This window comes from Triturus cristatus, chromosome 7, assembly GCF_964204655.1.
Source record: "Triturus cristatus chromosome 7, aTriCri1.1, whole genome shotgun sequence".
NCBI classification, from domain to species: domain Eukaryota; kingdom Metazoa; phylum Chordata; class Amphibia; order Caudata; family Salamandridae; genus Triturus; species Triturus cristatus.
The window spans coordinates 413,045,515-413,622,230 of record NC_140590.1 but is presented as its reverse complement, the minus strand read 5'-3'; the positions used below and the strand labels follow the sequence as shown (position 1 = coordinate 413,622,230).

The following is a 576,716-nucleotide window of genomic DNA, read 5'->3' as shown; positions in this document are numbered from 1 at the left end:
TGTCTTTCCAAATTTTCTAAGTCTATAAATTCTTCTTGCGCTTGATTCATAGCTGTTTCCACTTCATTCATGGCTATTGATGCTTCATTTTCAACGATTGGTTGTCCTAGGGGATCTTGACTGTGTGTTCCTGAACTTTGGCTGTCCTGAGAACTGTCTCTAGCTATTTCTGCTGCAATTGTAGTTTCCTGTTCAATTTCTTCATTTAACATTTGCAGATAAGTTGTGAATGTATTGCATTGTATGCTGTCTTTGCAAGCATTAAATGAATCCTCATAGCTTTGAAATTCTCCCAGTAGTTCATCCTCTGTACGCCATGGTTTAAACAACTGTAAAAGAGCCAAGTAGTAAAATTCTTTCTTGTCGGTAGTGTCGCAACTCAGCTTCCGGTGATTTATCAAACTTCCTTTGGTTTGCTTCACCAAACATCCTTCTTCACCAACAACTTTATATTTTCCATTATTAATGTCTTCTGCAGCTTTCCGTGAATAAATGTAGTTCTGCAACACTTCATAGAGACACATGTTCTCCAGATGATGACTTCTCTTGGGATAATATGTGTCCAACATGTTTGTTTTCAATATATCTGTACTTTCTGGGTCATTCTCGGCCAAATATTCTATTTCTCCAACAGATTTCAGTACCCGATTTCTCATTGCTGCAAGGCCTAAACTTGCCCAAATTATTCTTCTTGACTTCGAGTAGAGACTTGCAGAAGATAACCTATCTGAACATTCGTAGGATCCAATTTCTCGATGCGATAACATCTTCAAACTGAAACTGTACAGCTTCTTACTGACAGTCTTCTCGTGAGAAATCTCTTCCCACATTTCCTTCAATTCTGTTTTTTCTGATTTCGTAATGTAAGACGTTACATATCGTGCAACAGCAATGGAATTGTCAGCTACATACTGTATATCCATGTTAGCGTTCCACATGGATAAAATGACTGGGTTGTAGTCATTTATATTTTTTGATTCTTCTTTTCTTTTAAGGTTGTAGGTATTCTTAGGTGATTTTCTTGTGATAGTATGTCTCACAGCTGACATAAAACTGTTTACTCTTCCATTTGAAAGAACAGGTCTAGGAAATCCAAATCGACATTTAGTGTAGTATTTTTCTTTGCTCTTGTATTTCCGTCGACAGTATTTTCCACACCGATGACTTTGGAAACGTAAAACTTGCTCCTTTAACTTGTTCTCTTCTGTGCTTTTTGGTATACCACATGTTGCATATTCTTCAATGTAAGATAACACTGCTTCATCAGTATCTGTTCCAAACTTTGGGGCATCCTTGATCCACAACAGCATATGAATATGAGGAGCACCTCTTGCCTGGTACTCTTTTCTCCAAAAGAAATCCACTACTTCTCCAAGGGGTGGATTTTTTTTATTGCAGATGAAGGACATCATAGCCTCAAATCTATGATTGAAATATCTGCAAACATTAACCGGATCCAATGAGCACAGTTCTCCTGCTGTCTTGTATTCGATGTTTTTAATGTTTGAATTGGCCTCTCGTAGAAAATCCAGTAAATCATCCCAAGCGTACTCGGCACAGCTTAGGGTAAGGAACCATGTTGGTGTTCCTAAATTGCGTAACATGCATTTTAGTTCACCATGGCGTCGGTACCAATATTCATTTGTCCCACGCTGACAAGCCATCAGATTGATCAGTTGTGTTTCCAAATGATCATCTCGGTGCTGCACTTTCTCCATAAAATCCTTAGCAGACACATTTTGTAAATGTACTCCACTTTTTAAAATGTGATTTACTGCATAAGACAGTGCAGACAAGACGCTTTCAAATAAAAGATGAAACAAATAAGGAATACTTTGTCGAAATCTGGGATCTTCAGCATATAGTCTTGTAGTCCGATACTCTGAAGCTGGAATCTGTTCTGGACGTTCATCGTATCGTCCTCCTTTTCCCGTAGGAAACAGCTGGGGAAAACATCGAGCTTCCAAGCTCTCCTCCCATACACTCACGGGAGTTCCTTTTGCTTTCTTCATCTGAAAGAGATCAATATTGTCTCCCATAACTTCTTTCGAATGAAGAGGATGTATGCTAAAATGTTCATAAATTTCTTCTTCCTTTGTCTTGTCCACTTTTTCAATTTGTCCAGTTGGTGTTTCTGTGTCTTCTTGAAAATCTTCGTCTTCTTCTTCTTCTTCTATATAAATTGATTCATACCATTTGTTATTTTTTTTCAAATACAAATTTGCTCTTTGTACTTTCCGCACATCTACCAGCTCCTGCCAAATCTTCTTATTCTTTGTAGGTACACCATTAACCAGAATAATTAATGGTTCAGTTTCCAAAGTATCCGCATCAATAGTTTCCATATTTTTTTTCAAATCCAAGGGCAAATACACCACTCTACCTTTTAAACCTCTCAGTAAATCTGAAGGAGGTAATTTACCAGTTTTGGGCTCCATACGTACTATGGTCTGGAACGGATGAACACATTGAATGAGTATAGACTCATATGTATTTAATTCAGAAAGTTCAGCAGGAATAGCATCCAATTCTAAATTATTATGTACAGCTCTGGTCGGCATTCTATTTTCCTCTAACTTGTTGTAACAGTATTTACAAATACGCTGATCTTCACCCAATTCAAAACAATTTTCAAGAAATATATATGTGGCAAAATCCATCCACTTATAATTATCTTCATTTTCACTCTTTCTGTAGAGATCAACATTCCTAGTTTGTTTTCTATAATGAGTTCTGCGGCAACAAATACAAGTAACATTTGGTCTTTCATTAGAGACTATTGCAAATTTTGTTATGTGATCATTAAATGTCTTACTTACAGAAGGTTCTACATTCTCTTCCACTTCTTCCTCATTTACTGTGTCCTTCTCTGCACTGTTTTGTTCAGGACCAAAGTAACAAAACTGAATTTCATCAACAACCTTCTCTACATCTGATACCGTTCCTCGGAACAGAGCCCTATTCAATTCATTTAACTTTATTGCTGGACTTTTGGCAAAATACAACCGTCTCACAAACTTTCTCATTTCAGTATGATGAACAGCCAGCATCCTAAAATGATGGAAAACACTATTGCACACTTTTCTAGATAGACAAGCCAGAGAATGACCCTGCAAACCAGTATTCTCTCTCACTCTGCATGGATCCAGACTTTGAAGCACCTTAATCTTCTGTTTTACACTTTTTTTACTATATTCTCTTAGAAACTCTCGAAATCTGTCAATAGATTCCTGACGCACAGTGCAAATACTACTACAATTCCAAGTGTACACTGGGGCTTTAGGACGTCTCCCCATTGCCTCATCTGCCATCACTTGTACCTCATCTCTTGGAACCATTATCTCCTTCTCCATTATGCAACCATTTTTTACTTCGTATGAACGACCTCTGGTGTCAACTGCATGCAGCAAACTATTACTTTGAAAATAGCTCTCTTCATTAAAAAAAGGTTCACTACTTGAACTATGCATCCACTTTCCTAAAAACACTTTACAAAAGTTTGTTCTGTTCACTACTCTTTTGCTTTTGCTTTGTGATTTCAGTACATTAACCATTTTATCTAATGTACGCATCCTATTCAAAATTAATATGAATAGTTTCCTTTTTAATTCTAATGCTTTTGCTGCAATGGCTTCAATTTCTTTTTTTCTCTTGTAATATTTTGCCTTTTGCTTATATTTCTTCACATCCTTTATCAAATTGGACATAACTCTTCTCTGAAACATTTTTCTACGTATCTCTTTAAACGCTGTTTTTCTGTTTATGTAAAACTTTTCAGTTGCAGAAGGTATATTTGCATTAACTAAATTCTCAATTTTTTGCTGTTCTCTTCGTTTTGTTACATTCTTCCCTGGACAGACATTTTGTACATTTTTCTTTGTTTTGAATATTTTTTTAAGAAATTCTTTTTTCTGCTTACCAGAAGATTTTTTCTTTTTCCCAACATGAGCATCTTCTACTAACTTTGGTCCTCCAGTTGTCTTCAAATATAGTTTTTTTTTTTGCGTTTTTTGAACTCGAGATTTTGTAGGCATCTTAAATTTTGTTCACTGTTCTTCAGCAATACCTGAAAAAAACTAAAAAAAATCCTTTATTGTATTTAAATATATTACTACATTTCTTTTCACAATAGTCACAAAACAAAATTTCTTTGCCAATTTGAATGCACACAAACTGCTCTTTTTTTTGGGCAAGTGAAAATCTCTTTTACAAACTGTCACATTATGAAACCACTTCTCAGATTTTTTAAAAAGCCCATGTCCAGAGTGCTACACTCCAGCAAGGGCAACCAGCCTTAGTGAAGCTCAATGTATTTGCATTACAGACTGAAACCTGAAAACCCCACTCGCTTCTAAATACTGTGCATGACTATACACGGCAAGCACATGGGTGTGTGCTAAGACTCTGCTTCTTCCCCCAAAAATTCACTCCCCCTTTCCATCTAATGCAACTGTGAAATCACCAGAGCAAGACGCAATAAATCTCTGCCTATAATTCCTCTATGCACACAGAGTCATGTTTTCACATTAGTCCCAAAACGAAATTTCTTTGCCATTTTTAAAGCACACTTACTGCTCTTTTTTTTTTCGGGGCAAGTGAAAATCACTTTTACAGACTGACACATTATGAAACCTTTTTTTTTAATTTATTTAATTGCACTTGTCCAAGCTGTTTTTTTCAGACCACCACCATGTGTATTCGCGGTGACTGCCTACACTCCAGCAAGGGCAACCGGCCTTAGTGATGCTGAATGTATTTGCATTACAGACTTAAACCTAAAAACCCCACTCGCTTGTAAATACTGTGCATGACTATACATGGCAAGCACATGGGTGTGTGCTAAGACTCTGCTTCTTCCCCCAAAAATTCGCTCCCCCTTTCCATCTAATGCAACTGTGAAATCACCAGAGCAAAACGCAATAAATCTCTGCCTATAATTCCTCTATACACACAGAGTCATTTTTTCACATTAGTCCCAAAACGAAATTTCTTTGCCATTTTGAAAGCACACTTACTGCTCTTTTTTTTTCGGGCCAAGTGAAAATCACTTTTTACAATTGGAAATCACTTTTACAGACTGACACATTATAAAACCACTTTTTTTGATTTATTTAAATGCACATGTCCAAGCTGTTTTTTCAGACCACCACCATGTGTATTCTCTGTGACTGCCTACACTCCAGCAAGGGCAACCAGCCTTAGTGATGCTGAATGTATTTGCATTACAGACTTAAACCTGAAAACCCCACTCGCTTCTAAATACTGTGCATGACTATACATGGCAAGCACATGGGTGTGTGCTAAGACTCTGCTTCTTCCCCCAAAAATTCGCTCCCCCTTTCCATCTAATGCAACTGTGAAATCACCAGAGCAAGACGCAATAAATCTCTGCCTATAATTCCTCTATGCACACAGAGTCATTTTTTCACATTAGTCCCAAAACGAAATTTCTTTGCCATTTTTAAAGCACACTTACTGCTCTTTTTTTTTTCCGGGCAAGTGAAAATCACTTTTTACAATTGGAAATCACTTTTACAGACTGACACATTATGAAACCACTTTTTTTGATTTATTTAAATGCACATGTCCAAGCTGTTTTTTCAGACCACCACCATGTGTATTCTCTGTGACTGCCTACACTCCAGCAAGGGCAACCAGCCTTAGTGATGCTGAATGTATTTGCATTACAGACTTAAACCTGAAAACCCCACTCGCTTCTAAATACTGTGCATGACTATACATGGCAAGCACATGGGTGTGTGCTAAGACTCTGCTTCTTCCCCCAAAAATTCGCTCCCCCTTTCCATCTAATGCAACTGTGAAATCACCAGAGCAAGACGCAATAAATCTCTGCCTATAATTCCTCTATGCACACAGAGTCATGTTTTCACATTAGTCTCAAAACGAAATTTCTTTGCCATTTTTAAAGCACACTTACTGCTCTTTTTTTTTTCGGGGCAAGTGAAAATCACTTTTACAGACTGACACATTATGAAACCTTTTTTTTTAATTTATTTAATTGCACTTGTCCAAGCTGTTTTTTTCAGACCACCACCATGAGTATTCGCGGTGACTGCCTACACTCCAGCAAGGGCAACCAGCCTTAGTGATGCTGAATGTATTTGCATTACAGACTTAAACCTAAAAACCCCACTCGCTTGTAAATACTGTGCATGACTATACATGGCAAGCACATGGGTGTGTGCTAAGACTCTGCTTCTTCCCCCAAAAATTCGCTCCCCCTTTCCATCTAATGCAACTGTGAAATCACCAGAGCAAGACGCAATAAATCTCTGCCTATAATTCCTCTATACACACAGAGTCATTTTTTCACATTAGTCCCAAAACGAAATTTCTTTGCCATTTTGAAAGCACACTTACTGCTCTTTTTTTTTCGGGCCAAGTGAAAATCACTTTTTACAATTGGAAATCACTTTTACAGACTGACACATTATAAAACCACTTTTTTTGATTTATTTAAATGCACATGTCCAAGCTGTTTTTTCAGACCACCACCATGTGTATTCTCTGTGACTGCCTACACTCCAGCAAGGGCAACCAGCCTTAGTGATGCTGAATGTATTTGCATTACAGACTTAAACCTGAAAACCCCACTCGCTTCTAAATACTGTGCATGACTATACATGGCAAGCACATGGGTGTGTGCTAAGACTCTGCTTCTTCACCCAAAAATTCGCCCCCCTTTCCATCTAATGCAACTGTGAAATCACCAGAGCAAGACGCAATAAATCTCTGCCTATAATTCCTCTATGCACACAGAGTCATGTTTTCACATTAGTCCCAAAACAAAATTTCTTTGCCATTTTGAAAGCACACTTACTGCTCTTTTTTTTTCGAGCCAAGTGAAAATCACTTTTTACAATTGGAAATCACTTTTACAGACTGACACATTATGAAACCACTTTTTTTGATTTATTTAAATGCACATGTCCAAGCTGTTTTTTCAGACCACCACCATGTGTATTCTCTGTGACTGCCTACACTCCAGCAAGGGCAACCAGCCTTAGTGATGCTGAATGTATTTGCATTACAGACTTAAACCTGAAAACCCCACTCGCTTCTAAATACTGTGCGTGACTATACATGGCAAGCACATGAGTGTGTGCTAAGACTCTGCTTCTTCCCCCAAAAATTCGCTCCCCCTTTCCATCTAATGCAACTGTGAAATCACCAGAGCAAGACGCAATAAATCTCTGCCTATAATTCCTCTATGCACACAGAGTCATGTTTTCACATTAGTCCCAAAACGAAATTTCTTTGCCATTTTGAAAGCACACTTACTGCTCTTTTTTTTTCGGGCCAAGTGAAAATCACTTTTTACAATTGGAAATCACTTTTACAGACTGACACATTATAAAACCACTTTTTTTGATTTATTTAAATGCACATGTCCAAGCTGTTTTTTCAGACCACCACCATGTGTATTCTCTGTGACTGCCTACACTCCAGCAAGGGCAACCAGCCTTAGTGATGCTGAATGTATTTGCATTACAGACTTAAACCTGAAAACCCCACTCGCTTCTAAATACTGTGCATGACTATACATGGCAAGCACATGGGTGTGTGCTAAGACTCTGCTTCTTCCCCCAAAAATTCGCTCCCCCTTTCCATCTAATGCAACTGTGAAATCACCAGAGCAAGACGCAATAAATCTCTGCCTATAATTCTTCTATGCACACAGAGTCATGTTTTCACATTAGTCCCAAAACGAAATTTCTTTGCCAATTTGAAAGCACACTTACTGCTCTTTTTTTTTTCGGGGCAAGTGTAAATCACTTTTACAGACTGACACATTATGAAACCACCATGTGTAACTACAACAAAAACAATTCCCATTTCTATTATTCATTTCTTAAGTTACCACATACATCCCCTCTCAAACTGTAAACTCACCTTTAAAATTAGTTAGTTGTGAAAGAAATGTGACACTCAAACAGCAGATTATCAGAGCCAGGATCTCTGTTCTGTTCACCTCTCTCCTCTCAGCAGAACCAGATAATGGCAAACTTTCCCTCTATTTTTCCACACATATACATGTAAGTTTCAAATCTCAGTGCTTCCCCCTTTTTTTCAAATGTAATCACACTTTTCTATTGGTGTTGGTACCCTTCCCCCAACTTGACTTCTGCCTAGTACCCTTCCCCCAACTTGACTTCTGCCTGCTACCATAGCAACAGCTCATGGAACACTGCTGTGTAGAGTTAGGTCAGAAGTTCAACACACAATGTTTCAATTCCACAGAGCAAGAGTGCTTGACTTTTCAAACCTTACAGCAAATCCATAGTACTGTTCTTTGGTTACACATTTTTCTGTACCAATACAAAACATGCTTCTATTAATTTACACATACAGCCTAGTTTTTATTCTAGAATGGTATGAAACAGCCAATCAGTTCTTTTTGTTTTGAAAAAAATATGTATGCCTCCATTTCCAAACTGTCTTTCTTTTCATATTGCCATTCTACTGAAAGACACCTCCTGAGTGCATCCAGTTCTCCTTTGAAGATGTTCACAGTGTGGATTGTAGGGCACAGCTATGTCTTCTGGAGTGAAAAGTTTGCAGAGAAAACAGGTATGGTGAGAGACCTTGCTTTGCCAAATGTAGACATTAAATGGATTGGTCAGAGAGGGTTAAAGTGGCACCAATTGATGCCATTGGTGAAATCCTTCATTCAAATCCAACACCCTGACCTCATAATAGTGCACTGTGGTGGCAATGACCTAGGCACTTTGACTGGGGTAGGTCTGGAAATGCTTATGAAGGACACCTTTGCACAACTGTTTACACTTTTCCCTAAAACTGCCTTTGTGTTTTCCAACATATGCCAAAGGCAAAAATGGAACTGGTCCAATCATTTCTGTCCGCAGATTGACAAAGCAAGAAAGCACGTCAACAAATCTGTTTCTGCTTTCCTCCGTGACTATGGTATGGGTGCCATTTACCACAACAACTTGCGTTATGACATGCAAGACATTTATAGAGGAGATGGTGTGCACTTCAATGATGAAGGGAACAGAGTCTTCCTCTTGAACCTTAGACTCTGCATCGGTACTTACTTGTAGGTACCACTAAAAAAATGACTTCATAAACACAACAGCTCTTTTTAGAGCTCCCTAATTTCTAAACTCTTAAATCTGCTTTTCATTTATTTATTTTTATTTTTTTTACCGTACGCTTACCGTAAGCTTACGGTACGCGTACCCCGTGATTTTTTTTAAAATCAATAAATGTTTTTTTTGTACTTTTCTGTCCTTCTTTGACCCCCTTACAAATGTTAGGGGGTCTGTAACTCTCCTCATTGCCCCCTTTCCTTGTTTTCTCTGTTTTTTTTCTGAGTGAAACACACAAAATGGCGGCCGCCGCTTCCTGGTTTCGGCCGATTCGAATGTTTACTAAGATCTATGGGCCAATCAGAATCTCCTTCGCGCACGCCATGTTTCTTCCGTACGCTTACCGTAAGCTTACCGTACGCGTACCCCGTGATTTTTTAAAAAAATCAATAAATGTTTGTTTTGTACTTTACAGTCCTTCTTTGACCCCCTCACAAATGTAAGGGGGTCTGTAACTCTCCTCATTGCCCCCTTTTCTTGTTTTCACTCTTTTTTTTTCAGAGTGAAACACAGAAAATGGCGGCCGCCGCTTCCTGGTTTCGGCCGATTCGAATGTTTACTAAGATCTAAGAGCCAATCAGAATCGCGCTCGCGCACGCCACCGTACGCTTACCGTAAGCGTACGGTAAGCGTACCGTAAGCGGGCTCAGATATATATATTGATTTAAAGGCTATTTTCTCAGAATCTACTGAACAGATTTACACCAAACCTACAAAAGGCACTTCCTTGACCTAGGGACTACCTCTCTGCCAAATTTTGAGTAATTCTGTTCAGCCGTTCGGGCTGTAGCTCGTTCTAAAGGTCCTATGGAAAAATGCATGGGAAAAACGTGTTTTGGGACCCCCCTTTTATCTCAGCCCCCGCTTGACGGATCCCCCCGAGACTTTCAGGGTAGGAGCGGAGCGTACCGCCTCACCTATTTTGAGAAATTCGCGAGGATTCGTCGACCGGCGCCAAAGTTATTCAAAATAGAATGTTGAGGTTTTCCTATGGAAACGTGGTCCTAACTATAACTACCTACTGGCGACCGCCAGTAGGTAATATATATATATATATATATATATCTATTTCTGACGTTACCACACCTATGGCCCTCTACAACATTCTATCGATTGAGGTTGGGGGCAGTGAGGATGAAGGGGTTGCTTGGGATTGAAGCTGTTTAACAGAGCAGGTGCGTTTCCCCATTGTTGAACCTTAGCGGACCCACAATATAAACTCCCAGCTAGAAACCACAGAACAAGCACCTGGAATTAATATTATCGACAAGTCACAGGATATGCAGAGAGTAGACTTAATGGGTAAAGCAGGAAGCAGATTTCAACCAGTATACTCGCAGTTCTAACAAGCTATTAATCCCCGCCCCTTGAGATCTGTACTAAATAGAGTTAAGTGAATACAAACTAGTCGTACAGCAATCAGTAGAGATTGTCAGAAATGTCTCAAGAGCAACCCAGTCCACCACTGTGGGGTGTAATAGGCAAGGCTCTATCATGGCATGTTTAGGGGGCACTCTCCTAGTCCCCTCTGCAGAAACTTCTCCCTGTAAACCACCTTGGGCTCCGCTGCATTAGGACCAGTTAGTAGTAGGTGACTGCACACAGTTCAGCATGAGACAGGCAGCATAAAGAAAGAATGAACCAGCAAAGTCTTACCCGCAATTTTCAGTAGAAAGTCATAACCAAGGGGACTGGCCCTGCCCTGCCTCTTCCTGGCAATGACGGGCATGGATGGGCCTGCGCTTGGCCTGGGCTTTGCTCACGCCTCAGGGAATAAGGCAGCGCTTTATGTGCATTGTTGGCGCCTCCCCCTTGTCTGCGGCAGCAGGAAGATGAGCAGAGAGACCCTGGGACCTGCAGTCCCACCAGGGATAGGAACATTAAGCTGGTGATGCATCAGGAGCGGATGAGGCATCCTGGGACTGGAGTCCTACCAGGTTAATGTGGAAATGATGGTAAATGCCCCCAACAGCAACGTCAAACAAAGCCCCTCAAAGTTATTGGTGTACCGCACAGCGGGAGATGAGGCAGCGCTTTATGCGCATTGTTGGCACCTCCCTCTCATCGGCAGAAGCGGGAAGATAAGCAGAGGCATGCTGGGGCTTGCTGTCCCACCAGGGTGAGAAACGTTCAGCTGGTGATGTGGCAGGAGCGGATGAGGCACCCTGGGACTGGAGTCCCACCAGGGTCATGCGGAAATGAAGGTAAATGCCTCCAACAGCAACGCCAAACAAAGCCCCACGAAGTGATCAGTGTCCCCTGATTAAGTGTATCACTATTGCTGAGAAACTGCATAAAGCTGGGTGCATAATAAGGAGGACATCGTCGCCTTCAGTCCCTCGAGTAAAAATCAAGATGACCCTCAAAAGCCACATGGAGTACTGTAATCAACTGAAAAATTGAGAAAGGGTGGCCAAAATTGAATCTTTAGCGTGCAGCAAGTTTGTCCCACAGCCTGTACTGGACAAAGTGTTGCAAAGCAATGACTCACTGCGGGCAAAGAAACTATTCATGTGATGTCACTTGAGTGCAGTATTTTGTTCAGAGAGCTATACCAATTACGTGTTTTGTTGCACACTCCAAGAACCGCCACTTTAACTTCATGTGTCATTTTAATGTCTCGCTGTGGTTAAACGGATGTAACCCGAGTACACTATACGATTATCCTGAGAGCTAGAGCAGTGGCCATAGTGACCACACCGTCATCCGCTCCACTCAACATGTATGCACAGACGTCACCCAAAGATTACACTGACACATTCGTTATGGGTGAAGAACTGCTGCAGGTTTATTTCATACAACATAAGTATGACGATAGAGTGGGTTATCTTACGGGCGATCCAGGGCAAGCAGCCCCTCGCTGCTCCGCCCGCCTTGCGAGCCGGCACGCACGGTGGGTCGATGCCCGGCAGTGCGGCACATTTTTTTCAGATCCTCCTTTGGATCACGTGATCTGACTAATACTCCCGCCCCCTTTTAACGGGGGCGGAGCGTGTTATGGCACACTCCCGGTCAGGCCCCCCAACCGCCCGAAGGACTAACGGGGCGCCGTCGCAGTCTTCCTAGAACCTCCTTCGTCTCCCGGACCTTGGCTAGGGCACCCTTACTGTGCCGGACAGGGGTACCCTTTCTGTACCGACTGTCGCAGAGGTACCCTTACTGTACCCTTCTGCCTCCAGATCGCCCTGTAACTCCGCCACAGCTCTGGGGAGGCTCCCGTCGCTGCCAGAGCCCCCCTTGCCTCCCTTCGCTGTTATGGGTGCCCTGCCCCTGCGAGCTAGCTTTAGTGGGCTAGATTATGGAACCTGTTCTGTGACCCGCAAATAACATCAATAATTTGCAACTTTACTCAGAACACCAGCGCAGACTAACAACGGGGATTTCCACCAAAAGCGAATTGACGCAAGGATGTCTCTTGGCCCCACTGCTGTTCAGCTTATACGTGACAGATGTTCCTAACTTCTTTGCAATGCAACTGCAGATCATCCTAACGTAATTGTGTGACGATCTAATTAGGGTCCTTTGTCGCTTAGAAGTGTGTTTCCAACAGCTACAGCACAATAAAGCAAGATGAAGGTAACGTGTGAGTTACTGCCTTCCCTACGTTTATCAACACAAGCTGACATCACGGGTATCTAATGATGGGATGGGTGCTTAAAAACTGTGAACATCAGACAGTAGGGGGGGAACAGCCTCTGTCTTTGTACTCTCACCCAGCACACGGGCAATATATGCTCACTGTCCCTGGCTGCTTCATGACACTGTCTCTGAATAGTTAATGCCACCCTTGGCTAGTGACAGCATTCTTGGCAAGTGATTCGTTGAGACAATCTCACCTTCCTACAGCCCGCAATAAAATAGATAAAACTGCTAACTCTGCCGTATTCACCTTTTCGGCCAACGCTCCCTATTTTTGTTTCCTTTCACATTTCATTATTATCCTATTGTTTACTTCCAATGACCAATATCTCAGCAACATCTCCTGGTTTTGGCCTCCCTACTGCCAATAATGACCTGACATTCTCCGGATCTACCTTAACTAACCAGATAATACGAGTTCTATTGCATATTCTTGCAAATTAAGTTACATTACTTGGATGGTGGAGTCTTATTCCAGCCTTTGTTCTTCAATCGTTCATATAAAATCAAACTATGATAAATATTATGAATATGAACAACCGACAGTATGGGGGCAACAGCCTCTGTCTTTGTACTCTCACCCAGCACACGGAAAACATATGCTCACTGTCCCCGGCCGCTGCATGTCACTGTCTCTGAATGGTTAATGCCACAACCTTAGCTGGTGACAGCATCATTGGCAAATGATTCGTTGGGACAATCTCACCTTCCTACAGCATGCCAAGACAAACGAATGAAAAATCGATAAAAACTGCTAACTCTGCCGTATTTGCCCTTACGGCCATTGACTCCCTACTTTTGCTTCCCTTCACATTGTATTTCTATCCTATTGTTTACTGCAAATTGACCAATATCTCATCAACATCTCCTTGTTTTAGCCTTTCTACTGCCAATAATGACCTAGCATTCTTGGGATCTATCGTAACTAACCAGATAATACAGGCATAGTGAATATTTTTGCAAATTAAGTTACAGTAAATTAGGTGATGAAGTCTTATTCTAGCCTTGTTGTTCAATGGTTCATATAAACTCAAACTAAGATAAATATTATTGAAATATTTCAGTTCATTCCTACTTTTTAATTTACTTATAATTAAAGTTTATCACCTGAAAACGATACCCACAACCGCCCTGGCTAAAGCGCGGGGGATAGGTCTTATTGAGGCAACCCGGCCTGCTTTAGGTTGCAGGGGCTTGCCCCCCCAGTGTATATCTGGACCTTTTTCTATATGTTGCCTTCAGCTGATACTCCTGCAGGCCAAACCCTTGGCTTTGGTGCCCGGCTCAGTGTGTTGATGGCTGGTGTTTGATCAAAAGCTTGATCAACCATAAAAATGTATGCCTGTGTAATATGTACCTTTCACGCACAGTTATTACCAATAAATTGTAACATGGATTAGCAAAAAAGGGGGCCAAGTACTCTTGGTGCTGAATAACAGATGGTTATTGCTCTCCAACTCAATGGTACTCATTTTATCCATCTCCGAATGATACAAGGCTGGAAGGACTCATAGGGATCAGAAACTGTGGCCATGAGGTCACACCCAGGCCATTATAATCCCCTAGGCCACCAGGCCCGACTCTACAATTTAGCACACTTATGGCACCCTTTGCTGTACACGTTGCACAAATGAGATCAGTATTTAAAGTGGGAGTGCTTAGCATAGAGCCAGTCTAACTACTTGAGGAACCATGAACCCTATAGAAAAAGTCTTGTGACAAACCAGGTGAAATCCTCTTTTTTTCTACGCGGTAACCCCCACGTGGAAATCCTCTCTTCAGCAATGCAGGCGTCTACACGTATCTGGGATTCAACCCCCCCCAAGCGATAAACTAACCTTTCAATGTACCTAGATGAGCTGCTAGCAACTGGGAACCAAACATTAAGTAACAACCATAACGGTTGACCTTTGCGCTCAGAAATAGCCACTACTGTGGTATGGAGAGCTACGTGCAACGATTCATTCTTCGCGGCTGCCCACCACTATGGTGGGCAGTATTGAGCTGCACTCAATACTTTAGCATTCCTTATGGCAACTTGACTATTCACGAGGTGCACATAATACATTAATACTATTTCCCAACTACACCGCTCCTTACAAAGGGCAGAAAGTTCATAAACAGCCCATTTCTTTCTGATCGTCCAAATGATGCGGCAGGTGATTACAACTATAATTAACGGACTGCTCTGACATTTTCCGAAAACGACTTTATGTTCCCAACTTCCAGCCACAACACATTTGTTAGAAATGTTTTACGTTTTCATGATGCAAAATTGGCAGCTACATGACTTGCATTTTTATCATGCCCCTCACATATAGTGGTGGGTGTAGTAGAGTGAGCAGTAGAGTGTGAGTAGTAGAGAGTAGTAGAGTGAGTAGTAGAAAGTAGTAGAGTGAGTAGAGAGTAGAAGAGAGTGAGTAGTAGAGAGTGAGTAGTAGAGAGTGAGTAGAGAGTAGTAGAGAGTGAGTAGAAAGTAGAGTAGTAGAGAGTGAGTAGAGAGTAGTAGAGAGTGAGTAGAGAGTAGTGAGTTGTAGAGAGTGAGTAGTGTGTAGTAGAGAGTGAGTAGTAGAGAGTAGCAGAGTGAGTAGAGAGTAGTAGAAAGTGAGTAGTAGTAGAGAGTAGTAGAGAGTGAGTAGTAGAGAGTGAGTAGTAGAGAGTAGTAGAGAGTGAGTAGTAGAGAGTAGTAGAGAGTGAGTAGTAGAGAGAGAGAGTAGTAGAGAGCAGTGGAGTAGTAGAGAGTAAGTAGTAGAGAGTAGTAGAGAGTGAGTAAAGTAGAGAGTAGTAGAGAGTGAGTAGAGAGGAATAGAGAGTAGTAGAGAGTGAGTAGTAGAGTACTAGAGAGTATTAGAGAGTAGTAGAGAGTGAGTAGTAGAGAGTGAGAAGTAGAGAGTGAGTAGTAGAGTGTAGAGAGTAGTCGACAGAGTAGTAAAGAGTAGTATCGAGTGAGTAGTAGAGAGTGAGTTGTAGAGAGTAGTAGAGTGGTAGAGAGTGAGTAGTAGAGAGTAGTAGAGAGTGAGTAGAGTAGAGAGTGTGTAGAAGAGAGTAGTAGAGAGTGAGTAGTAGAGAGTACTAGAGAGTAGAAGAGAGTGTTAGAGAGTGAGTAGTAGAGAGTAGCAGAGAGTGAGTAGTAGAGAGTGAGTAGTAGAGTAGTAGAGAGTGAGTAGAGAGTAGCAGAGAGTGAGTAGTAGAGAGTGAGTAGTAGAGAGTGAGTAGTAGAGAGTAGTAGAGAGAGAGTAGTAGAGAGTAGTAGAGAGATAGTAGTAGAGAGTGAGTAGTAGAGAGTAGTAGAGAGTGAGTAGTAGAGAGTGAGTAGTGGAGAGTGAGTAAAGTAGAGAGTAGTAGAGAATGAGTAGAGTAGAGAGTACTAGAGAGTAGTAGAGAGGGAGTAGTAGAGTACTAGAGAGTAGAAGGGAGTAGTAGAGAGTGAGTCGTAGAAAGAGAGTAGTAAAGAGTTAGTAGTAGAGTGAGTAGGAGAGTAGTAGAGAGTGAGTAGTAGAGAATGAGTAGTAGAGACTAGTAGAGAGAGAGTAGGAGTGAGTAGAGAGTAGAAGAGAGTAGTAGAGAGTAGTAGAGAGAGAGTAGTAGAGAGTAGTAGAGAGTGAGTAGTAGAGAGTGAGTAGTAGAGAGTAGTAGAGAGTGAGTAGAGTAGAGAGTGAGTAGTAGAGAGTAGTAGAGAGTGAGTAGTAGAGAGTACTACAGAGTAGAAGAGAGTGGTAGAGAGTGGGTAGTATAGAGTAGTAGAGAGTGAGTAGTAGAGAGTGAGTAGTAGAGTAGTAGAGAGTGAGTAGAGAGTAGTAGAGAGTGAGTAGTAGAGAGTGAGGAGTAAAGTGTAGTAGAGAGTAGTAGAGATTGAGTAGTAGAGAGTAGTAGAGAGAGAGTAGTAGAGAGTAGCAGAGAGTTAGTAGTAGAGAGTGAGTAGTAGAGAGTAAGTAGTAGAGTGAGTAGTAGAGAGTAGTAGAGAGTGAGTAAAGTAGAGAGTAGTAGAGACTGAGTAGAGTAGAGAGTACTAGAGAGTAGTAGAGAGTGAGTAGTAGAGTACTAGAGAGTAGAAGAGAGTAGCAGAGAGTGAGTCGTAGAGAGTAATAGAGAATGAGTAGTAGGGAGTGGTAGAGAGTGAGTAGTAGAGCGTGAGTAGTACAGTAGTAGAGAGTAGTAAAGAGTGAGTAGTAGAGAGAGAGTAGTAGAGAGTGAGTAGTAGAGAGTGAGTAGTACAGAGTAGAGAGTAGTAGAGAGTCAGTAGTAGAGAGAGAGTAGTAAAGAGTGAGTAGTAGAGAGTGAGTAGTTGAGTAGTAGAGTAGTAGAGAGTGATTAGAGAGTATTAGAGAGTAGTAGAGAGTGAGTAGTAGAGAGTAGTAGAGAGTGAGTAGTAGAGAGTGAGTAGTAGAGTGTAGAGAGTAGTAGAGAGAGTAGTAAAGAGTAGTAGAGAGTGAGTTGTAGAGATTGGTAGAGAGTGAGTAGTAGAGAGTAGTAGAGAGTGAGTAGAGTAGAGAGTGCGTAGAAGAGAGTAGTAGAGAGTGAGTAGTAGAGAGTACTAGAGAGTAGAAGAGAGTGTTAGAGAGTGAGTAGTAGAGAGTAGCAGAGAGTGAGTAGTAGAGAGTGAGTAGTAGACTAGTAGAGAGTGAGTAGAGAGTAGCAGAGAGTGAGTAGTAGAGAGTGAGTAGTAGAGAGTGAGTAGTAGAGAGTAGTAGAGAGATAGTAGTAGAGAGTAGTAGAGAGTTAGTAGTAGAGAGTGAGTAGTAGGGAGTAGTAGAGAGTAAGTAGTAGAGAGTGAGTAGTAGAGAGTAGTAGAGAGTGAGTAGAGTAGAGACTAGAGAGTAGTAGAGAGTGAGTAGTAGAGTACTAGAGAGTAGCAGGGAGTAGTAGAGAGTGAGTAGTAGAAAGAGAGTAGTAGAGAGTTAGTAGTAGAGTGAGTAGGAGAGTAGTAGAGAGTGAGTAGTAGAGAATGAGTAGTAGAGACTAGTAGAGAGAGAGTAGGAGTGAGTAGAGAGTAGAAGAGAGTAGTAGAGAGTAGTAGAGAGTGAGTAGTAGGGAGTAGTAGAGAGAGTAGTAGAGAGTACTAGAGAGTGAGTAGAGAGTAGTAGATAGTAGATTGTGAGTAGTAGAGAGTAGTAGAGAGAAGAGTAGAGAGTGAGTAGGAGAGAGTAGTAGAGAGTGAGTATTGCAGAGTGAGGAGTGGAGTGTAGTAGAGAGTGAGTAGTAGAGAGTAGAGAGTAGTAGAGAGTGAGTAGTAGAGAATGAGTAAAGTAGAGAGTAGTAGAGAGTAGTAGAGAGTGAGTATTAGAGAGTGAGGAGTGGAGTGTAGTAGAGAGTGAGTAGTAGAGAGTAGTAGAGAGAGAGTAGTAGAGAGTGAGTAGTAGAAAGTAGTAGATAATGAGTAAAGTACAGAGTAGTAGAGAGTGAGTAGTAGAGTACTAGAGAGAAGAGAGTAGTAAAGAGTGAGTAGTAGAGAGTGATAGAGAGTGAGTAGTAGAGAGTAGTAGAGAGTGAGTAGTAGTGTGTAGTAGAGAGTAGTGGAAAGTGAGCAATAGAGAGTAGTAGAGAGTGAGTGGTAGAGAGTAGTAGAAAGAGAGTAGTAGAGAGTAGTAGCGAGTGAGTAGAGAGTATAGAATGGTAGATAGTAGAGAGTGAGTAGTAGAGAGTAGTAGAGAGAGTAGTAGAGAGTGAGTAGTAGAGAGTGAGTTGTAGAGAGTGGTAGAGAGTGAGTAGTAGAGAGTAGTAGAGAGTGAGTAGTGTAGAGAGTGTGTAGAAGAGAGTAGTAGAGAGTGAGTAGTAGAGAGTAGAAGAGAGTGTTAGAGAGTGAGTAGTAGAGAGTAGCAGAGAGTGAGTAGTAGAGAGTGAGTAGTAGAGTAGTAGAGAGTGAGTAGAGAGTAGCAGAGAGTGAGTAGTAGAGAGTGAGTAGTAGAGAGTAGTAGAGAGATAGTAGTAGAGAGTAGTAAAGAGTTAGTAGTAGAGAGTGAGTAGTAGAGAGTAAGTAGTAGAGAGTGAGTAGTAGAGAGTAGTAGAGAGTGAGTAAAGTAGAGAGTAGTAGAGAGTGAGTAGAGTAGAGAGTACTAGAGAGTAGTAGAGAGTGAGTAGTAGAGTACTAGAGAGTAGCAGGGAGTAGTAGAGAGTGAGTAGTAGAAAGAGAGTAGTAGAGAGTTAGTAGTAGAGTGAGTAGGAGAGTAGTAGAGAGTGAGTAGTAGAGAATGAGTAGTAGAGACTAGTAGAGAGAGAGTAGGAGTGAGTAGAGAGTAGAAGAGAGTAGTAGAGAGTAGTAGAGAGTGAGTAGTAGAGAGTAGTAGAGGGAGTAGTAGAGAGTACTAGAGAGTGAGTAGAGAGTAGAGAGTAGTAGATAGTAGATTGTGAGTAGTAGAGAGTAGTAGAGAGAAGAGTAGAGAGTGAGTAGGCGAGAGTAGTAGAGAGTGAGTATTACAGAGTGAGGAGTGGAGTGTAGTAGAGAGTGAGTAGTAGAGAGTAGAGAGTAGAGAGTAGTAGAGAGTGAGTAGTAGAGAATGAGTAAAGTAGAGAGTAGTAGAGAGTAGTAGAGAGTAGTAGAGAGTGAGTATAAGAGAGTGAGGAGTGGAGTGTAGTAGAGAGTGAGTAGTAGAGAGTAGTAGAGAGAGAGTAGTAGAGAGTAGTAGAGAGTGAGTAGTAGAGAGTAGTAGATAATGAGTAAAGTACAGAGTAGTAGAGAGTGAGTAGTAGAGTACTAGAGAGAAGAGAGTAGTAAAGAGTGAGTAGTAGAGAGTAATATAGAGTGAGTAGTAGAGAGTGAGTAGTAGTGTGTAGTAGAGAGTAGTAGAAAGTGAGCAATAGAGAGTAGTAGAGAGTGAGTGGTAGAGAGTAACAGAAAGAGAGTAGTAGAGAGTAGTAGCGAGTGAGTAGAGAGTAGAGAGTGGTAGATAGTAGAGAGTGAGTAGTAGAGAGTAGTAGAGAGAGTAGTAGAGAGTGAGTAGAAGATAGTAGAGAGTGAGTAGAAAGTAGAGAGTAGTAGAGAGTGAGTAGAGAGTAGTAGAGAGTAGAGAGGACTAGAGAGTAGTAGAGAGTGAGTAGTAGAGAGTAATAGAGAATGAGTAGTAGGGAGTAGTAGAGAGTGAGTAGTAGAGTGTGAGTAGTAGAGTGTAGTAGAGAGTAGTAGAGAGTGAGTAGTAGAGAGTAGAGAGTGAGTAGTAGAGAGTAGAGAGTAGTAGAAAGAGAGTAGTAGAGAGTTAGTAGTAGAGTGAATAGGATAGTAGTAGAGAGTGAGTAGTAGAGAGTGAGTAGTAGCGACTAGTAGAGAGAGAGAGTAGGAGTGAGTAGAGAGTGAGTAAAGAGTAGAGAGTAGTAGAGAGAGAGTAGTAGAGAGTAGTAGAGAGTGAGTAGAGTAGAGAGTAGTAGATAGTAGAGAGTGAGTAGTAGAGAGTAGTAGAGAGAAGAGTAGAGAGTGAGTAGTAGACAGTAGTAGAGAGTGAGTAGAAAGTAGAGAGTAGTAGAGAGTGAGTAGTAGAGAGTGAGTAGCAGAGAGTGAGTAGTAGAGAGTGACTAGTAACATAGTAGAGAGTGAGTAGAGAGTAGTAGAGAGTAGTAGAGAGTGAGTAGTAGAGAGTGAGGAGTAGAGTGTAGTAGAGAGTGAGTAGTTGAGATGAGAGAGTAGTAGAGAGTAGTAGAGAGTGAGGAAAGTAGAGAGTAGTAGAGGGTGAGTAGAGTAGAGAGTACTAGAGAGTAGTAGAGAGTGAGTAGTAGAGTACTAGAGAGTAGTAGAGAGTGAGTAGTAGAGAGTAATAGAGAGTGAGTAGTAGAGTGTAATAGAGAGTAGTAGAGAGTAGTAGAAAGTGAGTAGTAGTAGAGAGTAGTAGAGAGTGAGTAGTAGAGAGTAGTAGAAAGAGAGTAGTAGAGAGTAGTAGAGAGTGAGTAGAGAGTGGTAGATAGTAGAGAGTGAGTAGTTGTTAGAGGGAGGACCACCGGGGAGTCAGGGGGCACACTCCGGGGCACCTCCCTACCGCAAAGTTATAGCCGAGCGCCGCTGAGAAGCCTCCTAGGAGAGGTCTTTCTCCTATGATCGTACTAGGCCCAGTAACACCACCACACAGGACTCCGTATCAGTTGCTTATCTAGGTACTTTATCAATAGCAGCACATTCGAAATATTTACAGGGGGATCGAGAGATCCAGAAAGAGTCTCAATGTCTTTGTAGGGACAGGGTAGCGGGACAGTCTTAGTACCAGCCTGGTACGGGGAAGCTCTGCGCCAGACCTTGCGTTAGGCCGAAGGTGGCTCCGGGGATCGGAGCGGCAGGTGCTGGTCTCACAGCAGCTCGGACGTGGAGAGCCGCTTGGGTCGAGCCGCGACACAGTCAACAGGGCTCCGGTGGTAGGTCCGCTTCGGTCGAGCCGCGACGAGGTCAGCTGGGCTCTGATGGCAAGTTCAACAAGGTCGGGCCGCGACAGTGTCAGCAGGGCCCCAAAGGTTCGTGAAGGTCTTTAAGCACGGTGGAGCCGCGACGTAGTCAGCAGGGCTCAGAGCGTGGTTCCAGGATGAGTCTTTCTCCGTGGGGTCAGCCGCGATTCGATCAGCAGGGCTCTTGACTCCGGGATACAACTGCGGTCTTGTTGCAGGGTCGCCCCAGATATAGGTCTGGAGCCCTTTGATGTCCGGACCCTGGCGCCCGGGGGGGCGGAGAGGCCGGGTCGGGAGCGGCCAGACGCTCAGCAGGAGAGGCGCCAGGCCCAGGAGAGCTGTGGGGCGATCGCACCTAGGTGTGGGAGGACGGTTGGGGGTCCCATCGATACTGCCCTCCGCCGGGAGTGGGGAAGTGTTCATGTGGTACCCCCTGGCCAGTTGTTGGTACCTTGATGTCGGGGCTTGCTGGGGCCGAGGCCGGGTTGAGCGGGGTCACGTAGGCTGGTGCGCAGAGTCACGTACAATCCAAAATGGAGGAGCCCCGAGGTGCAGGGGACCTCGTGCGGCTTGGCGAGGGGGAACAGGACCACGCCACGAGGCCGGCTCCAACAAGCGTCCCCCCCAGCTGAAGGCAGGGAGAGTCACCCATCTCCTTGGGGGTTCTCATTGCCGAGGTGGAAGAATCTGGATATGCCGTCGGCATTGCCGTGGTCGTTGCCGGGCCGGTGCTCTACGGTGAAGTCCATCCCTTGCAGCGAGATGGACCATCGCAACAATTTGGGGTTCTCGCCCCGCATCTGCATTAGCCACCGCAGGGGCCGGTGGTCAGTCTGGACTCGGAAGTGAGTGCCGAATAGGTAGGGCCGGAGCTTTTTGAGAGCCCATACCACGGCGAAGGCCTCCCGCTCGATGGTGCTCCACCTCTGTTCTCGGGGCAGCAGTCGGCGGCTGATGAAGGCCACAGGCCTGTCGAGGCCCTCGGTGTCCATCTGGGAGAGGACCGCCCCAACCCCGTACTCCGAGGCATCTGTCTGAACCACGAATTCCTTGCTGTAGTCAGGGCCTGTAGTACAGGGGCAGCGCACATTGCCGCCTTGAGGGTTTCAAAAGCCGTCTGACAGCGGGGGGTCCAGTGCACCGTCTTGGGCTGCTTTTTGGAGGTGAGCTCCGTGAGGGGGCCCACAATACTGCCATAGTCTTTGATAAATCGCCGGTAGTAGCCTGTGAGGCCTAAGAAGGCCCGGACAGCTGTTTGGGTGGCGGGGGGCTCCCACGCCTGGATGGCATCAACCTTCAACTGGAGGGGCGCCACCTGGCCACTCCCCACCTGATGGCCCAGATAGGTCACTGATCCTTGACCGATCTGGCACTTGCTGGCCTTAATCGTGAGCCCGGCCCTTTGGAGAGCGGCCAGGACTTCTCTGAGGTGTCCTAGGTGCGCGGCCCAGTGGTTGCTGAAGACTGCAATGTCGTCTAAGTAGGCCGCGCTGAAGGCTTCTAGTCCGGCCAGGACCTTGTTCACCAGTCTCTGGAAGGTCGCTGGGCCGTTCTTCATACCGAAGGGCATCACCCGAAAGTGGTAGTGCCCATCAGGGGTGGAGAAGGCGGATCGTTCCTGGGTGCCGGGGGTGAGCCTGATCTGCCAGTACCCAGCGGTGAGGTCAAAAGTGCTTAGGTAGCGGGCGGCCCCTAAGCGGTCGATCAGCTCGTCTGCCCGTGGCAGGGGGTGGGCATCGGTCTTGGTGACTGCATTTAGGCCCCTGTAGTCCACACAAAATCTGAGTTCCTTCGGCACCAGGACCACAGGGCTGGCCCACGGGCTGTCGGATGGCTCGATGACTCCGAGGGCGAGCATCTTGGAGACCTCCGTTTGTATGCAGGCTCGGACCCGGTCGGGCACTCTGTAGGCGCGGTGTCGCACAGGGTGGCTGTCCCCGGTATCCACGTCGTCGAGGTACCAGGAGGTCACCCCGGGCGTGAGAGAGAAGAGGGCAGCGAAGTGTTGCAGCAGCTGCCGGCAGTCATGGCGCTGTTCTGGGGTCAGGGTGGTGGAGAGTTTGACGCCCTCCATGGAGCCGTCTTGGTCCGAGGACCCCAGGGGGTCGGGTAGGGGCTCGGAGTCGCTTTCGCCCCCATCGTCGGTAGCCAGCAGCAGGTTTAGTTCGGTTCGGGCAAAGTGGGGCTTGAGCCGGTTGGCGTGTAGGACCCGGAGGGGATTCCTTGGGGACTCCATGTCGACCAAGTAGGTGACGGGGCTCTTCTTCTCAACCACCTTGAAGGGCCCGGTCCATTTGTCCTGAAGGGCGCAGGGGTCCACGGGCGACATGACCCAGACTTGCTGGCCCGGCTCGAACTCGATGGTCGAGGCATTTTCGTCATACCAGCATTTCATGTCTTCTTGGCTGGCTTCGAGGTTGGCTTCTGCCAGGGCCCGGAACTTCCGAGTCTGGTTCCGCAGGGTCAAGAGGTACCTGTAGACGTCGGGGGGGGCATCTTGGACGCTTGCCTCCCAGCCCTCTTTGACCAGGCTGAGGGGCCCTCGGACGGGGTGCCCATACAACAGTTCGAAGGGGCTGAAGCCCAGGGATTTCTGTGGAACCTCTCGATAGGCGAACAGGAGGCATGGCAGCAGGACGTCCCATCTCCTCCTCAGGGGCTCCTCCAGGCCCTTGATCATTCCTTTCAAGGTTCTGTTGAACCGCTCGACCAGTCCGTTCCCCTGGGGGTGGTGAACTTGTAGGTGACCCCACATTGTTGCCAGAGGGATCTCATGTATTTCGAGATGAAGTTCGTACCCCTGTCGCTCACCACTTCTCGGGGGAACCCCACCCTGGAGAAGATGCCCATCAGGGCCCGGCCCACCACTGGAGCTGTCACAGTTCGGAGGGGGATGGCCTCTGGGTATCGGGTGGGGTGGTCGACCAGTACCAGGATGAAGCGGTGGCCCAGGGCTGTTCGGGGGTCGAGGGGCCCCACGATGTCAATCCCTACCCGTTCGAACGGGGTGTGGACGGCTGGAAATGGTTGGAGGGGGGCCTTGACTCGACCCCCAGTCTTCCCGCTGGCTTGGCAGGTCTGGCAGGACCGGCAGTGGTGGTCCACGTCTCTCCGCATTCGGGGCCAATAAAAATGGGTCACCAAGCGGCTGTAGGTCATGTCTCGCCCGAGGTGTCCGGCGAGGGGCACGTCATGCGCCAGGTTCAGGAGGAACTCTCGGAATCGGAGGGGAACCACCAACACACGGCCGGCTCCTAGTTCGGCGACTTTCTGTTCGCTATATAACAAGTCATTGTCCCAATAGATCCAGTGGGTTCCCGTGGGGTCCCCGTGGCCTGGGCGGCCGCTTGCTGTCGGGCCCCCTCGAGGGACGGGCAGGCCTTCTGTTCTTGTTGGAACGGTTCACGGGTGGGGCCCCCGTCGTGGCGCCACTGGGCCAGCTCGGGGATCTCGCTGAGGGAGGCGGCCTCGTCGGGGGAAAGTTCGGATGGCCCGGCCTCATCGTCAGGCTCATCCGTGCCGGAGGAGGGTGGCAGTTCTGGGCCCGCAGGCTCGACGGGGGCCGCTGCAGCGGCTGGTTGGGCGGTCATGGACCGGGTGGTGGCGCAAGCCCATTCGGGCAGCCCTAGCATCCCCAGATGCTCTCGGCGCTCCACCTGGGCCCAGGGGGAGCTCTCCAGGTCGTTCCCCAGGAGGCAGTCCACTGGAGCGTCGTCGCGGACAGTTACTTTCAGGGTGCCTGACACTCCTCCCCACTCGAAGGGGATCCGGGCCATCCGGCACATGCTTTCGGTGTTGTCCGCGGTCCGGACAGGGCATAGAACATGCGGCAGGATCTGTTCGGGGGTCACCAGGTGGCAGCGGACAGCGGTCACACTGGCCCCAGTGTCACGGAGGGCTTCGGCCCGTTGCCCATTGATGGTGTCCCACTGCTGGTACTTCTGGGTGTTGCTCGGGATGGGGGCTCGGGGCACCATTTCTCAGGTGCCCAGGCATACGAGTGACATGGCAGCCGGTTCCCATTCGGGGGACCCGACGTCGCGGTTTTCCTCCTCTTCTTCTCCTTCCCCCAGGGCTGCGGCGGCTATTTGTCAGAGAGGGGGCCCAGCGGTCCCGTTTCGTCGGTTCACGGGGCAGGCCGGGTCGCTCGCATAGTGGCCTGCCTGTTGGCAGCCGAAGCAGGTCACTGTTGGTCGGGGTCCAGGCCTGGCAATGGGGGTCCCCCTACGGACCAGGGTCGGGGACGTGTGGTTGGCGGCTTGGCCTCGTGGCGGGCTTCGGGGCGGCCCAGCCGGGAATTCTCGATTGCGGTGAAACCCTCCTCCTCGTCCCGTGGGACTCCGTTGGTAGTCCCCCACGGGGTTCCGGGGGACCCGGGTGTTGACCCATCGGTCGGCTTCGGCGGCGAGCTTCCGGGGCTCGGTCAGTTTGCTGTCAAGGAGGTGTTGCCTTAGTTCGACAAAGCAGTTGTTGGCGAGGTGCTCCCAGACAATGAGGTCGAACAGTTCGTTGTACGAGGTGACCTTGCTCCCTCTTATCCACCCTTCAAAGGCTCTGCTGAAGAAGTCCACGTATTCGACCCATGTGGTACCAGGGAGCTTCTTGCAGTCCCGGAAGCGCTGCCGGTACATCTCGGCTGATAGTCCGTAGCGGGTGAGTAGGGCCTCTTTCATGTGGCCATACGAGGTCATCACCGCGTCGGGGAGTTGCAGCAGGGTATCCCGGCCCTCGCTGAGGAACCTCCCCCATAGGCCGGCACCCCAATCCTTCCGGGGTACCCGATGGGAGGTCATGGCTACCTCGTATGCTCGGAACCATTGCTGGATGTCGTCGTTTTTATAGTACTCCTTGACGACATCCTTGGGGATATGAACCTTTGGCTCGGTCAGTGGCAGAGCGTCCCAGGATCTGGGGGTGCTGGTCTCCCCCGTTTTGGATTTCAGTTCGAGTTCCTTGAGGCCCCTCTCATGCTCGAGGGTTAGCCGTTTCTCTTCTAGTTCTCGATGCCGTTTCTTTTCTTCGATTTCCTCCTGCAGCCGTAGTTGCTCCAAGGCCAACTTTTTCTCCGCCAGCAGGAGTTCACCGTCCAGCCGGAGTCGTGCGAGTTCCAATTCGTGTGTCCGGACCCTCTCCCGTTCTTGCATTTCTTCGTGGGATAGGCCGGCTTCCGGGATGCTTCGTCCCCCATCTGCCGGGGTCATGGTCGGCGGCAGGTTTTCGTCCCGGGCCGAGGTCCCTTCGCCTTGGGGTGGAGTGGCCTCGGATTCTGCCCAGGCTTTCAGGGCTTTCTGCATTTCTTCCTTGGTGCCCAACCCTGTGGTTGGGATCCCTTTGTCCTTGCAGAATTGTTTCAATTCTTTGTGGGTGTATTCTTCCAACCTTTCTTGCTGGAAGGTTGCGGCCACGGTTGTTTCTTGGCTGCTCATGGTTCTCTTTCTTTTTCCGTCTGGTTAGGCAGTGGGTGCGTTACTTGCCTGTACGATTGTGTCTGGCTCGGATCCCGTCGCTGGCCACCAAATGTTGGAGGGAGGACCACCGGGGAGTCAGGGGGCACACTCCGGGGCACCTTCCTACCGCAAAGTTATAGCCGAGCGCCGCTGAGAAGCCTCCTAGGAGAGGTCTTTCTCCTATGATCGTACTAGGCCCAGTAACACCACCACACAGGACTCCGTATCAGTTGCTTATCTAGGTACTTTATCAATAGCAGCACATTCGAAATATTTACAGGGGGATCGAGAGATCCAGAAAGAGTCTCAATGTCTTTGTAGGGACAGGGTAGTGGGACAGTCTTAGTACCAGCCTGGTACGGGGAAGCTCTGCGCCAGACCTTGCGTTAGGCCGAAGGTGGCTCCGGGGATCGGAGCGGCAGGTGCTCGTCTCACAGCAGCTCGGACGTGGAGAGCCGCGACGGTGTCTGCAGGGCTCGGGTGGTAGTTCCGCTTGGGTCGAGCCGCGACACAGTCAGCAGGGCTCCGGTGGTAGGTCCGCTTCGGTCGAGCCACGACGAGGTCAGCTGGGCTCTGATGGCAAGTTCAACAAGGTCGGGCCGCGACAGCGTCAGCAGGGCCCCAAAGGTTCCTGAAGGTCTTTAAGCACGGTGGAGCCGCGACGTAGTCAGCAGGGCTCAGAGCGTGGTTTCAGGATGAGTCTTTCTCCGTGGGGTCAGCCCCGATCCGATCAGCAGGGCTCTTGACTCCGCGATACAACTGCGGTCTTGTTGCAGGGTCGCCCCAGATATAGGTCTGGAGCCCTTTGATGTCCGGACCCTTGCGCCCGGGGGGGCGGAGAGGCCGGGTCGGGAGCGGCCAGACGCTCAGCAGGAGAGGCGCCAGGCCCAGGAGAGCTGTGGGGCGATCGCACCTAGGTGTGGGAGGACAATTGGGGGTCCCATCGATACTGCCCTCCGCCGGGAGTGGGGAAGTGTTCATGTGGTACCCCCTGGCCAGTTGTTGGTGCCTTGATGTCGGGGCTTGCTGGGGCCGAGGCCGGGTTGAGCGGGGTCACGTAGGCTGGTGCGCAGAGTCACGTACAATCCAAAATGGAGGAGCCCCGAGGTGCAGGGGTCCTCGTGCGGCATGGCGAGGGGGAACAGGACCACGCCACGAGGCCGGCTCCAACAGTAGTAGAGAGTGAGTAGTTGAGAGTAGTAGAGAGTGAGTAGTAGAGAGTGAGTAGTAGAGTGTAGAGAGTAGTAGAGAGAGAGTAGTAGAGAGTAGTAGAGAGTGAGTAGTAGAGAGTGAGTTGTAGAGAGTAGTAGAGTGGTAGAGAGTGAGTAGTAGAGAGTAGTAAAGAGTGAGTAGAGTAGAGAGTGAGTAGTAGAGAGTGAGTAGTAGAGAGTACTACAGAGTAGAAGAGAGTGGTAGAGAGTGGGTAGTAGAGAGTAGTAGAGAGTGAGTACTAGAGAGTTAGTAGTAGAGTAGTAGAGAGTGAGTAGAGAGTAGTAGAGAGTGAGGAGTAAAGTGTAGTAGAGAGTAGTAGAGATTGAGTAGTAGAGAGTAGTAGAGAGAGAGAGTAGTAGAGAGTAGCAGAGAGTTAGTAGTAGATAGTGAGTAGTAGAGAGTAAGTAGTAGAGTGAGTAGTAGATTGTAGTAGAGAGTGAGTAAAGTAGAGAGTAGTAGAGACTGAGTAGAGTAGAGAGTACTAGAGAGTAGTAGAGAGTGAGTAGTAGAGTACTAGAGAGTAGAAGAGAGTAGTAGAGAGTGAGTAGTAGGGAGTAATAGAGAATGAGTAGTAGGGAGTAGTAGAGAGTGAGTAGTAGAGCGTGAGTAGTAGAGTAGTAGAGAGTAGTAAAGAGTGAGTAGTAGAGAGAGAGTAGTGGAGAGTGAGCAGTAGAGAGTAGAGTGAGTAGTACAGAGTAGAGAGTAGTAGAGAGTGAGTAGTAGAGAGAGTAGTAAAGAGTGAGTAGTAGAGAGTGAGTAGTTGAGTAGTAGAGTAGTAGAGAGTGATTAGAGAGTATTAGAGAGTAGTAGAGAGTGAGTAGTAGAGAGTAGTAGAGAGTGAGTAGTAGAGAGTGAGTAGTAGAGTGTAGAGAGTAGTAGAGAGAGTAGTAAAGAGTAGTATCGAGTGAGAAGTAGAGAGTGAGTTGTAGAGAGTAGTAGAGAGGTAGAGAGTGAGTAGTAGAGAGTAGTAGAGAGTGAGTAGAGTAGAGAGTGTGTAGAAGAGAGTAGTAGAGAGTGAGTATTAGAGAGTACTAGAGAGTAGAAGAGAGTGGTAGAGAGTGAGTAGTAGAGAGTAGCAGAGAGTGAGTAGTAGAGAGTGAGTAGTAGAGTAGTAAAGAGTGAGTAGAGAGTAGCAGAGAGTGAGTAGTAGAGAGTGAGTAGTAGAGAGTGAGTAGTAGAGAGTAGTAGAGAGAGAGAGTAGTAGAGAGTAGTAGAGAGATAGTAGTAGAGAGTGAGTAGTAGAGAGTAGTAGAGAGTAAGTAGTAGAGAGTGAGTAGTAGAGAGTAGTAGAGAGTGAGTAAAGTAGAGAGTAGTAGAGAGTGAGTAGAGTAGAGAGTACTAGAGAGTAGTAGAGAGTGAGTAGTAGAGTACTAGAGAGTAGAAGGGAGTAGTAGAGAGTTAGTCGTAGAAAGAGAGTAGTAGAGAGTTAGTAGTAGAGTGAGTAGGAGAGTAGTAGAGAGTGAGTAGTAGAGAATGAGTAGTAGAGACTAGTAGAGAGAGAGTAGGAGTGAGTAGAGAGTAGAAGAGAGTAGTAGAGAGTAGTAGAGAGTAGTAGAGAGAGTAGTAGAGAGTACTAGGAGTGAGTAGAGAGTAGAGAGTAGTAGATAGTAGATTGTGAGTAGTAGAGAGTAGTAGAGAGAAGAGTAGAGAGTGAGTAGTAGAGAGTAGTAGAGAGTGAGTATTAGAGAGTGAGGAGTGGAGGGTAGTAGAGAGTGAGTAGTAGAGAGTAGAGAGTAGTAGAGAGTGAGTAGTAGAGAGTGAGTAGTAGAGAGTGAGTAGTAGAGTAGTAGAGAATGAGTAAAGTAGAGAGTAGTAGAGAGTAGTAGAGAGTGAGTATTAGAGAGTGAGGAGTGGAGTGTAGTAGAGAGTGAGTAGTAGAGAGTAGAGAGTAGTAGAGAGAGAGTAGTAGAGAGTAGGAGAGAGTGAGTAGTAGAGAGTAGTAGATAATGAGTAAAGTAGAGAGTAGTAGAGAGTGAGTAGTAGAGTACTAGAGAGAAGAGAGTAGCAAAGAGTGAGTATTAGAGAGTAATAGAGAGTGAGTAGTAGAGAGTGAGTAGTAGTGTGTAGTAGAGAGTAGTAGAAAGTGAGCAGTAGAGAGTAGTAGAGAGTGAGTAGTAGAGAGTAGTAGAAAGAGAGTAGTAGAGAGTAGTAGCGAGTGAGTAGAGAGTAGAGAGTGGTAGATAGTAGAGAGTGAGTATTAGAGAGTAGTAGAGAGAGTAGTAGAGAGTGAGTAGTACATAGTAGAGAGTGAGTAGAAAGTAGAGAGTAGTAGAGAGTGGTAGAGAGTGAGTAGAGAGTAGTAGAGAGTGAGTAGAGAGTAGTGAGTAGTAGAGAGTGAGTAGAGTGTAGTAGAGAGTGAGTAGAAGAGAGTGAGTAGTAGAGAGTAGCAGAGTGAGTAGAGAGTGGTAGAGAGTAGTAGAGAGTGAGTAGAAAGTAGTAGAGAGTAGTAGAGAGTGAGTAGTAGAGAGTGAGTAGTAGAGTAGTAGAGAGTGAGTAGAGAGTAGTAGAGAGTGAGTGGTAGAGAGTGAGTAGTAGAGTAGTAAAGAGTGAGTAGAGAATAGTAGAGAGTAGTAGAGAGTGAGCAGTAGAGAGTAGTAGAGAGTGAGGAGTAGAGTGTAGTAGAGAGTAGTAGAGAGTGAGTAGTAGAGAGTAATAGAGTGAGTAGTAGAGAGTGAGTAGTAGAGAGTAGTAGAGAGAGAGTAGTAGAGAGTAGTAGAGTGCGTAGAGTACTAGAGAGTAGAAGGGAGTAGTAGAGAGTGAGTCGTAGAAAGAGAGTAGTAGAGAGTTAGTAGTAGAGTGAGTAGGAGAGTAGTAGAGAGTGAGTAGTAGAGAATGAGTAGTAGAGACTAGTAGAGAGAGAGTAGGAGTGAGGAGAAAGTGAGCAGTAGAGAGTAGTAGAGAGTGAGTAGTAGAGAGCAGTAGAAAGAGAGTAGTAGAGAGTAGTAGCGAGTGAGTAGAGAGTAGTAGAGAGTAGTAGAGAGTGAGTAGAAAGTAGTAGAGAGTAGTAGAGAGTGAGTAGTAGAGAGTGAGTAGTAGAGTAGTAGAGAGTGAGTAGAGAGTAGTAGAGAGTGAGTGGTAGAGAGTGAGTAGTAGAGTAGTAAAGAGTGAGTAGAGAGTAGTAGAGAGTAGTAGAGAGTGAGCAGTAGAGAGTAGTAGAGAGTGAGGAGTAGAGTGTAGGAGAGAGTAGTGGAGAGTGAGTAGTAGAGAATAATAGAGTGAGTAGTATAGAGTGAGTAGTAGAGAGTAGTAGAGAGAGAGTAGTAGAGAGTAGTAGAGTGAGTAGCAGCGAGTAGTAGAGTGAGTAGAGAGTAGTAGAGAGTAGTAGACAGTTGTAGAAAGTAGTAGAGAGTGAGTAGAGAGTAGAGAGTAGAGAGTAGTAGAGAGTAGTAGAGAGTGAGTAGTAGCGAGTAGTAGAGAGTGAGTAGAGTGTAGTAGAGTGAGCAGTAGAGTGTGAGTAGTAGAAAGCAGTAGAGTGAGTAGTAGAAAGTAGTAGAGTGAGTACAGAGTAGTAGAGAGTGAGTAGTAGAGAGTGAGTAGTAGAGAGTGAGTAGAGAGTAGTAGAGAGTGAGTAGAAAGTAGAGAGTAGTAGAGAGTGAGTAGAGAGTAGTAGAGAGTGAGTAGAGAGTAGTGAGTTGTAGAGAGTGAGTAGTGTGTAGTAGAGAGTGAGTAGTAGAGAGTAGCAGAGTGAGTAGAAAGTAGTAGAGAGTAGTAGAGAGTGAGTAGTATAGTAGTAGAGAGTAGTCGAGAGTGAGTGGTAGAGAGTGAGTAGTAGAGTAGTAGAGCAGTAGAGAGTGAGTAGTAGAGAGTAGTCGAGAGTGTAGTAGAGTGAGTAGTAGAAAGTGAGTAGTAGAGAGTAGAGAGTGAGTAGTAGAGAGTGAGTAGAAAAGAGTGAGTAGAGAGTAGTAGAGAGTGAGTAGCAGAGAGTAGTAGAGAGTGAGTAGTACAGAGTAGAGTAGTAGTAGAGAGTAGTAGAGAGTGAGTAGTAGAGAGGGTAGTAGAGAGTACTAGAGAGTGAGTAGAGAGTAGAGAGTAGTAGCTAGTAGATTGTGAGTAGTAGAGAGTAGTAGAGAGAAGAGTAGAGAGTGTGTAGTAGAGAGTAGTAGAGAGTGAGTATTAGAGAGTGAGGAGTGGAGTGTAGTAGAGAGTGAGTAGTAGAGAGTAGAGAGTAGTAGAGAGTGAGTAGTAGAGAGTGAGTAGTAGAGAGTGAGTGGTAGAGTAGTAGAGAATGAGTAAAGTAGAGAGTAGGAGAGAGTAGTAGAGAGTGAGTATTAGAGAGTGAGGAGTGTAGTGTAGTAGAGAGTGAGTAGTAGAGAGTAGTAGAAAGTAAGTAGTAGAGAGTGAGTAGTAGAGAGTAGTAGAGAGTGAGTAAAGTAGAGAGTAGTAGAGAGTGAGTAGATTAGAGAGTACTAGAGAGTAGTAGAGAGTGTGTAGTAGAGTACTAGAGAGTAGAAGGGAGTAGTAGAGAGTGAGTCGTAGAAAGAGAGTAGTAGAGAGTTAGTAGTAGAGTGAGTAGAGAGTAGTAGAGAGTGAGTAGTAGAGTAGTAGAGAGTGAGTAGAGAGTAGAAGAGAGTGAGTGGTAGAGAGTGAGTAGTAGAGTAGTAGAGTAGTAAAGAGTGAGTAGAGAGTAGTAGAGAGTAGTAGAGAGTGAGCAGTAGAGAGTAGTAGAGAGTAGAAGAGAGTGAGTGGTAGAGAGTGAGTAGTAGAGTAGTAGAGTAGTAAAGAGTGAGTAGAGAGTAGTAGAGAGTAGTAGAGAGTGAGCAGTAGAGAGTAGTAGAGAGTGAGGAGTAGAGTGTAGTAGAGAGTAGTAGAGAGTGAGTAGTAGAGAGTAATAGAGTGAGTAGTATAGAGTGAGTAGTAGAGAGTAGTAGAGAGAGAGTAGTAGAGAGTAGTAGAGTGAGTAGTAGTGAGTAGTAGAGTGAGTAGGGAGTAGTAGAGAGTAGCAGACAGTAGTAGAGAGTAGTAGAGAGTGAGTAGAGAGTAGAGAGTGGAGAGTAGTAGAGAGTATTAGAGAGTGAGGAGTGGAGTGTAGTAGAGAGTGAGTAGTAGAGAGTAGAGAGTAGTAGAGAGAGAGTAGTAGAGAGTAGGAGAGAGTGAGTAGTAGAGAGTAGTAGATAGTGAGTAGAGTGTAGTAGAGTGAGTAGTAGAGTGTGAGTAGTAGAGAGTAGTAGAGTGAGCAGTAGAAAGTAGTAGAGTGAGTAGAGAGTAGTAGAGAGTGAGTAGTAGAGAGTGAGTAGAGAATAGTAGAGAGTGAGTAGAAAGTAGAGAGTAGTAGAGAGTGAGTAGAGAGTAGTAGAGAGTGAGTAGAGAGTAGTGAGTAGTAGAGAGTGAGTAGTGTGTAGTAGATAGTGAGTAGTAGAGAGTAGCAGAGTGAGTAGAGAGTAGTAGAGAGTGAGTAGAAAGTAGTAGAGAGTAGTAGAGAGTGAGTAGTAGAGAGTGAGTAGTAGAGTAGTAGAGAGTAGTAGAGAGTGAGTGGTAGAGAGTGAGTAGTAGAGTAGTAGAGTAGTAGAGAGTGAGTAGTAGAGAGTAGTCGAGAGTGAGTAGAGTGTAGTAGAGTGAGTAGTAGAGAGTAGTAGAGTGAGTAGAGAGTAGTAGAGAGTGAGTAGTAGAGAGTGAGTAGTAGAGAGTGAGTAGAGAGTAGTAGAGAGTGAGTAGTAGAGAGTAGTAGAGAGTGAGTAGTACAGAGTAGAGTAGTGGTAGAGAGTAGTAGAGAGTGAGTAGTAGAGAGTAGTAGAGAGAGTAGTAGAGAGTACTAGAGAGTGAGTAGAGAGTAGAGAGTAGTAGCTAGTAGATTGTGAGTAGTAGAGAGTAGTAGAGAGAAGAGTAGAGAGTGAGTAGTAGAGAGTAGTAGAGAGTGAGTATTAGAGAGTGAGGAGTGGAGTGTAGTAGAGAGTGAGTACTAGAGAGTAGAGAGTAGTAGAGAGTGAGTAGTAGAGAGTGAGTAGTAGAGTAGTAGAGAATGAGTAAAGTAGAGAGTAGTAGAGAGTAGTAGAGAGTGAGTATTAGAGAGTGAGGAGTGTAGTGTAGTAGAGAGTGAGTAGTAGAGAGTAGTAGAGAGTAAATAGTAGAGAGTGAGTAGTAGATAGTAGTAGAGAGTGATTAAAGTAGAGAGTAGTAGAGAGTGAGTAGAGTAGAGAGTACTAGAGAGTAGTAGAGAGTGAGTAGTAGAGTACTAGAGAGTAGAAGGGAGTAGTAGAGAGTGAGTCGTAGAAAGAGAGTAGTAGAGAGTTAGTGGTAGAGTGAGTAGGAGAGTAGTAGAGAGTGAGTAGTAGAGAATGAGTAGTAGAGACTTGTAGAGAGAGAGTAGGAGTGAGGAGAGAGTAGAATAGAGTAGTAGAGAGTAGTAGAGAGTGAGTAGTAGAGAGTAGTAGAGAGAGTAGTAGAGAGTACTAGAGAGTGAGTAGAGAGTAGAGAGTAGTAGATAGTAGATTGTGAGTAGTAGAGAGTAGTAGAGAGAAGAGTAGAGAGTGAGTAGTAGAGAGTAGTAGAGAGTGAGTATTAGAGAGTGAGGAGTGGAGTGTAGTAGAGAGTGAGTAGTAGAGAGTAGAGAGTAGTAGAGAGTGAGTAGTAGAGAGTGAGTAGTAGAGGGTGAGTAGTAGAGTAGTAGAGAATGAGTAAAGTAGAGAGTAGTAGAGAGTAGTAGAGAGTAAGTATTAGAGAGTGAGGAGTGGAGTGTAGTAGAGAGTGAGTAGTAGAGAGTAGAGAGTAGTAGAGAGAGAGTAGTAGAGAGTAGGAGAGAGTGAGTATTAGAGAGTAGTAGATAATGAGTAAAGTAGAGAGTAGTGGAGAGTGAGTAGTAGAGTACTAGAGAGAAGAGAGTAGCAAAGAGTGAGTAGTAGAGAGTAATAGAGAGTGAGTAGTAGAGAGTAGTAGAGAGTGAGTAGTAGTGTGTAGTAGAGAGTAGTAGAAAGTGAGCAGTAGAGAGTAGTAGAGAGTGAGTAGTAGAGAGTAGTAGAAAGAGAGTAGTAGAGAGTAGTAGCGAGTGAGTAGAGAGTAGAGAGTGGTAGATAGTAGAGAGTGAGTATTAGAGAGTAGTAGAGAGAGTAGTAGAGAGTGAGTAGTACATAGTAGAGAGTGAGTAGAAAGTAGAGAGTAGTAGAGAGTGGTAGAGAGTGAGTAGAGAGTAGTAGAGAGTGAGTAGAGAGTAGTGAGTAGTAGAGAGTGAGTAGAGTGTAGTAGAGAGTGAGTAGTAGAGAGTGAGTAGTAGAGAGTAGCAGAGTGAGTAGAGAGTAGTAGAGAGTAGTAGAGAGTGAGTAGAAAGTAGTAGAGAGTAGTAGAGAGTGAGTAGTAGAGAGTGAGTAGTAGAGTAGTAGAGAGTGAGTAGAGAGTAGTAGAGAGTGAGTGGTAGAGAGTGAGTAGTAGAGTAGTAGAGTAGTAAAGAGTGAGTAGAGAATAGTAGAGAGTAGTAGAGAGTGAGCAGTAGAGAGTAGTAGAGAGTGAGGAGTAGAGTGTAGTAGAGAGTAGTAGAGAGTGAGTAGTAGAGAGTAATAGAGTGAGTAGTATAGAGTGAGTAGTAGAGAGTAGTAGAGAGAGAGTAGTAGAGAGTAGTAGAGTGCGTAGAGTACTAGAGAGTAGAAGGGAGTAGTAGAGAGTGAGTCGTAGAAAGAGAGTAGTAGAGAGTTAGTAGTAGAGTGAGTAGGAGAGTAGTAGAGAGTGAGTAGTAGAGAATGAGTAGTAGAGACTAGTAGAGAGAGAGTAGGAGTGAGGAGAAAGTGAGCAGTAGAGAGTAGTAGAGAGTGAGTAGTAGAGAGCAGTAGAAAGAGAGTAGTAGAGAGTAGTAGCGAGTGAGTAGAGAGTAGTAGAGAGTAGTAGAGAGTGAGTAGAAAGTAGTAGAGAGTAGTAGAGAGTGAGTAGTAGAGAGTGAGTAGAGAGTAGTAGAGAGTGAGTGGTAGAGAGTGAGTGGTAGAGTAGTAGAGTAGTAAAGAGTGAGTAGAGAGTAGTAGAGAGTAGTAGAGAGTGAGCAGTAGAGAGTAGTAGAGAGTGAGGAGTAGAGTGTAGTAGAGAGTAGTAGAGAGTGAGTAGTAGAGAGTAATAGAGTGAGTAGTATAGAGTGAGTAGTAGAGAGTAGTAGAGAGAGAGTAGTAGAGAGTAGTAGAGTGAGTAGCAGCGAGTAGTAGAGTGAGTAGAGAGTAGTAGAGAGTAGTAGACAGTTGTAGAAAGTAGTAGAGAGTGAGTAGAGAGTAGAGAGTAGAGAGTACTAGAGAGTAGTAGAGAGTGAGTAGTAGAGAGTAGTAGAGAGTGAGTAGAGTGTAGTAGAGTGAGCAGTAGAGTGTGAGTAGTAGAGAGCAGTAGAGTGAGTAGTAGAAAGTAGTAGAGTGAGTACAGAGTAGTAGAGAGTGAGTAGTAGAGAGGTGAGTAGTAGAGAGTGAGTAGAGAGTAGTAGAGAGTGAGTAGAAAGTAGAGAGTAGTAGAGAGTGAGTAGAGAGTAGTAGAGAGTGAGTAGAGAGTAGTGAGTTGTAGAGAGTGAGTAGTGTGTAGTAGATAGTGAATAGTAGAGAGTAGCAGAGTGAGTAGAAAGTAGTAGAGAGTAGTAGAGAGTGAGTAGTAGAGTAGTAGAGAGTAGTCGAGAGTGAGTGGTAGAGAGTGAGTAGTAGAGTAGTAGAGCAGTAGAGAGTGAGTAGTAGAGAGTAGTCGAGAGTGTAGTAGAGTGAGTAGTAGAGTGTGAGTAGTAGAGAGTAGTAGAGTGAGTAGTAGAGAGTAGTAGAGTGAGTAGAGAGTGAGTAGTAGAGAGTGAGTAGAAAAGAGTGAGTAGAGAGTAGTAGAGAGTGAGTAGCAGAGAGTAGTAGAGAGTGAGTAGTACAGAGTAGAGTAGTAGTAGAGAGTAGTAGAGAGTGAGTAGTAGAGAGTAGTAGAGAGAGTAGTAGAGAGTACTAGAGAGTGAGTAGAGAGTAGAGAGTAGTAGCTAGTAGATTGTGAGTAGTAGAGAGTAGTAGAGAGAAGAGTAGGGAGTGTGTAGTAGAGAGTAGTAGAGAGTGAGTATTAGAGAGTGAGGAGTGGAGTGTAGTAGAGAGTGAGTAGTAGAGAGTAGTAGAGAGTAAGTAGTAGAGAGTGAGTAGTAGAGAGTAGTAGAGAGTGAGTAAAGTAGAGAGTAGTAGAGAGTGAGTAGAGTAGAGAGTACTAGAGAGTAGTAGAGAGTGTGTAGTAGAGTACTAGAGAGTAGAAGGGAGTAGTAGAGAGTGAGTCGTAGAAAGAGAGTAGTAGAGAGTTAGTAGTAGAGTGAGTAGGAGAGTAGTAGAGAGTGAGTAGTAGAGAATGAGTAGTAGAGACTAGTCGAGAGAGAGTAGGAGTGAGGAGAAAGTGAGCAGTAGAGAGTAGTAGAGAGTGAGTAGTAGAGAGTAGTAGAAAGAGAGTAGTAGAGAGTAGTAGCGAGTGAGTAGAGAGTGGAAGATAGTAGAGAGTGCGTAGTAGAGAGTAGTAGAGAGAGTAGTAGAGAGTGAGTAGTAGATAGTAGAGAGTGAGTAGAAAGCAGAGAGTAGTAGAGAGTAGTAGAGAGTGAGTAGAGAGTAGTAGAGAGTGAGTAGAGAGTAGTGAGTAGTAGAGAGTGAGTAGAGTGTAGTAGAGAGTGAGTAGTAGAGAGTAGCAGAGTGAGTAGAGAGTAGTAGAGAGTAGTAGAGAGTGAGTAGAAAGTAGTAGAGAGTAGTAGAGAGTGAGTAGTAGAGAGTGAGTAGTAGAGTAGTAGAGAGTGAGTAGAGAGTAGTAGAGAGTGAGTAGAGAGTAGTGAGTAGTAGACAGTGAGTAGAGTGTAGTAGAGAGTGAGTAGTAGAGAGTGAGTAGTAAAGAGTAGCAGAGTGAGTAGAGAGTAGTAGAGAGTGAGTAGTAGAGTAGTAGAGAGTGAGTAGAGAGTAGAAGAGAGTGAGTGGTAGAGAGTGAGTAGTAGAGTAGTAGAGTAGTAAAGAGTGAGTAGAGAGTAGTAGAGAGTAGTAGAGAGTGAGCAGTAGAGAGTAGTAGAGAGTGAGGAGTAGAGTGTAGTAGAGAGTAGTAGAGAGTAAGTAGTAGAGAGTAATAGAGTGAGTAGTATAGAGTGAGTAGTAGAGAGTAGTAGAGAGAGAGTAGTAGAGAGTAGTAGAGTGAGTAGTAGTGAGTAGTAGAGTGAGTAGAGAGTAGTAGACAGTAGTAGAGAGTAGTAGAGAGTGAGTAGAGAGTAGAGAGTAGAGAGTAGTAGAGAGTAGTAGAGAGTGAGTAGTAGAGAGTAGTAGAGAGTGAGTAGAGTGTAGTAGAGTGAGTAGTAGAGTGTGAGTAGTAGAGTGAGCAGTAGAAAGTAGTAGAGTGAGTAGAGAGTAGTAGAGAGTGAGTAGTAGAGAGTGAGTAGAGAGTAGTAGAGAGTGAGTAGAAAGTAGAGAGTAGTAGAGAGTGAGTAGAGAGTATTTGAGGGTGAGTAGAGAGTAGTGAGTAGTAGAGAGTGAGTAGTGTGTAGTAGAGAGTGAATAGTAGAGAGTAGCAGAGTGAGTAGAGAGTAGTAGAGAGTGAGTAGAAAGTAGTAGAGAGTAGTAGAGAGTGAGTAGTAGAGAGTGAGTAGTAGAGTAGTAGAGAGTAGTAGAGAGTGAGTGGTAGAGAGTGAGTAGTAGAGTAGTAGAGTAGTAGAGAGTGAGTAGTAGAGAGTAGTCGAGAGAGAGTAGAGTGTAGTAGAGTGAGTAGTAGAGTGTGAGTAGTAGAGAGTAGTAGAGTGAGTAGTAGAGAGTAGTAGAGTGAGTAGAGAGTAGTAGAGAGTGAGTAGTAGAGAGTGAGTAGTAGAGAGTGAGTAGTAGAGAGTAGTAGAGAGTGAGTAGTACAGAGTAGAGTAGTAGTAGAGAGTAGTAGAGAGTGAGTAGTAGAGAGTAGTAGAGAGAGTAGTAGAGAGTACTAGAGAGTGAGTAGAGAGTAGAGAGTAGTAGCTAGTAGATTGTGAGTAGTAGAGAGTAGTAGAGAGAAGAGTAGAGAGTGAGTAGTAGAGAGTAGTAGAGAGTGAGTAGTAGAGAGTGAGTAGAAAAGAGTGAGTAGAGAGTAGTAGAGAGTGAGTAGCAGAGAGTAGTAGAGAGTGAGTAGTACAGAGTAGAGTAGTAGTAGAGAGTAGTAGAGAGTGAGTAGTAGAGAGTAGTAGAGAGAGTAGTAGAGAGTACTAGAGAGTGAGTAGAGAGTAGAGAGTAGTAGCTAGTAGATTGTGAGTAGTAGAGAGTAGTAGAGAGAAGAGTAGGGAGTGTGTAGTAGAGAGTAGTAGAGAGTGAGTATTAGAGAGTGAGGAGTGGAGTGTAGTAGAGAGTGAGTAGTAGAGAGTAGTAGAGAGTAAGTAGTAGAGAGTGAGTAGTAGAGAGTAGTAGAGAGTGAGTAAAGTAGAGAGTAGTAGAGAGTGAGTAGAGTAGAGAGTACTAGAGAGTAGTAGAGAGTGTGTAGTAGAGTACTAGAGAGTAGAAGGGAGTAGTAGAGAGTGAGTCGTAGAAAGAGAGTAGTAGAGAGTTAGTAGTAGAGTGAGTAGGAGAGTAGTAGAGAGTGAGTAGTAGAGAATGAGTAGTAGAGACTAGTCGAGAGAGAGTAGGAGTGAGGAGAAAGTGAGCAGTAGAGAGTAGTAGAGAGTGAGTAGTAGAGAGTAGTAGAAAGAGAGTAGTAGAGAGTAGTAGCGAGTGAGTAGAGAGTGGAAGATAGTAGAGAGTGCGTAGTAGAGAGTAGTAGAGAGAGTAGTAGAGAGTGAGTAGTAGATAGTAGAGAGTGAGTAGAAAGCAGAGAGTAGTAGAGAGTAGTAGAGAGTGAGTAGAGAGTAGTAGAGAGTGAGTAGAGAGTAGTGAGTAGTAGAGAGTGAGTAGAGTGTAGTAGAGAGTGAGTAGTAGAGAGTAGCAGAGTGAGTAGAGAGTAGTAGAGAGTAGTAGAGAGTGAGTAGAAAGTAGTAGAGAGTAGTAGAGAGTGAGTAGTAGAGAGTGAGTAGTAGAGTAGTAGAGAGTGAGTAGAGAGTAGTAGAGAGTGAGTAGAGAGTAGTGAGTAGTAGAGAGTGAGTAGAGTGTAGTAGAGAGTGAGTAGTAGAGAGTGAGTAGTAAAGAGTAGCAGAGTGAGTAGAGAGTAGTAGAGAGTGAGTAGTAGAGTAGTAGAGAGTGAGTAGAGAGTAGAAGAGAGTGAGTGGTAGAGAGTGAGTAGTAGAGTAGTAGAGTAGTAAAGAGTGAGTAGAGAGTAGTAGAGAGTAGTAGAGAGTGAGCAGTAGAGAGTAGTAGAGAGTGAGGAGTAGAGTGTAGTAGAGAGTAGTAGAGAGTAAGTAGTAGAGAGTAATAGAGTGAGTAGTATAGAGTGAGTAGTAGAGAGTAGTAGAGAGAGAGTAGTAGAGAGTAGTAGAGTGAGTAGTAGTGAGTAGTAGAGTGAGTAGAGAGTAGTAGACAGTAGTAGAGAGTAGTAGAGAGTGAGTAGAGAGTAGAGAGTAGAGAGTAGTAGAGAGTAGTAGAGAGTGAGTAGTAGAGAGTAGTAGAGAGTGAGTAGAGTGTAGTAGAGTGAGTAGTAGAGTGTGAGTAGTAGAGTGAGCAGTAGAAAGTAGTAGAGTGAGTAGAGAGTAGTAGAGAGTGAGTAGTAGAGAGTGAGTAGAGAGTAGTAGAGAGTGAGTAGAAAGTAGAGAGTAGTAGAGAGTGAGTAGAGAGTATTTGAGGGTGAGTAGAGAGTAGTGAGTAGTAGAGAGTGAGTAGTGTGTAGTAGAGAGTGAATAGTAGAGAGTAGCAGAGTGAGTAGAGAGTAGTAGAGAGTGAGTAGAAAGTAGTAGAGAGTAGTAGAGAGTGAGTAGTAGAGAGTGAGTAGTAGAGTAGTAGAGAGTAGTAGAGAGTGAGTGGTAGAGAGTGAGTAGTAGAGTAGTAGAGTAGTAGAGAGTGAGTAGTAGAGAGTAGTCGAGAGAGAGTAGAGTGTAGTAGAGTGAGTAGTAGAGTGTGAGTAGTAGAGAGTAGTAGAGTGAGTAGTAGAGAGTAGTAGAGTGAGTAGAGAGTAGTAGAGAGTGAGTAGTAGAGAGTGAGTAGTAGAGAGTGAGTAGTAGAGAGTAGTAGAGAGTGAGTAGTACAGAGTAGAGTAGTAGTAGAGAGTAGTAGAGAGTGAGTAGTAGAGAGTAGTAGAGAGAGTAGTAGAGAGTACTAGAGAGTGAGTAGAGAGTAGAGAGTAGTAGCTAGTAGATTGTGAGTAGTAGAGAGTAGTAGAGAGAAGAGTAGAGAGTGAGTAGTAGAGAGTAGTAGAGAGTGAGTATTAGAGAGTGAGGAGTGGAGTGTAGTAGAGAGTGAGTACTAGAGAGTAGTAGAGAGTGAGTAGTAGCGAGTGAGTGGTAGAGTAGTAGAGAATGAGTAAAGTAGAGAGTACTAGAGAGTAGTAGAGAGTGAGTATTAGAGAGTGAGGAGTGTAGTGTAGTAGAGAGTGAGTAGTAGAGAGTAGTAGAGAGTAAGTAGTAGAGAGTGAGTAGTAGAGAGTAGTAGAGAGTGAGTAAAGTAGAGAGTAGTAGAGAGTGAGTAGAGTAGAGAGTACTAGAGATTAGTAGAGAGTGAGTAGTAGAGTACTAGAGAGTAGAAGGGAGTACTAGAGAGTGAGTCGTAGAAAGAGAGAAGTAGAGAGTTAGTAGTAGAGTGAGTAGGAGAGTAGTAGAGAGTGAGTAGTAGAGAATGAGTAGTAGAGACTTGTAGAGAGAGAGTAGGAGTGAGGAGAGAGTAGAATAGAGTAGTAGAGAGTAGTAGAGAGTGAGTAGTAGAGAGTAGTAGAGAGAGTAGTAGAGAGTACTAGAGAGTGAGTAGAGAGTAGAGAGTAGTAGATAGTAGATTGTGAGTAGTAGAGAGTAGTAGAGAGAAGAGTAGAGAGTGAGTAGTAGAGAGTAGTAGAGAGTGAGTATTAGAGAGTGAGGAGTGGAGTGTAGTAGAGAGTGAGTAGTAGAGAGTAGAGAGTAGTAGAGAGTGAGTAGTAGAGAGTGAGTAGTAGAGTAGTAGAGAATGAGTAAAGTAGAGAGTAGTAGAGAGTAGTAGAGAGTGAGTATTAGAGAGTGAGGAGTGTAGTGTAGTAGCAGAGTGAGTAGAGAGTGAGTAGAAAGTAGTAGAGAGTAGTAGAGAGTGAGTAGTAGAGAGTGAGTAGTAGAGTAGTAGAGAGTAGTAGAGAGTGAGTGGTAGAGAGTGAGTAGTAGAGTAGTAGAGTAGTAGAGAGTGAGTAGTAGAGAGTAGTCGAGAGTGAGTAGAGTGTAGTAGAGTGAGTAGTAGAGTGTGAGTAGTAGAGAGTAGTAGAGTGAGTAGTAGAGAGTAGTAGAGTGAGTAGAGAGTAGTAGAGAGTGAGTAGTAGAGAGTGAGAAGTAGAGAGTGAGTAGAGAGTAGTAGAGAGTGAGTAGTAGAGAGTAGTAGAGAGTGAGTAGTACAGAGTAGAGTAGTAGTAGAGAGTAGTAGAGAGTGAGTAGTAGAGAGTAGTAGAGAGAGTAGTAGAGAGTACTAGAGAGTGAGTAGAGAGTAGAGAGTAGTAGCTAGTAGATTGTGAGTAGTAGAGAGTAGTAGAGAGAAGAGTAGAGAGTGTGTAGTAGAGAGTAGTAGAGAGTGAGTATTAGAGAGTGAGGAGTGGAGTGTAGTAGAGAGTGAGTACTAGAGAGTAGAGAGTAGTAGAGAGTGAGTAGTAGAGAGTGAGTAGTAGAGTAGTAGAGAATGAGTAAAGTAGAGAGTAGTAGAGAGTAGTAGAGAGTAGTAGAGAGTGAGTATTAGAGAGTGAGGAGTGTAGTGTAGTAGAGAGTGAGTAGTCGAGAGTAGTAGAGAGTAAGTAGTAGAGAGTGAGTAGTAGAGAGTAGTAGAGAGTGAGTAAAGTAGAGAGTAGTAGAGAGTGAGTAGAGTAGAGAGTACTAGAGAGTAGTAGAGAGTGAGTAGTAGAGTACTAGAGAGTAGAAGGGAGTAGTAGAGAGTGAGTCGTAGAAAGAGAGTAGTAGAGCGTTAGTAGTAGAGTGAGTAGGAGAGTAGTAGAGAGTGAGTAGTAGAGAATGAGTAGTAGAGACTTGTAGAGAGAGAGTAGGAGTGAGGAGAGAGTAGAATAGAGTAGTAGAGAGTAGTAGAGAGTGAGTAGTAGAGAGTAGTAGAGAGAGTAGTAGAGAGTACTAGAGAGTGAGTAGAGAGTAGAGAGTAGTAGATAGTAGATTGTGAGTAGTAGTAGAGAGAAGAGTAGAGAGTGAGTAGTAGAGAGTAGTAGAGAGTGAGTATTAGAGAGTGAGGAGTTGAGTGTAGTAGAGAGTGAGTAGTAGAGAGTAGAGAGTAGTAGAGAGTGAGTAGTAGAGAGTGAGTAGTAGAATAGTAGAGAATGAGTAAAGTAGAGAGTAGTAGAGAGTAGTAGAGAGTGAGTATTAGAGAGTGAGGAGTGGAGTGTAGTAGAGAGTGAGTAGTAGAGAGTAGTAGAGAGAGAGTAGTAGAGAGTAGTAGAGAGTGAGTAGTAGAGAGTAGTAGATAATGAGTAAAGTAGAGAGTAGTAGAGAGATTTAGTAGTAGAGTACTAGAGAGAAGAGAGTAGTAAAGAGTGAGTAGTAGAGAGTAATAGAGAGTGAGTAGTAGAGAGTAGTAGAGAGTGAGTAGTATTGTGTAGTAGAGAGTCGTAGAAAGTGAGCAGTAGAGAGTAGTAGAGAGTGAGTAGTAGAGAGTAGTAGAAAGAGAGTAGTAGAGAGTAGTAGCGAGTGAGTAGAGAGTAGAGAGTGGTAGATAGTAGAGAGTGAGTAGTAGAGAGTAGTAGAGAGTGAGTAGTACAGAGTAGAGTAGTAGTAGAGAGTAGTAGAGAGTGAGTAGTAGAGAGTAGTAGAGAGAGTAGTAGAGAGTAGTAGAGAGTAGTAGCGAGTGAGTAGAGAGTAGAGAGTGGTAGATAGTAGAACGTGAGCAGTAGAGAGTAGTAGAGAGTGAGTAGTAGAGAGTAGTAGAAAGAGAGTAGTAGAGAGTAGTAGAGAGTAGTAGCGAGTGAGTAGAGAGTAGAGAGTGGTAGATAGTAGAGAGTGAGTAGTAGAGAGTAGTAGAGAGAGTAGTAGAGAGTGAGTAGTAGATAGTAGGGAGTGAGTAGAAAGTAGAGAGTAGTAGAGAGTGAGTAGAGAGTAGTAGAGAGTGAGTAAAGAGTAGTGAGTAGTAGAGAGTGAGTAGAGTGTAGTAGAGAGTGAGTAGTAGAGAGTGAGTAGTAGAGAGTAGCAGAGTGAGTAGAGAGCAGTAGAGAGTAGTAGAGAGTGAGTAGAAAGTAGTAGAGAGTAGTAGAGAGTGAGTAGTAGAGAGTGAGTAGTAGAGTAGTAGACTGAGTAGAGAGTAGTAGAGAGTAGTAGAGAATGAGCAGTAGAGAGTAGTAGAGAGTGAGGAGTAGAGTGTAGTAGAGAGTAGTAGAGAGTGAGTAGTAGAGAGTAATAGAGTGAGTAGTATAGAGTGAGTAGTAGAGCATGAGTAGTAGAGAGTAGTAGAGAGAGAGTAGTAGAGAGTAGTAGAGTGAGTAGTAGAGAGTAGTAGAGTGAGTAGAGAGTAGTGGAGAGTAGTAGACAGTAGTAGAGAGTGGTAGAGAGTGAGTAGAGAGTAGAGAGTAGAGAGTAGCAGAGAGTAGTAGAGAGTGAGTAGTAGAGAGTAGTAGAGAGTGAGTAGAGTGTAGTAGAGTGAGTAGTAGAGCATGAGTAGTAGAGAGTAGTAGAGAGAGAGTAGTAGAGAGTAGTAGAGTGAGTAGTAGAGAGTAGTAGAGTGAGTAGAGAGTAGTAGAGAGTAGTATACAGTAGTAGAGAGTGGTAGAGAGTAGTAGAGAGTGAGTAGTAGAGAGTGAGTAGAGAGTAGTAGAGAGTGAGTAGAAAGTAGAGAGTAGTAGAGTGTTGGAGGGAGGCCCACCGGGTAGTCGGGGAGACTATTCCGGGCACCTTCCTACCGCAAAGTTTATAGCCGAGCGCCGCTGAGAAGCCCCCTCGGGGAGGTCTTTCTCCTATGATCGTACTAGGCCCAGTAACACCACCACACAGGACTCAATAGTAGTTGCGAGATTAGATTCTTTATCGGCAGCGATACGTGCAATATTTACAGAAGGATCGAGGGATCATATCAGAGTCTCAATGTTCGTTCAAGAGGGTAGGGTAGCGGGACAGTCTTAGTGCCAGCCGGGCACGGGAGGGCTCTGCGCCAGACCTTGGATGCTGGTCTCAGAGCGGCTCGGACGTGGAGAGCCGCGACGTCGTCTGCAGGGCTCGGATGGTAGTTCCGCTTCGGTCGAGCCGCGACACGGTCAGCAGGGCTCTGGTGGTAGGTCCGCTTCGGTCGAGCCGCGTCAAGGTCAGCTGGGCTCTGGTGGTAAGGTTCAACAAGGTCGGGCCGCGACAGCGTCAGCAGGGCCCCAAAGGTTCGTGAAGATCTTTAAGCACGGTGGAGCCGCGACGTCGTCAGCAGGGCTCAAGTGGTGGTTCAGGGTGAGTCTTCTTCCGTAGGGTCAGCCGCGATCCGATCAGCAGGGCTCTTGACTCCAGGATACAACTGCTGCCCTGTTGTCGGGTCGCCCCAGATATAGGACGGGAGCCCTTTGATGTCCGGACCCGTGCGCCCGGAGGGGGCGGAGAGGCCGGGTAGGGAGCGGCCAGACACCCAGCAGGAGAGGCGCCAGGCCACAGAGAGCTGTGGAGTGATCACACCTAGGTGTGGAGAGACGGTAGGGGGTCCCATCGATACTGCCCTCCGCCGGGAGTGGGAAGGGCTCACGTGGTATTCCCCGGGCCAGGGGTTGGCGTCTCGATGTCGGGCCTCGCTGGGACCGAGGCCGGGTAGAGCAGGGTCATACAGGTGGTCACGTGGAGTGACGTGCAATCCAAGATGGAGGAGTCCCGATGTGCATGGGACCTCCTGCGGCTTAGTGCGGGGAAACAGGACCACGCCACGAGGCCGGCTCCCACATAGAGAGTGAGTAGAGAGTAGTAGAGAGTGAGTAGAGAGTAGTGAATAGTAGAGAGTGAGTAGTGTGTAGTAGAGAGTGAGTAGTAGAGAGTAGCAGAGTGAGTAGAGAGTAATAGAGAGTAGTAGAGAGTGAGTAGAAAGTAGTAGAGAGTAGTAGAGAGTGAGTAGTAGAGAGTGAGTAGTAGAGTAGTAGAGAGTAGTAGAGAGTGAGTGGTAGAGAGTGAGTAGTAGAGTAGTATAGTAGTAGAGTAGTAGAGAGTGAGTAGTAGAGAGTAGTCGAGAGTGAGTAGAGTGTAGTAGAGTGAGTAGTAGAGTGTGAGTAGTAGAGAGTAGTAGAGTGAGTAGTAGAGAGTAGTAGAGTGAGTAGAGAGTAGTAGAGAGTGAGTAGTAGAGAGTGAGTAGTAGAGAGTGAGTAGAGAGTAGTAGAGAGTGAGTAGTAGAGAGTAGTAGAGAGTGAGTAGTACAGAGTAGAGTAGTAGTAGAGAGTAGTGGAGAGTGAGTAGTAGAGAGTAGTAATAGAGAGTAGTAGAGAGTGAGTAGTAGAGAGTGAGCAGTAACAATCCACTAACCGGCTACCTCACTAATCACTCATTGACATAGATGCTTGTCTTTGACCCTGTACAACTCTATTCTGCGTTTATGATTGCGCCACACAGATACCAGATACATGCAGCACTAAGCTTTTAAGTACCCGTAGTTTTACTTTACCATTATAAGTACAGGCCTGCTACACCCAGCAATCTTGTTGGTTATCTATCAGTGGTATAATCCGCAAAAACGTGTGCTCACCTTGTAAAGCTTTGGTGAACTTAACTAATATAAGATGTTCGCCTCGAGGATTAACAAAGGACAATGTTTTGCAACTGGTGTTCACAGCAGGCCTTGTTGGAAGTCTCCCTCATGACATGGGTGCCAGTTGGCAGCAATGGCATCTGATTGTTTTTCACTGGCCATCTTTGTATGATGTACAGCATTAAATCATGAGTGGAAGCAGATTTCCATCATTCCTCCATTCTGCCTGGGATCCGCATATGCCACATGCTTTTAATCTTTTAATTAGAAAAATGTCTGTCACAGTCCCCTCGGCCCTGATGCAAGCCGAGCTGGGTGACACAGTGGCGTTATGAAATCTACCCGCCCTTTCATTCCTTGATCAAAGGATCCCGGCTCCCTTCCAGTAAAGCCATGGCGGCCTTTCCATAAAGAAGAAATTTGAAATCTCCCGTGGTGTGAGTCATTGTTTGGCAACGGTATGTGTACGGCTGGCATGACAGGAATAAGGGAGGTCGGCCGGGCTGGCACGCAGTGCACGCGCGCGCGCATGCTGGCGTGCTTTCACTTTAAAATGCGTTTAAAGTGAAAGCACGCGTCTTCAACAAGATGGCGGCGGACTGTCCACTGTCCTTACATGTACGCGCATGCTGTTAGGTTTGGACAAATGGCGAGAGCAGCTATCTTTGTCCATCCCTGTACGTGCATGTAAGGCTTTCGGAGAATCGATTCCTAAAGGTACTCCCAATAGCGAGTGCAGCACATACGCTGCTTTCGCTAGGCCAGACCTAAAAAACATTTAAACTAGGACTCCATCAGAGTGTATGGGCTTTAAGACCCTCTCTGTCCCTCCTCATCCCTTCCATTAGACACCTGATCTTGTTTCTTGCCCTATCCATCTTTGTCCTTGCATGCCCCCTCCCTTCCGCTCCGTCCTTGCTAGGCCCCTACCTTCCACCTTGTCCTTGCATGCCCACTCCCTTCCAACCCCTCCCTCTTTGTCCTTGTATGTCCCCTACCTTCACTATTAATTTACAAAAACTATATACATGTATAAATAAATGAAAATACTTTAAAGTACAACAACACTTGAAAGGAGTTTATTCAATGCATCTTTAATCTACATATACTACATTCCTTTATTCATCTATTTTCTTCCATGTACTTATGGATTTATATATTTATTACTTTTCTTCTAATTCAGTGTATCCAAGGCACTACCCTATCTTTCAATAAATGTACAGATTTAAGGCAACCAACATGTAGACCTAAATTGATATTTCTACATATGTAACAATTATCTTAAAGGACCAAAGACAACAATTGATTTATCAAAAAGTGAAAATGTATCTTTTATTCAATATTTATACAAAAGGGAAATATTTTGAAAAATCATTCATTCACTTTCATATCTGTCATTCAGACTCACAACCATACTAGACGCAGATTAAAAACATAGTTAGAATAATAACATATGACCATAGATAAATAAATCAGCACAAAATAAGTAGAACACTGTCAGATGAGTGGCACAAATTCAAATGGCCATATTTTTCACCATATACTGCTCTCAATATATCCTCTACCTCAACTCTCTCATTCATCCCAAACCCCATACCACTACTTTAATTCCCAAAATAAACCTTTCTAGACCCTTCCCTGCTCTACCCCTCCTTGCATCATCTTATATATCTTTAACTATTCTGATCCCCAAAACAAGCCTTTCTAAACCCTTCCCATTGACTCTTCCCCCTCCACCTTCCATTTACTCATACCAAGCTTCCTCCTACTGCTATGAGCTCCAAAACAAACAAATCAAGCATTTGCAATGCAATAGGTCTCGCATTTGTGAGTGTTTGAGCTATTGACATTGTAAATGATAATGCCTTTTATTTATGTGTTTACAAAACCGGCAGGATGTGGCACCCGTGCTTTAGCTTTCAACATCTTAAGCTAAAGCGCGGTGCCGCTATAGCTTCAGAAGCAAAGAAATTGTTTAAAAAAAATCTATTTCTTTACTTTTGAAGCAATCCCGGCACTTGAGCTTTAGCTCAAGATGTTGACAGAGAAATCGTGGGAGTCGCAATTATAACACAAGTAAATAAATAGAAAAAAAGCGCGTGTGGTTGCATGGTTTTTTTCAAATTTATTTCATTTTTCTTTACAATTGTGGCACTTGCTCTGCAGCTTTGAACATCTTAAGCTAAAGTGTGGGCGCTGCGATTGCTTTAAAAGGAAACTAACAGGGAAAAAAATCATTTTTTTTTCTATGTGCTTACTTTCAAAGCAATCGCGGAACCCGCAATTTAGCTTAAGATGTTTGAAGATAAAGCATGGTTTCAAGCACTGAGGGAGAGCGTCAGGACAAAGCTATTTAAGAAAATAGTACTCGTAATTAAGGCCTACAGAGTAACATGTAACAGAGGATGTCCTCATGGGAGGTTAAATGAAGAGAAAAGATGATACTGAGGAGGGACTACTACGCCTATTGACCAATGTTCTTACACCTATGCCCCTCACTTGGTCTGACCATTACCTGATTCCGTTTGAAATATCCAGCTCTATTCCACCTAAGCTGCACCCTACCATCAGAGATCAGGGCAGAAAATGGCATAAAGTCACCAGTCTAACTCTGGAACATTTGTTTAGGAGCAGTTCTGATCCCCTCGTGGATGATCTTAATGTAATGGCATCTACGTTTCACAAAGATCTCACTGCCGCCATCGAACAAATTGCCCCTATGCAGAATCTCTCCTCCCGACGTTCTAAACCCTCAGCCCCCTGGTTCTCAACGCTTCTACGTGAAAGCAGAAGTAAATGTAAGAAATTGGAACGCGCTTGGCGTCGATTCTACGACCCAGAATCCAAACACCTCTACAGATCCGCTCTCAAAGAGTTTCATAAACTTAAACGCACAGTCATGCAACAGTACTATGCGGATAAAATCAAAAGTGCTGAAAACTCCACCAAGGCCATCTTTGACATCGTTAAGGAATTTGCAAACCCCTCTGTTCTGGCAGCTTCTGTCATTCCCAGCCAGACACTCAGCGATGGCCTGTCAGATTTTTTTCATGAGAAAATAATGAATATTACAGCAACTATTCAGCAGTTCCCTATACAAACTATTCCAACCAATGTGTTTGACACCGCGTGTGAGGAAGTATTTACTTCTTTCAAACCTTTGTCAGAAGATAAAGCCTTGTCTCTGTTCCTTAAATGCAAATCTGGATCCCCGCTTGACCCGGCCCCGGCACGGATTCTGAATGAAATTGCCCCGCTTATAATTAAAACTTTGCTAGTCGGAGAGGAGGAGCCAAGATGGCGACCGGGACGGCAGCGTAGATTCCCGGCTCCGTGAACCTCCGCATCCCGCACGGATATCCTGCATGAGATCCTTATTCTGCGCTACGAGATCGTGTTCGTAAACGAAAGTGGCAACCGATCGTGTGACCCTGAGGTTTCTGACTGCAGTACCGCCGGAGAAATCAGCGATTGAACTTTGCGGCCCGTGCGGTCCCGAAGCCGGGACCTCGAGTGGACGCCTTGGCCGGGCGGCAGTTTAACAACAGCGGCCTGTGGTGACTGGGTGGAGTCGGTCCGCCGGAGTGGTGCTCCCCTCGGCCTGCATTTTGCTGTGGTCGCTCCCCCCCTGCTGAGCGCTGCGGACCGAGGACATGCCCGGGTGTGCAATTCTCGGATTCTGTGGTGTTTGCCCCTGCCTTTGACGGTGAGCTGCCCGGACGCCGTCCCTGGTTCGGCCTGATCCTTGCGGGCTGCTCCCGGCTTTTTGCGGGAGCTGGTCCGTGGCGGAGACGACTATTGCCCGTGACCGCGCAACGGTTGAATCTGTTCCTCCCCCAGGATCCCTGTCTTCAGCGACGTGGACCTTGAGGCGTTGGTCCCGGGGTCCTGGCCCCAATACGAGTCGGGCCTTCCCAGCGGCCATTTTGTCACTATGCAGCCTACCATCCTGTCCGCTGGGACGCAGCGGGACTGGGGGTGTGTGACGGTCGGGAGTGTGGCAAGGCGATCGGAGAGAGCTGCTCTGGGGTACGGCGACCTCCTGGAGGCCCTTGGTGCCCTTCATTACTCCTTGGCTCATGGCGCCGGGGTCCTGGGGAGGAAGCTAGATGGTGTGGTATCAGCGTTGGGACAGTGGCGGCATGCTGGTCCACAAGTACACAGTGGCTTTCCACACTGCACACAGGAGGAAGATGTTGCGGCCCCCCCCGCGATTAGTGTACAGCCGGACACTCCGGACAGTATGCTACCGTGTGGTCGGCTAACTGTGGGCTTGATCTGCTCCGGAGGTATTGGCCCTGAGCGGAAGATGGTGGCCTTGTCCCGTGCGCAATCTCCGGCGGCCCAGGGACGATTCCAGCAACGTGTGTCTCATTTGACTGCTTCAGCCTGTCTGGACCTTGTGTGCAGTGCAGATCCTGGGGCGGCACTGGAAAAGACGCCCCCCCATGAAGCGGTCCGTGCTGATGCTCAGAGACTTCCACCCCACCTGTGTGCGTCGCTTCCCGACTGTTTTTGGACACTCCTGTACCTTGGGACATCGGACATGGTGCTGGGTCGAGGGGCAGGCATGGGCAGAATCGCAAAGAGCGGTCAAGGCTGAGGCTGATCCTTCGGGAGTGGTCACCTAGTAGACAGGCGGACTCATGGTTGCGTGCTCTCATGGTTATTCGCATAGTTGGTGCATAATGCTCCCCACTCCCCCCCTCCTTTTTTGATATGATCAACTTGGTGTTGCTAATTGTTTGCTGTGGGGAGACTTCACCGTGCGGGAGGGAGAAGCCGGGGGTATGTTTTGAAGGCCCTCCTCCAGTTTATTACATTCCCTCCGCCCCCCCGTCTGGGGGGGCTCTTTCTTACTCCTTTTTTCCCTGTCTCTTCTATATTTCGGGTCTAGTCCCAGGGCGACAGGCACACTGCTGGGGGGTGGGGCCATACTCATTCGCAGAGGTGCAGGGTGGGGGGATGGGGGAGGGGACTCTTTAGTCTTTATCTCTTTTTCCATGGCCTCTTTTTTCTTCTCTGTTTCTTTTTGCTTGTTTTTCTGGGATCAGCGCGGTACACCTCTCTTATTGTGAATCGCTTGCTCTTAATGTGTGCCACAGTTTCCGGGGGGTTCGCTGGGCTTTAGGTACGGGGACCTGTAGGCGCAACTATCTTTGATATTTCTCCCCATCCGTACTTTCCCGTGTCTGCGCCATTGATTCAATGTATTGCTGCTTGCTGCTTGCGTCTCTTATCCTTGCCCCTTATCGCTGTTGGGAAACTGTTTGGCACCTGATCCTACTGTTTTGTTTTATTATAAAATGAAAAACCCTTTCTCTCCTGGTGTCCTACCTGAGCGGCTCATTGGCCGGACTATACTGTATTGTAGACTTTGCTCTCCGAGGTGCCGCCTGTGTTTACATGTGCTTTTATTGTTCTGATTGCTTAGCGGCCGGCCCCGGGGGGTTGTAGGCCCATACGTGTAAATGATTGAAACGTCAATAAAGGTTTTTCAAAAAAAAAAAAAAAAAAAAACTTTGCTAGTCATCTGGAACTCTTCCCTGCAATCGGGCATTTTTCCCTCCTCGTGGAAGTACGCGATGTTGCTACCAATCCTAAAAAAAACGGGTGCTGACCCTTCATGTTTTGGCAATTACCGACCCATCTCACTTCTCCCTAAACCAGCAAAAGTGCTAGAGAAGGCGGTACAAGAGCAACTTTCCGAATACCTCGAAACAAACAATCTGCTCTATGATACCCAGTCTGGATTCAGGCCAAATTTTAGTACTGAGTCAGCCCTACTTGAAGCAACGGAATCAATTCGCGAATGTGTGGATAGAGGAGAGGAGGCCATGCTGGTTCTCCTCGACCTATCCGCAGCATTCGATACCATCTCTCATAGCATTCTGCTTGATCGTCTTCTGGAAGTGGGCATAGGAGGTACTCCTTTGACTTGGGTGAAATCATTTTTGTCGGCCAGATTCCAACAGGTTGCCCTAGGGTCCTTTGTTTTCACGCAGAAACCACTACTTTGGGGGGTGCCGCAAGGATCTGCCCTGAGCCCCCTCTTATTCAATGTGTATCTCAGGCCACTGGCAAAGTTGATCGAATCCTGGGGCGTCAGAGTGATCTTTTACGCCGATGATACGCAGCTTGTGTTCTCATTTAAGGACCACTCTGACAGCTCTTTTGCCAATTTCCGCCAATGCCTGGCTAACATTGCCTCCTGGATGTCTATTAACAACCTAAAGCTAAACGCAGATAAAACGGAGGTCCTCTTTTTCAATCAAAAAGCTGCCATTCCTCCAAACATCTGGTGGCCCTCTGAATTGAATCCTCCACCTACGCCAGTTCATGCTGCCCGCAACTTGGGTTTTCAATTTGACACGGCACTTTCCTGTAAAACTCAAATTAATAAAGTAGTCTCCTCCTGCTTCGGAAAACTCAGAATGATTAAAAAAATCAACCCTTTATTGCCCCTTGAGTCCCGTAAAACAGTAGTCCATGCTCTAATAACTTCCCATTTGGACTACTCGAATAGTCTGTATGTGGGGGCTCCTGCATATCTCATCAACCGTTTGCAGCTAGTACAGAACTCGGCGGCTAGGCTTATTTGTAATACCCCATACCGCCATTCTATTTCTCCTTATCTGACGAAGCTGCATTGGTTGCCTGTGAGATATCGAATTCAATTTAAAGCCCTTGTTCTTGCCTTCAGAGCTCTTAATGGTCGAGGCCCTGCATATTTAAGGCACAGACTGAGGTTCTCCCAGATGTCCCGGAATCTCAGATCCAACCATCTTCGCCTGATGTTCTGCCCCCGATTCCGCCTGACACGTATTGGCGGCAGAGCCTTTGCCGTAGCCACCTCCAAGCTCTGGAATCTATTGCCATTGGAACTCAGATTTTTGTCTTCTGAACTTATATTCCGTAGGAAATTGAAGACCTGGTTCTTCTCTTGCCCTTAATCCCATTTTTTTCTCAGTTTCTACCTTCCCTGACGTTCTCATTTTTCCTGTTGTTAGCGCCGGGACACCCCCGTCGGGGGTAGCTGCGCGCTTTATAAACTTCTAAATAAATAAATAATAAATGAAAAGCCACCATTAACAAAGGACGAGGATAGGAGCCAATTAAAAAGATGGGCAGAAAGTGGGTAGACTTTCATGTCCTATCCTGAATACAGCATGTCAGGAAGAGAAAGCATAAGCACTGCCTAGGAGAGACCTAAAAAAAAAAATGACGCAACCACTGCTGTCTGTGTCATAGCACTTTTTCTTATTTTTTAATGTCCTGCTTTTTTTAAATTTACTTATAGCCATTCTGCTACGCAACGTGTCTAAAAGACACTTGCAAAGTGAAATAGCTTTCGCATAGGCAAGAACTATTTGATTTGCCAATGCTTATATTCTGGATTCTTGCTGTTTTGTATTCTGTTGCCTAAGTACCCAGCATATATGAGCTAGTATTTGCCAGTGTTTTGTGATCGTTAAACTCCACAAAAGAGGCACGCCACTGTTGTTTTTGGAAACACTGACCCCGGTGTTGCTGTCAAAGAGTGCCTTTTGCGGTATACACGTGATTTGCTACCAAGTTCCAGTGGTAAACCAGAAGTACTACAGGATTAAATCACAGCAAAGTATTGGTCAATTGGGTACAATTCGATGTAGATTTTCTTCGTTAGCCTGTATGTTAGCTCTACAAAGCAGTTGACCTAAACATCTATCCGAGATAGATCGCTAATCAGCGCACATTTGCGGGAGGCTTTGGAGCTGTCCACGTGGCCTGTTTCCCTCGAGATGAGTGAACACCAAAAGGGTAAAAAAAATATCTTTTTTGGGAAGGGCCATGGAGATATATAACTGCACGAGAGCCTTTGCTGTCATCGGACTTCGTATCGAGGGCTACCCTCTTTAAAATGTCAGCGCAAAAGTTGTCTTGGAATATTCAACTCGGACTATCTCCTCCAGCCCCCGGTGGGAGGGCTCTCTGGGTGCCATCAGATGGGTCTTGGGTGGCCTCTGCCGAAGCCGTCTGGGGGGCTGAGGATGGTCTCTGCTGGAGTTTGGAACTAGCAGGGGGGGCTCTGCCCGAGTGCGGCTTTGTGGCGGCATGGGCCTTTGGCAGAAGAGCCACCCTCCCCCCTAAATGCCCTGTCTTTTTACTAACCCCACCTTCAGAGCAGCAGCAGCCTCCCCTACCTCTGCGGCTGGTATTTTGCAGAGCCCAGGGCCGCTCAGTTCCAGCGAGTCTCACAAAGGACTTGATTTACATGCGTGCAGGTTGCAACACGAAATGCTTGGGAGTCATTTTTTTAAAATAGTCATCAGTTGTTCAAAACTCCAGTTTACGCTTACATCTGCTTTAAAGCTTTGAACCCTTTCATTTTTTGACTTTTAACTCCAGACTGCAGTCCCCTCCCCTGTCTGGCTCCCACACACCACCCCCTTGCTCATCTCCCCCGTGGTGACGGTCCGTCAGGAATATCCCGGTGCAGTGGCGTGGCGTTTATTTTGGGGGTTGGGATCGTGTGGCGTTGGGATGCGAGCGGTGCCAGCTATTTGCAGTGTCCTCAGCTGTGCAGGGGGAAATGAGGATGGGGGAGGGCCGTGCAGTTGTGTCGAGCTGTTTTGGGAGAGGGTTGTATATTGGTGCTCAACAAAGGCAAACTCTGATTTCTGCATCACTGCGCGGTGCCTCAGGGCGTCAGTCGCGTTTGAATGGGTTTACTTGGCTATTTGGAGTTGAGACCTCGGCTTGGGACTGGGCTGGACGCAGGTGGGCACATCTCTGCTCTAAAGGGTGCCACCAGTGCCCAGGACTCGGCTCTGGAGGCCGATGTGCCGGGGTTTAGAGCTCCTCTTCCGTGTTTGGCAGCTGCCTGGGACGGAAAAGCCGTGTCTGATCGCACGTCAGGCAGGTAGCCAGCTCGTCGGTGGCTGGCAGGTTGCAGGGCCGTGTCCTTACTTGCCAGGCCGCCCTGCTACTGCAGCCGGGGGCTAAAGGAAGTCGTAGAGCGGCAGGAGAAAGAAGCGGTTATTCTGGCCCCAGTATCCACCTATTGTTAAAATGTTAAGAGCCGGGACGTGTCATACTTAAATCCACCGACAGCGGTATGGCGGTCCTGTGGAACTAATAATGCTCATAACATGCTTAATATAAATTACACAGCACAAGTGAACCCTACGAGCAGAATACTGGCATGAGCGCCCCGGGGGCGGCCTTTCAGCACTTCAGTAGATGAATGCGACTCTTAATTTTGGCAAACGACGTCAGAGCTGCTTGGTATGCCATTACTCTTTCGGAAATGTCTGAGGCAGGAGCTTCTGTGCACATTAAACTGGCGGTAGTGACGCGCTTGACCGGACGATGCCAAACGAATTGTTGTGATGTTTTTTTCCCAGTTAAACCACATTACTGCAAAATGTGGAAGGCCTACTTCTTGAGGGAGCTCAAGCAGTGTCAATGCAGAAAATCATAGTTTTAGAATCCAGCCTACCCGTTTGAAGATTTCGATCTAACACAACTCACTCACGCTAAGCGGGTTCCTTCAGGTCTTTTTATTTTTATTCCAGTCTTGCTTCTACTGCCCCATTAAAAAAAAAAGACGTCAGTGCTTCTTTCCTTCCGTTGCTTCCCTGAGAAATGGATCCAAAAATTAACAATCCAGCGAGTGGTGCGCGCGCTCCATAGCGAGATGTGCTTTCAATTATCACGCCCGTGTCTGGGCACGATGATTGAAAACATATGGGTTTTGGTGCACGTAACAGACACCAATAGGCTGTGGGCAGAGCAATGCGCCCGCCTTTGGCCTATTGTGTGCTCTATTGAAACAAAACACGCACTCAAAGCCCAATTACAGACCCCAAACCAGAAAACACACGCACGAGCGTGTGAGATTCCAGGGGCCATTTCAGAACCCCGGACAAAAGGACTCTCGCCTGCGCGAGCATTGCTGCGCAGTGCAACGCAGGTCGCGAGACCTAAAAAGAGATTTTATATATATATTACCTACTGGCGGTCGCCAGTAGGTAGTTATAGTTAGGACCACGTTTCCATAGGAAAACCTCAACATTCTATTTTGAATAACTTTGGCGCCGGTCGACGAATCCTCGCGAATTTCTCAAAATAGGTGGGGCGCTACGCTCCGCTCCTACCCTGAAAGTCTCGGGGGGATCCGTCAAGCAGGGGCTGAGATAAAAGGGGGGTCCCAAAACGCGTTTTTCCCATGCATTTTTCCATAGGACCTTTAGAACGAGCTACAGCCCGAACGGCTGAACAGAATTACTCAAAATTTGGCAGAGAGGTAGTCCCTAGGTCAAGGAAGTGCCTTTTGTAGGTTTGGTGTAAATCTGTTCAGTAGATTCTGAGAAAATAGCCTTTAAATCAATATATATATCTGAGCCCGCTTACAGTACGCTTACCGTACGCTTACGGTAAGCGTACGGTGGCGTGCGCGAGCGCGATTCTGATTGGCTCTTAGATCTTAGTAAACATTCGAATCGGTCGAAACCAGGAAGCGGCGGCCGCCATTTTGTGTATTTCACTCTGAAAAAAAAGAGTGAAAACAAGGAAAGGGGGCAATGAGGAGAGTTACAGACCCCCTAACATTTGTAAGGGGGTCAAAGAAGGACAGAAAAGTCCCAAAAAAACATTTATTGATTTTAAAAAAAATCACGGGGTACGCGTACGGTAAGCTTACGGTAAGCGTACGGTAAAAAAAAAAAAAAAAAAAAAATGAAAAGCAGATTTAAGAGTTTAGATATTAGGGAGCTCTAAAAAGAGCTGTTGTGTTTATGAAGTCATTTTTTTAGTGGTACCTACAAGTAAGTACCGATGCAGAGTCTAAGGTTCAAGAGGAAGACTCTGTTCCCTTCATCATTGAAGTGCACACCATCTCCTCTATAAATGTCTTGCATGTCATAACGCAAGTTGTTGTGGTAAATGGCACCCATACCATAGTCACGGAGGAAAGCAGAAACAGATTTGTTGACGTGCTTTCTTGCTTTGTCAATCTGTGGACAGAAATGATTGGACCAGTTCCATTTTTGCCTTTGGCATATGTTGGAAAACACAAAGGCAGTTTTAGGGAAAAGTGAAAACAGTTGTGCAAAGGTGTCCTTCATAAGCATTTCCAGACCTACCCCAGTCAAAGTGCCTAGGTCATTGCCACCACAGTGCACTATTATGAGGTCAGGGTGTTGGATTTGCATGAAGGATTTCACCAATGGCATCAATTGGTGCCACTTTAACCCTCTCTGACCAATCCGTTTAATGTCTACATTTGGCAAAGCAAGGTCTCTCACCATACCTGTTTTCTCTGCAAACTTTTCACTCCAGAAGACATAGCTGTGCCCTACAATCCACACTGTGAACATCTTCAAAGGAGAACTGGATGCACTCAGGAGGTGTCTTTCAGTAGAATGGCAATATGAAAAGAAAGACAGTTTGGAAATGGAGGCATACATATTTTTTTCAAAACAAAAAGAACTGATTGGCTGTTTCATACCATTCTAGAATAAAAACTAGGCTGTATGTGTAAATTAATAGAAGCATGTTTTGTATTGGTAAAAAAAAATGTGTAACCAAAGAACAGTACTATGGATTTGCTGTTAGGTTTGAAAAGTCAAGCACTCTTGCTCTGTGGAATTGAAACATTGTTTGGCGAACTTCTGACCTAACTCAACACAGCAGTGTTCCATGAGCTGTTGCTATGGTAGCAGGCAGAAGTCAAGTTGGGGGAAGGGTACTAGGCAGAAGTCAAGTTGGGGGAAGGGTACTTCTGGAAAAGGGTTGGTTTTCAACCAATAGAAATGTGTGATTACATTTGAAAAAAAGGGGGAAGCACTGAGATTTGAAACTTACAAGTATATGTGTGGAAAAATAAAGGGAAAGTTTGCCATTATCTGGTTCTGCTGAGAGGAGAGAGGTGAACACAACAGAGATCCTGGCTCTGATAATCTGCTGTTTGAGTGTCACATTTCTTTCACAACTAACTAATTTTAAAGGTGAGTTTACAGTTTGAGAGGGGATGTATGTGGTAACTTAAGAAATGAATAATAGAAATGGAAATTGTTTTTGTTGTAGTTACACATGGTGGTTTCATAATGTGTCAGTCTGTAAAAGTGATTTTCACTTGCCCCGAAAAAAAAAAGAGCAGTAAGTGTGCTTTCAAATTGGCAAAGAAATTTCGTTTTGGGACTAATGTGAAAACATGACTCTGTGTGCAGAGAGGAATTATAGGCAGAGATTTATTGCGTCTTGCTCTGGTGATTTCACAGTTGCATTAGATGGAAAGGGGGAGCGAATTTTTGGGGGAAGAAGCAGAGTCTTAGCACACACCCATGTGCTTGCCATGTATAGTCATGCACAGTATTTACAAGCGAGTGGGGTTTTCAGGTTTCAGTCTGTAATGCAAATACATTCAGCATCACTAAGGCTGGTTGCCCTTGCTGGAGTGTAGGCAGTCACCGAGAATACACATGGTGGTGGTCTGAAAAAACAGTTTGGACATGTGCATTTAAATAAATCAAAAAAAGTGGTTTCATAATGTGTCAGTCTGTAAAAGTGATTTTCACTTGCGCCGAAAAAAAAAAGAGCAGTAAGTGTGCTTTCAAATTGGCAAAGAAATTTCGTTTTGGGACTAATGTGAAAACATGACTCTGTGTGCAGAGAGGAATTATAGGCAGAGATTTATTGCGTCTTGCTCTGGTGATTTCACAGTTGCATTAGATGGAAAGGGGGAGCGAATTTTTGGGGGAAGAAGCAGAGTCTTAGCACACACCCATGTGCTTGCCATGTATAGTCATGCACAGTATTTACAAGCGAGTGGGGTTTTCAGGTTTCAGTCTGTAATGCAAATACATTCAGCATCACTAAGGCTGGTTGCCCTTGCTGTAGTGTAGCAGTCTGGACATGGGCTTTTTAAAAAATCTGAAAAGTGGTTTCATAATGTGACAGTTTGTAAAAGTGATTTTCACTTGCCCAAAAAAAAGAGCAGTTAGTGTGCATTCAAATTGGCATAGAAATTTCGTTTTGTGACTATTGTGAAAAGAAATGTAGTAATATATTTAAATACAATAAAGGAATTGTTACAGAGAATCGGTGAGATCTGTACAAATAAAACTTTCGAATTTTATTGGATTACCATTGGAAATTTAATCAAAAAAGAATTTTAAAATTACTATTTGGTCTAAAGGAAATGAAATCAGATGTATTTTGGAGTTATTTGAGATATAATATTGTGATTATACTTCTGAAACAAACATATCAGACGGTATTTTAAAGAAATAAGTATTGGTATTAGATGATATTTTTTTAGAATATTTTGCATTTCTATAATGTTAAGTTTAAGTAAAAAAAGAATCAGGGCTTTTTTAATACAATCTTTGTGATTGTTATTTTTTTTTGCCCGCTGTAAAATGATGAATGCAATTGCTTTCACAATTTATAGTGAAATGCAATATATTCTGAAAACAGCAAAAATAAGGCAAAAATATTTTATGGAAAAAAATGTAAATATGTGTACTGTATTATAAAATGTTTTAAAAATATTAATACTTTTTTCTTTTTTTCCAGATAGATATAGAAAATTTTCGAAAACTACAAACATTTTTAAAACTATTTTTTAAAAAAAGAAATGAATAAATATTTTTTCAGTGAGTATGGTAAGTCAATAATAATAATTGTAGTCTCTCAAGGACCTTGTAATGTGTTTATTGATTTTTAGTGTTTTTTTTTTTAAAAAAAAAAAAGTACGCGCACCGTACGCGTACGGTAAAAAAAAATAAAAAAAAGTTTTTAAAAACATATGTAAAAAAAAGATGAAAGATAAGGTTGGCTCTTAAAAGAACCGTTGTGTTCATGCAGGGACAGAGGAAAGGAAGCATGGGAAAATTATTCAAAGCGACAAATGTGTTGATCTATTTTGTTGTTCACTAGGGAAACACTGGTCTCCCTATAGCAAATTAGATCTTGACAAAATGTGCATCGAATATCAACCTTCCGAAATCGAGGGTTGATTTCCAGAGGGCCAGCAAAAGGAGATTCTCCCCCCACAGATGAAGGGCTCACCTGACCTGCAGAAGAAGGAGTCAGCCCTGCAGATGATGGTTCAGGCTGAGCTGCTGTGGATGTACTGGCTTGTCTTTCTGAAGAGTTACCTCCAAAAAGATGACCATGTGTCCTTCTGTGTACATCCTGGAGGTGTCTCTTCATGGTGTGATTCCCAAAGGAATACTTCCTGTTAGGATTACCTCTAGAAAGTACACGCTTACACAGCTTACAAGTCACTAAGGGTGCATTTACCTTTTGCTGGCCTTCAGGAAAAGTAAAATAATCCCATACATAAGAGGGCTTTTGTTTCCTCGATCTCTGCCTCAAGACAGTGCTGCTAGTGCTAGCCTCACTCTCAGAAGAGCTCTGCTGTTCTGCCATCGTATCCCAAAGACAAACCAGCTCCTTCTCCCAAGGGATCACAAGCAGAAATGAGGGGAATGGGTGTGGTGTAGGAGAGTTCTAGAACTGAAAGTAGTTTCAACCAATCAAAAGTTGTGTTTCATGATCACATGACCTACCGTACGCTTACGGTACGCTTACGGTACGCTTACGGCAAAAAGTGCGCATGCGCGTAAAAAAGACACGCGCTTGCGCGCATGCGCATAACAGTCACTCCCGGCACTTCCGCGTAACGTGCGCGTGTAGCGTACACGCGTACGCGTCCCACGCGGAGTACGCGCGGCTACGCAAATTGCGTAACTATACGCAAGCAGCGTAGGAAAATTACGGACGTTGCGTAAACCGTACGCTTACCGTGAGCTTACGGTACGCGTACTAAAAAAATTTAAAAAAAATAGAAAAAAAGTACTGCAAATAAATTTTACATGTTTATTTTAAAAAATATATTAAAAAAAACATATTAAAGAATTTTAAAAATTTAATCATAGTCTTTATAAAAGGTAAGAAAATTAAAATAAAAATATGTTAGAAAAAATAGAAGAAAAAAAAAAATTTGCATTTAAAAAACCTTGCAAATTCACTGAAAAAACCATGGGTTTCACACACGTTATAGTTAGGAATTAGCATTTAAAAAACCTTGCAAATTCACTGAAAAAACCATGGGTTTCACACACGTTATAGTTAGGAATTAGCATTTAAAAAACCTTAGAAATTCAGTGAAAAAACCATAGGTTTCACACACGTTATAGTTAGGAATTAGCATTTAAAAAACCTTAGAAATTCAGTGAAAAAACCATAGGTTTCACACATGTTATAGTTAGCTGGACATTTTACTCGTAAAAAACCAATGAAATTCCCCCGTTATAGTTAGTTCAGCTAACTATAACTCGCGCGCCCGCAATGAACTGCTGATGACGTCACATATTACATCACTCATGACATGGTCAGTGACATCACTCATGACATCACTGATGACATCTCAAATGACATCACTGATGACATCATCCAGTGAATGTGTGTTTTTCTGAAAATTAAATATGTTTTATATATGTATATCTCAAGGTCGATGGAAGAATAAATGGGTATATAAGTGTCTAAATGGATGATTTGTTTTTGAAAAATTGATTGTTTAACTGACTGATTAAGTGTATCATAGTGAATACATGTTTTAGTGAGTAATGTTTAAATATGTATATATCTGTATCAGTCTCTCACTTTGTGTATAAGTGGCTGCATGGGTTGGTGAGTAGCTACATGGGTGTCTATATAGGTTATTAGTTAGTTTTTTGAGTATCAGTCTGAGTGTCTGCATGGTTCGGTGGGGGGTATTACGTAGTGCATAGGTGTATGAATGAGTGACTCACTGTTTGTATGTGTTGAACACAGCATGTGTGCAGGACTGTATGGGTGGATGAGTGTGTGCATGGATGTGTTATTGAGTGAATGACTGTCTCAATAGTGTCTTTATGAGTAACTACATATGTTTTAAACTAGTATATGTGACTATTGGTGTATATATGTGAGTATATGTGAGAGTGAGAGATTGAAAGAGTTCTTGTATGAATAAGTATGTGTTTCTATAAGTGATTGTTTAAAAGACTAAGTATGTGTAAGTTTCCGTAGAAGTAAGTGTGGTGGTGTGTGTATAACTGTATATGCAAGTAAATGTATGTTTGATTCTTTGTTAGCATGAGTGACTATGTGTGTGAGTAACTCTATGGATGAGTGGCATTGTGTAACAGGATGTATAGGTGTATGAGTACATATGATAAGTGAGTACATGTATGAGTGACTGTATTGGACTGTTGGTGAATGAGTGGATGTGTATGTGGATCTTAGAATTACTGAAGAGGTTGTTGTAACTGTTATTGGTATGTCCATTGTTTTGTAAATTTTAGTCTCTATTTTTGAATGTGTGTATCAAAGGTTTTATTAGGGGAAGAGGAGGTCTGCCACTCTATCACAAGGATGATGTCATCAGTGAGGTCATCAGTGATGTCATTTGAGATGTCATCAGTGATGTCATGAGTGATGTCACTGACCATGTCATGAGTGATGTAATATGTGACGTCATCAGCAGTTCATTGCGGGCGCGCGAGTTATAGTTAGCTGAACTAACTATAACGGGGGAATTTCATTGTTTTTTTACGAGTAAAATGTCCAGCTAACTATAACATGTGTGAAACCTATGGTTTTTTCACTGAATTTCTAAGGTTTTTTAAATGCTAATTCCTAACTATAACGTGTGTGAAACCTATGTTTTTTTCACTGAATATATATATATATATGTATATATATATATATAACCCGAGCAAATTGCGGTTATACTGGCGTGCTGCCAGATCGCTGGTGGTGCACACAAAGTAGAGCTACCGCCAGCGCTAATAATGTAGAAAAATATCTCCGAAACCTTCTATGATAAAGGAGCCGGCACTCGTCATCATGGGGTTTCTCCTGTTTATTATGTCAGTCACATCAGACACAAGTAACAAAACAGGCACTGGATGGACGCGTTTCGGCAGTCACGCTGCCTTTCTCGACCTAAAATGTGCCATATTGGTGCTCATTTTAAAGTTTCCATAACATTGAAAGTAGAAGATGCACTATTGATTGCAGTGATTGGGTAAATACAAGCACGTGGGATAATCACAGTTACCAACATTTTTGCACAACTACATTGTTTCAACCAAGAGTCACAACAGTGTAAATCCTGCAAATAAAATCGCTTTTAGATTAGTTCACTCGCTGTGCTGATCAGAGTTATGCATACAATTCAACTCATTGCACAAAGTCCCATCATGCCTTGCCATATCTCGTGTAAAACCCGGACCGGAGTCCTTGAACTGCAAATTAAGGCATCACAATAATGTCCTTTAAAAAACAAATGTCACGCATTTCTGCCCATTTGAATAAAATCAATGCAAGCATAGTTGCCAGCCAAATCTTTTACCCTGCTCCTTTAAAATACCTTTGTCACCAAGAGCATACTGCTCAGCAACGAGTTCAATGTTGAATGCAAATATCCAATTAAAAAAGGAGAAAGGGGTTCACAGGGGCGCTTTCATGCTGCCAATGTTCGAGGTTCCGTGTAATGTGTGATCGAAGTTGACAAATAGGAGTCAGGTCCCATGATGCCACCGCTGCTTAGCCTAGTGCCATCCACGGTGCCCAGCTCCATCGTAGGGGTGGTATTACCAGGATGAGGATATGCCATTAGTGGAGGAATTCTAGTACCCGCCAAGGGAGCTTAGACTCCCAGCGTATGGACCTTCCCCTCACACAAGTGCCTTCTCCTCGTCTCCGTCGCCACACCACTACATGGGGGTACGCCTGCCTCAACATCCCAAACAAATTGTGGTTATACTGGCGTACTGCCAGATCGCTGGTGGTGCACACAAAGTAGTGCCTTTCTCGACCTATAATGCGCCATATTGGTCCTCATTTTAAAGTTTCCATAACATTGAAAATAGAAGATGCACTATTGATCGCAGTGATTGGGTTAAAACAAGCACGTGGGATAATCACAGTTACCAACATATTTGCACAACTACATTGTTTCAACCAAGAATCACAACAGTGTAAATCCTGCAAATAAAATCGCTTTTAGATTAGTTCACTCACTGTGCTGGTCAGAGTTATGCATACAGTTCAATTTATTGCAGGAAGTCCCATCATGCCTAGGCCATATCTCGTGTAAAACCCGGACTGGATTACTAAGCAAGTCCTTGAACTGCAAATTAAGGCATTACAATAATGTCCTTTAATAAACAAATGTCACGCATTTCTGCCCATTTGAATAAAATCAATACAAGCCTAGTCGCCAGCCAAATCTGTTACCCTGCTCCTTTAAAATACCTTTGTCACCAAGAGCATACTGCTCAGCAACGAGTTCAATGTTGAATGCAAATATCCAATTAAAAAAGGAGAAAGGGGCTCACAGGGGCGCATTCATGCTGCCAATGTTCGAGTTTCCGTGTCAGTTCTGTTCCAGTTCCCGCCAAAGGCAGGGACAGGAACTCCTCCACTAAAGGCATATCCTCATCGTGTCCTGATAATACCACCCCTACGATGGAGCTGGGCACCGTGGATGGCACTAGCCTAAGCAGCGGTGGCATCATGGGACCTGACTACTGTTTGTCAACTTGGATCACAATTACCAATTAATGATTAATCAACAATAAATTGATTTTCATAACCAAAAAATTATAATTTGAAATAATTACCAATTAATAATTAATGTCCTATAAATTAATTATCAATACACAACAATTAATGTAATAATTACTTAATTAGATTTCAATTACTTCCAACACTATTCCCCTATAAACACACAACACTCTCCAATAATAAAATAATACAGTTAACATAATTATCAATTAATCAATTCATAAAAATTAATTACCAATTAATAATTAATTAACAATAATATAATTATCAATACCAATAAATGAAAATCACTTATTACTTAATTACAATTAAATTACTTCCCACCCTATTCCCCTATAAACCCACAACCCGCTACAGTACTAAAACACAAAATTGACTTAAAAAAACATTATTAACATATAAAAATTGTATACATATATTTTAAAACCAGTAGAACACTTAACAAAAAACATATAATACATACATATTAAATATATAATAAAATACATACAATAATATAAATATCGACATTAGTAAAATCAATATTAGTAACATCGATATATTTGATATCGATATTACTAACTTCGATATTACTTACATCAATATAAAAAAATCGATATTACTAACTTAGGGTCGATATTCTGTCCCTTCGATATTATCAACTCGATATTAGTGTGGGTCGATATTTAATTTTCGATATTTTGACTGCCCACCTTTTTGGAGATATTAGGTAACAATAGTATTTCGCTAGAATACAATATCCCAATGTTTTTTAGTCTGATACTGTAAGCACGAGCTTAACACAATTTGTCTTTGACATTTTTCCACACATACGGATGTTAGCCCACTGAGGCGGTATGACGTCTCATGAATTAAACTCAACTATCTTTTTGAGTTTATAGAAAATGGCAGGGTATTACGTTAGAAAAGGTATTCACATTTTAGCATGCCACTAGCATTAGCGGACCACATGTTTAAATAATTGTGGTGATCTTGACTAGGCAATGCTCAAGGACAATAACGTTTTTGAATTTTGAACATTGATTAAATTCAAATTTAATTATTTTTTTTTCCTTTCCGCACTGCATACAGTTTGTAAGCACATAAATTTGAAATGCTACAATGTATTGCTGGATTGAGCAGACTGAATGATGTACGACATCCTGAGTGACTAAAACTTGTAAGTCTGTTTACTATGTTTAGTCACTAACAGGGTTCGGTCGCACTCGTATACAACACAATGCAAGCATGGATTCCAAGCGGAATGCATGCCTGCATCGTGGAAAGCAGGGGTGCAGTTCATCCCTGCACCCTGTGGGCGGCACCCCAAGGTGCCTGCCACCTGGTGCAGGGACCCACAGAGGGGTACCATAGGTGCCCCAGACCGCCATACGGCAGCCTTGCACCCATGGGGGCCCTACTGGGGGCCTCCAAAGACAGTTTCCGACTGCCTTTTCGTGCCGGAAAAACCGGCACGAAAAGGCAGTGAAAAACTGCCATCGTACTCCCTCGGTCGCAAAGAGGCGGCCGGGGGAGTAGTGAGGGATTTCCGGATGGCGGACTGGCTCTCCGAGCCTGCCGTCCGCAATCCGGAAATCCGTGTCGGATTCCTTTCCGACCGAGCCCATCAGAATGGCTCGGTCGGAAAGGAATCCGGCCGACACGATCCGATTCGGTCAGAAGGGCTCCGACGGTCGGTCGGAGCCCTTCCGACCAAAATCGGAATCAGCCCTTAAGAAGCAACGAAAAGTCCACCGGGATTTAATAGACTATCAGAAAGGACAAATTCTGACCTTTTCAAAGAAATATGACCAACTGCTTGGCACCACCTCCGTTACAAAAGGAACACTTAATGCCAAGAACACAGTCAGATTGATGAATGAGACAGGCGAGTGCTCTGCAAATGAAAACCTCCGTGATGAGAGTGTAATTAGTGAAAGCGACATGTCAAGCGTGTCACAACAAGATGGAGCAAAAGAACGTATTTTAACAGAGTTTACATTGATGGCAAAGGGCAGAATGACAGCCAACAAACAAGGAGGAAATCGAGGGCGTGGAAGAGGAGGCAGAGGCACCACAAGAGGATATACAACGACATTAGGCAACCTATGAACCCCTGTGGGAAGGCGAACAAGGGGCCAACAACTGAAGAAATAATGAAGAAGTAAACTGTCATCAACCTCTCCAAGCGTGAACTGAATGACCAAGAGGTAGAGATTCTTTCACTGGGTTTATCTTTTTGTCCATCTAATGATTTTAATTACACACAGAGTCGGATTGACTTATTTCATTTTACCCGTAAGCTTAGAATTAAGAAGTGGTATGCTACTAAGCTGAAAGAAAAGGCAGTGATGCCTAGGGAGAACCCTAGTAGTATAAGTATTGGTGATGTGGACCTGTTACACACTTTGAATGAACTTGCTAATGATGAAAATCTAACAGATCATTCTGTTTTGAATTTAATTGACGATGATGTTTGCATTGACATGAGTGCACAGAGTGGGTTCAAACCTAAATCTATATTCCTTCCTCAGATTAAAAATTGATGTCTTTGAGAAAGGGGTGATGCAGGAATTCCTTAATCTATCTAAAGCGAAGTGGTATGGTGGAAGACATATTTCATTCACACAAATGGCTGCTATTGAAAGTCTTAAAAATGACCGTTCCATAGTCATAAAGAAAGCTGACAAAGGGGGAAATGTTATCGTGATGTCTCGGGAGATGTATATCAGTGAGGGAATGCATCAACTTTCTGATCGAGACAAATATAAATTGAGTATCGAGACAAATATAAATTGAGTAACAAAAAAGATTATGAAAAATCTGTGACCACATACCAAACTCAGTTAAGTGATTGGAAAGACAGGGGTTTGTTGGAAATTGAAGATGTCAACTTTCTGGCATGTCGTTATCCTAATTTTTCAGCCCTATATCTACTTCCAAAAATCCACAAAGATAGACAAAAAACCGCTGGTAGCCCAATTGCATCTTCCAGGGGGAGTTGTCTGGAAAACACATCAAATATGTGTATTTCTTTCTCCAACCCCTTGCGCAGACATTACCCTCGTAAATAAAGTATACTGGGGATTTCTTAAGACGATTAGAGATGACTGAGTGTTGCATGGATGTGACAAGTCTTTAAACTTGTATTCCCCATGACTTGGGCTTACAGGCTTCTCGTCACTTCCTTAGGGTGAGATCAGTATCCTTTCTGCTTCATACAGAAATTCTGATCTCTATGATGTCCTGCTGCCTGAATCAAAATTATTTTATTTTTGACACCAAGATCTTCAGGCAAACCCTCGGAACATCGATGGGGACCTACTTTGCTCCTTACTTTGCGGGTCTCTATCTAGGGTATTGGGAGGAATTGGTGGTCAAAAAGTTAGATGTTATCAATGATAAAGTGGTAACATGGGCCAGGTACATTGACGACATCTTTATAGTTTGGAATGGTCACGAGGAGGAAGCTAATAACTTCATTGATATTTTGAACATCAATAACTTCAATCTAAGATTCACAAGTCAGTTTCCCAAAAAAACAATTGACTTTCTTGACGTAAAACTCACCGTAGCGGGAGGTAGACTAGAAAGCAGTCTATTTCGTAAAGAAACAGCGGGAAACAGCCTGCTACACGACTGCAGCTGTCACCCAAGCACCTTGATTCAGAGTATCCCTCTAGGAGAATTTTTACACGCCAAAAGAAACTGTAGTACAGAGGCTGGTTTTGAGTTAGAAGATGCAGAAGATTTATCACCACCTATTACAGACAAACATACAAAATGAGAAAGGGCCTTGGAAAATTCTGGCAGGTATTAAGTACAGACAAAGACATTGCGAACCAAGTGGAATCATATCCACAGTTAACATTCAGGTAGGCTAAATCTCTTAAAGATACCTTGTGTAAAACCCTCGAAATACCCTTCATGAAACAAACAGAGATCAGGGGGTTCTTTACATGTCAAAAATGCAAAGCGTGCAAAAACAGTAAGAATCGCAAAGAATATAAACTGTCACCAACATGCAAACACTTTATTATTAAGAAACATCTCATGTAATACTGAGTACGCTGTTTATGCTCTTAAATGCCCTTGCGATAAGACATATATTGGAAGCACACTGCACAAAGCAAACAAACGTGTCTTAGAACATCTACGGGTTATAAAGAATGGAGATAAACAGTACCCAGTTGCAAGACACTTCAGGTAATATCACAACCAGAACGAAAATCTGTTGAGCTTCTGTGTCTTAGACACGATAGGTGTTAATATGAGAGGAGGCAATCGATTACAAGATCTGAGACGCCTTGAATCAAGGCTTATTATTCAATATCAAACGATGGCCCCTGTTGGCCACAATTGTGATGAAGAACTTTCATTTCACTTGGGGTCGTGCTCGTTCATAGGTACGTGTTCTCACTCTGCAGAACATGTCTGAAAGAAAATAGGATTCCATTGATGGGGATATTTTGAAATTTACAGTCAGATAGACTAGTAATCAATGAATCTGCTGCCTCGCTGCTATAGGTAAATGTTTTGATTGTCTGTGTATATGTATTTATTCTTCTTTTAATATGTGATATGAATTTGAGTTTTTATTTATGCATTATTTTCTGTTCTCTTTTAGATAATATGTAAGCTGCAATGCGGAAGAAGAAGACAATTGAGCTATTATATCTGCCTTTTCATTCATTTTTTCTCAACCTATTTAGTTGAGAACTGCCATTTTTGAGACTCACAGTGATTAATATTTTATAACCTCTTTGATTTGTTGGTTATTGGTGGAGAAAACTATTATGCTCTCTTGTAGAATTATGCCCACTGGGGCTATAACCCTCGGTAACAATAGTATTTTGTTAGAATACAATATCCCAATGTTTTTTAGTCTGATACTGTAAGCACGAGCTTAACACAATTTGTCTCTGAAATTTTTCCACACATACGAATGTTAGCCCACTGGGGCGGTATGACGTCTCATGAATTAAACTCAACTATCTTTTTAAGTTTATAGAAAACGGCAGGATATTCCGTTAGAAAAGGTATTCACATTTTAGCGTGCCACTAGTATTAGCGGACCACATATTTAAATAATTGCGGTGCTCTTGACTAGGCAATGCTCAAGGACAATAAAGTTTTTGAATTTTGAACATTGATTAAATTCAAATCTAATTTGGTTTTTTTCCTTTCCGCACTGCAGACAGTTTGTAAGCACATAAATTTGAAATGCTACAATGTATTGCTGGATTGAGCAGACTGAATAATGTACGACATCCTGAGGGACTGAAACTCGGAAGTCTCGGAAGTTACTAAGTTTATTGATCACATGAGATGTTTATTTAAACTGAACTTAACACTGACATAGCCACTCGTGATCAAGGGGTCCTTCCCCGAAACGCGTAGAGTGTGTCAGAGCTTTTTTTTTATAAATCACCATTTGCAGCGACTTTCGGTCTACAGCATGCTGTTTTTCTATGGGTAAACCAGTGTTGGATTTGATGTATATATATGTGTATATATATATATATTATCTACTGGCGGTCGCCAGTAGATAGTTATAGTTAGGACCGAGTTCCCATAGGAAATCTCAAAATTCTATTTTGAATAACTTTGGCGCCGGTTGATTTATCTTCGTGAAATTTTCAAAACTAATGGGGCGCTCCGCTCAGCTCCTACCCTGAAAGTCTCGGGGTGATTCGTCAAGCGGGGGCTGAGAAAAAAGGGGGATCCCAAAACACGTTTTCCCCATGCATTTTCCCATAGGACCTTTAGTCGAAGGTACAGCCCGAAGTGCTGAACGGAATTACACCAAATTTGGCAAAGAGGTAGTCCTCAGTTCAGACTCGTGCCTTTTCCTTAAATGGTGTAAATCCATTCAGTAGTTCCTGAGAAAATCAAAAGTAAAATCACATATATATCTGGGCGGAGCCTAACCACACATCTCATCGTGAGATCTGATTGGCTGTCAGCACTTCATCCAAGAAGTGTTGGCAGCCATCTTGGGACAAATATACATGATAGCACCACATTAAAAAGCATTGCAGTTAATAGAAGGTTTTAAGACTTTAGTTACATTATAAATCATTTGTTGATGGTACCATACTCATTTTAGGAATTGTGGTGTGTTCTAAGGTGATTTTACCATGTGAAAAAGCCTTCTGCTGTGATATCATGTTTGAGAGAAAACTATTTTCTCATGCTTTTCCCACAGAGGTTTGGAAGGGGATCTATAAGCTAAACTGAGAGCATATTTTCTGTAAATTCACATTATCTTTCTCAGTCATGTGAGAATGAAGTCTGACATTCTCAGTAAAACATGTACATCCAACAAGGGCAGAGACTGTTAGTTGATTCCTTTGAGTTCTACTGCAGCTTCCCAGAGTGTTCTAAAGAACAACTAGAGCGCTAACAGTCCTACTTATGACAAACGTATGGCACACCTGAAGCCATCTTGGTTGGAATAAAGTGGTAACTCTTAACGCATTTCATTTAAAAAGGAACAAAATGAGGGGGTTCATTTTGCCATAGAAAGTATGATCAGTGCTGCAGAAATAAAAATTAGGGCACATTTTGACTTCTCAAATCCTCTTCTAATTCATTAAAAAATTCTGACATGCAGACTGAAACATGCACTTTCAATACCAGCAGCAGACTTCCCTGGTGAGCAGTAGCTTTACTACAGTGATCTAATAAGCAACTAGAGTGCTAACATTCAGAATTTATGGCAAATGTGTGACACATCTGAATGCCTTCTTGATGGAACCAAAGTAAAAAACTGAAAGTATTTCCTACTGAGGAGACTGCAGTAAATGAGGAAATTCAAAATTTGCGAACATACGTGACAAGAATTTTCAATTCTATTAAGGACACGGAGGCGAGGATTATGCTTCTCAATTTTCTTTACTGAAAATTCTCAGCAGCCAATCATGTAAAGTAAAACAAATAAATACACTACAATACCCATAAACACCAGTGGGTATCACGTGATAACGATAGAGAGGACCCCTATAGAAGGCATACCAGAGAATACCATATCCTCTTTCTTTGTAGGAAAAAAAAAATAAACAGTTAAGTCCAAGAAAAATCAAACACATGTAGAAGTGCGGAAACAGTTGAAAAGGCAGAACCAAATATGGAAAGAAATCCAGCAGCCAACGGGCAGGAACAAGACTTGAAGGCAGATTCAATGGGACAGCTTCCTCTGAAGAGGCGCAAAACAAATCCAATAGCGAGGACGAAAAGCAACTCATTTGAGATCAGAACCTGAAAGGAAAAAATAAGCCGTAATACCACACTCCCAGTAAGAGGGACATTTAACAAAGGGAAGGGTATCAAGAACAATAGGAGCATAAAATGCAATATATACAGCAAAAAAGGCAGAAATGTAATATAATACAGTACAGAGTCAAGGGTGGGATAATCCTCGCCTCCGTGTCCTTAATAGAATTGAAAATTCTTGTCACGTATGTTCGCAAATTTTGAATTCTATGTCAGGACCGGAGGCTCCGATTATGCTTGTTCAAAGCTGATCCACCACAACAGAAGCAATATTTACAATTGGTTTATAATAAAAGGTCTTAAATGTAGAATCAGATGACCAATCTGCTGCCTTCATAATGTCTAACAAACTGACACCTACAGAAAAAGCTTTAGATGCCATAGCACCACGAGCCGAATGAGCCCCAAATTTGGAAACATCAATACCAGCTTCACCCATGAGCCAACGCACCCATCTTGCTAGGGTAGCGGGGGTCACTGGGTGAAAAGGTTTTTGTAAAGCTATCAACAATTGACCCCCCACATCAGGACGAAAACCTGCAGTACTTACTTCATAATCCTGGATACATTGTACCACACAAAGTTTAGGATTAGCAGGAAAACTGGGATAAGTGACAGAGGAGGTGTTACATTTAGTGCGTCTGGTGATGGAGAAAGTGACACCCTCCGGAGAAAAACTACGACCCGCGAGGTCAAGAGCGCGGATATCAGACACTCGCTTACAGGACACTAGACAAAGTAACATTGTTAACTTAGCGGAAAGTTGTTTACGAGAGAAACTGATTATCTGGCCAGGCGTCCAAAAAACGTAAGACAGTGGAAACATCCCAAAGCTCCGAATATTTAGAGGAAGGAGGTTTCACCAATCGAATACCCTTGAGTAATTTACCCAACAAAGGGTGTTCACCAATCGGTTTGCCAACAATTGGTATATGGCCTGCAGAAATGGCTGACTGGAAATTATTGACCGTGCGATAGGCGAGGCCGGAAGCAGCAAGGGATGCAAGAAAATTCACCACGAGGGAGACATCCGCGACAGCGGGATCCATCTCCCGTTGAGAGCGCCAATCACACCATCGTTTCCAGGCTGAGGCATAACGCTTGTGTGTGTTGGGTGACCAAGCTTCATTGATAAATCGGGCAGCGTCTCGCGAAAGGCCTGGGACTTTCCAGCGATCCCCGAAATTCGCCATGCGACCAGCAAGAGTTGGCCGGATGTTACCAGAGGGTGAGGGGACTGAAGGGGGTCCAACAACAGATTCCACCGAAGGGGAAGAAGAAGGGGAACCGCACACAACATTTCCAGAAGTACCGGGAACCACGGCTGAGCCCGCCAAAGGGGAGTGACTAGAATCAACTCCTACTGATAACACTTGGTTCGGGCCAGAACCCTGGGAATCATGACAAACGGAGGAAACGCATAACATAGAGACTGAGGCCACACCTGAAGAAAAGCATTCGTCGCCAGAGCTTCCGGGTCGGGACGCCAACTGAAGAATGCTGGAAGTTGCGTGTTGAGTCGGGAGGCAAAAAGATCGATCTGACAAGGACCCCATGTGCGTATCAACAACCGGAAGACTCGAGGATGAAGCCTCCAATCGCTGAAATCCCTCAGATGTCGGGAATTCCAATCGGCAACTTGGTTGCTGCACCCGGGAAGATACTCCGCCACCACAAACAGTTTGTGTTGAAGGCAAAAGTGCCAAAAATCCTTGGCAATCTCCGCCAGAAGGCGGGACCGAGTCCCGCCCAACTTGTTCACATAAAGAACCGCTGACACATTGTCCATGCGGAGAAGAATGCAACAATTCGTCTGGCGAGGGGAAAGGCAGCGAATTGCAAAGGAACCCGCCAGGAGTTCCAGACAATTGATGTGGAGACTTAATTCTTCTGGAGACCACCGACCGCCCATGGACACCGGGCCGCAACGGGCTCCCCAACCCCACCGACTGGCATCGGATTCGATCACCACTTCCGGAGTTGTGCCGAATAGGGCTCGACCGTTCCAAGACTCCATGTGCTCTAGCCACCAAACCATCTCCTACCTCACCTCCTCTGTGAGAGGAATCTGATCGGAATACTTGAGGCCTTTCTGGAGATGACGGATCTTGAGTCGTTGAAGCGCTCGGTAATGAAGGGGACCCGGGAAGATTGCTTGGATAGAGGAAGCTAACAAGCCGACGATCCGGGCTATCGATCTCAAGGACACAATCTGCTTGTGCAAAATCAACCTCAATTCTCTCTTGATTGATCTGATCTTCTGATTGGGCAAGAGGAGTTGACAAGTAAGGGAGTCTACAAGAAAGCCCAGGAACTCGACAGACTGAGACGGAATCAACACCGATTTCTGAGGATTGACCAAGAAGCCCAGATTCTGCAATAGATCTATCGTCCAAGCAAGATGTTCCATGACTAGGGGAGGAGTCCGCCCCAGGATGAGAATATCGTCCAAATAAATGATGAGGCGAACCCCCCGGGCTCGAAGAAACTCGACTACAGGCCTCAGAAGTTTCGTGAAACACCAGGGTGCTGACGAGAGGCCGAAAGGAAGGACCTTGTACTCGTACCAAGTTCTCTGCCAATGGAATTGGAGAAATCGATGATGAGGACTGTAAATGGGCACTGACAGATAGGCATCTTTTAGATCCAAGCGGACCATCCAGTCCCCTTCTTGAAGAAGATCGCGGAGAAGATGGATTCCCTCCATCTTGAAGTGACGATATACAACCCCTCCATTGAAATCCTTGAGATTTAAAACCAGCCTGGATCCACCCCCCTTCTTCTGAACGAGGAAGACGGTGGTGACAAACCCGTGAGGATGGCGTGCCGTCCGCTCTATGGCCCCTTTGTGAAGAAGAGACTCGATTTCGCTGGAAATGAAATCTTGATCTTGAAGGGAAAAAATCAGCGGGCGAGGAGGGAGGGACTGAGAGGGGGGATGAAAGAACTCTATCTTGTAACCCTGCACTGATTCCAAGATCCATGCATCCTGCGAGATTTTTTGCCAATTGTGGAGAAAAAATTGAATCCTGCCCCCCAATTGAACATCGGAAAAAGGAATTAAGCTCACCTGAGGTGGGGGTGTCACGTTGACCTCCTTGGTTGCCTCCATAGCGACCTTTCCTGTTATTATTGCGGGAACCACGCGTGGGATAGAAATTGGTGGATTCTTGAAGTTTGCCACGGGCGTTATTATACCCCCACTGGGCGCCTTGTTGATAACCGCGGCCGAACGACCGCCCCCGATGTCGTCCTGCCCGGCCAAAAACCTGGCGAAAAGCCCGCTTTAGTGAACCCTGTGCCTTATCAAGGCCACTAAATGTAGCGACAAACTTTGTTAGTTCTTTCAAAAAAGATTGTCCAAAAAGGAGACCTTGAGCTAAAGGACCAGCCTCAGATGTAGACAATTCCGCCAACTTTGGGTCAAGTTTCAATAGAATAGAGCGGCGACGCTCCCAGGACATAGCACAATTAGCATTGCCCAACTGACAAATGGCTCGTTGAGCCCAGCCGATCAGGTCGTCAGGATCAATAATTTGCCCAGATGCCTTAGATTTAAAACCTAAATCTAAAATTTTAGTAAGGGGACCAGTTAAATCGAGTAGTTTGTCTTGACAGGAACGCCAAGCCCGATCGATTCCCTTTATGGGATCCTTGGTATACTTCTTCAAATAGGTGAGCATAGAGGGGTCCACTTCCGGAGTGTCCGCGACCTTGTCCGCTAAATCAGGTGTTGGGCATTCGGAACGCAAGCGTGCACGGACATCCTGTGGAAAAGCTTGACGCAGATGGGACTGCACATACTCAGCAACCTCCGTAGAGGGAAGCCAAGACGAGGAGTTCGGATGGACAATAGCAGTGGGCTCAAAGGTAAGTAACTGCGGATGGGAGTGAGCATCCACAAAATGCTCTTTGCGTTTCTTTTTAGCTGGAGGAGGAGAAGCCTCCGGCTCAGAGGGAATATCAGAGGAGGAATTGCCATCATCTCTGAGGGGCGAACTAGAAGAAGCGTCCTTTGAAGAACAACCATAGGAATGGTCAGTGGAAAGGTTTTTAGCCAATTTGGCAAAGTCTAAAGAATGTGGATTCTTTGAAGTTTTGCTTGCAGAACGGGACGAAGAACCAGGAAGCCATCCTTGTTTTGGGGCATAATTACACAAATGGCGTTTTAAAGGCTCAACTGCCCTGACCATAGCCTTATTGACAGAGTGCTGGACTCCCGCATCAAGAGCCTCTACGAGCTCATGCTCCAATGACCCCGAAGGGTCGTCCTCATAATATTCCTCTTCATAATAATAATCAGACATTGTCACTGGAGTAGCGACAGATATACCCACCGGAGGACAATTATGGAGCCAATAATCACTGACTTGCGCAAAAAGCAGAGGGCCTGAAAGAACTAGGCGCAGTCAGTGAATAAATAAGGGGGAGTGGTGAACCCCAAGCAAGCCACAACAGTACAAAAATGTGTGAAAACACTGTGTACAGTAACAAATTGAATGTGGAGGGAGGACTTGCCTGATAACCTACTCTAGGCAAAGCCTATGCACAAGTATACAGCCCAAGGCACAACACTGTAAGCCTTAGCGTCAGTGGAGGTCTGGCAACACTCGGTGGGTAAAGGGCAATAACAGCGCTGCCCCTGCGCTCTGAATGAATCCAAAAAGCGTGTGAGAAAAAACGGCTAAAATCGCCGTTATTGGATCCAAAATGGCCACCGCGCATGCGCGGAATGGCCCGAGAAGTGTACCAGAAAGAGGACGACGCGCGTCCCCACCTCCATCTCCCGCTCCACAAAAATAGAACTCGGGCACCCAGCGCCCGGTCCGGGAGGCGAAACGCGCTCCAAAGAAGGCAAGCATCAGCGGTAAGAGCGCATCAGGAAGAAGGCACACAAAGCGTGTAAAATATTGGCAATACCTGAAAATGAAGGAGCGCGCGTGGCGCGTATGCAATGTCAATCAAAGCGGAACACTTAGCACTGTAAGAGCAAGCGCATGCAAACACAGAGCAAGATAGCGCAAAATAACGCAAATAAGGAAGTAATGCACTTAACTGGCTGCGGAGCAGCAAAGAAAGAGGATATGGTATTCTCTGGTATGCCTTATATAGGGGTCCTCTCTATGGTTATCACGTGATACCCACTGGTGTTTATGGGTATTGTAGTGTATTTATTTGTTTTACTTTACATGATTGGCTGCTGAGAATTTTCAGTAAAGAAAATTGAGAAGCATAATCGGAGCCTCCGGTCCTGATAGTAAATGAGGAAATTAGGAAACTTCATAACAAATAAATCTCCCAAGATGGCCACCAGAGACAAAAGAGCCCAAATGTAGCCCAAATATCACCCAGATGTAGCCCAAGTATAGCCCAATGACAGAATGTCCCAGAGTGTTCTAACGAACAACTGGAGCGCTAACAGTCTTACTTATGACAAAAGTATGGCACACCTGAAGCCATCTTGATTGGAATAAAGTGGTAACACTTAAAACATTTAATTTACAAAGGAACAAAATGAGGGGGTTCATTTTGCCATACAACTTATGATTAGTGCTGCAGAAATAAAACACTTATTTTTTGTGTATTTGCAGTTTTATATAGTGCAGACTAGTCAGGTATTGGAGTGCTTTACATGAGCATTGGTTACATCACACAAGATCAAATTCATTTTGGTTGTAGCCATGGGGAGATTAAGTGATTTGACCAGAATCACAGAATGTTGAGCTGAAGCAGAAACTCCAACCTGGTTCCACAGTTGCAAAGTCTGCAGCTCTGGAAGTAACACCACATCCTCTCCCCTAGGTGCAACATTTAATCAAGTGGTCAACTGGATAAAAAAACATAAAGATTACAAATAATTTAAAAGTTCTTTGTCGCTATTTGAAAACTCAGAAAATATGTCCTCATTTTAGTTTTTTAGAGCACTAACCATAATTTTGATGTAAATAAGACCCTCTCATATATGTTATTTCTAAAGGAAATACTCTAGGTATTACAGTTTTGATTACATCAAGAAGACGTCAGGCGTTCCACACTTTTGTAATAAATATAGAATGTTAGCAATCTAGTTGTTCATTGGGATACTGTTGAGAGGCAGAGGCCAGGGGCACGGACTCTGAAAATTGAAGGCAGGTAGGAGAGTGCAGATGCATCAATTTGACCACACTGGGCAGGCAGGAAGGGCATTGGCAGCACAACATACTATGGAGGGCAGTGGAAATGGAGGCAGGGGCAACAAACCAACAATACAGGACTGGCAAGAGAGGCTGTGGCAATATAATAGTCCATTGTGGGCAGAAGGAAGAGGCAGTGGTATTACAACCATACATGCCAACAGACCCGTTTCAGCCAGGAAACGTCCAATGTTTTTAAGCTCAAATGGGCTTTATTTGATGTGTCTCCTGCCTACAATCTCCTCTTTTTCAATGTAACTCAAAGGGGAAAATCAATACCCCAGTTTTTTTTCAAAATCTCCCTCTTACCATGTTCAAAATGGTCGCAAGTATGGTACATTGGATCATGGTAGGCAGGAGGAATTGGGTTAGGGACATGGACTGGGATAACAGAGGACAGGAGGGACATGGAGAGGTGCACCAAACTGACCCTACAGGGCAGGCATCAGGGTTTGCAGCAGCACAATACACCACACAGGGCATGCGGGACAGGAGTGCAGCACAACAATCCATAGAAAGCAATAGGGAGGGGACAGGACCATGGACATGGACAACAGAGAACAGAGGGGAAAGAGGCAATGGTAGCTAGCTGACCATAATGGACAGAAATGAGAGAAAGCTGCAGCATAACAGACTATGAAGGGCAGGAGGGACGGATCAGGGGCATTACAATGGAGCAGACAAGCCAGGAGGGAGGGAATAGGGGTCTGCACATAGAAACAGAGGGCTGGGGGCAAAGGGGCAGGAGCAGCAAGATGACCATGGAGGCCAGGCAGGATGGGCACTAGAAACAAGACACACCATGGAGAGCAACAGTGAGACTATGATGGCATACACACAGACCATGGAGGGAAGGTGGGAGGGGGTCAGGGGCAGCTAGCTGACCACACAGGGAAGGTGGGAGGGGCCATGGTAGCACAGAAGACCATGCATGGCAAGCGGGAGGGTTAGTGGCAGCACAATGGCTATGATGGGCAAGAAGGAGGGTGCAGGGGCATGCACAAAGGACCATGGAGGATAGAAGGGAGGGTCATGACCTGGGCACAGACAAGAGAGTTCAGGGGAAGGGGCCTCACAACAGACTGCGCGGGGCAGGCAGGAGGAGCAGTTGCAGCACAACAGACCAGGGAGGGCAGAAGGGTGTGTCAGTAAAATGGACCATGGACGACAGGAGGAAGGGGATAGGGGCATGGCATGTGGACAGGCAGGGTGGAGGTGGCAGGGACAGGTTACAGTCATCTGACAATGCTAGGCAGGTGGGAGGGGAGTGGCAGCTAAACAGAACACTCAGAGTAGATAGGAGTGGCAGGTCCATGGAACATGGTGGCGCCAAAAGGATGGAGCAGGGGCATGCACAAAGACATCGGAGGGCAGGGGGAAGGAGAATAGGGGCAGCAATCTAACCACAGAGGCTAAGCAGGAGGTCAATGATGGGCCATAGAATTGGGCAATGGAGGGCAGGAGGAGTGGACTGGTACATCATGCCAAATGGAGGGCAGTGGCAGCACATCAAACCATGCATGGCAGGAGGGAGGAGGCTAGTCCATGGATTCAGACAACAGAGGATAGGGAGGAGGTGGATGGGGCAGCAAGCTAACTGTTCAGAGAAGGTGGGTATTAGGAACTTTATTGTTTTTAAAATGTGTGTCTGTGCGAACTACTTAAAATATGAACAAGTATGCAGCATAATCTCACTTTTATTCAGGAAGAAGAGGACGTTTGACTCCGGGCTCACTTGGCAGAAACACCCCCTGACCCTCCACCCCCCATCGCAAAATGTAATGCCCGTGATAAGGGTAGGTGGATGCAGTGTTATATAGAACATAGTCCTGAGAGCACGATTGAAAATGAAAATTAGATATGGTATATGGTATAAACTATGCACCAAAAAGTGTGATATAAGATGAACCGGGGCGTGAAATATAATATGCAATACATTGTGCGCAATGACAGATTCATTGGAGAGCACGAGATAGCACAGGCACTAGCGCGTGCTATGCGATATGCGCCTTGGAGTGTAATATGCACAGGGCAGTGTTGTGTAACCTAACTAGTCTCTAAAGTTGTAATATAAAATATGTGCTGGGGAGTGTAACGTTGCATATGCACTGTGACAAAGATATGGATCCCAGATTGTAATATGTATGGCATAGCGCTGTGCATTATAAAATAGGCATCAAGGAAGGCACGTTAGATGGGGCAATATAACCCGTGCGAAGGCAAGTGTGGCATGACATATTCACGGGGTGGTGTTACAGTGCACATGGGCTAGAGAGTGTCATAGCATACGCACTAGCTGGTGGAATACAACACAGAGGTGTGAGGCACTCGGCAGGCACTGGTGGGTGTAACACAGCATTGGGCTCAGCCAGGAGCATGCTGTGACTCTCAAGTGAGGTTTGTCTCCTTTCCAGAGAGTAAAATAAAAAGTATTACACATCTGGCGGTGGATGTGTGTTTTATTAATCGTGAGGGGGGTTTCTTGCATAGTTTGGTCGAATTTTTGTCGAGTCCCCTTTGAATGGCTTGGTGTGCGTGTATATTAAATGTGCCCGTCAATAGCTACCCATGTTTGTATAAATAAACAACAAGGGTGTCTACTTGGAGAGTACCCACCGGCGGGGGCGCCGGGATTAGGCACGGTAGGGCGTCAGACACGTCAGAGCTTCACTAGTGGTGTAAATACATTCCATGTGGATTCATTCTATGCATAGTCGCCTTTTAATGAATATCACGCAAATCGTCATGGTGATAGGTACATATGGTTTGTCCAGCATGTCCTAGGTGTTTCTCTAAATATACATTTTTTTTAAATAATAAAAAACAAAGGCCGGCCCCGGGGGATGGGGTCCCCGGGGCCATAAGTGGCCTGAGGAGGGGGGCAATGCAGCCCCCTGCTAAAGAATTTAAAAAAAAAAAAACAATGCCATGACCCAAGGGTTGGGATCCCCGGGGCCGATTAAGGCCTTGGGAGGGCCAAATTTATTTTTTTCGACAAAAAAAATTAGGGTGCAGGCCCTGGGGGATGGGGTCCCCAGGGCCAGTGAATTAGAAAAAGAAGGGGGGCCACACAGCTCTCCTTCTTAAAAAAAATAAAAACATAAAAGACCGGCATCGCGCCGGAGGCCATACCCCCTCCTTGCAGCACTCTGCAAACGCGCCCCCTGGCCAGTTGTAAGTTGGGGAATTAATTCCCCTTCAATACTGAGGGTCCCTGAGGGCCAACTAGCCCAACAGGTATCTCCAGTATGCGCCAGGGAGCTGCGTTGCAGACAGGTGTTCTGAGGCCACACCCCTTTTTACACCTCTATGCAACGCAGCTCTGTGGCGCTTACTGGAGGTACCTAGTGGGCTAGTTAGACCCTAGGGACCCTTAGGATTCAAGGGAACTTAATCTCTCAACTTAGAACGGCCACAGGGCGCGTTTACACAGTGGTGAAGGGAGGGGACTGGGCCTGAGGTGACGTGTGCAAACACGCCCTGCGGCGCGTTTTAAGTTGGGGAAATAATTCCCTTTCATTCCTGAGGGACCCTGGGGGCCGACTAGCCCACCAGGTGCTTCCAGTAAGCGCCACTGCTCTGCGTTGCAGAGAGGTGGTGCAGGCCATGCCCCTTTTTACACCTCTCTGCAATGGCGCTTACTGGACGTACCTAGTGGGCTATTTTGCCCCTAGGGATCCTCAGGATTCAAGGGGACTTAATCTCCCAACTTAAAAAACGTCCACAGGGCGTGTTTAAACAGTGGGGAAGGGAAGGGACGGGGCCTGAGGTGACGTGTGCAAACACGCCCTATGGCGCGTTTTAAGTTAGGGAAATAATTCCCCTTCAATCCTGAGGGCCCCTGGGGGCTAACTAGGCCACCAGGTGCTTCCAGTAAGCGCCACTGAGCTGTGTTGCAGAGAGGTGGTCCAGGCCGTGCCACTTTTTACATCTCTCTGCAACGCAGCTCTGTGGCTCTTACTGGAGGTACCTAGTGGTCTAGTTGGACCCTAGGGACCCTCAGGATTCAAGGGGACTTAATCTCCCAAATTAAATTGGCCACAGGGTGTGTTTACACAGTGAGGAAGTGAGGGGACGGGGCCTGAGGTGACGTGTGCAAACACGTCCTGTGGCGCGTTTTGAGAGGTAGTTTTAATCTCCTGCTATATACTAGGGGCTTACAGAGGAGGTCATGCTGATCACAGGGGGACCCCAACGCATAGTGTTCCCTAGTGTATGTAGGCGTTTTCACTGTATTCTGAGTGTCTTTTAACATAGCACTGGCTCTAGGACTGGTTAGTCAGACTCAGTTACCACCAGTATCCGTCTGAAAAAGTTGAGGGTACAGGATGATTTTGCAACAAGGCTTCTTTCTGCTCTTCTGTTTGTTCTTTCTGCACGTTATCCTTCTTCCTGCACTTTTCTTCGTCTTTGAGGACTTCTGTTGCTTCTTTCTGCATTTCTTTTTTTTCTTTCTGTGCGTTTTTTCTTCTTTCTTCACATGATCTATCTCTGTAGGCATAGTTAGAAATTAGCATTTAAAAAACCTTTGAAATTCACTGAAAAAACCATAGGTTTCAGGTACATTATAGTTAGGAATTAGCATTTAAAAAACCTTAGAAATTCACTGAAAAAAACATAGGTTTCAGGGGCGTTATAGTTAGCTGGACTTTTCACTCGTAGAAAACCATTGAAACTCCCCCGTTATAGTTAGTTCAGCTAACTATAACTCGCGCGCCCGCAATGCCCTGCTGATGACGTCACATATTACATCACTCATGACATGGTCAGTGACATCACTCATGACATCACTGATGACATCTCAAATGACATCATTGATGACATCATCCTTGTGATAGCGTGGCAGACCTCCTCTCCACCTAATATAACCTTTGATACACACATTCAAAAATAGAAACTAAAAGTTTCAAAACAATGGACATACCAATATCAGTTACAACAACCTATTCAGTAATTCTAAGATCCACATACACATCCACTCATTCACCAACAGTCCTATACAGTCACTCATACTTGTACTCACTCATCATATGTACTCATACACCTATTCATCCTGTTACACAACACCACTCATCCATAGAGTTACTCACACACATAGTCACTCGTGCTAATAAAGAATCAAACATCCATTTACTTGCATATATAGTTATACACACACCACCACACTTACTTCTACAGAAACTTACACATACTTAGTCTTTTAAACAATCACTTATAGAAACACATACTTATTCATACAGGAACTCTTTCAATCTCTCACTCTCACATATACTCACTTATATACACCAATAGTCACATATACTAGTTTAAAACATATGTAGTTACTCATAAAGACACTATTGAGACAGTCATTCACTCACTAACACACTCATGCACACACTCATCCACCCATACAGTCTTCAACACATACAAACAGTGAGTCACTCATTCATGCACCTATGCACTATGTAATACCCCCCACCGAACCATACAGACACTCAGACACTCATACTGATACTCAAAAAACCAACTAATAACCTATATAGACACTCATGTAGCTACTCACCAACCCATGAAGCCACTTATACACAAAGTGAGAGACTGATACAGATATTTACATATTTAAACATTACTCACTAAGCCATGCATTCCCTAAGATACACTTAATCAGTCAGTTATACAATCAATTTTTCAAAAACAAATCATCCATTTAGACACTTATATACCCATTTATTCTTCCATCGACCTTGAGATATACATATATAAAACATATGTAATTTTCAGAAAAACACACATTCACTGGATGATGTTATCACTGATGTCATTTGAGATGTCATCAGTGATGTCATGAGTGATGTCACTGACCATGTCATGAGTGATGTAATATGTGACGTCATCAGCAGTGCATTGCGGGCGCGCGAGTTATAGTTAGCTGAACTAACTATAACGGGGGAATTTCAATGGTTTTGTACGAGTGAAAAGTCCAGCTAACTATAACGCCCCTGAAACCTATGGTTTTTTCAGTGAATATATATATATTTATATATATTTCTAAATCATTCCCTTTTCTATCCCCTCCACTATCATTTTCATTCCAAATAATAATAGACTAACATATTCACTAATCAAATTACTTTCATATTTAACTATACTAATTCACCACTAATCCTTTATGGGTTCCGAAGTAGCGTGCTACTCGCTGAAAAATCGCTTCAACACCACATCAAGGGTAGCAAGCGCTTTATAAATGCAAACATTTTTCCCTCTACTCTCCTTCTCAATCCAAATACCTGACTAACATATCCACCACTCAAATCACTTTCATATTTCACTATATTAATTCCACTAATCCTTTATGGGTTCCGAAGTAGCGTGCTACTCGGCGAAAAAGCGATTCGATGGCTCGTCAGGGGTAATAAGCGCTATATAAATGCAATTACAATACGATACGATCTTTCTTTAGTTCAGCTAGCTCACTTAACAAGTCAGAATTAAACCGCTTTACCAGCTCATTTTACGTCAGATGGTCTCCCAGTTCCTTTCATGTCTTCCCACTTATGCCCTCCCCCAAATAATACTCAAATATACAACCACCATACAGCGTTTATACTGTACCCTTAAGCACATCTTTTTCCCAATTGTGTTACACATTGTTTATGTTTTATATTTCTTTTGCAGTCATACTCTATTGCCATTTTTGTCATTCTTGGACATTTTTCTCTCAAAAGCCCTGATGATTTGAATGCAATTATATTGAAATTAAGTGAGCGCATCTTGCAGTGCTGGGGTGCATTCGATATGCAACGTTGTAACGTGGCTCCTTTTAGAAAAGCCAAAAAAGTACTGGGCTCTGTCTGAAGTAGTATATAGTTGGTAAAAATAATGTTGGGGTGGAATATGGTCCTCAGTATTTCTGAGTGGCTGTTGGTTAGTTAAAGCATTCTACCCATCCCTTTTTGTTTTTCCCATGTCAATTGTGACAACTTCAACCTTTAGAGTCTTTTTAACCACCAGCACTGGATTGCAGGGATGTTGAGACTATGGGGTCGATTCTGATCCGGGTCGGACAGCTCTCCGAGAGCTGTTCGTAGCCTTACCTTGCGACCGACTCGTACCCGGAGCCGGTCCGTCCAGGCGATGAAGTACGATCCCACTTTGCCTCCATGCGGGCATGATGGGCAGCCTGCTCCTGTTGAATGTCCTTGAGGATCTCCACTACCTGGCCAAATTCTCCGGTGCTATCCTGGTACGCATCTATGATGCGTGCTAGTTGGGGGTCATCATGCAGTCCAGACCCCTCTGCAAGCCGCGTCCTCTGCCTACCAGCCCTCCCAGCACCCCTAGCCACACGGGCAGGACCTGCGGAGGCACGCACAGGTGACACTGAGCCCCCTTGGGTGTTGTTACTGGTGGTGTTGTCCGTACCTTCCTGGGGGTCCTGTGTCCCTTGGTATTCTGTGTCCTTGGTCTGTCCGTATTGGCGGGGTGCCCTGTCTGTTGCCAGATGCTGGAGGCGTGGGTACAGGGGGTGCAGATGTGGGTACTGCTGGTGCTGCATAATGACTCACACCGGAGGTGCCAGGTTGTTCTTCGCCATCCGAAGAGGTCAGAGACTGATCCACACCAGAGAGCTGAGGGTCCACCAGAGTCTGGGACAGGGACTCCTCTTCATTTGCTGCTGTGTCCCCAGCACCACCTGTGTTTGGAAGAGACATACAATGTAAGTTATGTTTCTACAGGCATCAATGGTTCACATACATGACATTTTCTACTGTACATCAGGATGCGTGCCTGTACACTGCTTTGTCCAAAGTTGACACGGACAGAGATTGATATTGTTGTGGCACATTGCCCAGCCTACATGAAACATTTCAATGTGCATGTCGAAGTGTGTGCATGCCCAGCTCATGTATAAATTTGGCTGTACATGGCCATTACTACTCAAGGGCCATCACGTTGCTGACACAGGTGTGCCATCCCTGTACACATTTGACCTTTAACAAGGACATACGTGCAATTCCACTGAGGATATGTTATAAGATTGGGGCATGTGTGGTAGCAGATTTTGCTAGTCTTTGTGTGTTACATTGGTGTATTGGTACGACATGGTCACAGTCCGGTATGCCTGTGATCTCTTGGGAGAAAGTGATTTTTACAGTGTTCCTAGTACCCATCTCATTTCATACAAGTGATGATGTCACCATTGTTAATGAGTCTGGTGCTGAGTTTTGTACGTGCATCAAATCAAATCAAATCAAAAGATACTTTATTTCGAATTTAGAATATAAATTAATAAAAAGTCACAAACAAACACTATTTAGAGACACAGCTCAGAATTAAAAAAGATCAAGTTCCCTTGGCATATTTAGCAATCCATATCCGCTCTGGATTTCAGAATAGATTTTAAAAAACGGACAATAAAATATATACAATCCATGTGCAATAATTGTAAAAACATTAACGCAGGTTTAACTTGAGTAAAATTCATTTTCTTTAAAATTGGAATCAGGAACGATTTTCTTGGAACTGAATAGAAAGTGCAGAAAAACATAAAATGTTCTAAATTTTGCGGCGAATGACCATCACAACTACATACTGGTAACATCTGCCCTCTATTTCCCCCTTTTGGTCTGGCTAATAAGAGATGGTATGTGTTACATCTAAACCTAGTTAACAAAACTTTTTCGTGGGAAGTAAGAGTGGACAGCAGGTAAGGCTCGGCAGTAGGGGTCGTAATTAGAGTGAGGTATGACCGGACACTGGGTTTCATAATCTCGATCCCTTCCCTTTCTTGCATCCTATAGTTAAAAAAAGAGGTTTTAATTAATTGGATGTCCTTTTTAAGAATATCTTCAGGCTTGGTAAATAGAGAACCCCTTCCCAGTGATTCAAATCCTTTTTTAATGTAAGTAAACCAAGGGATTCGTGCCATGTTCTCTAGAGCCAAGAAATCCCTGAGTATAGCTTGAGTCAAGGGTATGTCCGCGTTAAGCCAGCATTGTAGCCAAAAGATCATGGGGCGTAGCGTTATGTGGTCGGCTATGTAAGGTACTCCCAATTCTTCATGAGCCACCAAGTTCGGAGTACTTTGCGGAACACATAGTAGACTTTTTAAGAACTTGTTTTCCTCGACCTGTAAAGATTTCATCACACCTCGTCCCCACAACTCACTACCATAGCATGCTATGGCAACACTCTTGGCTCTATAAACCTGAAGCATGGCCCCGTCGGTTTCTTCCCTATTTTAAAAGCAAAGTTAAAAATTGCAGCATTTGCCCGAGCCAACTCCCCTCTTTTTTTTTGTATCACGGCCTCCCACTTTAGTTTGTCATCAAATAAAACTCCTAAATAACACCTTGGTGCTAGGGATTAAGTCTCCCCCTGTTTTAAATTGAAATGTCTTGCTAGAGCGTTTGCCCAGTCTCATAGTGTAAGACTTTGTGCTGTTGATTTTGAAATCTAGCTTGTTCATAAATTCATGGAAGGAATTTACAGAGTTTGGAGCCCAATTTCTGTCCTAGCTATTAGTACAGCATCATCCGCGTATAGCAAAACGGGGATACCCCGTCCGGCTATACGTGGGAAGTCTGCACCAGTCTCTATCAAGGTCCTCTCGAGATCGTTAATATAAAAGTTAAATAAAAACGGAGCCATTATACATCCCTGCCTTACACCTTTCTTGATGGAAAAGTTATTTGTGACTTTCAGATCTTTACCATACCTAACATTTGCTCGGGTTGAGGAGTGCAGATCCCGTAAAAAGTTTATCAACCCCGCATCTACCCCACTCGCCTCCATGGCCTGCCAAAGCTTAGACCTGTCAACACAGTCAAACGCTGATGAGAGGTCCATGAAGGCGAGGTGAATTGAACCGGGATACACAACAGTGTATTTGTTAAGCAGCAAATACAAATTAAGGCACTGTGTGATGGTTGAACGCCCTGCATGGAAACCATATTGACAGTCTGTTAATATCTTGTTATGAACTGCCCAATCCTTCAACCTATTTAAAATAGCCCGCCCCATTACCTTCACGACCAAATCAATAAGTGATATCGGTCTATAGCAGCTAGTGTCGTTTCTATTGCCTTTCTTAAAAACAGGCACTATAGTTGACAATGCCCAACTATTCGGACAGCCTTCTGTGGCGGCCGCATTAAAGACCGGACAGAGAATAGTTGCCCAAAATTTGGGGTCTGATTTAAATAAATCTGGTGGAATCCCATCAGGGCCAGGGGCTTTATTGCTTGTCAGACCCGTGATTCCATCTAGAATCTCGGATTCAGTAAAGATTATAGCTGGGATATCCCCATGACTCGATGTCACAATGCCGGAATCAGCCGGGCTATCAAACATTGATTTAAAATGATGGACCCAGTCACCTTCACCTATGTGAGCCACCAAACCATCCCCCCCCCTCCTGTTGAAATAAAGGACCGTTAACAGCTTTCCAGAACCTAGCACTATCTTTTAGGGTACTGCTATCTAATTGTTCTTCCCAGGCTTCTTCTTTTAGTGAAGCCTTACGGAGTGCTAGGGCATCCCTGTACGCCCTTCTCAGGGAGCGCACTGCCAACAGATTTCTAGGTTTTTTTGCCAGGGCTTCTCTTAACAATTTGGCTGCTTTCGAACAATTGGTATCAAACCATTTGGGACCCAGATTAGCAGTATGTCCTGACTTTGCTATCAGTAGTTCACTTATTTTCCCAGTCAAATTAGAAAAAGCATCCAAGACGCTACTTGCATTTGCTCCATCTGTTGTACAGATGACTATTTCTCCCAAACAGTAGGTCTTTACGTTGTCATTAAAAACAGTAGGTGATATTTGAGTCCACCTTAGCCTCCTTCTACCATCTGTAGGTCTTAAAACTCCTATTACTGGAGTATTACAGGTAAGATCAGACAGGATGCCACCAAGATAAACTGTCAGCGAGTTATGGTCGCTAAATTCATTAATTGTGATAGAGAAATCCCCGAAAAGGGGTGCTAAAGATGACGAGATAAGAATATAATCAATAAAGGTACCATTCCCCTTACCTATAAAAGTTGGAATCGGAAACAGCGTGGCCGGGCTCATATAGGACATGGCTAGCCCCATGTCGTATTCACTCAAGAGGTCGTTAAGTTCCTCTCCCTGCAACGTGTGTTCAAAATGTAGGCCTGTTAATAGCGGACATCCTAAATTAGCTAAATATGTGGTTGAGGGGTTACCGCATGGATGGATATTAAAATCCCCCATAATTATCAGGCTGTGAAGTTTATTGGCCATGTGTTTTTTAATAAATTTTGCCAGAGACTTAATATTTCCTCCTTCAGCTAGGGTAGATGGGGAATTATAAAAATGTATTAACCCCCATTCAGAATGCCCCTTCCTTAATGTAATTGCTAGAATTCCAGTGTGAGATCATACGCCCTTCACATTTAATATCGAGTGAAACATAAGTTGCCAGACCTCCCTTAGGCCTGCCACTAGCTGAAGGGGAGGCCGGGACAAAAAAGACCTTGTAACCATCCAAATAGTAGTTACAGTCCGTGTCCCACGTTTCCTGGAGACTAATAATCTTATACTGTTTAACAAACGCAGTCCAGCGTGGATCATTACTTTTCCTGGCCAGCCCTGCGATGTTCCATGATAGAATATTGTTTCTAGGGGTCAATGGTCTATTCTTTATTCCTTCTTTACTAGGATCCTGTGTGAGAGTATGTAAACTTGTTTCACTTAATACCTGAGAGGTTAGTCAGTCACACTCTTCTATATCCGATAACGGCAGGTATCTGTTTGTTATTTCTAGTCCTGGGGGGAAATGATCGTTAACCATGTTCCTAGGGGGTTGAAATCGAATAGGAGGTCGATATCGAGAATTCTGTCTCATGGTGTCCCTTGTGTGTGTATGATCTTTACAGCTGGTATCAGTTTTGTACAACCAGGGCTCTTGGGTGTAGAAATAGCCCAGGGACCGAATAACTATATTGGAGCTGGAACCCGGATGACACTTATGAGACTCCTGTAAAATTTTCTCAGCAGTATACGGGTTATCAAAGTTCACAACAATACAGTCACCATGGTATGATTTCGTCCTTTTGCCAATCCAATTAGTTCTGCGAGCCATTATTATAAATCTGTTAACATCCTGTCCCTTGTATAAGTTATTAGTAAACCATTGGTTCAGTTTGTTTTTAAGTTGGCCAAAATCCTCTGTAACCCCATCCTTCAATTGAGGGACATTGCCCAAGATTACAGTGTAAGGTATAGACTCCATTGGGAGGTCAATCGATTGAATTCCCTGTAGGTGTTGATCAGGCAAGTCCCTCTCCCGATTTCTCCTTGATCTATCAATGGTACTATTGGGCTTTCTAGGTTCTAGTGGCCCCCGGGGTGGGTGTTATTTCAATTGATGAAATGGGATGAGCAACTATATTGGCAGACGCCTCTCTTGTCTTGCTTATATCACCATTATGTACCTTAGAATTGCCGCTTAACATCATTTCTGCTGTGTTATTGGGTAGATTGGCAGGTCTAATGTCAGGTTTCCAACCACAATTCCCCTCTATTAGTGTTAATCTATCTTCTATGTTAGTAAGCTTTTTTAGGATTGGATCCAATAGCTTAATTAGCATAGTTTCGATCTTTACTAGATTGCACTCATGCACCTGTCCCACGGAAGAAGCACTCTTAGGTGCCTGTTTTCCCCTAGGGCTGTTTTCAAGTTCGATTATCTCTGGACTCTGGGCATTATCTGTTGTCCCAATCACGCTATCCTGTACACCCACTTGCTTACGTTCCCGTTGTCCCTTCCTTTTAGGGTTATTAACCTTGGTTGTTTTATTTTTACCCTGTTTCCCCCTGGTGGTCATCCCTTTTTCCACTACCGTAGATTCCTCAACTAGTGGGGTAGCCGTCTCCACAGGGGGCTGGGATATCGGCATAATAGTGGGAGAACCTTCTGCGAGACCGGATTCTGGTAAGGAGAGAAATTCGGGAGTTAGAGATAACCTATTCATTGAACTTTGATAATCTAACGAAAGTCTAAGTTCAGTATCTAATATTTCTTGATTCAATACTGTGTTAGCCCTGGTTAGAAAAGCATCCAATGTACCCGCCACCCTATGTCCCAAATTAGCCTTGGCCTTATTCATTATTTACAATTGTGGAGAAATAGTTAGAATAAGCAGAGCTTCCGATCTGTCCAAACAAACTAGCAATCACAGAGGATGGGCCAAAGTTTTCAAAAGCTTATTGACAGTACCTTTGCTCAGCTGTGTCCAGTCCAATGACCCTTGTAGAGTACAAAAATCCAAATAACGTGGCCCAGCCCAGCCTCTTCCGGGCTATGACGGGCGCTGCAGGAGGCGTGGAGTGTTAATGTAGGCAGGTGACGCTTGCCACTGACGTCACCCGCTTGCGCCTGGATCAAGAAGCCTGGGACTTGTAGTTCAATCACACGCCGTTGCCCTCACGGCAGACCTGGAGGTCTTGCTTCCAGCGAATGCTCCCTGCACTGGGGGCCGTTCTGTATTGTGAACTGCTAGGCCGGTGACCCGTTGTCCTTAGGGTGCCAGGAAGGATTAAGCTCAGAGCCCTCTGGTAGCGCGTACGTGCATATGTGATTTGACTTGTCAATGTTCTCCATGGTGACATGGATTGGGCAAGGAAGCACTCTGGCATTTCAATGCTCATGACAGTGAGAGCCAGTGGTGTATGTGTTGCGATTTGGCTGTTGTGAGTAGCATGTCTCCTCCAATGCAGTCCAGGTTAGGCCTTGTGTCTACAGTGTCTACGTCAGTGAGTGGTGTGTTGTGTGAAGGATGCATATGTTGCAGCACGATGTAGGAGGGGAATGCAGCTCACAACAGCACCTAGTGTGAATGAGACCATGCTATGGTGTCGGTTAGATTGGTGTGTCCATTCCATTCACTGTCAGATGTCCCCTTTCAATGATGTATGTGTGAGTTCCTGTGTGTTTTGTGCAATGTACTATATATGGATCTCCACACTTGTCATCTGCAAGACACACCTCCACAGCCAGGTCAGGGGGCACCCCTGGACACTGCATCCCCAGACAGTGAGTTTGAACATATGGCTGCAATGGCTGTGTGTGCGACCGTGTTTGGTTTGGCCACTGCCTATGTGTTATTTTCAGTCACATCATTTCTCAGGCCCATGTGTCAGACATCTTGCCCGGGCATTATCTTTGTGAGTGACTGGTACCACGTGTGCAATGTGTTTTAGCACAGAAGGTGTGTGTATTTCCTTCATCTGTGTTATTTGTTTTCAAGTCAGAAACTCCTTCTCCCCCAGGCCAGTTATGCCATCATGAAGCGTGCCACCATTGCAGTGGGTGCAGGTTAACTTTCAGAATGTCAGTCAGTGCAGTCCTGGTATTTGTTGGTGCCCAGTTCCCAGCAGGGCCTTGTGCTCCCTACAACAGAGCCCAGTGTCAGATATCGTGTCAGTCCATTCCCACTCCCTGTGAGGCGAGCATGGTTCAGTGTAAGCTTGCTGGGCCATGTGGGTGGGTGGGGAATGTCTGTGACTGCAACTCCCATCATGCTTTTGGCTACACCCCCCTTCCCAGCATGCCCATACTTCCTTCATTTTGACTCTGCTTCCCTGTGCGGGAGTGTGACAGCAGTGGCAATATGGCTGACTGTGCAGTCCTGGTGTTTGTTGGTGCCCACTTCCCAGCAGGGCCTTGTGCTCCCCACAACAGAGCCCAGTGTCAGACATCGTGTCAGTCCATTCCCACTCCCTGTGAGGCGAGCATGGTTCAGTGTGAGCTTGCTGGGCCATGTGGGTGGGTGGGGAATGTTTGTGACTGCAACTCCCATCATGTTTTTGGCTACACCCCCCTTCCCAGCATGCCCATACTTCCTTCCTTTTGACTCTGCTTCCCTGTGAGGGAGTGTGACAGCAATGGCAAGATGGCTGACTGTGCAGTCCTGGTGTTTGTTGGTGCCCAATTCCCAGCAGTGCTTTGTGCTCCCCACAACAGAGCCCAGTGTCAGACATCTTGTCAGTCCATTCCCACACCCTGTGAGGTGAGCACGGTCCAGTGTGAGCTTGCTGGGCCATGTGGGTGGGTGGGGAATGTCTGTGACTGCAACTCCCATCAAGCTTTTGGCTACACCCCCCTTCCTAGCATGCCCATACTTCCTTCCTTTTGACTCTGCTTCCCTGAGAGGGAGTGTGACAGCAATGGCAAGATGGCTGACTGTGAAGTCCTGGTGTTTGTGTGGCTACAAGTCCAAAGAGAGCCCCTGTTCTTCACACGGCAGAACCCAGTGCGGTGTATCTTTGGGTGATATTTCACTACAGTGTGAGTCAATGCATTATACCTGGTGAGTTGTGTGGAGTTAATGTTGAGGGATGTGTGTATCTAAACATGCTGGTAAGTATGGTCAGAGTTGTCAGTCCTCCTTCCCACCCGGCCAGACATCCCACCATGAAACGTGCTTAAATAGGAGGGCGTGCAAGTTGGCTTTCAAGTGTCAGGCAGTGGTGTCCTGCTTCTGATTTGTGCACAACCCCTACCAGGGCCTTGTGCTCCCCACTGCAGGACCCAGTGTCAGCCATCTTGTCAGTCATTTTCCACTCCGTGTGTTGTGGGCATGGTTCAGAGAAGTCTTGATGGGCCAATTGGGAGGGGAGCATTATCTGTGACTACAAACCCCATCATGCTTTTGGATACACTCACTTCACCTGCATACCCAGTATTCCTTCCTGTCAGTCAGCTGCACTGTGAGGTAGTGTGTTTGTGGTGGCAAACTGTCTGACAGTGTTTATTTAGCTTTGTGCCACTGCCTTGCTCTATTTGTTGGTAGGTTTGTACATGTCATGACAGTTACAAGTCACTATGAGATGGCAGGTATTGTGTTTGTCTGACTAGCATATACATCTTGGGATGATTATCTATTGGTTACTGTGGCTTTGCTAACGGTGCATGGGTTCACTGTCCCCTTGCCACACAATATTGAGTATATTGGTTGTGTACTCACCAGGCTCTGGTATGTCTGATAGACCATGGACGCTCTCTGGTGGGAGGATGTCCCGCACCGTCTCCTCCCAGGACCTGAAGTATACTGGTTTGGCAGGAGGGCCACCACCAGTCCGCTGACTCAAGGCGTGATCTTTCTCAATGAGTTTCTTGACCCTCCTGCGCACGTCATACCGCCTGTTCTGGATATCATCCTGTTGGACTTGGCCCTTTTGGCCGGTTCACCCCTAAACTTTTTGCAATTATCCTAGCCTTTTTCCCTATGCAGTGTTAGGGGTTTTAGGCCTCTAGGCACTTTAGCACTGTGTCCAAGTGTAAAGTGCGTGCGCTCTGTGTTACCTTTAGTGAGACTGGTCTGCCCTCTCATAGGAATGCATGGGGGATATGTGTATCCATGGTAATTCCTGGTGTGAGAGGAGTGCAGGGTCAAGTTTAGTATGTGCGAACTCATGAGAATAAATGCTTCGCAGAGGTGTGTGCAGATTTATTGTGACTGGTGGAGAAGTGCCACTTTTAGAAGTTGGCATTTCTGTGTGCTGTTTGTCTGCCTGCCTGATGTGGAGTGCATGTCTGGCTTGTGATTGACAGCTGCTGGATGCTGTGGGGAATTCCAGGAGCCAGGGTGAGTCAGCCCAGTGGTGAATAGAGAGATCTGCATCTAGATGGGAGGGAGGAGTTGCACCTGGGACCTGAATAGGGCTGTGCCTTCCCTCCACAATGCTGGCTCTGCCCCCTGTGGTGCGTCTGAGCACCTAGCCCCCACCTGACAATGGAGAGAGCAGCTGAGCACAACAAAGTGCTCCAAAGCTCCCCCCAAACCAGTTGCATCTGGTTTTCCCCTTGCCCTGCACCTTTGTGACAAAGGAAACCTGTGTATAAGAGAAGGGGCTGTGACCCCATGAAAAGGCGCTCTGTTGTGCTTGTCCTGACGCTGGGGGGCAGCTGCTGCTGGGCTCCAGGAGGAACCGCCACAAGGGACTGCCTCCCTGCTGGAGGGCCCTGTGTGCTGGCCTGCCTGAGCCCAGCCTTGTGCCCCCTGAACCTTGCCCTGGAAACCCAGGACCTAGCGCCTGGAAGAGCGCTTTACTTGTCTTTATGTTGAAGAGCGCTGGATTTTTCTTTGCAGAGCTCTGGACTTTGTGCTGCAGCGCCTGGGAGCGCTTTTTTTTTATCCTAAGCAAGCTAAGGAGCCCACCCCGCATTGGTACCCTCAGGACGGGTGCCTATCCCGCATATCTGCCGGTTTGATACCCCTAGTGGGTGCCCACCCTGCCAGGGACTTTGTATTGTGAGTACCCCTAGCGGGTGCCCACGCCGCCAGGGTCTCTGTGCTTAAAAGGGAGGGAGCCCACCCCTCATTAACACCGTAGCAAAGAATCACCGCTGCGGGCCCGGAGTCCGTGACCCAATCACCCGCGTTGCTGGGTGCATTGGCCAATCCCCGCCGTAGGCCTAGAAGCCGTGCTGCGTCCCGGCCAGAGCCATTCCAGGATTGGTCCCCGCCTCGTGCGCATCCCTAGCAACAGGGAGGCTTGCCCGGCTCTGCCGCGGGACAAGGCGGAAGTGACCCGGAGCCTTGAGGGCTCCATAACGAAGTCCCGGTTCCGAGGAGAGGGACCGGGTGAAGTGAGGCTTACTGTGGCGCAGGACTCCCCTAAGTATTGAGAGTCCCGCAAGTGCCGCACTAACAGTCAGTGAAGCGGAGGGGGCTCGAGGCACATTGCCGTGCCTGCCCCCGCCGCGGTGGAAGAGGGCCCCGTGTGCAGCACAACAGCCGCCGCCACCGCGAGACCAGAGGAAAGCCCAACGAAGAGCGGAGACCGCGGGTGGTGGAGTCCTGTGACCGGCACCGGAGAAGGAGGCGTCGGAGCCCCGCAGTCTAGCTGGTGAGTGGGGCTGGAGACTGATTTGTGGGGCGGGAGGCTTGGTGCATAAACAAGAAGAGCCGGTGAGTAGGGCTCCTTGGTTCCTTGTTGTGAGAGGGGGCGTCGGGGCACATTGCCGGTGCCCGCCCCCCTCCTGCTGTACTGACTTCGTTTGGGCATAGCGAGTTTTAGTCCCAGAGTGGGACTCCCATGTGCCCAGTGCCTGTTCCTGGTGGGCATTATTTGTGGCGCCAGAGGCACTGTAGTGCCCCAGCTTGTTTGTTTGCCTAATTTCCCCAGCTGCCCCGCGTGATAGAGGGCAGCTGCAACGTTGCGCATCTCTGCTACAGAGGGCACCGTGTATGCTCGTGCCCATCCTTTTGAGTTTACAGTTGCATCGTGTAGGCGCACAGTTCTTTGGGGGGGCAGGATCGAAGGTAGGAGTGAGACGCACTCCTTCACCCCCATCCCTTCCCAGCTGCCCAGCAAGTAGTGGGCAGCTGCCACGTTTAGGCCAGTTTCACGCACTCTTCTTTTGCTACATGCGCAGCCAGCCCTGACACTGTTGGACTAAGGGCATTTGAGCCCCTGTGAGAGGCCAGTTGGCCTGGGGCCAGTTTTCAGGTGTTGTGCCCCAGCTTGGGGCACACTGTGTTTATGATGGTAAATACATAATGTATTCATACTGGGATGCCTATTGCGTAATGTGATTTAGGCCTAATGTTATTATGATTGCATAGTGTGTTCCTAACGTTTACCAGTAGTCACTGGTTGTGCTCTACATTTATTATTTGTGCTACATTTACAATTGATTTGTGATTGTTCTGACAGCGGCCCAATTGGCCCTGTCAGGTGTATATAATCCCCTGTAGATACTGCCCAGTGCCAGTTGGCACAGTGTAAATTGTGTGATTATTATCTAATGTGTTTATTATAATACAAAGGCTGTTTTTATATATAACCTTGTGTGGCGTTCCTTTTGTGGTGTGCCTAAGGTGTTGTTGCTGTGTGCGCGCGCAAACGATTTACACATTGCTTCCGGGATAAGCCTGACTGCTCGTGCCAAGCTACCAAACGGGTGAGCAGGGGTTATCTTTGGCGTGTAACTTCCTTGCCATGACCAGAGTGGTGGTTTCTGCCTGGCTTTGGCGCAAGCCTTAGCCAACCAGAAATCCCATTTCTAACACATCCTTTATGAGCAACATTGGTGCTTGTGCGTTCACCTTGTCCACGATCCTCGCCCACATCTTTGTTTTCTGTGACATGGGGGTCCTTTGGACCAATGTACCAAACAAATGTGGCTCTGCTCTGATGATCTCGTCTGCCAGCACTTCTAACTCACTAACTGTGAACTTTGGATTCTTCTTTGGGGGCATGGTGATGGGTGGTGGTGGTGAGTGATGTGTGTGTGAGGGTGCAAGTGAGGGTGGGTGAGTGTCAGTTTTGCTAGGTGTATGTGTGAGTGCTTTTGGTGAGGTGCTAATGGTGTGAAAGTTGTGTGATGGGTGAGTTGTGAGTGTGTCTGTGGTTGCTGTCTGATGGTGTTCTCTGCTGGCTGTTGTCTTGAATTTGCAAAGGATCATGGTAGTGATTTGTGTCCTTTGTATAGGTGCAGTTGTGGGTGTGTCTTTGTTCCAAGTTTTTTTTAATATTTATTGACTTTGTCATTGCTTGTTTGGTCCTTTTTAGGTCTCGCTGAGACAGCGAAAGCTGTCTCTTTGAGACATTTTGTAAGTGGGCTTTCAAAAGTGCTACCCACATGGTTTTGCTGGCCTAGGGCTTGAGTGCACGATGGCGTGCACGTGCACAGCTGCTCCTCTGCTCCTTGCATTCCCCCCTCCCTTCTCATCCAGCCCTTTGATGCTCTGCTCGATTACTTTCACTTTAGCCGCTTTGACCCTTGCTTTCCCCCCTCCCTTCTCACCCAGCCCTTTGATGCTCTGCTCGATTACTTTCACTTTCGCCGCTTTGATGTTTGATCGCAAACGCGATTACTTCCGCTTGGCATAGCCTGTACTTGTTCTCTTTGTCCTCACATAAGCTCTTCCCTCTATGTTTTTCTCTCTGGTCTCACATGTGCTATTCCCTCTGTATTTTCACTCTGCCCTCACATGTGCTTTTCCTTCTCCATTTGTCTCTCTTTCCTCACACATGCTATTCCCTCTGTATTTGTCTCTCTTCCCTCACATGTACTCTTCCCTCTGCATTTTTTCTCTGCCCTCGCATGTGTTCTTCTCTCTATATTTTTCTCTCTGCTCTCACATGCTCTCTTCCCTCTATCTTTTTCTCTCCTCCCTCACATGGACTCTTCCCTCTGTATTTTTCTCTCTGCCCTCACGTGCTTTTCCCTCTGTATTTTTCTCTCTGCCCTCACATACTCTTCCCTGTATGTTCTCCTCTTTGCCCTCAAGTGAACTCTTCCCTCTGATCACATGCATACACAAATATGCACACATACAAACACACACATGCATTTACACACACATATGAACATATTCAAACACACACAAACATGCATAAACATATGCATATACATGCACACCAACACACCAACCCCACATACACATATAAACAAGCACGCACACCAACATACTCAAACACATATACATACACACAAACATGCATACACAGACATAGGTATACACACAAACATATGTGTACACATCCATGAAGACAAATGAACACAATGACACACCCATACTTGCACACCAACACACACATGCATACACAAATATATACACATACAAACACACACACATGCATACACACAGATATATACATATAGACACACACACTATGCACAGACACGCATCTCCCGTACGGTCTCAGGGGAAGAGTCGGTGTCAGCTGTCTCCTAGAGGGAGATCTCGCATGAGACAGTAAGACTCAGAGACATGTGGCGGTGGGGAGAGACAGACATGCCTCCCTTTAATTGTGTTGTTGCAAGATGGTGACTATCTTCTGCCACTGGTGCATTCAGATAAGCGGCAGGAAGTTCGTCGGACACATGCACTGGTTTCAATTTCGAGAAAGTGGGGTGAACGTTTCACAGATCGGGAGTGTGTGTCAACACGTGTTTCTCCTTCACGGCAAGGCCAATCAGTGCGTTTTTTTTAACCGTGTGGTCATGAATCCTTTAATTGCATAAGTGAGCGGGTATGGATGTAAACAAAAATTTAACACTAATACCACATTTTATGTCACTCTTGTGAACAGGTTTGCTGTGAATGTATGAATGAGAATGGCGTTTTAGAATACGTTGCATGGAAAAGGGTCAACATGGTGTATACGTGTTTTTTAATTTTTTTATAATTTATTTTTTATTGCATGGTTAACGTCATGATATACCAGATTCGGATGCTTCATTGCAGATCAGTTGTTTGGCCCGTGGTTATTTACGAGTTTGGAAAATACTTTTGTATTGTTTCGATTCTTTTTGTCTCTGCCCTATCTCTTGGTTGCGTCCTTACTCTCTCCCATCTTCTCTCTCCACCTCTTTGCTACATGTTCTCTCGTAATGTTTTCATTTCCCCCAACTCTCCTCTTTACTCTCTCTAATTCTTTTTTGCTCCTTTTCTGTCTCTGTCCCTTCTCTCCTCTTTCTCTCCCCACCTGTCCCTTCTCTAACCCCACTCCTCTTCCTCTGCCCACCCCCCATCCCTCTCTCTCGCAGTACTGCAGCATAGGGAGCACCAGGTCTCTGATGCCTTCTCAGTGTTGGCCCTGGGGGTGGAGGAGGTAAGTCAGCCCCCCAAGTGAATCCCATTATCAACAGATAGTGAACCTCTATTTACCAACAAGTACAGAGCGGTCTCGGGTGACGGCTGATGCGAACAGTGATCTGCTCTCGGCCCCGGCAGGGCCTGTGGGGTGGGGGCGTTACCTTCCACTAGGAGAGGAAGTAAAAGTGATATCCTCCCCTCCCCCCCACTCCACCACTGTCTCTCCTCACCCTCCACCTCTCTCTCTCCTCCACTTCTGATTCCCTTCCAACTCGGTCTCTCCTTACCCTCCACCTCGGTCTCTCCTTACCCTCCACCTCTGTCTCTCCTCACCCTCCACCTCCGTCTCCCCTCACCCTCCACCTCCGTCTCTCCTCACCCTCCAACTCTGTTTCCCCTCACCCTCCACCTCACCCTCCATGTGTCTCTCCTCACCCTCCACCTCACCCTCCTCACCCTCCACGTGTCTCTCCTCACCCTCCACGTGTCTCTCCTCACCCTCCACATATTTCTCCTCACCCTCCACACGTGTCTCTCCTCACCCTCCACACGTCTCTCCTCACCCTCCACACGTCTCTCCTCACCCTCCACACGTGTCTCTCCTCACCCTCCACACGTGTCTCTCCTCACCCTCCACACGTGTCTCTGCTCACCCTCCACACGTGTCTCTGCTCACCCTCCACACGTGTCTCTGCTCACCCTCCACACGTGTCTCTGCTCACCCTCCACGTGTCTCTCCTCACCCTCCACACGTCTCTCCTCACCCTCCACATGTCTCTCCTCACCCTCCACACGTCTCCCCTCACCCTCCACACGTCTCTCTCCTCACCCTCCACCACACCCTCCCCACGTGTCTCTCCTCACCCTCCGTGTCTCTCCTCACCCTCCACGTGTCTCTCCTCACCCTCCACGTGTCTCTCCTCACCCTCCACGTGTCTCTCCTCACCCTCCATGTCTCTCCTCACCCTCCACGTGTCTCTCCTCACCCTCCACGTGTCTCTCCTCACCCTCCACACGTCTCTCCTCACCCTCCACACGTGTCTCTCCTCACCCTCCACACGTGTCTCTCCTCACCCTCCACACGTGTCTCTCCTCACCCTCCACACGTGTCTCTGCTCACCCTCCACACGTGTCTCTGCTCACCCTCCACACGTGTCTCTGCTCACCCTCCACGTGTCTCTCCTCACCCTCCACACGTCTCTCCTCACCCTCCATATGTCTCGCCTCACCCTCCACACGTCTCTCCTCACCCTCCACACGTCTCTCTCCTCACCCTCCACCACACCCTCCACACGTGTCTCTCCTCACCCTCCGTGTCTCTCCTCACCCTCCACGTGTCTCTCCTTACCCTCCACGTGTCTCTCCTCACCCTCCACGTGTCTCTCCTCACCCTCCATGTCTCTCCTCACCCTCCACGTGTCTCTCCTCACCCTCCACGTGTCTCTCCTCCCCCTCCACACGTCTCTCCTCACCCTCCACACGTGTCTCTCCTCACCCTCCACACGTGTCTCTCCTCACCCTCCACACGTGTCTCTCCTCACCCTCCACGTCTCTCCTCACCCTCCACACGTGTCTCTCCTCACCCTTCACACGTGTCTCTCCTCACCCTCCACACGTGTCTCCTCACCCTCCGCCTCACCCTCCACATGTGTCTCCTCCTCACCCTCCACATGTGTCTCCTCCTCACCCTCCACAGGTGTCTCCTCCTCACGCTCCACATGTGTCTCTCCTCACCCTCCACACGTGTCTCTCCTCACCCTCCACACGTGTCTCTCCTCACCCTACATATGTCTCTACTCACCCTCCACGTGTGTCTCCTCACCCTCCACGTGTCTCTGCTGCATGCCTCACACTGCTGCACACCACAAACTGCTGCACGCCTCACACTGCTGCACGCCTCACACTGCTGCACGCCTCACACAGCTGCACGCCTCACACTGCTGCACGCCACTCACTGCTGCATGCCGCTGCACGCCACACACTGCTGCATGCCTCACACTGCTGCATGCCACACATTGCCACACACTGCTGCATGCCGCACACTGCTGCACGCCGCACACTGCTGCACGCCGCTGCACGCCACAGTGCTGCATGCCTCACACTGCTACACGAAACACTGCTGCACGCCGCACACTGCTGCACGCAGCACACTGCTGCACGCCGCTGCACGTCACAGTGCTGCATGCCTCACACTGCTACACGGAACACTGCTGCACACCGCACACTGCTGCACGCTGCACACTGCTGCACGCCGCACACTGCTGCACGCTGCACACTGCTGCACGCCGCACACTGCTGCACACCGCACACTGCTGCATGTCGCACACTGCTGCACGCCTCACACTGCTGCACGCCGCACACTGCTGCACGCCGCACACTGCTGCACGCCGCACACTGCTGCACTCCACACACTGCTTTTATGAGAGTTTATGCTACTGACATTGTAAATGACAATGCCTTTTATTTGTTTTAAAACCAAAACATAAATAAAAGGCATTGTAATTTTACAATGCCAATAGCTCAAACTCTTATAAATGCGAGACCTATTGCATTGCAAATGCTTGTTTTATATTTTTACCTTTGGGTTTTCTAGGCATGAAGGAGACGTTCTTCTGACCGAGACGGACGCTGATGTTGGCTCGTGTAGGCTTCTCCGGGTCTTTCACGCTGACTTGCTTCTGTCTTTCTGTGTTTCATACGCGTCGGTCGCGGAGATCTCTATTGCTTCAGGTCCCTGTTTTCTGTGCGTGTCGGTCATGCGGCTTGGGCTCCGTGCGAGTCGGTCTGGTTTTACACGCATTGCATCGTACTGCGTTGATCGGACATCGCGGGTACGTGTCGGTCGGGTTCATTCCTTGTGCGTGTCGGTCGGTGTGAATCGCGTCAGTTTTCCGGGCGAATCACTGTTTTCCCTACGGCTCGGTTGTACGACTTGTATTCTGTACATGTCGGTTGTAATTCACACGCGTTGCATCGTACTGCACAGACCGTACGGTGACGGTCCGTGTCGGTCGGTCTCCGTTCCGGGTCCGTGTCGGTCGGTACGTTTTGCGGCCCGAATCGGAATCGGCACCTATATGGCATACATACAGTCAACGTACAAAAAGTGAAACTGCATGTTCAAGGACTGGCCGTTGCACTCTTGTCAACTACCCAGCATTTGGCAGGCGCCAGTCATCCTCTTTTTCCTTTCATTCACCTGTCTGCCAAACAAAATGCCTCTGCCCCTTTTCAAATCTGTATCACCCTCTACAAAATGTTCATTCCTCATTTGCCTTATTGGAAGTACCCTCTTAAAAGCCTGACTTCACCTGCATTTTTGAGGCAAGGGATTTACATGTATCTCTCAACATAGAGCCCCATGGCACAAGTTTATTTGCCATATGCAAATAAGAAAACATTGTGCGGCTGCTAGTCATATTGTACCTGTGCAGTCTTAATGAAGCTGTGAGAACTTTGTGTAATTGAATAGCCAACTGTTTTTTTATCCTCTTACTTCTCCTGCGTTCTCGCTTTTCCTTTCCCACACCTCCTTGTTTCCCTCTATTGGTTGCACTCTTTTCCTCCCTTTTGCTAAAGTCTAGACTCTAGGTTAGACGTCCTAATAACTGTATTTTCGAGCCTCTGCCATGAAGTTCCCAGTGTGTGCAGTCAAAACAGAAGGTGGGGCGAGCGAACTTTTATCACTCCGGTGCTTCAGGTTCCCTGGATAATTACTTGATTAATAAAACGTCAGGCGTGTTTATAGCAGTAGGAAGCTCGGAACAGCAGCTGCTTCAGTCTGCTATTGCGAGGGAGGGCTAAGGTGCACCTCTCCTGAGTAGGCGGGTCTACAGTACATCTGTCCAATAGAAAAGAGATCCGAAGATAGCAGGAAGAACACACTCGTTCCATGTGACACCAAATTGTTTACAACACCGAGATTACATGCGTTTATGGACATGGAAGCAAAATAATAGGGCCGTAACTTGGTCAGCAGTGGCGTAACGAAACTTGAAGACCCCCCCTGCAAAGTGCATGCATGGGGCCCCCACGCTCCGGAGCTCTCAGGCCAGAGAGCTGCCAGTGCTGGAGGGGGGCCCTGCATCGCGGGTATTGCGGGGGCTTTTGTTACGCCACTGTTGGTCCGTAAGACTTTTGGTGGGAGGGGGGTCAGATTTTCCGACAATCACGCTGGGATATCACTGTTGCGGGGCGCGCAGCGGGCCTCGGGCGCTAATTATCGCCGCGCTAATAAATTGAGCCCACACGCATTGATGGTGTCGGCGTGACTGCCTCCGCAGGGCACGCCCATTTATTTTTTATACTGGCGCACGCCACGCCGTGGCGTGCGCATAACACACGTAAACTACGCGTTCTAGCGATAACCGCTAGAACGCTGACTGCAACATCCCTCTCCAACTTGGATGACGAAACTCCGCCACTGAGCTTAACAGTCACTCAATTACTTGGCACACGAAGTCTTTGAGGCGGCTGCTCGGGGGGGGGTTTCCCCTCAGTCCATACCTGGCGGTCGCCCGGGTGTTGGGATCTTCGGGGCAACCATCACTGGCCTCGGGGGTCCCGGGGCCGGGAGATTCTGGCCCGGGTGCTGGCTCAGAGCTAGCCTGGGGTAGCTGGGGTTCGGCTGCAGTTCCGGGGACCACTGTGTCCTCCTCGGCTTCTCTGTCATGGTCACTACAGCGTTCAGTTGCGGCAGGAATGCGCTTGAACCACGAGATGTTGCGCGTGGCCGACACTGCTCCACGCCGGGCCGTGACCATTGTTCCCCGTATTCGTTCCACTACCCAGTTCCCTGGCTCATACCGTGGTTTGAATTTCCCTCCGGGCCTGCGATTTCTGATGAGCACACTGTCTCCCAGCCGGACGGTGCGGTTCCTGCTGCCTCAGGACTGGCTCGCTTGCTGATCGCGGTGTGCCCTCCGCTGGAGAGTCTGTTCCTCTTGGAAAGGTGGTGGGGTTCACCCTGGGGCTGTGGGGAGTCCGTCCTGGCGAACTCCGTTGAGCATGAGGGCCCACGGTGCTTGCTTGGTGGTGCAATGGGGTGTGCTCCGGTACTCTCCTAGGAACCGTTGAATCTCTCGCTCCGGATCTTGGTGTTCAACGCTGGCTATCCGTATGACTTTATTTAACGTTCGCATGAACCGTTCAACTTCGCCATTGGCTTGGGGCCACTGAGGGGTGATCTGCCGATGCCGAATGCCCTTGCGTGCGAGGAAGTCCCGAAATTCGTGGCCTTGGAACGGTGGTCCATTGTCACTCTTCAGCTCGGAGGGACGCCCAAACATGCTGAATATCTTCTCGAGGGCTGGCTCTACGAACGTGAACGCCGTGGATGGCAATGCTTCCACCAGGGGGTATTTGGAGAAACTGTCCATGACTACTAGTGTGACCCTGCCGTCGGGGAGACTCCCGAAATCTACACTAACTTTGTCCCAAGGGTGTCTCCCTGTCTCTTCGGTCACGATGGGGGCCGGGGGTTCCGGTCCGCTTGTCACTTGACACGCCGGGCAGCTCCTCACGGTGTCCTCCACTAGGGTGTCCATTCCTGGGAACCATACCTTCTCTCTCATCCGGGCCTTCATTTTCTCGGTCCCCTGATGCCCTTTGTGGGCGAGGATTGTGGCTTGGTGGCGCAGCGCTGTTGGTATAACAATCCTGGCTCCTCGCAGGACAATTCCTTCTCTCGTCGCGCTGAGTTCGTTCCGCACTCGCCAGATTTGTTGTAAGTCTTTGCGTTCGTCCTCCGTCCACGTGTTGGCTGATTGCAAGAAGTTTGCCCACGACCCTCGTTGGATAGCTTCCCGGGTCCGTGTTACTACTGTGTCTTGTTCCGTTGCCTGCCTGATCTCTTGGAGTGTCAGCACTTTGGGGCAGGTCAGAGCGGCTAAGAGATCGAGGTGTGCTTCGGCATCCTCTTCCTCCTCATTCCTGACGGGGCTGTGTTCTTCTTTGTCCGGATGTCTGGACAGGAAGTTAGCTGGGTTCTTGGCGCCTGGCCGATATGTGATGTCCATCTCGTATTGCTGCAGCCCAATGGCCCATCGCTCGATTCGCGGGGGTGGGTGTGGTGACTGGGGGTGAATGTTTTGCCATTGTGCAACATTCCGTCCATCATCTTGTGTGTTTTGCTGTTCACCCTATGTGGGAAGGGTATGCCCAGACGTGGGTCCCTTGCTCACTACGCCACTGGAATCAAGCTATCCTGGCTGATGACGGCTGATAGCCAGAAACCGGTCCTAGGATGCTTGATTCTGGTCCAAGGAAGACATGGCTTGGCAGTTCGGGCTGGACTGTTACCATGAGGCACAGGGTCAAGACTGATTTGCATATGGCCATGTCTGAACTGGGGTGGTGTGGTGAGCAAAATAACGATGGATTAAACCCAGATCTGTGACTGGGGGTGAATGTTTTGCCATTGTGCAACATTCCGTCCATCATCTTGTGTGTTTTGCTGTTCACCCTATGTGGGAAGGGTATGCCCAGAAGTGGGTCCCTTGCTCACTACGCCACTGGAATCAAGCTATCCTGGCTGATGACGGCTGATAGCCAGAAACCGGTCCTAGGATGCTTGATTCTGGTCCAAGGAAGACATGGCTTGGCAGTTCGGGCTGTACTGTTCCCATGAGGCACAGGGTCAAGACTGATTTGCATATGGCCATGTCTGAACTGGGGTGGTGTGGTGAGCAAAATAACGATGGATTAAACCCAGATCTGTGACTGGGGGTGAATGTTTTGCCATTGTGCAACATTCCGTCCATCATCTTGTGTGTTTTGCTGTTCACCCTATGTGGGAAGGGTATGCCCAGACGTGGGTCCCTTGCTCACTACGCCACTGGAATCAAGCTATCCTGGCTGATGACGGCTGATAGCCAGAAACCGGTCCTAGGATGCTTGATTCTGGTCCAAGGAAGACATGGCTTGGCAGTTCGGGCTGGACTGTTCCCATGAGGCACAGGGTCAAGACTGATTTGCATATGGCCATGTCTGAACTGGGGTGGTGTGGTGAGCAAAATAACGATGGATTAAACCCAGATCTGTGACTGGGGGTGAATGTTTTGCCATTGTGCAACATTCCGTCCATCATCTTGTGTGTTTTGCTGTTCACCCTATGTGGGAAGGGTATGCCCAGACGTGGGTCCCTTGCTCACTACGCCACTGGAATCAAGCTATCCTGGCTGATGATGGCTGATAGCCAGAAACCGGTCCTAGGATGCTTGATTCTGGCCCAAGGAAGACATGGCTTGGCAGTTCGGGCTGGACTGTTCCCATGAGGCACAGGGTCAAGACTGATTTGCATATGGCCATGTCTGAACTGGGGTGGTGTGGTGAGCAAAATAACGATGGATTAAACCCAGATCTGTGACTGGGGGTGAATGTTTTGCCATTGTGCAACATTCCGTCCATCATCTTGTGTGTTTTGCTGTTCACCCTATGTGGGAAGGGTATGCCCAGACGTGGGTCCCTTGCTCACTACGCCACTGGAATCAAGCTATCCTGGCTGATGACGGCTGATAGCCAGAAACCGGTCCTAGGATGCTTGATTCTGGTCCAAGGAAGACATGGCTTGGCAGTTCGGGCTGGACTGTTCCCATGAGGCACAGGGTCAAGACTGATTTGCATATGGCCATGTCTGAACTGGGGTGGTGTGGTGAGCAAAATAACGATGGATTAAACCCAGATCTGTGACTGGGGGTGAATGTTTTGCCATTGTGCAACATTCCGTCCATCATCTTGTGTGTTTTGCTGTTCTCCCTTTGAAAAGGGGCACTAGCGGCTGGTGGTCCGTCACGACTGTGAATGGGTGTCCGCAGACGTATAGATGGAAGTGTCGACAGCCCCACTTTATGGCCAGTGCTTCCCTCTCAATCTGGGAATATCTCTGCTCCGTTGGTGTGAGCGCCTTGCTCGCGTATGCCAGCGTCACCCATTGCCCCGGCTCCTGCTCCTGTGTGAGCACTGCTCCTAGCCCTACCGGGCTGGCATCGACGAGCAGCTCAGTTTTCCTGGCCGGGTCGAAGTAGACCAGTGTGGTCTGGTCGAGGAGCGCCGTCTTGATGGCTTGGAATGCTTGGTCTTCGCGAGGTCCCCACCGCCATTGGACATCATTCTTGGTGAGGTGTCTGAGCGGTTCGGCAATCGTTGACAGGTTCGGGATGAACCGTCCGCAGTATGTAGCCATACCTAAGAAGCTGCGGACCTCTGAGGCGGATGCTGGTGCGGGGGCATTCTTGATGGCTAGGGACTTTCTTGGATCAACTTGGATGCCGTTGCTCGTGAACGTGTAGCCGAAGAACTCGATGCGTTGTTGGAAGAGTTGGCACTTGTCTTTGTGGAGTGTGACTCCGTGCTCTTTGAGTCGTGTTAGCATGGCTCGGACCCGCCGGTAGTGCTCGTCTACAGTTGTGGAGTGTATCAGGATATCATCACTCACATTCATGACTCCGGGCAGGCCTTGCAGGATGTCCCGGATGGTGTTTTGAAAAATCTCTGCGGCCGACGAGATCCCGAAGTTGAGCCGCCGATACCTTCGCAATCCTAGATGAGTGCTGAACGTTGTGATGTACCTACTCTCTTCGGCTAGGGTCAATTGGTGGTAGCCAGCGTTTAAGTCCAACTTCGAAAACCAACGGGCTCCATTGAGGTCGGCTATAATATCGTCCATGGTAGGCGTGATGTGCCGCTCCCTTTTGATGGCCTTGTTGGGCAGCCTCATGTCGATGCACACCCTGATTTTGCCTGGCTGACGGGGCTTCTCAGCTATAACCATGGGGGACACTCAGGGTGTGGGCCCGGTGACAGTCTCAATGACTCCCTGCTCCTCCAGTTTCTTGAGCTCTTCTTCTACCAGGGGGCGCAGGTGGAACGGGATTCGTCTGTGTTTGAGCGCCGTGGGCGCAACTGCACGGTCAATGTGGAGCTTGACTGGTGGGCCCTTGTGTAACGGGTCACCAAGAAGGGACGCAACACGGGGTCGAGGTAGTTTAGGTTTTATTGCTATCAGTTTTCGTTTGGTTCGACTTGTCAGTCTTTCTCGGGCAAAACGGGCGGGATCCGTGATGAGAGGAGGGTCGAGGTCTTGGAACCGTCTTCTCCACGGAGGGGTTCAGTCGTCTCTTCTCCCAACGTCCGCTCCCACCGGTCCCCAGAAGGAAAGAGAAGGGGCTTATTAGATCATGCGTACTAGAGTGTTGTACCTAACACCAGGGCCAGGGGAGTGAGGAACCTCCTTGTGCGTGTCACAAAATAATAGACTCGAGTGATAGCAAACGTGAGGGGGTAAACGTAAACAAGGTCTAGGGAGAAACCCTGCGGTCGCCGATTATCGTGGACGGTCCCGCCTCCCTATCCAGCCCGCTACCCGGTCCCGTACCTGTCCTAGCCACGCTCCTCCCCCGGGAACGTGGCAGGGCGCTTCGCCGGATCCGTATCCTGCGGTCCTTTCCACCTCCGTCCGTCCGCTGTACTCAGGTTGGCTCCGCTGCTCCTCGTTCTCTTTCTCGCCGTTGTTCTCGCTCTGGTCTACTCCAATACTCCTCCTGGGCTCGCCGTCCGCCGACTTCCTGGTTCCACCCTCGTTTGTAGGTCCTCGCGTCGTGACGTCTTCGCTGGGCGGGCCGTGTGTTCCTGGGGAATCCCAGTTAAAGGGCCCGGCACCCTTCAGGAAAAACTGATCCTCTGCTGCCGAATCCCACTCATCCTGCGGACAGGGGAGAAGGTTAGAGACCCGTGTCACCGGGGTCCACCACTCATTGTCTCCTGTAGCCCCCGGGTCAGTGCTCGCAGTCCCGTCACACCTTGATACTCCCTAGACCGGTGAACAGCTCCGGGAACTGGTCCAGTAGGTTGGCTGTCTGGGTGTCTTGAACTTTCCGGAGGAACGCCAGTAGCCCTAGGTCCTCGGCTGCGTGACCGCTTAGGAGCGTGTCCACTTCCTGATTGATGATGTGGATGTCGATTGTCACCTCCGCATCCCCTGTGCTCACGGGTACCTTCATCTTCCCTACTAGTGGTAGGGGCACATCGCTCCCATAAGCATAAATTCAGGCTTTCGACGTCTTGAGTTCGGGTCTCGGCCTGAGGCGTTTGTACTGCTGCACTCCCATGACGGTGACTGACACGCCAGTATCAATTACTGCGTCCACCCTTGACCCTGCTACCATAATGTCACATCGAGGTTGTGGCCTCCTTGTGCTTTTGAGTGCTCTCGTGAACGAGACTAGGTACGTCTCCCCTTCGTCGTCTGAGTCAGAGTCTTCTGCACGCAGCGCCTGCGTTGGCCGGCGGCGTACGTCCGCGTGGGATGCCAGGGACAGCTGGGATAGTTGCCTCACCATGTTCCTCGCCGGCCTTTTCCCTCGGTGGTCGGTCCTCGTAGAGCGCTTCCGGCATACAGAGGCAAAGTGGTTTAGGGTGCCACAGTGCGTGCACGTTTTCCCCTTCGCTGGGCAGGGTTTACCTGAATGTTCTTCGTATCCGCAGTACCCACACTGAGTTTGTGCTGGCCTTCTGGGCGCCTGCCGGTGCGGCCTCTCCTGTGTCCTTACTGCGTCGGTGCGTTCCACCTTGATGGGCACGCCTGGCCCCGAGTGATTGCTTGCTCCATTTCTTCCGCACGGGCATCGGACAGGTCGTGGGACCGTGCGAGCACCAGGATGTCAGCCAACGGGATGTTCGGTTGGCGGAGGATGAGGCTCCGCAGTTTCTTGCTTCGGATACCGCATATCAGTTGCGCTCTGATCTCCTCTTTTGCCCTGTCCCCTGCGAGGTGCGTGTCCGCGAGTACTCTCAGTCGGGCGTGGAACGCATCCACTGACTCCCCCTCCTTCTGCCGTGCTTGTCGCAGTTTGAAATGTTCGAAATCAGGATTCATTTGGGGGTCAAAGTGCGCGTTGAGCACTGCGACGGCTGCGTCATAGTTGTCCGCATTTCCCGTGTTGGGAAGGTGCTTGAAGAGTGTGTACACCTCCTCACCAGCATAGTGAGGCAGGAGGGAGCGCTTCACAGTGCCATCAGTCTCTCTGGATCCCGAGAAGTAATTGTTGAGCCGGCCAATCCACGTCTGCCAGCGTGGGGCGGCTGTGGCGGGGTCAGCTGTCTCGCTGAACGGTGGCAGGACACCTGTCGGTGGGTGAAAGGGGACTGCTGGTGCAGGGCGGGCGTCGTCACCCATGGCTGCACGAAAATTGAAGGGCACCAAGACTTGGAAGGCTGGACCACTGGGTGCGACTTAGCAGGGAGCAACGAGGCACACGTGGAGCACACTCAAGGAGGCTGATCCTGGTACAAGAGCTCCAACAGTACAGCACACTCAGGGAGGCAGATCCTGGGACAGGAGCGTCAAATGTACAGGCCACAGAGGAAAGTGTCTTTGAGAGTCACGGAAAACGGCAGCCTAGGCGGGAATTTTCGTCCGCTACCGCTGGGTGCTGTGAGTGGTGCACACGTGCGCTCACCGTCACTCAGAGCCGCGTTGAGATGGGTCCGAGCAGGCAGAAGGATCGGCGGGGTGCCGGTCGCGGGGACGCCGCGAGTAGAGCAGCGAACAGCTGGCAATCAGAATGCACGGCGGGTTCAGACCGCCCTCGCCATTGTTGCGGGGCGCGCAGCGGGCCTCGGGCGCTAATTATCGCCGCGCTAATAAATTGAGCCCACACGCATTGATGGTGTCGGCGTGACTGCCTCCGCAGGGCACGCCTATTTATTTTTTATACTGGCGCACGCCACGCCGTGGCGTGCGCATAACACACGTAAACTACGCGTTCTAGCGATAACCGCTAGAACGCTGACTGCAACAATCACGTTTATTATTATATGAAAAGAAGCGCTTGAGCGGGGCTAAAGCGCCAACAAGACAGGAGTGCGATTGTGAAGGTATGTTTAAAGACCTTCAAACCAGAAGTGCTTTTGTCTGAGTATTTAAAAATCACAACTGAAATCCGACAGGCATCTTACTATACCCCACAGAAAGCTCCTGTACCCAACTATTTACTAAATAAATACGGCCGCTTGGAATTCATTTGAGCAGAGCTCAACTTTGTAGATATGTATTATATACCTGAATGAACCAAATTTTACCACCTTAATTTTTTTTATATAATCCTGATATCTGTAACTTGTTAGTGTGAAAATCCACTTATGTAACTTGCTTGGTTCTTTTGTAAAGCACTCTGACACCTTTGGGTAATGTCCGCGCTGTATAAAACTGCATTATATAAATGAAAGGAAAAGATTTATCAGGGGGTGTAACACGCCACCGCCCCTCCCTGCCCAGTATATCTACACAATACTATTGAACAAATGCTAAGCTTCTGTCCAGCCAATCCCAAAGTAAGTCCACCATCGGAAGCCCGACAGCCAATAAGCAACGAAAACAGCCTTAGCGAATCCCTTGTCGCGAATTTTAACAACCAATCCATGGTCATCATACTGTCTCAGGATTAACCGAATATCTCTCTTCCTAAAACATTGGTTGCCAGCTCCTGGGTTGGTGTCCTGAGCTCTGGCCTGCACACTGTAATTACGGAACAGAAGACATCCATTAAAAGAGTAATAAAGGACAAAAAGGTTTCAGTCGCGCATAACCGGATTGTCCAGCGGAATTTTGGATACGTGGCTAAACCCTCGTTCCAGCTCGGCCGCTCCGTATTGCTGTCCCTTTGCTTCCGACTCCCTCCATCTCGCAGGAATCACCAGTGATTCATGTCTTGGTTCCTCCTAGGAGCAGGTATCAGTGGCGTGTCTTTTGTTCCTCACACACATCAGCACCAGGGCTTTTCAAGGATGAAGTGATTTATTGACACCCAGTTGTGCAGCTCGGGTCCACCTCCACTTAACCCATAGCACACTGCCAGAGCAACGCCAAGCAGCGCCCGAGTGCCATTCCACGTGTCTCCTTAGTAGTCTCTGGGCTCATTCTGGCAGCATTATTGACATATTTTGACACCCCTCTGTATCTCAGACTGTTCATACACTAGACCGGTAGCTGCAATGCATTGTTCTTATTAGCACAACAATCATAGCCCCGAAGGAGTTTAGTGTGTACTTGTCTGTTTTAAAAGCAATTGCGGAAGACTCATGATTCATAAAAATAGTAACGAATAGTCTGCATGCTTACCTTTAAATAAGACATTTGGGTTCTGAACTTCAACCTTTGTGCATAATTATTTAATAAAAAACAGCACTTTTATGGAAACAAAAAATGTAACACAATCGTTGGGAGATGTGCACCATTGAAATTGAACGCTGATGCAGATCGTATTATTTTGACCGATGGCAGGCGCTAGTGGGGACCCGCGCTAGTGCTACAACCGCTTGCGCCTATTTTAGCACCAACGCTCCGATCTGTACTGACTAAGTGTGGCTACTGTGTTTCACACTGTTCATGCTGCCCATCACGATATTTTTACTACACGTGTATTTATTTATGTACTTGCATGTAATTTTTTTTTTAAATGTTTTTATTGAAATCGAGACTTATAGTGAAAACATTACATCTTGATAGTTCCATTCGTCCGTATTATTTTCAGTTATCCAAAGGGAAAAACATATATGAGCAGTTTATTGTATATACATCTTGGCCTGTTAATAAATGGCTAATATAGTTGTCAATCATCTTCGTCGGAAACCGGAACTACATTGGGCGGGGTACATATGCCTCCCCTATATATGTTCCATTTGCTCTACTTGTTTGTAATTTTAAAGGCTACCTGAGCGCTTTACATCTACATGCAAGCAGTTTAGTAAAGAACAGTTACATGCATTACTTATGGGAGCCGATTAAGGGTTATTCACTTTTAATATATCTGGCCTCTGTTACTGTTTGTCAGGTTGCAATATGTCTTAGTCTTTAGAACCCCTAGTTTGACTCAGAATCCAAATGTTATCCTTATTGTAGGATGCCCATATTTTTCAACTTAATCTCCTTTATTGAACCTTCCCATTGTTGCATGAATCAAACAAATATTTAATTATGATTTAGTCAAATAGAACTCATAGTTTTCCTTACGAATTGCCGAGAAGTTTTGTAAAGCTGTATATTGTCAGTTTTTAACAGCTCATTCAAGTTGGCAATACATGTTTGTGCTACATTTTATTTTGAAGGAATCAACAATCTGAATTAGGATTTTTTAGAGATGTTAGTTTCAGCCCATACATTCTCAAAAAGAGCTTGATATTCCAACTGAGTAAAAAAAAAATTTGTTCTCATTGTAGACTAAGAGTATGTTTTGTGAACGCCCCTCAATAACGATTCAGTGACTTTCTTGTCTGTCTCAGGTCCTTACTCCTGATGCAATGGCTTTCCTTCCTGTCCCTGTGCTTGTCTCGCCCTAGTAACATCGGTCTTGCCGCCTTTTAATTGAATAATTGATATGCTTCCACAACTGACCTTATGGGAATCTTGTCCTTATTTTTCTTACAGCCCTAGACTGAAGTGCATTGCTTTCCTCAAGCTCTTCACGTTTGTTCTCCGGTTCACCCCTGCAAATGTGTTGTGACGCAATAGTGACCATGTTGATGGAGAGCCAACACCAATGCAAACAAGTATTAGAAAAGCAGCTTGTTAGTGACTTGCTTTTCACCTATTGTCTTTGCCAGTGCTTGTTAGAGATGAGAATGTGCTCTTTGATGCGCCAGTTATTAGCTCAGCTTGTTGCTTAAGGCTCAGGAGAGGATCCCAGCAAAACTTTTAGCAAATTGAGCTAAACATTATACCTTGAACAATATTTATTTAAAAGCATGAAGTTTGATGGTAATTACTTATCCAGCACGTGGAATAGTTTGCCCTTATTTTTAATTAGAGAGCTGTTGGAACTTAATTTGCTACACTGTAGTTGTGCTTCTTCACTCACTTCATTGTTGAGTTTCAGCAAGGGAGTCCTTATTACCTATTTGTCTGCCTGCAAATTTCCTGTTACAACCTAAAGTAGGTGCAGCTTCCACCATGCATTTAGACACTTCCTGTGAGAAAGCCTCCCTCAGCCAGTAGTGATACACCTGTCTGGTAGTGGAGAATTTATGCAAATAAAGAGCTATAGATTTGGTAAGATCTCCTACTGGGACCGGCCTTTTTTAGTACATTTGTGCACCTCTTTTTAACTGCAACTGTGTCCAGCTCCCAGGCTTACCCTACCTGACTCTGAGGCACCCATCAAAATTGCAGTTCACACGTATAGGTAAGTAGTCAGTGAGTTCAATTGGCCAGGGCCTGCTGGGCTGAACGTAAACAAAAACAAAAAAAAGTGGGTGTTGAAACTAGTCCCTTACTTGGTCATCCTTCAGTGGCTTCCACATTTATGAACATCGGCTGAAAAAAAGTCAAAATAAGCTTAAGTGAAAGGCTCACATGCAGGGCAGAGTAACCATCAACACATTCTAGCTAGTGAAGCTTTGGGGCTGTTCCCCTGATGGTTTAGGAACACTCACTTGTCACTTAACTGCTGGTGTGCGTAGCCATCCTTAGTTGAAGTCGTTTCTAAAGCTGCTTTTGGCAGCATTTCTTTTGTGTTGCAGTTCTGCCACACTGCCACTTTTTAAATGAACACTGGAAACTCAAGACTCCTCGGCACATCTCTGTTGACAGTGCGTAGGACTGAAAGAGGACCATTCTGTCGGGCTGCTCAAGATGTCTCGGAGTACCCCTTCTAGAGGTTGTACCATGCTGAATCCAGGTTGCAGTAGTGGAGGAGTGATAGGGCTGGAGAGGGATGAAGAGGAGGATTAATAGGACAATAAGGTTAATGAGGTCCCAGGACCAAGGGATAAGTTAGAGAACCAGGAGGATGTAGAAGAGGGATGTGAAGACCAGTTGGGAGAGGACTATGGCCAGGAGGAAGGGGTCTGGAGGAGGACCAAATGGATCAGCAGATTAGTGGGACCAGGATCCCCATATAGACCAGTAAAACCATTAGGAGCTGCATAGTAAGGGGAAAGCTGGAGTCGAAGATGGGGCAAACCTGGAGGAGGACCATGGAGGAAGCAGTATAATCGGGAAGATGAATTTGAGTTTTTGGAGTAGGAAGAGGTCCAGGATGAAGAGGAGGAGAATGAAGAGGGACCAGGACGAGAGGAGCAAGATGAGGAGGACTAGAAAGTCCAAAAGAGGAGTAGAATGACTACCCCTAGATCAACACCGCCAAAACAGAAGCATCAGGACCGCCAGGAAGACTAGGACAGTCCTAGTATCAGGACCAACGAAGAACGAGGTGAAGGGTCGAGGAGGACCAGGGGAAAAGGAGGGGACCAGGATAACCAGGGCAGGAGGGAGTTGGGGCAGTACAAGAAACAGGATTTGAAGGAGGAGGGTCACCAGGAGAACCATGGCTACGACCAGCAGGAGGAGCATGTGCACCCGGAAGAGTACGAACTGGAACTCTGGAGGACCATGCCAACTGGTCTTTTAAGGACCCCTTACTTTTTCAGCCCCCTTACGAAACTAGTTTAAAAGTCCCCACAATAAATAGAAAACGAGAAGCCTGAGGATGGAGAGAAGGGCAAAAACATGTCTGTGTGTACTTTAAGAATAAAGGTAGGGGTAATAATCCTAGGGGTCTAAATCTTTTAGGCAGGGCTATATGTGGTAGACTAAAATGTGTAGGTGGGCCACACTCCTGAAAGTCCACAGAACACTGATTAAGGGTATAGGTTAGTCAACAGCCATGTATATGTTATCTTCAAATTTGTATTGGGGTTATTTCACTTAGTATGGGCAGGGAACACAATAGCTTTCCTTTTCTGTTTTTTTTTTATTTTATTGAAATCTTTGATGTTTGTCAGGCATTGTTGACATCATATAGAAGTTCATGAAACAGGACCAGACAGCATGTGTTTCGACCCCTAGGGCAGGCATGCCTGGGGCCTTTTCAAGGTTTTATACATATAGAACATACTTACACAAATCATAAAATAGAAAACCTAATATGTTTAAACCAAATCATAAATAGATGAAGCAAACATGTATCGAGAGCCTCATGGTAATGACATACAAAAAAAAAACATTTCTAAAGAAACACAGGACCTGTTTCGCCCTTGTTGGGCTCATCAGCCAGGTATGACTTTGTTCCAGTGATGCAGTGTGCATGGGACACAAGTGCGGTCATTTCGGTCCCACTTAGGCCATCCTATTAAAGTATACAAAAAAGTGATGGATAGAATACTTGAATTGATCTCAGCTACTAGTAATTACTTGGGGCCTCATCCCAGACTATCATTATCATGCATTCCAACAGACCCAATTCAGGTGAGGGACGTCCGATTTTAAGGCCCAAAATCTCCCTCTTACTAGGTTAAAATGTTGGCATGTATGCATTATTTTGCACCCCGTGTGAGGCTTTGAGAAATCTACCCGCCCACCCACCCGCTGTGGCGAGTCAGAAAATATCAGGGTGAGCTATACTTAGGGACTACCGGCTCAGTCTGGCTAGAGACTTCAGCTGACAAAGAATGGGTGCTCTAATAACTAAGAAAGTAAAGCAACAATAAATATGTATTTAAAGCTGCTTACATTTGCTGTGCGTCCAAAGACAGAGATCAGATGTCAGTTTATGTCTTCTTACAGATTGCTCCTCATTTTATCCTGGAGACTGTGTTTACAAAATCCTCCAACTATGCAGAGAAAGAAAAGTATAGTGAACTGTCTGACATTCATGCAGTTTGGACCCAGCCCTATGCTTAACTAGGGCGAAACAGGAACTGGGTTGCTTGTGTTCCGGTTCAGGGAGGACCTGGCCTGGCAGTTTGGGCTGGACTTTTCTCATTTGATCAGGGTAAAAACTTATTTGCATATGGCTGTATCCGAACTGAGGTGGCATGGTGTGCAAAATAACGATGGACTGTAATGTGGCCAAGTGATTACCAGTGGCTGAGATTAATTTGAGCATTCTATCCATCACTTTTGTGTATACTTCAACCTGAGTATTAGTTCACTTTCTCGCCTCCTCATAGTTACCACCTAGAGAATGTTGTTTGATATGGTCCAGTCCAAAGAAAGTGAATTCTTTTTGTTAAGATGGTACTGATTGAAATCTTTAGCTTATGGTGGGCCAATTTCTTGTTTGTATATGTTCTGATAATGTACTTTTATTCTGGTACGTAAAGGTCTGATGTTACTGTATACATTCATTTTATTGCATGGACATTCAATTATGTAAATGCTATAACTGCTTTTAGAGTTTTTCTAGTCTGTAATTCGTAAAGTAATTTCAAGTGTGGGTGAAAGAATGTCCATTTTGTTGCATCCAAATTTGCAGACTCCCTAATTGCGACAGATCAAGAACCCACTGGGTTTGTCCAGAAAAGTGATTTTCAATTTTCTCTTGTCTACAAAGTCAGATTTGCAAAGTAACTGTTCTATGTTTTTAGCTCTGTGGAAGCCCATTTATGGGTAGTTGGCAATGTCAGTATTGATAGATGGTTTAGTGATAGATACCAGCAGCGTTTTAGGACCTTTCTAATTTGACAATGAAAATATTGGTAATCTGTCAGGAAAAGGTGTTGTTTTTTTGTTTTTCGGTGTTCTTTCTTAATATTTGCTTTCAGAATATCTTGACTTGTTCTTTTTTATTTTTCAATCCTTTCGATACCCTCTGTGTTCAAGTCTCTCCATCAGTTCTCGCTTTTGATTGGTAGAGCTCATCGTCACTGCAATTGCGACTAATGCGTTGGAGTTCCCCTTTAGCATTATTCCTGATTGTGCTCTATGGGTGACAACTGTCTATTTATAAAAGAGAGTTTGCAACTGTGGTTTTTCTGTATAGTTTGCTCTTCATTTTCTAATATTTAATGTGTTGCTGTTATCCGGATGTCCCATTTGTTGTTGTTAATTTCCATTTAGCTTTTTTGAGTAATATTTTAGTGTCTTGCTAGAAGAAGCAAATATCGTCGATGTATCATCCGCAAAAAGTATATGGGGTGTGTATTCTGCAAATTTGTCTTACCATTACTAGAATGTTTGTACTTCATCCATTAGGATACGTGCGTATGACTTATTGAGGTATACAGGCTGATAACATCTACGCCCGCCACGGCATTAACAGTAGAATATATCGGCACAGTCTCAGGGCAAGTTGCACAGACCGTAGAGAGAATCGTAATACTAGAATCAATGACTTTTTAATTCCACACCAAGTGGCACATTGAGATACATTAAACTAAATTCCTCATCAGCTAGAACCTCATTCCACGATTTGGGGAAAAGCACTCAAAAAGGAGACTGCCAAATGATGGGAGACTCTCTCATGTGACTTAAGTTCTGTCGGACTAAATAACACCATAAACAAGTCTTACACTTCACGTCACCCATCTTTGATGGGATGACATATAGGAAAACTCATTGTGAGAAAACGGGCTGGTTCGTGGCATATGTTGTTGTAGATAAATATGCTGTGCATACTGCTGTTATCTAGTGTTGGGCTCGGACATGTGCAAGTTCTTTTTCTTCGAAAAAATCTTTCGAGCCACGAGGTGTAGTGACTGTACCCATTACTGTTAATGTGCATGGGCATCCGATCCATTGTTGCGTTGTTTTTTCTCTGCCTTAAGGTTCAGATGAGTCCCTTCGAGCTCTGGTTCGTTGCCACGTGGTGTTCTCGCCGTGTTCGATCTGATCCTTCTTCCTTGTCAGATGAATTAACAGTGAATATAGACATCAGTTCCAAGCATCATGTTGCCTTTGCCTAGGTTCCACGGTCAAACTGTGGCTCCCAGTATGGGGCTTGACCCTTTCAGTGCTCCATCCATTCCTCTGAACTAGAGATGGAAATGACCAAATTCCGATACTTCCCAGAATGTAGAGGAAAGTGCCGGAGGACAGACCTCCATCAGGTGTGCGACCTCATTGTGTCCCTGGAGGCTTCCTGCTTGGCTTGTCTCTCCTTTGAGACCAAGAAATCTCTACGGTACCATCAGGATTATTGCATCGCTTCGGCCCTTATAGGGCACCACCGAACAGAGGATATTTTGGACCTGTTTGGGGAACAGAAGACCGAGGGCAAGCAGCAGCTAGTGGCTTCCAGTACAGAGGCTCAGATGTTGGAGACCGAGAAGGACTCCAACGTTAAGATGAGCATCCATCTTCACAGCGCCCACCTCCGAAAAAGGCCATAGTGAGTACTGACATTCCACCTCCCACCACTGGACACTACTTGGAAACCGAGCTTTGGGTTAGAGCAATGAGCTCACAGGTTAGTTATGAGTCCTCTGGTCTGCCACTTCTTCAAGGCCATGGTTGGCACTGAATTGCCGGGTTAGAGCTGACACACTCACAGCTCTCCGCTTCGAAGCCCAACTTCAAGCCATGCTCTTCAACTTCGGTTGGCTCCTGCTTTGAAACACCAGTGAAGCCATCTTCGGAGCTGAAATCCAGCTCTGCACCGGAAGGCAATCGGGCATCCTCAGCTCTGAGAATACTGTTATCCAGGGTACCATCCTTTACCGCTTCAGAGCTCGAAAAATGTACTCACTCACTTGCTATGGCGGGTAAATTTCTTTCAGGGTGAGCCAGTTTTCAGCCCTACTTGACCGGCGTGGCAAGGAAGCTCTACTTCTCTGCTAATCTGAGTTTACTGCAGCTAGTGCAGTGCCAGTAAGAGACTCTAGGGGGCAGACGGGTGAAATGTTTGAGAATACTCAAAATGTGAGAAAGCAAAGGCTTTGATTGCTGAATTCTATGGCACTCCACGGAGGCTCCGATTATGCTTCTCTATCTTTACTGACATTTACAGCAGCCAATAAACAAACTTTAAACTGGCATGAACCCGGAAGGTCAACCCCTTCCTGTATGTGCACCAATCATAACACAGTCCATATCATAAGAACGTCTGACAAAGCCATAACTTCCTCTTTCTTTGCTGCTGCAGCAGCAGATAAGTGCCTTTCCTTTATCGTTGGTGGTAAATATTGTGGGGAGGTGATATTAATGGTTGTATGGCTGATTTCGATGTTTAGGCATTGTTGTTTTGAGGTACGCGATATTTCGCTCACTTGTTTCCCTCACAGTATGCCGTGTAGTGGCGGCGCGCGCGCAAGTTTTGCTTCGGTGCGTGAGTATCGCTAGGGGGCGGTGGAGCAGGAGGAGGCAGACGCGAGACTCTCGTGCACAGGGAGCGGTCGTGTCGTTGCCCCAGACACTGCGCGTGTGCGCGAGGAGCCGTTTTCTCGCATTACGAGTGCACGGCCCCTCAGTGAGACTGCATGAATCTCTGGCCTCATATTAACGTTTACCGGAGCGTTTTCCGGATTAGAGCCTGCCTCTAGGGGAGCTAATAAGGGGTTGCTCCTTCCACCTTGATGACAGTTTTTTCAGAACTTTCAAGTAGGTTTTTGTCTCGGTGAAGTTTATTGTGACGAGTTCTGAGAGACCCCTGGGCTGCTCCCCCCCTTGAGAATCTCCTCCAGACCTCTCTGATTAGAAGCAATGGCGTACTACGCCGAAGAGGAAAATCAGTGGGTGGATTGTGAGCAATATGAAGAATATGAGGAGCCTGAACAATTGGAGGAGAATCTGGTTGAAGCCCTGGATTCCCACGTCCAGGGTTCAGTTAATAAAGCTTTGATTAAGGCACTGAAGCCATTTACTAAGCCTCTTCGCAATTATGGTAAGAGGAAGATGAAATCTCATCATTCTGGCGCGGAGAGCTCGCAATCTTCTGCCAAAGTTTTGGCGCGCATGGCCAGAAATGTCATGAAGGATCATAGCTCCATGGCTTCACATACTTCTGACGAGTCTTTACCGTCCACAGCAGATACCTCTGACTCTGAGGTGATGTCGGTGATGCCGAAAAAGAAGGCAAAAAAGTCCAAGCATACTGCTTATAAGGCAGATGACAGCCAGGCACCCAAGAATCTCTTATTTGACCCCCAGAGCTTGATACATCCTAGGTCCACTGAGTGGGTGCCTTGCGCAGAGGTGGCGCATTATGTGGGTCACAATCTGCGGCAGGGTTTTGAGAAAGAGGTGCGAGCCACCTTACGGTCGGAATGTCCGAGACCCTCCTTGACTGGCAAGATGGCAGATACGCCGGAATTAGACCCGAATATGGCCACTTTTATGCGAAAGTTTGCGAAGGACCCTAAAAAGGGTTTGGATAGGGCCTGGCGGGGGTGTTAGGACAAACTGTTAGATGTTTCTGGTCCCCTTACGAAAATACTTGATGCGGCGGTCAACGCCAAGACCCAAAATGTTCCGTTGGACATATCGGATGTTATGGAGTGGGCCCAAAGGGCCTTGTGTTTTTTGGGCAATTCCAATGTGGCGCTTTCAACGGAGAGGAGACGCTCCTTCTTAATGCGCATTGACCCCCAGTTGGCGGAGATGGCCACTACCGAGCCAGGTTCCCTTGCCAACGGCATGTTGTTCGGCGACAAATTTGTAAAAGAAATGGGGAAATATGTGGCCACGTTTTCGGCGTTAGATAAGGCTCAGGCAAACATCAAAAAAGTTTTCCACACGGGTGTTTTTGACATGGCCGGCCGCTCACGAGGTCGAGGGTTCTGCCGAGGTTTTAATCAGACCTCACGAGGAGCAGAGCAACGAGGCAGAGGTGGCCAGAAGCCACAGTTTTATCCCTCCCGCAATCGGGAGGAAGAGGTAGAGGCCACAGAGGAGTCTACAGAGGGCAGCAAAATTCACCAGAAGATGGCTCCTATTCAGGTAAAGATCTTAAGTACCACAGAATGTATGGTGGGAGGTCGTATTGCACTGTTCCTTCACAGGTGGCAAGAGCTCACGTCAGATCCCTGGGTTTTACAGACAGTGCGGGGTTTTCAAATGGAGTTCTATGCCTCTCCGAAACAGAGTCAGGTGCCCGGACCCCTACGTTTTTCCCTACTAGAGCAGAGTTTCATCGACAAGGAAGTGGAGACGTTGCTCCACAAAGGAGCGATTGTAAGGTCTGTTCCCCACCAGAGGGGTTTTGTAAGCACTATTTTGTTGGTTCCGAAAAAGGACAAAGGGTTTCGTTTGGTGTTGAATCTCAGAGACTTCAACGCATGGGTGGTGTATCGCCACTTCAAAATGGAGGGCATACATTTACTGCGAGACATCCTTCTAGAACACGATTGGCTGGTTCGCTTGGACCTGAAAGATGCCTACCTGGCGGTTCCCATATTCCCGCCACACAGGCGGTTTCTCCAGTTTCTGTGGCACGACCAGTGGTTCGAATTTTCCGCGATGCCCTTTGGTCTGTCATCCGCCCCTTGGTGTTTCACCAAACTCATGAGACCGGTCGTACAATGGTTGAGAGAACGGGGGGGGTGTCTGATCATTTATCTGGACGATATTTTGATTATGGCGCAGTCGAAAGAGCTCTTGGTAGTACATCTTTCATGGACGATTCAACTGCTGCCGGAGTTAGGTTTTCTGCTGAATCTAGAGAAATCGGTGTTGATCCCATCGCAAACGATGGATTTTTTTGGGATTTCAAATCAATTCGCTCACAAGTCAGTTGCTTCTTCCTCTAAAAAAGAGAGTTGCGATCAGGAAGGAGTTGAGGAGAGCGCTTGCCTCTCCGACAATATCATTGAGGACACTGGCTCGCCTGGTAGGTCTTTTGGCAGCTTCCATTCAGGCGATCTTTCCGGGGCCGCTACATTACAGGGCCCTTCAGAGATTGAAAATCTTGCATTTGCGCAAGGGTCTCTCGTATGCGCAACAGATAGTTCTTTCCACAGAGGCTCGTACGGAGATGAATTGGTGGTTAGAGCATATGGATGCCTGGAATGGCAGAGCCATTTTCTCGACCAGCCCGGATGTCGTGATGGAGTCGGATGCCAGTCGATGGGGCTGGGGAGCTCGTTGTGGGACTCTAGAAACAGGGGGTCGGTGGTCCCAGGAGGAACTGAAAATGCACATAAATTGCTTGGAACTTCTTGCGGGCGCATTTGCGATTCGCACTCTGGCCCCTCAGAAGGTTTCTTGTTGCATTCTCCTACGCATGGACAATGTGTCCGCGGTGCGTTACATAAATCGGCTCGGAGGGACCAGATCTCGCCTCTTGGCGGAAATAGCCAAGGACTTCTGGCATTATTGCCTGGACCATCATATTTCGGTGACGGCGGAGTATATTCCCGGGTCATCCAACGTGAATGCGGACTGGAACTCACGACATTTGCGGGACAGCAGCGATTGGAGGCTGCATCCCAACAGTTTCAAGACGTTGGACCTCAAGTGGGGACCTTGTGTATTGGACCTGTTTGCGTCCAGACTAAACAGACAACTTCCACGGTTCTACAGTTGGCGGCCGGACTCTCTAGCGGTCGGCTCGGATGCCTTTCTTCACTCATGGACGACGGGCATTCTATATGCCTTCCCACCATTTGCCATGATCCCGCGGGTGTTGGCACAGGTGCGCAGACAGAAGGCGGAGCTTGTTCTAGTTTCACCATGTTGGAAAGCACAAGCATGGTTTCCGACCGCCTTGACATTGGCTTGCGCGCCTCTGGTTCGACTTCGGTCGTTTCCGGATATTCTCACGGATCAGCAGGGGCTTCGGCACCCGTTAGTGTTGCAGAACCAGTTGGTTCTCATGGCCTGGAGACTTTCAGGCGTCGCTGGCAAGTGCAGGGAGTTTCGCAAGACACTCTCTTTTTCTTATCACAAGCTTGGGCACCTTCCACACACAAACGATACGAATCCGCTTGGAAGCGATGGGTTAGTTGGTGTGGTGAACGACAGAGTGATCCCGTGGGATCCGACATTCATCTGATCGCCAATTTCTTGTCAGAACTAGCCAAATCTGGCCTGGCATACCGGACGGTGAATAACTTTAGATCTGCAATTTCAGCGGGACACCCGCATGTGGAGGGCAGACCGGTGGGGGAACATCCTCTGGTTGCACGGTGGTGCGAGGGATTCGTTTGGTGAATCCTCCTCGGCCTAGGTACAATGTACTTTGGGATGTTTCGGTGGTGCTGTGTTTTTTGGTAGGCTGGCCGAATAATGAAGCTTTGTCTAGGAAGCAATTATCGGCAAAATTGACAATCTTGTTGTGCCTAATCTCATGTAGATGAGTGTCAGATGTACGGGCCTTGGATATGGCAGGTAGAGTATTTACTCCTTCGGGAGTTTCCTTTACGATTTCCAGGCGTACCAAGACGCATTCACATTGCATTTCGTATCCTGCTTTTCCTCATCACAGCAAATTGTGTGTGGTCAAATGTTTAAAGGTGTATGAAGATTGTACTAGGGAATTTAGAACTGATGTGTTGGGACAGTTATTAATTGCACTTCAGAGACCTTTTCGCCTGGTCACTTCTGCAACCCTGGCCAGGTGGGTCACTTGGTTACTAGGTCTTGCGGGGGTGGATACTTCCATTTTTGGTGCTCATTCTGTTAGAGGGGCTATGGCTTCCAAGTCTTTGGGGGCGGGCTCCCGGTTGGAAGATTTCATGACTGTGGCGGACTGGTCTGCTTATTCCACTTTTAAAACATTGTTCCATAAACCTATTGTGGACGTGGCTTCGGTGGTGGTGGATCAACTTTAAACTAGCATTATCAGAGCCTCCGTGGACTGCCATAGAAGGAAAAATTGTCTAGCAAGCGCGACAACTAATTTTCAATTCTATTAAGTATACGGAGGCGAGGATTATCCCACCCAAGCTTTGATATTGATAACAATATTGTGTAACTACTATGATGTTGTACCCACCCTGGAATTTTGTAAGTTTAATGCAGTTTCATTATTTCGAATGGAAGTTACGATGTCGGTTTCCATTCCAGGTGACCAGAACAAGCAAACTTGAGCTTCTGGAGTTTTGGCATCTGCAAGGTGCAGCTCGGTGACATGACGAATGAGGTCGCTTCGGATAAGGATCTACATCATGTGAAGTTTTCCAGTTTAGTTGGACTGTTGGAGATAAAGGCAAAGAAAGAGGAAGTTATGGCTTTGTCAGACGTTCTTATGATATGGACTGTGTTATGATTGGTGCACATACAGGAAGGGGTTGACCTTCCGGGCTCATGCCAGTTTAAAGTTTGTTTATTGGCTGCTGTATATGTCAGTAAAGATAGAGAAGCATAATCCTTGCCTCCGTGTCCTTAATAGAATTGAAAATTCTTTGTCGCGCTTGCTAGACATTTTTTCATTGCAACGTAGCCACGGACGGCTGAGGCTTAGTTGCAATCGGCCAATCAGATGGAAGCTAATTAGTGCTCTCCTATAGTGTATAGGCATGTTTACACCCTTCTCATTGGCTGATAACAATAAGTCACAGTGAGGTATATAGTGCGAGAAACGTGTAAACTGCCTTGGCTTGGCTCAGTAGAAGTGCTATATTCTAGTTGTGCCCCACTAAATAAACTGCCACTCCTCTGGCAGAAGGCCATGCGCTGCAGCAGGTAAGATGGTGCAGCTTGCTCTCCTCTTCGGCCTAACATTGTTTTACATCAACTTTCTGATCTTATGTCATATATTTTAGCGGCATATGTAACTTGGAGGCAAACACGTTTGTATGTGTTGCGTTACTATTTTACTAACTACGATTCCAACCTGGCTCTGCAGTTCCAAAGCCGGCAACTCTACCAGCTAGGCCACATCCACTCCCCATATCAAAGATGCCAACACGTGTGAAAAAAAAAGGTACAGCACTCAGATGTGGAACCTGGAGAGGGGTAGTGTGGGAGAGCAGCAATGAGTACTTCTTTTCACTGTCCTCGGTGTGAAGTATATTTAAGAGCAATTGAAATCTGGGGATTCCTAAAATTTTCCCATTGAGTTGATCTTCATCGGGGTGAGTACGCACAGAGCCCCTCTCTAATGCAAGCCACAGGACATGTTTAAACCGGGAGGTTTCTGCATGCAGGGTTTTCATCTCAGATGTGTTCCCTTTGGGTAAGCGGGGGCAGCACCAACCACTGAACATTGGGTTGTGTGAAAAAGGCTGCTTTATTGAGACAGGTGCACATTACAACATAACCTGGGCCTTTGCCTTACAAAACTATATCCTCACTATACATCATATTTCCTAAGATCAACTTCCCCCACCCCGAACAGATCACTCCCCCGATGACCTATTGAAACTTTAATAACATTCGTGCAACAGGGCTGCTCAACTGAAAGTGGGACTTCTAAAAACGGTTCCTGTTTTCCTACCTCAACTACCCTTTTAACCTCACTGAACTTCCTACATAACGTTTTAACCTCCTATGTCCTTCAGGCGTGAACTTCCCACCCGTTCCCCTTCAGCCTAAACTGCCACTGGCAAACAAACTTGTGTAAATCCTGTAAACGTCTCAGCCACCCACCACCCAGGGTCAGGAGCTACCCCCCTGGCCCTGCCCCTTGACGCCCTTGAACAGAAATGAGTCACATCTTCAGAACCCCTTACTCAACCCCCAACACTTTGGCCATAGCTAACTTCAACTGGAGCAGGTCAGGCTCTATCCCCATAAAAGACAGGTGAACTCCATCCCCTCTAAAAAACTCCACGTCCTCAAATCTTAAGTCTAAATGCTGTATCCTGCCCACACCGTTATCCCTGCAAAAGGCCCTCATCTCCTTATTCAGTTTCCTCCTGGCTCTGTCGATGGCTGATGGTTTTATAGCCCCCCTCCACACTCTCCTAGGTATAAACTCCGACCACATGGTGTGGCAGCCTACCCACAACTCACCCACCTGCCGAAGGTCCCATTTCATCTCCTTGATTAAGGCAAAACCTTTCTGCGACACCAAATAATTTTCCCCCCAAATGAATAATTAGCACATCCGGACAGTTCTCATTCCCATTTCGCTTGGTCAATCACGGTATCAGCTCCTTCCATCGCATTCCCCCTTTCCCTTTCCATAAGATAGAGTATAAGTCCTTATTGAAACCCAGGTTGTGACAATAAAAGCTAGCCCTTGCATGCCTTTTTGCCCATTTTACAAACAAGTGGCCCACGATCCAGACCATCATTCCCACCTCTGAGGGACCGGCGACCACACCTGCAAAAGAAATAAAGATGACAACTTGCCAATTACAACTCTTCATCCCCTACCCCCCTGATATAAGTCTGAAAGCAATCTGATTTCCATCTCCCCAGTTCCCTGATTCTATTGGACCCCCAACCTCGTCTGCTAGCCTCTGTTGCAGCACCAATCCACAAGGAGTGAGTCCCAAATTGGCTGGTGTCGAGGCCTAATAGTGTCCACGCCTTGCGGAGGATTGCTAAAAATTGCAAAGCCATTACAGGTTTCCCATCCCCGTGTATAAAGACTCTGCCTGTACGAGCCTCCCTGCCTCCGACATTCTCTGCACAGTGCAGGGGGCAAACTAAGGACACCGGGTAAGCTTTCAAGAACACTCGTCTTCCCGCTGCCCTCTGATCAGTCTTGGACATGTATAACCACACCAGCACCCTGTCGTCTTGTAGACAAACCTCCTCCCAGAGGAGCCCCCTGCTACTCTTTCCCCCCAGAAGTTCTGAAACCCAAAAAATAGCCAGGACATGATGGTCAAAAACAATCCCGCCTCTCAGTCCCCAATGCACACCCTTGTAAGGGACTGGATCACGTGCATCAAAATATCCAATGTCCTAGGCCTCTGCTTAGGACCCGCAGGGCCTAACTCCCTCGCCCAGCCCTCCAGGATTCTTCTCCCCTACTCTCCCGCAGATGGGGGGTACCCCACCTGAGCTTTTCCGTAAAGGCGATGCCCACCGGCTTCCCCGAAATCGTCACACTGGAATGTCCTCTTTTAATAAGACCCAGTATGAATTGGAGAACGTCCTCTACTCTATCTCGTTCCTGTTGCCTCCTCTGCGCCCCAGTCTTCAGGAACTCCTTCCAAGCCAGTAGGTAAGCTCTCCTTGTTGATGGGACTAACGATCTAACTACCAGGCGTAACAGCCTCTCTCTCCTACATCCCATAACTCTTGTGGCACGTGAGTCTTCTCCTGAACCGCCTCTGTCGTCAGCCCATGGAACCTCTCCCACTGCAAACGAGACAAAGCATCAGCAATGTCATTGTCCACACCAGGAACGTGTCTGGCTCTGAAGGCACTATCAAATCTTAGGCAATGCAAAACAAAAACTTGCAGCAGCTGCCGTGGCTGTGGCTCCCTGACTGCCTGTTGACCACCTGCATTACTGGCATGTTGTCAAACCGGGAAAGGATACTTTTATGAGACAGCTGAGGGCCCCATAACATGACCGCCACAACCAGTGGAAAAAATTCAGAGAAGGCGATGCTGCGTATGCCCTCCCTCTATTCTAGAGGCCATTTCTCTGCGCACCAGTGTCCCTGCAAGTATAGGCCAAAACCTCAGGCTCCCGGTGCGTCAGAGAAGATATGTGCGACCCATGCTATTAAAGTTGTGTCAAAAGGCCTTTCACATACGCAGGTCCTCTCGCACCCCCGCTTTCAAACAGACATGATGGTGAGTTAAGGGAAGGATCACAAGAGACAAACCTATGCGCCTGCAAAACGTCCTCCCCGCTCGTACCACCCTGCATGCAAAGTTCAAATGCCCCAGGAGCGTCTGGACCTCCTTCACTGTCACTTTCGTTTTCGCCAGCATTGTGTCAAGTAAAACCACCATTTTAGTTTTATTGTCCTCTGGCAACCAGGTCTCCCCTGCTGCAGAGTCAATTTCAATGTCCAGAAATGCCAACACTCTTGTGGGCCCCACTGTTTTCTCTGGGGCTTGAGCTCCCCCAAGTCCTCCATCAAACCTTGGAATCCGTCAAGCAGGTCCTGGCATTTTTCTGACCTCGCTGTCCCAACAAGGAAAAAATCATCTAGGTAGTGTTATGTTTTCCACCCCTGTGTGCCATGTGAATAACCATGGCACAACACTTGAAGGGGACACACGAAATGGAGCAACCCATAGGGAGTGCCTTGTCAACAAACCATTGTCCTTCGAATTGAATCCCCAACAATTCAAAGTCGTCAGGGTGTACCGGCAACAGACGGAAAGCCGACTCGAAGTCGCTTTTTGCCACTAGTGACCACCCCGTCCGACCTTCTCCATCAAGGCTAGGCCTACTTCCCCTGACGAATACGTCACCGTCACTTGCTCTGCGGGGATGAAGTCATTCACTGACTGGCCCTCTGGCCAGGACAAGTGTTGAATCAGTAGATATTGCCCTGCTCCCTTCTTGGGCACTACCCCAATAGGTGACACGACTAACCGGTCCATGGGTCATGTGTCAAACTGGCTTTCCATTCTCCCTTCCTCTATTTCTTTAAGCAATGTTTCGCGAACAATTTGGGGATGCTCCGCTGCTGATTTTAGATTGGCCCCCCAGTGGCAAACTCTCGGGCCATTGTAACCCAGCCTGAAACCTTCCTTAAACCCCTGTAGCAATACCGCCGCATCGTCAGTCCCTTTGTAAAAGGTGATCCAGAAAACCAATTTCTCAATGTTAATGGGTGTATGAGCCTTTCTCCCCCAGGTCCCTGTGCTCCTTTATCAGGCCGGAACCCCCCCTCCCTGTCAGTATTGGGTCCCCTGAGGCTCCCGTTCCTGATACCCTGTCGTTTCCTGCTGGTGCCTTTAGCCCGTAGGTCCGTGTCGGTGGGGGTACTGGCTGAGAAGCAGGCAACCAAAGGGTGTCTGCCTGAGCATTTTGAGCATTCATGTCGGAATTTGCAGAGCTCTCTTATGCATAGGCCATTGTTGTAGTCCCAGCATGCTCCCATTTGGATCCCTTGGCATCTGATGCCCCCTCCCACCACTCGGGTGGGGCGACCCTGGAAAGGCTTGTAGACTATTGACAAACCACTTGCTGTGAAGATAGTCTTGCCAAATGTTGCTGGCCCCATGGTGTGATGCCATAGATCCATATCTAACTCGCTCCATTGGGCGTCCTGGTCCACCGCTATACGGGCCCAGAATTCTTCATCTTATTGAGCCTAAGCATTTCCCCTGAAATTTACATGCGCTTTTTCATCAAAGATGTGTTTATTAGCATTTTATCACTTATCACAAAGTAAACTGGTACATTGTACATCCAGATAGACGCAGACGACTGGAAAAATTATTTGAACCAAAAAGCAGGTGGAAGGGAGGGAAGGGAGGGAAGGGTTGGGATGGGGGGAAGACCAAGAGAAGTCAATCAATGAAGGGAGTACCTTTAGTATATCAAAAGAAATACATTTGTTAGTAGGATTTAAAATGCTGATCAAGGGCCAGGGAGGAAGAATATGGCGGTTAAAAATGACAACTATCATTCTTACACGACGTAAGATTTATAATATAGATGGCTAGACTACGAATTGTATCTCTAAATATTTGCGGGCTCAACGACCTAAAAAAAAGACAAATCGTAGCAGAAGGTCTTCAAGCCATGGAAGCTAATATAGTTTGCTTACAAGAGACCCATATAGAGAGAGGCCAGCAACACCTGTTGAAATCCCTGGGGTTTCAACTTATAGCTGCATCCACCCAGGGAACTCGTATGAAAGGAGTGGCCATTCTAGCTAAAGGAGGGGGCTTACAATTTAGTCGATCACTTGCAGACAAGCTTGGGAGATGGGCCATTACTGAGTGCCGCTACAATAGTGGTCAGAATACGGTTACTCTATGTACAGCTTATGGGAATCTAGGAGATGACCCTGATACCCTTCTAAGCATTTCTAATGAATTAGTATATTGGCCCTTGCCTGTTATTGTGTGTGGTGATCTAAACCTTCACCTACCCGGAGATTGGACCGCTGATCCTTTATTTAATTATCAAGGGAGAAAACCTAAAGTCTTTAGAGCATTTAAAGACTTGTGTGAACGACATGGCCTGCTGGATGGATGGCAATTGGGGCATCCTAGAGACCAAGGATATACCTTTTTTTTCCCATCCCCATTCTCGTCATGCCCGTCTAGATTATATCCTTTTGTCGAATTCCATCAGGGATGGTTGCACTATGAGGAAGCATCCAAGGGTATTATCCGACCATAACCCTCTAGAATTGAATATTGCATGTAGCAATATTATTCGTACTAGAAACCTTTGGACATTTGAAAGAGCCTGTTTAAAAAAGGAGGAGTATCATACTCTTATGAGAGAGTGGATACCATCTTTTTTAGAAATAAACATGGGCAGTGCTCCTGTCGAGGTAGTTTGGGATGCAATGAAAGCTGGTATCAGAGGGGAGACTTTGCAATTCTCAGTACGCACTAACAGAAAAGGTAAAGAACAACTAGCCTCTTTATATCAGAATCTGAATAAAGCTGAAGCAGATTTGATAATAGCTTTGCAAACAGGTCTGGGTTCTGAAGGACTAGCGCAAGTTGCAATCGCTAGAAACAAGATATCTGATATATTTACGGAAAAAGCGATCACTAAAGCTATGATATACAAAGGGAAAATTTATGAACTCAGCGAGAAAGTAGGGCACCAGCTGGCTGTTCGTACAAGGGAAGAGATAACAGGAAATATGATAAAAGCTATAAATGATAGGAATGGTGAACTGAGATTAGAAGAACTCGATATTAGAACTGCTTTTCAAATGTTTTATCAAAAATTGTATGAAGAACCGTTAGGAGGGCAAGAGGATCCTAAAGACTATCTGGATAAAGAGCTGGCCGAACACCTTGAACAAGAAGATAAGGATTTACTGAACTCTCCCATTTGTTGGGAGGAAATTCTATTATCTATGAAATCCCTGACTGCTGGCAAAGCAGCAGGTGTAGACGGAATCCCTACAGAGTTTTTCCTCGAATTTGCAGAACAATTAAAATCTATCATGCTAGAACTTTTTAAGTCTATAGTTCAGGGAGGAAACCCACCACCGTCTTGGTCTTTAGCAAAAATAATGATCTTCCTGAAGAAAAACAAAAATCCGTTGGAAATGGGCTCGTATCGCCCAATAACCTTGATCAATGGTGACTCAAAAATTTATTCCAAACTCCTTGCAGGGCGATTAGCACCTATAATCCATAAAATTGTGTCAGCCCGACAACACCGATTTGTCCCCGGCAGATCAACAAGCGATCATATACAGAGAGTTATCTCTTTGTTTGACTTTGCAGAAACTACAGGAGACCCTATGGCCCTTATTCTTCTGGATGCAGAAAAGGCGTTTGATAGGGTCTCCTGGAAGTTCTTATGGGCAGCAATGTCAGATCGAGGATTAACGAAGGGATTTATCAAAGCTATCCAAGGACTATATGTCAATCCAAGGGCCAGCGTAGTGATAAACGGGAATATGTCTGAGAACTTTATGATTACGAGGGGAACTAGACAGGGGTGTCCCTGCTCACCCCTCTTATTCGCAATATATATCGACCAATTTATACGTAAACTTGATAACCATCCTTATGTATCATCTATTACGATTAACAACTATGAAACCAAAGTCCTATCTTACGCTGATGATATAGCGTTAGTTACTACCAATCCGAAGGAGGGAATTAAGATGGTTGAGAAGGAAGCAACACGTTTTGGCAAAACTTCTGGGTATAAACTAAATACCGGGAAAACTCAAATCATCATTAACGACAAAGTGTAGATGGAAGACGAGAGAGTTGTGGAACACGCTATTTATGTAGGTGTCAATATTAGTGCCAAGGTAGATAAAATTGTACAGTTAAATCTTGACCCACTAATAGTGCGCACCAGAGAAGACTTAATTAGATTGGATAATTTACACTTAACTATTGGTGGCAGATGTAATTTGATTAAAATGCTGATTCTACCTAAATTTTTACACTTCTTCAGAACAATTTGTCTCGTTCTCCCCATATTACTTTAAAAACATTGAATCTTTGTTTGCCAGATTTATTTGGGGATTTAAGAAACCACGAAGGGCACTAAAATGGATTATGTTACCAAAAGAAAGAGGTGGGTTAGCGTTGCCTAACTTTAGGATCTATTATTGGGCAACAGTGGCCAAATACTGTATAAATCTGATAGTTATTGAGCCGAATCATTGTGAGATCCCGACCCCACAGAAAATGGTATTAGGAGATAGAAGTAAAGGGTGTTTATGGAGACATATGAATGATAATTTTTTTAAGAAAACTAAACTCAAGACTATTCAGGGAATTTGGAAAGTTTGGAGCAATATCCGTAAATTCCTAGGGTTGGGACGCTTCTCATGTTACACTCCAATTAGTGGCAACTCTGATCTTTCTGAGATATTTCATGATGGTTATATGTCTAGGTGGAACAGGGTAGGGATTACCCAACTTGGTTGCTTCTATATCGAAAACCGATTGAAAAGCTTTTCAGAACTTCGCGATGATTATAACATTAGCAATAGGGATTTTTTCAAGTATTTACAAGTCAGGGATTTCTTGTCTAAGAAAATGGGGGGGGGCGTTGTAATTTTCAAAATATCATATTAATAGATAAATTATGCTTGGAATCTACTCCTAGAATTGGGGAAATATATAAGGACCTTATCAGTAGTTTCCCGGATGATCTCGATAAACATCTTACTAGATGGCAGACTAACCTATTCGTACAGCGAGCAATACCGGAGCGAGCATTAAAGCTTGCACAAATACTGCTAATGTCAATTAAATTACAAGCACAATTCTATAAAACATTTTTTGCCTTGTATTATACACCGTATCAAATGGGCAAATGGGCAATTGGCTTGGGAACCGCTTGTCCACGCTGTTCATTGGCGGCAGCTAACGATATTCACATGTTTGCCACTTGCCCATCACTTACTAATCTTAGGATAGAAATATCTAATTTCATTTCAGATCTATTTCAGGAAGAAATTACTATCTCTAGTGAAGAAATGATCTTAGGATTGGCTGCTATTGAGCGCCCAATACAACAACAGGGGCTGATATTTGTAGCAATGGCGGTTCTTAGATTGTGTAAAGCCACCGCATGGCTTGATCCCCAACCGCCATCTTCCACTCAATGGAGGGCTAGATTACTTGCTATATGCAATGTGGAGGTGGCAATTTATAAGAACAAGGGACTTAGGAAAAAACAAAGAGGAATGATGATTTGGGAACCTTTGTTACTCTGGATAGAAGATCACTGCCAAGGGTAATATTTCTAAGGGATTAATCCTAAGGCGAAAGTGGATGTGCGAATTTCTGTTCCTCTGTTCCTTAGTTTTCTTTTTCTCTTTGTCTTTTTGGACCATCAAATTTACACGCTGCGAGAGACTACTTCTATAATGTTTATACTAAAGGTGGTTTGTCTGAAGATGTTTCTTGATCTTGGTCTCTGTGGGGGGAGGGGGGATTGAAATGTATTGTATTAAAATGGCAAATGTCAATAAAAACTATTTAAATAAAAAAAAAAAGAACCAAAAAGCAACATACAGCAATAGATGAGCACCCCCCGTTGTATCCCAGATAACCTAAAGGAGTAAGCACAGTTTCTGCAAGAGCAAGGATGGGAAGCAAGTCTGTGGCTCAGCGAAACATAATATTCGTCTATCTTACGTTTGCGATAATGGTAACTTAGTCCCTCCAACTAGGAATGTATCTTTTATAGGGAGCAAATCGAACAAGCCTCCCAGAAAACATGAAGAACAAAACCCTACCCTCCCCCCCCCCCCCCCCCCCCCCCGAACACCCCCCTCCCCACCCAATACTGGTGGCGGTTTCCCAAGTGCAGCTAGGTTACAGATCATGGGAGCTTCAAATAGGTTAAAATTGAAACAGGTGTAGGGCTCTGACTGATGCTGGGCAAACAGCTGACAGTAATCCTTTTGTAAGGAAGACTACCAGTGGGCCACATCTATATTCGAAGTTCTTGTAAACATTTCTACATATATCGGCCATCCTTTCAAGACTCAGAAGTTTCCTGAGTCTAGAATGCGAGATAGCGGGAGCTTCCTTTTTTAGGTCTTGCCTAGGCAGCGCATGCGCTGTCTCGTCGAGAGATGTTATGTTATGTTATTTTAATTTATTCAGCGCACAGCTACTCGGAAGTGTCCCGGCGCTATAGACCGCTGGGGAACCCGTCCTGGCTATCCCTGTGAGATGGTACCTTTCAGGGTATCTCCAAGGTGAAACCAGGCATCCCCGGCATCTGTGGGGGGCCGTTGTAGAGATGAGGCAAGCTTAATGCCCAGAGTTGCCGAGTGTGTTCCTGGTTAGAGTAGGTACCGAGGCGAGAATTATTGAGTCCGTTTTGACCCTGGTCCACGACCCTGCCGCGTCGGGAATTGAACCCTGGTCCCTGGCCAATTCTCTGCTTACGGATCTGCCGCCTCTAACCAGTGAGCCACACCTCTCCACAAGAGATGCTGTATTTACTATAGTGAGGGAAGCTCCACCCACTTTCCGCCCATCTTTTTGATTGGCTTTAATAAAAGATACTGCATTATGATCGGTGTTTGTCTTTTTAGTCCCGCCTCATGACGCCTATGTCGTCATTTAGCTCCTTCCGAGGCCATCAGCCCCTTTACTGGAACACTATTTGCTGCCCTGTGTCCCCCACTCCCTCCCGCAGTTCGCAGATTTTTTGCCCCCCCTCACCCCCCCACTCCTGTTCGTGCCTTCTTCAACTCGGCAGCTCCCATTTGTAATGCAATACGTCTCGCGTAAATACGAGTCGTATTCATTGCAAATGCTTGTTTTTAAGTAGTGCGCAAAGTAAAGAAGCACGAACACCAGAAGGCAGGCGTCTCGTGCCTGAGTGTGGGCGGGGCTCTCATGTACCAAGGAGAGCCCCGCACACCGGCCAGAGGAAGACGGAGCTTCCCTGATTGCTCCGACGTCTTTTCTTGATGATGAGAGCGGCTACATTACTTCTTCCAAGATGGCAGCAGAGAATAACTTCTACTGGTGAGGTGGCACCGAGGCAACTCGAACCATTTTATAGCGTTCACGCGAAGGAGCGCTACTGAAAACATGGCTGCCTACGGAGGTAAGAACCGGAGAGCCAACTTGGTGAAACGTGTCTTAGTTTCATTCATGATATCTGTCCGCGGCGCACATGTAGATTTGTCTGGGTAGTCGGCTACTACCGAAACTGACAAAAGTATTGCTCGTGCCCCTTAATGTCACAGGGCTTGTAATCGCCGTCTTTTGCTTGAAACAGTCGCTTCCTGGTAGAAGTCAGTGTGCTTCGTGATACAATATGTCATTGTGCAATGTATTAAGAGGTTGTGCGTGGTTGATGTCAGAGTGCCGAAAGGGACTGTATTTTTCTCCTATTAGATACACCGTATTTGGACGGTATAACACATTCAACATAGAAGTCCTAGTTTTTAGGGTGTCACAGGGGCATTTGTGTCAAGTGGCACCATGTTGCATGTGACACCTCCAATCAGTGATGGCTGTCCAATCAACAGTACTTGGCGTGCTGGGATTTTTTACCCAAAACATTCAAAGTTGAAAGTCAAACAAAGGACTTGTTCCACAATGCACTTTGCTCTTGGCTAAAGCACCAGGACTATTTGCAGGAGTTACACCCAATATGTGGCTACTTAAGTACTAATTACATCCTCAATTCCCCGACACAGACAACGCTTTTTTTCCTGCCTTCTTGCATACCGCCTTCAGCAAAGGCCACGCGCCTATCCACCACATATTTCTTGATGCCTCTTCTCTCTGTTGTCAGAAATAGAGGAGCAACATAACTGCACCAGCCAAGGCAGAGATTGTACTTAAATTATCTGCACTATTCTTTTGCAGCATGCGTCGTTGTCCAGTTTTCTATATACAATAACAGTTTGGATTACTTCTATCTTTAAAAAAAAGCATACAAGAGAGTTATTTCCCTTAATATACTCAACTGGATCTGTTTTCATTTTCTTTCCTCTTTCACTATTTTGGTAGGTAAAAGACCAGTACCTCTAACTCTTACAAATGCGAAACCAATTTCCATTGCAAATGCTTGTCTTCCATGCGGCCGCTATGGCTACTTTCGCAGCCCTAATGCAGGTCCACATAATGGCCTTGTCTGCTTTAGTTTGGTGTTTGAGGGAGGGATCGCGAAGGCCAAGATGGGTGGTTGCTATTGAGGTCGGGACAGGGTACCCCAGTATATCTTTAATTTGTGCGAGGATTTCCTACCAGAAGGGACGTATCACTGGGCAATCCCACCAAATGTGTTAAATCACCCAGTAGACCACAACCCCTCCAGCACATATCAGACGAGTCAGGAAATATCTTTTTAATTTTGTTAGGGTAGAGATACCAGTCCATCATTTTTTTTTAGGTGGGCCTCTCTTAGTTCTATGGAATGGTTGAATTTCGTGATATCTGACCAGAGTCCCGCCCACTCTCTGTCGTGAATGTCTTGTTGTAAGACACCCTCCCACATAGACATGTAGCGAGTCCTCGGGGTGTGCTTGGAGGTGAGGAGATAGTTATACAGAAAGGAGATCACCCCTTTCATAGTTTCCAAAAGTTGCACCTAGCTTTCAGACTTCGTGAGGGGGCGAGTGGCTGCTTAGTGAATATGAGGTGTAAGCGCCCAATGTTTCAGCTGAAGGTAGTGGTAATATTCGGCCGGTCCCAACCCATAGTCCCTCCTGCAGCTGTCAAAGGTGAGGATATCATGATTATGGAAGAGGTGCGTCAGAGCCCTGCAGCCCCCCTCCCTCCACTGGTCAAAGGGTCCTTCCTGTAGGCCAGAGGGATGGCCAAGTTAAAGTGTATTGGCGTATACGGGGACGGGAATGTGATCCACTGGTCGTTGTGTGACAAAAAGTCTCATACTTTTAGGGTAGTTCGAGTAGGCGTGCTGATGTAAGCATTCTCGGGACTTTCCCTCTTGGGTCTCCATATGAGGTCCCAGATCGACCACCCTGAAACTGCTCTATCCATATGGAGCCAATGTTTCTCCGACTCCCTCTTGGTCCACTCTGTCACCACTCGAAGCTGAGCTGCCTTCTAATAAAGGCCAAAGTCCGGGAAGCCCACCCCTCCCTCCCCTCCCTTACCCCTGTGGTCTTCTCAGAATGGAGAAGGTGAACCGTGCACGTCCCACCTGCCAAACGAACCGCAGCACCGTAGATTTTAGTTTAGGGAGAAAGTCCTTTTCCAGCTCCACTGGGAGAGTTTGAAAGAGATACAGTAGTTTAGGAAGCACTGTCATTTTAACTGCATGAATGCGACCAAGCCAGGAAATAAAAAGTGGCTTCCATCGTGTGAGATCTGTCTGGAGCCTCAAGAGAGTGGAAGGAAAGGTGGCTTTATATAGGTCCTCCACGCTGGGCGTCCAGTTAATGACATCAATGTACTTGAATATGGCGACCGCCCTCTCAGTGAACTTTTTGCAGTAGATGTTAGCATAAATGAGAAAAGCTGCGGTCCAGTTCTCGATCGTCACTGGTAAATGCGGGCGTTTGGACAGTTCTAACTCCTCCTCCCTGGACCCCTCCTTAGACCTAAGTTCTCTGTGTAGTAGCTTTAAGATCTCTTCATACTCCTCTTTCCAGATTTTCTCCGTTGATGGCATTAGATATGCTCCCAAAGGTTTCTCCATCCCCAAGTAAGGTAATTTCTCAAATGTGACCTCTATTCTCTCCTTTTTAACCCCAGAGTCCTATTGGTCACCCTTGTCCTACCCCCGATGCCCCTTGCATTCAACCCCTACTGCTGGAGGTGATATCTCTTGCGCCGTGCGCACTGGTGGGTCCTCTGTCCCCACTCCGATGTCCCGCACGTATCACCCTTTCCGTAGGCGGGCCTTGCCGCAGGCATGGGGCTCCCTGGCCTCCACCCTGATGGATACCATAGTCACGTGGACCTCCCCACTTGCTGCAGGCTCCCTGACGTCCACCCCAACCGAGACCTTCCGCATGTGGCTGAATGCTCCCCCCCATTACTGCCTGCTTCTTCGTAACTGCGTGCGCCTGCTTTGCCTTCTTACCTGGCACCAGTGTCCGTGCCAGCTCCATGCCCTGCCGCTTCGCCGTTGATTGTGAATCCTGGCCCTCCGGCACCGTCTTGCGCCGCTGCACACTCTCCACCTGGAAAAAACTAGGATACATGTTAGCGGAGCCACCCATCTCTCCCTCCTACCACCATTTAGCTTCTCCCTCTTCCCTCAGTTCCCCTTCTTCCAAGCTGTCCTCATCATAATCTAGCCTTGTGTGCGCCTCTACAGCGCCATCCCCGTGATCCTGCCCTGCCCTACCAGGGGGGGGGGGGCATACCCTCCCCCCCCAACCGTTGCCGTGAATGTGTGACCTTGTTCCAGGGCGGTGGAGTATGCTCGAAATCCTTCCACCCATTGCACCGCCGGGGTTGTCCTGTACCCACTTGTGGCAGTGAACTTGCAGTCCAACGTTGCGTGCCAGCTAGCCGCGCGGGTCACCTCAGGGCCGACGAGCTGTACGTGGCCCACCCGAGTCGGGCCCCCGCACGCGCGTCATCCTGCAAAAAGGGAACACGGTCCGGTGTGCTGGTCCAGCCAAAACCCCTATTCAGTTTTACCCCTGATCCCTGCCAAGCCACGTTACCTGGGGTGTGCTAGTGCCCGGGAAAGGGTGTGCCCCCCAACCCCGCCAATCCCCCCAACCCTTGCCCCACCCTGCGGGGCCAACTACACTCCCCTACCCCTCGATGCACCATAGACCCTACTTGGGGGCTTCACGGCTCACTGTCGGCCTCGCGACGCCGCCCGATCCAATTTCCCCACTTCCCCACCTCCCATGTCTTCCCCGTCACTCCACTCTAAGGAGTCCAGACCCCCTGCTGGCCTGCCTTGATCCCCCAGCCCTGTAACCCCGGGTCTAGGCTGTACTGTACACTCCCCAGGAGCCCCCTGCGAAAACCCCTTAGCCAACCCCTCTCTAGCCCTAGGGGGGCTCTCTCCAGCCATGAATCTTGTTACAGTCCACCCCTTGACTCGCCCCGCCTTCTGGGACCCCCACCGGTGTCTTCCCCCCCTCCCCCCCTCCTCCTGCAACCACTGTGCATAAACTTCTCTAAAATCCACCTCAGGCCAAGGTGCCTCGGAGGCCCTTCTGGCCCTAAGGTGTTTGATATTGTCCTCCAAACCACCCCCATCCTGTTCCTCCCTGCCCCTTCCTCTAGGCTCCTTGTAATGGGAGGGTCCCCAGGCTCTACGACCGTTGTCCCACCCTTATTTCCACCATAAGAGGCCTCACTATTCCCCTGTGGGGCCTCTCGCTGCAGAGACACACTGACTGCCGACAACTGCGAGGCCTCTGGTGAACCAATCAGAGCCCTGGCATGCCTCAACTACAAGAGCCACTGGCAAGGCCCGTCAACCTTGCGGGGGGCCTCGCCTGAAGCTGTTCTGTTTTTCCCTCTGGCCCGCAGAACCGGCACGGCCCCACTTCACCCTGCCCGAGCCAACAGCCTCTCTCCTGACATGAGGGGCCGCTCTCCGCATACGCAAGCGGCCCCTCCCCTTACCTCGATCGATGATAGAGGCCTGCGCTCTAGCGCGTAGGCCAGAACTGCAGCAGCCACCCCCCCAGCAGACTTCTGCGGGGGCAGCCCGCCCGACAAGGCACATTCTTCAGCAGGGCAAGCCTGCCTGCAGCCTCCAGCAGGCGAACAGCCTGCTCGACTCGATCCTACTCCATTGTGAGTACGATTGAACAATACCCTGCAAAGCTGACCTAACCTACTCCACGCAGATCCCCCTACGCAGGACACTACAAGGGTCACAAAGACAGAAGGGTGTGCCAGCCACCAGGTCACCATGTTAAAATGGTCGCTGGCACACAAAATGGAGGCTATATATGCTGGGCTACAACATAGCCCAAAAGTAGCCCAACCCCCCGTGCAGTCTTCTCGACTGCACCACTTCCCTGAAGACCCCAGGGGGCAGACCTCCCTCCGATCGGCAGCCCCCCAAATCCCCATTATGGTGCTGACCCTCCACTTAATGGCGGGAGAGGTAGGGGAAGACCAAAGCAATGAAGGTATTTTTCAGGCTGTTTTACAAAGACAGGAAGCATGCCAGTTAATTGAAAAGCTGGGAGAAAAGTGGGTGGTGTGAGTGAAGGAATGCAGCGTAGGCGAGGAGGTATCAGGAAGACTCATTAACTTATCAAGAAGACACGCGTTCCTCCTCTCTATAACTTTAAAAGAAGTCACTTGAAATGATGATAGTTCTAGACAGACTTATGTATACTCGCGCTACCACAGTACAACAGCACATGAAGACACACACACGCACACACGCAACCACACACACACACACAACCACACTCTCACATACAAGCAGGTACATGCAGTGTTTTCCTCACTCTAACATCCAAGGCCAGATAGATAAGCGTACACACAGTACAGGCATACACAGTTATGTAGTCACTCAACACAAGGGCTCATACAAAGCTCAGGTGAACACACAAGCACAGACTCACAAATGTGCAGTAAACAAGCAGGCATACTGCCACTAAGCCACACACACAAAGATCTCTCACAGGGGCGTCCTCAGAGCCAGCACCCAAGATATCTCAGTGCCGTGATAAGGACACCTCTCCACCACTTCCTTTGCCACTCTTACCTCCGCCTTACTTTTCACCTCCCTCCACCACCTTTGCTTACTTCACCACCACTTCCACTCCCGCCATCCACAATAGTACCAGTACACTCTTCACCAGAGTCACTACAGAGTTCTCCTTCTTCAGAGCATGATTGTCCAAAGTCTCCCTATGACCGGTATGATACACCTTATGACCCATAACCTTAGGACAACCCGGGCGATGATTATGATATAGAACCCCAGGGCGACATTGACCCAGAGTTCTATCCGGTCAAATCTTCGCTACCAGATTACAGTACTGCATTCCATGAGGTGTTGAAAAGGTGGAAATTCATAAACCACCTGAGGAGGAGGATTTCCTCACAGAGACACTCACCACTACCAATAGGTAGTGACAGCTTCAAGTAGCTGGTCAAGGTGAAAGTGATCACTTCTAGGGTCCACAAGAAGTAGAAAGCTTCTCCTTCCAACTCTCGTTACATCAGATAACAACTGCCACCTGACTCCCTAGTTGTGCAAAATGCCCAGAAACGGTCAAAACCCCAGAGTACAGGGGTTGCCCCCAATCACTACTGGGAGAGGCTTCTACACATTGGCATAGCGCCAATTCTGTAGGTTTACTCTCCCGGCACTGGGACGAGATGGATGAGTTGCTGAAACACCTCCGGAGCCAGTACAAACAGAAGGGCCAGGAAAGAGTATCTTATGGGAATCTTATTTTCAACACAAAGATTTAGGTGCCCTAGATGCAGCAGAAACATCTGTTTGTGTGATAAACATTAGAATCCTTCTTCGCAGACACGCTTGGCTGCATATTTCTGGTTTTAAACCAGAGGTACAGCAGCACCGCGTCAACTTGCCCTTTGATTTGCAAGCATCTTTTCGCCCCACAAGTTGACCAAATACTGAAAAAAATAAAAAAGGATATCGAGAGAGCTATAGCCATGGATGCCTTACAGACTCCATCTGTCCATGGTTTCTTTCGTCGTACACAATATTGTGGAGGGGGCAAAACAACCACAACTGAGGCATCCAAGTCCTTCCCCAGATAACAGCAGCAGCAAACACCCTCTTGGGGTTACTACAGGAGTGGATATAAAAGCAACACCGGTAGAGGCAGGGGAAATAAAGCCCCCAAAGAGCAGTAAGTCCTTTACCCTTCCCTATAACCATCTAACACCTGTTGGGGGAAGAATGCAAGTGTTTCTGTCCCACTGACAGAGATCAGCTCGCACCAGTGGCTTCTAAATATCATAGTGGAGGGGTGATGTCTAGAAATCAGACAAACACACCAAACATCCCCCTGCAGACACAAGATTATCCCGGAACGTCAGCATCTGCTCCAAGAGAAGATGGTTGCACTACTCAGCAAAGAGGCCATACGACCTGTGCCGTCACCACTCTGTGGCAAAGGACTGCACTGCACTGCCCATATTTCCTTATTCCCAGGAAGGACGGGTCCGTAAGGCTCATTTTGGACCTCAGGCCTCATACATGCTGTCAGAGCACTTCCACATGGTGACACTCCAGGATTTCATTCCTTTACTACAGCAAGGCGACTTCATGACTGCCCTCGAAATCTACTTCCACATCCTCATCCTCATCAACCCTGTACATCAACGGTTCCTCTGCTTTGTGGTAAGTAGTCTGCATTATCAATTCAAAGCGCTGCCTTTCGGAGAAACCACAGCTCCCAGGTGTTTACAAAATGTTTTGTCAGAAGGAGGGTTGTCCACGTCTTCCCTTACCTGGACGATTGGCTGATCAAGAGTGCAACAGAACAGCAATGCCTAGTATACACCCACATCAACATACTTCTCTTGCTCAGCCTACTCTTTACCATCAATGTCACCAAATCCTATCTCCAGGCCCTGCAAGTGTGGCCCTTTGTCAGGGTACTCCTTGACTTTCATCTAGGGGCAGCATACCCTAGCCCAGCAACGGTTTAAACATTCAAAGTTCTGCTTCCTCTTTTCCAGCCACATCTCCAGGTAATGGTAAGGAAGGTCATGCGCCTCCTAGACATGATGGCCTCTTTCATTGCTGTAGCCCCACATGCTAGTTAACCCATGGTTGCAGCACAATGGTCACAAGCGAAGGCTCAATGGGAAGACCTAGTGTTAATCTGGGGCCATACTCATTGCTCTCTGCAGTGGTGGAATTCCAGCAACCTGTTTCATGGATGGCAGTTCTTGGACCCAGTGCCACAAATGATCATCACAACATACGCCTCGCTCACCGGTTGGGTAGCATGTCTTCAGGAGCTCACTGTACATGGAGTGTGGACGCTCGATCAGCGGGGTTTTCAAATCAGCCACCTGGAAATGTTAGTCATTCAGCTAGCCCTTATGGTGTTCCTCTCTCATATCCAACACAAGGTGATACTAGTGTAGATGGACAACACAACTGACATGTTTTACTTACAGAATTATGGTGGCACACACTCCCTACAGTTGTCCACTCTAGCCCAGGGTATTTGGCGGTGGGCGATACATCACTGAGTCCATCTAGTAATACAAAACATACCAGGATTGAACAGGAATTTTGCAGAACTGCTCAGCAGGATGCTGCAGCAAGTCCACCTCCAAATCCTCATACCGTACTTCAAACATTGGCGGTTTCCCAAACTTTTGGCCCGATTCACAAAGGTGTGTAAGTTTAGTACTTTTCGGTATTCACAGAAGTAAACTTAGACAAAAAGTCTAACTTTACTACTTTTCGGTATTCACAAGGGTAAACTTAGACCAATGTTACTACTAGTAAAGTTGCACTTTTGGTCTAAGTTTACCTTTGTGAATACCGAAAAGTAGTAAAGGTAGATGTTTGATCTAAGTTTGCCTTTGTGAATTACGAAAATAGTAAAGTTAGACTTTTGGTCTAAGTTAGCCTTTGTGAATACTGAAATGTAGTCAAGTTTAACATTTGGTCTGAATTTACCTCTGTGAATACCGAAAAGCAGTAAAGCTAGACGTTTGGTCTATGTTTAACTTTGTGAATATTAAAAAGCAGTAAAGTTAGACTTTTGGTCTAGGTTTGCCTTTGTGAATACCGAAAAGTACTAAACTTACACAAAAGTATAAGTTTACCTTTGCGAATCGGGCCCTTTGTCGCTAGGTTCCCACACCCGTAGTCCATGGGCAATGCACTATGGTTTAACTGGTCAGGAATTTTTGTCTAAGCTTTTTCGCCTCTTCCACTTCTTCCACTTGTGGTTCGCAGGCTTCAGCAGACAACCCATACTCTCTTCTTAGTAGACCCAACTTGGGTTAGGCAGCCGTGGTTCACCACTCCCCTAAAACTGTCTCTAGTGCCCCATGAGGAGCTACCCAATTGGCTGGGTCTTCTCCTACAGAATAAAGGCACACTCAGACATACCAAACCCAAACAGCTCAAACTTGAAATTTGGCTCCTAAAGTCATAGAGTTTGGGTATCGCAACCTACCTTCAGAATGCATGATTGTCTTTAACCCTTTCGCTGCTAGGTCTCCCCCCGCGGTAAGCCTTTTTTTGTCTATTTGGGGTAGTTTGGGCTTAGGCCACTGTAACCTTTTGTCCACATAAGGTATCCACGCCAAATTTGCGTCCTATTCTTCTAGTATCATGGGGATTTGAAAGGTATCTAGGGTTTGTGGATTCCCCTGGAGGGGACCCATAAATTAGCCAAAATACAGCTAACATTTTATTTTATTTTATTCTTTAAATGTGGGAAAAAGTGCTGCAGAAGATAGTGTCTGTTTTTTTCCCTGCAAATGGTATCAACGAAGGGTTTGTGGTGCTGAAATCACCATCTTCACAGCTTTCAGGGACAGACAGACTTTTGTCAGAAAACCATTTTTTTTTACAGTTTTGGTATTTTACTGGGACATAGCCTATTTTTGCTACTTTTTGGGCTTCCAACCTCCTTCCAGTTAGCAAAATTGTGGATACCCATACTGGCATGTGAATTTTAGTAAATTTTTCAAATGACTTCTTTTTACACATTGTCTTACATTTGGAAGGCAGAAATGCATAGAAAGTCAATAGGTAATAACAGTTGCTCTATAATACTGTGTTCCCCTAAGTCTCCGGATAAAAATGGTACCTCACTTGTGTGCGTAGGCCTAGTGCTCGCGACAGAAAACGTCCCACAACTCAACGTGGACACACCTCATTTTTACTGTGAAAACACACCCTTTTTTGCAAAGTGCCTAACTGTGGATTTTGAACCCTAGCCCGATACATTTTTGAAAACTAGACACCAAGAGGAATCCAGCATGGGCTGACTTGAGTGGCTCTCACCAGGTTCTGCGACCCAGAATCCCTTGCAAACCTCAAACTTTGTAAATTAATAAAAACAAAAAACATTTCCCTCACATTTCTGTGATGGAAAGTTCTGGAATCTGCATGGATCCACAAAATTCCACCGACCGGGATTCCCCAAAGACTTCTGATAAAAATGCTACTTCACTTGTGTGGCTAGGCCTAGTGCCCGCAAAAGGAAACGGTCCAAAACGCAACGTGGACACACCACATTTTTACAGTGAAAACTGACCCTTTTTACAAAGTACCTAGCTGTGGGTATGAACTCTACCTCTGCCGGAACCTAGGAAAACCTAGCAAACCTATAGATTTTTTAAAACTAGAAACCCAGGGGGGTCCAGGAGGGGGTGACAAATGTGGCTCTCACCAGGTTCTGTTACCCAGAATACCTTACAAGCCTCAAACTTGGTCACAAAAAAACAAATTTTCCTTACATTTCTGTGATGGAAAGTGCTGGAATCTGCGTGGATACACAAAATTCCACTCACTTTGCATTCCCAAAGTCTCCCAATAAAAATGGTACCTCACTTGTGTGGGTGGGCCAAGTACCCGCGACAGGCAAGGGCCGAAAACGTATTGTGGACACATCAAAATTACCTATCACAAGACGATCTGGTTTTGTATGGGGGTCACCTGGATTTTTGGTCCCGGGCTCAGCGGCCACCCAGGGAAACCTACCAAACCCACACATTTCTGAAAACTAGAGACGGGGGGAGTCCAGGGAGGTATGGCTTGCATGGATCCACCAATGTTTTCCTACCCAGAATCCCCTGCAAACCTCAAATTTTGCTGAAAATAATCAAATTTTTCTCAAGTTTTTGTGTGGGATCACCATGCCGGCACAAATGTCTCAACACCCAGCCGTTTGTACTCTGTTTATACGTTTTTAGGCTGACGCTACTTTGGGCACCCACACAAGTGAGGTATCTTTTTTCTCGGGAGACCAAGGGGAATGCTGGGTTGTAGGAAATTTGTGCCTGCACGTTGATCCTACAAATTACCCACACAGAAATGTGGGAAAAATGTGACTTTGTAAGTAAATTTGAGGTTTGCGGGGGATTCTGGATAAGAAAATGCAAGCTAAACCGCCAGCCAAGAGTCACTACATGCATACCACCAACCACACACACCACCAGCCAAGTGCCATCCATGCACACCGCCAGCCATGTGCCATCCACACAGACCGTCAGCTAAATGCCATCCATGCACACAGTCAGCCAAGCACTATCCATGCACACCGACAGCCAAGCACCACCTACGCACTCCGCCGGCCAAGCGCCATCCCCGCACTCCGCAAGCCAAGCAGGGCGGACTGATAAAAACAACCAGTCCTGGAAGATTGCTGGTCGACCAACCCTGGGAGGGGAGGGGGTGTGCTAGTAAAAACTACTGTTACTGCTTTAGTTACTGGGGGCCAATATTGCAGCACTGCTGCAAAATAGGCCCTCTGTGACAAAATATGCGCCCACCCCTCCTGACCACTGTGGAAAAGCCTGGTGCCCTCTATGGACAGTCCCGCTCTGCAGCAAGCACCATCCATGCACACAGTCAGCCAAGCACCAGTCCGCGTACACCGCCAGCCAAGCACCACTCCACGCACACCACCAGACAAGCACCAGTCCACACTCTGTCATCAAGCATAGGCCACCGACACCATTAACCAAGTGCAGGTCCACACACACCGCCAGCAAAATTCCCACCAAAGGTCAGTACACGTAGACCATCAGCCAAACTCCACTTTAAACACACACAAACTCACCCTGGTTTCTAGTGGTTTTCTGCCCCTCCTTGGGTGCAGATGAGGATAAAAATATCACTGAAACAGCCAAAATATGCGCCTAAAAAAAAGGGGAGCGACCCTTGCCTATGTTGCTTCTCACTTGCATACCCATAAACATATGCCTAGTGAGCTTCCTGCACCCCGCTATTTCCCCGGTCTGCCTTCCGGGGGCGGGCAGAAAGCCTTTGTGGGCGGTGGGCACATTAGCATGCACATTCTCAACAGCTCCCCCCCCCCCCCAAGTATAAGAAAAATCATAAAAATCCCTGGTGCCTAGTGGGCTTTCTATCCCCCTGGGGGGAAGATCAAGAGCTTTTGCCACCATCTGCCTCCTGGGAGGGGGGGGAGGGGGGGGGTGGCAGAAAGATTGTGGAATTGTTTTGGCATGCCCATTTTGGGCAGCCCCCCTATATACATAAAAAAAATCCCTGGTGCCTGTGTACTTTCTGCCCCCCCCCCGGGAGCAGATTGGGGGCTATTGCCCCTATCTGCCCCCCCAAGCAGGGCAGAAAGACTGTGGGATTAGGCGTGTGTGTGGGGCATTGGCATGCACATTTGGGGCAGCCCCCACCCTTACGTATCAATAAAAAACAATCCCTGGTGCCTACTGGGCTTTCTGATCCCCCTAGAGGGCAGATCGGGGGCTATTGCGCCCATCTGTCACCCATGGGGGGCAGAAAGACTGTGGAATTCGGCGGGTGTGGGGGCATTGGCATGCCCATCTCGATCAACACCCACCCCAAAATGTACTAAAAAAAAGAAATCCCTGGTGGCTAGTGCGCTTTATGCCCCCTGGAGGGGCAGATTGGGGACTATTGCCCCTATCTGGCCCCCAAGCAGGGCTGAAATACTGTGGAATTAGGCAGGTGGGCGGCGGCATTGGCATGCCCATCTCGGACAGCCCCCGCCCCTACGTATAAATAAAAAACAATCCCTGGGGCCTAGTGGGCTTTCTGCTCCCCTAGGGGGCAGATTGGTGGCTATTCGCCCATCTGTCTCCTATGCGGGGTAGAAAGACTGTGGAATTAGGCGGGTGTAGGGGCATTGGCATGCCCATCTCGATCAGCCTCACCCCAAAATGTACACACAAAAAAATCCCTAGTAGCTAGTGCGCTCTCTGCCTTGCCCCTATCTGCCCCCCCAAGCAGGGCAGAAAGACTGTGCCAGTAGGCGGGGTTGGGGGCATTGGCTTGCCCATCTTGGGCAGCCCCCAAACCAAAATACGCCATCAACAACAAATCCCTGTTAGTGCTCTTTATGTCCCCCAGGGGTGAGGGGGGGGCAGATTTGGGGCTCTTGCCCCCATCTGCCTCCCAGGGGTGGCAGAAAGACTGTTTATGCCCAAAATAATGGGGGGAGCAAAAGCCCTTGCCCAAGGGGCCGCTCCCCCCTCCCTGGTGCCTAGTGGGTGGATCCCTGCTTGAGGATCCACTAGGGAGATTCACTAGGAAGCTTCAGTTTTTGTTTCTCCGAAATGACGTCGACACGACATGCGTGATGACCGTCATTTCGGAGAAGTGATCAGAACACCCTCGGAGCTGGGGAAGCTCTTCCCCAGTTCCTGAGGGTGTTTTGACAAAAGAAATCCCTCTGGTGCACGCACCAGAGGGGTTTCTTGTGCCATGTGCGTGGACGGCCGGGAGTTGTCCGACACACATGAGCACTGGTGCGTTGCAGCTTTCGGCCTTCCGACGCACGGAAAGGATTAAAGAGTCCAGCAGGCCCAGCACCAGAGCTTGTTACGCAGCTAAATGGAAACGGTTTGTACAGTACTGTTTTCCTAGACATATTGCCCTTCTTCAAGCAGCAGTCCAGGATATTTTCTGATATCTGCTCCACTGGCTAGTCAGACCTTGCATACACTTCCATTAGGCTTCATTTGGCGGCTGTCACAACTTACCTTCAAAACAGTGTTTTTAGGGCTCCTGTTATTAAAGAGTTTATATTGGTACTCAAACAGTGTATCCCATCAGGGGTCCCACCGGCTCTTTTGTGGAACCACAGTATTGTTCTAACAAGGCCTATTGCCGAGCTTTTTAAGCCATTACACTCATGCCCCTTGCAACCCTTTCTTGGAAGGTAATTTTCTTAGTAGCTATCACATCCCTCAGGTGCGTCAGTGAGCTTCAAGCTCTTACCCAGAAAGATTATTTTTTCCAAATTTACCACAATAGGGTAGTTCTCGGGACAAACCTCAAGTTACCTCCGAAGGTGATCTCTAGTTTCCACCTTAATACACTATAGAACTCCCAGTGTTGTTCACACATCCAGAGTCAGTAGCAGAACAAGCTCTCCATACATTAGCTGTCAAAAGAGTGCTAATGTATTACAGAATGACATGATAGGACTATGCTCTTCCGAAAGACACAGCAGCTCTTTGTTTCTTTCTCCAAACCACTCAAAGGCCGCACTCTGTCCAAACCAGGTATAGCACTCTGGTTGGTTAAATGTATACAGACTAGTTACGCCAAAGTCAAAAGTCTTTTGCCTGTATTTTTCAGACCCCACTAAATACGTAAAAAGTAGCTTCTCTGGCTTTCGTCGGTAACATTCATGTAGCTGACATATGTAAAGCAGCTACTTGCTCTATCACTCAAACTGTTTACTAAACATTACTGTGTGAATGTTTCAGCCTGTCAACAAGCTAGATGGTCAGGCTTTGTCACATACACTTTGTCAGTCTTCTGCAACATCCTAGGGTTAGCCACCGCTTAAGGGAGAATTGCTTTACAGTCTATGCAGAGCATTTGTATCTACAGCTACACATGCCATGAATAAAAATTGCTAATTGCCCTGTAAGCATCTGTTTGTGGCATGTAGTGCTGTAGATTCATATGCGCCCACGCTCCTCCCCAGAAGCCCTGGCATGCTGCACACACCTTTCTATCTTTTACATTTACAATTTCTTTGCATGGTCATCTTTCTTGCATCTCTATGCTCCAGCTACGACTTCGAAGAAAAACAATTTTTAGGCGTCAGAGGCCAACATCTGCTTCTTTCTCCCCGCTGATCATTCTTTGAATGCAAGAGTAGGCTCCTTTGATGCTGCTACTTTGAGCTCCAGCTGGTCTTGTTTAAAAATAAATGCATCAGGCCCTGTGTTTATTTTCTGCAGGCGCCCGGCGACTGCTGTGATACTGTTGCATTGTTGTTTCTCCACTTTGTGATCCAGTCGGTCACTTCTGTACAAATAATAGCACCATGTGGCTCTTTTCACGCTAGCACCTCTTCTGTTTGTTCTCTGTCTCCGCCTCCTCTTCCGTAGCAGAGCTATCTTCTGCCCATCTCTCTACCGCCCCTCACTCATTTGTTTAATCTTTTCCTTATCTCCCTCCCCCTAGCTGCCCTCAACATTACTACCATTACAGTGAACATTTCAAACATGCGCTCTATTACTGTCGTCGACATCATTATGACTACTACCATCAATGTTACCATTATTTCTGTCTCCACCATTCATACCACAAGAAATACCACCACTATTCTTGCTACCACCATTAGCATAGTATACATTCTTTTTTTCATGCTTTACCACATGAAAGTCAAACCTGTTGGCTTTGTCAGTGTTTGTTCGGTCTGGCGAGAGACAGCACTTATTTTTGTGGGCTCATGTTATCAACAAAAATGTATAGGGTTTGGTTTTACCCATTTTAGCTATATATTGCTTCTGTACAGCCTCTTTCAGCCATTGCCAGATGCAAGTGTCATTCACTTTTTGTATCCGCCCACGGCGGTACTTTCCTTGTTATAGTCCATATCCAGACACTAAATCGAATTTAAATTATATGTTGGGGTTCTGCTTCTTTTGAAGTGTACATTTTTCTTTCTCTTCTTTCCTCTTGAAAGGCTGTTAGTCACAGCAGGAAAGATTCTGAAGCTGATAGTCCCACAACACAGACCATGGGAGTGAGTAGAATTCACACCTGGATGTCAGCCCCAGTGATATTTTTATCAAAAGGTTAATCCTGGGCTCCAAGCCCCCACTCTTTAGGATTCCCTTATCAGCCCCATCTGCTTCTTGAGATGTGTCCAGGCCCCTTCCCTGTGATCTGTCACTGAATCAAAGAGCATCCTTTTGTAGCTTAGAGGGGAAGTCTCTTTCTCCCACAATACACAACTCTCTCTTAGGGGAAGGTATTCCTCTACTCCTCATGTCTTCAGCAGGCAGGCCTTGACTTCCCAAAATGGAATCCAGGGTCCTCAATGTAATGTACCACTGCAGGCACGCTTGTGCTCAGTGTACTTACACAGCGCATACAGCACATATAGGGCCAGATTTACGACCCGTATTTGCATGCGCAAACGGGGTTGTGACCTGTTTGCGCAAGCAAAAACCTACAGGACCATGTACAAACCATAGTTAGCGGGTTGCAATTTATTTGCAACTTGCTAAATAGGATTTGCGACTCACAATTAGGAAAGGATGTTCCAAGGGCGTCCCTTCCTAATTGCGACTCGCTACCCTATGTGAGAATGTTTTCCTCGCAATTTACCGCCCTCTTCCCCGGGGACCCCTTCCCCTTTGCAAATGCAGGGGAAAATATTTTTTAGGGGCAGGCAGTGTTCTCAGGAACCACTACCTGCCCTTAAAAAACGAAACGAAAAAGTTTCATTTTTAAAAAAATGCATCCTGTTTTCCTTTATAGAATATGGTCTGCATTTAAAAAAACTGCTTTATTTAAAAGCAGTCCCAGACATGAAGGTCTGCTGAGCCCAGCAGGCCACCATACCTGGGAGGGCTAGCCATTCTCAATGTTGTCGCAAATTGCTAGTGCCTCATGAATATTGATGAGGTATGCAATGTGCGACCCCATTGAGAATCACTAGCAGTGACTCTGACACTGTTGTACATGTAATTTTGCGCAATTTGCGAATCGCAAAATGACTTGCTCTTACATCTGGCCCATACTGTCCAGCTTTGTTGCCTCCATGTATTGTGCCACCGCATGCACACATGCAGTCAGCACACACATTCAATCTGTGCGCACTGTTCAGTACAATAGCTTCTCTGTATTGTACCGTGGTGCGCTATTTGCCAATACACACTCTGCTACGGATAGGTTCAGCACACAGCCACGGAACTTTAAAAATGCGAGTGAGCCTGTAGGCCTCATTCCAGTGACACAGGGTAAAAGAACCTTTTCACTACACGGTATCCTGTTACCACCGCGGTCATGCTGCAGCCCTCCAACACTCTAAGGGTAGTGCTTTGGGCGCCCCTCCTGGTCCAATTTGACCGCAATCCATGAGACAGGCCTGTGACATGGCGCACTTGCCAGATCTGTGTTTGCCTATAACAACAAAAATCTGCATTAGGGATCCAGACAACAGTGCAGTCGGACAGTCAGGTCAGGGGTACACGTCCTTTACCATGCAGAAGACTTTTCCTTCCCAACACCTTTTGATCCTATATTTAGATTTTTGGTCATGCGCATACTAATTCTGGGTGCATGTGTTGACCCAGGCCTAGTGTTTGACAATACTCTGTTCTGGACAATGTTCTGAACCTCAAGGTGTGCACTCTCATAGTATCAAAGAACTACCTTCCCTGTCACAGGTATCATGCGTGGAGCGCGGTGATGGCAGCATACTGTGTTCCTGAATTATAGTAATAGGCCTTACCTATGGTACATTAATGCATGCCTACTGGTCTATTCATCTAAGAGGCTCCACTGTTCACGAAGAACCCAGGATCCTGAATGCAGACATTCTGTGCGTTGTAAATGTGTGTGTGCTTAGATTAATAGTGTGCCATGCATGAACAAAACAGGCCTGCGGCTTCCATTTTGGAAGCAGACAGTCTAGACCAGAGTATAAGCTGAAGGTGAGTTTTCTTTCTCCAGACAGCATATATGTGTTGCTGGTATCTATTAGATGGGAGGGGGAGCACCAGGTACTATGACAATGAAAGGGGAGACAGGCTTTCCGTAGAAGGGTCAAGACCCTTTCTGATACATTGGGCTGTGAATGACTCCGACTGCATCTGCCATTAGGTAGATGTCAGGGGGTACAAGGTGAGGCCTCCAGCATCGGTTGTTAAGGAAAGGAGTGCCTTGAAGGAGCACAGATTCTTGTCTGTCTTCCTGATTTCTCTGAGCAGTGGCTTTTTTTTCCATTTCATTTTTCATTTCATTTCATAAATAGTTGGGTGCAACCTGCTGTAGTTTCTGTAAATCTGGAGACTCTCCTGCTGAGCAGAGCATTCTTGCAGACAGAGACCAGGCCTAGAATGTGATCAGGCTGGACACATGAAATAATGACGCCTGCAAATAAAGATAGCAGTGGGTACACAGTTGCTGCACATCTAATAAACAGTATTGGGTGGGATAATTGCTTCAATAGACTATGGTCAAGAATAGGTGCAGCCATGGTCCCTATTACCCCGCTCTCTAGGGGTAACATTAAAGCTTTAGAGTCTATGGTCTTGGCTAATAATAGTTGGAAAAAGTGTATATCTGAGCACTCTAATAAGTTTGTGCTTGAATCAAATAGTTCACACGTTTTTCTTGGTTTAACATTTAATGCCGCTTTCTGATAAGTAGATACAAAATTATACATCACTACATCCTTCACATGTTTTGTCCCAACAGACTTTCTCAAGGCTCATGTGGAAAAGTTCAGAACCATACTCAGTCAATCCTCCCCACGTCCACTTGAGGTCCTGCTCTCTATCAACACATACCACCAAGGTAAAGGTTTACATAAAGCTTTAATATCATAAACCTCATGTGTACCTACCCAACAATTGTGTCATATCATCATAGTACATGTAGAAAAACTGTATTGGTTAAAAGCAGTATCCCCTCACATAAGTTAAAAAACAATTCCTTCTTGCATCCCCCAACAATATTAAAGCAGCAAGTCACACAATGACAGAAGTAACAAGCATTTGCAATGCAAATAGGTCTTGCATTTGTGAGTTAGAGCTATTGACGTTGTAAATGGCAATGTTTTTTACCTACACATTTTATTTTTGGAGTGAATGTATGTAGTGTGCAAAATCCCTTGGAAAGGTCCTGCACTTCGTAATAAATATATTGAAAAAGACGCAAAGTGTGGATTGTGTCAACAATTGCTTGGCACGTACCTCATGTCACCACACATGCACACCGTGGTGCTTTACTAATGCGAAACTCATTAATAAAAGTAGTGCTTACAGACTAACCAACGCGATCGGGATCGGAGCATGGGAACGAATCCCGGTTTCTCTTTCTTTTTCTAGACTATTTGACTCACTCTCCTGCGTCTTGGTTATCCCCCAAACACTGGGAGGCAATTAAGTTTGCCAAGGGGGCGGGGGCAGGGGGGCTTCGGCGGTACCTGAAAATGTATTCATTGCCTAGTTGTCAAAGGTCGCCCGGTGCTATTAGTTAAAAGTGTGTAGATTTCATTAAGATATTAAGAGTACTTTACTCGCATCTATGAGACAATTGACATTACCTAAACAAAATGCCAGAATGTGTGTCAGTTTTTACAGTGTTTTAGACAGTATTGGTTGCTTAGTTTCATTGCATTAATTTGCGTACTTACTCTTTTACACAGCATCCAAAGTAGGTTACCTAACCCCAAAGCCCAAAGTTGTTAAATGACCCATAGAAGGGAGCTTTTTACAGTTGAGCAAATGTGTCCAAATGTAATTTTGGTGGTGCCATGGAATGATAAGCCAATGAGGCACTCCATGAGCAGGTATTTAACTACACGTTCAAAACGTACGGTATTGTGGCTGTTGTTTGTTTGTACACAACCACCTCTCTGAATGTGTTTATTAACACAGAGCTCCATCGACCAGACAGTGCTCAAAGAGGGGCGACTAAAGCACAGAACAAAATGTATTAATTTATCCTGAGTGTGAATGTACCCGGAAGGCTAAGGTGTCCGCCCAGAGAGGCTAGGGATCCCAGCGCTTCTACAGACTCTGCTGTGCTCCTCTGCACCAGCAGGGCACAGCTCAGAATCTGCCGCTTCTGCTAAGAATAGGTGAGGGGGATGAGGTTGAGGCATGCGGGAGTTGCCGGCAGATTTCCAGGTTATTGAAAGTGATGATTCTGACGTGAGGCAATGGAGAATGACTTTGTCTGTACCAGTCTATTTCTCTACCATCTACCGGGCTCACTGTCATGTATCCATTCATCTCTCTTTGTTAGAGGTGCGTGAGCCAATATATTAATTAGTAGGTAGAGCCAGCCGGATATGAGCCAAGCGTATACGAGCCAGTGGGCGAGCCGTGAAAATGATCGGCATGTTAATCATACAGTAAACATGATGTAAATGTGCGATAATGTCTCTTCAGAATTAAAAAAAGTTCATTTCTTTAGTGCGTCACCTCAGTACACAAGATTATAGCACTGAATTGAGAGGAAGGTATTAAAAGTGCTCGTTTTAAGCTTGAGTTAAAACAGTGCCTCTCCTCCCGCCCAACAACAATGCAATTTGTTAACTAAGAGGCGTCAGTTGCCCGAATGTTGCCTAGAGTCTTATTATATTTAGAGTAACATTAAAATCTAGTTCATTAAACAAGAGAAACTTTTGTACAGCACGCATCTTGAACTTGCATATTTCAAGGTGGCAATAATAAGGATGGAAACGGAAGTGCCGGCAGGCACGAAAACACAAATGGGACTGGGGAGTGGGGGAAGGTGAGAAGTCACAGACTGAGGAAGGGGGCGGTGGGGTGGGGAGACGAGGAAGAAAAAAAGCCAATGGGCACAGAGTGGGCGGAGCTTCCACGAAGCTTCCACTCTACAGTATATACTTCATGCCTCGCAAAGTGATGGCAGCGCATTTGCGCTGCAGCGCTAGCCGAGACATAAAAGAAAATAGTGTTAGGAGTAAAGGGGCCAATAGCAGTGGAAGGATACAAATGATGAATGAGGAGGTACTAACAACCCTGAAACCAATCGGAAGGCAGCATTTGAGACAAAAGGCAGAGAGTGGGCGGAGCTTCCACACTACAGTATATACTGCATGCCTCACAATGCGATGGCAGTGCATTCGCGCTGCAACGCTAGGCGAGACCTAAAAAGCAATGATTAAATGGGAGCTCCCTGAGAAACAATATTACCAAATCTGTTAGAAATGCTGATCCGTTATTTCTTATCAAACAGGAGTCCTTATGAAGTGAATATTCTTCATCTCTGGTCCATTGTTCAAGTCAGATTCAGCATATGGAATAAATTGATGCCTTTCGGTGGCTTTACAAAGATTTCAACCACCTTCTTGAGGACAAAATATTTGGGTATTGACCTTCCTCATGTCAAAAATAACATTTCCTTCAACATCTTAAAATGGACCATGGACTGTGCCTAGAAATGTTTGGGGTATGCCGCATGCCACATTAAGTCCTCACTCGTGATAGGTATAGATCTCTCTTATTCCTTAGGATTTCCTCAGTCCTAATTTATAAGCGCAGCACCTTTGGCAGCAAAATCACTCAAAGGGTTACTGATTCTCTCTTGATTTTAAATACACCTAATATGGTTTGTGGGGATTTTTACGCTAGCATCTTATAGACTGTTCGGAGCTGTGGCGCTTCCTCCAACGTCTGTTAGGATGTTGGAGGAAGCTCCGCAGCTCCAGCCCCGAGCTGCCCTTTACAGCTACTAGTTTGCATTCTCAGAGCACATTTGCATCTCTAAACTGGTTCCGCAGAAACCCACTTCTCCGTTACTGCTGTGCTGTGTGTTTTTCTTTTTTTAACCAGAGCCTTGAGTGTATGACTCACGAACAATACTCTTTCTATTATAGACCAATCCGAGGCCTTCTCTGTCCTTCAGGTCCCATCTCAATACTTCTGCTGCTGCTTTCACAATTCATTCACAGACTGGAACAGGCTGTATATTATTCATCAGAAAATCCAGAAAGTTGAAAGACCATAACAGCTGACATATGATCACTTTCCCTATTCAGTATTTGAAAGGAAACACTGTTATTTCATGTCTTCACCCCAACAAAAGAATAATCAATCTTGTACCAGTTTTGCATCTTTTTTTTTTTCTGGCGCCATCTTTGCAAAGACAAGGATGCAGACACCGTTATTTGATGCTGCTTTTGCGGCCTATCATCATTGCTAAAACACAAGTGTACTCTACAACTGGCGCTGCTTGGTGGTTGTCTCCTGCATGGTAGGATTACAAAGATGCAGTACCACAGACTGTTACTAGGTGTAGTGCTGACTGGAAACTTCACGGAATTTCAAGGGTACAATACCACATTCCTTTACTAGGTGACAGTTTCCAGCCTGGAATTATTGCTGCGTTACAGTTTTCCTAGTATAATAGGCTTACTGCTAGTTGGAGTTCTGCAGCCTGGCACCAGTTCTTGGTTACTATACAACAGAATAATGTTTTGTTTGCATAGCTGATCAAGCAAGTTGTGCGACAGCGTGATTGTATTTTTTCCCTTTGAAACTTAATTTCTCTTTCAGTCTTGCCGCAGATCTGCTTTTCATACACTTGTAACGTAGTTCTCTAGTATTCTCCATAAAGGAACGGAAAGCACATTTTTAAAGCAGAATTGCACACAACTCCTACATGAGAATCCATCCATGATGACAGTTAAGGTCGTGGACTCATCACCACTCTAGCTCATATGGGTCTCTACAAAAATAACTTTGAAAAGGGACTCTTGTCATTACAGTATATCTATTCAGAGCTCATTTGTTGAAAGTAATAGCAACCTTAACCCATGCAAATATCACTCATCCACAAGACTGTTTCAAAACGTGTGTAATTTGGACTTCAGTAAATTTATAATCGTATCGAGAATACCTCAAATTCTCATCTCCCATCCCTCCCCAACCTGTGGAAGGAGAAGCTTCAGTTACTTTGGACGACAGAAGTGTAATTAATATGAAGCTTTTTGGGGTTTGGTTCTTTCAATGCAAAAACATTCTTAGATGCATAACTAATTAACCTGCCTTGGATCAGTGATGTGTCTGAATGACTAAAGCCGTTTCTTCACATTACAAAAAATCTATATTTATCTAAGCCTATACGGTCATTTTATGATTTGCAGGAAGCATTATGCTGTTAATGCTCCCGTTTCCCAAATTTGATTTAAAAATTCACCAACTCTGCATCAACAAAAAGCATTGGCATAGCTAACAAGTCTACAATGCGAGACATATTGGCTTTGCCAGTGCTTGTTTCAGTGGCAGTCAATGTGTCCACTTTATTTGGATCAAATCATTTTTTTAAACAAAATAGTGTTTTGCATGAATTTGTCATGTTATTATTTTTCTTTCAAAAAGAAAACCTTTTGAACTTTTATATTGTCCCAGAAATAGACCATTAAAAAGCCCAAACCACAACATCTTAAATAATTTCATTGTATTTAGTTTTGCTTTCTGATTTGAAACTTTTTCTTCATTATTTTACATTGAATTATATTGAAGTGTGATACACAGCGGTGTGTCGCGTAAAAACAACAACCCACACATCGTTATTTGAAATAGCACAAAAGGTCACTTTTTAAGACTGGTAACAGAAATACTTTTCCATAAATAAAACATTGTTGATCGGAATACCACATTGACATTAAGCTTTAAAACATTTGTCATAAATAGAAAACCAAATATTCTCAACAAGACTTTTTAGATAATACCCCATAAAACTGCACAAACCCATCATTTCCATTTTCACCTCCTTCTATTTTTCTTATCAAGCTTTCCAACCCCCCTCCCCCACCCCAGAGGGAAGGATAAGCCCGCTCCAGACTATCCAAACCCCAAAAAAAGGCCACCCAGAAAAACCAAAGAATTTTCCTGGCCCCCACCCCAAAGCTTTGTTATAAGCAAATGTAACTTGAATCGACAAAGCACCAAAGATTTTCATTCCAAAAACCTGCCAACAAATCCCTCAACTCCATTATAAAATATGCTTGACCCATTTGGGATAAGTGGACCCCATCCTCTCTAAAAAGATGATTCTCAACACCTGTGATATTATCATGGGTCAAAACCTTAATGCCCATTGCCTGGCAAAAAATGTTCATCGCACGATTTAGTTTCCTGCGAGCCTTTTCCATAGTAGAATGATTGCGAGCTCCCCTCCAATGGTGCCTGTAAATAAACTCTGACCAAACCAGCGACGTACCCACCCAATTGTTCTTTATCACAGCTAAGTCCAATTTCATTCTCTTTAAGAGGGATAAACCAGACAATGGGACTAAATCATTTTCACCCAAATGGATAATTAATAAATTTGGGAAACCTCTTGCAGACGACAGCTCTGATAGCATGGGAAATAAACCCTCCCACCTTATACCGCCTTTCCCTTACCATAAAACATCATGGCCTTTGCTAGGAAGTCCAAGCACTCTGCCGTAAATCTGCTGTTCTGCGAAGATGGCTGACCATTTAATGAAAGAATAGCCTATAATCCATGTATGCATTTTCGTTGATAACAAACGTTTTACACCACCTTGGAGGGAAAAACAAAATTAGCCTGTAATTAAGCAAAACAGTTGCCATTATTTCCTAATATAACAAGCACAACAATCAGATTTCCACCTACCAATCCTTTTAATGCCATCCCAACCCCAACCCAATCTAGACTCTTCAGTAGCTGCCCCTATACGAAAGGAGTGAGTCCCCAAAAAGTAAGGGGTTTTTACCCAGCAATATCAAAGATTTGTATAGCACTGCCAATAACTGCGCACTAGTAATACTATTCATATTGCGATGAGAGAATATGGCCACATGTTGAAAATCAGCAGAACTTACAGATGACTCCCATTCCCCCAACGTCAGCATTCCTGCACGCCACTACTGTTTAAATGAATCCATGTGCCTTTACCTAGTTGGTCAGTTTTAGACCTCCTCAAAAGCATCCGTAGCTTCCCTCTTTGCACATGAACCTCTCCTGTCTGAATACCCATCTGATCCCTCAAACCTAACAATTCAGAAACTCTAAAAGCACCGAAAAATAACCAAATCATGCAAAGTCTAAAACTAGAGACCTCCCACATGTCGTAGCAGCAAACTGGTAATTGTAATAAAAGCTACTGTAAAAGAGCAAAAGTAACTGGTTCACGCAAAGGCAAAGAAACAGAACGTTCCCTACTAAAACCCTTCAACATACGTCGTAACAAAACATCCCCCACCAAATCTTGACCCCACCACAACTGACCATAAAAAGAAATGCCAGCCAATTTCCCGGAAATGGTTGTATGAGACAAACCCTTATTAATCAAATGCAAAACAAACTGTAAAATAAAACATTTGTTACCAACTGAAGTCCGATCAAAACTGTGCAACTTAGCATAACTTAAAAATTCTGTCCAGGCATCTGGTAGAAGGAGCTATGGATTTTTCGACCAAATCGACGATCCTCATTACCCCAGCACCCAGGTGTCTTGCGGGATCGAAGTTTTGAAGTTGTCCGCCCCCGGCGCCAAATTGCAGAATTTCTGCCAATTGAATCGAGATAACGCGTCTGCAATTGAATAGTTAATGCCCGGAATGTGTTTAGCTCTAAGCACAATATTTAATCTAAGGCTCTGCAGCATGAAAACCCTCAAAAGGCGAAGCACCCGTACATCTTTTGCCTTTTGATTGTCAATGAGCTCCACCACAGTCATATTATCAGTATGGAAAACAACACTTCTATCCTTTAAACTCCTCGCAGCATACTAACAGAGCCACAATCAGAGGAAACAATTCAAGAAAAGCAATGCTGCGACCTTGCTGGAGCCAATGAGAAGGCCATTTCTCCGCAAACCAACGCCCCTCCCAAAACAAACCAAAACCATGGGCCCAAGAGGCATCTGAAAAAATCTGAAACTGCCAAATAGTATTATCCTCTACAAAAAAGAGAGAGACTCCATTGAAATCATCCAAAAAGTTGAGCCAAATCAAGAGATCTTCTTTGATGGCTTTAGTGAGTCTAATCCTGTGATGAGGAAGGAATGCTCCTGGCATTGCCATCCCCAACTGTCTGCAAAAGGTTCTGCCAGCCCCGACCACCCGACAAGCAAAATTGAGGTAGCCCAACAAACGCTGAACCTGCCTGAGTTCAATTTTTTCCCTGTCAATAACCTCCAACAAAAAGTACCTGATTTCGCTCACCTTTGCCGCCGGCAAATGAGCCATCATAACTTCAGTATCAATTTCTATACCCAAAAAGGTGAGTTTGGTACAAGTGCCTTCAGTTTTTTCCAGAGCTAGCGGAACACCAAACTCCTCAGCCATGTCCTGGAAGATGCATAAAACTCTGCGACACTGATCTAACTGTGCCTTACCAATAAACAAAAAGTCATCTAAACAGTGACAAACCTGTTGGTGGCCACTTCTTTCTGAAAAACACCATTGTAAAAAAGTGCTGAACATTTCGAACAAAGCACAGGACACTGAACAACCCATAGGCAGGACTCTGTCGATGTAAAAAGCTTCATTAAAAAAATGCCCAGAAGCTCGAAGTCTGATGGATGTATAGGCAACAAGTGAAAAGCTGACTGAATATCACATTTTGCAAGTTCGGCACCATACCCCACCATCCGCACCATCCGTAAGGCGTCATCAACAGACGTATATGAAACATTAGAGTCTGAAGAGGAAATTAAATCATTAATAGATTGGCCCTCCGGCCACGATAAGTGATGAATTAATCTAAATTCTCCAGCCAATTTCTTGGGAACGAAGCCCAGCGGGGATATCATCAAAGTCTGCAAAGGACACTGGCTATCCTGCCAGCTTTTAACTCGACATCCAGCTTCTTCTGAACAATATGTGGCAATTCTTTGGCAGATTTCAAGTTATCAGACCATTAATTGTAATGTGGAACGTGGTAACCTATCTTGAAACCCTCCTTAAAACCCCATTAAAGTTTAGAAGCAATTTCTTAGTCAGGATACTCCTCCAACCATGGTATAATTAGTGTTAACTTAATTGGCGTATGAGCCCTTTGGAACAAACGGAGGAACTGGACCCCTACCTCTTGGCAATCTCCCTTGATCTCCAAACCTCTGGTTGGCAAAACACTGGGCAATGGCATGTTTCCCTCCACATTGAGAACATTCGTGCTTGAACCTGCAAAATTGCGTGATGCAGGACCTCCGGTTAAAATTCCAACAGGATCCAGCTGTTGGCAGTTGTCCTATACCCAACCCACCCGCCCCTATTTGGGCGGGGCGAGGCAGAAAGGGCCGGTAAGTAATTGGAAGACCACTTGCAGTATGAGTCGTCGCAGGCGGTTGAGTAGAGGACATCCACTGAAGCCAAAGTTCCTGATCCGCCTCCCCCCAAGGTTTGTCATGCAAAATACTGACTCTAGCCCTGAATTCTTCGCCGTAGCTGAGCCATGCAAAACCACCAAATTGTAATTGTGCTTTGCGAATAATGTCAGTATATTTGAACATGGCCACAGACCTGTCTTGGTGTCTCTCACAGTAAACGCTCGCATATATTAAAAATGCAGCCGTCCAGTTTTCAATATTTTTAGGTACTCTGGGATGTCTCGCAAGCTCCCATTCCTCCTCCTTAGACCCTTCCTTAGCTTGAATGTCCCTATGCAGGAGTTTGAAAACGTCAACAAACTCATGTTTCTAAATCTTTTTTGTTTTATCAGCCAGATGTGTCCCGAATGGCATAGCTAAACCCATATAAGGGAGCTTCTTATGGATGGGATTAATGACAACCGATTTCTGCGCCAAACCCCAACACCCACAGAACGCATGTTGTGCTTGCCCGCCAAAGTTTGTAACCAAGAAGCCCACCAGTGAAGCCTACCTGACGTCAACTGAGCAGCACGCTTCTGGAACTCCCGTGGATCATCCCGACAACGATGACCGTGAAGCCGTTCTTGCTCCGTCGCAGTGTCCGCTCTTGACTTCTGAAAAATACTATAAGAATCGTTTGACCCCGACCCTCTTTGTGACAAAACCTGTCCGTGACCCAGAGATCTTGTATTAACATCCAAACTTTCCACAAAGAACCCCTCATTTATATTTTCAGCCACCATCCCTTGATCTGCATGCACCACAGGTATTAACGACTCAGCATTGCTGCTGCCCGGCATTTCCCCATCTCCCACCCCGCCGTCATAGCACACCCAATTGGTCACAAGTCATCGTTGCTTCGTATTCACAAGCCTGGAAACACCAGACGCTAGCTGAGAGACTGTAGAGGATGAAGACTTCCAGCCGCTCTTGCCAGAAGATGTTACAAACTTACCAATGCCAGCAGCTTGTGCCGAGCTGTCAACTGTAGATGATGAAGGAGTGGAATGTTCGACCCAGACCCACTGCCCACGCTGTGGCCCTAATGCAGAGTCAAAAAAGTTCTGTGAGAAACGAGGAGGGGAACGAGATTCTGGAAAAATAGATTCAATGCCTGAAGAACAACCAGCATGGCAAATTGTGAAGAAACATGTTCGCTGCTGGGCAAACTTCACCATCATCCAACAGCTCCTGAACATCCTCACCCATGGCTGGCTCTGCTAAATCAAAATGGCCAGTGGTAACCTGATCTTTTAAGTATAAACCAGAATTTGCCCCAGGAGGGCCTGTAGGCACAGGAGACAGTACCATCTCGGAAACGGCTCCATCCAATGCCGGTCCCACAACCTGTGCATTACTATGAACATTAACTTGTTAAGCGCGGGGGGCAACATTTTCATCTCAGCATCCTCTTCCCCACTGTCACTAGAATAATCCACCAATACAGCAGAGCGTCCCTCATGAGAAACAGGAGGCGCTATATTAATTAAAGGCACTCCCTCATTTGAATGCGCACTCTTCCTGAGCACCTTGCCTCTTAAATGCGCCCTCTTAGCAGGAAAAGGGGAAGCGGATAATGCAAATGCCTGAAAATCCCATTCGCCAGAGCCCCTCCCCTTCCCACTGCTCCCCTGGGTAATTGAAGCAGGGGGACTCCTGGAGGTGGCACCACCCCTACCTTGAACTCGCCTCCTTGACCAGCCCACACGAGGGGTGGATACCGCCCCCAACTGACCTGTTTCCAACTCAGAGAGAGAAGAGCAGCGTGGCGCCTTCCCCCACCGCTCCGATGTGAAGGACGGCCTCGGTCCTGAAAATGCAGAGGTACCATGTCAGCGCGAGCATCCGCTGTCTGCATCCGGCTTCAAGCTGGTAAACATGCCGCCACAGCTTCCGTAACCCCCAGCGCCGCAACGTGATTCAGGCGTCTTCCGCTCTCTGCCAAAAACGCTGACACACCAGGGCGCAAAAGGTCCTTGCGGCCCACCTCATAAAGAACGCGGAGCGCGTCCTTAACAGCCGCTGACTCCGACATTACCCCAAACCAGGCTGGCAAATAAATGATGAAGAAAAAAGGCTGGCGTCAATAAAAAACGCATGCCTTCAAAACGCCTCAGAGATAACGCTCCCTCCAACCGTCACCACTAAAATTAACCTCGCTCCAGACCCCGCCCCTTACCTGCCTAAACATTACGCGCTGTGGATCATTCCACCGTGCGAAACACTCCAGGGGGACACTGGATCGCGCCGCGATCCCCCTGGGTCCCCATTGTAACATGTACAATTAATTCAGTGTTCTACATCAAAGTGTCATTACTGTGTTCTATTCGGTGTAAATGTGGACTTTAATGATTTTGCATAGCATACTTGTCAGTATTCTTTCTCCTTTGCTATTCTGCGTATTTAGAGACTTGCTGTCAGGCTCAATGAATGATACTCAGTAGAGTTCGCGAATTGGAGAATGTAAACTATTTTCAGTGAAGAGATAACTGTAAGTTTTTGTGTGGATCTGATTCATGGAACAGTAGTTCTTATTGAGTTAGATTGTATTGAAGAAGATTCAAGTCTACGTTACGTTAATGAAGGAGCATCTTGGCATTCTTTTTATGGAATTAATCGTGTGCAATGTTTCGCCCTTGTTCTAAATAAACATACTTTGGTGATTGTAAATCCCTTTGACCTTCTCGTATATTTGGGCTCGTTTATATTGCTTCCTTCCTGAATTGTTGCATATTTCGGAGCTTTCCTTGGGGCTTTTTTATAACCTAGGTTGTGAAATACGACATGGCTCAGTCAAATATTTCAGCCTTTTTCAAAATGCGGTGTTGGGGCGATAGGGATCTTTGTCCAAACTATTTCTCTCCTGTTGAGCAGCTAAGTAAGAAACCGACTCCTTCTCCGATCATGTTTCAATGTTTATAATGGAAGGGAGAAGGACAATTATTCCTCAATGAGTGTCACCAGCCTACATGTCGACAAACCTCCCATGGCCTCGCTCTGCTTGTCTGGATCGTGTTGTAGTGTTTCCATTGAACAAGTGTCTCATGTTCTCTCCATCCCTGCTACTCACATGAAAAGTGGTATTTCTGCTGATTTTACCGTTTGTAATGTCTTCCTATCCTGTTAAGTTAACCAGGTTTATGAAGTATAAGGTTGTGTTGTAGACCCGTTTTCTGAAGTAAAAATTGTGCTGTAAAACCTAATTGATGTAACTAATATGCCAACGTTTAAACATTTGTTAAGGCTGGGGTTGATTTCATTCATCAACCTTGTTATTCCTCATTATAACCACGATTAAAAGGCTTAATTTACGTCAATGCTAGAGCCATCTCAAAGTTTAAGTCATGAGCAGCAACCAACTGTAGTGTCTCTAAATACCGTTAGATGTGCTTTAATAGTTAGCATTTGATCTGATGTGTTAGAAGTCAGTCTTTGGGGATCCAAAGGAGGAGTTTAATATTGAAATATCTAAAATGTTTAAAATCAAATGGATTAATTTAGGGAATGCATTCCATGCACAACACTCGTCATTGAAAGATAATTTTTTTATAATCTCATAATGGACCTTCAGCAGTATATAATCTGAATATTTCTGTTTTTCAGAACTCCGAAAGCAGAGATGGGGAGCATATGAACAAAACACCTGAATGCTTTATGGGCAACTACAGACCGGTCACTGCAGACCCATCTGTGTGAGCGTATACACATCGAAGAGTCCACTAACCACGTTATACCTGGTACAGTCCATGTAATCCAGTCACTTGAAAAAAGAATGTCTTCGAAAGGATCACCTCGGGTATTCCTCTTTCATTAATGGATTTACGTACTGTGCAGTCACTAGCTGATTTGCTTGATATTGATTGTGGACATGTTCAAAATGGTCATATGTTGGCTATCTAAAGATAACAAGGCATGTCTCTGTGGAGCGCTGTGGATCAGAAGGAAAGGATTCATTCTGAAAGAGCCTGTGGTGTTGCTGTAGGGCTCCTTCATGTAGAAATGTATATTGTTAGCAAGATAAAAAAACTGCTTAAGACATAAAGCTGCCTTCAGGGTTGTAAATTGAAAACTACAACTCGAGGTACATAACTATTGCCTTGATATTACCAGCTCACAAACACTTTCCTTATTGATTTGCGAAATTATGCCAAAGTGTATAATGTAGCTGCTTATCTTTTGTATGTACCTCCAAATATAGCAATGTCTCTATTCGCAAGTTTGGCTACATATTTGTCCTCATTTTTAACTTTAAATATAAAATTTGTTGCACCAAAGTGATAAAACAACTAGATTGGTTTGCCTCTGTGAATAAAATATTTGAGAGATCTCTTTGTTTGAATGAAAAGCTAAGTTCAGAGTGTAGTTGTAACTTTTTTATGGACTAGTCCAGTTTCTTGACACTTTGATGTTTTTGGACGCTATTGAGTCCTAATTAGACTTGATTTACACAGAAATAGATACAAAATTAATTTCATATCACCCACCCATCATATGAATTGTATCCATGAGTACCAACTCTTCTTCATCTGGGAAAGGCAAACAAAGCCTCTATGCTCTTTCAAAGAACTATCACCAACTGAATTTCTGGGTCTCATCAAAGCGAGCAAGCAGGCTGCCCCTCTGAGCCTCAATTCTTTAAAAACATTCTGCTATCAACTTATTCTGCCATCCACATAAGAACACTCATCAACAACTCCTTAACAACAGGAATTTTCCCAGAAGACTCTATAAAGGCATACAAAAGGCAATTATTAAAAAACGTAACCTGGACAATCAAGACCCGGCAACTACTTACCCATAGTAAACAGACTATTCCTGGCTAGACTTATAGAAAGCTGCAAAAGAAACAATTAATGGACGGAATGCTGGACAATGCAAACATTCACCCCCAGTCACAAGAATCTGGGTTTAATCCATCATTTCTTTGCTCGCCACACCACCCCAGTTTGGACCCAGCCATATGCAATACCCAGAAACCGGTCCCAGGATGCTTGTTTCCGTTCCAGGGAGGACCTGGTTTGGCAGTTTGGTCTGGACTGTTCCCATGAGGCACAGGGTCAAGAGTGATTTGCATATGGCTGGGTCAAAACTGGGGTGGCATGGTGAGCAAAAGAAGGATGGATTTAACCCAAATCTCTTTACTGGGGGTGAATGTATGATTTATTCAGCATTCCGTCCATCATTTGTTTGCGCAGCACTAGACTTATAGAAAGAGCAGCTTCTGCCCAGATGTCACAATTCACTGAAGACAATGCCATACTTTCTTAATATCAACCCGGATTCCGTCCAGGAAGAGGCACTGAATCAGCCCTAATCTCTATCTGGGATGACTTCAGTGCTTCATTATAGCCAGTGGTTGCCAGTGGCAGCCACCAGCACCCATTGTTGGGGACCGGCACATATTTGTTTCCCATCCAACGTTTACAGAGACAAGAGAGGGGAAACACATAAATCAGAAAGACAGATGAAGAGAAATACGGAAAAACCATCACAAAGGGAGAAAGCAGACGGAGGAAGAGAAAAACTATTAAAAAAACGCCACAAAGGTAAAAAGCGGGAAACTGCAAGATTAAGGTGAAGGGGCAGGGAGTGCCTGGTTGTGAATTAAAAGGGCATAAAGTAGATTTAAGGCTACCAGCCTTGGTATTCAGCACAGAAGTATGTATTTGCACCACCCATGGGCTACTGATCAGAGTTTTGGGTACTTGCACTAATTTTTCTTAATATTAAGCACTGCGTGATCTTAAAAGCACAAAATACCGGAACAGGGTTACTGCCTTTCTTCTCTTGGACGTTCGGCAGCCTTTGACACCGTGGATCATGACACACTAACGCAAAGCCTTTAGGAAGCCTGAATAGAGACCACAGAGGGCACAGCTCTTGCTTGGATCACATCGTACCTACACCATTTAACAACTATTATACATATTCCTCCTTTCTCTTCCAAACCATACTTCGCTGAAGCAGGAGTCCCTCAAGACTCAATCATCTCACCCATTTTTTCAACATCTATATATACTAATTACCACAACTGATCAATGGGTTTCACTTCACCTGCTATAATACACTACACTGATGTTTCTTAAATGGGAGAACCAAAAGGACATTGGAAGAACAAATATATTCAGCTGCCCATGTCATCCAATGGGCGGTTGACCATTGGATGACATGAAGCCACCTCAAATTGAATGCTTCCAAAACTGAAATTCTCACCTGTGTCGACTGGAAACCCTATGACCCTCTTTGTGCGTGGCTTGATGATCTAGGATCACCCTTAAAAATATATGCTAGCTAAGAAACCTCGAAATTAACATGTATGCCAATCTGTCAATGAATGCACAAGTGGATAAGGTAGCCAAATCAAGTTTTTACACAGTGAAAACAGTGCAACACGTCTTTCAGCACCTTGTATTCCCTCACAAGGTTCAAGCTACTATCTCTGGACTGGATTATGCTAATTGTCTGCAGGGCCGGACTGGGAACCAAAACCAGCCCTGGCAAAGTGCTCGGCCGGCCGGCCGGCTTAGGGGTGCCGCCGAGCTCTTTGCCAGGGCCGGTTTTCGGCCGATTTTGTTACATGGCCGATTTTGCAGCTATGCTGCAAAAACGGCCCTGTAACAAAAACGGCCCCTAGGGGCCCAAAACCGGCCCCCACCCGTGCGGCGCACCGGGGGACTGCCCGGTGCCCGCTACGGCCAGTCCGGCCCTGATTGTCTGTATCACGGGTCACATTGGTCAACTATATGATTACAGAGAATTCAGAATGCTGCTGACAGACTACTCCTACATATAAAGCTACAAGCACACAACTCCCTTGCCTTGAAAGCCTTACACTGGTTACCAGTTGCCAGAAGATCCACCATCAAGCTGATTTGTATCATACATAAAGCAATATATTGCAAAGGTCCACTCTTCATCAGGAAGAAAATCAACACATACAACAAAGGTACCTTCGCTTGAGAATGGCTCCCCGCCTCAACTTTCCTACATACAAGAAAAAAAACATGGGTGGAACATCTTTCTCGGTTCAAGTAGTCAAAATATCGAATTCACTACCCACGCACATAAGATCCGTCAACAACCATCTTAACTTCAGAAGATTAGTCGAGCTGTCTCTTACCTACATGCAACTATTTTCCCAACACAACAGTGTTCTCATTATTCTCGGACATGAGAAACTATCCTTCTCATGGCATAGAGACGAAGTTGTCATTATACATTTGTCGTTGTGCATTGAACTATGCTTTCTGTTATGAGCAGATACATTTATATATGGGAAAAAAATTATATTGTACCAAAATATACTTGTATATATAAGACAATGTCATATTTGCTGCTTTTATGTACATAACGGTGCATATGTAGTGGAGTGAATGCCTGCTAACTTTGCATTCTTCACCACAAGATAAATGTGCACATCCGATCATGTAAATATTGCTGCTTCTATGCACATATTGATATTTATATAGAGGGGTATCCTCCAGCTAATTAATCCTTACCAAGTGTCATGTGAATATATGTATGTATAAGATAATTTCAGTTTTCTGCTATTAAAAAAAAAAATCATCCTTTCAATCGTAGTTGCTAAGGTCTCAGATTACTTATGTGTAACATTTTCATAATTTCAGTGTAAACATGAGTCACATTCAACGACTCTGAGTGACACTTGTTTGCAAGCAAAATCAGGTAATGAAGACAAAGGAAACCTTTATAAATGTCAGCAATTACACCAATTTGAGCAGCAAGAAAATCGCTGCAAAGCACCAGAATGGGAAGGCCACTTGCCTAATGCCTTTGTAACCTCATCATTGCATGCCACTTACCTGTTTAATTTCAAATATTCTTTAGCAATGGCTGTATGTATTCTGGAAATTATTAAACTTTGTGATTTAACGAACACAACATTCCCCATTAATTTTACAAAGTAACTAACCGATGTTGTAAGTATGTATATTTTTGCTGCAAATCATGTATCTTGAACAACCCGATACTCTTTAAACAGATTACCAACAAAATTGTAGTACTAAATTACTACATACAACATAAATAGCATGGTTGTCCAATCTGTATTAATATTTTGAGATGGACTTTTGTGTAATAAGCAGCAATGTATTTCCACTGCTTATGTTTTGGTGAATAGTTTAATAGGTTTAACACTCCAGATGATGATTTCCAAGTGTTCCGGCTGCCTGCTGTGTGAATGAATTTGAAATGTGTTAAGCAGCAGTTGTTTTTCCCCCTTCGTGTGTTGAAGTGCATATCATGGGACCAGTGTACCAGCTGTATATTTATGAGCTATCACAAGTAAGATAGAGGGCGGAGCATCAGTCCTGTAAATAAGCTCCAGCATAACAAAAATAAACCTTGGTGTCAAACACCCACTTTTAGGGTTCGACTGGAAGGGGCACCACGGCTATCCAGAGGGAATAGCACGCGTTTGACCACACCTACGGGGTACACAAAGCTGCCGCTAATTAAGTTCATTAGCGGGCAGCATTTCATACACAGCAGGGATTAATTTACTCCCAATCAGTCCACCAACCGGAGGGGCGTCCATTGCCACATAAATAGTTCAGCCTACACTCTACTCACATTACCATCGGGAGTAAGAAGTGATCACGTTAGGTGATCGCACCATGGAGTAGTGAGGGTGGAGTTAGGGGAAGTGGTTCACTGGCACCATTGACTGTATTGTGGCGATAGGGCTAAGTTGTAGACAACTGACCTGAACTGCATTGTGGTAAGAGGGCTATGTTGTAGACGTTTGTTATTTCCATTTAAATGTGTGACTAGAGGGGTTCCAGAGCCCTTCCTCCTTGGAGCACAGATGACCCACAGTTAGGGTAAGAGGGATGTGAGTTTGCCTCACATCATTTTATCATGTAATGAGTGATGCACAAGTGCAGTGTCACAACCACATTTTCTGCATGCTAAGGGTTTGGTTTTTTACATTAGCCTATCATTATAATTGAGTGTTTTCTTTAGCTTGTTTTAGGGACCTAGGAAAGAACTGGGCGACAAAGGTCAGCCCGAGTCAAAAGTGGCATTAATAGGATCGCTTGCCACAATATGAGCCTGTGTTCCATCCTGATGAATGCCATGGACTCCTATGAGCTACAAGGCAGAAACATGTTGACGTCCTGAGTGGGGATGAGGTACTAGTTCCTCTAGTCTCCATGCTGGTTTTTAACACCAAGTGATACATCCTTGTAAATTTAAAAAGTGTAGTTTTGACGTTTCACATTGGTTTTTAAATACACATCATGGGTTCAGTAGTTAGATGATAAATTGAAGGTCTGCTCTTCATCAAACTGGTTTTTTGAAGAGCATAGGGAAGTCCTATGATGATGCAAAACACCTGGGGGTGTATGAGGACATCCGTCACAATTTTGTGTGTGTCCATAGATAGGCTTGAGGTGGACATTCACTCATAGATGAATAGCGTAACAGTTATTTGGGTGGCTTTCTAGTGTTTGACATAGGTGGTTGGAGGCCGGCTCACCCTGAAGCCCCATCGCCTGCAGTTCCCTACCTTGGTTAAGTTTTTGTGGTTTGATACACCAGCGTATCAACCACCTCTTTGACTCTATGGTTGTGCAAGCAGGCTGTGACATAAATTACCATTAGTTTTAAGTGTTTATTGAATTAATTAAATTTTACCTGTCAGTGGTGAAATTTGTAGATATTTGATGTGTTTTCATTACTGCATGTTGCACGGAACAAAAGCCAAACAGTAAGAGCATGGAATTGAATGACTTCAGTGCATTTTTATATAGTCTTTCCAAGAGAGCACATTCATAATGATGAACAGAATAAATAGTATTGTGTTTCTTTTAAGTAAACCGCTTACATTGAGCACGCAGTACTTTGTTGTTTTAGGTGCCTGTAACGTTCCATGATGTAGCTGTGTATTTCTCTGAAGATGAGTGGGAGGATCTGGAGGAATGGCGGAAGGAACTATACACGAATGTAATGCGTGAAATCCACTGCGTGTTGATTTCGATGGGTAAGAACACTTGCTGCATGGATCGTTTGGTCTGAGAATGCTAACAGGTTTGAAGCATTTAAGCAGTGAAAGGTATTTAGTACAGCTGTGCCGAAGTCTAGAATCCACACCAGAGCTGTGTGCTAAAATGCTGAGTGGTAAAATATCAACACAGTCTGCAGGGGTTATGTTTGCCACTGGATGGTGTGTCCTCTATATATCTGCTATCAAATTTGAGATTAATAGGCTGCAGCAGTTGCTAAATCATGGTGCAGGTCTGCTGTAACCTGAGGGAATACAACCACGTCAAACTTGCCTTACAAGCAATTTTTTTGCTCCAAGTGGATTCCACAATTTCATGTGTTTAAGGTACCTGCAGCGCCTGCCATCAAACTACATTCTTATTAGAGGCTTGTACTACGTCATCACACAGACCATTCACAAGCACGTATTTCTGACGTGGTCTCAGTCCCTCCCTCATGGCACCCAATCACTCTCTCTTGAGTGTACTCCTGAAAAACTGAAACATATGAGGAAGTAAACTGTGGGTGCAAAAGGTTTCTGAATGATTCGGTGGAGATGTGCCACCCTGCCCAGTCAAGGTTTTCTGGGCTAAACTGTGTTTTCCCCCAGTGGGTGCATGCACCAGTTGAAAGTGCTAAATTTATTTTTTGTTTTTTAAGGGTGGCTACTGCCTCCTCAGTCCAGGTTTTACACTCTATGGCAGTATATCTTAAACATCATGTTTTTCTATTTGTATTTAATCTAATTGTGTGTGTTTTTTTAACTGTATAATAGAAACATCTTCTTTTACAGGTTTTTAACTGAAAACCCTAAATTGTCTTTTGCCATTTTGTTGAAATCAGACTTGTGTGTTAGAATTTTGAAATGTGCTTCCCTTTACTTACCCAGGTTATGCAATTGTAAATCCTGATACTTTGTTCCGGGTAAAAAAAGAGGAGAAGCCTTATGTGTCCAACCACCCTGTCTGCAAGAAGCGAGAAAGCCTCCCAAGCCGTAGCTCAGGTGAGTTGTGGTGGAGTAGTTATGCTAATAGGTTTGAACCCTTTCCTTCCACTCCGTTTGGAGCCTGTACAGGGCAGTATCATGTGTACATGCTGTTGCTTATTTCTAACGTCCCAGGGCCATCAGTATTATTGTAGTTTAAATGGGTAACTATGTTACCCACTTTGGACATTTTCCTCTTCGGGGACAGCTACATCAACCAGGCAGGGCTTACTCTGCAATGGTAGAGGATTAGAAACAGGTAATGCATGACACAGTAAACAACGCTTTGTCCTGCCAGTGCTCTATCTTGAAGAAGACTACAACTTTTGTTTGATAGGTACGTTTATCAAACACTGGGCAGAGATACATTTCCAGACATTTTATTTACGTTTAGTCACTAGATTGTATATGACATTGACAATATTTCCAATGCTATCATCTGAGTTCTGCTCTCGGGTTAAGTGTTTAAGACTTGTTGAGGTTTCTTTTGTGTTTATCAGCAATCTCAGTATGACATGGGTACTCACAAACTTTACCTCGGGGCCAAAAATACAGTCTGGTTTGTGGCCGAGGGACGCACCGATGGGCCAGCAGGTGGGGGCGGGGTTAGTTGGGGCGGGGTCAGTCGGGGCGGGACTATTAGAGTAAAAAAAATCCCTACCTTACCTTTTCAAAACATTCCTTGACAGTGCTGTATTTCAAAATCAGATGTAACTATAAAGCTACTAGGAGAAGGCAAGAAGGTTGGTTAAGTCTGTAATGTTGCATGTATTCACTTACATTGGTTCCTTTCTTCTCTGCTCCTACTTTGACTTTAATGCATTCAGAATTATTTATTGCACCATGGTGGGCAATGGGCAAAACGCTCATGCACATTCACGTACACGCACACACACAAGCATGCACACACACACACTTTCATAGACATGCAATTGTGTATATGCACACACTCACTCACAAACACACAGTATTTGAGGCGGTTCAAGGTTTTTTTTCTTCACTTTATTCCCACTGCCAGGGGCTGCATCTCCCCTCCTGTGCATTTTAAGATCCATAAATTTTATAATTGCGTGGGTAGCAGGCGCGCAATGTCCCCCCCCCCCCACCACACCGCTCACCGTTGTATGTCTCAGCCCAGGCTGGTGCAGCGAGAGCTGCTGTGGGCTTCGCTGGGCAGTGTCTGCAGTCTTATCTCTGGCACGCCCGAGTTGTTCATAGGTCTTTAAAGACCATTTGCATATTTACATTCCTTTGTAAACTAGTTACAGAGGCTTAGTTTTATTCTGGTTTCAGTACTCCCTGGGCCCCCCACTCTGCCTTACATTGATATTTTACATTTACTGCAGTAGTGTGCGAATGCATCTCATGAAAAGGAATATATAGTAGGGTTGCCAAAAGAAAAATGTTATGTTATGTTATTTATATTTTTATAGCGCACAGCTGCCCCAGCAAAGGGGCGTCCTGGCGCTTTGACAGACACTATAACATAACACACAATAAAAGAAAAAGAAATTAAACAAACACGGGAAACAGGAAAGTTTTAATCGCCTGCCTGAAGGCGAGCAGGTCTTCAAGAGCTCGGATGTGTACCTGAAGCGAGTTCCATAAACCTGCCGCGAGCACCCTAAAGGAGCGGCCACCCATACTGCTCAATTTAAAGCGTGGACAGACAGCCAGGTGAAGCCCCTCCGATCTCAAGGATCTCAAAGGAATATAGGGCGTGAGTAGGTTGGCAAGTGCCGGCGGCGAAGAAGATTTCAAAATTTTAAAGGTCAGGCACAGCGCTTTGAACTGGATTCGCTGTCTGACCGGGAGCCAATGTAAGGCCGTGATGGTACCAGACACTGAGCAATGTCTAGGGAGGCCCACTATGGCCCGTGCCGCGGCATTTTGTACCCTTTGGAGCCTAGAGGCCTCCGCTTGATTCACCCCTAACAGCAGTGAACTGCCGTAGTCCAGCCGAGATAGTATAGAGGCCTGGACCACAAGCTGTCTGGTAGGGGGATCAAAGTACTTTAAAACCGGCCTTATTCCCCGCAGAATGCCATAGCACGTGGCAGCCACCTTCTTGGTGTGGTCCCTGAAGGTGAGCGCAGAGTCCAACCAGATGCCTAAATTTCTCACTCCAGAAGCTGGAATGGGAGTGACACCCAACTCTGATGGCCACCACTATAGCTCAGCGTGCTTCCCTAGTACCAACACCTCTGTTTTGATGGCATTCAACTGAAGGCAGTTGGTGCGAAGCCAGCTTGCTACTGCCATCAGACCCGCTCGGAATCTGGGGGCCTCCACCTCAGGGTCTCCACTAAGTGTCACCGCTAGCTGTGTGTCGTCCGCATATGAGGCCATCGTAAGACCCCACTGTTTGACGACACCAGCCAGCGGTTTCACATAGAGGTTGAACATAGTAGGGCTCAACGAGGATCCCTGTGGTACCCCCAGCTCCAGGGGATAAGTGGCGGATTGGCCAGGTGGTATAGCCACTTTAAAGGATCGATCCGATAAAAAAGACCGAAACCACTGGAGAGCGAGGTCAGTCACTCCCGCCTCCTGTAAGCGTTGGATCAGTATATGGTGGGACACAGTATCGAAGGCAGCGCTTAGATCTAATAGTAAAAGCGCTGCAGTACGACCTGAGTCCAGTACCTGGCGAAGATGTTCCGTGATGTAGAGTAATGCCGTCTCGGTACTGTGTCCCGACCGGAAGCCGTTCTGACTGGGATCCAATATCTGGTTGCGAGCCAGATGCTCAGACAGAACAGAGTTGACGTGGGCTTCTGTTACTTTGGCAATCCAAGGCAACAGGGATATGGGTCGATAATTTTCTGGCAACCGGGGGTCAGAGTTGGCTTTTTTTAGTATAGGAGTAACCACTGCCTGTTTCCATGCCGTGGGTACCGTTCCGTTGGACAATGACATATTGATAAGATTCAATATGGGGTCACGGCACAGTGGGGAAAGTGTGTTGATAAAGGCTGGCTTTAACGGGTCCGAGGGAGAACCTGACTTGACCCTGAGGCTAAGCCTGTCAAAGGTCTCAATAGTCAGTTCAGGTAGCATAGCAAGGGTCTCATATCCCATCGTATCGGGGACAGTAACCTCTCGGTTCTGGTGGAGTGTGTCAAAACCTTGGTAGATTTTTTTCACTTTCTCCACAAAAAAGGAGGCCAGCTTATCACAGTGGGAGTCTGTGCAAATCACCTCTGAGGTGGATCTGTTTTTCATAAGGTCCTTCAGTACCTTAAAGATCAGTTTTGATGGGTTGGGGCTGGTAGCAAATTCTTGAGCGTAAAATGCGGCTCGTGTTCTGCAAATAGCTCTATGGTAGAACTTCAGCTCAGTAAAATACCGAGTTTTCAGAGCAGGGTCATAGGATCTTCTCCATTCCCTCTCTGTTTTTCGGCAAGCTTTTTTCAGTTCTGCGAGTGACTCATTATACCAAGGACTAGGTGTTTTTGTCCGGCCTTTCGACCACCGTAGAGGTATGAGAGAGTCCAGGGCATCGGTGATCCAAGCGCAGAACTGTTGGTAACCTTGTTCCACATTAATAAAGGTGCTCAGAGGTTTCTGTTCCAGTATGCTATAAAACTCTTCAAGCCTAAGCTTGTGCCAAAGCCTTTTTAGAATAGGTCTATCCACAGCTATAAAAGGCTTATCGTGGACCGGACAAAAGGCTTCTACCAGCAGATGATCAGTCCACCCCATCAGCCTCGGATCTGACACCCTCACCCCATCAAGTGTGGAAAAGAAGGGGTCCAAAATATGGCCCCCTGAGTGGGTTGGAAGGGTGACGAGCTGAGTGAGTTGAAGAGCTTCAAGGTTCGCCAGCAGAGTGCTCACAGTAGTGGATGACCCATTATCAAAATGGATGTTGAGGTCCCCCACGATGTTGAAATTGGCACAACCGAGTGCTATAGGACTGACCATATCGGCCAGTGCGGACCTGAAGACAGAATCCTTGCCGGGAGGACGGTAAATGAGCATACCACTGAAAGTGAATTGATGGGAAAAAGCGACTTTGAAAATAGCACTTTCACATGCAGGTAGTCCCGACGGTTTCCATTCAGCTGGAAAACAGGATTTGACTGCCATAGCAATACCACCTCCTCTTGTGGTCCTATTGGAAGTGAAGACGGTATAGTTCTGAGGGAATGCAAGATTCAATATGGCAGAATCCGAATCCTGAAGCCAGGTTTCTGTCATTAGAAAGACATCGGGGTCCTCTTTCTCAAGCAAATCATAAATGGACAGGTGGTGTTTTACCAGCGATCTAATGTTTAGACACCAAATACGAAGATCTCGAGATGCAACACACGTTCGCGTAACAGAAATAGCATCTTCCAAGGAACGGATTTTAGTAGGGCTCTTAAGTGACCAGCCTTTACAGGCACAGCTGTAAGGGCCGACTAAAGGGTCCACAGGCTTACAGACACATCCTCTGGACATTTGCCCTATGTCCAGCAGCTCGGACCGTGTGTAAGACAACATACCTGCCAGAAGCGGCGAAGCAACACCGCGACAAGAAACAGAGCCTGCACCGCCTCGCGCTGCCTCGACGCGGACGAGCGCAGACGGGCAGGACTCTGGCACGACTCCGGCTAAGCGACGGCGTCCTCACCTGCGCGTCCCGCTGCGCGGGAGAGGGGAGCATTAAGTAGGCTCACCAATCCTAGCGCGAGCGCGAGGACGCTCCAAGATGGCGCCCGAAGCTACATTTACAGCCCTACCCAAAATGGCGCCCACAGTGAACCACCCCCGGGATCCAGGCCCGCCAAAACGGCGGTGAGGGAGCCAATTATATGCGGAATGAGGAAGGGGGCAAGACCCTGCTAAAAACAGGGGAGAAGTGCAGCAAAGTAAAATAAAACAAATTCACAAAATCAGGAGTTTTAAAAAGCGAAGCGCCAGCAGCAGCGCCAGCAACAGCGAGTGTGCAATAGAATAAGCGTCTGTCCATGTGTTTAAAGAATCTGCAAAGACCTTGTCTTGACACTAAATAGGGTTATAAATAAAAAAGAAGTATGTATTAATTTGTAATGTGACTTTTCTGTCTTTGTTCCCTTTAATTATCAGTCATGGATCATTCAGGCAGTCCTAGAACACAATTATAAAGTGCTTTCTGTTTATATTTACTGTTCGAAGTATGCACAGATAAGTGCAGAAAATATGGCTTTAGGTGACTGCTTATTTTTGTACTGTCTGCAACATCGTAATAATGAGCTGCAAACCCTAATCATAAGACTGGAAGTTTGTTGCAGGATCAGCACATTATTTATTTCCTCCACCCTTGATCCCTGATTAATGCCATATTAAAAAAGCATAGAAAAGCAAAACTAACAGATGATGGATGGAATGCTAAACAATGCAAACACAGATCTTTGTTTAATTAAAAAATAAAATTCCCACCACGTCACCCCAGTTTGGACCAAGCCATATGCAAACCAGACTTGACCCAGCTCCTCATGGGAACAGTACATCCTGAACTGTCAAGCCAGGTCATCCCTGGACTGGAAACAAGCATCATGGGACTGGGGTTCCTACCCTGCTCCCTGCTAATTTATTTATTTTTAAACATTTTTGGGGGGACTCGGCTCAAGCCGGGTCTCAAGATGTCAGCCAACACTTCCTGGTTTGAAGTGTTGGCAGCCAGTCAGATTTGAGCAGGGGGTCTGTCGAATCGTCTGAAGACCCACGTCCCTCTATATACAAATTTGGATTTTCCTTAATATTTCCAAATCTACTGAATGGATTTACACCACATCACAAAAAGTGATCTTTCTGGACCAAGGTCTAGCTTTCTGACAAATTTGGTGTATTTCGTTTCAGCAGTTCGGGCTGTAGCCATGTCTAAAGTTCCACCAAAGATATAGGTAAGTCAAAAAACGCTTTTTCTGTGGAAACTAGGTTATAACTATAACTACCTACTGGCATATATTTTATTGGGGGAGTGTGAGAGTGCTGCAGCGCGGAGTGCAAAATCCCTCCCTACCGTCACGGACCAAAAGATCTCACACACGCACACTATCCATACATTCGCTGGTGGGGCCCATAACACCAACACACACTCACCATCAGTCTGTGCGAGAGACGATTATCCTTCCAAGCGCTGAATAATGAGGTAGGAAGATACCACTTTAATGAGCAACAAACCTACAAACCCTTCTTATACTCATTAGGCCCAAGATTTCACATTTGGTATTCCCCTCATAACCGGGACGGATCTGTTAGTTGTAGATTTAAGTGAATTTCTAATATTCTAATTAATCTTTTCATTAACAGATTTCAATGAATAAACAACCCAACTCATTTCTTGTAGATGTTCAAATCCAAATTTATATTAATATTGCGGATTAAATCATTAATTTGATCAAGTTGTCATTCATATTTACCTATTCTGGCTAAAGTCGTCCTCTATGTCAAATTGTGCAGTCTCGCAAATCTATGCCCATCAATTTTAGCAGATTCAGTTCATCAGGAATTTGGGCATTAATTCTGTCCGTCAAAGGTTCAGGCTAACAGCTGTCCTGCAGTGTCACTGTCCTCTCCGTCAGCATATCATCAGGAAATCGAAGGAGCGACTCTCGACCTCTCTAGTCTATGGGTTTTTATAATAATTTCAATAACAAAATGTAACAAAATTGAGTTTTAAACTGTTCTGATTGGCTGATCAGGGGTCAACCTCTCCGTTCCCATAAGGTTTGGTCCATGGTGTCCGCATACTTGCTGGTTCCGGTTCTTTAATAAAGTCTTTTGTCTGTAGCGTTGGCACCATTCCCAGTGGCCTTGATAAGTGCAGCTTGCCTGGGGTCAGGACGGGGCCATTGTTGCTCATCTTAGCACAGGCGCACTTCACCCAAGCCTGGTTCAGCGTTGGCAGTCGAGTTAGGCACCAAAAGCAGCCATCATTCGATAGGCCAGAATAGTCAACTTAAGCAAAAAAACACAAAAACGTAATTAATACATAGGAATGACTAATTAAATGTTATTCCCTCGCGAATACCCATATGTGTGTGTATTTATCTAGCCAAAAGCAACACTCAATGCGGTTTATACTTACTAAATAAAGCACGAATCACAATTACATCACTAAAGCAACATATATCATGCAATGTTCTAATTATCTATCATTAGTATGCGTACGAAATTTAGTTCACGTAATTAATTAGGCCATGCAGATGCAAATCCCACGTGTATTTCGGTCATTAATAATGTTGATTAGTTATTTCCACATCACTCCAAACCATTAGTATGATTATAATTAATTAATTAATCTAATTAATAAAACGACATGCAAAATGGGGTGGGTATACAAAATTAAGCATTACCCGCTCCAGCAATCCCCCTTTGGTGGTTTTATCACCACACCACCCAAAATTTTGTTCTGTCTTTACGGAATCTTTAAAATGTTTTCTTGCTCTTAATCAGAATTCAGTTTCTCCTACGTCTTCTCTTTTTACTGATTCATACATACTCTCCTTCCACTCCTCCAATTCTATTTCTCTTTTTTGTTTCTTATCTTTTCTTTTTGAATTTTCACTTTTTATTCTTTTCTTATTTTTCTTGTTTCTACAACACATACAACATAATCTTATCACTAAAACTATGCAAATTACACATGTTAATGGAAACAATATTTTACCTATAAGAGTACTACCTATTTTTACTAAGAAATTCTTAATAGCAGCTATTTTCTTTCCAATTCTATCCCAAACACCTTCAACCTCCAGTGGTGCAAGTTCATCATGCAATTCAGTAATATTCTTAAAATAAGTTTTCAGATCTTTGCTTTCGTCAGGAATGTAAGTACAACAATGTTGAACTTTCAGCATTCCACAGACTCCACGCTCTTTTGCCAGTAATATATCAAGGGCAAATCGATTTTGCATTACCATAGCACGCATGGCAACCATTTCAGTGTTAACCAATAAAAATCCTCCAGCGGTGCTTGTTGACAAGCGATCCACTACTGTTGACAATTTTCTAATTTTGTTTGCATTCAGAGTTATTCCCACTGCTGGTATCAATGCCTGAAAAATATTACCTACAATTTCTGCCCAAGATTCTCTCTTGGTTCTAGCTAAATGATTACTTAAGCTATGTACACCATCTTCTCCTCTATCCATATGAAAGATTTTTGGAAAGACCAGGCCTACGTAACATGTGCCATACCAATGGTCTGGCAAACGATAATATGCCCTGTTCCCACAAATAAAATATAATCCAGGAAAGACTGGATCTCTTCCACCTTTAAATCCCCATCCACCCATGATCCGATATGTATCATGGCACTCACTATTACCTAGAAAATAATTATCATACGCAGTTTGATTCCTTCGAATGCAAAATTTCCCTTTCTGAGGCCATTCTAAAGCTATAATTGGACTAGCCTCTCCTTTCAAATGTTTTTCTTTCTCTATATCCCAGATTGTTTTCTCCACTTTCCCTTCTGCTGCTTTTCTTTGCATTTTCAATCTTCTTTCCTCAACCATGTCTAGGAATGTCTTTTCCTCCTTCTTCACACTGCATGTTAGATTATTTCTAAAAATATATTCTAATGTTAGTTCCTTAGTTTCTAAAAAGAATTCACCTAATACCTTAGCAGGTTTTACTTTGTTCAATTTATTATAAGAAGGCACTTGCGCAAAAATGTTATCTACATCTGAAAAATAATATTCTAATTTCCCTGTCTCATAAAATAAACTAGCTATTACACTACATGTTATTCCATACGTTGCTGGAAGGTGATAAGTCACTCCCTCAGAAACAGATGCAGGTAACTGTATACATACGTAGCAGTCCCGTACGTCCATTGTCTTTACATATTCATACAATAATTTTATTAGAAAAATCTGTTATTGACCTGTCTTTATGCAAATAATTTTTATCTATTCTAGTTGGAACTACTTTTGGAATCTTCCCTATATTAGTTTTATTCTCACTATGTCCTTCTAATGTGTCCATAGTAGCCTTAAAGGAAATGACAAGAGCAAGGATGCTCCATAGAAGCATTAATAATCCTGTACAACAACAACACATTTTACACCATCTTTTCATGAATGTACATCTACCTTTACTACTTTCTATGTTAGCCATCTTGTTAAAATGGACCGTGTCTTTTGACTTAGCCTCTTTTACTTCACAGCTAGTTTTCTAACCTAAGGTTCTAACACCTATTTGGTTCTACCAGTCACTATTTTTAATTCAATATCTTGTTTTCTTCATCAATAGTTTTCTTAACTTATTCAGTTTGGCATCTCATCGTTCTTCACTCTCCTCTCGTCTTCCAAATATGGATTTTCCTGAACTTCCGTTTCTTCTTCTCCAATGTCGGACAAGAGAACTCTCAGGATTTCCGATTCTATTTCATCCTCAACCACTTTCAGTACAGTCTCCTCTGGATTTCCTTGACTATCTGCCTCTTCTCCCTGTTCAGGCAGAGCCACGTACGTCCATTCTGGTGACTTATACTTCTGGTTAGGTTTCCTTGTTCTTCTACTCTCTTTGTCTTCAGTTAATTCGTCTTCTTTTGATTTTTCTTGACTTGTCACTTCATTCACCTGTTCAGCTCTTGGTGAATTCACTCTTGTCAATCGATATCTGTTTCCTTATTTTATTGGGCCAAACATCAGCACTTGCAACTCTTTTTACTTTACTTCCTTTGTCATTCTTTTCATTCCTCCAAGCTCTCTTTCTTAGAACTCGACCTTCAGGTATTTCATTTTCACTCTTTTCAGATTCTGTCTCAACTTGCTTTGTCTTTTCAGCAACTTCTTCTTCCACCACTTGTTTTGTTTTCCCCACTTCTGTCCCTCCTCGGGTCTACGGCACGCAATCTTCCTGCTGGCTACTTGCCCTTCACCTAACTGGATGTTGCAGTTCCCTACACGTCCTCGAAGGGTCTGACGCAGAAATCTGTCCCTCTCTCTCTGTACCTGTCCCTTGTTCACTTAGATTTGTTATTTCAGGTGGAATTTCTCTCAGTCTCTCATCTGGTACTTCCTTTTCACGAATTTCTTTTGTTGCGTCTTCAGTACTCTTCCTTCTTTTCTTCCTGTGTTCCTTCTTGGAACCCTGCTCTTCTTGCTCATTTCCAGAATCACTAGATTCAGAAATCTGCAATCTTCTTCTCAGAGTGATACTTCTGGGGACTAAAGCTGATCTTTGTTCTGTTTCCCCCCTTTCGGAGTTTCCTTGTGTCTTTGACCCTTCGTCATCTGATTCAGTGCTTGATTCTGATTCATCAAAGTATTCTTTTCCTGTGCTGTCCACCAGATTTGGAATTCTCAATGTATGACTGGCATCGATCCAGTTTTTCAGTCCAGCACACTTCACAGCTGTGGTCGTGGTTAAAATGACTTGTCGTGGTTTTCCCCACCTTGGAACCAGACAATTTCTTCTTCTGTGGACTTTTATCCTTACCCAATCACCTGGGCTCAGATCATGGGCTTGCTTCTTTTCAAGTGTGGTGGCATCTGGTCCAACCTGATGAAACACAGAATGAACTGCGTCAGCCAGGCCTTTACAGTATTCCAACACCATGTCATCAGAAATTGTCATTAGCTTGTTGACTGGTATAAACACGTCTCATTGCACGTCCCATGATTATTTCATGAGGAATCACTCCTATAGCTCTGTCTGGAATGGCCCTTATTGTCATGAGTACTAGAGGCAAGACATCAGGCCATTTCATACCTGTGGCCATATTTTTGATAGTACCACTCATCTGTTCAACCACACCAGAAGCCTCTGGTCTGTAGGCACAATGTAGTTTTTGTTGTACATTCAATGCTTCACAAATTAATCCTGCAATCTCATTATGAAAATGTCCTCCTCGGTCTGACTCAATTGTCACTTGGAACCCGAACCTGGGGATGAACTCTCTCAGCAGTAGCTTAGCTACTGTCAACCCATCATTTCTTCTTGTTGGGAATGCTTCCACCCACCTGGAGAATAGGCAGACCACTACCAAAATATACCTCAGTCTGTTACAGGGAGGCATCTCAATGAAATCTACTTGCATTCTGGTGAAAGGCCCTCCTTCTCGACCTTTTGTTCCCAGACTCACTACTGTCTTCCTTCCAGGATTGTACTGCTGACATATTAAGCATCTCTGACAAAGACTTTCTGCCACAAGTCTGAATTTTGCATTGTACCAGGTCTGCTTAAATGACCTGATCATGGCATCTCTCCCAATATGTCCCTGGCCATGATACATCCGTGCCATGGTAGACATCATGCGATCAGGCATAACTGGTCTTCCATCTCGATAGACCCACACATGATCCTTTTCCCTTGGGGCACATCCTGCTTTTACCCACTGTCTCATTTCCTCATCTCCTGCCTCATCCTGCAATTGTTTTACCTCTTCCCAAGTTCCCACAATGTTAGTGAACATCAATGAGCAAGAAGACATTTCTCTTTCCTTAGCCCGATTGACCGAGTTCTGATTTCGTGCACAATACTGCGCCCTGTCATTTGCATACCTGTTCCCAGTGGCAATATAATCACCACCGTGACTATGTGCATCACATTTTACAACAGCCAATTGTTTAGGCAGCTGTATCGCCTCAAGCAACTTTCCAACCACTTCTGCATTCTTAATGGGAGTTCCACTTGAGGTCAGGAAACCTCTTTGTAGCCATAGTTGGCCGAAGTCGTGGACAACTACAAAGCCATACTGGCTGTCAGTTATCACAGTCACTCTCACACTCTTCCCAATCTTGCATGCTCTAGTCAAAGCCACAAGTTCAGCTACTTGGGCTGATTTCACTCCTTTCAAATATGATGCTTCAATTACTGCTGCAACTGTGCATACTGCATACGCTGCACTTAGCACTCCTTCATCTGTTCTCAAACATGACCCATCAACGAACATCACAAAATCACTTTCTGGCAAAGGTACATCTTTTATGTCTGGTCGTGGTTTGGTACAAAAATCAAGTACATCCAGACAATCATGATCAACTTCATCTCTTACCTCCATAATCTCAGCATCAGGCAACAAAGTTGCAGGATTCACATTCACACATCTTGCAAGACTCACATTAGTTGCACCTAATATGACATTCTTGTTAGACCTGGCACCTTGTCGTGAGTCTCCCTTCCACTTTTTGTCGCTGTGCCTCATGTGTTTTCATGGTGTTGGCTGCTCAGAGCACTGTACCACTGCCAACCAATGCCACAGTGCAAGTGCTCCCTATTTAAAATGTATATGTTGGTTGGATTCCATGATTGGCTTATTTGGTTTACTGTCAGACCCCAGTAAAGTGCACCAGGAGTGCCCAGGGCTTGTAAATACTAATGCTGGTGGGCTTGCAGCCCTGGTTGTGCCACCCACAGAAGCGGCCTAGTAAAATGTGTCTAAGGTCTGCAATTGCAGAACCTGCGTGCAGTCTGGTACTGTCATGCTGACTGGGCAAGTGCACCCACTTCCCAGTCCCTAAACCTTCCCTTAACTTCATATTAGTCACCCCTATGGTAGGCCCAAGGGCAGGATGCATTGTAAGCATAAGGTAGGACAAGCCCTGATGTGTGTGGCATGTCCTAATGGTGAATTACAGCCATTTTCGTTTTTCACTATTGCAAGGCTACCTGTTCCCATAGGCCAGAATTGTTACATCCTATGATCCTAACAGACCCAGGGAACATGGTAGAAAATCGAGTTTAGTATACCTGAACTCAGGATAATAAAATACATCTTTTAGTAAAGTTTATTTTAATATTCTGTGTTTGCAAATACCACTTTTAGAAAGTTGGTATTTGCTTGCCTAACCATTTCAGCCCGCCTCTGCTATGATGTGTATCTGCCTGTCTGGTTTGTGTGAGTGACAGGGCTGGGGAAACCCAGAGGGGCAGGGCTAGGTAGCCTGGTGGTGAATAGAGAGATTGACATCCAGATGGGTGGGAGGAGTGCACCTGGACTCTGAATAGGGCTGTGCTCTGCCACCACAATGCTGGCTCCACCTCCTGTGGAGCGGCTGATGTCTCTGCCCTGCACCCTGAATAGAAAGGCAGAGTCATGTCAACAAAGTGCTCAAGAACTGGTTTGGACTGGGCAAAGGCCCCTCTACCCCAGAGGAACAAAGGAATTAGGGGTATAAGTATTGGGACCCTGCTCCCAAGAAATTAGATCCTGCTTGACAAGAAGAACCTCTGCCTGAGGAGAAGGAACTGGGAAAGCTGTAAGGAGGAGTACTGTCCCTGACCTGGGGGATTGGCCTGCAGTGGTTGCCTTGCTGCTGGAAGGAGAGGAGAAAGACTACAAAGACTTTATTTCAACTTGTGCTTAAAAGATCTCCAAGGGCTTGTGCTGAGCTTGCCCCCCTGAACGAAGTCCCAGGACCAGTGGACTTCACCCCCCAGCTCCCCAGAGTTCTTTGGAAGTGCCTGCTGCTGTTGTTGGGCCCTCTGATGGACTGTGTGTCGCAAGGAGCTGGAAGCGCAACTCAAGAAGGAGAAGCGTGCCGCCGTCGGAACTGCTGTCGTCGCATCTCGCAAAGGGTGTCGCCGCTGCAGCATCGCATCGAGCGGAAGCGTCTCGCATCATTCCGGAAGTATCTCGCAACGCCGAAGAAGCGTGTCGCCATCGCAGCCATCGTAGCTGACGCATTGCACCGCATCAAGAGAAGAGTCTCGCATCGAGGAAGAAGCGTGTCGCCATTGCAGCCATCGTAGTTGTCGCATTGCACCGCATCAAGAAAAGCGCCTCGCATCCACGGAGAAGCGTGTCGCCGTCGGAGCTGCTGTCGTCGCATCGCGTAAAGGGGTGACGCCGCTGCAGCATCGCATCGAGCGGAAGCATCTCGCAAATGTCGGAGAAGAGTGCCGCTGCCAAGGCCGCTGTCGTCGCATCGCGTAAAGGGGTGACGCCGCTGTAGCTGACGCATCGAGTCGAGTCTTCTCGCAACATCGGAGAAGCGTAACGCATCTGGAAGATCTTCACGTCTTTATTTCTTTGCACCAAAAACATCGTTGCAACACTTTCGTTCCCCTGCGTGTCGCATCTAAGGTACATTGACTTAAAGTGTTGCATTTAAGAACTTAAGAGAACTAAGCAAACTTCTCCCATCTAAAGTAACAGTATTGTGTATTTTTGTCGTTTAATGGTCTTGTGTTAACTCTATATAAAGAATCCTTATTTTTAATATAAAAACCTGTGTGGTGTCCATCTGTAGTGTTGTCACTTGGTTACTGTATGTTCACAAATGCTTAACCTATAACGCTCTGAGATAAGCCTTGTCTGCTCGCGCCAAGCTACCTAGAGGGTGAGCCGGGGTTATTTTAGGAGTGTAACCCCTTACCCTGACTAGAGGAAAGGTTCCCTGCTTGTCACAAGTACCTACCTGTACCAACCAGAGAACCCGGATTCTAACACTTCTCATGCTTAGTCAGCCGACTGTGTGTCATATACTGAGTACGACTCCTTGTCAACAGAATTGTTACATCATGGGGTACAAACACTTTCAATGGATATCCCATCACAATTCCTTCACTCTGCTCCAAACTTCGACATGTTTCAGCCACCGCTTTCAAACATCCAGGTAAACCTACAGCTACTGGATCTATCATTGATGAAAAATATGCAATTGGTCTTCTCATTTTTCCATGCTTCTGGGTCAACACAGAAAGTGCACATCCATTTCTCTCACTGCAATACAACTCGAATTCTTTTTCATAGTCAGGCATGCCTAATGCAGGTGCTTCACACAAACCATTTCTTAATTGTCTAAATGCTGCCAATTCTTCTTTGTTTAATTCAAGGGGATCTTTCACATCACTTCTCGTCAATCGCACCAAGGGCTTTGCGATCAAGGTAAAGTTACCAATCCACTGACGGCAGTACCCTACCATTCCCAAAAACATTCTCACTTCTCTTTGAGTCATGGGAGCTCTCATTCCTTTTATTATTCTGATTCTGTCTATGGTTATTTTCCCCTAGTCCTTTCTCAATGTTGTGTCCCAGATACTGCACTTCCTTCTTACAAAACTGTAGTTTTGCAGGTGACACTATAAGTCCTCCATCTGCCAAATGATTCAGCAAGGCTATTGTATCTACCTCACAGGCTTCACGTGTTTTTGACGCTACTAAAAGGTCATCAATATATTGAACCAATACAGAGCTTTCTGGCATTTCTAGACTCTCCAAAGACTTCTTTAATAGCTGATTGAATATTGAGAGGCTTTCTGTATACCCCTGTGGGATTCGGCACCATGCAAAAATACGCTCACCAAAATGAAATGCAAAAATTTGCTGACTGTCGTGATGCAATGGGATGAAAAAGAAAGCATGACACAGATCAATCACTGTATACCATTCTGCATCATGGGGAATCTGATATAAAATCACTGATGGATTTGGTATAATGGGACAACATGATACCACAATTTTATTCACCTTTCTCAAATCTTGCACTATCCTGAATTTCCCATTAGGCTTTTTCAGTCCCATTATCCCATTATCCCATTATCGGTGAATTACATGGACTACTCATTATTTCTCTCAAGATTCCTTGTCTGATCATTTTCTCTATTATAGGAGTTACACCTTCAATTATTTCAGGTGTCAATCTGTACTGTTGAACATGATGATGATGGGGGATTTATAGAGCGCGTATTTACCCGGAAGCATCCCAGCGTTAAACCAGAACAGAGAAACCAGTGTGGGTACCAGAGAAATAGTTAGAAAAGATTAAGGAAAGAGGTGGGTTTTCAAGAGTTTCCGAAACCGCAGATGGCAGGATTCAGCCCGTAGTTTCAAGGGGAGGGAATTCCACAGTTTAGCTGTATTTACCGAGAATCGCCGTCCTCCTGTGCGTACCTTTTTTACTCTGGGCATAGTGACCAGGCGTTCATGATCTGAACGGAGTGGTCTGTTGGCTTTGTAGGGTACGATTAAGTTCTTCAGAATGGGGGGCCCCTTACCCTGCAACAGTTTGTGTGCAATACATAAGGATTTGAATTTTACCCTTTCGCGTATCGGAAGCCAGTGCAGCAGTTTAAGTGTTGGTTTAGCTGACATTCTGACTGAGGTGCCCGTGAGAAGCCGTGCTGCAGCATTCTGGATCTGTTGGAGTTTGTTAAATGTGGTTTCCGGTGCACCCAGGAAGATAGCGTTACTATAGTCCAATCTGGACAGGATCAGTCCTTGGATCAGCAGCATCCTAGAGGGCTGCGGAAGAAGTGGCAGAACTTTCCGAGCCGATCGGAGGAGGCCAAAACAGGCTCCTGCCAATTTTTTTGCTTGGGTCTTGAATGAAAGATCCTGTTCCATCCAGACCCCCAGGCTTTTGATCTCATTTTTTGGGGAGGGGGGCTTCCCCAGACAGGTGGGCCAGATGTTAGGAGGCAGTGTGGACCCTTTATGCCCTAATAGCATAATTTCGGTCTTAGACCCATTCAGTTTTAGAGAGGATTCACACATCCAGGTATACATTTTTGATAGGCAGGAGTGGAGGGTGTCCGGGCACTGGGCAAATTGGGATAAGGAGACGACCAGTTGGGTGTCGTCAGCGTAGCTCACGATTTTGATTCCGAACGGGGCAACCACTTCCTCCAATGGGGCCATGTACACATTAAATAATGTGGGGCTTAGGGATGAGCCTTGTGGTACCCCACACTGGAGGGGAATTGCCACTGACCGTGAGTTACTCTCCCAGACCTGGAAGGTGCGGTTGTTAAGGAATGAAGTAAGCCAGGACAAGGCTGTCCCTGCCACACCTATGTCTGTCAGTTGCTGAATTAGGACCTGATGATTAACAGTGTCGAAAGCTGCGCTTAGGTCCAGGAGGATCACTGCCACTGATCCTCCTGAGTCCAAAATGCATCTGGCCTCCTCAACGACTGCCAGAAGGGCGGTGTCCGTACCCTGTCCAGGGCGAAAGCCAGTTTGTGAGTTCCGAAGAAGGCCATTGGACTCTAGGAAATGGGAGAGTTTTTGATTAACTAGTCTTTCTGTGACCTTGCTAAGTCCAGGGAGTAGTGAAATTGGCCTATAATTGGCCAATTCTGCCGGGTCTAGGAGAGGCTTTTTAAGAAGAGCTTTCACAATAGCTCCCTTCCAGCCAGGTGGAACCACTCCCTGCGAAAGCGAGGCATTAATAAGGTCAGTAACAGGTATAGAAATGGTGGTTGCAATCTGCTTCAGGATCCGCATGGGTACCGGATCGCTAGGAGAACCGCTTTTGATATCGGCTAGAGTTTTGAGTACCTCGTCCACTGACACTGGACCAAAGGCATCGAGCTGAATGTCGGGTGTTGCTAGCCGACTGCTTATATCTATTCCATGATCGACTCGGGGCAGGGTGGCTAAGATGTTATGAATTTTGGCGTCAAAGTAGTTCGCCAATTTGTTGCATTTGGCCCCTGAGATGTCTTGAGCCAGAGGGGGTTCAGGCACCTTGAGCAGTTCCTTGATGATTAGGAAAGTTTCTCTAGAGGAATTAGAAGAATTTTTAATTCTTTCGTCGAAGAATTGTCTCTTGGTGCTGCGCAGGGCAGCCTTATATGCTCTCATGGTGGTGCGATACTCATCTTTGCTGGATCCCGCCCAGTCTTTCCTCCAGGAGCACTCCAGCTTCTTACATCCTTTTCTTAGGAGTTTCAGCTCGGGCGTGTACCAGGGGGCAGAGTCCGCTCTCTTCTTCTTTTTCTGAATAATTTTCTTGGGGAGAATAGAGTCAAGTGAGTTGGTAAGCCAGTTTTCAAAGTTCGTATCTGCAACCACTGGGTCAAGAACTGGAGGGGGGTGGGAATGTTCTAGATTGGAGATCCAATTCTCAACAGAGAGTTTAGACCAGACCCTATCCATGACACGCGTATTGGGGGGTTGTAGTGGGACGGCCACGACTTGCCAGAAAAAAGGGATCAGGAAGTGGTCTGTCCACGGGAGAGGATAGGGTGGTCTAGCTTTCAATGCATGAGCGTTGGTGAAAATCGGGTCGAGCAAATGTCCTTTGTTATGTGTCGCCCCTGTTTTGACCAGTCCCAACTCATAGGATTTAAGGTCGAGGTGGAGGTCAGTCGCCACCAAGTCCAGAGGGTCATTAAAATGGAGATTGAGATCTCCCAAAATCATGAAATTAGGAGTAGAGGATGCCAGTACAGTGACAGTTTCCATCAGGGCACTAACAAAATGGTTAGGGCAGCCCGGTGGACGGTATACAAGTAGGCCAGAGAGGGAGACTGTAGGTGATATTTGTAAAGAGAAATAACAGCTCTCATAGTCTGCGATGCCACTATCTTTTGCCCTACATACAAATTTATCCCTATATAATATGGCCAGACCTCCTCCTCTACCAACGGGCCTATTCTGAAAGTGGATTAGGAATCCTTGGGGGAGAGCACGTACAATATCGGCCTCAGAATTGAGTGTCAGCCACGTCTCTGTGAGAAATAGTATATCTAACTTGTGGTCCTGAAATAGGAAGTTAATCTCTAGGGAGTGTTTGGGGAGGGATCTACAGTTCAGGAGGGCCATTTGGAGGGAGTACTGTTCATTAATAGGGGGGGTGAGCTGCATAAGTCGCAGTTGAGGAATACCTTTTCTCCTTTATGTATATAGTGGCAGTTCGTATTTTTAGAGGATCTGAGTAGCAGGAGGTCTCTTCGTGTATAGCTAAAGCGTCCCCCTATCGAATCGGGCATAGGTTCTGGCCCTAGGCCCAGCTGGGCCCGGACGGGCCCAGACGGGCTTGCCTTTGGCGCGCCATCGGCGCGCTGGCGGCGCGCCCGCAGCACGCGTCCGCTGCGCGTCCGGCCCAGGCACATTCTTATTGGGGAAGGGGGGGGCGTGGCCTCAGGACGGTGGGCGTGGCCTCACTTCCCTCGCTAATGGCGGCAAAAAGAATTGGTCAGACCCGCGGCAGCGTTCACATCGGCTGCGCGGTCTAAGATCGGCGATTCTAGAGGAGGGGGGAGGGCTCAGGGCAATGTGGAATCACAGGTAAAAATAACAGTTTTGATTATAAATGCTTTAAAAATTTCGAGCGTTTCTCCCGGTTTCCGCCTCAGGAGCTGTCTGTTTGGATACGTTACTCCTTCTTTTACAGTTATTTTGACTGGATCTACATTTCTCATTATTCCTACATCCTCCCTAGTGAAATCCCAAACCTCTGCCTTTACAGAGTTTCTCAGTTCTTTTGGTAATTCATCAGGGTTGAATACAGCATATGTTTGAGTAACTTCACTTTCTCTGTTAGCTAGGGTCATCTTATACAATACATCATCAGCTGGTGTTTCAAAAGCTATTCCATCCGGAGTACAAAATATAGTGCAATTCATTTTGCACAACAGGTCCCTACCTAATAAATTCACAGGACTGGTGTCACACACCACAAAGCGGTGCATTTCTGAAAATTTCCCTATGCTGAATTTCACTGGTTCTGTAAGATAGGTCTTAATTTGCCTGTTGTATACACCAACTACTTGGATCGTTTCATCCGAGAGAGGAAGATTCTTAACATCAGCTGATCTAACAGTTGATCGGGTAGCACCAGTATCTACTAGGAAAGTAATATTTTCATCAATAACCCTCCCATCTACAAAAGGTCCTGTCTGGTATACTTCTAGAGTTGCGCCAAGTACGCACTCTTCTTCCTCCCTTCGGCACCGTCAATAGCTCTCTTCTGCGTCACTCTCATCGCGTTGCAGCCAATACTGCGAGACAGCGCTAGCGCGTGCCAGCTTATTTACATGTTCTTCATTGTAGAATCCCGATTCGCTACTATACTTCTCTGTGTTTCTGCTCTGTGGAAAAGGCGGCTTTGGCACCTGATTCTGTGGGGGAACAACTTGCTGCTGTTGCTGCAGTTGACTACTCACCTCATGCTGCACCTGTGGGTTCAATGATGAATTTTCATTGTTAGTACTCGGGGGAAATTTACACTCGGATTTCCAATGCCCTATCCTGCCGCAATTATGACACGGAAATTTCTTCTTAGCTTCTTCAATGTTCCCTTTGTACTTCCCATTATTAAATTTTGGCTTGGTCCCTGCTTGTTCCACCAATTGTGCTTCCTGTATCTCCGCTACCTATACCTGTGCCCACATTGCCTTCTCCTTTAACTTCCGCTGTTTTGCTTCAATTTCATCACTTAAGTATTTAGCATGTCTCAATACTTCATCTATTTTCTTGTTTTGCCAATCTACCGTATGCTGTTTAATCATATCACCAATTTCTGGTCGTAGACCATATACAAATCGGTATACAAAATGGCTCAAATCCTTTTCACCCAGATTCTCGTCTCCGCTAAACTGCTTAAAAGCTTGTATTAGCCTCTCATAGTATGCATGTACTGACTCTTTACTTTCCTGGTGTGTTCGATCAATTTTCACCCAGTCTGTTTCTTTAGGGGGCACTTTATTTTTCAAAAATACCATAACCTGCTCATACTTCTTCATTACCTCGGGGTCTGGTGCTCCTGTTTTAGGATCCCTAGGATATTCTTTGGTTGGCCAATTTATCATCAACTTACACTCTGACCATAGATCTGCTGGTACTATTATGTCAAACAGACTATTCAAATCAATCCATAGTACTTTAGACAGTTTCACAAATCTGTCTACCTGTCTGTACCACTCGACGGGCTTTTCGCGTAGTCGAGGGAAATCATTCGTAAAAGACAAAATATCCTGTCTCGTCCATGGGACATGTACATATCCTCCTCCTGGAATTTCTCTCATAGGGCAGTCTGTCACTACCTTCTCCCTTACAGGAAAGGCTGAAAATGTCTTATCTGAGGCATCATCGCGTTTTCTATACCACCTGCTTCTCCATTTATCCACGTCTCCCCATTTTCTCAGCAAAATGATTATGTCCTTAATTTGACCTATTCGTCCTGTGGTGTTCATATTTTCAATATCTTTTTCAGTGAATTCTACTCGGTAAGGTTTCTGTAAGGCTTTTACCTTTTCAATATCAATACCCATTTCATTTGTTACTTCTTCTAAACTTTCATGCAAGTTTTTCGCTCTCCAGGTTACACTTTTGCACAGAAATAATAATTCTTTATCCTGATAGGTTTTCAATTTTTCTGTCGGGATGGTCCCTACAATGAATTCTTCCAATACCATTCGTAACTTGGCCACATCAATTGATTGGGATTCTTTGTCTTTCCTCTGCAAGCTTCTCAACCATTTACTTAACTCGTCTGTTGATGGTCCTACTGGTTTTTCTACACTTCCGTGTCCAAAATCATTTTGTGTTTCTGACACTGTCTCTATCATTGTCATGCGTCTCTCTGCACAATTCTGATCTACAAATGGATTATTTGTAAAATTTGGTTCCATTACACTCATAGTTTGCGTCCATGGATTCTCATTCTGACTCACTCTGGGTTGTTCTACAGGGTTATTATTTCTGTAAGGGACTGTCAAACAATGCTCACTGTCCTTCCGTTTTTCAAAAATAGGCATTACTGGACCTATCGTTACTGGAACAGTTACTGCTTCTAGATTCTTAGTAAATTCTCTTATTTTCTTAGTTAGTTCCACAGAATTTTCTCCATCTGTTCTTCCTTCTGATCTCTTTTCTACTTCCCTGGTACCACTGTTTTTACTCAAACTTAGGGATTCTGGTTCCGATTTTTATAATTCGCATTGGGGCACTTGGAGTTAACATTTCTGGTTCTGATCGATACGGTGGTGGATTTTTATAAAACATATCATCAAGAACATCATCCTCGGACTCATTCGCTCCATACCCTCTTGACTCTAAATTATGCCTCTTTTCTGCACACTTCCGACGTTCATTCTCTCCTACAGTTCTTACAGGGAACACACCCTCAGTCATGCTTGCATCTCGCCATCTTTTCATTCGATCGCTATGCGTTTCGTGTCCATATGGCCTTCCTAACCAGTACCTATATCCTCTACCACTTCTTTGTCTTTCTCGTTCATGCATTTCGTCTTCCCATTCTGTCAAAGCCTCAAACTGTGTCGGTCTAGGTCTTGGTTCCAAATTCATCATTTTTTCCCGTAAATTTCTTAAAACTGCCAAATTAAATGAACCATGCTCTGGAAAAGCTAATACTCCGTCGTCCTTAGTGTATTTCACCCAGTTATCTAACCAAATACAAGTATGATACCCATATTTCGCAATCATAAAGGATGCAGGGGTTTTCGGTGGAGGAAGTAACTGTCCTTCCCTAGTCTTAACTGGTTTGTCTTTGTCTTAAATCACTTCCTAATTCTCCCTAACCAGGTTTTCTTCTCCTTCTCTGGTCGGTCGTAATACATTTTCTTGTCTTTCGCGCAACGCTAGTCCCTCTTTATAACTGTACCGCTAGTCTTATCCAATCACAGCGCGACTTCACACTAACGCACCAATTCAGAGCGTCCACGTAAGTGTCACAGTCCTCAAATCCTAGCGCGACTCACACTAACGCACCAATAAGGAGAGTCTACGTCACCCTGTTTCCTCCAATCCTAGCGCGGCGTACACTAACGCACCAATCCGGGGCGTTTCACAGTTCTGACCGACTGTCCATTCCCAGCGCGGTCGTTCTGACGTCAGCAGCCGCTGCGGCAGCTCCTGCTCCTGCTTCTGTCTACTCCTCCTTTACAAATCCGCTCAGTAAGTTTTTGTTTCAATTTCTACACTTCTGTTAGTAACAACATAGAAACATCACCATTGTCCGCTTCGCTAACCAAAGAACAGCAAAAAGATCTTTCTCACGAGAATTCCGTCTTTCCCGAGAGCAGCGCTTACCTCTGCCCTACTACGGATAAAGTAGCACATCCCTCTACTTCACCCTTCTATCATGCATTAGCTAATTGTTTCTCTAGTATTTAAGACACATAGTTGGAGACCCAATGCTCCTGAGAAATAAACCTAGAGTTTCGCAATCGACTCAAATGCCTTTGCATTCACTCTCGTTCACACAAGAAAATGTAGTACATTCACATAGAATCCTGTCTTTCCCGAGAACAGCGAACAGTCTGTTCTACTACAGAATTATGACCTACGCTAACAAAGCAGCGCTTACCTCTCCTTTGTCCTTCTAACAAGCTCAGAGAGTACCTATTACCTTTCCAGTGATAAGCGTTATCGGAATGCCAGTTGGATCCCTGGTACCTAAGACCAGATTTTCACAGGTAACCTTCGCTATCATACACACTTCTCTCACATAGAAAATGTCTCTAATGGCAACAAACGACGATGTCACCGAATCGAACACCGGACAATGCGCCGTGCAACTTCAATAGTCACACGTTTCCCCTGTGTACCTACAGGGCTACAACAATTCTGTCTTTCCCGAGAGCAGCGCTTACCTCTGCTCTACTACGGAACCGTTACAAACTTCCGACTTCCTACATCCCAGAAGCCGTGCAAACAACATTAAACTCAACGTAACTCAACATAGAGTGTTAGTACACAAATCAATACCAATCAATAACCAAAATCAATAAGCAGTGTACAAGCAATAATCACTAAACCAAACAATAACAAACCATCATACTGCTACCAGAAAAACTGCTGCAGCGCGGAGTGCAAAATCCCTCCCTACCGTCACGGACCAAAAGATCTCACACACGCACACTATCCATACATTCGCTGGTGGGGCCCATAACACCAACACACACTCACCATCAGTCCGTGCGAGTGGCGATTATCCTTCCAAGCGCTGAATAATGAGGGAGGAAGATACCACTTTACCCTAATGAGCAACAAACCTACAAACCCTTCTTATACTCATTAGGCCCTAGATTTCACATTTGGTATTCCCCTCATAACCGGGACGGATCTGTTAGTTGTAGATTTAAGTGAATTTCTAATATTCTAATTAATCTTTTCATTAACACATTTCAATGAATAAACAACCCAACTCATTTCTTGTAGATGTTCAAATCCAAATTTATATTAATATTGCAGATTAAATCATTCATTTGATCAAGTTGTCATTCATATTTACCTATTCTGGCTAAAGTCGTCCTCTATGTCAAATTTTGCAGTCTCGCAAATCTATGCCCATCAATTTTAGCAGATTCAGTTCATCAGGAATTTGGGCATTAATTCTGTCCGTCAAAGAATCAGGCTAACAGCTATCCTGCAGTGTCACCGTCCTCTCCGTCAGCATATCATCAGGAAATCGAAGGAGCGACCTCTCTAGTCTATGTTTTTTTTAAATAATTTCAATGACAAAATGTAACAAAATTGAGTTTTAAACTGTTCTGATTGGCTGATCAGGGGTCAAACTCTCCGTTCCCATAAGGTTTGGTCCATGGTGTCAGCATACTTGCTGGTACCGGTTCTTTAATAAAGTCTTTTGTCTGTAGCGTTGGCACCATTCCCAGTGGCCTTGATAAGTGCAGCTTGCCTGGGGTCAGGACGGGGCCATTGTTGCTCATCTTAGCGCAGGCGCACTTCACCCAAGCCTGGTTCAGCGTTGGCAGTTGGGTTAGGCACCAAAAGCAGCCATCATTTGATAGGCCAGAATAGTCAACTTAAGCAAAAAAACACAAAAACGTAATTAATACATAGGAATGACTAATTAAATGTTATTCCCTCGCGAATACCCATATGTGTGTGTATTTATCTAGCCAAAAGCAACACTCAATGCGGTTTATACTTACTAAATAAAGCACGAATCACAATTACATCACTAAGGCAACATATATCATGCAATGTTCTAATTATCTAACATTAGTATGCGTACGAAATTTAGTTCACGTAATTAATTAGGCCATGCAGATGCAAATCCCACGTGTATTTCGGTCATTAATAAGGTTGATTAGTTATTTCCACATCACTCCAAACCATTAGTACGATTATAATTAATGAATTAATCTAATTAATAAAACGACATGCAAAATGGGGTGGGTATACAAAATTAAGCATTACCCGCTCCAGCAAGAGCACTGGGTGGTAGGAATATTGTGGCTCCCTGCAGATTCCGTAACTTTGAAATGTGAGGAAAGACATGATTTTTACCACAGTGTGACATTTGCAGGACATTTGTGTAAAACGTACTGGAATCCACACAAGCCACAGCACTCTGAATTTTCTGTGCCTCTAGATTTCAGAAATATCTTAGGTTTTTTTTTTTTTTTTTTTTTTTTTGTCAAACTTGTTTTTATTAGTCACACAAAAAGAGCAGTACATGCAGAACAAACCTTGACATGTGCCTCATAACTGAATGGACCAGTAAACGGTGGTAGACATAACACCATACCGACTCTTAGCCGCACCCCAAAAGGGCGAGTCTCCCCCATCACAACAATCGCTATAGAAGGGATACAGAGAACTAAAATAAGGGGGGGACGTAGGCCCAAGAGTGATACCCCGGGAACCTCCCGTGGGTGCCCATCGGGTACTAACAGTCCCGTGCCGATCCGGCACTCAAAAGGTTTGGCCTAACCACCTTGCCGGCACCATGTCAATAGGCTGCACCTTCAATGTAACAATCAACCCCAACTCCCCACAATCCCTCCCTCCTCCCCCCCCACCCCCAAATCCAAAGAGAGAAAAAAAAAAAAAAAAAGAAAGAGAAGAAAGGGTAGGAGAAAGAGAGACAGGGAAGAGACTCCGGCAGTGGGGCCCGAAGGTGCCGTGCTGTGACTAGGAAGGGGAGATGTCCGTCTAAAGAGGCGGCCCGGCAAGGGCCCATAGCAGTTCCCGGGACCTCAGCCAGCACCAGCAGGGGATGTCACCGACAGCGACAGCGGCCCACTACAATTGAAACAGCCGTAAGCCCCTACGTTGGGGCGGACAAACCGCCGCCGGCAGACCTCTCGAAAGGAAAGTCACCAACGGACCCCACCTGTGCTCAAACGCGGCAAAGTCATCCCTGAAGATATCCGTCATTCTCTCTAGGCTCAGAAGTCTCCAGAGGCGGGCGTGCCACATCGAGGCCGTGGGCGCCGTCCGCTTCTTCCAGTTGGCCGCAATCGCCACTTTCGCCGCCCCCAAGCACAGCCACAACACTGCCTTATCCGCTCTGGTTTGGTAGCGCAGGGAGGGATCCCGCAGGCCCAACAGCGCTGTCGCCATGGACGTGGGGATCGGGTAACCCAGCATAGATTTGATTTGCGCCAAGATCTCATCCCAGAAGGGGCGGATCGTCGGGCAGGTCCACCAGATGTGCTCAAAGTCCCCTAGGAACCCGCATCCCCTCCAGCAGCGATCCGAGGTGCCTGGAAAGATACGCCGCAATTTATCCGGATACATATACCAATCCATCATTACCTTCATGTGCGCCTCTCGCAATTCTATCGAGTGGTTGTGCTTCGAGATGTCCGACCACAACGCCTCCCACTCCCGTTCTTCGATCGGGCGCCGCAGCACCTCCTCCCATTTAGCTTTAAATCGTGGGGCCGGGGAGACTATAGTAGCCAAGAGATGTCCATAAAGAAAAGAGATTGCCCCCCTCATAGATGTGGTAGTGCGCGCAAATTTTTCAAAGGGCGTTTGGGGCCTGCGGACCGCTGCCTGGAGGGCCTGTGTTTGAAGCCAGTGCTTGAGCTGGAGGTAATGATAATGCTCAGTGTGCGGGAGGCTAAAGTCGGTCCTACATTCGGCGAAGGTCATCAACCTCGTCCCCCTAAAAAGATGTCCGACCATTAAACAGCCCCCCTCCTCCCACGCCGCGTAAGGCCCTCTAGCAAGCGCCGGCGGAAAAGCCGCCAGCCCGTGAATAGGCGTGTGGGGAGAAGGAAAAGTGGTCCACCGTTCCTCCGACGCCAGAGTGTCCCAAACCCGCATTGTTGTTCTCGTGGGCGTGCTGATGTAAGCATTTTCCGGTCTATCGTGTTTCGGCCGCCACGCCAAGTCCCAAATCGTCCGACCCGCCACCGACCTGTCCATATGTAGCCAATGTTTGTCCGATTCTCTCTTCGACCATTCTACCAAAACCCGCAGTTGAGCCGCCTTATAGTAGAGGTGGAAGTCGGGGAGGCCTGTCCCGCCCGCAGAATGCGGCCTCCGCAACAGGGAAAATGACAGCCGGGCTCTGCCCTCCTGCCAGATGTAACGAGAGCATAGGGAGCGTAAAGTCGAGAAAAAGGAGAGAGGGACCTCAATGGGGAGGGCTTGGAACAAGTGGAGCAACTTCGGCAATACCGTCATTTTGAGCGAGTGAATACGCCCCAGCCAAGAGATAAACAAAGGCTTCCAGCGCGCCAGGTCAGCCTTAATATGCCCAAGAAGGGGGGGGGAAATTGGCCTGATAGAGATCCCCTACGGATGGGGTAAGCCGAACTCCCAGGTATTGAAGCGATGTGGTCGCCCAACGGAAAGCTGTGCACCTCTGGAGGTTCGCTAGCTCATCGCCCTGCAGCGTAAGATTAAGAATATACGACTTGTCCTGATTAATCTTGAATCCCGCCACTCGTTCATAGCTCCGCAGCTCCTCCTGGAGAATCGGAAGCGACTCAGAGGGGCGAGTGAGGGATAGAAGCACATCATCAGCGAACAGGGAGATCTTATGGTCCTCACCCGCGAACGGGATGCCCGTGATCTGCTGATTACGTCGAATGGCCAATGCCAGCGGCTCCATGCTCAGAGCAAACAAGAGGGGGGATAACGGGCACCCCTGTCTAGTGCCCCTGGAGAGGGCGAACGGAGCCGAACAAGTCCCGTTGACCTGGACCCGCGAAACTGAAAGTCGATAATTGGCCCGTATCATTGTTATAAAGGCATCTGCAAAACCCATCCGACGCATGGCGGAAAAGAGAAAACTCCAATCCACCCGGTCGAACGCCTTCTCGGCATCCAGTCCCACCAGGACTGCCGGTAAGCATCGTTTCGAAGCTTTTTCTATGAGATACACTATGCGTCGTGTGTTGTCGTGCGTTTGCCTCCCTGGAATGAAACCCGATTGGTCGGGATGGATCAACGCTGCCATCAGAGGGCTGAGCCGGGCCGCCAAAATAGAGGAATACAACTTAGCGTCTAGATTTAACAACGCGATTGGGCGGTAGGAGGAACAGTGATCCTTGGGTTTCCCTAGCTTGGGGATAACCGTAATAACCGCCTCCGCCATGGATGGGGAGACCACCCCCTGAGCGATGACAGCGTTAAACAACGCTTGCAGACGTGGGGCCAGGTCCGGCGCAAAGGTACAATAAAACAGGGCTGTAAGGCCATCAGGTCCGGGAGCCTTATTCAATTTAAGCGCCATTATGGCCTTGGTGACCTCTTCCAACGAGATGGGGGCGCAGAGGTCCGCGTTGGCCGCATCAGACACCTGAGGGAGTTGTAACTCCTGCAGATAGGCCTCCTGTGCTGGGCCGTCCAATGAGTCCGATTCATAGAGTTTGCTGTAAAAAGAGCGGAAGCAGGCCGCCTTGCCCCCATCCGAGTGGATAATCACGTCCGCGGCATCCCGCACCCCTTCGATGTATTCCTTATCCCGCTTAACTCGGAGCTGTCTAGCCAGATGCCTCCCCACCTTGTTCCCCTGGGCATACGAGGTATGACGTAACCGCAAGAGGGTAAGTTCGGCCCTATTGGCATAGATAGACTTGAGTTTGCCCCGTAGCGCCGTTAGGGGCCGCAAGGTGAGGCGAGAAGGCTTGGCCTTATGGGCCTGTTCCGCGGCCACCAATTCCGCCTCCAGGCGTTCCCGTTCCGCCGCCCTCTGCCGGTTAAGCGCCGAATTGAGCGCGATGCATTTCCCCCTGATCACCGCCTTAAAGGTGTCCCATCGCGTCTGCTCCGAGGTCTCCTCTGCGCCATTGAGGGCAAAGTAGTCATCTATAGCCTCCCGTAATGAGGCGCGCAACACTATATCCCTGGTGAGGGAAGCGGGGAAATACCATTTCCGCTGGCGGTCTCGGGGGCCTGGCCAGTGAAGTGTAACCGCGACCATACTATGGTCGGAAATAGAGAGCGGAAGGATCTGCGCATCTCGTATGGACCCCGAAAGAAAGCGATTAATGAAAATATAATCCAACCGGGAATACGACTGGTGTACATGGGAAAAATGGGTATAATCCTTCGTGGAGGGATGAAGAGTGCGCCAGGCGTCACAGAGGCTCAGATCAGAGAAGCGCTGTCTAGAAGCCGCAGAAAAGGCACCCGACTCAGCCCTCTGTGAGTGCGAACTATCCAACTCTGCCCGCCACACCAGATTAAAGTCCCCCATCAGAACCACCGAACCCTCCGCGAACTGCTCCAACCGCGAGCAAAAAGTGGACAGAAACCCCGCCTGGCCAGTGTTGGGTGCGTAGTGTGGTAAATAAAATCTTCTTTACCGGACTGAATTTCATACGGAATCTTAAAATAAAGTAAAATAGCTCAAAATAACAAGAGGCAGAATCCGTGGTATAAGAGGTTTTCTAAATGGGCTTTATTCCATTCAAAATGGCCGACTCGAGTCGCGGCCTTCAGGTTCCGTCACCACGAGGGTTCAGGAAGTGAAGTACAATACTTTATTGACAGACATGCATTTTTATAATAAGTACATTACAATGAAACGAATGTAGAAGGCGTAACATTTGATAAGAAAAGTGACATAACAGGTATGTAATCGAAACTAGGCGTAATAAGGAATAAAAGAAACATGATTATCAGACATAGGTGGATCTATAAGATAATACTTGGCATAGATGCGCGCGCAGCAGCATGACGTGTGAGTGACGTGCAACTAGGGGGTGAAGGGGACTTGACATTTAGCTCTACATGTGGAGACGAGAAGTCTGGGGGGTCAAGTCAACCTAATCCCAAATCATATCTAACATCCTATGTTTAAAGAACTATGTTATCCAAAAGGAAGGACTCTCGGACAGAATCTATTCTATACTAACTGTGTGTGCGTGTACAAGCGTCTAAGTGTCTATATGAGATGCGAGAGGCAGAAAACTTTCCATGGCAGCAGGGCTATGAATCACTTGCAGGAGGACGGAAAGGCTGAGTCCTTTGCTTGTGAGCTAAAGGAAATGTTTACCTAAATCACTAGACAGGAATGCATCGGCTGGAGAGCAAAATAGATAATTCGAAGGTGAAATACAGCTTCTTGGCAGGCAGGCGAAAGCTGGCCGAGGCAGGCACCGTTAGCTGCACAGGGAGTAGGACAAAGTTCATGGATACAGATGCGAGCTCAAGCTGAAGCTGTCAGAGACAGAGAGCAGGGAAAGGCTTTGAGGACAGAATCGGGCCTACTTGCCTGAACTGTAAAAATGGAGTAACTTAGCCATATAAAGTCGGTGGCCTTTCATACTTAGGAATCGAATATCCAGCCCATTGATGGCGGATCTGACAGAGAACATGTCGACGGTAGACACACATATGTTTGCGTCTTAGAAACTGGAACTGGAGGGAACATACATGTACTTGTAACATGCATATAGAACCGTTGGGGTCCAAGATAGGGGACATAACTGATCAGGAAAATCCACATTTCCACATTCCCTCCTTGTCCCCTACTTGCCCTTCAAGAGATATCAATCTTCATCATTCCATCGATTTGCTCATGGAGCATCATTTCTTCTTCCTTCTTCTTCCGGCATTTTGAACGAGAACTGTGATATGGAATGCATGATGTGGCACACAGACCACAAATCACTGGTCCACATCGCAGGCATAAACAACAACTGAAGAGCATAAGAAGGCCAATACCTAGGAAGGATAGAACTCTCCATCCCCAGGCTGATATCACACTCCAAAACCACCCGGACCACGTCCAAGTGCCTGGATTTTCGTGTATCTGGCTTACAATCTTATGAAGGCGTGTTATAGCTTTATATACAGATGGCGAATTTTCTGGTATGAATATGCAGCAGCTGGATCCGATGACCCTGCAAGCTCCGCCCCTATCGGCCAGGATGACGTCAAGGACAAGACGATTCTGGAGAACAACAATTCTCATCACTGATTGTTCCTCTGTCAGATTGCCTAGGGCGGCTATAGTCTCGTTTACTACAGCTTCAAGAGTCTTGGTGAGTCTGCGTATCAGCTTACTATTTGATATGGTACCTATATAGGGAAAGATACCTTTATTGAAATCTACATACTTGTCCCATGCCGTCTCAGTATAATCGACAACTGGGAGATCTCTACGCTCTCTTTTGTGTACTAAATGAACATTTCGATAATAATCAGGGGGAGCTAGGAAAACAGGTGGCAGAAGGAATGCTATGTAACAGGTACCATCCCAATCTAGAGGCAGACGCATATATGCAGTCTGACCACATATAAAGTAAGAATGGCGAGAAGCTCTAAATGAAGATTTACCTTGATCACTATATTCTACTGTAGTAACGCATTGGCTATGGCCCATATGTATGGAACCAACTTTTCTCACACATAATTCACCCTTAACTGGAAATACAGACATAGTGGGCAGAATTAGTTCAACTTCGGATTTGACATTCAAAATCATAAGATTAGGCGTAAAATTACCTAATTTATACACTTCATTTTCTAAATCAGTTCCTGTTCTACTGGGGTGACCCTCCTTATTGGGGTGACAGACTTTGAATAAAACTAGATTCAGATTTCCCCATATCCAATGTTGTTGATAAACTGCTGTGTCTGGGTCTATGGAATTTAATAAACTAAACCATGCTCCACAGGAGCCATTGTGTGTGAACGGATGTGGAAAGAAAGGCAGAACTCCTTTGTTATTCTGATAGGGAGGGAGTCGGCCACACACCCAACAATTGGTGGCATTACTAGTCTGATGGGAATGATGTAACATACTAATGAATGTGTTATTGCGCAGCGCAAGTCTATAGGACAACTCATGTGGGGGTAATTCACTAAAAGAATGTTCATCAGTTATATTGAAAACACGTTTAGAAACAGGATAATACATATGCAACAATATGCTTGCAGTAACTATTAAAAAACTCAAGGAAAACAAAATTAATAAAGTCACAATACAGTGGCTACGCAGTAATTTACAATAAGCATGTCGTTTCATTATGATTCTGGACTCTACATCATTCAGACCTAAGGGATACATGTCGGGACAGATTCAACCGCTTCACCTTGGAGAGGACTTAAACAATCAAATCGTCCGACAGTTTGGATCTGGACCTGAGTTTCTGCTTATAGAGTTCGGTGCTACTGGCCTCAGCCAAGGGTAGCTTTGAGTCAATGGGGGAAGACACACGGGGAGCACTGTTTGTGTCAGGAGGAAGTCCATGAAATTTCTTGATATGGCTGGAATGCACCCAGCCTTTTCTCCCTTCGATCTTCACAGCTGTTCTGGTCGTCAGCAGGACCAACTTAGGAAGCCTCCACCTTGGCTCCAGTTGGGTTTTCCGATCGAAATTCCTGACGAGAACATAATCGCCGGGAATTACATCATGAGGTTTCACCTCGGTGTTGTCGGGAAAAGCTGCGACTACCTGTGAACGACAAGATTGTAGTGCAGACATCAAGGAAGCCAGGTAATCTGTCAGCATATTACAGTCAACATCAGTTATTTTACGCGGTATAGGCGTCCCCCACATATTCGGTGGTCTACCAAAGATCACCTCATAAGGGGATAGCCCTGTTCGAGAGTGTGCTACCATTCTCATGTAAAATAGCGCAACTGGTAAGGCTACTATCCAGTCCACACCTTTTTCCTGACATATTTTAGACAATCTGATTTTTAAAAGTTGATTATGTCGTTCCACGAGACCTGCTGCCTCGGGGTGTCGGACACAGTGGAATTTCCACTGATATCCCAACAAAAGTGAGACATGTTTCATTAATTCGGATGAGAAAGGCTGACCGTTATCTGAATATACAACACGTGGTAAACCGTACCGTGGGAAGAATTCTCGAACTAGCTGCTTGGCAGTAGTCGGGGCAGTGTAATCTGATACGGGATACGCCTCTGTCCAACGGGAGAGAGCGCAGACAACTACGAGAACATATTTGAATCCTCGACAACGTTCCATCTGAATATAATCCATCTGGAGGACTTCAAAAGGATGGTCAGGAGGCTGAAATCCACCCTGCTCTACGGGAACACCCTTTCCTGGATTAAACTGGCAACATATCATACAGGTACGAACTTTTTGTTTAGCTGCTGCTCGTAAATGTTTGTTGAACCAAATGTGCTGAATGCTGTCTAGCATAGCCTTCTCTCCTAAATGTGCTGGACTGTGAACTGTAGCTATAATGGCTTGAACCATGGAATCAGGGAGAAACCATACAGATTTCTCCTTCGTCATCCATCCTTGATCTGTCTGGATCCCTCCTAGTTCAGTCCACTTCTTTATTTCTTCTGCTGTGGCATGTGTCTGTATGTCAATTACGTCAAGTGCGGGATCCTTAATTGTCATACACTGTGTTGGTGTCTGAACTATTGGCTTTGTCATGTCTAATGTGCGATTCTGAGCAGTCTGTTTAGCTGTTCTGTCAGCTAAATCATTGCCTTGAGAAATGGTATCAGTAACCTTCGTGTGTGCTTTACATTTCATAATCGATATAGCAGTGGGTAGATGTATTGCGTCTAACAAAGCATGAATGAGGGGTCCGTGCTGAATGTGGGCACCATGGGAAGTTAAATAACCTCTCTCTCGCCACAGCACGCCGAAGTCGTGTACAACTCCGAATGCATAACGTGAGTCAGTGTATACATTAACTTTCTTATTTGTGGCTTGAATACAGGCTTGTGTTAGAGCAATAAGTTCTGCTGCTTGAGCTGACAAAGTATCTATACAATTTGTCTCAATAACTTTAGTGTCTGTTGTGACTGCATACGCGGCCACTAAATCTCCTGTACTTGTTCTCATGCACGATCCGTCTACATACAACGTCAGGTCTGGATCTAACAATGGAACGTCTGTCAAGTCTTGTCTAGGTTTCGTCTTTATTTCAATGATTTCAACACAATCATGAGCTAGTGGGTCTGTTCCAATTACAGGTAATAGTGTAGCAGGATTCAATGTATTACACCGTCGGATCTCTATGTGTGGTTGAAACAATGTCAGTTCATAACCGGTAAGTCTTGCTATGGTCAAGTGTTGTGTTTGTGTTCGGTTCACAAGAACCTCTACTGCATGTGGTACTTGTACTGTCAATGGATGTCCTAACACTATGGCATCGCTTTGTCTGATTGCTAAAGCTGTCGCTGCCACTGATTTCAGGCATGCAGGCAAAGCCTGAGCTACGGGATCTAATGTACTGGAAAAATAAGCACATGGCTTGCGTGATCCTGCTTGATCCTGAGTGAGTACTGACAAGGCAGTACCTTCGCGTTCTGTAACAAAGAGTGTAAAATGTTTGCTATAACATGGTGTTGCTAAAACAGGTGCTTGACATAAAGCTACCTTTAGGCTTTCAAAAGCTTGTGTATGTTCCTGAGTCCAAGGGAGAACAGTCGATGTGGCTGCCTCCTGTGTGGTTAACTGAATGAGTGGTTTTGCTAGAAATGCGTACTGAGGGATCCACTGCCTACAATATGAAGTGAGGCCTATGAAAGCCCGCACCTCCTTTTGTGTCTGGGGTATTGACATGTTAGCAATTAACTGGATGCGATCTGGTGTAAGCTGCCTTCCCTCCTTGGACAGCGAGTGACCAAGATAAATAACTCGCTGTACACAGAATTGCAGCTTAGAAGGAGACACCTTGTGCCCCTTGTCGGCTAGAAAATGTAAAACTGTCAGAGAAGCTTTTTCACATTCTGGCTCGCTTCTCGCTGTGATCAGCAGATCATCGACATATTGAAGCAGTGCAGTATTGACTGGCATGTGGATACTGTCAAGTTCTCGTTTCAGTGCTTGGCTGTAGATGCTGGGGCTTTCTGTGAATCCTTGGGGAGCGCGTGAGAATTTAAAACTGCGCCCATTTAAACTGAATCCGAACAAATATTGGCTTTCCGGATCTATTGGGACGCTGAAAAAGGCATTCTTGAGATCGATTACAGTAAAGAATGTTGCTTCGGAATCAATTGCTGTCAACAATGATGATATATCAGGGACCACAGGGAATTGTTGTACAATGCACTTGTTTAGTTCACGCAAATCAATAACCAATCGGTACACTGGTGGGGCAGTAGGATCAGTTCGTTTAAGAATCGGAATTATCGGTGAATTACATACATTGGAGTCTGTTTCTACAACTACTCCCTGGGCAATCAGCTCATCAATGATTTTCAGCAAAGCCACTACAGCATCATGCGGTAACTTGTATTGTCGCATTCGTGGTAGTACCACTCCTGCTTTCAGTGTGACTCGGTAGGGTGTAATGTTCATGCAGCCAACATCCGTAGGGCCTTGTGCCCATAGATGTACTGGTAAAGTCTGTAGTCGGGGATCCATGTCTCTAGACACATAGTGACCTTTAAAATCACGTAAAAACAACCTTACTCCTTCCGGAGAACAACATATTATGGCTCCTAGTGCTTTCAGAGTTTTAATTCCTAACAGATTTTCTGGGCATGATTTAGTAAGCAATAAATCTGTAGTTCGTGTCAAAGGTCCTATCGTAAGTGGTAGAGGCTGTGATACTTCATTAACAATAGGTTTTCCTGAAAAACCAAGGGAAACATTTTGAGAGCCTGAGAGGGGTGCCCCTGGAACTTCACTACGTTTTATGGTTGTTCGACTTGCCCCTGTATCGAGTAAGAATTTTCTATCTTGACCTAATAATTCACTATGTACATAAGGTCCTTCTTGATCTACAGGAATCTCGATAAGCGGTAAGTCAACTTCCCTCTCTAGGCTGGTTCATGCGTAACGCTGATACTCAGGGTATTCATACTGTGCAGTCTGATACATTTGTCGTGTTGTGGTTTGTGTGGCAGTAGCAGGCAACGGTGGTGCAGCTGGCACAAACTGTATGGGTTGCTGTGAGGCTGGCATGGACTGTTGCTGAACTGGCATGGACTGTCCATGCTGCATAGCTCCTTGTTCATTCTGATCTTGTCTAACTAATCGTGGTCTCTCCTTTGCAATACCTGTAGCTATATTACGTTTCAGGACTGGACAATCGTGTACATAATGGCCTAGTTGTTTACAGTAATTGCAGGTTCCTTTTACAGGAACTGCAGAATCACCAGAATGTGTCACACCCTTTTTGTGACCATCTGCTGGTACTGTCTGAGAAACTAGCATTTTCATTTTTGTATCCTTCATGCGTCTATGCTCGTGTTCTTGTTCATCCCTAATTCTATTGTGATGATACTGTAACATTTGTAGCATTTGCGACGGAGTGTTACTTTGCCAGGTACTCTCGAATTTCAATATTCTATTCTTTACTGGAGGCAATGCATTTTCCACTAATTTTGTCACAAATAAATGTGGATATGAGTCACTACTTGCTTTTATACCACTATTTATACCAAAACATTTTTCAAATCGAGCATAATAATCGCTTGTGTCTTCATCTTGTTTTTGTTTGCAGGCTGTGATTGCACCCCAATCTTCCTTTTTTGTAGTTAATAAACGTGGCAGTACCTGTACTAGTAAACCTGGTAACAGTTTAACTTTATCCCCGAGCCCTGAACCTGCAGTTCGGTCCCTTTCTTCCTCTGCTAATGCTGTCCAGTCTATCTTTTGGTCTCCCACTTCCCACTCTTTTTCTTTCAGTTTTTCATAAATGCCAGCAGGCAAAAGCACCTTTAATATCGTCATAATATCAGGAAAGGTGTACTCTCCCATCAGTAACATGTCTTTAATTTCTCGGTGGAAACCCGCTGGGTCTTTGTCATGACTAGGTACTACTTTCTTCATTTCTAATAATTCCATTTTTGATATGGGTGTGTAAACAAATACACGGCGAAACTCATTGTCTTCGCCTTTTATTGGGTGCACTTCTCGTAAGGGATTTTGTCTATCCATATAGTACGGCGCTCTTTCTCTGCGGGGCAGCGAGAGAGAATCCGGACTTACAAAAAGGACATACTGCTTACGTGACACTAATATCTCTTTAATTAGCTTGTTACTAGAACCTCCCCATCTGTTTGTGAGTAGTTCCGTTAATATATCAGGTAAGGGACCAGGGTCAGCATGTTGGCTCTTATATAATATGAGGAGTTGCTGAATCATATAGATTCCAGCTAAACGTTGTTCATCTGCACTGAGATTAAAGAACGTGTGTGCTACGGTCTCATCACCGTATTTTTCAGGACTGTCAATCCAGTGAACAGCTGATCTGGCTAATTCTTGCTCATCCATGGAATCGAGGAGGTGGTAACCCCTTCGTTCTCGTAGTATTTTATCTGCGGCTTGAAACGAATGTTCAGGAGACTTCAGATTTATTATAGGCGTCGGATAAGTTCTGCTATTATTTGGGCATACTGAGTGTATGGGATCAGAAAAACATCTAGTATTTTCACAGGATCTTCCTCTGCCTACATAAGCTATGGTCTCTGACTGTCTTGCGGAATTCCCTGATTCGGACACTTCATCTTGCTCAAACTCGTCTGTTCCCAATCTCTCTTCATGAATACGCTCTATTTCTTTACGGATTTTTCGGCACATGGCTATTATACAATTTTGCTTATCGTGTCTCCCTTCTGATATATTCTGACTCCATCTTGTAAGAATAAGCATTGCATTCGGGTCTACCCCCGGACGGTCTTGATTTCTGATCACACAGTTTATGAGGAAACGTAACAGTTCCCCCTGTATCTCTACTTTCTGGAATTCCATAGCTCTGTTAATACATCCTGGATCTCGTCCTGTTTGAACAAAATGATATATGTTATCTAGATGCGTAGTCATTCCTGGTAACCTCGCTAAATACTCTGCGGCTCGCCTGATACGTAATGATGCCAGGACCATTTCATCCTCTTTACCAACCACCGGGTCATATCTACAATTTACAAGGAGTTCTTTAAGCGTACGTTCACTTACGAATTTAGGTGTACGAGAATGCGCTGACTCTTGAAAAACAAGTTTATTTATTCTGGGTGGTGTAAAGGTACTGCTAGCACCTCCCGTGGCCCCATCTGGGGCGTCGGGTGTGAATGGGTTCGTTGAACGTGACACAGCAACTATGGGCGTCGACACCCCTGTAGAATCGACTGCGGAGACAGATGCGGAAACAGATGTGCTTGCCGACGCTTGCGTCGGGACTTGCTGTTGCACGGGAACAGATACCTGATCCTGACGTTGAACCCCTACACCAGACGGTCTATGTGGTGCGGTGTTAGCATACTCGGGAGCTGCGTCATCTAGATATGAGGAAAGAAAAACATCTTCTGCGGTTCTGGGATGCCCTTTTTGATGTACCCTAATTGGAAATAATGGGGGTGGCAAGTCTTTTGGCATCTCTGTAACAGCCTTAGGTAGTCCTTCGGCTAGAAGGGGATACATACCATTCATAAGAGCATTTCTTTGTCTATTTACTTGTTCTGATTTCACTCGGATACCTTCCTTAATTAATAGATTTTCTTGAACTTTATTTGAACTTTCTTTACTCCTCTCTTCTTGTCTACGTGCTTTTTCTGTTCGTCTATGAGATTCTTTACGCCATAACTCAACAGCGTCTTTCTGTGACTGTCTGACCTTTCTTTTCCATAACTCTTCCTCTACTTTCATGATGCATTCTGCATCCCAGGTTCCCGCTACGGGCCACCTTTGACTTTCCGGCAATCCCTTGGTATAATCTACCCATAGATCAAGAAACAATATGGCATCTAAGCCATGCTTATGGTACATAAAATGCCCTGGAGTGTCCCTAGGAGGAATAGGAACTGCTTCTTCAAGCACCCCTTTTCTGGTAGTAATCTGTCTTAACTTCGAGAAGAGCGGCATATTGACAACTGATCTGATACTTACTCTTGAACTTACTTAATACGAAAAAAACCCCAATAATGAACAGTGTACAATGAACAATCATTCATACCACAATATGCAAGATATTTCTGAAAACATTAAACATTAAATATTTAACAATGACCGACAATGATGACAGTCTGCCTAACTAATCACCACGCTGAATTCTTGACAGTAACTGAATACTTCGGAATACTTGATATACTGCTAAACAGTACATATACACTGCTAAACAGTGCAGACCGGATTTGTGTACCCAAATCCGTCTTGACCGGCACAACCTATGTGCGCGTCAACACGCCTCCCCGGCGATGGTACTCACCGAGTAGCTCCTTGAAACGGAAGGCCTCAGAGAATGGACAGGACTCGATGACTGCGGACAGCGGACCCTCTGGACATCGGGATTTCGAGAAACCTGGTGGGCCTCTGTATACCTCGGATCTTGCTCTCTCAGCTAGGCTCTGGTCGGGATACTTCGCACTTCTCACCGCCTCGTCTGGGTTGATCGCAGTCTCAGTCGCCCCCGCTTGACCGGAGGGAGCTTACAGGAAATCCTGCTGGTACGCGTTTATGGTCCGTCCAGCTGTGGCAGGAGACCGGGCCTGCAACGCACCGCCGGCGCGTGAGATGAGAAAGTGTCCCTGTTCGGGCGCCATTATGTGGTAAATAAAATCTTCTTTACCGGACTGAATTTCATACGGAATCTTAAAATAAAGTAAAATAGCTCAAAATAACAAGAGGCAGAATCCGTGGTATAAGAGGTTTTCTAAATGGGCTTTATTCCATTCAAAATGGCCGACTCGAGTCGCGGCCTTCAGGTTCCGTCACCACGAGGGTTCAGGAAGTGAAGTACAATACTTTATTGACAGACATGCATTTTTATAATAAGTACATTACAATGAAACGAATGTAGAAGGCGTAACATTTGATAAGAAAAGTGACATAACAGGTATGTAATCGAAACTAGGCGTAATAAGGAATAAAAGAAACATGATTGGTTAGGATTATCAGACATAGGTGGATCTATAAGATAATACTTGGCATAGATGCGCGCGCAGCAGCATGACGTGTGAGTGACGTGCAACTAGGGGGTGAAGGGGACTTGACATTTAGCTCTACATGTGGAGACGAGAAGTCTGGGGGGTCAAGTCAACCTAATCCCAAATCATATCTAACATCCTATGTTTAAAGAACTATGTTATCCAAAAGGAAGGACTCTCGGACAGAATCTATTCTATACTAACTGTGTGTGCGTGTACAAGCGTCTAAGTGTCTATATGAGATGCGAGAGGCAGAAAACTTTCCATGGCAGCAGGGCTATGAATCACTTGCAGGAGGACGGAAAGGCTGAGTCCTTTGCTTGTGAGCTAAAGGAAATGTTTACCTAAATCACTAGACAGGAATGCATCGGCTGGAGAGCAAAATAGATAATTCGAAGGTGAAATACAGCTTCTTGGCAGGCAGGCGAAAGCTGGCCGAGGCAGGCACCGTTAGCTGCACAGGGAGTAGGACAAAGTTCATGGATACAGATGCGAGCTCAAGCTGAAGCTGTCAGAGACAGAGAGCAGGGAAAGGCTTTGAGGACAGAATCGGGCCTACTTGCCTGAACTGTAAAAATGGAGTAACTTAGCCATATAAAGTCGGTGGCCTTTCATACTTAGGAATCGAATATCCAGCCCATTGATGGCGGATCTGACAGAGAACATGTCGACGGTAGACACACATATGTTTGCGTCTTAGAAACTGGAACTGGAGGGAACATACATGTACTTGTAACATGCATATAGAACCGTTGGGGTCCAAGATAGGGGACATAACTGATCAGGAAAATCCACATTTCCACAGTAGAGTGAAATGAAAGTGCAAGTCTGCCCTCGTAGGACCCCTTTTACCATCACCCACCTCCCCGCCTTGTCTGAACAAACCTCTATCGGCTGGAACTTCACTCCGCTATGAAACAACAGCATCACCCCCCTGTGCTTGGTGGAGGCCGATGAACTGTACATGAGTGGGTATGACCTGTGCCGTAGCCTATGATCGTCTCCTCTACGCAGGTGTGTTTCTTGCAGCGCAACTACATCTAGGTGTCGATCTGATATATACTTCATCACCCTCTGACGCTTCTGGGGGGAATTAAGCCCCTGAACATTCCATGAGCCTAGGGATACAGCCATTGCGTAGTAGAATGTGTGCAACCCTCAGCAACCCAGCCCAGCGCCCCTCCTCCCGTCCCTGGTGTCAAGAAGAGAAAAGAAGAAAAGGAAAGAGAAGAAAAAAGAAAAGGGAGTAAAAAAAAACCAACCACCCCATTGCAACACAGCATTGAGATAGTAAGTACGCAGAGGGCATGGCAACCAGCCCCCCCCCTCTCCCCCCCGGCAACAATCATAACTCTTATGCATAAAGAAGAAATGGGGAAAACATCCCCAACATTAGGTCCCGGGCCCTCCGACAGGCCCACGCCCGCAGTCCCGCACCCAGCACCACCACTGCTGCGCCGGCCCTCCGCCCCGACTGGGCCTCCAGCTCGCGCGGCTTCAAGTGTTCAGAACCCGTGTCTGGGACTTCCCACCACGAGATCAAACAATCCTCCAAATGGCGCCACCCGTGGGATCATCTGGGAGGGGCGCGGCCCACCGTGGCCCAGTCCCCGGTCCCTGCCCCGGTGCCTCCAGTCGCCGCTGCTCCCCCCTCGACCAGCTCACCGTCCGGCGCGGATAGGCCCAGAATAGCCTTGCCTGCCTCCAAATCAGTCACTGTACGTTGCTTATTCTGGTACTCAAACGAGAGGCCAAAGGGGAAGGTCCAGCGGTACCTGATGTGCTCCGCTCTTAATTTAGTAGTCAGAGGCCGAAAGGACTGGCGCCTCGCCAATGTCGCTGGGGATAGATCCTGGTAAAGTGCACATGTGAACCCCTGGAGCGACACCTCCGCAGACCTCCGCGCCGCCGCCAGGACAGCCTCCTTAATTTTGTAAGAGTGGAATTTAGCCAGGATGTCCCTCGGCCTCCGTTTATCTCCAGGTGCCTGAAAACCCACCCTGTGTGCCCGATCGAGCTTGATCTTGAGAGTCTGCGGTTTCACAACCTCCGCAAAGAGACTTTCCAGAAAAGCCTCTAGGTCCGGGCCCTCCGCTCGTTCCTCCAAGTGGCGCACTCGAATGTTATCGCGCCGAGCGCGGTTCTCCAGATCCTCCGCCTTAAGCTGCGTTTGCGTCAGCTGATCCTGGAGGGCCTGAATCTGGCGTGAGTGGTCCGTGTATCTGCTGTCCAGGCTCTCATGTCGTGTCTCCAACTCCACTACGCGCGTGCCCACCGCGTCGACGTCGTGTCGGAGGCCAGCCAGCTGGTCGCGCAGGTCCGCCCGCAACTGGTCCACCGAGCGTTGGTTATCCCGGCCAATCTCCTCCCTCAGCTCCACCTTGAAATCTCGCAGGGAGGCCAGGAGATCTTCCTTAGTGAGTGCCATCGCTCCCGTCTGCGCCGCCGAGGCCCCAGACGGCCCCCTGTCCGCAGGACCAAAGAAGGCGGTCACGGAGGCGTCGCGTTTGGCCTGGCCCTTCTTCGCCGGCATATGGCCGCTCCCTCCCGGTTCTGCCAATGGTGTGTACAAGTAGGGGCCCCCCACACAAGCCACGGAGCCGCCGCCCGCACCGACCTCTCTCTGCCGCCGCTCCAGGCCTCTCCCGCCAATGCATCCGCCGGGACCCACCGGGCCCGCCAATCGCCACGGGCCTGGAAGCGAACCCTCACCGGCACCTCCGGACTGCTCCCCTCTGCCTCCGCCACAGACCAATGCTATCCACTCGGGCCGCAGCCACGCCGCCGAGGCCGCCCACCAGCACCGCAGGACCAAGGAGACCTCCGCGCCGACCCCTCCGCAGGCTCTCCGCCTCTTCAGTCCAGGTCAGTAAGCAATCCCACACGGGGCTCCCGGAGCCGCTCACTCTCGCCTCTCACCGTACTTTTGCCGCACCAACTCCTCTCCCTCAGCATGAGGCCTCAGCGGACGGCCCTACGCGGTCTCGGGGCCCCATCTCTGCGTCGTCCGCCGCCTCAGGAGGATCTCCCTCCGGATCGTGCCTGGACATCAACACGGCCCTTCCGGGCCCGAGCCCCCACGAGGGCCCCCAGGAAGCCGCCGCCCCTCTCTTCTCGAGGTCCAGCGCACCGGACTCTCAGCCGCGGCCGATACGCAGCACCACTCCAGCTGAGGGAGCCGCCATCTTGGCCGCCTCGGCGCCGCCGCTGCCGCGAGCCTCGGGAGCCCCAGCCAGCCGCCGCTCGGGATTCCTCCAGTTCTACATGCGCCCAGTAGCTCGCCAGTCCATGGTGCGAGCGTTCGTCCTGCCCAGGGACCCGGGAACCGCTCCGAAGCCGGGGGAAGCCCGGGGGGACACGGGAGCCGATGCGGATCACGTCCGATCGGCCATCTCGCCTAAGCCACGCAATATCTTAGGTTTTTAGGGGTTCCTGGCTACCCGCTGACACTGAACCCAAAAAATGTGACAATTCACCATGGCAAGTAAGAGGAATATGTGATCTACTCCCTTTCCCTGCCCATATGTCAAACCTTAGCCCACTCATTTCTTTTGTTTAAATCTCTGGTGTTCAGTGGGCTTTTGGCTTACTCCACCCCAGTGCAGGTTCCGGATAAACCAAGCCTAAACAACCCTGTGCCTCCCTTCCCCTGGGCGGGCAGAAAGACTGTTGGTGCTTCAGAGTTGGTATATGCTTGAGACCTTAATAAAAACATTATTTTCCTGGCCTAGTGAACCTTCTGTTGTTTGGGCAGTAAAACTGCTTTTATGTTTTTTTGGGCAAAGCACTTGCCTGTGCCGTGGTCAGTCAAAGGATATCCCCTCCTGCTTAATGGGCTTTATGCCCTCCTGGAAAGGGCAGATAGGAAGTAAATGTTCTCAACTCCTCTCTGGGAGTGAGATAGTAACACTGTTGTGAACCTTTTAAGATGTGGCAATTATAAAAAATATTCCTTGGGTTCCAGTGGGCTTTCTTACCCCCTAAGAGAATGTGCATGTCTTTTGCATTAATGTGGTAATGTGGAGGACAGGGACATCTCATCTCAGCATTCAACAGGTTAACAGTACCACTATGTATCAGTCCTTCCTGGATACCATCACCAACCTATCCCTAACACACTCTAAATTAATTATTCTGGGCGATTTTAACTTGTGGGAGAATGCAAATATGGGTAACTATTTGAGAGATTTGAAATGCACCTGTACTAACTTTAATCTCCAACAATTAGTTACCTCCCCGACTCATCAGGGAGGGCACAGTCTCGACCTCTTGTTTGCAAATGAGTTGGAAGTTGAGATATTAAACATTGTACCTCAAAACTGGACAGATCACTACCTAATTCATTTTAAAATGATGCTAGTTGGCCGACGGGACCAAGCTAAAACTTCTGCGACTTCCCGGAGGGGTAGAAACTGGGCTAAACTGGCCAGGACCGGTGCCCTCCTGTTTCCACCTACAGGAACCCCTTCCGTGCATCTAGCACGGTGGAGGAAAATTACACTACCTATCAGGAGTTTATTACGGATGCCCTGGACCAATTAATCCCACTAAGGAAAATAAAAACCAGAAATAAAATCTCTGCGCCCTGGTACAATGATGAACTGAAACAGTTACGCCTCTTGTGCAAGAAGGCTGAAAGGAAATGGAAGAAGGGGTACTTGGAGGAGGATATGTTAGTGCTAAAGACGGCCCAGGCCAAGTATAAGATGCTCATCCTAGAAAGTAAAGCCAACTTCTACGCCAAAACTATCGTACAAGCAACAAATGGAACCAGAGAACTCTAAGATTGTTAGAGACCTCTCGGCTCCAACTTGCTTGGAAAACAAAGTGGAGGCTTCACAGAAGTTATGTGATGAGATCGCTACCCACTTTGAGGAAAAAGTGGCAAAGATCGTTGGTTCTTTTAAGGATAACGAAACTGCCACTCAGGCCCATGGGTTAGAGGTAGCTGAAGGTGTCCCGGGTCAGCAATGCACCTTAGATAGGTTTCCTACCCTTTCAGACCGTATCTTTAACTGTACGGTGCAAAGCATATCTTCGGGTTCACCAATCGACCCCCTGCCCCAGAAGGTGTGGAGGTCATATGGCTGCCTGCAGGCCGACAACGGGAGCACCGTGGTTTTGGTGCTCCTGGATATGTCGGCCGCATTCGACACAGTGAGCCACCAAATTCTGCTTGAGAGATTGGAGGGTGTTGGGTTAAAGGGACAGGCACTGCAGTGGCTTCGATCCTACCTGACAGGGAGACAGCAGATGGTAACCTTGGGACCTTTTACATCTAGAACATCTTCCATAGCCCATGGAGTACCGCAGGGCTCCAGTATCAGCCCCATTCTTTTCAACATTTATCTACAACCACTTTTTTCTATTATCAAAGCATTTGGGGTCAAACTGGTCAACTATGCGGATGATACGCAATTGGCATTCTCTATGAAGGGTAAACAGGCTGTCCCCATGGAACGATTCCACGAGTGCATGCGTCTGACCACAAATTGGCTGCAGAGAAACTCCTTGCAGTTCAATGGAGGGAAGACCGAGGTACTGTATTATTCACCAGCAAGGCTGCCTCTACACTCACCGGTGGAGTTCAGGCTTGCCCCAGAGGAGGACTCCTTGGCCCCGGCTAAGACAATACGCAATCTGGGGGTCCTTATAGATAAAAACCTCCAAATGGAATCTCAGGCAGGCAAGACAGCCAGAGTGTGCTTTGGGCTACTGCTCCTGTTGCGCCGGATCTTACCGGTTCTACCGAAGGAGATGCGTCCCCTGGTTGTGAGCAGCACAGTGTTGAGTAGGATGGACTATTGTAACTCTCTGTATTTGGGGGACCCTCAATACATCTTCCAGGGGCTGCAAAGAGTTCAATCGGCCGCGGCTAAACTAGTGTTAAACCGCAGACGTGTCTCATCCTCTACTCAGGCGCTGAGAGAGCTTCACTGGCTGCCAATCAGAGAAAGGGTCCTCTTTAAATCTCTCTGTCTGGTTTACAGAGCAACACACGGGATGGGTCCAATTCCCCTTCAGGAAAAGTTCACCTGGTACCTCCCGCAGAGACAGCTCCGCTCTTCCAGCGCCAACTTGCTGGTAATTCCTAGATTCAAACGGTCTAGGATGGGCGGGAGGGCTTTCAGCGTGGTGGGTGCCCGGCTGTGGAATGAGTTACCACAGAAGATTAGACAACTCGACTCTTTAACTGATTTCAGAAAGAGCCTTAAAACATGGCTCTTTCCGAAAGCCTAACCCTGGCCACCCTGCTTAATCTCTCGCACCGGTAATATTTGTGCTATACCAGAGCGCCAGGATACCCGTAGGGTCACAGCAGTGCTATATAAGAATCAATACAATACAATACAATAAAAAGTGACTAAAAATAACTTTCACAAACCTTTTTGAAATAGAAAAAAAACCAAAAGCAAGAGCATATTAGGAGCTAGGCTGCCACAGATAAAGGCTGAAATCCGGCCCTTTAAGGAATCACTCTTCTCCGGTGTTCCATCTTGCCCCACAGATAAGTTAGGTCAGTTCATTTTTCTGGCACCTGGAAACGTGATTCTGGGGCATTTAGCTTGATATTTTTATTTACATTTTGCTCTTTGAAAACCATTGTAACAATTATATATAACCTTTCATTCAATGAAAATTGACATTTCAAGAGTTTCTTGATAAATTCCTGACAAGAATTTTCTTTTTCTCTTCACAAAATTCCATCCTTGTTTGTGAAGTGCCCATCTTGTGGAAAAAGGAAGGCCTACTCTGATAGCCATGACCTTTGCGTAGTATATTTACTGAAGGATAACAGTCATGGACTGCTAAAATTGTGAAACAGTGGCCCAGGGAAGCCTGAAGAACAGGGAGAAGATATCACTTAATGACCTGTGGGATGGAAGCCTGAAATCTACATCAGGAGGATCTGGCGGGCATGGAGAAGGAGTCCAACTGACCAGTGTGCCTTCTGTGCTGTCTAAAGTTTCTCATGGGGTACATCTGAGAGAAGGCATCATTCCAGAGAAAGATTTTGTCACACTCTAAGTCAAGTATGGTTGCAGCTTGCTTGCTATCAAAGGTAGGATCACTATCAAGGAACTAATGGCGCCACACTCTTGGACATCAAAAAGCAGTTCCATATGACATCAAACCATGTGTTGTTGAAACATCGCTCCCGTTCAACTTTGAGCCAACACTCAACATCTATAGAGCCAATCTCCGTCCGACAATGAAACTTTCCTCAACATTGTAAACATCAACATCAACATCAAGCAGGTTGAAGCTTTCTGAGGAGTGGGGCAAGTAGATGAAATGAAGGAGACTGCCCGAGACTTTTAATTCTGAGTACTCGAAGACCTATTCACCAACTCCTTCAGTCCACTTTCCAGCAACTTCTTCTCTGAGAAAATCTATGTCAACAAAGTGTTCTCCTCTGGTACAATCTACTCCATAAGTACTTGTAACAAAACTAGAGCAAGACCCTCTTTTATTGAGAATGGATCCGCCACCGATTTGGTGATTTGGTAGACAGCCAAAAAGCTTCATTCTACTTCTGCCGTCCCACCAGATAAGAAGAGCAGTCAACTTGATTCAGTGGGAATGAAGATGTGCAGCTGCAACTGGAATGAAGACCGCTATAGCCACTGCTTTATTGGGAAGATGTGAAAGGGCCCTTTGGAACTCTCTTCAGCGGTACTTTGAGAAACATCCTGGGGAGACAAAAAGGACCTCAAGGAAGTATTTCATGAGGGCATATTGGTTTGGAGTCAAGTAATACGTATAACTGCAGATTCTTCAGACCTAGCATGACACAGCTCCTGCCATGTTTTGGCCTTAAGAAGTAATTGCTGGCACTGATTAAGTGATCTAAAGCCTGAGATGCAACAGTGCATTATGAACCTTTTTTTGTGGCAATACACTTTTAAGATCCTATGCAGATAACGAAATGCCCCGTAAGAGGGTAGAAGTGGAAACTCCACAGGCACCTAGAAAAGAGAATGGATAACCTCGATACATGTCCCTTGACAGATGTTTTTTTACCCCTCCGAGTTCTTACCCCTTAATGGCAGCAACAATAGCAAAGGCAGTTCTATCATCATAGAACGTCTTCAAAAGTAAGAGAAGGGCACCAGCTGCTGCTGTCAAACCACCACCAAAGCTGTGGCTTTCTTCTTACCACCTCCTCTGTTAGTCACTCCGGTGGAGGGAAGCACCATGTGCAAGAGTGGCAAAGTATAATAGAAGACCAATTGGATGTAAAATATGGATACACACTGGTGTTAAAGTCTTCCCCTTCATCTGTTCCTCTGAGATTATCCTTGCAATACTATTGAGATCATTGTCGAAAGGAAGTCAACACCTCTGGAGAAACAGGTGGTGTAGGAAGCTATTTTCACATCGCAGTTACAAAGAAACACCAACGTGTCTCAGGTTTCTAGAGGGCAACAACCATTTCCCGTTAAGCGTCCTTCTATTCGGATTGAAGTCCGCACCAAAAGCCATGGAGGTGATCACATCATAGCTCCAAAAACGTTTTGTCTATCCTTAGCTACAATATTGGTTAAATAAGCCTGCAACATCAGGAGAAGTTCTAGGGCATTGTAATATGACCTTAGTGAATCTTTGCAAACCTGGTCTGCATGTCAACTACAAGAAATCACTGTAGTTTCAATTCTGTCAGTACACTAGCTAGGTGCAATTGTGGACCTGAAGACCACATAAGTGTTTATTTTGGAGGAAAGCCTATCAACTATATGACTGAAGGGTTGAATTTTGCTATGCAATGACAACTTAAATGTTGTCTGTGCTAGGGTCAATGGCGTGTTGTATTTTTATGGAGGCTAATCCGGGCTCCACATACACCATTAACAGCAATGCCGGGAGGACAAGCTCTATCCCAGTCTGCAATCCATTAATTCCTTTGGTGGTGTTGGCCACTAAATCTATAGAATATGGTGCTATTTCCTTAGGAGAACCCAACACTATCAGTCTTCACAGAAACCTTTCTTCTGGGATGGGGTGCTTACATGGGCCATCTGTAAGTTCAGTAAACACGGTCCATGAAGAAGATTAATTATTACATTCTAATGGAACTGAGGGCAGTCCTACTAGCTCAGTAATCTTTTATTCCATCCTTTAAGACAGGACATACACTACCACAACAATGTAGTAACTGAACAAACAAGGAAGGATGCATTGTAGACCTTTCTCTCCGGAAGTGCAAAGGATCTGGTGCCTACCTGAGTTATAGTTACTTTAGGGCACAAGTTATTGTTACTTGAGGAAACTATAATTGGTGAATTTCAGTGTTTTGTTTTTTAAAAACTGTGGGGCATATGCATCAACCAAACTAATACCGATTCCTTAATAGCGAAAAATAAGGAATCGCCATTAAGGAATCGGTAATTGGCATGCATCAACAGATTCGGTGAAATTTAGCGATTCCTTAAAAATCGCTAAATTTACCGATTCCTTAATAGCGGGGCACGCAAACGGCCTCACTAGCAAATAGCGAGTTCGGTAATACCGATTTGGCTAATAGCGAGTTCGGTAATACCGAATTAGCTATTACCGAATCGGTAATAGCGAAATCGCAAATTGCCGCGTCGCTCCGGGAACAGGCTGATGACATCACCAACCAGGAAATACTGCTGCCCCACCCACATAGCCTCGACAGAGGAGCAGACAGGAGCTGGAAAGAAGGACAGGCTGTGCAGAGTGAGGCCACACAGATCCTGCCATTCACATCACACATCCATCATGTCGCAGGAAGTGCCATCCAGCGCAGAATCTGCACGCAAGCGCAAGAAGAAGTTTTCGGACAGGGAGCTGGAGTACCTCATCGAGGGAGTGTCCAGCAAACACGACCGCCTCTTTGGCAAGCTGTCCCTCAAGGTGCCTGAGACCGAGAAGCGGCGCATCTGGCAGCGCATCCGTGAGAGGGTCAATGCGGTTGGCGTCACTAGCCGCAGCATTGACGACCTTAAAAAACGCTGGTATGACCTGCGGAAGCGCGCAAAAGAGAGGATTGCTGAGAGGCTCCGGGAGGCAAGAAGGACTGGAGGCGGAACAACCACTGCACCATCCAACACAGCCCTGGAGGACCTTGTGGAAGGGACGATAGAGCGGGAAGCCGTCGTGGGGGTGATCCAGATGGACACGTCCGGCGCAGCCACAAGTGCCCAAGGTAAGATGCATGCCTGTGCCACACCCAGCATAGCGTAAATCCATACCCATGCCCCCAGCCCAATCTCACTGTGTCTGCAGCTCTGGCACAGACAGCTCCACACATGACACTACTGCATCTTGGGAGTTGTAGTCTAGTCAGCCCAGAGTGCAGGTACAGGCGTAAATCCTCTGAGCACACACCACATATTTTGTACATGGCTGTAGACTGTTCATTTGTTGGACCACAGAGGGACATTAATGGGTACAACACTATGTAGGTGTAATCATCCCACTAATCATGCACTGTTTCACACACAGATGCATCACCTGGGGACTCTGACGACAGCGACCAGCTGATCATTTCGGAGACACCCGTGGAGTCAGACCAGGAGACTGCGCAGGATGCGCACGCACCGCCAACACCTGCCACCCCACCAGCACCACCTCCACCAGCGCCACAATCAACGGCACCAGCACCAGTGCCACAAGCCAAGGCACCAGCACCTGCGCCACATGCAACGGCACCAGCAAGACAGCCTGCAGCTAGTACAGCCACAATACCGCAGAGGCACAGGCACCAAGTTGCGCCCTTGCAGGAGATGGCAACCCCCCCCCCGCAATTGGCACCCACGCAGCGCACATCCACACCACCTGCTGCACCACCTGGAGGCTCAAGACACGCACGGCGTCACAGGGCCCGTCGCAGTTCCGTCTCCTCAGCAGACCAGGATGTCCCAACAACCTCTGCAATCGAGGAGAGGATGCTGTGTACACAGAACCTGCAGGGAAGACATGTGGCTAGCATCAGCTGCAATATCGTGCGCCTAGCGAGGGAGATGCGCGCCATGACTGCAGCAGTCACCGACATGGGCTCCGCGGTCAGTGACATGGGCACGGCGGTCAGGGACCAGACCACTGCGGTTGCTGATGGCAATGCTCAGCTCAGGGAGGAGGTACGTGAGCTCACCCGTGCCATCAGGGAGGGCCATGAGTCCCAGAGGAGGAGTAACCGGCAGCTAATGTCGCGTTCTGCCGCCGCTACCAAGGCCATACAACGGCACAGCAACTGCACCGCTGTGTTGGCACGCCGCACAGTCTCCCTGCAGGTGGACCTTGGGCACTTCTGCGGGGATGTGGCCAAGTCACTGGGACACATCACCACTGCTGTGGAACAACTTCAGAGCAGCACATGCAGTGCTGCAGCATTGGGAGGGGATGACACCAGTGAGGCTGCCTCCAGTGTCAGCAGCGTGTCACTGGCAGAGGCCAGCACCAGGCGCCGAAGTTCGCGTGCCTCCACGGGGACAGGCCGTGGTGAGGCTTTGGATGCACCTGAGCGGAGGCTTGGTGTACGTGGCAAGCGCCACTAGAAATTTGGACATGCTGCAGGTCCATGGTGGAGCAACCATGGCCATCCAATTATTGTGTTTGCACAGGCCTGACTTTAAGGAACCTTTTATTTACATTTATGCAATCGGAGCATGATTCACAATGCTAGTTCTGTTGCACAATCCTCAGTGCTACTGTGCATTAAACAGTTGCACCCAACACCAACTTGTAATGTCTCATTTTACCCAGGGTCAAAAATGATTTTGCATTATGTCTGTCCGCCTCCTATGGCCCTCTGCTGTGTTTGGGATGTGTGCCGGTCGTCGTTGGGCGGGTGGTTGGTCAGCCTGGGGGTCGTCATCCCTGTCCACCTCCATGGGTATCCCCCTTCTGGTGGCAATGTTGTGCAGCATTGCACATACAGCAATTATTCGACAGCATGTGTCTGGTTGGTATAGCATGGCGCCGCCAGTCTTGTGGAGGATACGGAAGCGGCTCTTGAGAATCCCAAAAGTCCGCTCTATCACATTCCTCGTGCTGATGTGTGCAGCGTTGTAGCGATGTTCCTGCGGGGTTGCTGGATTTAGGTATGGGGTGAGTATGTATTCCCGCAGGGCGTAAGCACTGTCACCTAGAAGATAGAAGCATAGACTTAGCATTGGTGATGTACATACATGTGTGGTGTTGGTGTGGGGAAGCGTAGTTCTACGTACCTAACAGGAGTCCCTCTCCAAATTCTCCATTGAGTAGTCGCCTGTGCATTCCACTGTTGCGGAAGATGTATGAGTCGTGTGTGCTCCCTGGGAATTGTGCCACTAGGTCCGTTATGATGTTGTTGGCATCGCACACAACCTGCACGTTGATCGAGTGGTATGACTTGCGGTTCCTGAAAAGGTACTCATTTGCTGACGGAGGACATATGGGGATATGCGTGCAGTCGATGCATCCAATCACATGTGGAAATTGTGCCACCTGGTAGAATGCCTGTTTGGTGCGGTCCAACTGCTGTGGGGTTGTGGGGAAGCTGATGTGTGTGTGTAGCATTGTCAGCATGGCATCTAGGAATTTCTTGAAGAAGCGTGACAGTGCGCTTTGCGAAACACCTCCGGCAACCGCAATTACCCCCTGGAAACTCCCTGAGGCCAGTAGGTGCAGGCTGCATAGGACCTGAACGTGCGCAGGGATAGCATTTGTCCTGTGTGTCTGGTGCTGCAGTAATGGTTCCAGGTCTGCAATCAGGCGCATGATCATAGCGCGATTGAGGCGATACTTCTGGTACACCTCGTCCTCATTCTGGCCGAGCAAGGTTATGCGCAGTCTGAACACTCGCTCCTGGACCCTTCTCCTGCGCTGTCCTGCTGCATTGATCCGCATCCTCCTTGCAAGCACGTAGAGGGCAGCCATTTTGTGGGAGCCAACAGGGTCTCCTGGGCCACATTTAAGGGTTTAGTGATTGCCTCAATCATTTGCACATGTAGGAAGATTTTTTTTTTTAAATAATTTTTTTTTTTTTTTTTTGTGACTTTACCTCCAGGTTTTGATTCCCCTTATTTAGCTCTGGCAAAATAGCGATTTTTGGGATTTTCGTTATTAGCGAGTTTTGTTGCATTGGGGTGCGATTCGTTATTTGCTATTGGCAATTTCCGGGAGCTAATAGTGATTTCGGTAATTGCGAATTCGGTATTTAGCGATTCGGTAAATTAGCATTTTGGGTATTAGCGATTCGGTATGTTCGAGGTTATTTATTTAGCGATTCGTTATTTGCTCGGGTTTTGGGTTGATGCATTGGGATTGGGTATTTTTCACACAATACCGGGAGCTATTAACGAATCGGTATTTTACCGACTGGATTTTGGCTTGATGCATAAGGGTGTGTATGTTTTAACCATTTTCACTGAACTATTTATCCCTTTAGAGTTTGTTTTTTCAGTGTGTGTGTATATATATTATATATATATTGTAAATTACCCTAGGATCCCACAGTGGATGGGACAATTCAGGGCTTCAGGGGTGAAGAAGGAGTATGGTTACAGGTGAAGACTAGGGTTACAGGCAAATAACTTTTCTTTCCTTCTGGTTACTCTGTAGTGCACTAGTTATTAGCTAACAGTTATAGCCTGTTTCTTATTGCAGCCAGGTTATTTCTTCGTTTTTTGTCAGCAATAGGTGTTGCTTAATTAACATAAGATGTTTGTTGGTTCTCCAGGGTCTCCTGTTCCTTGCCCTGACATCCTCCTGCAGATTAAAAAAGAGGAGGAACCTGTGCTGTACAAACCTCTGCCCTTAAAGAAAAAGGAGTCTGCGCTTAATACGGAAACACGTGAGTATACTCCTGATTATTCACACTCTAATCAGGTGTGATCGAATACTTAGTTACAGAGCAGAAAAAACGTAACTGAATAATAATGATTGGTTTTCAAATTTTCAAGATTACAACTTGGGGCATTTTATCAAAATAAAATAAATGAAACTTGGGGTGTGGCCACACAAGATGGCCGACAGGACGTGCTCCTAGGAGGCTCCCGGCTGATCCTGCATTATCCTGTAGCAACGGGCATCTACCCTCACCCTGCCATCGGGCCCTGAATTGTACCTCGATGGACTGCAGAGGAGCCCCTGTTGGTGCCAGTGGGCACTGGGGCCTTGCGTCCCCCCCCCCCTCCCCCGCTGCCCCCAGATCAGGGGAACTGTCGTGCACCTGGGGGGTGGCGCTCGCCTGGTTTTTGTGGTGAGCGAACCACAGCTGGTGAGACACTCCCAGGCGCGCAACACCCATTGGGCTCACCGGGCTTCAGCCCCCCCCGTCGTGTGTGACAGCCCGGCTGAGACAGCCTCGCGGGCTGGCGTCCGTCTAATTGCAGCCGCACCAGAGTACTTCACGGGTCTTTAAAAGACCATTTATTCGTTAATGAGGCTTTTGTTGTGTTTTCACCCCTTCTTACAGCCATTCTGCCTATGGCTGGAAGACTTAGCCCCCCCCCCCCCCGAAATCTTTTTAACCCGCCTCCGAAATTTGGCTCTAGTTGCCTGCCTGGACACTCCCATGGTAGGCCGGCGTCTTTCTGCACCTTTGTGGGGAGGAGTGAGGGGAGTGGCGCAGTACTGACTGGCACTCCTCGCCCCTTAATTTTTCTGCCGGCAAATCTGGGGTGCCCCCACCCACAATTGCCTTGGCCGCGGCTGCCCGGCTCCGGCGAGGGGAGTGGAGGGGCCCTATTGAGAGAAGGAACATCCCTTTAAAGCTGGAGTCACAGACTGAAACTGGGCCCGAGTGACCACTGGGGTGGCTCCTCAGCAACGTGGCAGCGGTGAGTGGCCACCTTTTTGGGCTGGGCCCTGGGGATTACTTCATCAGACGGAAATAGCCAGAAGTTTTTTAAGGCCTGCTTGGTAAAGATCTGATTGGAAGGCCCTAAAGCTCCAGCTCTGAGTTTGAGCCTGGGGAACCTGTCCCTGACCCCGCTGGTACCTGTGCTAGGGGATATGTGCCATGCCTGCTGATGCTTGGGGGACTGTAGTGTCGCGATATCACCCCTGACGCGCCACGCGTTGGCGTGCACGTCAGGGCACGTCATTTGGTTCCCCAATAAATACTACGTCACGCAGGCACGTAGGGAGAAGCGCCACGGCTGCGAGGACGAAGAGCAAACTACACCTGTGTCCCGCGTAGTTATTCAAGCACACGTGGTTGGCACACCCAGCGGGGGGAGACTACACAGGCCCCCAGCGACACCACAAACTGGCGACGAGAGTGGGCGTGCCCCCGCTCCAGCTCTGCGCGTCCGGTCGGTGTGGCGGCCGCCTTGCGGTGCTCGTGCCCCGCCGGAGCGCGCTCCTGTCCCTGCCTCCCGAGCTGCCTGGTACGTGCGCGGAAGCGCCGAGTGCTCCGTGGTGCTAGTGATTCGCGCTGGGGCCGTCTCTGGCTTCGGCGCCCCAGCGCGCTTCGGTTACTTCACGTGCCCTGCCCCCCCCTGGCCTGGAGAGCGCGCTGCGCCTGTCGTGCCCTGCCTCCTGTGAAAATAGCGCGGCCTGGGCCTGCAGCTGCCTGGAAGGTAGGACCACGTGCCCTGAGCTTGTCCCTGCTGTCCTGGAGCCCCCTCCTGGGGAATCTGACACTGTGAAGGGGGAAGGTCCGGCAGCCCACGTCGAGGCCCTCATCGTCCTGGGGTGGAGAAGGTCTCGCCCAGCGCTAGAGCGCACGTGCCCGAAGGTCTCGCCCAGCGCTCGAAGGTCTCGCCCAGCGCTAGAGCGCACGTGCCCGAAGGTCTTGCCCAGCGCTAGCACACCCGTGAGAAGGAGGTTCTGTTCCACGCAAGCCGCGCACGTGCAACATGGCGACAATTCCGCCAATAGAACCATTCTCTGTTGAGGGGCCCCCATCGACGGTTGCGGCCCGATGGAGAGACTGGGAGGATAGAGTGCGCATATTCTTCGAAGCCACGAAGGTCCACAGGGATCAAAAACGCGCAATGATAATTCACCTAGGTGGGAAAGAGATCCACAATATAGTGAAGACGCTTGCGGAAGCCACCCCCAAGACGCACACAACGCTAATAGCGGCGCTCAACGAACACTTCGAGCCAATGGCAAACCGCGACTATGAACGCTTCATATTTCGCCAGGCGCGCCAATTGCCGGAGGAGTCCCTTGACAAGTTCTACGCTCGTCTAAAGAACTTGGCGGCCACCTGTGGGTTTCGAGACGAGACGGAGGAGATAAGAGGCCAGATAATACAGGGATGTGCGTCCGTCAAGCTGAGGGAGAGGATCTTGGAGGAATCCGGGAAGCCCCTAGCTGATATCCTGACGATGGGCCGAACGAAAGAACTGTCCAAGGCGCGCGCTGCGCACATGGAGGCGGCCCTGCAAGTGCCAGTAAAGACCGAGCCGGTCAACGCGGTGGCAGTCAAGTCTAAGCAGAGGTGGCCCCGACGAAAGCCAGGCCCGGCTGCTCAAGAACAACCAAAGTCCTGTGGGTACTGCGGTGGCTCGCCCCACACCCCGTCAGAGTGCCCAGCGCGAGGGACCAAGTGCAGAGGGTGTGGACGTTTCAACCACTTTGAGAAAGTGTGCCGTTCGAAGGGTTTCCAAAAGCCCCGCCAAGCCGTTAACACAGTCGAGGAAGGAGGTCCGGGGGCCAGCGACATGGACGACGATGAAGAGGAGGAAAAAGTCATACATCGGGTACACATGATAGGCACGGCGGCCCGCCGGACTAGGAGACTGCCGCAATGCAGCATCTGAGTAGGGTCACAAGAAGTCACGACCGTGGTAGACACAGGGGCCAGTATCAACATCATGGCTGCCGAGATGCACAAAGCCATGCGCCCACAGCCCACGCTCCAGCCCTCGACGATCACGGTGTTCGCCTACGGACAGGAAGAACCGTTAAAGGTGCGAGGAAAGTTCAGAACGGTGATATCCCATGGGACGAGGTCCATCACGTCGAATGTCTACGTCACCGAAGATGGACAAGGCATGCTCCTGGGCTGTCGGGCGGCAGAAGATCTGGGAGTGGTGACGTTCGCGTTCGGAGTACACCAAGAGTCAGTACACCACACCCTGGAGGAGTTCGAGGAAATCTTTCAAGGGATAGGCAAGTTCCGGGGAAAAGAAGTCCACCTGCATATCGATCCTACTGTCCAGCCGGTAGCCCTCCGGCACCGCCGCATAGCGTTCCACCTCAGGCCACTGGTGGAAGCGGAATTGAAGAAGCTAGAGGCAGCGGGGATCATTGAGAAGGTATCCGGACCGACACCGTGGGTGTCGCCAATTGTCGTGGCGAAGAAACCCAAGCAGCCAGGCGCTGTCAGAATATGCGTGGACATGAGGCTCCCCAACGCTGCCATCAAAAGGGAGCGACACATCACCCCGACCATCGATGACATCGTTGGGGAAATGGCCGGCGCCAAGTGGTTTTCAAAGCTGGACCTACGATCGGGGTATCACCAGTTAGTTCTAGACGAAGCATCCCGGAACATAACCACGTTCTCCACCCATGTAGGTCTGAGGCGGTACACGAGGCTGAGCTTCGGGGTGTCGAGCGCTGCGGAGGTATTCCAGAACGTAATACAGGAACTGATCGCAGGGATCCCCGGAGCGATCAACGTCAGTGATGACATCATGGTCCACGCCACGACCGTAGCGGAACACAACGAGAGACTAGTGCAGGTGCTACGACGCATACGAGACGCAGGCCTCACGCTACATCGGGAGAAGTGCGAATTCCTGTGCCGGAAGATCCAGTTCTTCGGCTATACTTTCTCGGCCGATGGTGTCAACCCGGATCCGGACAAGGTCAAGGACATCAAGGAGGCAGCCGCCCCTGCCAATGTCACGGAGGTGAGGAGCTTTCTGGGAATGGTGAACTACTGTGGCAGGTTCATTAAGGATTTGGCGAACCTCACGGCGCCACTGAGAGAACTTACTAAGGAATCAACCCCGTGGACATGGAACAGTGACCAGAGCCGAGCCTTCGAGGAAGTCAAACAGGCACTCTCGGAAGCCACGACGCTGGCCTTCTTTGACCCGGCCAAGCTGACACAGATCGCTGTCGATGCCGGCCCAGTCGGGCTGGGCGCGGTCCTGCTGCAAAGGAAGACAAGTGCCGAGGAATGGGCCCCAGTGGCTTTCGCCAGCCGGTCCCTCACTGAGGTGGAGCAGAGATACTCCCAAATAGAAAAAGAGGCGATCGCCATTCATTGGGGGTGTCGCCACTTCCACCTGTACGTCTACGGCAAACCCTTTGTTGTGACCACGGATCACAAGCCACTAGTATCCCTGTTTGCAGGCACCTCCACTAAGCCACCACCAAGAATCGAAAAGTGGATGTTGCAACTACAAGACTATAACTGCAAGATCGAGTATCAGCCGGGGGCGCGGAACCCGGCGGACTACCTCTCTCGCCACCCTCGCACAGCCACTCCAAAAGAAATGGAGGAGGCGGCAGAAACAGAAGAGTATGTCCGGTGCATCACGGCGCGGTCATGTCCCCGGCCTGTGTCCATGGCTAGCCTGTCTCAGGCCACCAGTGAAGACGAGTGCCTACAAAGAGCCAGAGCGGCGGTCCGAGACAACAGCTGGGCCCGCGCCAGAGAGGAGTGGAAGAGTTTAACACCTCAGGCGAAACAGATAATGGAGAGCCTGTACCATGTAAGAACAGAACTGACGGAAGACGATACAGGGTGTTTGCTGAGAGGCCACCGGCTGGTCATACCGACGTCCCTCACCCAGAGGGTGGTGGATCTGGCTCACGTCGGTCACCAAGGCATGGTCAAGACTAAGTCAAGGCTCCGAACCAAGGTGTGGTTCCCTCTTATGGACGAAATTGTGGAGGCCACCGTTCGAGAATGCCAAGCGTGCCAGTTAACCGGAGAGGTGCCCCGGCCAGCCCCCGTGGTGATGGAGCCTCGCCCGAGGAGGCCCTGGTCCAAGATTAGCGTAGATTTCGGCAGCTTGCCAGACGGACGGCACACCTTGGTGGCTATAGATGATCACTCCAAGTACCCGGAAGTGGAAATATTGACGGTCCTGAGCGCTCAGGAAGTGATCCCGAAGCTCGAGAAGATCATGGCAACACACGGCATCGTCAAGGAGATCAGAACCGATAATGGGTCACCCTTTCAGAGTCAAGACTTCGCGGCGTACCTACAGACTCTTGGGGTTCATCACCGGCGAATCACCCCCCGATGGCCTCAAGCGAACGGAGAAGCTGAGCGCTTCATGAGGACACTCAATAAAGTGATACGGATTGCCCATGAAAAGAGCCAGTCGGTGGAACTTGCCATTTTCACATTTCTCCGCAGCTATCGCCAAACGCCCCACTCAATTACGGGAGTAGCACCGGCGCACCTGCTGATGGGGCGGGTTGTCACCGACTCAATACCGCATCACCCAGAGTGGAAGCCCGAAACTCCCAATGACAGTGCCATTGATGCGCATCGACGGGAAGCGTTTGCTCAAGCCGACGCCCGCCGGCGGGCTGTGTCCTCACCACTAGCCCCCGGTGACAATGTACTGATCCGCAACCGGATGCCAGGGGGCAAGTTTCGCCTGAATTTTGAACCTCAGCCCTGGACTGTGGAAAAAGTCAGAGGCACGTGCGTGACAGCCCGAAAGGGGGCTGAAAAAATAACAAGAAATGTTTCATACTTCAAGAAAGTCCCAGTGCCCTCCGGAGTGGAGGAACGGCGCCAGGCCAGGGCTAGGATGGACATGCCGCGAGATGAGAGACTAGCAGAGCTCGAGAGCCAGGCGAGTGGACGAGCGGAGTCCACTGGTCATGGGTTTGACACCAGGCAGTACCAGCCAGAGAACTTGCCACCCGAAGCAGCCGGCGTGCCTGAGACCGGAGAGAGCGGTGCAGATGGCGACTCCGGGAGCGGAGATCCGGATGGTGTGGCGGACCGTGGCAGAGGGCGGTATGACCTGCGGCCGCACCCTGCGCCCTCCAGGCGGCTACGGGACTACGTCAAGTAAGACTGTTTAAGTTTTGTTGGTTACAATTTCAGACTGCAGATGCTGAAGGCAGAGGTGCGGGACACTATGAGACCTGTTGTCCATACCTTAGGGTGCCGTCACAAATCTGGGGTCATGCTGTTTTGTTGTTTTGTGTGTTGGGGAGGAATGTAGTGTCGCGATATCACCCCTGACGCGCCACGCGTTGGCGTGCACGTCAGGGCACGTCATTTGGTTCCCCAATAAATACTACGTCACGCAGGCACGTAGGGAGAAGCGCCACGGCTGCGAGGACGAAGAGCTAACTACACCTGTGTCCCGCGTAGTTATTCAAGCACACGTGGTTGGCACACCCAGCGGGGGGAGACTACACAGGCCCCCAGCGACACCACAGGGGACCACATTTCCTTTTTCTCTGAGGTGATCTGCTGGTTGGGGGTGTGCTCCCCCCCTCCCACCCCTGTTGAGGTAGATTTACTCTGCAGCTGCAGCAAATCAGAGTGACTGTTTGGGCCCAGTAACTGCAACAACCATGGCTGGCGCAGACAGGCGGGGGCCCTTCAAGGCAATACCCTAGAGCATTACACCACCCCGGCTTCCACATCGCAGAGTTGTACACATTCTGCGCATGGTAGACGGTGGGAGAACCCAAGAGGAATGTGCTGTTGGAGGCTATTCAGTGGTCTTGTGTGGCCCTAGAAAACAAGATTGAAACTGTGGCCCTTGAAGTTAATCTCCTACGTACTGACCTCCGTAAGGTATTCTGATAAGGTCTGTCTGGCGGAAGGTTCCATTGAGGAGCTGCAGTCAGAGGTGGCTGCCTTGAAAAACAGGTCTCTGCGGTCACGTTTAACTATGGGGCCATGAAAGGACGCGGTGGGGCACTCCCTATGCAATAATGTACACGTTTTGAGATTCCAGGAGCGGGTAGAGGGAGCCAACCCTGAGCAATTTGTGGAAAACAGTATGGGGGCACTTTGAGGCCTGATATCCCCCATGTTCACTATCGAGAGGGCGCATCATGCTCTAGTGGCTCCACCACGACCTGAACTAGTTTTCCCCTTGGGAGGGTTGATTGAGAAGCGGCCTCATCAGTTACCAGACGGGGGACTTTGATGGGAATTGGAAGGATTCTGTTATTTGGGGATTTGGGTTATTCATACTACAGAGTGGCTCTTACAATGCGAGAGAGGGACTTGGAAGATGGGGGGCCAGCGGTGCCGGATGTTCAATTCTTTTACTATGCAGCTCACATGCAACTTGCTGCCCGCTGGCGCACAGACTCAGATAGTTGGGAGAAGTGACTCCTGGGGGTTCATCATGAGGAAAACACCTTGACCCAGTTACTGATGTGGGGGGGGGACAGGGGGGATTTTGAGCACCGATTTCCGTATTTGGTCACACATACAGCACAGACATGGAAAAAAGTAGTTCAGAAAGTAATTTCAATTCTCTTCAGTAGGGAATTGAAATTGCGGGACCTGGCACTCTTTTGAAAAATTTACTCCACCATGTGCATGCGCAGTGGAGAGAGGGGGGCTGCTTAAAAGATGGTGACCTTTATCTAGGGGACACCTTTATATCCTTTCAAGATGCACAGGACACTTTTTGGAGGGGGGCCCACACATTTCCTCCATTACGCCAAGTTTGAAAGTGTGATGAGGGAGTTATGAACAGATTTCCCGGTGGCTCCTGGCACCTTGGGAGTTCTTCATTGTCTCATAGGACGAGGGGATGGGGTGCCATCTCATTACACATTTCTACAAAGCCCATAGAAGTGATATGCAACCTCAGTAGTATCCTGCGCGGAGAGCCTCGGGGAGTGAATTGGGCCCACCCATCTCTGATTCGGACTGATCCAGAAATCGTGTTACATCTTGTTTGCACTGTGTCCTGTAATAACAGGTTTAAACTTCTGCATTTCTTTTTCCCTGATTGTAAATACGTTACTCTGTATGGCCTTAAAATAATAGATCCTGCAAGGGGTGCTGTCTGTGCACGTTATGGGGCCACTTTCTTACACTTAGCTTGGGAGTGTGCCCAAGTTCAGACGTATTGGGCACGTGTGTGCCATGCATAGGAGCAACCACAAGACTCACCATTCCGCTGATGCTGCTGCTGCTGCCCCCTGGGTGTAGTGAAGCGGCCAAGGAAACGCAAGATCCCCTATAAGCAGCCTAGATGGCCTTGTCGATGGCAAAGAGGCAAGTACCGATTGGCTGGATGGGGATAAAGGCTTTAATGCTGACACTGGTTGAAGGACCTGCTAGAATGGGGGTAGCAGAGGAACAGCACATGTGGCATTCACATCTGAGGTCATCTGAGGCTATAATACAATGAGCCCAATTGATCGGTATGTTTCACGATTATGATGATGATTCCATTGAGGATGGGTCTGAGATAGAGGTTTTTACGGAGAGCTGGGTAATTGTGTTTGCTGTTTTTTAAACTTCCAAGTGGGCAGCGATGTTTTCTTATATGATATCTTGCTCAGTGTCTTGGTTCATGTATTATTGCCCTGAAAGAGGCTCAGACCAATGGACAATGCCACATATGTATTTTGTGTCTTATTCATTCATATATTCTCTAAGTGTATATTAAACGATGGATCCTGTCATAATGCACTGTATGGTTTGTTGTTTTTTTCAAAATCAATACAATACACTTATATAAAAAAAAGACTACTACTTGAATCTAGCAGATTATGAGAGGGTCCGGCAGCGTGAGGTGAGAGCAGAGGTCGGGCCAGGTTTAAATAAGGCAAAGATTAAAACAGAGGAGCAGTAGTTGAGTGGTCTTATATGTTACAATCATGAGAGAAGAAAACCGTTGATAGACCGAAGCAGGTGTGCTTCACAACAGTGTTATTGGTGTTGCTTTCAGCGTCCAGTTTGTTTGGGATCCTTTATACCGCTTTCCCCCCATCTTCGTTTGCAATCACCTCAGTAGTTCTTTATTTCTTTAAAGCTGATTTCTCTACATTTCTTCTGGTATTCTTTTGTTTAACCCTTTGTTGCTCTGGCGTAAGTCAGCTTGTACCATCATGAATGGCACTGGTATTCCTCAGTCGATCTGGAATGATTTTTTCCCATCACGGTTCCAGGGCTCCCAATTTTTCCTTAAGCAAGTATAGCGTGTCAATGAACCAGGTGCTGACCTATTATCTCGTCAACAGTGAGATTGTAGGGGATGTTATGTATGCCGCTGCACTCGTGTGCTGTACGAGAGTGCACGGCATTGAGGGGGAGGCTACCAGGTGAACTACGTGTGATCACGCACCGCAGGCCACATGAAATAAACACAGGACGCGGCGGAGGTGATGTTTATCTGTCCCGGAGCGCCAAACTCCTTATTTGCGTGGCCGCTCAGCGCAGGCCAAACCATTCAGCAGTACGTTGCCGGGGGCGTTACCACAGCACCCAGGCATCACGTCACACAATGGGATCACCCAAAACAACTACGGTATCGTATAGCGATACAACATTCCTCCCTAAAACAAAAACAGTCACCAAACTTTATTAACACCCACTCCTTGTAACACACAAAACCTGTTTCTGGCATGTTCGGCATCAGTGTCCACTCCGACACCATCTCTCACCATGGAGGTGTCAGTGCCTGCTCAGCAGTGAAAATCTCGCAGCCTGCTGGAAGGCTCAGGATTGTTCCGCAGACCATATTGGGTAACAACCTCCTCTGCCCTCGCTTCCAGTATAAGGAATTTCAGCGTTCTCAGGGGCAGCTCGACCACTTTCAGGCCCTGGGAATTCTTGGTCCCGACTCTCAGGTCTGTCCGGTGGGCAGTCCATCTCCGGCTCTTCTTCCCAGTTTGGTTTGCACGCAGTCTCATAAGATTGGCTCCCGCCAGAGTCCCTGTTCCCGTGGAACTTCTTGAATGCGGACACGTTTCTGGTTACTGTCTCCAGGCCCTTTCTTGCTGTTACTTGGGTACCCTGGATCTGAGTGATTCGCCACGGATCTTTCTCGAATCTCAGTCTGAACTTGCTGCCAGGATGCCTGTCCAAGACGAGCACCAGGTCTCCTATTTGCAGGCTGGAGTTTGCCGCTCGACGGCGGGCGCTGATTTGGTCGTTAGCTTTTTGGCGACGCTGTTGTACATCATGGTCATTGACCCCTTCGGGGACCCACTGAGGGTGATGTGGGAATGAGTCTCGCACTACTCACCCCATCGATAAGTGTCCAGGGGCACTCCCGGTAGTGACATGCGGAGTCTGGCGATAATCGCGAAGGAATGAGTATATGGAGTTTTCCACAGACTCCCCATTGGCCACAGCAATTCGAATCTCCTCATTTAAAGTTCTCATGAGGCATTCTGCTTCGCCATTAGCCTGGGGCCACTTCGGGTTATTTTCCGATGACTGATCCCTTGAGAGCACAGGTAGGATGCAAATTCCTGCCCCTGAAAAGGGGGACCGTTGTCGGTCTTGAGTTCTCGGATGAGTCCATTAGCTGCCAGCACCTTCTCCAGCTTTGTGATGATATCTCCAGCACTCAAGGACGGAAGTATCTCAACTTCTGGGTATTTCGAATAATCGTCGATGATCACCATGGAGAGCCTTCCATCCGGGAGGCTCCCGAAATTCATGCTGGCACTCATCCACTGACCATCAGGTCGCCGTTCCGTTACGATAGGTGCTGGAGGATTCGGATCCCCTGTGGCCTGACACCACTGACATGACCTCACGGTCTCTTCCACCTTCTCATCCATCAGGGGGAACCAAACTTTGGTCCTCAAACGACTCTTGGTCTTTACCATGCCCTGATGCCAGAATGTGCAAGTCCCACTACCCGGTCCACAAGAGTGGAGGGAACAACCAGTCGGTGTCCTCTCAGTAGACATCCATGGGGGTCAACGCTCAGTTTCTGCCTCACGAGATAGAGGCTGTCAAGAACTCTTCCAGCTTCAGGAGTGAAAGTGACTCCTTGACTTCGTTGTTGCTGCCATTTGTTGTTTCGTACAGCCTCCAAGGCCTTCTGTAGGCAGTCATCCTGAGCGTTTGATTATCATAGCTCGTCCATAGAATGTGGTAGCGGGCGTCATCTGTCCGCAACGTACTAGACGTACTCCTCTCTCTCTTCTGTCTCCTCCATTTCACTGCTTGTGGCCTTTTGTGGGTGACGCGATAGGTAGTCCGCAGGATTGCTTGTTCCTGGCTGATATTCCATCTTGCAGTTGTATTCCTGCAACTGCAGCATCCACATTTCAATGCGTGGCAGAGGTTTTGATGTCGTCCCTGTGAACAATGGAACCAACGGCTTGTGGTCGGTGGTGACAAGAAACGGTTTGCCGTATACATACAGATGGAAATCTCTGCATCCCCAGAGCACAGTGATGGCCTCCTTTTCGATCTGGAAGTACCTCTGTTCCGTATCAGTCAATGACCTACTCGTGAATGCCACTGGGGCCCGCTCATCCTCTTTTCTCTGTTTCTGGAGGATCACTGCCCCAAGACCTTGGGGACCGGCATCAACAGCGACTTGCATATGCTGTAGGGGATCAAAGTATTGCAGCGTCGTGGTACTGGAGAGTGCATCTTTGGTAGCCTGAAAGGTGGCCTCTTGCTCTGGGCCCCACGACCATGGGTTGGATGTCTTGGTGAGCTCTCTCAGGGGGATGGTGAGCGAGGAGAGATCCTTGTTAAACCTACCGCAGTAGTTTACCATCACCAAGAAGCTGCGCATTTACGTAATGTTGGTGGGAGCCGGGGCCTCTTTGATGTCTGGTGCTTTGTCTGGATCCGGAGCAACATCCTCGGTGGAAAAAAACGTATCCAAAGAATTGCAGCTTCCTTTGAAGAAACTCGCATTTCTCTTTGTGCAAGGTAAGTCAGAGTCTTGGATTCTCTGGAGTACCTGTTTGCATCGGGTGTTGTGTTCTGTAATGGATCAGGCATGGACCAGAATATCGTCACTCACACTTACGAAACCTGGGAGATCAGCAAGAAGCTCTTGGACAGTGTTCTGAAATACTTCTGCAGCGCTAGAGATACCGAAACTCAAACGCTTATAGCGCCTCAGTCCGACGTGGGGAGAATGTCGTTATGTATCTGGACTGTTCATCAAGGACTAACTGATCATACCCAGCTCGGAGTTCTAGCTTAGAGAACCAGCTTGCTCCGCTGAGTTCCCTGATCATCCATGGTGGACGTCAGATGCCATTCCCTCTTGATGGCAGTGTTTGGGATCCTCATATTGACCCATATTCTGACCTCTCCCAGCAGTTTAGGCTTCCTTGCGACCACTATCAGAGATACCCAGGGTGTCGGACCTTGTACATTCTCGAGGATTCCGGCTTCTTCCAACTTGCGCAGCTCCTTTTCTACCAGTGGTCGTAGATGAAAAGCGACCCTCCTGTGTCGAAGAGTAACAGGTTGTACCAGTGGATCAATATGCAGGTGTATCTGTTTGTCAGGCAGGCACCCAATGCCATCGAACACCTGTGGGAACTTGTCCAGTATCTAGCTCAAGCCCTCCTTGATGGATGCCAAAAGCGAAGGTGATTATCCCCAGTGCTTCTGCTGATTTGCATCCAAGCAGCATGCCCTGACCCTCTTCGGGCACATACACCAGAGCGTCCACCTCTTGTGTGAGATGCAGATCCCACCGTGAAGACTGAGTGTACCGTGTGTTCCTCTCGGTTGTCATCGTCCATGTCACTACCCTGTTCCTCCGAGTCAGGGATCATGTTGACTTTAGACTTTCCTGCTCTCCCCTTACTGAACCGGCATACTTTCATAAATTCCACACTGATCCTGCACCTGAGAGAAGTGTATTTATTCTATGCCCAATATAGTATGGCTTATTGTGGTAACAACAATACAAAATAACATAACAACACAGTTATTGAGCTTTCCATGCATATATCTATTTATAAACGACGTTAGTCTTGATTGTAGCTTTGTTTAATCCATTCTTTATTGAAAATCAATTATCTTCTTTTAAAAGCGTCAAATGATTGCTTTGCCAACGCGTTTTATCCCTCTTGGGACTTCTTCAGGGCTAACTGCACCGAGACACAAAATTAATACAAGGCAGATTTATTGGTGACGTCTGGTGCTTTCCTCTAAAAGCTCTGACCCTGTTCTTTGGTTAATATACTTTCATAAATTGGTTGAGCTTTCCGCAGGCTGTACATTTCTTCCCTCGTGCAGGGCACTCAGATGGTCGGTGTGATCGTCCTCCACAGTACCTTCATGATCTGACTCTAGGGCTTCTTGTGCGAGCTGTCTATTCGGTGGCAGTGTGAGTGACCGCGTTGACCGGTTCTGTCTGGGTGAGTATGTCTGCCAACGACTTCCCCTATTCCTCGAGTATTCTTTCTCTTAACTTCGCTGATGCACATCCCTGTATTATTTGGCCCCTAATTTGTTCAGTCTCATCCTGGAAACCACATGTGCCTGCCAGCTCTTTGAAATGGGCGTGGAACTCAACTAGGGACTCATCAGGCTGCTGCCGAGTCTGTCTGAACACAAAACATTCGTAATCCTGATTAGCCGTTGGTTCAGGGCCGCAATGAGCATGAGATGGGTCTTTGGCGTTGCCTCAGCCACTGTCTTCGTTATTTTATAGATTTGTTTCCCTCCTAAATTAGCAGCATGGCATGCTTCTGGGCGTTGTCCACCTTTGTGGCCTCAAAAAATAGGAGCACTCGCTCCACCCACTCCTTCCATCTAGCGGTCTGAGCAGAGGGGGCTCCTTCCACCACAAATGGTTCAATGGCCGGGTTGTGGGCCATATCGCAGTCCCTGGTGGAGCAGCAAAGTTATTCAGTTCATTTTTTTTTTTTGTGCAGCGACAAATAAATACATAGCAGCAATATACATTATACATAATTCAAAGGAAAGCTGTAATAACATGTATATGTATAAAAAGATTTCATAGTTAGACCTTAAAAGATATAGAAGAAGTAGCAGTAAAGGTAATAGCAGCAATTTACATTCAAAATAGAGGGTAACTATTATTCCAAATTCAGTTATAAATACAATATAATATTATACACATTGTCCAAATATTTACCATATTACGAGCCCTCTTTCACTCCTTTCATCCAATTTTCAATGGGTTGCCAGATTTTTTGACCGCGCAATCTATAATGTCTACCCCTAGTTGTGTATATATAGCCATCTCTTGGTTAAAAATAGCAAAAAATCTGGCAAGCCACATTTGAAGTGACGGTGGGATCTGATCTTTCCAGCTAGCTGTTAATAAAATCCTGAATACCGCCGATCCTATAAACTAGCACGGTTCTTCAGATTTATTCAGCCCTAATGAGCTATCGCAGCCTAAAATAAACAAAGAAGATGAAATAACTAAAGGATGTCCAAACACCTCTTCCTAATATTTGCCAATTCCATATTTTAGCTCTGTTAATTTGTCACAGTTATAGAGCATGTGGCTTAGATTAGCGGGTCCAAGTCCACATCTAGGGCAATGATCATCCAATCCCATGAAAACAGCTTAGCGGGGATAAAATATAAGTTAAAAATGGTTTTATACGCTTGGGCTTTAAGGCTCGATGACATTAATATTTTAGCTACTAGATATAGGCTCTTATCGATGTCCACATTGGGGTTGATGAGTCTGCGAGCCCAGGAGGATTTAGTATGCTCTAAGTCATCACATAGATTATTTAAAAGCAGGTCATAGATTTTTCCCATTTTAACTGATTTCATACAGAGAGTATCAAAGAGTGGTATTTTTTCTAATAAAATCTTAGGATTTTTTGATTTCAGAGCTATTTTAACCTGCATAAACTTAAAAATGTGTGTTTCAGGGATTCCAAATTTATTCTGAATCCTTAAAAAGTTACAATCTAATTCTTTCCCACAGAAATCCCCGACTGTTCTTATACCTGCCCTTTCCCATTTTTTTGCCATATCATCATTTGCTAACAAGGGCAATAGCGGGGAGCCCCATAAAGAGGTATATCTGTTATACTTTGGGATTTTGAGAAACCTTAAGATCTTACACCAGACACTCGACGTATTCTTGATTATCTTAAATTTTTTTTTTTTTTTAAATAGCTGAGCTCTAGTTGGATTAAGAGACAATCTTGATATCTTTTCCCCAACAATAGTTCATAAATGGAAGGAATTTCTGGTGATATATTCTCTGTAGTTCGCGTTAAAATACTGAATAAGGGAATCATTTGTTGGAGAAAGGCCGCCCAGTGATAGAATACCATATTAGGGAGTGCTAAGCCTCCCCTATGTTGAGGTAGCGTTAGAAATTTAAGTGACCTTCTAATTTTCCCATATTGCCACATATAAGTGGATAGCAGCGAGTCTATTATTTTTAGAGTAGTATCCTCAATTGCTAGAGGTATTGTACGAAATAGATAAAGAAGCTTTGGTAGTATATTCATTTTTAAAAAGTTTCCCTTCCCAATAATAGATAAGTGTAATCTATTAACTCTCTTAAGATCTTTCTCGATGTTTTTAATTAGCGGGTCATAATTCAATCTATTAATCATTTCAACCTTTGATGTTAGACATATCCCAAGGTATGTAGAATGCTCTACTCTCCGAGGATCGCCATATACTGTATTATCAGTGCATATGATAATTGTTTTTTCCTTGTTAAGTCAATATCCAGAAAATAGGCCAAATTGGTGAGTAATTATGCCAATTTCTGTAATTGCCTCAGCGGGATTTGATGTTAATATAGCCACATCATCGGCATATGCTAAGACCTTTGTATCGTAATTACCAATTCTTATGGGTTTGATTTTTTTTTTCTAGTAGTAGTCTAACAATTAACGGATTAATATAAAGGGCAAAGAGAATCGGGGAACAAGGGCAGCCTTGTCTTGTTCCCCTAGATATGTTGATGACTTTCGATTCTTTGCCCATTATCTGTAGTTTCGCCTTTGGTTGATGATACATGGCTTTGATAGAATTTATAAAATTAGACCCAAAATTACCTAAGGAAAGGACCCTCCATAAAAATTCCCAAGATACTCGATCAAACGCCTTTTCGGCATCAAGAAGGATCATCGACATGTGGCCCCCCACACCGGACATATAATCAAAGAGTGCAATGGCTCTACGGATATGATCCGCTGTGCCCTTTCCCGGAATGAACCCGTGTTGCCAGGGGGAGACCAAATGTTCGACGACCCTCCCGAGCCGATTGGCTAAGATCTTGGCGTAAAGTTTAGAGTCTGAGTTAATTAGGGAGATAGGACGATACGATGCTGGATTCTCAGGGGATTTATTCTTTTTTGGAAAAATAATTAAGTCTGTTTCCTTCCAGGAACCTGGAGACTTACCGGTTCTTTGTATACCGGTAAATAAATCATCCAGAAGAGGAATAATCAGTGGGCCTAGAATTTTATACATTTCTAGAGGAATTTTATCCGGGCCCGCTGCCTTCCCTGGAGCCAACCCAGCAAGAGCTTGTTGTATCTCAGCAATGGTAATCTCCTTCTCCAGATCCTCCTTAGTTAACTCATCTAATATTCTCACTTGTGTGGTATTTCCAATTAAGTCGGTCAAAGCACTCATAACTTCAATGGCACTCTGAGGGATATCATCCATATACAATCCCTGATAGTATTGGCGAAACCCTTTAATTATTTCATCGGGATCCGTATAATTGCTGCCATTTATATTAATAGATGCTATTGAATTATACAAGGCCTTCTGACGAGTACGTAGCGCCAGCTGTTTGCTGACTCTCTCACCATTCTCATATACACTACTGCGATGCGTCTTAAATACCTCTGCAGAGCGTTTGGTTAACCAGCTATTTAACTCGGTTTTTAAAATCAATATTCGATGAAGAATATGGGTTCCATCCTCACCTTGAGTAACTGCTATAACACGCTCTTCTTTGGCTTTTACTAAATCTTTTATTAATTGTAAATTCCTGGCCTCACGCTGTTTCTTTACCCTAGCCACATAACTGATCGTTTCCCCTCTAAGATCAGCCTTAAAACAATCCCATACTGCCCCCCTAGAAGCACTGTACCGATTCATGTCAAAAAATTCCTCTGCCCATTTTTTAATAAACATTATATATTCTTCATCAACAAGGAGCTTTCTATCAAATGTCCGTTTAGAATATGGCCTGGTAAAATTAGTTGCATCGATTATCAGAAGTAGAGGATTATGATCTGAAATGCTCTTGGGGAGTTTCTTTATTTCTGCTTTAGTAGTTAGATCGTGTGATGTAAAAAAATAATCTATCCAAACATATCTATTATGCGGATATGAATAATAAGTAAAGCCGGGATCATGGCGTTTCTTTAAATTCCAAATATCTACTAGATCATGGCTAGATCGAAGATGGCTAATGGCATTAAACACTTTAGGCTTTCGGCCTAAGTAGTTATCTTGTAGATGTTTACCAAATAAAGGGCCTAGAGAGATGTTTAAGTCCCCACAAAAAATTATTGGTTTTGGCCACAAAGCAAGTTCAATCTCAAGGTTCTCAAACAATTGTGGCTCGTCTTTATTTGACCCATAAACTGAGCAGATAGTAATGCCAGATGTCAGTGTTACGATGGCCCACCTCCCCTGGGAATCAGTTAATTTACGATTAGGTCCCCCCAAGGCAATTTTAGCCATAATTGTTACCCCCCGGGTGTTCGAGGTTTGGGTTGTGGAGGCGAGCAAATTATAGCCAGCAATTTTTAAAAGTTCTTTTTTCTCCCAGGGAATGTGGGTCTCTTGCAGGCAAATGATGTCAAAGGAGCTCTGTCTAATTAGTTCACAAAAGCGAGCCCTCTTGCTTTTACCATTTAAACCAGCCACGTTCCAAGAACAACATGTTAACCTCCCCATAAGTGTTCAGAATGAGATCCCTCAAATCCCTCAAAACCATCTGCTACTTTAAAATAGATCAAATCAATCTCTCTAGGTATGCATTTTCCTATCATTATTCCTTTATGTTGTACTGCCAAAGTATTAAATTTGAAGCTGCTTATTTTTTTTTTAGTTTTTAGCCCCATCCCCCACCCACCCCCCTCCTGCCCACCTGCTCCCCCCCACCCACGAACCCCCCACACCCCCACCCAATAGTGAGACAAACAGACTCCATAAGAGTCTAAGATGATGAACGTGCAACATGTGACTAGAGCTCCCTATATGATTTTCTTCATCCTCCTCCTCCCTTCCTCTTCACTTCTCCTCTCTTCTCTCCCTCCCTTTAGCTCGTTCATCCCACCTTTCCCCTTTTATTTTTATTTTTTTATTTATATATATATTTTTTTGAATGCTTTGACATACTTCGCACTGTTGAAGCTTAACTCATAACATCACATAGTACCTCAACCTAAGCAGTTATTTCATCCAGATATTCTTTGGCTTTAATTTCTGAAAGAAATTTTTTTATCTGTCCTTTCCAAACCACCTTTAATCGGGCTGGGTTGTTTAAATAGGCTTGTGCGTTTATATCCTGAAATGGCTTAATTAAATGTCTCAGCCTCCACCAAAGTACGTAAGACCTAGCATCCCCCCCCTCTACCCCTTCAGGTACTCCAAGAACTCGTAGATTACCTCTTCGCTGGCGGTTCTCAAACTCCTCCAGCTTCCATCTAATATCTGTTATTTGAGCTTCGTGTGTGTCAAGACGTACTCGAACGATGGCTATATCTGCCTCATTGAGGACCACCCTAGTCTCTACCTCCGTGAGTCGATCCCCAAATAAGCTACATGTCTTGGTGAGTTTGCGTACAACCCCTTGCATCTTATGCATTGCAGCTCGGTTCTTACGAGCGTCTTGACGGGGTCTCGTCGCGATGCATAGATATAGCCTGTAGGATAGTGTCTACGGGTGAAGAGGTTGCTAAGTCAGGCTGGCTATTTTTCCACGTCTGATCATTAGAAAGGGTCTGCAGAGGAGTAGTAAGAGGATTTTCCGTATCATCCCAGGCTAAATCTTTTATCTCATGACGTTTTGTTCTTTTTTTTATGATGGTTTTAGCCCTGGAGACGGAGCGCCAAACTGATCACTAACGCTCTCGTCAGTAGTGGAGGAAACATCATCGTCTGACCATTCACCACTTTCTGAGAAAGAGAAAAAGTCGCTCGGATCTTTCTCAGCTTCGCCATCAGTTAAGGCAGCCTCAAAGAGGGGAGTATCTTGGAGGGTAGGTTGGTGACTTTTCAATATGCCCCCCCCGGACTTCCCCTGCTGTTGTGTGCTCTGAATGCCCTGTATTTTATCAAGTGGCTGTGTTAGATGTTGTGTATTCAGGGCATTATCATGGCAAACATCGTGGTTGACTGCATTTCGAGCATTATTCGACAAAGAAACATCGGAATTCAGGGGGTTTTCAACACACGTGGGGAGCATACCTTCTGTTCCTTCCATTGATCCAGCCCCTGCCGCATCCTCGGCAGGTACACTCTGGGGCTGTAACTGTGGATTTCTTGGATCTGGTTTGCCTACTGTGGGAGGAACAGCCTCCCCTCCTCCTGCTCCACCTCCGGTCAGAGTTCCGGCTTCAGTAGTATCGTCATCGGCATCAGTCTCGAGCCTCGCAGCCTCCACTCGTTTCTGACCCGAGACCGGCTTCACGGCACAGTGAAGAAGTTCGGCAACTGAGGGGGTAGTCGTGCGCGTTCCAGGCGCTGCACTCTTCCTCAGAGCCCGACGGGGCATCAAGTGCCTTTCCTCCAGCATTAATTACGGGCTCTGGACTCTCCTGCTGTGAAGTTTTTGCAAGTTTCGCTGCTCTAGCCTTGGCGGCCGCGGACATTATCACCACCTTCGGCGCCATAGTTTCAGTTGGTCGGACTGAGCTGGAAATCAAGTACGTGCCGTGTTGGTGTTTGTGCTTGCTCACCGTTGGCTCAAAGCTCGCCTCAGTGATCGATTGGGCAGTTCTGGCGTTTCTGAGAAGGAACCGCAATACGGTCAGTCCAATGAATGTTCCTAATGAATATAAATAGGTATTCACAGGTTTCACCTCCACGAGCTCCGATTCTGTTTCGTCTGGTATCATTGTTGTATCGAGGCTAATTCAGCATTTAACTTTTAAACCGGGAGCTCCTGTCACAGCGCTGCACTGCGGTCTAGCAAGCGACCGCCATCTTGTCTCATCTCTTTCTCAGTTATTCAGTTCAGATGTCGGCGCAAGCCCCGTGAAATGGAGCTAGATGGGAGGCCTACTTCCTCTCGGTTGCCACTCACAGTTTTGATGGGCTCACTATGGGCGCTGCTACCACTGGCTGCTCTCCCGCCTGTGCCTGTGTGCCTGGAGTATGAACCGGCAGTACTGGATGCCTCCAGGAGATGCTGGTGCCTCCACATCCTGCTTGGACAGACCGCGTGGTGAATGGGCAGAAAGAGCACCGCGCACGAAGTATCTTGTGCATGGCCACCACCACAGTGCCACGTGAGCCAGGACACCCTCGCCATCAATCTTCTGTATGCCGCTGCACTTGTGTGCTGTACCAGAGTGCACGGCATTGAGGGGGAGACTACCAGGTGTGCTACGGGTGAACACGCACTGCAGGCCGCATGAAATAAACACAGGACGTGGAGGTGGTGTTTATCTGTCTCTTTATTTGCGCGCCCGCTCAGCATAGGCCCAACCATTCAGCAGTTCATTGCCGGGGGCGCTACCACAGCACCCCGGCATCACGTAACACAATGGGATCACCCAAAACAACTACGGTATCGTATAGCAATACAACAGGGGATAAGGTATTGAAGGCTGTTATGACTCCTTTTCGTAGATCTCTATGGGGAATGATAGAGTAGGATCCTTTATGACAAAGAGGGCCAAAGAGACAGACTGATATTTTGATGACTGTTGATTTCCGAACTGTGGTTTAGGTTTGGGTCCTAACTCGCTATCAGGGATGATATTCATAATCCGACCAGCAGATGGCATAAGAATCAATTTGCACTCACGACCTCTTAACAGGGTTTCAACTCCAGGTATCTAATTTAGAAACTAATCACGTCTTTTTTTTTTACTGAAAGTTTTCCGTACATCTGTACATGCTATTTGTACACCCTGTACCTCAGATATGTGCATTCATAAGCATATAGTTTCGTTTGCACACTAAAATCATTTAATGGAAAACAACTTTTAATTGCATATGCGCACGTTAGAAATTACATGAGCACTTTGGGCACTCACTGCAGCACTTATATTAACGAGGTATATAACCTTTGATTTTTACAAAACACAATATAATTTAATGTCACGTAACAGAAAATATTTATACTCAGGATACAGGACTGCTCCTACTTTAAATACTAGCAGTCAGTTTCCACAATTCTTCGCAAGATACAAATCGTGCATCAAATTTAATTTCAGCCATGTACACAGTAGGCGTGGCGGAAGAATATACTGGAGAGCCTTTCACTGTTTGCTACTAGGACCCAGTTGTCCTAGGGACTCTCATTCTTTTCCTATGTTTTAGTGTTAACCGAGGAATGTCATCTGGCCGTTTTTTTTTTCCATTTCCTATTTTGGGATGGAGAGTAGGCTCATCAAACTTTTGATGTGAGAATGGCTCTTAGGTTTAATGGAGCCGCACAAAGGTCTTAAGCCAGTTAGCCAGCACAGCGTCACCTCTAGTGAAGGCGGTTCCCAGTTTTTTGTTTTTTTTAAACTTTATGACATTTTCACACCAAAACTGAGCAGTCATACACAGAATCCTTCGAAACGATATCCATCAACTTATTTCCATGATATACATTTGAGTCATGAACACAATTCACAGTTAAATATGTTCGAGGCATGTGGGCTGCTGAATTCATATCTGTGCATAGATCGCCGCCTAGTGTTGGGTCCGGATGATTGCACATTGTTGTCCTGGAAGAGTCTTCGAAATATCACGAGATAGGTGGCTCCTCCCCTAGACTACAGTGCGCATGGGCATCCCCTCCATCCTTAGATTGTTTTTTTCCGCCATTGGGTTCGGATGTCCTAATATTAGCTCTTTGAGTATTTAGGCCTTTACTTTCGTCGGTATTGTTTTCGTTCGGCGCAAAGTATATTTGTCGAGGGCGTTCTCGAGTAGATCATCAACGATGGATCCAAAGACATCGAATAGCCCTTTTAAGCGTTGCCCTCTTTGCAACGCTAAGTATGCTCGCTTCGACGTGCACCCGGTGTGCAACAAGTGCCTCTCTCCAAACCACGACGAAGCCACCTGTATGGCGTGTTCCAGGTTTCGATCGAAGAAGACCCTTCGCATTCGTCGAGCAGCTCGGCTCGAGGCGCAGAAAGCGACGCCGAACCCGGACAACATCTTCGGGACAGAAGATGAGGAGGTCGTGGACCTTGAAGTTCGGGGGGAGCTCTCGGATCCGGATTCGGAGCGCGAATCCGACTATGACGCCGAAGACGAGCGTATACTAGACGAACAGGAAGATGTTGTCGTCGAAGAGGTAGGAGACGACGAGGAGGCCCTTGGGGCCGAGGAAGATGGCTCAGAAGCTGAGCTAGGCCCACATGTCGGTACAGGACCCAACGAGACACTCGATAAGGCTCAGGTCGAGGGATCGCCACAAGGCCTTACCCAAGATCATTCCTCTCGTTCTACAGCCCCGCATAAAGGCCCGGCTACGAACTACCCCCAAGAGCCATCGGTATCGATAGAGCCATCATTCGATCAAAAGAAATCGAAACTGAAGGCACAGGCACCTACCTCGAAACCGAAAGTGAAAGAGTCTCTCATCGGCAACAAGGCCTCGAAGCCCTCGGAGCCAACCAAACAAAAGAAGGCCGTCGACGCACGGAGACTTCATGGGGACGTCGAGCCGAAGGCGGCGCCGACAACCAAGGTCAAGGTTGCCGACCCGAAAAAATCGGCGCCGAGGATCGTCGACACAAAAATACAGAGCGCCTCGCGACGACCGAGCCATCCCGGACCTCGCGTCGAGAACACGGCGTCTGGTTCGGGGTTAGATGCCACGTCCAAGAGGGTATCGACGGAACGTGTCGACTCAACAACCCTGTCTCCCCTCCTAAAGAAGAAGGTGTCGGAGTCGTTACTCCGCATCCGCGACACGGCTTCCATGCTCGGCGCAAAAGCACCCCCGCAGCCGAAGACGGTCAGCACAGTTCACATCGCATCGACGCACATAAAATTCGGACTACCACCGGCGGTACGACCGAAGATGTTCGACGCAAAGAAGGGTCTCGAGCCGCAAAAAGGGGTCGACCCGAAGAAACCTGTCGAAGCACCAACAGGAGTGCCGATGGGGCAGAGAGCTGTCGAAGTCCCTCAGACAGATGAGGAGCCAAGGCAGTTTATCGATGCGGAGACTGATAGACTGTCAATATATAAACGAAAGATACTGCCAGAGCAATCAATGGAGCCATACAAAATCCCATTGAAGAAGAAGAGGACCACGTCACCAGTTCTAGTAGAACATGTTCACTATTATGACCAGGAGCCTCAGTCATTCTCACCCACACAATTTGATGAGGATGCAGGGGATGCTGGTTATATTCAGGACACTTATCCTGTGGACACTGACCCTGAAGATCAAAACCTACCTTGGGTGGACGATATTGGTACAGGGGACCCATATACCGCTCCAGACACGCAGGCATATGTGGTAAAATCATCTCCTACTGAGGATACTGCTGCTTTCAATGCCTTGATTGAGAGAGCAGCTAAAAATCATGATGTACAGCTCCATACTGATCCTATTGAGGATGATTTTCTGATGGATACCTTCTCTACCTCAGAAAGATCTATTAAGACTCTGCCCATGCTGAAGGGGGTCCTAAAACCGGCTCATGACATTTTTAAGGAGACCACAAGGGCGAGAGTACTAAATCCTAGGATTGACAAAAAATATAGGCCAGCTCCTGTGGACCCTACCTACATACGAGGCCAGTTGCCTTTGGACTCGTTGGTGGTGTCCAATGCTCGGAAGAGAGCCAATTCACAGACAACGGGTGATGCTCCTCCCCCCGACAAGGAGTCTAAGGTCTTGGAAACTTCAGGGGAAAAGAGTTGCTGCACAGGCAGCTAACATCTGGAGAATTGCCAACACTCAAGCACTTCTGGCTCGATACGACAGGGCGCATTATGATTCCCTAGAGACACTGCTACAGCACCTCCCAGATCAGTTCAAGGAAGGGGCAGAGTCGCCTATTACAGAAGGGAAGCTCATAAGCAACGCTTCCATTAAGTGCGCTCTTGACATAGCGGACACTGCAGCTAGGGCTATTAACACCAGCGTCATGTTAAGACGGCATGCTTGGTTGAGAATCTCAGGATTCAAACCAGAGATTCAAACAACGATACTCAATCAACCTGTCAACCCTGACTCCCTTTTTGGCCCCGAAGTTGACACCACCCTAGAAAAGATCAAGAAAGATACAGAGACTGCAAAGTCTATGGGGGCTCTGCAATCACAGCAGTTTAGGAGTGGGTCCTTTCGTCGCTCTACCAACAGAGGACCATCTAGAGGCCAGAACTCCCAACAGTCGCATTACACTAAACAAGGTACACAGACCACCTATAATAAGAATAACAGAGGTGGATACCGTGGAAACAACGTCAAGGGCAGAGGCCGAGGAAACAACAGCTCCAGGTCCTCCGCCACCAACAAACAGTGACGCCTTGTCACTGCCCCCGACCACTTAACACATGTCGGGGGGAGACTCCAAGAATTCCTGCCGGTCTGGAAGTTCATCACTACAGACAGGTGGGTGAGAGACATTGTCCAGTACGGTTATTGTCTGGAGCTCACATCCACTCCACCAAACATACCACCAAGACACCGTCCTATGTCCGCAGAGCACTTGCACTTATTACACCAGGAAGTTCTCAGTATGCTCCAAAAAGGAGCCATAGAACTCGTGCCAGCAGACGAACAGGGATCAGGGGTGTACTCACTGTATTTTCTAATCCCCAAAAAGGACGGGTCTCTCAGACCCATACTGGATTTAAGACCTCTAAACCGTTACATTCTGTCAGAGCACTTTCACATGCTCACCTTGCAACAGGTGCTGCCGTTGCTCAAGCAGGGAGACTTTCTCGCAACACTAGATCTCAAAGATGCGTATTTCCATATACCCATGCACACATCACACAAAAAATATCTCAGGTTCACTGTTCTCAATCAACATTACCAGTTCAAAGTCCTCCCTTTCGGAGTAACAACGGCACCCAGAGTGTTCACCAAGTGCCTGGCAACAGTGGCGGCGCACTTAAGGATACAGCACATACATGTCTATCCTTATCTGGACAACTGGCTTATCCAGGGAAAGTCGGCCCAGCAGTGTGCCAACCACATGACCCACACCATTCACCTTCTTCACAGCCTTGGATTCTCCCTGAATTATCCAAAGTCCCACCTTCAACCCACCCACGTACAGCAGTACCTAGGCACGACCATAGACACTCTGGCAGCCAAGGCACAGCCCAATTCAGTGCGGATCAACAGCATGCAGTTGCTCATAAAAAAGTTCAAACCTCAACACTCACTACCGGCACGAGTGTTTATGCAGTTGATGGGCATGATGGCCTCCTGCATCTTCATAGTCCCGCACGCGAGGCTACATATGCGTCCGCTTCAGGAGTGCTTGCACGTCAGTGGAATCAGGCTCACGGACAATTGAAGGACCTAGTGTTGGTGAGCGGTCGGGCATACAACTCTCTGCATTGGTGGAATCCACAAAACCTTTGCAAGGGCCGACCGTTCCGAGAACCTGTCCCACAAATCATACTGACGGCGGACGCATCTCTCCAGGGAGGGGGAGCTCATGTACTCAATTACACAGTGCAGGGACTATGGACGACACAGCAAAGGAGGATGCACATCAACCTTCTGGAACTCATGGCAATCTTCCTTGCCATGAAGGCATTCAAAGTACACTTGTGCAACAAAGTCGTGTTGATCCGGACGGACAACATGACCGCCATGTACTACATACAAAAGCAGGGAGGGACACACTCTCCACAGTTGTCTCATCTGGCTCAGAGCATGTGGAAGTGGGCCATTCAGAGGAACATCTTCCTCATGGCGGAACACCTCCCGGGCAAGGACAACCAGATGGCGGATCTGCTCAGCAGACACAGCCACCAAATACACGAGTGGGAGATACATCCGTCAGTACTACAACCGTACTTCCAACGGTGGGGTCATCCAGAGATAGACCTATTCGCCACAAGGGAAAACGCAAAATGCCAAAACTTTGCCGCCAGGTTCCCACATCCACAGTCGCAGGGCAATGCAATATGGATGAACTGGTCAGGCAGATTTGCGTACGCTTTTCCACCAGCCCCATTAATACCGCTGGTGGCACGCAAACTGAGGCAACACTCAATGACGCTTATCGTGGTTGCTCCAACGTGGGCACGCCAACCATGGTACACCACGTTTCTGGAACTCTCCGTGGTACCGCATCAACGACTACGGCTAACACCTACGCTTTTAACGCAGAGCCATGGCGAGATTCAGCACCCAGATCCGCAACAGCTGAACCTGGCGATCTGGCTCCTGAGATCTTAGAATTTGGCTACCTAAACTTGCCTCCAGAATGTATGAATATCATCAAGGAGGCACGGAGACCCACTACCAGAGCCTGCTACGCGGCTAAGTGGAAATGATTTGTCATTTATTGTAAAAATAATGACCTCAATCCGCTGGATGCATCAACGCAAAACATTATCTGTTATCTATTACACTTATACCGATGCAATCTAGCATACAATTCCATCCGTATACATTTAACCGCACTGGCAGCTTACCTGCAGAACCGGCAGCACCTCTCACTGTTCAAAGTGCCTGCCATCAGAGCTTTCTTGGAGGGACTCAAACGTGTCATTCCTCCAAGACACCCTCCTTCACCAGTCTGGAACCTAAATGTGGTCCTCACCAGACTGATGGGACCACCTTTTGAACCTCTACACTCTTGTGAGATTCAATTTCTGACATGGAAAGTAGCTTTCCTGGTTGCCATTACTTCACTAAGAAGAGTTAGTGAACTTCAGGCACTAACCATTCAAGAGCCATTTATACAGGTTCATGCCAACAGGGTCGTACTACGCACCAACCCTACTTTCATGCCCAAGGTAATTTCGCAGTTCCATATGAACCAATCCATAGAACTACCAGTTTTTTATTCTTATCCTGAGAATGTCGCAGAGAGAATGCTCCACACACTTGATATCAAAAGAGCTCTCCTGTACTATATATATTGACAGAACACGAAATTTCAGGAAAACAAAACAACTGTTTGTTGCCTTTTCTCCACAGCACAAATGCAACCCCATTTCCAAAGCAGGAATAGCTAGGTGGATAGTTAAGTGTATACAGATTTGCTATGAAAAAGCTAAGCGCACACTAACAATTCCTCCAAGAGCCCACTCTACACGAAAGTTAGGGGCCTCCATGGCTTTCCTGGGAAATATTCCTTTAGAGGAGATATGTAGAGCAGCCACATGGTCCACTATACATACATTTACCAAGCACTACTGTGTAGATGTACACTCAAGACAGCAGGCAGCTGTAGGACAGGCTGTTCTCAAAACTCTTTTTCAGACTGCTGCGGCTGGCACGGGAAGCCGCCGCTAAATGGAGGGACTGCTATATAATCTATGAACAGATATGAATTCAGCAGCCCACATGCCTCGAACCGAATATGCTACTTACCAGTATGCATCTGTTCTTGGCATGTAGGGCTGCTGACATTCATATCGCCCACCCTCCTCCCCGGCGCCTGTAGCAGCTGTAGCATTCAGTAATTACTAGTTAGCATGGTCATCGTTCACTGTATTACACTCCATCTATGCCACAATGGCGAAAAACAATCTAAGGATGGAGGGGATGCCCATGCGCACTGTAGTCCAGGGGAGGAGCCACCTATCTCGTGATACTTCGAAGACTCTTCCAGGACAACAATCCGGACCCAACACTAGGCGGCGATCTATGCACAGATATGAATGTCAGCAGCCCTACATGCCAAGTACAGATGCATACTGGTAAGTAGCATATTCGACTTTACACTTTCATGGCATAGCAGCAAAACCAGCGTTAAACACAACTAGGGTTGTCACAAGCACCAACGTATACGTGCTACTGCTACTATCAGACTCACCATCCTGCTCACTGCCAATCCCCGTTGGGTTTAACAAGTCCCTCCAGATTACTATGTCCTCCTCTAGCTTTTCATCCCTGTGACAGGCTTTCATATGCAGTTCCTTCGCCAGAGACTCCTCTCCCACATCCCTCATCCAACTCACGAACGATGGAGCCCCTCATCCATCCAGCAAATGGCCACCCCCTATTTGGCCAACACCAACGCTAGCTGTAATAACTTATTGGCCATTTTCCTTTTTTTGCGCTGCGGTACCAGCCCCAGGAGGCACTGTTCTGGTGAAACCTCTAGTGAGATTCCCACCCCTTCACGGAGCCTTGCTACTACAGCAAGCCGATACTGGTGGACTTCAGGGCATCCCCATGCCAGGTTCATGAACCCTGAGTTGGCTCTGTGACATCTAGGGCATTCATGTGACCAGGTGACATCTATACGGTGGAGCCTCACTGGGGTCATATACACCTGCTGTAGAAAGGTATAGTGCAGTAGCTTCAGCCGGGCATTACAAGACACCTTATGCGTTAGTGTACATGCCCTCACCCAATCCTTCTCCTGCAACGGCACCTGCAGATCCTCATTCCAGACATCCCATGCCCTAAGGGCTAGAGACCCAGAATCCACCCTCATGGCCTTATACAACAATGACACCAGTCTACCCCCACCACCAGACATTAGCAATATGTCTAGAGTCTCAGTGGTCCGGGGCATGGCCAGGTAAGTGGGCCATGTGACTTTGGCCAGCTCCACCAGGCCTGCGTATTGAAGATATTGCTCCTGCCCCCAGTCAAACTCTTTGCACGCCGGCTCAAAGGTAAGGACGGTGTCATTCATGTACAAGTTTGCCAAAACCATGCAGCCACCCTCCCTCCATGCCTCGAAAGACATACTCTCCACCATCCTTCGCACTGGAACTAACTGCCAAATGGGCAACTCCGGGTGAAAGGGAGCCTGCCCCAACACTCTTTTCACAACTTTCTGCCATAGGAAAGTCGTTTTCCTGACCATATATGGCAGAGCCACACTCACCCCAGCACCCTCCATCAAAAACGCAGGTAGGTCCTCTGGTTGCACTCGACCGCAAAGTAAGCGCTTTTCCCAATTATCACCCTCATCCAACCATTGCACAGCATGATGAAGGTGCGTCGCCTAATAATAGAGATCAAACCTAGGTACCCCCAGCCCCCCCTCCTCATACCGCTTCGAAAGCACCTGCAGCGCTACTCTGGAGTGCTTCCCTACTCAAAACAGGGTTACCAGGAGGGAGTTCAGCTGTCAAAACACCTTTGCATGAATCAGGCTCAACGCATTGTGCAGGACATACAAACATCGCGGCAACATCACCATCTTTGCCACAGCTATTCTACCCATTAGGGACAGTGGCTGCGTGTTCCAAAAGTCCACGGAGCGCCTCAGTGACTCAACTACCCATGTTATATTCAGCTGAAGTAACTTAGCGTCCCTGTGTGCCACCTGCACCCCCAGGTATCTAAAGTGATCCGTCTCCCATCTCACACCCAGTCTAGACAGCTCCTCCGCCCTACTCTCTCTGTCCTGCCAGGAGGAATGCCAAGGACTTTCGCCTATTGATGCTCAATCCCGAGTATACCGCAAATTGGTCCATCAACCGCAGCAATTTCGCTATAGTCTCCCGCAGGGACGTAACCTAGAACATCGCGTCATCCTCATACAACGAGATAAGGTGCGTACCGATTTGTATGCCCCAACAACCTAGATGCTGTCTTGCCCATACCTCCATAGGCTCAATGACCAGAGCAAACAGCAGCAGCGACACGCGAACCTCGCCCCAGCAACTACTGCACTGACCTGGTTTGGCCCAACCGCACACGTACCGCGGGGTTTGTATATAATATTTTGACCCACCTACAAAAGCATAGTCCAATCCCCAATCTTCAGAGAATTTCCAACAGATATCCCCAGTCCACCGTGTCAGACGCTTTTTCAAGGTCAATAGAGACCAGTGCCATCTCCTCAGGGTCCATCTGCGTCTCATGCAGTATATGCAACAACCGTCGTATGTTCATGGACCTACTATGGCCGGCTATAAAACCGCACTGATCCTCCTGAACTAAGTAGCCCATGTGCGGTCACAGCCGTTTGGCTAGCACTTTGCATAGAATTTTAATGTCTGTGTTGATCTTTGTAAATGGTTGGTATGCCGCCGGGTCCTGAACATCCCCACCCAGCTTCGGATTCATGCAAATCACGCCCTCACGCATTGTAGGGGGCAATATTCCACTATCAAATGCCTCATTAATGGTCTGCAACAATGGCTGAACCAACTTTGCTGAGTATACCTGGTAATACTCGATGGGCAGCCTGTTGTCCCCCGGGGCCTTGCCCCTAGGGATGTCTGCTAATGCCTCCGCTAACTCCTCCTCCTCCGTAATCTGCGCATCCAGCTCCGCCCTAACTTCTTCAGACAGCTGCCCCAGCTTGAGACCCTCCAAGAAAAGGATATAAAGGTCAGCTCTGACCAAGGGTCAGCCCTGTACACTTTCTGTAGGTGTTGCAGAAACCACTCCAGCATATCTTCATGAGTATAGACCAGCTCACCCGACTGACTGCGGAGAGTAGTAATTAGTGGGGGGCATGTTCCTTACTCAATATCCATGCCAGTAATCGGCCAGATTTGTCTCCCTCCGCATGCAGCCATTGTCAATACTTCATAAGCATATTCTTGTCCAGCCTATCCCACGTATCACCAACTTGCATGCTCTTGCTCATGTGTATCATCTTGCCCCTGTGGCCCTGACTGAAGCTCAGCCACCGATTCCTCCCTTTCCCGCAGCTTGGACTGCAATTGTTTCAGAACACCATACGTGAATCCCATTGCTGCCCCCGGACCGCCGCCTTCATCGCGCCCCACTCATTGGCTCTATTACTTGCAGTACTCTGTCAGTGCGTTCGAGATTGCCTCTCTCCCAACCTGGTCTTCTAGGATATTGGCGGGTAACCGCCAGCTACAGGGGCCCTGCTCCCCGGCCACCCACTGAACCGAACCGTACACTGGTGCTTGATCGGACAGAAAACGTGCCAAATGAGTAATCTATGCTGCCATAAACGCGGGTACTCGGTCGTCAGCACCCTGTCTAACTGACTATGCGTATTATGGGTGGGTGTAACACAGGTGAATATTTTCTGAGTCCGGTGGTTATCTCTCCAAACATCCCGGAGGCCCAGGTCACTCATCAGCCTCTGCAACTGCTTGGTCATACGCAGCTTGGTGCCCCTTCTGGGCGGACATCTGTCCAGCTCAGGGTCCAGCACACAGTTAAAGTCTCCTAACCATAGCAGTGGGATGTACAACTCTGCAGTGATCAAATCCTGCTGGGCCACAAAAAAGTTTGGGTCATCAATATTGGGGTCATAAGCATTTGGAATGCTAACGTCTCTACCATCCAGCTTGCCCCTTAATAACACATAGCGACCTTCTATGTCTGCTTCAGTATACTGAAGCGTAAAAGGGGCACCGGGTGCCACCGAAATCAGCGACCCCCCTAGCATAAGTAGCGTACGACGAGTGAAACACCTGACCCCTCAATTTTTTTGCCAGACGTACAGCCCCAGCATCATCCAGATGCGTCTCTTGCTGGCATGCAAATGTTATGTTATGTCGCTTAAGGAATGAAAGGACTCTATACCGTTTAGTGCAGGTACACAACCCCCTAACATTCCAACTAAGAAACTTTACCTGGCGCGCCATAGTCATTCACTCGTACACACTGTCTGGCCATGTGCCAGGACTCATCACTCTCCTGCAATGACACACCCTTCTTCGTAACACAACGTATGTTAACGCAACAACAACTAATCAAACAATACCCCCCACCCACAGACAATAGTCGACTAACATCGCAGACGATTCTGCTCACCCGCCGCTCGTGCCAGGACATACACAGCATACCGCTGAGCCCAAAAGGGCAACAAAAAAGTCTCATCCCGTCTACCCGCCCTCCACTGAACTTGACTGCTGCGATTTCGGAGTACATACCCTGCATATATACATAAACCGGGAAATGTCCCACACGAGTCCATTCAAGCATGCAAGTGTATCAGTTCTGCCGCCCCCACACCCAGGCCACTCGCCATTCCACACAGCAACAGACAACACCATACAGTGTTACCGCACTTCTATGAAGTCGTCCTGGTGCAGCGAGCAACGTTGGGGCCCTGTATTCAATGTTTAATCACTTTCTCCCCCAGGAAGATCTTCCAACAAAGTCTTGGGCACAGTGTCTATTGTTAATTGTAGAGTCTGATCCTGTGCATCATGATCAGCGGAAGCAGCTCCCAGAAAGTCAATGTCCACAGCACCCTCCATGAGGGTATTTGACTGCAGCGTTCCATCATTGTCCACCGTTATCCTCCGCTGTGATATCTCCAGAGCACTCTGCGACTCCACTCGATTCTGCTGCTGCCAGCGAGCCCTGTTCGGACATCTTTCCTTCTGACCCCTCGTTTTCTCCAGGCGGCAGCCCATCACCAGGGATGTCCAGCCACTCCCAGACATCCTCTTGGGAATCAAAGAATTGCGCTTTACCCCCCCGAGATCACCTTCAGCTTGGCAGGATACAGGACCATGTATTGCATCATATATTGCATGTTCAGTTCCCGCAGCTAGTGTGTCACTCCTAGGAAGGATTTTCGAAGGTCCTGGAAGGCCTTTGTTTAATCCTGGTAGTGTTGCAGGGATTCTGCTGATACACAGAACTATGCGAAGAACCCCAGGACCTCAGTGAATTGTGGTGTACCAGAAACTCACCTCAGAACCCAGAACCCAGTATCCGGCTAGCATAAGTGTCCCATTCGTTATCCGAGGTTTAGCTCGGCGGTCCCAATGAATAGACAACCCAGAACAAGCGACTCAGTACATACTCAGGAATGGTGGGAATCGGAAATACCTGTTCGTATATTATTCTCACATCAGTCCACAACAATAATCAACAGAGACACGTTGTAAATAAAAGGGGTTTATTTTTATAGACCACGTGTCCTAAGATGCAGTACTTTGGCTAATACAAGCAGACAAATGATTAATATCAAAACCAGCAACATAGTTACAATACCATAGAATATAAAAGGGGTGATCATATTATAATGACAGTGGATACTACCACCTTCCCTTTACTAAGAAGCTAATATTATTATTATGCTAATAGAAGGTCTCTTAGGCTTGAATAGGGGACCCCATACCTCAAAGATCAGCTTAGTGAAATCACATCACAGGAGCATCAGGAGTCTTCTCGCAGGAAGGCTCGTCTTCGGTCTGAATAATAAACATGATGTCTGTGATACTAAAAGCACTAATTTTCAGGCATTTGCAGCTGCGCGTGTGTTATGGCTAAATAGTGGGCCGATCAACCTAGAGTGAAAAACATGCATTGTGTAATAATCCAGACTATTTGTCACATCGTGTGCAGACCAAGGTCGCTGCGCAGAGCTTGGGATGGTAACAACAGATTGCTCTTGTGTGAAGCAAGTCTCGAGACAGCAGTTTGTTTTAAGAAATAACATGTAAACGCAGTGTCGTGTGCAAAAGCAAAAAGATGGCTTTCTAACATCTAACGTGGTTATGCTAACTTAACAATGCCTGTACGTATTCAGAGAGAACTCACTACACGCCCCCTTGATCGAAGCACTATTTAGTAGGCAAGAAAAGAGAGAACGCAGAGTTCAGTTTCGTCAGAGCAGAACAAGGCGTAACCAATCCAAAGGTTCAGAATGAGTTAAAGTCTGAAACGAAAAAATTGAAAAGCAAAAGGGGAAACTGTGGTGTCCGAAAAAAAAATATAATCAATTAAAAAAACTCAAAACAACCATCAGGGAGAAAGCAAAAAAAAAAAAAAATGCCGCGGCAGGGTGCTGTCCAGGAGCGTCAGGCGCCAAGGACGACAGTGCAGTCAATCCATGAATGTATAGGCAGCATATGTGGCAACCGCTTCCAACAAAAAATCATTTGCAGGGCCAGCGAAAGTCTCAGCCATCCAATCCATCAACGAAAAGGAACACACGTGTTCTTCAATCAGCGGAGCTTCCAGCACGATCAGAGGGCACCCGGAATGTTCCTCCAAATAGCTCATAGCCAAGAAGTTGTAGGCAGCTGTAGAGATGTCCCAATTACCCAGGATCCCATGTGCTGCTCCGCAAGCCATCATCCGGACACCAGAACAGGTCAACTCGTGAGACACTAAGGGCCTCATTAGTCGATCGAAATCCGGCACCGGAGACACCAGGCTGGTCAAGCACAAATCCAAAGGCCATTCAAAGGGACAATCCAGGCAGTGAAGCACAGGCTGCACGCAGGTGAAGTAGCAATACCGGAAAGATAATCCATATGCCAGGCTTAAGGTCGCCAATGGCAGAGTTCCATAAAAGTCAAGCATCCTATCCCGAAGAAGATGCAGGCGGGACAGGTGCACGTGTGGCACAGAAGGAGCAGCCATTCCGTAGTATGAAAAGGAAAAGCAGCACACCCGCCACTAGTGCCAGAAGCAGCGGAACACCTCCAAAGATGCTCGAGAAAAGTGAATGAAAAAATCCCGGAACCACACCAAAAATAGTTTGGAAAGAGGTCACGAGACCCGAGCCCACAAGTTTAAAAAAATGAGCCAGGCCGGTCGTGGACGAGGCATTGAAAATAGTTTGGATCAAAGAGCCGAAATGTAGGGGGAGGTCAGTATTCAGAAGCGCCTGTACCTCAGTGCGCGTATTAGCCACGTGAAGGTCGAATGTTTCACGAGATGAAGTCAAAGACACCTCTTTTTGGGACAATAGGGCTCTTATTCTGCTCAACTTGTTGAACTCTGCTTTCAAGGTTGGAATCGAAGGCCAGATGGAAGCATCCAGCCGCCCATGCGGGGGTGGAAAGAGAACATTATTGCAGCAGACCACTTTCTGCGAGACAGTTACTATATACGGGATTCCCACTAACATCCCACAGCAAGCTTCACTATTCAAAATCAAATAACTACCGTTAGCAAGCAGTGTGAAAGAAGGCGTAATCACAGGCACTGGGACACCTCGTAGGATGCAGGCTAAGTTCGGTGCTTGTACATTGCATGCGCCGTGTAATTGAATGTGCCTACATACCAAGGAATGGTCTGGTGACGTGGTACATTCCTCGCCTTTCAAATAAACCTCTGTCCCGTCCCTAGTACATCGATACGTAAAGGGGAGGGACCAAACCTCATGTATGAAAGCGGTGCCCAGCGGTTCATATCTACCCAAAGCATAATGTTTCATACAAGACGTAAACTTAAAAAGCGCAAAAGGGAGAGTTATCAATCCGTGGACTAACCACGTAGCCGAATTGATCTCCGCTACAGAAAAAGGCAATGGTTCTAATTTTTCAATATGTAACAATGAATATGTAGCATCCTTCATGGACATAAAACGCTGCTTGTCAGTAAGGTTAAAGGGAAGGAATAACGATGTAGTGTTAAGATAGTCCCAAGGGACTCTCCCTGCCTTTAAAGTCTGCAATGTCCATGCAAACTGCATAACAGAACGCAACTGGTTTTGACCATGATATAACACAGACATATCATCATGCACAATATCAACTACTGATGAAACAATATTATCTAATGTATAAATCCTAGAAGAGAGAGTGCTAATGCTGTTATCTATAACGGCTAAAACCTTTTCCATGTTGGCTTGGTCAATAGCCCTCAATCTGGAAGCCGCCTCAATCTGTGACAACTTCCAGACTTCGTTGTAAATAGCATACGCCCACCTCTTGGTTCTGCCACCCACAGGACCCTTAACAAAATCATTCAAATCTATTTTGTCATGTAATTGTGATAAATGAACTTTGACAGACACCAAAGTGGAATGTCGCAGCCAAGATTGACATAACTTGCCCACAGAGTATGTAGTTACAGTATGTGACGACTCAAACCGAGGGTCTACGCGTTCCTGAGTATACCCCGGTTTCAGTCCCAGAAAACGTCGTTGACAGATATCTGAACTGCTTTGCCAAATTAACCAACCCTCACTATTAACTTTCGAAATATTGAAAGATGTATTTGAAACTAAGGAGTGCAAAGCAGCAAGGGACAGATCTGTGTGGTTATCCCAATTGGGATAAGCGCCCAGATCCGGCACAGAAGGTGATTTTAATTGTTTAGAAGTAGCCAATCCAAAACAGGTGGTTTGGAAGATGGATGAATTCAAAAATAAAATATGATTCGGTATAAGACAGGCACGATGTAAAGCCTCTGTACCCTGTACCTGCCACGGCTTGGAACCCCAAACCGACTTTAGATCAATAGTAGCCTTCCATACATCATAACCTTTGATTGACAACTCGTCCATAAAGGACTTGGAATAAAGTAACTTTGTGTGTGTCAGTCTAACCTTTGCGGCAGACTCAGGCAGCACCTTAAAATAAAACGCTGCCGGGTTGGAAACACTGAAATCGGTAAAATATGAATACTTGTTAACTAGTGTTTGTGAACTTCCGAATTCGGGAGTAGGACAGTGTTCCCATTGGGTAAAATTTACAAAATTTCTAAATGTATTTGCTTTATGCAGGAAATGATTGCCATAATGTTGAAAACAATACTGTTCCGCATAATTAGCCGCATTTTCGTATAAATCTTCAGCATCAAAAGCGGCATAATATTTCAAATCAGAAAACAGTGACTCAATGGCGTGTACATCCCAATCATCAGAACGTATGTTCTGCCTAACCACATCACCCATAGAAACACGAAATACATTAGGTACATTAATGACCTCTGTAGGCCCATGAATTTGGAATTTAACAGCATCCCATGCGATTCCATCCAAGACGGGCCAGGCAGTAATATTCACAAAAGTCTGGTCCCTCTTCATGATGTGGGACGAGGAGTGGGGGGCCAAAGTTCCATTGATAAGTCTAATTGTCGATCTCTCACTCAGATAGTGGCCATCCACAAGACGGAAAAAAACTATCACGAATCCAATGGACATAAACAAAAAAACACTGAAAAGCAACAGCCAAATGTATGTCCAAGGGGCAATCAAAAAATGTCTCTTAAACCAGCTGAAAAAAACTGCAATGTTCGATGGGGGGCTTGAGGGCAATGAGTTAGTGTCAAAGGAGAAACGGGACTGGCCAAGTGCCGTAGATTGTAAAACAGGCGAGGGACCACGTGTAGGATAAGCATACTCAGTTTCTTCGGGCAAACCACCAGCCGATGGTATCAACAAGGGATCAGTAACCGATTGCATCTCGATGGCAACATCAGGCAAGGTGTTAGAAGCAAGAGTCAACATTGAATTTCTTTGCATCGTCTGGCATGAAACTGCTGGAGTCATGCTAAGAAGTATCGGCCACTCGCTGAAGTTTGACATTGTCAATAGAGATGTACCTGTTTTCTTTGCGACCAGGAAGTGGAGGTAAAATGACTGTTCTTGTACCCTGCACTCCAAGCACTGGAACTGGTGCACGATAAGAGGGGCCGAACTCCTTCTTGTTCTCCACCTTCTCACGGACCAGATCTCCAACTCGGGGTAGCCAGCCGACTACCGGAACCTGAACTTCAACTTCAGATGTGGAGGGCAAGTGTTCCTTCGATAGAGTGTCTCTGGCTTCTTGTAGAGTCTGTAAAACAGCACAGTGATCATCTACGTCAAAGGGTGCGGTCGACGCCGCCATGTCTAGACCATCAAGGTCTGGTACAAACATTCTGATTCCGAAGAGCATCATGTACGGGGTCCGCCCACCCAGAGACCTTCTAGGGAGATTATTAAGTGCACGTTGGACGTCATACAAATGGGCTAGCCAGTTCCGGCCTGTGCCTAAAACACGGGCTGTCAATGATTGCTTTAAGTCACGGTTCATTCGCTCCACCACACTATTACCCTCAGGTCGGTAGGGGGACGAAAATTTGACTAGGACCCCCAAATTTCTCATAGCCTCCTTGTAAGCCTTAGAGGCGAACGCAGGGCCCTGATCAGAATGGAAGGTACCACACGCAAAAGTTCCCACAAAGACACGCAAATCTCTGATGACAGTCCGCGAGTCAGCACTCCTTTGTGGCCATACCCACAGAAAACGTGTGCACGAATCCACTGCAACCAAGATGTACTTGTACGCAGTATCAGAAGAAAAAGGACCGCAGTGATCCAAATAAACACAACCAAATGGTTTATTGGATATGTACAACTGTGTTTGTGATGGGCGCGCAACAGTAGAAGGTTTAATCTGTTGGCAAATGTCACAATCAAGAACATAAGCGCGCGCTTGTTTATATAAACCAAACCACCAGTAACGTTGTTGTAGCAGAGATATTGTGGCTGACACTCCGGCGTGGGCAGACGCCAACCCCTCATGAGCAGCCAGAATCAGTGCGGGTCTGCAGTCCGCGTTGGGAATAATTCTGTCACCAACGTCATTAATCCTCACTAATGGGACATTATCAGGACTTAAATGGTAAATGTAACGAGAAGGAAAACCCTTCGGGTAATCGCCTCCCTTTTCTGTAGCAGCAATAGCTGCCAAGATGTCATCATCAATCTTACTCTTTGATCTGGTAACTGCTGCCACTAAGTATGTAGCCACTGCTGTTTTTGCTGCCTCGTCAGCCAAGCTGTTACCGACAGCATGGACACCAAGTCGCTGGTGACCAAGAGTGTGAATAACATTCACGAGAGGGAGACGTTCTTTAAAGTCTGCCACTCGAACCCAAAGCGTTTTATGCTTAATTGTGCCACCTTTTGTGTCTCGATAGTCATTCTGAGACCAGAAGTGTAAATTGTCATTATAGGACTGGACACAGTAGAAAGAATCACTCACAATTAGAGTAGTGACTCGGGGATCAGCAAACTCCAGTGCAAGCACTAGAGCCCGAAGCTCCGCCAATTGCGCGGTACAATCGCCCAATGACTGCGTATGCACTGCATCAGATTGGAATTCACCATTTACGAAAGTACCTACGACAATTGCGCAAGCCGCTGAGTAGGCGTGCTTTGATCCAATTGCGGGCTGCGCAGACCCGTCAGTGTATATGACACAATGGTATTCTTCGAGCGGGCGCAAAGACAGAGGAGCCGGATGAACGAATTCATACTGCAAGAACTCTTGAGTCTGTAATGAGGCATCAAAGATGTAGGTGACGTCTGGCGACGTCAGTGTTGTGGCCCATTGTATCCACCGAGGATGCAAAGCTTTAGAATTAGGTACACTTGCCTTTGTCACCGCTTCTAAGGCAGGATAGGGTGTTACAACCAGAATCTGTTTCCCATGTGACAGTGCGCGTTCTTTAAGGATCGCCATCTGTACAGCAGTCAGAACTTTTTCGACTGCGGAAAAACGTAATTCAGCAGAGGTGTACAAGTGGGATTTGTACGCAATGGGGACTGTATCGCCCTCATTAAACGTCAAATACGTGAAACCCACGGCGCCTGGCACTATTCTTATTACCAGGTTGGTGCGGTTATCACGTGTCAGCAAATATTGTGAAGCAAGAAGGTCAGCCTGTAAAGACTGTAAAATTTTAGAATGTTCCAGCTGCCAGCTAGACTTCGAAAATGTGGGTTTTACCAAGGCGTAAAGCGGTTTGATACGCTGGGCATAATCAGGAATGTACGTACGGCCGAAATTCAGAAAGCCCAGCAGAGATTGTAATTTCTTTAGTGTCGTTGGCGCACTCAAGCCTGCGCACTTCTCCAGAAAGTGGGGAGCTAACCCCTTACCTTCATTATTGAGCTCGTAGCCCAAAAACAACACTGTATATTCCGCGATGTGAGACTTCGCAAAATTGAACTTGTAGCCATAGTCCGCAAAACTCACTACAATATTGTCGACTCGAGACAGATGCGGCAACAGCTCGTCATCCGTGAGGTAGATATCGTCAACATAGGAGTATGCCTCGGGGTCTATTCTTTCTAAGAGTGAAACCACGCGAGCGGAAAAGACGCCAGGGCTATTTTTGTAGCCCATGGCTAATCTCGTAAACTGTTTTTGTTTTCCGCCCGATGTAAACGCTGTCCACTGGCTACTCAGTGTGGACAGGTTATGGCTAAAAAAGCCATTGGAAATGTCAAGTGTCGTTTTAAACCGTTTACGCACGAGACTGTCGACTAGAGCCGAGCTATGTGTATTTTGTACCGCGCAGGTCCGGCAATGGGAGTTTAGGTGCCGGTAATCCAAAACTAAACGGTACGAGCCGTCAGGCTTCGTTACAGTGAATAAAGGGTTATTCATAGGGGACACACAAGTTTCAATTACACCCTGATATTCCAATTGTTCAAGGATCGCCGCGACGTGAGGTCTAGCTTCACGGCGCATGGGATATTGGGGCTGAGGCTGGGGCATAGACCGCAATGGAATCTCATGGCAGGGGGACAATCGGTCCCAACCCACTTGAGTACGATATACCGCTGGCGCAAGCGCCAGCGCCCACTCACCAGCGTACATTACAGCTTGGTCCTTAGGCACCGTGTGCGCAAAGGACGGGAGGATTTTCTCCTCCCCTCTAGGAGCTTCCAAAAGGAAGGCTGGGGGCCAATCTGCCTCCGCTAGGAGGATATCATAGGTGGTGGTCAGATTATCCCAAAAAATCCCTTTTATAGTACGTTGTATGTCACCCTCTAGTAATAAGACTATTTCATAAAGTCTATCAGGGGGAGCCACTCTGGTGTCAGCTGTCTCAACAGTAACCAATACATCAGTTGCTGTCGCCGCCAGAAATGGACGCAGAGCTTGACGGACTATGGTAATTTCTGCCGCGCTGTCCAGCAGCGTCAGCGCCCATGTCCGGTTCTGAAGCTGTGTCCGCACTATCTGAGGCATATTTTGCCGTCAGAGCCGCCACTTTCTTCTTCTGAAACGGGGGTCTTTGTCGAGCAAACTCGTCCTGCTTGCCTTTACCCTCAGTCTGTCGGGGTTGGTCACGCTGTTGTGGAGCACCCCGACCTTTGCCACCGCCTCCGCCACCAGACTGTGTAGCCGATGTTTCCTGTGAAGAACGAGGAGAGCGCGGTTCAGAAACCTGAAATCTATCAGGAGACTTAATAGTAGCACGATCTCGCAGATCATAAGTGCGTTCACTACTTGACTGTACGGGAGAGGCAGGCCGAGAGCCCTGTTTCTGCTGCTGCTTTCCCTGTTGTTTAGTCCGCCAAGGTTGTTTTGGAAAAATTGGCCGACCATCCTTACCAGAAGTTTCTGCCTTACCCTGCTGCTTAGAATCGGGATTTTTGATCACAGGCTTAACTCCTAAAGAGCTACGACCCAAATCACGATATGCTTCTGAAATTATTTTTGCAAATTCCTGCGGCTTGTCCTCTTCAGCAACTTTCTTCAGTTCATTACGAACCTGAAAGTGCAACGCATCACCCTTAAGGTTTCCCATTATCATGGTAGCCACCAGGCCAAAATCTCCGAGGAGCCGCATCCCCAATTCTATCGCAGACTCCGCTCCATGGTCCTCTTGAACCTGTTTAATTATGGAGGGCAGCTGTAACATAGACGGAGTGCCGAAGCACTGCGCGTACGTCGCAGCAAAAATCTTACCCCAGGATACACAATCATCTATATGGGGAACTAAGTCTTTAGGCAAACTAATGGTGAGGATCCTGTGTTTTTCCACAGGAGTTGTATGCGGATAAACCGCCTCTATTTGGTCAAATTTTTCAGCAAGCCAAAAAGGATAATCATCCCTTGTGAGGGGGCGCTTGCCCACAACAGAATTGACCATAACAGGACTAATGACCACCGCGTGACGATCACTAGGTTGTCCCGCACTAACAGGCGCCCCCGCCTGTACAGTGCGCGACACATACTGCACCAACGCCCTATATACTGATATAAGGGCAGTGTGTAGTACACGCAATTCAGCCACCGTCACCGTGAGGTAACGGGGATGAGGCGTAAATCCGGCTAGTACCGGCCAAGTGGCCCCTGCAATTGATAAAGGGCCCATTCTCGGCGGTATAACCACATGGGGGAGGGCGCCATTAAACCAAATCTGATGTTGCCAAGCAGATATTGGTATCTCCTGTGTCCTATACGGCGCATAGTTAGCAGGCACGGCAGTAGCAGTGTAAGAATGAAAGGTATCGTCATCCCCACTGACTGCCGGAATCGTCACCCAGGAATAGAACAACTCAAACGGGTGAGCCGCATCGGCTCCCACCACAAAGATGACGTCCATGCCCGTGTCCGGCACCCCATACTGCGTCAAATGACGTTTCAGAGCTGCACGGCTGTGCGCCGCAATGTCTACTGCCATAAGGACAAGCTATACTTCAAGTATTCAGTAGCACAAGGGTTCAATAACCTTTTTAATGATCAAGCTTGAAGGAACCTATATCAATAGAACTAGGTAGGTTTAAATCCGTCAGACTTGTTATCCGGAAACAAGAATGAGGGTGCTGTGGACTAAATGTAAGCACTACTAAGGCGTTTCAACTCATAGACCAAACGTTAGGTGCGCCATGTTGCAGGGATTCTGCTGATACACAGAACTATGCGAAGAACCCCAGGACCTCAGTGAATTGTGGTGTACCAGAAACTCACCTCAGAACCCAGAACCCAGTATCCGGCTAGCATAAGTGTCCCATTCGTTATCTGAGGTTTAGCTCGGCGGTCCCAATGAATAGACAACCCAGAACAAGCGACTCAGTACATACTCCGGAATGGTGGGAATCGGAAATACCTGTTCGTATATTATTCTCACATCAGTCCACAACAATAATCAACAGAGACACGTTGTAAATAAAAGGGGTTTATTTTTATAGACCACGTGTCCTAAGATGCAGTACTTTGGCTAATACAAGCAGACAAATGATTAATATCAAAACCAGCAACATAGTTACAATACCATAGAATATAAAAGGGGTGATCATATTATAATGACAGTGGATACTACCACCTTCCCTTTACTAAGAAGCTAATATTATTATTATGCTAATAGAAGGTCTCTTAGGCTTGAATAGGGGACCCCATACCTCAAAGATCAGCTTAGTGAAATCACATCACAGGAGCATCAGGAGTCTTCTCGCAGGAAGGCTCGTCTTCGGTCTGAATAATAAACATGATGTCTGTGATACTAAAAGCACTAATTTTCAGGCATTTGCAGCTGCGCGTGTGTTATGGCTAAATAGTGGGCCGATCAACCTAGAGTGAAAAACATGCATTGTGTAATTATCCAGACTATTTGTCACATCGTGTGCAGACCAAGGTCGCTGCGCAGAGCTTGGGATGGTAACAACAGATTGCTCTTGTGTGAAGCAAGTCTCGAGACAGCAGTTTGTTTTAAGAAATAACATGTAAACGCAGTGTCGTGTGCAAAAGCAAAAAGATGGCTTTCTAACATCTAACGTGGTTATGCTAACTTAACAATGCCTGTACGTATTCAGAGAGAACTCACTACAGTAGATAGCCACTTTATTATTTTCATACTGGAGGTTCTGGTGTTCCCTTGCCGCCCTCATGATGCAGTCTCTATCCCGATATTTGAACATTTTAGCTATGCTAGCTCAAGGCTGCGCCCCCAGAGACGGGGGAGGGACGAGGGCTCTATGCGCTCTCTCTATCACAAACACGTCCTACAGTCCCTCGGTGCACAGTTTGGTGCGAATCCATCTCTCCAGAAACTGCTCAGCTCCTTGTTCCACTCTCTCCTGTATGCCCAGCACTCGGCTATTACTGCGCCTTGCCCTCCCCTCCGCCTCTTCGGCAGGACCCTTCAAGACCATCGTGGCCACGGTCATCTACGCCACTTGCTGCTTTAGGGTTACCACCTCACCTTTCAGTTCTGATATATCCACCTCAATGCTCATGACTTTGTCAGCCACCTTACGGATATCGACTCGTAGAAGGTTCAAATCCACAGAGACAGTATCTATTCTGTCCTCAAGTGCCTTCCTAGAGCCCTGGATGGCTGCCATGAGTTCCACCCTGGTGGGCTCTGGGCTCCCCTCACCCGCCCCCCCGGGTCCCTTCCCACCCCTTCTGTCTGTCTGGTCAGCCGCTGGGGGGTGCCTAGGGGTAGTATACTGCGTGATGGTGTTAGGTCCGGTGGGCTTCTGGGCTTTGTCTTTGCCCATTGCGAACTCCGTTGCGTGCTCGGGTCGCGCCCACCCGTGCAAACTGCGTGCCAAAGGTCCTCCCCAGAGAGAGTCCACTATTGAGCCAGGCCAGTAAGTGTATCAAAGCATAGGGACCCGCCCGACGCACAAATATCCCTGATGCAGCAGGATGGCAAACACTGCTCCTCTCCCCCACAGCAGCAGGCAAGGGCTGGAGCCAAACCTGCCCCAGAAGGCCCACATGTACAACGACCCCAGACCAGCAGGACTGCAGCAAGGGATCGTTTGTTCACACAGGCAGCTTGCCAGGTACTAGGCCATGCAGTTAAGCCAACAATTCAGCCCCAGGACCACTCCTAGTTGTGCTCGCCCTCAGGTGCCTCCAGCCAAGTCCATGTGGTCCCCACAAGCTCACCAAGGGCACCACTGCAGGAGCGATGCACCAAGGTACAGGGCCACAGCCCCGGTAGTCCAATTCTGCCCAGGATTATAGCCACGGGGGCCCGATGAACAGTGACCCCCTGCGCATACACCACCTCTGGAGCCCACGGCCCCCGTACAAGTCCCGCAGCCTGGGGGGGCACCAAGCATGTACGCGACCCACCCGCACCCCGACCAGGACCGCAGCAGACCTCTCCACTTCCCAGACCCTGACCGGGGGAGACGCGCCCACCTCAGGCCCACTCACCAATGTCCGTCGGGTGATCAGGCCTCCACACGCCGCTCCACCGCCAATCAGTCCTGGACGTCAATAGCAGGCGTCTTTGGTGGATCACACGGTCTGCAGCAGGATCACCGCCCTCCACGCCCAGGCATCTGACAGCAAATACAGCGTTACAACAAACAAATGATGGACGGAATGCTGACAATGCAGACATTCTCCCCCAGTCAAGAGATCTGGGTTAAATCCATCGTTCTTATGCCCACTACGCCACCCCAGTTCAGACATGGCCATATGCAAATCTGTCTTGACCCTGTGCCTCATGGGAACAGTCCAGCCCGAACTGCCAAGCCATGTCTTCCCTGGACCGGAATCAAGCATCCTAGGACCGGTTTCTAGCTATCAGCCATCATCAGCCAGGATAGCTTGACTCCAGTGGCGTAGTGAGCACGAGACCCACGTCTGGGCATACCCATCCCACTTAGCAAATACAGCAGCAACCGGCCACCCGGTGGCTGCCCAGGGGTCAAAGGCACAAGGAGGGGGCACCACAAGAAGCCAAGACTCCACTCCACCGAAGGCCGTAGAGCCTCAGCAGAGTTCCGGTCCCAGAAGGGCATTGTCCGTAGGCCCGATCTGCACTATGCACTTTCACGCTACCCGTTAAACCGGCTCGCAGCGCGCCCTAAGTCGATTCCACGGTCGCAGGGGATCACCAGCAATCTTTTCCCGATCGGAGCGTCGGGTTTCCAACGGGGCAACCAGGATGATTATAGGATGTTCAGGCGGTCGGACGTAGAGATGAAGAGGCTCACGTCCTGTCGGCCATGTCGCTTGGCCACGCCCCAAAGGCTGTTCCCAGTTAACCAGGTTTATAAGCCTTTCATTCTATCAGTCAGGTCTCGAAAAATCTAAAAATGTGGCTAGACCTAGTGTATTGAAATATTTACTTGACTTACCTGTAACACACTTGACTCACAAACTCGTATTAGTCAAACACATTTGAAATGTATTTTTTGTTCAAATATCTTTATTACTTTAGTTAAAAAGAAATACATTCGTAATACAGCAGCAATTCATAAAAATCTGAAGCAAATATATAATATGGAAAAAATTAAAAACGGCTTCTTAACAAAGAGCATCGGGACTGGGATACAAAGATATCAAAGTTATAATATACAAGTGATCAGATAAATGTTGTGACAGATAACAAGTACTACAAATTCTTCAAATATTGAGTATAAACCTAGAAAAATGGGACAGATGGAACATATATTCCAGCAAAGTCATGTGTGAATTTGTATTGCTTGGGAAATAGAATAAATCAGCGGGGGAATGAAGTGAAAGAAGGGGAGAGAAAGAGGAAAGGATATTAGAGGGAAGGAAGACGGATGAGATGTTGGGAAGGGACATCTGTTACACCTATGGACAATAAATTAAGAAATGGATTCAAAAGGATATTGAGCTATAAAACCCCTGAGAAGACAAATCCATATAATTATCAAAAGACCGCCATACACTACTAGCAATTGAGGGTGAATAGCGTTTCTTTTCAACAAAAGTATGAGCTCAACAAAGGTATGACACCCACGCCTACCAGGTAACAAAGGAGATGGAAATATTTCCATTCAGTTAGAATAATTTTGACTGCATTGGATAAGAGCAAATCTAAGAGCTCCAAATCTATACTACCAAGAGGTAAAGGGGAATCTATAGCCCATGGACCCAGCAAAATCAGGTACAGAGAGAGGTATAGTTGTATTAAGGATTAATGATAGATGTTTTTGAATCAGGCCCCAAAAGGAGTCTAATAGCGAACATTCAAAGAACATATGTTTATGAGAGCCTGGTGCTGAGTTACAATTTCGACAAAGGTTACTCTCTCTTAATTTCAAGTTGTGCAAACCAGCGGTAGTCCAGTGTAAAAGATTCATAGTAAAGAACTTAGATCGAATCAGTGAAGGAGCCATTTTATTACGTAAAGATAATTTCCCTATCAGTTGCCAGGTATCCTGTGAAATATGTTTAAAAAAGTAATCCTCAAAATGGTGCGACAATTTAACAGAAGTAGTTGTGGATTGTGAAGATAGAGGAGCAGATAAAAATGTATAAATCTTAGAAGTGGTATGGCCTGAATGTGCCCATATAGAAAGCAGTGAAACAGTGACCGATTCAGTAGAGAGGGGTATATTAGAAAGTTTTACTTTTAATTTTAAAAAAGTATAAAAATCTTAGCCGAAAAACATCATCTTAATAATTTAAGATTATGTTTTTCGGCTAAGAAGGAGAAAGGAAGAGGATCATGATTAGTATCATAAAGGTCTTTCACCAGACTGATGAGAGAGCAATGTTGGGTTCAGTGTCAGTAACAAGTTTAGGATTAGACCATAAAGATGTCCATCTTGACTTATGAATAGGATTCAAAACTTTCCGATCAGTGTATTTCAACTCATTAACCGTATCTCATATAATATGCTGAAAGCGTTATAATGTAATTTGTGAAGCAGTAAGCAGAGATATAGTAGAAAAAGGAGCACACAAACCTCGTTCTATATAAGTCCATGGAGGTATATGTTGGGATACTGGTGAAAACCAAATTGCTCCCTGAGCCGCTAAGAAAGAAATCTGGTATAGATTTTTATCTGGGAGGTTTCATCCCAAAATAGTGTGTTTCCTAAGATATTTGTAAGCAATTCTAGCTGTCTTATCATTCCATAACAATCCTGAAGTGATTACGTTAATCTCATGAAAGAAAGAAGAAAAACGTTTTATAGGTAACGTAGAGGATACAAAATTAATGATTGGAGTTATCATCATTTTAACAGTTTGTAAGCTACCCCACCAAGAAATATATTAAGGATATCAAGAGGATAAAAGATCCTTAACTTTTTTATTATATGGGATTCATTATAGGTCATAGTATCTCTAAGATTTTTACAGAACCAGATCCCCAAATATTTAATGCGTGTAGATTGCCATTTAAAACCTAAATCCCCCAAGTGACAAGGACACAAAGATTTCAAAAAAGGTAATTCTGTTTTCTCTTTTTTAAGAGTGTAGCCAGAAATGACCGAAAAGACACGAATAAGATTAGAAATAGAGGGCAACGTTGATTCAATATCTTCTGAGAAAATAAGAATGTCATCAGCATAAGCAGCTGTTTTGATTGTATTTGATACAAATTGGAATCCTTTAATGTCAGGGTAAAGATTCCGTAAGTGGAGAAGTGGGTCAATAGATAAAAGAAAAAGAAGGGGTGAAAGTGGGCACCCATGTCTAGTGCCTTGGCGAAGATTAAAAAAGGAGGACATTGTGCCATTAATCCGAATATTGGTCCTCGGTTGCGCATAGAGAGCCATAACCATATTAATAAAAGAGCTACCAAGATTATGATATTCTAAAACGGATTATAAAAAAGGCCAAGATACCTTGTTGAATGCCTTTTCGGCATCAAGGGCAATCGCGGCCGATGAGAATGAGGAAAGTTTTGCCTTTTAAATTAAACTGAATGTACGAACATTGTCTCGAGCAAGGCTACCCTTGACAAAACCTGTTTGGGAATCATGAATGAGATTAAGAATGGAACCCTCTAGACGATTTGCTAAAATGTTTGCAAAAATGTTTGCTTCCATATTTATGAAGGATATGGGACGGAGGTTTTTTCGATCAGAATGATCCTTACCTTCTTTTGGTATGAATACAATAGTAGCTTCAGCGGCTGTACCTGAAACCTTGCCAGACAAAACATAATTGTCAAAAATCTTTTTAAAGTATTTAATTATGGAAGCAGTAAATGTTTTATAAAAGGCAATGGGAAAACCGTCCGGTCCGGCAGCTTTCCCGGATCGAGTATTCGTAATACCTTGAATGATCGCAACAATCTCTATTGGCTTACCAAACTCGATCATATCATCATTCAAAGTAGTAGTAGGAAGAGAGCTAAGAAACTGCTGGCAATTAAGTGTAGTACATTGACTTTGAGGGGTATATACATTTTCATAAAATTCTCGAAAAACTCCAACATTTCTTGGGTATGAAACTTTCTCGACCCGGTTTTAACAGTAATGTGAGAAATCTAAATAGTATTCTGGTATTTATGGGTAGCAGCTAACAACTTACCAGCTCGTTTCCGTAGTAATAATTGACGAGATTTTTGAGCTTGTACTCCATTATAAGCTCTTTTAGTAATTATAGAATTAAGAGTATTTTAAATGTTTGATATCTTGCAAGAGAGATTTGTCATTAGTATGTCTATATAATTCTTTTTTCTGCTAAATATCTTCCTCTAAAGATTGAAGAGATTTCTTAATCTCACTATTCGTTTAGGCCATTTTTTTAATAATGTGACTTATATCTCTCCTAAAAGCTTGTCTCACTGCAGCAACCAGACTTATAATGGGACTTATAACGGGAACAAAAAAATACGACCACATCTCTCCACATCTGAAAGCGCTCAACTGGCTACCATACGAGGCAAGAATAGAACTAAAAATTGCATTCATGACACACAAGGCAATACACCACAAAACTCCACATTACCTAGCCCATAAAATTACGCTGCCAGGAGGCACTAGACCCTCGAGAGGATCAGAGGATTTTCGACTGAAACCAGCATTGTTCCGTAAGAAAAAAGCTTACGATAGAGTGTTCATTGGAGCTATACCAAGGATTTGGAATTCGCTCCCACCGAATATCAGAAGAATCACATATGCTCCACGATTCAAAAAGGAGACGTCTTTTCTGTTGGGTACATTTCTCCCATAACGAACAATGTCTTTTAACATACCAATACTATAACCAGCTTGGATATAGAAGATTTGAGGAATGATATTATCTTAAAATTAAGTACGACACGACAATCTTGATTGTAATCTATTTGATCTCTATTATTCCGCATTATATCTGTCTTGTGTATGGATAAATATATGCTAATGTGAGTTAATACATAGACGTGTAAGAATTGGATATTTGCTGATATCAAAGGTGATTTGAAATGTAAAGCGCGCTGACACCCAATCTCTGGGTCTAGTGCGCGCTAAAGAAAACATTGAATACATAAATAAAAAAATAAATATAGTACACTTAAATGCATCCCGTACTATTATTAGAGAGTTCACTGATAATTAGTTGTCTTTGAAAAAATGAAAAATCTCGTCATTAAGTTCCCTTAAATTCAGACGCAAATTACGGGGTCCTTTAGTATCAGTAAGATTAATTATGGTTAACGAGACTGCAGTAGGTCAGAAATAACTATTAGATGAATTGCGACGCTTATAGTATGTTTTAAAAGAGAAGCATCAACCAGAAGATAAACAATACGCGAAAAGCTAGAATGAGCAGAAGAGAAAAAAGTGAAGTCACTAACTGTAGGGTTGTGCAATCTCCAAGCATCCAAAAGATAATGTGACAAACACATATTAAGCAACTGTTTATGTGCCCTTGGGGGCCGAAATGTAAAAGCAAAGTGTCTGTCCAAAATCGGATCAAAAGGCAGATTAAAATCACCCCCAACAATTGTTATTGAATTTTTTGGAATGTCTGTAAGTTTCTTATTAACTGAGCACTAAAAATGTGGGTCATATATATTTGGAGCATAGATATTAATAACATATAGGTCATCCGAACCATTAGTCAGATGAAGTAACCATTGCCTGTTGGTGTAATGTTCAGCTGCAACTATAGATAAACCAGCTCTCTTAGCGATAAGAGTAATAACACAATTTTCTTCCCAGAAGACTCAGAGCATGTAGCATCTAGTACGCAGTCTTTCCCCACAAGAAGAGCATCTTTCAAGCCTATCTCAGTCTCTTGAAGCAAAACCACTTCACCAAATAAACTCTTACAGTAATCTAAAATCTTGGTTCTCTTACCCGGATGATATAAACCCCTAACATTAAGGGAGACTACATTTATACCAGACATTGATATAGATCAAATATGGATAATTAATACTTCTAGCGAAGGAGTATATCTGAAAGAAACACGTTAGTTAGATTCCTCACCTTAGAATATCCCCAGGCGTCAGGCTGGATCCGGAAAGATTTTTCGTCAGCAATACTCCTTGCGCGTCGCTTGGCGTCGTCTGCGGCTCTGCGTCCGTCATCGGCGTCGTGCGCCGGAATGACGTAGTCAGAGTACTTAGACGCCGCCCTCGCGCGCTGACGTCAGTTCTTCTTTTTTCCGCGCCAGACAGCGCCGATCCGGGAAGAGCTTACCCCTTTAGTCACTTTTTGACTAAACCTTTTTGGACGCCTGGTTTTAAAGCCTGTGACTCCTGTCACCGACTGATGTCGGTAACGGACCACCATCGCCGGTGCCTTTACTGCCTGGGGGCCGACCACGATGTGGAGTCGTGCCTCGATGCCAGGCCTTGACCTCGAAGGCTAGGCGGGAGCTGTCCCGCAAGCTTCTCGAGCTCCGACACTCGGCTCCGCGCCGTTCAAGGTCCCGGTCCAGGAGGAGGTTGAAGGACCGGTCGCGAAGCTGCAGCCACCATCATCACTCGTCGGGTTCAAAGTCTTCGGGTAAGTCGAAGCACGGTAAGAAGTCCAAGAGACGACACCGCTCTTCGGACTCCCCTCGCCGGTCGCGCCACTCGGTCGAGGGTCAGGGTGGTGCCACCCCCGCGGCTCCGTCGGAGCCGCAGGAGCCGCGTCTGTCCTCATACCCGCCGGTCCCTGGGACTGACGTGACTCCGGCGGAGATCAGTGCCTTCCTCTCGGCCATGAGGGGCCTGCCTCCGCCGTCGACGCCTGCCGGCACGCCTTCGGGCTCGACTGGGCGGCCTAGCAAGCCGGTGGCTCCGGCCCTGGCGCCGTCGTCAACTTCGGTCCCGACGCCGCAGGTCCCCGAGGGATCCAGGCCTGGATCTCTGTCGGCACCGGTTCTACCTCCGGCACCGTCTCCAGACGACGCCGTTCCCTGGTTCAGCCCCGGTCCGGGCCCGGCGCCGATGCGGCACCATCCGGCACCGCATCCGACGCCGATGGATGACCATTTCATCTACCGTCCGGCTCCGGTTATTTCCCCTGTTTATCAGGACTCGGATGACGGGGGCGACTGGGAGGGGTCTGAGGAACCTATGGCCCGGCAGGCAAACTTATCACAGGACTGGGCAGATGAGCTGGGGGATGCTAGTGGTCTGAACACCTCCCCGGACACTGGGTTCATCTCTCCTCCGACTGTGGCTTCGGAGGAATGTGCTGCATTTTCCGTGGTGCTGCGCAAGTCGGCCGAAGCCCTTGGGCTGAAGTTGCCTGCTGTGGCTGTGAGGACTAACCTCCTCACTGAAGTGCTTCAACCGTCAGCAAGCTCCTCGGAGCCTCTGCTGCAGTTCAATGAGGCACAAGTGGACGTTCTGAAGGGCACCTGGTCCAAGCCCTCCACAGTACCTCCTGTGGATCGGAACGTGGCCCGGCGCCACCGCCCTGCACCGGGCGACCCCAGTTTTCTGTCCCAACACCCCACGCCCGAGAGTCTGGTTATCCAGGCCTCTACTTCCCAGTCCTCCTTCCCGTCCGCTCCTCCGGATCGGGAAACCAAGAGGCTGGAACAGTTTGGTAAGAAGCTGTTCTCTTCCCTTAGTTTGGGACTGCGGTCCTTGAACACCGCTTGCCTCTTGGACCGTTACTCTCACTTTCTGTGGGATACGGTGGAGGACGTGCTGCCCCAGTGTTCGGAGGAGGCCCGGACACGGCTCGCCCAGGCTCTTGCCGACGGGCGAGATGCAGCGCGACATGCTATACGATGTGGACTAGACACTACGTACTCGCTGGGTAGGGCGATGTCAACCACAGTGGCGCTCCGCCGCCACGCCTGGCTGCGGTCCACGTCTTTCTCAGGGGATGTTCAGAGCACCCTCATGGATATGCCTTTTGATGGCACTCGCCTTTTTGGCGAGAAGGCGGATAGTGCGCTGGTGCGCTTCAAGGACTCCCAGGCTACGGCCAAGTCCTTGGGCCTCTTGGCCCTGCGACCGCAAACTTCCGCCTTTCGTGGCCAAGGAAGGGGCGCCCCCTCACGTCTGCCTAGCCACCGGCTGCAGAACCAACCTGCACGCGGTCGCGGACGTGGATTCCGCCGAGGCAGTACCGGGGGGACAACGTGCCGGTCAGTCCACATCCACCCCGGCAGCATCCGCCTCAAAGCCCTCCTAGTCCGAGCTTTCAGGCCCATTCCACGCCAGTGGGAGGCAGAGTTCGCCATCACCTGCTCCACTGGCGTTCCATCACGTTGGACAGGTGGGTGCTGCAAATCGTCCGACTGGGCTACTCCCTCCCCTTCGAGACGACCCCTCCAGCCATGCCACCGCAGTACCACCGTATGTCGGGGGATCACTTGAGTCTTCTGTGGGAGGAAGTTACGGCCCTCTTGGCCAAAGGGGCCGTCGATCGTGTTCCTGGTCCAGAAGTAGGTCGTGGTTCCTATTCCCACTACTTTCTGGTTCCCAAGAAGGGCAAAGGGGGGCCTACGCCCTATCTTGGACCTCAGGAGCATCAACGCCTTCCTCCAGAAGGAGAGGTTCAAGATGCTTACCCTAGCTCGGGTTCTGGCTGCTCTGGATCCAGGAGACTGGATGGTAGCGTTGGACTTGCAGGACGCTTATTTTCACATCCCCGTCCTGCCGGCCCACCAGCGTTACCTGTGGTTCACGGTGGCTCAGGAGCATTTTCAGTTCACTGTGCTCCCCTTCGGCTTCACCAGTGCCCCTCGGGTGTTCACGAAAGTGATGGCGGTGGTCGCAGCTCATCTGCGCAGATTAGGGGTTTCAGTCTTCCCCTATCTCGACGACTGGCTGTTGAAGGCGGGCTCGCCCCAGCAAGTCGTCTCCCACCTCCAGACTACGGCCGACCTCCTGCATTTGCTGGGGTTCTCCATCAATGTGCAGAAGTCGCATCTGAGTCCCTCCCAGAAGCTCCTGTTCATCGGAGCAGTTCTGGACTCGGCGCAGTTCCAGGCTTATCCTCCGGAACAGCGGGTCTGGGATATTCAGGCTCTGATTTCCATCTTTCAGCCTCTATCCCGGGTACCGGTCAGGTTGGTGCTGCGGCTTCTGGGTCTGATGGCCTCCTGCATCCTGTTAGTGCATCACGCCAGGTGGCGAATGTGGGCTCTGCAGTGGGACCTGAAGTTTCCGTGGGCCCAGCATCGAGGCAACCTGTCCGACCATGTCTTGATCTCGGAGGGCACTGCAAAGCAGTTGCAGTGGTGGCTCACGGACCGAGATTGGGTCAGCGGCAGATCCCTCTCCCTACCCCAACCGGAGCACGTAGTAGTGACGGATGCGTCCCTCCTGGGATGGGGGGGCCACATGGGGGAGGCGGAGATCAGAGGACTCTGGTGTCCGGCGGAGTCTCGGCTCCATATTAACCTTTTGGAGCTGAGAGCAATCCGACTTGCACTGAAAGCATTCCTTCCCGTTGTTCGGGGAAGTGTGGTGCAGGTGTTCACGGACAACACCACCGCCATGTGGTATTGCACCAAACAGGGCGGGGTGGGGTCGTGGACCCTTTGTCAGGAGGCTCTGCGCCTCTGGACATGGCTGGAACATCAGGGCATCACCCTGGTGGTTCAACATCTGGCGGGCTCTCTGAACGCCAGAGCAGACGAACTCAGCCGCCGGTGCATGATGGATAACGAATGGCATCTAGACTCGGACGTGGCGCAAGGCCTCTTTCGGCAGTGGGGAGAGCCTTGGTTAGATCTATTCGCCACTGAAGAGAACGCACAATGTCAGCAGTTCTGCGCGTTGGTATTTCCAAGGCGGCACTCGCTAAGGGACGCCTTTCGTCGCGAGTGGAGTTGCGGTCTGTTGTACGCCTTTCCGCCTATACCACTTCTGCCCAGAGTGCTGAAGATGATCAGGCGCGACCGGGCCCAAGTCATCTTGGTGGCTCCGGATTGGGCACGATGGTACTGGTATCCCGAGCTACTCAGTCTGTCAGTCGATCCCCCGTTACGACTGCCTCTTCAGGAGGACCTTCTGTCGCAGCAGCAGGGGGCGGTCCTCCACCCGAACCTGTCCAGTCTCCACCTCCATGCGTGGAGATTGAGCGGCGACAGTTGATGCCATTTGACTTGCCTCCTGAAGTCTGCGATGTTATTCTGGCAGCCAGGCGTCCCTCCACAAAAATGGTATACACCTGCAGGTGGAACACATTTGTGGCATGGTGCACAGCAAAGGCTGTGGATCCCCTTTCTGTCCCTCTTTCTGAGGTTCGCCTCTTTCTTCTTACCATGGCCCAGCAGGGCTCTGCTCTGGGCACTCTAAAAGGTTATCTTTCTGCTATCTCTGCTTTCTTACGGCTTCCTGATCAGCCTTCTCTTTTCAAATCCCCTGTTGTTTCTCGTTTCTTCAAGGGCATTACTCACATGTTTCCTCCTGTCCCCTTCGTAATGCCTCAGTGGGATTTGAACCTGGTCTTGACATTTCTAATGTGCGCTCCCTTTGAGCCTCTTCATAATTGTCCCCTTCGTCTTCTGACTCTTAAGACGGCTTTCCTGGTAGCTATCACCTCGGCTAGACGGGTGAGTGAGCTCCAGGCTCTATCTTCTAAGCCTCCTTTTCTTTCTGTCCATCCGGACAAGGTTGTCCTCCGGACTCGTCCTTCCTTTCTTCCAAAAGTGGTGACTCCCTTTCATATCGGGCAATCTATCACGTTGCCCACCTTCTTTCCGCCTCCGCATCCTTCGAAAGAGGAAGAGAGGCTCCACCGTCTGGATCCAAAACGGGCGCTGTCCTTTTATTTGGACCGCACCAAACAGTTCCGGGTGGATGACCAACTCTTTGTTGGATACGTGGGTGCTAAGAAGGGGCGGGCAGTACACAAGCGAACCATCTCGCGGTGGGTTGTATTGTGTATAAAAGCTTGTTACTCCTTGGCTAAAAAGGACCCTCCTGTAGGGCTGAGAGCCCATTCCACCCGGGCCACAGCGGCGACTACTGCCCTGGGCCGAGGAGTCCCCTTGCAGGACATCTGTCAGGCAGCAACGTGGGCCTCGCTGCACACGTTTGCCAAGCATTATTGCCTGGACAGCCAAGTCCGGAGAGATGGCTTCTTTGGCCGTTCTGTTCTCCAGGACTTCTGGTGTGATCTTGGTTCGCAGACCCACCACCGGGGTTGGTATTGCTGGGGTATCTATTCTAAGGTGAGGAATCTAACTAACGTGTTTCTTTCAGATGAACAAGTTACTTACCTTCGGTAACGATGTATCTGTAAGAAACATTAGTTAGTTAGATTCCTCACCGACCCACCCATCCTCCCCGTTCTGTGAACCGACATCTAGGGTTAAGGCTATCCTTTTCAGGGCCCTAGATTTTTTGCCACCAGTGTCGGTCTCTTGCATGGCTCTGCGTTCCTGGCGCGGAAAGCTATGTACAAGAACTGGCATCAGCGCGCGAGGGCGGCGTCTAAGTACTCCGACGACGTCATTCCGGCGCACGACGCCGACGATGGACGCGGAGCCACAGACGACGCCTAGCGACGCGCAAGGGGTATCGCTGACGCCGGGTTTCCGGGTTCCAGCCTGACGCCTGGGGATATTCTAAGGTGAGGAATCTAACTAACTAATGTTTCTTACAGACACATCGTTACCGAAGGTAAGTAACTTGTTCATTAGTAGATAAAATATACTTAAAGAGCAAAAGGAGTGAAACAGATGTCCCAATATTCCGGTAAAGATAAAGGGGAGGATTGAAGAGTAGGGAAAAGAAAAGAGGGTTCAACATGAAGAGTAGGGGAAAGAAAAGAGGGTTCAATCACACTCCAGAAATGTCCGGAGCGACATCGAGACCCAACCCCACCAGGGGATGTCTGTAGTAGACAAATTGCATAGGGAATCAACGTGGATGAGCAACAGCAGAGACTACCATCAACGGTGTAGACAACTCAATTATAAACAAACCGCATAGCAGTGGAACAAATGCTACCAAACAAAATATATAACCATATTAAATACATCACTTTGGAATCAGGTTAGGTAACAGAAGACTGAAATACATATGATATACATGGAATGTCTGCAAGGAGATGACATTTAATTAATAGACAAAACATAGCTATAATCGTATAGGAATTCCAGAGTATACATATTCAACCCAACGATAAAGATCATGCAAAGAGCGTCCAAATTGGTGTGTACAATATACATAAAATATTGATCCAACAATAAAATTAGAGCAGACGTTAAGCATAAATATTAAAGATGTAGTTCATAAATAACATCGCATTAATTGCATCCCTAAGATCAGAACAGTACAAATTTATAACATTTTTAAATAACAACAGTATGAAGTACTGTAGTTCATTGGTGATCAGTGAAGTTATTGAATAATATATAGCTTTAGACAAACTTCCTGAAGATAGGAAACAAGGTAAAAGGAGAAAAGATAAAAGATAGAATACTTTCCTAAAGTGATGAAGTTAAAAAACGAGGTGTATAAGTAATAAAAGAGCAATTACATAAATGTCATTCGATTAGAACAAACTATTAGAGAGAGAGAAAATAAATAAATAAAAATATAAGTGAAACGTCAGCTTTGAGATGACATATCCTAAGTAAACAAATCCCAATTGTAAAATCCAGCTTATTTATATTTCAACCTAAAAATACAAATTCATTCAAATGGAATCCAAATTGATACGTACAATATTATAATTAGGGCTCCCGGTTCTATCGTATTTATTTTTCTGCCATTTCCGTCTGTATTTATACATATTTATTGTTTGCTAATTTTATCTGTATTTATCCATATTTATTTTGGGTTTGTGGAAAATGTAAGCTAAAATTAGCACAATTCCGCATTTATTTAACCGACAAATATGCACTAATGCTTGAAGGTCTGCCAGGTTTCAGTGCTGTGAGTACCCGCAGAAGATAAATTAGTGCACTTATATAACAAAATGCAAATTTCACTATCAACCTTGTGCATATCTACTGCTGTTAAAGCCTCATTAGTAAAATTCCTTTCTTTTTTAACCCGCTTATCTATCAATCCACACATCTATTGGCCTAGCAGTCATGGCAGACAATTTTTTGAATTACTCAAAAAGCAACCCAATATCCGTTTTTATCCACATTTAAAAATGAATAAAAACAAAAAAACTATTTTTTTTGTCTGTATTCACCTGTAAAAATCAGTAAAAACAGAAAATGGGGAGCCTTAACTATAAAATAATTATACGAATGCAACAAAGGATGCTAGAAAACATACAATAGGAACATCATCGACAAGGTTATGAGAAAAATTATAAATATGAGTGTACAATGTCATGACCAAATAATAGTCAGTAACAAAAGGAAAAAAGGTCATATGAAGGACAAAGAAGCAGACCAGGTCATTCTATATTGATAATTAGGAACATGACATACCAGGTAGAGAGTCCTAGTCCATCTGGGATTCAGATTGATTCTCCAAGAAAGTCGCAATGTCTGTAGGTTTGTAAAAAATCTGTGGGTGGCCTTTGAAAATGATGCCAAATCTTGAGGGCCCAGAAAAAGAGAAAGGAATACCCATGTCAGTGAGCCTTCTGCATAGGTTAAGGAAGCTTTTGCAACTCATTACAGTGACTCTAGCAACGTCTTGCAAAATAACAATTTTATGGCCTTCCCACTAAAGCATCTTAATCTTCCTCATTTGTGCTAAGATTTGATCTGTGTGTTGGTGACGAAAGGTTTAAAAAGTACGGCCTTGGAGAAGACATTCCTGGTTTTAAAAGTTGGAAATTTATGAGCACATTCTATGTCAAAGTCTTTTTGGAAAGAGAGATGCAAAACATTTGAAATCTAAGTATGCAAGAAAACAATTATAGAAGGCGCAGCATTCTCACTCCCTTCCAGTGATCCCAAAATACGAAGATTACTTCTTCGATTGCGATCCTCCTGTTCTGTCAAATCTCTTCTTAGCGATGTAATAGAGCGCTCTAAATTTTGGATGTGTTTTTCTTGTTTATTTGTATAATCCTCCGCACTACTCATTCTCGTTTCAGCGTTAGAAACACGTAATGAAAGATCTTTAAGATCATTACAAATTGCTGCCACTTGCACCTGCAGTAGATCTGTATTGGTTTTGGTACTTTGAGTTATATTGTGAATAGTATTGATTTTGAGTAATATAGCTGAACTATAAGTATAAAGTTCTGGCAGAGTCAGGACTATCCTTAGCCGGCCAATCCGGGTAGGTGTAGAATGTTTGGAGCATTTCAGGGTCCCTTTGGAATTGCTGTCTTTAGTGCTACCACCCATACCATCCTCCATTGGAAGTAATTGTAATAGAACTTTTATATAAACTGACAGATAGAAAAATATGGAGGAGCTACCAAGTCACAAAGAACTAGGTGAATGATAAGCCACCCCTGCCAAACCACTAGGGTATGCCTCGTTAATCAAAGTAGAATTTGTCATTCAATACATCGCAAGACATCAAAATTCCAGTCAGCAACCGTTATTTTGTAATCACCAATAATGAAATAAATAGGCCCACTAAAAGTTGAACTGGGAGACTTGAAGGCTGAGCTTTAGTAAGCGAAGTTAATGCACAGGAGTGCTTGCTATCAGAAACAATAGACCGCTATAAAGGACTTGAAAGTTGGTCAAACATCTCATCAGCCATGTCATGACGAATCTGCATTAACGACCACTGTAGCATATAATATCAGGGTTGAGAAACCTTTCATGTAGTAATTGTCCAGCACTGAATAAGGACCCAACAATAAGTTTAAGACTATGCAGCACTTGATTCACAATGAAACAAAGTTCCTGTCAGATGCTGCCATTTCTAAATCTCCAAATATGAGAAGAACAGCCCCTTACAGCACTAATGAATAAAGCTCATCGATATATCCAAAAGAGGGATGGAGCGCACACAGTACCTTTAATCCGCGAGACTCCTTAGTTACATGAGGGATTAAATTAATGGCTCCAATCCTCATTTGTATGTTTCACTCAGGCTGAAACGACGGTCGCCGTTTCAGGACTTCACCTCAGGCGAGCTCCCTTGCCTGTTGCAGCCTCTAGCGGAACGGCGTAGAGTATGAGGAAAATTAAAAACTCTTTGGTATTTACGAGCAGTTCCGCCGCTCTCTGGTGTCAGAGGATAATTAAAAAAGTCACCCGGAATGCATAATTTTAGAGCATCCACACTAGGGGTGGGCGGAATTTGCGGAATTGCGTTACGCAAATCTCCGCGAAACGGTAAAAAATCTCCGCGAACACGCAGAAATTCCGCGAACACGCGGAATCGCTTGTTCGCGATGCTTTTTTCCTGTTCGCAATTGCTGTTTGCGTGCTCGAGGAGAAATATCTCGCGAACATGCATTTTGAGAACGCGAACAAGCAAAAATTTCGCGAAATCGCGGAAAGCAGACTTCTGAGCAATTTCGCGTTCTCCGCAGAACGCGAAATTCCGCAAATTCCGCAAATTCCGCCAGCGGAACGGAATTTGCCGCCCAGGCCTAATCCACACAGGCAGTAATGCGGAGATCAGGAAAAAGCAGCCATCTTAGCTGCACGGGTCAAGCCACACCTCCTTTTGGAATGTATTTTTATACATAGATGAAGCCGGGTTGAATTGACGTAATAATAAATAGTGGCCACATTTCCAAGAATTAACGGATTACAAGGCATTGTCTTTAGGTTGCAAAGGGACAATGATTCAGATACCCATACTACAGCTGAATTCACAGTGTGCAACCAGTAAAACTGGGTTCAGAGCCCAACTTTCCTGCTGTACCAAAATGTGAAATCCTGCAAAAATTATTTTACTTCAGTGCGCATAAACCTAATTGAGCATCAAAAATTTTAAAAGTCAGTTGAGGTTGACTGTCATATAAAAACCTCATGTATGGTTTAATAGGCAATTTTGGTCCACGTGCAACAGCGACATCAGTCAGGACATGCCCACGACAAGCTGACTTCTCTTGCTTTACTCGTGGCAGTGTTGTCAGAGCCCTTCAGGGGGGGAAAAGTTAAAGTTTAAAAACTATTGACCATAAGAAGGGGAGTTTGAGATCCCAAATACTGTCAACTATCCAGACCGAGGAGACGCCCTGCAAGACTTCTGCCTGTGACCAGGACTGAGGGCCAAGTCCTGCTAGTCTCCCTGCTGGGTAAGGGAACTTCACCCAGGAAATCCAAGACCACCTCGCCTGCAGCACCTTCACATGATGAGAGGTTTAATTACTTGAATTGTGCTTTGAGTCTGAGAGCCAAACACAAGCTCCTGATTCAGTTCTCCTTGTGATTTTGTAACCCTAATCAATAGCATAAGTAGCCTTTATGTGAGAGGGTTCTGTTCGCACCCAACACACAAAAACAGGGTAATCCTTGACCAGTGTGTCATTCTCGAGGTGGAAACCGCAGTGGCCCAGCACAAGGGCTATTTAAAGTTACTTAAGCTTGACTGTACTTCTGTTGCAGTAATGCACAGAAGTAGCAAAAGCTGCATTCGGAGCGCTGCAGCAGGCACCCAAATAAACTGGATTTCAGTCCTGAGCAGCCAACTGCTAGTCTCCGTGCACACCCGACAAACACACCAGGGCGAGGAATTATTGAAGGGTGCTGGGTGTGCACTGGGGCCTGCTCTGCACTGTCTGTCCTGTGTGTGGTGCAGCGCCAACGCGGAAGCTCCAGCCGTGTACCGTGCAGCGAGCTTACAAGTAATTCAAAGAGGCAAGGAGAACTGAGCAGCGGCTGAGCACAATAGCTGATTAAACCTGCTCAAGCTCATTTTGTATTTCAGCTGCTAAGGCGCTGAGGAAGGGGTAGAAAGGAACCTACTTTCGTGCCGGGGGTGGGGGCTGCACTGTAGTGTGTGGTGGAGGCCAGCTCTTTAGTGGGGAGTCCTGATCAGTTGCCCACAGAGAACAATGCATAAGACTTGACGTACATATAGACATGGAAGTCTTTTTTTACTCTTCATCTGTGCTGGCAGTACCTGCTCTGAAGACGAGCAGCTGGAACATGGCTGTGGAAGGCAGCATAAGTGAATCTTTGTGTGTACCCACACAGGCTACAGCAGCAGAAAGAGTGTTGCATACTCTGAACGATGGACAAAACAAGCAAGTTCAGAAAGTCTAATCAACTGCTTCCAGCCAATGAAGCTCCTCGTAAAGGACACCCACTATAAAAAAAGCTATAGCTCTCTGCCAATCTGCAAGCATTTCGCGATACTCATTCAGAAGTGTGCCAGTTTCAACAATGTTGTTAGTTGGATTAACATTGGAGAATATTTGCTGTGCAGCAACCTGGATAAATACACACACATTTTCAGACTGATTATCTCTGATAGGTTGAAGTTTGGATTATTTTAAATGACGCAACCAGGCTGCTAAGCACGTAAACCTATCAAGATACCAATTCTAGAGAAGCCCGGTAATAGGTAAGCACCTTTTTCCTATGTGACACGGAGGGTGTCAAGCTTGTGATAGGTGATGAGGTCTGCGATGTCTAGTGCGTGCAGTTCTGCAAAGAGAGCATTAAAGTTGAGGATGTCTTGTAGCTTCTGAGATGTGTATAAGGCTGAGTCTTTGTATTGTTAGGAAGCTATATGAATGTGCTGTCGGCTTTCAGTGTGATTGTCAGTATGGAGAGCTGGTTCATGCATGTGACTATATCTTAACCTTTAGGTATCAGTAGAGTAGGTTTTCTGGTCCAAGGCCCATTCTGGCCCTAACAAGCTCAAACATGCCATGTCTTTTTCTATGCCCACAATTTGCTAAAGATTCCTGGTTGGTGGGACACACTCGGAAGTTGACTTGAAGTAGAGAGCAGGAAGGGCGTGATGTCACTTCCTGTACAGATTGATGCTAGTAAATGCATTGCATTCACTTCCTGTGGAGATGGATGATAGGGAATGATGTCTGGTTGTCTGACCTGTTCTGCTAAAGTTGGTTTTGGTTCGGAAACTTGTGGTGTCACTTACTGTGGAGATGAATGATGCCTTGTGTATAAAGCATTTTCTTTTCTTTCTTAAACAGAGCACCCCATTGAGACCCCTATAATTTCAGTTCGGATTAAAGAAGAGGAAGATCCCTATCTGTTGGATTCTCAGCACTCTGACAGAACAGAAAGCTTTGACAGCCCAGCAACAAGTGAGTGAAATATGTGGTCACCCACTTTGAATGTTGTTAGTGTGCCAGTCTGCTATTGCATGTCACAAATATTATTTTAACATTGCAAAGGAATCTAGTGTTCGCTCAGTAATATGCTTTTTTTCAATTCAAGCAGTATTGTCACGATCTGAGGGTCCCCCCTCAGAGCCACAGGAGTTGCATTTCTAACCTCCCCGTGCATGGACTTAGTTCAAAGTACCAACACAAATTAGAAATACAGTTTGACTGTGGCCCATACATGAATCTCTAAGCTGTACTGTGAAGGTGGTGCTTTCTGGTCTCGATTAGACCCTCTATATGAATACAGGGACACGTTGGAAATCCAAAACCCTCTTTTGTAAATGAGACACACATTTAAAATAGCATTAAGAGACCATGAATACAATTTAAAAATGCATATTCCTAAAAGTTAAGTCTATTGCATGAAATAAGAACAAAAACCACAAAGAATGCAAAAAATAAATCGGTGGATAAGATGGATCTCACAGCACACCTTTTTCAGTGAGAAGTAGCTGCTTAGCTATGCTCTCTTACAGCCCTTCTCTGTGCGAGTCCCAGAGCAAACCCTGACTGGCTCTGGTTTGCAGCAAACCTGAGTGACGTCTGGCCTGAAAATTCACTCACAAATCCTGTCCAAACTGTGTCCAAATATGAAGGTTTTATAGCACCTGATCACCAATTTTTATCTCTTGTTTATAAGTTTGGCGACACTAAAGTCCGAACAAGATAACATTAGTTTGATGATAAATGTGTCATTTCGAGTCACATGTTGACATTCTTGCTTTCACTGTAAGCATCCCTATTAATATGTCAGCAACCATAACATAAACAACGGAAATATGTCTTCCCAGATAGGAGGCGGACATGATGCAAATAATTCTGGAACTGTCTTAACTTCATACTTTCTACTAGATAGAGCTAAGAGCCTGGAGGCAAGCACGTGATAAAAATAGAAGAGCTTTACACACACTCTCTCGCAGTGTTCGTAACAGTAAAACACCTTCAGTGCAGAGATGTTAGCAGAAAATATTTTCTTAACCTTGTTGCATATCTACATAAACATATTTGTGTTTTGGCTTAGCAAGTGCTTATAATTGTTGTAACACAGACACTTGTACCCAATTAAAATGTGAGAAAGGGACATTCTCCCCAATGTTAGAGGTCGTAGTGGAATTGAGCAATGCTTTGTGACAATCAATTGTAGTCAAAGGGGGTGATATCTGCTTCACAAAGGGACCAGTTCCCCTTTAAAAATTGTATTGGGCAGCTCTTCGGATCAGCTCCTGCTTTAGGAATCGTTTCAGATAGCCTTGTGGGATAGCGTGTCTTTGTGGAATAGTTGCGGACAGTGGCACAGCAGCTAACTGCCCGCACCGCCACTGTGTTATCTCAAATACAAAACATTTCCTTTTAGAAGTAGCACTAGTCTCATAAATAAACATGCTAACACATGGGAAAACAAGTGCAAGGATGAAGGTCTGCTGTGCCTTGCAGGCCACCATTCCTGTAGTCGTAGCCATTCACAGTGAGTCCAAAGTGCAGCCTGTGTTATTGATATTCTTTAGGCATTTTGGTTTCTGACCCCTTCAAATTTACTGATTGTGATCCAACCAGTTAGTACACAGGTTTTGAATCATGTGATCATCACAAATAGTTATACATGTAAACTTTTCCTGACAATGTGCATAGGAATCCACAACACCTCGTTTCAATAGCATAATAGAAACAAACCTGCATTGGAGGCAGATATGTTAAGATAAGTCATTTATATGTCACCCCCATAGAGTTAAGCAGGAAGTTTTTTGCTGAGAATTTCTTATTGGAACACCCCATTATTGAATAGCAAAATGCTTCATTGCAGTACCTAGCTAAAAAAAGTTAGCTTCCTATGTTAAAAACATGTTCAAACCTGCATTTCAATAGAGAACAATTAAGAGAAAGAATATCTGCAAGGTTAAAGTGCATATGTTAAGGAGGATACTGCTCCTTGAAGAACTCAACAGCTTCTGTCTCCCAACATGCACTGTACTCGCACTTTTTCTCAAAATCTCAGTTCTTTCTTCTGGCTCACGCTTACAGGAGCCTAGAACAATTTTGGGAGATTTTCTCTCTAATTCTTGAGGTTTTTGTTTAAAACCAATGATTTTTTACTTCACTTGACTTCTTTCACAGCTCCTCATCGAAATCATGTCCCCCCCCACCCCCCCATTAATGAAGTAATCTTTTCTCACAATGCCTTCATTTGTTTTAAAGCGCCCTTCCAGTGGCACAAGCACTTTACCACTGGTTAGCAGGGGTAAAGTGTGCAGTTTCCTATGACTAGTAAAACCGGGGTCAGCAAACGAAAGCCAAAAATCTGGGTAAATACAATGCAAAAGATGGTAATTTCCATCACTGTCTAATTGTCAGCAGCATCTGGGTCCACAATTGAAGACCCAGTACTGAGAACCTTCTAAGAAAAGATGTAGTGTAGCCACAGTGCAAGTATTTAGAAATGCATACTGGATATAATTTGTTTAAAATAGAACATACGTAATCTATATTATTGAAAATGTGCTGATGGTAATTCCTTGCTGTCAGTGTTGGGTTGAGTATTATATATGAAGCAGTTGTTGAGTGGAGAATATAGCGGTGTCCTTTTTTCCATTTATTAACTTGTTTAGCAACTCGTCAAGAACAAAAAATTGAGAGTTAATCTAGTAAATACCTTAAAAAATATATTTTTTAAAGATTTTCTTGTAACCATCATCTCGATGAGGCGCGTCAATGAGTTGCAGACATTGAGCATTTGCCGGTCGTTCACATGCTTCTTCCTGTACAACCTTGTCCTCGGGACTAAAGTGGCCTTCATCCTAATGTGGTGACCATTTTCCATTTCAGACAGTTGTTAACTATGCCCACCTTTTAGCCCCTACCCATTCCTACTCAATGATGATGAACTGTTGCATTGGCTGGACCAGAAGCGGGTGGTCAGGTACTACATAAACTGTACCAAAGAGAGGTCTGACGATCCACTATTCATAAGAATAATGGTCACCAAGAAGGGTAAAGCAGTCCATACCAGGACTTTGTCCAGCTGGATAATTTTCTGCATCAACATGTGCTATGCACTTGAAAGAAAGGAACCGCCAGAGGTAATATGGGCCCTTTCCAATAGGGCCATCTTGCACTGAAGTTTTGGCAGAGGGTGTTCCCCTGGCTGAGATCTGTTGTGCAGTGAAATCGGCTTTCTTTCACACTTTCATCAAGCATTAGGGTTTGGACATCAAGGTGCAAATAGATGGCCCTTTCGCATGTTTGGTCCTCCAGGATTTCCTCTTTTGGCCATCCTTCAGACCCACTGCATAAGGAGTGTAGTGCTATGGAATCTTTTTGAAAGGTAAGTAATCTGAAGGTTAAAGTGGTCTTCAAAAGAGACAGTTACTTACCTTGCATAATGGTCTGTCTGGTGGATGCTCTTATTTACCTGCAGATTCCTCATCTATCCAACCTACATCCTTGTCTTAAAGGATGCTAATAGGCCTCAGTAATAATGTCCCAAATTAGACACCCAACAACTCCCCCTGGGAAGCACCTGGTGGCCCACCGAATTAGGACCCACGCCGACAGGGCGCGAAACCTGGGCATCACCCTGGACACCAAACTTTCTGTGAGATAACAAATCAACGCCATCACATTCACCTGCTTCAACATCCTCATCATGCTCAAACGATCTTCAAATGGCTCCCCCTGTACACCAGGAAGATCGTAACCCAGGCTCTGATCACGAGCAGGTTAGACTACAACAATGCCCTCTACTACGGAATACCCGCCCACCTCACACCGAAGCACTAAACCATCCAAAATGCTGCCGCAAAACAAGTTCTAAACCTTTCCCGTCACACCCACATCATGCCACACCCCCAGTAAATCCACTGGCTCCCTGTCAAGAAACTCTACCAGTTCAAGATACCCTCAGCTACAAAGCGCTGCTTCAGAAAGGACCTGCCTACCTCATCCATCGACTGCATTCCCACCAGCCAACCCGAAATTTCCGATCTACATCACTGCCGCACGCACACATCCCCAGTTTTCGCAGAAGCAGATCAGGAAGCCACTCGTTCTCCTATCTAGCAGCAAAGACCTGGAACGCCCTCCCCTAGGACATCAGAGCAGCCACCATGCTTACAACATTTGGTAAGAAACTAAAGGCTTGGCTCCCTTTGACTAATGCTCCTGAACCAACCTGCCACACCAACTCAGTGCCTGGATACCCGCCCGGGTGATTGGTTTATGCTCTACAAATTCTCTTACATTGCATTACATTACAAATATCTGTGCAATGTCAAGTTCAAGTTTCAAAAGCTTTATTCGACAGCATGTCATAAAAGCAAGTACATCCTAGCGATTCCATAAATACTAAGCTAAAATATCTTAAAAATACATTAAATCATTATGCTGGCGGATAACATCAGATAAAAACATCATCAATGGATAAAAGATCTTAGAAGATCAAACATTAAATAAAATTAATAGACATTTCTTGGTGGCAAAACATTCATTGATCAGCTTCAGTGGATTTCAAGTCACGAAGGCGTAATATCCAAGCCCACCCCAGAAATTTAGCAACAGCGATTACCAAACAGGGGGTGCAATCAGATTCTAAAATTCTTAGAGCTTCCTTATAGCTACGTGTTCCCAAATTTAGGCATACTGGCTTTATCCATCTGTGGCGGGGGGCAGTGTATAGCGGACACACAAACAACAAATGACCAGCATCCTCAATCAAGTCTAAACAGTGGTGACATTTATCATCCATGGAGATTGACCATTTGTGGGTAAAAGCTTTTACAGGGAGAGACCCGATTCTGAACTGGAAATACAGTTTCCTGTCCATGGGCCTCTCTATAATATCCCAATATGCCTCACAAGATGGTAAAAATTTAATATCAAAGAAACGGCCAGTCAAGTTAGAGCCTTGGCCAGCACGAGAGGCAGATGTCAGGGTCATATCCCAATACAATTTCTTGAGGATTGACTTTGATGGAATACTTGAACCGTTTATATCATTCCATAAATACCCTAGCTCCAGTTTTATAAGCAAGTTCTTAATTTCTTTAAGCCAAGTAATGGAATGAAAACAATCAGCCCTAATAATGTCCTTCAGGGCACTAGCATAATGTTCAAGTTCCGGCGTTGTCATGATCCGCCGCCAATACAGAAGTGGACGTAATTGTGCCAGATCCTCAATTTTTTTCCTCCCTAGATCGTATTTTAATGGGATCATTGGGGTACTTTGAGGAACACCTGTTAGGCTGCGTAGGAACTTATTTTCAGCCAGCCGTAAGCCACTTAAATTTGCAAACCCCCATAGCTCCGAACCATACAGCGATGCACTAATAACTTTCATATTATAGATTTCCAAGGCAGGCCTAATTGGCTTAGTCAATGAAGATCTGTGCTTGGAAATAATTGCACCTGCGAGCTGGTGGAACTTTAAGGCAGTCATGTCAATGTGATTTAACCATTTCATATTGTGCTGAAGCGATATTCCTAAATATGTAAAAGCCTCAACCTGCTCCAATGGAATACCATTATATTTTATTACTCCTCTAAAATTTTGTCGTTGGTTTAGACACATGAATTTAGTTTTAGAGGTATTTATCTCGAGACCCCGATCATGACAAAAATTAGCGAATATGTTTAACGCTTTCTGCAATCCGCTTGGGGTTCGTGAAACCAACAACGTGTCGTCCGCGAACATGAGAACAGGCACTCTGGATCCTGCCAGAATAGGGGCATCAGTAGGGGAACTGCCAAGGTAGTCGACTATCCCATTTATGTATAAAGAAAACAATGTAGGTGCCAGGACGCATCCCTGCCGAACACCACGTTCAACGGGAAATGGGTCCGTCACCTCCCCCTGGCTTCCCCATCTAATTTGTGCATAATTGTTCTGATGTAGGCGGACGAGTAAGGTTAGTAATTCCGGGGCCATACCTACTTGGGCGAGAACCCTCCAAAGTTTAGAGCGAGGCACCAGGTCGAAGGCTGATCGCAGGTCAATAAAGACTGCATAGAGGGTCCCTTTGGACAACTTCACGTTCCTCCAGTAAAGAGCTAGAAAGTAAAAAACTTGGTCAATAGAGCTGGTGCAAGGTCTAAACCCGGCTTGATATGGTGACAAGATGTTATTATCCTCAACCCAAGATTGGAGTTTATTTTGTACCAACCGACCTATTAGTTTTTGTGCTGAGTCTATAAGACTAATAGGTCTATAATTACTTGGGAGTGATTTGTCACCCTTTTTATAAACCGGGATTATTTCTGCCCCTTTACATGAAGAAGGAATGGGTGCACCCATGGCCACTGAGTTGGCTAGCCATTGAAAGTATTGGCACCAAGATAATCTATCAGTTAAAAACACATCCGCAGGTATCCCATCCATTCCAGGTGCACGGCCCGCTGTTATACTATCCAAAGCTAGGTTAACCTCTTTAATTGAAAACACCTGTGTTTGGAAATAAACAGTGGGGGGAAGTGGTTGCTCTTCTGCGGATGGAACAGAAGCATACTGTGGTTTAAAAAAATCAACCCATTGGTTTTTTGCCACATGGTTTTGTGGGGAGGGTGCAGAGCCGCCTCTGCCCCACTTTAATGTGGCCCAAAATCGTTTTTGGTCTTTAGCCAAGCATGCGTGTTTCAGATCCTGCCACTGGTTCTCATCCCAGTCCTTCTTAGCTGCTACCTGAACTTGCCTATAAATTTTCCTGGCTGATCTCACATCTTCCGCTACTCCTGATCTCAGAGCAACACTCAAGTTCTTACGGGCTATTTTACAGGATTTGTTAAACCATCCCTCTTCAGGTGGGCAACCCTTGATGATTTTTCCACTACTAGGGGGTTTCATGAAAAACCCTTGGAGTTTAGTGAAAAAGATGCTATGGGCCTCGAGCATAATTAGATGGAAGTCGGAGTTAGTTGATTTAGGGCCTAAATTGGCCACCTCACAAATGATGGTTTTCTTGAGGTCATCCAAGATTTCCACCTTCTCGATGAATCTATCCCATTTGACATGTCGCATATTGTTTGATGCGACGATATCCAGAGTTACTTTCCCCCCCTCAGTTTTGGATTCTCTAGGGGTATTTGATAAATGTAACTCTAGACACAAGGGATTATGATCACTTTCATCTCGTGTGATTACGGACATGTCATTTAGACTGCTCCAAACTCTAATATCCACCAGGAAGTAATCGATTCGACTAGCAGACCTTCCGTTATCAAATGTGCTTGCACCCTGCCGATCTGATTTAGTGCGCCCATTAGCAGCTCTAAGCCCTCTTTCTAAACAAAGGGCTTTGAGTTGGATGGCTGCAGCGGACCATCTCTTGACTGGGGGAAGGTCCAACTGGGGAATACCCCACCTATTGTCCTCTTCAATAGCAAGAAATTGGTCCTCCGGACCAAGAGGCTCAAAGGTTGTATTAAAGTCTCCTCCAACAATTTTTATCATTTCAGGGGGGAGCACTGCAAGCTGGTGGTCCAAGACATTTATCACATCTGGCGAAGTACCCCCAACCATCCCTCGAGCATAAATATTAAAAATAGCCATACTCTTGTTGTTGGGCCAATTTAGGATTAAAGACAAGATATCTAACGATGGGAGATTAAGTTGGGTGATTTTACAGCATAGTGACTGACGTACCCATATTATCAAACCGCCCAGTGGTCGGCCTTTAGCTTTTTTAGTGGCAGGTATACAAAAGTTAAGAAATCCAGGGCGAAAAACTGGGGCCACAGACCAAGATTCTTGGAGTAAAATAATATCAAATTGGTCCACAAAACTACTCCATACACCGGAATGCAGCTTGTTATTTATACCTGCAATATTCCAGGATAAAATAGTCAAACCTGGATCAGTTGCAGGAGGGTAAAAAGGGTGTTTGATCAATGGTCCTTTGGTCTCACCAGTTTCCCTGTCCTGGCAATCACTAGTAGAACTTAAGATAACTGATGCGACATTTACCAATGAATCAAATGCTAGGGGATCAAGTAAATTATTGGTCAGTGGACCCTGTATCTCACCCGTTGTCTTACCCAGACACTCAATAGTAGCACTTAGATTAGCTGGTAAAACACTTTCCAATGGATCGAATGCTAAACACATCCCTCCAAGATTATTTAAGGATTTAGACCCCAATGGGTCAATGACATCAGTCTGAATTTCTTGATAATTCCCTAATGTCTCAGTAACTCTAAAGCTAGCAAAAAATGTGGGGTCTGCCACAGTTACGGCCAACCCTATATCCGTATTCACCACATTAGTTCCATCTTTGAGTCAATCGCAATCATTTAAGCCCGACAACACCTCAAACCTATTCTCTAGGCTAATGTTCCAATTGCTGGTGGAGACGCTCCTACCCCCTTTACTTGGAGACGGTGTCCACCCTGATCTTGGTAATCCTTTGTGAATGCCTCGATTTCTCTTATAATAGAAATATTTGAGAGTTAACGGGATGATGACACCTTGTCTTCGTTGCGGGGGGTTTATATTGGCCAAGATATCTGGGAGGACATCAGGATTGGAAAAATTTAAAACCACACAATCACCTTTAAGTTTTTTCGGGTGATGCCCTAGCCATTGGACCCTTCTTGCCATAATAATTTCCCTGGCTAGTTTCTGCTTACCCCAAGGAGACATCTTCATGTTATTCACCAGCCAATACAAAGATTTACTGATCAGAGAAGATGTAGTTTCCGATTTGTCAGTAGTCAAAGCAGGAACATTGGCAAGAACCAATGTAAGAGGTTCTGCCTGGGAAATACATTGAAATTGGTTACTTGCCACAGTTAGTGCCTTAGGGGTATCTGTGCTTGCCTTCGGGAGATTTTTATTAGTTCCAGATGGCTGGATTGGGATGTTCGCTTTCTCATTTCCTATAATTCTTTGCCCTCCGTTCGGAGGTACCCCATTTAAGATACGTACATTTGGGGATATAGGTATGGTTCTAGTGACTTCATCCACAGGTCTGTTTATTATGGCGTTCAACCTAGCTATCTCTGCCATAAGATGATCAATTTTGGCTACCAATGGGGTTATAATACCTCCTATTTTTATATCGATCATATCTATGACCTTTTCAGAGAGCTCAGTCTCAGGATTTATGTTAGAGACTGACCCTGATGCATCTTATTTGGTAGTACTTTTGTTCACAATAGTTGCCCTTTTCCTCCCTGTACGAGACCCATTACTTTTAAACTGGGACTTTCTGCATGCTCTAACTAGCCTACTTCTCAAGGGAAGAGCGGGCGACTGCGAGTCAGCTCCTATATCAGCCTCATCTATATCTAATACAGTTTCTAATGGCGACTTAGGAGCTAAAGGTGCGCAAGAATCAGGTATGTCACTATCTACAATCATTAAATCTGAGGACATGCTACTTGTCGCCTGTGTTGGAGAAACCAACGGTAAACCGGACAAAGGAATCAGTGGTGGAGAGCTAGGAGAACATGTTAGCCCCAATGAAGTCCTCCTATCGTTGTTAATTTTACTGACAATCTGGACCAAAAAATTGTCCATGGTGTTAGTCATTGTAGAATTCCTTGCTTTGGGCATTATATCCATATGTGGTGGCTAGCTGCAAATAAATCTGGAGATGGTAACCCTAAACAATAGATATGTTCACCAGTAACAGTACCTGTTTTGTGGCAGTCCCAAAAGAGGTAGCTCAGTGTCACGGACGGCAATAGTGTGGCCCGTCCCGTCCTCGCTCGACCTTGGACGGCCTCAGACGGTCCCGCCCTTGTCCCGGGCTTCTCCCGGCGCCGCCCGCGCGCGTCCCGCGATGCGGGAGGAGCGACCGGCTTTTATGCCTCCTGGCGCGTGTATCGCGTCAGAGCCCGCAAAGGACTCTGGGGGCTGTAGTCTCCCCCCGCTCTCGGCCGCGGAAGGAAATAGCAGCGGCGGGGGAGACACGCAGCAGGAAGGCACCCAGGGGCAGTAAGAACGGCACTGGCAGCAGGATGGCGAGATGAGGTCTCCCAGCAGGTAGGTGCAGTTCGTGGCGTCTGGTTTCCCGCTCTCAGGAAGGAGCGACCGGATTTTATGCCTCCTGGCGCGTGTATCGCGTCAGAGCCCGCAAAGGACTCTGGGGGCTGTAGTCTCCCCCCGCTCTCGGCCTCGGAAGGAAATAGCGGCGGCGGGGGAGACACGCAGCAGGAAGGCACCCAGGGGCAGTAAGAACGGCACTGGCAGCAGGATGGCGAGATGAGGTCTCCCAGCAGGTAGGTGCAGTTCGTGGTGTCTGGTTTCCCGCTCTCAGGAAGGAGCGACCGGCTTTTATGCCTCCTGGCGCGTGTATCGCGTCAGAGCCCGCAAAGGACTCTGGGGGCTGTAGTCTCCCCCCGCTCTCGGCCGCGGAAGGAAATAGCGGCGGCGGGGGAGACACGCAGCAGGAAGGCACCCAGGGGCAGTAAGAACGGCACTGGCAGCAGGATGGCGAGATGAGGTCTCCCAGCAGGTAGGTGCAGTTCATGGCATCTGGTTTCCCGCTCTCAGGAAGGAGCGACCGGCTTTTATGCCTCCTGGCGCGTGTATCGCGTCAGAGCCCGCAAAGGACTCTGGGGGCTGTAGTCTCCCCCCGCTCTCGGCCGCGGAAGGAAATAGCGGCGGCGGGGGAGACACGCAGCAGGAAGGCACCCAGGGGCAGTAAGAACGGCACTGGCAGCAGGATGGCGAGATGAGGTCTCCCAGCAGGTAGGTGCAGTTCGTGGCGTCTGGTTTCAATGGTTGCAATGTCATTCCATCATGTCTCCCTCTGTATCATGGAAAAAGTGGACACTGATCTGATGCCAGGGCATCAAGGTTGTTGCTACTTGACGCCAATGATACCACCATGACCGTGCTTCCGATATCGAGATGAGCCAGCGTCCCTACCAGTGCAGAAGATCTATTTCCAGATCAAGTCTAGCGTTTGGGATAAATTCGAAAGGTGAAGATTCTGCAAATAGTTGGAGCATCCACTAGAAAGATCCTTACCAAGGGTAAGTAACTTTTTAATTGTTTTATTTAACTGCTTTTGATTGATTGTATAGCAAGTAGTAGTATGAACTTTATCACCACCACAGACTCTAGACAGAAAAGACTGAGCGGCCCTCATCCTCTTGGACCTCTCTGCAGCATTTAACACGGTGTCTTACCCCATCCTCATCCAACGCCTACACAACATTGGAATCCAATGATACGCACTCTGATGGATCTTCCTCTTCATGACTGGAAGAACCCTGTCAGTTAGTCTCTCACCGTACACTTTGGAGGCCCATTACCTCGTCTGTGCAGTTCTGCAAGGATACTACGTGAGGCCGACACTCTTCAACGCATGCACGATCCCTTTAGCCAGCATCAGCTGCTCTCACGAGTTATGACCTCAATGTCCAATGCTCCGCTAGGGAAACATCCTTTACCACGCAACCATTACAACGCGGTATGGTTACATCGTGGTTTTAACAACGCAAGTCGTTACACCGACTTGCACTGGAGGGCGCTGTAGGATAAGGAATAGTGTGAATTACTTTCCAACACCTTCCCTACTGTACGTAGAATGGAGTTGGAATAGTAATTCACACTATTCCTATATCCAGCGCCCTCCAACGCAAGTCGATGTAACGACTTGCGTTGTTAAAACCGCGATGTAACATGCTGCGTTGTTACATCATACATCCGCTCCGCTAATGACAGGCAAGTCATTCTCTCTCACTAATAAGAGGCCCAGTACCTGGATCGATGCCTGCATGACTGAAATCCCCCACGGGATGAAAATCAGCTGTCTAAAGGTGAAAACTGAAATCATGATCTTCAGGAAGAGCATTTCACCGTGGGCTTCCACTTGGTGGCCAACAGAGCTAGGATTGACATCCACCTCCACCACCCACGCCAAGAAACTCTGGATCTTCATTGCCACTTTTTGTAATCTTTAACATGCAACGCATGGCAATATTGTATTATTATTGATTTTACTGCCCTTGTACCGAGCGGTCCTATTTGTTGATACTATTTGGAGTAATATTTGGCAATAAGCTCCAAACGTACTGCTAAAAGGCTCCAGTTGCGTCCTCATGTATGTTTAGCATGAGAAAACTTTACAGTTACTTCTCTCCTCATTATGGAATGCAGGTGCGCTACTATGGTGGCCCTCATTGGCTTATGATTGTATTATTGTAGCAATCTGTAATTCAGAAGTAATGGTTGATTTGCAGACTGTCCAAAATGAAGCTGCGCACCTGGAAGTGAACGCTCCAAGGCTTAATGCCCCTGTTCCCATCTTAAAAATATTGCACTTGCTCCTGATTCAGCCTTGCATTTCTTTAAAAGTTTTTGTTTGTATTGTCCACAGATTCTTTTACGGTACGGTGCCAGAATTTTTGGCTAAACTGAGGGTAAAGAGTTATCGGTTTTTCGCTTCTTCTCTGTGGAACACATTTCCTTTTAATCTAAATGTTTTTTCTTATTGCTTGTTCTTTATTCTGGCCTTTAAAACGTGGTTTTATCCATACATTTGGTGTAATAGAAGCTATCTTCTCTCGATGTAGCGCCAAGAGACTCTCTAGGCATTATTGCGCTTAATCAAACATTAATGATATAATAACATCTGAAGTAATTGTTATATCCATCTTGCTTGTCTAGTCTTGTCTAGTCTTGCGTTTATAGATGAGAGGTCTTGGGTTAGGCAGTGGTCACTGGCCGTTTTTAGTTTGGGTACTTTTGTTGTCCAAAGTCTGCAATGCTGGTGCACTCCACTTGGGATAGCTAATTTACATCCTTTTTGGGTACTTGACTCTGATGGTAGCCAGAATAAACAGGCAAGTCTTAATCCACGAGTTCATCATCAAGAGTGCTATGGTACAGTAAATATCTCAGTAAAAAGAATTTCCATTCCACTTTAGACAAGAACATGACTTTATTTAGCAGGATGTAAATCGTTCAGTTAAAAAGATAATAACTTTTGGGCTGAGATATGGTCCTAAATGTTGTGGCTTATTTTGCTATGCTAAACAGTGACTGTAAGAGCAATCTGATTGGCCTTTGTGAAGGTCAGCATGGGCATCTTTGTAACTGTGTAGGCCTCTAGATCTTAGCATCTTAGCAAGAGTATCTGCTTCTGAATTCCTTAGTTATTGACAGTAAGAACAGTCTCATCTTATGGGGTTATGTGCAGGTCGTCTTAGAAATCTTTGGAGGGCTTGGGTCTCTAGTTTTTATTATCTTAGCAAAGACTAGCTGCATCTGAATCCCTTGCTCACCTGACCTTTCAAGCCCTTTGTGGGATCTACACCTCTTTTTTATTGCTACTATATGGACCATAACCATTAACCAACAAACAGCTTCTCTTTATTAAACAGGACGTTGATCGAGTTACAAAGACACTTAGTAAGACATGTATTATGGGTCTCTTATTGAGGAGGCAGTTCCACCGCAAACCCCACACCTTTTTGTGGTTCTGTGGGAACCCCCTGGATTTGAATACAAACTCTTCCGCCCTTGCACACCAGTCCGTACCACAAGTCGATTCAGTGAATAAAGGGGCCACTTCTGAGCACCAGCACCAGGCCATGCCTCTCTTGGCAACTAGTAGTGATCTCTCCCACTCTCACCCTAGTCCCAAGACGACTATACTGGGATCAAGTGCTACAGGTGTGCCAATAACATGGAATGTGGTTGTTTCGATGGAAGTCCAGTATTTTTGATTGACGCTTGTCCCCTAACTATAACCTATTTTTAGGAAGTATGGAGTTAGAAATGTACATGACTCTATGAAGCTGTTTTTTAATCCCCCCCTCGGATGTATGTTTCTTTACCGCCACCTTTCTTCTTCAAGCTATCAAAGCTAGGCCTAGTATGCTTTATTTATTGTCTTTTAAACTTTGCAATTTGAACTGTATTTTTTTTTTATGACTGTTGTCTTTGTAGTGTAAAGGTATATGCCTCTATGGACCGTTACCTTTCCTTTCCAAGCTATTAATGAAAGGTCTAGTAGCTATTCTATTGCCTTTTGGACATTGTAATTTGTTTTGTATTTTATGATTGTTGTATTTGCAGTGAAAATGTATGTGCTTTTATGGACTTTGTGCTTAAGCTCCGAATAAAGCCTTATGAAATGAATGATTGACGCTTGTCCCCTAACTGTATGATAGAAGGTATCAGACTTGACGCCACAGTGCAGACATTGAGGGGTCTAGGATGCTTTACATCCAGCTCGTCCTAGTTGGACTGTAATACACACGAATAAGTATTTCAATTAAATGAGCCTCACTCTCCTAAAATCGCGAGTACTCTGGGGGCCAGCTTTGCTTCCACTCAGTCTGCACCACACCTAGGACCCATCTGTCCATCAGTTTTAACGGTAGTTCTGAAGAATGTTTCAGCAGAGTGCAGTATAATTGAGATATGGCCTTCCAGTCGAGGGCTGCCATTGTAACCTTCTTTGCCTCTAGAGCATTGCAGTCTAAAAAGTGTTTGCATTCTTCCTGTGTGCCTCCAAAACATGGTATACCTGAAGGTATTTGAAGATTTGTGACCTTTGTATATATCATATGTGTACACCAGGTATGAGAATGGTCGAATATGTTTACTCTCCCATATGTCAGTTTAGAGGTGCATGTGTGGTCTCAAGAATGAACTCTTCTCAATCTTGCAATGTTTCTTAGCTACAAGTCTATCCACAGCAGAGTCTCTGCAGTCAGGACACCTTCCAGTCTTATCCAGTAAAGTTCATGATACCAACACCTTAGTGGGTTTATAGTCATAGGAGGAATTTTAGGATGTTGAAGTGGGCCATATAGTAGGTTGAATACAACATAATTTCAAGGCTGTCTAGTTAAGAGATGACACAGGGGTCTTCCCTTTGGACATGGAGACAATAATTAATTGGTGTTATGTGACAGGCATAGTAGTACAATCTCACATCAGCGTACCATCATACGGGAGAGTGCACATTTCCAGAATGCTATATGGTCATTTCCATGTTGGCTAGGATCTTAGTCGATGCTTTGATTTTGCGGTTTATTAAGGATATGGCCGGTAGGATCCAAATTCCTGCGGTGGTTTATGCCTTTTTAAAATTACTGTAATTATGCTGCCTCAAAGATCGGAGGGTCGCCTCCCTCTTTCATGTGCCTCTTCTAAAATTGCTAGAAGTGTAGGTATGAAGTGGGAGGCATATTTCGTAAAGACTTCAAGGGGGAAGCCTTTAGGCCAAGAGTCTCTCCTGTAACTAGCTAGTTAAAGGCCTCGCGTATTTCTTCTTTGGTTAGGGGGTCTTAAGTGGGAGACAGGCATCTTTGGATAATCTGGGGATCACTAAATCTTCAACTTTCGGATTTTCATGCTCAGCCAGTGAGGGCATTTTTTGATGCATATAGGGATCTGTAAAATTGTGCAAATTCTTGTTCTGTTTGGTGGCTGTCACAGGTCTGATTCGTCAAAGCGTCTAGAATGGGTAACAAACAGAGTTCTAGGTCCCTGTTAACTAACCAGTAAATAAGTGTTCGAGGCAGGTGTGCTGTAGATACACATCCTTTGCATATGTCTGCCATCTAGTGTTTGGCTCGGATGATTACAAGTTGTTTTTGTTCCAATAAGTTTTGTTTGAGTCACAAGGTTTTGTGACTCCTCCTTTTAGGAATACTGTGCATGGTCATCAACGCCATCTTCAGATAGTTTTTTTCCGCCAACGGGTTTGGATGTAATCTCCTGTGCTCCCCTTCTTGACTCATTAGGGCTTCCTTTGGTTCAATAGTAGATCTGAACTTGACGTTATTGTCTAGATTGCATGGTTTGTTATGTCCAAGTGCCCACCCTTTTCTGTCTACGGGCCCCTCTTCTCGATTTCAGCGTCTTTCGGAGAATGACCTTGTGATGGAACGAGCTCCGTTCCGCATTTGTCTGGAGTGTAATTCTAAGTACCCCCATACTTACCAACACGATTTTGCAACCTATGCCTCCCACCCGATCATCGAGAGGACACCAGGGAGGCCTGCAAATCTTTTTAATCGAAAAAGACCCTTGGCGATCGACGGCTGGACGTCAAGAAATGCAGGGCAGGCAAGTGGACGGTGTTCCGGACATCTTCGGTCAGCAGCAGGACGAAGATGAGGAAGCATCAGTGGCACAAGAGGAATCGTTCTCTATTCACAATTCTGATTCAGAGTCTCAATCTTTTCAGGAGGACTCAGCTACCCTTCAGCCGGCGCAAAAGCATCGGACAGTGAGTACTGCTACCCTTGATCCACAACCCAAATCGGTCTCGACCGAAAAAATGGCTCACGATCCACCACTGCAAAAAGGCCATTTTGCACACCAAAAGACTGATTCGGCAGCCCCCGTCCTTGGGCTTGGCTCTAAAAAAGTCAGCACCTAGCTGGGGCCCCCAACTCTTCCACATCTGGGCCTACAATGCCTCAATCGTTTGTATCGGCACCAAAATAAACCTAGTTATTTTGGATCCGACAGTACAGCCTAAGTCGATGCTCCCTCCACCGAAGTGTTTTACTTTCGGATCGAAGATTCCACATGAGCGGACCCAAGATGTCATGCAGGAAAGACTCGACCCAAAGCAAAGAACGCTCCCGATTCAACCTGGAACTAAAAAAATCATGCTTCAGCCTGCAAAAACACAGTTTTCAAAGAAGCACTTAAGTTTCCAGGAGATTTTAGATGCTCCTCTACAACCTCCAAAGAAAAAGGATGCTGCAACAAGTCCTTTGCACATTCCTGCCCCAACAACACCACCACCATCCACTACACCACTCCACTCACAACACCATCTGAGCCAGGTAACATATCTCCTCACTCACCCATAATAAATGATTTTATTTATTTATTTAAGAAGCTTATAAAGCGCGCGGCTACCCCCAACGGGGGTGTCCCGGCGCTGTAGACCATATGCTCAGAGAGAAACAGTTAAGAAGAGGTGAACAGCCAGGTTTTCAATTTGCTACGGAAAAGAGATTCTGAAGGAAGAAACCTAAGATCAAGTGGTAGGCTGTTCCAAAGTTTGGCCGTCATTACGGTAAAAGCTCTGCCGCCCATTCTAGAGCGTCGGAAGCGAGGAACCGTGAGAAGGCGTAGATTATTTGAACGCAAAGATCTGGCTGATTGGAGAAGCACGAGTCTCTTTCTCAAGTAGCCTGGGCCTGACCCATTGAGGGCACGAAAGGCAAGAGTCAGCATCTTGAACTGGATGCGGCGGAAAATGGGGAGCCAGTGTAACTTTTTTCGATGGAGCGCAACCGACTGACGATAGGGGATATTACCAATTAGTCTTGCCGCCGCATTCTGAACAATCTGAAGACGTTCAATAAGGTACATGGGGGCACCGGCATAAAGACTATTGGCGTAATCCAGATGTGATGTGATCAGGGCATGAATGACAGTTCTACGAGCATCCAAAGGCAGGTATGGGAAGATCTTTCTAATCATACGCAACTTCCCAAAGCAGGCTGCCGTAACCTTACTAATTTGAGCTTTACAGGAAAGAGCGTTGTCAAATTGAAAGCCCAGGTTACGCGCTGTTAGAACAGGGGAGGGGGCGGGGTTGAGCACAGACGGCCACCACAGAGTGGCAGAAGGGATGGTTTTCTGATTAAAGAATAGGACCTCCGTCTTATCAGTGTTGAGTCTGAGATGATTAACAGACATCCAAGAACATATGTTGCTTAAACACTTGCGAAAGCTGGCGAAGCTGGAGTCTGAGTGATCTCTAAAAGAAAACATAAGCTGAGTAGGAGATCACCCTAATACCCCAAGACTCCACTAACTCAGCCAGAGGTGCAAGATAAACATTAAAGAATAGTGGGCTGAGTGCAGAGCCCTGAGGCACCCCACATGTGAGGGGTTTACCCTCTGATTCAAACGGTTTAAGAAGAACTTTCTGAGTACGACCGGTAAGGAAGGAGGCAATCCAAGATAGAGCAGAGCCTCCCAATCCAAACTGCAACAGGCGATCCAGTAAAATTTCGTGGGATACCGTGTCAAAAGCGGCGGATAGGTCGAGGAGGACCAACATGGCCTCCTCGCCCCTATCCACACACTCACGGATCGTCTCAGATACTTCTAATAGAGCAGTCTCAGTGCTGAAACCGGTTCTAAATCCTGACTGTGAGTCATGCAGCAATGAGTTGGTTTCTAAATATTCTGCTAGTTGTAACTGCACAGCCTTTTCCAGGACCTTCGCCGGTTTGGGAAGAAGGGAAATTGGGCGATAGTTACAAAATTGTATCGGATCCGCATCCACTTTCTTCAAAATGGGAACTAATAGGGCCTCCTTCCAAACAGACGGGAACTGGCCCGAGCACAGCGATAAGTTCCAAATAGAGAGAAATGGACTGACCAACAAAGGAGCCGGATCACTCATGATTTAGCAGGGACGGGATCAAGAGGGGAGCCTGACTTACACTGGATAAGCAGACTAAGTGCAGACTCAGTGGTAAGTTCTTTAAAAGCCATCATCGATGGTCTTGAAGTGTCGTTGACCCCAGAGATATAGGGGGTCAGCACCTTAGGGAAGGCAGACGTAATGTTGGCGATTTTATCTTGAAAATAATCCGACAGACCATTACACAAAGCCTGACTAGAGGAATTCTGAGGCACCATGGCAGGGGGTTTCACAAAGTCCTTTACAATCTTAAAGAGGGTTTTAGACGAGTTGTCAGCGTTCTTAATTTGTAGGGCAAAGAAATCTCTCATCGTAGATTTCTTTAATTTAGAGAAGTTTTTTAAAGCAGATTTATAAACAATTTTTGCCTCTGGATCATAAGTTTGCCGCCAATTACGTTCTAATTTTTTACACCGACTCTTTTCAGCACGAAGGGCAGGGGAAAACCAGGGGGCAGCAGGGCGGAGTCTGGCGGAAGTAATAGGTTGAATAGGAGCAATAGCATCAATGGACAGCAGTAAAGCAGAATTGAGCTGAGCCACACTAGCATCGACATCTGTGGACAGAGAATCAGGTTGATATGTAAAAAAAGGATCCAATGCCGAGCAGGTGACTTTATGCCATTTTCTCCTATACACCCTGTCAGGCGCCCCCGGACCAGAGGTCGCGGGGAAGGTGAGTTCAAATGGGATGAAATAGTGGTCTGACCAGGTGAGAGGGAGGGGGGAATGAACAGTGATAGCAGGATGATTAGAAAAGATTAAATCAAGAGTATGACCTGCAACGTGCGTCGGGCCCTGGACTAATTGGGTCAGGTTTAAGCCCTGTAGAGTGTCTAATAGCTGAGTAGCCTGGGAGCAGGACGGGTTATCAACATGTAGATTTAAATCACCGAGCACTATGAAGTGCGGGTGTTTAAGGGAAAGATCCGCTATCTGATGAATCAGTGGCAACAGAGAAGAGGCTGAAGCCTTGGGGGGGTTATATACTAAAATGCCTGCCAGAATAACGGCAGCCGAATCAGAGATAGTGAAGTACATGGCTTCGATCAACCCAAAGTTCATTAGTTTACTAATAGTCAAACGGAGATGGGATTTCAATATGATGGCAAGACCACCTCCAGTTTTTTCGCCCACACGATTAATGCCCATTAGGAGATAACCAGGGGGCAGGGCTAAATGAATGTCAGGATTGGAAGTATCTTTTAACCAAGACTCAGTAAGAAACAAGATGTCCCAAGCATGGGAGTCGAGAGATGTCCAAATATCACTAGCATGGCGAGGAAGAGAGCGGCAGTTGACTAAGCCAGCCCTAAGCATCAGGGGGTGAATGGGTTGCTTAGTGGGGTAGAAGCGAGGTGAGGCGCGCTTACTCATGGAGGACAGTACCACGTCGCAATGAAGGCAGGTGAAAGGGCGCCCCTCCAGCTTACACGGATCGCAGCGATAGATAGGCTGGCAAATACCTGCTCGCAATTGAAGAAGCTGTTCTCTAGACCAGCAGAGAGGGATGACCGCAGGACAGCCGGCAGGGGGACTGGCCCTAGGCACGGACCCGGCGCAGACGGGCTTGCCTTAGGCGCGCCTTCGGCGCGCCATCGGCGCGCCCGCTGCGCCCGCCCGCTGCGCGGACGGGAAGACCGCCTGGTTATATACATAGAGAGGAGGGTGGGAGGCGTCCAAGATCTGGACCGCTGCCCTGCCTCCCCCTAAGATGGCGGCGGCTATCCTCAGCGTGCTGCGTCAGCGCCTGAGATCGGACAGCGCTAAAGGCCACTACAAAATGGGGATCCTAGAGGATTTACAATCAAGGCACAAGGTAAAAAAGCACAGTTTAAAAAATACACAAATTGTTTAAAAAGGTTTAAAAACAATCACAAGCAGTCACGCAGCGAGTCACAGCAAGAAACTGACAAGCGCCCCCGGCTTCCGCCTCAGGGGAAAGTGAGCAATTAGTCAATGATGAGGAGGACATACCAGAAGACATGCACCCAGGGGATGCCTGGGATGATTATGATGCCGATCCTCAAGGGGATACAGACCCTTTTCTCTATTCCACACGGCCATCACCACCTGATGACACTACTGTGTATCAAGATCTCATAGCAGGGGCAGAAGCTATCCATCAGGTTCCCATGTGTGAAAATACCATAGAGGAGGATTTTCTTTTTTGAAACCCTAACAAAACACTCAAAGGGGGGCACAATACTTACCACTCCTAAAAGGCATGGTACGCCACACAGAGGAAATTTTTAAAAGATGTCAAAGCGAGAGTTATAACACCACATATCGACAAAAGATATAAAGCTGCACCATCAGATCCTATATATATATATATATTAAAGTTCAATTAATCCCAGACTCCCTAGTCGCCTCGAATAGCTATATATGACAGGGCCCATTGGGATGAAATGGTGGGGTCTCTCCAATACCTCCCAGAGGAACACAAAAAATTGTAAATGAAGGTAAACATATGAATAACAACTCCATAAAGTGTGCCTTAGACACAGCTGATACCGCTGCTAGGGAGATAGATTATAGGATTCTATTGCATAGACACGCATGGCTTCATGTCTCAGGATTTAAGCCTGAGGTACATCAGGCAATCTTACACCTATCGTTTGACAAAGAACACCTTTTCGAACCTCAGGTGGAAGCAGCTACAATTGTTCCATTGCTACAAAAGGGAGATTACATGACCACCCTGGATCTAAAGGATGCACATTTTCACATACCCATCCACCCTGCACACAGAAAGTATCTTGGGTTTCATAATCAATTCAAAATTCTTCCATTTGGGATTACCACTGCACCCATGCTATTCACAAAATGTCCAGCAGTAGTAGCAGCTCATCTTCAAAGACAAAACATGCATATGTTTCCAAATCTGGATGAGTGGTTATTAAAAGCAAGCAGTCTCAATCTCTGCATCCACAATACTCAACAAACCCTAAATCTCGTAAATCAATTAGGGTTCAATATATATCTACAAAAGTCAAACCTACAACCACGTACCATACAGCTTTATCTAGGAGCCATGCTCAACACTCATTCAGCATTGGCATACTCAAATCCAGAAAGAATCAACAACATAATATCATTAATTCAACACTTTTAAACGGGTACTTATATCCCTGCCAAAACATTTCTACAGGTTTTGGGCATGATGGCATCCTGTATGTCAGTAGTCCCACATGCCTGACTAAACATAAAACCTCTTCAGGAATGTCTCTCTCAGCTGTGGACACAATCACTGGATAAACTCCATGATCTAGTGTTGGTAGACATGCGCACATAACACTCTCTGCAATGGTGTGGTGGAATACACACAATCTATCCAAAGGGCGTCCGTTTCAAGATCTGTTCCACAAATAATTCTCCCAGCAGATGCTTCCCTTACAGGTTGGGGAGCTCATCTCTAGAACCTCACAATCCAGGGAGTATGGGATTCCAGACTCAAGGTTCTCCATATCAGTCACCCAAAGCTTCAAGCTGTTCACCTATAAGTGAAAGCCTTCCTACCTCACCTACTACACAAAGTTGTCCTACTTCGAACAGACAATTTGACAACTATGTATTATATACAAAAAACGGGGGGGGGACACTCTCCAATTATCTTGGTTAGCACAGAAAATATGGAAAATAACAATACACATCACCATTCATCTCCTAGCAGAACATGTCCCAGGTACAAGCAATCAAGTTGCGGGCCTTCTAAGCTGGACGCAGCTACATTTCCAAGAATGAGAACTCCACCACACAGTCTTCTATCATACTTCCAGATGTGGTGGTTTCCACAAAGTGACCTGTTCACAACCAAAGAAAATGCAAAATGCCAAAACTTTGTAAGCAGATATCCACACCAACTGTCCAGGGGCAATGCACTATGGATAATTTGGTCAGGGCTATTTGCCAACGGTTTTCCTCTCCCACTTCCTCCATTAGTGGTCAGGAAACTCCTGCAAGCACATCTTACAATGATACTTATTGCACCTACAGGGCTTGCCAGCCTGGTTCTTGACACTCTTGGAACTATCCCTAGCTCCACACGAGTAGCTTCACCTCAAGCCAAAATTTCTCACACAAACAAAGGGACACTAAGACATCCCAATCCTTAAGAAATTAATCTTGCAATTTGGCTCATTAGGTCTTAAAATTTAGATTTATCTAAACTTGCCACAAGAATGTATGGACATTCTTAAGGAAACTCATAAACCTACCACAAGGCAATGTTATGCAGGCAAGTGGAAAAGATTTGTTTTTCACTGTCAGAAACATAACATCAACCTCTTAATGCAAGGGGGCAAGCACTCATTACTTCTTATTGCATATACAAACTACAGGGGTAGCATATACATCTATAAGCTTACAACTCACAGCAGTTGGAGCCTATTTGCAAAATAGACCACTTATTATTATTTAAGATTCCTGTCATTAATGCTTTTATGGAGGGAATCGACAGAACCATTCCTCCCAGGCTTCCTCCTGCATCAGCATGGAACTTAAACATTATATTAACATTACTCATGGGTCCTCCCTTCAAACCTCTTTATTTCTTTCAATTGCAATACTTATCTCGGAAACTAGCCTTTTTAATTGCTATCGCTTCTCTTGGAAAGGTCGATGAAATTCAAGCATTAACACTTTTGTAGCCTTTCTTCCATCTACAAAGAGACAAAGTAGTACTCAGAACAAATCCTAAGTTCCTTACAAAAGAAGTTTCCAATTTTCATATTAATCAATCCATTGAATCACCTGTGTTTTTCTTGCATCCAGATTCTGTTGCTGAGAGAGCATTAGATGTTAAAAGAGCCCTAATGTACTATATCGACAGAACTAAAACATTCGGAGAGACACAAAAATATTTATTGCCTTTACACCACCTCCTAAAGGAAAGACGATTTCAAAATCAGGAATTTCAAGATGGATTGTTAAGTGGATCGAGACTTGCTATACAAAGGTTAAAAGAATTTGACATGTTTCATCTAAAGCTCATTCCACTAGGAAAATAGGTGCTTCTATGGCTTTTTTAGGTATTATTCCCGTTGCTGACATTTACAAAGCAGCTACATGGTCCACTCCACACACATTTAAGAAACATTATTGTGTGAATGTATTTGCATACCTACAAGCCACTGTTGGCCACACAGTTTTAAAGATACTCTTTCAAAGGAACTGCAACCCCGCAGGTTAACCACTACCTAGGGAGAGGGACTGCTTTACAGTCTATGCAAAGCATGTGTATCTACAGCACACATGCCTCGAACGGATTATGTTACTTACCCTGTTAGCATCTGTTCTTGCCATGTAGTGCTGTAGATTCACATGCACCATCCATGCTCCCAAAACAGCCCTGTGTAGGTTGTAGTTCACATATTTTATATACTTACATCATACAATCGCATGGCCATCACTTTGCTGTACTTACAACTAATACATTCTCACCTACCTACAGAAAAACAATCTGAAGATGGCTTTGATGACCATGCACAGTTATCCCAAGAGGAGCAGTCACACAACCATGTGACTCAAAGAAAACTTCTTGGAACAAAAACAACCTGTAATCACCCGAGCCCAAAACTAGATGGCGGACTTAGGCAAAGCATGTGAATCTACAGCACTACATGTTAAGAACAGATGCTTACAGGGTAACTAACATAATCCTTCCCAGTGGTGTCACATTGTTCCGACTTCTTGTAATGCAAAGCCATCTAAAACAGGGTTGTTGTATCAAGTAGTGTCAGTCAGAGCAGAAATCTTTGTTGTTTGAGACAACGCAGTTGGGTCTCGTCTGATGGTTAATTTATGAAGTCTGAATTTTTTTGTCTTAATCTTTTATGAGATAATCCGTCTGTGGAGGATAGTTTGATGTACTTCCTAGAGTTTAGTCAGTGGGGATTACTGAGCTAACGTTAATCGTGAAGAAATCTAGTATCTGCTTCCTAATGTGATCCCCAAAGTCTCCATCACCAAGCCACCAGACATTCCGTTTTCTTAGCCCATCATTTCACCAGACGGCTCCCACATAAGCAGCTAGTAATGGGGCACAATCGGGTTAGACACGTGGTAAGATGTCTACGGATGTGAAACATCCTATGTCAGTGGTGGGGTTAAAAATCTAATCTATCCTGGAAGAGGATCTATGTGTATGTGAGTGATATGTGAAATTTCTGGCTTCAGAGTATAATACCTGCCAAACATCCGAAGGTCCTAGTGACCCGTTCAAAGTAGGTAGAACAATTGATCTGCGGGAAGCTGTAGCTCCCATCATCCACAGCGGGGGTCAATGAGTAGGTAAACATTTCCTCTTAAGATAGTCATTATGAGGATAACTGGCAGTAATAAGGTATTAATTGTTTGCAGTGTGCTGTCTGTCAAGGTATGCGCACTCAGAGCCCAACAGGTGTGTCTCCTGCAGGAGTACTATTGAGGGGGAGTATATTTTGATATATTGAAACACAACCTGCCTCCCCACAATCACCCTCCTCACCTTCCTGAGCTTATCGTTGATGCTTTGGATGTTCCAAGAAAGGGAGAAGATACTAAAAATGTTAGGGTGTTATGTCATGAGTTTGTGGTGGTGCTATAAATCCACAAGGGCTGGATGTGTGGTGCTAAGCAAAATAAATATTAAAACATGAATACCAACTGAAACCAATTACAAAAATCCCAACTCCCCTCCTCCCGACTCTTCGGGAACTAAAGCATCTGTCGCCACCTCTAGGTATAGAAAGTGTATGATGTGGGAGCATGATCACAGGCAACCATGCAAGCAGTAGTAAATGCAGATAGTCTTTGCCGACCTGACTTGAGTTGGAGGACTGCATACAGCCTTTGTGTGTATGTCATTAGAGTGCCCAAGAAGAGCCCCCAAAGTGAGTAAGGTAGTAAAATCAAAAAGGATATGGGTGGAGTCAAATGTGGATAAAGTCTACGTTTCTTTTGTCAGAAGGAGCTAATTCTGCAGGTGCAGATCTGTGACTGCCATTGTCATTGAGTCATTGTTTAGAATCTACCTGAACAGAGGCATTAGAGATCCCGGAACTAAGGCCTCGGCGGCGAGAACTTCGATGCCTTCTAGTGTGAGTGGGTCGTTAACAGCCATCTTGCTGTCCGGTTTAGTCCGGTATGTAGGGTTCCAATAATGTGTCTCTGCCAGGCTGCACACCTGTAGCGCATCTGATATTTCCTGAGGCGTGTTGAAGAAGTGGGATTTCCTGGCGTGGACGGCCTTCATTTTGTAGAGTAAGAGTAACATAAAGGTTAGCTGTATTACCTCTAGCTTCTGCTTCATGGCCTGTATGGGCACCTTATTTATGAACATGGTTCGTATAGTCTGAGTAAATGCTAACCCAGGAGGGATTGGTATTTAAGTTGTGCTTGAGGTGTGATTGGTGCAGCACGGTGACTTTCGGGACTCAAGGCTTGGCTTTTCCAAGATGGGTCCCTCTAAATCTCCTTAATGAGTCCGTGCCACACTATCAGCGCTGGGATGCCGATAGGTAGCTATGCTATCTACAATGTTGTATAGTATAGACTAGCACATCAGCCCAGGTGGTGGTCTTGCTTATTCTTAGGTCTTGCTTATTCTTAGGTCTGTGGTGACATTGTGGCTCCTTGTTAGACTCAGTCTAATGAGATGTTCTTTCAAAGTCCTAAGACTGGCACCTGTGCAGGTCTTCAGATCACTCCTCCTGACAGGCACAATAGGAAGTAGGGCTTCTTTCTCTCCTCCTGTCACATCCAGGGCGACGCCACAGGCGTTTCCAAACGTGGGCCTGGTTTGGAAGGAGAATTACAGAAACACAGAGGCTCCACTCCTCAATAGGATTGCTTCTGTCACTCCTGATCTGAATTAATCTATTCCAGCAATGGAGGAAGTCGACTTCAAATGGGTATATTTCAGCCATAATTTAAAAATATTTTCATAATTTATGGCTACTATTGTCTTTAAACTCCCCGTTACTACTCCTAAATGTTAATACCTTCTGTACCTTCAGTGGCTCTACCATTGGTTTATTGTCAGCTCTGTTTCAAAGGCCACTAATCCCTTTATTTTTCTGAGTTTTTCTGCTCTTTTCCTCAGGTGTTGCAGTTAGCTCATTGTGTTTTCGAAGTCCTTCAATCTCTTATTTTGCTCTGCTTCACTGCTCCCTTCCTGAACTGTTTCTGCTGATTTCAATTTATTCATTCTTTTGACCCTCAAACTTTGGACTAATCTTCCTTATTGTTTTTGCCCATCTCTGCAGTTCTTTTACAATTCAAAACGTGTGCTACCAACACTGATTAAGATAACTGAACATTGATTGTGTTCTTGCACAATCATCAATCAGTGACTGCCAAAAAACATTCAGTGTTTTGAGTCATATGGGGAGACAAATTATTTTTCGCTTGTTTGCCAAGTTTTGGTTGGAAGATGAAGAAAAGCTGTTTCTCCATCCTGAGAAATGCATGTTCAAATAATGTGCTTCTGCCAGGCTGCACACCATTAGCCATGGTTAATTCATCATAAAGTTTTCTTGAGCCTTGGTTTTGTTTGCTGATAAGTTACTGGCTCACAAAGCAAGAGCAAATGTAATCAGTGAATTCTCCTTTCAAGAAAGAATTACTCAGTTTATTTTAGATAAGAATGAGCTGGTTGGACAAATGTGGAGATAAGTATTGCATACCTTGATTGTCTGAAAATCTACTCCTGTAATACGCACAGTATTCTTGACATGTATCACAAAACAATATTTAGTGTCAGTTACTGCAAAAAATGGCGGTTGGAAATAATGATATAGCAGGAAAACCATGAAGTAAAAATATTTCAAAATCAGTTAGGGAGAAGTTCAAAACACTGACAGGTTTCATTATTGCCTTTTTGTTCAGATTTTTCGAATTTAAAGTGCAATAAACATAGAAGAAGTAACCTACCTAACTTCTATATAAAAATCCTTGTTTTGTCAAGAGCAAGGTCCAAAGGACACAGCCAGTGTGATGTCACTCCCTCTGCTCAAAGGATTGGGATTTTGCATTCCTATAATCATTGCTGCCTTTGCCAGAAAATGTGTAGCAACATTCTAGGAATTATAAGTTGAACTATGTCCTGTAAGTTTTCCCAGATGTAATAGACGAGTAATAAATCGGCCACCCTCAAACAGTGGAGTATGTAATTTTTTGGTTTTATTATGGTCAGTGGAGAAATGGAGAGCTTAGATCAATCTATAAATCATCAGATGTATGCCTCCGACCGCAGTGCAGAAGTCTGATATCTTAGCATTTGACGGTAAAAAAGGTGCTGTATTAAAAGTTGAAATTTTCTGTGACCAATTATGAGATAGGATCCTGGTATCTTGAGATGGAAATGGTGGAGCAGCACCATTGCATTGTTTCTGATATGTTTTAGAACCATTATTCTGTAAGAAAATATGCATTGGAGAGACCAATAGGTCTCCTCAGAGGCGTTTGCCGACCTTTGAGCTTAGCCAGTGCGTGTTGCTGATGCAAAAATTAAAGGATATTCTTCATGTGCACACAGGAGACCATGAGTAGCTGTGACGGGTCAGTGGCCATCTTTGTAGGGCTATAGGTAAAATGGCCACTGCCCGCTTTAACGTGGGAATGCCCGAGGCCCTTAAAAGGAAAGTGCTGGTTTGAGACCCACCTCCTGCAGATCACGAGCTATAGGATCATTGATGTTCTTTTAGACGGAGGATTGTCAGTGACTCCGCGAAAATCTAAATGATTGAAAGCATTTTTGCAGCTATTATTAATGAGAAAGGTGCTTCACTTTGTTCCCCCTATTTACTACTTCAATGAAAGCACCGTATTAGATTAGACTAGACTATCCTAACGGTCTATATTTTAGTATCTCAACTTATTTGGTCAGCAGACTGCTTTTGGTGGAAAATGCAAGAGTAAGTGTGGTCTTAAATCTTTGAAAATGCGATCATATAACAGTAGGACACAGATCACCCCAGTAACTCAAATGAGAGAATCACATTGATTTCACAATTCTGTGCATAGTTCAAAGGGCATTGAGTGGCAAAGGACCCAGTTACTGCAATTCAACTGTATTTGAGATCACGCTCCAGATTCCTGATTTCTGCAAGGACGAAACCTCATGACTTCAAAATCCCACGTGCAAAGAACGGGAGGAGCGAGGAAGGAGAATCTCCATCTTGGGATCAAGATATTAGAGCGCTGCCGGAGGAAATCATGCCTGAGGACCATTACTTATTTTGTGTCTTTTTTTAAAAGTTTACCTTTTAAAGTCATGATGGCCAAGATAATTCACCCTGCTTCTGGATTCTTTGATCTTCCTCCCAGTTCTCCATTCTAGGCAACATGAATCGATATCTTGAAGAAATGCTGTTGTAGTGTGCAATATGTAAACGTTACAAATGAATCAAGTGCGACAACGGATCTGCTGGGTGAGAGGCGGCCTTGGTGGTGTCACATACTGCCCCTTGTATTACCTTCACTTGAAGACCGTAGCCAGTTCTGCAAACAACTAGAATGTTTTTTGTTTCATAACTTTGCTGTCTTGTGTCTATATGCCGGGGGATATTTTCAATCGAAAGTAATTGATAGGAAGCTTGCAGTATGTAGGAAATATTGGCCATTCAGTCATTCACTATATGAGAATTCGTGTTGGCAACGTTACAATAACTTGGTATATTTTGCAAACATGAATGATTCTTATTTTCTCTCAGAAATGTTAGCCTTCGTCCTGAAAAACTGTGACAATTTCAAACGCCAAACAACCTTTGCAGTTCAAGCCCTACATAAGTATGTTTTTATCTGAAAAAATATGAGCGTGACCCACGATACATTTTCCTTTAGACAGCACTGTAAGCCGTAGAGGATAAATAACAAACGTGCTGAAAACCATTCCAAAGAGAAATTGTCTGTTCTCACTTCTGTTACACACTAATTAATAAGTACATTCTTGTTTAATGACACCCACTAGCCAAGCTGGATGTCTGTTCTGAAAGAGGAAAGGTTGTGCTGTCGACCTGTAAAGACCGCAACTGACGCAAAATTGGGCAAAAGGAATCAGTAATAGTAGGTGTTTGTGCGCCTAATTAATGTGAGCAAAGCATGAGCTAAAGGGGGATTCAATAAAATGAACAAGAGTTTAACTTTTTAACACTAACATTTGTTGACAAGGTAAGAACAAAGGAAAGCCTTGTGTATCCAACTAAAGTAGAGATAAGATTCACACCATAACTATTAAGATGATCACTAAAACAACATTTGAGACCTTAACATCTTTGTAGTTTGACTGCCCGCCTCCCATTTGTGCTGCTGCCAGAGAAAAACACCATCAATTATCTAGTTATCTAAGATGCTTTAATAGCATTACAATGCCAGGTGTGTGCCTCTGAAAATTCAACTTCAGGCAGCTGGAAAAATAAACAAATTGGTCACATCTGTGTGGAGGGCAAGTACTATTTTTGTGGAAGCACGCAACTTCTGCCCAATCAAAATGTGTACTCCTGGCTCCCCATATGTGGGTGGAGCCAAAGCCCCTCTCTAGTTATGTTCACATAATTGTCTGGCAACAGCTGTGCTGTCAAGCCAGGCCATAAACCATCTTGCGTTGATCCGTTAACCAACCAACAAAGCAAGGACTGGAAGCCGAATAAGTGAGGATCACTGGAGCAGTAAATACAGCAGGACATGGAAGCAAGACGAGGTAAAAAAAAAAAAAAGCCATCCACTCCAATTCAGTACTAAAACACAAATGACACGCAGACATGGAAAACTAAAAACAGTTCTCTGATGCCAGCAGTGAAAACGTACAAGTCATCCAATCTTAACACTGTGAGATGGATATGCTTCTGGGCATGGCAGACCTAAGAAATGGGAGGAAAGCTATTGAATCGAAAGCGGACAACTCGTACAGCAAATCCATCCAATCATGCACACATGCTGACCCAAAGCCCACTGTATGTTGTGATTTGAAAACAATAGCTTAGAACTAAATAATTTGAAAAATGAATCCCAGAATGTAAGCAGTGGAGGGATGCAGTTCATTCTGGCAAGAAATCTTTGCTCCAGGGGAGGAGGACCAAGAAAAGGGAGATGCACTATTGAATAACATGTAAGTAAGTGAGATAGACAAGAAAGCCAACCAATCGTGAGCAGTGGGTTGCCCCAAATGCTACTGTAAGTATTGTTATTGTTCACAATAAGTGATCAACAACAGAATATTACAAGGGGTCTCTTGGTCAGACCTAAATACTGCTTATTCTTGAGGCAAAACAAACCACAAAATCAAGAAATACATTGTTAGCATACAACTAAGAATATATACTATAAATAAGGAAAATACGGCAGATAACCTTTGAAAGTAGTAGTGCATAACACCTACCCCTGTAGTTCAGTGAGCAAGTTAACATAGCCAGGTAGTTTTATAGCCTTGAGTTGAGTTTAGGAGATTTCAGCATTGAACATACATCAGCATGAGTACAGGTAAGACAAACAGTTTGAGAAAATCACTGGGGCATTGCAAATCCTCCATTAACTTGCATTGGAGTGATGGCAATTTTTAGTTGGAGAAAACTACCATAACATAGGTTTTGGCTAGAACAACAAGCATTGGCAAAGCTAATAGATCTCGCCTATGTGACCTATTGGCTCTGCCAATGATTTTTCTTCATGTTGTACAGCATTCTTGCTGATGCTGTAAAGCATGAAGGAAAGATAAAAAAGGGAGGGGGCAGGCGTGCAGCCCCATCATTTTGTAGGCACCCACATTTGTGTTGAATGCATGCTCATACCTACGAAATGATGCTGTCGCCTTGAAGCTTTTTTTCCTCCATTTTAGCGGTCGCGGAAGTGGTGGGATTGCAGCAACATTACTTGGAGAGTGTGGGGCAGAGAAGCACATGGGTTTGAGATAGCAGGGTTGAGTGGTGGGAAGAGAAGCACACAGACAAACAAGAGTAGTACTGATGAAAAGGAGGGGCCTAGAAGCACATGGACGTACAAGAGCAACTTGGCGGAGAGTAGTGCAGCACAGAAGCACACAGGCAAGAAAGAGCAGCATGAGTGTGGGTGGGTGACAGAAGCACAAGGGTGAGAGAGAGCAGCGCAGAGGGGAGAAGAAAAGTCCACGAGGGAAACGGCTGAGAACGTACATGCAGTTTCATGGAGTACTTGATCAAAAAGAAAAAAGTAGTGCTCCATAAGTGGGCAGTGAACGGAGACAAGTACTTCCGCCGTGGTCCAGGGGTGGTACAAAGAAAAAAAGAGGAAGTTAAGCCCACCGTAAGAAGCAAGCAAATGAGAATGAAAATAAAGCCATTGGGCCGGCTCTAAGCCCACTGTAAGATGACAATATGTCTTGCAGCAGACAGCACATGCACTGTCGAGTTCATTTAAACAGGAGCATTTCTCGAGTGTCATGGTATTGCACGTATGTACGATTGAACAGTGTATCAATAGGATTATGCTCCTATAGAGCTCTATTAAAGTTGGATTCTTAAATCTCCTGAGACAGCTCCTTTAATGAACTTCTGCTTGCTCATGCAGCAGGGACAATAAATGGCATATCAACCTGCCAAGTGTTGCATGTGATCCCTCCTGATATTTTCATGAGTAGAATGCCTCTGAAGATCCGGTTTATAACAATAAACCTGTTACGAAAACATGATTATCGTCTTAACAGTGGAGTTGGCTGCTATCTGGCACTTAGACATGTCAGTCGTTGCAGTAATGTGTTAGCGGGGTTCTTCTCTCAGCACTAGATAGAATAGCAGTTTGGGTGGGATATTATTCCCTTCAACTTTTCACACTTGCCTGAGTAACAGAATAACCTGTTGCTGCCATCTTCATCTCTGATGTTTAGTCATTTCCCAGTGGGCTTTCACTATTGCAGAGCTCAGTGGCACCCATAGGTTTTCTTTGTCTCTTACTGATTTTCGTTTTCAGCCCAATTTTAACTTTTTTTCCTTTGGAAAAGTAAAATTTTTTAGGATGCCACCAGAGAAATGTATTACACGTTTGGGCATACATTATGCTGCTTTATTCAGTTTAGCTTGTAATGTCCTATTACTTACCGGTAATCTTCATTACTCCGGGTCCCGTAGTCCTCGACACCTTCAATGACAAGTGAGATGTACTATCTCACTGACAGAAAAAAGAACGAAGGAATGCTGGACCTACCCTCCCCCCTCCCACTGGGAGTACATAAGGTGTACAGGTCCCAGCATTCCTCCTGAAATACCAAGCCACAATGAAGGCCGGCAGACAGGGAGAGAGGGAGGGAAGTCATGAAGGTGTCGAGGACTACGGGACCCGGAGTAATGAAGATTACCGGTAAGTAATAGGACATTACCCCCTGGTCCCTACGTCCTCGACACCTTCAATGACAAGTGAGAAATACCAAAGCAGACACCGGCATTCATACCAGAAAACACAACAAACCGCCAGGATAGCAAAACAAACCCAGAGATTTATTGGAGATAAACAAGAAAAAAACATTAGGAGCGAACAGAGCTCAACACCCCCAACGCAAAACTCCCATCATCCCCCAACAGATTGAGGAGCCGATAATGCCTGATGAAAGTATTAGAAGAGGCCCACGTGGCAGCTCTACAAATCTCAGAGAGAGGAACACCCCGAACCTCCGCCCAAAAGGCAGCCACCCCCCTCGTAGAACGACCCTGAACCCCCAAAGGAGGAGGAGACCCAGACAGAGAGTAGGCCAAGGAAATGACTTGCTTCACCAACGCCCGATCGACACAGAAGAAGCCTTACCCCCAAGCGAAGCAGCCCCAAAGGAGACAAAAAGGGAGTTCGACTTGCGAAACACCGCCGTGCAATCAAGATAAATGCGCAAAGCCCGGCACACGTCCAACAAGGACCACCGGGGACCACCAGGAGAATCCAAAACAGAGCCCAAGGCAGGCAACACCAACTCCTGGCACCGGTGAAACTGCGAAGAAACCTTCGACACAAAAGAAGAATCAAGGCGCAGCACCACCCCACCCTCCGTGAAGGATAGAAAAGGAGCACGTGCCATCAAGGCCCCCAACTCCCCAAGACGACGAGCAGAGGTGACAGCCACCAGAAAAACCACCTTGAGAGTAAGAAACTTCAAATCCACCTCATCCAACGGCTCAAAAGGAGGACTGATCAAAACCCGAAGAACCAACGGCAAATCCCATAGGGGAAAAGAAGGACGAGGCACAGGACGAGAAATGGTAAAACTGCGGAGAAGACGAGAGACCAAGTCCTCAACATCCGAAATATTCCCCCACGGGGAACGAAACGCCGAACCGCGGCCCACTGGGCACGCAGAGTAGACACAGCCAAACCCTTCTCGAAACCCTCCCACAAAAATTGAAGCACCACCTGCAAGGAGCAGAACAAAGGGGAGAGACCGAACGCCGAACACCAACGACCAAAAATACCCCAATGCCGATCATAAGCCTTGAGGGTAGAAGGCCGCCGGGAACGCTGAAGAGCCACAGCTAAATGCTCCGGGAAACCGCGCCGCCACCAACCCTGCCTCTCCTACCTCCACACCGACAACCTCAACAGGAGAAGAGACAGGGACGGGGAAGACCGCAGAGGAGATGGGGACAGGGGAAGAAACCAGGGACCCCGCACTGCCAAAAGACAAACCGTCGGAAACCAGGACCTCCGAGGCCAAAACGGCAGGACCGCCACCACCTCCCGATCCTCCTGACACAGACGGGCCAGAAACCGGGGAACCAGAGCCAGAGGAGGGAAGGCATATAGGAGACGAGACGGCCAAGGAAGCGATAGAGCGTCCACCCCCCAGCAACCTTCTTGCAGAAACCGGGAGCAGAAGCGAGGAAGCTGTGCATTGTGCCGGGAGGCAAAGAGGTCCAGAAAGGGACGCCCAAACCTCCCGCACACAAGCCAAAACGCAACCGGGGTGAGAGACAACTCCAGAGAATCCGGAAAGCAACGACTCAGGACATCCGCCACACAATTGTCCACCCCCCGAAGATGAACCGCTGTCAGAGACAGCAGATGGCCCTCCGCCCAACAAAACAGGGGGACAACCACCGCATTCAAAGAGGCCGAACGAATCCCCCCTTGATGATTGAGATAAGCCACCGTCACCATATTGTCGGACCGAACCAACACGTTCCGACCGAGCAACAGACCCCGAAACCCCATCACAGCCCGGGACACTGCCTTGAGCTCTCGCCAGTTGGACGACCGGCGGCTCTCCAGGAGGGACCAACGACCTTGAAGGGAGCGAGACTCCAAGGTCGCATCCCACCCCAAGGCGCTGGCATCCGTCATCAAGACCAGAGACGGGGAAGACTGCAGAGGCAGACCCAGCGACAGATGTCCCCTCACAGACCACCACAGAAGAACCGGGAGGACCACAGGAGACACAGGAATAAGAACCTCCAAATCGCGGGACATGGGATCCCAGAGAGACAGGAGGTACACCCAAAGGGGACGCAGATGAAAACGCGCCCAGGCCACCGTAAAAACGGTCGCCGCCATCAGACCCATAAGCCGCAACCAAAGGCGCACTGGAAAGGCACCCCCCACCTGAAACGGTGAGCAAGGGACACCAACGTCACAACCCGAGGTTCGGGGAGGAACACGCGGTTCAGATCCGAACGGAAGCGGGCCCCAATGAAAACCATGTCCTGAGACGTTGTCAGCTGACACTTGGGGAAGTTGATCAGGAAACCATGGGCCGTTAACGCCGAACACACCACCTCTCTGGCCTCCAACAACAGGACCCGAGAGGGAGCATGGACCAACCAGTCGTCCAAGTACGGGTACACCATCACCCCTTGGAGATGAAGCCACGCGACCAAAGGAGCCACCACCTTCGTAAAGACTCTCGGCGCCGACCGAAGACCGAAGGGCAACACCCTGAACTGATAATGACGCCCCTGAACACAAAACCGCAGAAACCTGCGGGACCTCGGATGGATCGGAACATGGTAATATGCATCCTGAAGATCCAGGGTACACATGAAGTGACCCGGAAGCACCAAAGGAATCACCCTTTGCAAAGTCTCCATGCGAAAAGGAACCCTGGTTACCCACTTGTTCATCACGCTCCGGTCCAAAACCAAGCGGAAACCCCCCGTATTCTTGGGAACCAGAAAGATCAGGGAATAAAAGCCCTCCCCTATCTCCAAAGGAGGAACCTCCTGAATGGCACTCTTCCGAAGAAAATCCACAATCCCTTGAGAAAGATGAGCCCGCTTCAAACGACCCGAAGGTCAGGGAGTCGGCCGAACCCCTGAATCCGGAGGCGGAACCTAAAACTCCAGAGTATAACCTAGGCGAATGATCTCCAACACCCAAGACTGAACCCAGGCAGCCAGGAAGAAGCGCAGCCGCCCTCCAACCAACAACCCGGGAACCACCGCCAAAGAGTCAGGAACGCGGCTTGGCAAGCGGAGGGGACTTAGCCTTACGATCCCGACCCCGGCCAGAAGCAAACCTTCCCTGGCCTCTCACAAACTGTCTACGAGAGGCAGGACGAAAGAAAGACTTGGACTTAGAAGGGACAGGAGCAGAAGTGGAGACCTTAAACGAAGAAGAATGTTTCTTTTCCTTTAACAGTTTATGCAACTTGGCCTCCAACTCCCCCCCCAAACAACATAGTACCCTGGAAAGGCAACCGCAAAGCGCACGCCTTCTGCGCAGAGTCAGTCTTCCAGTCCTTAAGGACAAGACTGCGACGAGCCGCCACACAAGCCCCACCGGACAGTGCAGAAGCACGCACAACGTCAAAGGAGACATCGGACAGAAGCTCCACCTGACGCTCGATCTGCTCAAGCAACCCGGAACAGTCAGTGGCATTGTCCATAGATTGATAGAGCGACTTTAGGTCAGACAGCAGAGACTGCGAAACATATGTGCCATAGATGCCAGCCCGCAAGGCCAGGTGGGAACCAGAATAAACCTTCCGGAGCGCAACATCCGCCTTCTTGTCTACAGGATCCTTCAGCACAGTGTCCTCAGCCAGGGAAGTGCGCCCCACCAAACTAGCCACAAAGGAGTCAATAGGGATAGAATCCCGAAGGGCCGAAGCCATATCATGCAGGGGATAAAGGCGAGCCATGGAGCGCGGAATCAAAATGCGATCAGGATCAGCCCACTCGCGCTTCAGAACATCTTTAATGAAGGGATGAACAGGAACATCAACCGTGGCAGCACTCTGAAACTGTCGCAACAAAGGCCCCCTAGAGGTACTTGGAGCGTCCTCGTCAGGGAACCCCATGTTCTCCTTAACATGCTTCAGAATACTTGGCAATGCGTCCTTGTCCACATATTTGCCCTTCAATTCACCCTCCCCCAACCAAGCAGACTCATCGCCAGAAGAGTCCAAAGAAACCGGAGCAGGGCACCTGCGACGGGACCCCACATCACCCATCTCCGTCAAATTCTCACGGATCAAGCGCTTAAGACGCGCATCACCACCAATATCACGGCGTCTGGACCTGGCAGGGGAAGGAGACCTGGAAGCAGCAGTGGAAGAAGAAGAAGAGGAAGACCTCTCCCGATGGTGCCTCTTCCTAGAACGTTTCCCCATGGTAGTCCAACACAACAACACAGCCAAAAACGTCACAGCAGAAAACCGCTATGCGGTACTCACCCCACCGGCCCGTTTTTAACAAGCAGCCCACAGCCGGGAACCTCGAGGCGCCTGACTTCCGTCCCGCCGTCCAAAACCGGAAGTCAGGCAGGTCGAAAACCGGAAGGGGAAGGAGGCTGCATCCTATCCTGGAGCAGCACACCGGCCACGCCCCCTAGCAAGCCCGGCAGGCAGGAGGGGCGGCCATCGGGCCAGAGCAAAGCCAACGCGGTATTACACCGTCGCGCGGCCGAAGAAACCAAGAGAGCCCGCGCCACTCACCCCAAGCCCGGCAGGGAGGGAGAGGCCTCCAACGAAGGACCGCCGACAGCAAAGGAACCAGCAGCCTCCGCGTAAGTAAGAACCAGCAAAAGGCAGGAGCGCCCCCGCTCCCGCCACGTCCTCACACTGTCAGGATGACAGAAAAAAGAACAGGAGGAATGCTGGGACCTGTACACCTTATGTACTCCCAGTGGGAGGGGGGAGGGTAGGTCCAGCATTCCTTCGTTCTTTTTTCTGTCAGTGAGATAGTACATCTCACTTGTCATTGAAGGTGTCGAGGACGTAGGGACCAGGGGGTAATGACTTGTTCTTAACCTTGATGTATGCATTTATATTTTAAGAAATGTTGGGCTATATATTTACGTCAGGATACTGACGTCACACATACACGCACACACTCACTCTCTCTCCCTCCCCTCCTTCCGAATTTAAGAGGCCATTAGGTCTCCTTTTGTTTAAGTAACCTGAACTGGGGGCTACCTGGAGCCTCACACCTAGATGCATATGAAGTGGAGGGAAATCAAAGACACCTTAAGATAGGCATGGTTTTGACTTCGTTCAAACCCTGTATATAATATGTATTAATGCACTGTAAAAATTTCAGGTGTTTTTGTCTGCCCCAGTATTTACACAAATAACAATTTAAAAACCACTATTTTGTTTCATTTCCTTTATAGTGCTACTCATTCTAATGCAGGGTGTCAAAGCGCTTTACATCACATGTACACATTTTACATTGACAATAAATGATATGAGTGTGAACAGGATGTATTGCATACAAACAGGGCCACTGGAATTATATGGGTTGCAATGAAGGACTCAATTATGTGGCAGGGTTTACTAAATTATGTGACAAGAAAATGCTAATTATGTGGCATAATACAGCAGGTTTGAAATGGTACCAGTTCATTATTTTCTAATACCTGCACATATCAACACTGTCTGGACAAAGGATTCACCTTATAAGTACTAGCCTAACACCCAAATACAGCAAGATGCAACTGAAAGCTTAACAGTCAACTTTTGTGAAGTGCCTTCCGCTGCGCAGCAACACACGTCGCCACATTTTCAGTAACTTTTGATCCGTTTGAATAAAAACACTTTTTTTAGTTGAAATCTGCAAATTATGCAGAAGATGATGGATTATGTGGCAAATACAGCAAATCCAAAATTATGTGAAAAATTAATTGGCAGAATCGCATAATTCCAGTGGCCCTGCATGAGACAGTGAGGGTTACAAGGTGTAGGAGTCACATGTCTTTCATAGCTCACTATGCTATGATTGAAGGATTGCAATTTATAAACTGTAAGTAACAAAAAGATGTCTGTTAAAAGCAGTATCCCATTTACCTATCTACATAAATTGCAAATCTTTCATTTGCATGTTACATAATGTGCTTTTCAGGAAACACATTAACACGCTATGCTACTTTGATTCAAAACTGGGACCAGACAAAACACAGATCTCTCCAGCAAGTGCTTTAACCTCCGGAGTAATCTTACCATTATTATTAATATTCCCTGAGATTTACTGGGCACACAAAGATCTATGCAGCAGGTGCCTTAAACCCAAAAGATATTTTAAAATGCAGACTTTGTAACCCATTACGCAAACAAGACACATTCCACTTTTCACCTTATCGTCAGTTTCTTTGTGGCAAAGTTTGTAAAAAACAATTAATGGGTAAATTCCTGCCCAGATTTTGTGCCTTTGTTGCGAATTTTTTTCGATGCCACCTGACCCAAAATCTGATTTGTTAAACCTCGTAATGCGCTCAAATGTACTCTTGATAGACCTGCTAAACATATGTGTGATCTGACTTCACTCCCTGTGAGTTAATGTGTTGCGATGTTGCTTCATGTGATATCACTGTGATGTCATGTGCCTTGATATCACTTCAATGCTACCTAACTTGGTTAGGCCCCCCCACTTCTTATTTTAGGACTGGTGCCCTGGTAGAGTGTTATTGACAGCAGTGCTGGCCCTGATTGGGCCATTGGCCGTTGATAACAAAATGTGGCATAGGTCCTTGCCTTATATCAGACCGCTGATGTGTAGGGCTCTTTTGATGATTTGTGAGTCCTGCTTGAAGGCTCACCTAAGCCCAAACAGAGCTCTGCCTGTCAGGGATTTAAATACACAAACTACTTGTTGACCTGGCTGGCCAAGGCATGCACATATTGTGCATATTTCTCCACTGCCACTCTGACATTCACCATACAGCTTCAGACATTCGGATTGATAGTAGACCAGCATGGGGGCAACGTCATAATAAGCGAGCCACTACTACATCTATTAGTAGAAGATACATAAAGGGTAGCTTCGTATTTTGGCGTCATAATGGCATTAAGGGATTCTGGTTATGTTTACAAATCATTCGGCCTTGTGGTTTGTCACCAGAACCCCAACATGACTGAATTCAAAAATGTACATGTTATCTGTTGTGGATTCTTTCTGGGGCATGTTTATTTCAGTGCACTTTTCATGAAGAAATACAGTTTTTATAATGGAAAATGTATTTTTAAAACATTTAAATGTTGGACGTTACTTCTTATTCATCTGCAAAAAAAGTTACAAAAAACTTTTAATACTTTATTGGGTTTTATTGAAGACCTGATTTGCTGTGGAAGTGAGAGTTTGTAGCCGCTTTCAGTGGCTTCAGCTAACCTGGGGCTTGTGTTGCACTTAAAACGTTCAGGTTGTGCTTATGTTATGTCAGGATATTGCAGGTTAAACAAAGGAAAATGGTAAAGCTCGTCAGTGTGGTTTAGGGCCATCATTACATTAACAGCAGTTTTCTGCGGGCCAGTTTATTTTCACCCTGAGATTTGGGCTCCTGAAAGCAGCTAAAATCTGCTTGTGAAAATGAGGGTTTACTAGGAAATCGGACACAGAATTACCAACTCCACTGGTCAGTTATAATGTCTAACTGGACCCTCAGGGTCCCACTTACAACAGTTATGGATTTCCTCCAGACCTGGAGTTATAAAAGTGCCTGGTATCAGTATCTCCGAAGATAGGGGTAATCTGGGCATTTTTCTGGGCCACTCGTAATAAGGGCCCAAGTAACTGGATCTAAGGAACATAGTAATAGTGCCTGATTTAGAGTTTGGCCGACTATACTCCATACCATCTGCCTTATTATTTACTAATGCCATAGCATATAATGCACTTTTAATAAGGCAAACAGGATATCTGTGACATTTGAGACAGAGTAACCTGTTAGCCAAACTCTATAGCAGGCCCATACGTATTTCTGTTTTTTTTTTTTTAATATGCAGATGTTTTCCATTTCCTCCAACTAGGTATTCCAGTTGGCACTTCTGTGTTTTCAATAAAAAATAAACGACAGGATTCCTCATCTACAAAGCAACGACTGGACCTAGGAAAAGGGTTTCTTGAAATGTCTCCGGGTGAGTGCAAATTTGGCATACCAACTTATGAACAGCTGGAAATGGAATAGTGTATGCAGTTCTAGAGCCAGACCCTGCTTCTGTTTTAAAATATTTAGAGAAATTGCAGGGAAGTTGCCAGTTACTGCTTGAGTTATGTGGTGTGTAGGGATGCATATAGTAGTGCAATAATTAAGTATACAAATGGCATCCTTTGCCTAGGAATTTAATCTTAACTTAAGTAATCTTTATGGTTAAATGTTTGTGTTTCCTGTATTTACACAATGCTTGTGGAATCTCAGGGCATGGAGTTGTTTCGAAAGCCCTTCTTCAGATAGTTGCTGTACGCTCCCAGTACTTTTGCAGAGATGTGTAACTTGAATCTCCTTCTGAAATACACTCTATCTGCTTCGAGCTTAGCTAGGGGCACCTCAAAGCTTGATGTTTGTGTTTTGTCCTTTGCCTCGTGTTGGTCTTTTGAGAGCACGGACAACAATTAAGTAATAAATCATAAGCCATATTAGAACTTAGTTAAAAAAATTAACCCTGGACCTAATATCATCACTTGGATGTTTCAACAACTGGCCAAATTTGTTGATTTTTTTTTTTATAGAACTGCTATTTGCGAATGTTCCCTTGTCCAAAATAAATACAAATTCTGAATGAATGTCTGCTGTCAAAAAGTGTCTGTAAAATGACAATTTTTCTAACTATCATGACCAAGTTTGGCAATTGTCTTGAGCACATTTAGATTTTTCTTGCTCAGAGCAACAAACCCAATAGAACCAGAACATCCCTCTGTCATTACTCCATTTCTTAAACCAACACGGGTTGGTGGAGTGGGGTGAGATATTGCTCAGTAGAGCACTCAGTCAGTAAAAATATCCAGCAATTGCTTTCTGTATTTGAACAACATCACCATAAACAGATAACATCTCAAATAGAATTCAACCAGTGTTTTCAGTTCCTCCCACTTAAGTCTAGATCAAATATATCAAGATGTATTTGCCGAGTTTATAAGCAGTCTAAACATCACAGAGCATGGTTTTAGGTATTCTGACAGATACAAAAGAAGATTTTATTATTTCAATAGGTTTCATCATATTGTTCAATACTGGCCAGGCCAATTCAGATGTTTGAATGCTGTGCAAGGTCTATGAGCATGTTTATTGATTTAGTAAAATAAATAACCCTTGTACATTTAGAAAATTCAGTCATGCACGAAAAGTATTTTGTAACTTGTTACAGACAAGTACGACTATCCTTATTTTTCTTAACAGTATATATCTGTGGTGTACTTCTTGATTGATTATTTCAGGCACCATCAAGTAAATCGCCTCGCGGAACCTTGAGGCACCAGTCAGTAGATAGGCTGACGTCTTTTGGATCTGAATTACGGGAAAGTTAAATGTTTTCGTTTTTTTTATCTTCCCTTTTCTCCCACCCATTAGTGTGGATTAAAACCTGCTTCTCTCTCGCGGTCAGCATTTCTATATCACACTGACTCTACTCTTTCTTTTCTCCAGTTCCTAGCTGTTCTCTCTTTACCCTTTCTTGTTTCAACTCTGATACTCAATTCCACAATATTTTGAGGGTAAGCTGTGTGTCAAGTATCCCAAGCAGTTTGCAGTTCACGCCCTGTACAAATATTGTGTGTTCTATCTTTATAGTGTGGCATCTGGTATTCATGTGCTCCAAATATGATACTTTTGTGACGAGGTACTTTAAATACCATTTGTTTCCATCACTATGAAAAGTAACTCTATCCAAAAGAAAACATTTGATTTTAATTTCTAAAGAGAAGAAGTCGTCATGAGTTTAGTATAATATTAGGCTGTGTAGTGAGGAAGAGAGATTTCCTCTCCAGAGTCCTTCCCTTCCTCTTTAGAAGTCAGGGACTTGGGCCAAACATCACAGTTGTTATTTACCTCATAGAGGGAAATAGAGAGTCTTGTAGAGAATGCAAGTATCCCTTGTCCCTGATGTCCAATGATTTATGAGACCCGTTCCCGTGTCCAAGTTTAAAGAACGGGTGTTTGTAGCTCGGGCACTGACCATACCTTTACACTCAAGGCTCTGTCGTACCGTTGGATTTTGTCTAACTCCTCATCAGCATGCAGGAGCCCTATTCTGCCAGTGTGCTTTTGGGTCAGGAAAGCATTTTACTCTCCTCAGAGTGACTCTAGCTTGTTGCATGTAGAGATGGAGCACTGCTCCCTCTCTGGGCGAATTAGTGCAGGTTAAGTCTACTCCCATTCAGGAGATACTCAGTGGTTGCTCCCAGTGGTGCCATCAGCAGATCCTATATGAAAAAATGTGTCCTGTTCTGCGAACTTTTTTCCTCACTAGCATTCAAGTATTGAGTAAAATAATGCCACTCGTTTGCTTAGTTCAGGGTTGCTCATCACAAAATAGTTGTAGCGGATGCTTTCCCTTAAACTCATTATACCAACAAATTTGACAGGTAATAGGAATTGCAGTAAGTGATTGCACACTTGGCTTGCTGGCTTAAAAGGTCCTTTCGTAAATCACACTTGTAATCAATTGATACAGCAGATTGAAGAAGAAGACATGACAGAGCCTCCATCCCTCAGCTCTTCCTGACAGATAATGGCTAGGTTTTTTGGGGCTGCTCTTTCTTACTCAGTACTGGACTATTTCGGAAGTCTCTGGTACCAGCTCTCCATCCCCATAAGAGCCATTTGGAACTACTGATTTTTCTTTGCTCAAGCAGAGCTAACACCACTTGAATCATGCCTGATCACATGTGTGCGGATCAGGACAAGCAACAGGCATCTCTGCCTTCTGATATCTAACATTTGTGTACTGGTCTTAAGTTCTAAACTCAGTACCTTGAAATCTATCCCCCTCTTCCTGTCTGCAATGTTTGATATCACTCACTCTAATGGTGGCCCCTTCTGTACCAAGACCTTCTCTGTCCAAAACTAGCCTGGCGAAGCTGCACAAGTATTCATCGAACTACTGGCCCGGTTTGCAGGCTTAATGTAGCTTTAAAATGCCAATTGCAAATTGTTCATGGATAAATGTAAGTGTGAGTATGGGTTCACTGACCTCTAGTTAAATTATTGAGATTGTGTTCCCAAATTTGTAGTCTGCTTACAGATGATTTCTTCCACCTGTCATGACCAAATATCTTGGACTCTCCCATGTTCAGTTGGGAATTCATTGTGTGGAGATCTTTAAGGGACAGGCCATAAAGATCTTGCCACATAACCGTGCATTTGTTAGATCCAAGGTGGTAATGATGCCCACAGACTTTACTTCAGTGCTGTTTTAAATCAATGAGTAGATTGGCACTTACTACCTTCTACTCTGAAAGCTGGTAATGGAGCACCTATGTACTACACTCGCAGTGCACTCACCTAATCAGTGGGCATTTTGAGGATATGTTTGCACAGCCAGCATGTGAAAACTCAAATCACTTGGTCCTCACTTCATTTCAGAGGTCCAAATGTGGCGAGGGTGAGATGTGTTCACAACTCGCTTGTTCTCAAGGAGAGACTACATCTCACATGGGGAAAGAACCCCACTAAGGGTAAAACAGTTAATTTTTTAACTTGGTGAGGAAGGTATTCAGTGTCTTCCTCCCAGTTTTTAAATCATCAAACACAGCTCTCTTTGTTCTAGCTTACTGGTGACTCGAACCTTGCATCACCAAATCTAGTTAGCCAACCTCCTGTGCCATCCCTTGTCCATCGACAATGAAAGGGTCCTCTATCAATCCGTATAATTGCACAGTTCAATGGCTTCCTTCCTGCAAAATGAACCCTTGCCCTACTTGACTTTTATTTGCCAATCACAGCATTAATATGGCTACTAAAGCCACAAAGGAAAGAACTTCGGTTCTTATATATGTTCTTTTCCAAGAGGATAGAACCTCTTGCATGCTCCTTCATTTAATTTTTTTTAATTTTCTTACAACACAGAACATTAATACCGGTACTTAGTAGTACCGAAACAAAGATTGGCGTATGCACCATGGTAATACTGGCCATCAGAATTAAACAGTAATTTATGCATTCTATTACATTGGAAGGCCCAAAAATGTGCAGATTATGTCGTGCCCTAAACGAGGTCTTCTTGCATTTGGTTTGCATAAGTCCCATACTAAATAATGTACGCTGTATACTTTTAAAGTGCCTATTAAATGAGAGAGGGATTCGCACATGCAGAACAGCTATCATGAGAAGCCTGGACCCCACAGACCCTCAGCTAAACTGCAAACTTTTGAAGTTTTTACAATTACACAATAAAGCACTTAAACAGAATTCCAAGTAGTCTACATAAGTATAAGGAACTTGGCCTATATTGTGAGCAAAAGACATTGATATGACATTGACACAACTGTGGGACGTTGACATTTGAAGCTGCGGATACTTTTATAGACAAAACTAGTAGTTCATTTCTTACTGATACACAAGAGTATTAACAGTTATGAATTGAAGGAATTTTTATAATAATATGCTGCAAAGAAGACCAATATATTTTCCAGTATTGTGGCAATATTAATCAAAGCTTTTAAGAAAACTGATCATTTAAAAAAAAAAAAAAGTATTTTAATTTTAAATATGCACACTTAATTTGTATTAATTGTAAAATATTGTGACGGTTTTTATTAACTTATAACAACAAACTATGAACATCTTTCAAACTTGTCCAACCCAAATACATGCAAATTAAAGCATGTCATTCCTTCGCAGCAGCAAACAATGAACAAAGAACTATACCCCCCTCCCAAAGTTACACCTTACTAAGCTGTCAGATTTTTAGCTCCTTTCACACCCAAAGCTACTTCATTAAAGTCAATTACTTCCTCCCTCAAAATCTTCTTGCAAATTCTGAGAGCTGTCAGATGCATCTGAACCCACGTGCGGAGCTCGAAGGTTATCAACTAATTGTTTCCATGCTCTAGCCTGATCAATTTTCCCTTGCCCTTTTTTCAATTCACCAAACAAAAAGAGTACACTCTAGTCAGCCCATCTAACTAGCTCATTCCTCCATCTAAGGACTAGAGCCCCCCAGTAGATTTTCAATGCATTGTCAAGTCTTTTTATTTTAACAATCAATGCCAGATCAATACATCTAGCAGTGGGTCTTCGTTTTTTAGGGTGTGGGTAACCCCCAAGGAGACAAGCCAAAGGTGCACAAGGAACATCCAGTTGCGTGACATCATTGACACAGTCCACCACCGCCTCCCAATAGCCAGTTAAAAATGGGCAGGACCATACCATATAGAACAATTCTGCTCTGTATTCCCGGCATCTTGGACATGCTGCTATGGCAGCAGCATAGATCTTATTGATCCTACCAGATAAGATAAGTCCTATGAAGAAAATAGAAAATAATTAATTTGAATCTAGCATGTCGGTAAACAGCGGGAATGTTTGATAGAATCTTTTCCCTATCAGTATCCGAAATCTACATCTTCATATCCTTCTCCCATTTAAGTTTCAGATCTGTGAGGGAAGTTAGACTTTTCGCCCGTATGGCAAGGCACAATGAGGTGACCACTTTTACACAACTTGTGATTGTACAGAGCAGATGACAGACTTTATGCGTTTCATGTTCCAAGTCTCCATTTCCACGGTGATTCCTAATTGTGACTACTATTCCCCGGTGCACCAAGATTTGTCCACCTGGAATACCGAAGTCATCTACCAAGTCGGCATCCTTATATAAATCTCCAATTTGGTTTAACCCATAAGCAGTCCTCCCTGCAGTTCCTCCCAAAGCCCCCTCACGGGCCACCTTCTACAACCACCTAAGTTGCAGATCTTGCATGCAGGGTTTAGGGACGCACGTTTGCTACAAGCAACTCTGCCAACTGTATCACCATAAGCTCATGGGACCTGCATACACCGCCTCTGTGGAAACAAGAGAACTTTCAATAAGTCCCTCAAGTCATGAGGTGCTCCTATAACACCTTCATCAGGATGCAACCCACTGGTTGAACCACTGCACTTGCACCGCCAAGTAGTATGCTTCAAAGTCTGGTGCATCCAGCCCACCCTGGCTGCAGGACGCTGCATCTTAGCTAGTGACATTCTGCGACTACCAGTCCCCCAAATCAATTCCAAAAGAAGTGATTCCAGTTCTCGTAATACCCGGCAAGGCACCAATATTGGCACGGTAGAGAAAAAATAAAGCTGTCTCGGAAGCAACCCTGTCTTGGCTACCGCTATTCTACCTGCCACAGATAATGGCAGTGTTGACCAAAAGATATTTCTAAGCGCTCCAGTTGCTGCCCCGACATTACCATCCAATAGATCTTGGTGGCTATGATATATGTTAACTCCTACATATTTCAGACATGTAGGGTAAGACCAAGTTTGTTCTGAGAAGGGATACTGTCCCCACTAAGCAGAAACAGATGGGATTTCTGCCAATTAATGTGTAGGCCTGAGACTGGGCCAAAGCTTTCAGCAAACCTAAGGCACCAGGCAGGTCAATTCCAACATCTCTGAGAAATAATAGCCTATCACCAGCATATAATGCAGCATAATAAGACTGCCCACAAACCTCCAACCCACAGTAAAATCCCCCTGCATGAGCACTGCTGGCTAATGGCTCTATTTCAATCGCAAACAGTAGGAGGGAGTGTGGACAACCCTGCCTAATACCTCGTCCCACCTCTTATGAAGCAGAAATGAAATGAAATGAAAAAAACATTTATATACTGCATGGCTACCCGGGGGCATCCCAGCGCTCAGCGAGACTGGTGACAGATAGCAGAATACTAGGGATAGTTCTGCCAGTGCGAACCCACACTGTCGGACCCTTATAAAGGAGTCTGACCCAGCGTATATACCTAGGTCCTAACCCCATACAAGCCATTACTTGATATAGGAAGTCCCAACTCAAACTATCAAAGGCCTTCTCTTTAAATATTGCCATAGCAGCTGCTGTCCCTTTGTCTGCAAAATTTTCATTCATAGGTAAACAGAGTCTATGGTTATTCAACGCAGTACTGCTCCCAGGAATAAATCCTGTTTGATCCATGGTAATTAAAGTAGGCATGAGGGGCAAGAGACAAGTCACCAGAATTTTACTCAGTATTTTGTAATCCACATTACGCATGGACAAAGGCCGGTAAGCTCTGACATCCGTGGGAGGTCGCCCTGGCTTCAATAATGGGATACCAAAGCTTCACCTGTGGATACGGGAAGATGGCTTGGTTTACGAGCTGTAAAGTAGAGTTATACAAATTTTTTAGCCAAAGTGTTACCGTAAGTGGCAAAAAACTCCACAAGTAGGCCATCAACTCCAGGATCCTTACAGTGTGCCATATTTTTAACGGCAGCTCTTATCTCCTCAATAGAAATATCCCCTCCTAACTCATTTACATCTTCCTGTGGAAACACTCTAAGCTGATCCAGTGACAGGAAGTCTTCAATGGCCTGAGGAGCAATCTTTGTAATGGGACAAAGAGGGAAGCATAATAGTCCCGGAATCTATAATTAATGGCAGATTGTCTATATAAAGGTACACCCAAATCTGATTTGAACTCTAAAATCATGGAGCCCCTATTTTACGGGTTGATAAACCACGCTAATAAAGGGCCTGCTTTCTCACGCTTTGCATATGCACGAGTCAGATACATCTTGTGATCAAAACAGCAGAGCCTTCTGACTCAGGCTGCCAATAATTCCTTTGCCTCAAGCAACGGGTGCTTAAGAGTGAGATTCCCCGGCTTCCGCCGCTCCAGGTCCCCTATAGCCTCACCAGTGTTTTTTTGGAAGACTGGATTGTCCAATGCCTCGATCCATAATTGCCATTCGGGAATGCGAGCCCGCCCAGTCTCCCAATTCAGAGAGAACAACACTGGGCTATGATCTAAAATTGAAGGGCACAAATATTCAACACCATGTACTGTTCCCTGCACAGGTTTTTTTTCTTTTAAAAAAGGTGTCAAGTCGAACATGAAATTTGTGCGTATCAGAATAGAACAAGTAGTTTCAGGCCACAGGGTTAAACCGTCTTCAAGAATTTAGTAATCCCCAGTGTCGTTGCTAATCGGAGAAAATGTGCATCACCCGGGCATTCGGGGAATCCGCTAAAGCTGGCTGGGAGAAATCAAGGGTGGGGTCAGCAACACAGTTAAAGTCACCACCCAATAATATGGTCGGAGTCAGGCAGGGAGCCGAAACCCTAGAAAGCTCTACAAAATACCCCTCTGGTCAGTATTAGGAACATAGATTCAAACTATTATTAAATCAATACCAGCCAGCCTCCTTGTTTGAACCACGTATCTACCTTCCTGATCTATAATCTCAGAAGTTTTCTGGAAGGGGAACCCAGCGCTTATCCATAACAAAACTCATCTGGCAAAGGCTGGATAAGACCTAGCACACACCTGACCCTGCCATATTTTATATAGAGCCAATCCCTCAGACTTAGTTAGATGGGTTTCCTGCAATAGAGCTATATGTTCTCCCCGCCTCTATAGATAGGAGTAAACTGTGTATCTCTTAGCCAAGACCCCGGAAGATCCAGGTGAATTAGTTATACCTCATGGGGGCCGCCATGTGAAGGTATCAAGGGGAGGGATTATTCCACCTCTCAAGACAGGGGGCCCTACTTTCTATCAATAGTACCCAAGAGCAGCAGGCAGGGATAATCTTATTCAAAACCCATAAACATTTACAACTAACTCAAGTCCCCATCCCCAGGACCAGGAGCAAGTGACTCCCCATCCAAAATAGCTGCAAACCGTCAAACTTACGTGCATGCATTACAAGTACAGCAATTCTGGGGAGGGGAGTGCGGGGGGGGGGGAGCTGCCGAAGTTCTTTGCAGTATCACAAAACACCATATCTGCAGAAAGCATACATTAAAATCCCCTTAAATTGGGCCTAGACAAATGAACCTGGACTGCATTATTCTTTGCTAAGAACCCATACTCATGCACGGCAGATAGGGGATCCTTTAGATTCTCTCCAATCCAATGTCCCTGGTGTCATTTTTTGTAAGAATTCAGTAAATCCCAAGACAGGACTGATGTTTGGTTTGATTCTGAATTATTCAGATCTCCTTCCTCATTGACAGACGGCATAGTTGAGCCCCCTTTACTCAAGGCAGCCCCCACCTCCATCAGTCCCCGGCGCTTGCAGCACACCTGCAACGGAGCAGTTATCTGTGCGCCCTTTGCTTCCCTCAGAGGCAGTCGACCTCCTCACTGCCCATTTTTAGGGCAAGATCTTCTGTCTGTTTAGGAAGTCGATCTATTCATTCACGTAGGGATTGCGGTGATGTAAGAAATTGTACCTCGTCTCCCAAGGTCACCCTCAGTCTTGCTGGGAATAACAAAGCATATGTGATGCCCAGTAGACAGAGAAGTTTCCTACCATCCACAGAAGAGACCCTCTGCCTTTGTAACTCACATGTGAAATCAGGGAGAAAACATTATTCTGTAACTCTCAAGCATAATGTATCCTCTAGGTCTTGCCTGAGACAGGATATGATCTCTGTCCCTATAGTGCAAATGTTTCGCCACCACTTGACGGGGGGGTGCTCCAGGCAGCAGCCACCGCGAGGGGATAAGGAAAGCATGTTCTAAGGTGTAATAAGAAGACTTTTACTCTAATCCATTTTACCCGAAAATCATTCATGGTCGAACCGGTGCCTTTAATACGCTCCAGGAGCCCAATAATTCTGATATTATTACATCACACCCTATTTTCTGCATCTTCAGCTCTGGCCTCCAGAGTCCTACATTTTTCTCCATGGTAGATAGGCAGGATTTCACTGAGGTCATACCAGGTGTGAGTTCATCAATAGGACATTCAGTGGTGGTGACCTGCTCAGCCAGCCACCTCAGACCATCACGCAATAGACTCATCTCTGCCATCAGGGAGTCAAATTTGAATTCAAGTGCTTCCCTAGAGACAGTGGTAGCCTGCAGGACTGTGTCCAGGTTAGGGCCAAAGCGCTCACCGCTCAGGATCTCCTCCTCCAGGGTAGTTTTGTTCATGACTTGGGTGCCCAACATCTGAGAGGAGCCAGACTCCAGAAGTTCCTTTTTCCTGCCAAGTTTACCCATTGTGACAATCATTCAGTTCTTTGAAGAAATCACTTAGCACAGTAACAGAGCATTCCTAGGGTCTCATCAAATCAAAGGCAATAATGGAGGATGAAACTTTGTGCCACTCAGCACACGAAAACCACACTTCTCAAAGGTTACCAATTACCTGAGACCAGGACCCGTGCTCGACCATACATGCGTTCACAGTTATATATACCAGCAGGCCCATATCACTACAGAAGGTGAATAACAGGCTCTTTTTTTACAGGACAGGCCCACACAGTTCAAAATATCTGCTCTACCCAACCGCACCAGGAATATACAATAATGCGGACAGGCAGTTTGATGTAATGCCACAGATGACCCTGACCTCAGAGTAGAAATACAGCAGGAACAGTCACAAGCTTACAAATGTAGATCCAGGTGCTCCAGGCCTTGCAGACTGTTATGAGGGGCCATAGCACAGCACAAGCGTTACCAGACCCCTGACCTTGTCATGAGTCACCGCACTAGGATTTTTCATTCCAGGCTAGCTGATAAGTGATTGTCCGGTGAGCAGTAGATACTTTGCTTAACACTTTGATGAATTGTCACAGATGATCCTAGCCTCAGGTGTACAAATTCAGCAGGAATAGCCACGAGCTTACAGTTGCTGCTCCATGCCACGCAGACTGTAATAAGGGGCCACACTGAGAGGCGCCTCACTAAACAAGCATTTGCAATGCAATAGGTCTCACATTTGTTAAAGTTAGAACTGTTGTTGAAAATAACTTTTGTGTTTTTATTTGCAGAGGATTTATTATATGTTCGAGGCATATGAGCTGTAGATCATATGCTTTGCATAGATCGCCATCTAGTGTTGAGTCCGGATGTTTGCACTTTGTTTTTCTTCGAAGAAGTCTTTCCAGTCACAAGATAGTTGACTTCTCTTTTGGTGATAGCGCGCATGGGCATTGACTCCATTGGTATATTGTTTTTTTCCGCCATCAGGTTCAGATGTTATTCGCTGCGCTCCCGTTCCTTCGGTTTCTCTCGGTGCGCAAGACACTCAACCTCGACAGTATTGTTTCCGATCACGTTTACTGTTCTTCTCGTGTTGGGTTTTCTGATTAAAACTCTCTATCGATTGGGAAATTTCATGGTGAGCTGTTGGGCCTACCTGCGTCGGTTCGACTAGCGGTCGATGGAACAAATTGCCTTCTACCCTCTGTGCCACGCAAAATACCTGTGCACCGGCTCACACGGAGTGTGTAACCTGTGCTTGTCCCCTGAGCAGAGAGAAGAGGACTGTGACGCGTGCAAGGGGTTCTGTTCCAAGAAGACACTTTGCAACTATTGTGCTTGACGTCGCAACATGCAGAATCAACGCACAGCCTCCATTCCGGACCTCTTTGGACCTCAATCAGATGAAGAAGCCGATGACGCTATCGGGGCCGAGGAAGAGCAGGAACTGGTCTCCATTTCAGAGTACGGCTCCGACCAGGATGATGACATCCTGCATGGACAACGTTCTGTGAGTACAGAAACTCCTCGCCCCGACATCCGCCTCAGCCCCGGTCGGCCTGAGATAACGCTTCCGACTCCCTGGCTTTGGGCTCGGCACCGGAACCTACCAAAAAGCCTTCCGGCTCTGAAAAGCCCCATTCCAAAACGGGAACCGAGCCAAAACCTTTGAGATCGAACCCTAAGTCCGGCTCCGACCCTCAACCATCAGCCCTCAAACACACTTTGGATCCCAAAACACCAGCCCCTAAACCAACCCAAATAATGGGGATGATAATAGGAATGGGGATGACGATCGTCAGCCAATACCTACAGATCCATGGGACGACTACAACACTAACTCGCCCACAGGCAATGATCCTGACTTATATCCTACCAAACCCTCTCCACCAAATGGCAGTGTAGGTTACACTGAATCGCTGGGTAGGTCTGCCAATTACCATAGGGTGCAGCTCCCCAAAGATTCCCTCTGAGAGGATTTACTTTTCGAGACCCTTAGCACTTCTCAAAAGTCATCACACACTTTATGGATGCTCAAGGGTTTGATCAGACATGTGGATGATATCTTTAGTGACCCTGTCAGGGCACGTATCAATACCCCTAGGGAAGACAAAAAAATATAAGTCAGCACCATCTGACCCAGTGTACATTAGGGGACAATTATCGTTGGACTCATTAGTTGTGTCCAACGCATGCAAAACGGCTAACTTCCAAACTACAGGAGATGCTCCACCCCCAGATAAGGAATCTAAGCTTCTTGATGCTTCGGGGAAGAGAGTCGCATTTAAGGCAGCAAACGTCTGGCGCATATCCAGCACACAAGCGTTGCTAGCTAGATACGACCGTGCGCATTGCAAAGAGATGGAACAATTGCTCCAATATCTACCCCAGGAACATAAATCTAAAGCTGAAGACCTGAGAGGGGTGGGCCAACTTATTTCCAACAATCAAATCAGGTGCTCCCTCGATGCTGCAGACACAGCTGTAAATACCATTGTCCTTTTAAGAAGGCACGCCTGGCTATGTATCTCTGGATTCAAACCCGAGGTTCAAACCTCTATATTAAAAACACCTTTTGATAAGGAACACCTTTTTGGCCCAGTGGTAGACTCTTCACTGGAAAAAGTGAAGAAAGACACTGAAGTGGCCAAATCCATGGGGGCGCTTCAGTCACCACAAGCCTGTGGTTCCTTTCGGCGCTCTTTCTATCAAGCAGGGTCCAAGAATTCTTCCTCAGAAAATACCTCCACCTACAAGGGTAATAACCAACCCCCTGGCTCTAAGAACTACTTCTGAGGCGGTTCAGAGGAAATAACGGCAAGGGAAGAGGTAGAGGTTCAAACACATGCACCTCCTCCTCCAATACAAAACAGTGACTCACCTCTCCTTCCCCCAACCACCTAACACCTGTTGGTGGAAGATTGTCAAATTTCTTACCAGATTGGCAGTCAATACCAACAGACAAGTGGGGTCTGCAAATTATCAGTTCTGGTAACTGCCTGCAGTTCATCAACACTCCTCCAAAAATTCCCCAAAAGTCATACAAACTCTCACCGGATCAGCTACACCTCCTTAAATAAGAGGTACAGTCTCTACTTTTAAAAAGAGCTATAGAGCCCGTACCACTACAACACCAAGAGTCGAGCATGTACTCCTTTTACCTCCTACTACCAAAAAAGGACGGGTCTCTCATACCACTCTAAGATCTCAAAAAACTCATTTTTTACATACAGTCAGACCATTTTCATATGGTAACACTTCAACAGGTACCACCTCTTTTGCAAATGGGTGACTTTCTGTCTACCCTAGACTTAAAGGACCCCTACTTTCATATTCCAATCCACCCTGCTCGTCGCAAATTTCTCAGGTTTGTCTTAGCGAGCCAACATTACCAGTTCAAGGTACTCCCATTCGGAGTCATCACTGCCCCCATAGTCTTCACAAAATGTCTGCTCATCATAGTAGACAAAGCATCCATGTCTTCCCATACTTAGACGACTGGCTCATCAAAGCCAACACGAACCAACAGTGTCTCAAATACACTTCCATAACCATCAAGTTACTGCATCGACTAGGGTTCACAGTCAATGTGCCAAAGTCACATCTTCAGCCAGCCAATATTCAGAACTACCTAGGAGCCACTTTAGATACTCAAAAGACTCTGGTATTTCCCATTGCTGGAGGAATTCGCAACATTTAGAATTTGGTTCTCCAGTTTCAACCCAATCAATCTCTTCTAGCTCGGGCTCACATGCAACTGATGGGGATGATGGAATCTTGCATCATGATCGTCCCGTATGCCAGGCTCCACATGCGTCCGCTTCAGGAATGCCTAGCCAGTCACTGGAACCAGTCCCATGATCTGTTTACCGATCTAGTGTTGGCAAGCGGTCGTACTCTTCGCTCTCTGCAGTGGTGGAACACACAAAATCTGTCAAAAGGACGTCCCTTCATAGACCTGGTTCCACAGACAGTACTAACAGCGGACCCGTCTCTAACTGGATGGGGTGCTCATGTACAACAACACACAATACAAGGCCGGTGGAGTCACCAACAAAAGTTGCTCCACATCAACCATTTAGAGCTCATGGCCATATGTCTCGACCTCAAAGCCTTTCAATCCCATCTGGCTGGCAAAGCTGTCCTGGTTCGTACCGACAAAATGACAGCTATGTATTACATACAAAAACAGGGGGGGGACACACTCTCTCCAACTGTCCCACCTAGCCCAGGACATCTGGAGGTGGGCCATTCATCACAAAATCTATCTCCTAGCAGAACACCTCTCAGGAGTAGACAATCAGATGGCAGATCTGCTAAGTCATCAGTCACAGCAAGTTCACGAATGGGAACTACACCCTCAAGTTCTCCTCCCATTCTTTCAAATGTGGGGCTTCCCAGACATAGACCTGTTCGCCACACACCTAAACGCAAAATGCCCAAACTTCGCGTCCAGGTATCCACACCCATTGTCCAAAGGCTATGCACTATGGATAAACTGGTCATGGATATTTGCTTATGCTTTTCCGTCTCTCCCACTCATTCCATTAGTGGTTCGGTAACTCAAACAATCGTCCCTGACACTAATCCTAGTTGCTCCCACATGGGCACGTCAACCATCGTTCACAACCCTATTGGAACTCTCGATAGATCCTAATCAAAAACTACGTCTTACACCCATCTGTCTCTTTTTAGAGTACCTGTCATTAAAGTGTTTATGGTGGGACTCAAAAGAGTTATTCCCCCAAGACGTCCACCTGCTCCAGTGTGTAATCTCAACATTGTTCTCACCAGACTATTGGGTCCACCCTTTGAACCATTGCACAGATGTGAACTGCAATTCCTCACATGGAAAGTTGCTTTCCTAGTGGCTATCACATCACTCAGAAGAGTGGGTGAGCTTCAGGCATTAACTATAGAAGAACCTTTTTTACAAATGCACAAAAACAAAGGGGTTCTTCGGACCAATCCTCAATTCCTTCCTAAAGTCATTTCTGCTTTTCATATCAATCAATCTGTTGAATTGTCTGTGTTCTTCCCTCAACCAGATTCTGTGGCAGAACGTGCTCTATTCACATTAGATGTGAAGAGAACATTGCTTTATTACATTTAAAAGACAAAACCTTTCCGTAACACAAATCGGCTATTTGTCGCATTTGCTTTGCCCCACAAAGGCAATTCTATATCAAAATCAGGTATTGCAAGGTGATTAGTCAAGTGCACTCAAAAATGCTATGCAAAGGCAAAACGAACAGTAACAGTTTCCCCTAGAGCTCACTCTACACGCAAACTGGGGGCTTCTATGGCATTCCTAGGAAATGTACCCATAGAGGATATATGCAAAGCTACAACACGGTCTACACCTCACACATTCACAAAACACTATTCTGTGGATGTGTTGGCAGCACAGCAAGCTAGAGTAGACCAAGCAGTTTTACGTACACTATTTCAGACCACTGCAACAGCTACAGGTTAGCCACCGCTTTGGGAGATAACTGCTATATAGTTTATGCAAAGCATATGATCTACCGCTCATGTGCCTTGAACGGTAAATGCTACCTACCCAGTATGCATCTGTTCTTGGCATATAGAGCTGTCGAGTCATATGCACTTGCCCGCCTCCCCTGGTACCTGTGCCTGTTGCAGTAACATTTTACTTAGACACATGCATTCATGGACATCTCCTTTTTAATACTCTTACTAACTCCATTATCACCCACTGCGGGAAAACAATCAAACAATGGAGTCGATGCCCATGTGCACTATCTCTAAAAGGAGGAGTCCCCTACCTCGTGACTTGAAAGACTTTGTCGAAGACAAACAAAGTGCAAACATCCGGACCCAACACTAAATGCCGATCTATGCAAAGCATATGATTCTACAGCTCTATATGCCAAGAACAGATGCATACTGGGTAAGTAGCATTTTCCTTACTTAGCACTGTTTCCAATGGTATAAAAAGGGAAAAGTAAAAAATATTGTAATTTTCAACGCCAATGGTACTAAGTTTAACAAATGCAAGACCTATTGCATTGGAAATGCAGTCGGTCTCACATTTGCTGGAGTTGAAGTAATTGACATTATAAATTCCAATGTTTTTTACCGAGCCATGTTGCAGGGTGCAGTGCCATATGTGGCCAAAAGAGGTTCCATTCATTATTAATAATATTGTTATTCATATTAATTCCAGATTAGGTTGTACTCTGTAAGGAGCTGATAAAGGGAAATTTATAGAAGGTCTCATATAAATGTGAGATGTACTAGTGAGTAAAGTAACCACTGCCAGCCTTGCTTAGGACAATGCGTGCGTCCTGCCTGCAGCCCTTTAAGAAAATAGTGCTCTGAGTCTGTTATTAAAATTCAGGGTTAGCAACACATGTAACAGAGGGTGTCCTCCTGGGAGGTTACAAGAAGAGACAAGACGATGCTAAGGAGGGACTACTAAGTCTATTGAACAATGAAAAGCCACAATTGACAAAGGACAGGGACAGGAGGCAATTAAAAATGAGGTCGGAAAATGGCCAGAGCTTTATGCCCATATCCTGAGTACAGCATGTAACAGAGACAGCGCAAACGCTGCCTAGGCGAGACCTAAAAAGCACATCCCGCTAAACCTGCCATGAGGCACCACACTGAGAGCTGATTATGTTAAGATCACAACCAAACATGAGAGCACATTTCACTAGTCATGCACAAGTTAGATTATAGCCCCCGCAGTCAGCTACGAGGTGTTGCGTTGTAAGAAGCGTACAAGCCAAATTATGTAGCTGCCGCCCTAGTCAGTTACAATGTTTTGCGCTGAGAGACGCTTTACCAATTGAAACACACAGCAGAAGCGCAAGCAACTCTCACATATGGCAACTGGCATCCAGATAACTGGTCAGCACATGTAGCAAATTGTATCCGTTAGGCCCGGCTGGAGCGCATCGGTTACAGCCACTATCCCAGCGAAAGGCTCGCTGCAGAGACAGATTTTGCCCCAGCTATATTTTCATTATCAGGAGGTTGCACCCGGTCACAGCAATTAATCCCAAAGTACTTTGGCCACGTGGCCGGTCACTTGTGGCCCGAACTGTGTCAGTGGTAAAGTCCAGCCGCCATTTTGTGACAACAAGGGCCTACTGGCACGATAGACAAAAGTGTCTCACCAGGCCTCTAGGCTTGCCCTGAGAGCCGCTTCAGCAAATATAACACAGTAGGAGCACAAGCAACTCTTATATGAGGTAATTTGTATCCAGACAAGCTCAATTCATGTAGCAGTTTGTATCCAGCAGGCCTGGCAGGAACATGTCAGTCACAGCACCATGCTCACAGTGAAATAGACCTTGGCCCCAGATGTATTCCCATTATCATCAAGCAGGTCATTGCAAATAATCCCAAAGTTCTTAGGCCACGCAGCCGGTCACAGGTGACAAGTGACCTGAACTGCGACAGCCTTTTTGAGATAGGAAAGCCCCACCAAAGCCTCCAATCTACCAGCATGCACAATAGTCAAAAAGTGCTAATTTGGCAGGACCAGGTCCTGGAGTCCGCACTCCCTCTCCTCCGTTGTATTTTCAGAGTCTTTCAATCACAACAGGCGTGCTCACGTGACCAGCCCAGCGAGCTGCCGAGGCGGACTGCCATTTTGAGAGGCAGCCCCTTGGTCAGCTCAGAAACGTCTAGAAACGGGCACGGAGCATGTAAGGTGGAATTTTATAGAATATATGGCAGTTATTGGTTTGCACACATACAGACAGCCCTGGAATCTTTTTCTCCTCCTTTAGTGATGTCCTTGTAATGCCGAACAATTAGCATGTTGCATGTTTTTTCCCCGTGAATCAGACAGACCTATGGCCAGATGGGTATTGATTTTGGGGTCTCATGTATAATGCTATTTGAACTATTGAAATCAGTGACCTAAGCACAGTTTTAGAAACACTGTTATTGGTCACCATTACTTCTGTGAAGTCTTATGCTTACATTGGGACAAGGTGGTTCTTAGTTCGAACACTTCTTTTGTCCCACAGATTTGGTCCTATGTTCCAAATTTCCACTTATACAAACCAATTTGTCACTATGGCTTAATTCTGCACTCTATTTAATACTTGAATATGTGGAACTCACATATTACAGGGAAACAACCTTTGTTACTGATCCGCTCTTCATTACGTTGTTTGTTTTTGTAAATGCTGAAAGGTGCTCACCATCTCCAGGTGGAACACATCTTATATTAAACAGTTATTCTGTGCATGCTTGATCACAATCCTCAGAGCCATAGTGTCTTCACATGACTTGTGCCATTCATTTATTTGCAGAGTGGCTGTGTGGGCTAGCCCTCATACATTCCATTCTATTCTATTCTATTCTATTCTATTCTGTATGCAATGTGGCCATCAGGTCTTAAACTTTTCTCTTCTATTCTCTTTCAGTTTTGTCCTTTTGTTATTGAATCAGTCCTGTTACTAATTGCTGGCTCCTTTCTATTTTCAGTCTGTAGGCAAAGTTATCTTTATTTAATCGTCAATACTTATATTGCTCTAAACTACTGCACATTTAGGCATATTGCTTTTGAGGGAACTGACAAGGGTGTGCATATGTGCAGCGGATAGGGACATCCCTGCATCCTGCTTGTACGCATGAGTACTGGCAGCACATGGCTCTCCTCTTTTGCAGCCACATGGCAGCTGTTCCGTCCCACAATAGCAGAGTTTCCTTAGTTTGGAAATGGAGAACCTGAAAGCGAGATTGGCGCTGAATACTCCTGAAATGTTTTTAAAATGAAGAATTGCCATACTACATCCATATCATCCAAAATATAGTATAAGCTAGGTACCAGGGTTGTGTGAAAAAGAACTGTGCTGTTTGTCACTGCGTCAGAGATGTACAATCAGATCCATTGTTACTCAATGTATGCTTAGATCCTCTCACGTCTTTATGCCTGTTTGGCCACAACTTTATATAACTTCTTCATAATGCCTAGGAGAGCTGGTATGGTTTGTAGGAAGAGGTTTTCATGGGTCATTTATTTTTATATATACTTCTTTTTATCAAAGAGTGTGACCTACAAAGCATTCTGCCTTTTAAATGTTTCTCTAAGTAAAGTATGTTTCGAAACCTTTTTAGAGTGTATTTTGCATAGACGCTAATAATACGCATGTAGTTAGATGTATGAGGAGTTGTATAACGCATCACATTGTGCTATTTTTGAGAATGTGGATCTTGCTTGCTGGTTTTAGAACAGTTATGTTAAAAATGTTATGTTAAAAATTGTTTATGGAGCGCACATACACCGGGTGGTTTCTTGGCGCTAAGTTGAGCTACTCTGTGAAAGAGAGAGGTTAGCACGAGTGCTGAGTTTGGTGTACTATGTCCTGATACAGGCGTAAAGAAGGCAAAGCTGAGAAACCTGAAATTTTATTTGGAGGAACTAGAAATCCTAATTGATGAGGTTGTCTGGCATCATGATAAACTCTATGGGTTTCAGGCAACCAAAACTCCAATTTCCGAGAAATTTATTATTTGGGAAAACATACTGGAGCAGATTAATGGTGTGGGGTGCTGCACACGAAACATAGAGATGCTCAAGAAACGCTGGAATGACTTTAAGAGAAAAACCAAAGAAAAATCATTGACAACAGAGATTCCTTGTCCCATCAAAAGCTGTCTGCTCTAGAGAAAAAGGTTGCCGCAATTTTGCAGCCAGAACAGATGGATGAATTTGTTCAACGAGGAGATCAAATTGAAACATTTTCCTTTCAAACAAGTCACTTGGAAGGTCTACCCAGGGGCATGCATACTTTCAAGCTAATAATCCAAGACACTGCATCACAAAAGTACTCTGCAAAATCATGTCAAACATTGCTTCACTCAGAGCAGGTGGATGAATTTGGTGAAAGATTTACCGCTATTAGCAGAACTAAAAGTGAACTCTCAAAACAAAAAAGGCTTTCGAATCGTGAGAGAAAAGTTACAACAGTTCTGCACCCGGAGCAGGAAGAAGGAATATTTGAAGGTTTAACCTCTTCTAGTGTCAAAAGTAGATCCTCAGCACAACACAGACTTTCTGACCAAGAAAAACAAGTGAAACTTAGTCTGCAGTCAGAGGTAATAGAATCAGAGAAAGAGCTTGGCACTTCAATGAACCTAAAGGAACTCTTACCACACCACAGGTTGCCTGGCCTTAAATAGCAGCGGGAAACAGTTTTGCATCCACATCAGAAGGAAGGACTGCCCAAAGACCTAGACTCCTTCAGATCATTGGAGTGTGTGATGCACAACATAACATTTCTGTCCTGGATAAACAGATCACAAATGTCTTGAATCATGTGTCAGAGGAATTGAGAGGAGCATTAAAAAACACTAAGATAGCAAATAAGATTGACACCATCCAGAGTCCTAAGCGCATGGACGGATTGGATAGAAGCCTCAACATCTCGCATACTGGAAAACAATCAAAATCATCTCTTCAATTTGAGCAGATGGGAGGTTCTGTATCGCAACATGAGCAGATGGAAAAAGAGAACTTACAGCCTGATGATTTTGAGTCTTCAGGATCAGAAAGTGCTTTCAATGGTAAAGTATTGTGCCATTCTTTTTACAAATCTGAATGTTAATGCCTAATGTGTATTTTGCTGATATTCTAATTGTTTGGTTGTGAATTAATAATTAGTTTTTGATGTTTTATTTGTAATAAATGGAAAACAATCTAGCTGTAAAATGAAGTGTTTGAGGCATGTGTGCTGTAGATACACATGCTTTGCATACTCTTGCCATCTAGTGTTGGGTCTTGATGTTTGCAAGTTGTTTTTCTTTACAGAAGTTTGTTCTAGGCACGAGGGAAGGTGACTCCTCCTTTCGGTGATAGTGCACATGAACATCAACTCCATTGTTAGATTGTTTTCTTTTCGCCATCGGGTTCGGACGTGTATTGCTGAGCTCCGGTTCGAAACAGTCCTTTGGGTTCCCCTCAGTGCGCAATTCACTCTTCCCTCGACGGTATTGTTACTGTCCGCGTTTTCGTCTCTCCGTGTATCCATTCGTTCGGGAAAGTCTCTTATCTTCGTCAAAAACATCGTTGGCCTAGCCGCGCCGATCCACCCCTCTGCCGATAGAACAGACTCTGTTTCAATACCGTCCTTGGTGCCACTCCAAGTACCCTCGCGCCGATCTACACCAGGTCTGCAACTTCTTTGCATCACCGTAGCACAAGGAAGTAGATTGCGAGGCCTGTCGTTCGTTCAGGCCGAAAAAGACTCTTCAAGATCGTCGGACTTGATGACAAGTAATGCAGCGCCAAGGCACTTAACAGACTCCGGATATCTCTGGAGAAGAATCCAACCAGGCAGAAGCGGCAGCTGCAGAAGAAGAGGTGGCCTTCTCGGTCCCCTAATCAGATTCTGACCTCAAGATTGACCTGGAGTCAGAAGACATTCCAGCAGGACAGGGTGATATGAGTACCAAAACCCCCGTACTCCAAAAACAATCTTTTACCAAACATAAGGCTTCAGCTACACCTCTGGTTTCGGGCCCTGGTCGGCACTGAGACAATGTTTCTGACGCCCCGCCCTCTGGCCCGGCACCGAAACAAGTGCTCAAGCCTTCTGGCTCGGGATCGAGCCGAGACAGATCCTCTTCGGACCCAAAATATTCTGCCCTGAAAGACAAAACTAGTTCAGAGCCGAAACCTTCCTCTTCGAAACAAAAGTCCGCTTCGGAGCCAATAACTTCCGCTTCCAAGGACAAGAAGGACAAGTCCGATTCAGCGCCGAAATCAAAGGAAGATTTTTCAGATCTCCTGGAACCAATCGTTGACATTATGAAGGACCGATTGGATTCAAAGCAGGAAGAGCTTTACATCAATCCAGACACTGAACCTATATTAGTGAAAACTCCTTCCAAGAGGAAGGTCAGTTCAGAGGACACTGGATACAAGATCCCTCTAAAGAAGAAGAAGAAAATTGCTACAAGTCCTATCCATCCTACTTTGCCCTCCCCTCCACCACCTCAGCAATCTTCACCTTTACCAATACTGCCAGGCTCAGATCCATTACACATAACACTACAGGGATCTCCTCACACATCCTGATTTAAGAGATGGGTATGATGATGATGACAATGTTCCTTTACCTACATATCCGTCGGATGATTATAATTTTGATCCACCCATGGATAATGATCGAGACCTATACAGAGCAAAACCTTCTCGTCAGATTATAATGTATCTTATCTGGAGCTACTTTCCAGAGCAGCAGTATATCATGGGGTTACACTGCATAAAGAGGATTTAGATGACGATTTTTTATTTGATACACCATGGTCTTCACATAAAGTTAGTCGGAGTCTCCCTATGTAAAGAGGCATGATGAGACATGCAGATGACAAGACCCTGTTCGTGCACAAATTTTAACTCCTAGGGTTGATAAACAAAATATAAACCGTCGTCCTCTGGTCCGGTTTTTATTAGGACCACTCCCTCTAGATTCCCTGGTAGTTTCCAAGGCTCGTAAAAGAGCGAACTCACAGACATCTGGGGATGCACCTCCCCCTGATAAATAATCTCAGCTTATTGATGGATTTGGTAAAAGGGTTGCTGCTCAAGCTTCTAATCACTGGGGCATTGCCAACACGCATGGCCTATTAGCTAGATATGACAGGGCACCCTGAGATGAGATGGAAGGTCAGTACCTCCTAGAAGAGCACAAGAAAAAAGCACAAGAGCTAGTTCAAATAGGGACACTCACTTCTAACTCTTTATTAGATGTGCTCTTGATGCTGCTGACACTGCAGCGAGAGAAGTTAACACCAGCATTCTTTTACGTCGCCATGCCTGGCTTAGAATTTTGGGCTTTAAACCAGAAGTACAACAGTCTATTTTAAACACTCCTCTTAACAAACAGCATCTTTACAGACCTCAGGTTAATGAGGCTTTAGAAAAGATTAAAAAAAGACACAGATGTGGCGAAATCCATGGGAGCACTTCAGACTCCTTCAAGCAGAAGCTCCTTTCGTCACTCATTCGATAGAGCAGGGTCTAAAAGTACATCCTCACACCCTAACACTCCCTCGTACAAGTCCAACACGCAACCCTCCCCAGTATAGGCTTCTTTAGAGGAGGGTACTGAGGAAATAATTTTAAAGGTAGGGGTAAGGGCATGCCAACGCGTAACTCCCTTCCCCCTATAAACAGTGACTTACCTACACGTCCCCGATCATCCAACTCCTGTCGGGGGGAGGCTTCGATTTCTCCCCATTTGGCAATCCATAACATCAGACAAATGGGTGTTAGACATTATCCAACATGATTATTGCCTGGAGCTCACCAGCGGTCCTCCCAACATTCCACCTCGCACACACAAACACTTGTCAGAGCACCTGCAGCTCCTCAAACAAGAGGTACAAGCTCTTTTAACAAAAGGAACTATATAACTAGTTCCATTACAGTACCAAGGTTCAGGGGTGTACTCTCTGTACTTTTTAATCCCCAAGAAGGATGTCTCCTTAAGGCCAATCTTGGATCTAAGGACATTAAATCTGTACATACTTTCATAACATTTCCTCAACAGGTCCTTCCCTGCTACAGCATGGCAATTTTATGTCCCCACTAGACTTAAAAGATGCATACTTTCATATTCCGGTTCACCGATCTCATCGCAAATACCTCAGGTTTGTGATAGCAGGAAAATACTATCAATTTGAGGTACTCCCGTTCTAAGTAACTACTGCGCCCAGAGTATTAACAAATGTTCTGCCAATAGCGCGGCACATCTCAGAAGACAACAGATTCATGTCTTCCCATATCTGGATGACTGGCTCATCAAAGCCAGCACACACCAAAAGTGTCTACCCCACACTCAGACTACATTAGACCTAATCAACCAATTGGGTTTCACGGTCAATGCTCAGAAGTCTCACCTTCAGACTTCACAAATGCAGTCTTATCTGGGAGCGACTCTAAACACTTGCACAGCTCTAGCCTCTCCCAGTGCAGCCTGAATTCAGAATATTCAATCTCTGCCAATACAGTTTCAAGCCAATCAATACTTAATAGTCAAGATTTTCATGCAACTGCTATGGATGATGGCATCATGCATCACGACGGGGCCTCATGCAAGATTGCACATGCGTCCTCTACAGGAGTGTCTAGCACCCCAGTGGAATCAGTCTCAGGGTCAATTAACAGATCTAGCAATAATAGACAGCCGCACCCATCGCTCTCTGCAGTGGTGGAACATACCATACTTATCAAAAGGGTGGCCCTTCATTGACCCTGTTCCACAGATCATGCTAACAGCAGACACATCCCTCACAGGTTGGGGTGCCCATCTTCACAACTTGACAATTCAAGGTCTATGGGACAACAAGTACAAAGCTCTGCACATCAACTATCTAGAGCTTCTAGCTGGATATCTAGTACTGAAAGCTTTTCAGTCTCACCTCAAAGGGAAAGTTGTCCTAGTCTTCACCGACAATATGACAGCAATGTCAACAATGTACTATGTACAAAAACGGGGGGGACACATTCTCTGCAACTGTCATGACTCTCTCAGACAATTTGGCGTTGGGCAATTCATCACAGAGTCCATCTTCTGGCAGAGCACCTCCCAGGAGTGACTATTCCGATTGTCGACCTCCTAAGCAGAAGGCAACAGATTTATGAGTCAGAACTTCATCCCCAGGTTCTCCTTCCAACCTTTAAAGAATGGGGATTCCCACAAATAGATGTGTGCGCCACAGTGGACAACTCAAAATTCCCAAACCTTGCCTCCAGGTTCCCACACCCTATATCCAAAGGCAATGCCCTATGGATGAATTGGTCAGGAATATTTGCCTACGCCTTTCCCCCTCTCCCTCTCCTTCCATTTCTGCTTCTGAAGCTCAGGCAAACATCACTCACACTGATTCTAGTAGCTCCCACTTGGGCTCGTCAGCCGTGGTTCATGGCACTTTTAGAACTATCAGTAGTTCCACATCAAAAGCTACATCTCAATTTCAGTCTTCTGACGCAGAACCATGGAGAAGTCAGACATCCAAATCCCAAAGAGCTCAATCTAGCAATTTGGCTCCTGAAGTATTAGAGTTTGGATATCTTAACTTGCCACCAGAATGTATGACCATTCTTAAGGAAGCAAGAAAGCCTACTACCAGAACATGCTATGCAGCGAAATGGAAAAGATTTGTTATATATTGTACTAATAACAATATTGATCCACCAAATGCATCTACTCAAAATATCGTTGATTGCCTTCTGCATTTACAACGTGATGGGTTAGCCTACACTTCCATTTGTTTGCATCTTGCAGCAGTAGCTGCATATTTTCAAAAAAGACATCTATCTTTGTTCAAATTTCCTGTAATTAAAGCCTTTATGGAGAGCCTTAAGAAAATAATACCACCCAGGGTACCTCCAGCACCAGTTTGGAATCTGAACATTGTGCTTACAGAGCTCATGGGTCCACCTTTTGAGCCATTACACAACTGTCCGCTACAGTTTCTTTCTTGGAGAGTGGCCTTCCTCATTGCGATCACTTTATTGAGGAGAGTTGATAAGCTACAAGCTTTAACCCTAGAAGAACCCTTCTTTCAACTTCATTGAGGTAGGGTAGTTCTTCGCACCAACCCAAAGTTCCTTTGCATTCCATATCAACCAATCTAATGAGTTGCCTGTGTTCTTTCCTCAACCTGATTCGGTAGCAGAAAGAGCTCTTCAGACACTTGATGTCAGAAGAGCGCTATTGTACTACATTGAAAGAACAAAGAATTGTTTGTTGCATTTGCTAAAACCTCACAAAGGTAATCCCATTTCTAAATCTGGTATTGCAAGATGGATTTTTAAGTGCATTCAGATCTGCTACACTAAAGCTAAATAAGCTTTATCTATACCTCTTAGAGGGCATTCCACTTGTAAAATTGGAGCGTTTATGGCCTTTTTAGGTAACATCCCTATAGCTGACATTTGTAAAGGAGCAACACGTTCCACACCACACATTTTTACCAAACATTACTGTGTGGATGTGTTAGCACGTCAACAAGCCAATGTAGGGCAAGCAGTGCTAAAAACACTTTTTCAAACTGCTGCAACATCTGGTTAGCCACCGCTTTGGGAGAATACTGCTATATAGTCTATGCAAGCATGTGTATCTACAGCACACATGCCTCAAACGGATTATGCTACTTACCCAGTTAGCATCAGTTCTTGACATGTAGAGCCGGAGACTCACATGCGTCCTCCCACCTCCCCGGGCACCTGTAGCTGTTGCAGTTTGGCATTATAACTTTACATACGCATTAACATCTCTGTACTACACTTACTCCAGTCTCACCCTATTGCAGGAAAACAATCTAACAATGGAGTCGATGCCCATGCGCACTATCACCGAAAAGAGGAGTGACCTTACCTTGTGACTAGGAAAGACTTCTTCGAAGAAAAACAACTTTCAAACATCCGGACCCAACACTAGATGGCAGGATTATGCAAAGTATGTGAATCTACAGCTTTACCTGCCAAGAACAGATGCTTACTGGGTATGTAGCATAATCCTTTTCAGGACAACCATAAAAGTACAACCGTGTCAAAAAGAAAGAGAATGCACCTCGTAATGCTTACTGATTCTCATATATAAATGCCCATAACTATCATTGAGTAGAACTTTAAGTTTTTCTTCAACAGTCATTTTTTCATGTTGCCGGACAATGGATTACCGGACTGAATCAAAACTGCACCAGACTATTTTACTCTTGAAAGGACATGAGTAGACTGATAAATGTCCTTTTTTGTTTCTTAAAATGTCTCAACAACCAGGGAAATTGCTCATTGATGTTTCTTCAAGGTTTACACAATGTTTTCCGAAACTTAACTCACAGGGCATGTTCACACCTTTTCCTACAAAACCTAAATGATCACATATTAAATCTGAAACCCAACACGCAGATTTCGGTTCTACGAAGCAGTTCGTTCAGGTAATTTGATGAATACAGATTAACTGCATCCCACAAGTCAATGGTCTTCGATGCACAAATCCTTTAACACTCCAAATTGAGATCTTCAAAAGGGTTCTGCCATTATTGTGTCGGTATTGTTACACACTGTTTTGCGAAACAGCCTTCGATGCACCAGTCCTTTTACACTTAAAATTGAGACCTTGGAAAGGTTTTTGCCTTCATTGTGACCTCATTGTGACACGCTGTTGTCCAATGTAATTTTTTTAATTATCCTTCTTGGTATTCAAACTTCTGGCATGCTCTGTATTTGGCAAAACAGTGTTTTAGGCCCCAACGTGCAAATTACTTCACACTTAAGTACACTTTGTTCCTGCTCCAGTAACTTCTTGGGAAGAGCATAGTGTACAGTAAGATGATGTGCAACTTCTGAATAACTAGGTAAAACTTTAGGCCAACCTAATTAGCTATGGAAACTAGTGATGCTGCTCATTTTTGATCGTAGGTTTGTGTCTGCTGGATGCCAAGAAGATCAGGTGGCTTTTCAGTAGTTTCAACTTTTTCCCAGGAGCCCCTTTACCTCCAGTGATACCAAAAGCTCTGGAACTTTCTTCCTTTAAATTGAGCCAACAAACTGTTATGTACAGAGAGGTAACTGCTGAAGATAGGGCTAAACTAAATTTGACTCCTGCCTTGCAGTCTTTGCCTCCTTTTGATTAGGTTTTCTCAACTGGATTGATCAACGTCTTGATTATTTGGATAAAAATGCTCTAAGGAAATACGAATTGAATTTAAAAAAAGTAATCAAAAGGAAAAGTAAATATTTAACCAACGTTGCTTTACCGATATGATTTTTTTATGAACCTATTTTGTCTTTTTTCTTGAATGGTATCTTAGAAACATTATTTAAACTGAGCAGAGATGGTAAAACACCTTACAATATAACATGCAGGATACTACAAAACTTTCCCTTTGATGTTAAAGATTGGACTCGTACATATATTTTGTAATCATATTTTGTGTAGTCCATCATATTTCTTTTGCCATAGCCAGCAAGTTATGCCTCAGTGGGGCTTTTCAAACCTGTTTGGTAAGGTTTTCATCTGGTGTATTCAAGATTTAAGTGCATCTCTTCGTAGCCTAACCCCTCCCTATGTAACACACTTTCTGTGTGTGTTTGAATGCTAGTTTATCACGAAGCACATGTCTTCCCCAAAGTTACTGGGAATGCCTCTTCCCACTGACCCTGGTTCCCATAGGGAATAAGTAATAACGTTGCATTTCTTTTTTTCAGTTCTCTGCCCATGCTATATTAGTATAGTCTCCGTGAAGAGAAGAAACATCTGAAATATTGAAAAGCTGTAGGTTTAATTCAAAGAGCACACTTTCCTGAAAGCACAGTATTCTGTTAACCGATGATTTCGTTTTTATTGTTGTCATTAAATTGAACACAGTGAGAACTTTAAACATGAATCTATGCTCGTCTGCCTAATACTTAGATGGGAAAGTCTATCAGGTTAAACCTATTTTCATTTTAAACTCTTGTGTTACCTTCCTTCCACAAAACTATACTTGGATCTTCCAGTCTTTTTCTAACAGCTTCATGCTGGAAACTATTTTGGTTCTCATATTTACGACATGTAGAAGTTGTGCATAATATCAAAAGTCTTTAAACATCTCAATCAGAATCATTACACTCTCAAGCATTGGAATTTTTATAGAGTTAAATTTCTAAATTTGTTTCCCCATCATCGAATGGGAATACTAATAAAAAATGCTAAACTGTCATGGTAATAATTGGACATTCAGCTGAGAATGTGTGCAGCTTATTCACTTCATTAATAACCTAAACTAGAGCCAATATATTTGAGAGGCCCACACACCAAGGCCCATTTCCAAAGCTCGGTTTTTCTAATGTATATTAAGTGAAAGGGGGCATCAAGAACTTTGCTCTTAAGAAGACTATTTACTATCATTCTTCAAGATCTGATAAGCATACTTGTATTCCTTCTTAATGCTCACTAAAAATGTTTACATTTCTACTCTCAGTCGCAGTGATTTGTAATTTTTCCTTCTCCATTTCTTAGTCTGCCCTATAGAAGATAGGGAGAAGACTGCATTGTGAAAGTCTTGCCTATGTTAACCCTCAGATGCTGCCTCTAATGCATAGGCCTTTTGGTTAGTTACCAAACCTGCCTTGTTCTGCTTTCTCGTAACAAAGAGGACTCGGGAGAGAAACGCCAAAGGATGCATTTGGGGTAGTCTTGCCACGACCACCTGTGTAACCCCCTAAGAAGTAGACACCTGGTTTGGTTCCAGAAACAATATCCTCCTCACATGGTTCCATAACCAGAGGCACATCTCTGAGAGTCTGTATTTATAAAAGTCGTACCTAGAAGAATCTTAGTCTACTGGAGGCCGATGCCTTCATAAGAGTCACATCACAACATCATCTACAGGAGTCTAATCTTTGAAAATCTCGTCTGCTAGAGTGCTTTATCTGTGACAGGCCTTATCTGCTGCTGGGCCGTGTCTGCAGGAGGCACCCTCTACTGGAGACATTGTCTGGGATGGTTCAAGTTCCTGTTGACTTTTTTTAGGTTTCTTGAAACATGTTTCCAGTATTGCATACTTGGTTCATTCCACCCCACACACTTCAGTGACAACTTTCATAGCCACCTTCTAATGCCACTGTCCCAAGGTGAAGAAGAGTAAGATGCTGCTGAAGCTTATGTTGATGACATAAACTAACCATCTTACGGCAGTAAATAACGTGGCTTTATAGTGTTGAAGGAATGTCTCACAATGCCAGTAAATTCTCAAGCTGAGAATACTGGAAAATTCCACAGCCTGATAGCGTGCTACTGCAATACATTGCTATTTATAAAATACATTGATCCTGTATGAGCACATCTTCTTTGACTCATTTATATTTACTGTGAGAATTTGTTGGTGAGAGGACAATCTAGACAGGAATCAAACATGTTGGAAGTCATGTAGCACCCAGGTCTATTCTTCAGTGGGAACAAATCCGCCCGCTATATAGTTTTATCAGTAAAGCTGCATGTCAGTGGGAAGGTTTGTGGCCATTTCAATGTAAAATCTACTGATTATAAGTGACAGTGTGCTACCACTTCATGCTTTAGTTATGTATTTATTAGAAGTAATTTGAGAAACATTCCTGACCTGGTCCTGATGAAAATGCTGTTAATGAACTAAGGCAAATCAGTGGTCATGTGTATCCTATATATGGCTAGATTTGTATTATATATGGTTAAAAAGTTTAGTCTATTAATTCAAACAAAAGAGTTTTTTGTACAGCAGAGGTGCTCTTATATGTTATAATGAAATGGCGGCTCAATTAATTAAATTATTTGCCCACGATCTCATCATTTGAAACCAATTTATGGGTCAAGAGCATTACAAATAGGTTGAGTAGATTATTTAAGTCAATAGACCTGCAGGACTTGTTTTCATGTTTTTTTGAGGCCTGGCTTAAATTTCTCATAGACATCCTGAGTCCCCTGAGGAGGCACAAGGGTGTCATTGTGTCTCCAGGTCACACACCTGTAGTCATTCTACTATGGAGTTAATTCCGACCCTCGTCCTGTGGCAGCAGAAGTATTTGGGTCCATAGGCAACATTGCAACAAATTGAAGAATTCTGCAAAGCTATGCTGTACCTATTTGGCATGTTAACGGCTTTCTCCGGTGAGCATATGGACCCCAAGTAGCAGAGAAGTACTCCTATCTTTTTTCCCGCTTGCGGATTTGCACTCGGCACCATTTCGGCCCTGTGAAACTACTCAGGGCTATTGGCCAGCATCTGTACCAGTTCGCTCCCCATCACCACAACCCACGCCAGAACATGATCCACTGATGCTGATGCCTGCATCATTGACTACGGATGACAACGGCCAACCCATAGTGCTGTGTGACACCAAGACGGCGCCACCCCAACCTCGATCAAGGCTATGTGGTCCTCTTCCTGAGCCGCAACCCTTTTATCATTCTTCTGACTCGGACCCAGTGCTTCTACTTCCCAGTGGGGCTAAGGTTCCTTATGAACTTTTCGGCACAGATTCAGACAATAGGGGCTATGATGCTGGAGAGGAGCTTGCCCAACTGTACTCGGACCAAAACTGTTATGAGGATCTCAAGGCTGCCATACAATGCCCTAGTTCCCCCCTGGGACCTGCCACAGAAGAAGGCACCTCCTTCGCTGTGGTTATGCGAAGGGCGGAGGAGGTCCTTGATCTTCACCTGCTCACTCAGGAAGTTAAGACCAATACTCTGCCAGAGATGTTGCAGCCTGGCCAGTTGAGTTCTGAGCCTCTACTCCCATTCCATTAAGTTCTTACAGATACACTCTTTGGTACCTGGGCCAGACCTTGTTCTGGCCCACATGTACATCACCAGACACCATCACCCTGCTTCAGGCAAACCTGCTTTCCTCAGTCAGTACCCCACTCCTGAAAGCCTATTTATCACTCCCAGCAACTCTGCAGCCCATCACGTCAGTCCACTGTGTCTTGCAGATTGTCAGTGCTTCTCAGCTCTTGTCTCCCTTTCACGTCAATTTCGCATTTTGTAGCAGGAGGTTTTGGCTTTCCTGAGCCAAGGGGTTATGGCTTTGGCCCTAGAGAACCAGATAGGACTCGAATACCAAAAATACAGAGGCTACTGTCCTATTCTGGAACTTTGCTTACTGAACGCATTCCTTCACAAGAATTGTTTTTAATTGCTGCCTCTGGTGCAGGTTCTTGCTCCAGAGCTGGAAGACGGATGGTATCCTACTTGGAGGGAACATATTTTTGCATACCGATTCTCCAATCGCACAGGAGATATCTCCACTTTGTGGTGGTTGTTAACATCTTTGCGTCTTTGTGTGTTCATACCTCAACTGGTTTCTGAAAGCTCGCCATTACAACAACTAATTTGGATCACCTGCAAGCCATGATTTCCCTGACCCATGACCTGGAGATTTCTGTCAGTATCCCTAATTCGCATTTCCAGCCCTCCCGGTGCCTCCTCTTCATCGGAGTGGAGTTAGACATTGTCTACCTCAATACCTTCCCGCCTCTCCAATGAGTTCAGGACATTCACAATGTTTAATGAGGAAGCTTTTCTTGCTGTCCTGACAGTCCTGTACCTGTTGGCCCTTTTTGCCGCTTGCTGGTGGCTCGTCCAATAGCATATGCATGTACTGTAGTGGTGTTTCGGCTCTTCCAGTTGGTCTGGCATCAGAGAGTCCTCACAGACAACGTCTGGATTTCCTCCCATGGCTTGGGATGTGCAGTGGTGGCTTGTTATGGATCACATCACATGTGGGAAGCAGTTTTGTCCTTTTCGAACTGTGATCACAGTGGTGACTGAGGCATTGTCTCTAGGTTGGGACAGTCATCTCAATCCTTTAGAGGTTAAAGGGCTTTGGGCTCCCTGTGAGCCTAAGTATCATCACAACCTGCTCGAGCTATATATGATCAGCCTTGCCCTGAAGGCGTTTCTACCCTCCATCTGCAGTTGGTCGGTTCTGGTCCTGATGGACAATACAACTGTGCTCTAGTACACCAGCATAGCACGATGGCATAGGCTCATGTTCTTAAGTCTAGAGGCCCTGAGGCTGTGATCTTGGTCTCAGACTCGCAATGCCAGGCTGATGGTGAACCATCTGCAGGGCACCCTCAACTTAAGGGACAACTATTTCATTCTGCACCATTTTGCTGACCACAAGTTGGTTTGTTCTTCTAGAGATTGCCTATTTCATATATGTGCCTTCTACTCCTTTAGTGCTGTTTTTACCACTCACAAAAACAAGCACTGCATGTGGCTTGGTGCCCTGCAGTAATGTTATCCAGCTGAAGTAGGACGTCCAAACCCACTGCTTGTTTCCTCTGGTCCTTCAAGTTCTGAAGAATGTGCATTAAGATTGTGTACAGCTCCAGACTAGCCTCAGAAGTTGTGGTTCTCAGTTCTGCTGTACTTGTTCTTGCTCTTCTTCCACTTCTGTCAGGGTGCATCTGCCCAGAAAATGAGAGGCAGTAAAGCGACAATGGGGTGACCCTGTGTCCCTCAGAACCTGGGTATGTATATAATAGGCTACAATGGTTCTGTCGGGGAGAACCTAATTGCTTTGAAAAAATAAAATTGAAAGTTAAATTGAAGAGATCCTGGAAGTGTTGCTTGATACCTATTAAATAAGCATAACAAGTATAGCATTTACATTGGTTATATCATGAAACGTATATCAAATAGCGTTGGAACGCATATCAAATGACGTTGGAACACTGATTGAAGCAAAACACCTACAAGTATATGCTTTGCAAGAGACTGATCTTTTATATCAATTTAAGCTTGTCAATATTTACAAGTAATCAGATAGCTGTCAATACAAGAAATACTGAAAAGGGTGACGTGGTATGGTGACTTTAAGTGCCCAGTGATAGTGGTGCAGTGCATATATACATGGTGGTATTTTGTACAATTTATTTACACAAAGAATTAGAATGCGGCCAGAGCGAGGGTAGGCAATAACTATGGTGAACAGCAGGTTTGCTTATTGATTTGACACCCATGGATTTGATTGGTCTGAACCATCTATGTTCGTCGACGTTTCGACCCTGACAGAGCGTTATTGGAATGCCATGGCGGGTCTTCTTCAGGACAGCTCATATGCCTCGAACGGAAAATGCTACTTACCAGTATGAATCTGTTCTTGGCATGTAGAGCTGCAGAATTCATACGCCCACCCGCCTCCCCGGTACCTCTATCTGTTCCATGGTTATCTTACTTAGATACATTACCCATGGACATCTTTCTGTTTCTTACAAACTCCATCATTTCCCTTCATGGTGAAAAAAAATCTAAGGATGGAGTCGATGCTCATGCGCACTATCATCCAAAGGAGAAGTCACCTATCTCGTGACTACAAAGACTTCTTCCAAGACAACAACAAAGTGCAAACATCTGAGCCCAACACCAGATGGCAATCTATGCACAAGTATGAATTCTGCATACTGGTAAGTAGCATTTTCCTTTTATGTACTATATAATGAAATTATGGAGCGTACAATTGTTTATAGCTCGCTCTTGTGGGGAAAGATGAAATGTTTCCTATTTATTCCCTTTTTTTACCTGCTCAGAAAAAAAATCACAAAATATATATATATATATATATATATATATATATATTTGTTAGTCTCACCAGTCATTTACATGAACTCACTCAGACCCTACTAATGATCACATCTAACCCTATCAATTCAATATGCTACAACAAACTGGACTATATACTTGGAATGATCTACATGATAGCATAAGAATCATCTCAATAATCAACAATAACCTCCAACCTTGTGTTTCAGAGTACTATGATGCATGTTTTGAAGTACTTCAATGCCTCTTTAGGGGTAGTGCGCGTTATATACATGAAAATACAATACAATACATTACAATAGCCAATCATAACCTTTGCTTCAAAGACCCTCCAGATTGTGTGATCATAACATTGAGACTTTTACCAACCATGTAGTCACGTTTTGTTTGTTGTGAGTTTAGGTTTTGATTTTGGTTTGATTCATTCTAAGCCCGACTCTGTACATTTCTACGTTGCTGCTATTTCCTTTTTAGTACAGCTAGTCCATTCCTTTAGCCTTAACTTTTGAGCTTCTGTGGACAACACTCAATTGATCGTCTGAATAGACAGAGATAAGTATGATCTGTAAGAGCAACTCAAGGCCTTCATGCACACAGTGTCATGCTGGGAGAACAACAGTTCCTTAAGACTCAACACTGGTAAACCAAGTTGTTTATTTTTGGCAACGTTTCTGCTTGGGCCTCTTATTGGTGGCTAGAAAGGCTCAGCCTACTTCCTGCACCTGTGTCACCAGCACGCAATGTAGGCATGATCTACAATATCCTACTCTCGCTTAAAGATCACATTGACAAACTTTCCTCGTATTTTTTCTTTCTTCAGGGATCAAAAAATCAGTCCTTCTATCCTAATTTCACAAAACAGTAGTCGAAATGCTAATACTCACTTGTGCGTTCTACTATATTCTCTGTACATTAGTCTGTCAGCTTACATAATGGCAAATTGATATCATATTAATGATTTGGCAGTTCCCTTTAATCTTGAAGTAAAGTGACACGTTTGGAACTCGGTGCATCGCAGATCCTTGCACTAGCTTCCATTCCAGAAACGCAGTACATTTATATCCTGCTGCTTGTGCCTCAAAGCATTATCAAACTCGCTAGGTACATAATCTCTAACTTCACTCACTATCTTTCCATCACACATCTTGGTTCTGGCACAATGAATCTCTTGAGTATTCCCAAATTTCAACCCGTATTTTCTCTTTTTTTTTTTATTGAAATCCACAGCAAGAAGATACATAGAGATATCCATCTCTAATTATTAGAAACAATAACAGAGAACAAAGTCCTACATAATATAACATTACATCAAAATAGCTTAGACCAAAACAAATTTCATATGACCATAGCACGTTAATCTGCCATATAATCTCTCAAGGCCTCCCGAATCTGTAGCCCCAATTTTCTTTTTCTGGATCCTTTAACAGCATATAGACTATATTCCATATTAAAAATATTGAACAGCTTAGCTCGCCACATTTCAAAAGAAGGAACCTTTTGTTGTAGCCAGAAGGCCACTATTGATATCCGTGCCACCGCCATAGCCATAAAAATTCAGTAACAGTATTTATACATCGGTTTCCTCTGACACAGTTCTTCCTAAATCCCTAACGACAGCATAGATTGAGAGATTTTAGCAGGGGCCCCCGTGATCTCTGATAAAAATATTTCTATAGATTCTACCAAGGAGTTTAGAGCAGTACAAGCATAGAATACATGTAGAATATCTGCACTATCTGCTCCACACTGGAAACATTTTCCATCATGCTGGCCCCCCTACTTCATCATCTTGGCAGGAGTATGGTATAGATTAAATAGCATTTTATAGTGTTGACTTTTTAGATTATCTGCCATTAGAATCCTCAAAGACAGATCAATCGATTTCTCCAATGAGATTGCGGGATTTCCCAGCCAGGTTCCTCATTTAGTATTATACTTTTCCAAGTCGTCTGTTCTTCCCTCTAACAATATTTCGTATATTAGCCCAATATTTCCCTGTCGTCTAATAGTTTCTACAATTTTAAAAGTTGTGATAGAGATTGGATGTTTCCCTAAAAAGTCCCTTATTTGCAAAAACTTGAAGAATTGGGTTATAGCTAAATGATATTTATCCACCAGCTCTAAAAAGGAATATAGACTCCCATCAGCCTGATACATATCGCCCAATGGGATAATACCCTTCTCCCTCCAGATGGCAGCCACATGATCCCAAAAGATCGATGGTAGCAATCCAGTGGCATCCGTAGGTGTATAAAGAGAGAGTGCAGGAATTTTAAAGTTTCTCTGAACTGCGTTCCACACTTTGAACACAGCGTTTAGCACTTTAAAGCAGGTTCTTTTAAAATAGCTGCCATCCAATCTCTTAAACAAAAAATGCTTCACCTCAGGGCCCAGAATCATCTGGTAAATTGAGGGGGCTTCAGCTGTATTACTAACCTCTTCCCAAGTCAACAAAATATGTGCATTAACCAAAATACAAGCATAATAATAAAAGCAAAATCAGGTACAGACGACCATCCGCTTTCTCGAGAGAGGGTCATATATCGTGCAGATCTTTGCGGTTTCCCTGGAGCCCGCATATACCTAGCACAGAGTGATTGTAAATATTGAATCTGTTTAACTGATACCTCCAAAGGCACTGCCCTAAAAAAATACATAACTCGAGATAAAACATTCATCTTCAATACATTAGCTCTGCCTACTAATGACAAATGTAAATTCCCCCACCTCTCATGTGACCGTTTTACTCCCACAATAATATCGCCCCAATTAACCTCTACAATCTCTTTTACCGAGGTACGTATCTTAATACCAAGGTATGTAGCTTCACTAACCACTCTGGGATCGTTAGCCATTATTTGACTTGTACATAAGATTTGGGTTTTGGTTGTGTTCAATATATATCCTGATGCCTCCCCAAATTTCTGCGCCAGATATTCTATTTCAGGTACTGCTAGGCCAGGATTAGAGGTAACAATCGCAATGTCATCGGCGTATGCTAGTATACAAAAATGATCTTGACGCACAGTAAAAGGTATAATCTTTTTACTCCGTTCTAACATAATAATAAAAGGGTTAATATAAAGCGCAAATAAAAGGGGTGAACACAGGCAACCTTGTCGTGTGCCTCTAGAAATCGCAATAGTCTCAGAAGAGCGCCCCATTTAACATACTTTGGCCGTGGGGAGGTGATATATGGCCTGTAAGGCTTGAATATATCCCTGCCCAAACCCCATTTGTTGTAGGCCCCTCCATAAAAAATTCCAAGACACACGATCGAATGCTTTTTCAGCATCGAGTAAAACCAGCCTTAATTCTCTCGCTTCTACTCTGTCCACATGATCTACCATCCCCCTTCCTCACATAAAACCATGTTGTTTTAAAGATACTTAAGGTGTTATAACTTTTACCAACCGTGTGGCCAAGATTTTTGCATAGATTTTGCCATTAATTAAGAAGGGAAATTGGACCGTAGGACCCAGGTACCTCAGGCAGCTTCCCATTTTTCTTAAAAATACAGATATTGACCTCAGCCCAAGATCGCGGTATCTCCCCTTTATGTGCCATTTGAAAGACCTTAAGCATATCAAATTTAACATCTTGTAAAAAGGTTTTATAAAGGAAGTTTATCCAGTCCTGCAGCTTTCCCTATTGCAAGAGAACTGATAGCTTGTTCTAATTCCCCTAGCGTAATAGGCTCTTCTAGCATCTCGGCATCCGCCTGATCCAATTGGCCCCACAATGAGGTTAGAAGTCCGAGGTCCATCAAAGAATACCCATTGTCCTGCCCTGTATACAGTTCTGTATAAAAATCCCAAAAAACTTTGAGGATTTCCTGAGGGTCAAACACCATAACCCCGGACATATTTTTAATCCCAGTTATTCTTTGTTCAGCCTCCTTTATACGTAGTTTCTGGGCTAAACAACGTCCAGTGGCCTCCCCATATTCATGACACTCTTTTTTATAGGTTTGATATTTTAGGGCAATTTCTTTACTCCATTCTAAATTTATTTTAGCCTTAAACCTAGCTAAGTTATTCTTTAATGCTGCAGTATTATGTCCTGCAGCTAGTCCGTTAACCAATTCCTCTTCAGCGGTCTTCAGTTCATTATATAATACCTGCAATGCCAACTTAGCTACTTTTTGTTTATAAAACCCATAGCTCTGAGTTTCCCCTCTGAACCCGGCTTTGAATGTATCCCAGATAATCCCCCAAGACGCAGAGTGCCGATTGATCTGAAAGAACTCCTTTATCCAAGCCTTCATGTGCTCGATGAAAATATCACCCAGCAAATGCTTTCTATCAAACGTGAAAACTCTCGGGACTACACACCGCCCAAGTGCCGGAATTTCTGCTACCACTGGCGCATGATCCGATGTCACCCTTGGATATACACAAATTTTAAGCCCTGTGAATAATAGCGAGGATAGAAAACAATAATCAAGACGTACAAGCCTATTATGAGGATTTGAATAGAACGTATATCCTGGATCTTGCCTATGCAGGTTACTCTAGGCATCCATCAGCCCATGGTCAGTTAAGAGTTGACATAGAGCCTTACATACCCTAGGCTTCCTGCCTTTATAGTTCTGTCCACGATATTGGAAGTCTTCATAAGTCAAATTTATATTGAAGTCCCCACAAAGAAATAACGGGGTGGGCCATGTAGCAAGCTCGCCATTTAAATATTCCAGTATCGGGGCTTCGTCAAAGTTAGAGCCATATACTGTACATAGGGTAAATGTCACTTCCCCTACCCTACATTCCACAATAGCCCACCGTCCATACGTATCAGCCAATATACGTCCAGTTGTCTGGATAGAAGGTCTTGCTAAAATCGCAACCCCTCTAATCATGTTTGACTTCCGGGAGGTTACCAATACTGCATAGCCTAATTCTGAAAGAGTCTTCAGTTTCCCCCATGGAATGTGCGTCTCCTGTAAACAGACTACATCAGGCTGGATCACCCGTAGCTCTGTAGCCACCCTCTGCCTCTTATTATGGTAATTTAACCCACAAACATTCAGTGTACATATTCGAAGACCTAACTTCGCCATGTATTCCACATTAGTATTATCTTTTGTTCAGGACCATATATAAATGTTCTCGAGCCTCTATTCCTTTCTTTGCTGCTATAGATCATTTTCCTCCCACCCCCCACCATCCCCCTTCCGCCCACTGCTACCCTTCCCCCCTCCCCTACCAAGAGGCTTTAGGACTGCTAGTCCTAGCGATGACATGCTCCCACCACCCAAAAAGTGCCTCCCATACCCGTGTAATACCCCATGTGTAATAGCCAGTCCACAGTTTATCCGATTACGTATGATAGTAGGAAGAGAAAAATAGGCAAAAGAGAAAAACATCTAGCAAACACAAAAACATTCCACAATTCCTTACTTACTCTCTTTCCCCCTTATGCGTATAGAAATAGTGATGCTCATGGGGGTATAATTGTGATTGTGTCCCTTAATCCCTCGGACAACAATAAGACCAACCTGGCAAACTGCCTGGAAAAAGTCTCAGCGTGGATGGACGGCTCTTTCCTAAAACTGAATGCCGCTAAAACTGAATTGATGTTTTTGGGAAGTCTACCAACCTGGAGATCAGCACATTCCGGCCTAATTGTCTAGGTACCATGCCACCACCCAAAGAGCAAATAAGAAGTCTTGGGGTTTAGCTGGACCACAACCTGAACTTTAGGGAACAGGCGCGCAGGGTAGCAGGTAGCTTTTATGGCATCCTTAATATGATTAGAAAGATTCTACCGCTTCTGCCCTGCATCGCTAGGAAACTGCTGGTACAAGCCCTGGTCCTCTTGCGGCTCGATTACGCCAATGTGATGTATCTAGGCGCCCCCGGTTCTACCATCAAAAAACTTCAAATGGTCCAAAATTGTGCAACACGACTGCTTATGCAGGCTCATAATCGTGAATCCGCCAAGCCTCACATCACTTCCTGCATTGGCTGCCAGTGGCCGAGAGAATCCAATTTAAGGCCTTGTGCACTGCCCATAAGTCTCTTTCGGCTAGTGCTCCGCCGATTCTCCGCCCCATCATCCCCCCGTACCTTCCAAAAAGATCACTGCGCTCTGAGAAGAAACATCTCGCAATTGTTCCCAGAGTTAACCGGGTGCGGAGTGGTGGCCGGCTATTTTCCGCCATTGCGGCGAAATGTTGGAATCAGCTACCAGATCATATTCGGCTGGAGCCCAACCATCTATTGTTCCCGAAAACATCTGAAGACTCTGCTGTTTCCCTGAATCTCCTGACTTGTCTCGATTTGGGATCTGTCTCTAGCGCTGGGAGGCCTTTGGTAGCCATGCTCTTTATAAGTGTATATTCATTCATTCATAATACATCATAAGCAAATAAGAATAAAACACATAAACATAAATGTAAACAGATAGGCTCCGAAAAGATTGACCAAACTATCTACTAAGTCTCTTTAAGTCTCTTTCAGAGATTGCAAAACTTTTTTCGCTAACATCTCAGATGTAAAAAACCTGGTATTTTCTTAATAAACAATTTTCAGTTTCGCTGGGTTAAGTAAGAAAACTTGAGCCCCCTTAGCATGAAATGGGACAATAAGTTGACGAAGTTGCCAACGCTTTTCTACCGTCTGATGACAGTAATCTGGTCTGACAAAGAACTCCACCCCCTTCCCGGCTCTTTTTCTATCAGGCCGTGATAAATCAAATACAGCTTCATGTGCCAAAAAGTTATTACGCAAAATCAATTTAGCCCTAGGTTTAGTCACTGCTGTAGTTTGACCAGACCGGGTCCGAATGGTAAAGTGGAAACGATGTGCCCTCTGCACCTCTCTCTACCAGTCGCATTGAGATAGTTCAGGGAATGCCTGGGTAAATAGTTCAATAATAAATTTGCGTGGGTCCTGTCCTTCCAGACCCTCCGTAATCTGAAGGACTCTCAAATTATTTCGTCGGGACCTGTTCTCTTAGTCAGTGAGTTTCCACAGCGTGTCATCCTTCCGTGCTCACGGAGTCTCTGTCAGCGTTTTGTTGTGCTGCCAGCTCATCCTCCAGACATGAAATGCGTGCTTCTGCTTCCGTAATCCTTGTAGTAAACTCTGTACACGTTTTGGCAATGCGTCGTACAGAATTTTGCATTTTGCAACAGACATTTTGTGTCCTCTGGCTCTCTGCCCGTGTTTCCTCTCTGTGGGTCATTATCGTTTGATATATAAGAGCCAAAGATACCTCTTCTACTTGTTCTGTCGTTCTCTGTGCCACATAATCTGTCCGATCTATTTCATCAGGGGGTCTAATCTCTTTATTTAGCTCAGGTGAAAAAGAGTTAACTGTGTGCCTAAAATCCTCTGTCAGTACCCTATTCTTACATAATGTCTGAGGGCTGACCTCCGATGAGTCCCCTCCTGTGTCCTCTGGGGATATACTGCTGTGTTCACTCAACTCATCCCTTTGCCGGTTCATCTGTATCTTACCGTTTCCCAGCGCCTCATCACTGGATACATCTGAGTGATCAGATAATGAAAAAAACTTTTCTACTAAGTCCACCAATTTGGCCTCCTTAACTCCACTCAGCTGTTCTGCGCTTTTAACAATACCAATGCATCCAACAACGCTGCTTTCCTGAATATAAGTATTTACATTAGGAGTTATAGTTATATTTATATCAGGCCTCACAGGCATCCCAGGACCCAGCTCATCATTACTTGGTACTGTCCTGTCTGGTAGTACTTCTACAGGTTGTGTCATGCCGCTGCTATTGCCATTGCCCATATCATTATCCTTGTTATTACCTGGTGTAGGACAAAAGTCACTCAGAGCAGTAAATTGGGGGAGCAGGGGTGTACCAGAACCCTCCTCCACTGCCCCTTGCCCCCCTGGACAATCACCGACCTCCTCATACCTCAATGCCAGAGTGGGGGTTTCCATTTGGACGGTTTGAATCTGTTTTTTCCTGCCTTTTACCACCGAGAATAATTCAGGAATAGTTCGCTTACCGGAGCTGTTACTGGTGTCAATTCCATTTAATACAGGATCCTTGGGTGCGCCGGCAATGGTGCTGGCGCTGGTACCCATACTGGTAACACACTCCCCCTTGGTTGCTTTGCCGCTTACATTTGAGGCATTCTTGCCGCTTGGTGTCTCAGTGGTCTTTGCTGCCGCTGCGGCATCAGCCTGAGGCCGGGATTTCCGCCTTTTGGTGGCATCGTTGGCGTTCTCCAGATTCCTCCTCCCGAACCTCGAATCTTCTTGCCTGCAACTGTTGCAATCGGCGTCCCAGTCTCCACTGCCAGCCCCTTGCAGATACAATGTATCAAGTGCGAAGCCCACGGAGACACACACACCGAGCCAGGAATGCAGCCACAACAAAGCCCAGCATGCCGGTGAGTCGCAGCTGCGCTCAGGGCCCGTTCTCGAGCGATTTCAGAGCCCGCCTTCGTCCTCCTGCTTTCCACTACAATACAATCCTCTCACGGTTGTGGGATCATAGGAGCAGCCAGCTCACTCGTCAGAGCTGGTGGCCGCCATCTTGCCTCCCTGGCTACCCGTATTTTCTCAGTGATTACATTCAAAGCCTACAGCTCCTCCCGTCTAATCTTCCAGCTACGGGCAGTCATTGACTTTCTGTGAACTGTGAAATCTGCTTTTTTCTGGTAGAAGGGCACATTCTTTTAGAACTAGAGCATACTTTTATTCATTCATTTTTGTAAATCGGTATGTTCTCCCTTAAAGGCGTAGTTCATGAAAGTCAAGATGGCTGTGGATTCACCTTAATGACATTGGGAAGACATTGCAAAGTTTTGGACCTAGGAAGCTGAGAGACAAACCTCCAGGGCAAGTTCAGTTAATACTTGGTATCTGAAGCAACATGAGAGTGTAACGGTCTGAATATACTGTACTAAGAACACTGTTTATAAATATAGAAATGGTCAAGATCATGGAACACCAAATATATCATGCAGGGAACCTTAAAACGGACCCATCTTTATAATGTGGTAAAGGGCTCACTATTGGCCATGAAGTGCGATACAGATCCTAACTTAACACCTTTACAGGGATATAGTTGTCAGAAGCATGCTGGATCTTTTTGTTATGCATAAGTATGGCTATCTCCTCAGCCTTTGCATGTAGAACAACAGACGCTACCTGATTTAAACAAAACAATGGCTGACTACAATGAGTTTCCAGGGAAGTCCACATGCTGAATAGTTACAGTCTCCAAAAATAGAAAAAAGAAGCATGGTTGGGGGTCGGGGAATGGAGATGTAGTTGATTTTACCCTGCTACAATGATTTGTGATGAATGCTTAGGATGCACACACTAACAGAACTAGTGAATCAGTTATATTCCCTTCTCAATCAGCTGCCTTGTATGCTCAAGCATGGTCACGCCTGGAGCCAGATATTTAAGCCATTATCTCAGTTCGCATGAGTAGCCATTTTCCCTAAATGAAATTTTAAAAGGGCAGTCTGTGAGTCTGGCACTAGCCTCTTTATCTTATGGTATACTCAGTGTGGCATATGCCTCTTCCGCCATAGCTAAGCAAATCCTTGGAGCACCTTCTGCTTAACAGGAATCCTAAAAATGACACAAAAGTCAGTAGTCCCGTAGGCAGTACATGGGAAATGGATCTTCCTTGCAAATACCTCTCCTCAATTTACAAATATTGCGATCCTCTTCAACCTGTGTAATAAGCGTGCGCTTTCTCGTTTAAGGTACAGACGGCTTTTGTAGGTCCTTTGCAAAACAATATTTAGATGTCATCTATTATTTACATGAATATATCATTCTGAGTTAAGGTTGGCATGTGCACTTCCTTTGAGTTAGGTTTTTCATTTTACTTTTGACTGTCCACTACAGAAACTTTGAATTTGGGCAGTCTGTTTAAGGACTAAGTTTTGAAAAATGCCAGTTATTCAGTAAAGTAAACGTTTCTTTCTTTCTTTTTTTTCTTTTGGGTTCTTTTTTCTTTTTTTTAAAGGCTTATTTAATAACCAAGAATACAGTCTGATTAATCATATCTAGGCTCTGCAGCTTTGTCAGTGTCTCTGGTATTTCTTTCCATGTCTAAGTAGGAAGTAGCATCCCATTCATTTGACTGTTTACTCCCCAGCAGAGTTAACAAATGCAGCCAGTAAAGAAATTGTACTGCACTTTGTATGATGTTCACCCTCAGTTTTAGTGATTTGCCTAGAACTCATGCATGGTGCAGCATCCTTCCCTTTACCAGAGGCCATTTCATTTTCTACACAAAATTTGAAAATATTTTGTTAGTGCCCTAAAAAAGTGTGATCAAAATTTGCAAAAACCCTGTGACTTTAAATTCTGGGTAAACCACATAATTTTAGTAATGCTTATGGGCAACTGTTGTTTTACAGTGCCTTATGTTGTTCTTTATTTAAATAGTTTAAGATGAAGTTAATGAGAAGAAAAAAGACTGATTGTTTAAGTGTGGTTGTGTGTTGTTGCTCATAAATTGTTTTAATACTTTGCAGGGACCTCTTTGCATATGGAAGAAGAGGAGGAGGTGGTCCAGGAAGAAATCGAAGAAGAGGATGTGCCTGAAAGCCCATCTGGCAAACAACAGCATCATATAGATGAAATAAATAAAAGTGATTCTGGGATTATAGGATACCTTGACAATGCTCAAAAACATATAGGCAGCAACTCTACTGCTAAAGAATTTCAATACCGTGCAGCAGAACATAAGAAAAAGAGTCCACTGATGCCGAAGCTTGTCATTTTGGAGAAGCCGAGAAAAGAAAAGAGACTGCGATTACAGGAACAACTTTTCACTTTGAAATTAAGTCCAAAATACAACCACACAAATCCACAACTTTGTTAAAACCACAAGAAGATCTAACTAGAGACTCGTCTTTGCAAAAAGGATACACTGAGAGTGAAGGCATTCTTCAACTAGTCGAGAAGTTGGAGGTTTTTGTGGACCTTCAACATAAACAATATGAAACCCTTAAATGCAGTGTTAGGCAGATGAATGTGCACTTACGCCATCAAACGAGGTCACTAGTAAAAATCAGCACATCAATTCAGAAACAAACCTCAGCAATCAACCGACTTCCATGTGCTCAACTGTCTAGTGCAGCAAATATTGAGACTTTAGCTGCAAATATGCTGCAAACCAATGCAAGCTTGGTGGAGGGTAATGCTGCTCTCAACAAGACTCTTCAAGGGGCTTTAGACATGCTGCAGATGGTCATTAAAGCCCACTGCCAGCAGCAAAGCTCAGACACAGCTAATAGTAGCATAGGTACATCAACCAATGTTAGACCCACACCAACAGATATCTCCTCTCCGCTGAGGTTGAGGAGATTTCTGTCTGGGGAACCAAAATGGAAGAATCAAGCATACATAAAAAACTGGAGAAGAGAATGAGAAGCAGTAGAGTAGAGATAATACCTGTTTAAGTGTCTCTTATGTTTGATGAAGGGTTTAACAATTTTCAGAACTACTTTATATTGTGTATAAACCGCTCTATACAATGTTTGTTGTTTCTCTCCACTCAGGTTCTGCACTAAAGGGCATTTTTCTGGTGAAGAAAAGCACACAATTAAAAGTGTGGCTAAATCATAAAAGTGTGGCCAAATCATAACAATGTTTTTCCTAGGTGTATTTTCTATTGAGGCATTGAATTGGTTTTTATAGAGCATTGAGTCAGAAGTAGGTTGTAACCATTTGAAACAATGTGCGCTGGTTGAATGATTCTGTTGAATGTTGTATTTCTCATTGATGGTAACAGCTGTTAACAGGCTAGAGAGTATTGCAGACTATTTGTTCATCCGTTACTTACTGAATGCATAGTTCATCCATTGCAAGAGTGCTTCTAGCGAAACAATGGCCTAATCCCCAGTGTGAACCTTTTGCGGAGGAGTAAGAAACAAGAAAGAATGTCGATTTAAACATGTGGTCAAAGCCCAGGAATGTCACCAGCACACTCAATGGACCACTTGTGTATCACGTTTAGGGAAACTAGTAAAAATCACTTAGATTATGGCCTGAATTCAGCACCTTTTGGTCTTGAGAAAGTCAATAGCATTCATCCTTAAGATTGTAGCTCTATTTCTGAAATGTATCAGAACTAGAGACACATAATTTATTCAAAGTAATACATTATACATGAATGAAGCCATTAAATATGATGTCAGGTTGAAAATCTACGATTGGCTGCTACAAAATAGACAATGTAAGACACACTAATCAAGCTTCTGTGAACTCTTGGTGGATACTAATATGAAGTAGAATGCAGGACTATCACATTTCCCACAGAAAAATATTCAGTTTTAGAAGAAAATATCTCTTTTTGGACTTAAAATTCTGTAATGTAACTTTACTCATATGACCGGTCAGAAACTATTTTAAATTGAATAATTTAATTAATTTTACAATTTAAAATGTTGTTATAGATACCAACAAATGAAGATTAAAAAGGTAATTATTTGAGAAATATAGCTGTTGGTTGGACTATAATACACAGAAATCTTAAAAAACAGCCATTAATCTGCACCACAGTTGCCTAATCAAAGAGCACAATTGAATGAATCCATTAAGTTTGTTTATCTTCATTATTATTATTATTATTATTAATTTGCCCCCTTTAAATAGAGATTGCATCTTCTGATGGATACATTTAACCATAGATTCCTCATTTTGTGACGTGTCAGACTGGATCATGAAACTCAAATGTAGTTCTCCTGCATGCCTGTTGGTGACGCTGGGCAGCTGTGCACTAATGTTGTTCCGCATTAGAAGTGATAAGCGGTATCACATAAAAGTGCCACACAGGTGCGCCAACATCAGTTCCTTTCCATCTGGGCCTCCAGACGCAGATCTGTAGCTCTCATCTATGATCAGTAATATTCTCCAAAATTACGTTTTTTTTACTTCTGTGCATGGAAATAGATCACCTCCTAAAACAACAGGGTTAAAACTTTGTAGAGATTGTTGCAAACAGATATCTGTGACAGATCCCCGCAAAGGTATGTCTGGGGTCAGACCATGCCTCCAGGGTCTGCCACAACGTGTACAGATGATTCCGAAGGCCATAAGGTACCGCAAGGCAGAACTTTTTATCGCCAGCAGCGGAAGAGTTTGCTCCATGGCTGGTTCAGCAGAAAGTTCCACTCTTGAGGTCATTTCTGCTGCAGATCCATGTCACAGCTGAAGTCTTCAGGTAAGTCTAAAAAGAAGCACAAATAGTCAAAACAAAATGTCCCCTTCCCGCTACTCTCGAACTGCGAGGGCATCAACTGCCAATCAGTCTTGCTCCAAAACTCCTGAAGAGCTGATTAACAGTTTGGACCTGACGCAATCTGAATTTCCAGGTCTCTTTGTGACTTTGCAGCAAATAGAGGAAATTAGGGAGGCTATGCAGTGCATGTTTTGTACACTTGTAGCTTCCTCAGTCACTCCTGCAGGACAAGGATCTGCTGAAGTCTCCAGTGTGGGTCCTGCCGACAGGTTCACTGTCACAGCTATCTGTGCCTCTTAAATCCACTTCAGTTTAATGCTGGCTTCGATGCCAACTTCGGTTTCGGTGCCACTTCATGCGCCGGTTCCTTTTATCATGGACACTGCTGGCACCATAAGAGGGCCTGTTAACTTGAATGGTCTCCGACTCTGAGCCAGCTTTGACTCAACGTTGATCCGATCCCACTGGAATGCAGCATGTAGCCAGTCCTTCGGACTACAAAACCTAGGACTACAATACTTTGCCTTTACAATGCAGCAGAGCTCATACACTAATCAGCTTTTGATCAGATCCAGACAACAATGACTATGAGGAGGGGGCGAATTCTCCCAACAATACGATGAGAACAGTTGGTAAGCTGAATTACAGGGCGCCACTCGTCTGAGCACTTCCCTAGATCCTGTAATGTCTCTCCCCGGTCTTGCTACTGAGGAGAGTGGCTCTTTTGTTATGGTCGTGAGGCTGACTGCAGAGGTCCTTAACCTACAGCTCCCTATGATGGAGGTGAAAACTAATTTTCTGACAGAGATTCTACAGCTTGGCCAGGCACCTAATGAACACTTTAACACTCAATTAGACCTTAACCGATACCTTCTTAGACATCTGGGCAAACCCATGCTCTGGGCTGCCTGTCAACAGTCATCGCTGGCAACAGTCCGAAGCGAGCTCCTGATGTGATTCATTCACCTTTAAAATTCTTCTTGCCAACAACTCCCGGGTCAATCACACGCCTTGGGCCAATAACACGCCGCAGAACACGGACTGATTAAGGCTTCACTCCCTTGTTTTTGACTCTCGTGATAATTGTCAATACAATGCCCCTGCCAACACGGACGTTCTCCCGTAATTTGGGGCTCCTCGACCATCTGTGCAGGTCTTGGATTCTACCACTACGGTCCCGCGTAATCTTACGTGCTCGCACTTTGTCCTGATGATGATCTTGACTTACTAAGATCGAAACGCCGTCGACCACAATTTCAAAGTTCCCTTAACATTGTCTAAACCAATTGGGTTCTTTTGACCTGTTTCTCAATGCGATGAAATGTTTTTATTGTCACTAAGCACTTCACTTCACGCACCCTCACTTTTGTATGTGTGAGCACTATATATACAATATACACTTTCTTAAAATGCAAAAATAGTAGGAATGGAAGCGACTCCATTTTATGATGTTAAATAAAATGTGATGCCTTCCTCCACTCCCCTGTGTCCTTGCATACGTTTCATATTTGGATCTAATTAAGTTCTACATATCACCAATACTATTGAATTATTTATTTAAATCAATAACTGTAGCTCCGCTACATGAGGATCTCTGACCTCACCAGACCATTGTCCTTTTGAACTACCAGTGGGCACAGCAGCAGGCTAGCCTACCAAAATACATCCGCGTTTTGGAGAAGACATTTATGAACTAGACCCGAAGATATCAGGTATCAGAGCGCTTTACATGAGCACCAGTTTTGTTACAGATGGAAACATTCATTTTTGTGAGGCATGGGGAGATCACAGGATGTTGAGTGTCATTGCCGAGACTCAAACCCAGTCCCCAGCTTCAAAGTCAACCGCTCTAGCCGTAAGGCTACATCCTCTCCCCAGACATGCAAAAGATCTGCAGTGGTGGCTGCTATACCTTACCAGTAGCGGACCACTCGCCTTACCCCACCTAGAGCTGACGGTGGTCACAGATGCTGCACTACTGGGCTGGGGAGCCCAGCTGGGAGAGGTGGAGATTAGAAGATTGTGGTCTTGGGCAGAAACTCTCCTTCACATCAATTTTCTGGAGCAGCGGCAAACTGCTTGCTATTAAAGACTTCCAACCATCCATCAAGGGGAGGCTAATACAGGTTCTCACAAACCACACTTCCACCATGTGGTACCACAGCAAGCTGGGTGGAGTGGGGTCTTGGGTCCTGTGCCAGGAGGCTCTATGCTTTTGGAAGTGGCTGACTTGCTAGGGCATATTTCTCTGGTCATGAACCACCTGGCAGGATCTCTTAATGCCAGATGGACAAGCTCAGTCACTGATCTTTAGTTGATCGCGAATTACGTCCGAAGGTGGCGCATGGTGTTTTCCAGCAATGGAGAGATCCCTCGCTCGATCTTTTATTGACTGTCGGGAATCCCCTTTGTCAGCACTTTTGTCCGCTAGAGCTCAGGTTCTATTTCAAAGATGCATTCTGCTAAAAAAAAAACCTTTATAAAAAAAAAACGCATTCTGCCTAGAATGTAGCTCAGGACTCCAGTATGTCTTTACGCCTCTAGTACTTTTGGCTTGAGGAGATCAGGCCCGACCAAGCCCAAATCATGCTGGTGGCTACTGATTGGGCCAGAAGGGTGTGGTACCCGGAACTCATGGGCATGGACATCTGACCTTTGATAAAGCTGCCACTTTGAAAGGCTCTGCTGTTGCAGCAATAGAGCAGGGTGTCCACTCTCTGCACCTCCATGCCTGGAGATTGTCATTATACCAGGCACTGAGACAAGTGTGTGGCTTGGTGCTGTGCCCGTCGGATTAACCCATCAAAAGCTAAGCTGTTTGAAATTTTGTTGCTTGTTTTATCATTGACTCACCAAGGACTTGCATTGGGCAGAGAATATTTGCCGGCTCTCCCGACTTTGTTGAGGTTGCCAGATCAGCCTTCTTTGTTTAAATCACCTGTTGTGATGAGATTTCTTAAAGATTTACAAAACGTTTCCACCAATGTCCTTTCTTATACCACGTTGGGACTTAAATTAGGTTCTCGCTTTTCTAATGTGTACTCCATTTAAGCGAATGCACAGCTGTCCACTGTATTCCTAACCCCCAAAACAGTCTTTCTGGTAGTGGTCACCTCAACTCATCGTGTGAGTGAGCTGCAAGCTCTCTCGGGCCAGCTGCCTTATAGGAGACAATGCTGGAAATTTGAAATAAAGCTGCATTTCTGCCAAAGAAAGTAGCACCTGGGCACGTTGGTCAGGCTGTCAACCTTCTGTCTTTCTTTGCCCTGCCTCTCCCCTGCAAAAGAGGACAAGTGACTCCATTGTATGAATCCTAAGAGAGCCCTTAGTTGCTACATGGATGGTACCAAGGATCATCAGGTGGCTGATCAACTCTTTGTGGACTTCTAAGAAACAAGAAAGGGCTCTACTACTTGAGCATCAGTGCACATGAAATCGAAGCACTATGGCCTTGACATCCAGGTCTTTTGGGATGGGTATTTTGTCCATTCATTCTAGCAGGACTTTTTCGTTTGAGGTATTCAATAGACCCAACATCGAGGAATGTCCTGCTTTTAATGTGTATTCACAAGATGAAGAACCTGAAGGTAGATGCACACATCAGAGCAACTTACATACCTTCAGTAATTCTTTTTCCTATGGATACTGTATCTAACAGCATATTCCGAGCCGACCCTTCCTCCTCCCTGTTTTCTATCATGGACTCTTTTTCCATCTGAAAAGTGCCCAGCCTACAAATCTGCACACAGTTCAAGCCAATTTCCCAATTGGCTTTGCGTCTGAGAGCTTGGACAAGCCTTAGAAAATAACAAACGTTAGTGTGTCTCGGTGGTGCTTGTATACGGCCCTACTCATCACTTCCAGAGCAGAATGACTTTGGTGCAAAGCCACACCACGCTACCTACTAGCACACAGGAGTACTGCTTTCGAGTTTCCAGATCCTATCTAACACCTAGAGGAATGCTCACAAGGTGAGAAATCTGTGGTTGGATAGATATCCACCAGAAAGAATGTTACCCAGGGTGAGTAACTAGTTCACAAGGATAATTTAAATACAAATGGATTTATTTTTAAATGATACTTTGTAAGAGTAACCCATGGCATGAACATAATAAGTAGATACCTTACTCTGCTCCTACCCTTATAAACCAACACCATGGGGCATATGCTAACTCTCTAAACTATTTTCAAGCCCTCCAGAAGATCTTGGGGGCTTTTATTTTAACTTCGAATTCAAACAGTAACCTAATCTCTGTTCCTCCAACTGTTCATTAATTGCAATAGTTAGAAGCAGCTGCTCTCTTACCTTCGAAAGATAACATTTTGAATTCTGTTTCTAATCTCATCACCACATATGGAAGACCCAAAAATGATCTGTTGAGGCACAGTTATGTTTACAGATACGGGGGATATTATATTTCAGAATGAGTGATTAAAAGCCTGAAAAAGGGGAGAAGACATATAGAAAATTAAGACAGATACATTTATCAAATGGCGCACATGCCTTATGTGAAGACATTAAGAAACAAGACGTAATCTTTTGGTCAAAATTGACTCAGTTAAGGGCTACACTGAGGCACCAGACACGCACAACCTGTGACAACTGTTTTCTACAGCTTTAGTAAGAAAAGTGTGAAAACATAAACTGTAGGGAGAGGTGGAGGAGCAGGATGCGACTTCTCAGTATGTTTCTTTGGAACTAGTTTGGGTTTTACTTGTTTCTGCTTATATTTATTGAGTGACCCATTTGCCTTTTGAGTCTTGCATTAAAAATGCTTGCTCTGATTGAATAATAGGTTGTCAAACATTAAGCGTTGTCGCAATGTATGTCTTGGGTGATAACTTAGTGTTATTTGACTTTCCTTGTACTTAATTAGGTTTAGCCTATATTTTAAAACAATCACTGAAGTTCCCTTGAGTTGTCGGATAGTAGTTCACATAACTAGCTGAACCATGAAAATGGCCAAGGTTATATTTCTTGCCCGAAGTCTTTTTTTGTGTTGTGAAGAATGAAATCCTGTGTGTTCATTTTGCAATACCTGCTGCACAGGTTTAGCCTTCTCCAATATATGTAATGTTTTGATTTTCAAGTCCTTTGCTCACAATGAGATCCTCTTGACAGTTTGCCCCAAAATACTGGATTCAATGTAAACTGTGTTAAGCTTAATTCCTGATAGACCTAGCACCAAGTGTTTACTAGGATACCTTTCTATTGGCAAATCTGCACAATTCAATCATTCTTGGATGTTCTTACTTGGGAAAGGGCTCCCCCCAAAGCTCTTATAACATTTCTCTGTTTAACTGAAGACGTTTGATCTGCAGATAAGTGCAAAAAGATCAAACACTCACTTTTTTTGTTAGGTTCTTTTTTGACGAGTGACTCAAACTGCTTCTGAGTAATGTACTTCTTGCTGGAACATCATATGATTTGTTTCTATTTCCCCTTGAATTTGGGGGTGTGGGGAATATGTGTGGAGAATGTGGTGTGGCAGAGGGCTAGGAAGTTATAGTTGTTCAAACTGGACACTGAGATCTGACAAATCCCATGAGAGACTGGAACTCTTATTGTAGTGGATAAATATGCAGTAATGAAGTTCTTAATTTAATTATGTTTCTGTACTTGAATAATGGACCCTGGAATTTTGGGATAAATATTAGAATTCTGTGTATGCCAAGAGTCACCAAATATGTCCTTATTGTCTCCAAGCTCCTCGAAGGGCAAAAACAGAGTTTAACTTAGGATATCCCAGATGATTAATATAGATGTCCTTGAATAGGTTTAGCATTAACCATAGCCTCAATTTGTGCCCTGACCACAGTTTGGCAGGGTCCCTTACAGAAGGAGCTGGGTTTTAAATACTACAATAACTTTGGTGCCTGGGGCTTGATATTAAGTATGTATGATTTAATTGAATTGAGTTAATAGGGAAACTGTAGGGAACCAAATCTGTGCTCACGGATTTAAAGAGTATTTCTAGAACTCCTACTTTACTAGATTACCTTTTTACTTCTTTTTTTGTAAACCACATTAGGTAATATCTATCCCTCATCGTCTATCGTCTATCCAAACCGCTAAGACAGAATCCTGCTCAAAGTCTCCTCTGTCTATTCTTGTTTTTACATGGATGAGGGTTTAAAAAGTCTATTGATTTCTACATGAGCAACTCCAACGTTAAAAATAATTCTCTTACTGCAAAAGAGAAAAACAAAAACGTGATGGGTTCAATGCTTGATTTAATTTTAATCATGTTATTACGCCGGCCACATTCCGGTCCATCATTTTTTCCTCCACTATACTTCTCCAGACAGATATGTCCTGGCCCAGCTGACGTTAGCCATCTTAAAATATGACTTCTGGTTCCTAAATCCAAGTTTTCATTAAGGTTATATACAGTGTAGATTTAGTCATCTTGATTACAAGCCTAATATTGAGCGAGCTTAGTTTGAACCTTTTGTTCTCTCTCTCTTTCCTGGATTCTGTATCACTGGCTACAGTGGAGAGGAGCTTAGAAGAGCGCAATGCGGCAGGTACTCTTTTTTTTGTCGTCTGCGCGTCCAACGCTCCCCCCCCTCTTCTGCCTGCCACTCTTCTGAGACGCTGACTGCTACTTATTATCTTGAGGTAATAGTAGTGCTGCATACACTCCAGGGTTGAAAACTAGTCTGCACTATAGACAGAATAGTCCTTATTACAGAGGATTACAACTCACACAGGCACATCTTCCTAGTCTAATATAAAGTGTGGGTCGAAATGCGATGATAAACATTTTTGTAGATGCAAGGCACTCTAACTTTTTTGCCTTTTATCTCTGTACATACCTTTTGTTTGCAGGGATAGTTTGGTAAGGAGGTAATTGATTAAGGGCCTGTAGTTATGTGTAAAGGATTAGGGATATATATGTGTCTGTGTGTGTATGCTTATAAGCACTTATACATATGTTCGAGGCATATGAGCTGCAGATCACACACTTAGGATAAGATCGCCATCTGGTGTTGGGCTCGGATGATTGCAGGTTGTTGTTGTCTTCGGAAGAAGCCCGTTTGGTCATGAGATAGGTGACTCCTCCTCTGGACAACAGTGCGCATGGGCATCCACTCCATCCTCAGATTGTTTTTTCCGCCATTGGGTTCGGATGAACTTTTCCGCTCCGGCTGAAAACTTTAAAAACAAGCTTCTCGAAGCGAAATTTTCACTTTACTCGACAACGACCACTCATCGGACCGGTTCCGGATACGGCGCATGGAAAGGACGCCTTTTAAAAATGCCCCCAATGTGGAGCAAAGTTCCAGCACAGTGACCACCACCAGGTTTGCAACCTGTGCCTCTCGCCGGAACACGACGAGTCCAGCTGTCCTGCCTGCGCCGCATTCAGATCCAAGAATACTATCCGGGATCGAAGAGCTCAACGCCATATCATGGCCAGACCGGCTCTGGAATCAGAGGACATCTTTGACGAGGGCCCTGATGTCCCGGAAGAAGATTCAGAGGAACTCCAGATTATATCTGAAGCAGAGGACTCCGAAGACCCCATTACTCCTGGGCAGCGCGTGAGTACCTTGACCCCTACCCTCACCCCTCCAAAAAAGGCACCGGTCAAGACTTCGGCAGCTGGCCCCAGTCGAGACCGAAAACAATCTTCAGAAGCCCCGCCTTCTAGCCTGGCTCAGAAGAAATACAAGCCTTCCAGTGGTTCGGGCCCGAGTGAACCACATATTGCTATACCCCCACCACCTTCGGCACCGAAGACGCAAGACCTCTCGGCACCGAAGCAGACACTAAGGCCCATTGCCAAACCGGCATCGAAAGCTCCCAAGCTTAAAGATCCCGTTTCGGCTCCGAAACCATCTTCGGCACCGAAAACACCATCGGCACCGAAAACATCATCGCCACCGAAAACTTTACCTGCACCGAAAACTTTACCAGCACCGAAAACTTCATCAGTACCGGCACAACCAGCTAAGGGCCATACTGGAAAAGAGACTGCCGATCATCCAAAACATAGATCGGAACCCAAAAAATCGCCATTAAAGCCAACTACTGAGGATCATGAGCTTTTCCACCCTGATCCCACGCAAAGGAAAATTTATATTAATCCTAAAACTGGACATGTCACGGCTGTGACATTTAAAAAGAGCAAGCTGGACTCAACACCTTCTCCAGCTCCTAAAAAGGCAAAGGACTCAGCCACTTCGCCCATTTGTCCCTCTTCTCCTACCCCACCCCCCTCTCTCCACCTCCTTTACCTCTACCATCTCCTGCACATATACCACCTCCACAGGATGATGATGATATCTTAGGGGGAGGGGGTAATCCGGATGATCTTTATGATCCTAATGATCCTTTCACTAATCCGGACGACTGGGCATACACACCACTTGATGTTCCTGATAATACTCCATACCCTTCAAAGCCCTCACCCCCGATGACCACCTAGGGTTTGGGCAACTCCTCCACAGGGCAGCACTTTATCATGGCGTCACCTTACATTCAGATGCGCCTGAATATAATAATAATAATAATAAAGGAGCTTGTAAAGCGCATGGTGACGCCATCCCGGCGTGTCCCCGCGCTGTGGAGAAAAGTCAGAGCCAAGAGAGGGTAATTAAGAAGAAAACAGATAGGTTTTTAAAAGTTTTCTAAACAAGGGCTCTGAATCCGCTAGCCTGATATTCATGGGGAGAGAATTCCATTCTTTGGCAGCCATAACACGAAAAGAACATCCGCCCATTCTGGCTTTCTTGACGCGGGGAATTTTAAGCAAACCAGTTCCCCCAGAGCGGAGAATTCTATTAGGCTCGTATGGGATAGCCAGATCTGTCATATAAAGGGGAGCTTTGTGTGAGATAATCCTATAGCACATTAAAAGAGCTTTAAATAGGACTCTCTTTTTTATGGGGAGCCAATGCAGCGTGGCTAGGGCTGGCATAGAGGCTGATCTTTTCGGAAGTCTAAGGACTAGGCGTGCTGCTGTGTTTTGGAGTACTTGAAGTCTCCTGAAGTTTTTTTGTGTGATTCCGAGCAAAAGCACATTGCCATAGTCTATCCTCGAGGTCACTAGAGCATGGGTCATAGTGCGCCTGGCTTCCAGAGGGAGAAGGTCAAGGGTACGGTTCAAGGTCTTCATTACCCCGAAGCATTTCCCAACCACTTTGTGTACATGGTTATCATAAGAGAGTCTGGGATCAACCCAGATCCCCAGATTCTTAGCTGCTTTACAGGGAGTGGGTAGCAGTCCCAAACATGATGGCCACCACTCCTTGGTCCAGCTAGCATCCCTTCCTCCAATTACCAGAACCTCCGTTTTAGAGCCATTTAGCTTCAGGCAGTGCTGGGTCATCCAGCCTGCCAGAGCCTGCATGCAAGTTTTAAAATTGTTAGCATCAGTGGAGGGTACTTGAGACAGGGAAAGGAGGAGTTGGGTATCGTCGGCATATGAGACTAATTCAATGCCGTACGATTCAACCACTTCCGCCAAGGGGGCCATGTAGAGATTAAACAGGGTGGGGCTCAGGGCGGAGCCCTGAGGTACCCCCTGTTCTAAAGCTATGCTATTAGAGCGATGCATGCCTCTCTGAACCTGGAAGCAGCGGTTGGTGAGAAAGGCTTTAAGCCAGCCCAGTGCCTCCTGGGTGACCCCGGCTTTGTTCAGACACTGCAGCAAGATGGAATGTGCCACAGTGTCGAACGCGGCACTAAGGTCAAGCATAATCAAGAAGAAGATTTCTTGCTTGACACGTTTGAACAGTCTCAAAAAACTTCAAATCTTACCTATGATCAAGGGGGTCATAAAGCACGCACCAGAGGTCTTTAAAGACCCTGTACGCACTAGGGTACTTAACCCCAGAATTGAAAAGAAATATAGACCTGCCCCAGAGGACCCTGCTTACATTAAAGGACAGCTCCCTCTAGACTCTTTAGTGGTTTCCAACGTCAGGAAGCGGGCTAACTCCCAAACAACCGGAGACACACCGCCCACAGACAAAGAGTCTAAGTTATTAGAGGCCTCAGGTAAAAGGGTTGCAACACAAGCAGCTAACCATTGGCGTATTGCCAACACACAAGCCCTGCTGGCACGCTATGACAGGGCTCATTATGATCAATTGGAAGGCCTTTTACAGCACTTACTAGATCAGTATAAGTCCCAGGCCAATGACCTCATCCAAGAAGGAAAGCTCATATCCAATGCATCAATTAAATGTGCACTAGACGCTGCGGACACTGCCTCTAGGGCAATCAACACCAGTGTCCTTCTTAGACGCCATGCATGGCTACGTATTTCAGGCTTCAAGCCAGAAGTACAAACTACAATATTAAATCACCCATTCAACCAAGAACAGTTATTTGGGCCAGCAGTAGATACTGCATTAGAAAAAATGAAGAAGGATACCGAGACTGCTAAGTCAATGGGAGCATTACAGTCTCCACAAACACGTGGGTCCTTTCGACGCTCCTTCTATAGCGGAGCCTCCAAAAATACTGGAACAGACACCTCCTCAAATTTCAAAACCTCTACGCAAACATCCCCCAATAGAGGATATTTTCAAGGAGGATATAGGGGAAACAATACTAAAGGGAAAGGTCGAGGTAATGCCAACACTCGTACCTCCCCCACCACTAAACAATGACTTTCCTCCACTCCCCCCAGACCATTCCACTCCAGTCGGGGGAAGACTCACACAATTCCTGCATGTCTGGAACTCCATTACTACAGACAAGTGGGTAAGACAAATTATCCAATCTGGTTACTGCCTACCACTCACAAATACCCCACCCAACATACCCCCCCAGACATCGTCCAATGTCACAAGAACATCTTACACTCCTCAAGCAAGAAGTTCTTTCCTTACTTCAAAAACGTGCAATAGAGCCAGTTCCACTCCAACATCAGGGCACCGGAGTATACTCTCTATACTTCCTAATCCCCAAAAAGGGCGAGACGTTAAGACCCTTACTCGACCTCCGACTACTCAATCAGTATATTCACTCGGATCATTTCCATATGATCACTCTTCAACAAGTGCTCCCACTACTACAACCAGGCGATTTCCTTGCCACACTAGACCTCAAGGACGCCTATTTTCACATTCCCATGCACCCTGCTCACAGGAAGTACCTAAGATTTGTGGTGGACGGACAGCACTATCAGTTTACTGTCCTCCCATTCGGAGTGACCACTGCGCCCAGAGTCTTTACAAAATGCCTAGCAGTAGTAGCAGCACATCTCAGGAGACAACAAATTCATGTCTTCCCTTATCTCGACGATTGGCTCATAAAAGCCAATTCATTCAGCAAATGCGTTCTAGATACTCACCAAACTATCCAAATCTTACACAACCTGGGATTTACCATCAATTATCCCAAATCTCAACTACATCCCTCCCACATACATCAATATCTGGGAGCTACCATAAATACCTCCAAAGCCATAGCTTACCCCAGCCCAACCAGGATAGCCAACATACAAGCTCTCATCTTAAAATCCAAACCCCAAAACTCTCTTCCATCCAGAGTGTTCATGCAACTATTAGGCATGATGGCCTCATGTGTCTTCATTGTTCCTTACGCACGACTTCAAATGCGTCCCTTACAAGAGTGTCTTGCACGTCAGTGGAATCAGGCTCACGAACAACTCTCCGATCTGGTGTTGGTGGACAGCCGCTCCCATCGCTCACTAACATGGTGGAACACCATAAACCTGTCCAAAGGGAGAAAGTTCCTAGAGCCTCTTCCACAGATAGTGCTGACAACCGACGCATCTCTTACAGGGTGGGGAGCCCATCTCCTAGGACACACCACTCAGGGCAAATGGACCACCCAACAAAAACTGCTCCATATCAATTACCTAGAACTTCTAGCGGTGTTCCTGGCGTTGAAGTCATTCCAACCCCATCTAAAGAACAAGGCTGTCCTAATCCGGACGGACAACATGACAGCCATGTATTACATACAAAAACAGGGGGGGGCACACTCTCTCCAGCTCTCACACCTAGCACAGAGCATTTGGAGATGGGCAATTCCCCAAAACATCTACCGACTTGCAGAACACCTTCCAGGGGTTCACAACCAAATTGCCGATTTGTTGAGTCGACAGACACAGCAAATCCACAAAGGGGAATTACACCCACAAGTCCTACTCCCATTCTTCCACAAATGGGGTCAACCAGACATAGACCTGTTCGCCACACACAAAAACGCAAAATTCCCAACCTTCGCCGCCAGGTATCCCCATCCACAGTCGAAGGGCAATGCGATATGGATGAACTGGTCAGGCAGATTTGCGTACGCTTTTCCGCCTCTCCCACTCATTCCATTCGTGGTATGCAAGCTCAGGCAACAGTCCCTCAAGCTGATACTAGTGGCTCCTACTTGGGCACGTCAACCCTGGTTCACAACACTACTGGAACTCTCCTTAGTTCCACATCAAAAGTTGAACCTCTCCCCGTCCTTGCTAACCCAGAACCATGGAGAAATCAGACACCCAGATCCACAACAACTCAACCTAGCGATCTGGCTCCTGAAGTTTTAGAGTTCGGTTACCTCAACCTCCCACCGGACTGCATGAATATTATTAAAGAGGCCAGAAGGCCTACCACCAGAGCATGCTATGCAGCTAAATGGAAAAGATTTGCCATTTACTGCACTAACAATGATATACGCCCACTAGACGCATCCATCCAAAACATCATTTGCTACCTACTACACTTGCAAAGATGTAATCTAGCGTATTCTTCCATACGCCTCCACCTGGCAGCATTAGCAGCCCATTTGCAAAATCGCCAACACTCGTCACTATTTAAAGTGCCCGCAATCAAAGCCTTCATGGAAGGTCTTAAAAGAATCATTCTTCCAAGACTACCACCCTCTCCAGTGTGGAATCTAAATATTGTGCTCACTAGGCTAATGGGTCCTCCATTTGAGCCTCTACATAAATGCGAGCTACAATTTCTTACATGGAAAGTGGCTTTCCTTATTGCTATCACATCCCTTAGACGGGTAAGTGAATTACAAGCATTAACCATACAAGAACCATTCCTACAGTTACATCGTAACAAAGTGGTTCTTAGAACAAATCCAAAGTTCCTGCCAAAAGTCATTTCTCCATTCCATCTTAACCAATCAGTTGAGCTACCAGTGTTCTTCCCAAATCCAGACTCTGTAGCAGAGCGGGCTCTTCATACCTTGGACGTTAAAAGAGCCCTTCTTTATTACATTGACAGAACCAAATCCTTCCGCAAAACCAAACAATTGTTTGTGGCCTTTTCCCCACCACATAAAGGCAACCCCATTTCCAAATCAGGGATAGCCAGGTGGATAGGTAAATGTATCCAAATTTGTTACCAAATGGCTAAACACACTCTTACAGTTCCCCCTAGAACGCACTCCGCACGCAAAATAGGGGCTTCCATGGCATTCTTAGGAAACATTCCCTTAGAAGATATTTGTAAGGCAGCCACATGGTCTACACCACACACCTTCACTAAACACTACTGTGTTGACGTGCAAGCAAAGCAACAAGCTTCTGTAGATCAGGCTGTCCTTAAAACCTTATTTCAAACTGCTGCAACGGATACAGGCGACCACCGCTAGGGGAGATACTGCTGTATAATCTATCCTAAGTGTGTGATCTGCAGCTCATATGCCTCGAACGGATTATGCTACTTACCAGTATGCATCTGTTCTTGGCATGTAGAGCTGCAGAGCCACACACGGCCACCCGCCTCCCCGGGACCTGTATCCGTTCCAGCATTGTCTTACTTAGACATTACACATGGACATCCTTTTCTTTATTCCTACACACTCCATCATTTCCCATCATGGCGAAAAACAATCTGAGGATGGAGTGGATGCCCATGCGCACTGTTGTCCAGAGGAGGAGTCACCTATCTCGTGACCAAACGGCTTCTTCCGAAGACAACAACAACCTGCAATCATCCGAGCCCAACACCAGATGGCGATCTTATCCTAAGTGTGTGGCTCTGCAGCTCTACATGCCAAGAACAGATGCATACTGGTAAGTAGCATATGCCTTATGTATACACTAACAGATGTATATAGGTGCTTGGTGGAATTATTTAAGAAATGGTAGAGTTAAATGTGCAAACGGCGACGATGAAATAAATAAAGGGCTTGCCTACAAAATGACAAGGAAGTCGTAAATGAGGAAAAAGGTACGAGGCAATGGTATTTATCCGAATAGCACAGCATGAGTTATAAACCTAGGCCTGATTACCTTTTTGCCTATTATGTCTGTTTAATTTTCCTCTCTCTATGAGAAGGACGATGATTGCCTGTTTTAGATCCTGAAACAGGAATCCTCACCCCACTCATAAGGAAATTAACTGCAGACCGTAACTATCCACCTAACTACTAACAATTGTTTGCTTATCTCGAACTGTAAGGGCACCAGAAACAGTAGTAAATATTTTATAAGGAAATTAACTGCAGACCCTAACTACACACCATTCTTTGCTTATCTTGAACTGTAAGGGTACCAGAAACAGTTGTACATGTTAGAGTATGACAGGCTAAGTGGCATCTATTTGGGGTTACAGAAGCAGTGTTACTTAACACCGAGTAGGAGTTACACAATGCCAGAGAAAAGGGAAAACCGTGTGCTCTGACAGCGGCATTTGAAATCATCTACCTATGTTTTCCCCTTGTTCTCCTGGTAGTAACTGACACCACAGAGAGAAAATTAACCTGATGTGTGTCTTTCCACTCCCCCAAAAATCATCAAATTCACCGCACAATCTCCAACATAATAAAACATGTCTCTGAAAGAGACCATTAGTTATAGATTCCTTACCTTAGAATTACCCTCAGGCGTCAGACTGGATCTGGAGAAATCTTTTCTTAGCAGTACCCCTATGGGTCGGTAGTTGGCGTCGGTCGAATCCGCTTCAGCCGTTGGCGTCGTGGTCGCCGGGATGACGTCACTATGTCTACTTAGACACCGCCACTGCTCGCTGACATCAGTTCTTTCTTTTTCCGCATCAGCCAGTGCAGATTCGGAGAGAGCATGCCCCTTAGTCACTTTTTGACTAAATCTTTTTTGACTTTTGTTGACCTCTTTTTTGAGACTTCGAACTCCTGGTAGCAGAAGGGATGTCCATTCATCGGACCGTCTTCAAGCCCTGTGACTCCTGTCACAAGTTGATGTCGGTCACCAATCCGCACTTCGTGTGCATTTGGTGCCTGGAGTGCGACCACGATCCGAAGTCTTGCTCCGACTGCTGGGCCATGTACCCGAAAGTCTTTGCGGGAGCGGTCCCGAAAGCTTTTGGAGGCCCGGCAGTCCACTCCATGCCGTTCAAGGTCCCGGTCGAGAGGAAGGTAGCTTGTCTGAGCGGAGTCATCAACATTCCTCTTCTAAGACTTCGCACTCCTCCAGTAAGTTGAAGCACAAGAAGAAGGCAAAGAAGCATCGTCACTCTTCGCCTTCTCCCCGTCCGTTGGACACCACAACGTGGGACTCAGATTGTCGTCACTCTACAGCTCCTTCCTCGGAGCCCACTGGGACGACGCTACGCTTCCCTCCCTTTCCCGGAGCCAGAGTGTCCCCTGCCCAGCTTCGTCAATTTTATGAAGCGCTGCCCAGCATCTTTGGGCAGTCCGACTCCACAGGCGCACCTTTGGGCCCCACGGACTCGGCTGGGGGCCCTAGGCTTCAGGGTCCCCAAGGATCCAGGCATGGATCTGAATCGGTGCCGGTCGACCTCATGGTACCTCCACGCCGCTGATTCCAGTGGCGACGCCCCCGACGCCGGTTGTACCCCAAACCGGCGTTGATCCCAGCCTCACCCCCGACATGGACACAGAGCGGGACCAACGTCACTCGACACCGGTACCAGCGCCAGGGGGTACTTTTGTACCGCTGTTGATCCCAGGCATTCCCTACCATCCTGAGTGGCAGCCGGAGAAGGCTGAGGAGGACTGGGATGGGTCTATTGACCATTTACCAGACCAACTTGAAGAGCCAGACTGGCAAAAGGAGTTGGGTGGTTCAAGTGGTCTGGATACTTACCAGACATTGGTATGCTTCCCCCCCCTACCATGGCTACGGAGGAGGGAGCTTCTTACGCAGTGGTGTTGCTTAGGGAGGCTGAGGCCTTGTGCCTTGAGCTTCCTATGGTGGCTGTCAGGACCAACCTCCTGACTGAGGTGTTTCGGCCAGCAGCAGCCTCTTCAGAGCCCCTCCTGTCTTTTAACGAGGCCCTCACTGACATCCTTCCGGGCACTTGGTCCAAGCCCAGCACAAGGGCTCCTGTGGACAGGATGAATGCCTGACGCCACTGCCCAGCCCCGTGCGACCCACTTTTCCTCTCCCAGCACCCTACCCCTGAGAGCTTGGTGGTCCAAGCCTCAACCTCTAAGGGCGTATTCCCTACTGCTCCCCAGATAGGAAATCCACGACGCTGGACCATCTTGGGAAGAAGATGTTTTCTTCCTCCAGTTTAGGACTGCGGTCGGTGAACACCGCATGTCTATTGGGCCGTTACATACACATGGTGTGGGATACGGTTGCGCAAGTGCTCACCCGCGCCCTTGCAAAGGGTCGAGACGCAGCACAGTTCACCATCCGGTGTGGGCTGGATACCAACGACTCGCTGGGTAGAACGGTTTCTACGTCGGTAGCCCTGAGGCGCTACGCCTGGCTGGAAACATCTGGCTTCTCTGGTGATATCCAATCTACCCTTTTGGACATGCCCTTTGATGGCCGTCGCCTGTTTGGTAGCTAGGCGGACAACACGCTCGAACGCTTCAAGTACTCTAGGGCCATGCCAGATCCTTGGGCCTCACAGCAACGTCTCGCCCCATGCAGTCTGCCTTTCACCCCTTTCGTGGCTACGGAAGGGGTGCCCCACCATGTTCCGCCCAGAGCCACAGAGCTGTGCAAGCTACCCAGCCTCTGTGTGGTCTGGGACGTGGGACCCACTGTGGTGGGTCAGGGAGCCAGTGGGTGGGCCAGTCCACCAAAGCTCCCCTTGCAGCAGCCTCCAAACCTTCCTAGTCCAACCTTCCAGGGCCACCAGTTGCCAGTGGGTGGCAGGATCTGCCATCACCTCCCCCACTGGCACAACATCCCGTCGGGACAGGTGGGTTTTGCAGATAGTCCAAAGGGGCTACTCCCTCCCCTTTGAGACTACCCCAACACTCCATCGCATGTCGGAGGATCATTTGGCCCTTCTCTGCCAGGAAGTTACCGCTGTCTTGGCCAAGCGAGCTATTGAGCGTGTCCCTGTGCCAGAAGTAGGTTGTGGTTGCTATTCCCACTACTTCTTGGTACCCAAGAAGGTCAAAGGCCTGCGTCCTATCTTATGCCTCAGGGAAGTCGACCGTTTCCTCCGGAAGGAGAAGTTCAAGATGTTAACCTTGGCTCAGGTCTTGTCTGCCCTTGAACCTGGAGAATGGATGGTAGCGTTGGACTTGCAGGACACTTACTTTCACATCCCCGTCTTGCCTGCCCACCAGCTTTACCTGTGGTTCACGGTAGGCTACGAGCATTTTCAGTTTACCGTGCTCCCCTTTGGCTTTACCAGCTCCCTTTGTGTGTTCACAAAAGGGATGGGGGTGTCCCAGCTCATCTGCAGAGATCAGGGTTTCCAGTCTCCCCCTATCGTGACGAATAGCTGTTGTAGGTGGGTTTACCCCAGGCTGTTGTGTCTCACCTCCAGAGTTCGACGGACCTCCTACATTCGCTGGGGTTCACCGTCAATGTGCCGACGTCGCACCTAATTCCCTCCCAAAAGCTCCATTTCATCGGAGCGCTTCTGGACACAGCGCAGCTTCGGGTCTATTCTCCCAAGCAGCGAGTCCGGGATATTCGGGGTATGATAATGATGTTTCAGCCTCTATTCCGGGTTTAGGTGAGATTGACTCTGAGGCTGCTGGGCCTCATGGTCTCCTGCATCCTGCTAGTGGATCATGCCAGGTGGCAAATGCGGGCTCTGCAGTGGGACCTGGAGTTCTAGTGGGCACAGCATCAGGGGAATCTTTCCGATGTCGTCCAGATCTCAGAAGGGACTGCACGTCAGTTGCAGTGGTGGCTCACAAACCAGGATTGGGTCAACAGCAGATCCCTCTCCCTTCCCCAAACAGAGTTCACAGAGGTGACAGATGCGTCACTCCTGAGATGGGGCTGCCACATGGGAGAGACGGAGATCAGAGGCCTCTGGTCTCTGGCGGAGTCCAGGCTCCTCATCAACCTTTTGGAGCTCCAGGCGATCCATCTTGCACTGCAGGCATTTCTTCCTTCTGTCAAAGTAGTGCAGGTGTTCACGGACAACACCACCACCATGTGGTATTGCAACAAACAGGGCAGAGTTGGGTCGTGGACCCTTTGTCAAGAGGCTCTTCACCTTTGGACATGGCTGGAACGTTAGGGTATGTCCCTGGTGTTCAAACACCTGGCAGGTTCTCTTTACGCCTGGGCGGATGAGCTCAGCTGCCGGTGCATGATGGATCTTGAATGGCATCTTCACTCAGAGGCGATGTAAGTTCTCTTTCAGCAGTGGGGAGAGCCTTGGTCAGATCTGTTCGCCACTGAAGAGAACGCACCCTGCCGGCAGTTCTGCGTGTTGGAATTTCCAAGGCAACACTCACTCGGCGATGCTTTTCATCGCAAGTGGATTTATGGCTTCCTGTATGCAATTCCGCCTGTACCACTTCTGCCCAGAGTGCTGAAGATCTAACGTGACCGGGCCCAAGTCATTCTTGCCGGTCCGGACTGGGCATGAAGAGTCTGGTACCCCGAGCTCCTGAGTATGGCCATCGATCCTCCCATCAGACTGCCTCTTCAGGAGGATCTTCTGTCGCAGCAGCAGGGGACGGTCCTCCACCCAAACCTGTCCAGTCTCCACCTCCTTGCATGGAGATTGAGTGGCGACAGTTGACAGCTTTCGACCTTCCTCCCGAGGTCTGTAATGTCATCTTGGCAGCCAGGCGTCCCTCCACTAAAACAGTATACGCCTGTAGATGGTACAAAGTTGTGGCATGGTTCACAGCAGAGGCTGTGGATCCCCTTTCTGCCCATCTTTGAGAGGTTCTTCTCTTTATTCTATCTTTGGCCCAGCAGGGCTCCGCTCTGGGCAATCTTAAGGGCTATCTTTCGGCCATTTCAGCCTTTCTTTGCCTTCCTCAATCAATCAATCAATAAGCCTTCTCTTTTCAAGTCCCCAATTGTTAACAGATTTCTGAAGGGCATTACTCATCTCTTTCCTCCTCCTTTCGTAATGCCCCAGTGGGACTTGAATCTTGTCTCACTTACTTTATGTGTGCTCCCCTTTGAGCCACTACATAATTGTCCTCTTTGTCTCCTTACTCTGTAGACTGCTTTCTTGCTTGCCATCACCTCTGCTTGCAGGGTGAGTGAGCTTCAGGCCTTATCTTCCAAACCTCCCTTTCTGGCTGTTCATCCGGACAAAGTGGTTTTTCGCACTAGGCCCTCTTTTCTGCCCAAAGTGTTTACCTCTTACCACATAGGTCAGACCATCACATTGCCCACCTTCTTTCCGCCTTCGCACCCTTCCAAAGAGGAGGAGAGACTCCACCGTCAAATGCGCTGTCCTTCTACCTTGACCGCACTAAAGATTTCCGGGTGGACAATCAACTCTTCGTGGGTTATGTGGGTGCCAAGAAGGGTTGGGCAGTGCACAAGCGTACCATCTCTCGGTGGGTTGTCCTATGCATCAAGATCTGTTATTCTTTGGCTAAAGAGGAACCCCCAGTAGGACTGGGCGCCCACTCTACCAAGGCGATGGTAGTCACTACTGCTTTGGGACATCTGCCAGGCACACGTTTACCAAACAATGCTGTCTGGACAGCCAAGTCCGGAAAGACAGCTTTTTCGGCCGTTCTGTTCTCCAGGAGTTCCTGGCATGAACTTGGTTCGCAGACCTACCGCCGGGGTTGGTATTGCTGGGGTATCTATTCTAAGGTAAGGAATCTATTACTAATGGTCTCTTTCAGATGAACAAGTTACTTACTTTCGGTAATGATGTATCTGTAAGAGACATACATTAGTTATAGGTTCCTTATCGCCCCACCCATCCTCCCCGTTCTGCAAACTGACTCCCTTCTAGGGCCCTAGTTTGGTGCACCAATGGTCAGTGTCTTGCATGGCTCTGTGCTTCTTGCATTGAAAGTTGTGTCAGAGCTGACATCTGCGCGCAGGGGCAGCATCTAAGTACACACCGAGACATCATCCTGGCTACCACAAAGCCAACGACGGATGCAAAGTTGACCGATGCCATCTACCGACACGCAGGGTTACTGCTAAGAAAAAGATTCTCCGGATCCAGTCTGGTACCTGGGGGTAATTCTAAGGTAAGGAATCTATAACTAATGTACGTCTCTTACAGATACATTGTTACCGAATGTAAGTAACTTGTTCATAATATCTCAGGGATTGGGCTTCTTTGTTGATTACTCTAACAGATGCAAGGGTCCAGTTCCTCCTGTATGTTTGCCAATGATGCCAGATCCAGATGTACCAGATGCTACATTGCCTGAATCAGACCAAGCAGGTGAACTTATACCTGAACATCTAGAAAACCAAACTCCTGCTCCTGCTTATAGGCCTAGCGTACACCTTGACCCTCCTCTTTGCTTGGTCTTTGCTTGGTCTGATCCTCCAAGTTCAGTCACAATTCCAGCCGAACAGCATAATTGCATTTTGCTGTTCGACGGTGGTACTGTTGACTCTCCAAATGTGAACTCAGCAGTCAGGAAGGCATTTCAATTTATGCGAAATGTGTCCTTCTCTTTCTACTTCTTTCTCAGAAAAAATACACTATGCTTTTCAGTTATTTGTCCAGAAGTGGCCTAGTTCTGTTGAAAGTAAAAAGTGTCCAGTAGCATATTACCCAACTCTTTATTATGCGTGATGGTCATAGGTTGGCTGCTGAGTAAAACAAAAATGTTAGCCTACTGTAGGACCCCTTTGCCTACTAATCAAAGCACTGCATAGTCCTGTGTTCATCCCAACCAATTGTCTAGGGTCCTGTTGCTACAAACCTAAATCTACTTTAAGGTCCCCCCAAACATTTGCAAGCCATTTGGTGGCAAATGTTTTTATTTCAGGACTCCACCCTCAGAAATGTCCTCTTGTCTAATCAAAGACTGATTCTTTATTAGGTTATGATGAGGACTAAGCAAACACATCTTTGGCCACACCTGTGCCCATGAATGTATATTTCTGTAATGTCCTAACTCCTGGCATGTTGCTGCTCCAGTTACTTGATAATGATTATGCATGCCATTCATCACCTAAGACTGCCCATAATCACCAGCCATCAAAATGACAAGTGCCGGCACACACGCCCTTAAGTCAGTGGAATTTATCTTTGTGCAAGCTTATAGCTAAACCACTTAACAAATCCTGGCATTAAACAGATCTGTTAGCTATAATCCTTTCTTCATAATACTCCAAAGCAGTTAGAGATGACTGACTGACATGATACGGCATGTAGAAACTTCCCAAATCTTTCTGAAGTTCAGGGAATCAAATGCATGCTTTTTCACTGTCTGAGTTGTTGAAAACAGCATGGTAATCTATTTAGGCCGTGTAGTCCACAAGGAAGGGTGCAAGGTATGTAAAAGTAAGACGTAGAAATGTAACTGTAAATGTCTTTAAAGTGAATAACAACTAATATTTTCACTGTAGGAAGGCTAGCTGGCCTTTAGAAAGAACCAGATTAAAATCCTAATATCGTGTCTCAGGAATGGAACTAGCTGCAAAAATAATGAACCAACTATTTTTTAATAGTTATTAAAAATACAATTCAACAATGAAGTCAGATTTTTTAAATATTAGGGAAAAGTACCTTTTATAAATTTACCTTTTACCTTCTTGAAGTTCCTGGAGGCTAATTTGCATTTGTCTCAAACTTCTCCTAGCCACGGATTAGCATTTGAATAGGTGTGAAATGCTTCCGTGGAGCAAAGAATTGGCTGACCTTAATGGGCAGAGAGGACTCCTCTCAAACTCCCATAATATGCAGCTATGGGGCTATGAATATCCTTTTTAACATTACAATGTCAAATCCTGCTGGAGTGGCAAATCCTGCTTGACAGGTCTGCTGGATGTACATACAGCACTGTGGGACGGACTTGAAAGACAAGAGAATAGGAAGCCTAGATAATTATTCTGTATTCCTTGCCTGGTTGCTGAAGGACCCTCCTTTCTTCTCCCAGACTTCTTCGCCAAACAGGATTTTAGTGTTAAATGGCAGAGGACACTAAAATGATCTTTGTACATTCCCCACGCGCTCCCAGTCCTCAGGGCACAAGTTTACTGTGCCCAAAGAATTTTGATATCTTAAAAAGTGCTTAAGGTTGGCCAAGGGGACTTTAATCCCATTACAATCCCTTGCTTGTGTCAGGCATGAACGAGGCACCTCCAGGCAGCCACTCCAGAACACTTTCTGGACCTGAGGTAGAATACATGAGAATTGGACCTGCTGTTTGTGACCTGAGAGGGGACGTGAAGATGGCAACCCAGGAAAAAGAAGTAGACTCCAGTGGTCATAAGGCTGACCTACTGTTCAAGCTACAGGGATACAACAAGCGGCCTTTCTTGCCACTGCCCTGCTGACCAGTGCCAACTGTACCTGGACTGGACCCAGCTGTTGTGCTCTGCTTGACACAATAAGAGTCTCTTACGTGCTTCCCCAGGTTAATTCTACATCCAAAGTAATAAACAAAACAATCTTAAATAAACATCAAACTAACTCCCTAAAAATATTTTTTACCAAAAATATAAACGAATATTAACAGTGCAAATTCAACCAAAATGTTTTACATTTACTAAAATTGACCAATCCCACATCAACCTACAAACAGTTTACTTTAAAAGGATTGAGGAAAGCATTGGACTTTGGAAGGGGAGGTCAGATTTACTATTCCCCCTCCGACCTAAGCAACAGAAGGGAAACCTCTGGACTATAGAGAGGTAATTTTCAATTATTAATCCAACTTAAGTAACAGTAAGGAAAGTGTTGAACTTTGGAGTGGTGTGATTTACTGTTTCCACTCCAATTGGACTTGGGAGGGGTTGAATGTTGTATTCCTACTCCAACCTAAGAACCATTGCTGAAGGTATTAGACCTTGGAGGGCTCAGATTGTATATTGTTTGCCACCTTTAATTTTATGTATGTATTCCTGGTAGTTGCCCTGTGGCAAAGTTGATGCTGAGTACAGTAAGCCGATTGCAAAAACAACAGTTGATGGACAGAATGCAGAACAATGTCATACATTCACCCCAGTACAGAGATCTGGGCCTAAATCCATCGTTTTTTTGCTCACCATGCCATTCCAGTTTGAACCCAGCCATATGCAAATCAGTCTTGACCCTGTGCCTCATGGGAACAGTCCAGCCCGAACTGCCAAGCCAGGTCCTCCCTGGACTGGAACCAAGCATCCTAGGACCGGTTTCGGGGTTTCACCCCTCTTCAGCCAGGATAGCTTGATTCCAGTGGCATGGAGAGCATGGGACTCACGTCTGAGCATACCCGTCCCACTCGGGGTGACAAATGCAAAAACAACAGTTGATGGACAGAATGCAGAACAATGTCATATATTCACCCCAGTACAGAGATCTGGGCCTAAATCCATCGTTTTTTTGCTCACCATGCCATTCCAGTTTGAACCCAGCCATATGCAAATCAGTCTTGACCCTGTGCCTCATGGGAACAGTCCAGCCCGAACTGCCAAGCCAGGTCCTCCCTGGACTGGAACCAAGCATCCTAGGACCGGTTTCGGGGTTTCACCCCTCTTCAGCCAGGATAGCTTGATTCCAGTGGCATGGAGAGCACGGGACTCACGTCTGAGCATACCCGTCCCACTCGGGGTGACAAATGCAAAAACAACAGTTGATGGACAGAATGCAGAACAATGTCATACATTCACCCCAGTACAGAGATCTGGGCCTAAATCCATCGTTTTTTTGCTCACCATGCCATTCCAGTTTGAACCCAGCCATATGCAAATCAGTCTTGACCCTGTGCCTCATGGGAACAGTCCAGCCCGAACTGCCAAGCCAGGTCCTCCCTGGACTGGAACCAAGCATCCTAGGACCGGTTTCGGGGTTTCACCCCTCTTCAGCCAGGATAGCTTGATTCCAGTGGCATGGAGAGCACGGGACTCACGTCTGAGCATACCCGTCCCACTCGGGGTGACAAATGCAAAAACAACAGTTGATGGACAGAATGCAGAACAATGTCATACATTCACCCCAGTACAGAGATCTGGGCCTAAATCCATCGTTTTTTTGCTCACCATGCCATTCCAGTTTGAACCCAGCCATATGCAAATCAGTCTTGACCCTGTGCCTCATGGGAACAGTCCAGCCCGAACTGCCAAGCCAGGTCCTCCCTGGACTGGAACCAAGCATCCTAGGACCGGTTTCGGGGTTTCACCCCTCTTCAGCCAGGATAGCTTGATTCCAGTGGCATGGAGAGCACGGGACTCACGTCTGAGCATACCCGTCCCACTCGGGGTGACAAATGCAAAAACAACAGTTGATGGACAGAATGCAGAACAATGTCATACATTCACCCCAGTACAGAGATCTGGGCCTAAATCCATCGTTTTTTTGCTCACCATGCCATTCCAGTTTGAACCCAGCCATATGCAAATCAGTCTTGACCCTGTGCCTCATGGGAACAGTCCAGCCCGAACTGCCAAGCCAGGTCCTCCCTGGACTGGAACCAAGCATCCTAGGACCGGTTTCGGGGTTTCACCCCTCTTCAGCCAGGATAGCTTGATTCCAGTGGCATGGAGAGCACGGGACTCACGTCTGAGCATACCCGTCCCACTCGGGGTGACAAATGCAAAAACAACAGTTGATGGACAGAATGCAGAACAATGTCATACATTCACCCCAGTACAGAGATCTGGGCCTAAATCCATCGTTTTTTTGCTCACCATGCCATTCCAGTTTGAACCCAGCCATATGCAAATCAGTCTTGACCCTGTGCCTCATGGGAACAGTCCAGCCCGAACTGCCAAGCCAGGTCCTCCCTGGACTGGAACCAAGCATCCTAGGACCGGTTTCGGGGTTTCACCCCTCTTCAGCCAGGATAGCTTGATTCCAGTGGCATGGAGAGCACGGGACTCACGTCTGAGCATACCCGTCCCACTCGGGGTGACAAATGCAAAAACAACAGTTGATGGACAGAATGCAGAACAATGTCATACATTCACCCCAGTACAGAGATCTGGGCCTAAATCCATCGTTTTTTTGCTCACCATGCCATTCCAGTTTGAACCCAGCCATATGCAAATCAGTCTTGACCCTGTGCCTCATGGGAACAGTCCAGCCCGAACTGCCAAGCCAGGTCCTCCCTGGACTGGAACCAAGCATCCTAGGACCGGTTTCGGGGTTTCACCCCTCTTCAGCCAGGATAGCTTGATTCCAGTGGCATGGAGAGCACGGGACTCACGTCTGAGCATACCCGTCCCACTCGGGGTGACAAATGCAAAAACAACAGTTGATGGACAGAATGCAGAACAATGTCATACATTCACCCCAGTACAGAGATCTGGGCCTAAATCCATCGTTTTTTTGCTCACCATGCCATTCCAGTTTGAACCCAGCCATATGCAAATCAGTCTTGACCCTGTGCCTCATGGGAACAGTCCAGCCCGAACTGCCAAGCCAGGTCCTCCCTGGACTGGAACCAAGCATCCTAGGACCGGTTTCGGGGTTTCACCCCTCTTCAGCCAGGATAGCTTGATTCCAGTGGCATGGAGAGCACGGGACTCACGTCTGAGCATACCCGTCCCACTCGGGGTGACAAATGCAAAAACAACAGTTGATGGACAGAATGCAGAACAATGTCATACATTCACCCCAGTACAGAGATCTGGGCCTAAATCCATCGTTTTTTTGCTCACCATGCCATTCCAGTTTGAACCCAGCCATATGCAAATCAGTCTTGACCCTGTGCCTCATGGGAACAGTCCAGCCCGAACTGCCAAGCCAGGTCCTCCCTGGACTGGAACCAAGCATCCTAGGACCGGTTTCGGGGTTTCACCCCTCTTCAGCCAGGATAGCTTGATTCCAGTGGCATGGAGAGCACGGGACTCACGTCTGAGCATACCCGTCCCACTCGGGGTGACAAATGCAAAAACAACAGTTGATGGACAGAATGCAGAACAATGTCATACATTCACCCCAGTACACCCCCTTTTGTACCGCTTTGTTTGCCATAAGTTGGCAGGGTATGCTCAGACGTGAGTCCCTTGCTCACTTTGCCACTGGATTCAAGCAAGCCTGGCTGAAGACGGCTGAAATGCCAGAAACCGGTCCTAGGAAGCTTGTTTCCGGTCCAGGGAAGGCATGGCTTGGCAGTTCGGGCTGGACTGTTCCTATGAGGCACAGGGTCAGACTGATTTGCATATGGCCATGTCTGAACTGGGGTGGCAGAGTGGGCTAAAGAACGGTGATGGATCAAACCCAGATCTATTGACTGGCTGTGAGTGTTTGATTGGTTCTGATGCTCCGTCCATCACCACCCCCTTGAGTACAGTAAGCCAGCATTGCTTATGGTGACTGTAGACCTGATAGGTTAATTGTAAAAAGTTATAACATAAGCCTTATGTGAACAACTGCCTTACATTGAGTGTGTCTTGGTGCCAGGATTTGTTTGCCATTCTCTTTAGCTCTGCATTTTCTCCTTGTATAAACCCACCTTTTTCCTCTCTTTTAATTGTTTTTTATTTGTGCATTTCTTGCGTATGTTTGTGTCTTTTTCTTTTTTTTCGCGTACAGTAGCTAGATGTACAGTCCTTTCAGGCCACCCGTGCGTTGTTCACTTCATCTGCAGTGTGCTTCTTCCTGCATGCTCACTGCTTCTAAACTGGCCAGCCATTGTGAAGGGCACTGTCCATAGTGTGTCTGTTTTTTACCATTCCAAGATGACTGCCACATTTAGAAGCAACATGTAATTCAACTTGGATTGGTACAGCATTTACTCACTATAACTAATGCCATTCCAAGATGGTCGCTCTCTGCTAGGTTTAATTTTTTACTTATTCTTAATTGCAAGCACATGCGGTACCACACTGTTTATGTGGTACTGTGTTTATTTTTGAACTTTTTTTCTATTGATATATCTTGTATATTCTTGTTTGTGTTTTATTGTGGATGAATGTACCGGTTTCTGCCTCATCAGTGGGGTGCATCTTGGCACCAGTGGCACAGTGAGCTTGGGACCCATGTCTGGTCATGCCTGTCACACTTAGAGTAACACAGTGAAGAATTACAAAACGTAATGGATGAAATCCATTAATTATTCTCAGCCACTGGTAAACACTCGGGCCATATCCAAGTCCATCGTGTTTTTGTCCCTCAGTCCACCATAGATTAGATCCAGCCATACATAAATCATCCTTGTTCCTGCTCCAAGCCAGGTCTTCTCCAAATCGAAACCAGAACTCAAGCAACCCAAGACTAATTTTGGTCTATTTGGGCCTCTTCATTTGGGTGCAGTTTTGTTCCAGTACATAAACTTTCAATTTCGGTTATAAGCCAGAACTGCTTTTAGGCGTTTTTTATGAAGCACTTTAAAATGTCACTATCTTTCATTTAAGTCATTCCAATTATTAGAATGAGCTACATAATAACAAAAAAAAATTAGAATTTGTGCGAAAGGTCAGATATTCTGAAATATAAAGCAATTTAAACATCATTGTTTTGGCAGCAATACACGCCAAACTGCGGATGAGCACACAGTTTAAAGTTTCATATCACCTACTGTTTACTAATCTCCTCCTAAATGTGATATTCATGTTGCTAGCTAAGTAATGTACATTATGTATGTGAAGTACTCTTAAAACGGGTCAGAGCTAACTACAAGTACACTGATTTTCACACACTGATTGATTGTTGCTGCCATGCTATGTTTGAGAACCTGTCAATGTGTAGTTGATATGCCCTACATTGGCAGAGTATGCTCAGACGTGAGTCCCTTGCTCACTTTGCCACTGGATTCAAGCAAGCCTGGCTGAAGACGGCTGAAATGCCAGAAACCGGTCCTAGGAAGCTTGTTTCCGGTCCAGGGAAGGCATGGCTTGGCAGTTCGGGCTGGACTGTTCCCATGAGGCACAGGGTCAGACTGATTTGCATATGGCCATGTCTGAACTGGGGTGGCAAAATGGGCTAAAGAACGGTGATGGATCAAACCCAAATCTGTTGACTGGGTGTGAGTGTTTGATTGGTTCTGATGCTCCGTTCATCACCAACCCCTTTTGTACCGCTTTGTTCGCCATAAGTTGGCAGGGTATGCTCAGACGTGAGTCCCTTGCTCACTTTGCCACTGGATTCAAGCAAGCCTGGCTGAAGACGGCTGAAATGCCAGAAACCGGTCCTAGGAAGCTTGTTTCCGGTCCAGGGAAGGCATGGCTTGGCAGTTCGGGCTGGACTGTTCCCATGAGGCACAGGGTCAGACTGATTTGCATATGGCCATGTCTGAACTGGGGTGGCCGAGTGGGCTAAAGAACGGTGATGGATCAAACCCAGATCTGTTGACTGGGTGTGAGTGTTTGATTGGTTCTGATGCTCCGTTCATCACCAACCCCTTTTGTACCGCTTTGTTCGCCATAAGTTGGCAGGGTATGCTCAGACGTGAGTCCCTTGCTCACTTTGCCACTGGATTCAAGCAAGCCTGGCTGAAGACGGCTGAAATGCCAGAAACCGGTCCTAGGAAGCTTGTTTCCGGTCCAGGGAAGGCATGGCTTGGCAGTTCGGGCTGGACTGTTCCCATGAGGCACAGGGTCAGACTGATTTGCATATGGCCATGTCTGAACTGGGGTGGCCGAGTGGGCTAAAGAACGGTGATGGATCAAACCCAGATCTGTTGACTGGGTGTGAGTGTTTGATTGGTTCTGATGCTCCGTCCATTACCAACCCCTTTTGTACCGCTTTGTTCGCCATAAGTTGGAAGGGTATGCTCAGACGTGAGTCCCTTGCTCACTTTGCCACTGGATTCAAGCAAGCCTGGCTGAAGACGGCTGAAATGCCAGAAACCGGTCCTAGGAAGCTTGTTTCTGGTCCAGGGAAGGCATGGCTTGGCAGTTCGGGCTGGACTGTTCCCATGAGGCACAGGGTCACACTGATTTGCATATGGCCATGTCTGAACAGGGGTGGCAGAGTGGGCTAAAGAACGGCGATGGATCAAACCCAGATCTGTTGACTGGGTGTGAGTGTTTTATTGGTTCTGATACTCCGTCCATCTCCAACCCCTTTTGTACCGCTTTGTTTGCCATAAGTAGGCAGGGTATGCTCAGACGTGAGTCCCTTGCTCACTTTGCCACTGGATTCAAGCAAGCCTGGCTGAAGACGGCTGAAATGCCAGAAACCGGTCCTAGGAAGCTTGTTTCCGGACCAGGGAAGGCATGGCTTGTCAGTTCGGGCTGGACTGTTCCCATGAGGCACAGGGTCAGACTGATTGGCATATGGCCATGTCTGAACTGGGGTGGCCGATTGGGCTAAAGAACGGTGATGGATCAAACCCAGATCTGTTGACTGGGTGTGAGTGTTTGATTGGTTCTGATGCTCCGTCCATTACCAACCCCTTTTGTACCGCTTTGTTCGCCATTAGTTGGAAGGGTATGCTCAGACGTGAGTCCCTTGCTCACTTTGCCACTGGATTCAAGCAAGCCTGGCTGAAGACGGCTGAAATGCCATAAACCGGTCCTAGGAAGCTTGTTTCCGGTCCAGGGAAGGCATGGCTTGGCAGTTCGGGCTGGACTGTTCCCATGAGGCACAGGGTCACACTGATTTGCATATGGCCATGTCTGAACTGGTGTGGCAGAGTGGGCTAAAGAACGGTGATGGATCAAACCCAGATCTATTGACTGGGTGTGAGTGTTTTATAGGTTCTGATACTCCGTCCATCTCCAACCCCTTTTGTACCGCTTTGTTTGCCATAAGTTGGTAGGGTATGCTCAGACGCGAGTCCCTTGCTCACTTTGCCACTGGATTCAAGCAAGCCTGGCTGAAGACGGCTGAAATGCCAGAAACCGGTCCTAGGAAGCTTGTTTCCGGTCCAGGGAAGGCATGGCTTGGCAGTTCGGGCTGGACTGTTCCCATGAGGCACAGGGTCAGACTGATTTGCATATGGCCATGTCTGAACTGGGATGGCAGAGGTGGATCAAACCCAGATCTGTTGACTGGGTGTGAGTGTTTGATTGGTTCTGATGCTCCGTCCATCACCAGCCCCTTTTGTACCGCTACAAAGCTTTCGGGGCACACATTCATCACAGCTCTAGTCTCTCCACCACTGAGTGTTGATCATCCTAAGAACACTACGAACGAACTGGCTAGTTATTCCTCTTTAACTTACGATAGAGTCAGCAATATACTTCTAACTTCCGAATCAGGCTCCCCTACAAATCCATGCCCTCCATTTGTACTACATATGGAATCAGACACCGTTGCTACATACCTAGTCCCACTTTTAAATAATGATCTTATCTCAGGGAAATTCTCAACTTCATGGGAAAAAGCGTAGATACAACCTATCTTTAAAAAAAGTCTGTAGACCCCCACTGAGGTCAAGAACTACGACCTATATCCTGTCTACCACTTCCAACCAAAATTCTGGAAAGGGCCCTTAATGAAGATTTGGTGGTATATTTTGAGTCTAATGATCTTGACTCGTCCCAACACGGTTTTCGACTCAATCGTTACACAGAATCGGCATTAGCTATGGCCGCTGAGGAAATTTGCATGCAGGTGGATAGTGGTGGAGGGAAATATGCCCTCATCCTACTTGATCTCTCACTACATTTGACACCGTCCACCATCAGGTGTTAAGTAGGAATAAAAGGGGCTGCCTTAACCCTGCTCACCCCTCTTCATTCTCATAGAGAGCAGAAGGTGATTTGGGGATGTTTCCCCTCTGATTCGTTTTCCCTAGCTTGTAGAGTTCCTCAAGGTTCATCGCTGTGATCCAGCGCAAAGCCGGAGAAAAGAAAAAAAAAAGAGCAAAATTTACAACTATCCTCCCTGCGTCACAGACCCGTTGTCACACTAACTCATTCGCACACGCATTCATTGGTGGGGCCCATAACACCAACACTCGCACAATCTCTTTCACAGGTCTGCACACAGGAGAGGGGAACAATGCACTGGACATGTGGGGAATACCTTATAACCTAAAGTGAAGAAAAGTTATTTTACAGAATATACATTAACATTTGTCACCTATAGATTCCTAATCCCAAACATCAAGACACTCCGCCCATTTGGTCGACGGACCAATTAGTTGGATTGGTTGATGGTATTTTAGAACCAGCTAAAACACATTTAAGACTCAGAATCCTTTATTCTCTTTATCAAAAAACCACAAACTCATAATTTCTGTTAATCAATATTCGTTTATCAAGATTTTAGTTGCAGTTTAATATTAGCATTAGTTTCATCAAAGTTTAGAATTTTAGATCAAATAATTTCAAATCCCAGGTCATTATATTTACCTATTCTGGCTATCTGGATTTTCTCTATTTGTTTTGGCTGTGCATAATCGAATTAGCCGTTAAATTGTCCAAATAAGCAGGCCAAAGCACAAAGTCCGAAAGTCCTTTGCTCAGCACGTTACAGTCCCAAAGATCGCCAAAGGACCAGAAGTCGTGCCAGCATCCGTCATCGCCTGTGGGGTCGAAGAGGGTGTGCAGTCATAGTAACCACCGAATGTCAAGTCTGAGTAATCCCTCCCTATTCTACTACTCTTTTTATAATAAATTTCAGGATAATATGAAATATTTTTGAGCGTAGAATGTCAATGATTGGCTAATTGCAAACGTCCGATTTTTAGTCAGTCCGGGTTCACATGGATTTTGCTGATTCGTTTCCGGAGATGACTTAATCCTGATGTTGCAAAGTTTTGATTTTTACTTGTATGACTCTATTGTTCATTCATACCAGTTTCTAATGTCCGGGGTCTTGGCAGTCCACCAATATCCTATCCTTGACTAGGACAGGGTGTGCAAAGGTTGTTAGGAAGTTCACAGAGCCATCCGAGTCTGCGCAGTAGACTTCGCGCTCACGAGACGGTGGGCACTACTGAACTCGCTCTCCGCCGCCATTTTTGTGGTAGGCCCAAATGCCAAACTTAAGCAAAACAAACAGAAAAGAATAATTAATACAAAGAAATTATGCTTCTAATGTTATACCCTTACTAATCCCTTTATGTATTAGTATTTTCCTAGCAGGTATCGACATTTAAAGCAATATATTCACCTTTACGGTCCTCCACGAAGATGCAAACGTCACAAAAGCAACAAATATCATGCAATATCTAATTACCACATATACTACTATTAATATGCGTACGTATTTTAGTTATTAGAGTTATTTTGCCATGCAAATAGCAAGTTCCCACGTGTAATTTGTGTATGCAAATGGTTAGACTAATATATCACAGCACACAATCAGTACATTATTATAAGTAGGATATTCAATTAGTACTTTCATGCAAAATAGAGGAGGTATACAAAATGTTGCTCTACCTGCTCCATCAATCCCCCCTTTGGTGATTTTTAACATCACCACACTACCTAAATTTTTTAATAAGTTTTGTAAAAAGAAATTTATTCAATTCTCCTAATTATTTTGTTAGTTCACGTAACTATTTCACCTATCTCTTCTTCTTTGGTCTTTCTATACAAATTCTCTTTCCACTCTTCTAATTGTACTTCTTCAAATTCTCTTTCTTTTCTTTCTTTCTCTTTGTTTCGCTCAGTTTCTCTTTTTATGTGTTTTTGTAATTTTCTTTGCTTCTTACATAAGCATCCTAGTCTTAGAATCAATACTAAAATAATCACACATGTTACAGGAAATAATATTTTACCAATAAAGGTACTACCTAGTTTTAGTAAAAAGTTCTTAATAATAGAAAACTTTTACCCAATCTTTTCCCAAATACCTTCAGCCTCCAGTGGAACAATCTCTTCATGCAAATCAGTAATATTTTTAATGTATGTCTTCAAATCTTGACTTTCATCAAGAATGTAAGTACAACAATGTTGTACGTTCAGCATTCCACAGACTCCACCCTCTTTTGCCAAAATTATATCAAGGGCAAGTCGATTTTGCATTACCATGGCACGCATGGCAACCATTTCAGTGTTTACCAATAAAAATCCTCCAGCGGTGCTTGTTGACAAGCGATCCACTACTGTTGATAGTTTTCTAATTTTGTGTGCATTCAGAGATATTCCCACTGCTGGTATCAACGCTCCGAAAATGTCTCCTACAATTTCTGACCAAGATTCTCTTTTTCTATGTGTTAGTTGACTACCTAACTCATGTGCACCATCTTTTTCTCTTCCCACGTGGAATATCTTTGGGAAAACCAGGCCTAGATAACATGTGCCATACCAGTGATCTGGCAATCGATAATATGCTTTGTTGCCGCAGATAAAATATAATCCAGGAAAAACTGGATCATTTCCTCCTTTAAATCCCCATCCACCCATGATTCTATAAGTATCATGGCAATCACTTGTGCCTACAAAATAATTATCATATGCAGTTTGATTCCTTCTAATACACAACTTTCCTTTCTGACGCCAATCTAGAGCCATTGTTGGACTAGCTTCTCCTTTCAAATATTTTTCTTTTTCAACACCCCAGACTGTCTTTTCTTCTTTTCCTTCAGGTACTTTCTTATGCATTTTTAATCTCCTTTCTTCAACCATATCTAAGAAAATGTTCTCCTCATTCTTTAAACTGCAAGTTAGATTGTTTCTAAATATTGACTCTAATGTTAATTCTTTAGTTACTAAGAAAAATTCACCTAACACTTAACAGGTTTTACTTTATTCAACGTGTTAACTACATGTACTTGTGAAAATACATTGTCTGTATCTGAAAAATAATATTCTAATTTCCCTATTTTGTAAAAAAAGCTTGCTAATACACCACATGTTATTCCATATGTTACTGGGAGGTGATGGTAAGTCCCTCCCTCAGATACAGATGCAGGCAACTGCATGCAAACGTAACAATCCCTCACGTCCATCGTCTTCACATATTCGTATAGTCATTTTGAAAATATATTGTTAGAAAAATCAGTTATAGACCTGTCTTTATGTAAATAATTTCTATTTTAGTCGAATATACCTTCTGAATCTTTTCTACATTAGTTTTATTCTCACTATGTCCTTCTATTGTTTCTAGTGTAACCTTAAATGAAACCATTAAAACTAACGGTCTCCACAGAAGCATTAGTAATCCTGTACAACAACAACACATTTTGAACCATCTTCTAAGGAACACACACTTAGATTTTCTCCTCTCTGTGTTTGCCATTTCGAAACATGATCAGTGTCTTTTGACTTAGCCTCTTCTACTTCACAACTAGTTTTGTCTACCCAAGATTCTAAGCACCTACTTGGTTCTTTTCATTTTATGTCTTTCCCGGTAATTTATTGTTTCTTAATTTAGAACACTTTTGATCTTTTCAGTTTGGCATTTGATCGTCTTTCACTTTTCTTTCGTAATCTTGATGCAGAATTTCCTGAACATCTGTCTCTTCTCCGATGTCGGAAAAGATAACTCTCAGGATTTCCGATTCTTCGTCTTCCTCAACCACTCCTGGTACAGTCACCTCTAGATCCCCTCGGCTGTCTGCCTCTTCTTTTATTTCAGGCAGTGCCACATATGACCATTCCGGCGACTTATACTTCTGGTTAGGTTTTCTTGTTCTCTTATTTTCTTCTGCTGTTGTTTGTTCCACGTCTTTTAATTTCTCTTGGCTAGATACTTCATTCACCTGTTCAGCCCTAGATGAATTTACTCGTCTCAATCTGTATCTTAATTTCTTTATCTTGTTTGGCCAAATTTCATCCCTTGCTGGCCTTTTCAACTTACTTCCTTTTTCATTTTTCTCAGTTCTCCATGCTCTCTTTCTCAGGACTCGACCTTCTGGTACTTCTTCATCACTGTCCTCTTATTCAGTTGCAACTTGACCTTTACTTTCAGTAGTTTTTCTTTCCACGACTTCCTTTTTTATTACCTACTTCTGTCCCTCCTCGTGGTTGTTCCACACAATCTTCCTGCTGACTAACCGTCCCTTCTTCTACCTGGATGTGTGATTTCCCTACAACTCCTCGTGGGTCTTCAGCAAAAATCTTTCCCTCACTCTCTGTATCTGGTACCTTACCATCTAATTTTATTACTTCAGGTGGAATTTTGACCAGGTTCAGTGTCTGATTCTGAGCTGGTGTCAGAAATCTGTAACTTCCTCCTTAAAGGAAGATTCTCTGGTGCAATAGCTGAACTTGGTTCGAATTCCCCCCTTTCAGGAGTTTGTCTGGTTCTTATTCCTTCAGTAGCTGATTCAGAACTTGTATCTGATTCTTCAAAGTCTTCTCCTTCCTTGTTATCCACTGGGTTTGGAATTTCCAAGGTGTGACTAGCATGAATCCAGTTCTTCACTCCTGCACATTTTTCTGCTGTTGTCGTGGTCACGATCACCTGACATGGTTTTCCCCAACGTGGGACCAAACAGTTTCGTCTTCTGTGCACTTTTATTCTCACCCAGTCCCCTGGGCTCAAATCATGAGCTGGCTTATTTTCAGGAGTGGTGGGATCCGATCCAACCTGATGGAACACAGAATGAACGGAATCAGCCAACCCCTTGCAATAATCCAACACCAAGTCTTCAGATATAGGCAATAGCTTGTTGACTGGTATGAAAACATGTCGCATTGTTCTTCCCATGCCAATTATTATTATTTTTCTTTCATGCTGTGTTGTAAAAAATGTATTATTACTTTTTTTTTTTTCTTAGTTTTTTATTTCATTGGTCACAAAACACAGATAGAAAGAATACATGCCATATTTTCATCCCAAATGATATAAAAATTACAATTACAATAAATACAATCGCAGTAGCTACAGATGGATATAAGCACTAAACAGAAAGACAAGTATCATGACAGATAGTACAGAACTTAAATAAATGCTATTAGCCCCACTGAAGGATGGACCAAAGCCTGCCAAATTTAACCATCGATCGCAATCCCCTTGCTTTAGCAAGTGCAAGTTCCATTTCATAGACCCCCCTCAATAGTAACCAAAATTCAGTAATAGTAGGACTGGATTTTTCTATCCATACCCTGGCGATATTCAAACGAGCACATGCAATAAAAATTGACACTAAAGAGTTTGAGACATTACCTGTATCAAATACTGTCCCTAGTAAGATTTCTTTCTCTGATAATACTGTGCTTTTACCTATTAACTTACTCAACTCCTGAGCAACCTTCTGCCAAAAATCAGCAAGCTTGGGGCATATAACAAACATGTGACGTAAATCCACAGCAAATTCATTACACTTGGGGCAGTAGGACTTAATGGAATTGTACAACACTGCCCATTTAGAAATGACTTTTGGATTATAATATGACATAAACAGGATGCGGTGTTGTTGCAATTTTAAGTTAATTGAAGTGACAGAGGAGCTAATTCTTGCCAATGATTCTGAAACCTCATCAGGAGTCATCTCAATGTCAAACATATTGTTCAATTTGGCTGTAACCTGTATAACATCATCGTCTGCTACATCTATAAAGCAACGATAAGCTCTCCCTATGAGGCCTCGGCCCCCATTTTTAAAAATTACCCGAAGAACCTCTGTCGAAGGGGAGAGAACCAACAAGCCTTCCTCCTGCATAAAAAAGTTCCTAATTTGTAGGTATTTAAAAAATGAGTTATGAGTAACCCCATATTCCTCTGACAGTGATTGAAAAGACTTAAAGCCGTGTTCGTCATAGAGATGCCCCAACCATGTAATACCCTGTTGTTGCCAAATTTGCGCAACTGAGTCAGAAAAAATACCGAGGAGCCTCGGATTACCCCAAAGATAGGTAAATTCATGCCATTCTGAAACATTGAATTTTTTGCATATGTCCTGCCAGATGTGAAAAATATGCCGAATAATCTTAAATCGGACTCACTTGTAGTAGTTTGGGTCTGACATGTGATGTAATAAAAATCCCGTGTTTAAGCCGTATGCCAGCTGATACGCGAGCCAAGGTTTACCCACAACAGGTCCCTTAAGTAAACACTGAATCCGACTAATAAAGGCAGCCCAAAAATAGGTTCTGAAATCCGGAAGTTTAAAACCACCTTGCTCAAAAGACAGGTTAATATATCTAAGCGCTCTTCTCGCTCTCCGATAACTCCAAATAAAGCTTCCAATAACACTATCCAAACGCTTAAAAAAGGTCACCGGGATTCTTAAAGGGATGGCGCGAAAAAAATAGAGAAATTTAGGTAGTACATTCATCTTAACTATATTATACCTCCCAATAATAGTCAGTGGAAGCCTATACCACCTTTGAAGATCGATAGTGACCTTTTTCAACAATGGTGTATTATTTAGGTCCAAAATATCGTCTATACGAGAACTAAGACATACACCTAGATACATAGCCGAAGCTGTGATACCAATTTCATGGGGACTCAGACCTGTATTCCTATCTGGAATAGATCTAATAGTCATGAGTACCAGATGCAATACATCAGGCCATTTCAAACCTGTGGCTTAACACATTTTTCCCAGTCTGTTTTTAATGGTGCCATTTACTTGTTCCACCACACCATAAGCCTCTGGGCGATAGGCACAATGTAGTTTCTGTTGTACATTCAATGCTTCACAAATTAACTTCATGATTTCATTATGGAAATGTTTTCCTCTATCTGACTCAATCGTGACAGGAAAACCAAACCTAGAAATAAACTCTCTCAATAATAGCTTGTCTACTGTAATTCCATCACTTCTTCTCGTTGGGTATGCTTCCACCCATCGAGAGAACAGACAAACCATCACTAAAACATACCTCAACCTGTTACAGGGGGGCATTTTAATGAAGTCAATCTGCATTCTGGTGAAAGGCCCTCCTTCTCGACCTATCGTTCCCAGACTTACCACTGTTTTTCTTCCAGGATTGAACTGCTGACATATAAGACATCTTTGACAAAGACTTTCAGCTACAAGTCTAAATTTTGCATTATACCATGTCTGTTTGAAAAGTCTGATCATGGCGTCTCTTCCTACATGTGCTTGTCCATGATACATCCGTGCCATGGCAGAAACCATGCTATCAGGCATAACTGGTCTTCCATCCCGATAAACCCACACATGATCTGTTTCCCGTGGTGCACATCCTGCTTTTACCCACTGTCTCATTTCCTCATCTCCTGCTTCTTCCTGCAAATGCCTTACTTCTTCCCGTGTATTCAGGGATATGAATTAATTTCTCTTTCTCTTCCCCGATTAATAGAATTCTGATTTTGTGCGCAATATTGAGCCATATCATTGGCAAACTGATTGCCAGCTGATACGTAATCATTGGACTTCGTGTGAGCTGTACATTTCACAACAGCTAACTGCTTAGGCAGCTGTATCGCCTCAAGCAATTTTCCAACCACTTCAGCATTCCTTATAGGAGTTCCACTCGATGTCAAAAACCCTCTTTGGGACCACATTTGCCCAAAGTCATGCACTACACCGAAGCCATATTGACTATCGGTTATCACAGTCACTCTCACATTGTTTCCCAACTTACGTGCTCTTGTTAATGCAAAAAGTTCAGCAACTTGGGCTGATTTTACTCCTTTTAAGCAAGATGCTTCCAATACAGCTGCTACTGTACAAACTGCATATGCTGCACTCAGAATTCCCTCATCCGTTCACAAGCATTATCCATCCACAAACATCACATAGTCACTTTCTGTCAGAGGTACATCTTTTATATCAGGTCAGGGTTTGGTACAGAAGTCAAGCACTTCCAAACAATCATGATCCACATCATCTCTGACTTCCACATTCACAGCATCAGGCAATAACGTTGAAGGATTCACATTCAGACATCTCACAAGGCTCACATTCGTTGCTATTAGGATGACTTTCTCATATTTAGTCAGACGACTGTGTGTCATGAACTGGGTGCGGCTCCTCGTTAAAGGATTGCCACATCATGAGGTACAAACACTCTCACAGGATATCCCATTCAAACAACCTGGCAATGCTACAGCTACAGGGTCTAATATAGCTAACAAAAATGCTATTGGTCTCCTCAGTTTCCCATGTTTCTGTATTAATACAGAAAGTGCACATCCATTTCTTTCGCTGCAATAGAGTTCAAATTCTTTCTCATAGTCAGGCATACCAAGTGCTGGTGCTTCAGACAGACTGTCTCTCAATTGTTTAAAAGCCGTTAATTCTTCTTTATTTAATTCAATGCGGTCTTTTACATCACTTCTCGTCAAGCGTATCAAAGGCTTTGCAATCAGGGAAAAGTTACTTATCCACTGACGACAATATCCAACCATTCCAAGAAACATTCTCACTTCTCTTTGCGTCATTGGGGCTCTCATTCCTTTGATTATCTTGATTCTATCTGCAGTTACTTTTCTCAGTCCCTTTTCAATTTTGTGGCCTAAATATTGTACTTCTTTCTGACAGAATTGCAATTTCGATGGGGATACTTTAAGTCCTCCATCTGCCAAATGATTCAGCAATGCAATGGTATCCACTACACAGGCTTCTCTAGTTCTTGAGCCACAAGCAGGGCGTCTATGTATTGGACCAGAAGCGAACTTTCAGGCATTTTTAAATCTTCTAGAGTCTTTTTCAATATCTGATTGAATATTGAGGGACTCTCTGTGTACCCCTGTGGGATTCGGCACCATGCCAAAATACGTTCGCCAAACCGGAACGCAGAAATCTGTTGCCTGTCAGGATGCAATGGAATGGAAAAGAAAGCATGACACAGATCAATTACTGTGTACCATTCTGCATCGTGAGGAATCTGATACAAAATCACAGATGGATTTGGTACAATGGGACAACATGACACAACAATTTTATTTATCTTTCTCAGGTCTTGCACTATTCTAAATCTTCCATTAGGCTTTTTCAGGCCCATAATTTGTGAACTACATGGACTGCTCATTATTTCTCTCAGAATACCTTGCCTAATCATTCTTTCTATTATAGGAGTAACTCCTGCAATTATCTCGGGTGTCAATTTGTACTGTGGAATATTTGGGTAACTTACTCCTTCTTTTACAGCAACCTTTACGGGATCTACATTTTTCATTAATCCCACATCTTCTCCTGTGAAATCCCATACCTCTGTTTTTACTGTCTTTTTCAACTCTTGAGGCAGCTCTTCGGGGTTAAATACAGCAAATGCCTCGGTAATCTCAGGTTCCATATTAGCCATAGTTTTTTTATACAGTACATCTTTATCTGGATGCTATACCATCTGGAGTACAAAATATGGTGCAATTCATCTTGCACAGCAAATCTCTCCCTAATAAATTTACAGGACTTGAATCGCACACAACAAAACGGTGCATTTCAGAAAATTTCCCTATGTTAACTTTAACTGGATCGGTGAGATACGTTTTTATCTCCTTTTAACTACTTGGATTGTTTTGTCCGATAGAGGAAGATTTTTAACATCAGCTGACCTAACAGTTGAACGATTAGCACCAGTATCTACTAGGAAAGTAATGTTCTCTTCACTTAGCTTTCCATCCACGAATGGGCCTGTCTGGTCTACTTCTAGAGTTGCGCCAAGTACGCACTCCTCTTCCTCCCCTCGGCACCGTCAATAACCTTCTTCTGACTCACTCTCATCGCGTCGTAGCCAATACTGTGAAACAGCACTAGCGCGCGGCAGCTTAGTTACCTGTTCTTCGTTGTAGAATCCTGTCTCATTACTGTATTTCTGATGATTTACGCTCTGTGGAAAAGGCGGTTTTGGCGCCTGATTCTGTTGGGGAACAACCTGCTGTTGTTGCTGTGGTTGACAACTCACCTCTTTCTGCACCTGTGAATTCAATGATGCATTATCACCATTAGCACTCGGGGGAAATTTACACTCGGATTTCCAATCACCTATTCTTCCGCAATTATGACATGGCCATTTCTTTTTCGCTTCATCTATATTAAATTGTCCTTTCCCTTTTCCAATATTAAATTTTGGTTTCATACCTGTACCATTTGCCTGTTCAATCAATTGGGCTTCCTGTCTTTCTGCCACTTTTACTTGAGCCCACATGGCTTTTTCTTTTAATTTACGCTGCTTTGCTTCAATTTCATCACTAAAATATTTTGCATTTCTTAGCACTTCATCTATCTTTTTATTTTGCCAGTCTACTGTATGCTGTTTAATCATTTCACTTACTTCAGGTCGCAACCCATACACAAATCGATATACAAAATGACTCAAATCTTTTTCACTCAAGTTTTCATCACCACTATACTGTTTAAAGGCAAGGATCAACCTTTCATAGTAAGCGTGTACTGATTCCTTCGCTTCTTGATGAGTTCTATAAATTTTTACCCAATCAGTTTCTTTAGGAGGTACTTTATTTTTCAGAAAGGTAATTACTTGTTCATATTTTCTCATTACTTCTGGATCAGGGGCACCTGTTTTTGGATCTCTAGGGTATTCTTGTGTAGGTCAGCTAATCATTACCTTACATTCTGTCCATAAATCTGCTGGTACTATTATGTCAAAAAGACTATTCAAATCAATCCATAGAACTTTTGATAATTTTACGAACCTGTCTACCTGCCCATTCCACTCGTCTGGCTTTACGCGTAGTCGTGGAAAATCATTGGTAAATGACAAAATATCTTGTCCAGTCCAGGGAACATGTACATAGCCTCCTCTGGGAATCTCTCTCGTGGGACATTCAGTTACTACTTTTTCTTTTTCTCTTACTGGGTAAGCTGCTAACGTTTTAACCGTTGCATCGTCTCGTTTTCGAAACCATCTACTTTTCTATTTGTCTACATCGCCCCATTTTCTCAGTAATATGATTAAATCTTTAATCTGAGTCGTTCGTCCGGTCGTATTTAAATTTTCAATGTCTTTTTCAGAAAAATCAACTCTTTATGGTTTTTGTAATGACTTTACCTTTTCAAAGTCAATACCCATTTCATTTGCCACTTCTTTTAGTCTTTCATGTATATTTCTGGCTCTCCATGTTATAGTTTTGCATAGAAACATTAATTCTTCACCCTGATAGTTCTTTAATTTTTCTGTAGGAAAACTCCCTACTATTAATTCCTCTAATACTATTTTTAATTTGGACACATCTAAAGGTCTAGGCTCAGCATCTTTTTGTTGTAAACTTCTTAGCCATTCACTTAATTCATCAGAAGTAGGACCTACAGGAAACATTTCATTTCGTGACTGTTCTAATCCTTTTGGTGATATTGGTACTGACATTATTGATATATTTACTAAACTCTGATTTACTGTCAAATTTTTAGGAGTACTTTGTTCGGAAATTCCTACCGTTTGTCCCCACGTATTTTCTCTTGTATCTCTTCTGTGTATTTCATTTTCTCTATTTCCATTATAAGGAATCGTCAGACAATGCTCACTATCCTTTTGTTTATCAAAAATCGGCATTACAGATCCTATTGTTACAAGAACAGTTACAGCTTCCATATTTTTAGTTAATTCTCTAATCTTTTCAGTTAATTCTAAAGTAGTTCTAGCTAATTCAGCTGAATTTTCATTTGCCATTTCACTAGTTTGAGTATTTTCTGTTTCTCTGAAAGGATTATTTCTTCCTACCTCATGTGGTACTGTTTCAAATTTTATATTCTGTGGCGATTCTTTTATTGGGGCACTCGGTGTCAATGTGGAATTTGGTTGATATGGGGGTGGATTTTTATAAAACATGTCCTCAAGCACATCATCCTCCGACTCATGCACACCATACTTATAACTTTCTGATCCTGTATTATTTCTCTTTTCTGTACATTTTCTACCAGTGGTTTCTTCAACATTTCTCAAGGAAACAACCCATCAGTCATATTTGCAGTTAGCCATCTCTTCATTCTATCATCATGATTCTCTTGTCCATATGATCTACCAAACATATATCTATACCTTCCGCCACTTCATTGTCGTTCTCTGTCATACATCTCATCTTCCCATTCTGTCAATGCTTCAAACTGTGTAGGTCTAGGTCTCGGTTCTAATTTCATCATTCTTTCCAGGGCCGGACTGGCCGTAGCGGGCACCGGGCAATCCCCCGGTGCGCCGCACGGGTGGGGGCCGGTTTTGGGCCCCTGGGGGCCAATTTGGTTACAGGGCCGATTTTGCAGCATAGCTGCAAAATCGGCCCTGTAACAAAATCGGCCGAAAACCGGCCCAGGCAAAGAGTTCGGCGGCACCCCCAACTCCCCGCGGGGGTGGGGAGGGGGGCAGCCGAGCACTTTGCCAGTGCCGGTTTTGGTTCCCAGTCCGGCCCTGATTCTTTCTCTCAAGTTTCTCAAAACCGCTAAATTAAATGAACCATGTTCTGGAAATTCCAAAACTCCATCATCTTCTGTATACTGTGCCCAATTGTCTAACCAAATACATGTATGATAACCATATTTCGCAATCATAAAAGATGCAGGTGATTTCGCTAGAGGAAGCAACTGTCCCTCTCTAGTCACAATCGGTTTGTCCTTTTTAAATAAGTTCTTGATTTTACCGAACCAGGACTTTTTCTCCTTCTCTGGTGGATCGTAATACATCATTATCTTTTTTCTGTATCGCTAGTTTTCTTCTACTACTATTTTATTTGTTCTATCCAATCGTAGCGCGACTCACACTAATTCACCAATCCTGAGCGTCTATGTCACTTTTGCAATTCTCCAATCCCAGCGCGACTTTTACTAACGCACCAATCCAGAGCGTCTACGTCACCCTGTAATTCTCCACTCCTAGCGCGGCGCACACTAACGCACCAATCCAGAGCGTCTACGTCTCTTACTGACAGTCCAATCCCAGCGCGTTTTTTCTGATGTCAGCTTTTCTCGCTTCTCCTGCTGACCCCTCCTTTATAAAATTTATCGGCAAGCTTTTTACATTCACTTTTTACTAAAATTCTGTTAGGAACGACATAAAATCGCCACCATTATCTGTTTCGCTAATAAAAGGATAGTCTTGACCTTTTTCACAAGAATTCCGTCTTTCCAGAGAGCAGCGCTTACCTCTGCCCTTCTACGGAATCATTACATCCGTTGATAAAGTAGCACATACCTCTACTTTACCGTTCTAACAAGCATTAGCTAACAGTTTCTCTAGAAATAAAACACCTGTTGGAGACCCAATGCTCCTGAGAATTAAAACAATTAACCTGAATGCTATTTCATTTACACACATCCATATGGAAAATGTAGTTCATTCACACAGAATCCTGTCTTTCCCGAGCGCAGCGCTTACCTCTGCCCTACTACAGAATTATTTCATTTGTTAATAAAGTAGCACATCCCTCTAATTTACCCTTCAATCAAGCTTAGAGAACACCAATTACCTTTGCAGTGATAAGCGTAATCAGAGTGTCTTTTGGACCAAAATTTCGCAGGTGATCTTCGCTACCATACACTTCTCTCATACAGAAAATGTCCCTAATGGCAACACACGACGATGTTACCAAATCGAACCCAGACAATGCGTCGTGCAACTTCAATCGTCACTCGTTTTCCCCGTGTACCTACAGGGCAACAACAATTCCGTCTTTCCCGAGAGCAGCGCTTACCTCTGCCCTACTACGGAATCGTTACAAACTTCTGACTTCCTACATCCCAGAAGTCGTCAAACAACATGACTCAACATAGAGTGTTAATACAGAAACCAATACTTATCCAACATCCACAATCAATTATCAATATTCTAAATCAATAAGCGATAAGCAATCTATAAGCAATAATCACCAAACCAAAGCAATAAAACTAGAACTCTGCTACCAGAAAAACTGATCCAGCGCAAAGCCGGGGAAAAGAAAGAAAAGAGCAAAATTTACAACTATCCTCCCTGCGTCACAGACCCGTCGTCACACTAACTCATTCGCACACGCATTCATTGGTGGGGCCCATAACACCAACACTTGCACGTTCTCTTTCACAGTTCTGCACACAGGAGGGGGGACGATGCACTGGACATGTGGGGGGACACCTTATAACCTAAAGTGAAGAAAAGTTATTTTACAGAATATACATTAACATTCGTCACCTATAGATTCCTAATCCCAAACATCAAGACACTCCGCCCACTTGGTCGACAGACCAATTAGTTGGATTGGTTGATGGTGATTTAGAACCAGCTAAAACACATTTAAGACTCAGAATCCTTTATTCTCTTTAACGAAAAACCACAAAATCATAATTTCTGTTAATCAATATTCGTTTATCAAGAGTTTAGTTGCAATTTAATATTAGCATTTGTTTCATCAAAGTTTAGAATTTTAGATCAAATAATTTCAAATCCCAGGTCATTATATTTACCTATTCTGGCTATCTGGATTTTCTCTCTTTCTTTTGGCTCTGCATAATCGAATTAGCCGTTAAATTGTCCAAATAAGCAGGCCAACGCTCAAAGTCCTTTTCTCAGCACGTTACGGTCCCAAAGATCGCCAAAGGACCAGAAGTTTGGCCAGCATCCGTCATCGCCTGTGGGGTCAAAGAGGGTGTGCAGTCATAGTAACCGCCGAATGTCAAGTCTGAGTAACCCCTCCCTATTCTACTACTCTTTTTATAATAACTTTCAGGATAATATGAAACATTTTTGGGCGAAGAATGTCAATGATTGGCTAATTGCAAACGTCCAATTTTTAGTCAGTCCGGGTTCACATGGATTTTGCTGATTCGTTTCCGGATATGACTTAATCCTGATGTTGCAAAGTTTTGTTTTTTTCTTGTATGACTCTATAGTTCATTTATACCAGTTTCTAGTGTCCGGGGTCTTGGCAGTCCACCAATATCCTATCCTTGACTAGGACAGGGTGTGCAAAGGTTGTTAGGAAGTTCAGGGAGCCATCCGAGTCTGCGCAGTAGACTTTGCGCTCACGAGATGGTGGCCACTTCTGAACTCGCTCTCCGCCGCCATTTTTGTGGTTGGCCCAAATGCCAACTTAAGCAAAACAAACAGAAAAGAATAATTAATACAAAGAAATTATGCTTCTAATGTTATACCCTTACTAATCCCTTTATGTATTAGTATTTTCCTAGCATGTAGCGACATTTGAAGCAATATATTCACCTTTACGGTCCTCCACGAAGATGCAAACATCACAAAAGCAACAAATATCATGCGATATCTAATTACCACATATACTACTATTAATATGCGTACGTATTTTAGTTATTAGAGTTATTTTGCCATGCAAATAGCAAGTTCCCACTTGTAATTTGTGTATGCAAATGGTTAGACTAATATATCACAGCACACGATTAGTAAATTATAATAATTAGGATATTCAATTAGTTCTTTCATGCAAAATAGAGGAGGTATGCAAAATTTTGCTCTACCTGCTCCATCAGCTGTCCCCTACATTCTTCGATATTTGTGTCACCACTTTTTCCAGACTCATTTGAGCTTATGGTTCTTCTGTCATATCATACGCGGATGATACGCAGATAGTTATATCTATGACATCATATGTATTCTCGGTGGCAAGTCGGTTTAACAACATTCTGGTGCATATCATTAGGTGGATACATGAAAATTTCCTAAAGCAAAACACAGATAAAACTGAGGTGATACTGTTTGGGAATGGCCTCTCTTTCTGGAATGACCCTGATGGCCTACTGATGCTGGACCGTTTCCTGATCCTGTAAATAAAAGAAGAAACAGCGGAGTATTGTTTGATAACCAGCTCTGTTTTTCAGAACAAATCAACCACATTACTTCCTAATGCTTTTTCCTTTTAAAAATCCGAAGAAAGATTTTCACTTTTATTCCACTAGAGATGCAAAAAAAACATGATAGTCGCCTTGATTTTGTCCAGGATATATTATTGTACTGCTCTCTATCTAGGACTCGACAAACATTTGCAGTCAAAATTATAGTCTCTGCAGAAAGCTGCAGCCCGAGTGCTGCTGAAAATCCTTATTTTGCTAATGCATTTAAGGAATCCCAAATTGCGATTCCTTAAATGCAATGTAGGAAGCACCCAAATTGTGCGATTTTGGCTTAAGGAATCGCAAATTACCACCAACTTCAGGTTGGTGGTAATTTGCGATCTCTTTGAAAAATGCACTTTTTTGCATTTTTCAAAGTGCCATGGGGCGCACATACATGCCCTTAGCGCATGTATGTGCGTCACATGTGCACACATGTTTATTTCAGGGGTGCAAAAGGGTGTCCTATTGACACCCTTGCAACCTTGAAATTGCATTCTCAATTTGCGATTCTCTAATTGAGAATCGCAAATTGAGAATGTCTTCCTATTCATTCCTATGGTCCTTCTAGCCCATAGGAATGAATGGCAAGGTATTCCTTATTTGCGAATCTCAATTAGAGAATCGCAAATAAGGAATAGGTGGGAATCGCAAAATATTTTGCTAATCCTACCTACATAGCGTTTTGCAATTCTCTAATTGCGATTCCCTAAAAATTGCAATTAGAGAATCGCAAAACACGTTTTACCTACATATGGCCCTTACTTACTTACTCTAGTGCCAGTTAGTAAGATGTCAAAAATGCCAGTGATGGTTTGTGCAAGGGCAATGAAGTTAATTCCAGATATAAAGGGAGACATTGCACAGTTTGGTGTATGCCGATGCTGTGAAGTCTGTCGATGAGGGTGTGGTGGGAGACAGCGTCAAACGTAGCAGAGAGGTCAAGGAGGATCAGGGCCACATTTTCTCTACAGTCGACGAGATTCAGGTGTTGATGATGCTGTTGAGTTTAGTGCTGATTGGTTTCGAGGTTGAATAGACGGTGGGGGCAGGGGTTGATGGGCGCCCTGGAGTCTATAGAATACTTGATGGCTGTGGTGGTCTAAGTGGTGAGCATGCGGCCGGTGTGCGTAGGGTGGGTTGAGGTTGAGAGCAGTGGGTTAGGGGTCAAAAACATTTTAGATGGTGGCAATCTTGCTGTGGAATTAGTCAGAGAGGGTGTTGCAGAGTTCTTTGGGAGGGGGTGATCGTGTTCTATGTAGCTGTCGGGTTGGAAAATTCCTGGACTATTTTGGAGAGTTGCTTCAAGTGGTTGGCTGCAGTGCTGATGCAGGCTGTGATGGCTGCTTTCTTGGCTTCTTTGATGCGCAGGTAGTAGTTGCTGAGGGCTGCTTTTTGAGATGCTCTGTTGGAGGGGTTCCTAGTAGTATGCCATCATTTCTCGAGTCGGAAGCAGTGTCGCTTTGTGGTTCTCAGCTCTAGCGTGTACCAACTGGCTTGTTTTGAGGTTTTGCTGGTTTCACAGGACGACTCTTGTCAGCACATGTGGTGATCCATGTGGAGAAATTTTGTACGGCCTGGTCAAGGTTTGATGAAGCTTCTGGTTGGGTGGTGCTGAGGGACTGTGTCTCTTACCTTGCCCCAACTGTGGTGGGAGAAGCTGTGATGCTTGGCGATCGTATGCTGGAAGTTAGAGATTGTGAAGTGGACAATGGCGTGGTCAATCCAGGTGAGTTCTGTGACGTGCCAGAATTTGATTCTGTCGCTGGAGGTAAAGATGGAGTCGAGTGTGTGGCTGGCTTTGTGCGTGGGTTGGGTGATCATTTGGGTGAGACCTATATTGTTCAAGTTCTCCAGGAGGGTAATGGAGTTGGGGTCGTTTGGGTCATCGGTGTGGAAATTGAAGTCACTAAGTGGGACGCAGTGGTACAAGTCAATGGCTAGGGGGGCGATGAGGTTGGAGATGGTGCCACAGAATGCCGGTCGGGGTCCCGGGGGTCGGTATACAAGGGTGCCTCAGATCATGGTCTGGGCGTCGGTCTGTAGTTGGAAGTTGAGGTATTCTATGAGAGGCGTGGAGTCATCATTGGTGTTGGTGCATCAGATGGTTTTCTTGAAGATGGCGATGCCCCCGCCATGTTTGTTGGTGCCGTCTCGGTGCAGTGTCTTGTAGCCGTTGGGTGTTGGGGTGATATGTCAGGATTCAATGAGGGATTGAGCCACGTTCTTGTAATGAAGGCAACATCAGGGTAGAGGGAGGTGATAGTGTTCGAGGTTAACGTGGCATGTTTGCAGAGGGAGCATACGTTAAGCAGGATGTAATTGAGTGGTTCCGGGATGTTCATGGTCTTCTGTGCGGAAGCAACGCGTTGTTTAGTGCTGGCTGGCGGTCCTGTGTTTCTGGAGAAGCAGCAGGTGAAGAGTCGTGCATTTGATCGTGAGGAAGACATGCAGCTGTTCAGGAGCTCCCTGGCAGTGTAGTGGCGAATGGCGGGGAGGAGCAGGGGTTCTGGTGCTGGGTATGGTCGAGGTGCGTACGGGTGCAGACGGGCTTGCCGTTAGCGCACCTTCGGCGTACCAGTTACTCGCACACGCTATGGCCTCCATTAAGTAGGTCCTTATGAAGGAGGTGGGGCACTGGGTGGCTGGAGGCGTTAGCATGGCAGGGAAACTGCAGGCACAGGAGCACCAGAGAGACAACAGTAATAGGGCACATAACTTAATAGGCACAAAATACAGAGTACAGAATGTCAATTAAACTTAAAAAACAAACTAAACACAAGTTGTGGTAACTGCCCGTGGCGGCTCTAGCAGTAAAGGATGCCGCTACAAGGTGCAGGATCGCGGCAGGCAGGGGGATAAAAGAGAGTGCTTCCAACACGAGCAAGAGTAGAAAACTGCTAAACAGAGCGGGTAGTTAGCACAGGAAAGGTCAGTAGATCATATGAACAAGGATATAGGATTCTATATAGGAAAAGTTTTGATAGAAGTAGTTGAATAGCATGGCCTCTATTTTAGCACCATCATGTGGTTACTCTCTAACTTGGTGTGATTTACATTATGGGTTCCCAAGATGATCTAAAGTAAACAGTAACTCGAATTTCTCTGGGAGAAGGCCTTCACATTTTATATCAATCATATTGTTCTCAAGTGGTTGCTGTTACCTCAGCTCATGCGATCAGTAATGGATTTTTTTTTCTTTTTGCCTCACAATCCCTGGGATCACTTTCTCTCTTTTTCTCTCTTTTGCCCTGATTCATTCTCTCTCTCCGTCAGACTGTCTTTTTACCCCTGGGAACTCTGAAGATTTTGTGGTGAGTAATTTTAGAGATGAGAATATTTCTCTGACCTCAAATCAGGCGCTAGATTTTTTCTTTTAGCTTTGGGTAAGGCAGTGCATCTTTGGGCTCGCCAGAAGGTTTTCCTTGTATTACTCTCTGTGTTTATAGGATGGAAGGCATTGGCACGCTTGTTGACCAGGTGATAGATTTCAATACTTTTTCTGGGGATAGTAAGTCACAAATTTGCCTTCTGTATGTATTTGGTCAATTGCAAAATTGTTTGGAGACTCATCGGAGTAATACATTCAGAATTGTGTTACATTTTAATGTGTATTCGGGCTTTCTGTGATTTTGAGTGTGACAATACAGTGCTTTGGATTTTCTTCAGGTGATAATATGTCATACTAGATTTCTTCCTTGAGGCATATCATCACCTTATTCTGCAAGACAAGAATTGATTTTCACTTCCATCCACATGGTTCTTCTCTTTACCCCTGCATCACTATCTTAAGGGAAATGGACTGGCGTTTTAGTAAGCCAATGCATTTGTCGGGTGGGGTCACAGAATGGGTTACAGGTGGGACACGTCACATTGACTTGACATGGCTATGCTCATGCTATCCATCAATATGGCCATTTCCTAGTAACTTCTTGGAACTCAAATAGGTTGAGCAACTGCTAGATCCAGGAGCAGGCAATCTTAGGAAATTGGTGTGCATCCTTACCTCTCACATCGTAGTGCCCACAGCACCTCACTGTTCCAGTTGATGAGCCACAATCGTCTTGCAAACCATTACATCAGTGAATCTTCCATACTAACAAATTTCACCAGATACAACACTTTTGACCTGAAACTCCCTGCATGATCACCCCCAAAAAAGTTTGCCTTTACCCTCCACTTTTAGCTGAATTTGTTTTTGTTGGCCTTAGGACTCTTGTGCACTTTACCATTCCTAGCCAGTGCTAAAGGGCTTGTGCCCTCACCTCTAAACATAGTAATATTGACGTATACCCAGTTGGCATTTTTAATTTACTTATACGCCCCTAGTAAAGTGGTTCTACTTGCACCCAAGGCTAATTAAATCCTACTAGTGGGCTTGCAGCACTTATAGTGCCACCTACTCAAGTAGCTCTTTAAATATGTCTCAGGCCTGCCATTGCAGAGCCTGTGTGTGTAGCTTTAAACTGCCATTTCACCCTACTAAAATAAACCTTTTGCCAGGCACAAACCTTCCTTTTTAATACATATAAGTCACCCCTCAGGTGGGCCCTAGACAGCCCAGAGGCAGGGTGCAATGTATTTAAAAGGTAGGACAAGAACTTTAAAGTTTTATCTGTCCCGGTTGTGAAAAACTCTTAAATTCGTTTTTTGCTACAACAAGGCCTGTAATATTGGAGTTGCCTTATTGCGTTTTATAAGTGTAATTTTTAAATAGGAAGAGATGACCAGTTCATGTTTGGTGAATCACGATTTAAAATCCTAACTTGTGGTAAAGTCGGATTTTCAAATTGCTATTCTGAAAATGCCACATTTAGAAAGTTGGCATTTTCTTGCCCTAGTCATTTAGTGCCAGTAGCCTCTCTATTCATGTGATTGGGTGTAGGGGACAATTGGGCTTTGTGTATTCCTCCGAGACAGCCGCACATCATGGGGAACTTAAGTGTGACTGGATGGGCCATCACTGGCAGGATGGGTGGGAGGAACTGGGCCCAGCTCCACTTACTCTTGAATAGGCTGTGTCCTGTCTGCATACAAAGGGCTGCATACCACCTGTAGTTAGTCTGGAGCCAGGGCCAGGAAAACAGGGCATCCGTGCTCTTAAAAGGGATCATGTCTTTTGAAACTTCTCTCCACTACAAAGGCACAGCTGTGTATAAAAGAAGGACCTCAGACATCAACTCTTCAGTACACTTCTGGACATTTGGATACTCTGCCAGGAAGAAAGACTGCTGCGTTGCAACAAGGACTGCCACACTGCTGAACTGCTGCTGTACAGGTACTGCTTCAATACTGTGATGACCTGCTGCCCGCTTGTTTAGGGAAAAATAACTGGACCTGCAGCTTAACCCATTAACCCAGAACCAAGAGTGTCTCAAGCCCCTGGTGTGGCTCACAACCTCTTAAATCAAGCTTTTGGGCTCTTCGCGACCACGCCGTTCACACTGAAAATCAGCACAAGCATCTACCAGCCCATCTCTTCGCACAGCAGCATCAACAGCCCCCGGGGGACCGCAAACTCGATTCTCCTGCTAGCCCATCCGCAAACCCCAGGCTTCTCTTCGTGCCATACCGACAACCACCCACGATTCTCTTTCTATGCTCCCGCGACTCGCTCCAACAAGAACGGAACACTTGACACAAAACCTGAACAGGCAAACCTTCAACGGGACTAATCTGTGACTGTGTCAGACCATTACTTCATCGTGGTCAGCCTGACCTATTGACTTTGACCCAGTCCATCGTGACCAAATAGCCCTGGTTGGCACTTTGCACTTTTAGGTGCTATTTTACAGTTTATTCTTTAAAAATTAATATCTGCAGTTCTACTGATTGAGTTTTTGGTCTTGTTTTATTATGAAATTTTGCTCTAGATTTCTAACCTGGTGTCGGAACTTTTTGCGTGGTGTTTTCACTGTTTTACTTTTTGAAGTGTTGCGCAAATACTGTACACATTGCCTCTAAGTTAAACCTGACTACTCTGTGCCAAGCTACCAGATTTTTTAGCACAGGTTAATTTGGGGTTTGCTTGTGCCTTACACTGACAGGGATTGTGGTTGCTGCCTGACCAGGACTTACACCCTAGTCAACCAGTAACCCCATTTCTAATAAACACATTCTCTGTATGCTGCCAGACTCGGTTCGGTCGGACTCCCATAGAAGTCAAGACTCCCATAGAAGTCAATGGGAGCCGGTCGTACGACGCGTACATCGGCTCCCATTGACTGAATGGGTACGTCTCGCGCAAGGGCGCCCCCTACAGTGGGTACGCATCGGTGCCATCCGCACCGTACATGCCTGTGTTGGGGGGACCCTTGGGTCTCCCCCTGTGTCCGAGTCATAGGGCTGCAGGTGACAGGGGGTCCGACGCAGACCCCCAAAGGCAACTACCTGGACGTTTTGCGAGCTGGACACTCCAGCTCGCACAGGCTGTCCGACGCGTGCATCGTACTGGCTCAGTCGTAAATCGCATCCATTGCAGGCCATGGTTAGCTTCCGACCGATAAGTACGGATCCGTTCGGACCTGGAAACGACTCGGTCGGTGAATTTCACGTAGCTCGCATCATACTTGCTCGCTCGTACAGCTGTACGAGTCGGGTGGAAAACACGCGTATGGCTCGTAGTTTTTCCGGCCAGATCGCGTTCGGTGCCCTTCCGACCCGGATCAGATTCGGCCCCTAAGTATAGTTCTAATGAGATCTCCGATGACATTATGAGGTCAGAAAGCATGAAACACTAAATTAAACAGTTTGGCATATGATTTTTATTTAACAGTCACAGTGGAGTCAAAATAACACACTGTCTTCTAATTCTCGTAACGTTCCTGAACAGTTCCCCTATCCCCGGAAGGAAATGGGCATTCCACAAAGCAATGGGCTCTTAGCATATTCCCTTTGAATAATAAGTAATGGTTTCTTCCTGTACGACAAGACCTGAAATGATGCACATTACATTTTTACTGTGGTACTGGGTATATTTACTTCATTAATTACATTTTATTTTTCGTAACCTGATTTTAACTGATTCATCTATTTTATTTTAACATATCATTTAATAACTATTTGTTCTTTCTTGACCATTATTGAACACCACTGAAAACAAATGCATTTATTCAGCAACCTTTCCTTATTTTTCTTCTGATTATCTTTCATTAATTTGATCGCACAGGCCATTTTGTTGTCCTGCATCAAAGATAAAGTAATTAACTAAGCTTACGGCTCAGCTGTGGTCCCTATTTCGTTATCTGACATCATACAGACACTATCGCTGTATCCAAAATCCACGGGCAAACGATATGATTGTAATATCAGACAATGATGCCTCAAATTGACTAGTAGTTCTGCTGTTTGAATGAGAGAGTTAGAAACAGTCCTACGAGTAACAGTTCACAAATCTTCCAGTGCCCCTTCTTCGTTTTGGAAATGCTTGTGACTCTTGATGGGGCACTTTGCTTGCCAGTAATTGTACATACTTTTATTCATGTGCAGAAGTGTGGCTCAATGGTTAGAGTGACAGACCTCGATGCAGAGCACTGGTCCGGGACCAGGGTTCAATTCCCGTCGCGGCAGGGTCTCGGGCTATAAATTCCGCGGACCGGATATTCTCGCCTCAGTGCCTATTCTAATCTTGGGTCCCACTCTGCAACTCTGGGCAATAGCTTGCTTGATCTCCACAACGGCCCCAACAGCGCTGGGATGCTTGGCCTCACCATGGGGGTGCCCAGGAGTGGACACCTCACATGGAAATCCAGTAAAGGGTTCCTTCAGTGGTATGAGTACAGCGCTGAGATACCCGTAGTGGTGATCGGCGTCGGCGCTATATAAATACATTTACATTTACATGTGCTGGTAGGCTCAGCTAAGTTGTCAGCTTTGCCACTGAAGCTAGATCACCTATTTTCATTCAATGGGCCCATAACAGTGAAGAATGCTTTTGTAACAGTGAGAAATGCCTTCCTAGTACTTGTGCTTGACTCTACATTGGGTAGCTGTCTAGGGGCATTGCATTGAGTTTGCTAAAGCACCTGACCCTTTTTGACCCCTTAGGAAGCTATGATGTGGGCTTTACTGAATCCATTTTTGTAGACGAGTGGTAAAAAAAAAAAAGCAACAGCGACCCATTGCTACTACTAAGATATTGCAAAAACCAAAGGAAATGATGGACGGAGTGTTGAACATTGCAAGCACTCACCCCCAGTCAACTGATCTGGGTTTAATCCATCACCGTTCTTTAGCCCACTCTGCCACCCCAGTTCAGACATGGCCATATGCAAATCAGTCTGACCCTGTGCCTCATGGGAACAGTCCAGCCCGAAGTGCCAAGCTATGTCTTCCCTGGAACGGAAACAAGCTTCCTAAGACCGGTTTCTGGCATTTCAGCCGTCTTCAGCCAGGCTTTCTTGATTCCAGTGGCAAGGGACTCACGTCTGAACATTCCCTGCCAACTTATGGCGAACAAAGCAAAAACCAAAGGAAATGATGGACGGAGTGTTGAACATTGCAAGCACTCACCCCCAGTCAACTGATCTGGGTTTAATCCATCACCGTTCTTTAGCCCACTCTGCCACCCCAGTTCAGACATGGCCATATGCAAATCAGTCTGACCCTGTGCCTCATGGGAACAGTCCAGCCTGAAGTGCCAAGCTATGTCTTCCCTGGACCGGAAACAAGCTTCCTAGGACCGGTTTCTGGCATTTCAGCCAGGCTTGCTTGAATCCAGTGGCAAAGTGAGCAAGGGACTCACGTCTGAGCATTCCCTGCCAACTTATGGCGAACAAAGCAAAAACCAAAGGAAATGATGGACGGAGTGTTGAACATTGCAAGCACTCACCCCCAGTCAACTGATCTGGGTTTAATCCATCACCGTTCTTTAGCCCACTCTGCCACCCCAGTTCAGACATGGCCATATGCAAATCAGTCTGACCCTGTGCCTCATGGGAACAGTCCAGCCCGAAGTGCCAAGCTATGTCTTGGGATGCTTGGACTCACCATGGGGGTGCCCAGGAGTGGACACATCACATGGAAAGCCAGGAAGGGTTCCTTCAGCGGTATGAGTACAGCGCTGAGATACCCGTAGTGGTGATCGGCGCTATATAAATACCTATACATTTACATTTACATGTGCTGGTAGGCTCAGCTAAGTTGTCAGCTTTGCCACTGAAGCTAGATCACCTATTTTCATTCAATGGGCCCATAACAGTGAAGAATGCTTTTGTAACAGTGAGAAATGCCTTCCTAGTACTTGTGCTTGACTCTACATTGGGTAGCTGTCTAGGGGCATTGCATTGAGTTTGCCAAAGCCACTTGACCCTTTTTGACCCCTTAGGAAGCTATGATGTGGGCTTTACTGAATCCATTTTTGTAGACGAGTGGTAAAAAAAAAAAAGCAACAGCGACCCATTGCTACTACTAAGATATTGGGCAAATAATTATAGCGGGAGTGAAATAAGCCTTAAATATGTAAAGGGGTTCTCTTGCTGTTGAGTAGAGCACACATATTTAATCATACAGAATTTTCAGACTCCAAGTCTGCCTCTAGCTCTGTCTGTGTAGCTGGCAACCCAACTGTTGACACAGAAATGTCCTCAGCATGGTAAGAGTGCCAAACTGTAAGTTGTCTGGATCACAAATGCTGATTTTGTTTTTATCATAAATGAATACGGATCATTCCTATGCACCATTACATTGTCCGTCTCGCAAATTGCAGTTTTGTCAGACAGGAAGGGGTGCCCAAAGCGCTACCCTCATAGTGGTGGAAGGCTACTGCCTTCACCAGGTGTTAAGCAGCACAAGCATGGTAATTCAGTATATTGTGTAGTGATCAGTAAGTTATTAGGACTGTTTAACCGGGTGCCACTGGCGTGAGCCTACAGGATCACTCACCTTTTAAAAATTTCCGCTGCTGTGTCCTTAACTCACCCTTAGCCTACATCAGGTATATGTGGAGCGCCTCATAGCCCAGGAGTAGTGAGTCTGCATTAGTTGTATGTGTGCCTGGGAAGGTTAGAGTACAAGGATGGGGAAGTACTGTGCAGTACATTTGTGGTTCGTGCATGTGCTGGGTGTATGTATGCCTGAGAAGAATACATTAAATAAGAGATGTAGTATTGTTCAGTGCTTGCGCAGGGGCCACATGTGCTGGCTGTATGTGTGCTTGTGTGAAGTGCAATATATGAAGGGTGAAGAGTTGTGAAGGATGCACATAGAGTGAGTGTCCTGGAAGTGCATGTTTTTTTAAATAAGGCACCCTGGAAAGATAGAAAAACATCAGTGCTGAACAGTGCACGCAGACTGAGTGTGTGTGCTTAATGCATGTGTGCATCTGAAGGTAAAATGCATTTAGGTATTAGTACTGAACAGAAAGTGTGCTATGAATGTACACTGAGTGAGTGTGCCTGCAATCATACATTGTATGGATGACCTTGGGTTCTATTTTGGGAAGCCCATGAGGAGAGGAATCCCCACAGACAAATTAGTGTATTGCTGCATTCTTGTGAGCTGGGTCGGGACACTCTGGAGGGAAGGACGAGACTCCATTTACATCTAAAAAAGACTGTTCTTTGATTCATTGGTAGATCCCAGGGAAGGGGCCTGGACACATCTCAGGGAGGAAGACGGGGCTAATAGGAGAATCATAAAGAGTAGGGCTGAGGGTCTGGGATTAACCCTTTGATGCACATATCACTGTGGCTGACATCCAGCTGTAAACTCTTGTCACTCCCATGAACTATGTTGTGGGCAATCAGCTCCGGAGTTGTGCCTACTGTGACAAATGTCGTTCATGAAGGCAGATGACAAGAAGTACCCACTTCAAAAGAAGCACAACCCCAACATAGAAACTTCAAAGAACCAGACTCTAAATTACATTTGTTGTCTGGAATAAGACTTAAGAAGGGTAGGTTGAGTCCCCAAAAGGCTCTGTGAGAAGCAGAAGCTCTGCAAGACTTCTGCCTGTGACCAGGACTGGGGGCAAAGGCCTACTAGTCTCCCTGCTGGGTGAGGGGACATCTCCCAGGACCCCAAGATCACCTGCTCTGGAGTACCATCGCCTGCCTGCTTGACAAAACCAGTGTGCCCTGTGAGGAATAGGAAGGAGTTTGAGGGAGCAAGATCCAGTGGGAAGCCCTGCACGTGGATTTCCTGAGCATTGTGTGAGGCTGTTCACCAATCGGGCCATGTCCAGTGCAGCATTGGCTCTGCCTCTTATCCCCGTAGAGGGCCACATTGTCTTGAGCAGTATCTGAAGCACTGAGTGGGAAGCACCAGACCGCGCTGGGGTGAACCGGCATGCTAGAAGAGGTCACAGATGAACTGAGTGTGGGCCAGGTGTGCAGGATCCGTGACTGCTGAGTCAGAGACCACGGATGCCAGTAGGGACTTTCATAGTGAGTGTAATCGCCTACAGAGCGTCTGCACCCTGATTGTGAGTACCGTGGCAACCCCGTATGCCAGTAGGGGATACTAGTGCCACTTTGTCCTAGAGTTCTGGCCATCACCCCAGACCAAAAGAGAACTGCTGTCAAGCCCTCATGCTGTGATCTGCACTTGATGAAGTTCCCTAGTTTCACTGAGATACCGCCATGGACGTTGCAACCTCGCTGGAGTTTTGGTCCGGAGTTGGAGGATCACAACAGCCCCTCCACTGTTGTAGGGGGCAGAGCAACCCTTGACCTTCCCTGGTAGGTCGCTCCCCCCGCTGCCGCCGGTGAAATCGAGGCCCTCCACCACCCGCAGGCTTCCACCTGCGCCTCATCCCTGGTGGCCAGTGGTGGCCTTAGATTTGTTTCCGCTTGTTGCCTGCTGCTTGTGTGCCTGTAACTGTCTGCCCGCTCCTCTTCCGTGCCCCCTGCCCCCCGCTCTGCTTCCGTGCCCCCTTCTGATTTCTGTACCCCTCGCCAACCTCTGTGCTCCCTTATATTCTGTACCACTGACTTCTGTGCCCCTTTGATTTTGTACCCCTTGTGCTTTTTTGTACTTCTGTGCCCCATTCTCGAGTCCGTGCCCCGCGCCGGTCTCCTTCCCCCGTCCCTGCCGCTGCCTCCCCTGCGGCCCCGCCCCCTCCGTGCCCATTCACTCCTCCCGTCCCTCGCCTCCCGCCTCCCAGCTGCTCCTCCCTCCCCACCTCCCCATATATGGCGGCCGCTGCGCGGTGAGGAGAGTGACCCTTGACCTTCCCTGGTAGGTCGCTCCCCCCCTGCTGCAGCTCCGCCTGCACCCCCGCTGTCTCTGCTGCCGCTGGTGAAATCGAGGCCCTCCACCACCTGCAGGCTTCCACCTGCGCCTCATCCCTGGTGGCCAGTGGTGGCCTTAGGTTCGTTTCCGCTTGTTGCCTGTTGCTTGTGTGCCTGTAACTGTCTGCCCGCTCCTCTTCTGTGCCCCCTGACCCGCTCTGCTTCCGTGCCCCCTTCTGATTTCTGTACCCCTCGCCAACCTCTGTGCCCCCTTATATTCTGTACCACTGACATCTGTGCCCCTTTGATTTTGTACCCCTTGTGCTTTTTTGTACTTCTGTGCCCCATTCTCGAGTCTGTGCCCCGCGCCGGTCTCCTTTCCCCCGCCCCTGCCGCTGCCTCCCCTGCGGCCCCGCCCCCTCCGCGCCCATTCGCTCCTCCCGTCCCTTCCCTCCTGCCTCCCAGCTGCTCCTCCCTCCCCACCTCCCCATATATAGCGGCCACTGCGCGGTGAGGAGAGCGACCCTTAACCTTCCCTGGTAGGTCGCTCCCCCCCTGCTGCAGCTCCGCCTGCACCCCCGCTGTCTCTGCTGCCGCTGGTGAACTCGAGGCCCTCCACCACCCGCAGGCTTCCACCTGCGCCTCATCCCTGGTGGCCAGTGGTGGCCTTAGGTTCGTTTCCGCTTGTTGCCTGTTGCTTGTGTGCCTGTAACTGTCTGCCCGCTCCTCTTCTGTGCCCCCCTGCCCCCCGCTCGCCGCTTGCTTCTGTGCCCCCTTCTGATCTCTGTACCCCTCACCAACCCCTTATATTCTGTACCACTGACTTCTGTGCCTTCTGTGCCCCTTTGATTTTGTACCCCTTGTGCTGTTTTGTACTTCTGTGCCCCCTTCTCGAGTCCGTGCCCCGCGCCGGTCTCCTTTCCCCCGTCCCCGCCGCTGCCTCCCCTGCGGCACCGCGCCCATTCGCTCCACCCGTCCCTTGCCTCCCGCCTCCCAGCTGCTCCTCCCTCCCCACCTCCCCATATATGGCAGCTGCTGCGCGGCCCGAAGGCACGCCTAAGGCAAGCCCGTCTGCGCCCGTCCACGCCTGGACCGCGCCCAGCGCCAGAACCCCTGGCCCCCGCAGCAGCCACGAGGACCGCTGCCTCCGCTACGACGCCAACACCCTCATCGCTCTCAACCCAGGAAGGACCCACACCTGCTGCAAGGCCGCCCCGAAGCGCACCCACGGTTACTTCACCTGCCGGAACTGCAGCGTCTCCTGCCTCAAAAGCGCCGAGACGCCTGCCACGACGGAACCCAACCAGCTTAGATGCATCCTGATCAACACCCGTTCCGCACACAAACACGCCGTCGAACTTTGGGACCTACTCGACACCGCATCACCGGACATCGCCTTCCTGACCGAGACCTGGATGAACGAAGCCTCCTCGCCAGACATCGCCATAGCCATCCCAGACGGGTACAAGATCACCCGCAGAAATCGCACCAACAGGGCCGGAGGAGGAATCGCCATCATCCACAAAAACACCATCAGGATCTCAACAAGCACCAACGACACCCTCAGCACCGCCGAACACATGCACTTCCAGATCCACACGGACCCCAAGACCACCCTAAGAGGCACCCTCGTCTACAGACTGCCAGGACCCCGGCCTCAATTTTGCGACTCCATCGCCGACCTCATCAGCACACACGCGCTGACCTCCACCGATTACATCCTCCTCGGAGACCTGAACTATCACCTGGAGAACAACAACAACAACTCCTCCACCCTGATCAACAACCCCGCCAACCTTGGACTGAAACAGCTCGTCACGACGCCGACCCACATCGCCGGCCACACACTAGATGCCATCTTCTCCTCAAGCCCCCACGTCACCTTCATCCACGCCTCCGAACTAACCTGGACAGACCACCACTGCATCCACTTCTCCTTCCGAAAACCCCTCACACACCACCACACCCTACAGACCCCCTGCCGGGGCAAAGTCACTGAAGAACAACTGCAGACAAGCCTTGCATTCAACCCTATGACTAACCCCATCAACCCCGATGAGGGTGCACTCACCCTCGAATGCTGGATGAACGACTGCGCCAACACCGTAGCCCCGCTGAAAAAACCCACCAACAGAGACCCCAGCAAAAGAGTCAGCTGCTTCACCCCGGAACTCCTCGACTCAAAACGCACCTGCCGGAAATTGGAGAACATATGGCACAGCGACAAGACGCCAGACAGCCGCGCTGCCCACAAAGACGCCATCCGCAACCACCACCACCTCATCAGGACCGCCAAAAGGACCTCCTTCACAGACCGCCTTGACAACAGTGCACATAACAGCAAGGAACTCTTCACCATCGTGAAGGAACTCTCCAACCCCAGCTCCAGTGCCAACGACATCCCACCATCGGAAGCCCTGTGCGACTCCCTCGCCACCTTCTTTCACCGGAAAATCAGCGACATCCATGACAGTTTCAAACCCCCAACGACCCCTGCCGACCTTGCCGCACTGGACCCACCGCACCCCACCGCCCACGACACCCTGACAACCTGGCCCAACGTGAGCATCGAGGACACAATCAAGACCATGGGCACAATCCACTCCAGATCCCCGTCCGACCCTCTCCTGGACCACATCTTCAACAAAGCCGGCAACTCCATCGCACCCCACCTGCGCAACATCATCAACCTCTCCTTCGAGACCGCCACCTTCCCTGAGAACTGGAAGCACGCAGAGATCAACGCCCTACTGAAGAAACCCAAGGCGGATCTGAGCGACCTCAAGAACTTCCGACCCATCTCCCTGCTTCCGTTCCCAGCAAAGGTCATCGAGAAGATAGTTAACACCCAGCTCACCCGTCACCTCGAAGACAACAACATCCTGGACCCGTCCCAATCAGGATTCCGCAGCAACCACAGCACCGAGACTGCCCTCATCGTCGCCACAGACGACATCAGGATCCTTCTAGACAACGGCGCGACAGCGGCCTTATCCGACATTGAACAGCGTCTACATGGCACCACTAGCACGCATCGCCCGACAGCACAACCTCAACATAATCTCCTACGCCGACGACACGCAGCTGATTCTCTCCCTCACCAAGGACCCTCTCACTGCCAAATTCAACCTCCACCAGGGAATGAAGGCAATCGCCGACTGGATGAAGGAAAGCCGACTTAAGCTGAACCCAGACAAGACGGAGATCCTCATCCTCGGGTCCAACCCCTCAGCATGGGACGACTCATGGTGGCCCGCAGCACTGGGGACCCCCACCGACCACACACGCAACCTGGGAATCATCCTAGACTCAAAGCTCACCATGACCAAACAAGTCAATGCAGTCTCCTCCACCTGCTTCAACACCCTCCGCATGCTCCACAAGATCTACCGATGGATCCCGACAAACACGAGGAAAACAGTCACCCAGGCCCTAGTCAACAGCAGACTCGACTACGGAAACGCCCTCTAGGCCGGAGCCTCGTCCAAGCTCATCAAACGACTGCAGAGAATCCAGAACGCCTCTGCACGCCTGATCCTCGACGTCCCGCGCCGCGACCACATCACCCCCCACCTGAGGAACCTGCACTGGCTCCCCGTCGACAGGAGAATCTCCTTCAAGCTCCTGATCCACGCACACAAGGCACTCCACAAGACCGGACCAGCATATCTCAACAATCGACTCTCCTTCTATGTACCCAACAGGAAACTCCGCTCTGCTGACCACGTTCTGGCCACGGTCCCGCACATCCGCAGAACAACCTCCGGAGGCAGGTCCTTCTCCCACCGCACCGCCAGGACCTGGAACACCCTCCCCCTCTATCTACGACAAACCGAAGACCTGCTGACCTTCAGGAGACAACTCAAGACCTGGCTCTTCGACCAGTAGCAGCAGCACCCACCCCCAGCACCTTGAAACCCTTATGGGTATGTAGTGCGCTTTACAAATTACATGATTGATTGAGAGCAACTTAAATTTTAAATCCACCGAGCAGGAGCAGCTCCGATCACTGGAAACATGCAAGCAGCGTTGCTTGACAGGAAAAGCCTGCACCGCCAGATGCTCCTGCTTCCTTCCCTCAAGGCCTGACTTCGCCGTACAGCATCCAGACTGGGAAGTGCCTGAGAAGAGGACACTTGCTGCACTGCTGACAGGAACACTGCCATACCGCAGGAGTGGATTTAAAAACCGGGCCTTTGGGGCCCCAGATGACTTGCTGCTAATGGTTCTGCGGCACCATAGACACCTTTGACTACTTTCCTAAAATGTCAGAAAGGAGGACTCTTGAGTACGGTCCAATAGTTTGCATTCCCCAATGCGGCCACCAGTGAATGGGCAATTACCCTGAACACGTTACATGAAGGAGGGTGGGACAAGGAGATACTTGACAACTACTAAAGCCCTGACCTCAAGGGGGATTGTGTTATTGATTTTGAATGTCACAACGCTTTGCATGTGTAGAATTGAAAATAAAATACTACTTTTTCTTATAAAAGCATGTATTTGGCTGGAAACTGACTTATTGTTTATACTGTTTGCATGTATTGAGTTATGATTTGTGTTCACTGACCTATATCTACATCCTTCCCAAGGGAACCTTGAGAGCTCGACTACAGCTACCTCTAAGAGTCAAGTGCAGAAAGGGTACTTTGCCAAGTTGCTCAGGACCCAAATTAGGTCAGGACCTTGGACATCAGGAGAAAAACACCTCAACCACGATCGTTGGGCCCAGTAGCCCCTGCAAGCCCTGTGTCCTTCGGAACGGGTTCTGACACCAACAACTCAGTGAGTTTCAATGCAGTGGCACCTGAGATTGACCTGTTAGCAACACTGTCAATCCTGGCAAGTCCAATGAAGTGACTATATGGGGCACAGTAAAGATGATACATATTCTTTACTGAAGATCCCCAGGCCGAGCATTGTGATGTCTCATCTTTCAGTAACCGCTTTGATTTGAGAGCCCATACTCAATGCCTTTAAAGCAAAGAGCATAACATCATTCCAGTGCTAAATCCCCTACAGCTGCTACCAAATTAGAGCATAAAAAACAAGTTAATTCTCTTACTGGAGGATACTGTATCTAATCGCAGATTCCTCTCCTTGTGAATATCCCCAGGCACTAGATTGAATCCGGAAAAATCAAAAAGCAGTGCTCCTGTGCGCTGGTAGATGGCACTGTGCAACTCCACTTCAACTCCATTCCTCTCTGGAAGTGACTAGAGGAGTCGCATATAAGCACCACCCATGGGCACTGATATCAATTTATTTCATAAGCTTGTTCACGTCCAAAGATGCACAAGAAAATTGTTAGAAACAATGTGCAGATTACGAAACTGGAATTTTTTTTTGTTTGAAAGGATAGCGTATCCTTCAGTAAGAGCTTTAATGAAAGTAACTTGTTCTTCAGATGGATACTTCTAACAGCAGGCTCCACACCCTGTCAATAGATATCAAAGTAGTGTCTCACAAGCTGGTGGGTCTGTGCAATGGCTTATACCAAAATGTCCTGTAGAAACGAACGGACAGAATGCCCATCGCTGCGGGCCTGTCATGGCTCTGTGAACGTGAGAGCTGATACCCACGTAGCTACATGATGAGTATCCAGGACAGGCATTCCATGTGCCAATGCAGTGGTAGCAGCCTTGGCATAACAGATCTTAATACAGAGGACTATCCATTGATAGATAATCTGCCTCTGCTCCACCTTGTCCTTTGCCCTAGAAAACCCCACAAAAACATGATTGTCCACCCGATCTTCCTTGGTGCAATCATTGTAAAAGCTGATCTCTCTCTTTGAGTCCAAACGATGGAGCCTCTCTTCCTCTTTCAGGGTGAAAAGGTGCAGCAAAGAAGGTCGAAAAAGTGGTGGCGTGTCTGCCATGAAATGGCCTCACCACTTTTAGTAGGAATGCCCTTGAGTCCTTAACAACAATGTGTCTGGGGGAAAAAGTGGTGTAAGGAGGCTTGAACAAGAGGGCGTGGAGCACAATCCCATATTCTGCTGATGTTATAACAACCAGAAAGACCGTTTTTCATGGAGGTAGGTGTAATGGACAACTGTACATTGGCTCAAAAGGATACCCATGAGAAATTTGAGAACCATATTCAGGACTCACTGTGGCATCCCAAAGGGTTTTGGTGGAAATAAGTTGCAAATCATTAAGCAAATGAACAAAGATAGAGAAGGTCAACAATTAACCTTTAATGGTACGCACAGCAAGTCCTTGCTGGACAGGCAGGTAACCATTAACAGTGCTCAAAGCAAGTCCTTACTGGGTGAAAGTCAAAGCAAACAACAATACATCTGACAGTTTGGTCTGCAAAGAGGCTATCTGGCTGGTACTCACAGAGCCTCAGACCTGGTAGACACAGATTACGTTAAAGAGTGCCGGGCCGCCATGATAATATAAAGGGAGTTTAGAGGAGATTAATTGTTGCAGCTCAGTCTCCATGCATGGATGTGCAGGTTGCTCAGTCCTGAGTGCAAGAGCCTGCCCTGCTGATATGACATAGGATCCTTCCAAAGAGGTATCCTGATCAGAGGACAAATGCTCAGGTCCAGACGTTTTTTAGGTATGGCACTGATTGCCCATTCTGGAGCCACTAGGATAACTTGAGCTAGTCGTTCCCAATCCTGATCTTCTTCAGGACTCTGGGCAGGAGAGGTAGTGGCAAGAAGTCTTAGAGGAGTCCCATGCTCCACAGCATACGGGGTAAGTCTCCAAGGGAGAGCATTTTTGCAATATCCAGCATGCAAAAGCTTTGACATTGCACAGTGGCGAAAAAATTAAGCCAGGGTTCTCCACATTGGTGGAAGATGCCATGAGCCTCCTATGGGTGTAACTGATATTCGTAATCCGTCAGGCTTCAGCAGCTGAGTTTATCTGCCCGGTGTTTAAAGATCCTGCCAGATAGTGTACAACCACAGAAGTGCTCTAATGATTCAGCCATAATTTCAGAGGGGCAGAGCTTCGCAGCATAGGACCTAGGTCCCCACCCCGTACTGCTTGTATCAGTACCACATGACGGTGGTAATGTCTGTGAGAAACTACACCAAGCTGCCTTTGGTTGTGGACAGGAAGTCCTTCAAAGCCAAACCAATTGCTCACAGTTCCAACAGATTTAGGTGGAGGCGGGTCTCTGTCAGAGACCAGAGTTCTCTGATCTCCACCTCTCCCAACCCATTAGTGATGCATCTGTCCCCACCGTCCACTCTGGGTGATGTACAAAGAGGGGTTTGCTACTGATTCAGTTGCAATCGAGAAGTAACCACTGTAGATCTTTTGCAGTCTGCTTCAACATCAGGAGGGAATCTGACAAGTTCCTTCAGATCCCACTGCAGAGCCCGCATATGTCCTCTGGCATGGTCGTCTAGATGCAGGAAGCTAGCAGGCCAAGAAGCCTCAGAGCCATCCTCACTGAGACCGTGGATAGAGGCTGAAATGTCTGGATCATAGCTCAAATGTCCTGGACTTGTTGGTCTGGAGGAAAGTCACAAAAGTGTTCCGCATTCAGTATGGCTCTAATGAAAGGTAGCCTCTGCAATGTGCTTTGCAGGGTGATTGAGGAGCCCAACAATGTCAAGTAGTTTGCTGTCATCTGGAGGTGATCCGTGGCTAACTATGTTCAACAGCCAGTCGTCGAGGCTGGGAAAGGCTGGCTCTCCCTGACCTCTGAAAATAGATAGCAATCACCACCATTACCTTTGTAAACAGCTGAGGTGCACTGGTGAGCTCAAAAGGAATCACGGTAGGCTGAAAATGCTTGTGAGCCACCTTTAAGTGCTGGTAGTGTCTGTGAAAATAGGTTTCCTGCAGGACCAGCACCACCAACCAGTCACTGGGATAGAGACCAGAAAGAACCCAGGCCGGTGTGAGCATCTTGACTTTGTGTTTGCGCAGGAAAGCATTGAAAGGGTGGAGATCCAAAATGTAATGAAGGCTTCTGTCCTCCATCAGCACAAGGTTGTAGTGGGAATAACATCCAGTCCCGACTTCCAAGGCTGGTATCCTCTCTATAGCCCCTTTAGCTCAAAGAGCATTCACCTCCTGGCACAAAACGGACATATAGTCCTTCAAAAGCCACTCTGATGTAGGTGGCAGGTGTGGTTAGTCGAAAAGAAATAGCAGGGCAAAGCCCCGTTGGGCAATTGGAAGAGGCCACCTGTACTTTGACCTGGAGTGAGACCTGTGTGGAGTTACGTGGAGTTTCTCATTCACAGATGGCCTCTTGGATTCAACTCGGCTCTGCTCGTCACCACCGTAGTCGACGCAGTCACACGGTGGCACATACCCTGCACTCACGGTCACCGCTTTTTGAGTATTCGAGATCTAGTCTGCCACCCGAGGATATTCACAAGGTGAGGAATCTGCGGTTAGAAGTATCCATCAGAGCAGCCTATTGTTAACATTATAAACATGGACTAATAAAATTAAACTCCACATAACATCCACATTGGTAACCATGAACCACAAAACAGCATATCCATACATAACAGAAAGATGTTAGTCAAGGACATAGTCATCCAAAGTCCATGGTCATCCAAAGTCAGGGGGGGCCTAAGTGTTGTGCGCTCCTCTGGCCCAATATTCAAAATGGGTCAAAGTCTTTCACTGCCCGTTCCAGACATAATCCGTTTCATCTCTTGCAATGCCAGTGACCACCTGCTGCTCTTTCTAGCAGTTCTAAATCATTCATCATCATCATCATACTCCAGTATATGAAACATCATTCATTCCTTCAAAACTCCTTACCACATCGCCACCTTTCCTCTTTTGATTTTTGTGCCATTCTTCTGCTATTTGCGTTTTCCATTCCGCAACAGCATACCGTTACATTTCACATCCTTATCTTCAGATAGACAAATTTACGCAACCCAGCCTGTTTTGTCCACTTCTTCACTTCACCAATGCCCTTTCTTCTGAATCCCAATTTATTGAATACTTATGCTTTGATTCGATGTTTTCCTACACATTTCTCTCTAGTTGCCAAATCTATTCATCAAACAGATGCCAGATTCAGGTTAGCTTTTTTCCCCAACATCAAATGAAAAGGAATTTCTTCTGTAAAGGTTGTACTTGTGGTGAGATGTGCCAATGCCATTTCCATGACCACCCCTGTATACTCAATCTCTTAGGCCCAGCCATTTCAGTTGCTCCCTTAATCAATTTGTTCACTTTGTCCACTATTCCACTTGATTTTAGAGTGTAAAGTATAGCTTTAACATATTTAATGTAACTCTCAACCAAAACTTTCTGCAGTACCATATAGGTCAACTGCACCCTCTCGTCAGTGAACTAATATGCTGAAAATTTTTCTCCTAAACATTTGTTTCTATATACCAATGATGCGTAATGTTCTGATTTTTCATTAAACAAAAACACCTGGCCAGTTTGAATAAGCATCCACCAGAAGCACAGCAAACGTCTTCTACTGTGTCCCAAACTAATGAGACTTTGTGTGACACCCACAGGAGGTACTAAACATTCCCTCTCATAACCACATCATCCTCCGCCGCATTCAACTATTTTTAATGTTTCAAAATGTTACATCTTTGGAATATAATACTCCTTTCCTTTCCAGCCTTGTTTACCTTCGCATCACGTCTCTACCTGCTGTGTCCTTATATTCCTCATGATTTACCGCTCAGTCACTCATCTGTAGTGCATCTCTCACACTGGCTGCCAACAACCTTATATAACAACTGTCCAACCCTTTCCAGCCATATGTTTTTATCCCTAGTGATAAACTGGGCAGGAAATCGGCCTTCTTATTGTGCAACCTAATAACGTACTGCATTATATACAATACTTTCTGCAATCATTCAGCCAGCCTGCAAGAGACATTAACTAGCCCGCCCTGCTGTAAACCTCTCAATAGGGGCATTTGAAAATTGTACCACAAAATGAACTCCCTGAGTAGAGTCTGAAAGTTTGCTGAACCTCACGCTGTAGTTAGTAGTTCTTTTTCAGGGAACAAGTAACTCCTCTCAGCCACATTAAGCATTTGAGATTGAAAAACTCCCAGACTCTTTGTCCTGGACTATTTGCATTAATACAGCACTTTTTAGGTCGAGCCTAGCGCAGCGCGCATGCACTGCACTAGGAGAGGGCCTCTTGGAATCACTCCAGACTTCTAAAAGACTTCTCTGTGTGGGTCGGCCTCCTCCCAAACATTCCATTGGCGTTTGCGTGTGACTTTCAATAATGAAAGCATGCAAATGGCCAAAGATGGGTGCATGTCCCGCCTTTCCTCTAAACTTTCACTCCCATGGCCTAGGGGTCTCGGGAGAGAACAGCGGCGCACATTGTGCCAGCTGCATTCCTCCCTTATCTTTATCTCGGCTCATGTTACTAATTAAACAAAGCACGGTCACTTTCGCGGCCACGCTTGTTTAAACTTTTTCTCCCTCTTTGATGCTCACATCTCCTGCCAGATAAAAAGCAAAAATAAATAAAAATAACAAAAATAAACAGTACAACTTTTAATGTTAGGGTAGGTGCCTTAATGTAGTCATTTTGCCTCATATCGCTTCTAAACTTTTGACGTAACGATTGTTCTCCAGCAGTATGTACACACTATTAAGGGATTGAGGACTGATATTAAAATCCCAACGCCAATTTTTGTAAATATTTTTTTGCATTAGTGTAATGGCCGCCTTTCTTAATAGACCAACATTTAAGTTTAAAATTGTGAGGTACCAAGCTGTCTTCGTTTAACAGGGCTATACTCCTCAACTCTGACATGTGACAGTAAGCTTACAGTCTGTTTCCTTTTCAAAACTTCTGAAATATATGCGAGAGTAAGAATGGCTCTGCCTCACGATAGGCGCTATGGCAATTCCAACAAAATGATGACTGCATCAGCGTTCACATACTCATGGGCCTTTTGATCAATCTCATGGTCATTTCCAAATTAACATATTTACACTCTACTCAATGCAACATAAATACACTCCTTAAAATACAACTCAGTGCGACATAGTTACACAACACATAATTACACTCTACTCAATGCAACATAAATACACTCCACATACCACTCAGTACCACATAATTACACGCCACATAATTACACTCTACTCAATGCAACATAAATACATTCCGCAAAATACCACTCAGTTTGACATAGTTACACGCCACATAATTACACTCTACTCAATGCAACATAAATACACTCCACATACCACTCAGTACCACATAATTACAATCCACATAATTACACTATACTCCATGCAACATAAATACACTCCACATAATACCACTCAGTGCCACATAATTACACACCACATAATTGCACTCTACTCAATGCAACATGAATACACTCCACATAATACCACTCATTACCACATAATTACACATTACATAATTACACTCTAATCAATGCAACATAAATACACTCCACATAACACTGTGCCACATAATTACACACCACATAATTACACTCTGCTCAATTCAACATAAATATACTCCACATACCACTCAATACCACATAATTACAAGCCACATAATTACACTATACTCAATGCAACATAAATACACTCCACATAATACCACTCAGTACCACATAATTAAACGTTACTATTACACTATATTCAATGCAACATAAATACACTCCACATAATACCACTCAGTGGCACATAATTACACACCACATAATTACACCCTACTCAATGCAGAATAAATACACTCCACATAATACCACTCATTACCACATAATTACACATTACATAATTACACTCTATTCAATGCTACATAAATACTCTCCACATAACACTGTGCCACATAATTACACCACATAATTACACTCTACTCAATGCAACATAAATAAACTCTGCAAAATACCACTCAATGCCATATAATCACACTATACTCAACGCAACATAAATACACTCAACATAATACCACTCAGTGCCACATAATTACAGGCCACATAATTGAAATCTACTCAATGCAACATAAATACACTCCACATAATAGAACTCAGTGTGACATAATTATATGCTACATAATTACACCGCACTCAATGCAACATGCACTCAAAATAATACCACTCAGTGCCACAAAATTACATGCAACATACACTCCACATAATACCACTCAGTGCCATGTAATTACACGCCACATAATTACACACTGCTCAATGCAACATAAATACACTCCACATAATACCACTCAATACCACATAATTACACACCACATAATTACACTCTACTCAATGCAACATAAACACACTGCACATAATACCACTCAGTACCACATAATCACACAACACAATTACACTATATTCAATGCAACATAGATACACTCAGTGGCACATAATTACACACTACATAATTACACTCTACTCAATGCAGAATAAATACACTCCACATAATACCACTCATTACCACATAATTACACATTACATAATTACACTCTACTCATTGCAACAAGAATACACTCCGCAAAATACCACTCAGTGTGACATAGTTACACGCCACATAATTACGCACTACTCAATGAAACATAAATGCACTCCACAAACCACTCAGTACCACATAATTACAAGCCACATAATTACACTACACTCAATGCAACAGAAATACACCCCACATAATACAACTCAGTGCCACATAATTACACTCCACATAATTGCACTCTACTCAATACAACATACACTCCACATAATACCACTCAGTGCCACATAATTATATGCTACATAATTACACCGCACTCAATACAACATTCACTCAAAATATTACCACTCAGTGCCACATAATTACACTCTACTGAATGCAACACACACTCCACATAATACCACTCAGTGCCATATAATTACACACCACATAATTACACTCTACTCAATGCAACATAAATACACTCCACATAATACCACTCAATACCACATAATTACACACCACGTAATTACACACTACTCAATGCAGCATAAACACACTCCACATAATACCACTCATTACCACATAATTACACGTCACATAATTGCACTCTATTCAATGCAACATACACTCCACATAATACCACTCAGTGCCACATAATTACACACCACAAAATTACTCTACTCAATGCAGCATAAATACACTCCATATAATAACACTCATTACCACATAATTACACATCACTAAATTACACTCTATACAATGCAACATAAATACACTCCACATAACACTGTGCCACATAATTACACTCTACTTAATGCAACATAACAACACTCCACATAATACCACTCAGTGTGACATAGTTACACGCCACATAATTACACTCTATTCAATGCAACATAAATACACTCCACATACCACTCAATACCACATAATTACAAGCCACATACTTACATTGTACTCAATGCAACATAAATACACTCCACATAATACCACTCAGTGCCACATAGTTACACACCACATAATTGCACTCTACTCAATGCAACATAAATACACTTCACATAATACCACTCAGTTTGACATAATTATATGCTACATAATTACATCACATTCAATGCAACATGCACTCAAAATAATACCACTCAGTGCCACATAATTACACTTTACTGAATGCAACATACACTCCACATAATACCACTCAGTGCCATATAATTACACGCCACATAATTACACTCTACTCAATGCAACATAAATACACCCCACATAATATCACTCAGTGCCACGTAATAATACGCCACATAATTGCACTACTCAATGCAAGATAAATACACTCCACATAATACCACTCAATACCACATAATTACACACCACGTAATTATACTCTACTCAATGCAACATAAACTCACTCCACATAATACCACTCAGTACCACATAATCACACGTCACAATGACACTATATTCAATGCAACATAAATACTCTGCGCATAATACCACTCAATACCACATAATTACAAACCACGTAATTACACTCTACTCTACTCAATGCAACATAAACGCACTCCAAATATTACCACTCAGTACCACATAATCACACGTCACAATTACACTATATTCAATGCAACATAAATACACTCCACATATTACCACTTAGTGGCACATAATTACACACCACATAATTGCACTCTACTCAATGCAACATAAATACACTCCACATACCACTCAGTACCACATAATTACAAGCCACATAATTATACTATACTCAATGCAACATAAATACACTCCACATAATACCACTCAGTGCCACATAATTACACACCACCTAATTGCACTCTACTCAATGCAACATGAATACACTCCACATAATACCACTCATTACCACATAATTACACATTACATAATTACACTCTAATCAATGCAACATAAATACACTCCACATAACACTGTGCCACATAATTGCACACCACATAATTACACTCTACTCAATTCAACATAAATACACTCCACATACCACTCAATACCACATAATTACAAGCCACATAATTACACTATACTCAATGCAACATAAATACACTCAACATAATACCACTCAGTGCCACATAATTACAGGCCACATAATTGCACTCTGCTCAATGCAACATAAATACACTCCACATAATACCACTCAGTGCCACATAATTAAACACCACATAATTGCACTCTGCTCAATGCAACATAAATACACTCCACATAATACCACTCATTACCACATAATTACACATTACATAATTACACTCTATTCAATGCAACATAAATACACTCCACATAACACTGTGCCACATAATAACACACCACATAATTACACACTACTCAATGCAACATTAATACACTCCACATAATACCACTCAATGCAACATAATTACACTCCATATAATACCACTCAGTACCACTTAATTACAAGCCATATAATTACACTCTTCAATGCAACATAAATGCACTCCACATAACACTGTGCCACATAATTACACACCACATAATTACACTCTACTCAATGCAACATAAATAAACTCTGCAAAATACCACTCAGTGAGAAATAGTTACACACCACATAATTACACTCTACTCAATGCAACAGAAATACATTCCACATACCACTCAATACCACATAATTACAAGCCACATAATTACTCTATTCAATACTACATAAATTCACTCCACATAATACCACTGTGCCACATAATTCTACACCACATAATTGCACTCTACTCAATGCAACATAAATACACTCCATATAATACCACTCAGTGCCACATAATTATATGCTACATAATTGCACTGCACTCAATGCAACATACACTCCAAATAATACCACTCAGTGCCACATAATTAAACGCCACATAATTACACTCTACTTAATGCAACCTACACTCTAGATAATACCACTCAGTGCCATATAATTACACGCCACATAATTGCACTCTACTCAATGCAACATAAATACACCCCACTCAATGCAACATAAATACACCCCACATAATACCACTCAGTGCCACGTAATAACACGCCACATAATTACTCTACTCAATGCAACATAAATACACTCTGCATAATACCACTCAGTTCCACATAATTACACACGTCACAATTACACTATATTCAATGCAACATAAATACACTCCACTTAATACCACTCAGTGCCACATACTTACACTCTACTCAATGCAACATAAATACACTCCACATAATTCCACTCATTACCACATAATTACACCTCACATAATTACACTCTATTCAATGCAACATAAATACACTCCACATAACACTATGCCACATAATTACAAGCCACGTAATTACACTCTACTCCGTGCAACATAAATACACCCCATGTACCACTCAGTACCACATAATTACAAGGCACATTATTACACTCTACTCACTGCAACATAAATACACTCCACAAAATACCACTCAGTGCGACCTAGGTACACACCACATAATTACACTCTATGCAATGCAACATAAATACACTCCACATAACACTGTGCCACATTACACACCACGTAATTACACTCTACTCAATGCAACATAAATACACTCCACATAATACCACTCAGTGCCACTTAATTACACGCCACATAATTATAATCTACTCCATGCAACATAAATACACAGCATATAACACCACTCAGTGCCACCTAATTACATGCCACATATTTACACTCAACTCAATGCAACATAAATACACAGGACATACCACTGTGCCACATAATTACACACCACATGATTACACTCTACTCAATGCAACATAAATACACTCCACAAAATACCACTCAGTGCGACAGTTATATGCCACATAATTATACTCTGCTCAATGCAACATAAATTCGCTCCACATAATACCACTCAGTGCCACATAATTACACACCACATAATTGCACTCTACTCAAAGCAACATAAATACACTCCACATAAATGCACTCTATGCCACATACCACCAATCAACATAAATGCACTCCACACCATGACACAATTTCACTAAGCATAAATTCTCTCAATACCACAGTTCCAGGCCACACAATTCAACTCCACTCATTTCCAATACACACCACATAATTACACACCAAACAACATATTTCAACTCCACAATCCACAACGTACCTCCAATCCACACCATATAGTGGCACCAACTGAGCACCAAACCTCATTCACCACCACCATTTTGCATCAGCGCACCACCTAAACATCACCTAAGCTTCACGTCAGTCTTCCCACGGAATCTGGCATCTGTTGATTCTCCCCTAGTGTCCGTCCGCTGCTCGTTTTCTATTTAAATTACAGTTTTCCAACCTCTACTCCCCCGTTATTTAAGTCCCGCTCCCCCATAACAATAAAAATTATAACAAACAAGCATGAGAACAGGCAGGAAGAAGTTGCCAGCAGTGCACGTGCAAAAAAACTAGAAGACATTTTTTATGTTAAAATCTTTTTTTAATCAGGTTGTTCAGTTGTATGTAATGTCGTCTTGGTTTGTATAAAGTTAACAAATATGCTTAACACTTTTTATTATAACTTTTCAACATGATGCACAGTAGCCACAATGCGCTACAGCATAGCCAAAAGCTCTGGCTAAACACATACGGTCCCAAAGGCGAGACCTATTGGCTATGCCAAAGCTTGTTTTCAATGGGTACTGACATCCAGTGTCAAAACGTTTTTCCTTAAAACGTCAGAAGGTTTCAAAATGCATTCAGAAAGTATTTCCTTTTTAGGTCTTGCCAAGGCAGCATTTGGGCTGTCTCCTCAAGACATGCTGTATTCAGGATATGGACGTAAAGCTCCGTCCTCTTTCCACCCATCTTTTTAATTGGCTCCTGTCCCTGTCCTCTGCAAATGGTGGCTTTTCATTGGTCAATAGGCTTAGTAGTCCCTCCTTAGTACCACCTTTACTCTTCTTGTAACCTCCCATGAAGACAACCCGTTACATGTGTTGTTACTCCCTAGGTTTTAATTACAGCCTCAGAGCACTATTTTCTGAAAGGGCTTAAGGCAGGACACATGCTTGGCCCTAGACAAGGCTGGCAGTGATTAGTTTACTTACTAGCACATCTCACATTTATATGAGACCTTTTTATAAAGTTCCCTTCAGCCGCTCCATGCAGAGTACAACCTAATCTGGAATTAATATAATAATTCTTTATAAAATACTAATTGTATATATGGACATAGCTATTTGAATGTACTCATGGCACTCTTTGCATGCAATGCATTATGGGTAGGGTGACTTTACCATATCTTCTGCAGGATGCAGTAACATATGTGACCAAAAGAAGTCCTAATGGCCATATATGGTACTGCACCCTGCAACATGGCTAGGTAAAAAACATTTATAATGCCAATAACTCCAACTTTTCAGGGTGCAGTACCATATGTGGCCAAAAGAGGTACCATGAGACCGCTTTTGGTCACATATGGTACTCCACCCTGCAACATGGCTAGGTAAAAAAAGCATTGGCATTTATAATGCCAATAACTCCAACTCCAACAAATGCGAAACCGATTGCATTGCCAATGGAATTGGTCTTGCATTTGTTAATGTTAGAGCTGTTGGCGTTGAATATGACTATGTTTTTTCTTTTTCTTTTTTATACCATTCTCAACAGTGCTATGAAAAATTATTAACTCCGCTGCAAATAAAAAAACAAAAGTAAAAGTCATTGTTATTTTCAACGCCAACAGCTCTAACTTTAACAAACGTGAGACCTATTGCAGTGCATATGCTTGTAGATAATGTCAAAGTCTCTCGAACGTTGAGTCACTCACAAAGTGATTTTTTTCTTTTCAATAGACATGCTTTCTTTAAACTTCCCAATGAGACCCTTATCGGGAGAAGTGTGGCTCAATGGTTAGAACAGGCAGACCTTGATGCAGAGCTCTTGCCAGGGACCAGGGTTCGATTCCCGCCTCGGCGGGTCTCGGGCTCCTAAATTCCTCTGACCGGATATTCTCGCCTCAGTGCCTTTCTAATCATGGGTCCCACGCTGCAACTCTGGGCAATAGCTTGCTTAGTCTCCACAACGGCCCCCACAGCGCGAGGGATGCCTGGTTTCACCATGGTGGTGCCCAGGGGTGGACACTTCACAAGGAAAACCAGGAAGGGTTCCCTTGCGGTATTCGTACAAGCGCCGGGAAACCCACTGCGGGAAGCTGTGCGCTATACAAGTACAAAAACATTTACATTTACATTTTACATCGCCTCATTATGTTCTTCGTTGCTGGCCACATATGACAAAAATATCATCTTTATAATACAGTATTCTTCCTTTGAAATACGGTGACCATCATTCATTGAAAGAATCAAACAGCTGAATCTAAACCAAAAGGCAAGCATGTAATTTGAACACCCCTCATTATAAAATCTGGTAATGCCTATGAACTGTTAAACCAGTAAATTTCATAATATACACATTTTTAATCTAATTTAGAGAAAAACTTTGCCATTCTCCACAAACGCAGTTTTATTAATATTAGGAAGAGGAGAACTGTTCAAAGACAGTACTTTGATTGTGCCCCCTGGATTACACTCCAAAATCTGTAACAGCCATTCCTCTTTTTAGTAATTACCACTGATAAAAGTCAATCTGGAGCTTTGACTGACTCAATGGTCACTTTTTTTACGATTTCTATGCCTTCACATCTTCTCTAGCAGTGAATACTATACTTTCCTTAGCCTATGCCTAAACTGTTGAAATGTCTTCTTTAAGTTGTATCCCTTAAATACTTTATCAGCAATTCTAGATAGTGATGCCTAGACCCTGATCTTCCTACGACCAATACAAATTATCTGATTTTTGGTCCAAAATGATGTGCCGGTAATACTGATGCACTTCTCTCAGGCCATATACACTTTTCATTTTATATAATGGCTTTGAAACTGATCATTGATTACAAGTACCCAATAATATTACCTTGCCCTCCATTATAACCCCTTGACTTATATCCTTTAGTTGAAGTACTTTTTCAGGTCATCACTTCTGAAACTACTCTTGGGGTATTCTAGTACCCAAATACTCTAAGCATGCCATCAAATCCATGTCTTTACCGGTGACAGCAAAGTTAGATTTCGTCTCTTACCTCTACTCTGTTTCCAACACGTAAAATTACATCTTACTTGTCTTTTGCTCTGTCTTTAATAACATAAGCAGTACAAAAATATCAATTAATGGATGGATTGTTGATGAATGTCAAGCCCTCGCTCTAGTACAGAGATCAGGGCCTAATTGTATCGTTAGTTTTGCTCACATCACCCCAGTGTGGACCTAGCCATTTGCAAATCAGTGTTGACCATGCTGCCCATGGGAACAATCCATTTTGAAATGTCGAGCTAGGTCCTCCCTCGACCAGAAACATGCCTTTTAGGACTGGTTTCGGGGTATCACCCCTCATCATCCAGGATATCCTGAAGAGTTAGATTCTTTGATGCCAAAACTTTTTCTTTTATCTAATATGTCGACACCTTTCCTCATCAATGTGAGGTGCTACTAGTTGTACCAAAAATATGGAGGAAGCTCCCTCTATTGAGCACAACCTCCTTAGGATATATATATTTTTTTTAACTTTTCAAAAACCTTTATTTATTTATAGGGATTATACAGATTAGACAGCCTACTATCCACATAGCAGTGGGAGGACTCTGCCGTCCAGCCGGGCAGTTAAGGTACCTCTTACACAGCCATTTAGCCGACATCCCGGAGGACCGGCGGCGTCTCAATAAAACATCATATATATGGTTACCCAATCTTGTTTGCAACTTCGGTTGGAGGCTTCACTAGTCCCCAGTCTATGTTTTCGCCATACGGTTATGATTTGTAAGTATAAAATTATCCTGCGACTGTAAACCTGGCTTAGTCCCTGTACGTTCCAATCTTATTACTAACCCCAACCACCCACCCCACCCACGTCACGCTAGCCGTCACATCCTCCCGCCCATCCACATGTACACGTGTCCTCAGTCCTTCTTTCTAGTAGCAACCAGGAATAACACCCCCCAACATTCAGTCCGTATACAACCTTGGGTTACTCAGTCACCCTCCAAGTGATCCCTGTTATAATGTGACAGTGAGATCTGAAGTGTACCTTACCGCACTCTCTACATGTGTGCATCCTTCCCGACTGACGCCCCAGCATCCCTCACAATCGTGCGCCCCTATAGCCCTAATCTTGCCCCGTGTCCCCCTTGGCCAAAGTGTGCGTATTGAGTTCCTCACTCTGTGCCTCCCCCTGGTCAGTTGCCTCGGTGACCCCGGCAGTCAAATACGTTCTGTATAACCCCCAGAAGTTCTTGGGGCGACTTTTCGGAGGTAGCAATTCCGCCTGTGTGCTGCAATACAGCATATCCCTGGCCCATCGTTTCTTAGTGGGAAGTGACCCCCTCATCCAACATGTCGCCACAATTCGCCTAGCTATTAACAGCGCCATATCAGTCAGACGTCTCAATGCTGGTGGGAGCGGCTTGGAATACCCCAGTAGCGCCAGTGATGGACTGGGCTGTATCTCTGTTTCCAGAATCTGGCTCAGTTCCTGAAACACCTCCGTCCAAAACGTCCAAAACTTAGCAATTCCCGGGCAGTACCAGGCCATATGTATGAAGTCTGCCACTAGGTAGTGACAGCGGTCACACTCTGCCGTTTGGCGAAGCCCATACCTATGCAATCTCTCAGGGGTATAATAGACATGCTGCAAGTACTTAAAGTGCACCAATCTGTGTCGACCGTTTAGCGACACCTTCTTAGTGCTGGCGCAACAGTATTTCCACATCTCATCAGTGATAGACATTTGGAGGTCACTCTGCCAGTCTAGCCTCGCTTTGGAGTATTGGTGCGCCTTGTGTTGATCCCCAATTTTCTTAAGAGTCGTAACCAGTTTGGACGGCGCCACCGTTTTAATGACATAGGTAAGTTCCGGGATTTCCGGGGGCTCTGCCATGCCCGGTCCCAACAAGTCTGACAGCGCACTGCGCACTCTATGAAATTGAAAGCGTTGTAGAAGCGTGGACTCAGGTCGTGCCGAGCCGATCTGATCCCATGTCTTCACTACCCCATCCAGGAACAGATCCTCCATCCTAGTGATGCCCAGAGCGCCTAATGCCTGTAGCACTCCTTTCTCTCTCAGTGGGGGGAGCCAAACCGCCCACTCCATCTGCATCAGGGGGGAATACAGTAGTACACAGTCCTGTGCTCTCATCAACGCATGCCAAGCATGATTTGTGGCCTTTAGAGAGTCCAATCTACCAACGCTACGATCAACCGTCTGAAAGACAGTTGCCGGCAAGGGGAGCGGGTCTGCAAACAATCGCTCTAAAATCACATGCAGAACATCCGAGTTGGCATGAATCCACGTGTGTAGATGAGCCGCCTGCGCTACCCTGTAATATCTTTCCAGGTCCGGGGCTCCCAGTCCCCCCATCTCATACGGCAGCGTTAACACCTTCCACTGAACTCTAGGTTGTTTACCTCCCCAGGCCAGCTTAATAAGAGTTTGGGTCAACTGTTTGAAAAAGGCCTTGGACAGTACTATTGGGATGTTATTGAATAGGAACAAGAATCTTGGCAGAACCACCATTTTTATGATGGCTATTCTGCCCAGCAACGACAGGGGGAGCCGACTCCACAAATCCACGTCCTCAACTAGTTTGGCGTATGCCACTCCGTAGTTTTCCCTGAGTATCACCTCCGGATCCGTATGGAGCCGAATCCCTAAGTATCTGATTGAGTCAGTCGTCCACTGCAGTGAGTATTCCATGTGAAACAGCAAAGTAACCGGCGTCAACGGGAACGCTACAGACTTGTTCCAGTTCACCTTAAGGCCAGACAGGACCCCGAATTTAACCACCTCTCTCAATATAGAAGATAGATTCTCCTCCGGGTCCCGGACGTATAGCAGCGTATCATCTGCGTATGTTGAAATACCAATCTTATAAGTGGGAAAGTTAATACCCTCGAATCTATGATATTCTCTTATCGCACACGCCAAAGGTTCCGCTACTAGAGCATATAGTAGGGGAGAAAGGGGACAGACTTGCCTGGTTCCCCTGCTAACTTCGAAGGCCTCCGTAACCTGATCTCCTATTCTCAGCCTGGCCGTGGGTCTGTAATACAATGCTCCAAGCGTCTGCAAAAAAGGTTCTCCCAATCCGAATTTCCTCAATACCCTCACCATAAAGGGCCACTCCACGGAGTCGAACGCCTTCTCCATGTCCAGAATAAGAGCTAAGGCTTTGCGCTCTGGGCGCACATGCTGCATGGTTCCCAGTACTGTTCGGATATTGTATGTGAGGTTTCTAGTCGGAATAAACCCCGCCTGTTCCGGAGCCACGAGCTCCGGTACCAGCAACGCCAAGCGCGTAGCTAGGACCTTGGCGTACAACTTGGTGTCCACATTAATCAGGGAGAGCGGTCTGTAGGATCCGCACAAGTTAGGGGGCTTTCCGGGTTTTAATATGGCAACGAGCAGAGCCTCTCTCATAGTACCCGGCATGCTACCTTCCTGGCATATATCATCAAAAAGAGTCATCAGATGCGGAAGGAGCTTATCCTTAAAAGCCTTGTAAAAGGCCACTGTCAGCCCATCAGCCCCAGGGGCACTGCCAGATCTCATTCCCTCCAGTGCCTCCAGAATCTCGTCCTTTTGTATGGCCAGCATCAGAAATTCCCTCTGAGAGTTGGACAAAAAGGGCATTTTAATATAACTGAGGTAGTCCTCAATTTCCTCTTCCATCTGAGAGGACTGTGATTTATAAAGCCCTGCATAGTAATCCCTGAATTCATCGATAATCTCTCTCTCTCCAGTAACCGCTGCTCCCGCGGAGGTGACAAGTTCGTCAATTATCAGAGGCCTCCTGTTGTTACGAAGTATCCTCGCTAGTAATGAGCCCGGGCGCTCACCTTCTCCATATGTGCGGGCCGTGGCATACTTGCCCATATGCTGCACTTCCCTATCCATTGTATTCCGACACCAACACTTGGATCCGAGCCACAATGTCGGAATCCGCGGACATCCGATGTTGCTCTTCAAGCTTCGACAGTTGCGTCTCCAGAGCCTTTAGCCTTTGTCTTATGGACTTAAGTACACTAGAGTGCTTGGCCATAGCCATACCACGAATATATGCTTTGAACGAGTCCCACACCGATTGGAAGCTCTGAACAGATCCCAAGTTATTGTCAAAGAAGGTATCTATGTCCTCCGCCAATTCGCCCCTAAACACTTCATCTAACAGTGAGTAGGGTGGGAGCCGCCATGTAAACGGCGGGATTCTTTTGACCGGAGTATCCAGTATCAATAGAAGAGGGGAGTGGTCCGAAAGTGTGCGTGGTAAAACCACGCACCCCTTAATCACCGTAAGCATCGACTGCGAGGCTAGCCAGTAGTCAATTCTGGTGTGCACGTCATGAAATGCAGAATAGTGTGTATATCCCCCTTTCCCAGGATGTTCATGTCTCCAGACATCTACCAGGTCAAGTCTAGTCAGTTCCGCTTGCATGTGTAAGGCCGTAGCCGCCGGGCGACGCATCGGCCCCGAAGAGCGGTCGATGTTCGGGTTAAATGTGAAGTTAAAGTCACCTCCCCATACCATTCTAGCGTGTATGTGCTGCCTACAAAGTGCGGCTAGTGTGGCGTAGAACTCAGGATTATCATAATTGGGGCCATGAACATTAACTACCACTAGTTCGTGTCCTTTCCCAAAACATCTAGCAATTAAATAACGACCTTCCGAGTCAGCTTCCAGTAAAGTTCATTTCAATTTTGATCGTGGGTTTACCCATGTGACCACCCCTCTGGAGTGTGTAGTGAAGCCTGCCGCTACACTATTACCCGCTAGGCCTTTCGCAGAAAGCATTTTTCTCGTAAGTGGGAGGTGTGTTTCTTGTATAAGGGCCAGATCGATGTGATCCCTGTAGAAATAATTCAGCACTTTTCGCAGTTTGCGAAAATCATTCAACCCTCTAACATTCCACGTCAGCGCTCTCAGAGCCGCAGAACCACTGTCACCATTCGTAACTCTAGGGTCCAACATCCCCGCCATAAGGTAACTTAGTCGAACACATAGAGATAAATCAGAAGACATGCCGCTCAGCGAACCTCCTTAGGATATAATAACAAATGCAAATAGGCTCCAAATCTTTTCAAAGTTGCTAATAGTTAACATTCTTCCTGGCAGTTTCTTCTCACAGAATTTGTGTCTTGAAAGGCACAGTGCACATTAAACTCTTCCAGTAGACATAATCAGAAACCAGCAGTCATCTCTTCTTAACCCCCTCCTTTGTAAATTAGATTAGGACCATCATAGACCTAGACAGTAGGCTAAATCATAGACCATTGATTCCCTGGCAAGTTAAGTCTGCCAGCTGAACAAAGGAGTCCATCAGCAATGGTTGTTGACCTGTGACTCGTGATCCCCTGAGGGTTCTCAACGCCCTCTCAGGGGATCTGCGACAGTTTAGGAAATTAAATATTATTAGATTAAAGAATTAGGTACACATAAAAAGGCAAAACTGAAAAGTTCAAATAGCATTTTAAATGTGAAGAAATTAGAAATTGGTGGATACAAATTAAGTTGGTTTCCTTAGATTGATTTGTAGGAGCAGTGCAAGTAAAGCAAACAGTAGTGTGAACTAATGTTGGCTTCAACTAAAGCACTGTTGATGCTCTGCCGAAAAAGCATGCATTAGGAGCTGAAAGACAAACTGATATACTAGAGTCTTGTGTATTGCTTTGTGCTTTAGAAATAAATCTAAATTTTAAAAAGCTCCACCATTTCCATTGCAATTTAGATTTTCGTATATATTTTTGTTTGTGAATTAAAGAACATATTTACTAAGAAGTGTATTAATTTGGTGTATACTTGTTTCTGGAGTTGTATATATTTTATTGAGGTTCAAATTGCATAAATGGCTTAGTTAGGTGTCGCCAACTCTCAATAGTGATTCAGTGGGGGTCCACAAATGTCAAAAGGTTAAGAACCACTGATCTACAGTATATTGTTGATTCCCTTGAATGTAGCGAGTCTTGCCTGACACTAAGGGCATGCTTGAGGGTTTAAGTTTGTAAAAAATGTTGCCTTATTTTCCCTGATGACCAAGAACCTAATAATTTAGAAAACTAGAATACAGTTACTCAATCTTTAAAGCACTGATGGGGTCAGGAATGTCCAGTATATTTAAAGGAGGGCTAGATTTTCAGAATACCTATTGAGTAAATAAGTTGCTTTGTAATTCAGTGTTGTGGAGTGTGTCATAGCTGGATGTCTTTTCAATTGTGGCAAAAAGATTAGCTTCAATTCTCAGCCAATGAGTCTGTGCCATGCTACTATGTGGCTGAGTCTGGAAGCAAAACAATTGTTAAATATTATGTCTCCCACATACCACTTAGTTGTTTGTTTATTGTAGAAGTAAAGTTCATACACCTGTCTAGACCTGTTCATCTTCTGTATTAGATCCGTTCCTGCCATATAGGCAAGTATCACAAGCTTGGACTCTGTCCTCATTTCTTTTTAGCAAATATACTCATCGTTTCTTTGTGAATAAGTATCATCTTGCCTAAAAGTCTGTATAAAATGTTACACAAAGTTTGACCATTTCAGGCCTTATCTCAGAAAATTGAGATCATTATCTCATTGAGAGGGTTGCAAGCTTGTCAAAGACATGGACACAGTGTGATTAAAAATGCCTTCATCGCGATCATACTTGATTAGTGAGGATGTGTAAATGCATGTGTCCCTTCCATCACATCCCAAGAATTATCTGGTCCTCGGCAGATTTTCACTCCTAATTGCACACTTGCACCATCCTTTCTGCCACCAAATGTAAATACCCATATTTAGAATGAAAATAGTTGGGGAGGTTTGTGAATGCCCAAAGACTAACAATTTTATGTGTGTTTACTGCCTTCCTAATGACCATCCCTGTCCTTCCCTGGAAACACCCAAGTTCCCACTACTAAACCTAAAAGTGTGACTGCAGAAAATCTGCCACACGTGAATTCCCACAGTGCAATTTCCAGGTGCTGTCCTCAATGTTTATGGATTCCGATTTTCTGCTTGCACCTGCCAATGTTGGCATTGTGCACCTAGGTGAAACCTAAGCATGCAAAACTATTGTGAATCAAATCATTTGCATTTTGTGATGAGTGGGTGTTGGAGCGGTGGTTAAAAACATATGGATAACTTAAACAATCTTTCTGTTATATTTATAAGTTACCTATATTTATTGATGACAAAAATCCTGAGTTTGTACATTGGCGTTGCAAACAATGATATTTGATGACCAGAAAATAGCCTATTAATTTGTCATTTGCACCAATTTCTTTTAAATGTATCAAGGATCTATAACCATTGCTTTTCTACAGCCCTATAGAGTGCAGTGCATTTTATCCCTTCTTCTGGTTAAACATAATGAAATATAGGAATCCAAAACAGGGTTCCATGCTTCTTATACTGTTGAGAAAATGACAAAAAAGGTATTTAAACTTTATGCCATGATAGATAACGTGTAATGGGTTTTTGTAACTAAATGGCCGGTGATGTAACTTAAAGCATGCAATGTGTGGTACTTAGGGGGTCATTAGTATAGCGGGCGGATCGCCACCACCCGTATGGCGGTGGCGATCCACCCGCTAAAAATCACTGCCCGCTTTCAAATTCCCCCCGCCACATTACTATGGCGAGGGGGACCCCGGTGGACGGGAAGACCGTCCGCCGGTAGGCAATCCGCCCAATTGCCTACCGGGCGGAAAAGCATTTTATATGGTGGCGGTGTCTGGTAGACACCGCCATCCATATTATAATGCAGGCGGGGACCTGCCTTTCTGCAGCGGCAATGCGGTTTTGGACATTGGGGGCCCGTAGCGGGCGCATCCTAATTTCACCTATGGGACCCCTGCACCAATGGCAGGCGGTCCCATTCTACGACAGGATGGCAGACGGACAAAGTCCGCCCGCCATCCTAATGACCTGATGAGGGCCCACCCACGGCCAGAAATTCAAACAAGCGTGGGAGACCGCGCTTGTATGTTTTTACATTTTCACACAAATTTGTGAATCTGCTGCGTTTTCCGCAGCAAAAATATTCTGCAACCAGGCCTAGGGGGTCAGGGTTGGGACACTGCTGAGTCCCTGTCTCAAAATGGCTGCCAATACTTCCTGGTTGAAGTGATGGCCACCAATCAGATCTCAGCTTCAGATCTATTGGATTTGTGTAGGGTGAGCGCCTCTAGATATCTATATTTCTTTTGTCTTTAATATTTCTGAAACTACTGAACAGATTTACACCAAATCACAAAAAGCATGCTTTCTCAGCCAAGAGCTAGCTTTCTGCCAAATTTGGTGTAATTCTAGCCGGCACCTCAGGCTGTAGTCGTGTCTATTCATGACTACAGGACTGAGTTCACTGCATGACAGAGCCCTACTAGACCTTCTACTGACCGCGGCAGTGAAATTGGCCCTGTCCAACTGGAAGGACACAACTAAGACCTCATACAAAGGCTGGGTCAACTGGGTGATGTACCTCAGAGGCGCGGATAGCATGGCCCTACAAAACTCACCCTGGAGACCAGAAACCAGGGGGATGTGGAAGTCACTAGACACGTTTCTGGACTCCTACGTACCCCCATTAGGCCACCCCGACTCTCTCCCCCCCTCCCCCCCAGTGGGACATCACTCTGACACAGGGCTATAGGCTCACCGCTATAAAACCTTTCTTGGATCCTCTCTTTACCCTTCCTTTCCTATCCTCTCTCTTCTATTATCCTCTACCTAATTTCCCAGCAAGTCAATGCAGAGGTGTTTTGCTAAACATGTATACCAAAGTACCTGTAATTACTGCAACACAAATTAAGTTTGGCTAAACCTCGTAACAGAAATGCCAATGTACTTGCTTATAAAATTAATAAAATACTTAGAAATTAAAATCCCTATGGAATATTACATGGGGAAAACGTGTTTTGGGACCCCCCTTTTTCTCGGCCCCCGCTTGGCGAATCACCACGAAGCTTTCAACACTGTGGCTGAACTCAGGTGCATACTAGTTTTGAAATTTCATGAACATTTGTCAAATGGCGACAAAGTTATTAGCATAGCAAAAAAATATTTTCCTATGGAAACTAGGTCCTAACTATAACTACCTACTGACGACCGCCAGTAGGAGATATACATTTATCAAAGTTTACATTTATAATGTTGTGCAAAAAGTGATTATGATCCTGGAGGTGTTTTAAATATGATATTAATGCAGTAGCATTTTAGGATAGTTTGGCAATATGAAATATAGCACTTGCCCTTTATAAGAGCTGGGCAACGGTCACTTAAAGCACTTGCACCTTAAATAATGAATTTAAAGTGATCAAGTAGTATACATAGTATGACTTACATAGGCACTGAATTTATGGATGAGCACTTTATTTTGATGTTAATAACCAACCTGTGCAATATAATTGTGTAAATATCCGAGATGTGGTTAAGTATGATTAATTTTAAATATTGGAGTCAAATGGCAATATAAATTAGATTTAGGCAGAAAAAAAGTAAAAATATTAAAGAAATTAAAAAGATAATAAGAAAAATAATGTTTAAAGAAAAAAGTAAACAAGATGGATTGTAAGTAGTATATGTGCTATAACATAGTTGCCGTTTGGTATTTTTTCTATGTTTATTGAGTTTGGAACCATGTGATCTACTATTTAAGACATTGTCAAATAATGGTGTCTAGTGTGTGATCAAAGCAGTAGTCACTGCCGAAATACGTTACAGCCAGGAATAAATGTGCGTTGATTTTACCTTACCTTCCTCAGGGCTCGAAAAAACATAAAAATGTTAATAGACCTGCAGGTCTAGTAACTTGAATAATCTACTCGACCTAACTGTAATGTACTTGACCCATGAATTGATCTTAAATTGTGTGATCCTAGGCAAATATTTTGTCATATGAAGATGCCTTTTTCTTTATTATCACATAAGAGAGCACCTTCAAATATGCAAGTTCACTATTTCTGCTGTACAAAAAAAACTTTTTATTAACTAGACTAAATGGTTGCTCCATGTATAACAAGAATCGAGCCAGCCTATATGTAGGCAAAACATGATCCCTGGCTTGCCTCTTTGGCCAGATCCACGACTGTTTTTGTGGTTACAAACGGAAAGTGGCATGTTTGTGACCGCAAAATGCGGTGGTGGTATTTACAAACACTATTTTGCGACTAGGTGACTTGCAAAATAGTGTTTGCGAGTCACTATTAGGAAGGAGCGTGTCAAGGGTGTCCCTTTCTAAACACGAGTCCGAATGGTATGTACCATTGTTTTGGTTGCAAAACACTCGCAAACAGGAAGGGGTCCCAAGGGGACTCCTTCCCCTTTGTGAATGGGTGCAAAAATATATTTAGGAGCTGGCAGTGGTCCCAGGGACCAGTGCTTGCCCTTAAAATTCATTTTTTTTTTTAAATACTCGCCCCGTTTTCCTTTAAGGCAAACAGGCTGCATTTGAAAAAACAACACACAGACATGGGATTCTGCTGTACCCAGCAAGCCACCATCCCTGTATTGGCAGGCCATTCCCAATGGGTTGCAAATTACGACCTGCCTCATGAAAATTAACGAGGCAGGTCCCTTGTGATCCATTTGAGAATCTCAAACTGTGTCTCAGATACTGTTGTACATTCCATTTTGCGAGCCGCAAAACGTCGCAATTTGAGACTCACAAAATGGTATGGTCGTACATATGGCCCTTAGTTCACTAATAGCACTGTCATCTGGGCAGGAGCAGTAATAATTCCCTTTTCATGTTTAAAACCTCAATTTTCATGAATATATTATTAAAGCATGATGTGGTAGTGCACTGCCATTTACATATAGCACATTTTCCATTGACATGGCCACAAAACATTCCCACTAACGTAGTTTCACTGATAATAGCGCATAAACAATGTTTGAAAATTGGGTTTCAGCAAAAATATTTTAAATCTGCACATCACCAAGTAAAGTGTTCTTATTTGTGACCTGGCAAGTCTACCCACTTGCCAGGCCCAAACCTTCCCTTTTATTAAATGTACGGCACCCCTAAGGTAGGCCCAAGGTAGCCCGATGGGCATGTTGCGGTGTATTCAAAAGGTAGGACATATACTAGTGAAATACTTTTTACTACAGCAAGGCCTTTCACTCCCATAGGTTAGCATTGAAGCTGCCTTGTAACATCTTACAAGTATATCTTCTAATTGGGAGCTGGTAGAAAATTGGGTGTTGGTGTCTTTGGACTCACAATTTAAAAACACACATTTTAGTGAAGTCAGTTTTTAAATTGGAAGTCTGAAATGACACTTTTAGAAAGTTGGCATTTTCTTAGTTTGACCATTCTGTGCCTCTGCCTGTCTCTGAATTCACGTCTGGGTTAAGATGACAGTTGGGCTGTTTGTGCATTCACTCTAGACAGTCATACTAATGGAGCTGAGGTGTGCCCTGCATATTCTGATGGCCCATCACCAGGCTGATGGGTCTTCCTGAGCTAGAGTGGTGGAAGGAGTTGACACGGACACCTTAATAGGGCTGTGCCTGTCCTCACACAAAGAGGTGTCTACTCCCTGTAGTGTGTCTGGAGCCATGGTAGGGAAAGGCAGGGTCTTGTGCACTATAAAGACTTTCCTTTGAAGTTTGCCTACTTCACAGGCTGAAATGGGTATAAGTACTGGACCTCTGACACCTCTACTCTTTTTTATTGAGCAGAAGCTTAAGCTAAGCCATTACATCATATATATAATACACTATATATAATAAACAAAATCAGTTTCACCAATAAACACAATGAACAACACAATAATTTGAAAGGTTGGGGTCTATTACTTCAATAATAAATTCCCTATTGTTTCTTAATGTAAAGAAAAAGTGCTGCATGCGGGATCATTCAAAATGCATCTTTTTAAATTACATAGTAAAAGAAGTGTTGTACCATTTCATGTTAATCAAGCGTGTATTTTTTAATCACATTGATTAATACCTCTGAGCTTAACAAGGTGCGCTTAATAAAGTGCAGTGCATTTGCCTCCGATAATGTACACTTTATCCTGCCTCTCAATAAAATGAATCCAAACCTTAATAAAATGCATCAACTCGTATTCCACCCCTAGCAGAAAACAATTCAAGATATAAAGTGCGATTATGTCTAATCAGTTTAACATAAAAAATCCCCTATTCCTTGAGCCAAAATGAACCCCCTTTTCATTTTTGTTTTTGATTTTTTTCTTTTTTAATCTGGGTAGGCTGTTACTTCAGTTGTGCTAAATTCAAGACTTATGCCACTACAGAGGTAGTTGCTGTGGATATTCCCTCCCCTTTAAACATTGGTAAGTTCTAATCTTGAGAGATAAATCAGGTATTGTGCCCATTCACATCAATCAAACGTGAATTTGTTTCCTACACATTCATTGATGCATTCGAGCTAAACAATGTGCTATTAATAAAGTACAGTGCATTTAACTCCCATAAAATGCATTTATCCCTGCCTTCCAATAGAATGAATCTAAACCTTAAAAAAACTGCATCAGCTCATATTCCAACCCTAAGCAGCAAAAAACTCCTGGTATAAAATGCAATTGTGTTTAAACAGTTTAGCAGAAAATTCTCCCATTCCTTGAGCCCACGATAAACCTATTTTGTAATGTGCTACCTTGTTTTGAGCTTTGCAGTCTTTCTACTTTATCCATATATTTCCATGCATCAATAAATCTTTTAATGGCACCATCACTTTTAGCGTAGGCCTCTCAAATGTTTTTGTTCAAATCATTTTACTGTACCATTCTAGGTAGGCTGGTACTTAAGTTGTCCTCCAGTTCTGGAGTATCAAGGATTATGCCACTAGAGAGGTGATTGCTAAGAACGTTTCCTCCCCTTTGGACCTTGGCAAATTTTGTCCCTAACTTGTGAATCCAAAAAGCCCAATTGCCGCCTCTGGTTCTGGTGTTCTCTGCAAGCCATGGGTAAAAACAGCAAAGACTCTCTTCCAGAACTGTGATAGCATCGGGCAGGTAAAGAATATATGAAGCCAGCCTCCCAATTGCCGGCAATGAAACCATCTATCCTTTACTTCTGAATGCATTTTATGAAGCGCTTTTGGAGTATAGTATGCCATCCAGTGTGACACAAATGATTTTTTTTTTTTTTTGCCGCTTTTAATGTTTGTCACATTGCTAAATCTTCTGCCACTCAAGCTCAAAGAAAGTATATTGTGTTGCCTGAGTAATCTTCTCTAGAATGCTTTTTACTAAAAGGCCCTCCCCTTGACTCCGTAAAAGTCTATACCAATTTCCCACCCCTCTTAGCTTTGTTCTAAAAAGAGCAGCCATTACAGATGTTAAACCTATGGTAGATGGGAGACAATATTTTCTCAATAGATGTATAACCTGAAGATACCCCCCAAAAAAAGCTTACACCGGTCTCCACACCTAGCTTGGACCTCCTGCCAATTAATGCATCTCCCTCCCACTATAAAATGGTCCAGCTCTTTAAAGCCATTAGCTTTCCAAAACCTGAAATGGCTATTCTGAATTTGGAGGCCCAAGCTTTTACATTCTATGAGCTGTAAGTACTCATATTCTACAGAGTGAGCCTTCATGTAGTAGAATGCCTGAAGTCTAGTGCGATACTCCTGTAATGTCTTATATCTGGGTTTATTTGGAAGTTTAGCTGTTTTTATCAAAAACGGAATCTGAGATCCGGCTTCCTGCACCATCTTGTCAAGAAAAAAACTATCCAAATATCCCTTACAATTAATTGAATTAATTATTATATCATAATATGTACGAACTTGGGGAGTGCCAGCCCCCCCAGTTAATATCTAGATGAAGCACTGGAAATATTACCCTTGAAACCTTCTTATTCCAAATAAACTGTTGAAAAATTACTTCTAATTCTTTAAAATATGGCAAATTAATTTTTATTGGGATATTCCTAAAAAGAAAGATCAATAGAGGTAGAATAGACATTTTTATAAGAGCAACACGACCATCTCTGGCTCGCTCCTTCTCGGGCAATGCCCCCAAAATCTGGAACTCCCTACCAGCAGATCTCCGAACCAACCCCTCCTTCATGACCTTTAAAAGAAAACTAAAGTATCTCGTCCTGACTCGGCACCTTTGACCCTCTGGATATATATCATAGCTCTTTTTAGCAGCCTACAATCAAGTAACTCTCGACTCTAGTATCTACCTTACGTACAGCTGTCCATTTTTTTTTGTCTGTCTGGTTTTTTGTTATTGCCTGTGTAAATGCTGTAAAGCGCTCTGATACCCACAGGTCCTGCCAGCACTATATAAAACTCTCTAAATAAATAAAAATATCGACCGTCGCCCGTCGCGTTATAATTTATATTGACCTGTGCCTGTACCCCTTGATATATATTCCGTAGCATGTTAGTGATTTGAGAAGGAAACCCCATCCTTCTGAGACCATAAAAGTGAGTATCTCAATTCACAAGATCGAATACTTTCTCAGCATCGACCATCATTATAAGTGCAGGAATTTAGTTAGTATGAAAGAAATCAAGTGCATGAACTAGAACTCCAGTATTAGATGACATCGACCTTCCAGCCACAAACCATGTCTGGTCCTTATGGATCACCTTCTGTGCTGCTGGAATAAATCGATTTTCCCATATTTTCATTAAAATCTTATAATCGGTGTTTAACAGACTGATCGGCCTGTACAAATTGATATCTCTGGGATTCTTACCTTTCTTAACAAAACTAACAATAATGGATTCTTTATAAGTTGATGGGACCTCGCCTCCTGTCACAGAGTTGAAAAGCTCAACCAGAAACGGTATTAGCTCTTCTGAAAAAGCTTTATAGAACTCTATTGGAGGCCATCATTACCGCAAGCCTTCCCATTGGGCATTGAGGCAAGGAACTATTCTTCATTAAAGCAGTATCAACTGCCAATTGGAGTTCTGCTACAAGTGTCTTCCGAATTTTAGATTATGAGGCCGTAAAGGCCACCGTCTGCCCCCACGTTGTAGCTTTAAAAGCACCTGAGACAGAGAAGAGTGTTGCTGTACCCTTATTCTCCAGAAAAAAACTATTTAATCTATTTTTTCATACTAGTCACCCACTGTTGGTTTGAAAGAAGAAGATGATCCGTCTGCCACATGGGCCTTTCCCTTTTTCTCGCATCTATTTCAGTTTCAATTTTAACCAGCGAATGATCTGAGAATAAGTTTTTCAGAATTAAGACAATTAAGAGAGCAGGAAATAAGAAATAAATCAATATGGGAGGCAGACTGAAATTGACTAGAATAGCAAGTATACTGTGAGATTTCCGAATGGGCCCTTCGCCATGGATCAATTCATTGATAGTCTTGTTTCAATACATCCAATGCTTTTTTAGTCTTCGACTTCAGTTGTTTTTTAGTTTTGTCCGAGATATCTCTTGCCAAGTGTTAAACAAAATTAAAGTCCCCCCCTAGAATTATAGGGCCCACCGCCCCTCTAGCTAAATCATTGAACTTCATAATAGTTATAGTATCATCTATAATTGTTGCGTAGTAATTCACAAAATTAAAAATATTCCCATTTACCTCGGCTGTAACCCTTATCCATCTGCCATGGGGATCCCTCCAGACTTGAGCAATCTCCCAATCTATCCCTTGCCCGAAATAAATGGCTATCCCTCTTATTGCCATCCCGGCAGAAGCAAAATATTCCCTAGTGCAATATTTAGGGATAAAAAGCTTTGGTGTATTTGTTTTGAGATCAATCAGATATTTGTAAAGCGCACTACATACCCGCGAGGGTCTCAAGGCGCTGGGGGTAGGGGAGGGGCTGCTACTGATCGAACAGCCAGGTCTTGAGTGTTCTCCTGAAGGTCAGCAGGTCTTGGGTCTGTCGTCGGCTCAGTGGGAGGGTGTCCCATGTTTTGGCGGCGAGGTGGGAGAAGGATCTCCCGCTGGTGGTAGTTCTTCGGATGCGCGGAACGGTTGCTAGTGAGAGGTCCGCGGAGCGTAGCTGGCGGTTGGGGATGTAGAAGGAGAGACGGCTGTTGAGGTAGGCAGGGCCGGTCTTGTGGAGTGCCTTGTGTGCGTGGATGAGGAGCTTGAAGGATATCCTCTTGTTGACGGGGAGCCAGTGCAGGTTTCTCAGGTGGGGGGTGATGTGGCTGTGGCGTGGTTCGTCGAGGATCAGTCATGCCGAGGCGTTTTGTATGCGTTGCAGTCGTTTGATGAGCTTGGTCGGGGCTCCCACGTAGAGGACGTTTCCGTAGTCGAGTCTGCTACTGACGAGGGCCTGGGTGACTGTCTTTCTTGTATCTGTTGGGATTCATTTGTAGATTTTGCGGAGCATGCGGAGGGTGTTGAAACAAGAGGAGGAGACTGCATTGACTTGCTTGGTCATTGAGAGCGTTGAGTCTAGGATGATTCCCAGGTTGCGTGCGTGGTCTGTGGGTGTCAGGGCTGTTCCCAGTGCCGTCGGCCACCAGGAGTCCTCCCAGGCAAAAGGGTTGGAGCCAAGGATGAGTACCTCCTTCTTGTCTGAGTTCAGCTTCAGGCGGCTGGCCCTAATCCAGTCAGCGACGGCCTTCATTCCTTCCTTGAGGTTGGCTTTGGCGGTGGTGGGGTCCTTGGTGAGGAAGAGGGTCAGTTGAGTGTCGTTGGCGTAGGAGATTATGTTGAGGTCATGCTGTCGGGCGACGTGTGCGAGCGGGGTCATGTAGATGTTGAATAGTGTGGGGCTGAGGGAGGAGCCCTGGGGTATGCCGCAGATGATCTCGGAGGCTTCGGATCGGAATGGGGGAGGCGGACGCTCTGGGTTCTGCCTGAGAGGAAGGATGTGGTCCATTCCAGAGCCTTGTCTTGAATCCCTGCGGTGAAGAGGCGTGCGTGTAGTGTGCGGTGGCAGACAGTGTCGAAGACGGCGGAGAGGTCTAGGAGGATGAGTGCTGCGGTCTCACCATTGTCCAGCAGGGTCCTGATGTCGTCGGTGGCGGCGATGAGGGCGGTCTCGGTGCTGTGGTTGCAGCGGAACCCTGACTGAGAAGGGTCCAGGATTCTGTTTTCTTCGAGGTATGGGGTTAGCGGTTTGTTGATGATCTTTTCGATGACTTTGGCTGGGAACAGGAGCAGGGAGATGGGTCGGAAGTTCTTGAGGTCTCTTGGGTCTGCCTTGGGTTTTTTGAGTAGCGCGTTGTTCTCGGCATGTTTCCAGCTCTCTGGGAAGGTCGCGGTCTCGAGGGAGAGGTTGATGACGTTGCGCAGGTGGGGTGCGATAGAGCTGCTTGCTTTGTTGAAGACGTTGTGCAGGAATGGATATGACAGAGAGCCGGAGTGGATTGTGCTCATGGTCTTGATGGTGTCATCGATGCTGACGCTGGCCCAGGCTAGCAGGGGGTCGTAGTCGATGATGTGAGGAGAGTCTGTTATACTGCTGTCTGTTGGGGCTGTCTGGGTGTTGAAGCTGTTGTGGATGTCTGCTATCTTGCAGTGGAAGAAGGTGGCGAGGGAGTCACAAAGGGCTTGCGACGGCGGGATGTCGTTGGTGTTGGAGCTGGGGTTGGAGAGTTCCTTCACAATGCTGAAGAGCTCCTTGCTGTCGTGTGCATTGTTGTCAAGGCGGTCCTTGAAGGAGGTCCTCTTGGCAGCCTTGATGAGGTGGTGGTGGTTGCGGATGGCGTCCTTGTGTGCTGCGAGGCTGTCCGGGGTCTGTTCATTGTGCTGTTTCTTTAGCTTTCGGCAGGCTTGTTTGGAGGTTAGGAGTTCTGGGGTGAACCAGCTGGCCCTCTTGCTGGTGTCTCTGTAGGGGGGTTTCTTCAGCGGGGCGAGGGTGTTGGCGCAGTCCTCAATCCAGCATCTGAGGCTGTAGGCAGCGTCGTCGGTGTTGGAGGGTTCGGTGGGTGGGCTGAGAGCGAGGTTTGCATGAAGTTGATCTTCGGTGATTTTACTCCAGCAGCAGCGGGGGATCTGCTGGGTGCGGTGGTGTGTGGTGGGTTTCTGGAAGGTGAAGTGGATGCAGCGGTGGTCGGTCCAGAGGGTGCCTCTGAGGGTGGAGTTAGGGTCTGTGTGGATCTGTAAATGCATGTGTTCGGCAGTGCTGAGGGTGTCGTCGGTGCTAGTCGAGACCCTGATGCTGTTCTTGTGGACGATGGCGATACCTCCTCCGACTCCGTTGGTGCGGTCTCTGTGGGTGATCTTGTAGCCATCTGGGATGGCTATGGTGATGTCGGGTGCGGAGGAGTCGTTCATCCACGTCTCTGTCAGGAAGGCGACGTCCGGGGATGTTGTGTCAAGGTCCCAGAACTCGACGGCGTGTTTGCGTGTGCGGAGCGGGTGTTCAGTAGTATGCATCGGAGGTGGTTGCAGTCTTTTTTGGCGGGTGGTTCGTCGGTTCTGAGGCTGGTGTAGCTGCGGTTCCGGCAGGTGAAGGGACCGTGTGTGCGTTTCGGGGCGGCCTTGAAGCAGGTGTGGGTCCGTACGGGGTTGAGAGCGTGGAGTGTGCTGGAATCGTAGTGGTGGTGTTCCTGTGGCGGGTGCGGCGACCAGGGGTTCTGGCACTGAGCACGGTCCAGGCGAGGACGGGTGCAGACGGGCTCGCCCTAGGCGGCGCAGCCGCACAGCGGCCGGCATATATGGGGAGGCGGGAGGGAGGAGCAGCTGGGAGGTGGGAGGGAGGAGCAGCGAATGGGCAGTCGGGGGCGGGGCCGCAGGGGACGCAGCGGCGGGAGCGGAGCGAGACGATGAGGGCACAGAAGGCAAAATGGGCACAGGGTTACCGGGGCAAAGTGGGAAACAGAATGCAAAAGGGCAGAGAGACACGGGGCAGCAAGGGGAACAGAGGGAAAACAACGTGCACAGAGCAAATACAGGCAGCGGGGAGGACAGCAGTAACGGGCACAACAGAGGCGGAAATACAGTATAGGTAAAACAATAGCAACCAACCTAACTCAGCAGCGGCAACCCACAGGCGGTGCTGTGCGGCGGGGAAGCGACCTACCAGGAAGGGTCAAAGGTCGATGAGTTTCCTGAAGAAATAGGGCTTGAGGAGAAAGAGAAGTTAACCTCTTCAGCGCTGCGCGGATTCCCGCGCGGTGCTGAAAGATCTGAGCGCGGGCGGGGCCATGACGGAACGGTTCCGTCATAAGCACAGCCCAACCGACGTGCATGACGGAACCGTTCCGTCATCGGCGTCGAAGAGGTTAACCATCTTATAAGAACGCCATATTTTTCCTCTTGGACACTCCATATCCATGGACCGATACTGTAATACTTTAAGACACATTGTAGGAAGGTGGAATCTGACTGCATGGTTGCCCCCACTTTATTCCTGGTGTTTTGATGGTTTTTGACTTAGTTTTGCTGTTCAGGTCCCCAGCCTAGCTGCTTCCTCTTTAAATTGCTTGCATGTACTTTAGGTACACCATAGATTGGACCCTGAGGTACCCTTATGAGTCCCTAGTATATGGTATACTATGTACCCAGGGCATAGGTACCCCAGAGGCCTACGAGGGGCTGAAGCATGTATTATGTCACCCTTGAAAAGCCACCCAAAATGACACCACAGGTCTGCTACTGCAACCTGGGTAAGGTGGTGCATGCACCCCTTACTGAGGTATAGGTTCACTATACCTCCCCTAACACTGCACATACAAACCTATCAGTCACCCCTATGGCAGGCCTTATCAATCCTGAAGGTAGGGTGCTTGGTTATATGTGAGAGGGTGCCCAGGCATGAGCTGAGCCCCTCTGCAGCCTTCGGAATCTCTTCTCCGGGGTTGTCAGTGGTGCAGCCTGACTATATACTCTTAAGTGCATTATAACCAAATGGTAAATGCTACCTTTGGACTGGCTGCACGGAAACATGTCGTGTTTTGTGTCAAACACCTTGGAATCATACTCCCACACCAGTAACTGGTGTGGGAGGATGGTCCCATCTTTCTAGAGGGAGAGACATGGCTGTACTGGGTTACCTGGTACAAACTTAATAGAGCCCTGGTGTTAGATTTGGGGGTCTCTGGTTGGCACAGGTAGTGCTTGTGACAAGCAGGGACCCTCTCCTCTAGTCAGGATAAGGGGATTACCCTCTTAAAATAACCCCTGCTCACCCTCTAGGTAGCTTGGCGCGAGCAGACAAGACTTATATCAGAGGCGTTATAGGTTAAGCATTTGTGAACATATACAGTAACTCAGTGACAACACCACATATGGACACCACTAGATTTATATAAAAAATAGTTATCTTTTATGTAAAGACTTCGCACAAGACCAAACAACGACAAAAATGGCCACAATACTATTAGCAATGAAGAGTTCTTGTTAAAATGCTTGGTTTTAGAGTTCTGTGCGATTCGTACCCTTTGTCCGGCTCTCACGGTGATGAAAATGCCCAGAAAGAGTCAAACAGGTGCAGCGGACGCTCCGGTCTGATGCGCACACAAATGCAGGGCGAGTCATACACAGTACCTTAATTCGATGAGTCCGGCACGGATGAGGCAGTGTAAAACGAAGGTGTTCCAGAACCGTTGTCGGCCCTTTTACGGTGCGAGCCCCGACTCGTTGCAGTCATCGGTGCGAGGCGTAGAGCGGGGGCCACGGGGAGCGAGGCTGATGGTCCTGGACGCGAGCGTTCACTTTACGATGCGGCGTACGAGCCGTACAGTAGGAGCCGCGGCTTTCAGTCTTTGGCTGCGGTGCGAGGCGGACGTACGGTGCGTACTCCCCCTTTCGATGCGAGCGGCAGCCTTGAACTTCAGCGGCAGGGTGCGAGTCGTACCAACCAAGATGACTCGATGAGGCGAAGCGTTGGTACGCGGCGAAGTCGGACAGTCACAGTGCGATCTACGGATTGTAGGACGCGTTGATTTAGGCGGACAGGCGGGGTACAGCGCGTAGCTGGACACGAATTGGAGGTACGAGGCGTACACAGCTCCCGGCCTCAGCAAATGCTAAAAACAGCGTTTCTAGCAGCGGATTGCGAGGCGGATGAAGTCCACTGGTCCTGGGACTTCGTTCAGAGGGCAAGCTCACTCACACGCCCTTGGAGATCATTAAGCACAAGTTGAAGCAAAGTCTTTTTGTAGTCTTTCTCCTCTCCTTTAGCAGCAAGGCAACCACTGCAGGCCAATCCCGCAGGTCAGGGACAGTACTCCTCCTTACAGCTTTCCCAGTTCCTTTTCCTCAGGCAGAGGTTTCTTCTTGTCAAGCAGGATCTAATTTCTTGGGAGCAGGTTCCCAATACTTATACCCCTAATTCCTTTGTTTCTCTGGGTAGAGGGGCCTTTGCCCAGCCAGAATCAGTTCCTGAGCACTTTGTTGAAATGTCTCTGACTTTCCATTCAGGGTGCAGGGCAGAGACATCAGACGCTCCACAGGAGGTGGAGCCAGCATTGTGGTGGCAGAGCACAGCCCTATTCAGTGTCCAGGTGCACTCCTTCCACCCATCTGGATGTAAATCTCTCTATTCACCACCAGGCTACCTAGCCCTGCCCTCGGGAATCCCCCAGCCCTGTCACTCACAGAAACCAGACAGCAGATACACATCATAGCAGAGGCGGGCTGAAATGGTTAGGCAAGCAAATTCTAGCTTTCTAAAAGTGGCATTTGCAAACACAGAATATTAAAATAAACTTTACTAAAAGATGTATTTTATTATTCTGAGTTCAGGCATACTAAACTCGAATTTCTACCATGTTCCCTGGGTCTGTTAGGATCATAGAATGTAACAATTCTAACAGCCCATTCTTGCCTATGAGAACAGGTAGCCTTGCAATAGTGAAAAACGAAAATGGCTGTAATTCACTATTAGGACATGCCACACACATCAGGGCTTGTCCTACCTTATGCTTACAATGCAACCTGCCTTTGGGCCTACCATAGGGGTGACTAATATGAAGTAAAGGGAAGGTTTAGGGACTGGCAAGTGGGTGCACTTGCCCAGTCAACATGACAGTACCAGACTGCACGCAGGTTCTGCAATGGCAGACCTTAGACACATTTCAGGGCTCGAAAAATCCGAAAAATTGTACTAGTCCTGCAGGTCTAGTGCCTTGGAAAATCCCCTCGACCTCATTTCAACCTACTTGACCTCCATCTCCGAAAACGGAGCAAAAGTGACAAGATAACAAGATTTAAAGGCATTTTTATTGTTCACAAAGGGAATAAGCAATAAAGATGCCTTTAAATCTTGTTATCTTGTCACTTTTACTTCCTTTTCACAGACAGAGGACAAAAGTTAGTTTCTCTTCCTACTCGCCAGAAAGGGCAAGTAGGACCTAAAAATAGCTCGTCCTCATCAATTCTCCCTCGCAAATGCGAGCGGGCGAGTGGATTTGTCGTGCCCTGCATTTTACAAGGCTGCTTCTGTGGGTGGCACAACCAGTGCTGCAAGCCCACTAGCAGCATTTGGATTTACAAGCCCTGGGCACTCCTGGTGCCCTTTACTGGGGTCTGACAGCAACCCAAATAAGCCAATCATGGAATCCAATCAACATATATATGTTACACTAGGAGCACTTGCACCGTGGCACTGGTTGGCAGTGGCACAGTGCTCTGAGCAGCCAACACCAGCAAAACACATGAGGCACAGCAACAAAAAGTGGAAGGGAGACTCACGCCAAGGTGCCATGTCTAACACCTGGCATCACAAAATGGATGCTGCAGCCACAGACACGGGTCTGGCCCCCTGCTACTGACTGAAACTCCGGCAGGGGAGGCCTGGACAATAGGTTTCCTGTCACAGGGAGGTGTAACCACCTCCCAGACAGGCTTATGTGTATTGGGGCTGGGTGGGAGCACTCTCCGGAGTGCTTTGAAGTCCTGCACTGGGGGCACTGTGTATAGTCCAGCTCAAACCGGTTCAGGGGCTTCCAGCCCCTGCTCTGGTGCGAAACTGGACAAAGGAAATGGGTGTAGCCACCCCTCTTTCCAAACCCTCCCATAGGTGGGTCCCCAGAGCTAGTCCAACCCTTTCCTTAGGTATAAGTAAGGAACCTCTGTAACCCGAATTTTAGATATCCCTGGACGAAACTCTAAAGCTGAATCTTGGAACTTCGACGCTCTACTCAAGACTAGAGGACTGAAGAAATCTCCCTTGTGGTCAAGGAGTGACACCCCTGCTTGGCAGGCACCAACGAAGCAATTTGCCGGTCTGCGTTTCCGAAGCTCCCGCCGGACTCCGAAGTATTTGCAGCCCAGGAAGAGGATTTCCAGACGTCTCAGAGACCGACCCGAGTTCCCAGCAAAGCTGAGACCCACAGCCCTCGTGGGTAGCGTGGAACCAGAACTCCTGGTAACCGTGCACTTTTGCAAGTGTATTGACTTCTCGACGTCTCTTGAAGTCGTTCTTGGGCTGACTTGTAGCCCCCACCTCGAGCACAGAATCCACAGTAGATTGTCAGCCTAGTCACCCCGAGTGACCCGTGGGCTGCCATTTTGTGTTTTGTCTCGAGGTCCCGTCGCGACCCCTAGTCTGTCGACTGGTGGGTCCCTGAGGGCATAATTTTGAATTTCCTTGGGCTTCCCTGGTTGCTCCAGACGTGCCCTAACTCCCTACCAAATGGTGAGTCCCACAGACTTTGCTGGTCTGCACCGAAGCATCTTTCTCGTTTCTGCGTGGGTTGCTGTTGCCAAGGCTTGTTGTGTCCAATCCGGGCACTAACGCTGCAGCACTCAACATCCTTCGTGGGACAGCTCGAATCCAGCTCCTGGTCGTCCTCGACACCTCCTGGTCCTCGTGGCTGAAGACTCAAGCTTCACCTTCTTCACCTGAAATCACCCGACATCGGTGGGCATCTGCATTTCGCCTTCCTGGTCACTGGCTAGTGACCCAGACTCTTTCCCCTCTGCTTTCAGGTTCTGCTCATCTTCGATCCAGGCTTGGATCTCTTCAGACACTTCGCATCTTCCTGGCAGCAGCACTTCTTCGCTAGCTCCCATTGAAATCGATGACGCGACACCATTTGACACCTATGCACCCAGCTTCTCTGGGTGAGGTAACACGAGTACTCCGGTGCTCCTGTGTGTGTTGACCCTAGAACTTCCTAAGTCCCAAAGGGTTTGGTCCTGACTCACTTCTAAGTGTCCCTAATCTTTAAAAATCTTACCCGCGACTTTCCCCATAGAAGCTAACGGGAGATCGCGGCTGTGTTCACACACTGCACACGGCCCCCGTGGGTCTCCTGTGTCACTACCTTGGGTGGTTCCTTGGGGTCCCAGCGATTCTACAGGCTGTAGGCCTTGTGTCTAGTTAAGCCATGGTTCTTATACCTCTATTTTAGTATATGGTTTGGCTCACCCTCAGGGCCTGACGTGTATTTGTGCTTCTTGCTGTCATATTTGAAGTGTAACTTATGTGTTTTGACCTCTAGTCTCATAAAGAGCCTAGGAGGGTGTGTTTAGAAATAAATACATATATTTTATATATATATATTCCTGGTGTGATTGTCTTTCATTAGGCACTCAAGAGATTATAGACTGGTAAAAAAAGACTTAGCCTGAAGGCTGCTCTCCATACCTACCACTAGGATAGTTTTCAATAAAGGTTGTCTTTAACCTATAATCAATAAGGGGTTCTTTGGACTGGTACAGGGTGCCCACTAAAATTAGTGGACAGCATATACCAGGCCAACTTCTCACACACATCCCCCCCCCCCCAAATTATTTCTTTGGAATTGAAACGACCCAATCAAAAAAATATCCTGAAATTACCTTTCCCTCTAAGATTCTACTCTTTTTTGCTGAACGTGCTCGCCACCCTGTACTCTCTCTCACACACCTTCCCCTGGAAGAAGGGGAATTGTCCACAAAATCCATTATCTCCCTCCCCTGGTTGGCGCCCCTGAGGGGTACCATGGTGTTGCACCCTGGGTGAACTGTTCCCTGCCCTTCATCCCCATTATTAATCATATTCCTAAAACTCCGCTGCCTGCTTACTGGTTCTTACAATTTCTTATCTATTTTCAGTACACTTTTTTTGCAACAGCTCTTGAGCTTCGTCCAAATTTGCAAACAAGTGAAATTTCTCTTTCACTAAGACCCCTAACTTAGACTGCTGTGCAATTGCTGCCTGTGCCTTAAATAAATACAAGAGCTTAACAAATTCCTTTCGACGTTGTGGTGCAACTGCTGACATGTCTTAAAAAATATGGTAACTGGATACTTCATTAGTAGCAAATTGTTTCTTCTGGATGGCTCTAGTAAGTATCTGCTCTTTAACATGAAAGTCAGCCAGGTTCACTAAGATTGTCCGTGGCAACTTTGAGTTGGGATATGGCTGCACCAGTACCCTGTATACTCTAGTAATAGTAAGATCTCCTGAGAACTCTGGCAGTACATTATTTTTAATAAATGTCTCAACCCATTGAATAACTTGGGTCCCCTCACAACCTTTTGGAACCCCAACCAGACACAGGTTGGAGCACCATGAATGGTTTTCCAGTTCGCCAACCCTACTTTCCAGTGAGGATTTCTCCTTTCTTGCTAAGTTAAATCGCTGCTACATAACATTCATTTGGTCTTCGAGCTGAGAAATCCTGTACTCTGCCTCTTGTTTTCTGGCCCGGAAGCTACCGACTGCGTCCTCATTTATGACAGACGTTAATGCAGGGATGCTATCTCGCTTACTTGTATTGCCTTTAATTCTCTTATTTCGTCCAAAATAAGACTTAACATAGTCTTTATGTCCCATTGTATGATAGCCCCATCTCCTTGCAACTGTTTTAATGCCTGCTTCGCCCACCTGGCTCTACCTGTGACTGTTCTTACTGCCCTGTGACTGCTGTTTTTTGTGCAATTGGAGGCTGAGGCTGTTAACTGAAAGTCTATTGAGGCATTATTCTGTTTCATAGGTGATCGACGATTACCCATTTCTTCCGTCAGAATCAGATGTAAGACAGAAGACTGATCACCTAACGAGAGTTGTATCAGCAGAGAGCCCTTGCAGTGTAGTTAATGTTATTTTTGCTTTAGTAAATAGAGGATACTACTTTGGTTTCCCTTGGGTCCGACTGATGGAACCTTCATTTGAATCCTCTTGTGAGGGGCTGATGTTTTTCTCCCCTTGAGTTGCCTCTTTGCTTGGCCCCTCCTCTTTCCCTTCTGATGTCCGACTGCTTCCATTAGAAATTTCTGGGGCTACACTTAGTACGGCAAGTTCTTCCTCAAGCCCTGCATCCTCGTCTCACCACCCTTGTCGGATAGTCTCCGTGACTGGAACCCCAGTTCCAGCCACTACTCCACACTCTATTATATTTTCGTCTGAACTCAAAGGGCATGAGATTGCTGCTGACACTTGTCGTGAGGTTAAGCTGCGTTCTGCTCTTGCTGCAGCTGGCACTGACTTCATGTGAGCTATTCGTAGTTTGGCTTTAAGGCTCACCGCAGTGTCCACATTGGCTATCATGTTGGAGATTTTTAAATTCTTCCCCATTATATCCAGCTGTAAAGTTCACATGTATATATTTGTTCCCCTCCTTTTGAGGCTCTTCCTATCGACCCACTCCCAGGACCCTCATCAGAAGTAAACTCCTTGGGGTATCTACCACTGGCATGAAACGTGGAGGTTCCCTTCGTATGCCACCCAAGCTTTATGCCCACTGTAGTAGACAGTTAAGGGCACAAAAGACAGATAATTCATCAGTCTAGTGCTATCTTTTTAGGGGGTGTTTCCCTTTTTGGCAGCTAAAGTTTTCTAAAAAGGATCAGTACTTCTCTGCGTTGGAGCGCAATGCTTACCATGCAGCCGTGGCTTAAGTATCTGGGTCCTAGCTCACAATGTACCCCCTGCCAGTCTTAATAGGATGAGGTGCAGCTGGTAAGTTTTAGACAAATTTAAACGTCCAGCCAAGTAACAGTGGCTGCACAAGAAGCAAAATATAGCACTGAAGATATTATCCAAAAGTTGTTCATAGTATTTGAAGAGTATGGACAGCAGTAGAATAGAGCTCCTTTTAACCAGTTAGCAAGTGAGTGAGGCCCCGCTGGAATACGGCACTTACCACCATCAAGATACGAGATGAACTTGCGCCAGGTCCAGCAGCCTTCAAACTTTCCTCCATCTATTTTCGTTAGCTGATTCGAGCCCAGTGGAAAGCCACAGATCCCCTCTCCTGCGGGAAGACCGCATCAACGTACCTGATCGGGGGTGGACGTCACCGAAGTAATGGATCAGGAAGCAACACAGGGACTTGATGTAAACTACAGCAGTAATGATGGAAAGTGCTGAGGCCGCTGAGTTGTGAGACGAGGGGGTGGAGCAGTCACGCTAGCGTCAGAGCATGTGGGATTGCCTGTCCGCTCTATCAACCTCTGACACCATATACTCAGAAAACATCTGAGTTGAGGACATTCTGCCAGGAAGAAGAGCTGGATAGCTGTCAGGAGGATCTCCAACGTTTCTGTTTGCTTTGCTGTGTTGGTCTGCTGCTTTGCTGCTTCTGTCCTGTTAAACGGACTAGACTTGCTTTCTGCATCCTGCTTCCAGGGTTCTCAAAGGGCTTAAGTTAAGGTTGCCTCCTGTTATGAAGTCTCAGAGCCATCAAAGACTTCACCTACCAGTACCTGGGCTCTTTTACTGTGAGCCTGACTTACCAAGGGGTGCCAAATCCAGTTCCTGGGCCTTGGAAGTGATTTCTGGTGCAACAAGAAGAAACAAAGGCAATCGACTTTGAAACCGGTGCCAGTCTGCCCCTCTGAAGCCATGGTCCCACCCAACGGATCGACCGCGCTTTGCACCACAGGCTTCTACAATGCAGCTCCGCTGCCTCCACCAGAGCCATGGTCACACTCAGCAGTAAGGAACCGATGCTTCACCTCCTCTGCAACTGTAAGAACCAACGCTGCACCGGCTTCTGCAACACCTCACCTCCATTGTGTTTTGCATCGTCTTTGTCTTTCTTAATGCCACCAAGGTACTGTACTGGGGTATGTCCAACTCCGTAACCATCCCTCACTCTTTGTGGAATCGTCAACCGCAACCAAATAGCATCATGCCAAAACACATTCCTAGGTTTTATAAAAGATGTAAATATGTGGCATGATGGCATATTATGATTGCTTGTCTCCTGGCTTACTGGTTCGTGAACAGAAAGGTATGCAAATAGCCTTTCTCTGTCATTAGCCAATCAATGTTGTAAAAAAAGATAAGTAATCAATGTTTTAATAAAAATAGTCAGTCATCTACTCATCTTAGCTATATCCCTATGAACATATTTTAGAATCTTTATGTATTTTCAATGCAATTTCAGTTTGTTGAATTTGTAGCACATACAAGAAGGATTTGCAAATAAGCAATTAACATATCAGTCATCTTATATTTAATAAAACATAAGACATGGTGGTAGTGCTTGGTTGTCAGTAAAATAGTGCATCGTTTGTACATGTAGTCTCTGTTTTTTAAAGGTAAAAACTCACATTTCTGTTCATGGAAATATACACAATCCTACATTTCTAGAAGGACGTGTGAATTGAACATAGGATCACAAATTATCGAAAAGAATTTTGTGTATGGACATATTTAAAAAAAATTTCCACACTTTAATATTTTTTCCCTGATATAGAGAAATCACTTCCTCTGCAACCTCGTGAAACTTGCATCCCTACTCCAATATACTTTAGTTTGAATCTCAGCAGATATGGTTTTAAACACACACAAAATGTTTAAACATTTGCACATGTTGAAATGCACAGTTGGGGGGATAAACAGCTCAAATATATAAGAAGGCTGATATCATTGAAATCCAACTATGCAGCTGAAATGCTTGAAGGTCTAGAGTGGATACATATTAAGAAGCCAATAGCATAATATTGTCTGTGCACACAGTTCAATGCAGTATTTCTACTAACACAGAAGCTCAGGGTACCAGCTGCGTACATACACGTGCTTGTGAACTACAAGTGTATTCTCTGCTAGTTTAGCCTTTGTGCAGTTTGATACCATTCAGTAGAATGAGCAATGAATCTCGTGAGCCACAGTCTGCTCTTTACTAGTAAAATATATGTGTGTGCCAGTCCTCTAATCAATATCTTCTGTTTTTACTCTAAAAGCAATATAGAAAACTACTGCATGTATTTCTAATGGCCTAATGACGTATGCATTTCTATTTGTAAGTTAGCAGTTAAACAACATTATTTCCTTAATGGCTATGCCCCGTCAGTTGACATGAGCCTAAACATGATGGGAGTACTCTAGAAGAGTCTTGGTAACAGGCACACTATCTAAAAGTGTGCAGTCATTTTACAAAACATAATATCTCACATTATTTGCACAGTGCCCCCACACACACATCAATAAAAATATAGCCGCCTATGTCTCCAGACATTCTACAGAGGCACACATACCCAAACAGGCAACACATAAAGGCACACATCGATGAACAGAGAGAAAATTGATAGATTGAATGATCTATACATAAAAAGACTAGCAACTCTACAAACATCTACCTAGGCTAAAAAACATACAAACGGGGGGCGTGGCCAACAACATGGCTGAGTAGCCATATTTGCCAGAGGCTCCGGTGGCCCGAATTTAATCCTGTCTACAATCCTGCCTTCAAAGCGCCATCCACCCATGAAACCTATATGCAAGTGTTGGAGGTGAGACAATGAAGGTGGAGAGATGAGTGAAATACAGGAACGTAGTAAGGGAGCTCCAAAATTAACAGAGAGCATTTCTGAATCGGAGGCCGCGGTCCAACATGGTGGCGTCCCGCAGCAGATCCCACTCGCACTAGAGAGGTAAGCCGGGGGATCCAACACCCAAGTAGCCCCATCAGGAGTGACGGTGGTGCCACGGAAATGAGCATAGGGACTGCACAGTCAAATGTGGGCCATAAGAGCAGGGGGTCCTCGAAGATTGCCACAATACACCCCAGGTAGAAGAGGGTCACACTCCCAAGAGGCGCAGGGAAGAAAATGGTCCAAAACCGTAACAGTGCTGAGCTAGGCGAGGCCCCAGTTCTCGAACGGAGAGACGCCCTGCCATCTGTGTGGGAGAGCAAGTTGGACACAACGAAGGGAGAGATCCAGCAGACTAAAATACAGGAGCTCCAACTTGGACCTCAGCGGGACGTGGAACTGGTGTCTTCACTTCAAAGAGGCAACACCTTGCCACTGATCATACCCACATGTTGGAGAGGAGCAGGAAGACTCATTGCCCACGTGACGTCCCAGGTAGAGCCGGTGGCAGAGCAGTGACGGACATCTTGCCCACCTAGATGGCTGTAGCCTCTCCTCTGCTGCATCGGAGAAACTCAAAGTGCCAGCCTGGGTCCATGCGGGCAACAGGGGCTGCGTGGCCACTTGGGGGCTGGGGAATCAGGGGCCTTTTGGGGTCCTAATGGGGCTCTTCAGAAGAAAGGGGCGGCACTGCTAGGATGCCTTGGGGCCTGTGCAGGGTAGTGCCAGAGCCCTAACATATGGACTAAGAAGCACCCGGCCAGCCCAGCGGGGACACGACCTGGACCCCTATAGTGGAAGCTGACCAGGGAGTGGGCACTCCGACATCCTGAGGAGTAGCCAGCAGATGAGAGACTTGAGTGGGAATCTCAAGGTCAGTGCGACTTGGGTGCCTCTGCGGTCGACCATGGGGGCCCTCCCCCTGACCACCCTTCTTGAACAGAACCGATCCCAGCAACACCAGCGGAGACACACGGAGGCCCAGACGCCCAGGAGACCAGCACGTCGGAACGTCCCACCCTGCTGGGCGGACAGTGGGAGGCTGGTCCCTGGGCCAGGTGGAAAGACCTGGAGGGGCGTCCCCAACGTTGTGAGACCCAAATACGAGGAAGCCACCCGGGTCCTGCGGCAGCACTGAATTACGGCATCATAGGGGCTAACGGGAAACTACAGGAGTCAACAAGAGGTGTACGAAACTGAGCGCGGGAAGGATCCTGAGACCTGGGTGACTAACACCCCAGATGGGTGTGGATAGAAGGGACCCATGCCAGAGACTCACAGCAAGGCATCAGACATACTGAGTTCCTAATTGACATCCCTATCTGTGGGGAAGAGACGGGTCCTGGGCTGAGTCCCGGAGGAGAGAGACACACCTCCAGGCAACGGACTCTGAGCAGTGAATCACACACACCCCAGAAGCCCCTCAAAGAAACCCAACCTAAGAGGAGACCCAGGGTGCTACTTCAAAAACAGCTGAGACCACCGGTCCGGTACATATACCCAAACTTACCTACAGTCAGATAAGCGTGCAGTAGCCTGAAATAACATTATCAATCAGACATAGCCCAGTCACACAATCAACACGAAGTGCGCTCTAACAGAGCCACCTTCAATTGCTAGAGATAAGAAGCTGAAACCACCGAAACAGGGGGAAATGGACAGATGTGTGAAGGTCTTGGCCCCCCTCTCGGAGCAGCTAGCGAAAATCTATCCATGCCAGCCAATGCGATCCTCTTGCAGGCAGTACAGTCCTCCAGAGAGGTGCTGGAAGGAAGAATAGCTGAAGTCCGCTCTGATGTAACCCTACTACGTCAGGATTTACGCAATGTATCGAAAAGGTTACACAGGCGGAATAACACACATCAGAGGTCGAGGATGTATCCCATACATTGCTTAAGGAAGTCACAAACCTCACAAACTCCATGAAGGAGATCACCTGGAAGGTAGATGACACAGAAAACCGAGCACGTAGAAACAAGCTACGTTTCATAGGCTTCCTGGAATGAATTGAAGGATCAGACGTGTGAGCCTTTCTGGACAAATGGCTCAGGGACTCCCTGCCGATGGCCCAGTTCTCATCATGCTTCCTAATTGAGCGTGCCCACAGGATGCCCAGCTCTAGACTACCAGTGGAAACACCTCCATGGCCTCTAATAGCTCGCTTCTTAAATCACCAAGACCGCGATTTGATAGTCCGGGAGATGAGACCAATTGGGGAGGTCCGGCTCGCCGACACCAAAATAATGGTCTTTCCAGACTACTCCTGGGAAGTTCGGAAACAAAGGAGAACCTTTAACTCTGTCAAAGAAAAACTGCTAAATCTCCACATCCAGTACAGGCTGCCCTTCCCAGCAAAACTTAAGGTCATCTTCCAGAGCAAATCATTCTTCTTCCAGACGCCGGAGGAGTCATGGAACACAATTGAAGAACGCCCTCCTCTGAAACACAGAAATGAACTAGCAGGGACCCCACGCCCGTACCCGCTGACGGGCGCTGGGCCCATATCACAGAGGCAAAAATTGAAACGCCGACCGGGCTGGATGGATTAGCTATGCCTGGACACTCCTTTGTGACCAGATCGAGGTCCAGAGTAAACAGCCCACACCTCAGATATGGATGATGGACTCATGCAGGTAACAACCGGTAGGAAACAATCCAAGGGCAGAGGTAGAAGACGAGCCACCTCAGACCCATCAGAATGGGAACACTCAGCAGAAACAGAGAGCGATCACCCACTCCTGCAAAATATTACCCACTTGGAGGAACCAAGCTTGGACATCGCCTCCCAAGAAATCCCTCAACAGAAAAAACAAGAAGGAAGCGAGGAAGGATGAGATGCACGGGCCCATCGGAGGCCAAAAAGACAGTAAGAAGGCACTAGGTGCCTTTTGAGACTCATGAGCCATACCCAGTAGGGGTCAAGTTTTAGTGTTTTAAATACACAACCCTTTTTCTTCTGTTGGTTCTCCTGTAGGGAGAAGGTTTGGGGGGGGCGATACAGACCTCCCAAGCTTAACCTGCGACACAATTGTCATGTTGACAGTTGAGGGAAAGTGCTTGGGCAGGGATGGTGGGAGGGACGTGCAGAGCTGCAAGATGACACAATGATTTGTTTGCAATGGAACGAAGAGATATTGAAACAGAGTGTAGAGAAGTAAACCCATATTTGTGGCACTATGCAAACACAAGACACTGCAGGAGCTCTCTCACATGAACAAGGTGAGGGAGGATAGTCAATAATGACGTGGAATGTCAACGGTCTTGGACACTAGATCAAGAGGGGATTGGTGGCTCAATACCTTAAGAGATTGAAACCCGATATAGTCCTCCTCCAGAAAACACACATTCACACATTCACGGTACTCATTGCACCCTCCTAGTGAGAGGTACATACACAACCCTTGCACATGTCGGATCCTCCTTTGGATCCAGAGCGGTCACCATCTTTATTAGAAAGACGCCCTACTCCCATACTCACAAAACCTAGATAGACCCCAATGGCACGTTTGTTGCAATACAGGGGACCTGGGGTCGAAGGGAACTCACCTTAGTTAGTGTTTACATGCCCCCTCAACTGCAACAGAACACTTGACAAGGTTGCAGAGATATTGCTGGAATCTGACTCCTTGACACATAGTGTAGGGGACTTTAATGATGTAGTAGACCCCCACATAGACTGCACGAGTGCGGTACTCGGACAACAAGGGACTACACCACTGGCTGGGTTCTGACATACATTAGGTTTGACCGACCTCTGGTGCCAACACCACGCTACTGGCCACACATACTCCTACTTCTCAGGTGCCCACAAGGTGTTTTCAAGGCTGGACTATCTTCTTACCGCGGCGGGAGAAATGGGGACGGTAGACAAAGCGGAATACTTATCAAGGGGCCTATCAGTCCACTCCCCCTTGTGGCTTACAATGGGAAGACGACCCTGTTAAACACAGACTGTGTGGAGGCTCAATGCGTGGTATTTATGTGACACATAAGTTGCCCACGAAATCAGAGTAGACTGTATTATACTTCCATGAAAATGAGGGCTCAGTGTCCTCAGCGGTGGTCCTCTGGGAGGCTTACAAAACTGTACTACAAGATAGGGTGCAAAATATAATATAAGGAAGAAAGGGTTTCAGGAGATCAAAGCTCTGGAGGGTAGGCTCTTAGAGTTGGAGAGAGATGTGGGCCTGCGCACCGATCAGCTCATCCTACGCCAGATCGCAGTCACTCGCAAGGAATATCATGTACTAATGAAGTTAGGATTTGCACCTGTCTTTTTGGCATGGTAGATTTACTATACACTTCACTGTGGGCTCGGGTACTTGTCAACGGAGTGATGTTGGCAGATATTCCGGTGGATCGTGCCTCCAGTCAGGGCTGTCCGCTGTCCCTGCTGTTCTTAGCCCTAATATTGGAACCACTGGCATGCTTAGTCTGAGCCCACCCAGATATAGAAGGATTCAGAGATGATGGGGAGATATTAGGAGACGAACAGATCTCACTTTACACTGATGACATCCTCCTGTATGTCACCAACCCTAACGTGACATTTCCAATCTTACTTAGAATATTTGAGGAATACGGATCCCATGCAGGGTATAGAATTAATTGGGACAAATCCATCCTTTATCCAGTAGGGCCTTCCCAGACATACGATCGTATGACAGCGCAACCCACTTGATAGCCATTAACGCATGGGGACACTTACCAGATGACCACCCAACCTATGCCCTGGAAAGGCTCCAATTCCAAACACACACTTATCTCCACTACATATATGGGATTGACAACGACTGCCAGCTACCTAGAGGACAATAGAGGCCTGGAGAGGGGCGGAACAACAAATGAGGAGAAGAGACTTATGAGGGAAACTCCACTATGGGAAGGCACATGCCTGCCAGAATTGAGGAAACTCCAGGGATTCGGGCCATAGGATGTTATCGGGATATCTATGTTGGGCGACCTCCTGGAGGAAGGATCCCTGATTACATTCAGCTCCCTCCAATGGGAATACCAGCTGAGCGATACCCAAAGGTACAAATACCTGCTGCTGCAACACGCATGGAGGGTGGAGAGAGTAGATATATCTGCCATACCCAAATATGCAACCCTGGAGGGAAGACTACTCTTAGGAGAAATACCCAAAAGCTATATCATGGATGTAAACGACCCTAATAATTAACATCCCTGACAATTTGAAGGGCCCAATGGGATATCACTACGGGCGAACTAGACGATGTGGACTGGGAGGCCGCCCTAATGCATCCGAGGGAGGTGCCTTTTAAACTAAGGTTATGGCTGATACAATTTAAAATCCTGCACAGGGGATATTTTGATAGGGCTCGCCTCCATAAAATCGGGAGGGTGAGGCTCCCGGGTGTCACCGCTGTATAGCGGAAAGAGGGACATACATCCATACACTATGGGAATGCCCCCACATACAATCATACTGGACCAAAATACTAGATGAACTTAAAAAAATTGTGGGGGCACAGCTACCAAGGGATGCCAAGTATGCCCTTCTGGGTATACCCTCAGAGGTTGATGTCCCCAGACACAAACCTATACTATGTAACTTAGGGCTAGTGGTGGTCAAAAGGGTAATTGCTAAATATTGGGGCGCTCCAAACACCCCCGCAGTGACTGAATCGAGAACAGGCATGGACCTTTATATGGGGGCAGAAAAGGTAACATACAAAGCGAGAGGGTGCTCAAAGAAATTTTCCAAGATTAGGGGCCCTTGGCTGAGATATTATGGACTGGAGATGAGAGGAGAATCTAGCGAACCTCAACCGGTAATCATAGATTAATGAAAGGGAAGGAGAGACTACACTTGTCCAAGTGCATAACAGGTGCTGTCTTGTGGTGACAGTGCCAGTCCTAATTTGTAACTGTACCAGTGCTGATTTGAATCCATGTATTACTGCTTTACGATGCTCTTCGTTCTTACTGCAAAGTTTTGTATTCTCAGAAAATGTATCAATGAAAATATTTTTATTTTAAACCATACAAACATCCACACCATTCGACATTCATGTACACAATCATATACGAGATTGACAGACAAACACTCATATACATAGATCAACAGATATAGAGGTAACCATGCTTACGCTGTCACAGATGCAACAATTTAAAACATAAATGCAGACATCCATGTACAAAGAGTCACTTATATGCTTGCAGACAACAAATATACAGGCACTCATGTAGTCAGAAACAACACGTCCAAAAGCCCATTTATAGATTTTGGAGTTTAAGAAGGGACATAGTAATGGACAGAGAGGAAAGAATAAAATAACCTACCATGCCATCAAAGACATCAATCTGAAAAAACCCAAGAACTAAACAAATTGCCAGAACACTTTCAGTGCACCACAAGTGTCACTACTCTTCCCGAACATATATAATTCCACTACAAGGTACCACAACTCACATTGAGTGCTAAAATCCCTGAAAACCGGATAAACTACACCAAAGACCTAATTACATTGGAACACTTAAGAGCTTAACCAAAATAAATGTAGTATACAAAAACAGGAAAAGAAATGGAGGCGTTCAAAACTCCTTGAGGCCTCACTCTACTCGACGAATTCGTCCTTATTACAGTTAAAGCTTCTAAGTGCAAGACCACCTTCAGTGAGGCAACCAACAGAAGCAAAGGTAGCTTCAAGATTGTCAAACATTACAGCAATCCTTTCCTAGAACTCACAGTTCCTGCTTCAGTCTAAAGATGCAACACCATCAACCTCTTCTTCACCAAGATCGACAAAATCAAATTCAACATAATTACCACTCCCAAAGCCCACTCACTTGCAGCCATCCCCCACTCTCTAAATGAGCTTCCTTCAATCTAGTCACGTACATGGATCTCTCCAATATCCTGAACTCTCTTAAGGAAACATCCTATCAAGATGACATCCTTCTTTTTTCCATAATCAAATCACTCAATGAAAGGCTCTCACACCACTTCTTTACATTTTCGGCACACCTCCCTAAGACAAGTAGAATTCCTATTTCCAGATACCCTAAAGATAGGTCCTTTTTCTACTAAAAAACAACCTTCCCTTGAACCAGTCAATTTGACCAACTTCCACCGTATTACCTGTCTTTCTTCCATACGGAAAATCATCAAGAATGCAGTTGCCACCCAACTTCAGGAACACATCTACAGTAATAAACTTCGACTGGGCTGGCAATCAGGCTTCAGACCATGCTACAGCACCGAGATGGCCACTCTTCAAGTAGTCAACTACATCCTCCTCATTGACCAGAATGACCCCTGCCTCCTGGTCATGCATGACCTTTCTGTAGCCTTCGACAAAGTTGACTGTCCAACTGTGATCAACACCCGGTAAACCTGCATGGAATTTTCTGACACTACCTTAAAATGGTCACATCCTACCACGTCCACTGGAACAGCTCATGCAAACAGGTTTCTCAAGATCAGAGGTATTCCCCATTTTCTTTGGATTACCAGAAGGCTCAATTCTTTTCCTTATCATCTTTAACCTCTAAATGCAACCGCTCAGATCCATTATTGTAGGCATCAGCATCAACATCTATCAATGCACATATGATATCCAATTCTACATTAAAATACCGTCACCCAACAACTTTTAGAAGCTCAAATCCTGCCTCAAAGGCATCCAATCTTGCATGTCAACTAACTTCCTGAAGCTAAATCCAATAAAGGCTGACTGACTACTGTTTTCAAACAGCATAAAAAACAGATTCAATCCTTACGCCACACACCAATCAGTTGACACACCATGCAGAATCGCTGTGATTTACACTCAACACAGACCTCTTATTCAAGCAACACATTGCAAATAAGACCAAGACCGTTGGTTCTAACTCTCCCTCTTGACGAAAGTGAAGCTGTTGCTCCCGGCCAAACAAGACATAGTCCTCTCCCACCTGGACAGAGGCAAACCCGTGCTCAGCGGTATGTCCTGCACCACTCTGATACCCCTGAAATGTATGTTTCATGCAGAGGCACAGCTCATCAAGGGCTCAAATAAATTTGACCACATCACCCCTCCCCCATTAAACGATAGACAATGGCTCCCAACAACCACACCCCAGTTTACCTGCCAAACTAGCTATCTCTGGGCGACTACACCAGATCAGGAGCCTGGATATTGTCACATTGGAGGCAACACATTGCAAAAAGGTAAAAACTAGAAGGCATACCTTCTCTGTTCATGTCCCCAAGATCTGGAACAACAACTGTATCAACATCAGATTACCAAGGGAGAGAGTACCAACTCTCTTACAATTAAGAAAAAAAGCCTAAAACAACCCTTCAAGGAGCACCACCTTTCTCCAGTCTTCGTATCTCACAGTTTCAGGACTTTCAATCTAGATTCGCACTGTACGATTAACAACACATATATTCACATGGCTACTGGAGAAATAAATATATAGTTAGTGATGCCGGCAAATCACATTTAAGGTGGGGGAAAGACTACGGTGTTAACAGCCATTCAATCATCACATCTCCTTGAAAAAATCAATAATTTAGGATGATGGAACACTACGGTCTTTATATCCATACAATGTGTGCCCTCTTTAGAATGGGCTGGTCATCTGTAAATAATAACACAGTATACTCCACATTTTCATGCCTTACTTTGCCTCTTTGGTGTTCTAATACATCAACATCACTGCAGCTCTCTAGTAATAATGTGTGATAAGACGCAGTTGAGGTTGCCAGATCACTCCATGTATCCCATATACTGTTGTTCTGTCCTGGCTTTTCCATTTACAGATTTTAATCACTGTATGTGTTAAACAGGAGTAAGCATAAACTACAACTTCCAAAAACACTGATTTGTTAATCATGAAAGCACAGAACTAAAAGCAAGATGTTTGGCATGTAAGCAGTATTCTGGCACCCTTTATTGCTCTACAATCTGCATCCACTAACTGAACTAGGTTTCGAACATATATCTTGTCTTTAATATGTTGACTTTCACTTATTTTCACTTTCCTTCCTTCAGAGGCGTTAAGTGTGTTTCATACTAACATTTTGAAATCAACAGTGGAAAATACTGCGTCATCATTTTATTTTGATTGGCTTTTTCATTAGCCAGTGTTTATATATCTTTTCACACATGATGGACCAGGTGCTGGAATTTACTGGGATGGGATATGAGGGAGGTCAAGCCTATTGAGTCACTGTGACAATGATGACTTAATGAAGAGGTATTTCAATCAGGCAATATAGCGATAATATCAAATCTGTTGAGCAAATGCCTGATTCCAGAACACTTCTTTGAAGGCATGAGCTCATTTGAAACAGCACTCTGAATAAAAACTTCATATGCCACATTAGTATAGTTTATCAGATGCTAATGCCACATTAGAGTGGTAAATCACAGCACAAGCTATTCGGGTCTTTCCTTCTCATGTCTTCCGAGGAATTTGCATAGTTTCTGCAGGCAGAAAAAGATATGCAAGACATCAAGACAAACCGCATTTATGCTATTCATTGTTTTCTTGAAATGTGCATAGAAAATGCATACAGTCAGTGCAAAATACAGACATTCACAGTGACAATCCAACCACAGTTAAAAATATTGATAGACCATCATAAGTATATAATACTGTAACATCATCGACACAAGTAGCAATTTGCCGCGTTAACACGTTTTAAGTAGACCACCAATTCTTTCTACAAATAAATCAAAGAACAATGAATATTTTTACATCATCATTCTTCCTTTACTCTTCAAAGCATCTGAAGTATGTCATATATGTCATTTTTTCAGAATTGCAAATAAGCATATTTCTTTGCTGTGTAGTAAACCAGACCTAACAATAGAAAATTAGTTAATGATTTAATTGCCAATAAACAAGGAGGACAAAGCAGTAGCTCATTTGATCTCTTTTTTTCCACTTGTGCTTGAACATTGCTTAAAAAGAAGTCTTAAACTGAATTTCTGAAATGTATTTGTACTTATACTAAATAGGAATATGTGGTTCCTACCTCAAGGTAGTTGACTTTAAGATGTGTGATATGTGATGATCATTATACTGCCCTCTACCACTTCTGATATTTTTTTCTTAATCCAGGCCGATTTTGGGTTTCTTAAATTGTTGCGTGTGTTAAGCTTTCATATGACTAGTTTGAATTGTTCAACTGACAGAACTAAGAGCTAGCATATATTATCCACAGTATTTTCATCACATTGTCAGCTTCTGAGTAAAAGATGAAGTGTATCATTCTAGATTTTACCTTTAGAGCTAGACAGTATTCTAATTCTCATAAGTATTAGAATTAGGGGACTTTGCTCACTAATAGCTTGTGCACAGAGCAAAGATGTGCTTGCTAATATGGTAGCAAAAGACTTGAGAGTCTTTAATTCTTATACATCTAAATCAAAGATCTTACATATCCTATACCCCAAGATTTCTAGCTGTAAAGGGCTGCTCTCAGGGCCTTTCAACTAAGATATCCAGATCCTAATAATCTACAAAAAACATGGTCTACTCTTGCCAAGTGGTGAAGTCATTCTGAAATAAAGTTTGGAATAATGTAGTAACATTCCAAAAATATTAAAATCCGTATTTTTTAGACTTAATAAAAAATAGCCCTGCACTTAAATGTATGTTTGCAGAAACCATACTGGCAGCCTAAGAATCAAACTAAGATTGCATTGCTCCGACAACTTTTTTGAGCAACTTATATGCTTCAAAGGATTTTTGTGGGCCCTCGTCTTCCCTGTGTCATTTATAGACACCAGAAGATACGCAGCTAATTTGACGGACTAGATTTATTTGTCCTACACTTTCCTGCAATTAGCTATGAGATGGTGATTTTCTTACCCCCCTACACAGGTATTTTTAAATAATTCAATAACCATAGTCCTGATGATGACCTCAACGTAAGGAGGTTGAAACGTCGTCGACCGGACAACATTATTTGCGGCCAATTAAAGGGTCCTGTGTGATCTTAAATATTATGTGCGCATTATTCATTGTATATACATTCCTCCTCGACCCTGGATTTTTTTGAATTATTTTGCCGTACCTTGTTGTCACTTTAACACTTATGTCACTGCGCCGTTCACTTGTTCACTTCACTGTCAGTGCACATATGTATGTTATGGTTATTTCAAATTATACATACCAATTGTGTATTCAATTATAAAACCTGTTTACTTTCTCAATCTTTTGGTCTCTCTTGTCCCTCCTGGCTATTGATTGAATTGTGTATTGATTGGTCCCCTTATTTACTTCCCCTGTTGAGACATTGTCTTTGTTAATACATTTACCCGGTCTCAGTTGGGTTAACGGGCTTGCTCCTGTTTTTCTTGTATATTGCTCCGACAACTAAGCACACTTCGTTTTTCAAGTGGAAAGTGGAAATTACAATCTAGTGATCAGCTTGCAAGTTCACTGCATGTAATGCAACATAAAAAAGATTCCACAAACACTAGTGAATTCTGCAGGGTTATACTTTTCTCTTAAATCAAACTAAGGTAACAATGTTGTATAAGGAGGCAAATGTTAAGACGTTAATTTGTTTGTGATTCACTAAATTATCATGGACTAATACTGTTATAGCATTATAGTCATTTTAAAAATCTAGTTCATTCTGTGATATCTAGTGTTTTTGATTTTAACAATGAACAGAAGGCACTTTTTTGATAGTAGTGTGACACATTAGTAATTTTAGCATAAATTTGCACTAATTGAAAAAGGCTTCTATATTTGGTTTTCATCTACAATGTGAACAAATAATGCCTCATTAATTCTAACATTTGGAATTTAATTGTATTTTAACAGAAGATGGATCTATAAAAAGCATAAGGAAGTCTTCCGAAGAATTCTGTAACGAAAGGAAGCGAAGTGTACCAGTTTCAGTAATACCAAGAGAGAAGACTGCTCAATATTCTACTAAGCGAATGCATTGTGAAATCAAGCAAAATCCAAGAGGCTATCACAGAACCCAGCCTACATATACACCTGGAAGAAATTTGGAATATGAAAGAAGTTTTCATCATCTGACAAATCCAATTGTACAACAGATTATTCATGCAGGCGAAATGCCATACACTTGCTTTGAATTTATAGATGAGAGGTGGACTCACAAAGAAAGAAGAATATACTATTGTAATGACTGTGGAAGAGGCTTCTGGAAATTATATTGTTTTAAAGTTCACCAGAGGACACATACTGGAGAAAAGCCATATACCTGTAATGAATGTGAAAAAAGCTTCAGTCAATCATCAAACCTCATAAGGCACCAGAAAATCCACTCTGGAGATAAACCATACAGATGTACAGAATGTGGTAAAAGCTTTAGTCAGAGCTCATCTCTAGCTAAACATCAAAACACTCACATACGAGTAGACTTCATGCAATGTAGATCATTATCCCCTTATGCCATAACTCAGGAATGAGGTTTATTATTTCTGTAGCATGTATGTGAAAACTGAACCTAACTGGAAGAGACTAGCCCAAAAATGGCACACATATTTTTTTTGCAAATGATGGATACTTTTTTATTTAGCTTAGTTGTGGGTAACTCAAAAGGTGTGTTGATCATGGGAACATATTCAGTTTTACTAAACACATTTCTTTCTGGCCATGGAAGAGAAACTCCATAGAGAACTAATCCTGGGTATGCATTCATATGGGTCGTATGTCTGGAATCCTACAAAATGTTGGATAACAAAAGAAACAGACTTTCTTTTAATGGGCTATACAAAAAAAGAACTATGTTAATATACACGCACAAATATATGAAGTAGTAGAAATATTTTCAAAATGTTAAAGATCTGTTAAATTGTGGTCCTGTTAAACAGCTCAGTTATGGTATGATTATTAATTATTCCACGGCACTTGATCAGTTACTTGTCACATTGGGCAATTTGGCTAGTATTTCTCTGGAATAAATTTGGAAGTCATTTCTGTTTACTTCTTCTAATAGTGGAATCAGCCATGAAGATTACTAAAGGTGACACCTTTCCAAACTATTTGAAGTTTTGTAGATCAGCTTGAGTTCTTTTTTTCAATATGGATATTTTAATTTCACCCTGCTTTCATTTAGTAATAATATGGTGATGTTGTTGAAGATGGCTCCCTGTGGATTTGGATTGTGGCAGTGCTCATACAGTTTACACTGTGTTATGCGGACCGTGTTTGTGGTGCATTATGAGTGAAAACTGACAGTTTGAATCCACTTCTGTAGTAGAAGAGTATTAACAGATTAATGGATTTTCATGTTGACAAGCAAGTTAAATATGAAGATTCATATGCATGAAATGTTTTGCTGCTTTTACTGAACAAAAGCAATGGTTTCACACACATATTTCAGAGGGAAAGTGGCATAATCCTGAAATATTTTTTATGTTTTACAAAAATGGCATCCTTCATATAAAATATGGATTTGATCTTGTGGGAAGCCTGATCTTTGCTAAGATTTATCATTTTCCTTTGTTTAACCGGCACCCTCTCCTTGAAAGATAAACATAACTGAACATTATGATTGCAATTGGTGCCCTTTATGAACTTAATTTTCTAGACAACAGATTTAAAAGCCAGAATGTTTTTTACCAAAGCGAAATATACTTTTACTAAAGCCCCACGTCCGATGTACAAAATTAAAATAATTATCTTCTTTTTAGTACAGTATTTCACTTACTGTTTTTAAGAAAATGTGCCCTGTTTAAGATAACACACATTTTCATGCTAACTGCAACATTATAAACACATAATATAAAAATACATAATGGATAACCTGCATTATGGCATCAAAAGTGGGGTTGTGGAGACATTTATAAACCTCTTGCTTTGACCTTATGGTTTATGTTACTAGAACTTCTCAATCAGTATCGGACCATATACAGAGTTAGTTGTAATGCATCTGCTGTGTGTATGTATATATATACAACAGGGTACTACACCCTAATCACTCAATTTTTAGATGTCACATGGCACGGGCACCTGACCCACAATATAACCTACAGACACATAAGAAAGGGCCATCAACCTGGCTGTAGGGTGAAGTGATACCCCTATTGGTGATGGTGATTGCTATATATATATATATATTATCTACTGGCGGTCGCCAGTAGATAGTTATAGTTAGGACCTTGTTTCTATTCAAAAAGGTGTTTTTTTCCCCCAATAACTTTGGCGCCGGTTGACGAATCTTCGCAAACTTTTCAAAACTTTGGTCCCGCTCCGGTCAGTTCCTATCCTGAAAGTTTCGGGGTGATTCGCCAAGCGGGGGCCGAGAAATTTGGCAAGAAGGTAGCCCTTGGTTTAGAAAGAGACTTTTTTTTAAATGGTGTAAATCCGTTCAGTAGTTTCTGAGAAATTCAAAAAATAGAGGTTGGAAAATCATTTTTCCCATAGGAAACTTTAGTCACGGTTACAGCCAAAACTGCTGAATGGAATTACACCAAATTTGGCAAAAAGGTAGTGCTTGATTCAGAAAAGTGCCCTTTTTGTTTTTTAAATGGTGTAAATCCGTTCAGTAGTTTTCGAGATATTAAAGAAAAAACCCTTTATATATCTGGGCGGGACCTAACTACACAAGCAAGAGCTTGGCTCTAATTGGCTGCCAACACTTCAATCCAGGAAGTGTTGGCAGCCATCTTGGTGCAATGCTTTTTAGGTCTTGCCCCAAATCCTAAAACACTACACCCAGCACGACCCCCTACACTACCCAAACACCAGTGCACTGCCCTAAACGAATACCCCCTGCATGACACCCTTCACTACACAAACACCACTGCACTGCCCTAAACCCTGAAACACCACCCCTGCATAACCCCCTACACTGCTCGAACGCCACTGCACTGCCCTAAACCTTGAAAAACCACCCCCAGCAAGACCCCCTACACTGCCCAAATGCCACTGCACTGTCCTAAACCCTGAAACACCACCCCCAGCAAGACCCCCTAAACTGCCCGAACACCACTGCCCTAAACTCTGAAATACCACCCCCTGCAACACCCACTACACTGCCCGAACACCTCTGCACTAAACCCTGAAACACCACCCCCTGCAGGACCCCCTACACTGCCCGAACACCACTGCCCTGCCCTAAACCCTGAAACACCACCCCCTGCACAACCCCCTACACTGCCCGAACACCACTGCACTGCCCTAAACCCTAAAACACCACCCCAGCACGACCCCCTACACTGCCCGAACACCACTGCACTGCCCTAAACCCTGAAACACCACCCCCAGCACGACCCCCCTACACTGCCTGAACACCATTGCACTGCCCTAAACCCTGACACGCCACCCCCAGAACGACCCCCTACACTACCTGAACACCACTGCACTGCCCTAAACCCTGAAACACCACCCCCAGCACGACCCCCTACACTACCCGAACACCACTGCACTGCCCTAAACCCTGAAACACCACCCCCAGCACAACTCACTACGCTACTCAAACACCACTGCTCTGCCCTAAACCCTAAAACACTACCTCCAGCACGACCCCCTACTCTACCCAAACACCAATGCACTGCCCTAAACCTTAAAACACTACCCCTGCACAACCCCCTACACTACCCAAACACCACTGCACTACACTACCCCAGCACGACCTCCTACACTACCCAAACACCACTGCACTACCCTGAACCCTAAAACACTACCCCCCGCACAACCCCCTACACTAACTAAACACCACTGCACTACCCTAAAACACTACCCCCGCACGACCGCCTACACAATCCAAAGATCCCAGCACTACCCTACACCCTAAAACTCGACCCCCTACACTACACAAACACTGCTGCACTACCCTAAACCCTAAAACACTACCCCCAGCACGACCTCCTACACTACACAAACAGCACTGCACTACCCTAAACCCTAAAACACTACCCCCTACACTACACAAACACCACTCCACTACCCTAAAACCTAAAACACTCCCCCAGCACGACTCTCTACACTACCCAAAGACCACTGCACTACCCTAAACCCACCCCCAGCACGACCCCCTATACTACACAAACATCACTGCACTACCCTAAACCCTGAAACAGCAGACCCAGCACAAGCCCCTACACTGCCCGAACACCACTGCACTGCCCTAAACCCTGAAATACTAAACCCTGAAATACCACCATCAGCACGACACCTACACTACTCAAACGTCAAAGCAGTACCCTAAACCCTAAAACACTTCCCCAGCATGACCCCCTACACTATATATATTATCTACTGGCGGTCGCCAGTGTTATCTACTGGCAGTCGCCAGTAGATATTTATAGTTAGAACCTTCTTTCTATTCAAAAAGTGTTTTTTATTTTCCCAATAACTTTGGCGCCGGTTGACGAATCTTCGCAAAATTTTCAAAACGTTGGTCCCGCTCCAGTCAGTTCCTATCCTGATAGTTTCGGGGTGTTTTGCCAAGTGGGGGCCGAGAAGAAATGGGAAACGGAATTACACCAAAATTGGCTAGAAGGTAGCCCTTGGTTCAGAAAGAGACCTTTTTTTTTTTTAATGGAATAAATCCGCTCAGTAGTTGCTGAGAAATTAAAAAAATGTATTTCGGAAAATCATTTTACCCATAGGAAAATTTAGACACGGTTACAGCCAAAACTGCTGAACGGAATTACACCAAATTTGGCAAAATGGTAGTGCTTGGTTCACCAAGCGTTCTTTTTTAAAATGGTGTAAATCCGTTCACTAGTTTTCGATATATTAAAGGAAAAAAACCTTTATATATCTGGGCAGGAATTAACTACACAAGCACGAGCTTGGCTCTAATTGACTGCCAACATTTCAATCTAGGAAGTGTTGGCAGCCATCTTGGTGCAATGCTTTTTAGGTCTCACCTAGCGACGCAGCGCATGCGCTGCACACTACACAAACACCACTGCACTGCACTGCCCTAAACCCTGAAACAACTACCCCAGCATGACCCCCTACACTGCACGAACACCACTGCCCTAAACCCTAAAACACTACCCCAGCACGACCCCCTACACTGCCCAAACGCCACTGCACTGCCCTAAACCCTGAAACCACCCCCAGCAAGACCCCCTAAACTGCCCGAACACCACTGCCATAAACTCTTAAACACCACCCCCTGCAACACCCCCTACACTGCCCGAACACCACTGCACTAAACCCTGAAACACCACCCCCTGCAAGACCCCCTACACTGCCCGAACACCACTGCACTGAACCCTAAAACACCACCCCCAGCACGACCCCCTACACTGCCCGAACACCACTACAGTGCCCTAAACCCTAATACACCACCTCCAGCATGACCCACTGCACAGCCCGAACACCACTGCACTGCCCTAAACCCTGAAACACCACCCCCAGCATGACCCCCTACTCTGCCAGAACACCACTGCACTGCCCTAAACCCTGAAACACCACCCCCTGCACGACCCGCTACACTACCCGAACACCGCTGCACTGCCCTAAACCCTGAAACACCACCCCCAGCACGACCCGAACACCACTGCACTGCCCTAAACCCTAAAACACCACCCCCAGCACGACCCCCTACACTACCCAAACACCACTGCTCTGTCCTAAACCCTAAAACACTACCCCCAGCACGACCCCCTACTCTACCCAAACACCAATGCACTGCCCTAAACACTAAAACACTACCCCCCGCACGACCCCTACACTGCCCAAACGCCACTACACTGCCCTAAACCCTGTAAACCCACCCCCAGCAAGACCACCTACACTGCCCTAAACCCTGAAACACCACCCCCAGCAAGACCCCCTAAACTGCCCGAACACCACTGCCCTAAACCCTGAAACACCACCCCCGCACAACCCCCTACACTGCCCGAACACCACAGCACTAAACCCTGAAACACCACCCCCTTCAAAACCCCCTACACTGCCCGAATACCACTGCACTGCCCTAAACCCTGATACACCACCCCCTGCACGACACTCTATACTGCCCAAACACCACTGCACTGCCCTAAACCCTAAAACACCACCCCCAGCACGACCCCCTACACTGCCCGAACACCACTGCACTGCCCTAAACCCTAAAACACCACCCCCAGCACGACCCGCTACACTGCCCTAAACCCTAAAACACCACCTCCATCACGACCCCCTACAATGCCCGAACACCACTGCACTGCCCTAAACCCTGAAACACCACCCCCAGCACGACCCCCTACACTGTCCGAACACCACTGCACTGCCCTAAACCCTGAAACACTACCCCCAGCACGACCCCCTACACTGCCCGAACACCACTGCACTGTCCTAAACCCTGAAACACCACCCCCAGCACGACCCAAACACCACTGCACTACCCTAAACCCTAAAACACTCCCCCAGCATGACTCCCTACACTACCCAAAGACCACTGCACTACCCTAAACCCCAAATCTAACCCCAGCACGACCCCTACACTACCCAAACACCACTGCACTACCCTAAACTCTAAATCTACCCCCAGCACGACCCCTATACTGCACAAACATCACTGCACTACCCTAAAGCAAGACCACCTACACTGCCCTAAACCCTGAAACACCACCCCCAGCAAGACCCCCTAAACTGCCCGAACACCACTGCCCTAAACCCTGAAACACCACCCCCGCACAACCCCCTACACTGCCCGAACACCACAGCACTAAACCCTGAAACACCACCCCCTTCAAAACCCCCTACACTGCCCGAATACCACTGCACTGCCCTAAACCCTGATACACCACCCCCTGCACGACACTCTACACTGCCCAAACACCACTGCACTGCCCTAAACCCTAAAACACCACCCCCAGCACGACCCGCTACACTGCCCGAACACCACTGCACTGCCCTAAACCCTAAAACACCACCTCCATCACGACCCCCTACAATGCCCGAACACCACTGCACTGCCCTAAACCCTGAAACACCACCCCCAGCACGACCCCCTACACTGTCCGAACACCACTGCACTGCCCTAAACCCTGAAACACTACCCCCAGCACGACCCCCTACACTGCCCGAACACCACTGCACTACCCTAAACCCTAAAACACTCCCCCAGCATGACTCCCTACACTACCCAAAGACCACTGCACTACCCTAAACCCCAAATCTAACCCCAGCACGACCCCTACACTACCCAAACCCCACTGCACTACCCTAAACTCTAAATCTACCCCCAGCACGACCCCTATACTGCACAAACATCACTGCACTACCCTAAACCCTGAAACACCAGCCCCAGCACGAGCCCCTACAATGCCCGAACACCACTCCACTGCCCTAAACCCTGAAATACTAAACCCTGAAACACCACCCCCAGCACGACCCCCTACACTACCCAAACATTAAAGCAGTACCCTAAACCCTAAAACACTTCCCCAGCACGACCCCCTACACTATATATATTATCTACTGGCGGTCGCCAGTATTATCTACTGGCGGTCGCCAGTAGATATAGTTAGGACCTTGTTTCTATTCAAAAAGCGTTTTTGATTTTCCCAATAACTTTGGCGCCTTTTGACGAATCTTCGTGAAATTTTTATAACGTTGGTCCCGCTCCAGTCAGTTCCTATCCTGAACGTTTCAGGGTGATTCGTCAAGTGGGCACCGAGAAAAAAGGGGGGTCCCAAAACATGTTTTCTCCATGTTAATTCCCATAGGAATTTTTAGACACGACTACAGCCCGAACTGCTGAACGGAATGACACCATATTTGGCAAGAAGGTAGCCCTTGGTTCAGAAAGAGACCTTTTCTTACAATGGTGTAAATCCGCACAGTAGTTTCTGAGAAAATAAAAAAATAGAGTTCGGAAAATCATTTTTCCCATAGGAAACTTTAGACACGGTTACAGCCAAAACTGCTGAACGAAATTACACCAAATTTGGTAAAAAGGTAGTGCTTGGTTCAGAAAGCGCCCTTTTTAGGTCTCGCTGAGTCAGCGCGCATGCGGTGCTCGGAGAGACATTTTATATGTGAGTTTTCAAAGTGCTGCTGGCTGGCCTAGCGCTTGCGTTCATGCGTGCGTACACGCGCGCAGTCGGCCGCCAGCAGTCTTTCACTTGTCATTAGAACCGTGATGACTTTCACTTTCGCAAAAGTAAAGAAATAGAAAAAAACATCTATTTCTTTACTTTTTCTATAATCGCGGCACCCTCTCTCACACATTATGTCCCTTTCCCTTTAGTCTTCTATTAATTCTATTTTTTACTAACCCTTCCTTGCTCTATTTGCATTTCCAGCGCTCACGCATTTCACTCGAGCTCATCCTCTTTTCTTTATCCTTTGCTCGTTTCACTGTTCTTTCGATCCTTTTTTCTCTGCCCCTTCTTTGCAATTCTCTTTTCTCGTGGCTCACTCTAATTTCTGTCTGCTACTTACTATGCTTGTCTCTCTTTCCTCCCCTGAACTGCCATCTACCTTCTCTTTAATGCACCCAGTGTCCCGTTTCTATTCTTTGTCCACTCTTCCTTCGGCTTTTGTTTTCCTCGCTCGCATTCTTCATCTTTCCCTCAATCCTTTTAAATCTTAACCCCTTACACTCTCCTTTCTTGTTTTGGTCGTCTTTTAACTTCTCTTTATCTCACAAAGAGCTGTAATTTAGTTTCTTCCAGGATGGGTGGAAAGCGGCTCAGAACATGCTTCCCTTCATTGAGAAGCTCGCCTCGTCGCTCCAGGTGGTAAGAGATGCTATGTTGGGGCGCCGGTGGGGGGGTGGTGCGGTGACATAGCACAGTGCCGTGGGCCCCGATGGAAACAAGTGTATGGGTACCATTTCCTCCTGTTTTGGGACTTTTTGAGGGACTTAAACAATTGTAACCGCGTTGCTGCTGGCCCCTCTTACAGTATGTTAAGACTCCGTGCATAGTTGACGTCATTGGAGCCTTTGAGCAGGTGTGCACGCGCTGAGTCACAGGGGCTCTGAGATGGCATTCGTAGTGCTCTCGGTCCTCTTAGTTGGTGTTTACGTGCTCAATCACTCGAGCCTCGGCGTTGGTCTGCGAGTGCTCCGATTTCTGAAGTTCGTAGCTGCAGTACAGTATATGTATGTTACGTCAGGTGAGGTGTTTTGCATGCTGTTGTTGTTCGGAGCTGTGTTCATTCACTTTTAGGCTCTGAGCTAGTGTATGTCCGCTTAAGGATGTGCTAAGTCCTACCAGTTCAATATACTGTGATTTCCTAATCCACTCTCTACACGGCGCTTATACATTACTACCATAGATCACCACTAGAACAATTTTTTTTGCAGACTGATGACCTGTTATAACAACTAGAGGGCGCTGACAAATATTGATAACTTTTCCTATCGCTGGCTTAGGACTGAAAACACATAAATAAATATCTTATTATTTATTCCACTACCGCCCTGGCTCTCCCTGCAAGCTGCTACCCTTTTCCACCTCTAGAAGCAGCCCAATACACGTTATCTCCTTATGCATCCACTACAGCAGAAAAGTTGCATCATTTCCTAGCTAACCAGTCTTTTTTCAAGGAATGAAGGAAAGGCAGTAGTAGGATTGTGAGTCTTAAATTAATAATAGAACATTTGTAAATGAACTATGCTGCTTCCGAGCTGCACGCGCTTCCCCTTAGCAGAGGGTGGCTTTGTCAAGGTGCTGGAGGTCACCTAAACCTCGGGGTCTTAGCTGTACAGTAGGTACTACTAACCCTTTCCGGTTTTAGGAGCATGTGTATACCCCATTGGCAAAAGGTGCCAACTGTGTTTGAGCATTTTAAGTGGTAACTTTACCTTTTTGCAGCTGCACCAGGCCCAGGAGGAGGAAGTGAAGCAACTAACCCAGATTCGGGAGTCACTGAGGGGGTCCTGCAACTGGAGAACAGAGAGGTAACCTTTAACCCCTCCCCACCCTTTCACTGTCCTGGCAGCACCCTGTTCATCAACACGGCTGCCTTTTGGGAAAGAAACTCTCATGAACCCCGGCCCGAACGGAACAAATCCTGCAACTTCAATATATGTGACAAGAATAACAAAAACGTAAAACATGTTTTAAAGTAAAAGCCAGCATTGGACACATTTTCTTGCCACCTTATGCGTTTGGGTTTCATAAATTATGCTTTGCCTGCATCTCAGTAAACCAAATTAGAAGCTTTTCTCAGCAGTGGTGACCCATGGTACTCAAAAATGTTTACCAGAACAGTTTTTAGATGATGAATCTTGAGAAACACGGGTGGCTATCCCGATGATGGTAAGTCGGCAAGTGCTGGAGGATGAAACTAAGCAAATATGAGCACAAATTTGAACAGGGAAGGAAATAAATTGAAATGTTTTTCTTTTCTTTTAAAATTGAAGGAAGCAGACGGACACATTGACTTTCAATTAAAGACTGACTTTACAGAGACAAAACCAAACAAAACAATTCCACCAATCGTGTATAATTAAAAAAAAAAAATGTGATTCCATATATTAGGAAGCTGTGCCAATTTGGGGTGATATTTTTTGTTGTTGCTGTATATTGATGCACGTCATCTATTGCACTTACAAAACCATGTGGTTCCAGCACAGTACGATGATTTAATAGCATGCTGCCCAGTGGGCTGCAGACCAGCTGTGCAACCTCAGATGTAACTAGCATTGGCATAGCCAATAGGTCTCGCCTTTGGGACCTTATAAGTGTTTAGCCATTCAACAGTTGATGTTGTTGCACCAAGGATATTGTGCTGGATAACTAAACACTTATACGGTCCGAAAGGCGAGACCTATTGGCTATGCCAATGCTTGTTTTAAATGGGTTATATCCGTTCAGTAGTTTTCGAGATAATAAAGGAAAAAACCTATATATATCTGTGCGGGACCTAACTACACAAGCACGAGCATCGCTCTAATTGGCTGCCAACACTTCAATCCAGGAAGTGTTGGCAGCCATCTTGGTGCAATGCTTTTTAGGTCTCGCCTAGCGACGCAGCGCATGCGCTGCACACTACACAAACACCACTGCACTGCCCTAAACCCTAAAACACTACCCCAGCACAACCCCCTACACTGCACGAACACCACTGCACTGCCCTAAACCCTAAAACATCACCACAGCATGACCCCCTACACTGCCCTAAACCCTAAAACACTACCCCCAGCACGACCCACTGCACTGCCCGAACACCACTGCACTGCCCTAAACCCTGAAACACCACCCCCTGCACAACCCCCTACACTGCCCAAATGCCACTGCTCTAAACCCTGAAACACCACCCCGCATGACCCCCTACACTGCCCGAACGCCACTGCACTGCCCTAAACCCTGAAACACCACCCCCAGCAAGACCCCCTACACTGCCCGAACACCACTACCCTAAACTCTGAAACACCACCCCCTGCAACACCCCCTACACTGCCGGAACACCACAGCACTAAACACTGAAACACCATCCCATGCAAGACCCCCTACACTGTGCGAACACCACTGCACTGCCCTAAACCCTGAAACACCACCCCCTGCACCACCCTTACACTGCCCAAACACCACTGCACTGCCCTAAACCCTAAAACACCACCCCCAGCACAACCCCCTACACTTCCCGAACACCACTGCACTGCCCTAAACCCTAAAACACCACCTCCAGCACGACCCCTACACTGCCTGAACACCACTGCTCTGCCCTAAACCCTGAAACACCACCCCCAGCACGACACCTACACTTCCCGAACACCACTGCACTACCCTAATCCCTAAAACACTACCCTCCGCACAACCCCCTTCACTACACAAACACCACTGCACTGCCCTAAACCCTAAAACACTACCCCAGCACAACCCCCTACACTACCCAAACACCACTGCACTGCCCCAAACCCTAAAACACTACCCCAGCATGACCCCCTACACTACCCAAACACCACTGCACTACACTACCCCCAGCACGCCCCCCACACTAACCAAACACCACTGCACTGCGCTAAACCCTAAAACACTCCCCCAGCACGACTTCCTACACTACCCAAAGACCACTGCACTACCCTAAACCCTAAATCTACCCCAGCACAACCCAAACACCACTGCAGTACCCTAAACCCTAAATCTACCCCCAGCACGACCCCCTATACTACACAAACATCACTGCACTACCCTAAACCCTGAAACGCCAGCCCAAGCACAAGCCTGAACACCCCTGCACTGCCCTAAACCCTGAAACATCACCCCCAGCACGACCCCCTACACTACCCAAACATCAAAGCAGTACCCTAAACCCTAAAACACTACCCCCAGCACGGCCCCCTACACTTTATATATTATCTACTGGCGGTCGCCAGTATTATCTACTGGCGGTCGCCAGTAGATAGTTAGGACCTTGTTTCTATTCAAAAAGCGTTTTTATTTTCCCAATAACTTTGCCGCCGGATGACGAATCATCGCGAAATTTTCAAAACGTTGGTCCTGCTCTAGTCAGATCCTATCCTGAAAGTTTCAGGGTGAATCGCCAAGTGGGGGCCGAGAAAAAAGGGGGGTCCCAAAACATGTTTTCTCCATGTTAATTCCCATAGGAAATTTTAGACCCGACTACAGCCCGAACTGCTGAACGGAATGACACCATATTTGGCAAGAAGGTAGCCCTTGGTTCAGAAAGAGACCTTTTCTTACAATGGTGTAAATCCGCACAGTAGTTTCTGAGAAATTCAAAAAATAGATTTTGGAAAATAATTTTTCCCATAGGAAACTTTAGACATGGTTACAGCCAAAACTGCTGAACGGAATTTCACCAAATTTGACAAAAAGGTAGTGCTTGGTTCAGAAAGCGCCCTTTTTTTGTAAATGGTGTAAATCCATTCAGTAGTTTTTGAGATATTAAAGGAAAAAAACTTTATATATCTGGGCGGGATATAACTACACAAGCACAAGCTTGGCTCTAATTGGCTGCCAACACTTCAATCCAGGAAGTGTTGGCAGCCATCTTGGAGCAATGCTTTTTAGGTCTCACCTAGCGACGCAGCGCATGCATAGCACACTACACAAACACCACTGCACTGCCCTAAACCCTAAAACACTACCCCTGCAGGACCCCTACACTGCCCGAACGCCATTGCACTGCCCTAAACCCTGAAACACCACCCCCAGGAAGGCCCCGTCAACTGCCCGAACACCACTGCCCTAAATTCTGAAACACAACCCCCTGCAACACCCCCTACACTGCGCGAACACCACTGCACTGCCCTAAACTCTGAAACACCACCCCCTGCACCACCCCCTACACTACCTGAACACCACTGCACTGCCCTAAACCACCACCTTCAGCATGACCCCCTACACTGCCCGAACACCACTGCTCTGCCCTAAACCCTGAAACACCACCTCCAGCACGACCCCCTTCACTACCCGAATACCACTGCACTGCCCTAAACCCTAAAACACCACCCCCAGCACGACCTCCTACACTACCAAAACACCACTGCTCTGCTCTAAACCCTAAAACACTACCCTCCGCACGACCCCCTTCGCTACACAAACACCACTGCACTGCCCCAAACCTTAAAACACTACCCCAGCACGACCCCCTACACTACCCAAACACCACTGCACTGCCCCAACCCTAAAACACTACCCCAGCACGACCCCCTACACTACCCAAACACCACTGCACTACACTACCCCCAGCATGCCCCTACACTACCCAAATACTTCTGCACTACCCTAAACCCTAAAACACTCCCCCAGCACGACTTCCTACACTACCTAAAGACCACTGCACTACCCTAAACCATAAATCTACCCCATCTCGACCCCTACACTACCCAAACACCACTGCAGTACCCTAAACCCTAAATCTACCCCCAGCATGACCCCCTATACTACACAAACATCACTGCACTACCCTAAACCCTGAAACACCAGCCCCAGCACAAGCCCCTACACTGCCCGAACACTACTGCACTGCCCTAAACCCTGAAATACTAAACTCTGAAACACCACCCCCAGCATGACCCCTACACTGCCTGAACACCACTGCACTGCCCTAAACCCTGAAACACCACCCCAGCACGACCCCCTACACTATATATATTATCTACTAGTGGTCGCCTGTATTATCTACTGGCGGTCGCCAGTAGATAGTTATAGTTAGGACCTTGTTTCTATTAAAAAAGAGTTTTTTATTTTCCCAATAACTTTGGCGCCGGTTGACGAATCATCGCAAAATTTTCAAAACGTTGGTCCTGCTCCAGTCAGTTCCTATCCTGAAAGTTTCAGGGTGAATCGCCAAGTGGGGGCCGAGAAAAAAGGGGGGTCCAAAACATGTTTTCTCCATGTTAATTCCCATAGGAAATTTTAGACACGACAACAGCCCAAACTGCTGGACGGAATTACACCAAATTTGGCTCGAAGGCAAGGCAAACCCGCTACTATATTGTTGTTTTTAAGATGCTCTGTGGGGGACGTCCGATTGTTTCGACGTATGATGGGGGGTAGGGATTTGACTGTGTTGTCATGGAATGTTAACGGCCTGGGGGATAGGATTAAGCGTGGTGTGGTCCTGCAGTACTTAAAACGTATTTCACCAGATGTTGTCTTCCTGCAGGAGACGCACCTTATAGGTAACTCCTTTCATGCAATGAATCGGCGGGGATATCGTTTGGCGGCCCATTCCGGCTTCACTTCGGGCTCGCGGGGGGTGGGTATTATGATCAAGAACTCGCTCCCGTTGGAGATTGATGAGGTGCGCCATGATGAGAGGGGACGCTACACGGTTCTAGTGGGAAGAATGGAGGGCAGAGTGTTTATCTTTGTATCAGTGTACGTCCCGCCTGGGTTACAAGCCACCACATTCGCGGACCTGGGGCGCCTCCTTCTGGACCTTCCGAGTGGCCTGCTGGTGGTTGGAGGGGACTTTAATGCGGTAGCCTCTGGGTCTATGGATCGCCATCCCCCTAGGGACCTCCCCCGGGCACAGGCGTGGCTGCCCGGCCTTCTGGACACGCTGGGCCTGGTGGATTGCTGGCGATTAAAGCATCCCGCATTGCGACAGTACACTTTCCACTCGGGTGCCCATGGTAGCCTCTCGCGGCTTGATTACATCCTTGTCCCGGCGGCCCATGCGGGGAGGGTGGGGGAGGTGCGCCATCTGGCGCGGGGTATCTCAGACCACTCCCCTTTGTTGTTGCATTTCGATGTCTTCCCGAGGGGGGATGGCAGGGTGGCCCCAATCAATGCATGGTATTTGCGCGACCCCACCATTCGTGCCGATTTGATCAAATCCTTACAGCGATATTTCGACGAGAATGTGGGGTCGGTCTCTTCGGCCATCTCCCTGTGGGAGGCTTTCAAGGTAGTCCTTAGAGGGGAGGCCCTCTCCTTTATCTCCCATGCCCGGCGGCGCGAGCGGGAGGAGGTGACCCGGGTAGAGGCCGAGATTGCAGAACTGGAGGGTGACCTGGGGAGCGGGGTGACAGACGCCAAGTTGCATGTTCTACACCTAAAGCAGGCGGCCTATCGGGCCCTCGTCACGGAGGCGGCCAGGGGCCTCAGTAGAGAGCAGCAGGGGCGATTGTATGATGTGGGTGATAAGGCTGGCAAATTGATTGCGTGGTTGGATAGGAGGGAGAGAGCGAGCCGCGTGGTGCCTTTGATTGAGAGTGTGGATGGTGCGCGTGTCACTGAGCCGGAAGCCATTGTCTCCTGCTTCGCGGATTATTTCCGCGAAGTCTACTCCCCGGTTTCCCCCTGCTCGGAGGAAGATTCCCATGCCCTGCTTCGGGACATCGCACTGCCCTCCCTTACGGTGGAGGACAGGGATTCGCTGGACGCCCCTCCCACCTCGGACGAAATTGCCTCGGCTATTCGCTCGGTTGCATCCGGCAAGGCCATGGGCCCCAATGGTATTCCCATTGAGCTATACAAGCTACGCCCGGATGTGTTGGCGCCCCACCTGCGCGCGATGTTCCTGGCGGCCCACTCGCAGGGTTCCCTCCCGCCGGACCAGCGTCTGGCCACAATTGTGGTGATCCACAAGGAGGGGAGGCCCCGTGAACGGGTCACATCCTATAGGCCGATTTCGCTCTTGAACGCGGAGCCCAAAATCCTCGCCAAGGTGTTGGCCAACCGGTTGATTGGCGTGGTGGGCGATTTGGTCCACCAAGACCAATCTGGCTTTATACCGCACCGCAACACGGCGCTCAATCTGCGGCGCTTGCACGGGGTGCTCGCGCGTGTCCCATTTGTGCGGGAGCCGGCCATCTTGGCGTCCTTGGACGCCACCATGGCGTTTGAAACGCTTGAATGGCCATACATCTGGGCGATGCTGGCGAAATTCGGGTTCGGCCCGGGTTTCATTAGCTGGGTCAAATTGCTATACTCGGGCCCATTGGCGCAGGTGGTAGTGAATGGGCGAGTCTCGGCCCCATTCGCGCTGGGGCGGGGTACGCGACAGGGTTGCCCCCTGTCGCCTCTCCTGTTTGCCCTGGCCCTGGAGCCCCTGGCGGAGTGGCTGCGGTGGCACCCTTCTATCCGTGGTCTCCGCTGGACCCCCGAGCATGAGGACCGTGTGTCCCTCTACGCTGACGATATCCTTCTGTATCTCGCCTCCCCGCGTAAATCACTGATCGTCCTGGTTGATGTTTTGCGCTCATTCGGTCGCAACTCAGGCCTGGTCATCAACTGGGCGAAATCCTGTGTCTACGTGCTTTCCGGGGAGGCTCCGGTCCTACCACGGAACTGTCCGATCCAGATTGCCTCTCAAGGTTTTCGGTACCTGGGTATCTATATCACTCTTGACCCGGAGGCCCGCTACGAACGGAATTTGCTACCCCCCCTCCAGCGCTTGAGGGAGGACGTGGTGCGCTGGCGGCGTCTGCCGCTCTCGCCGCTCGGCCGAGCGGCCTTGTTTAAAATGATGTCCCTGCCGCGCTTCCTCTATGCCCTCCAGAATACTATGGACTTGGTCCCGGCACGCTATTTCCGTGAGGTGGAGGGCCTCCAGCGGCGCCTGTTCTGGGACGGGAGGCCGCGCATTGCTCTGGCTAAATTGACGCTCCTGTGGTACGATGGGGGGGTCGCCCTCCCGGACATTAAACGGTATTACTGGGCCTCCCAACTAGCTGCAATTAATCATGGCCTTTACGGGCCCGCCTTGAACCCGGCATTTGAGATGGATAAGATGCTCCTACCCGGTGGCAATTACAATCGCGCGCTCTACTCTGGCGCGCCCGACTCCCGTTTGACGGGACCGACGCGTGTCATGGTGCGTGTCTGGCACGCGGCTAATGCAGCTATGGGGTGGAAGGACCGTTTGACCCGGGCGTCACCGCTGTATGCGTCTGAGAGGTTGGGCTCCCTGTGGACGTCGAAGGGCTTCGCGAAGTGGGACACGATCGGAATCAGCACGGTGGGAGATCTCTGGACGAGGGGGGGATTCAAAACCTTTGAGACGCTGCAGGCGGAGTTTCAGCTGCAAGGCAGTGAGTACTTTCGGTACCTACAAGTCCGCCACGCGCTGGGCTCCGTCTTCCCGGATGTCGCATCCATTCCGGAGTCTTCCCCCCTGGAGGACAGAGTGCTGGATGGCCATGTACCGGACAGCACGATCTCCCTCATATACAAAAAACTGATCAACGATAGATCGTGCCTGCTGACTAGTCTCCGCGAGGCCTGGGTTGCCGACGGGCTGGAGCTGGACGACGAGGATTGGATTTCCGCGGTGGCCTCTCCGAAAGAGGTGGCCATCCCGGCTCGCCTTCGTTTCGTCCAGCTCAAGATCCTTCACCGGGTGTACGTGACGGGGCCAAGGCTTCTGCGTATGGGTTTTGCTGGTGACGGAATGTGTAAGCGTGGCTGTGGTGCGTTGGCGACTTTCATGCATATACTGTGGGAGTGCCCGAAGGTGGAGCGATTCTGGCGTGGTGTGCATGAGGTCCTGCGTGTGGTGACGCGTGTCACGCTGCTGCCTGAAGCGAGGAGATGCTTGCTGAATGTATGGGAACCGAATGACTATTCGGTCCCGCAGACGCGGTGGGTGACTCTGGGATACATGATAGCTAAGCGTGACATTGCTCAATTGTGGGGATCCCAGAGGCCCCCTGCGGTGTCGGCCTGGAAAGAGCATATGGATTGGTGTATGTTTCGTGAAAAGGTGGTGTATGTGGCGAGGGGTAAGCCTGGGGCGTGGGTGAAACTCTGGGGCCCCTGGAACGCCTACCGCGGGGGTATTTGTGAGCCACCACTGCTACCGGCTGCCTCGCCTGCTCCGTCTCCCTAGACTGCCCCTCTCCCTGGGCCGCGGGCGCGCGGTCCCCCAGTCCCTGATCTACTCCCATTCCCCTCCTCAGAGTTCTGCTGCTGGTTTGGATCCCCCACTTATGGAGCACGTGCTGTCATTTTGGATCGCGGGTTGCCTTGCGGGTGTGGTTTTTTGGTGTTGTTTTGTTTCAAGAAAAGGGAACCGTACTGTGGGCTTGGACCTGTGTGGCCTGCACCATTGATCACTCCTGTTTCACTGCTCTGCACTGCCGAGAGACTTTTACTGTATCTATGCAATATGCTTTTGCCATTCTAGCGGCCGGCCGGGTGGTTGTAGGCCCATACCTGTAACTTTTGCAAACTGCAATAAACGGTTTCAAAAAAAAAAAAAAAAAAAATTTGGCTCGAAGGTAGCCCTTGGTTCAGAAAGAGACCTTTTTTTAAAATGGTGTAAATCCGCTCAGTAGTTTCTGAGATATTCAAAAAATAGAGTTTGGAAAATAATTTTTCCCATAGGAAACTTTAGACACGGTTACAGCCAAAACTGCTGAACGGAATTTCACCAAATTTGACAAAAAGGTAGTGCTTGGTTCAGAAAGCGCCCTTTTTTTTAAAATGGTGTAAATACATTCAGTAGTTTTCGAGATATTAAAGGAAAAAACTTTAAATATCTGGGCGGGACCTAACTACACAAGCACGAGCTTGGCTCTAATTGGCTGCCAACACTTCAATCCAGGAAGTGTTGGCGGCCATCTTGGTGCAATGCTTTTTAGGTCTCACCTAGCGATGTGGCTCATGCGTTGCACACTACACAAACACCACTGCACTGCCATAAACCCTAAAACACTACCCCCGCACGACCCCTACACTACACAAACACCGCTGCACTACCCTAAACCCTAAAACACTACCCCAGCACGACCCCCTACACTGCCTTAAACCCTAAAACACTACCCCCAGCACGACCCCCTACACTGCCTGAACACCACTGCACTGCCCTAAACCCTGAAACACCACCCCCTGCACGACATCCTACACTGCCCGAACACCACTGCACTGCCCTACACTCTGAAACTCCACCCCCAGCACGACACCCTACACTGCCCGAACATCACTGCCCTAAACCCTGAAACACCACCCACCTGCATGACCCACTACACTGCCTGAATGCCACTGTACTGCCCTAAACCCTGAAACACCACCCCCCTGCACGACCCCCTACACTGCCCGAATGCCACTGCACTGCCCTAAACCACCCCCCGCATGACCCCCTACACTGCCCGAATGCCACAGCACTGCCCTAAACCCTGAAACACCACCCCCAGCAAGACCCCCTACACTGCCCGAACACCACTGCAGTGCCCTATACCCTAAAACAACACCTCCAGCACGACCCCCTACACTGCCCGAATACCACTGAACTACCCTAAACCCTGGAACACCATCCCCAGCATGACCCCTTACACTGCCCGAATGCCACTGCACTGCCCTAAACCCTGAAACACCACCCCAGCACGACCCCTTACACTGCCCGAATGCCACTGCACTGCCCTAAACCCTGAAACACCACCCCCAGCAAGACACCTTACACTGCCCGATCGCCACTGCACTAAACCCTTAAACACCACCCCCTGCAAGACCCCCTACACTGCCTGAACACCACTGCACTGCTCTAAACCCTGAAATACCACCCCCTACACTGCCCAAATACCACTGACCTACCCTAAACCCTGGAACACCATCCCCAGCACGACCCCTTACACTGCCCGAATGCCACTGCACTGCCCTAAACCCTGAAACACCAACCCCAGCACGACCCCTTACACTGCCCGAATGCCAGTGCACTGCCCTAAACCCTGAAACACCACCCCCAGCAAGACACCTTACACTGCCCGAACGCCACTGCACTAAACCCTAAAACACCACTCCCAGCAGGACCCCCCTACACTGCACCACTGCATTGCCCTAAAACACCACCTCCAGCACGACCCCCTACACTGCCAGAACACCACCTAACTACACAAGCACAAGCGTGGCTCTAATAGGCTGCCAACACTTCAATCCAGAAAGTGTTGGCAGCCATCTTGGTGCAATGGTTTTTAGGTCTCACCTAGCGACGCAGCGCATGCGTTGCACACTACACAAACACCACTGCACTGCCCTAAACCCTAAAACACTACCCCCGCATGACCCCTACACTGCCCGAACGCCACTGCACTGCCCTAAACCCTGAAACACCAACCCCAGCAGGACCCCCTACACTGCCCGAACGCCACTACCCTAAACCCTGAAACACCACCCCCAGCAACACCCCCTACACTGCCCGAACACCACTGCACTAAACCATGAAACACCATCCGATGCAAGACCCCCTACACTACGCAAACACCACTACACTGCCCTAAACCCTGGAACACCACCCGCTGCACCACCCCCTACACTGCCCGAACACCACTGCACTACCCTAAATGCTAAAACACCACCCCTAGTACGACCCCCTACACTGCCCGAACACCATTGCACTGCCCTAAACCCTAAAACACCACCTCCAGCACGTCCCCCCTACACTGCCCGAACACCACTGCACTGCCCTAAACCCTGAAACACCACCCCCAGCACGACCCCCTATACTTCCCGAACACCACTGCAATGCCCTAAACCCTGAAACACCACCTCCAGCACGACCCCCTTCACTACCCGAACACCACTGCACTGTCCTAAACCCTAAAACACCAACCCGAGCACGACCTCCTACACTACCAAAACATCACTGCTCTGCTCTAAACCCTAAAACACTACCCTCCGCACGACCCCCTTCAATACACAAACACCACTGCCCCAAACCCTAAAACACTACCCCAGCACGACCCCCTACACTACCCAAAAACCACTGCACTACACTACCCCCAGCATGCCCCTACACTACCCAAACACCACTGCACTACACTACCCCCAGCATGCCCCTACACTGCCCAAATACTTCTGCACTACCCTAAACCCTAAAACACTCCCCCAGCACGACTTCCTACACTACCTAAAGACCACTGCACTACCCTAAACCCTAAATCTACCACATCTCAACCCCTACACTACCCACTTTATCTACAAGTGTATTCACAGTTCTTTAACTGTGGGATTGTTGAACTCTTCACTTTAATTGAGTTGGTGTATCAATATAATTGTTCACGTTTTGGGTGTATTTAGCTTTGTATGCACTTATCTTGCATGGTAATTGGTGATCTATTATTGAGAATTTTCTAAGTACGATTTAGCAGCTCTATCGTGCAACGTACCTTCACACGGTTTGCGGGGATCTACCACATATCTAGGTTCTTCCCATAGTTCGTGAGTTGAAATTTGACATTTTTCATTACCCATTCCTCTGACGACATGGAAGGACTTAAAACCTTCGGGTTTTCAGACGAGGATTTCTCCACCCTTATAGGACAGGTCATGACTATAGGAGACCCAACTACACCACATATCGGTGATAATTCTGAATGGAACAATCTACTAAATTTAAGAAAGAAAATGAGAAGAATAGAATCCCATGCCCAATTTATGCTGGAATATTTACGAGTAGGTGTCATCCCTTCTGGCCTGAGGGTCTTTAATGCTCCGGCCCTCTTTGTTGAAATCCGCAAGTTCCTGGAGCGGTGGTCCCTTATTGCGAACCGCTGCTCCAGGGACTGGATGATTTTAATAATTGAAACCGCTAGGGAAGTCATGTCTGCCTTAAGTCTAGAAATTAAAGAACTAGAAGACAAACTAAAATCAACTACAGCCTTAGAAGAAGCTAAAACAAGACTAGAGAAAATGAATGCGGATATGAAAAAATTTGAGGACTACCTTGTCAATAGAAAATCTGATAAATTGAGGAAAGATGTGAGGTGGTACACCCAAGAAAAGGCATATCCATATTTGGAAAAATCATACTACCAAGACTGGAACCATGGTGTTACCTACCAAAACCATGGCAGAAACAATAGAAGAACAGTCATTAATTTCTCGGATACGTATTCATCTGACTCAGACAATGATAATTTCCAAGGCCAGGAGGAACCCCAATATAATTATCGACCTTATAGAGGAAGGCAGACAAACCAGCAATCCTTTAGAGGACAGTCTCCTTTTTTATATCGAGGCCAACGTCACGGGAGAACGAGATGTTGGGGACAGGACAGGGGGAGCCATCAACCATCTATGGCCCCTCAACACCCTCCACATACACAGCCTTATTTAAAAACTCACAATCAGCAGCATTGGAGAACATAACTAGGTCAGATTTACATCATACGACCACAGAGGACACACTTCCCATTTTCAACCTTTCATCTGAGCAACTTACCTCAGATGAGATCTACCTACTAGGGAGAGGTTTGTCATTTGTACCTAGCACTGGTCCAAATTTTTTTAAGCTACATGAAGACATCTTCTCCTTTTTTAGGAAGATCAGACAACATTTTTTTTTCATGCACAGATCATTAGAAGAGGGAGAGGAAAATCTTTCCTCTTGCAAACCACCATCGACTTTTACTCCCACCCTTGATATGGTGGGTTCTGAGGTGGAAATATTTGAAAAGACTGTGTTAAAGGAAATATCACGGGTCACTAAAGTCCTTCCCTATAAACAACACAACCTCACATTCTCTGATCACAAAGCACTTAATAACATCAAAGATAATAAAAATATTATCATTAAACCTTGTGATAAGGGAGGAGGTATAGTGATTATGAATCAACAGAAATATAACGACAAAATTTATGCCATGTTGTCTGTCACAGAGCATTATTGTAAGTCTCACCCCAGAGAGTTGGGAAAACTTCAAGAAACTATTCGGAAAACTACAACAAGGGCCTATGAATTAGGTTTGATCTGTCAGCAGGAATATCATTTTTTGAATAAATCCTGCCCCATCACCCCAGCATTATATGGAGTTCCTAAAACCCATAAAAATGTTACAGATCCACCCCTAAGACCTATCATCTCAACAATTGGATCAAGTACAGAACCTCTGTCTAAATACGTTGACACCTTTTTGTGCCCTCTTACCAGGCACTATGACTCCTATATACGTGACACAGGTGATATCATAGAGAAAATAGAAGGATTACGGTTTGATTCCAATAGAGAAATCTTAGTGACACTTGACATTGAACAACTGTATACTAACATCCCCCAACGTCAAGCCTTACAAGCAGTAGAATCGCTTCTTACAAGAACTCCGGGTACCAGACCTGATGCATTCATACTACAGTGCCTAGAAATAGTCCTTACGAACAATTTCTTTGAATTTAACAACCTCATATACCAGCAAGTGAAAGGCACCAGTATGGGAGCATCATGTGCTCCAAGCATAGCTAACATCTACATGGGAGAATGGGAACGCACCCATGTCTTTAACGAGGCAGCCCCTTTTTTTGAAAATGTTAGTCATTGGAAACGATTCATTGATGACATCTTTGTCTGGAAGGGTGACAATGAGACACTTGCAGAATTCATCGGTTGGCTGAATGCTAGTGACTGCAATCTCAAATTCACCTCACATTCTAGCAACATGGAAGTTGAGTTTTTGGACATAGTGATTCGAGGCACAGAAGGAAACCTATCAGTGAGCTTCTATCATAAACCCACAGCAAAAAACACCATTCTACAACACCAAAGCTTTCATCCTCCTTGCCAGAAAGACTCCATACCTTTTGGAGAATTCCTGAGGATAAGACGGAATTGTACCTCAATGATAGATTTCCACATCCATGGGGATGCCTTAAAAACCCGTCTGCTGGCTAGAGGTTACCCCCACCGTCTGGTCAGAACAGCATTCAAAAGAGCCAAATATTACAACCGAGAGGCACTCCTGAGGGGCCACACTCGTCCTCCCACAGATCAAACGGTCTGTGTCATCAACCATTCCCAATTGAATTACAAAATTAAAAACATCATCATCAAGAATTGGAAGCTTCTTAATGTGCATGACAGTGAAGCACTCCCACCTCCAATTATAGCATACAGGAGGAATAAAAACTTACGTGACATGTTAGTTCACACCAGACAAGATGTTCACAAAATGTGTTTTCAGACTACAATCACTGGATTACCACCTATCTTGGGGAATCACAAATGTGGATCATGCCACGCTTGTGACACTGCCATGGTTACAGACATAATTCACTACAAGGGTAAAACGTTCAAACTGAGAGATTTGAGTAATTGTAGAAGCAGCAACATCATCTATATTATTCTCTGCCCATGTGAGTTGGCCTACATAGGAGAAACTAGCAGAGAGTTTCGAACCAGGTATAGCGAACACAAGTCGGCTATACGCATGCAAAAAATCTCAGCCCCCCTGGTCACACACTGCTTGGACCAACACCATAACGAACCAGATCTTTGTTGGTGTATTCTGGAAAAAGTTAAAACCAAACCTGGACAATCAAATGAAACAGTGCGAAAACGCAGAGAAACCTTTTGGATTTTCACATTTGACAGTGTTAAGAGCGGATTAAATGAAGAAATCTTATGGAACGTTACAAACCGTTAGACTTTCCGCTGCTCATGCGTTCTACAAACCACATTTCTGCTCGCCAGATATTGACCTGGCCTTCATCTCTCTTATCTCGGGCGATCTTCTTTGACCCCCTTGTATATAGTGAATATTTTCTATTCCCATAATTATATGATTCCATCCTCTTTGTCCAGGTGTAGAATAGGCATCTTTCCATCACCCTATATGGATATAATGGGCCCCATTACATTCTAAGTTGGCCCCACCAATCTGCAACATCATTTCCGCATAGTTTGACACACATTGGTTATCAGCAGTAGCCCTTTGTAACTCACTACCCGCTCAATGATAATATCCTTACTTTCATCCCATATGAACACAAGAGGTCTTATCATATTTGTATTCGGTCTATCAGTGCTTCAAATATAATTTGTTCTGATAACATTTTCTACCTATGGGACTTTTATAACAGTCTTCACATATAATTGATAGCCCCCATGCACAACAGTTATCCAGATGTGTACCTTATATCAGTATATTGCCTACACGAGAATTATTGATATCTTATATGCAAAAAGTTTTTCTTAATTGTATCCCAATTAATAAAAGCAGACAATATAATCACCATGTGACAGACATACCATAATATCTGAGGGATCGCATATTGTAGATCCTCTTTCCCTTTACATATATATATTCGTGGCCACATTTACGGCACATTAGTGGAACTGTTAGTCCCTTCTCTATATCTGCTGAGGTGCTTTGTGTATCACCATTTACGTAAATATTTGTTGGCACTTCCGGAGTCCCATTTCGATGACTATCAGGACGTTCTGACCCCACGCTGCGGTCACACAGCCAACACGCATGCGTGGTGTCTTCCCCACCCACTTTAAAACGCATGGGTTTTAGAAACACGGAATACGAGCATCCCGGAATGCAGTGAGAGACGTTCGTTAAACCAGGAGAAACTATCCGGCCTAAATGAGAGGTGAGCAGATCAGCGACGTATTATATACTAGGTTGCCTCATGCGAACCTATTACCGAAACTAGTTCACGGACACACTATCTCTTATATATTGGGCAAAACTTTTAGTCTCCTTGCCATATTGCAAAAACTTTAAGCATATTAATATAAGCAGACGAGCACAGACTCTGAGCATATCAGTAGACTTTGTTGAGCCCCAATACCTTAGACTCGTTTACTAATAAGCAAATAATTCGGAAACTTAGATACACATGACCATCGGGGATGTCACGGATTTGCAGCACCCCCACTATAAGATATTGGTGCATCATCAATATTGCGCTAAATAGACCCTAACAGATAGTTCGTTCTATACACTCTGGATTTGTGTAATTATCTTTACGTCACATAAAGGGCGTTTTTCCTTAGCTTGACATAGAGGATAGTTGTATCACTGTCGTACAACTCCGGATTTCGGATTTCGGATAGACATCTTATGAGCCCTGATGTGATAGATTAAACCCTTTTAGATCAACAACAGATACAATATTATGGTAAAGCTTGTTGCAGGACACATTAGCCCTGCTAATCCTTTTTAAAAAAAAACATGTTTCACTTTTAGGAGGCTGTAATTTGTGAACTTCCCAAGAGAATACTTGATCAACGCCTCACCATTATTTTGAACTGGGGAACTCGTATCTATTTTAAAAAACTGAAGGCATCTTATACACCCAAGTGAGTATGCTATCAATTTTGAAAAGCATTGATAACGTCACATATTGCACAATTACACCATGTGTTAACCATTGGACTACTACCATGCAAAACTTATGCGTGGCATCCCCTTTTCATATTTTTAGATCAATTCTGCGCTGATGTACAACAAGTTTCTGGTCTTCTTATGAAATTATACCAGCTCAATCGACATCAAGTCTTGCAACTAGCAATTCTGCGCTGATGTACAACAAGTTTCTGGTCTTATGAAAATATACCAGCTCAACCGACATTAAGTCTTGCAACTTGCTTAGGTATCCTTACCTTCTTACCTCGATACTTCTCTCCTGAGTATGTCTACCAATGTAAGGTGTCTTTATGACAAATAGACTGCATACAAACTGTTTTTTACGTTCATACCTATTTTTTCAGCATTGACGCATGCCTTTGCCGCTCTAGACACTACGTGCCATATTGCTGCAGTTGAAATTTCGATTAGGAACATCCTATTTGACCATTGCACATTAAGGGACAGTGTACTGTCATAGTTCATTATAGAATAGATATCTTCTATCAGTAATCGTTAGTGCACAGCTATGGCTTCTCTCTAGGGACACAAAAAGGTTACCTGGCAAAATAACTCTTGCTTTCAAATCTTATTTTCCACGGTTCACTCATTTTTAAATGCATGGATCACCTGAATTATGACTATAATGCACAGTATGATGGGTGTAGCTATGCAGGTTTCTCTTTCCTCTACTTCGAGGCTTTCACCCACATCGTATTGATACATCACCTAAAACTATAAGTCTAATGTCCAAGCATGGGTAGATTTAAAAATAAATGTATATCCTTTTGTTGTGTTTTTAGGTATCCCTACCCAGTACAAGTCTGTTGACACCATACCCTAGGTGGGCGAGATCCTGATGAAGGTGGTTTCATTCCATGCTATCCCACCGAAACGCGAGTAGACCACGTGCGCCCAGACCCATTAACAGTTTTGTCATCACTATCAACTATTGGAGATGTCTTATTATTCTGATATTCCTGACACCCACATAGTATAAGTGTCATGCATGAATGAAAGTATAACTGAGTTATGAGTGTGTTTGTGAGTGCTGTTGTAGTCTTGGCTGAGTAGGGTTGTTTTGATTTTATATGACAGTGATATGAAAAAAAAAATGTTTTTGTCTAAAAAATTGTACGTTTACCAACATAGAAAATGAAATGTTTGGCATCAGTAAATGACGTTATCTGGTGGACAATTATTACAAACATTTGAATTTTTGAGAATGAATAAATAAAATGAATATTTTTATAAAAACAAAAAGTTTATGTATTAATGAATTAAAATGTAAAATGGCTATGCAATACTAGTAATGGTCAACCCATGCACAGATTCAATCTGAGGTAAAAGAAATAGAGGTCTGAGAGGAGTTATAGCTTTGTTATACTGCCCAAAACCCTGAAACACCACCCCCAGCACGACCCCCTACACTTCCCGAACACCACTGCAATGCCCTAAACCCTGAAACACCACCTCCAGCACGACCCCCTACACTTCCCGAACACCACTGCAATGCCCTAAACCCTGAAACACCACCTCCAGCACGACCCCTTCACTACCCGAACACCACTGCACTGTCCTAAACCCTAAAACACCACCCCGAGCACGACCTCCTACACTACCAAAACATCACTGCTCTGCTCTAAACCCTAAAACACTACCCTCCGCACGACCCCCTTCAATACACAAACACCACTGCCCCAAACCCTAAAACACTACCCCAGCACGACCCCCTACACTACCCAAAAACCACTGCACTACACTTCCCCCAGCATGCCCCTACACTACCCAAACACCACAGCACTACCCTAAACCCTAAAACACTCCCCCAGCACGACTTCCTACACTACCTAAAGACCACTGCACTACCCTAAACCCTAAATCTTCCACATCTCAACCCCTACACTACCCAAACACCACTGCAGTACCCTAAACCCTAAATCTACCCCCAGCACGACCCCCTATACTACACAAACATTACTGCACTACCCTAAACCCTGAAACACAAGCCCCAGCACAAGCCCCTACACTGCCCGAACACCACTGCACTGCCCTAAACCCTAAAACACCACCTCCAGCACGTTCCCCTACACTGCCCAAACACCACTGCTCTGCCCTAAACACTGAAACACCACCCCCAGCAAGACCCCCTACACTTCCCGAACACCACTGCAATGCCCTAAACCCTGAAACACCACCTTCAGCACGACCCCCTTCACTACCCAAACACCACTGCACTGCCCTAAACCCTAAAACACCACCCCCAACATGACCCCCTACACTACCAAAACACCACTGAACTGCCCCAAACCCTAAAACACTAACCCAGCATGACCCCCTACTCTACCCAAACACCAATGCACTCTACTAAACCCTAAAACACTACCCTCCGCACGACCCCCTTCACTACACAAACACCACTGCACTGCCCTAAACCATAAAACACTACCCCAGCACAAACCCCTACACTACCCAAACACCACTGCACTGCCCTAAACCACCACCTTCAGCACAACCCCCTACACTGCCCAAACACCACTGCTCTGCCCTAAACCCTGAAACACCACCCCCAGCATGACCCCCTACACTTCCCGAACACCAGTGCACTGCCCTAAACCCTGAAACACCACCCCCAGCACGACCGCCTTCACTACCCAAACACCACTGCACTGCCCTAAACCCTAAAACACCACCCCGAGCACGACCTCCTACACTACCAAAACACCACTGCTCTGCTCTAAACCCTAAAACACTACCCTCCGTACGACCCCCTTCACTACACAAACACCAGTGCACTGCCCCAAACCCTAAAACACTACCCCAGCACCACCCCCTACACTACCCAAAAACCACTGCACTACACTACCCCCAGCATGCCCCTACACTACCCAAACACCACAGCACTACCCTAAACCCTAAAACACTCCCCCAGCACGACTTCCTACACTACCTAAAGACCACTGCACTACCCTAAACCCTAAATCTACCCCATCTCGACCCCTACACTACCCAAACACCACTGCAGTACCCTAAACCATAAAGCTACCCCCAGCATGACTCCCTATACTACACAAACATCACTGCACTACCCTAAACCCTGAAACACCAGCCCCAGCACGAGCCCCTACACTGCCCGAACACCACTGCACTGCCCTAAACCCTAAAACACCACCTCCAGCATGTCCCCCTTCACTTCCCGAACACCACTGCAATGCCCTAAACCCTGAAACACCACCTCCAGCACGACCCCTTCACTACCCGCACACCACTGCACTGCCCTAAACCCTAAAACACCACCCCCAACATGACCCCCTACACTACCAAAACATCACTGCACTGCCCCAAACCCTAAAACACTACCCCAGCACGACCCCCTACTCTACCCAAACACCAATGCACTCTATTAAACCCTAAAACACTACCCCAGCACAACCCCCTACACTACCCAAACACCACTGCACTGCCCTAAACCCTAAACCACCACCTTCAGCACGACCCCCTACACTGCCCAAACACCACTGCTCTGCCCTAAACCCTGAAACACCACCCCAGCCTGACACCCTACACTTCCCGAACACCACTGCACTGCCCTAAACCCTGAAACACCACCCCCAGCACAACCCCCTTCACTACCTGAATACCACTGCACTGCCCTAAACCCTAAAACACCACACCCAGCACGACCTCCTACACTACCAAAACACCACTGCTCTGCTCTAAACCCTAAAACACTACCCTCCGCATGACCCCCTTCACTACACAAACACCACTGCACTGCCCCAAACCCTGAAACACTACCCCAGCACGACCCCCTACACTACCCAAAAACCACTGCACTACACTACCCCCAGCATGCCCCTACACTACCCAAACACCACTGCACTACCCTAAACCCTAAAACACTCCCCCAGCACGACTTCCTACACTACCTAAAGACTACTGCACTACCCTAAACCCTAAATCTACCCCATCTCGACCCCTACACTACCCAAACACCACTGCAGTACCCTAAACCCTAAATCTACCCCCAGCATGACCCCCTATACTACACAAACATCACTGCACTACCCTAAACCCTGAACCACTCCCCGCACGACCCCCTACACTGCCCGAACACCACTGCACTGCCCTAAATCCTGAAATACTAAACCCTGAAACACCACCCCCAGCATGACCCCTACACTGCCTGAACACCACTGCACTGCCCTAAACCCTGAAACACCACCTCCAGCACCACCCCCTACACTACCCAAACATCAAAGCAGTACCCTAAACCCTAAAACACTACCCCCAGCAAGACCCCCTACACTATATATATTATCTACTGGTGGTCGCCAGTATTATCTACTGGCGGTCGCCAGTAGATAGTTATAGTTAGGACCTTGTTTCTATTCAAAAATTGTTTTTTATTTTCCCAATAACTTTGGCGCTGGTTGACGAATCATCGCAAAATTTTCAAAACGTTGGTCCTGCTCCAGTCAGTTCCTATCCTGAAAGTTTTAGGGTGGTTCGCCAAGTGGGGGCCAAGAAAAAAGGGGGGTCCCAAAACATGTTTTCTCCATGTTAATTCCCATAGGAAATTTTAGACACGACAACAGCCCGAACTGCTGAACGGAATTACACCAAATTTGGCAAGAAGGTAGCCCTGGGTTCAGAAAGAGACCTTTTTTTAAAATGGTGTAAATCCGCTCAGTAGTTTGTGAGAAATTCCAAAAATAGAGTTTGGAAAATCATTTTTCCCATAGGAAACTTTAGACACGGTTACAGCCAAAACTGCTGAACGGAATTTCACCAAATTTGACAAAAAGGTAGTGCTTGGTTCAGAAAGCGCCCTTTTTTTTTATAATGGTATAAATCCATTCAGTAGTTTTCGAGATATTAAAAAAAAACGTTATATATCTGGGCGGGACCTAACTACACAAGCACGAGCTTGGCTCTAATTGGTTGCCAACACTTCAATCCAGGAAGTGTTGGCAGCCATCTTGGTGCAATGCTTTTTTGGTCTCACCTAGCGATGCAGCACATGCGTTGCACACTACTCAAACACCATTGCACTGCCCTAAACCCTAAAACACTACCCCCGCATGACCCCTACACTACACAAACACCGCTGCACTACCCTAAACCCTAAAACACTACCCCAGCAGGACCCCCGACACTGCCCTGAACCCTAAAACACTACCCCCAGCATGACCCCCTACACTGCCCGAACAACACTGCACTGCCCTACACTCTGAAACACCACCCCCAGCACGACCCCCTACACTGCCCGAACATCACTGCACTGCCCTAAACCCTGAAAAACCATCCACCTGCATGACCCACTACACTGACTGAACGTCACTGTACTGCCCTAAACCCTGAAACACCACCCCCCTGCACGACCCCCTACACTGCCTGAATGCCACCGCACTGCCCTAAACCCTGAACCACTCCCCGCACGACCCCCTACACTGCCTGAACGCCACTACACTGCCCTAAATCCTGAAATACTAAACCCTGAAACACCACCCCCAGCATGAGCCCTACAGTGCCTGAACACCACTGCACTGCCCTAAACCCTGAAACACCACCTCCAGCACAACCCCCTACACTACCCAAACATCAAAGCAGTACCCTAAACCCTAAAACACTACCCCCAGCAAGACCCCCTACACTATATATATTATCTACTGGTGGTCGCCAGAATTATCTACTGGCGGTCGCCAGTAGATAGTTATAGTTAGGACCTTGTTTCTATTCAAAAATAGTTTTTTATTTTCCCAATAACTTTGGCGCCGGTTGACGAATCATCGCAAAATTTTCAAAACGTTGGTCCTGCTCCAGTCAGTTCCTATCCTGAAAGTTTTAGGGTGATTCGCCAAGTGGGGGCCAAGAAAAAAGGGGGGTCCCAAAACATGTTTTCTCCATGTTAATTCCCATAGGAAATTTTAGGACCCCCGACACTGCCCTGAACCCTAAAACACTACCCCCAGCATGACCCCCTACACTGCACGAACAACACTGCACTGCCCTACACTCTGAAACACCACCCCCAGCACGACCCCCTACACTGCCCGAACATCACTGCACTGCCCTAAACCCTGAAAAACCATCCACCTGCATGACGCACTACACTGACTGAACGTCACTGTACTGCCCTAAACCCTGAAACACCACCCCCCTGCACGACCCCCTACACTGCCTGTGTTAGACGGGCCGGGAGGGTCGGCCGAGGACAAGGGGAGAGGTCTCCGGGGAGAGCCGTCTCCAGCGATCGTACAGATGAATAACTTCCCCCCCACAGATATACACCACACAAGGATAGGATTTAACGTTCTTTATAGGTGATTTCTTAAGGTACGATGAAATGGTACAAGGAGGTCTGGACTCAGGGGTCCCCTCGATTCTAGTCTCTTGGTTTGGGAAAAGGGGGTAGCGGGACAGTCTGGTTACCAATCTGGTAGCTGAGATGGTATGGTGGATAGCTCACAATCCTCGAGCTCGGTGTTCTAGCTTGGACGGGCCGCGGCAGCGCCAGCAGGTCCCGGTGAAGGTGGTCATTACACGGTCTGCGGCAGCGCCAGCAGGTCCCGATGAAGGTGGTCGTTACACGGTCCGCGGCAGCGCCAGCAGGTCCCGATGAAGGTGGTCGTTACAACGGTCCGCGGCAGCGCCAGCAGGTCCCGACGAGGATGGATGATGCAGAAGGCCGCGGCAGCGCCAGCAGGCAGGACGATATTTCACAAGGCAGGGCTACGGCAGCGCCAGTAGTCCGTCAAGGCTGAGTTCTTCTCGGTGTCTCTCGACTCCAGGATACAACTGCCTTCCTGCTCTGGAGCTGCCCTAGTTATAGGTCTGGTGCCCTTTGATGTCCGGACCCTCGCACTTGGAGGTCGGGGGGTCCGGGATGAGGGAGTCCAGACACCCAGCAGGGGGTGGAGCCAGCGCCTGGGGGAGCTGGAGGGCGATCGGCACCTGGCGGGGGAGAGCCATCGACACTTCTTTCTCCCATTGACCTGCCAAGTGGTCCGTTCACCTCCTGGGTGGATGGTGGTGCCGGGATGTCGGGGCCGGCCAGGCCCAGGGTTAGGGTCGAGCTGAGGCCACGCGGCCTCGTGGCGCAGTGTCCAAGATGGCTCACTCCGATCGATCCGGTGGGAGGTCATGGCGATCTCGTAGGCTTTGAACCACTGTTGTATGTCGTCCTCTCGGACATACTCTCGGACAACATCCTTGGGGATGTGGACTTTCTTTTCGGTTGCTCCCGGGGTGCGCGGTCGCTCAGGCACCTCCGGTTCTTTATTCTGTTTCCGTAGTTCTATTTCTGCCAGTTTGCGCTCGTGTTCGAATGTTAGTCTTTTTTCTTCGAGCTCTCTCTGCCTCTGTTTTTCTTCCCGTTCTTCTCGGAGCCGCAGATGTTCTAGGTTCAGTTTTTGCTCGGCTAATTTTAGTTCACCGTCCATTTTGAGTCGTGACATTTCCAACTCATGTAATCTGTTTCTTTCTCTTTCTTGGATCTCTTCCTGCGAGAGGCCCGTTCCTCGCTCCTCGGGAGCCGTGGCGTTCCCCTCCGATGCTGCACCGTTTTGGTCTGGGGATCCGGCGACCCCGGTTTCCGCCCACGACTCAATGGCGTGCTTCAAATCGTCTTTGGTACTCAGGCCGGTGGTAGCAATGCCTAGTTCCATGCAGAATTGTTTCAGTTCACGATGGCTATACTCTTCCAATTTATCCATCTGGAATTTCTCGGTGGATTCGCTCTCTTTGGTTGACATCGTGGTTTTGTCGTGGGGTGAGCTACTCTCTGTACGATTACGCGTTGATTCGGATCGCGCCGCTGGCCACCAATGTTAGACGGACCGGGAGGGTCGGCCGAGGACAAGGGGAGAGGTCTCCGGGGAGAGCCGTCTCCAGCGATCGTACAGATGAATAACTTCCCCCCCACAGATATACACCACACAAGAATAGGATTTAACGTTCTTTATAGGTGATTTCTTAAGGTACGATGAAATGGTACAAGGAGGTCTGGACTCAGGGGTCCCCTCGATTCTAGTCTCTTGGTTTGGGAAAAGGGGGTAGCGGGACAGTCTGGTTACCAATCTGGTAGCTGAGATGGTATGGTGGATAGCTCACAATCCTCGAGCTCGGTGTTCTAGCTTGGACGGGCCGCGGCAGCGCCAGCAGGTCCCGGTGAAGGTGGTCGTTACACGGTCCGCGGCAGCGCCAGCAGGTCCCGATGAAGGTGGTCGTTACACGGTCCGCGGCAGCGCCAGCAGGTCCCGATGAAGGTGGTCGTTACAACGGTCCGCGGCAGCGCCAGCAGGTCCCGACGAGGATGGATGATGCAGAAGGCCGCGGCAGCGCCAGCAGGCAGGACGATATTTCACAAGGCAGGGCTACGGCAGCGCCAGTAGTCCGTCAAGGCTGAGTTCTTCTCGGTGTCTCTCGACTCCAGGATACAACTGCCTTCCTGCTCTGGAGCTGCCCTAGTTATAGGTCTGGCGCCCTTTGATGTCCGGACCCTCGCACTTGGAGGTCGGGGGTCCGGGATGAGGGAGTCCAGACACCCAGCAGGGGGTGGAGCCAGCGCCTGGGGGAGCTGGAGGGCGATCGGCACCTGGCGGGGGAGAGCCATCGACACTTCTTTCTCCCATTGACCTGCCAAGTGGTCCGTTCACCTCCTGGGTGGATGGTGGTGCCGGGATGTCGGGGCCGGCCAGGCCCAGGGTTAGGGTCGAGCTGAGGCCACGCGGCCTCGTGGCGCAGTGTCCAAGATGGCGGCTGATCCGGCCGGGGGAGCCGGTAGTGGTTCGGCCCCATGATACATGGCTGTCCGGGGGCAGGAGTTCCGTTGGGAGACGGGGTGCGGGTTGCCCTTGTGGGTAACACCTGGGAGTCCAGGGCTTGGGCCTTGTCATGCGGGGAGGGAGCAAGCCCTTTATGTGGCCTGTCCAACAGCCTGAATGCCACCGCACTGCCCTAAACCCTGAACCACTCCCCGCACGATCCCCTACACTGCCCGAACACCACTGCACTGCCCTAAATCCTGAAATACTAAACCCTGAAACACCACCCCCAGCATGACCCCTACACTGCCTGAACACCACTGCACTGCCCTAAACCCTGAAACACCACCTCCAGCACCACCCCTTACACTACCCAAACATCAAAGCAGTACCCTAAACCCTGAAACACCACCCCCAGCAAGACCCCCTACACAGCCCGAACGCCACTGCACTGCACTAAACCCTGAAACACCAGCCCCTGCACGACCCCCTACACTGCCCAAACACCACTGCACTGCCCTAAACCCTAAAAACACCACCCCAGCAAGACCCCCTACACTGCCCGAACACCACTGCAGTGCCCTAAACCCTAAAACACCACCTCCAGCACAAACCCCTACACTGCCAGAGCACCACTGCACTACCCTAAACCCTAAAACACTACCCCAGCATGACCCCCTACTCTACCCAAACACCAATGCACTGCCCTAAACCACTACCCCCTGCATGACCCCCTTCAAAACACAAACACCACTGCACTGCCCTAAACCCTGAAACACCACCCCGCACAACCCCCTAATCTGCCCTAACGCTACTGCACTGCCCTAAACCCTGAAAAACCACCCCCAGCAAGACCCCCTACACTGCCCAAACGCCACTGCACTGCCCTAAACCCTGAAACACCACCCCCAGCAAGACCCCCTAAACTGCCCAAACACCACTGACCTAAACTCTGAAATACCACCCCCTGCAACACCCCCTACACTGCCCGAACACCACTGCACTGCCCTAAACCCTGAAACACCACCCCCAGCACGACCACCTACACTGCCCGAACTCCATTGCTCTGCCCTAAACCCTGAAACACCACCCCCAGCGCGACCCCCTACACTTCCTGAACACCACTGCACTGCCCTAAACCCTAAAACACCACCTCCAGCACGACCCCCTACACTACCCAAACACCACTGCTCTGCCCTAAACCCTAAAACACTCCCCCAGCACAACCCCCTACTCTGACCAAACACCAATGCACTGCCCTAAACCCTAAAACACTACCCCTTGCAGGACCTCTTCACTACACAAACACCACTGCACTCCCCTAAACCCTAAAACACTTCCCCAGCACAACCCGCTACACTACCCAAACACCACTGCACTGCCCTAAACCCTAACACACTACCCCAGCATGACCCCCTACACTACCCAAACACCACTGCACTACACTACCCCCAGCACGACCCCCTACACTACCCAAACACCACTGCACTACCCTAAACCCTAAATACTACCCCCCGCATGACCCCCTACACTACCCAACCGCAACTGCACTACCCTAAATCCTAAAACACTACCCCCGCACGACCCCCTACTCAATCCAAAGACCACTGCACTACCCTAAACCCTAAAACACGACACCCCCAAAACTCCACAAACACCACTGCACTGCCCTAAACCCTAAAACACTATTCCAGCACGACACCCACACTGCCCTAAACCCTAAAACACTACCCCCAGCATGACCCCCTACAATGCCAGAACACCACTGCACTGCCCTAAACCCTGAAACACAACTCTCCTGCACAACCCCCTACACTGTCTGAACACCACTGCACTGCCCTAAACTCTGAAACACCAAACCCAGCACAACCCCCTATACTGCCCGAACACCACTGCACTGCCCTAAACCCTAAAACACCACCCCCTGCACGACCCACTACACTGCCCGAATGCCACTGCACTGCCCAAAACCCTGAAACACCACCCCACTGCACTACCCCCTACATTGCCCGAATGCCACTGCTCTGCCCTAATCCCTGAAACACCACCCCCGCATGACCTCCTACACTGCCCGAATACCACTGCACTGAACCCTGAAACACCACCCCCAGCAAGCCCCCTACACTGCCCGAACGCCACTGCACTGCCCTACCCTAAACCCTGAAACACCACCCCCAGCAAGGCCCCCTAAACTGCCCAAACATCCGAGCTCTAAAATCTGGACACCACCCCCTGCAACACCCCCTTCACTGCCTGAACACCACTGCACTAAACCCTGAAACACCAGTCCCTGCAAGACCCCCTACACTGCCGGAACACCACTGCACTGCCCTAAACCCTGAAACACCACCCCCAGCACGACCCCCTACACTGCCCAAACACCACTGCACAGCCCTAAACCCTGAAACACCACCCCCATCTTGACCCCCTACACTACCTGAACACCATTGCACTGCCCTAAACCCTGAAGCACCACCCCCAGCACGACCCACTACACTGACCAAACATCACTGCACTGCCCTAAACCCTGAAACACCACCCCCAGCACAATGCCCTACAATGACCGAACACCACTGCACTGCCCTAAACCCTGAAACACTGCCCCCAGCACAACCCCCTACAATGCCCGAATACTACTGCACTGCCCTAAACCCTGAAACACCACCCCCAGCACGACCCCCTACACTGCCAGAACACCACTGCACTGCCCTAGACCCTGAAACACCACCCCCAGCACAATGCCCTACAATGCCCGAACACCACTGCACTGCCCTAAACCCTGAAACACTGCCCCAGCATGACCCCCTACACTGCCCAAACACCACTGCACTGCCCTAAACCCTAAAACACTACCCCAGCACAACCCCCTACATTACCCAAACACCACTGCACTACACTACCCCAGCACGACCCCCTACACTACCCAAACACCACTGCACTGCCCTAAACCCTAAAACACTTCCCCAGCACAACCCCCTACACTACCCAAACACCACTGCACTGCCCTAAACCCTAAAACACTACCCCAGCATGACCCCCTACACTACCCAAACACCACTGCACTACAATACCCCCAGCACGACCCCCTACACTACCCAAACACCACTGCACTACCCTAAACCCTAAAACACTACCCCCCAGCATGACCCCCTACACTACCCAACCACCACTGCACTACCCTAAATCCTAAAACACTACCCCCGCATGACCCCTTACTCAATTCAAAGACCACTGCACTACCCTAAACCCTAAAACACGACCCCCTACACTACACAAACACTACTGCACTGCCCTAAACCCTAAAACACTACCTAAGCACGACCCCCTACACTGCCCTAAACCCTAAAACACTACCCCCAGCACGACCCCGTACACTGTCAGAACACCACTGCACTGCCCTAAACCCTGAAACACCACTCTCCTGCACAACCCCTACACTGCCCGAATACCACTGCACTGCCCTAAACTCTGAAACACCACGCCCAGCCTGACCCCCTACACTGCCCGAACACCACTGCACTGCCCTAGTCCCTGAAAAACCACACCCTGCATGACCCATTACACTGCCTGAATGCCACTGCACTGCCCTAAACCCTGAAACACCACCCCACTGCACTACCCCCTACACTGCCCGAATGCCACTGCTCTGCCCTAAACCCTGAAACACCACCCCCGCACGACCCCCTACACTGCCCGAACACCACTGCACTGCCCTAAACCCTGAAACACCACCCCCAGCAAGACCCCCTACACTGCCCAAACGCCACTGCACTGCCCTAAACCCTGAAACACCATCCACAGCAAGGCCCCCTAAACTACCCGAACACCACAGCCCTCAAATCTGGACACCACCCCCTGCAACACCCCCTACACTGCCCGAACACCACTGCACTAAACCCTGAAACACTAGTCCCTGCAAGACCCCCTACACTGCCCGAACACCACTGCACTGCCTTAACCCTGAAACACCACCCCCAGCACGACCCCCTACACTGCCTGAACACCACTGCACTGCCCTAAACCCTAAAACACCATCTCCAGCACGACCACCTACACTACCCTAACACCACTACTCTGCACTAAACCCTAAAACACTACCCCGTGCACGACCCCTTCACTACACAAACACCACTGCACTGCCCTAACCCCTAAAACACTACCCCCAGCTTGACCCCCTACACTACCCGAACACCACTGCACTGCCCTAAACCCTGAAGCACCACCCCCAGCATGACCCACTACACTGCCCGAACACCACTTCACTGCCCTAAACCCTGAAACACCACCCTCAGCACGACCCCCTACACTGCCCAAACACCACTGCACAGCCCTAAACCCTGAAACACCACCCCCAGCACGACCCCTACTCTACCCAAACACCAATGCACTGCCCTAAACCCTAAAACACTACCCCAGCACGGCCCCCTACACTGCACGAACACCACTGCACTTCCCTAAACCCTAAAACACTACCCCAGCACGACCCCCTACACTGCACTAAACCCTAAAACACTACCCCCTGCACAACCCCCTACACTGCCCGAACAGCACTACACTGCCCTAAACCCTGAAAAACCACCCCCCTGCACGACCCACTACACTGCCCGAATGCCACTGCACTGCTATAAACCCTGAAACACCACCCCCCTGCACGACCCCCTACACTGCCTGAATGCCACAGCTCTGCCCTAAACCCTGAAACACTACCCCCCGCATGACCCCCTACACCGCCCGAATGCCACTGCACTGCCCTAAACCCTGAAACACCACCCAAAGCAAGACTCCTACACTGCCCGAACACCACTGCACTGCCCTAAACCCTGAAACACCACCCCCAGCAAGGCCCCCTAAACTGCCCGAACACCACTGCCCTAAACTCTGAAGCACCACCCCCTGCAACACCCCCTACACTGCCCAAACACCACTTCACTAAACACTGAAACACCACCCCCTGCAAGACCCTCTACACTGCCCAAACACCACTGCACTGCCATAAACCCTGAAACACCACCCCCCTGCATGACCCCCTACACTGCCTGAACACCACTGCACTGCCCTAAACCCTAAAACACCACCCCCCTGCACGACCCACTACACTGCCCGAACACCACTGCACTGCCCTAAACCCTGAAAAACCACCCCCCTGCATGACCCACTACACTGCCCGAACGCCACTGCACTGCTCTAAACCCTGAAACACCCCCCCTGCATGACCCCCTACACTGCCGAATGCCACTGCACTGCCCTGAACCCTGAAACACCACCCCTGCACAACCCCCTACACTGCCAGATCGCCACTACACTGCCCTAAACCCTGAAACACCACCCCCAGCAAGACCCCTTACACTGCCCGAACGCTACTGCACTGTCCTAAACCCTGAAACACCACCCCCTGCATCACGCCCTACACGGTCTGAACACCACTGCCCTAAACCCTGAAACACTACCCCCCTGCACGACTCCCTACACTGCCCGAACACCACTGCACTGCCCTAAACCCTGAAACACCCCCCCTGCATGACCCACTACACTGCCCAAACACCACTGCACAGCCCTAAACCCTGAAACACCACCCCCATCTTGACCCCCTACACTGCCTGAACACCACTGCACTGCCCTAAACCCTAAAACACCACCCCCCTGCACGACCCACTACACTACCAGAACACCATTGCACTGCCCTAAACCCTGAAAAACCACCCCCAGCACGACCCACTACACTGCCCAAACATCACTGCACTGCCCTAAACCCTGAAACACCACCCCCAGCACAATGCCCTACAATGCCCGAACACCACTGCACTGCCCTAAACCCTGAAACACTGCCCCCAGCACAACCCCCTACAATGCCCGAATACTACTGCACTGCCCTAAACCCTGAAACACCACCCCCAGCACGACCCCCTACACTGCCAGAACACCACTGCACTGCCCTAGACCCTGAAACACCACCCCCAGCACAATGCCCTACAATGCCCGAACACCACTGCACTGCCCTAAACCCTGAAACACTGCCCCAGCATGACCCCCTACACTGCCCAAACACCACTGCACTGCCCTAAACCCTAAAACACTACCCCAGCACAACCCCCTACACTACCCAAACACCACTGCACTACACTACCCCAGCACGACCCCCTACACTACCCAAACACCACTGCACTGCCCTAAACCCTAAAACACTTCCCCAGCACAACCCCCTACACTACCCAAACACCACTGCACTGCCCTAAACCCTAAAACACTACCCCAGCACGACCCCCTACACTACCCAAACACCACTGCACTACAATACCCCCAGCACGACACCCTACACTACCCAAACACCACTGCACTACCCTAAACCCTAAAACACTACCCTCCAGCATGACCCCCTACACTACCCAACCACCACTGCACTACCCTAAATCCTAAAATACTACCCCCGCATGACCCCTTACTCAATCCAAAGACCACTGCACTACCCTAAACCCTAAAACACGACCCCCTACACTACACAAACACTACTGCACTGCCCTAAACCCTAAAACACTACCTAAGCACGACCCCCTACACTGCCCTAAACCCTAAAACACTACCCCCAGCACGACCCCGTACACTGTCAGAACACCACTGCACTGCCCTAAACCCTGAAACACCACTCTCCTGCACAACCCCTACACTGCCCGAATACCACTGCACTGCCCTAAACTCTGAAACACCACACCCAGCCTGACCCCCTACACTGCCCGAATACCACTGCACTGCCCTAGTCCCTGAAAAACCACCCCCTGCATGACCCATTACACTGCCTGAATGCCACTGCACTGCCCTAAACCCTGAAACACCACCCCACTGCACTACCCCCTACACTGCCCGAATGCCACTGCTCTGCCCTAAACCCTGAAACACCACCCCGCACGACCCCCTACACTGCCCGAACACCACTGCACTGCCCTAAACCCTGAAACACCACCCCCAGCAAGACCCCCTACACTGCCCAAACGCCACTGCACTGCCCTAAACCCTGAAACACCATCCACAGCAAGGCCCCCTAAACTACCCGAACACCACAGCCCTCAAATCTGGACACCACCCCCTGCAACACCCCCTACACTGCCCGAACACCACTGCACTAAACCCTGAAACACCAGTCCCTGCAAGACCCCCTACACTGCCCGAACACCACTGCACTGCCTTAACCCTGAAACACCACCCCCAGCACGACCCCCTACACTGCCTGAACACCACTGCACTGCCCTAAACCCTAAAACACCATCTCCAGCACGACCACCTACACTACCCTAACACCACTACTCTGCACTAAACCCTAAAACACTACCCCTTGCACGACCCCTTCACTACACAAACACCACTGCACTGCCCTAACCCCTAAAACACTACCCCCAGGTTGACCCCCTACACTACCCGAACACCACTGCACTGCCCTAAACCCTGAAGCACCACCCCCAGCATGACCCACTACACTGCCCGAACACCACTTCACTGCCCTAAACCCTGAAACACCACCCCCAGCACGACCCCCTACACTGCCCAAACACCACTGCACAGCCCTAAACCCTGAAACACCACCCCCAGCACGACCCCTACTCTACCCAAACACCAATGCACTGCCCTAAACCCTAAAACACTACCCCAGCATGGCCCCCTACACTGCACGAACACCACTGCACTTCCCTAAACCCTAAAACACTACCCCAGCACGACCCCCTACACTGCACTAAACCCTAAAACACTACCCCCTGCACAACCCCCTACACTGCCTGAACAGCACTACACTGCCCTAAACCCTGAAAAACCACCCCCCTGCACGACCCACTACACTGCCCAAATGCCACTGCACTGCTATAAACCCTGAAACACCACCCCCCTGCACGACCCCCTACACTGCCTGAATGCCACAGCTCTGCCCTAAACCCTGAAACACTACCCCCCGCATGACCCCCTACACCGCCCAAATGCCACTGCACTGCCCTAAACCCTGAAACACCACCCCCAGCAAGACTCCTACACTGCCCGAACACCACTGCACTGTCCTAAACCCTGAAACACCACCCCCAGCAAGGCCCCCTAAACTGCCCGAACACCACTGCCCTAAACTCTGAAGCACCACCCCCTGCAACACCCCCTACACTGCCCAAACACCACTTCACTAAACACTGAAACACCACCCCCTGCAAGACCCTCTACACTGCCCAAACACCACTGCACTGCCATAAACCCTGAAACACCACCCCCCTGCATGACCCCCTACACTGCCTGAGCACCACTGCACTGCCCTAAACCCTAAAACACCACCCCCCTGCACGACCCACTACACTGCCCGAACACCACTGCACTGCCCTAAACCCTGAAAAACCACCCCCCTGCATGACCCACTAAACTGCCCGAACGCCACTGCACTGCCCTAAACCCTGAAACACCCCCCCTGCATGACCCCCTACACTGCCGAATGCCACTGCACTGCCCTGAACCCTGAAACACCACCCCTGCACAACCCCCTACACTGCCAGATCACCACTGCACTGCCCTAAACCCTGAAACACCACCCCCAGCAAGACCCCTTACACTGCCCGAACGCTACTGAACTGCCCTAAACCCTGAAACACCACCCCCTGCATCACGCCCTACACGGTCTGAACACCACTGCCCTAAACCCTGAAACACTACCCCCCTGCACGACTCCCTACACTGCCCGAACACCACTGCACTGCCCTAAACCCTGAAACCCCCCCCTGCATGACCCACTACACTGCCCAAACACCACTGCACAGCCCTAAACCCTGAAACACCACCCCCATCTTGACCCCCTACACTGCCTGAACACCACTGCACTGCCATAAACCCTGAAACACCACCCCCCTGCATGACCCCCTACACTGCCTGAACACCACTGCACTGCCCTAAACCCTAAAACACCACCCCCCTGCACGACCCACTACACTGCCCGAACACCACTGCACTTCCCTAAACCCTGAAAAACCACCCCCCTGCATGACCCACTACACTGCCCGAACGCCACTGCACTGCTCTAAACCCTGAAACACCCCCCCTGCATGACCCCCTACACTGCCGAATGCCACTGCACTGCCCTGAACCCTGAAACACCACCCCTGCACAACCCCCTACACTGCCAGATCGCCACTACACTGCCCTAAACCCTGAAACACCACCCCCAGCAAGACCCCTTACACTGCCCGAACGCTACTGCACTGTCCTAAACCCTGAAACACCACCCCCTGCATCACGCCCTACACGGTCTGAACACCACTGCCCTAAACCCTGAAACACTACCCCCCTGCACGACTCCCTACACTGCCCGAACACCACTGCACTGCCCTAAACCCTGAAACACCCCCCCTGCATGACCCACTACACTGCCCAAACACCACTGCACAGCCCTAAACCCTGAAACACCACCCCCATCTTGACCCCCTACACTGCCTGAACACCACTGCACTGCCCTAAACCCTAAAACACCACCCCCCTGCACGACCCACTACACTACCAGAACACCATTGCACTGCCCTAAACCCTGAAAAACCACCCCCAGCACGACCCACTACACTGCCCAAACATCACTGCACTGCCCTAAACCCTGAAACACCACCCCCAGCACAATGCCCTACAATGCCCGAACACCACTGCACTGCCCTAAACCCTGAAACACTGCCCCCAGCACAACCCCCTACAATGCCCGAATACTACTGCACTGCCCTAAACCCTGAAACACCACCCCCAGCACGACCCCCTACACTGCCAGAACACCACTGCACTGCCCTAGACCCTGAAACACCACCCCCAGCACAATGCCCTACAATGCCCGAACACCACTGCACTGCCCTAAACCCTGAAACACTGCCCCAGCATGACCCCCTACACTGCCCAAACACCACTGCACTGCCCTAAACCCTAAAACACTACCCCAGCACAACCCCCTACACTACCCAAACACCACTGCACTACACTACCCCAGCACGACCCCCTACACTACCCAAACACCACTGCACTGCCCTAAACCCTAAAACACTTCCCCAGCACAACCCCCTACACTACCCAAACACCACTGCACTGCCCTAAACCCTAAAACACTACCCCAGCACGACCCCCTACACTACCCAAACACCACTGCACTACAATACCCCCAGCACGACACCCTACACTACCCAAACACCACTGCACTACCCTAAACCCTAAAACACTACCCCCCAGCATGACCCCCTACACTACCCAACCACCACTGCACTACCCTAAATCCTAAAACACTACCCCCGCATGACCCCTTACTCAATCCAAAGACCACTGCACTACCCTAAACCCTAAAACACGACCCCCTACACTACACAAACACTACTGCACTGCCCTAAACCCTAAAACACTACCTAAGCACGACCCCCTACACTGCCCTAAACCCTAAAACACTACCCCCAGCACGACCCCGTACACTGTCAGAACACCACTGCACTGCCCTAAACCCTGAAACACCACTCTCCTGCACAACCCCTACACTGCCCGAATACCACTGCACTGCCCTAAACTCTGAAACACCATACCCAGCCTGACCCCCTACACTGCCCGAATACCACTGCACTGCCCTAGTCCCTGAAAAACCACCCCCTGCATGACCCATTACACTGCCTGAATGCCACTGCACTGCCCTAAACCCTGAAACACCACCCCACTGCACTACCCCCTACACTGCCCGAATGCCACTGCTCTGCCCTAAACCCTGAAACACCACCCCGCACGACCCCCTACACTGCCCGAACACCACTGCACTGCCCTAAACCCTGAAACACCACCCCCAGCAAGACCCCCTACACTGCCCAAACGCCACTGCACTGCCCTAAACCCTGAAACACCATCCACAGCAAGGCCCCCTAAACTACCCGAACACCACAGCCCTCAAATCTGGACACCACCCCCTGCAACACCCCCTACACTGCCCGAACACCACTGCACTAAACCCTGAAACACCAGTCCCTGCAAGACCCCCTACACTGCCCGAACACCACTGCACTGCCTTAACCCTGAAACACCACCCCCAGCACGACCCCCTACACTGCCTGAACACCACTACTCTGCACTAAACCCTAAAACACTACCCCTTGCACGACCCCTTCACTACACAAACACCACTGCACTGCCCTAACCCCTAAAACACTACCCCCAGCTTGACCCCCTACACTACCCGAACACCACTGCACTGCCCTAAACCCTGAAGCACCACCCCCAGCATGACCCACTACACTGCCCGAACACCACTTCACTGCCCTAAACCCTGAAACACCACCCCCAGCACGACCCCCTACACTGCCCAAACACCACTGCACAGCCCTAAACCCTGAAACACCACCCCCAGCACGACCCCTACTCTACCCAAACACCAATGCACTGCCCTAAACCCTAAAACACTACCCCAGCATGGCCCCCTACACTGCACGAACACCACTGCACTTCCCTAAACCCTAAAACACTACCCCAGCACGACCCCCTACACTGCACTAAACCCTAAAACACTACCCCCTGCACAACCCCCTACACTGCCCGAACAGCACTACACTGCCCTAAACCCTGAAAAACCACCCCCCTGCACGACCCACTACACGGCCCAAATGCCACTGCACTGCTATAAACCCTGAAACACCACCCCCCTGCACGACCCCCTACACTGCCTGAATGCCACAGCTCTGCCCTAAACCCTGAAACACTACCCCCCGCATGACCCCCTACACCGCCCAAATGCCACTGCACTGCCCTAAACCCTGAAACACCACCCCCAGCAAGACTCCTACACTGCCCGAACACCACTGCACTGCCCTAAACCCTGAAACACCACCCCCAGCAAGGCCCCCTAAACTGCCCGAACACCACTGCCCTAAACTCTGAAGCACCACCCCCTGCAACACCCCCTACACTGCCCAAACACCACTTCACTAAACACTGAAACACCACCCCCTGCAAGACCCTCTACACTGCCCAAACACCACTGCACTGCCATAAACCCTGAAACACCACCCCCCTGCATGACCCCCTACACTGCCTGAGCACCACTGCACTGCCCTAAACCCTAAAACACCACCCCCCTGCACAACCCACTACACTGCCCGAACACCACTGCACTGCCCTAAACCCTGAAAAACCACCCCCCTGCATGACCCACTAAACTGCCCGAACGCCACTGCACTGCCCTAAACCCTGAAACACCCCCCCCTGCATGACCCCCTACACTGCCGAATGCCACTGCACTGCCCTGAACCCTGAAACACCACCCCTGCACAACCCCCTACACTGCCAGATCGCCACTGCACTGCCCTAAACCCTGAAACACCACCCCCAGCAAGACCCCTTACACTGCCCGAACGCTACTGCACTGCCCTAAACCCTGAAACACCACCCCCTGCATCACGCCCTACACGGTCTGAACACCACTGCCCTAAACCCTGAAACACTACCCCCCTGCACGACTCCCTACACTGCCCGAACACCACTGCACTGCCCTAAACCCTGAAACCCCCCCCTGCATGACCCACTACACTGCCCAAACACCACTGCACAGCCCTAAACCCTGAAACACCACCCCCATCTTGACCCCCTACACTGCCTGAACACCACTGCACTGCCCTAAACCCTAAAACACCACCCCCTGCAGGACCCACTACACTGCCCGAACACCACTGCACTGCCCTAAACCCTGAAAAACCACCCCCCTGCATGACCCACTACACTGCCCGAACGCCACTGCACTGCCCTAAACCCTGAAACACCCCCCTGCACGACCCCCTACACTGCCGAATGCCACTGCACTGCCCTAAACCCTGAAACACCACCCCTGCACAACCCCCTACACTGCCAGATCGCCACTGCACTGCCCTAAACCCTGAAACACCACCCCCAGCAAGACCCCTTACACTGCCCGAACGCTACTGCACTGCCCTAAACCCTGAAACACCACCCCCTGCATCACGCCCTACACGGTCTGAACACCACTGCCCTAAACCCTGAAACACTACCCCCCCTGCACGACTCCCTACACTGCCCAAACACCACTGCACTGCCCCAAACCCTGAAACACCACCCCAGCACAACCCCCTACAATGCCCGAACACCACTGCACTGCCCTAAACCCTGAAACACCACCCCCAGCATGACCCCCTACACTGCCCGAACACCACTGCACTGCCCTAGACCCTAAAACACCACCCCCAGCACAACGCCCTACAATGCCCGAACACCACTGCACTTCCCTAAACCCTGAAACACCGCCCCCAGCACAACCCCCTACACTGCCCAAACACCACTGCACTGCCGTAAACCCTAAAACACTACCCCAGCACGACCCCCTACACTACCCAAACACCACTGCACTACACTACCCCAGCACGACCCCCTACACTACCCAAACACCACTGCACTGCCCTAAACCCTAAAACACTACCCCCCAGCACGACCCCCTATACTACCCAACCACCACTGCACTACCCTAAATCCTAAAACACTACCCCGCACGACCCCTTACTCAATCCAAAGACCACTGCACTACCCTAAGCCCTAAAACACGACCCCCTATACTACACAACCACTACTGCACTGCCCTAAACCCTGAAACACCACCCCCTGCAACACGCCCTACACTGTCCGAACACCACTGCCCTAAACCCTGAAACACTACCCCCCTGCACGACTCCCTACACTGCCCGAACACCACTGCACTGCCCTAAACCCTGAAACATCACCCCCTGCATGACCCACTACATTGCCCAAATACCACTGCACTGCCCTAAACCCTGAAAAACCAGCCCCCTGAATGACCCACTACACTGCCCGAACACCATTGCACTACCCTAAACCCTGAAACACCACCCCCCTGCATGACCCCCTGCACTTTATATATTATCTACTGGTGGTCGCCAGTATTATCTACTGGCAGTCGCCAGTAGAGTTATAGTTGGGACCTTGTTTCTATTCAAAAAGCCTTTTTTATTTTCCCAATAACTTTAGCGCTGGTTGACGAATCTTTGCGAAATTTTCAAAACGTTGGTCCCGCTCCAGTCAGTTCCTATCCTGAAAGTTTTGGGGTGATTCGCCAAGTGGGGGCGGAGAAAAAAGGGGGGGTCAAAAAACATGTTTTCTCCATGTTAATTCCCAAAGGAAATTTTGGATAGGACTACAGCCCGAACTGCTGAACGGAATTACACCAAATTTGGGAAGAAGGTAGCCCTTGGTTCTGAAAGAGACCTTTTTTAAAATGGTGTAAATCCGCTCAGTAGTTTCTGAGAAATTCAAAAAATAGAGTTCGGAAAATCATTTTTCCCTTAGGAAACTTTAGACACGGTTACAGACAAAACTGCTGAACGGAATTACACCAAATTTGGCAAAAAGGTAGTGCTTGGTTCAGAAAGCGCCCTTTTTTTAAATGGTGTAAATCCGTTTAGTAGTTTTCGAGATATTAAAGGAAAAATCCTTTATATATCTGGGTGGGACCTAACTACACAAGCACGAGCTCGGCTCTAATTGGCTGACAACACTTCTATTCAGGATGTGGTCGCTGCCATCTTGGTGCAATCCTTTTTAGGTCTCTCCTAACGGCGCAGCACATGCGCTGCCCACTACACAAACACCACTGCACTGCCCTAAACCCTAAAACACTACCCCAGCACGACCCCCTACACTGCACAAACACCACTGCACTGCCCTAAACCCTAATACACTACCCCAGCACGATCCCTTACACAGCCTGAAAACCACTGCACTGCCCTGAACCCTGAAACACCACCCCCTTGCACGACCCCCTTCACTGCCCGAACACCACTGCACTGCCCTACACTCTGAAACACCACCCCAGCACGACCACCTACACTGCCCGAACACCACTGCACTGACCTAAATCCTGAAATTCCACCGCCCTGCACAACCCACTACACTGCCCGAACGTCACTGCACTGCCCTAAACCATGAAACACCACCCCCCTGCACAACCCCATACACTGCACGATTGCCACTGCACTGCCCTAAAGCCTGAAACACCACCCTGCGCATGACCCCCTACACTGCCCGAGCACCACTGCACTGCCTTAAACCCTGAAAAACCACCGCCATCAAGACTCCCCACACTGCCCGAACGCCACTGCACTGCCCTACACCCTGAAACACTACCCCTTGCAACACCCCCTACACTGCCCGAACACCACTGCACTGCCCTAAACCCTGAAACATCACCCCCAGCATGACCCCCTACACTACCCAAACCCACTGCACTGCCCTAAACCCTGAAACACCACCCCCCTGCACAACACCCTTCACTGCCCGAACACCACTGCACTGCCCTAAACACTGAAACACCACCCCCAGCACGATCCCCTACACTACCCAAACACCACTGCTCTGCCCTAAACCCTAAAACACTACCCCCAGCACGACCCCCTACTCTACCCAAACACCAATGCACTGCCCTAAACCCTAAAACACCACCCCAAGCACGACCCCTACACTACCAGAACACCACTGCACTGCCCTAAACCCTGAAGCACCACCCCTAGAACGACCCCATACACCACCCAAACACCACTACATTGCCCTAAACACTGAAACTCCGCCCACAGCACGATCCCCTACACTACCCAAACACCACTGCTCTTCCCTAAACCCTAAAACACTACCCCTCGCACGACCCCCTTCATTACACAAACACCACTACACTGCCCTAAAACCTAAAACACTACCCCAGCACAAACCCCCTACACTACCCAAACACCACTGGACTGCCCTAAACCCTAAAACAAGACCCCCTACACTACACAAACACCACTGCACTACCCTAAACCCAAAAACGACCCCCGCATGACCCCCTCCACTACCCAAACATCACTGCCTTACCCTAAACCCTAAAACACTACCCTCGCATTACCCCTACACAATCTAAAGACCACTGCACTACCCTAAACCCTAATCCACAACCCCCTACACTACACAATCACCGCTGCACTACCCTAAACCCTAAAACACTACCCCCAGCACTACCCCTTACACTACACAAACACCATTGCACTACCCTAATCCCTAAAACACTACCCCCTACACTACACAAACACCACTGCACTACCCTAAACCCAAAAACACTCCCCCAGCACGACTCCCTACACTACCTAAAGACCAATGCACTACCATAAACCTTAAAACTACCCCCCGCACGACCCCAACACTACCCAAATGCCACTGCACTAACCTAAACCCTAAATCTACCTCCAGCACGACCCCCTATACTACTCAAACATCACTGCACTACCCCAAACCCTGAAACACCAGCCCCAGCATGAGCCCCTACACTGCCCAAACACCACTGCACTGCCCTAAACTCTGAAATACTAAACCCTGAAACACCACCCCAGCACGACCCCTACACTGCGTGAACACCACTGCACTGCCCTAAACCCTGAAACACCACCCCCAGCACGATCCCCTACACTACCCAAACATCAAAGCAGTACCCTAAACCCTAAAACACTTCCCCAGCAAGACCCCCTACTCTATATATATATTATCTACTGGCGGTCGCCAGTAGATTGTGATAGTTAGGACCTTGTTTCTATTCAAAAAGAGTTTTATTATTTTCCCAATAACTTTGGTGCCGGTAGACAAATCAACGCGAAATTTTCAAAATGTTGGTCCTGCTCCAGTCAGTTCCTATCCTGAAAGTTTCGGGGTGATTCGCCAAGTGGGGGCGAGAAAAAAGGGGGGTCCCAAAACATGTTTTCTCCATGTTAATTCCCATAGGAAATTTTAGACACGACTACAGCCCGAACTGCTGAACGGAATTACACCAAATTTGGCAAGAAGGTAGCCCTTGGTTCAGAAAGCGCCCTTTTTTTAAGTGGTGTAAATCCGTTCAGTAGTTTCGAGATATTACAGGAAAAAAACCTTTATATATCTGGGCGGGACATAACTACACAAGCACGAACTTGGCTCTAATTGGCTGCCAACACATCAATCGAGGAAGTGTTGGCAGCCATCTTGGTGCAATGCTTTTTAGGTCTCGCCTAGCGATGCAGCGCATGCGCTGCCCACTACACAAACACCACTGCACTGCCCTAAACCCTAAAACACTACCCCAGCACGATCCCCTACACTGCCCGAACACCACTGCACTGCCCTAAACCCTGAAAATCCACCCACCTGCATGACCCCCTACACTGCCCGAATGCCACTGCACTGCCCTAAACCCTGAAACGCCACCCCCCGCACGACCCCCTACAATACCTGAATGGCACTGCACTGCCCTAAACCCTGAAACACCACCCCCAGCAAGACCCCCTACACTGCCCGAATGCCACTGCACTGCCGTAAAACCTGAAACACCACCACCTGCAACACCCCCAACACTGCCCAAACACCACTACACTAAACCCTGAAACTCTACCCCCTGCAAGACCCCCTATACTGCCCGAACACCAATGCACTGCCCTAAACCCTGAAACACCACCCCCTGCACGACCCCCTACACTGCCCGAACACCACTGCACTGCCCTAACCTCTAAAACACCACCCCCAGCACAACCCCCTGCACTGCCCGAACACCCCTGCACTGACCGAACACCACTGCACTGCCCTAAACCATGAAACACCACCTCCAGCATGACTCCCTACACTGCCCGAAAACCACTGCACTGTCCTAAACACTGAAACATCACCCACAGCACGACCCCCTACACTGCCCAAACACCACTGCACTGCCCTAAACCCTGAAACACCACCCCATGCACCACCCCCTACACTGCCCGAACACCATTGCACTAAACCCTGAAACACCACCACCTGCAAAACCCCCTACACTGCCCGAACACCACCGCACTGCCCTAAACCCTGAAACACCACACCCAGCATGACCTCCTACACTACCCGAACACCACTGCACTGCCCTAAACCCTGAAACACCACCCCCGCATGACCGCCTACACTACCCGAACATACTGCACTTTTCTAAACCCTGAATCACCACCCACTTGCACGACCCCCTTCACTGCCCGTACACCACAGCACTGCCCTACACTCTGAAACACCACCCCAGCACGACCCCCTGCACTACCCAAACACCACTGCACTGCCCTAAATCCTGAAACACCACCCCCAGCATGACCCCCTACACTACCCGAACACCACTGTACTGCCCTAAACCCTGAAACTCAATCCCCAGCACGACCCCCTACACTACCGAAACACCACTGTTCTACCCTAAACCCTAAAACACTACCCCCAGCACGACCCCCTACTCTACCCGAGCACCAATGCACTGCCCTAAACCCTAAAACACTACCCCTCGCATGACCCCCTTCACTACACAAACACTGCTGCACTGCCCTAAACCCTAAAACACTACCCCAACACAAACCCCGTACACTACCCAAACACCACTGCACCGCCCTAAACCTTAATACACTACCCCAGCACGACCCCCTACACTACCCAAACACCACTGCACTACACTACAGCCAGCACGAACCCCTACACTACCCAAACACCACTGCACTACCCTAAACCCTAAAACACTACCCGCACGACCCCTACACAATCCAAACACCACTGAACTACCCTAAAACACGACCCCCTACACTACACAATCAACGCTGCATTATCCTAAACCCTAAAACACTAACCCCAGCAATACCCATAACACTGTTCGAAGCTGTTGGAGAGACTACAGGACTGTGGCATAAAAGGGTTAGCCTTGAAATGGCTTGAACAGTACTTATTGGGTCATAATCAAACTGTTATGCTGGGACCGTATGTCTCTCAAAAAATGCTGCTGGACAGGGGAGTCCCGCAAGGTTCTTGTTTGAGCCCCACTCTCTTTAACCTATATATGGCCCCTCTGGCAAAAGCAGTCGAGTATCTAGGCTTTGAAATTGTATCATATGCCGATGACACCCAGCTTATGTTTACAATTGGACCAAACCCAGAACTCGACAAACTCCGATTTGCTTCTGGAATGCTTGCCATCTTTGACTGGATGTCAAGAAATTGCCTCCAGCTCAATCCTGAAAAAACGGAGGTTATGCTTTTAGGTAAAGCCAAAAACAGCTGGTCTGATGAGTGGTGGCCTAGTCAACTTGGTCACCCCCCCATTCCCAAACAGTCGGTGAAGAATCTCGGGATTCAATTGGATCACGCTCTAACTATGAAAGATCAGGTAGCAGCAACAACCAACTCCTGCTATTATGGACTAAGGTTGCTCAGGAAAATCTTCCCTTACCTCCCCATATCTCAGCGCAGAACCTTAGTCCAGGCGATGGTTGTTAGTCGCTTGGACTATGGAAATGCGCTGTTGGCTGAAGTGAGCCAAATCCATCTGGCTAAACTTCAGGTTATTCAAAACACGGCAGCACGGCTTATTTTGAATCGCCCACCAGGTTCGGCCTCAACACCATTGCTGAGGGAACTGCATTGGCTTAATATCAGAAACCGATCAATCTTTAAGATCTGCTGTTTGACCTATAATGCTCTGCGGGGGAGAGGTCCTCTCTACCTTCGATAGAAACTGGTCAAATACTCTCCTCATAGGAATCTTAGATCTAATACTTTGGACCTCCTTCAAGTTCGCAGAATCCGCCTCACACGCACTGGAGGCAGAGCGTTCTCATACCTAGCCCCGAGCTATTGGAACAAGCTTCCCTTAGCAGTCCGTAAAATTCAGTCATTGACTATCTTCAGGAAGCAATTAAAAACTTTCCTGTTTTAATGTTCTATGCGTTGATGGTATGTTCATCTCCCTCATGCTCCCAGTTAAGCGCCTAGATGCCCCAGGGTGAGTTGTGCGCTCTATAAAAAATCCTTACCATACCATACTACACAAACACCACTGCACCACCCTAAACACTAAAACACTACCACCTACACTACACAAACATCACTGCACTACCCTAAACCCTGAAACACTCCCCAGCACAACTCCATACACTACCCAAAGACCACTGCACTACCCTAAACCCTAAATCTACACCCAACACGACCCCTACACTACTCTAACACCACTGCAGTACTCTAAACCCTAAATCTACCCCCAGCATGACCCCCTATACTACACAAACATCACTGCACTACTCTAAACCCTGAAACACCAGCCCCAGCACGAGCCCCTACACTGCCCAAACAACACTGCACTGCCCTAAACCCTGAAATACTTAACCCTGAAACACCACCCCCAGCACAACCCTTACACTGCCTGAACACCACTGCACTGCCATAAACCCTGAAACACCACCTCTAGCATGACCGCCTACACTACCCAAACATCAAAGCAGTACCCTAAACCACTACCCACAGCACGACCCCCTACACTATATATATCTTATCTACTGGCGGTCGCCAGTAGATAGTTATAGTTAGGACCTTGTTTCTATTCAAAAAGCATTTTTTATTTTCCCAATAACTTTGGCGCCTGTCCTCGCGATATTTTCAAAACATTGGTCTCGCTCCAGTCAGTTCCTATCCTCAAAGTTTCAGGGTGATTCGGCAAGTGGGGGCTGAGAAAAAAGGGGGTCCCAAAACGTGTTTTCTCCATGTTAATTCCCATAGGAAATTTTAGACACGACTACAGCCCGAACTGCTGGACGGAATTACACCAAATTTGGCAAGAAGGTAGCCCTTGGTTCAGAAAGAGACCTTTTTTTAAAAAGGTGTAAATCCGCTCGGTAGTTTATGAGAAATTCAAAAAATAGAGTTTGGAAAATCATTTTTCCCATACGAAACTTTAGACACGGTTACAGCCCAAACTGCTTAACGGAATTACAACAAATTTGGCAAAAAGGTAGTGCTTGGTTCAGAAAGCGCCCTTTTTTTAAATGCTGTAAATCCGTTCAGAATGACCCCTTACACTGCCCGAATACCACTGCCCTAAACTCTTAAACACCATCCCCTGCAACACCCCCTACACTGCCCGAACACCACTGCACTAAACCCTGAAACACCACCCCCTGCAACACCCCCTATACTACTCAAACACCACTGCACTGCCCTAAACCCTGAAACACCACCCCCAGCATGACCCCCTACACTACCCAAACACCACTGCACTGCCCTAAACCCTGAAACACCACCCCCAGCGTGACCCCCTACACTACCCGAACACCACTGCACTTTCCTAAAACCTGAAACACCACCCCCCTGCATAACCCCCTTCACTGCCTGAACATCACTGCACTGCCCTACTCTCTGAAACACCACCCCAGCACGACCCCCTACACTACCCGAGCACCACTGCACTGCCCTAAACCCTGAAACACCACCCCAGCACGATACCCTACACTACCCAAACACCACTGCTCTACCCTAAACCCTAAAACACTACCCCAGCACGACCCCCTACTCTACCCAAACACCAATGCACTGCCCTAAACCCTAAAACACTACACCTCGCATGACCCCCTTCACCACACAAACACCACTACACTGCCCTAAAACCTAGAACACTACCCCTGCACAAACCCCCTACACTACCCAAACACCACTGGACTGCCCTTAACCCTAAAACACTACCCCAGCATGACCCCCTACACTACCCAAACACCACTGCACTACACTACCCCCAGCATGAATCCCTACACTACCCAAACACCACTGAACTACCCTAAACCCAAAAACACTACCTCCGCACGACCCCCTCCACTACCCAAACACCACTACCCTACCCTAAACCCTAAAACAATACACCCGCATGACCCCCTACACAATCCAAAGACCACTGCACTACCCTAAACCTTAAAACACGACCCCTTACACTACACAATCACCTCTGCACTACCCTAAACCCTAAATCACTACCCCCAGCACGAGCCCTTACACTACACAAACACCACTGCACTTACCTAATCCCTAAAACACTACCCCCTACACTACACAAACACCACTGCACGACCCTAAACCCTAAAACACTCCCCCAGCACGACTCCCTACACTACCCAAAGACACTGCACTACCCTAAACCCTAAATCTACCCCCAGCACGACCTCTACACTACCCATACACTACTGCACTATCCTAAACCCTAAATCTACCCCCAGCACGACCCCCTATACTACTCAAACATCACTGCACTACCCTAAACCCTGAAACACCAGCCCCTTCACGAGCCCCTACACTGCCTGAACACCCCTGCACTGCCCTATACCCTGAAATACTAAACCCTGAAACACCACCCCCAGCAGGACCCCTACACTGCGTGAACACCACTGCACTGCCCTAAACCCTAAAACACCACCCCCAGCACGACCCCCTACACTATCCAAACACCACTGCTCTGCCCTAAACCCTAAAACACTACCCCCAGCATGACCCCCTACTCTACCCCAACACCACTGCACTAAACCCTAAAACACAACCCCAGCACGACCACCTACACTATGCAAATACCACTGCTCTACCCTAAATCCTAAAACACTACCCCCGCAAAACCCCTATACTACCCAAACACCACTGCACTACCCTAAACCACTAGCTCCGCACGACCCCCTACACAATCCAAAGACCACTGCACTACCCTAAACCCTAAAACACCACCCCTACACTACACAAACACTGCTGCACTACCCTACACCCTAAAACACTACCCCAGCATGACCCCCTACACTACACAAACACCACTGCACTACCCTAAACCCTAAAACACTACCCCCTACACTACACAAACACCACTGCACTACCCTAAACCCTAAAACACTCCCCCAGCATGACTCCCTACACTACCCAAAGACCACTGCACTACCCTAAACCCTGAATCTACCCCCAGCAAAACCCCCTATACTACACAAACATCACTGCACTACCCTAAACCCTGAAACACTAGCCCCAGCATGAGCCCCTACACTGCCCGAACACCACTGCACTGCCCTAAACCCTGAAATACTAAACCCGGAAACACCACCCCCAGCACAACCCTACACTGCCTGAACACCCCTGCACTGCCCTAAACCCTGAAACACCACCCCCAGCACGACCCCCTGCACTACCCAAAAATCAAAGCAGTAACCTAAACCCTAAAACACTACACCCAGCACGGCCCCCTACACTATATATATTATCTACTGGCGGTCGCCAGTATTATCTACTGGCGATCGCCAGTAGATAGTTATAGTCAGGACCTTGTTTCTATTCAAAAAGCGTTTTTTATTTTTCCAATAACTTTGGCGCCGGTTGACGAATCATCTCGAAATTTTCAAAACGTTGGTCCCGCTCGAGTCAGTCGTTATCCTGAAAGTTTTGGGGTGATTCGCAAAGTGGGGGGGGGCGAAAAAAAAGGGGGGTCCCAAAACATGTTTTCTCCATGTTAATTCCCATAGGAAATTTTAGACAGGACTACAGCCCAAACTGCTGAACAAAATTACACCAAATTTGGCAAGAAGGTAGCCCTTGGTTCAGAAAGAGACCTTTTTTAAAAATGGTGTAAATCCGCTCAGTAGTTTCTGAGAAGGTCAAAAAATAGAGTTCAAAAGATAATTTTTCCCATAGGAAACTTTAGACATGGTTACAGCCAAAACTGCTGAAGGGAATTACACCAAATTTGGCAAAAAGGTAGTGCTTGGTTCAGAAAGCGCCCTTCTTTTAAATGGTGTATATCCGTTCAGTAGTTTTCGAGATATTAAAGGAAAAAAACCTTTACATATCTGGGCGAAACCTAATTACACAAGCACAAGCTTGGCTCTAATTGGCTGCCAACACTTCAATCCAGGAAGTGTTCGCAGCCATCTTGGTGCAATGCTTTTCACGTCTCACCTAGCGACGCAGCGCATGTGCTGCACACTACACAAACTCCACTGCACTGCCCTAAACCCTAAAACACTACCCCAGCATGACCCCCTACACTGCACGAACACCACTGCACTGACCTAAACCTTCAAACACTTCCCCAGCACTATCCCCTACACTGCACGAACACCACTGCACTGCCCTAAACCCTGAAACACTACCCCCAGCACGACCCCCTACACTGCCCGAACACCACTGCACTGCCCTAAACCCTGAAGCACCACCCCCAGCACCACCCCCAGCATGACCCACTACACTGCCCGAACATCACTGCACTTCCCTAAACCCTGAAACACCACACCCAGCACAACCCCCTACACTGCCCGAACACCACTGCACTGCCCTAAACCCTGAAACACCACCCCCAGCACAACCCCCTACACTGCCTGAACACCACTGCACTGCCCTAAACCTTGAAACACTATCCCAAGCATGACCCCCTACACTGCTCGAACACCACTGCACTGCCCTAAACCCTCAAACACCACCGCCAGCAAGACCCCCTACACTGCCTGAACACCACTGCCCTAAACCCTGAAACCACTCCCTGCACGACCCCCTACACTGCCCGAACACCACTGCACTGCCCTCTACCCTGAAACACCACCCCCAGCACGACCCCCTACATTGCCCGAACACCACTGCTCCGCCCTAAACCCTAAAACACTAACCCCAGCACGATCCCCTACTCTACCCAACCACCAATGCACTTCCCTAAACCCTAAAATGCTACCTTGCACAACCCCCTTCACTACACAAACACCACTGCACTGCCCTAATCCCTAAAACACTACCCCAGCACGACCCCCTACACTACCCAAACACCACTGCACTACCCTAAACCCTAAAACACTACCCCCACACAACCCCCTACACTACCCAAACACCACTCTACTACCCTACACCCTAATACATGACCCCTACACTACACAAACATCGCTGCACTACCCTAAACCCTAAAACACTACCCCAGCACGACCCCCTACACTACACAAACACCACTGCACTACCCTAAACCCTAAAACACTACCCCCTACACTACACAAACACCACTGCACTATCCTAAACCCTAAAACACTCCCCCAGTACGACTCCCTACACTGCCCGAACACCACTGCTCTGCCCTAATCCCTGAAACACCAGACCCAGCACAGCCCCTACACTGCCCTAAACCCTGAAACACCACCCCCAGCATGACCCCCTACACTGCCCAAACACCACCGCACTGCCCTAAACCCTGGAACACCAGCCCCAGCATGACCCCCTACACTGCCCGAACACCACTGCACTGCCCTAAACCCTGAAACACCACCCCCAGCCCGACCCCCTACACTGCCCGAACACCACTGCTCTGCCCTAATCCCTGAAACACCAGACCCAGCACAGCCCCTACACTGCCCTAAACCCTGAAACACCACCCCCAGCATGACCCCCTACACTGCCCAAACACCACCGCACTGCCCTAAACCCTGAAACACCAGCCCCAGCATGACCCCCTACACTGCCCGAACACCACTGCACAGTCCTAAACTCTGAAACACCAAGAAGACACCCTACACTGCCCGAACACCAATGCCCTAAACCATGAAACACCACCCACTGCAAGACCCCCTACACTGCCCGAACACCACTGCCCTGCCCTAAACCCTGAAACACCACCCTCTGCACGATCCCCTACACTGCCTGAACACCACTGCACTGCCCTTTACCCTGAAAAACCACCCCCAGTACTACCCCCTACACTGCCCGAACACCACTGCACTGCCCTAAACCCTGAAACATCACCCCCAGCATGACCCCCTACACTACCCAAACCCACTGCACTGCCCTAAACCCTGAAACACCACCCCCCTGCACAACACCCTTCACTGCCCGAACACCACTGCACTGCCCTAAACACTGAAACACCACCCCCAGCACGATCCCCTACACTACCCAAACACCACTGCTCTGCCCTAAACCCTAAAACACTACCCCCAGCACGACCCCCTACTCTACCCAAACACCAATGCACTGCCCTAAACCCTAAAACACTACACTTCGCACGACCGCCTTCACTACACAAACACCACTACACTGCCCTAAAACCTAAAACACTACCCCCAGCATGACCCCCTACTCTACCCAAACACCACTGCACTGCCCTAAACCCTAAAACACCACCCCAAGCACGACCCCCTACACTACCAGAACACCACTGCACTGCCCTAAACCCTGAAGCACCACCCCTAGAACGACCCCATACACCACCCAAACACCACTACATTGCCCTAAACACTGAAACTCCGCCCACAGCACGATCCCCTACACTACCCAAACACCACTGCTCTTCCCTAAACCCTAAAACACTACCCCTCGCACGACCCCCTTCATTACACAAACACCACTACACTGCCCTAAAACCTAAAACACTACCCCAGCACAAACCCCCTACACTACCCAAACACCACTGGACTGCCCTAAACCCTAAAACACGACCCCCTACACTACACAAACACCACTGCACTACCCTAAACCCAAAAACGACCCCCGCATGACCCCCTCCACTACCCAAACATCACTGCCTTACCCTAAACCCTAAAACACTACCCTCGCATTACCCCTACACAATCCAAAGACCACTGCACTACCCTAAACCCTAATCCACAACCCCCTACACTACACAATCACCGCTGCACTACCCTAAACCCTAAAACACTACCCCCAGCACTACCCCTTACACTACACAAACACCATTGCACTACCCTAATCCCTAAAACACTACCCCCTACACTACACAAACACCACTGCACTACCCTAAACCCAAAAACACTCCCCCAGCACGACTCCCTACACTACCTAAAGACCAATGCACTACCATAAACCTTAAAACTACCCCCCGCACGACCCCAACACTACCCAAATGCCACTGCACTAACCTAAACCCTAAATCTACCTCCAGCACGACCCCCTATACTACTCAAACATCACTGCACTACCCCAAACCCTGAAACACCAGCCCCAGCATGAGCCCCTACACTGCCCAAACACCACTGCACTGCCCTAAACTCTGAAATACTAAACCCTGAAACACCACCCCAGCACGACCCCTACACTGCGTGAACACCACTGCACTGCCCTAAACCCTGAAACACCACCCCCAGCACGACCCCCTACACTACCCAAACATCAAAGCAGTACCCTAAACCCTAAAACACTTCCCCAGCAAGACCCCCTACTCTATATATATATTATCTACTGGCGGTCGCCAGTAGATTGTGATAGATAGGACCTTGTTTCTATTCAAAAAGAGTTTTATTATTTTCCCAATAACTTTGGTGCCGGTAGACAAATCAACGCGAAATTTTCAAAATGTTGGTCCTGCTCCAGTCAGTTCCTATCCTGAAAGTTTCGGGGTGATTCGCCAAGTGGGGGCGAGAAAAAAGGGGGGTCCCAAAACATGTTTTCTCCATGTTAATTCCCATAGGAAATTTTAGACACGACTACAGCCCGAACTGCTGAACGGAATTACACCAAATTTGGCAAGAAGGTAGCCCTTGGTTCAGAAAGCGCCCTTTTTTTAAATGGTGTAAATCCGTTCAGTAGTTTCGAGATATTACAGGAAAAAAACCTTTATATATCTGGGCGGGACATAACTACACAAGCACGAACTTGGCTCTAATTGGCTGCCAACACATCAATCGAGGAAGTGTTGGCAGCCATCTTGGTGCAATGCTTTTTAGGTCTCGCCTAGCGATGCAGCGCATGCGCTGCCCACTACACAAACACCACTGCACTGCCCTAAACCCTAAAACACTACCCCAGCACGATCCCCTACACTGCCCGAACACCACTGCACTGCCCTAAACCCTGAAAATCCACCCACCTGCATGACCCCCTACACTGCCCGAATGCCACTGCACTGCCCTAAACCCTGAAACGCCACCCCCCGCACGACCCCCTACAATACCCGAATGGCACTGCACTGCCCTAAACCCTGAAACACCACCCCCAGCAAGACCCCCTACACTGCCCGAATGCCACTGCACTGCCGTAAAACCTGAAACACCACCGCCTGCAACACCCCCAACACTGCCCAAACACCACTACACTAAACCCTGAAACTCTACCCCCTGCAAGACCCCCTATACTGCCCGAACACCAATGCACTGCCCTAAACCCTGAAACACCACCCCCTGCACGACCCCCTACACTGCCCGAACACCACTGCACTGCCCTAACCTCTAAAACACCACCCCCAGCACAACCCCCTGCACTGCCCGAACACCCCTGCACTGACCGAACACCACTGCACTGCCCTAAACCATGAAACACCACCTCCAGCATGACTCCCTACACTGCCCGAAAACCACTGCACTGTCCTAAACACTGAAACATCACCCACAGCACGACCCCCTACACTGCCCAAACACCACTGCACTGCCCTAAACCCTGAAACACCACCCCATGCACCACCCCCTACACTGCCCGAACACCATTGCACTAAACCCTGAAACACCACCACCTGCAAAACCCCCTACACTGCCCGAACACCACCGCACTGCCCTAAACCCTGAAACACCACACCCAGCATGACCTCCTACACTACCCGAACACCACTGCACTGCCCTAAACCCTGAAACACCACCCCCGCATGACCGCCTACACTACCCGAACATACTGCACTTTTCTAAACCCTGAATCACCACCCACTTGCACGACCCCCTTCACTGCCCGTACACCACAGCACTGCCCTACACTCTGAAACACCACCCCAGCACGACCCCCTGCACTACCCAAACACCACTGCACTGCCCTAAATCCTGAAACACCACCCCCAGCATGACCCCCTACACTACCCGAACACCACTGTACTGCCCTAAACCCTGAAACTCAATCCCCAGCACGACCCCCTACACTACCGAAACACCACTGTTCTACCCTAAACCCTAAAACACTACCCCCAGCACGACCCCCTACTCTACCCGAGCACCAATGCACTGCCCTAAACCCTAAAACACTACCCCTCGCATGACCCCCTTCACTACACAAACACTGCTGCACTGCCCTAAACCCTAAAACACTACCCCAACACAAACCCCGTACACTACCCAAACACCACTGCACCGCCCTAAACCTTAATACACTACCCCAGCACGACCCCCTACACTACCCAAACACCACTGCACTACACTACAGCCAGCACGAACCCCTACACTACCCAAACACCACTGCACTACCCTAAACCCTAAAACACTACCCCGCACGACCCCTACACAATCCAAACACCACTGAACTACCCTAAAACACGACCCCCTACACTACACAATCAACGCTGCATTATCCTAAACCCTAAAACACTAACCCCAGCAATACCCATAACACTGTTCGAAGCTGTTGGAGAGACTACAGGACTGTGGCATAAAAGGGTTAGCCTTGAAATGGCTTGAACAGTACTTATTGGGTCATAATCAAACTGTTATGCTGGGACCGTATGTCTCTCAAAAAATGCTGCTGGACAGGGGAGTCCCGCAAGGTTCTTGTTTGAGCCCCACTCTCTTTAACCTATATATGGCCCCTCTGGCAAAAGCAGTCGAGTATCTAGGCTTTGAAATTGTATCATATGCCGATGACACCCAGCTTATGTTTACAATTGGACCAAACCCAGAACTCGACAAACTCCAATTTGCTTCTGGAATGCTTGCCATCTTTGACTGGATGTCAAGAAATTGCCTCCAGCTCAATCCTGAAAAAACGGAGGTTATGCTTTTAGGTAAAGCCAAAAACAGCTGGTCTGATGAGTGGTGGCCTAGTCAACTTGGTCACCCCCCCATTCCCAAACAGTCGGTGAAGAATCTCGGGATTCAATTGGATCACGCTCTAACTATGAAAGATCAGGTAGCAGCAACAACCAACTCCTGCTATTATGGACTAAGGTTGCTCAGGAAAATCTTCCCTTACCTCCCCATATCTCAGCGCAGAACCTTAGTCCAGGCGATGGTTGTTAGTCGCTTGGACTATGGAAATGCGCTGTTGGCTGAAGTGAGCCAAATCCATCTGGCTAAACTTCAGGTTATTCAAAACACGGCAGCACGGCTTATTTTGAATCGCCCACCAGGTTTGGCCTCAACACCATTGCTGAGGGAACTGCATTGGCTTAATATCAGAAACCGATCAATCTTTAAGATCTGCTGTTTGACCTATAATGCTCTGCGGGGGAGAGGTCCTCTCTACCTTCGATAGAAACTGGTCAAATACTCTCCTCATAGGAATCTTAGATCTAATACTTTGGACCTCCTTCAAGTTCGCAGAATCCGCCTCACACGCACTGGAGGCAGAGCGTTCTCATACCTAGCCCCGAGCTATTGGAACAAGCTTCCCTTAGCAGTCGGTAAAATTCAGTCATTGACTATCTTCAGGAAGCAATTAAAAACTTTCCTGTTTTAATGTTCTATGCGTTGATGGTATGTTCATCTCCCTCATGCTCCCAGTTAAGCGCCTAGATGCCCCAGGGTGAGTTGTGCGCTCTATAAAAAATCCTTACCATACCATACCATACTACACAAACACCACTGCACCACCCTAAACACTAAAACACTACCCCCTACACTACACAAACATCACTGCACTACCCTAAACCCTGAAACACTCCCCAGCACAACTCCATACACTACCCAAAGACCACTGCACTACCCTAAACCCTAAATCTACACCCAACACGACCCCTACACTACTCTAACACCACTGCAGTACTCTAAACCCTAAATCTACCCCCAGCATGACCCCCTATACTACACAAACATCACTGCACTACTCTAAACCCTGAAACACCAGCCCCAGCACGAGCCCCTACACTGCCCAAACAACACTGCACTGCCCTAAACCCTGAAATACTTAACCCTGAAACACCACCCCCAGCACAACCCTTACACTGCCTGAACACCACTGCACTGCCATAAACCCTGAAACACCACCTCTAGCATGACCGCCTACACTACCCAAACATCAAAGCAGTACCCTTAACCCTAAAACACTACCCACAGCACGACCCCCTACACTATATATATCTTATCTACTGGCGGTCGCCAGTAGATAGTTATAGTTAGGACCTTGTTTCTATTCAAAAAGCATTTTTTATTTTCCCAATAACTTTGGCGCCTGTCCTCGCGATATTTTCAAAACATTGGTCTCGCTCCAGTCAGTTCCTATCCTCAAAGTTTCAGGGTGATTCGGCAAGTGGGGGCTGAGAAAAAAGGGGGTCCCAAAACGTGTTTTCTCCATGTTAATTCCCATAGGAAATTTTAGACACGACTACAGCCCGAACTGCTGGACGGAATTACACCAAATTTGGCAAGAAGGTAGCCCTTGGTTCAGAAAGAGACCTTTTTTTAAAAAGGTGTAAATCCGCTCGGTAGTTTATGAGAAATTCAAAAAATAGAGTTTGGAAAATCATTTTTCCCATACGAAACTTTAGACACGGTTACAGCCCAAACTGCTTAACGGAATTACAACAAATTTGGCAAAAAGGTAGTGCTTGGTTCAGAAAGCGCCCTTTTTTTAAATGCTGTAAATCCGTTCAGAATGACCCCTTACACTGCCCGAATACCACTGCCCTAAACTCTTAAACACCATCCCCTGCAACACCCCCTACACTGCCCGAACACCACTGCACTAAACCCTGAAACACCACCCCCTGCAACACCCCCTATACTACTCAAACACCACTGCACTGCCCTAAACCCTGAAACACCACCCCCAGCATGACCCCCTACACTACCCGAACACCACTGCACTGCCCTAAACCCTGAAACACCACCCCCAGCGTGACCCCCTACACTACCCGAACACCACTGCACTTTCCTAAAACCTGAAACACCACCCCCCTGCATAACCCCCTTCACTGCCTGAACATCACTGCACTGCCCTACTCTCTGAAACACCACCCCAGCACGACCCCCTACACTACCCGAGCACCACTGCACTGCCCTAAACCCTGAAACACCACCCCAGCACGATACCCTACACTACCCAAACACCACTGCTCTACCCTAAACCCTAAAACACTACCCCAGCACGACCCCCTACTCTACCCAAACACCAATGCACTGCCCTAAACCCTAAAACACTACACCTCGCATGACCCCCTTCACCACACAAACACCACTACACTGCCCTAAAACCTAGAACACTACCCCTGCACAAACCCCCTACACTACCCAAACACCACTGGACTGCCCTTAACCCTAAAACACTACCCCAGCATGACCCCCTACACTACCCAAACACCACTGCACTACACTACCCCCAGCATGAATCCCTACACTACCCAAACACCACTGAACTACCCTAAACCCAAAAACACTACCTCCGCACGACCCCCTCCACTACCCAAACACCACTACCCTACCCTAAACCCTAAAACAATACACCCGCATGACCCCCTACACAATCCAAAGACCACTGCACTACCCTAAACCTTAAAACACGACCCCTTACACTACACAATCACCTCTGCACTACCCTAAACCCTAAATCACTACCCCCAGCACGAGCCCTTACACTACACAAACACCACTGCACTTACCTAATCCCTAAAACACTACCCCCTACACTACACAAACACCACTGCATGACCCTAAACCCTAAAACACTCCCCCAGCACGACTCCCTACACTACCCAAAGACACTGCACTACCCTAAACCCTAAATCTACCCCCAGCACGACCTCTACACTACCCATACACTACTGCACTATCCTAAACCCTAAATCTACCCCCAGCACGACCCCCTATACTACTCAAACATCACTGCACTACCCTAAACCCTGAAACACCAGCCCCTTCACGAGCCCCTACACTGCCTGAACACCCCTGCACTGCCCTATACCCTGAAATACTAAACCCTGAAACACCACCCCCAGCAGGACCCCTACACTGCGTGAACACCACTGCACTGCCCTAAACCCTAAAACACCACCCCCAGCACGACCCCCTACACTATCCAAACACCACTGCTCTGCCCTAAACCCTAAAACACTACCCCCAGCATGACCCCCTACTCTACCCCAACACCACTGCACTAAACCCTAAAACACAACCCCAGCACGACCACCTACACTATGCAAATACCACTGCTCTACCCTAAATCCTAAAACACTACCCCCGCAAAACCCCTATACTACCCAAACACCACTGCACTACCCTAAACCACTAGCTCCGCACGACCCCCTACACAATCCAAAGACCACTGCACTACCCTAAACCCTAAAACACCACCCCCTACACTACACAAACACTGCTGCACTACCCTACACCCTAAAACACTACCCCAGCATGACCCCCTACACTACACAAACACCACTGCACTACCCTAAACCCTAAAACACTACGCCCTACACTACACAAACACCACTGCACTACCCTAAACCCTAAAACACTCCCCCAGCATGACTCCCTACACTACCCAAAGACCACTGCACTACCCTAAACCCTAAATCTACCCCCAGCAAAACCCCCTATACTACACAAACATCACTGCACTACCCTAAACCCTGAAACACTAGCCCCAGCACGAGCCCCTACACTGCCCGAACACCACTGCACTGCCCTAAACCCTGAAATACTAAACCCGGAAACACCACCCCCAGCACAACCCTACACTGCCTGAACACCCCTGCACTGCCCTAAACCCTGAAACACCACCCCCAGCACGACCCCCTGCACTACCCAAAAATCAAAGCAGTAACCTAAACCCTAAAACACTACACCCAGCACGGCCCCCTACACTATATATATTATCTACTGGCGGTCGCCAGTATTATCTACTGGCGATCGCCAGTAGATAGTTATAGTCAGGACCTTGTTTCTATTCAAAAAGCGTTTTTTATTTTTCCAATAACTTTGGCGCCGGTTGACGAATCATCTCGAAATTTTCAAAACGTTGGTCCCGCTCGAGTCAGTCGTTATCCTGAAAGTTTTGGGGTGATTCGCAAAGTGGGGGGGGGCGAAAAAAAAGGGGGGTCCCAAAACATGTTTTCTCCATGTTAATTCCCATAGGAAATTTTAGACAGGACTACAGCCCAAACTGCTGAACAAAATTACACCAAATTTGGCAAGAAGGTAGCCCTTGGTTCAGAAAGAGACCTTTTTTAAAAATGGTGTAAATCCGCTCAGTAGTTTCTGAGAAGGTCAAAAAATAGAGTTCAAAAGATAATTTTTCCCATAGGAAACTTTAGACATGGTTACAGCCAAAACTGCTGAAGGGAATTACACCAAATTTGGCAAAAAGGTAGTGCTTGGTTCAGAAAGCGCCCTTCTTTTAAATGGTGTATATCCGTTCAGTAGTTTTCGAGATATTAAAGGAAAAAAACCTTTACATATCTGGGCGAAACCTAATTACACAAGCACAAGCTTGGCTCTAATTGGCTGCCAACACTTCAATCCAGGAAGTGTTCGCAGCCATCTTGGTGCAATGCTTTTCAGGTCTCACCTAGCGACGCAGCGCATGTGCTGCACACTACACAAACTCCACTGCACTGCCCTAAACCCTAAAACACTACCCCAGCATGACCCCCTACACTGCACGAACACCACTGCACTGACCTAAACCTTCAAACACTTCCCCAGCACTATCCCCTACACTGCACGAACACCACTGCACTGCCCTAAACCCTGAAACACTACCCCCAGCACGACCCCCTACACTGCCCGAACACCACTGCACTGCCCTAAACCCTGAAGCACCACCCCCAGCACCACCCCCAGCATGACCCACTACACTGCCCGAACATCACTGCACTGCCCTAAACCCTGAAACACCACACCCAGCACAACCCCCTACACTGCCCGAACACCACTGCACTGCCCTAAACCCTGAAACACCACCCCCAGCACAACCCCCTACACTGCCTGAACACCACTGCACTGCCCTAAACCTTGAAACACTATCCCAAGCATGACCCCCTACACTGCTCGAACACCACTGCACTGCCCTAAACCCTCAAACACCACCGCCAGCAAGACCCCCTACACTGCCTGAACACCACTGCCCTAAACCCTGAAACCACTCCCTGCACGACCCCCTACACTGCCCGAACACCACTGCACTGCCCTCTACCCTGAAACACCACCCCCAGCACGACCCCCTACATTGCCCGAACACCACTGCTCCGCCCTAAACCCTAAAACACTAACCCCAGCACGATCCCCTACTCTACCCAACCACCAATGCACTTCCCTAAACCCTAAAATACTACCTTGCACAACCCCCTTCACTACACAAACACCACTGCACTGCCCTAATCCCTAAAACACTACCCCAGTACAACCCCCTACACTACCCAAACACGACTGCACTGCCCTAAACCCTAAAACACTGCCCCAGCACGACCCCCTACACTACCCAAACACCACTGCACTACCCTAAACCCTAAAACACTACCCCCACACAACCCCCTACACTACCCAAACACCACTCTACTACCCTACACCCTAATACATGACCCCTACACTACACAAACATCGCTGCACTACCCTAAACCCTAAAACACTACCCCAGCACGACCCCCTACACTACACAAACACCACTGCACTACCCTAAACCCTAAAACACTACCCCCTACACTACACAAACACCACTGCACTATCCTAAACCCTAAAACACTCCCCCAGTACGACTCCCTACACTGCCCGAACACCACTGCTCTGCCCTAATCCCTGAAACACCAGACCCAGCACAGCCCCTACACTGCCCTAAACCCTGAAACACCACCCCCAGCATGACCCCCTACACTGCCCAAACACCACCGCACTGCCCTAAACCCTGGAACACCAGCCCCAGCATGACCCCCTACACTTCCCGAACACCACTGCACTGCCCTAAACCCTGAAACACCACCCCCAGCCCGACCCCCTACACTGCCCGAACACCACTGCTCTGCCCTAATCCCTGAAACACCAGACCCAGCACAGCCCCTACACTGCCCTAAACCCTGAAACACCACCCCCAGCATGACCCCCTACACTGCCCAAACACCACCGCACTGCCCTAAACCCTGAAACACCAGCCCCAGCATGACCCCCTACACTGCCCGAACACCACTGCACAGTCCTAAACTCTGAAACACCAAGAAGACACCCTACACTGCCCGAACACCAATGCCCTAAACCATGAAACACCACCCACTGCAAGACCCCCTACACTGCCCGAACACCACTGCCCTGCCCTAAACCCTGAAACACCACCCTCTGCACGATCCCCTACACTGCCTGAACACCACTGCACTGCCCTTTACCCTGAAAAACCACCCCCAGTACTACCCCCTACACTGCCCGAACACCACTGCACTGCCCTAAATCCTGAAACACCACCCCCAGCACGACCCCCTACTCTGCCCGAACACCACAGCTCTGCCCTAAACCCTGAAACACTAGCCCCAGCACATCCCCTACACTGCCCGAACACCAGTGCACTGCCTAAACCCTGAAACAGCACCCCCTGCACAACCCCCTACACTGCCCGAACACCACTGCACTGCCCTAAACCCTGAAACACCACCCCAGCACAACCTCCTACACTACCCAAACACCACTGCACTTCCCTAAACCCTAGAAAAGTAACCACCACCCCATGCCCAATCCCCCTTACCTCTCACTCCTCGCGGTTCATCTCTCCTCGTGGTTCCTACTTCATGTCATCTCTGAGGGGCGGTGCATGTTGTTGTGAGGAAACGGAACATCCTTTGTTTCCTTACGACGTGGATCATCTACATTTGTTTAGAACTCATGGCCATTTACCATACATACCTTTTCAACAAAATTTGTTATAAAAGCATGCTTGGTAAATGACCATGCGTTCTAAAAAATGCGTAGTAATGCCTTTGCGATGTACAACTCATGCGTGGTAATGCATGCGTTGTAATGGTATCGCGAAGTAAAAAAGTCATTGTAGCGGCTATTTACCGATCAAAGCTGGCCCCTGTTCTTCCGTGAGTCGTTTATTTGATGAATTAGGAGGAAGGAATGTGTTTTTTTACCGAAAAGTGCATTCCCGGCTGTTGTATTGTGAAAGTGTCTGCGTGGCCTGGTTTCACTTATGGTGAGAGAATGGAAGAGTCTGTTTGGATCTAAAGGGGTTCTGCTGTTGGACGGTGCTGGCTCGACACATCATCAGAAAACACAGCTAATGGAAAGCGTTCTCCCCGAAGTGTGGAGCAGTGCCATGAGAGGTCAACGAGTGTGCGTCCCACCTTAGTATGTCCGTATCACGTGACCCATGTGCCGCCTCCAATGTACGGAAGGCAGAAGCGGCATCCATCGCAGGTCCTCTTGAAGACCGTTGTAGCACTAATTCTACATTTTGGAACTAGGGCATTTTAACCTTGTTGTTCCTGCCAGATACAAAGAGAAGATCCTGTGTTACTCAGTGCCCCCGTTACCTTTTCTGTGGGTAGGGGTGCTTGTCACTTTGCTGTCTCGCCAGTGCACACAACTGGGCTCCCCACCTCGTGTGCCATCTGCAGGGCCTCTGCCCTCGGATCACTGGTTTCAGTGTCTGGAGTTGCAACATAAACAGTTGCTCCCAAAGGACTAGCCTGAAACCTTAGGTGAATATCCCCTGCACCAGCATTGCGCGTAAATTCTTTCCTAGTTCTGCCATGTCGATGACGATGTCATAATAACACGGCTCCGCTCGCGACACTGTATGGCGACATAGGAGCCATAAGAGGACCTCATCGGCGTGCTGACGTCAGTTCCACCAATTTTTTCCATGCCACCGAGGTAAACAGGTGGACCGAAACATTTTCTCATGTATACATTGTATACTAAATATATATAGATATATATACAAATGCATAACCAATAAAGGCATAAAGAAATAGCAAAAGATCAAGCATTTCTCACTATTAAAACATAAACATGATTAAGACATGTTAAAAACATTCATGCCAAACAGTAAAAGCATCTTTTTGGTAGAAACAGGTGGACAACGGGGAGGCGGGTGGTACAGTGAGGAATCTACAGGCAGATACTGTATCCACCAGAAAAAGCGTTACCGAAGGTAAGTAACTTGCTCTTCTGATGGATACTTCTGCATGTTGATTCCTCACCTTTTGAATAGATTCCTCAAGCCGTACCTTCCCCGGAGGAGGGTGTCCACCTGACTAGGCCAAAAAATCTTACAAAACAGATCGAGCAAAATGGCCATTCCTCCTAACCTCCGAATCCAAAAATAATCGAATAATTTTTAGTCGAAATTATATTGAAAATAATACTTAAAAAATTGTTCATAAATTTAGACAAATTATGCTGAAGTCGCGACCCCAGCGCGACTATTCAAAATGGCTACAGGAATGTGCGCAGCCATCGTGTAGGGTGCGCGACTAATGTATAATATTTTTTTTTAAAAAAGAATGAATATAGTTTTCCTAACTAAAACTTATTCAATTTTTTTAACTCCTTCCGTGCTCATGACGGAACCACGCCGTCATGAGCCACGGTTGCCGTGTGCTCATGACGGAGTAGTTCCATCATGCTGCGGCCGTTGGCGGCCGCGCCGCCCATGCGGCGCTAATTCCCCGCCTGTGCGGGCGATTAGCGCTGTGGGCGGAGTCATGACGGAACCACTCCGTCATGAGCACAGCCCAACCGTTGGTCATGACGGAGTGGCTCCGTCATGAGCACCGCGCCACCGCACTGCCCCCCCCGCACCCGACAGCGCTGCGGCGGAATTTCCGCCGCAGCGAAGGGGTTAAAATATATAAATATATTAGAATGAACTTCGTCGGCTGACGCAAACTTCTTAAAACAACGAAGCACAGACCACGGGATAATGCAGCAAAATAAACTCTTTATTCCCATGACGCGTTTCAGCCCTAAAGGGCCTTGATCACATGACACGCTCTGTCAGGTGGGTAGTTTTTTTATACAATTTTTTCTTTTTTTTTTTTTTTTTACCTTTTTTTTTATAATGCTTTAACCAGTGTTTAAAGTGCCAGTGCAAGAATAAATAGCCAATAAATACAGGTAAAACGAAAAATTTTAAATAGTATAAAAACATTCAAAATGGATTATTTGGTTAAAAATGTTTTTGCATAAATATAAACAAGATATTGATTGTAGCCTGTTTATAAAACATTATGTTAGACAGACTTGCATTTCAAAGCAACATTTGAAACATTAGTTATTTTAGGTTAATACCAATTGAGTCGTGTTCGTTTAGTTGATATATGGTGTGTGTGTATGAAAGAAAAATTAACATTCATAAGTTACATGGGGATTTTTCAATGGTTTCAATACCTTAATCAATCAATTTTGAACTTTCAATGAAATATGCAGACTGTCAATATATTTGTAGAGTTACAATTTGAACGGGTATATTTTCATATGTTAATGACTTATTTAATTTGGTATTTATATATATATTCACTGAAAAAACCAAAGGTTTCAGGGGCGTTATAGTTAGGAATTGGCATTTAAAAAACCGTAGAAATTCACTGAAAAAACCATAGGTTTCAGGAGTGTTATAGTTAGCTGGAGATTTCCCTCATACAAAACCCTAGAAATTCCCCTGTTATAGTTAGTTCAGCTAACTATAACTCGCACCCCCACAATGCACTGCTGATGACGTCACATATTACATCACTCATGACATGGTCAGTGACATCACTGATGACATCTCAAATGACATCACTGATGACATCACTGATGACATCATCCATGTGATAAATTACTGTATCTCCTCACACCCTAATTTAACCGTTGATACACCAACTCAAAATTTCAGACGTCCATTCTGAAAACCATAGATACTCCAATACCAATAGCTACATACCCACTCATTAACTCTTAGGTCCACATACACCTCCACTCACTCACCTGCACAGTCACTCATACTTACAGTCACTCTGTACAAGACTATCATATGCATTTATACACCTACATAGACACTCACACACCACCAATCATCCATAGAGGTACTCTCACACCTAGACAGTCATGCAAATAATTAATCACACTCCCATTTACTCACCTATGCAGTTATACACACTCAAGTTCACTTACTCATAAAAATAGTACCACATTCTTACGCTCTTATACAATCATTGATACAAGCACACACTCATCCATACAGCCACTCTCACAATCACACACTCTCACATATACCCACTTATATACTCTTACACGTATATATACTGCATTTCACACATGTAGTTACTGACACATGTACATCTGAGATATACATTCAATCCTTAACACACCCATGCAGACACTCACTCAACCATACAGTTCATCACAGATGCACTCTTAAAAACATGCACCCAGAGAATCACCCAGTCACACATCTATGCACAGAGTCACACACACCCTACTCACACAAACACTCAGGCACCCATACAGATACTCAGACAACCGATCAATAACCCATATAGACACTCATATAGCTATTCACAAAACCATGCAGTCACTTATACATCAACAGACAGACACATACAGACCTTCACACAGTTTAGTCACTAGTCTGCAGTAAGATACATTTAATGACTCATTTATAAAGTCAGTTACGCACCTAGAAAATCATCCATTCACACACTTGTACACCCACTCATTCTTCCACAGGCCTTTCACTATAAATATATAAAACATATTTAAACTTTTCAGAAAAATACACAGTCACTGGATGACATCATCAGTGATGTCATCAGTGATGTCATTTGAGATGTCATCAGTGATGTCACTGACCATGTCATGAGTGATGTAATATGTGACGTCATCAGCAGTGCATTGCGGGGGCGCGAGTTATAGTTAGCTGAACTAACTATAACAGGGGAATTTCTAGGGTTTTGTACGAGGGAAATGTCCAGCTAACTATAACACTCCTGAAACCTATGGTTTTTTCAGTGAATTTCTACGTTTTTTTAAATGCCAATTCCTAACTATAACGCCCCTGAAACCTTTGTTTTTTTCAGTGAATTTCAAAGGTTTTTTAAATGCCAATTCCTAACTATAACGTGCATGAAACCTTTGGTTTTTTCAGTGAATTTCAAAGGTTTTTTAAATGCTAATTCCTATCTACAACTTATCTCTGAAGATATCATGTTTAATGATTTTCATTGGATTTGTATATTTTTCAAATTCAGTGTGTCAATTTCATTAATTACGTTTTAAAAAAAATACTTTTTTATCACCATTTTTTAAACTAACTTTTTCTATTAATTCTTTTAAAAATTAAAAAATATTTGAACTTAATGGGTTTTTCAAATATATTTTTTTAACTATATGTTCAAAACTTTATTTTATATATATTTTTTCAATGTTTTTGGATCCGCGCACCCTAAGCGCACCGTTCTCGATCCCTACGCGATAGTATCCGCGCATGGTAAGCATTGGGTACATGTTTAGTGCGCGATTGCAATGTGACCGGTACGCGACTCCCAGCCTATACGCGACACGTTCGATGTGCGTAATGCAATGTTTACGCGCTTCCGGGATGCGTCATCTGCGTCTATGACGCGATAGGTGCGCGGATCCCGTGAAATATTTAACATTTAAAAAAACATATATCTATGTATTTCATGTGAATATTAATTGAAGACAAACTCTAAACTAGTCTTAAAACTAATATATTTTCACATCTAATCCTATAATTTTTTTTAATTCAATTTCGCAGATGCGCGCTCGGTGCGTGCTGCATCAGCGCAGGGTGCGCGGATCCCATGTGACCTGCAAAAAAAGAGATTTGATTGGTTCATTACACTTCCTCTTCTAACTATTGAAAGACCCCACCCATTCCAATCATTCTTCTTTGACCTTCTTTAGAGCACCATCTCTTTGGAGAGAAGAAGATTTTTTAGACTAAGTTTACACTTAGCTCTAACTTTTTTCAACCAAAAATGGCTTCAGGGCAGCAGGCATCACCTGCATCACCTCATACTTCTGAGGATGAATTGTTGGAGGAGGCACCACCCAAAGAACGTTTTTCTTCAGTGGTGTGGACATTTTTTACTTTTCCCGAGGAGCAGAATAAGACCAATGCCACCTTGGTCACGTGCAAGATTTCAAAAGTGTCCTGTCACGAGGGGATCCTAACAAGAAATACTCGTGTGGCACGGCAAGTATGATGAAGCACATGAGGACCCTTCATCCAAACAATCTTGCACGAGAAGAGTGCTGACGGATGAGAAACACTCCTGCTCCTCCGCCATCCACCTCATCGCAGCCGAGCACCTCAAGAGTGCATCCATCAGCCCAAACCTTAGACATCCATCCTCAATTTCAATTTTTAAAAGTGCTCTGTACTAAGTGCAATGCGACTTTGTGCTATGGTGAGAAGTCGATCGATCTGATCTGCCGCCTGCAAGAAAGTCACATTTGCTATTTTTATTTTTTCATTTTTTTTATTGTTCCCTGAAGTTCATTGTTTGGTTTCTCCTGTTTTGTTTTTTGTTTTTTTTTTGCAGAAAAACCAAAAAAAAATAAAAATTGTTCGGAAAACTCAAAAAAAATTATAAAAGAAGAAAGAACTAACTTTCCTGGTTTAAAAAAAGAGCTAAATTTCTTTGATAGTGTTAGTTTATATGAATGTATGTGTATATCACACAGTAACCTCTTTAACTGCAGTGTGCTGTAGTACTTCCGAAGCACAGGGATGCAACATATGTACATAAATATGTTGAAAATCTATGCTTCTGTCTGCACGGCTGCTTAAACTGCAGCCATGTGGTGAGAAAGGCACCCTTGCACCATAGTGCAAGGATATCTGTGTCATGTGCTGTTTGTTTTTCTACAGGAAGACACACCTTCCTGC

General features: G+C 46.2%; 1 protein-coding gene and 1 pseudogene across 3 annotated transcripts; both read left to right on the top strand.

The window, feature by feature from the left end:
- Positions 1–112,434: 112,434 nt before the first annotated feature.
- On the top strand, positions 112,435–500,386 carry LOC146809824 (uncharacterized). Of its 3 annotated transcripts, XM_085616679.1 has the most exons (9): positions 112,435–112,707; positions 154,958–155,056; positions 167,184–167,376; positions 173,460–173,586; positions 174,478–174,591; positions 227,959–228,072; positions 290,937–291,050; positions 331,655–331,762; positions 498,777–500,386. In XM_085616679.1, exons 3-9 carry the CDS (start codon positions 167,353–167,355, stop codon positions 499,391–499,393), a joined length of 1,218 nt encoding a protein of 405 aa, XP_085472805.1. In that variant the 5' UTR covers positions 112,435–112,707; positions 154,958–155,056; positions 167,184–167,352; the 3' UTR covers positions 499,394–500,386. The 3 variants fall into 3 exon arrangements, with proteins under 3 accessions (XP_085472805.1, XP_085472804.1, XP_085472806.1); XM_085616678.1 differs by lacking the exon at positions 154,958–155,056 and having other exon boundaries at positions 112,448–112,707; XM_085616680.1 differs by lacking the exons at positions 154,958–155,056; positions 498,777–500,386 and adding an exon at positions 376,342–377,439 and having other exon boundaries at positions 112,451–112,707.
- Positions 121,393–137,673, top strand: LOC146809825 (uncharacterized; annotated as a pseudogene).
- Positions 500,387–576,716: the final 76,330 nt, after the last annotated feature.

What these genes read in the sequence shown, in the direction of transcription:
- LOC146809824 (XM_085616679.1), top strand. Translation starts at nt 167,353, where the DNA reads ATGTCTTCGAAAGGATCACCTCGG. An exon ending in CTGCGTGTTGATTTCGATGG is followed by an intron (nt 173,587 to 174,477) that starts GTAAGAACACTT and finishes TTACTTACCCAG; the next exon opens with GTTATGCAATTGTAAATCCT. An exon ending in GTTTCTTGAAATGTCTCCGG is followed by an intron (nt 331,763 to 498,776) that starts GTGAGTGCAAAT and finishes GTATTTTAACAG; the next exon opens with AAGATGGATCTATAAAAAGC.